Here is a 574,591-nt window from a genome sequence, read left to right on the forward strand (position 1 = left end):
GTGGTCTACTAAATGCCGGGCAACAGACTCATACTCACATTTCATCAAACCTAATTAAAGAAAATGTGGCATGATAGCATTTCTCTGGAAGGAGCAGATCCAATTTAAGCAGATTTTCTATGTACTGTTTGGATATATTACACAAACAAAGAGCAGACCGCCTTTATTGCTGCGTTCAATGACATCTGCCATAGCAGGATTTCTGTATTAGAGGGGCAGCAGTGTGTGTAGATGAAACCCTTCCTTACTGGTGCAGTCTCATGGGTCAGGCTCTGACAACATCCTCTTTGTGCATGTCATACCAGTTCTTGCACTTCCTCTTAGGCATTTATATTCATGTGAGCAAATAAGAAATCCAAGACGACAAAGTGTTACAACTCAGAGCGCACACTTCAGGGTTACTTGTGAAATCTTTTCATGGACTGTACTGCAAGCTGTATACTGTATGACATGGATATTTCATACCTGCAGGGGTTGCACACACCAACATGAACATCTGAGACATTCAGTGTTTCAGTGAGATAGTTATTGTGCTCAAGTAAGCTCTGAGGGTATAACATGTGCAGCACACGTCTCCTCCTTTGTGCTCTATCAGACACATCCGTACGGGCCAAACACAAATACACTCGATGTAGCTGTGGATGAGAACCGAAAGCTGACTGGCTGGCAGGGACATAAAGCTGTGGCAATTACCTTTATTAGATACATTAATTGTGAGGAGACTGAAAAGCAAGACGTGCGATGCAGCTCTAAGATATGCACCCAAAACATGTGAGATGAAATCCCCAACAAAGTGAGACAAAATAATGACCCCCCCCCCCCCCCCCCACACACACACACACACACAATTACTTTAACACCCCCAGAGAACTGATCTGAAAAAACTCCATAAAGAATTGAGTCAGCACCTCTGTGAAACAGCCCCAACAAAAGCTACACTCTGATTTCCCCAAACTGCTTTTTGCAGTACAGTTGCTCTAAAGAAGTGTGCATTAATACCGGCGCACAAAGACACATAATGTGGTGTAAGTAGCCTAAGTGCAGACGCCTGGAAAATGGTAATTGAAATATTACAGTCTGATGAGCTGTCTTTCATCCCTCTTACATCATGATGTGGGAATTGCTGAGGTGATTCCGCTGTGTTGTCATGCACCAGCTGCCCTCGTCACCAAATAGAAAATGAAACTTTCATATTCTGCAGTGTAGAGTGCAAAGCAGTTTCCTTCCTTTACCGTCTCAAGGATTTGAGGGCTTTCCTGCTTTAAGTCGGGTGCAACATCCGACTACACAGACACAAACAAACACAAGAGCCACCTATATGCATCCAAAGCTGCTCTTAAAACCCGACTCCCTGCAAAACTGTTTCCACGTTATTCATCTTCTTTTAGATTTCTCAGTGAAAATGTGAAGGAAAGGTCTTAATTACCTCTGTTATGATAAATTCACCCGTGGACTACTGTGATTCAGACCAGACATCAAATTTTCTCAAAATTTGCCTCATTATCAACGTACGCCAACATAATTCTGAATAAAATTAGACTCCCTGTCATACATTACAAAGGAAATCCACAATAAGAATGATTTCTTGGAGTGAAACAATCAAAGCTGTGTTCGTACAGCACGAGGTTGGTACCGTCTCTGTGCACAGGGGAGGATGCCGAAGCCACCAGACTCCCTGAAAGTTGCAAAGGGACTGAATCAGCAGTCAGACAGCATAGTCAGTTCATCCACATTCCCGTGGCTTCACAAACACTGATTTATTGTCGTTAGTAGTAATGAAAGAAACATGCTGAGACAGTTACAGTGTATTACACATCAATATTTCTCCAAAGAACAAGTGCAGTCGATTCATTGTGGCGGTGGTAAAATGACAATGACGGAGGGTCAGATGAGGAGTGATTAAACACTAATTCAGAGACACGACCTTGTTGCTTATAATGTATGCAGAGTTATCCTCAGTGAATCAGGAGGTGGAGAAGTTTCTTTTTTTTTTTTTTTGAATGCTTAAATGGAAGAAATTATATGATCATGGTACTTTTGATCAAACAGAGGGATGGTATAGAATATGAATGTGTTTTCCTTCAGCTGCAGGCATAGCACATCTCAGCTTGCCATATGCTACATCTCTGCATTAAGGTGTGGCTCACAGTATCCTCGGCTGAAAATCAAGAAATTGGCTTTTATTTGAAATGATCTTCTTTCACTTCCATCCACGGTGCTCTGATAAAGCATGCACGGGGTGCTTCAAATTGTCCAAAAGACAGCTATTCATAGAGCAACAAGGGACTTTCAGGAGGATGAAGGGTGGAGAAAAAGATCACTTATCCCAGTAATTTGCGAAACAATCTTTTATGACATTTCGTGAATGCGTGAGTTCAGGAGTCAACCAGCATCAGAGATGTTTCTCTGTTCATTTTAGTTAATCAATAGCCTTCTCACAAAACAGCACTGTGGCTGCTGTTTGACACGTTCAAACCTCAAGTATGTAGACACAAGTCACAAAAGTTAAAGGCAATTGAAAGAGGCACACGCCGCCGTCTCTGTGAATTTAGGGTGTTTCTGTGTTATTCTGGAATGATCTCGAGGGAATGCGACAGTTCCTAATGAGCACAGAACTCACAGGAAGGCAACTGTGCGATATACCTGTGATACTTTTGTGTTTCACATGAGACGATGTGCTGATTATCAGCTCCAGCTTATTGTAGTTGAATTTAGTTTGAGGAGTTCTGTAACATTCACAGCACCAACTATTTTAGGCACGTACCGCAGGTGCAAACTACTACTTAATGCAAAGTGGCAAAATGTGGTAATTCAGCTAAAATGTTGCTTGTATGTTATGCAACAACTGAACAATCCAAATTAGGGGATTTTATTAGTGCTTTAGCTGTAAATTACTTGCTAAGTGACATAAGAGTCATAAATAACAGATTTGAACATTACAACACAGCTGTTTTAGAAACTCAGGAAAAACATAATAACTCAAAGCAGCTCATTGCTTTATTCTTATACATGTCCCACAATGCAGATGAACAGAGATAAATCACCAATGATCGAACACCCGGAGAGTTCAATTCTCAAGTGTTACTAATACTGAAAGTTTCTTTGTGTGCTTCATCAAAATACAAAAAAAACCCCCAAAATCAACTGTTTCACATACCCAACACTAAGATACTCTTATTTTATTCTGTTATGTTGGAAGAAATGAATGCTGGCTGTATCCTTCTGCCGCAGTTGCCGGTCATGTATTTCAGATGACATGCCAAATGCAACAGAGCCTTTAAATGGCTGCTGGCTAGCGGTGGATGGACTCGGCAGGGCTTTTGAGTTTTAGCATCTAGCTGCTGGTTAGATTGGACGCTTCCCAAATGGACCAATCTGCAGTAAATGGGGTTACACAGTGTCTAGGGTTGCAGATGGTATTTGAAAGCACACAAGCTTAAAATGCCTTTTTTCTACCCTCCGTTTAGGAAAAGACTTGAACACAAAACGCAGGCTTGGCTGGTGCGCAAGGTTGACACTTTAAGATGAAGGTGATTGTTAACACTCAATCCTGCTCTCCACGGAGACAATCATCCCCTAATAACAGTAATCTATCTCCTCGTTGGCCAGGACAAGAGCTGTTCTGCAGGGGATGTAGATCTGCGAAAGAAAGAAACAGAGGGAATAGAGACAATTAAAAATTAATGACATCAATAAGATCACCAAATTTCCAGATAACTGAATCCTAACGTTTGTCCTTTCTTAAGAAGTGAGACATGCAGGCACTTTGGTGGCGGTGCCTTATGGTCATGCATGGTCAATTCTCTCAATCAAGGTCGACCAAACAAGGAGATGGAGGAGGAGAAAAAGAGAAAGAAGAGGCTCAGAGGGGTTTTTAGGGGGGATATTCACACATGTGAGCAGAAGAGTAACTAATGATTGGAGACAAAACACCGTAGTCTTGATCAAAGTGAAGGTTAGAGAGGTACAATCAAAATGTGACGGCACAGCAGCTCCATGAAGGCCTCTGGGTGGCACTAGAGTCAGCAAAGTGAATGTTTTAAAACAACAAACTTGTGCCTCTGGGCTGATCTGTAGCATTTTATTCAATAGCGAATACTTATCCTGATATTTTAGGCGCCATAATTTTTTAAGCTGTTGACTTAATCGGTTGAAAATTCACACAACTAATATATTCTACTCATATCTCGTGCTTTCAAGTGAACAAACCCCGAATGAGCAGTCTTGCCTGAATTGGGGGGGCCTCCTGCCTCCTCTAATTTTAATTTCTGAGCTCTCCGATCGATGCAATAAATGTGTCTCTCATAGTCTCAACGCTGGCCGAGCACCGGCTGTAAATATGCGTTTCTGTGAAGACGCGATCTGTTAGAGGGCATGAGCTGATCTGAAAGGACTTTTATAGACTGAAGGAAAAACATGGCAGCAGACAGAACACAGCCTGCAAAATGGCAGATACCTCACGTCTATACATTACGAGGAATCATCTTAACGAGGGGATCATTTTCAAGAGGTGTAGCTAATGAAGTCTCTGATCAATCCTTCCGATATTCACAGTGTCATACCATGAGTCACTTCAGATTTTCGCCAAAGGAAAAGGCAGGCAGACATAAATGATGCGAGATTCCCAGCAGAAAACAAAAAAAAAAAACGAGCCGAGGTGTAAACAGTTCAATCACGCCCTGAACTCCTCCAGTCACCCTTCGGCATCAGTGGATCTGAGCTGGCTGTGGATGTCTTTCTTTGGCAACAGTTTGTCATCGAGGGAGTGGAGCAGTCCGCCGCTGAAACACTGACACAGACTTTGGTGCCTAATTAAACAGTCACAGTGGGAGAGTCTCCACGCAGGAGCATCACAGAGGGAAGGACAGTCAGAATGAATCACTGCACCTGTTTATACAAAAGCTACCACCGCGCTTTCCTTGGAATATGTTAACAGCTTTTATTTCCACCAAACAGACAGCGTGACAAATAGTGACAAAATCTAAATGAAACTGTGATCACAGAGCGGCAGATACCACAAAGTCTGGGTACAGCAATCAGTGGAAGAGATTCTAATTAGCATATTATTTTTATACAAAGTGGGATACCCACGTGAAATAATGTCAACAAAACTGTCACTGAAACAGACTGAAAAAGCGTGTTATGCTTCAGTTATTCACATTTCCATCCAGGACCAGAGCTTCATCTCCACACAAAAACTGCCTTTAGAAAGATTTGCTCTGAAGTTGCAGCTGGATTCACTGGAAACGGAGGAAGTTGCAAATGTTTCAACATAAGTCACTGCATTAGCATGCATGTGAAGGAGAAATCCTTCCCTTTTATTGCGTGTACGTCAACAATTATAACTTGTAGATTTTTCAGTCTAATAGCTGAAGTTAGCCAGTTGAATAACCCTTAAAGTCCCGATAATAGAGATCTATGTGGAAAACAGTTTCAATTGGTGCCTATTTGTATTTTACCCTTGAATGCACCATTTATACACATTCGCGTGTTAGGCCTTTCTACATGGGAGAAGCTTCCACTTCTGTTTACCTCCCCTGTTTGTGTCGTTTGTCTCCGTGTTGGCCGTGGGATGCACTGGCGACTCATTCATCCAGGGTGTACCCCACCTTTCCCCTGATAGGTGGTTGGGATAGGCTCCAGCACACCTACGACCATGAATCGGATTAAGTCGGTATAGAAAATGGATGGAACCCATAATACTCATAGTGCAATAGGGCAAGATGCACCTCAGAATCCAGAAATCATATCTATGTGACCAGCACAGCAGTCTCAAAGGCTGTATGAGATCCTTAAGTTAAATATGGAGAAATATCAGGTTAAACATTTTGTTTGTTCCAGATCAGAGCAAGAAGTAGTTAGTTGGTGTTCCAGTTTCTCAAACACATCATCTCTGGTGACCCTACTGATGACGACACGCCCTTTTTTGACCTACACGTTCTGTATGAATCATTAATCAATTCATCACAAATCCAGCCACTAAATAATAATAAAATGAATGATTGGTAGCCTGGAAAACCAGCGCCAACTGCTGGACGGCAAAATGTTTTGCCTGCGGTTGGGTCTGGCCTCGAACCACTTTTCATTTTGAAAATACTGCCCTGAATCTGGCAGATGGCAACTAAACCAATCACAACGCAGAGATGTGTTTTGAATCAACGCGGGCGGGGCAGAGGGTTCTGGTGCGGGGTTTTGAGGGAGTGACGACAGAGCAGTGCGACGTTGGGCAGTGGAAGCGAACATAGACAGCGAAAGCACAATGTAACAGTCACAGTGCCGTGTGGATTAAGAGTTTTTCAAACTTTGACAAAACCAACATTCCTGTGGGGGATGTTTACGTATGTGGATATAAACCAGATCTTCATTTTCTCTCCACAAAGGAAAAAGAGACAGAAACTGCCTAATTTACAACACCCTTAAGAGCTTTTGGGGAGTCGAACTCACTCTTGGAAAAGTGGGAGACTTACTATCTTATCTAGACCATAACTCGAAAGTTGACACTTTAACACCCCTTTTCACCAGGAATCCGACCAGATGGCTACACATGAACTAAGAAGACTCACTTTTAGTCAAATCTTAAACTATATTAAATGTGTTTGATAACCGTGTACAATTTCTTTCAGGTTTCCCGCTTGATCACAAGACGCATATAGAGACAATTTGTACGATTCTGGCTTAAATATTGACAAAGAACTGATTTTGGTGGAAAATGCCCAACCTGCCTGATGGAACCACATTGCCCCCTAGTGGTCTGCAGTGTTGATTAGTTGAACATATAAAGGACTCAGTAAAATGGATATGAACCGGACAATATATGCAGCTAGTGACTTCTAACGATGTCCCTTCGGTATCTATTTGGTATTTGTTTAGTGTCCCCATTGTTAACACAGAAATTAGCATTGTGTAATTCACAATTCATATGTCACGATTTCATAGATATTCACCTGAATTTTGAAAGTCATAATTGTCTTTATCATGTGTGTTATTTTGATGTCTTTATATTACAAGTCTATGTTATATCTTTAATCTGCATATCTTAACAAGATGTGGTGTTTTCAGAATCACCGAGACAAATGTTCTATGAGATGGGAGTAATGGAGAAACACACAGTTCTTTGTCTAAATCCAGAAATCCCCCTAGCACAGATCACCTTACAGAGACATGCACACAGTTCAAGCATGTCATTGGCTGAAAAAGTAGTGTAAGCCCCGCCTCCGAGAGTCAAAACCCGGAACCGCGGAAAACACAGTCTCTCTTGCTTTCTTGCCCTCTGGCGCTCGGGTGCTCTGGCTCGCTTCTGGCGTCTGCGCTTGCCCTCTGGTGCTCTGGATCTTGTTCCAGAAGGGTTCCAACCCAGAGTTTCAGAAGAAGATTTGAGCAGAAAACAGCTGCTCATAGACTTTTAGAGATGATATAAGCAGAAGAGAAGAGCTCGCCGGAGTTTGGGAGTTTTCCCATAATCTCAGGAGAGAGCGGAAGGACGTGTGGATAACGATGCAGCGGACGACCGGAGGAGACCCTCCAGAACCCAGTGAGACCCCGGAGACGAGAAAGAAAGATCCGAACAAAGAAACAGATTGAAATACTCTGAAGATGCACGTTTTACGTGTTTGTGTTCGTCCCTCGCCATCCACGTCCTTCTACGTCGCACGTCCTAATCTCCGCTGTTTCACGCCATCATCACCTTTTCCTACCAAGAAAGCCAACTCCAAGCAACCTTTTATTAATCTTCTGTGAACTTAAGTTCACTTCATCAGAGAAAGCAGCAACGGACCAACTCTGACACAACGATGGATTTGATCATCCCACAGTAAAGCCCTCGACATCATCGTGCCCGTTTCCCGGTGAAAGAAGCAACTGAGAAGTCCGCTAAAGTCAGCCACCACAGCCAGGAAGGCCCAGAGAGCGGAAGAGAAATCCCCTCGGACCCGCGTGGCCGCTACCATTGGTCCGAAACGACTGAACAGAACTTCAGCACAGTAAGACCGACCCGTTTTCACCTTAAAGTGGGTTTGATGGATGTCTCGAGGCTTTCACAGAATGATAAATTAATCCGAAATGTCAGTACAGTATTTAGATTCAAATAGTCAGCCAACCCAAACTATTTGAATAAATCCAGTATTTTCCCATTCCCCATATTTTATTTTATATTCACTAAGTGTTTTATATAATCACCCATATTCCATGCATCTCCTGTTTGTTTAAAGGTTCATGTCTAAGATCATATCATTGTAATAAACAGCTCATATATCTATATATATGTTATAATCACAGATTGTGTCGTATGCTTTCTTTACGTAATGTCTGTCCAACCAAACGAGAACTTCACGAAAGTAGCGAGATATGAGACTGAATATTAATTGAATATTAATTTAACACAAGGATCGTAAGATTTCGAACAGTTTTCCGACCTGACTGTGACTTAAAATTAAGTCAAAACCTAGGTTGGTGGTGCCCCTAAATTCGAGGTAAGGTTTATTTGAGACTGTAAGAACATCTCATAAATCCTTATATTTAATAGGTATATAAATACCCGGTAACGCTACAACAACAAGAAAGATGGCGGCGGCAATGGAACAGCGCTCGTTTGATTCAGCCTTGGCATCAGTTTTGGAAGAGTCCCCTCCCACCAAAGCTTTCTGTCGCGCTTACTACGTCACAGTCAGTTGCGCTGATTGGTCAGAGCGTTGGCCTATAGGCACAGACACGGTTTGAAAGACAACGGGTTGTGCTCATCAACAATGTTCCGTTGTATCCATTGATCGGAGCCAGACTAAATTAGACATCCAATCCATTTAGGCTGGTTTATCAGGCTAAATGATTGGGCTTTACTTCTCTTAAGTTTTATTTCGTTAGGGTAATGTGTCTAATGGGATTTGTCTGAAGATGTCTGCTGTGCTTCTGCAGCTGTCTGATTAGTCATTAAGAGTAGGTGTTTACCACTTTACCAACACTCATAAGGCCCATTTCATATCTAGGCAACAGCGGTTACCGAACAACAGAAGCATTTCTAATTCTTTAAAAGGTGCAAAAGAAAATGACACGAGAAGGAAGAAAAGTAGTTTCTCCTTGAAGTTTTGTGTTGGTAGAAAGTTTGCAAACTTGATTTGTCCTTCTCTTTTTTTTCTCATGAAGTTCTTGTATTGCCTCAAAGCTCGTTCGCAGGAGAGATTTTGGATTTTGTTCTCTCCTCAAGAGCAAAGTCCAGCCTTTGGGCTGATGCTCACACTGATCAATGTTCAAACACACTGATAAAGGATTCATGAGATGCGTCGCTGGAATATCCACTCGTCTCCCGACCCCAGCAGCCTGCCCGACTATCACTTTAACTCTCCAGTCATGTCTCTGTTTGGCTCCATTACTCACTTAACAAGTATCAGCTGGCTGTAAGCCCTTCTGTAGACATGTAGTTTGAATGTTAGGCAAACATCGAGGGGCTGGCTGGGTAACAATACCAACCTGACTGGGATGTTTAACCAAGCCTCGGACTTCTGTTTCTGTTCTGTTGGGGTTTTATTTTTGGTAAAATCGGAACCTTCAGACTTAACAACGCTCCTGTGCTTCCGACACATTCTTCTTAAAAAGGACCAATTTTGTCATTACAAAACAAAACAAAACCCAATGCATACAGGCGCAAAGTGAGGAAAATGAAAAACTTTTAAGAAATGGTGTCATTCCTCAGTTTAGAAGTATAAGTATAACTCGGCTTGAAAAGGTACATTCAAAATGTTGTTCTACAAAACTGGAACCAAAAAAAATCCCATTAAAATATATAAAGATGATCTCCCAACCCACAGGAAGGATATAAAATCTAAATCCCAAATGGAGTCGTGCTTCACACAGTGTGCAGACTTTATCTGAGGATTTACAATTGCTGTGCATGTGCTGAGCTTTTATAGGTGTACATAAAAGTGTGAGGCAGGTCCTTTGCATCCTGTCACAGTTTTATTTCTTTAAGTTAGTTCCTGCTCATCAACGTCAGGCCTTAGATCTCCGAGATGGAAATGAACATCTTTTGATCATTTGCCACAAGCCTGCTATGTTTCTCTCACTTTCTTTTTCTTCCTCACTTCAGCTTAATTTCTTTGCCAAACTGTCACAGGAGACGACCCCTTTGATGCATGCAAAGTTTATCAAAAGGTTTTGAAGCGGCTAAATATTCATCACCCTTTCTTAGCATTACATCTCTGACATTATTACACTCAAACAAAACTGAACATGTGACATGTACCTAAGGAGGGTAACCTGAAATAAGTTTCCTCACTGGGGGGATTTTAGTCTTTGACTATTTTAAAGTTTCTGTCGAGCTAAATGAATAAATTCTCCTTCAATAACAGCTCTTGATTTTCAATAATCTCGTGAAAGGCCCTGCGAAACAGATCAAGGAGTCAGCTCAGTCAGATGAGAAAAAGCTGCAGCACTTTTAGCCACATCAAGAGAACAGTACATTCTGTTAAAAGGCCCTATTAGCAGGGGGAAAATTATACCAAGCAGAGTAGATCTTCTGTTATTGCAAATTAACACAAAGATAAATAGCATCACCAACATAAACCTGCTAAATCCAACACGGAACACTAAAAAGTAGCTTTGCATTCAATAATAATTAAAAAGTTATTCGAGTTCCATAATCAAACTCTCAAAGTTTGTCTCCTCATCGGATCGACTTCACGATGTTGAGATCAGAGTTCTGTAGTACACGTCACTTTAATCACAACTCATAAGATCCCGGTTGGTTTGTGCTTATTGTCATGCGACAGAATGAATTTGGGACCAATCTCCATGAAAGAAGCAGTTTCAGGCGGTTTGGAACCGTCACCATTTCATCACGTTTCACCATTTCCTGGCAGAACTCCCAGTTATTCAGTTTAACTGCTGCTCTGTGTGCTGAACATAAACAAATCTTTCACATTCATACTTCACACTATAAAAACAGAACATTGACGACACCCCCGATCATCAATGAACTGATTTGGTCTTCATTTTAAAACCAGCTGCCACTTCCAGAGGGTGCAATAATTTGGCTACTGGTTCATTTTCACAAATAATAACCAACTATTATACTACTATTATTTTGTTTCACGTGTTCATCAACTTATTGGTAGGATTTGTGTGATAATATGATTTTGTTATTTATGTAGAAGTAAAAAAAGACCCAAACATTTAAGCCCCACAGTGTGATTTTGTGCCTTCCTTTTCCATTTAAAGGAATGGCTTTTTAGCTGCAAGTCTCCCATGAAGACCTCCTCTGAACAGACTTTTCACATCGTACCGGAGGACCATTATTTTCTGCCAGAGCTTCCTGAAATATCAATTTAATGCACTTTTTGTCTGCAGCACTCAATTCATTTGGGACCCCCCCCTTGTGTGTCTTGAGGGGTGCCTTGTATCATATTGCTCTGGTCACTTTTGCCATGATTCTCCAACAACTTTAATGCACTTTTCCTTCACACAGTTTTATTCCATCTGCAGAGATGGAACCTGCACATTATCTAATCTATCAACACCTGTTTTGTAAAATTAATTGGTAATGACCTGGGCGTTCATTGGAATATCTTACTGCTGGTATAAAAATAATTGACATATTTTTATAAAACATTGGCACAGGTAATTATAACCAGAGGTGCACATAAATGGTGCGCAGGTGCTCATGCGCGACCAAAACAAAAAAAGCGCCAGATAAAACGTTGTAACGCTCGTTTGTGTGAGATTTGGGGATAGATAATAACGCCATCTGTGGTGCAGGATAGGCCTATGTCCTCAAAATGTCAAAGAAGCGAGCTCCATCAAGCGATTACTTTGGCGTTCCTCCACAATGCCACAGAAATGTCAGACTGAATCTGAACCGCCAAAGAAGCGCGCGTTGTCGGTTGCAGGAGGTCATCTGGCTTCAAACGAATGATGAACGCACAGAGATGTGGTGCAGAATATGCCGTGAAAATCCCACTCCGGCGGACAAACGGCGCCTTTTACACAGAAACCAAAAACTTTAGTCATCCAGCTTTTGATGCCAACATTATCCACCGATCCCTCTAGTTTGTTCCTCCCGTGAGGTGGGTTGCGGAAAAAAATGGATTTAAAATGCGAGGACCAAGCAACAACCCTAGGTTCCCCCCTGAGAACCAGACCAAAAATCTTATGTGCACCCCTGTTTATGATCACCGCCTATGTATTGAACAGTTTCACCCAACTTTTGTAAGTGCTGACCTTATGACAATACAGAAAGGCATCGAGGAGTGAACACAGTAAATGGGAATTCCCCAAAGAATCTAGCATCTGGCTTAAATAACCTGATAACTGATGCACAAATTGTATTTGACGATAAAGAGTTAGCCTCAAGATCTCAGTTGTAATCCCATTCTGGAAAGTTTAATTTGATCATTTCGTCTTTTTATCCAGAGAAAAGGTGGAAAACCTGATGCAGAAAAGGATACGGCAGAGAGGTCTAAGGAGATGACAATAAGCCACCAACACATTTGTAAACACGGGGTGTTACAGTTTCACAGTATTCTCCAGAGGCTACCAGGCAACCACGATGCTCTGCTGGCTTCATCTAATTATGTGCATCCACAGTCTGAGATGTGATGCATTCTTGGAGGATATAGAGACTTTATCATCTCTCAGTAACAAGGAAGCTGGAGAACTGACACATACGTTAATACGACAGGAGAAAAGAAGTTTGCGCAGACTTTAAAAGCAAAAGTTGTTAAATAAAACATGAATGGTGTGGGCATCTTTATCAGCCCCCGCAGGGGCTTGTGTCTGATTATTCTTGTCATAACCAGGTAGATGTGTGGAGGAGTAGAAAAAGCAGCTCCATGTAAAACTATAGTCTTACTGTGCAATCTCTAAGAGGCGGTATATAACAGAAGTGTATATGCAGGGCCCTCAGTTGACTCCATCCTTCCTTCACTGTCAGCTCCATTTCTCTCGCTTCCTCCCATCCTCCTTATTAATCCACATTGGTGCCAAAATTAGCAGATGACTAGTGAACTCAACTTCACATTTTGGCCAAGAGGGACATGGGTGAAGCGCTTCTGTTTAAATTAATAATAGTTTGAAAAGATTTAAGAGAGTGTGGAATCTGTGTCGTTAACTGATGAAACCTGAGCCAATACGATGGAGGATCTAGTCCACATGAAAAAGAAGAGGATTTGAAAGAGGTCGACAGAATCCTTAAAGAACTCCGAATTGATACTCTTAATAGAAGTCTGAGCTTGGCAAAATTCATTTTTTAAGCATTAACGCGCTCTGTCCAACGCTTAATGTAAAAATCTCTCCCCATTAACAGAAACACTTCCAGTGTCGCCGTGAGGAAGTTCAAGTTGAGTTCAGATAAACAAACATCTCATCAGGTGCCGTGTGAACTCTGAAATAACTTAAGTATTGCCTCAAGATGTTTTATTCATTTACTGAACAAACTTAAAACCACAGAAGGGGATGATGCCTCTGCAGTCCACTTCACAGGTATCACTGTCCTCATGCATTAATTGGGTTGATTAACATAAGATCCAACCCTGGCAATCCTCAGGAATTCACACTGACTTAATGATTAACATCTTATTGGCTTCTAATCAAGAAATAAATATCTAAACAGGGTGCAAACATGAGGAAGATGCTCATCCTCAAGCACACTGTTTAAAATGCATATCAGTGTTATTTTCTTTTCTTTTTTTCACATTTCAAGGACAGACCCATTTCATGCCATTAGCCTTAAGCAGTTCTCTCGGTGGAGGCCCAGTGGTTCATCCTCACAGATACTTTTCACTCCACCGTGAAGCCACGCAAGCTTAAGAGGCATGCACATGAAAAGGCAAATTCTACCGCCATGAATAATGCACATTGTTTGCAGGGAAATGTGAAAGAACAGTAGATACTAAATTCACATGCCGCTGGATAACTCCTGGATAACTGCGAGCCGGAGCGGAGGAAAATGCAGAAAAGCAAAAGATGATATTAACAATCGAAACATAATGTCATGGAGATCAAAAACAATGGTCACCATCCCCTGATAGAGGTAAGCAGCCTTTTCTTTATGAAGTTATATTCTATGATTCTCTTTGTTTGAAAATAAAAGGTTTCAACATCAAATAGAAAGTAACTGAATTATAGTTGTGTAGTAAAGCTGAAAGTCTCAGACCTGAGAGATGCATTTAGTCCTCCATCACACCAACACACTTAAACCTCATTAGAACCATCTCATCACTACAAACCCCATTCAAGCCTCATTAAACTCATTTGTAAATATCAAAAATGGAACATAAAAAAGAACAAACATTAATCTACCAAAAGCCATTTAATTTGACTTTTTATCTGCTGCCGGCTTTACAAAATGCCACTGCAACATTAAACCATGAATATCCACCTGATAAAACTAAATAACATGACGAAGTTTTCTTCCATTTATAGACCCTTTTGTTTTAATATGTGACAGAGTATCTTGTTCTATGTTCTAATGCTAAAGAATTGGTCAAAAAAGAATCATTTTAATTTTGGATAGACCTCCTGCCTGTAGATATGCACGTATGAGAGATGCTGCCTCTTCAGATCAACTGTGAGGAATTAGAGTGACTAAATAACATTCTGATTAAAATGATAAACTGAAAAATTATAACCACTGGTGCTCAGCAGCCTCGAACAAACTTCTAAATAGAGTTTGCGGGTTGTTGGGCAGTGGACCAAGACCTTAAAAAGATTAGCTTTAAATCTACAATTAGTGTAAATACTTTTAGTGTTTTTTTTAATCGAATTAAAATGATATAGTTTTGCTTACAATGAAAAGCTGAGGGCGCAATTTGCATTTTCCCCATGAAGAGGACATTCCTGACACATTAAGTCCTGCGATTTGAGCCTGTTTACTGATGCTTTTTAATCCTCCAGGGATACACACACAATGACAAAACATATGGATGATGGCTGAAAATTCTCTTTTTGGTCAGGATCCATCAGATTACTGATGTGCCTTCGTGAGACCCGTTTATCACAACAAGAAGATTAACTGCGTTCATGTTTATCCAAAAGGGCGACGTGTTAACTTACATTAACAAACCAGAAAAGGAAATGAAAATGATGTGAAAAAACACAATTTATATCAACAATAGATCAAAACTGCTTAAAGTCTGCCAGAAAGATCTGCATCAGAACATGAGACATACCTAAATAGACTAAATGCACTATATCTCTATCGATCTATAGCTCTATAATTAGCAAGAAAAGCACATGTGAGTAAAATAAACCACATCTACTCACTATATGCATCTATACATGACGTAATACTCCTTGCACAAGTATTTTTCTGTAAATCGAGACTCAAACAACAAATGCAACAGTTTGCAATATATCATTGTCCAGACAAATGAGACAAGTAACTTTGTGACACTCCAGGCAAAATAAATCTGGAAACAACAAAAGAGAAAGAAAATGTTTATGCGCAGTTTTAATAATTGATTTTGGTGTTCTCTTAGTTGTAGTTTGAGTCGTTTCATCACCACCCTTTTGGTGTTTTTGTGTGAGCAACTCCTCTGTTAGCCCACATATGAGCACTGCTTTGTGTGACAATAGCATCCATCAGCAGCACACTCAAGAGTCATTTAGTATGCATGCGGTTATTTCTGTATATGCCTAATTTTTCCACTTCTCCAGAGCGAATATACAGCAGCCTCCAAAACAAGTCTGAACTGGTATGCAAGGGAATGGCGATACAGCATAAGTTAGGAAGAAATTACCTCGACTTGACTACTGTCACGCCAGGGAACTTATGTTTCAAGTTTTATTTTTTAGGTCACGTTTTGGTTTTCAGTCCATGTTTAGTTTTGCTATGTTTTAGTTTCCCTGCACTCAATTCATTAGTTTCACTCACTTCACCTGTGTTTTTCCCCTCAGCTGCACTCACTCTCAGTCCCTATTTAGTTTCCAGTCTCCCCTCTCAGTTTGCCGGATCTTTGCCATGTTTGCCACACTTCCCTGACCTGTCTGTTTATTTATCTACCTGTGCGTCCCATGATATTCGTCATTCTTGAAGGTTAAGTATTTATTCCATGCCATGCCTAGATCTTTCTTTATTTTGTCACAGTTTGTTTTTTGAATCCGGCTCTGCCGCGCTTTTAGTTTAAACCTTGTTATTTTTTGAGAATAAAACTCAGTTTTCTTTGAAGTCCGCATCCGTGTCCTACCTTCACCATCCTCACCAACCCTGACAACTACAAACAGTACTAGATCTATAAATGCAGAAAACTCAGTAAAAATGAACAAAAGCTGACCTTTGATGCGTTAAAAATGTTGCTTTGGAAATATTTACCAGCATCGAGTTGGGACGACCGTTGAAAGGCTGGCTCTCTGTGAAGAAGTCTGTGTTGTGGTGGAGTCGTCCGTGCCCTCCATACCGAGCATCATCTGAATCCAGCTTGATTTTGTATCTGACGGAGTGAAGTTAAGGTGTAATAATGGTGGGAAACTGGCTTATGAGATCGAAAGAAGAAGATAAAAAGAAAAGGTTTTATCATCAGTGCAGGCTTGGTTTAGCAGTGCTCAGGCGGTGGAAATTCTCACACCCATCAGAATTCATCTCTTTCTCAAAGCGCTGCCGAGTGACAAAACCCAAACAGTTTAAGCAAATGCTGAAAAAGTGACTCAACAATGGCTCAACCACACTACCAGGCTGTCGAAGTTATCAGACTCATTGCACAAACAATGAATCCGAAAGCGTGACAAGATGACAGATCTTTTTAAAATAGTCTTTTACATGTACAACCTGACAGGAGAGAAGACTTGTTAATGTCAAGTGTATAAGAAAGTCCCTTCAAGCTGATCAAAACTGTACCTCATGCATACGTTAGAGCCAAGGCTTACTTTAGTTTTCATTCAGTTACAGTTGTGCTACGAAGTCTGTAAACCCTTTAGACTTTTCTACATTTTTGCATGATTGTGACTAAAGACAATCAGATTTTAAGTAAAAATATTGCATTTAGTTTTTCATTTATTGACAAGTCATCCGATTCTTCATTTGTGTAAGTCAGCATGAAGCAAATCCAGAGATTTGCATGGAAACATGTTATTTGTGTCAAACATTAGTTGCTTAAAACCCTTAAGACTTAGAACTGTGTTGTACTGATATAAACCATTAGCTTTCCTTGATTTTTAGGTAATGTACTGGGGTGGGTGCTTTTTTTAGAAATATAATGTATGCAAGCTGTGTATCTGACAACTAGTTGGCCAACTTATCTGCCGTCATGCATCTTCCTGGGACGCCATCATTTGCAGAACTTGAGAAGCCTACTTAAGGGGGGAAAGAATAAAGGAATTATTTATAATTAGATCAATTCTATGAAAAGTGGAAACATGGCACCGCATATGTTGGAGGCGTTATGTCGGAGGCGTTATGTCCACCAGCTCAGAAAGTCAGATCAATGCACGTTGAAGAGGCAAGTTAATAATCTGTTTTTTAAAGAGCGTACGTGCATGCACTTATAGGAGTGACAGACACCATATGTGCTTTATAATACTATGGATTCATTTTGTGGAGACATTCTACTGCAAAGATTATTCGGCTACGCACCTTTTCAAAGAACCAAAGCTACAGTTACCATAGTCACTGGGTGCTTAATAGCAATGGTGACAATGGAGGATCGCCAACTCCGGCCTCATTTTTACATGGACCAATTTGAATTGACCAATCATATATTTTCAAATAGCCAGGCTGATTAGGTTCCGTCTGATGTGGGACCATGAATCACAAGCTACCTGAAAGGCTTCTCTGTGCAAATCTTAAAGCAATACAATGTAACTTCTCAAAAAGCCCTTTAGGCTATGGAGCTCCCCCTACAGGCTTGGAGGTAATGTACGGTTACACTGTCGTAAATACAACACCCTTTCGCTTTCATGTTTCACGTTTGTTGACGAACTGGCGAGGAGTCAGAAGGTGCAAGCTATGTCGACCGAGAAGGTAAGAGTGATCAAATGTACCTGGGAGCGTGACAGGGGTCTATTTGTTTTTGCGGTAGGTGTGCCAGAAAGCAAGTTGAAGTACTTCCGCTCAGCTCCCGGGCCGCTCCAGCAAAGTTACATTGCGCAGTTTTTCCAACTCAGACCCCCGAAGGGCATAGGAGACAGGCCAATCGTAATATTAAAACTCATTCTAGCCGCACAATTTTTTTCAAGCTGTTATTTTAAGGTAGAAATGTTACATAGTATTGCTTTAACTGGAGAATAGCTCAGAAGAACAGAAGACTAGCCTATTGGTCATGATGGCATCAGACAACGAGGATGGCATCAATTTAACAGGGTTAACGGTCAAATGAGGACCTATACCAATCTGAAGGTTGTGCAGAAAAATCTTAGCTTTTGTGCATGCAGTATTTTGACTCCACCAGCACTTCACGGTACTCCTGGATGACAGGATCAACTGACCAAGTCAGCCCATTGCCATCAGTTAAAGTAATGCCAACATTAAGCCAACTACCTTTATCCTGATTGTTGCATTCACTATTTTGTGGCCTGTGTTCAAGTTTATTTGGGAAAGGTAATTTAAATTCGGAGCACCACACATTCGTGTTAATCGTTTCAAATTAAAATGTTACATGCATTAAATAAGCAAGTGTTCCAATCTAATATCAGCTAACAGTCCATTTAGTTGTGTGTGGCAACTGGTGCTTGGCTCTCATAATGCGTAATCTTAGATGTAAATGAGGTGGTTTTGGTGTGATCTGCTGTTCTGCATTTTTTGCGCATTTCTTCCCTCGTTTCCATTCGCTACCCGAACGTACCGCTTGTTTGATTATTGATCAGGAGGATTTGCATTTTACCACCAAACATGAGCCTTTTTTGTTTTAGAGCTGGAGTGGCTGAAGGTGACTTTTCCTGTTGGACATAAAATATGAAAGGACAGCAGCAATCATTCATATTTGGCTGGGTAACACATCAACTCATTCAGATTTCTGCTGTACTTAACATGCTTGTTCACTTCTACTGCTATAACCTTTGTGATAATCTTATGTTACTCAACGTTTGATATATTTCTGCATATATATAACCATAAGCACCCCTGCACCAAAAGGCATCCGTGTGTTTAGGTCTGATATTAAGTAAACAATCTCTGTATAAATTTTGTTTTGCATCCGAATACCTGCTTTTTATTTCTTTATTCTTTACCCGTTTTGACTGTATGTGGAACATAATGTGTATTGTTTGTGCACTTGATTATCTTTAACTTTTAGTCATTATCAGTTCATCATTTTGAAAAATCCACTTTGAGTCAAATCATAAAACAATGAAATATGTCACAGAGCTTCGGGGGTTGTGAATTTTGGCAGCACTGAGACAGTTGAATAGTCAAGAGAAAATGTAAATGCCTTTGATCAAGTATAGCAAAGCTGTATGTACTGTATGTGTGGAAGAGGGAGTAAAACAGTCCCCCTTGCTGTCACTTTTTCTTGATTCTTTTTGCACAATTTCTCCTTTGTGCCTCTGAACAAGGATGCTCAGACACTGAGGATTTGACTGATGGCAGCTTCCATAATAAGGCTCTCATGATTTGTGTGTATTGAGTGAGAAAGTCACAGCATAAAGTATGCAAATCATACCATATGCTGTAGTGAAGGCTTCAGGACATAAACACCTTCTTATGAGAGCCCGTGATCAAATTGATTAAATAAACAATTCTGTCCTTCAGCTTGGAGAAATGTAGAATACCATTAAATAAGATATCGAAATTGTTAGGAAATGCCACAATATGAATGGGTTCTACGTATAGAAACCATTTTTCAAGGACTCTACGCGTCCTTGGTCCCAAACTTGTAGCTTGACGAAAAGAAACATAAAAAGTGAAGGTGTCAGGATTAGTTACAGGCTGCAATTAATGTCAGAGAAAATACTAATGGCACTTTAAAATCGCTGGATTTAAAATTTAAAGTGTGAGAAGTGTGTACACACATATTTTAAATTGGAAACCTTCCTCATAGGAAAGGTTTTGCCATCAGTCAAGAGATGATTAGTAGCAATTAAGTAATCCCTGATGTCAATGTGCAATATAATCATGATAATCTGTTTTTTTCATATTGATAAGGTTTGATGTGGCAACTAAAAAAACAGAGAAAAGGAAGACATAAGCATAGAACCAGCAAACAACCCACTAACTAATTGGCTGGATGAATAACAGTCTCATCTTGCCATTGGTGACTTTCTGGAGTTCAAGTGTGATCCTCCAACGCAGCCTGATTCCGCCCCGGGGCTGGGAAAAGTCTGCTTTTGCTGCGTGCTTGTCTCCTTTGATGGTGGTGATTAAAAAGAAGTTCTTGCCTACATGTGCATTGTTTCTGCTGAAGATCTCTAAACCTCTTCAGCTCAACGTGCTACTATGGTGATTCATAGACAGACTTAACTAATTCTGCTATGGCCTCCCCTGAAAGGTTTGAGTCCCCCCCAGGGAATATGAGAACTTCTGGCTCAGGTCGCTCTTATATGCCACAACGTCGCTGAACCATCAAGGAATGGACCCCCTGAGACCTTTGATGGTGTCACTCAGGTTTAACCTATAAGTCTTGTATTTTGGGAGATGTGCAACTCAGAAACAAGTCTGAGTAAAACATCCCACAGATGACCATGCAGTGTCTGTGTGGCCTCCAACTATGATTAGGTAGGTGAAAAATGTCAAAGCAACGTCCACACAAATGCCAGGTCCAAAGGTTTCTGAGACTCAACATTGCCCAGAGCATCACACTGCCACCGCCAGCTTGGATTCTTCCCATAGTGCATTCTGCTGCCATCTCATGTGCCAGAAACCAACACACACAAACCAAGAACTCCACCTGATGTGAAATAAAACATGGCTTTTGTAGGGCTTCTTGGCGGATGACAGGGGTCAGCACAGGCACTTCGGGGCTACAATATGCGGCGAGCTCTGACGCTCTCCATGTTCCAACGCTTCATCATTCTTTCCTCTTAGGCCAACATTTGAGTTTTCATCTATCAGTGCCATCTTCAGTGGGATCAGACCGCACAGACCAGCCTTCACTCTCAGCACATACCAGTGAGCCTTGGGTGCTCGTGACCCCATCATCGGATCACCATCTGTCTGATTCATGGTATGTACGAACTACCACAAAAGGGAACATTGCTGCTATTTCAGAGATGTTCTGATCCACTCTTTTAGTGATTGCAATCCGGTCCTTGTAAAATTGACTCAGATCCTTCCGCCTGCCCACTTTTCCAGCTTTCAACACATCAAATTCAATAACTGACTGTTCACTCACTATCCCACCCCATGACAGCTGCCCCTGTAACGAGATAATCAATGCTATTCACGCCACCTTTCAGAGGTTTTAATATTGTGGCACATATATATGTGTGTGTGTGTGTGTGTGTGTGTGTGTGTGTGACTCAGAGTGCTGGAAATGAGGCATAGTTACAGTATTTTAGAGTTCCCTGGCCAACTTCTCAGCAAGGAAGTGAGAAAAAGCACAAATTGGTAGTTGGAAGCTTTGAGCGATTACATTGTTGTTAGTGGCTACAGAGGGCTGCAACAACAGCTTGCTGTTCAGCTGTAAAGCATTGTGATCAATACGGCTTCTGTGAATAAAGGGGAAGATTAAAGAACACAATCAGTTTTGCCCAATGACCAGAAAGAAAAGAAGGCAGTCCGATGCTTGATGATTAGAGTCATTGATGACCTGAAAACAATCTTGCCATGACCACGATTGCAGATGTAACAACCACTTAGTTTCTCCATAAGCTTGTCCCTTTCTCGGGCTTTATGAAAGTAATAGCATGCTGTCGTGGTAAACAAGAGCTGAGAGAGCCGTGTATGCACATCTGAAGAATGTGTCATGGCCCTGTAAGCATTCTAAATGCTGCGTCTAGCCTTTTCAGTCGACGTTACACTGGCTGAGCAGAAAGAAGGGTGAGTTACATCAGAGTGGAAGAAATAGTAGAGACAGTTTATCTTACAAAGGAACAAGAGAGCTCAAACCAACCAGCAACTGAATTTAAATGAAAAAAAAATTAATTCCATCTCTTTGTGTAGAGAATATTACTCCTTACAGTAGTCTTTAAAAGTCTCCATGTACTTCTTTTAATATGTAATTTAATTCATCGTTCATCTACCAAGTTCAACAGGAGTTACATGGAGTTATAATTTCAAAACATTCTACTAATGTTTACGTAAATGGAAAAAATGGCAAGTAAGGCAAAGATCAGCCTGGATCTGTCAAACTGTAACCATGAAACGTGGGCATTTCAAGTGATCAACTAATCAAGCCAATTAAAGTCGACTACTTGTGACGTCATCGTTAAACAAACATTAATTACCAAAGCAATTCTTTGTTCCTGTTGTTTGCAGTCATACGAGCGTTTAGCTATTTTTGTGAAATTTTTGTGAAAACAAGTCTTCTCTAAAAATACTAGCACTTAAAAAAAAAAGAAGAAAAATTTCAAGCAATAAAAAGTACATGTTCTAAAAGCCAAGATAGTTTATAACCTTGAAGCAACTTTGACCTACTGCACTAGCAGCACTTTGTCCAAAACCTTATTGACCGCTGGGGAATGATTAAATACATTACTGCACAATATTTAGAGTTTTCTACCTTTAGTTTTAGGAGAAGCAACTGATGAAATGGGGACTCCAATGATCGTGGCTGTCAGATTAACAAATCGTTTGGAATTTTTTCTGGGTTTGACCGAAATGTTAAAATCAGACATTTATTGATGATACAAGAACACATCTAATTAGTCCATTTTAGAAATTAATCATGATCAATGTAATCTCACATAATGCATATAAGCCTCAGTAGTCCACAGCACAAAACACAGCAGCTTAGAATTAAAGCTAAAAAAAAAACCCTGCATTTTTCTATATTTGAAAATTATCGACTGCGTCTATGTTTTGCATTACGTGAAACTGCCATGAACGCTTGAAAAAAAAAAAAAAAAAAGGTTCCATGTCTACAATTTCCTTGGAAAATTGTCCATTTTATAAGTTCTGCATTATGGGAAACCTTCACAAATGTGACACTGCACAATTTTGACACATTCAAAACAGTTTTAAGGGAGGTAGGATGAGGTGGACGGTTCCACCATTCATTTTGAGCCCATCTAACCAAGTAATTTTTACTTTTCTACTTTGAACTCAGTCAAAGTTGTGTGGGAATGAAAAAGAAACACATAGTTAGAGTTAGATAAACATAAATGCATGGCTAGGCTTCACAGTTATCAAATATGTGGTTACATCTTAACATCACACCAACCTAACACTGTACAAAGCATCTGGCAATGTAAAACTATCTCACGATCTCAGTTTTGCTTTGGAAACGTGGACAAATGTAGCTATCACACGTTTTCTTGTGAGATGGGGCTGTATAAGGAGATAAGATGTAACGATGTAGTGGCATATCTACAATGCTGTTTAATAGATGGGATTAGAGGCAAAATGGGAAATACTCTACAATTCTAAATACATTAATTTAGCAAAATTATTGCCTTGTTACACAATGTTTGATCTCCCTGGTGTTCGTGTCTCTTTTCTAATCAGGCCTTTAATAATGTTACTTCATTGAATTAATTACTTTACAGTGTACAATATTATCATCATTAAAAGAAATGATGGCCAATGCTAAAAAAAAATGTTAATATGATTCTATTTGAATGCTGGGAATAAAGCAGCTCCTCTATTTGTCAGCAACATTTGAACATGATGAAATCTGCCATCGCAGATGTCTTATGGATGGTACTTCTTAGGGATGGTATGTCTTAGGGACGGTAGGTTCTATGGATGGGAGGTCTAATGGATGGTACGTCTAATGGATGATAACTGGTAGCTCCAACTTTACAGAAGCCACGAGGAGATAAGAAATGCAGCCATCTTAATATAACTTGCTGCATCCTCCAAAAAAAGAAAAAGGTATTTAAAAATAAAAAATAAGAAAAAAAGAGGAAGAAACTTTTTTGCATATTGTCCTTTTATACATGTTATCTGAACCATAGTAGCCAATATGACAATACGTTATTTTCTATAAGCTGTGCTTATTATGATCTAAACTCAAGTAAGTTAGCGATGCCAGACGTATAGTTAAATTGTTCTCAGACAGAAAAAAGAATGATAACCTGACACAATCATAGCTGCCTATTGGCGCAGCGTAAATCAAAGACCAATCTGCCCCAACAGGCACAGCTTTCACGACGGGATCCAGCTGGGATTTCAAATACTCTAACCAGCCTGATAAAGACCACTGCCTGAAGACTGTGTCCACCCTGAGTCACAGAGAAAATAATAAAAGTGAGTCACTGATGCCGACTGCATTTTAATGGCCGATGTATTTTTAGTGAGATTCTTTTCTTTACTTTTTGTTCTGTTCCTTATGGAGAGGGTGGAAACACACATATATTTAAAAGAGACCAATGAGAAGAAAGAAAAACTTGATTAAAATACAAAACAGGCTAAACGGTCACTTAGAGTTTGTCCTTAGGGGTGACTATACAGCAGCTGTTATTAACTTAATTCAAGATTGCAGAAATTCAGTTTTAAATGAATTCCCAGAGACTTAAAGTGCACCCGGTTACATTGTTGGAATGCATCCATAAAAGTTACTTCACTTTCTTTCACTGCTACACTGACAACTTGTTTTTCAGAGGGTTTTTCACAAGGGAACGCTACATGCATTTTTAAATTGAATAATAAACCAACAATGAAATGGACAAAAGGATAAACACCTGTAGATCCATCTAAACAGCAGGGAGTCATCCATCATGAGACTGAGAGGGACACACTATGATATAATACAGTACTTGCCACATTGCCAGAGGAAATAGCAGCCCATATTGGATCAATTTTCAGTGGTGCGCAGCATGGTCAGCTGCATCTACCTATTACAGTATTTCCAGATACAGCTCTGGTGCAGAGCTCCAATGTGACATCCTGACCCTCACACAGGTAGAAGAAAGTTTAAGTATATGACAGCCGAGTGTAATGAAAAAGCACTTTTGGACTCTTTGAGCTTGTCTTGTTTACCTCCTCTGCCTCTGAGTGGCACTTTCATCTGTCTTCTCCCCTAATTGGATCCTGTGCACACATTCCCATCGGAGGATCTGCATCTCCTCACACGCGCTTCGCATTTACCTTCCTCACTATCACACTCACACATCCACGCACGCACACACACACACACACACACACACAGCACATTTGCCTTTATGTGTTTACTGTTTCTCTGTATAATGACAGCCAGAGCTTTGCCTTCGCATTTATTTGCATTTCCTCTCAACCCACCCAGTGTGTGTGAGGCCTCTCCTTAAACATCAAACGAAACACCAGGAGGAAAAGATGTGGTTCTATCTAAATGAAAATAAACCCTCAAAAACGATGTTACAGACACGGCGCTGCAAGGCTATTAGCGCTTTGCCCAAGATTCACCCCTTTAACGCAGAGCTAAACACGCGAGGTAAAACATACAATTACCGCACAGCAAACAAGCTCACAATTAGGACGGGATATCAGAAAAATGCTGGCTTACTGCATTTGGATTCTTAATCATCAGATAAACTTAATGACATGTTGCAAAAAGAATACAAATGCGCCATCTATGTTTATAATGTAATAATGCTGCTATGCATTCAGTGACATTACAACTTAAACATCAACACAATCATTAATCAACTACAATGCAATAATCAGGCAAAATCAATCTACATAAAATCATTCATTTAATTTTGCTAGGTGTATTATTTCATTAGTCAGCCAGAGGCAACCACTTACCATTCTTAGTGAAACAAAATGACAGATGCAAAAAAAAGGAATAAAAAAAACAAAACATTATCAACCAATCAAATGATTCCAATCCAGCACTGGACAGATCTTGAGTAGTGATTTGAAACTTGGGCATCCAGAGGAACCCTTGCATCCTGCCTCACCGTGACATCATCTAAACCACAACCGAGGAAGCAACACAGCTCCACGTCCACCAGGGAAACTGATGGCGTGAGCTACTGTGGGGCTCATAAGGGAGCGATCTCCGCTATGATAAATACAGATCTGTCAGCTTCCTTTCCCCTTCCACATTCCTGATCATTAAGCCTGCTGTAATCACAACTGTGGGACTCATTAAATTCCTGACAGCCGAGTTTGCTAAAGAGAGTGTTTCTGAATCAGTGGGCTCTGATATTATTTCTCTCTAACAGCATAACAACATTACAATAAACAACTGACTCATAATCCCCTCAACAATTACTGCTAAAATTACAACAGAAAAGTACTAGCCTCGGAGAAAACACTGCCATTAAAACCGCGAGTCCTTACAATTCTCATTTACTTGTAACACGTCTCACGCGGTGCTTAAATCTCTGATCCACTTCTTGGCCCAGAGTCTTCTCTGGGGTAACCTTTAGTTTCCAAAATGTCTCGTGGCCTCCCTTAAAATGTATTTGTGGCAGTTTAATTAAGAGACAAGTCAGGACCAACAATCTGTAGTGAAGCTTAAAGGAGCGCTTGATGTGAACCACAGAAAACGGACGAAGAGATCCGGTGTATGCTTCCAACAGTGGCTGAAATTTAGCTTTTTAAACAGGAAGGAGGTTTATATCCATGACCTGTTTTAGTTCAGTTGAAGCGGCCTATTCCTGGAGCTTGTTGACAGTTAAGTGCAGATGACAACCAGCCATATCCTTTGCTACATTCACAGCCCTGTAGACGATTCAAGAGGAATGTGTTGCTGTTGGGTTTGCTAGGTGGAAATTAAACTTATTGGAAATGCTCAATAAACATTCACAGGTTAACCAAAGATAATGAGAATCATCCAGCTGAGACTTAACATCTGTGCCTGGTAGTATTTGACACATAGTGCTGCGTCTCACTTCCCCCACAGAGCTGTCTATCTATGCAGTGTGGATTGTGGATTTCACAGCTTTTGCATTTACTCACTTGGCTAAAATCTCAGTCGTGATTTTTTTTTTTTTTCTCCAAGCACAAAAGATTAGTCATGTTATTGTGTAAAAGTAGTAAGTAACAGGGAGATCATTACTCTGAGAGGCAAGGCGAGTGTGCAATGTAGTGTGTCAGAGAAAAGCCGATGGAAAAGAAAAAAAAAAAAAAGGAGCAGTAACATGACATATGAGAGTCGAAAGGATACTTTCCCGGAGCTTCTACACCCACCCTGTAGTCCTGGAAGCTCTTGGTAGTGTTGAAGTTGAAGATAAAGAGCACGTTTGCCCTGTCAAACACAATGACCTTGTCCCCTTGATGCTTAGCGCTGATGAATGCCTGTAGGGGAAAAAGAGGGGGAAAAGAAAAGCTAATAAAGTATTTCTCCATGAATAGTCATTACCTTCCTCATGCTGGATTTAGACAGTTATAATAGGGCACATTATATCAGTGGGCTTCACATTTCCCAACAGTCTGAGAAGTGTTCCTACATCAAATTTCAGGTGGCACTCATCAGCAGAAAGCAGCAGCCCGTGTTGGTGCAGGACCGACGCTGTCAGCTTTAGACAGCTGCACATGATAAAGGCGCCACTCTCCTGTGGAGCGAGCTACTGCTAACGTGTCATTAGTAGAGATTATCAATGTCACCCAACCCCCTATTTTTAGTGCCTTGCTCCACCAGCCAATTTTAGGGCAGCATATTCACAGCTGAAGGAGATGATAAGCACCCCTGCAACTGGACAGGCAGAGAGGATGGAGGTTAAGGAATGAGCTGAAAGTCTGGAGTCGGTCCATTTCTCAGAGAGATCTGAAGTAATGCCAACTTCCTCTGGCTTGCAGCTACTGCAAAACAATTTTAACCTGTATCTATCAAATTGCGTCTATTCAGTATTCTTTTTTGTCCATTTTACTCAGATAAATAAATGTAAAAGAAATCAACTGATATTCAGACCAACCAGATTTTATTCGGAATTTCTTGAAGTTTGTTAGGAAAAGCCAAAGATAATCTAATATGTTTCAAGTGTGCACCAGGAGAAATGCCCCGCGAGACACAAACATATGGTTGCCCAATATCAAAGAAACTTCTTCAGTCTGATATTACGTCTCAGAGTCTGCAGAGTTTCTGTTTCTGTCGCTGCCTGCAGCTCCACACTGACCTGAAACAGTTTGAGTGAAACTTCGCCAGGCAGGGAGAGCAGGCTAAATCCCTATTTATGAAGTCAGCACTCTGAGGCAGAACACATTTTACAAAACCACCGTTGAAATCCGATGTTTTCGCAAGCTGTGATCCTCTATTTTTCTGCTTTTCTTCACTTAGTGCAGTCAAAAGAAAAGTTTTGGTTTCACCACATGAAAAAATACATATGAAGGCGAACTGTGACCTGCTGCTCAGAGAAGAGAAATACATGCAAACCGTATGTCCTCCAACATAAGGTTTGCTTTGTGTGACTGAATAGCTTCACTTCTGAGGTGTAGATCTTAAGTCTTAATGCAAATAAATGTATAATTAAATGACATTGCCAGTATCTCAAAGTATATTAGAGGTAGTTATAATTGCAGAGCAGTAAAGTAATGCTGGTCTTTCACTGGGCGCCACTTTGATCATGTATACTGGATTTTATTGACATTTCATCTCCCTTTTATACTCCAATTTGGCTTTTTGAAGCTGTGAATCTCTGATGTTTCCACAAAACACACGCTTCTAAACAAAGTCCCTGCGTGCCTCTATGCTCACTAAGCTTAATTTCACTTATGACAACAAGGGGAGCTGCTGATGGACTATCTCAGGCTTCTCATTTCAACTCCAAAACGCCCTTGGATAAACCCACCACAGTGAAATATTGAACTACCCGAGCTATAGAACATATCTAAAAAAAAAAAAAAATGCAATTACCTTTGCAATGTCACTGATAAGCTCTGCAGAGGCTTCAGACTTATCTGGTTATTACAGCTGAATCTTTGAACATTATTGGCATTATCTGTGAGTGATGTCCCACAAAGTATTTCTCTGATACTGTGTTAGTCACTGAATAAGTGAGTCAAATCTTTTTTACTCTGGGGCTTCTGTACAGAGTGACTGGAACACCAGATCGGTTACAAAAGGCATTTGAACTGGAATATTATCTTTTGCTCTAGTTTTACATATTAGGTTGACAGTGTCTTAAGAAATAATACTGATATTGTTTTGATGCATGTGCATACAAACCCAATTCATGACAAAACAAAGGTATTTTTGTGTCTTTATTTGGTTAATATTGCGTAACCTTTGTTTAATGTACTTGTGTGCATTAAACAAAGTCTTCACTGGTCGGATTCATTGTATTCAGAAAATTAAATAAAACCTAGAATTTGTTGCCAGTAACAAGTTTTTCAAATATGAGTAAATTCATTCAGAAACACTCTACAACAAACTGTTTGACTAGTGAGATGGGAAGGTGTCAGGACCGAGTATAAAAGGAGCTTCCACCAAAGAAGCTGAAATCTGGTATTGAACAAGAATGAAGACAGATTCATCTTGCAAAACTAAAAAAAGGTGCAGTCAGTTCCAGAGTTATCAAAAAGCAGCAATTCAAAGGAAGGGAAATCTAACACAATGGGAAACATGTCTCTCTAAGGTTTTCTTTTTTTTTGTAAAATGTGTGTTGCTGGCACAATGAAGCTGCTTATTGAACGTGCCAGAAACTATTTCCTTTATCCTTGTGAGTTAAAAAAAAAAAAAAAGGTTAAAAGTATAAACAGATTTCAGACTAAGGTTTTTGAGCTTTGCAGCTGTGTTTTCTCACAGAAAATTGACAAAATTATATTAATTTGTGAATAAATAATGCACAAAATCTTCGGCACTTAAGGCTCTCCATTTCCGGACTGTTTGTCGTGCATTTGTGAGAACGTTTGTCTTTGCACTTATAAACTGAAGGCTCAGCCGGTGCTGGTTCCCCTCTGACCATTAAGGTGTTAATTTAAACATTACATCTGCAGTAAAGTGTCTAAACCCTTTGCACGGCCCATTTATGCTGAAGAAGTTAATGTCTCTTAATCAATACAAACACTCTAAGCGCCGGCGTATATTACATTGTTTTGAAGTAAACTTTAAACTGGCTTTCATTGACCAAATTGTCCTGTTGTCTGACAAATCACCACGACAGCTTCAATAGGGTTGTGGTGTGGTATAAAAGACTTTATCCTCGTGATGTACAATCTTCTTGCTCCACGAGAACTTAAGTGGAATTACAGATGCAATGCTGCCACGAAATCATTTCAATTAATTATTTGAAACACTGTAAAACATCTGATGTTATAACTTCAAGACAGCCAAGAAAAGCCAGCGTATGCGAGGTCAGCATCTGGTGCTGAATGTATTCGCCTTTCCTGCCAGTCGCATCCTCTGGGATTGGCGGTCTCCCTTCTTTTCCACTGCCTTGCCTCCAATGATCTGTCTCATCTACTTCTATAGCATGGAGATCTTCTATTAAGTCAGAGCACACTTTTGACTGAGAGAATAACAAGCAGAAAGGATCCCTGTGACCCAGTCATGGCTTTCCTTGTGCTCAGTGGTATTTCTCCTATTCTGCTGCATTAGGCCGTCTACAGGTCAGCACGTAACATAGCAAGGTGAAGTGGCTTTAATCCGAGGGCTGATTCCCAGGAATGTGGAGGATGGTATTTTTCAATCAATTACACACACTCGCTTCTAATCCCTGTCAATTTAGCCACACTCTCCATTTGCATTATCCCATTACGTTGCCTTGAAGCCCTTCAAGAGAAAAACATCATTTATTCTCTGAATTGCAGGCAAAGACAGAAGCTCAAGGAAGAGAGTGAAATCTATTACTGTTCGACTTGACAGCCGCCAGTGAAAGAGGACGCCTCCAAAATGAGCTCCATTTATAGTGCTTTTATCGCTCTGCAGGAAAACTGTACAGGTGTGTACAGACGGTGGTCTGGGTATACGTTTATCTTTGGAGAAATAATCTTTTATGAGCTAAATCATTTATAAACAAAATGAAGAGATGGAAGAATTGATCTGAGTATTCTTCGGGTGATTAAAAAAAAAAGACGGAGAAACGATATATTTCCAGGTGATTTTATCATCGAGCGTCTGCATGAAGTGTCTGTGTGTGTTGTCCTTACAGGCAGGGCTGCCAGCCAGCCGTACTTCTCCTCCGTGCGGTTCATATCCCGGTCAAAGGCGTAGAGCTGACTGTAGCGGAGGTTATCCGTATCCAACAGGTTAAACTGCCGCCGGGCATAGTGATAACTCTGATTGTTGCCCTCTCTGGGGAAATCCAGCCACTCAGGATGGCCGAACTCATTTCCTGCAACAGAGAGTGTTATTAAAGAATGCACATAATGAAGGGAAAGGCGCACCATCTTTGAATTAGCATACCCTCCTTGTGAGGTTCTTTTTCCTCTGAGGTTTTGTGAAATTTTCAGGAGACAAAAAAAAGACTGATCAAACACACAAAAGTCAGCAGCAGTCTGAACTTTTCACCACCCCAGCAGAAGTTAATACTTCGCATATTAAAATAGACACAACGTTCTGACAGCTTTTTTTTTTTTTTTTTTTCTTACCAACTGCAGTGAGACAAACTTCCCGCTACCCAGGATCCCATTCTTTCATTAATAAAAAGAAAAGTAAGTGTTGTGCACATAAATCCCAGGCAGTGAATATACTGCACATTTCAAAATACTCCATGAATTAATTGAACAGGACCAGTTTATATATCGTCACAACTTATAAATACGTCTTGAACACTGAGCAATCGTCAAGTCAGTGTTAGAAATGAGAAGTTAATGCACAGAATTATAGTTTTAACTGACGCTCATACTGTACATGAAAACACTTTGTTCATGCTTACTGCTTCATAACCACCACTTTTGTCATTTTCCCTTGAAATCTGTTAGTCAACAGGGAAATGAAGTTAGACTAGTATTGTTATTTCATAATGCTGAACGTATACAGTAGAAATGTGGGAAACGGTCCTGATGTTGGCATCTTGTCATGCCAGGAGATGAGATAATGAATCTGTCATCTTATGTCACGACAAAATCAAAACAAACACCGGGATAATTGAATTCCCAGAAGAGAAAAGAAGACACCAGACGGAGGAAAATGGAAGCAAAAGTAAATAAATAAATAAATAAGAATAAATAAATGAAAAAGTAAGACTGACAGAATGAAGTGGAACTGACAGAGACTGACAGCAGATTCTGATGAAATCTATTATGTAGGTGTTAAAGAAGTGGCACACAATAAGAGATGGACTGCCGACAGAAAAAGCCCACTGCAGCACTCGCCTCAAAAGTAGGACAGCGAAAAAATACAGGAGAAAAAGATGTGAAGAGGAGGGGAAAGAATGAAGGCAGAGATCCTCTTCTTGTGACATCTGTATGAATAACAAGCCTCCCACACAACTTAACGTGAAATGTGAAGAAGACAATTACACCTCAGCACCAGCAGGCGTTCCTCCCTGAACTCCAGAGGACTGGCTACACTATTTATGAATTTCCTGTGCCAACAAGTCACTGGAAAACCAAGACCTACACTGCATTAGGTCACAGGACGATGAGTTATAAGTCTAATTACTGACAGAAGACAGAAGAACAAGTCAATGTTGAAAGCGTGTTTGCTTCTCGTTTTGATGCCGACTGACATCAAATATGAAATGTTGTTCACATAGAGTCGTTACAAAAGATGCAAACAAATCATGAGTGAGCCTTACTATCCTCCAAGTTATTTTTAAGGTGAAAAAGCATTTATCCATGAGTCCACGATCAAATTCAATTCATAACAGACCGAGTTGAATGACTGAATCATTGGGGAGATGGTAAGGCCACAAGATACGCTCATTTGAAATTTGCAGGCTGCCTGGAACGACGGTGCGACATTATAGGTCAAGAGGTCGGCAAAATCAATAAGTAAACAAGCTAATGTGCAGAATAATAATAGTAATGAGTTCCATTCTTGATTTATGATGGTCATCAAATGCTTGGCCCTGTTGCAGCACTCGATTGAAGGTCAAAGGATCACCAAAATCAATTTTTATTGCAAGATCTTTTGTTTCAGCTTTTCCCTGATGGCAACGTGGACTTTTCTTTTTTCAGATGATGGTCACCAATCACAAAGGAAGAAAAGTGACAAGCTGTGTATACAGTGATATACTTTTTACACTTTGCTAGCATGCAAAAGTTAAGGCAACCTGAAGTCAACTTCTCTCTGTGCAAAAAGAAATTCATTAAAGGCTTTTCTTTCTACAGAAGGTGTGATGCTCGCTGCCTCGACTGTATCCAATTCAATCCATTCTTTTCTCCATCAGTGAAGTGCTACTGAGCCACTGGCTGCAACACGAAGGCCATAGCATGATCGTTTCACTACACAGTTACAGAGGTGTTCTTCTCCGAGATTTCTGCACCTTTTTTCCCCTCCAAACATATATTTTGCTCATTGCCAACTAAAAAAAATTCTCTTTCAAAAGCACAATTTAAAAAAAGGGGAGAGAAAAAGGCTTTAGTGGCTTTAGTTTTTTTTCTCCCTCTGCCTTCTTCTTCCACCTGAAAAAGACAAGCGATCAAATTCACCGTTGAAGTTACAGCTACTGCAGCTGCTGTGAGCCTTGGCCAGAGGTGGCAACACACGTCAGGCACTTACTGCTCCTTGAAAAAGGACCACAAAGTTCTCTTTAGTTCTCTGCTGCCACAAGTGAACTGTCCAAAATGTCAGTCTCTCCAAAGAACTTCAGGGAAGAAAGAACCCATTACAGGAGTCTTTACAGATCATCCTCCCACTCTGCTCAACAACCACACCAATACGCTGTTAAAATACATGGAAAAGAGTTACCGATGCGCATTTAACCGAACGACTGGAACTGATGATGCAACGACTGATCTTAGATACGTCTGGAAGATTCAGTTTGAGCTGTTTTCAGTTATGTTTGTATGCTGCAAGTGTTAAATGTCAGTGGTGCAACAGGTTTGTCTTTGTTGTCCACATTATATCAGGCAGTTCAAACTTACTATGGATGTACAATATGCACACCCCTCACCCGACTGATTTACCTTAGAATATCTCATCAATCAGAACAATAAGAGCCCCTTTCAACAAGAAATCAATCTTTCCACCTTGTTAACATGCTTACATGGCGTTATTAAGTGTTAAAATGCATCACAAGCAAAACAAGCCGTCAACACTGTAACTGGGGATTTCTGCTTTAAGTCTGCAGTGCACCATCCTCAGCCTTAGAAAGTCTTTAAGATGCAAACTATCTCCAATTTGTCAACAAATGTGAGAAAAAAAAAAAGAAATCAATGAACTGTTGAAAAGCAATTTTCTTCACAGACAAATTGGAAGGGATTTGTATATTTCTCCCTCTGCATTGTGTCATTTAACCATTCAAGGAATCTGGAGAAAGTGCATAAAGGACGAGGGTGCAAGCTGAAGCAGGACACCTGTGATCTCAGAAATTGTTACAAACTGATCTCTATTCTTGGTGCAGACAGCACTGCATCAAGAACACTTATTGATCAAAAGCTAATAAAACCACATGGATGTGGGATTACTGTGGGAAAGCTTGATCAAACACTACAATACAAAGTTACACAAACAACTGCGGCATAAAACTTATGTGTGCAAAAAGGAAGCTTCAAGTTAAGCTTGTTCAGCTCTCTGGGCTCCGAGGCATCTGGGATGGTCCACCACGCAGTGGACATGTGTACTGTGTACGACCAATCAGAATTCAGAAACCTTCACTGAAACCTGCACATTCATCTTTTCAACAGAGACACATTAATTTCTAAACCAGACAATGCAAAAATTGTGTTCTACACACATTACAAAGACATAGCTGAGGAAGAAGCCTGGCCAGCCTGTAGTTCCCACCTATTTTCAAAGTTTAAAATTATCAAACAAGAAACGTGAGAATGCCAACGGCGTACTGTTGCATATTTTAAGGTGCGTTTACAGGAAGAATGACAAAACAACACCTGAAAAAGCTTTGTTTTGGTATCATCAATGAAGTCTTTAAAGTCCCAAATTTATTTTAGAAGGTTTCGCAGGCCTCAAATGCAAAAATAATGGAACATTAATGATTAAAATGAAGCGGACGAAACAAAACATGAAATACCCGGGGTTCATACCGTCTGCAGTGAAATAAAAGTCAAAGTAAATGAAAGAGTCACAGTCTTCTTATCTCAAACTGCACCCGACTTTTTCTGATTTGGGGTGTGTACACCGTCAGCTGACCAAGAGGGAAAATTAAACATGTTTTTCGATGCATAAAGCCAGTCAGAGTATTCTATGGATTGAGCCAGCTTATACATACACCACAACACAAAGCAAGGCTGAAAGGAGCACTATGAAAGTCCATGCTCGAGGCTACCCCTTCTAAGCAGCAGCTAAAGAATGAGCTCCATCATAACTTCAAGGAGATCCCTAGAAAAAAAAAACCCTAAATAAATAAAAATGCACATTCAGATGCCGAGCATCAGTGTGTGGTGTTCAATACATATCTAATTATTTTTGCGCATCAACTCTCAGACAGGCTGGTAAACATCTACTGTAGCTTTGAGCTTCTACATTTCCCAGTACGACTTTCAGCGAACCCAAGAGAAACGGGCTCTGTGTTGCACCGAGTTGCATTGCAGCCTGTGTAGGAGTGAGAGCTGCCACAAAGGCATTGCACATTTCTCTGCTGAACAATAAGAGAAAAATGGATCCACGCAGTGGGACTCAATGTACAGTTGAAACTGCAAAAAAAAAAAAATCATCAAAAAGGCTGTTGCACTTCACATACCACTGACAACACATCCATGGAGCAGCAAGCCACAGATGCATTACACAGGCGTTCAACCGTGTGCTGCGAGCATAAGGGCGGCACAAGCTCTCATACACAACGCAGCGATTTAGAGAAACTTCTGAGAATGCAGTTCCAGCTTGGAATTTTGTGAGTTCATACTTGCAAAATGATCAAAGATATTGGCATCCGTGCAGCTTTGCAACTAATTTCTTAGGGATTTTACTTTTAGCCACACTGTCTTGAAGGGCAGAAATGTCATTTAATCTGTCCGCTGAAGTATTTCAACATGCATTAAGTGGATTGCCATGCTTGGCTTGGGCAACTCTTGTGATACCACCACGTATTGATATTTTTGTATCTCATCAAAATGCCTCTACAACCGTAGATGCATCGACATGGAATGCGCCGTTTGTGGTGATGTTTCTCTTTGGATGATACTCTGATGGCACGTTTCTCAGGTCAAAGATGCCATGACTTGTAAAAATGCTGACATTCTTTTCTGTTTCACAGGACAACAATTCACAAAGACAACCGGAGCATATTCTCGTAGGATTATGTCCCTATAGGGCAGCCACAGTGTTTATGGAGCACGTATCAGCTAAAGCTCAAGAAACTTCCTGCTTCATACTGTCGTACAGGATAGCTAATTTTTGTCTGTCTTTCATCATCACTTACAGCAAATGAAGCCAACTTATTGTCTGAACTTAGCTCTGGTAAACAGACTGAATCACAGTCAGTCACTTAAAAAAAAAAAAATTCTCTTGATTTTACCCTTGTGGTCCAGAAAGAAAAAGACAGAAAAAAGGCTGGGGACTTTATGCTTACAGCTCTTTCATTTGTTTGAAATCAGTTGGTGTGAACTCTTAATGCACAAGAACCAAAAAGAAATAATGGATCCATTTTCTTCTTTCATTCATATCGAGGTAATTTAACAGGAGATAAAAATCACAAGCATTTAAAGACTCAGTTTCTCCATACTGGATTTGAAATCTCTTAGCATGATCTACATCTGACCTCCACAAATACTACAAGACCGTTGTGGTCACACACACACAAAAAAAAAATAAAAAATTTGAATGGTTACTTCAGTGTTTTTTAATGGGAATTTCTCCATTAATGAGTTAGTAGCAGTCCATGCCATGTCCATTTCTTTCTAACAGAGTGTGCGCCATATGGAAGGCACATTCACGTGCCAGCACACAGAAATTCATAAGCACGCACAAAAGCACAAAGGTTAGAGAAAGAAAACATGACCTGCCTGCTAATCTATGTGCAAGGTACCAAGCTGAGGAAGACGGCACGTAAAGAAGAAGCCACACTTCATTAACGGCACAAGAGCACCGGCTTCCTCTGCCGATTCAGTGTTCCAATGTTGTGCTTTTAAAGTCTCATGGACAAGATTGGTTTCATTTAGAAATTGATTCGGCACCTCGTGGAAGCCTTTGACTCCTCTTTTGATTTTAGCTTAAAAGAAATACATTCAACACACCTCCATTAGGTAATCATTTCCCCCTTCTCTACAGTGACACTGCACGGTTTCTCCCATAGGCCTACATTAATCACCGTGACAATCACCTTCCTCTGCCTCCTCACAGCTAAAATAAACCAAATAGGACATTCTGTTCATGAATAAACTATGATGGATTCTCACCCTGACGTGCACATAAACAAAACCTATCATCAGATATTATGGGCTTTGCTCTCTGGAAGTTTTAGTGTTTTATGTAAGGATTGTTTATTATCATTAAATGATCATTTTTCAGTTTTATTACAGCTACTGACAGCATTTAAATCTAACAAAAAGAGTCTGAGAAAGATTATCGAACCTGCCTTTTGGAATTAAGGTGTAAATACAATATAAGGACAGAACCTACCACAGGATTGTGGCCACCAGTTTTACTGTTTGCAGTCTTTGGCCTGGTTAAGCGGAGGGTTCGTTTCAAACCTCTATGACCCGACTGCTCAGGTTTCCTGCCCACATAGAGACATTTTTCTTTTCTCTTTCTTTTGCTTCGATCTAAGAAACAAACAACAATATTAGTTCACTGACAGAAGCCATGCCCGAAACGACAAAGGTAAACCTCTGAGTGCGAGAGAACAGTTGTACCTTCAGGGAAAAAAGCCCTTAAAAACCAAGTCAGCTCAACACAATAAAGTTAAAACTCAGATGTATACAGTAGGATGGTGAATCATCATTTATCTGCACTGACAGCCTTTTTCCGTTACCATCGTGGGTGTATTCGCGCATTTAAGTTGGCATATAATAATAGTTACAACCCCATAGAACAGTAACCATGGCGACACTTCAGACAAAATATTCAAATTTGGGAAAAAAAGTAACCAGCAGATGTTATATTGGGTCTCATATAATCATAGAATAAAAGATAAATGTCAAATATTGCCAGGTAACATTGATTACTAGATTTGTGGTGGCTCCAATTATTTTATGATTAATGGGAGGGGCCGCGGTGTTTACACAAGGTTATGTCAGACCGCTTCTCAGCTGGCGCGTCCCATTACTCGTCTGCACAGCCCTGCATCAGATAAGGTCCTGACAGTGACACAGTCCCCTCAGTAATTAGCAGCACAAGAAGGAGCCAAGGATCAATGTGTTTTCCATTGGAGGGATTCTGCCAAAGGAAGATCAATGTGGGAACCAGAGGGGGTGGGAAGGCGGGAGTCACAGACTGTTTCAAATGCAGTGTGAAGAAAAAGCAGCAGACATGATGCAATGATTATTTGTACCTGCAAGATTGATTTCTTGTTACCGATTTAATGTTAACTCAAACAACCCCACAGTTTGCACATTAAACAAGAGTTACTGGTCCAACAGCTGAGGTGGGATTAATTCAAAACCACAAGCCTGAAAGCACGGTTAACTCTCACTGGAATGATGCATTTGAAATGCACGTAGAGAAAGCACCGACTTTCAATTCAATGTCCAAGGCTGCGATATAACATGTGGCTGTTGCTTCGGAGCTCTCCACGAATGCAAAGTGCCGGGAGAAGTTTCAGCTCAGAGACTCAGACTGTAAATCTGCAAGGTTATCTTCAGTCTCTTTGAGCCCTGAAAGTCAGGAAGTGCGAGCAGTTCCATTTTGTCCCTGCTGATGTAATGATAAACCCACTGAGGCGTTTCATTACTGCCACGCCACCGAGTGCTTTAATGTCATTGACGCTCCAACATCCTTTACAGTATCCGTCTCTCAGCACCTCAAATGCGGATGCTCCCTTTGTCCTATTGCTCTGTGCTGTTTGATATTGGTCATGAGTAAATAAATGGGTTTTTCTAGGCTATGCACTTCAAATTGATTTGCTTGCTCAAACAATTTGCTCTTGCTCAGCACTGACTAAATGACTCTGCCATCATTGATCCATTGACACGGCAAGTCATCTCAGATTTACTTGATTTTCTTTCTTTTCTTTCTTGGGTATTTCCCCAACACTCATGTATGACCCCTCTTGGGAAAGTTCTAAGAGTGTCTTTTGTAGATTTATTGACTTTTTCAGTTTCCGGATTTTGGAAACAACAAGTTTTCAGCATTATTTTAGGCATCTAGACAACACTTCACTGGGAATAGAAGATGTCCTTCCTCTGCTTCCTCAGAACTGGCAACAAATGAGCAACCTTTTCCAAAAGCTCCTGTAAAACCATGAAAGATTTTATTTAGACCTGAAATTGACATCAACACCCACAAAAGAAAAGAAACAGACAAACTTATGCAGAAAAACTTTTGATAAAAGCGAAAAAGTCAACATAACTGAATCACAAAGTTATTTATAACAAAAACCTGCAAGGTCCTCAAACCCTTTGAAGATTCTCTGAATCAGAGTAAAAAACAGAAACACTAATTAAAAATGTGGAAAAATGCATCCACTTTTATCTGGAGATTTATAACACAAACCAGGAGCATAATAAGGGAGGTCATTATGGAAGAGGGCAGATTTAACTATGAAACAGGACTCAAAGACGGATGCAATACTCCGGAACAATTCTTCTTCTCCATCATTGAAATTTACCCTGACAAACTAGTGATGATCTTTATCCCTGTTTCTATCTGTAGAAAACTGTTGTGTCCAGTGTTCTCTTTTAAGCTGTGGTTTGTTGGGGGGGGGGGCACAGATCAACTCTGTCCATCCTGGACAACACCCACTCCACCAAACTCTGAGGAGACAGAGGAGCATGTTCAGCAGCAGGCTGCTGTCCCTGAGCTTTTCCACAAACAGGCCATAAGACTGTATGACTCTTTACTGGGTGGCCAGGGAGGATCATGATTAAACCAGCATTAGGTTTGCACATGAGCACATTTTTATATTTATTTATTTTATATAATTACATCCTCCTGTATGTTGTTACTAACTGGGTTTTTGTTTGCCGTTGATACTAACCTGCCTTCGGGCATCTATGTAGCTGCTGAATTTCCCTCGGGATTAATAAAATATCTATCCCTCTATTACTATGAACTTGAACTAACTGGGACCAAACTGTTTTTGTGAGCTGAACACAGCCAAAGACAACAGCCTGGATGCAAACCTTCGTCTCTGCTGTGACCGTTGGGTGCACTTCATTCCTGCCTCCCAGGAATCCCAACACCAATTCATTCAGAAAACATAATTGCCTTTTGAACATTATCCAGCCTCTGATTAAAGCTTCACCTACATGCAACTGGGAAAACACTTGTGTTGCCCTGACAAGTAATTCTATGAGACAGGGTTGGTTTGGCATATCTCAACAGATCCACGGACTCTTTAGCCGTAGCGCTCTTGAATCTTGAATCATCTTTGCTCGGCATCCATGTTCCACAGAACACAGCAGCAACAAGGTCAAATATTCACCAGCTTCATTAATTGGTCAAGATTTCAAGGCGTACTAACTCACAAATCCCTTTAATTTGATGATGTGAGCTGGAGAAGAGCAAACGAATGATGCGTGCAGGAAGTGAAAGCAGACAGTTTAGTCATGATAATTCATTTTTCCTGCCGGCATCAGAACAATGACTCTTGTGACTGAGATCACTGCACCCCTACCGTTTTCCTGTCAATATATTAAGAAATGAGGGGTGGCTCGAGACTTTTGCACAGACCTGTATAAGCTCTCCTTTTACCCCTGGACATGTACACTTATGGAGATGGATATTATCTAAAGATGCAAAAATGTGGCAACAGAGAAGATGCCAAGTGAGCAGACATTACGTTGTTCTTTTTTTTCTTTTGAAGTCCACTTTTGAAGGATTGTTTTCAGCCAATCAGCTCTTTATCATTTCAAAGCTGCAATGATTGGCTGGAAATTAATGTGGCACAGAAAACCGTGGGGGAGACAAAGCACCTAGAGTGCAGCAGAGAGTGCCTTTCAGCTATGTTTTAGCCAGAGTATCTGATATAATTACTATCAACTGTCCTTCAGCTGCCCACATGGGGTCAATTCTCTGACATTCTAATCATTATAAGCTGCCCAGTTATGACGGTCCATCGAGAAAAGCCGTTTTGATTGTGCTTCGTTTCCCCCCCACACGTCAATCCACTTAACAGAGACTCTTGCAGTGTTTCGTTCCTTTCACTCAAGTAACACTCAAAATCACGGTTAACGCTCAGCGATACTGAAATCTTAGGATGCAGAAATGTTTAGCTTGCTTTACCAGAGAAACAGGACACCAGGGGGAGCTAAAAATGCTTTGGAACACAAACATTAGTTGTGTTTGCACGACATCAGAGAATGGGCACCGTCAAGGACACGCAGTCCTTTCAGCCAAGGTCAACTTCTAACTGGGCAACATTAATTATCACTTATTACCTTTACCAGCAGGGCTGGATAAAGATATACCCTACTTCGGATGAGGAGTTGCAAATGAGGAGCATCTCAACAGTGATTGAGAAGAAGCTCAATTTGAGGGAAAAAAGCCATCTATCTGGTTTACGTCCTGTTTTGAAGTCAACCCCAATTCAAGAGGTTCCCCTTGATGCTCGACAGCCGTTCTCTTTGGCAGCTCAACAGATATAACTAAAGAAAGAAGTATAACAAAACACAACTATGCACTTTAGCCTGCTGGAAAAGTGATGCTAAACCTTTCTAAATGTGATGTGTGTGCTTGATATTGAAAATTATTTTTCCCCAAAGTTACCAAAAACCCCCAAAACATGATGACATGTTGGTACGTACAACAACCAATCACAGCACAGATAACACACAACACAAGAAAACATAACAGAAGGAGAAAAATGCCTCCTTTAGGGACAATCTCACGGCATATGCCGATAAAATATTTATCCTAAACTTTGGTTCTGCTTGTTGCCTGTGGAAGACCCGAACAGGCAAGATGTGTTTTTCTGTTCAGTCAACACTTAGGGGACGGTCTCGTCTGCCAAGGGGGAGAAGTTCAAATTCAGGTGGAATACAGTATATGACAAGCATCCGATGGGAATCTCATACAACAAACAACGCGGTGTGGCTACATCGTGACCTCGATGGCATCTTCAGCATTTTAAACTCGCCTGAAACACAGACGCGTCTAATGATTTTAAAACAAAATGCCCTTACTAAATGGGATGATGTCATAGATCACTGTCGATTGATTATTTAGTCACTGCCGTGCTTGGCATAGTGAAAAAAAAAAAAACAAAAAAAACATTATAATAAACCATGCATGTATTTTCAGTTATTACAATGTCATTAACCTCCTTTACCCTTTTTTATGAAGTGGCATAATATGAATACAATTATAAAGAACTGGACTAATTTGGAGTATAATTAGAATATAATTGAAATAATGGAATTGGATTATAATTGGACTGAAATTTGGGACGGGCAGTAGTCATTACACTATAAGAAATGGAATACGTTAGGCGTCTATCGTCTTGAAATGAAAGCATTTCGTTTTAATGGCAGCTGATAGTAATGCATTACAGGGTAGTGGTAATGTACGGCGCTGTTTGCCGGTAACCATTAAAACAACAACAGAGGAACGCTTGACTCCTGCTTGGGTCAGGTAAAACAAATCTGGCGCCGTGAGCTTGGGTGCTGAAAGTGCTGATAGTATTTTGCAACTAAAATAAACTACGAGAGGAGGAAAAAAAGACGGGATGACAGAAGAATGCAGAGTTAGCATTGCTGTGGCTGTCGGTAATAAAGGAGCCGCCACCCGGTTCTGTGTTGTGTCGTGTTCGATTTTCTTGGCTCGTCTGCAAAGTTGTGAGTTTATAATTATGAAAAGATTAGGATAACTATCACTTCTACTTCTGCTCTACGAAGGCGGCGAGTCTGCTGAGGCTGAGGAAATAGGAAATGCACAACATTACAACAGCTTGTCAGGGATTGGAACTTAAATTTCAGTTTGTAACCTTATCGTGATCAACTCTCCCTTGCAGTGAGCCAATGCAGTCTTAGATTAACATGAATACAAGTTCTTCACATATAAAAACGTTTGGTCGGTTTTGTCAAAGTCTTACTCTTGCTTTGTCATGTTAGGTCCTGCAACATTAATGGCTTCTGGTGTTCGTCTCTCAGCAAATTCCCGTGCGATGCTCAGACAGAGTTTAAGAAAACATTCTGGTTTCTCCAGCGATGCTTCAATAAACTAAAGATAAAATGGCTAACGCAACATGTAACAGTGAGGGCTTTAAATACATTTTTTATTCCATCATAAAGCCCAGAGCTATTAGCTAGATTCTATGCATTTCCATTGACTCACCCATGAAGTTTAGATAGCCTTCTCCACCAAGGCCGTGCGTGAGGAGGCGGATCATCTTATGCAGCTGGATTCCACGGTCGATAACGGGCGACATGGGAATTAGGGTGCTCATGTTGGTGTACATCTCTTTGTCCATCAGCCAGAAGGACAGGGTCTTATCACCAACCAGAGACTTAAAAGTATGTGATATTTAACAATTCTGACAAGAGAAAGTTCTTCCCATTTGCACCGTAAAGTTAGATAGTGTAGACAAGAATACCTGATCGTGACTCTCCGCATAGGCAATGCACTTCTCTCCATATCGTCTGTTGATCAACGTGAAGACAATGTCCCCAATGTTCCAGTTCTCATCCTGAAACTCCTTCAGGATCTACACGGCGACAGAGAGGGGTTATTAAAAAAAAGGGTATGATAGATGTATTGCTGAAAGATCTATTCAGGTTCTGACTGATGCTTTCAGCTCAGCATCTCAGTTCTGGCAGTTTTTCTACCTTTTTAGACTTTTCTCTGGGTTGTTCTTCTTTCTAAGATCAATCTTTGTTTTGACATCTCTATATCCGTACAGTGAGTTATGTCTGCCTTTGAATGGTGGTAATGGAGTTTTTAATAACTGCACTACAGCCCATGGGTAGTAAGGCATCAGCTCTCCCAACCCGAGATGGGCAAGGTCACAACCTCCCTTCGAAACTGAGGGATTCAACAATAAATCCAACCCTGGAATCAATGCCACTGTGCTGGCCTGCCTACATGCACACTTCCTGCCGATGGAGTCATTTTCAGAGGTTAGAAGAAGACAGGGGTCACCAAAGCATTCATCCCCAAGCATACTTTCCCACACAGTGCTGCAATAAAGTCGTACTAACTCGATATTATAATTAAGCGTTACACAAACACCAAATAGCAGAGGGCAGAGGAAAAAGTAACACTGTGGGCTCTCTGTACAGTGGGCACAGAGGTAATTTGATAAACACAAGAAAGAATAGAGAGCTACAGTATCCCTATCAAAATAGGAAAAAAAAGAGGAGCTAATGTCCTCCAAGAACCCTTGAGATGCTGCCCGTTTGACTGGTGGGGGAGTTGGCAAACCCATTTAAGTGACATGCTGAAGTCTGCTCAGTGGAATTGGCAGTGACAGCTGACTGACATGTCAGGAAACCTTTATATTACTCTACAGAGCCATAATCCACAGAGTAAAGAGAGTAAATTGTGCCGATCAATATGTCTGAGATGAACTGGCTGGTCCACCTTAATAGAGGCTATCCCACTTTATATATCACCATGTGTTCACATTCAATCTTGTGCGATTATATTCACTACCAGTGCCAAAGAACCCCCCTCCCCCCCAAAAGAAAACACCTCAGCAGGGTACCCATCACGATTTACAACAAATTCTTACACTTTCTTTCATCCTATCGCTGTGAAATAATTAGGTTAAGATAGATATGTGAGAAAACGGGTCCTGATCAATATTTATGTGTATGTGAATGGACGATCCGCTTCATCAAAAGGTCTGGGTTTTAGTGCCCAGTTACTTTGTTTTTACCCAGCCAAACCTTCCAGGTTGGATAATGTCCAAAAGTTTTGTCCACAGATTTGTCCATGTGTGTAGAAACGTGTAGAAATAAGAAGTGCGTTTTCATTCAATTTGCATAAACAATCCATGTGTAAAGACAGCCCAGGTCATCGTGCTCCACACTCCACTATGTTGCTGAGATCCTGAGGCAAACATCGAGCAATGCAAAGATGCTCTTCATGTGCAAACTGAGTACACATGAGAAAAATGTGAACTAGGGAGCCACAAGAATTTCCACTGAAGAGTCTTAACCCTCTGGAGTCTAAGGCCTTTTCAGAGACTTTGAGGCAGTTGTCACCACCTTGACATTTTCAAGCATTTCAACTAACTGTAAACATCTATGCAAAAGTGACACATATGGTTGTATTCTGAAAAGCCTAACAAAAAACAATATGAGAGTGAAGTGAATGTAATACAAACAAGTTTTATTTAAAGCTGCGGTCGGCAACTTTTTTTTAGTCATATTAGCTTGAACTGTCATGGGATTCTGGAAGTAGAATATTAAATAGGCTGTTTAGGAAAAATAACGAAATCTGTAGCTCCCTCTGAAGCCTGTAATCATGCTTGCAAAAACCGAGCGCTCCCGGCTGTTTTTAACCAATCAAGTTAGGGTGGAGGAATCCTACCTGTCAATCACAGCTTGTGCACACGCTGCTGAGCGTGAGTCTGCCCCAGCTTGTGTGCGCTCACACTGGTGTGAACTCACGTGCACAACCTCGTCCACAGAGGGGGAGGGGTTTGGGGGGCGATTCGGAGCTTGTTAGAGGTTGGGGGAGGGACCTGAAAGTTGTATCAGTTCGAATTTTCCGACTTTAGACTCGCAATTTTGAAAACCTGCCGACTGCAGCTTTAAATTGAGGGTAAACACAACTGTACAAAAAAACAAGTTTTAGAGGTCTTCAAACAGTGCAAGAAAACACACTATAAATATATCTAGCCGAGACTTTTGAAGGTTGAACCTTGTAAACAAAAGTGTTGGCTGCATAAAAGTAAAAAGTGCAGTCAGAAATGTTTTTTTCCTTTTCACACAAACTGTAAAAAAGTATTTGTAACTCCAGTCAGTGTCTCTGAGCGTTGAATACTAATTAGATGGGTGTGTAACACCCCTGATTCCCCCCCACCCCCCTGTCACTCTCCATGTGATAATTGTCTGTCACTGGCAGGACATTGCTTACCTGACTCCCGCCCTCTGGTATTCGCATACCATCTGGGACGAGCCCACAACCGACATGATTTCAAATGGCGCTATTTTTTCCTAAAACTCGTGCATGTGATTGGATGAAGAATCTGTCCGTCATCTTGACTGACACGCCACTTCAGCCACTCCCAATGACTCAACCCGTGACGTAGCTCAGAGCTTACCTGACTCCCGCCCTCTGGAGCATGAATGGGCGGCCATAACGCAACTTCAAGTCCCACCCAGCGATTAATGATTGGCTCCGATTATTTTCTAATCAGACGAAACACATATGACTCCCAGGCTCCTCAGATGGTTGTGTGAGGAAAGGGAACGCCCCCGCGTGTAGTTGGTGAACGCAGCCAGATGACGTGAGTCAGGTTAGGACATTGCTGCCTTCCCCCACATGCTGGCTGAATGGGGCGTGTTCTCACCTGTGAATAGCCACTCAATCACCTGGTACTTTACATGTGAATAGCGATAGGTGTGGCCGAGGAAGCTGCTGCAGTCTGAGAGTACAGAAAATCCAAAGATTTCTGTTCACTCTCTTTAAAAAGGGCCAGCTATATAATTTATTTTTAAAATATATATATTTGAAAACTAGAAGTTTCAAGGTTTTTAATGGTGTCACTTATATGTTTCAATGACAAAAACTCACAGAGTTACAGATGTGTTTTTGGAGATGTGTCAAAAATGCCCACCGGTGGGCATTAGACCCCAGAGTGTTAAATTAATGCATTAATTCATTGAAACTGATTTAATTAACATGTAAACCTGTTATGGACTCTGAGCCCAAGCGTCAGAGTCTGCAGACCTTTTAAAAAGTTAAAATCAGGTGGACCACAAACATGATGCAGCTGTGAAAGTAATACACATTCCTCGAGTTGTTGCGTTACTGGTAAACAGAAACGTTCCAGGACATACGCTGATATGGTTCACAATGTACCATCACATCTAAAATCCAAAGACAGAAAATCCACATGAGGAAGAAGTAAGAAGGAAGGAATATGGGACAAAGCCCGGCAGTTGTAGAACAACTGGTAAGTACAGCGAAGCCGGGACGGATCTGAACACCCCTCAAGAAGACATCACAGTGAACGCTAAAGCAACATAAAGAGGACACCGAAAAAAAGACATTTTCCAACCTCAACTGAGCTACAACTCAGCAAGGTCTTAGGTAATGACATAAGCTGTTAAAAGATTAACTGCTTAAGATTTATGACCTTCCGCTGCAGGTGAGAGAGACTGCTTTTTGGCATGATACATACACGCGCCATCTATCCAATGCATGGTTTCCTGAGCTGTGATGTACTACTCTTTATTCCTTGGCCTCCAAGCATATCCGGTGAAGGTAGCTAATCAGTGCCATATTCATAGAAAAATCTTGTTTTCGTGTTAAGCGAATGTTTCGGAACCGCATCAGATTGCATCAAAAGCACACATTGCTCTGTACAAAATGTTACCCCCCCTGGATTGTATCTCACCCCATCTATCAAGATGCATATTAGACGGCCTAATAACCCAGCACCTTAGTAAACCTACATCAATTCTCCTAGCATTATATTTAAAATTTGTTATAGTTGTTAATCTTAATTTTCTATCAGGTTAATTTGACCTGAATAACATCTCAAAAAGTCACAGGGTTTAACTTGATACTGCTGATGAATTACATTTCCTTTTAATGCACACAGATAAATAATACTTACTCTTGTCCTTTTTAAGGAAGACGGCAGGATCTGCTATAGAATCAACCAACAAATATAGAGGCTATGATATAATTGCTACAATAAATGCAATAAATGCTACAAGGCAGCATCAGCTGGAAATAAAACCTCTCAAATGTTTTTCTCCCCCACCTACACCACTCGCTTTAATATAAAATCCAAACAAGCGAATCTACAGGAAATACCCCAGAGATCATCCTCACTGCCAACACATCCGCATACAAGCAGACATTTTACACTTTCTTATGAACCATTACAATTCAATTCAACCACAAAAGTAGTCTGGGAGCAATTAATCTTTGAGTGGGACTGTCGGCGCAGAGAAAGGAGTGAATGGGTTGACGACTTCTCCACCACCAGCTCACCCACATCAGCCCCGGCCAGCCGAGCTTCCTGGCACCACTGACACTCCACTTCATCAATGATAATGAGCGGTGCACAAATCTTACTTTACAAGCCTGCTGTCAGGAGCCAACCAGAGCGCCCAGATTAATTAGGCAGAGCCAGAAATAAAATAGAAAAAAAAAAATAATAGAAATAAAAAAATAAAAAAAAAACTTGAAGTGCAGGATGAGGTCATCTCACTGCCACCAACATGCTGTGACTGATTCGAGAGCCTCTCGACCACATTCGCGTGGTGCTCGCGAGGACTTGATGGCAGAGAGGAGTTTAGTTTTAAGCTCGTTTTACATTTTGTGACTGACCCGGGCATCCCGCCTCTGCTGTCTTTGCAAGCACATCTGCCCATAGTTGTGTTTGAAGTTGCGTTGCTATGGAGACCTATTCCCGTTACACAAACAGTGAAAAAAAGCATTCCAAAGGTGTGCACTTCTCAAGCCTCGTGATTGAGCAAATGGGCTTGTTTCTCTACATTTTCACGGTTTATTCACCTTTCTGCCAGCAGAAATGTCTCTTTAGATTCGGCACTTTTCACATAACCTCACAGTTTTTAGGGAAAAAAGCTCCCGTGCTGCAAGTTAACACACAGAGGTGGCCTTAAAGTGCAATAAAGCAGGATAATACTGTGATGCAGCTGCTGTCTATGCAGACAAAAAGAAGGTGACGCCTGCAGAGTGGACGCTGGTGATGACGCTTCTGGCATGTTTGCCTGAACAAGCTGAGTTACATCACTGCTTGCTGGGAGTCCAGACGGGAGGTCTGGGGTCATTTAACTGAAAGTTCTTCTGAGTGAAGTAGCACTGACTAGAAGAGGATTTTTTTTCCCTGCCTTAAACTAATAAGTGCAGGCTGATATTTTCATTCAATTAAAATAAATGGAGGAACAGAAAGAAAAAAAAAAAAGGGAGACAATTGACTTCGAGGTCATTCAAGTTTAACAGCTGAGAGAAGCAGAGGGATGCTGGAGAATTCTCCGAGTCAACCTCTCTCATACAAGCGGCTACCATGGAGCCCTCTTCCTCCTCTGCCTCTAATTGTTTCAATTACATCTCAATCTATTGTAGCTTGAGGGAAGGGTGCTTGTTAAATTAGAGGGCTTTTGTTACATTATCCATTAGGAGTGACAACATTTTATGGTCATAATCAGATCGAATCATCCAAACTTGTGCTGCATGCCTTATCTGGTCCTCTCATTAGGATATCTTAATTTTTCACAGTCTGTTGGTCCTAACAGCCTTCTGCAGCCAGTAAATGAGTCATATCAATCAGTCACGCTGAGGACAAAACACAGCGTGAGGCCCCAGCCGAGCCGAGGAACTGAGAGAGATTCATTCTGCACACATTCGAGTCTATAAATAAGCTCACAGCTCTGTTGCTCTGTGTCTTTGTCTCTTTTTCCCTTCCCTTTCTTCCCGTCTTTCCGTATCTCGTCCTGAATGCCTACCCTCCCCAATCCATCCCTCCTTTTCTGCAACACACACCTCACTGGAGGCTCCACTTCAGTCCATTCAAATCCCTCCCTAATTGACACTCTGTAGGAAGAGGCAAGGCTAGCCCTGAGTGCACTTCACTGACTTTACCAAGCCATGTTACATGAATGCTTCCCTGCACAGACATACAGGGATGCTCGTTTGCTCTTCCCCAGCACCAACTCTCCTCAGGGAGGCAACAAATTTAATTGAAAATATGCAACCAGAAGAAGTATCTAAACAAATACTGCATTAGAGGCAATATTGTTTGAAAAGTAAAAGCAGCAGCAGCAGCCTCTCCAGAGGTGGCCTGAAGATTATCCTGTGAAATCTCTGTGGTACAGCGCTGCTGGCTGCACAGCGAGCACCAGTATCACAGAGGAAGGTCAAGTCTGGGACTATCTCTCTTCTCTCACCTTCTTTTCTCCTCCTCCCAGCACTGCAACTGAGTAGAACCGACTGCTGTGAGAGACAGACTTGATTAACGATGCATTGACTTCCCCCATCGAGAAACACAAGACACTGTAGCGCACGCATGCTGTGCCGAGGTCACACACGCTGCCTTGCTTTTCTGCTAAAATATGAGTAAATATACAGTAACACTCACTGTGGGCTGGTGGATGAAAAGCAAAGCAAAGTTTTATATAAATCGTACAACAGACAATACTTTAAGCATTCTGCAAACAGAAATTTTCTTCAAATGCAGAAAAAGGCTCCTTAAACAAACACACACACACACACACACACACACACCCCAAGTGATCCGTATTCATCCAGGAGCCGAACCCAAACAAACTTGACATATCCACAGAGATAACCTGCTGCCTTTCTGTGTTCCTACACATATATTTTCTAAAATGATATTACGTGATTTCATAAAAGCACTGTTGTACATCGACAGTAAATGGGCGGCATTTTTATCAATACAGGCTTTGAGGAGAGACTAACTTTCTGACAGCAAGTCTGCTCATGTAGAAGCAGCAGGGAAGCAAAAACAAAACTCGGATAATAGCTTTTCTTTTCTTTTTGTCTGCATGGCTGGGTATGCGCGTACTTTTCCCTGCGCTCCTTGCCTTCAACGTTACAGTTATGGACCTGATGACTGAGCCGTTATAAACAATGTTTTCCCATTGTGGGCTATTAAATACTTTCACAGAGACAGTTTGGACTCAAGTGCTGAGCTAAAGGGTGCTTCAACAGTTGTTGTCGAAGGACCGTGAATATTTGGCGCCCACAGTCTCCCACCCAGACTGACGCAGCGCCGGGTGGCAACACATTGCTGGATAATGGTATCACTCTGGCCTGTAATGAGTAGCGACAGAAAGTGCTCCCTTTTGTGTATCGTAGAATAGACTTGATTGTCCAGGTGAGGCAGAAACCTCCGTCCTTGTCCAAAGAACACACAACACTTAATACTGCTTCAGACAGGAAACTTTAACAGTGAAGTTAAAGTAATTCAGGTGACTGTTTTGCTGTCAACGCCGCTTCATTGTGGCTTGATATCACCTGCAGTTTAAAAACAGACAGTAGATGGGGCGTCTCACTGTTAACACAGACGCGCGACATGGTTCGTATTCTGTCTGCTCATCTGCCAGACTGAAAGCTGTTCATCGTCATTCCCTCAGCAGGCATTTATCGGAATGTTTGTGTGTTTGATTGTAGACATTAACTGCCTTTTATCTAGAAGATATTCGAAGAAAACAGCTGCGCCTTGTGCTGTGTGGCATGATTGATGATAACCTTCAAGGAAACATGGAACAACTCAAAATCTGACAGTAAGCACCAAAACTGCTGCACCCAACGATGCGTTTTCCCCACATAACTACATACTCACAACTGCAGTTTGCCTTCAAATTGAGTGTAAACTGAGTCCTGATGAGGATGATCAACTTGATAATTTCCAGTCAATTATGAGACTAAGGATGAGGAAGCAGAAAGTAAAATCTATATTGAATCCAAAGACTTTATCACAAAGCAAAGTCATATCTTTAAGGAGAGCAGAGGTGTCTTTCTGGGGGGGGTAATCCTACTGGAATATGGAATTGATTTTTTCTTAAGTAATAACTGTTTCTAATCTTCTAAGGATATACATTTCATAGTGAATGATTAATAAAACAAAAGGCAGAGGTGACCGTCCGCATGTTCAAAGCCCCACTTTGAAAAAGTTTCAGCGGGGATCAGAAACCAGACTTGTCAACATTTTAAATATCACCTTGAATATCATCATGAAGTAGCTGCTTTTATTTTCAACATCAGTCATGTTGCTTCACTCATTAACTCATAGTTCTGTCTCTGCAGGGTAAATGACGGCTCTCCAAAGTGCACAGCAGGTAGAATAAAAGAAGAAGAACCATAATGAAAAGAAAAAAGTCGCTGTGCACCCTTTAAACAATTAAACTCTTGACACATTCTGATTATCATGATCAATATTATTACTATTATTATAACAATTTCAGAAATGGGTGTATTGTTACAAGCATCAGTCTTACGGGAAAAAAAAACAATACTATAAAAAAGGTACATTTCATCGACTTTTTAGTCCTTTTTAGCTTTTAGAATTCTTGAGAAAGAATCTGTGCAAATGAACAACTATAACTCAGGCCTTCAAAGAGGCACAATCAAAAGTAGTAAGTCACCTCACCTGAATCCACTTGTCAGGAATTGCCATAGCCAGTCGGTAATCAAAGCCAAGTCCTCCCTCCTCCACTTTTCTGCAGACAGCAGGCATCCCCGACACATCCTGCAGAGACGACCAACTGTGTAAAATCATATTTACTCTTTATATGCACTGGTTTCCCTCCCAGTCGACCAGATCAGATATCCCATTCCCATTTTGCAGTAACTAGTAAATCCTAACAATGAAAAACAAAAAGTAAGTAAGCCATGGCTGACAAATAAGTAGTTTTAATTACTGCCTGAAGGCAGTGCCATTTTTAAAATGGATGCTGGGTATGTGTGTGTGTTTTTTTTTTTTACCTCTGCGATAGTGATGCAGTCAGGATAAAGAGAATGGAGAATGTGATTGGCAATCATCAGGTAAACCAAAGAGTCTTCATCCACTTGAAGGCCAAAGTATTCACTGTAGTCCCCCGAGAAGCCTGCGCCTAAGAGGAGAACACCAACACAGGCAACACACTAACATTTCTAAGTTCACTTCATCTCTTCAACTATTTTTCTGCACTGAAAAACCTTTTAATGCTAATTAACAGTGTCATCATTTCTAATTGGGTGGCCAACATGAATTGGTTTACGTGTTTTATCGTTCAATAAAGAACCCCCTTATGTTGTAAATGACTGCAGCACCTCTCCTCATATTCTGTGTGAAACTGAATTTAGACTCTGGTCTTTCTTTAAAGGCTGTTCTCCCTAAAGGTCATTATGCTCAGATTGCTCAGGTGATGGCAGCGCACAGAGAATAACTCCCTCACATCTGGACTTTGTAACTCAGCAAGAAATAGGAAGAATACTAAAAGACTTATGCATTCTTTAATATCCAAACAGAAATGGAGTCTTAACGAATCTTCTGAGGAGCATTCAGGTTGGTAACTAGTAGAGACGCACTTTTAAAAATGAATAACTTACTCTCTAGAAGCTGTAGGATATTCAGTAATAACGGATGTATTTTCCAAGCGATCTACCACTACTTCAAATGACATATCCATCTAAAGCTCTGGAATTATTGCTCATAACACTCAGTTTTCTTCCTTTTTAAAACATTTACAAAGCTTAATTTTTAATGTGTACACATCAGTGTCTATCTCTATCACCCGGATACGCTTAGTTTTCTCCATCTCAAGCTTTAAGTAAAGAAACCGGTTCATTGCAAACTGAAAACAAGCTTTAGATTATGGGTCAGATCAGTCGGCCTTCTTAACACACTCAAAGTCTTCTTTAACCCCCCGGAGTCTGCTGCACACTGAACTGTCGGTTACAAACGAGTGCAGGCTTTACTACCCAGTCCTGAAATGCAACCAGTCTTACCGATACCATGGTGATGGTACAGCATAGAGGTAACTCCGTCAAATCTGAAGCCATCAAAGCAGTACTCCTCCATCCACCAGCGCAGGTTTGACAGCAGGAACCGCAGCACTTCCCAGCTAATACACACACACACACACACACACACACACAAAAAAAACATCCAAGGTCAGACAAACAAGAAGCTGTGAATTATTCACACATCTCATCATGCACTTTGGGCACCAGAGATTAATTTTCACCGCTACAGGACATTCATATATTGATAAGCGAAGCATCATTATGTTGAAGATGGAGAGTCGGTGACAGCAGACAGTGTTTTCATTAACTACCCTGTGTAGGGGACAGCGTCTTTCACATATCAAGTTGTCATGATGAGAAATCAGTGGCTTGCGCTGCACAGCGAGGTTCTCTGATTTCCATCAGATCACATGCATGACTACTTGGCAAGCGTTTTTTTTTTTTTTTTTTTTTTTTTTTTTTTCTCCATGGCCAACACCATCCCTGGGTATTAGAAGTGATGGATTCCATTCTGCACATGGGTAAACACCATGCAGTTGAACAGAGTTCCCTCTTTTGAGGATGAAATAAAATCAGACTTGTACAGACTTTGGCTTCATCTTCAACGTATAATGGGCTCCTCTGTTCTACATGCAAGAGGGCAAATACTATAGAAAACAATGTGTGAAGCCAATTAGCGACCGAATATTAAATGTAACTTGTCATAATTTTGTAGCCCACAGTGTGCTGTGCAGCATGCAAACGCTGACTTTAGCTGTCGGCCGAACTGCGTTGGTGGAGGTTGGAGGAGGTGGATTCCATTAATGGCCCCAGTCCCCATCCCTGACTGAGAGCGTCATCTGGTTCTGTACAGCCACTCAAGGCAAAGTACACTGCGCACCTCAACTCTTCCCCATTCAGACGTGGGTCGCCATGGAAACGTCAGTGAAAACTCAATATTTGGTTGTTTCCATGCAGTGTGCGTAATGAGCACCAAATGAAACACTGTACACTCGGATGCCAAGCTGGAGGGCAAAAGCAAAGCACCGAGGATGTGAGACGAATGACACATTCAAGACGCTGATTAAGTGAACTGCTGCCGCTGCTCAGGCAGAAAGTTTCGACTCGGATGTACACTGTACACTTAGATTTGTATCCAATGTATCTGTATATTACATCATCAACAAAAAATGTTCCCATTGTTCTTTTTTTTTTCCTTTTCCATCATATTTGTGAACAACAACTGAACTATAATAATTAATGATGCTCTGCAACAACCGCCTGGCAGCACTGCAGACCCATATGAAAAGATACTAAAAAAGCTCTCGTCTAATAGGGCTGCAGTGGAGGTATTTTATGTCAGAGGACATATCCCCATCTTGACAAATGGATCAAACTATATAACTTTCTGTTGAGCAAAACTAAATTATAAACCTGAATTCTTAATCATTTCCATTAGTTAAAATTATAGTGTAATATAAAAAAAAAATGATGAAGAGCTCAAAAAATGTAATTTAATAACTACAGTTCCGGTCCAGAAATGCCGAGGTTTTTGTCTCCTCTCTTTCTCTTTTTATTTCCCCCTTTTCCTGTGGCCAGTGAGGGCGACGCCACACTGAGGGCTAGTTCAACATTCTTTGCTTGAATGATGTAATCTCATCACGTCAAAGAAAAGTTGGTGAAGCAGCGAGAAGACCCAGATTCATGCTTCAACAACACTTGAAACTGCAAAACCCCTGGAAAAAAACCCAAACAAATCTCACCCTCAATACTTCTTTAAAAGTATGATAGATTCCTATGAACCTTCGGCTTTGAGGATTACATCCACTGTGCCAAAAGACAAAATCCCAGATTCGTGCGAACCTGAGAACCATGACACTAAAATGCATTTAAATGTGATCCCCCTCCGTCCTTTAATCCTCGGGGATGACCAACACCACCGCTGTTTGACAGGTGTGAAGCTGCATGTTACATCTGCGCTTTCTTCTCCCCCAGAGGAAGAGCACAACGGAGCCTGGTATGATCGGATACAGCAGCCTGGCTGGGTGGTCACGCAGACCCTGTGATAAATAGATTAGGTCCTCCACTCCACTGCGCAGAGCCAACAAAGGCTCAGACACAATGTATCCTCAAAGGATGGAGATAATAGCTTGTGAGAGCCAGAGGCTCAAGATGAAACCATACTGCCACATTAGGACCCACAATGCCATTCATCATCAAGTCCAATTACAGTGAGAGAGGTAGATCTCTGAACCAGATGCAATACACCGCTTATCTATGCAGTTCCATGAAGTTATCACTCGGTCTGCAGTGTTAATATAAAAGCAAATTGTATATTACACTGTCCTCAGATTAAGGCTCAGCGATGACAGTGAAACCTGGTTAGGGAGCACTAATATAGTAAAGCTCCAATATCGTTGCTTCTAGAGTAAGATGAAATAATAATTGCCTGCAAGCACACATTTCTACAAAAATACCTAGAAGTTAATTCAATAATGGCCTTCTTGTTCCACATCGGAGCTAAATTCCTCCTCATGCTGACCCCGACTGAGGTGCATACCGTGGCATTTACTTTCTGTTTCAAGCTAGCAGAGCTAACAACCCGATGGAAAACAATATGCCAAGTTTCCAACAATATGGCAACTTGTCACGATGAGAGAGAAAAAGATTTAAGTCCCTGTTTTGAAAACATCAGAGGTAAGCCGCAGATAAGAAGAAATAAATTCAAGAAGCTGACAGGTCATTCCACAGGAAGTGTGACGCTAAAGCGGAGACACCAGACAGCCTGATGGATGGCGGGCGTTTGCTTGACCAAAGAGAACAAATGGGGATCCTCATTTAAGGCATTTCAACACATTTTGACACACAAGTCCCATTTCTTGGTTGAGGCTTGATTTATTTGTTTAATGAAAGATCTCAGTTGGTATGACTTGCTGACGTTTCATAGTGTCCATTACCTTTGAGGCCAGAGGTAAAATTCTGGGATAAAATTGAGCAAAAGATAGCTCGATTGGCCTGTTATGTGCTCTGTGCCTGACCACAGGAATACATCTTTACATTTTCTCCTACACCGTCAGCAGTTCTTCCAGCAATCTGGTGAAACTGGCTACCTTTATGGGTAAACTCTCCCTGAGAGGTCTGACAGCTGTCCCTGTACTGCTGTTCTTTGTGTTGGATATCTGCAGTTTGTCTGGCATTCTTTATGCTGCCTGGCAGCCTGCTACAGTTTCTTGGCATCCTTAGAGAGATACTATGCTGCCTGTGAGATTGTTTGTAGGCTTAGCAACATGTAATTAGTATCACTTTGTACACGCTGTCTTTCAGGAATCAATGGCACCATGTCAAGCCTATTGTGCTTCTTTGAAGTTTTTTTCCATTGGACAATTTTTTAGTTGAGGCAGGATATCCAGGGGGTACATGTTCTCGTGGACACTCACTGAAGTTATTTAAATGGTGTGACTGTTGTGACAAAAGAATCATGTGAATCTCCAAAAAAAAAAAAAAAAAAAAAAAAAAAAAAGTGCTTGGCCACAGCTTCAGCTTTCTGGTTTGCAGGCTAATTGCTGCCAGCCTTGTTGGTTTTTCTGATGGAATAAAAATGTACCTGGCGTTGTCTAAATGAGCACAAATCCTTTATCAGTGCAACGCATCAAGCGCCATAAGGGCTGCAAAAAATGTTCCAAGCTAAACTAAACTTATTTTTGCTAAATATTAATCAGCTTCTGTAATCTTACGGAGCAAATAATCACGTTACTGTGTCATAGAAAGAAGTTTGACAGTAAAGAAGCAGGACATCTTAAAAATCTGAGTCATTCATTCATTCAGTCTATAATTCAATAAAATGGGGAGATGCACACTCATTTGGATCACAAAAATCAAAGAGAAAATCACTTGACTGATACAGGATATAAAAAATATAAAATTATTTGGATCTCCTACTGCCTTTTTTCTGTTTGTCAGATGGTTTTAAGGGGTTGGGGTTAAACTGCAGAACAGCATGTTCCTCGCCACCGACTCCTTCAAGCACCCACTGGAAGCACCACAGGCAGCAACAAGTCACCATGAACACCTACAGCTAAGCTGAGCTCATTAGCTGAAGATCACCTGAGGGGAAAAACTGCTTTTCCCTTTGCTGTGCGAGCTGATGAGGCAGAGGAAATAAGTAACGGGTGCTAAACACTGAAGTGACTTCAATCGGAATGAGCAAACTTTCCAAGTGTGGATTTATTGAATGATCCGACAGCACCCAGGCTCCAGTTAGGGTCCAAAGTTGGTTCAGGTATGTAAAAACACTAATTATCCATAGAGAGGATTTGTTTTCAGGGAAGACTTCTGCTCAGTTTCTTTAAAATGTCACACCAGCAGGGTCTTCACACGTCTTCCTGGTTTGCATATTTGTTATCTTACATTTTCACAATTTCAACAGATGTTTAGAGGGTGCAATTTTATCCCAAGAGCTTAAAAAAAAACATTTCATACTGTAGAGAAATATATTAATTGGGGAAAAAAACAAAAAACAACTGTTTAGAAAATCCTGCCATTTATAAAGTGGCAGATGTAGAGGGTGGAATTGGAAAAAAAACAACAACAACCAAATCATACATCCAGGAACCTAAATTACCGTATTTTCAAGACTATAAATCACACTTTTTTTTTTTCATAGTTTGGCTGGTCCTGCGACTTATAGATCAAAATATATATAATTTAACATGTTTTTAAATATTAATTCATACTGACTGACATGAACCAAGGAGTAAACATTGCTAGCTACAGCCGCGAGGACACTGGGCTTGTGACAACTATATGCTGCTCCTGTACCACTGAAACATTAACTCAAAGACAACTGAGAAAGACTGAACACAAACAAAATGCTGCCAAAAAGAAAATCCTATTCTGCAGATTACAAACTCCGGGTAGTAAAATATGCGTCCGAAAAACAGACTGGCGAAAAGCAGAGGTTAATCTCCGCCCCTCTCTATCAGAGGTGTGTCAGAAACTACCGGCAGACTTCCAATTTCCATTTTGTGAAATAAATTTCTAAATAAATGCGACTTATGGTCTGGAAAATGCGGTCTTTGATTCAAGCTAATTTGGGCTTTTAGTCTGTAAAAATCACTTACAGTTTAGAAAAGCTTATGTAATTTAATAAATGTCTAAAAGTCATATTTCATACTCATTCACTTGGAATTTAGGAGAAAAGATGGACGGAAACCTCCAAATACTGACAAAACTAAATATCACGAAATACAAATATACAATATTTGACTAGAATAAAAGCACACATAGAATAATCTTGTCAAAGAGAAATATTGTAGCTGGGACCTTCAACACAGGGCTGATCTCTCAGCATGAGTGCATAGAGAAGAGTTAAAAAAAAAAAAAAAAAAAGAAAGCTCATTCAAAAGCCTGGCCCAGGGCCTATTTTTCATATCTTAAGAATTCACACAAAGATTGATGAAAAATGGATGCAAATGATCCTGAGAGAGGTGGGGGGGATTATAGAAAGAGCCCACATCAAGCTCCTCAGAACTTCACAGTACTCGCCACTCAAAAACCTGATCTGCAAAAAGGCTTAGCTTCTTTGGATGCAAACCCCCTACATGGAACCGTAGGCTCCATTCATCTGGTCACAATGTCAAGGTGACTTTCGCGTCTTTGAAGGAAACCGTGTGAAACTACCCGTGTCCTAGTTACTTTCTGCTCATCATCAGTAGATGAGCAGATAACACCACACGAGTACAGCTCACTGAAAATCGACTTAAACTGTACATCCGGTTAGTTTAAGGGCCACAGTGGGGCTGGTTTGCATGTGAACTGCTAACAATGTACACATTTATGAACACAGCCTGCGGCTTGTTCACTTTAGTAATGACACCCCAGTGCACTAAATCCTGTGCAAAATTTCACAGCTGTGTAAATAGCTGCTATTCTGGTAAATGCAAACATGATCATATTTCAGGCACTTTTAGGAACCGAGACCCCTGCTTGCACGTTCTACATTTTTGCTTCTTCTAGTTATCAACTTCAAAACCAGAGACAATTTTTAGCCACAAAATCTTGTACAGAATCGGAGGCCGTAAAGTGAAAGGGTGTGAGAAGTTGTGCTGCTGTAGGTCATTTCTTCTGGACAGAAGAAGTCCAGCTGCTCTCATTCAGGCTTTTACGTTTACTGCACGGCTTATTTTCCCTCCGTCATCTGCCTCGTCTGGGTTCATTTCTTGTAAAAGACGTCATTTTGTTAAGAAACGTGCTAAATATATAAAGAGTCCCATGGTCAACCATGCTGGCAACCACTAGGTTTGGATAATGTCCTCCTGACATCCCCAAAAACTTAACCTATGTGCAGTTATTCTCCCTCATCTACCAGTGCTAAATTTAATTTAAGACTTAAAATTTGTTTTTTTAAAGTAGTAAATACTGAAACTTCCAGCTGCCTCCAATCGATTAGTTTCAATACCTTCTGTCCACAATTGTGAGGTTGGAACACGTAGAGGTTTTACGAGCTTACATGACACTAGAACAACAACAAAATACTGTGTCAGTCCGACCAAAGCAAGACTTAAAATGGATGTAAATGTGTTAGTGTGACTGAAATCAAGCCTTTTAACCCTGCATGAATATGCTCAAACTACACTGAAATGTGTCCCGGCACTCTAGATACTGTTTAAGAAAACAGTAAAGCAAAATCCATATAATGCTGCTTTTATTCGCATATTTTTCTGTTTCTTTTGTCAAAACGCTAATGTTTCAGAAACTGGGACTAGAAATCAGCCCATTGAGACTATGTGTCATACGTCTATGCAACTTCTCTCATTAAATCCTGATATTACAACTGTAGTAAGTTAAAGGCAACACATGTAGAATAAATTTGGTTATACTTTCCCTGAATGATGATCTCCCACAGAAGAAGTTTGAAACAGCAGAACGACACGGCGTCACGATGTTGGACAAACCTCAGTCGATAACTATTCTGCTCGAGCATGTCAACAGTTACAAGGATGGTGGTCCAGTTAAATCGCACCGTGGGGCTGCTACCATAGCTCAACTCAAATGTGCATGTAACCATGGGTTACTGACTGGGTCCATGCCTATTCACAACCAACTTCACTGTTTAGCAAATCTCAGGAGTAGCTCGACTCCAAAAAGGTGCAAATTGCAAGTAAATCTGCTCCGAAGGTTTTAAAAAAAAAACAACAAAAAAAAAAAGGAACTCATTAGCTGGCCAGTTGAAATATAAGCAAGGACGAAAGCCAAAGTTAAGGTTTAAGCAAAGATTTGTGCAGCTTGTTGTAGTTAACATATCAATAAATGAAGAAGATTACCCTTTTAAACAAATGACAAAGCACATATGCATTGTTTCAGCACAAATAACTTTTCCATTATTGTTTTTATTAAATTATGCAGACAGAAAACAAAATGAATTTCTCTGAAAACCTGCTAAGAACCGTCCGACTCGTAACGACTGTTGTTCAGGCTGACGTGTTTAAATTGTCCTGATGTAGTTTCAGTGCAGCTCAATCCTTCTATCATGTTGGTTTTCATTAACTCCAAAACTAATTCCAGCATTACTACATCTTGGAAGCAACGCTTGAAAAGCCAGACGTTCAGAGTTGAATGCAGACGCTTTCGACTTCGAGGCACAGCAAGTTAACAAATTGGATGGCAGGCATCCATCTAAACAGCATTTTGTCAGGACTGCATTGAATGTTTTATGAGGAAAAGCTGAAGTGGAACACATACAGAACAAAAAAAACAAACAGTAAAAGCAGAGCAGAGGAGGCTGCAACAGGGAAAATGCATATTAGCTACGATAGCTTGTTTCACTCAACCTTTGTAAGAGCATCGTGGTCAGAGTTTTGTGGTTGATAGAGAGCCCGTTTGATTAAAAACTGACTGTTTCACACTGGGTTCACAGCTGGTCTCCGAGGTTCATTTCCCTCTCGAGGGAGTAACAGAAAGCTTGACACAAACGACATGTCCAAACATCCTATGAGAGGCAAAGAAGACAAATGAACTGGCTATGACATTGCAGTCCTCCTTTGGGCTTTTACAAATGACTCCTCATATGCCTCCCAGTCGCGGCATATGTCTGCACCACGTCTAATGAGTGCTTCTGATATGAGGATGGTTCAATAACTAATGAAAGAAGAACCTTGTTCCCTTATTATAGCCTCCGTGCCTGACACTAAGCATTGTATAATGTATCGGAAACCGCTGCACACTGACACACTCTTATTAAAAGCAAGTTCAAAAAGGCATTTGATAGACTCAACAGAGCCTGTTCCTCTCTAATGTGGGCTGGGATCATTTTCAGGGTACAGAAGCAAGAGAGACACCCAATTAACAGAGCCTACAACAACACAGTCGGTGGCTATAGTGAACACTCGAGACCAGAAGAGACAAAAAAGAAAACAGTCTACCAGTTCATGAAATTTCAGCTTTTTTGGCACTTTTAAAATGGGCTTAAAATATGAAAATGATCAAATTTAGCCTACACTGCAATATGAGTTCAGTTTCTTTTATAATACATCAAAATTCAATTTCTGCCTAGACATACGCAGAAGAAGTAAAAATTCACTGCTAATTTAAATCTCCACATCGGGTAGATCCAATTAAATGTTAACCTAACTTTGTGGGCATTTTGTTGAGAGATGTAAAATGTAATCTTTGCCGTCATATCTTTGTTTTTGACCTTCAACACATCTCTTTGTGTCAGACAGTCAGAATAAAAAGAGCAGTATATCAGCTCCCATTTGGCCTCATTTATCAGCCTGTTCAAATACAGCTCATTTTCATTTTACATCCTGAACCTCTACAGTAAAAGCACGGCGCTCGTTTCTGTATCTGATGCAACCAGGGCAGGCTTTAAATATCATTTATGAGCTGAATGCCATATGCAACATTAAAATGCAGCGCTAACTAAAATTTCTACAGCAAGAGCATAATTGAAGAGTTGAAATTGCTGCAATCAATGGCCAGTTCCTTCTTTTATGTGGTGCTAAAAGGCTCAGGGACAGAAAAAAAAGAAAAATTAGATGTTGGATTTAATTACATTAAAATTATAGCAGTATAAAATGGAGGGAAATGGTAAAGTAGGCCTAAAGTGCTGGTTAAATGCAGAGCTGTGGCTAACAACATAAATGTGCATCAGTAACTGATAGCATTTCAGTTTTAATCATCGACTTCAACCTCTTCTAGGCTCCTCGCTGGAAGGTGAAAACACTTTTTAACTTCTAACATATCAAACTGATTAAGCCACCAATGAATGATTCATACGGCCTTCACATCACAGACAAAGATTTAGGGAACAAATCAGTGCTGTTACTGTAACAAAATAGATTATTTGAATAACTGTTGTGAAAATATTGTGAAAAAGTTTTGAGACACCCCTCATTTCTTTATACTTTGCTTCTGTTTTTTTTTTAAAATCAGATTTCTTTTCTGGAATTAGCGGCAACCACTTAGTTAGTAGCTGGACAGGACAGTGAGCATAGAAGACAAGTCTTGGGATGGCATGCAGCAAAGGGACTCTATCCTGGGCCTACAGCCGTACACGAGGCCCCTGCTCAACCAGCTGAGCTACATGGCGCCCCCAGGAGGCCACTCCTGAGGAAGGGAAACTGAGAAAGCAGGTATGCCAAATTGCACAACAAGTGAACTTTAAATCGGTGGCAACAGGTCTTATGGAGGGATGAATCCAACCCAGAGCCCGGAGCTCAACATTACTGAAGCAGTGTGGGAACAAAAGACAACCAATATCCAAATTAGCGCTTTGAAGACCACTTAAAACTACAAGAAAAAACTCGTCTAAGAGGGTTCAGGCCGTGTAGAAGAGTATCTGCACAAAGTAGTGGTAGCAAATCGTTATAAATGTATTATTGTGTACAACAGCTGATCGAGCTGATCTTAACTTGGTAGTTTTAGCTACAATCCCAGCAACACCATCATCTTCTTTACTCTTGACAACATGTGTTAACCTGACAGTAATTGCTGTGTGGTCGTATGAATGATGGTCATCGTTATCTCAATACAACCCCATCCTTTTCATTAGGATGTTAAAATAAATTCAGCACATGTGGAGGCCCGACTCTTTTTTCCAAGGTTCAAAGATTTGTTAGGCTGCTATTCACACAGGTGAACATGACAAAAAGCCACCGAACGTTGGAACTCAACGATCAGAGAAATACAAAAACAGTGCTGTCCCTTGCGGAGCAGCTTTTTGTCTCAGTACACGTGCATTTGATTACACCGTCGTACAAATTGTGCAGCGCTTTCTTGGTTCCAGGCATTTGATTATTATGAGCTTCAGCTCTTCACCGTCTTGCTTTAGTGATGGTGACAGCTGTTCATTATGATGTTAATCTTACAAAAGTGGCTAGTTGTGTGTTTTATTCAGTTAAAAATGGTTTGACAATGTCGATAGACACCCACTGTGGTGCCGAAGTGCTCTTTTCTGCTTAAATCTTCTAAGACTAGAATTGATAATCGTTTTTGCAACAAAGCGCTTCTCTATGGGAAAGAGACTTAATGGCTCTGGTATTGCTGATTGTTATAATTTGTTAGTTATATCATGATAGTATTGCATTCTTTCCCTCTACCCTCTCTTTCCATTTACCCTTTTAATAATGTGATGCCGTTACATTAATCAGGGTACATCTTAACTGAACTACTTTTCATATAATTTTACTTCAGTAAAATTTCAGAAAAGTACTTTTACAAGGGTACAGTTTTGCAGTGCTCAACACAATCTGATGCTGAAATCCCCATCCCATCCCAAAAAAAACGAGGTACACTAGTTTAAATTGGCATTTGACAAAGAGTACCTCTTGTAGTTGAAGAGGCGGCTGCCCCAGAGCAGGTGGTCCCCTCTGGGTGGTGAGTGGAAGAAACACGAGTCTGAGCCGTCAAAGCGGTTCAGGCCATCTTCTGTGTTCTTGGATGCGTGGCTATGAACCACATCCAACAGAACCACAATGCCCATCGAATGAGCCACGTCGATCAGCTGCTTCAGCTCCTCTGGGGTACCATAGCGACTACAAACAGATACAAATACATAGATTTAAACGGGTTGATCACATGTCATGATGTGGTTTATACTAAACTCCAGTCACAATATCATTCTTTAGTTTTCTTCTTTAAAATGACCCTTTATGGAGGAAAATACTGAATGTATTCTTTTTTTCCCCACCACATACCTGAAATATATTACATGCACAGTTGCAATCATCTAAACCTATTCAGTGCACATTATTCGATAAACATAAGTCAAAAACACATTTGAAAGCCTTTGTTTTTCCATTGTAACTTCTTCACAGTTCTTTAAGAGTGGACGCTCAGAAAACCACAACTTACACTCCCTCATATTCTGGAACATCACATCTGTCCATCAAGCTACCATCAAATCAGCTTACTTGCAAAACAGGACACCTGGGATTACTCGTCTTCCCGTTACTCAACCACTATGGTTTTAAATTACATTATGAGATCAATAAAGGGTGAAATTACAATATATATACAGTATATGCTACACTCAATGCCTAATGCCCTACTCCCAGCAAGGAAGGAGGATCTCTGAAAGAAGATAAAGACTCGCACTACTCCACCTTTATCTAGGACTTTCTCCACTCTATGGATTAACGGAAAATGTATTTACAGAGAGATTATTGCCGGTGTCAAGACTTCCCAACCTTGATTTGAGGTGACTGAGTTGAAGCTGCACGCTCAATTTGGGACAGTGTGCAGTTACAAATACAACATGTAGCTGATAAAGGGGCGTAAATGGGAAACTGCAAAGAAAATAAATAAAAACTACATCCATGAGACACCTTTCAGTTATAATCCTGCATACCTGTATTTCAATCCTGGTTGCTTTGTTAAGACCTGTGGTTACTGAAGCAGGTCATGGATCTCTATGGTTTAGCTGGACAAACTGAGCCCAGCGGTTTCATCCCACTGCATTTATTCATTTTCTATTTTATTTCACTTATCGTGTAAATAGGACTGAAAACGACAGCTGACAGTGTAATTTCCTAATGGTTGTCTACCAAATGATATGAAGTGTGCATGTGGAGAAACCTCTTCTTTTCTACATTAGATCTCAGCAACAATCACTGCTGCTGAAACTCTGCAGACATTAAGAAATACTCACACCAACTTTTTAGATAAATATTGTTGTATGTGCATAACAGTGTATAGATTTCACACGGATGTTAGCAAATGTTTACCTGGAAGCAGCAAAGAAACTTGTAACCTGATATCCAAAGCTTGCATAGTAGGCATGCTCCATGACAGCCATCAGCTGAATACAATTGTAACCTAGATGAAGAGGGAATAAAGTGGAAAAACCAACATTATTACATTCTAAAAATCTCAGTTTCATACATAAAACCCTCCTCCCGGATTATAGAGCCAACCTTGTCAAACTGGAAATACGATCGATATTCAGAGAATAAATGTGGGTAAACTACTAAATTATGTAGGATCATAAAATGCAGGTTGAATAGTTATGAGAGCATGACACGATGTTGCTAAACATTGTGGCGTTTCTTTGTTATCAAGAGCTTCACATCCTGTCCATTTAGCCTCATTGTACTGCGATAACTGGGCAAACCTTTCTTTTCTTTGATTCATATATCAGACGCCTGCTGCTGAAACTGTATCAAAAACATGTGTGGGGTAAGTTGGCCTCCAGTAAAAAAGCAAAGAGTGCGAAACATTTCAGAATACAATTGCTGAAAAGTCTTTTTTCTTCGTGCACGACAGAATTAATCTAAAACAGAGAGCATGTGAAAACATTCCAGCTTTGATTTCGTTTGACTTGTGTCAGTTGTATTATACATGGGCTCAAGGCACATCCTTTTTGACACAAACCCTTGTTTCCCAAGGACAGGCTGTGGCAACTGGGAAACACCAGCCATCGGAGTCAGGAGGTCATGTGAAACGTTTTACAAAGACCTACAAAACTGCTTCAATAAATAAGGCTCAACGGGCTTTTAAAGTGCTACTGAGCACTCCAGAGAGAGGCCCGGAGGTTTTTCTTTATTGTGTGGCGCAGATTCATACATACATATATTCCCAGGCAAGAGAAAAAAGAAAACTTGCCACTGAAAGAGTGTGAGAAAGCACTGGGGTGAGAGTAAGTTTCTCCATTTTATATTTATATACATACACAAACTCTTCAGCCAGGAACATTAAATGGCAGGCAAAGCCAGCCGTCAGTAGAGACGATGGAGTTTAGCCTCCTGCAGAATCCTATTGTGCAAAATCCCTGAGCTGCTGAGGGTAGAGAGTTTGGCAGCATTTACTATGCTGGTTTCTTTACCCACGAAACAAGATGACACGAGTGAAAAAACAGCATTAATCCTGTCTCTTGTTTTGCTGTCCTTGTCATATTGGAGATTTTTGATAAAATGAGCACAACAGGCTGCATTTGAATGTAGCTTAATGCAACACTTCAAACCAACGCAAGTTTAAGTCCCATTTACAATAAATATACTTACTTATTATGTTGTGTTATCAGAAAAATTCAAGTCAATAGTTCTGAGAACTCCCAATCCAACAGCTTGGATTTTTCTTTTGAGTAAAACCATTCTTAATTATAGCTGCAAGCAGAAAAATGCTAGAGACATGATCCTGCCTGAAAAAAAATGTGGTGCATAATTCAGTTTTTTTTTTTTTTTAAATATACATTTTACATTTGGCCAAAATTCACTGTTAAAAGTGGAAGTTTTTGTCGTAATAACCGGCTGCCTCAGTGTTTTGCATGAATCTGTGCAGCTCACAGAGTTTAAAAATACTGCACACATTTATGTCATTTCCAACAGAGTAATATTTCACACCGATAGAATTAACAACAGATTTCAAACTAAATATTTTGACACCAGTTTTTACGAAAAGCCCCAAGTCTTTTACATCACACTTTGTCAGTTGCTCTACTCTCAAAGAGGTTTTAAGTCAGCATTTACAGTTGACTAATGAATAACTGTTTATCCAAGACAACTTAAGCATGTTAAAAAAAAAAAAAAACACATTCGGAAGGCTAAACAGTGAAGTAACCTTACAGACTGGGGAGGATTATAAATCCAAGTTGCTTCACATTACAGTATTTGCTAAATAAACTGGGAATCCAGCATAATTAAACCGTAAACAGCTGCAAAAGACAGTGACATACAACCAGAGGTTCAAGCAATCAATCGTCTGGAAGTCCAAACGCCCACAATCAGCGAGGGTTAAATCAAATTAATCAGAGATAACAAATCTGAACGGAGCCAGAGAGAGAAGTTAGGTATCTGAATTCTGTGTAAAAAAAAAAAAAAGAAAATACTATTAACTGAATTTACTATCCCTACATTAAGTGGGACTGTTAGTGATCTTTATTTATATCGTGCAGCTCTAAACAAACGTACTGCCGATCACCTGCAACTGAATGCGATAAAAGGTGAAGGAAGTTGGCTTTTCTTCACTGTTTGCAGTCCGAGTCATCATCATGGAAATGGAAGAAAGTCGTCAGTGCGTGACTTGTGCTGCAGACACATCTTTACAAAACACTGCCCGATGGTCAGTGATCCCTTTAGGTCCTGCCAGTAAACGGGGTGTTGACTTGCTCATGTGGTCTTATGCAGAGGTTGTGTGACAGGTCTGCCACTTAAAATACAGCTGCAGGAGGTATGCTGGCACTCCCTGCAGCGTGGCAAATGTGCTATGCTACAGAACTGTGTTGACAAAGACACTGGCAGCTTAAAAAACACTGAATTCATCAAACACTGTTTTCCATCCAGATGGTTGGCTCGAGGGTTGTGAATGTGCATGGAGGTATACGATCACCTTGATACTTCACTTCCTCTCTGGCTGGTAAAGCTATAAAATTTTCCTCAAGATGGGTCCACAAAAGCTGTGAGTGACACTTAAATGAAGAGGATTAAATTGAATAGCCAATAAAATAGAGAGAGATAAATAAATAAATAAAAGAGAGAACAAAAGGGAGGAGAATAAACGTTTTCTTCATATCCTTACCCAAGTCTTTTATTCGAGGCAGAACATTGGTTGTGAAGTTGGTATACGAGGCAATTTTTGGCTCAGGTGAAGCGATACCCACATGAGCCTCGTATATTCTCAGACTGTTGGGCTTCTTTGGCCGAGGGTGGACATGCTGGAGAGGAAACCATAAGGGGACAGAAATCAAGGTGGAGTCTGGCACAGATGCTAAAAACAGTGGGGGGGCTGAATAATAGTGACCATAAACATTCACCTACATCTTTCTATCACTTTACAAATCAGTTCACTCTCTGTTACACAACAGGAGATAGATAAAAACACAATAAATGTACACGGTCAGAAAGAGGGCCTCTCTAATTAAAACGGTGCCAAATAACAAGCGATAAAGACAGCAAGGTGGCCTTCGATAGCCTCTTCGTGTTTTCCCTGTTCGCTCTTGAGCTAAGTACATCAAGTAGCATCGAGGCACTTTCAGACCCTCTCAAATCAGCAGCATCAAGAATCCACTATAAGAATAAAGTAACAGCTTTACATATGTGATGGAAGGCGGATGTAAAATGAAACAGTTTGTTCTCAACAGCAATATGAAAAGCTCAGATGGAAGGAAGTGGCCGCGCAGGTTAAAATGAGAGAGCACGCTGTGCAAAGTCAATAAAATGTACTTTTGCTGGCTCGGTATCAAACTTTGAAAGCTCAGATGAGGCTTTTTACAGCTAAATGTCATTATCAAAATGAAAAAGGATTTCAATAAAGAGGTTTAGCTTCCGTTTCATTTGTAGTCATTGTGCCTTTGCTATATTTGAAATTGCAACCAATAGTCATTATTCATGTGAACAAGGATATAATAAGAAGAGGAAATTAACACGTCAAAAGACAGTGAAAATGTCCTTTCAAAACATTAGACATTTAGAAAATTACACCTTACAACGTAATGCTGAGGAGGATCCCAGTGAACCCATTCATAGACGACAGCCTTTTCCTCCCTGTTTACATATTTTGCCCACGGCGAGATCCGGTACAGGCGCTCACCATCCTTGGTGTGAACTACCACCTGAGAAAAGAAGATGAATGGGTTATGTTATAGCAAGGGCACCGACAGTATGAGGCACTGAACATTTAAAAAGGCACTGCGGTCGCTGAGCATATGGTGAGAAAGAGGCAGCGCCACATTGTCTAAATGAGCACACAGGACAATGGACACCAATTAAAAAAAATATGAAAGAGAGATGAAGTATGACAGAATGCAAACAACAGTGGTGTTCTGTGAAGGTGAAAAATGCATAAAAGGTAAAGCATTCACAAATCATCACAGACTTCAAAAGGCCCTCCTCACATCCTGCATCTTTCTGTCTGTGAGTGCATGCGACTGTACAGTCAGCGTTTATTTACGCCTTCCAGCCATGAAATGCTTACATCATAAAACTGTGCTGTTACTCCCTATCCATTATACAGAGAGATGGTGCAGACTGTTCAACCAATAAACCTAACATTTTTAAAAATGTGTCTACCAGAAAGGCAGACCCCTGACAGAACGAAGTCCCTGCTCGCTGCAATGCAACACCTATAATTTCAAGAGAAAGCATCCCCCTCAGACAGCAAGTAGCTTAGTGAACAAAAAGCTCCAGTATTGACCGGAATACTTGTTGCAGTGCATCTGGTTTCAGTGGTGATTACGTTGTATTATAGTTGGTGAAAAGTGGGCTTTTAACACAGCCACTTACAGGTCCGTCTTGAGTGGATTGGAGCCAGAGAGCAATTTAGAAAATAAAAAATTGGACTAAAATGATCGTCCTTCGGGTCTCATCTGTTATGCCAGCAATTCAGAATCGGAAGGGGGTGAAATAAACATCGTTTGAAAATCTGACAAGTTACTCCATTGTCCAATAAGAGAGGGGAGAAGCAGTGTGAGAGTTGGAAAACCTCCCAAGAAATGGACGCTGTAGTGTTCCTCACAGTATGTGTTCGTCCTGTTTTGTACCCCTGCAGTAACAGGCTGCAGAACCCAGCTAAATCAGGCTACTGTTGTGAAGTAATGACCGTTCCAATGCCACCTGCCTGTGAGCCAGCAGCCAGACTCCCCGATGGGGTTTTCTTCATTGTGGGCAGGCCACCTGAGGGTTAGCTGCTTGGCTCCCCTTGTGACATGCTTCATAGTTTATAGGATTAAGAAAAGATAGTTGGATAAATGGACTGGCATTAAGCCTGGCTGTGTGGTGGTCCTTAAGAAAAATTGGCCCAGCATTAGGAACATTAAAGATAAGTTAGACTGCTGGGCAGGCTGTAGCGGTGCATGAACGGGAATAACAACCCAGAGGTGGGCAATGTGCGAGAAGTTAGGTTTGGAGAAATATGTGATCACTTAAGATAACACTTCACTTCACTTCTCTGCGGTCATGCATACTTGAAACATAAAGTGCTCATTGAATGAGCTACACCCATCAAAAGGACACTGCTTGTTTACGGAGACAAATTGGGCCCCGAACAAAGGGGATGGGAGGGCAAGTTGCTCTCCGTGAGAGTGATTGGAGCTCGGTTTGTGCATCCACGAGGGAGTGCTGTGGAACTAATTCTAAAGTGGAGCTCACAGTAGGACAGCCATTCATAGGCAGCAGGGGTGCGCAAGGAAAGGCCAGGTGCCAGCATTTCCATCTGCTTCTTATCGTCCTTAGACTGACCTCCGCTGACAATGGGAGCTGGGCAGCTTGTCCAGGGCATAGGAGTGAGCCAATGATGACCCAGTCCCAAGGAGAGTGCTGTAGCGATGCCATCCACTCCATGCCTGGCATCACATTTCTGGGCCATTCTTCATCCATGCTGAGACAATACATGAGGGGAGGTGCCTTTTTTGCATTTAACCCTGATGAATTATTTATTAGAGCTTAAAACCAATCATGTTCACCCACTGTGGGGCTCTGTTTTTGCGGCGGACAAACACAGCACGATGGCCAGAGGGATACCTGCTGCAGATGGGAGCAAAAACAAAGCCATCAGTTGAGCTCCTCAGGTGTATCCACTCTCCACTGTGCAGTCTGTGTTCACATGCTGTAATCTCCCTTCTGCACTGTGAGTATGACATGTTATTGATGGAGACCTGCCAGCTTTTCACTTGGTTCATAAGACACAACACATGACAGGGAATCTCCCACGAACATGATACTGACAACTGCCTGCGCACTCTGGCCAGATGACAAGTACGGAGGGCGTGAAAATAGGCACGAAGACGTTCTCTTCTCTACCTTGAGTCTGGTGTTATGATCCACAGCTGGAGACTGGTCATGCTTTGGTGGAAGAATCAGTTCCCACTTGCCAAATTCTTTCTTGGTGTAAGGGTGGGCGAATTTGTCCCAGCCATCTAAGAGCAAACAGACAGAATTTAAGTGAGTTCTTTTATAACACAGAGACAAATTCATTCAGTTGTATGCTGAGTCAAGATTAGGAGTTACACAGACTGAAGAATGAGTTTTTACTTCGAGTAGGAATCAGTTAAATCATTGTGATAATGTAAATGTTACCCATATATCCTCAAGTGCTATAGTGGTTGTCCAGTGGAAGTACCGATTATACATTTTCATACAAGTTTCCATTTATAGAGAAAGAAAAACATCTTTTGCTGAGCAACAATGTGACCTATGCCTGTGCTTATTAGTAATTACCACTAGGAGTCACCAAAGTTGGAAGTTTTCAGATTCAGCCACCGGAGCTTTATTATTAATTGTTAATAAAACAATTAACAGTTTCATTCTACTTTGTTACACCAGTGTGTTTCCACTTTGTCTTGTGCTAACAACGTGTGGCTCACAGTCACCGCTCCGGCTTTTTTTTCCCCTTCCTATTCCAACAACCCCCTGTGGTCACAGCACCACTTTATTTTCCTGACTTCCACAATCCATCTCTACATAACCCCCACAGAAACCTCTTACATAATTCCATCTTGTTGTATTTGTTCTCCACACCGTTCTCCTGTATCATGTGACTGTTATGACACAGAGTAAAGCAGCAGGCTCTGTCATCTAAAAGAAAAACCGATAAGAAACCACTTCGCCGCTCTTTGAATTTCGGCTCTGACGGAACAACAGAGAGGCGTCACATTCGTAATCTGCAAATACCACATTGCCAATCGTCAGTGACTGACAGAACACAAAATATTTATTATAAAGTGACCACCTTGGCCTGTCAGTTTAAGATGGTGTTTTCATTCTGTAATGCACATCTGCTTGCTATTCATGACCAAAAATAACACGGGGAAAGAAAATGAATCACAGGAGATGCTCCAGAAGTGACCCGACATGACCCCAGCACTTACAGTCTTACAGGCAGGCCAAGTCTTTTTTTTTTTTTTTTTTTCACAATTTATTTATCTCCCTTTGCTTAAAAAGCTGTGCATTATGCATCCAACCTGCACCATATTCATGAATAGGGCTGCTGGGCTGTTTCCACATTTGCTATGAAATTGAAATCAAATATTATGACTGATCCGTGTCAAAATGTAATCTCTCACAGAGTTGAATGCTGGAATTGAGCTGCTGCCCAAGGTCCTGGGAAGATAATTAAAAAGGAAGAGGAACAGGAGAAATATGGAGAGGAGAAAAGCAGAACTAACTAGCACAATAAACGAATTGACGCATTTCCAGTTTTGCACAGTGTCAATTTGAGTGTATTACTCTTAGCATTTTCAGTAATGCTATTAATCCCAATTACTGCAGGATAAAGATAAGTACAAATGGTTCTAAAACCTGCATTGTGGTACTTTTGTATCCCCCTCCAGCAATAGGACTGAGTCTATAAAAAACAGTTCATGTGTGCTTGTGATATTTGTCCTTGCCATCGATTACTTTCTTGTTTTCCTTTAAAAATACCACTTTTTTTTTTGTTTTCACCTGGATTATTAACGACTCTTCTTGGTTTTCCCACTATAAACTCTGCCATCGATCTGGTTGCTTCTCTATTCAGCTCAGGCAAACCAATCTTTGTTAGCTGGTTGATGTTAAATCCAATGTCACCAGGTCAAAGGAACAGGAACGTTGTCACCGGTGCAGGATTTGAAATAACACAAATCTACCTGCCGTCGATGGGCTTAATCAGCATTGCGTTAACTCGTTTAGCAAAACGCTTGAACATAACAAACATGCAAACACGCATAAGCTCTGAGCTGCAGGTTTCATAACATAAATGTGACTAATTTGTATTTGAAACACTGACCTTGCACTCAACAGAGTGTCTGTTTTAAACGGTTGGGCCATCAAGACCGCACAGCAACCAACATGGCTTAAATAGAACTCTACACCTTTGTTTGATTTAGTAATTGGCAATCTGCTTCTGAAAACTAACCTCATCTGTGTTTCTCTCTCCAAGCAGGAGAGGAAAACTCAGCACTTAATCTGTAAATTAGGTGTTCATAATAGGGATTCTGCTTTGGTCGATTAACACTTGTTTGGATGCTTTGGTGGAAATGTAACATGACAGGTTGTCATCACCTCGTGTAAGTAATCTCAGGGTCTCATTTAAATTTAGCTCAGTGCGAGAGTCTCTACTGTGTTGCAGCATTTCTTTTCCGTTTAATGTGCACTGTGTAAGCGTCTCTACTTGAGGCTGTGTGTTTGCACTGCTGGACAACTCGGTGTGTATTTTTACTCTTCAACATATCTGAAACTACAACTCGAAAGCTGTGTGTTTCTCGCCATAATTGAATCCACAGCCATCAGGGATTCGGAGAAGCAATGTGCCAGCACATCCAACAGCTCTGGAGCCTTGACGGCTCAGTGTCAGAACACTGAAGCTCAGGGGTCATTCAAGGTTACGGGGAGAAAGCACAAAAAACAACAAAAATAAATAAACAAGAGACTTTGTGCGCTGAAATGTGGATGAGCCAATGTAGCGAACAGTTCCAGATTTCACTTTTTGTCATGAGTGTGTGTGTTTGGGGGTAGTCAAGGCTCGCAGTCACATCAAACAGAGAGCAGTAAAACAGCAGTAAAGACTCTCACAGTAGTGGCAATGTTTACATTGTTCCACAGTCAGACAATTACTGCATTACTATTAGGGAATTTTATACCTTTACCATAAACTCTACAGAAGAGGCCTGATGCCAAGTCACACAGTCAAGGGTGAGATCGCTTAAAGACTTCACCTATACTGTTACCTTTGCTGCTGCTACTGATGCTACTAATACAAAAGACCAATACTTATCATTATCATTACCCAGAAATTTGTTTTCTATACCTGATTAATTCAATTCAGGGTGATGGGGGGCCTGGAGCCCATGGGCGAGAGGTAGGGTACAAACTGGACAGGTCACCAGTCCATCACAGGGCCACACAGAGACAAACAACCATGCACTCTCACACTCACTCCCAGGGTCAATTTAGAGACACCAATTAACCTTAGATGCGTGTTTTTGGACGATGGGTAGAAACCCGGAGGGAGAACATGCAAACTCCCCCAATCATCATCATTATAATTTACAGAAGTTTCTGGGCTCAAGTAGTAGTCCATTTGACTTCGGTCCAGTTTAAAGGGACACTATGTAATAAATTAAGTCATTTATTAGCTCAAATCAACATATTCATTCATAAGTTAGTTCTCATTGGTGTAAAATGATCTCTGTCAAAAATCTCACTTATCCTCCTGAGTGAAGAATAACTTGTCTGTATCTACATAGAGCAGGTAAGCTCTATGGAGGCTGCCATGTCCTTCCGCTCTATGAAAAATGACGAAGTGCCGAGAGGGGCATAAAGCACTACGAATCGCGATTTCCCCACCAGGCCTACAAGCAGAAATGACGTCATTGTGACGTCATTTCCGCCAAATGGCTTATTACAGCCGCTAATGCTAAATAGATTTTATTCCTTGGCACATATGTCTTTGTGTTCATTAGCTTTCTTTTTGTAAGTGCATCATCTTCTTCTTTTTATTATTATTCCTATGCTCCCCCTGGATATCTTCTTTTTGGCGTTATGCTCACATTTGTAAACTGTTATTTTGTTGATTTACTAATAAAGTTTAAAAAAAAAAAAAAAAAAAATGCTAAATAGATTTTATCTCGTAAATGATCCCACTAATAATGCATTGATTGTTACCAAACTTCTGCCGTAGTACACATAGGCTCTTAGCTCACAAAACGAGGCATTAGAAAGTTTGTAAGTTTACCGGGAGTTTATTTACCGCTGCTAATGCTCCTATTGCTAACACAGGCTAATGCTAACGCTGCGTCAACGTCACTTCCGGTAACTCCCGGAATATGACTAATTGCATTGCTTGCACACCAAAGGAGATGTTATGTTATCTGACATGTTATCTGTCATCTGTATTCATAGTGTTGTTGTATGTGTGTTATATAATCCTTTGTACTGTGTGTCTTGATTTCTTTTTGTTTGTATGGACCTTGAGTCTGAAGCTATAGCTTCTTGAATCTTGACACATTCCGCTTGCTGTAGTTCAAGAAGTTGCAGCGCACATTTGAAAACGTGAGGCGCTAGAGAGCAAATTCATTCAACTTTGCAAAATAAAATTGCACCACTAGATGGGGGAAGAAATTACATAGTGTCCCTTTAATAATGATAAAAATAAAAGAATTATCAGCATTTTCATATAAACAGTCAACAAAAGTATTATCCATAAGTCTATTAATCTGAACTTATTTAAAAGAAAAAAAAAAAAAAAAAGAAAAAAGGATCAGAGGTAGCACTCCCTCAACTACTGTACAAGTGATGATGAAATAACCAGCTACTAAAATATTAACAAACTTATTTTTCACATCCTACTTCTATTTCCAAATTGCTTGATCAAACGAGATGGTACCACAGTATGCTGGGCTTGTTATTCTTTAAAAAAAAAAAAAAAAAAAAAAAAAATGTATTTCTCATTCAATGCACCATGGAGACATTCTGCCTGTCGGCATTGAAATCTCTCGCTCCAAACATCGTAGGAAACTTTACATTTAAACGTGATATTTGAGTGACTTTTCAGAATTCACATTGATTAGTTCAAGCTCATTGCTACAGTATAATTGCAGAACGTTTTTTTCAGTCTGTTGCCTGCTTATCTAAAACACAATAAGGACATCTGCAAATGCCAAAGACAATTATATTTCCAAACACACTCTTTTGAATGAATGAACAGCTGGCAAAAAAACCCCAGAATAACCATGAAGTTACAGCTAGAACTTTCAGCTTTAATTTCATATTTTCACACCAAATTGAGTCAGTTTGGTGAGAATTGTTGCACCTTTAAAACACAGAACAAACAAATGCAGATAATACAGTCAAGTGATAACATGGTGTCATGTTGTCTGCCCCCGACAACTCATGCTACTTACTGAAGTCACCAGTGAGGAAAAGGGCCTCAGCAGCTGGCGCCCACTCTTTAAAGAACAGGCTGTTGTCAGGCCGACGATGCACACCAAAGTCTCTGTAGCTGCGAGTGAACTGGTCAAAGCCTCCCTCTGCCTCCTCCAGCTGGAAGAGTTTTTCCTGTAGCATATCATACCTTCAAAACACAGAGAATGGAAAAAAAAATAAAAAAAATGCATGAATGGAAAATGCTGCATCGGATACACAATCTGTTGAATATTTCGACAGTCTAGAATTATTCACTTAAGATGGGCTGATTTGTTATTTTGCATTTCAGTGATTGGTGGTAATTTTTTCACAAGCCCCGTTTTCTATTTCAGGCCACGTTTTCTTCCATTTTTCAGCATTTGATAACATATAGCGACTCCAGGGTGGATTCTTTATGAACTGACGTTAAAAGTTGATTTTGAGGTTTTTTTGTTTTTGTTCCTGTTCCTTTCGCGTCATGGAGTGCTGTTCACATAAGAAAATACGGCCCACGTCATGTTGATTCGCAGATCCTGATGACATGAAAGCACACAAAATATCGTTAAACAAAGAATTAGATGTCCGTCAAAGTGGAAGAAGAAATCGCTAATAATGCTAGCAGCTCCATATTATCAGTGAAAGCATCTCACGGACTGTGAACCAACAGCGTTTTCATAATTTACAAACTCATAACAACAGCGGTCACATCAGAAAGTCACTTCAGTGACAGCAAAAATAGATTTCCATAGCAATTCATTATTTCTCTGTGTTTAACTAAAATTGACAGAAGAATGTTTTAACCTCCAAACGAAACTTTTTCCTGGTACTGATGATGAAGAAAGTTTCCCTAAAGATGAAGTACTCCACCCGTTGTTCCTTTACTCGTCGCTGTTAAGTGAACGATATAATAAGAAAAGTTTTGAGGCTTTCAATTGCATGCATGAAAAGCATCTCTAAAATGTGCACATGCAACACACATTGCCTCAACTTAACGTTTCCATGCCAACGTTATCCATTTGACTTTTAACCTCAGGATGCAAAGGTGCTTCATTGCCTCGAGAATGTGTGACTACAGGCGTTTCCTAAAAGATAAAACATCTGTCCATTACCTTCAACTGCAAAGGACAGACCAACTTACTTTACAATTTATCTCACTTTAGTTCCTGCAGCCAAGCTGGTGTCATATCAGATTCTCAGAGTACAGAGAGCATTTCTCAGCCAGCAGAGTTAAGTGCACTCCCTCCCCTATAGCCCTGAAGCAAAGCTCAGACTTGCCTATGAATGCCCTGGGGTTAGTGATGATGGGCTGAAGTAACAGAGCAATTTCTCAGCAGCTGCTCCCTGTGATGAGCATGTTGGATACAGGCAGTCGTTGCCAAATGGAACCCTTTAAAGTCCAACCAATGCTGCCGCATGCTTCCTTTGCCACTATGTCACCATTTCAAGAATATGCTGAAAGGAGGGACAAAGGGAGCATTCATATAGTGGCAGACCGCCAATGTACCAGTATTCATACCAGGGAAAGTCAAGACTGATTATAAATTAGTTGCAGTGGGTTGGACTAGAGGGACAGGGAGCCAGACACTAAAGGTGGCATCAGAACACACACAATCACAAATGCCATCCTTTCCTCCATCCTGGTGCCGATATTACATGTCGAAATATTACGACACGTCACCAAGTTACAATTTCTACATTTTACTACAGTATTTAGCATGCTTCCATACACGGTCTCCACAGGCAACATTTGGCAGTAAAACATCCTCCCACAAAGCTGCAAAGAGCAGAGCCTTGGACTATCTCATCACATATGCTGTCCCTGAATTCATAAGTCAGGCACGTCAGTATAAAAACAGCAGAACTGGAGTTCTGCTCATAAGTACCGTCCTCCTCGCCGTGTCCCCCAAAAATCATCTTCTTTTTTTTTTTGTAAAGAAAAAACACATTTCTTGGTAGGTTTAGTTTCAGTGAAATTACACATTACGTTATCTAGTTCATTTCTTTGGGAAGTAAAAAATAAAGGTTATTAAAAGCATAAAAATATACGAGGCATTTGAGATGTCCTACTGCCATCAATTTGTTCAAGCAGAAATATCTGGGAAGATCTCACTAAACTGTTAGAAATCGGAAAGGCAATTTAAAATAAAACTTAGCGAGCGAATAAATGAAGCAACTTTCCTAAAAGATACCAGCAAACTTCAACCGATCACATGAACCAAGCTGAAAACACAGCAGGGTCGGTGAGTAGGATCTGCCATAATTGATTGTGCTCAGACAGAAAATCCACCCACAGCTCGCCGTATTATACCCCGATTGATCTGAACTTTGCCGTTTCAGCCACAAACTAACGGATTGGAGACAAGACAAATTACCACGTTGTCATGATTGTTTGAATCTCAAAAGAATAAAGCTTCTTTGCTATTTAAGAAGTCAGTGGTTCCATGTTTCTCACCTGATCAGGGAAAACGCTGCTCAGGATCGGATATTTTTTCAGGTTGGTACTTGGGGTTATGCTGTGAACATTTCATCTGGATTTTGTCAGATGCAGGCAGATAAATAAATAAATGAATGTAAGAGAAAATAAAGCAAACATTTTTTGTTGCTAAAGACTCCATAAGTCTGCTGAAGACACGAAAGAAAGCCAGGCAAACTTTGTCGGTTACACATGCGGCTTCAAGGCAACGGGTAGACCGCTCCGGAAGGACAGCGTTATATTTTCAAAACCAGAAACAAAAGGTTTTCATAGAGGACACCACAGGTAACACACTAGAGCAACGCGATCTCAGTTCAAAAGAGATTAAAGAGACAAAAAAAAAAAAAAAAACACAAAAGCGAACCTAACTTTAGGCAGGGTTCTGTCTCTGCTAAACCACAGCAATGCAGTACTTACCTTGTGAAGCCCTCACATTTTAGAAGAGTTTATTCAGAAATATTATTATTTATGTATAACTAGACTTCCCAAAAAGAGCATTAAACATCTGCAGCTCATCCAGAACGCTGCTGCTAGAGTTTTAACCCGGACTAAGAGACCTGAACACATCACACCAGTTTTAAAATCTTTACACTGGCTTCCAGTCAGTCACAGAATAGATTTTAAAAGCATGCTGATGGCTTACAAATCCCAAAACGGTTTAGGCCCAAAAATACATCGGTGATATGTTAAGAGAATATAAACCCAGCAGAGCTCTTAGATCCAAGGACTCAGGTCAGCTGGTCCAGTCCAGAGTCCAGACTAAACATGGAGAAGCAGCATTTAGCTGTTATGCTGCAAACAAGTGGAACAAACTGCCACTGGAGATTAAACTTTCACCAAATGGAGACATTTTTAAATCCAGGTTAAAAACATTTCTGTTCTCATGTCTCTATGCATGAAATCTGCACGGTATCTTTGAGCTAATTTAGACTGTTGCTTGTTTTTAATCATTTTAATGATTTTATTTGTTTCTCTTTATATTCTTTTATGCATTTTTAATGCTTCTTCCACTCCCTGCTGCAATGCTTTTATTTTATGTAAAGCACTTTGAGTTGTTTTGTAACTTAAATGTGAACTATAATTCAGAAAACTCCCCCACTTCATACTACAGGACACAGAACAACGGAGCTCTGGCTACAACACAGACGGAGAAAGAACGTATATATATTAATATATATATAAAAATATTCACTCACACAGCAGTTATAGGGTTAAAGGTAAAATTAGTTAAAAAGAATCTAAAATATATGCAAATATTTTGTGGGCAAGTATCCACTTAAATGCATTTAACTAGTTATTAACATTAACTAGTCAACTCTAGAAAAACCAAAGCTGTTCGGGACGGAAAATATGAGGGAAAAATATTCAATGAAGGGAACAGAATGAAATAAAATACAATTCTGTGAAAATAAAACATTAAAAACAGACTCTTCAGTTTTTATTTCAATGACCTTTGTCAGCTTATGCAAATGAGTGTTTATTCATTACGATAATGGCATAATTTTCATTTAGTTGAACATTTTCCTGTTTTTTTTTTTTTAAATTCCAACAAAACAAATTGATAAAAGTCTTAAAAAGAAAAGTTATCATTGGATGTGATTCATGTAGAATCCAGCCTGCAGGAAGCGGTTTATTCAAGTCAAAAAATTATTATTTTTTTTTAATAAAAAGGAAAAAGAGTTTTATTATTATTATTCTTCAAAAAAAAAAAAAAAAAGAACTTCCCATAAAGATTGTTCAGTCGCTCAATGATTTAAATTATTATACTAATGCAGACACTTACAGTGCAGAAGTGGCTGTAACTATTATTCATTTAATGCACATATTTTATAGCTGTGAATTTGTTTTTTTGTCTAAATGTCTCATTTAGAAGAAGAGGCCAAAAAAAAAAAAAAAAAAAAAAAAAAAAAAAAAAACAAAGGATATTCCAAAAAAGGGTCCAAGAAAGCAAACAAAGAAAAAGTCGATTTGTTGCCGAAAGCTCTACTAAAAAAAAAAAAAAAAAGTTAAGGTTCAGCAGGTAGTAAAGGTGGTTCAATAATGAGCTTATCAATGAGAAAACTGAGGCTCAGAGGGGGCTAAGAAACAACAGGAGAAACTTGACTTCAGCACTGAAGCACAGTGAGACGCAGAGGAGGATCGATCATCTCCGGAGGCAGCAGATGTCCCCTCCCCAGGGCCACCAAACAACAACTGCTGCAGAAGACTGAAGAGGAGTGGGCAAAAAAAAACCCCAAAAAAAACAAAAAAAAAAAAACACAGCCAGCTGACACGCAGGTCAGACATCTGAAGCCAAAAAGTCAAGCTCTTACAATTCCTGGCATCAGACGTGAAAGACAGCTAGTGCACGCTGTACCATTTGTGGCAGGACAATCCCTCTCTGTGGATTTGGTGTCACTTACATTGTGTCAGAAGCTGGCCTGTGTTCATGCGTTCACTCCGGTACAAAGTGCAACTGCTCCTTCCAGTTTTTCAGAGTATGACGAGAATATTACCCGACTTCAACCAACTTTAAATCGACTAAACAAGACAAAGGCGCATGCACCATATATACGTTCATCTTCTCATTGCAGCACAGGCAAAGTAGTGCTTTGAGCTAAACATTTACGTCACTGTGGTAACAAAACTACAAGGCTAAAATGCTGATACGATCTTAACCCAGCAGGCTGAGTAACCATCAACATGAGAGCACATCATGTGTAATTTATGTTGTTATCGAGCAAACATCGATACTCTCTTTTTACTGTTTTTTGGTTGATTCAGCAAACCTAGGGCCACAAACAGCTCAAACTCTTACAGCTTTTTTTTTCCATTTTATCAACTGTAATGACAATAACTAACATCTAAAATATCCTGGTTTCCTCAGGTCAGCAGCACAAATATAGTGCACCTAATACAGGCTGATATATTTCAGGCACTTCACCAGCTAGTTTCACTAACTTTAGCAGAAAAAAAAGGATTTCCAGTGGGTTTGTCTAATCCTGATTATGTGTAAAATACACATAGTTTGGTGCCTTTATTTGAAGCCGTTTACTTTTCAAACAATGATTTGGTTCATCAAAAATAATTCTGTTTAAAAAGGTAAATGCCCTGATTGAAAAAGGGAAAGATGGAGAGAGAAAAGAAACTATTTTCTAATGCGAAGACCCACCATTTAAAGCCGTGACTGTAGGTGGTGAACCATCAGATCAGATGAGGGGATCTGTCAGTTCCTGCATCAGACCTGGTAAAAATGGGGAGACTTACCCTCATCTATTCTCAATTCATTTGCATTGTGTTCTTATTCAAATTCTTTAGTATTTCACCTTTTGAGAAACAGCGTTGCATTGTGTTTTCCTAACTAAACCACCATCGTGATCTTTACAAAATACTATTATAAACTACTTTTGGAAACGGTCTCCACAGAACAGCTGAACTCTAACGTGTTCATGTGCTCACTGTTAGAAAACCTAAATTTAGAAGGAGTGATCAGGTCTGCTGCGATGCATGCGAGTGATGGTGACAGCTGAAGCCTGTGTGGAGTCAAGTCATCTTAAATCACTTCAACAAATGCATAGAAGGGCTTTTTAGCTCAGATCAGGGCTTCACGTGCAGACCAGCAGAGATGGGACTTTCAAATAACGTCATCAATGTCCCATCAATGTAATGGGACGGAGGGAGTAACCGAGCCTTTGCAGGGATGTTGATTGATGAAAGCTAAATTTCACTGCGAAACTAAATAACTTTGCAGAGCCTCAAGCAACGAGACGGGAAGATAAATGGAAGATAAAACCATCATAATACAAAAAAAAAGTACTGCCAGAAAATTGCTGCACTCAGTCAAACAACTCGTATTAATATTGAATGTGCATCTTTTTTCTCTTCGATTCCTTTTTCCGGTTTCAGCTGATTACTTTGCAGTCTGACTACATCCATCCGTAGTCGTCACCTCAAAGGGAATAATCAGTTTTGCTTTAAATATATTGCATCACCATCACAAGCAGAAGACCATGACTTATTGCTTCATTTTTACTTTGAAATAAGTAGCGATGATCTATTCAAATCTTTGCAAAAACTTTGCCTTGATAAACAGTAGTCCCAATGCTGCCTTCTTTGATTTGGTCCAATTTAGGATGTACGTGTTGCCCTGAGCTTTAATATCCTAGCAGCACTTCCTGCAGACTTGCGCAACAGGAAAGGCAAATAATGAAGCGTGTCAACAGGGCGCTGCTCATGCGGCTGCCATCTGCATGCAGCATCAACGGCTATTTTCGCAATTATTCTGAAACTAGCATCCTGATGAAACAAAAGCCGCCTCCCACCACTGAAACTGTTAGTAAATTAGAATGGGAGACTCAAAGGATCCGTGGGAATCTTTTCAGCTGTCAGCGCACGGTGGCTGTATTTGGTGTGAACCAAAGTTCAACAGACCCGAGACACGGCACAGTGGTGAAATCTAAAGAATCAATCTTTGTGGTCATAGGTCTTTTTCTGATAAGCCAGCTAAATTCTTAGCAGTGGAACACAGCACGACACCACAGTCTGATTTCTGCCCGCGCTGATGTTATGGTGTTTGGACTCCAATCTGAGAACACCGGGAGCTTATCAAGAATTAACCTTCACACAGCAGTGACCCCCATATGTAAAATAATTTATGTGCAACTTTCATCATTGGGGACAGGTGTTTGAGACATGTCTCGGGTGCGGCGAAGCCTAAAAATCCCAAGCTGTGTCTGAGATGGAACTGACACGCTTATCTCGCCGAGAGCCTGAAGCCCTGCTCACTTGCTTCAGATACGAAGCAGGTGGTCCCTTACCTGCCAAATAAAAAAAACAAGAATTGACGTCGTAATGAAAATGGATAAATCTATATGGCCCCTGAGTAGAATTCTAAAGCCTTGTACTGCAGAGGCCCCGAAAGTGAACGGGCGTCACTCCGGATCATTATGAACGTCAACCAGTGAGTGGAAACCACAACAAAAGGAAAGAAAAGAAACCGAGCAGGTAAGGCTATCTGACGTGAAGTGGGGAATTGAGTGGGAATTTTTTCTTTCTGTGACACTGCAGTGCATCGACATATAGTCTTGATTTGCTCATAGAGATTACCTTAGACACGGGGTCAGGGCATCCAGGGACAGCCCTTTTTTTATTTTTAATAAATATCAGCAGACCTGTTAACCATTTAAAACTCAGATTTGTTTCAATGGTCACAATAAGGCAATACTCACTCTTTCATTTCCTGCAAACAATAGCTGAATCACTGACTTTCCTCAGGTGATGCAAAAAGATCAGTTAGACAAACTGATCTATGTACTTCAGTACGGTGACATGACTGTGTTAAATCTCTGATAGTATTTTTGCATTGTTTACATATATGAATATATCTTAATAACAGCTTGTATACATGTTTGATGAGCTGAATGTCACATAAAAAAGGAACCAGGATGGTTTGACAAAACGTATGAAATGCAGAAATAAGCGTCAGTCACTGAAAGAAGTCCGTTTTTGGTCAGAAGTCAGAGCGTTAAGGTTGGTAGCAGCACTGACGTCTCACAGCAAACAGATCAACAGTTTGAATCTTGGTTGGAGCCTTTCTGTGTGGATTTTTCACATTCTCCCCGTGCACGCGTAGGTTCTCTCTGGCTTCCTCCCACTGCCCAAAAACATGCACGTTAAGTTAATCAGAGGTTCTAAATTGACCCCAGGAGTGAAAGTGAGTGAATGGTTTATCTGGTTTTTCCTCAGTTTTGGCCTTCTGACAGGCTGGTGACCCATCCAGGGTGTACCCTGCATCCCGCACGCCTAAAAACCCGAACAGGATAAAGCAGGTGTGGAAAGTGAACGAATGACTTGCTAATTACCAGAAAAAAAAAAACATAAGACGCATTGTGCAAATGCAGGGTGGTCTTCTAATAAAATTCAGGATTCCTCTTTTGTGTAGTATAAGAAACTATCAATATTTTTGACAAATGTATAAAAAAGATCAGTCTGTGATGGACATTCTGCCAGACAGTGGTATCATGTATGATCAGCATCTTATTCCAACAAAAATGATCAACCAACGACCCATTTGTGTGTTTGTGTGCATTTTCTTTTCCATTGTAGGTGTAAACCGTGTAAATGATACAAATTTATTGTACCTCAACAGAAGTTCCAAGTGAGCCGGGCCTTTACTCTAAGCTGGCATGGAAACACTACAGACAGCTGATGTGTGAGGGAGACTCATCACCTGCAGGCTCAAACAACTCTGCACAGCAGTGCACACACACACACACACACTGACACACACACACACACACACAATGACACCCTGCCTGGTTCCATGAAGCTGTTCGAATGTCCAGCAGGCAGTTTACAACATAAATCATAGATATCGCATTTGTTCACACATTCCCTCCATCAGTTTTCTACACCCTTTTAATCCAGTTCAGGGTCACGAGGAGGCTGGAGCCAATCCCAGCTGCAATCAGGCAAAAGGCAGAGTAGACCCGGGACAGGTCGCCAGTCCATCGCAGTGACTCAGGAAAAAAGGAGTCAAACAACCATGCGCACTGACTCACTCTTAGGTCAACTGGTCATTCCAAATGGACCCTAACACGCATGTTTTTGGATGGTGGGAAGAAGCCAGAGTATCTGGGCAGAAGTCCACACAAACATAATCATTAAATCAGGGAAACTTTGCATCTGTCATTCTTGTTTTTAGCCTGCAGAGCTTCCGATTATAAGCTGTAGAAAAGGTCAGGTAATGAGGTGGAGCAGACACTACATAAAAGGAAAATGCTATCTGAGTAATCATGTTATCTAATTAATTATTTGTAATGCTTAATAATTATTTGATAATTAATAGATGAGCATGTTCATTAACAGCTAGTATTGATTTACAGATTGACTGGTATCTCTGTTGACTAGAGCTGAGCTCTGTTGCACTCACTCGCTATGAGCACTCCTAAAAGATATTAAAAGCCTGTCACAAAGTAATTCACAGCAATAAGTACCCCCTGTACTCCTCGCTTGTAAGTCGCTATGGGTAAAAGCATCTGATAAATCAGTGTAATGCAATAAAAGCACAAAGCGGAATTGTGCGTCACCACAGTTTCACATGTGACGACAAAGAGCTAATCCCGTCCACAGTGAGGGGAATACGGTCTTTAATGGAAGCCAAAGCAACCAAAGCAGAGTCCAACTGGGCTTCAATGGAGTATCAGCACATCTGTTATCAGCTCACTCATTCAGCTTCACATTGAATTGCGCTGGTGCACTCGGTGGTAATTCCTGTCACTCGTTTCCCCGTTTAACTTTTCTCTGGTTATGCACACACCAAAGTCACAAAAGAAATGTGGTTAGATTTAAGGATAACCACATGGTTTTGGATTTGATACACGACTTACATAGCCTGGAAGCAATTTTGTCTCATACAACGGTGAAGACGTGGTCCATCTCTCTGTGCCTTTGGCTGGCCTGAGCTCATTGCCTTCACTGGATGGGTTGGTTGACTGGTGAGAGTTCAGGTAAGCCAATCACCGGCAGAGTAGTGCACGCAACCTGCAGCTTACCTGCCCTATGTAACTGCCACAAACGATAGACTAAAACACTGCTTTCTGAGTATATTCTGAGTTTAAAGAATAAAGTGGAAAGATGAAGCATAATATCCACCAAAAAATAAATAAATCAGTTTACATGAAAACCTGCTGGCTCAGACTTGCAAGGCGAGAGAACAGCTGTGCCTGGATGGAGCAAGGACCAGAATAAAGGAATAAAGACAAGTATCTATTCATCTAAAGACTGGTTCACTCAAAATGCATCATCATGCCGTTTTCTCACCCTCTAGTCTCTTAGACAGAAATGATTGCCCCTTTTTTGTGGCTCACATTAATTTCATCATGAAGTTTAGTCCCTTATATCATGACACTGAAGTGGAAATGCACAAATACTACTTGCCCATTTTTAAGGTTTATATTCAGAGATGTCTTACATGTCACTGTCAGACTATATCATTTGGTGGGTATGAAAAAAGGAAAAATACAAGCTGAAAACCTGCAGTGTGTGTACACAAATATCTGGCCTGAAAGAAATGTTCAACTTACTCATCAGATTCATTGGATGGTCTCTACGCCGCCTACAAAGAGATGCAGTTACTGAATGCAGATCTCAATCATACAATTATATGAAAGAAAGTATGATCACATAAAAATAGATATTACATTCAGTCCACTTTGAAAGAATCCAATTATTCCATTATACTCTTTTCTTTCTAAAGTTTCTGTCAGTATATAATAACAACATAATCTAGTCTATATCAGATCATGAAAAAGCCAAGCACGACCTCAGATTAACAACAACAGCGCAGGTCATTTTCACTGAGCAGAAGCCTTAAAGGCATCAGCAATCTGTCGCACTGTTTTCACAGAAAAATGGGATGTTTGCACTCTTGCCACAGCATTTCAGTCTGGTTATTAACTGGACTTTGACTGGACCATTGCAACACCTTGGTCCTTTTCTCTTTTGAGAGATTCTGTTGTAGATTTGCTGCCGAGCTTGGGCTCATTGACCTGTTGCATGACCCAATTTCAGCCGAGCTCTATCTGTCAGACAGATGGCCTCACATTTGACTCTAGAATACTTTGGTATTCCAGAGGAGCCTGAGTCCTGTGGCTGCAAAACAAGCCCAAATCATCAGCCCTCCACTACAGAGCTTGACAGTTATTATGAGGCGTTTGTGCTGATAGTGCTGAGCATTATGATCAAACATCTCTTCTCTGGTGTACTCGATCCAAAGGACATTACCTGTAATATCATATTCTTTCTCAGGGATTAGAGGCTTTCTCCTGCAACCCTTCCAAACAAGCCATACTTGTTCAGTATTTTTCTAATTGTACTGTCATGAACATTAACCTTTAACATGCTAACTGAGGCCTGTGGAGTCTGAGATGTAGCATTTGGGTTTTTGACCTTGGGGTGACCTTACTGGGACGTCCACTCCTGGGAAGATTGACAGCTGTCCTGAATGTTTTCAGCTTGTGAATAATCTTTCTCTCTGTAGAACGATGGACTCCAAATAGTTAGTCTATCCTCATTGTCAGTGTGTTAACACACACCTGAATTCTCCAAACCAGCAAGCTGCCAAAACATCTCCTAATACAGAAGTGCTGACTCTTGCTGATGACCAGTTAATCAGGTGCATTTAATCAGCAGCATCTTCCACTTCCCTCTTAATTCCTGTGGCAGCATTAATGATGTGCGTGTGTTTTCCACACACCGCCTAGGCTTTGCTTTGGTGTGATAAATAATGACCGCCTGAGCCGTCATGCGCTCTTGCTCATCTGAGGTTGCATCCAACTCATTCTAAGACCTATGGAGGACAAATTTGTTTTCATTATACTCCTGATACGTGAAACCTTAGAACTGAAACAGGTGTTCCCCTTCTTCTTCCTCACAGGACTAGGAATTTGCTCTAAGGTTTCGTGTTGGCTGAAGGAGTGAAACAAATAGTGCAACACATTCTGCACACTGCACATGGGTTAATGGCTTTGCAGAGACCAACCACGAGCAGCTGTTGCAGCACGTGCTACCAGCTAGAAGATGGACATTTTAGACACTGTAGCCTCCAACAAATATTATAATGAGAAGCTGAGAAGCACGGCAAGACCTAAAGACTGCAAAGAGTGTCAGTGATGCTCGACCCGCAGCCTGAAACACCACCATGGTGAAGTTGGTTTGATATTCGACAGATATTCACAATAAGGAAATAAGGTGTCTTTTTTTTCCAATACCTCCCAAGCCATGTGACCTAGTGACTCCAAACCAATGCAGAATAGTTCTCCTGTGTAGTACCAACCACACACACCTTTTTTAAAGCCAATTGTATGCACAGTCTATTTTATGTGTTTGTTTTTTAAGGAAAAGCCATTATTTCCTATTTGATATGTCTATTTATTGCTGAGATGACGACACAGTTCCTATTTGGTGGCTTCACCGCCATATTTTATAGCCTCTCACCGGCAAATAAACTTGGTATTGAACTATCTGACAAATAACTGTTGTGTGGCTTGGTCTAGAGATCATCTTGAGTGTAAGGTTTTGTTTTTTTATTACAGGAAGATCTGAAACAAAAATATAATTAACAAAACAAAGTTCGTTTAAAGAAATTAATATAAAATAGAGTGTGCATTCAATTGGTGTACAAAAAGGTGTGTGTGTGGTTGGTACTACATAGGGGAACTATTCTGCATTGGTTTGGTCACTAGGTCACAAGGCTTGGGAGGTATTGGAAAAAAAAGACACCTTATTTCCTTATTGTGAATATCTGTCGAATATCCGAATATCCAATATCAAACCAACTTCAACACGGTTGAAAACACCACGGCATCAGTCACAGAGCCTTGTGGTCAGACGCGTCAGCTGACGACACAACGTGCGTATCAGCTGACTGAAGCACGCACGTGTTTCCACCCGCAGAAAGTTGAGACCACTCGCGTTCATCAACAAAAGTCCCTGGCAGCGATTCAGTCATTTGATGCGTCTCATCATCTAAACGCAGGTTGGGTAAGGGGGAGTGTTGCAAGCCATCTTAGCCACTGTGCGTGCGTGCGTGCGTGCGTGGGGGGAATGGCAGCTCTGCACGGCGTCCCCTCATTCAACTCCCATGTCAACACGGGAGGCGACCCTGAGGTGTTGCAATGGCCTCTGTTTGTGTTGTGTGGTTAGTTGTGTGGTTTCTTTAATTCAAGACTGCCTGCGTTAGCCGGGCTCGTTCCTCCCTTCACGCGCGTGTGTGTTTAGTGACAACAAGCTTGTAGAGAAGCTGCAGTGTGAGACGGGTTTTTGTTGTTTTCAGTTACCTCCTCTTGAAGTCCTTCTCGTACTGTTTAAGTTTAGGATCCATTTGGAGAAGGCAGTTGAACTCAGGGATGACAACACGGTCCTCTTGGTCAGCCATGGTTTCTTCAGACGAAACCAATCGAGCACCGACGGGCTGCTGCCAGAGAAGTGAGCGGAGGACAGGAGGACAGGCCCGGGCTGTGTTCGGGGTATTTGTATCCGGAGACAACAACGAATGAGGGCGCTCCTCCGCCAGGCCCGCCCCGCGCGACCGGACACGTGAAAGCTGAATCCTGTGATACACTGCGACTTTAAGGTGACAACAAAACAAGCGTCTGCCGGATCGGATGAAGATGAATCGATGTGTGCGTAGATGTGCAGCTTTGTAGACTGAGAGTCTGCTTGATATGTTTATTTTATTATTTTATTTATTTATCGAGGCTTCTAAATGATTCAATCCGTGAAAGATAAGCAACGCAATAAGCTGCAGACATATGATATGTGCACTCGGGAATTTGGACATATAAACATGGCATTTTTAAGACTGTCATCGTGGTGGATGTTTCCTGTTTTAGTGACCTTATCTTAGCTACACTGCAAAGTCAAATAGATATGAGTCCTTTTGAATAACAGGCCACTGTGCCATGAATAGGTTTTTGTGCAGGCTTTCATACTCCCATGAATACTGGCCTTAATGATCTTGATTAAGCCTTTTTAGCTTCCCAAAGATACAGACCAATGCAAGGTGAAGATTCTCGTTGACCCACGCTTTATGACGCACTATCTTGACAATTATTTGTGGGTGAACTGCCATTACAATATAACCACGTGCAAATAAACACAGCAAAAACCTGCAATAAATGGTAGGCTGTTGCCCCTTTTCACTGCAGACATTTTCCTCTGAATTAGAAGGACACCTACAAGTGTATTATTTAATGTATACACCCCCCATATATGTATGTAGGCATGTCAGATATTCCAAATCCCCTGTGAATTCTTTGATTCTGACATTCAAATGAACACTTTTTTTGTTCTGGGAGATTATAAGAATGAATTGATGAGTAACAATTGACCTAATTTGCATATTAGAAATACAAGCTCAGAAAAATCCGTGATGAAAACAATCGTCCTATTGTAAGTAATGAACTGAGGAAGTTTAATCAGTTGGACAATCATTTCTTTACTGTGTTCATCCACTTCTCTACCGAGGACTTACCCTTTTCATTTTGGACCGCCTTTAACGTAGATCTCAGCTTTGCATGACCCTCTAGGCTAAATCTAATGAAATCACTGAGCTGACTGCAACTTCATGCTCTCAAGAGAACAACCCCTTTTTGTTTAAACAGTCTTGACAGTTCATCTTTGGCTTCCCTCTGGGCACTTTAAGCCTGTCTGCTGTTTGTTGTTTGCTCTGTCCAAATCTTTCATATTGGGAGGTGTAATGAAGACAGGACCAGAGAAAGGACCAAAGAAAACACACTTTGGAGGACCTTTGAAAATAAATGAATGCAAATGCCATGTGAAATCTTTTTTTTTGGGGGGGGGGGGAAACTTGGTGAAAAAATACTGATATAAGCTGTCTACCATTTCATTTTTTTTGTTACAATTGGCTGCATTAGCAGTGATACACGTCATGGAAAGACATGTCATTGATTTGAGCAAAGTTTACATCTGACAAAGTTTGTTTAGTGTCAAGGCCTGCTGTCGTCTAACTGGATGAGGCTCGCTCAGTACGAGTGTTAGTGGCCGTGTGCGGCGGTGGCTGAGGACATTTTCTGCTAATCTGTTCCATTGTGAGGCCGCAAATGTGGGTTTTTCTGAAAAGATGCAACATCCTCTTCACCAGCGCCTCCTCCTTTCCATTTAATAAGCCTATCTTTCCAAAACTGAATGCTCAGACTCTTTTGATCTTATTGTTTATTGCCTCAGTAAGTTTCAGCACAGACAACTTCACTGAAGTGGCAGGACTATGTTATTGAATTCGAGACGGATAACCTTGTGATAATTTAGATGAAATCCCTCTTCGAAGAGGCTGATAAATATGCATGTTGACTGAAGACACAGAGCAGCTCTTGAGAGTGTTGTCCTTGTCACAAAATAAAACCGGCCCAGATAAAGGTCACAAAGTGAGTGTCATTCTAAAGAGCCATCTGTTGGTAATAGATGGAACAAGGGTGTTGCTGTCCACCACAGAAGGTTATGCCAATAAATGTTGTCTCTTTGATTCACAGCTAAATAACAAATGTTTACAAGTATGTGTAGAAAGACAGAAACCAGGGACAACAACAGACAAAATATTATATATTAGCAGTTATCGATCTTAACTTCACAAGCTGCTTTCATCGAAGCAGAGTTTTTTCTTTGAGTTGTAGTGAATAGAAGAGATGTTTTCTACACATATTGATGTCCACAGTTCTTAAAGGAATTTCTGTTTCACAAGACAAAATGTTAGAATTACATCTGGCCTCATGTCCAAAGTGTGGTGAGAAGGTTCAGAAATGTGAAATAGTAACATTTTTCACTCTTTCTTGTTTTGTATAGGGCAGCATTCATGCGATAGGATACACACTTTTTATTCTTGGATTGATTAATATATAAGCCATGTGGTTTTTTTTTAGCCTTTTTTTTTTTAAACCCAACCCTGACCCTCACGACAAAGTCAAAAAGTCATAAGTTGTTGTATAATATTGAGTCAGAAGTGACAATGGCATAACATCCCCCCACTTCCTCATAAAATTGACCTGTAATTATTCATAAAAGTATTTGAAACAGCTGCATAATTTCACATTTTTGGCAATTACACATAACACAAAACCCTAGTATCTTGCAAATATGCACAGGAAAATAACATTCTTAAGTCTTAAAAACGCAGTACCATAATGTTTATGCAGGAATGACAGCTTTGCACAATGCAAAACACGGGCATGTTAAGATACTATCTTATATGTTGTTTGATCTTATCCTTAAAACAACCAAAAACGGCAAACTCTGAAGTACCTCCCCAACAAGTGGCAGGAGGGAAATATGACTCACATGAGAATTTCCACATCACAGCAGATGTCATTCTCAAAAGAAGCCACAAAGCATTAACAAGCAGACAGAAGACAGGGTTAATAAGTTCATTATAGGGCTGAAAAGCTCTCAAACAAGAGAGATACTAATAATAATTGTTATAATGAAAAAATAGGCTGAAATGAATTTACAAGAATAACATACACACATCTGGCTGTCACAACAACTTTATATCATATCACAGGTCTTCCCTTTATATTATGCGGTAAATGAAATAGACCCATGAAAATCAATGTCTTTTATCACCTTCATTGTATTTTGTTTGCCTTGAGAAGATGCAATAACAGTCACTGATATATTTGCTCAGTCAGAACCGACCTTAAAAATCACAGATTTATCGTTCATTTATTACATTATAAGGCAGAAATGTAACAGTTCCAACTTGTGATAACACTGCAGATTTCCCCTGAAGCCTTGCCTCTATTCCTCGAATCCTATTCACCCAGACTTCACCCTAATACATTATTGCTTTTCCCAAGATGGTTACAACACTGGGTAGTTTTAATGTATTCATCCCCTCAAACTGAGAAGACGTATGAAAATTAGATCCAAAAGATTCTTGGGTTTTTTGAGCATATCCTTCTTGTGCTACTAAAACTGTATGACCCACTGCAGTAGTTAGATAGCATCAGCGGTGCAACTGAAATGCCACTTCTGAGTGACTTAATAGAAACGGACAAAAACAACTTTCTCATTCAAGTAAAGTGACGCGGGTACACAGCCACGCTACACTGATATCTTCTGTAATAAGGAAAATATAATCAGTCATGAAACATTATAGTGCGTCCAAGCCGACAGAATTATCCTTCAGGGTGTTCAACCAATATGAGACGCCTCCAAGGCAGCTGCAAAAAGATAGAAAATGCATGATCCTTTTCACTGCTGTGCACATAAATAATGACAGTGAAGTTAACAAGTAAAGGAAAACGAGAGAACCCTCAAATTATTATTTTATTTTTTAAAAGGCGATAACCCATGAAAACGAAGAATTTACTCATGTTATTGGCAATTTATTGCTCATTATGACTTAATTACAGATACCTTAGCCTTACCTTTAGATCCACATTTAGATCGTCAAGTTATTTAACCCCCTGACAAAAGAAAGAAAAAGAAAAAACAGTCTGAATCTAAGTTTGCATCACTTAATTACTGTTAAGTGAATATATTTCTGGATGGGAAACATGACTACAGCATGTTTGGACTCATCACTGTTGGGGTTCTGGGAGCGGTGGTTCTTTTTCCTTCCACCAGGTGGTAGTCAGGAGCACGGTGGCTGAGGCTGGCATCTGACGAGGCACACCTGCAGTAACTTACCATCATCAAGGAGGAGCATTTAAGGAGATCGCTGTCAGTCCTTCGGCGCCTGATTGTTGCCATAAGTGGTACTTCAAGCCTGTGAAATACCTTTTCACAAACCCGTCGAGATACCTTGAAAACTTACTTGTTGTGCTTTTTGCTTCAAAGGTTTTCCTGTTTCCTGAAACCAAGCTTGGACCTTTGTATCCAGTACACAAACCTGAAGACTCTCCCAAGACCTGGACCTGATTAACTACTGGCAGCCTTGCTCTCCTTACTGCTCCCGATCGAACCCTGTCCGCTCTCCACCGTGCTCTAGAACACCCATCTGGATTCAAACCCTCAACCTCCAGAAACCCCTCAGTGTTTATCTGCCCCCCCAAGTGGATCCGCATCTAAGAAACTGTAAGTCTCCAGACATCTTCATCCTGCTCAGAAAACCTTCTCCAGACTCACCTATGTATCTGTTTCAGTCCCAGTTATTCCTGCAGCCGCTGTGGTGCCAACCCCTGACTGAATTCACTTCCTGGAAAGATCCACTCCATGAAAGACAATTTTCCTCACTTTGAAAATAAACACTTCAAACTATCTGGACTCTTGAGAGTTTCCTGCATTTGGGTCTGACAAACCAGAGAAAACCATGACAGAACAATCAGGCCATCCAGACCCAGCAGAGGCTCTCAATAGAACCTTAACAGAACAGCACCGACAAATTCAGTCGCATGACAATATGCTTCATGCTCTACACGATCACTGCAGAACTGTTGATCAACGTCTGGAACGACTAACCAGTTTGATTCAAAACTTGCAGCCTAACCAGTCAGCTTTACCAGCAGACGGCGCCTCTGCTCAACCATTCATTCCACCAGCTGTTCAACAAGTGGTTTCCTGTGACGTCACCTCTCCCAACCCGGAAAAGTTCTCTGGTGAGGTTAGTTGTGGTGGATTCCTTTTTCAATGCTCTCTTGTTTTTAATAGATCACCGCAGTCATTTCCGACCGAAGAGTCCAAGATCGCCCATATTTTGGGTCTTCTTTCTGGAGCAGCTTTAAAATGGGCCGAGGCTCGGTTTCAAAATCCGACCCGCTTCGGTTGCTCTTTTCAAGAGTTTATAGATGAGTTTAAACTCACCTTTTCCGAGGAATCAGACGAGACCTCAGTTTCCAGAAAATTATGGAACTTAAAACAAAGCTCCAAATCAGTGGCTGAATTCTCCGTAGAGTTTCGCACTCTTGCAGCAGCATCCGGCTGGGACACCCGAGCCCTAAAGACAGCCTTCTTCCAGTCGCTCAACGATTCTTTGAAGGACGAATTGACTGTCCTTGAGGAACCCAAGACACTAAATGATTTGATTTCCCTAACCACAAAAATGGATAATCGCCTACGTGAACGAAGGAAGCAGAGGGGCGAGAAACAGAATTTTGGACCAGCTAAGTTATCTTCCTTCTCCAAGACCACTAGTCCATTAGTTTCATCCCTTGGATCAGAACCCATGCAATTAGGTAGAACCCAATTAACTCCAGAAGAACGACAAAGACGAAGGAACTCAAATCTGTGTCTTTACTGTGGCGAAATTGGACATTACATTGCTTCATGCCCCATCCGCCCAAAAGAGAGGGCCCGTCAGTAGATATGGGGAACCTGACGGGCCAAAAATTCCCAACTTCATCTCCCCGCCTTACACTCCCGGCCGTCATCCAATTAGACAAAGACTCACTACATCTCACCGCCCTTATTGACTCTGGTTGCGAGCAGAATCTTATAGATAAGACTTTGGTGGAACAAGCTAGGATAGAAACTTTCAGACTCCCTACACATCTGAAAGTCTCAGCCCTAGATGGGAAAGAGTTACCCAGAATCACTCACCAAACCAGTCCAGCTAATTATTTCAGGTAATCATCATGAAATGATCTCCTTCTTCGTCTTTCCCACTTCTGATCCATCCATAATTCTAGGATTCAATTGGCTCCAAATGCATAATCCCCATCTTGATTGGGCTAGGTTAAGTATCCAATCATGGTCCACTAACTGTCTCTCTACCTGTTTGCAGTCAGCAGTTCCATCCAACCAGTCTCCGGCCGTCCAGGATGAGGTGGACCCCAGTAATTTGGCTTCCGTCCCAGAGGAATACCATGATCTAAGTCAAGTATTCAGTAAATACCGAGCCTTATCTCTTCCACCTCACAGGCCATAGGACTGCGCTGTTGATCTCCTCCCAGGAGCTCCACTACCCTCTAGCAGACTGTATAACATCTCACGCCCTGAACGTCAAGCTATGGAGAAATATATAAATGAATCACTAGCTGCTGGACTCATTCGACACTCATCCTCCCCACTAGGAGCCAGGTTTTTCTTTGTAAGTAAAAAAGATGGATCACTCAGACCATGCATAGACTATAGAGGACTAAATCTAATCACTGTTAAGAACAAATACCCATTACCTCTTGTCCTTAGCTTTTGAACACGTCCAAGGCGCAACCATTTTCACAAAACTTGACCTGCGAAATGCTTACCATCTCGTCCGTATCCGCCAAGGGGACGAATGGAAGACTGCCTTCAAGACTCCCCTTGGACACTTTGAGTACCAAGTTATGCCATTTGGCCTTTCTAATGCACCCGCCGTTTTCCAAGCCTTAGTCAATGATGTCCTCCGAGATTTCCTGAATGTTTTTGTATATCTAGATGATATACTTGTCTCCTCGAAGACCATGTCCGAATATCAGAACCACGTTCGCCAAGTTTTACAACGCCTGCTCGAAAATCGACTATACGCCAAAGCCGAGAAGTGTGAGTTCCACAAGTCCTCCGTCTCCTTCCTGGGTTACATTCTCGAGAGCGGACAGGTTCGATCAGACCCTGAAAAGATCAGAGCAGTCGTGGATTGGCCCGTCCCAGAGTCTCGTAAACAATTACAAAGGTTTCTTGGCTTTGCCAATTTCTATCGGCGATTCATCAAAAATTAGTCAAACCGTTGCCCACCTAACAGCACTAACCTCTACCAAAGTACCGTTCACTTGGACCACAGAAGCAAACTTGGCCTTCTCCACATTAAAACAAAAATTCACCCACGCACCCATCCTAATCCAACCCGACCCATTAAAACAGTTCGTTTTGGAGGTGGATGCTTCAGACACTGGAGTTGGGGCAGTCCTGTCCAACGATCAGACCCTGACGGAAAATTGCATCCATGTGCTTTTTTCTCTACCAAGTTGTCTTCTGCAGAAAAGAACTACGATGTGGGCGACCGCGAACTCCTAGCTATTAAATCAGCACTAGAGGAATGGCGTCATTGGCTGGAGGGTGCTGAACATCCCATTCTGGTCTGGACGGATCATAAAAACTTATCCTATCTTCAGTCAGCTAAATGTTTGAACTCACGTCAGTCCCGTTGGTCTTTGTTTTTCTCTCGTTTCAACTTTTCAATATCTTATCGCCCAGGATCAAAGAATACCAAACCTGATGCTCTGTCTCGTCAGTATTCTCTAGATGACTCCAACAAGGTTCCTGCTCCCATCCTTCCCCCTACTTGTACCATCGGTTATCTAACCTGGGAGATCGAAAACATTATACAGAAAGCACTCCAGTCTGAACCTGATCCCGGTAATGGCCCACCTAAGAGGCCCACCTTCTGCTGCCCGCTCTAAATTGATACACTGGTCTCATAGTTCCAAGTTCTCAGCTCACCCAGGCTCCAGTCGTACTATATCCCTCATCTCACGAAAATATTGGTGACCATCTTTACACAAGACGTCAAGGAGTACGTAGCGGCTTGCCCCGTGTGTGCTCACAAGCCTTCTCACCGTCCTCCAGCAGGTTTATTACAACCACTACCCATTCCCAAACGACCATGGTCTCACATCGCTGTCGATTTCATCACCGGACTTCCGTTATCCCAGAGCATGACCACTATTCTCATCATGATTGACCATTTCTCTAAAGCCTGTCACCTAATCTCCCTCAGGAAACTGCCATCTGCCTTCCAGACTGCCCAGCTCCTCATGAAACATGTATTCCGTCTTCATGGCATTCCTCAGGAAATCCTATCTGATCGAGGCCCACAGTTTATATCCCAGGTATGGAAACAGTTTTGTTTTGCTCTTGGTGCTAAATCTTCTCTCACTTCTGGTTACCATCCCCAGTCTATCGGACAATCCGAAAGAATGAATCAAGAGCTGGAGTCCACCCTTCGATGCCTTTCCCATAACAACCCGTCTGATTGGAACAAATACCTATCATGGGTAGAATATGCCCACAACTCGCATGTTTCCTCAGCTACCGGCCTATCACCGTTTGAAATCTCTATTGGATACCAACCGCCACTTTTCCCATCTGAAGAAAAGGACATTTCAGTAACCTCTGTGCATCATCACATCCGTCGCTGCAAAAATGTGTGGAAGAATACCATCACCACATTACAACGTACAACAGAATCGTCGCTTCGCTGACCGAAGACGAGTCCCAGCGCCTCACTATTCCCCGGGACAAAGGGTTTGGCTGTCCTCACGTGACATCCCTTTCAAGTCCGTTTCCAGGAAACTTGCCCCTCGCTATATTGGTCCTTATGAAATAGAATCAGTCATCAGTCTCGCTGCGGTTCGTCTCCGTTTGCCCCTTGCACTCCGTATCCATCTTTTCATGTTTCCCAAAATAAACCCGTCTAGACCAGTCCCCTTTGCCCTCCAGCCGAACCCCCTCCTCCCGTCCGGGTCTTTGAGGGGCACCCAGTGTATTCGGTCCGACGGATTGTGAACTCCCGTCGGCGGGGTCGGGGCTGGCAGTACCTCGTCGATTGGGAGGGTTACGGTCCTGAGGACCGTTCCTGGGTGCCCCGTTCATTCATTTGTGACCCCTCCTTAATTACCGACTATGAGGCTTCTCTTCCATCCACTTCGTCTGGGCCGCCAGGAGGCGGTCGTTGAGAGGAGGGTACTGTTGGGGTTCTGGGAGTGGTGGTTCTTTTTCCTTCCACCAGGTGGTATTCAGGAGCACGGTGGCTGAGGCTGGCATCTGACGAGGCACACCTGCAGTAACTTACCATCATCAAGGAGGAGCATTTAAGGAGATCGCTGTCAGTCCTTCGGCGCCTGATTGTTGCCATAAGTGGTACTTCAAGCCTGTGAAATACCTTTTCACAAACCCGTCGAGATACCTTGAAAACTTACTTGTTGTGCTTTTTGCTTCAAAGGTTTTCCTGTTTCCTGAAACCAAGCTTGGACCTTTGTATCCAGTACACAAACCTGAAGACTCTCCCAAGACCTGGACCTGATTAACTACTGGCAGCCTTGCTCTCCTTACTGCTCCCGATCGAACCCTGTCCGCTCTCCACCGTGCTCTGGAACACCCATCTGGATTCAAACCCTCAACCTCCAGAAACCCCTCAGTGTTTATCTGCCCCCCCAAGTGGATCCGCATCTAAGAAACTGTAAGTCTCCAAATATCTTCATCCTGCTCAGAAAACCTTCTCCACACTCACCTATGTATCTGTTTCAGTCCCAGTTATTCCTGCAGCCGCTGTGGTGCCAACCCCTGACTGAATTCACTTCCTGGAAAGATCCACTCCATGAAAGACAATTTTCCTCACTTTGAAAATAAACACTTCAAACTATCCGGACTCTTGAGAGTTTCCTGCATTTGGGTCTGACAAACCAGAGAAAACCATGACAATCACAGGTTTTCAAAGCTAAACACATCTCCAAACTCCAGCTGTTATACAGAAGGAGCTACTCTGCATTTTAGTTGATAGATGAATGGATAAATCAAGGAATAAATAAAACTACTGTAACACACCAGTCAAACTAAGCAAACGCACAAGGCCGGGGCTCTTTAATTATATTCATTCAACAACATAATTAGTATACATTTTCGGCATTTTAAATTGCTGCTGACTTGAGAGGCCGTGGAACTGAGTATTACCTAATTCCTCATCAGCCAATTATGTTCAGACTGTTTTGTGGTTTATTATCCATGAAAATCTAAAAGTAGGCACCACACATTTAATTTGACAGCGAGCCTGACAGAGTGGAATTAAACCAGGCCTTTTTTTTTTTTTTTTTTTGTTGCAACAAGTATAAGTGCAAATTAGGAAGGTGAAATATTTATAAAAAAAATTCCAAAAAATCTTTACTCGTACGATGGAGACATGAAATTAGATGTCAGGCCTCAGCGTGCTGAAGCAGTGCGCCCGATATAATTCTTTTAAAAGGTGGATAGCAGCCCTCCACAAATGCCACAAGTGAGAAGGTTAACACTGAGCAATAACAGGGACCAAAAGAATGGGAAAGGAGCTAATGAGAGGCGATAAGATTCTCACCAGCCTTCAGTTTCAAACACGGAGGTGCTGGTATCTCAGAAAAGACAAGAGACTGGCAGGAGGATAGACATCTTAAATGAGAGCCATTTAGAGAGGGAGGAAAATATATTGGTGTGTCAGGCAGAGCACAAAGCACACTCAGTTTCTGAATCTGTGAAGTGTTGCTTCGTGGAGTTTTCACTTTCTAGATGACGTCATGCTGTGATAGGCAAAGAGCGTTCTGAACAGTGGATGTGGGCCATGCAAAAGAAGTTAAAAATACTTTCGACATAAAGTGGTCTCCATTAACATCCCAGTTAGGATAAAAGGAGGTAAGCAGAACCTTTTGGCACACTCATGGTTTTTGGCATGGTTTTTTATTTATGAATTTCAGACTTGTCAGTCCCCTGAGAAGAAGTGAATTGTTAACACCTGACCTCACAATATAAAAGGTCAAATGGTTTAAATCAAGCAGAAGGGGCTCAGGGGACAGAGTCAAAGAAAGAGGGGCGAAGGGAAGTCATGCCTTCTTTCACAGAAACAAGGACACTATTGTCAAATAAGGTTAGAGGAAAAATAATTACACTGGTCTTTCACTTTCAAAGAAAACACTATTCCCATGAGTGCTGGGGTTATCGCGCACTATGAAACTTCCATTTTGTCACAATTCTCACACAATGTGTAATTAAATTGCAAAGTATAAAATATTTGAGTTGAGTCCATCTTCTTACATTGCAAAGAAAAAATGACAATTAATTAGATCAGATAGAGAAATCAGCATAACCCACATTTGGATTCAAAGCTGGTATTTGTATGTTGTTCAAAGCAGGCACCTATGTTTCCCCCAGACTTCCACGATCAAGCCATGAAAGGCAGAATGACGAGAAGAAGAAAACTCATTCACGCTTCACATCAGAGCAAGGCTAACAGGAGATCCTTTATGTTTTATCTAGATGCTGTTTTTCAGAACGTCATAAAAAGCATCAGGGGATAAACTGTGTAGAATATAGGAGAGACTTGAGTGATTTCTTCTTTAATACAAGCAACACAACGTGCTACAGAGGGATTCTGAAGTCCTCTGATCTTCTTAATTCAATACATGGAGTTGTGACTGAAACGTGATGATGAAATACATTTTTTTCATATTTCACATTATTCATCTTTGACTTTTACACACCTTTAAGGTTAAGATAGCAATCAGTAAACATTTGCATAAGATAATTACCTCGGGTGTCACAGTTTGGAGGTGGAGGCGAAGGAGGGCCCAGATGCAGACACGGGTCAGGAGCCAGGAGGAAACTTAAAGTCCGTTTATTTAAGAAGGAAATATCACAGCAGCGCTGGAGTACCACAAAAAACTCAACTCAACTAAGAGACTAACCAGAAAAAAAGACATGGATCATGAAATTGGGGGCATCGGGGTGTGGGGCAATATTGATGGGGCTGACGCATGTACACCCCAAAGATCTGAAAAGTCCCGTAGAGTGTCCAAAATCTGAAATGGCATATCCACTGATACAAAATGTAAGGCCAATTTATTCATCTCAGTAAATAAATAAATAAATAACATCTGGGCCAAAAGAAAATGTCAAAATTCCCATCTGTTTGATTATTTTCAGTGTATAACTGCTGCTGTTTGGACACCGCAGTAAGAAATTAGAAATATTAATGGAATATCTTCACAATTAAATAGTGACTCGTTTTATTTGTCTATTTATTGGAAAATATACAATATACAGCAATTACAGTCCAGAGCAAACTTCACAGGCCACTTTTTGGCAGATGAAACCAGCTGTGGGCTCAAAGCTGCACATATCCCAACAAAAGAAACAAAATTGGAGACTTAATTTGCATAATTTGTTTGCAACTTTCGACGGTATTTTCTGACTTTCCAAAATCCTAATTTAATGCTCTGAACTTAGCAAAGCCACAAGTATGAAACTGTCTCCAGAAGCAAAATGATGGATAAGCAACATTTTTTTCTAAACTTGCTTTATAATTTAGGAAAAATGTTATTATTGTGAATGAATAACACCCCCAATCTTACAAGTATTTGGGTTTTATTCAGAAAAAGAAAAAATCTGTGAACTATGAAAACCTGGTTATTTTTAAATGGAACAACACGGTTCAAATAGCATTTCTGTGTTTATTATAAATCTAATTTCAGATGACCTTTATGAAAGTTATATGCTTTTTATTACACAAAATAACTTTGTTAATTTATAAAAGTGTCTGGAGAGCCAAAATGAAACCGAAATAGACAAAATATAACAGATACAAAAAAGAAGGTAGGACCTAAAAAATAACCACGTGGGAGCCCACATCTGTAAGGAGGCTGATCAATTAGCTCAGATGGCAAAAAAAGAGCGAGAATGAATTTGATCAAATAAAAATGCAGGGAAATGTTATGGGAAATGTGTCAGATGAGCTGGCAGTTTGCTACATCACTGGTACAACCACAGCTTCAAGGTGGTCAGTTAAAATCGACTGATTTGCCTTTGTAAATAAGTCTAAAAAAAAACGACTCAAAATGGTGCAGAAAACAAAAGATAAATGTCTTTAAATCTTTTGAAGATAATTACAGTGCAATGAGAACAATTTTAATTTAATTTAATTGAAAAGTGGCCTGCCGTACATGTGATATGATTCGGCACGGGTTGATTTTAGATGAACTAACATGAAAAAGAATAAGTGTGGTCAGGAACCCGAACCCCACATTTTTAAGACTCGGGCCCCTTAATGCTGCTGCTGGCGCAGTGGTTAACCACATATGAGGTCTGCTCCTCTCAGCAGGACACACGAATTATGACAAGTCTTTCGTTATGTCACAAAAGAGAGTTTAGTAACCACCTATTCATGTTCATCTTTTGCTCTCATACTGTAAAGACCTCCTCCTGTGGCCTCTGCCTACCATTCAGATGTGTTCTCTGCTTGAAAGGGGTCCATTAAAAGAAGTTATGGTGCGATTAAGTCCATGAGCCTCAAGTTCAGATTTACAGAGGGTGACGCAGTTGTCATTCTCTCTTTGCCTTCTGCAACAATGAACGCACGCAAGGCCGGCCGTTTGAAAAATTTTTAAAGGGCCATCCTCCAGGTCATAAGAGGGGGGAATTAAATCATTCCTGGTGCCTGAGCTGCACGTTGTTTGCATTTTATAAATGGTTTACAAAAATAAGAGGCACAAACAAGTGTGTGGATCTTCTCTGGGATTTTAAATGAACCGCTTTTAGTGAAGCAGACGAGACAGCCGTGTTCAAGGAGAAAATATGTCACAGCAGGTATAATAAAGGCGCATAATTTTCAGGATGAAATGAAGCCGTAACATTTACAGCGGCCGTGTTTGTGTTCTGGTTTCAACGGTCAAAGAGATCCTAGGGATATATCATTTAATGCATATATTTAAGCAAAGTAGGTCATTTCTTTTGTGTTTAAATAAATTGAAAATATTTCTTTAATTCTATCTTTGTAGTTTGAAAATGACAAAAAAAAGGAAAGCAACCTGAAGTAAAAGTTCAAGCCCCTTTCGTGGCCAGTTCTTAGTCATAAAAATGTTTTTGTGCATGGATGGTTTGGATTGTCTTCAGTCCACCACTGTGCTGGGAACCGTAACACCCTTTTTTTCCCCTTAAAACATATATTTTTGCTCCACTGAACATTTCTCTTTGAAAGTTTTTCAACTTTTTCTGCTGTCCCTTGGTGCAACCTAAGGAATAGCTGCATGAAAATGATTTGTTCTCTTCTCATGGCCTTCTAATGCATTGTGGTTATTTTGTTTTTCTTTCAGAGTCAGAAAGCTGCTTAGATGAGTCTGCGGTTTCTGATCTCAGGGATAAGTTTTGTGGAGACGAAGCACGAACCATTAACAGGCTAACTGAGGTCTGAGACCGTGGTAAATAATATTCGGAGAACTTACATTTCTTAAGATGTCCAAACTTTTGCACGGTGCTCCTGTTTTTCACCTCAAACTTGTGCAAAACACAAAGAATAAACTAAATTCTCCTTAACTGATGAACAAAATCTAGCCTTTGACTTTATGCTTCTTAAAGCTGGGTTAATTCAACTCGTTCGCATGCCACTATAACAATAGATCTAGTAAAGGGATCAACGTGTAAAATGATCATGCAAGGCTTCAGTTTTGACGATTGCAACAATATTCTGACATTAAATGGCAAAATGAAAATCCGTTGATATGCCTTCACTCATCTTAATTTTTCTTTTTGGATGCCGTCCTTAAATGGACGCTTTGAATTACTCGTGAGACATGCTGGAGTGAGCAGGAGTTCTACATTTCAGGAAAAACAGCTTCTCTGAAGTGAAGCTACATGGCTCATATTTTGATGGCTATAAGCACGATGCATTTGCAGATCTATATACAGTGTGGATGGGTGTGCTTGAAAAGTCTTCACTTTTGTAGTGGCTTTGTACTCACAGTTGAATGGGTTAATTCATTCCGTCTGCTTTTCTTCTTTAATTTTGTTCTAAGCTGTTAGGACTGGAAATCTGTTCATTCTGAAACAGCCTGCTAGTTAAAGATCAAAGAAGCATCTGAGTGCATTTAATGTTACATTTGCATTTCATTATTATGCAGGTTGCATATTACTGCATTTGTGAATGTGGGCTCACATATTGACAGTATATCTATGTGCCTCATCATCAACGCACCTCATTCTATGGTTCAAATGAGCCAGAGGTTTGTTTCAACGGCTAGCTTTCATTCCTGAGTGGAGCTAGATACTTTTTAGAATATCACTAACTGTCACATGCTGTCACTGTCAGATGTGCAGACAGCGCTTGTCAATCACGTTGAGTCTGATCTGAGACAGCTGTCAATTCATAGTCAATCAAGTTATTTTGTAGACGTCGAAAAAAAACTTCTCTTAGAAATACACAAAGATCACCAAGTGATACGAAGCACTGCGATGCAGGAAATACCCTGAAGTTTGGTTTCTGTGGGTTGTGTTTTGTCAATGAAATCAACAGAACAACTGATTATTGATAAAGCAAGGCAAGGCAAGTTTATTTGTATAGCACAATTCAACAAGGCGATTCAAAGTGCTTTACAGATACATTAAAACAGTAGAAATAAAAAGCACGATTTAAATTTTAAACAAAAAAGAAAGAAATAAGAACAATCAAAATCAGGAGTTAAAATGTGATTAAGTTTTGAGCTTTATTCAAACGCAGCTGAAAATAGGTATGTCTTCAACCTGGACTTAAATACACTGAGTGTTTCAGCTGATCTGAGGCTTTCTGGGAGTTTGTTCCAGACATGTGGAGCATAGAATCTGAATGCAGCTTCTCCATGTCTGGTTCTGACTCTGGGAACTGATAAAAGACCGGATCCAGATGACCTGAGGGGTCTGGAAGGTTCATACTGGGTCAGGAGGTCACTGATGTATTTTGGTCCTAGACCATTCAGAGCTTTATAGAACAGCATCAGAACTTTAAAGTCTAAAGCAGGCGATGAAATTCTAAAACAATTATCATTGCTGTTGCATTGTTGCCAAGAATAAGTATCTCCAATGCAAAGAAATGTGAAGAAGACTTAAGAATTGTGCGTCTGCGTGTACATCTATGTCCATGCATGTTTTGTGCACCTTTGTGAGTCTCTGCTAGCAGCCCATAATGGCGATGACATTGTTCTACAGATGAGGTGAGAGCAGCCCATTATATGTCGGCCTGCTTATGCCTCCCTCTCAGTGCCCTGATGGGGCTCTTCTCATTGCAGACCTGTTTTGGAGTAATGCCACAGATGGTGATGAGCCAGTGTAATCCCCGTAGATTTCCATGGTTTATAAACAGCAAGACAAGCAGCAGGTCCCGCCGATCTGAACAAACACTTCTAAATCAGGAGGTGTTTATCATGGCTGTTTGGGGTGGAGGTTGTAATTATTGCAAACAAGAGCAAACATGCAAAGAGAAATGGATTTCACAGATCTAATTGATTGGGGGAAAGGCAGGAGATTTAGCTGCTGTAACCAGAAGCCCAACCACTCACCCACCCTCCTTGCCACAGCATTGTATGAGACTACTAGATTCATCATACTTTACAGTACCTGATTTATAGCACTCAAAGGGATGCAGGGTGCATTTCATTTCCAGGAGCTACATCTGTAAAAAAACTTTAGCACAGAGGGAAATTGCTCATTGCTATGTACCGCACAAAAAAAAAAGAGATTTTTGGCTCATAATATAGTCAAGACCATGAATCTTAGCCTTCAGAAAGGCTGGGTGTATCGAGATAATGAACTAACTAGTTGGTAAATGAGATGCTGCACACGCTGAAAGTAACATCAGTGTTTGCTTTTTGTCTGGCGAAAGGGTCACAGCACTTGATGTATTGCCTCACCCCTGCTTAGAATATGTATTTTCTTTTTCTTCCCAATTTTAACAGGCAACAATAGGAGGACAGAGAAATTGGTTGGATCCTTGACACATTGACATTTCATTTGGAGAAATCAGTCAAAACCAAACAACTAAAGGGGTGCATGATGTGTCAAATGAAACTCTCTAAATCAGAGGCTTTACAGCAACAGTTTAGAATAGCCATCAGGCGAATGAGATATATCAGAGCACTTCACAAATCACAGAAGAATTCATCAAACCGCTGATTGTAATACCTGGAAGAAATTTACATTATCTGCAAATCATTCAGTTTTTTAGTGCTTCATCGTGGAAAAAATGTGAGAAAAACACATTTTGAAAAATCTATATGATAGTCATACACATATATGTACATTAAATATATATATCACCGCATCACCGGTGTGTAGAACTAACAGGCATTATGTTAAGCATGATTTTGTTTTTGTGGTTCACCTTGTTTTACAGCGACTAGACAGTCATTTAAAATTAGCAGCACAGTTTGAGAAACAGCAGGTAGCGCCCCACACTAATAGACTCTGGAGGTGAATTAGCCATTAGCTGAAAAGGTTAATTCACCTCTAAACCAGATGTCTTTGATAAAGTGGAAAAAAGTGAAATTGTAAATGGAACACCGACAGAAGTGTTGAGAGATATATCAGATGTATTAAAGGGATTGTGCAACAGTGTCCTGTAAAATATAGATCTTTTTCAGCACATCTGACATATTTTGTGCTAAAACCACTGGCGTAGCCAGAAAAATGACATTGGGTGTGCACCAGCAAATACTGGGTGTGCCAAATTTATTTTCAATAGAGTGTTACACCTCCATAAACATTCAAAATAATGTATCTCTCGGGGTGGCGTAGTGGGTTCAGCAGGCACCCCATGTACAGAGGCTACAGTCCTCGCTGCAGCTGACCCCGGTTCGAGTCCCTCACCGGACTACTACTGCATGTCTACTTTACTGCATATCTTTCCCCTCTCTCTGCCATCTGCTTCCTGTCTCTCTCCAACTGTCCTGTCCATTAAAGACATAAGAAGCCCCCCAAAAATATATATATATATATAAAAAAAGAATGTATCTCTCAAATACAAAATTATTAACACAAAACATCCACACGTTGTGCGTGTTCTCATCAGTAAAAGTCAACAGTAGTTCACAGCAGGTCTAAACGTTCACACATGTGACTGCGCTCAAATAAATCAATAACAAAGTAATCAATAACACACTTTGTGTTCTCAAAAAAAAAACACCGCAAAAACATAGCACACACACACACACACACACACAAATATTCTGTGCCCAATGAGATGTACATAGTGAAATATAACACACTCATGCGCGTACTCATGCACTCTCACAGAGCCATAATAACGTATCCACATTACGCATGATCAACAAAGCTATTTAACCATTTGAACACAACTATTGGGCTTAGAGTAGGACACAACGATGTTGCTGCTTACCTGTGCGCACTGCGCAGCTCTCAATTTAAAGGGGAAGACGGCGTGGCTTGGCCTTGAACGCAATAATTATTTCATCAGAAATATCGCTACGCCAGGTTGGCAGGTGTCGCAACGCATCGTCCGACGGCAATTTTTTTGGGTGTGCCGCTTCTTTGGGTGGCACCGGCACATCCTGGCTACGCCATTGGCTAAAACACAAGTTTTATGGGGAAATTTATTCACCAGATGTGGGACAAAGACTATGTTTGTTTGTGACAATGTGGGATGCATCGAGGTAGTTTGAAATAACTTTAAAAAAAAATAAACATCTCTATTCTGCCCCTTAGTTTGTGTTTGCCATCTGGTTTATTTAAAAATGACTCAAGCAAACTTCACACAAACTTTACCAGACTCGCCTTGCACTGGTTTCACCCGGGGGTAGATAGTTTCCCAGTCTTTGTTGTAAATGTATTTTTTTTCTGACCATATCTCGTGCTGCATGCCGGTGCTGTTGGTGGGCGCGCCCTTACCTGCGTCCGCGTTCCCGTTTGATTGACGTGATCAAACAGCCCGCCCCGCCCCGCCCCCTGATGACAGGCCTCGCTGGTTTCTCCACACAGCCATCTGATAAATGCCAGATTATAAAACACGCAAACTGGAGTCTCACTGTCATTAACAACACGGGACAACGTCTCAATTTGCGGGACGTGTGAAAATGAATAATAGTGCGGGGACATCTGGTCACCCTACATGTATCTTGAAGATTAAGTTTTAGTTAACTCTTGACATTCTTACTGTGGTTGATGCCTGGAGGAGCAGGCATTGCTGACATTGCTGCTTCCTATGTCACCCTGGCATGACACATGTCAGATCTGCACACAAGCGTTCAGCACAACAACGGACTAATAACCCTGCTTTTGTGTGATGCTCCATTTGAGTGACTCAATTAAAAATTTGAACCACCGAAAACACGAGTACACTCTCAGATTCTGGTAAATTGTAAACATTCAAACATCAGTCGGCTCTTAAACTATCAGCGGGGTAGTTCACTTGACCAAAAACATAATTAAAAGACTGGATTCTCATGGAGCATCTCTTGGCCTGAATGTGCTTCCTTACATAGCATCACTTATTTATATCAGTTTATTTTACTTTGATGTTAGCAAAGCCTGTAATTGCGTGTACCTCAGTCATCATGTTTCCTTGATGAAATTTTCATTTTTGCATGAATTATGTATCAGTTATGCATAATGTAATGATGGAATTTTTTTCCCCCCACAAAATTTAAACTTTTAAAAGTTTATTTTCTTCTTTTTCAATGTCTTCTGGTGGTAACTTCTAAATATATAATGCGTATATTCAGCAAACTCAAGGAAAACCTTTTCAAAATACCAGAATAAAATGTGCAAATATCAACGATCAGCACGATACATTGTGAGCAAACCACAGTTAAATGTGTTGACCGCAGTATATTGCTGGATCAACATGGATCATTCTGTTTGGGTTGAGATGTTTTACAGCGGTCTTTCAGTTTGCAAAGAGTGTATTAGTAATTCCTTTAAGGCCTGAGGCGAGCAGTAGAGCTCTTAACACACCAGAGTGGACGCCAGCTGTCGGCTCAAGGATGAAGTGTGAGTGCAGAGGCCTGCAGAGGAACAGTTACAGTTTTGTGCCGTGAGAGGAACTAAGGTCAGGTTTTGAATTGGACTACAATCTTCTTTTCTGTGCAAACTCATATTCGACAGAAGGTGAATGTGTTTCCGGCAGAAACATAATTTAATGCTTAAATAACACTGAACTGACACAACATGATTCGATAATTATGAGAAACTCGATAATAGACGTTCAGAGTCATGGTGTTTTTTTTTTTTCCAAACCTTGACAGGAAACAGCACTTATTAGCACTGCTTGGACCATAATGCTTTGTAGAACAATAAAAACTGACACTTTTTAAAAATATTTGACTGCAGATGATTTTTCAGAGGCCAAAAGAAAAAGAAAAAAAAGACAGAGCACTGCAGGGATAAAAGTGGGTGTGTTTCCATTTTAGTTTGTATTATAAATCTTTCATGATTCAAATTCTGATTTAATCTTTGAATGATTATTTTACATTAAGTCTCATAATGTAAAGTCCAACAATAGATGTATTTATACAAACAAACAACATCTTCACACTCACCCCGTGTAAGTTGTCTCTCATTTCAAGCTTGGGCCCTCTGCCTGAGGGTTCTGGAGGTTCTGCTGATCTCAGTCTTTCGTTGTTTCTGGGATCTGTTGGAGCCACTCTCTCAGTTTTGGGGCCTTGAGTACCCCGATTACCACTAATACTAATGTTGCCTTCACTATCCTCATCTTTTTAACTTCCTCTCAGCCCATGGTATTTTTCTAGTTTCTTGTATTCCTTCTGTCTCTTTAAATTGCTACACATTTACTGCTGCCTTCTGTTGTTGTCCACCACCACAATGTCCAGTTATGTATCTATTATTGATGTATCAGGATCTTAGGCGTTGCATGTATACTGTACCTGTCTACAGATTTCACCTTCTACTGGACTGTCTCTGAGGCCTCTGTACAGTCTGCACATGGGGTTCTGTTTGATGTGGTCGAATTCATACACAAACTTATAAGGACATCTTATAAGGATATGTGTTCTGTTGTTTTTTTCAATCTGTCACACTTCAGACTTTTGTGTGTGTGTGTGTTTGTGTGTGTGTTTGAGAGAGAGAGAGAGGGGGGGGGGGGGGGTTGGTAAAGAGAGAGAATGATATGATATCAATACCAAGATTTACTCGGTAGGGAGAGGATGTAGAGGCAGAAGCTGGCACGTTCAAAAGATTGGCAGCAGGGAACAGATGGTCAGGAGGAGAAAGGATACATGACCAGGATGTGTAGTTATGCAAAGATAAGCAAAGGAAGTGCTGAGAGTGCTGATGAGCTCTGAGACACTGGCATCATAATTCTGTGTATAACACAGCTATCAAAGTTTGAAACTCTTGGTAACGTGTTATACGGCAAACAAAGTTGCACAATGCCTTCACAGCTTGGTACTTCTTGATGATGCTCTTTGTGTTTTCCTGCCAGATGTGGCATCTTTTTTCTTCTTTCTTGATTGACAGAGGTGTTTCGGCATCATATATTTTTAGACATAATACAACAACAGATTTGACAGATATAATCACAATATCAGGACAACTTAGGCCTTTGTTACAACAGGTTCATGTTGACCTCCTACTGTGGATCTGATTCAGTGATGTTGATGTTTGAATTGACACGTTATTTTCTTCCACAGAGATCAAAACTGTCATGACAGCAGCTGTATCGGAGCTTGAATCCTCAGATCTATGCAAATACTAAAACATTGTACTGCGTTTTTTTTTTCAGGTCAAAAGAACAAAATTAAACAACAGCAACATTGATGAGCATGTTAACAAAACTGAGACCTGGGCTTTCAAGCGTCTGCATTATTCTTGTGCAGTTCCATGACAAAACGATTCTGGCCCTGATAATCGGCAAGTAAAAAAATCCACCACGGGCAGCTAAATCCTGAAATCAGCCCATTTTCCATGCAGTGGTCTGTGAGAACACCAGCTGCCGTGGGCTATCATGGACGTGAGCCCATAACACAAAGCACTTCACTCTGCATAGGGCACTAGGTGTTGTTAGTACCGTCATGGATGGGAAGATGAAGAGCAGAGCTTGAATATGTGTCTGTGCTGGTCCCTCAGGGCTAGTGCGTGTCCTTGAAAACATCCTATATTTGTGAAGTTAAGACAGAAAGCCAGTATTGATTCCGTTATTACAGCTCTTCACTCCTGAAGCTGTGCAGTAATGAAACAGTAATTACCACACCGGGCAAAAGATGACTCATCTTTCAATAGAAGTCTCAGTAGAAAATAAGGTCTGTTGTGTCACCCTGTTTATTTAACATTTCACTTGCAATTAATGAGCCAGACTAAAGGTCAGACAAGTCCTTCTTTGGTGTGAGAAATACAAAGGTGCACTGTGGTACTGTGCCAGGTGTCCTTATACGCACGTCTGCATTAAACGGTGCTGAAAAGTTTTACACTTTCACAAGCAAAATTGTGGTATATTTCATGTCATTTAAAATCTGAGGGTGTGTTGGATAACAAGTCTTTAAGGTAATATTTGTAAACATTTATGCTCATCTGTTCAGCAAGAAAACGCTCACATTTTATTCTGTATCAAAATCCTCTTCAAGGTTTTGCCTTGCCTTGCAGTTTGAAGGGCTATATTTTCTCCACTCTCTTTGGGTAACTTTAGTTAAGTATAGTTTGAATGGAGAACATGGTCGACCTCGAGCTTCTTTCAGCTTCTCAAGTTAGCTGGATAACTTTTTCATACATAGAAAAGGTGCTTTTGTGGCAGCCTATGCTACTGATGTGAGAAAGTTACTCTGCAAAGTTATCATACATGTTAGCCGTTGTCTATAATTTGGTCCACCTGCAGCTTGAATTGCCTGTACCAAACTGACTTAAATTTCAGTTCAAATTTCAGAACACAGGTCGGTCTGGTTGAGTTGAAAATACAAATTAAATCACTAATAGTCTGACATATTGTGTGATGCCTCAAAACCAGAAACCTGCAGTATCATTGTATAAAGAACCACAGACAATCCACCGTATTTAAAACAAGTCTTCATTACTGATGTCTTTCCTCCATCGTATTGTGTTAACACACCAAAATGCTCCAGTTCAGCAAGCTGGAGAAAAGCTTCTGCTTTTATAGAGGTGCTCACATTTGAGTGCGTTTGATTAGCAGCACACGGGTGCCACTTGCTTACAAAGTCAGAATTAGAAAGACCACAAGAGCGAGTATAATCAAAAAGGCTAATCAAACAATAATAAGAGAATAAATCCTAATTACACTAATAGATAAAACTCCCAAGAACACGAAACCAAATAAACTAAGAATTGGCAAAACCAGAAAAAATACACAGACCATGAATAAAGACAGACCTGGCATATATAAGACAAATAATTACAAAATGTAGTACAGCATATCAAGTGTTGTTCATTTGAGTTTTAATTTGTTCTGACACATAAGCTCTAAGTTTTATAAGAGGATGTACTTACTTTTTCACAGTTATGTGTTGCAGGGATTTAAGAACATGTTAATTGCTATTAAGAGTGTAAAAAATATAAAGTAATAGAAAGAGCAAAGTTCAAGGAGCCATAGCCCTTAAAATAAATGTAACATTGAGTTGTTGGATAAAAAAATTAATTTTTAATTAGAAATTCAAGTCTCTATATTTTAGGCATTGCAGCTTGATAAGTATTTTGTTGCATGCTATTCTTTATTTGCTGTAAGTTAAATTCAGTCATGAGAAATTGTACATATAATTGTTTATATATAATATGTATATATATAATATGTATGCATACTGTATATATATGCATATGTGAAGGCTTTAATTCTAAAACAATTTCAGAGTTAATATTCTCTTAACTGTTATGTGCATGTGGAATAGCTGTGTAGTTTTTTGTTGACTCTTCGGCTTGTTGGCTGGACATCATGTATTAGGTTAAACAGGTGATGCGATCAGACAAATATATTTAACTTTTATTGGAAAACAGTAATCATGGCGTGGTATACAACCGCAGACAAGATATCTGAGCGATTACTTCTAATTCAACGATATATAAAGACATTTTCATAGAGTGCTACTTGCGGTGTCCTATGAATAAGGCCATAAACAGATGGAATTGTATTACCTCTCACCATCAATAGCAAATATTGCTCCTGAGAAAAAAGCAAGAAGAACATAACACTCTGAGCACACTTCAATTTCAGACTTTACAAAGCTTGAGAGAGCAGCCGTTATTTCCCAGTGGAATACTGACAGGAAAAAAATCATATATGTATCAGACTCATTGGATTATGAAACTCTATTTCTGTCCAAAATTTTAAATCTTTAAATCAGGATTTTGTGGGGCTGTGTAATATACTGCTTGACTTACCAAATGATCATTCCACCTCCTGATCCAGTGTTCAAAGGTTAATCATTTAAATAGAGCATTCACCACGTTCTCAGTCACTCAGGTCCATTCTGAAATGGATTTCACAGACTCTGTCTTTAAAGTTGTGTTTTGATCAGTGAGGAGGATTAAGAGCTCCCAGTAATGAGTTATTGCAAAATAATGAAAACCATCGTAACCTTGACTTTTGTCTCGCCTTTTGTTTTGGTTTCTTTTTTTGCACTTTGAAAAGGGTTGAATTTGAAATGATTTGAAGCTACTTTATTGTATTGTATCATAACAGGTAGTTGGGATTCTAGCCGGTGACCTTGTTAAATCTAACAGTGCACACAACTGGGCATTATAAATGACACAAAGAACGGAATGGAATGCAATATAATGCCCCAGAGATAAACGCAAAGGGGAATGTGCTCCTCTGCATTACAGATCTGTGTCAGCTGCACCCCATGCTTTTCTGCTGAAGCCACTTGGTCAATAAATTCTCGCTGTTAAAAAGGTGCATGAGTTGAATTCTGTTCACAAAGATCTAATGAAATGACTGGAAACTGACCTTCAGGACACAAGGGATTGATTCTTTACCCTCATCCTCATGGTAATTGGCTTTGTATGGTTCTGCTCCGAATTACAAGTGAGTTGTAAAGAGAATGTATGTCACACAAGAGCACTCAGTCCTTCAAGGTTTACAGTTCAGAAAGGCATCAATGCGTCCACTGGGATTAGAGATGTGCCTACATGATTCCAAGTTAAGAGGCCAAAACGCAGCATCAGCAAACACCACTGAGTGAGAGCGGATCTAAACGTAAGGTTCCCGTTTGACTCATTCTGATTAAAACCATAATTGATGACAACATGCAAAAAAACAATGCATCCATTTGTCTCATTCAGCAAAAATGTAGTGATCCAACTAATTACACGTTTAGACAATTAATTTAGAAGATATGTCATTTCGATTTACAGGGGACAAGCCACTGGTGTAGCCTGGCCTGTGATTGTAGCACCGCCTCTTTTCTCAGGTGGTACAGCCAGGTCAGCGATTTGATTTGAAATGGGAGTGGTGTAGAAGGCCACTGTGCAAAACTGCAAAAATTCACCCAGCAGAATGTTAAACCATGTGTAAAATCCTTGCGATCAGCTCAGAAAACGATTCCTGGCTGGAGCTGCCCCCCCCCCCCCACACACACACACACCTCTGTGTTCAGGGATGGTCACACTTGTTTCTCTGCTCCTCATGGGAACCTTTGAAGAAAGAAGGATGTCCAGGAGCCTATTAACCTCCTCTGTGCCTGTGCACTCATTCCTGACAGACACCGGGTCACAGCCTCTGGGAAAGTTACGGTGTCTTTTCACACAACACGGGCAGGTGCAACACGCTGTCCTTCTCATTGCATCAGAAACAAATTTCTGCAATAAGTGCTGATTTTGCAGTGATGGTTATTTTGAGTTGTTCTGACTTCAGGTTTGTTTGCCTGATCTTAAAACTGTTATGGCTCTGGGGCAGATTTCAAAATGGCCTAAACCCTGCTAGCTATGTGCGTATTTGTATACATTACTTTCCACTCTTGCACTTTAAACCCACAGTAACTCAACAAGGTCATCATTATGAATGCCTTTTGGAGCCCTGCATAGTTCCCACCTTTGGTACATATGATCTTATGAGTGACTCTTTTATAAGGGACCTTTTAACTATTGCCATAATCCTGCAGCAGCTTGTTGTGCTCTGACATTTGGAAAATTCCACTGATCACAGAATTCCTCACGTCTTTTTCTCTTATGGATATAAGAAAGTAAGTGTGCACACTGTGTAATTGTTTACCAGAGATCAGAAGTATTTTCTAGGTGTTTTCCATTGGTGAAGCGTCTTCATTAGTCAAAAAGCGTGGGCGGGACTCTTGCTCTCTGCAGCGAGTCAAAGTGAAAGGCAATAAAGGGAAGCAGGAGCTGCACTTTGCCGACGAGCATCTCTGCCGTCCTGCTTCACTACAGTGATCACTGCCCCCAGATCTGCGAAAACTACACAGGGACCTCTCCGAAACAGCAGAGTTCATCAATGTAACTCTGGTCAGTCAGAAACTGCGCCGTTTAGCTGGATAAGTCCATTTTGATAGTGGAGAGAAAAAGAGATAAAGAAAAAAAAAGAGTCAAGCGTCAGTGGAGTGTTGACGTAAAATTGTGAAGGAAAAGAGAAGAATATGATTGTCAAGCTGCACTTGATCTTCGTCTTTTACAGCCTCTGTGCAAGCGTCTTTAAAGGTGAGCACTGGATGTTGCCGTACAGACGGGCGTGGTGTGCGCGGATGTGGCTGCCTGAAGTGTAAAGATAATTTGTGACCATTGTGCACGTGAGTGCAAGCTGCCTATTCAACGCAAAGAGAGTTGTTTTCCCTTTAACATGATGTGTGTTTGCGCAGCAGTTTTTGGCTGCAGCACGGCTGCCGTTATCTGCCGTCAGAGCCGAGTGTGTTGGAATGCCTGGAAGTTGAATTGTGCGATGTAAGGAAAAGCAGAATGCGGCTGCACAAGTTTTTGTATCGGTGACAACTTGGATGTCGCCGTCCCCGTTTGGGATTAAGTCAGATAAAACACGAGACTGCGGATGAATCGACCGTAGCCTACTGTTTATCTGCTCATCTGGTTGGGCTATATGTCTCCCGAGCTGACACAGGGATGCAGGAAAGGTTACAGTAGCCCGGCTGGTGCCGTGCGTCTTGTTTGCTGATTCCGGTGTCATTTCAGGGGTTTCTTACATTCTTACTGTCGCGTTCCTCTATTTTAATCTCAATCGTTATTCTTAATCAGCGAGTTTGCAGACGTTACAGCAAGTCCTCCATATGGCATGGACTGCATGTCAGAAAGCTTTTGTCTCCAGCCTGGTGAGTGGTGTGATCGCTGTCCTACACGCAGATTAGTGTCTGTGTGTGTGTGTGTGTGTGTGTGAGGTTCTCCTGGGGTGCTGTTATGCATTACAGCACCGTGCAAATCATGTTGTCGCGCATTCAAAGTTGGGCTTTTGCAGACGGAGGTGAGACTGCGTGTGTGATGTCTGCAGCTCGGCTCCTTGTGTCCTCATGACAGGAGCCCATCTCTTCGCAGACCGTCCCGCCCCTGGACATGCTTGCGCAGCCACCGCCCTATAGGCGACCAGTTCACTTAACCACTGCTGGAAACAGTGGGGGTGCTGTTAAAGTGTTCCATATGAGAAACTACCAAATCAAAGCAATTACATCCCCAGTTTAATACACTATTATCCCAAATGGCACTGATGCCATTGTCAGTGCTGTTCCAGTATAAATTTACTGATATTATTAATAACAGTGACCAGTGATCAGAGATATTATTTTCATTAACATGATGACAGAATAATTCTATTGATTTAAACCACTTCTAATAAGGATTCCTATAGTAGATCCCGCTCCCAGAACAAGCACAGTCCATCCTATAATTAGGGAACCTATGGCTCATCAGAGTCCCTGCTCAATAAAATTTTTATACTGACTCCCTGCATTAAAAATCAGTTTTCAAATGAGTCCTAAGCCAGCATCGGATTCTACACGGAAAACCATCATATGGCATCATATCATTATGCTTTTGACAAAACGGAGGCTAAATTTAACTCAAATATTCAGCAGTGTAATGGTGCTAAATCTCATAAGAGCTAGGTGCAAATTTTCTCTTTTTACAACTAGAAACTAGAATGAATTTATTTCAGCCTTGATGTGCCTTTGGCATACTTGCTGAGCAAGTGTCGGCCCCACACTTTTGTTTCATCTTAGGAGCTGCTCAACTTGAGATGCCATCATGTGGTGTGACCTGAGGAGACATCCATCCACATCCACCTCTCACCATGCCCCCTAAAGATGCGGCCCTTTTTGAGAGGATTGTTACTGTAATTAAATAGGCATGCCTGACTTTGCATGTTTTCTGGTTCATTAACTTCAAACTGTGTAGTGTTAACTGCAAATTTATAGTGTTATAGAGTGATCTCCTCTCAGAAATGTTCTATTCTCAAGGCAGGCAGTTTTCATCCATTCAAGTTTGGTTTAGTATAAAAACCCTTTGACTGTGTCTTGTGAGATATGACCTCTAACTTCACTGGCTTTTCTGTACGATTTTGGAAGGAAAGATGTTAAACCAAAAGTAATTATCAGTCTCATTGACGCAGTGTTAAATTGTGTTTTATAGCATCAATATTTAAAGGTTGTTGAGGGCAGACCTTGACTGCACCCAAAAGAAAGAGTTATCCAATCAGCCTTTGTTTACAGAGCATTACAACACAATAACTAATAACTTGACTCAGTATTCACTGTCACAGGTTTCCTTTCCCAGTCAAATTTCATGTTTCAGTAAAAATAACTTTAAATCTACCCTGATAAAAATTCAAAATGCTGGCTGCTTGTATGACATGATCTAAAAAAACTGGACTGTACTTGTGTAGCACTTTTCTAGTCCAGCTGACTACTGAAAGTACTTCATGCCACACTCATCTATTCACTCACACAGCATGTCTCAGTCTTAAGTGCTACACAGTGCATTCTTTTATTCATTCGCACAAACCATACACCAATGGACACATCAGGAGGCAATGTGGGATTCAGTGTGTTGCCCGAGAATGCTTCGACACGTGGAAGCCGGGAGTTGAACCACTGGTCTTCCAATTGGTAGGCGATTGCCCTTCCTTCTAAGCAACAGCCGCCCGGAAGAATCAAGTAATTGAAGGCGAATCTTCGTTCAGGGACCAAATGAAACATTACTTGTATAGTTGTAAGCCTACCCTAATTTTTGCAGATTTTTAGTGGACATCAGCCACCAACCACCCAAAATGTGTTAGGGCAGGTATTTCATTTTGTTGCTATAAAGCTTTTAAAATCCCAAGCTTAGACAAGAGAGGTACGAGGTTCTGAGGTAAAAGAAAGTCCATGGAAAACTGGCCCACTTGGCAACAAATTCTTATGCATGAGTATGAAGACAGGACAGGGCACAGAGAATTTGATCTTGTACAAGACTGCGAAGATAGTGTCTACTTCAAGGGCTGTTTAAAATATTGATGTCATGAGGCTAAGGTTTAGACACATGAAATGCCCAGGCTAGGGTCCCAAAAGTCTAAATCACAGAGCTTGCTTTGGAGAGATGGGAGAGATGAAACAACAAATCAAACATATAGCAAACAAAAAACACACACAGACAGAAAGCATGTGCAATCACCCAAATGTGTCATTAAAGTAGTCTGACATGTTTCATCTGCACCAGGCGCAGGATCTGCTGCAAGAAACTGAGATGGAGAGTTATTCGATACAAGGGGTGGGACAAGTAATCCGTTTTTTATTTAGATGAAATGACCAGTGTAGCAATGTAAATAGACTCAGTTACAAGAAAAGGTCATGCATGAAAAATCTTATTCATTTATTTTTGAAAATCAAAAAATTATTTTTTTTTTTTTTGCTTTACTCAAATAAAACTTCAAAAGCATAGGCAGCAAACTGTTTTAATGGAAAGGTCCACCATATAAGTTTTAGTGACACCTAGTGGTAAAGTAGGAGATTGCGTCAAATTCAATATTCAGCCACCTTGCTCTCCCTATCCACGCCTGTTGGACAAACTTGGTGTTGTAATTAAATGGGTAAATAAGTGAATGAATAAAATAGAAAATACAAACTTTTTGAAGATACAGAACAGGGTCAGTGTTCTGGGGTGTAGAAACATGATGGTGTACTGTGGTGGAATGCAAAGAAGAAGACGTGCACCATTCTCATTCTGTTTCATTCAAGGATAACACAGCTGCTCTTATCTTCCCCTGACTTTTCTCTGGGTCTAATACATTTTATGATACATATTATATTGTATTTTTACCCCCCCCCCAAATGTTACACATTTGATTAAAAAAAAAGATCTCCTGGTGTCCAGGTATTAAATATAATATATTTAGATTATTATCACCATGTCCTAAGGGTATAAGCAACAGCTTACTACTGACACAGAAATAGAAGGAGCTTTTCAGTTTTATATACAGGTGCAGCAAATTTACTTGAGGGTAATGAAATGATTAACATGAGAAGAAAAACAGTCTTCCAGTTTATGAACGTTTTCTTTATTCTCAGATTTTTTTCAAAGCATATTTGACCATTAGAACATTTTCAAAAGTAAGCAATGTGAGAATTTTAGAGTAAAAAAAGTAATCACTATGTGATGGCAGATTTAACACTCCTGTACGTCTTTAACACTGGGGCTTCTAGGGTTGTGGCTTAAGCCGTCAGTATTGATTCCACTGAAGTCATGAACAGTTTTTGAGATATCATGCTGCCTAATAGACGAACAAACAAATGGGACAGAAAACATAACCTCTTGGGCGTAGGTAATAGGGAGCAGAATCTTCTGTGTGTTTACGGCTTAATCGACAGTTAAATTGCAGTGCACCGCATCACATACTGCAGTGATTCTGTAGACAAGACTTCAGCCTCAGCAGCTCTCTGTTCATGCACCATAATGCTGTGAGTCATTTCATGCAGAATCTTCTTCGAAGTGCTACGCTATTGCTATTTTTGCTTATATATAACTACAACCTACAAATGTTATGCTATCCAAATGATTAAAAAGCCTGTGTGGCATTATGCATTATATTGCTTCCTCTTTTCAAATTGGTTTGCCTTGTGCTCCCACTCTCCGTGAGATGCTGTTGCCCCTAGATGTGCATTAGTGGGAACTTGTGTCCCTCTCTGAGGTGTTCATGTATCATCACACCATCACAACCAATTTCACCAAAGGCAGCTAATGAAGACACCAGACAGACTTGTCAGAGGCAGTTATCAGGTACAATGGCAGGCGGTCAGGCTAGTAATGCTAATTAGCCATGTGGTGCTGCTATATTTACTGAATTTGCAGACCTCAGGGCTGCTTGTTCTGTGAATGTATGTTTTATGATCTGCACATTTCTTTGTTGGCCGCAGTCTCTGGTTTGGTGTGATATTCCTTCTTCTCAAGTGTTTCATCATGTTCCTTCTTACTAAGCCCAGAAAGCTCCCACACTACCAGGGGAACTTTGTTTGAGCATGGAGCCTTTCATCATGTCTTATCTTGTCAGACATTTTGGCAAGTATAGCCTACAGGTGACACTCAAGCATTGGTGTGTGTTTGACCATGATGTGTGGGGGCAGTAATGAAGGCAAAGCGGAAGATGAATGAAAGTGGCTCACTTTAAAAAAAATATTTCAACTGCTATCAAATCCACAGACATCAAAACTACTGACAAAGAGGTAGAGGCTGAATAGTTTGTTCGTAATGTTACTGAAAAAATTCCTCTCTGATTAGGAGGGGAATTGAGTCCAGTCATTAAAAATGTAAAAGTGTCTTTTAAAGTCTTTGATTAGTTCCTTTAAATATTGGCCTTAGAGAAAAGCCGTACAGTTTAAATGCAAATGTTTTATGTTTCTCATATATAAATGATAGAATACAAATGTGAGATAAATGGTTGCAAAAAGTTGTTATATAGTAGGTAACAGGTAGATAATGGGCGGCTGTGGCTCAGTGGTTAGAGTGGGTCATCCAATAACCAGAAGGTTGGTGGTTTGATTCCCGCTCTTACCACTCAGAAAGATTGGTGAAACTGACAGCCGGAGGCAGAAGTTGAATTCAGTTTAGTTTTTTTTTTTACTCCCTACAAAGATGCAGCTTAAGTTTTCACACTTCAGGAGGCCGGTGCTCTACATCTCCACAAGTGTTTATACGTCACGATGTCCACTTTCAACATCTCTGTGTTCATTTTGGCACAAATGCTAAGAAGGAGGGAGGAAGGGATGATGGAAAACATTAACCCATCGCTAGCTTGAGACTTGTCCTGAACAACGCTTTCTACAATCATTAGACTTTTCCACTCATGATTGCTTATATCTATACAGCAGTCTCACCCACAAAATGGTTTGGGTTACGTGCTGAAAGTTAATGATGGGGGTTAGAATTAATCTACATTTTTTGGTCTACATATTACAAAATAGCTGCTTACACTACTTACAGAAATCTATTTATAGGTTGTGATTCAAGCTGTCCCATGAACACTACCCCACAGTAAACAACAGCTAAGGGATATGTTGCCGTCTCACGATTTACAGCGATGGATTGTGACACTATGTTTTACACCAACCTATTTCATCTTCTCTGGTGAGACCGGGCTGCTTTAGAAGGACCGGTTTTGTTTGTACTTTGCAATGAGAATTTCAGATTTTGATTGTTCAGACTAGATTTTTCCCTTTCATCGCTCTCCATCTTAAATGAGCTCAGTCTATGAAATGGCAGCTGCACTTCTGCATCACGTTTATGATTCGTGATTTCCTTGTCATGGCAGAGTTTGAACTTGCATTTGTGGATTCAGCGTCTTATTGTGTTTTTTTTTTAATGAAAATTGTCTTCATGAATGTTCCTACCTCCATGCAGAGATTGCCACTACGGATTCTTATCTGTTTTTAGTGCTGTGCTGTGCTGTCTGAGGACCGGAGGATCAAGGCCACTCAGAATTGTTTTTCAGTCTTGTCTCAGAGTTATCTGAAGATATTCTGAATCTTTCAATGAATTTATGTAACAAAGGACCAAATTCGTTGCAGTTTTTGCAGTCTTTCACAGACGGGTGAATCATTCCCCCTTATTTAGCTTAGACGTTCAAGGATGCTGCTGCTATATCTGATCATGTTTTATTTATTTTTCAATTTATTTATCTTAACGTGTTGCTGGATTCTCAAAATGACCATTCACTCTCAAAATGTTCTATAACAACATTCGATATGTTGTTTTTGCAGGAATTCATTTAAATATAGTGTTAAAATGATTCAATTTGGTTTGTTTTGCTTTTATTTATTTATTTTCTAAATCTGACCAACTGTCCCTTTTTGGGAAATTAATTGGTATTTGAATCATTTTGCAGCAACGCAATAATTCAAACAAAGACACACTAAAAAATCCAATTCAAACTCTTCTGAAAATAAGGGGAAAAATTCCATGCTCCTTCTATGCATTCATAAAAGAAAGCATGTTATAAATTAGAAAACGCCATTATTCAGATGCATCATTTGCACTCTTCCAGGAGAAAATTCTAACAGGCAAGCTAGATAAAAACAGTATTTTTTCTTCGGTATACTGCAACTTTTTTCGTGTATAAAAACAAAGTTGCACACAGCTGAATTTTAGAGGATCAGAATCAGATCAAGGATTAATTCTTTGCTTTTTTGTGTAGCTGAGAGTTGTCTGAGTCACAGGCCTTGTGGACTATTATACAATACACCTAAGAGTAGTCATTCCTACCATTAAAATGCTTGATTCCAGGAGAGGCTTTTAACACTCCAGCAGTGGACATAAATATGAATAACTGTTACCTGCTCGGTTTTAAAGTCATTTTAAATGTACTGCAGGGTGGCAGTTAGTGCACCATGTCTCATTTCTTTTCTTACTTTTTGTGGAAATCAAGTTCTGTTTCAGCTTGGACCCTGGTGCAATGAAAATCTCTTGAAATGAATACATATTGGACTCAAGCAAAGGGGAAGCACACAATGCCACACACTGTGAGACACAGGGAGCCTGTGAGACGTATGCCTGAGCACATCTCCTGTGGGTTAGAATAATCAGTCAGCAGGAATAAGCTGGCTGTGGCTCACGACAAGGTATGGCAGAGGAAGGAGGTTTACGTTCAAGGATACCCATACCCCACTGCTGAGGGTTAGCTTATCCCTGCAGAATGTCTCCCAGCTGCCAAGTGCTGGCTCTGATGCTGTGCTGTATGCCACTGCAAATGATAATCCAGTAAAGGGACCAAAATGCTCCAAAAGAGCTTCTGCTGCCCTGCTTGCTTTCTGTTGACAGATATACATCTGTAGGGATAAGCCTCAAGCCAGTGGCAAATGTGCTCAGACAAGTGGGGCAGGGGCTTTTAAATTAGCTGCTCACTGCCTCAACAGTATACAGCATGCTGTCAGTCTCCCTTTGCCATGCTCTTTGTCATAGCACTTGCACACACTATGGCCTTTCTGAGTGGGTATAAGCTCAGCAGTGAAGTTGATAGACTGTTAGGGCAATTACACTATTGAAGATTATTTTGGGCCATATATGATGAAAAAAAAAGGTCAAGAGACTTCTCTTCTTGACAAAAAGACTGTCTCAAGATACTCGTGATAAGTTTAATGCCACAGTTGGTCACACTGAAAAGTGATTAAAGGAGTGGTTGCATCCATTTTATGCTCCCGAGGAGGCACTGGCTTTCACATATCTGCAGCATGTATTGTACACGAAACAGAATTTACATGTAGTCCAACTGACTCAGACAGCGAGGTCAATATGTCTTGACATTTACTGCCAGCTCTTACAGCTGGGGCCTATGAGGCATTATTCTTCATGTAAGAGCAGAAAAGTTTGATAGTTTTCATTAGTGTGATGGGTTGTCGAGTATAGGAATCAAATTGTTGGATTTTTGTAATGAAGATCATTTTCTTACCACACAGCACACTACAACATTGAAGCAAAGTATAGAAATCCAAGGTTTATCGAATGAAAAGGCTTTCTCAGATAGCAGTGTGTGCTGGAGTGAGCCATGTGTTCCACAGGCTAAAGAGTTCATTTACAGCCTCAATTAAAACAATACACCAACAAACCATTGAAGACCCGTCAAATGTTGAAAGTGACTCATCTGGAATTTGTAACATGTCCATTTGCCACTGTGTATCATCCCTTCTTCTTTAAGCAACATCCTGTAAGTGTCTGGGAACCGAGGAGACCGGTTGCTGGACCTTTCGGAGAGGAACGTTGTCCCATTCTGGTCTGATATAGAATTGTAGCTGTTCAACAGTCCTGGGTCTTCTGTTAGGGTTCTGTGTTTCATGATCAGCGTTTTCATGATGAGGACTGACGGTGCCTGTTCGATTGCCTGTTCCACAGGCACAAATGCAGATTTGCAAATGATTGTATTCTGTTTTTATTTACATTTTTGTGTTTTTCAGAACTGTGGCTACGAAATAAGTGAACTCTCAGATAGAGAGAGGTCAGTAGAGTCAGTAGAGTAGAGTTAAACCCTTAAAGTAACAATTTAAACTTGGTTTAAATGGTTTGCTGAGGAACTGAGACACAATGTAAAAGGCAAAAGGAAATATTTACATGCTGTTGAATTGTACAAATATTTAAGCGATGCAAACATACAAGCAAAGGTAATAGTTTTCAAATCGTACAGTGAAGCCTGTATGTGCCTCAATCTCAATGTTGATTTTCACAGTTTCCGCGGTGCGAATAAAGAAAATTCTGCTGTGCTGCTGTGAATATTGTAGGCTTTTGTTCTGAATGAGGTTTTTGCATTCTATACATTCCAGTCTTGTGTCTGAGAGGAAGCCTATGCTTCATTTCTTTGCTGTTTGCAGTGTTGACCTTTACCATTCTGTCTTGGTCTTCATCTCTGTTGTTCTCTATATGCCCGACTATGGATGAGTCTGTGAATCTCATTTACCCTTCGTGATGATCTCTCCTTTCTCCTTCTGCTGCTCTCACTGAAAGAAGTTAAGATTTTTTTCCTCAGAAACGACTACAACACACAATTCTTTGACCCAACAGGCATGAAATCTGTGAAAGTAATTTTTTTTCACAGTGGGTGTTGTACTACCTTGAAGCTATATGCCATTCAAGTATTCCGTTGTCTTGTAGCAAGCTTTTCCTTTTTTTTAAATTATTTACACAGAAAAGGGCATCTTTGCAAAAGCAGTCATTATTTACATAAGAGGGAAGATATGTCAATGAAAACGGGAGGTTTGCTCAATGTGGACTGTGAACATTAAAATACTGTGAGCCAAATTTTAGTTTTTAATTTTTTCTTTTTCCTGCTATAAATGTTTGAGGATTAAAATGTGAATGTTTGTCTGTGATGCTCACTTTCCTCTAATACTTGAAGGATACAGTGGCCATTATTCTAAAAAAAAAAGGCACACAAGCGTTCTCTCTGTGGTCTTTTTTCAAGACTCATAGATTGAAGAATTGAAGATTGAGGAAGAAGAATATTGTGGGATACACGATGAAGTGGTAAATGTTAAGACTGCACCTAAACGTTGCTCATGATATAAATTAGTGCATTCATCATATTGATATTCTCAGATGTGACAAGTGTGACTGATCAGACTGAGGCTACCACACCTGCAGGGCATATGCCATGCTAATGATGACAACTCGATTTGCTATTTCAGTTTTATCTTATTCAATTACCGTTAGTCCCTTCTAATATCTGTCATGAAAGCTTTATATTATGAGTAATCTTTAAAAAGGTTTAAAATGCTGTGTGGCATTAGGGGGATTTTAGTTTAGCAGGTTTGTGCATGCACACGCAAACAAAGCTGGGGGAGATCAGGGCTACACCTTTTGGATAAGAAGCTTGACTGATTGGTAGAGCAGTGGAATTTATTGATTATGATAAACACAGGCTTTTTATAAAAATATAAGCTCAGTGGCTGGCAGCAGGGGAATTTATAAGAAATCTCTTCATCCTGTTGTCATACCGTCTGGCTTGCTAGCTGGTAGTCAACATTGTATCCTTTTGAAAAATTGGTAAATAAAAGCTGAATGGGAACCATTTAGCAGAGGGCTTGTAGTTGTCACCATCATCACAATTTCCAATAGTGAAAAATTGTATTTAATTTGATATCTCCAGTTCAGGTTGAAGAGAAAACTCTCGATTTTCGATTCAAAGACAAAACCAAAACGACAGTAATTTTGAGCCTTGTCTTCATTCATGGTTATCACAGGTGTGGGATTAATTGTGATGTATTCTTATCCTTCATGAAAATTTATTCAGACTTTGGTTTGTTCTCACCTTCAATGATATACAGTAGACATTACTGCCCACCTTCTTCACAACATAGTGCTGAAGCAGCGGAGTGTGTTCAGTAACAGTCCACCACAGACAGGCACAGGAGGTCCTTCCTGCCAGCAGCAGCAACAATACACAATGACAAGTTATGATGAATAATGAAAGAGTAAAAAATAAATAGAGATAATGTAAAAATGCTGTAAAAATATGATTTCCCTTTGGGATAAATAGAGAATTTCTTTCACTTCATTCATTCATTTAATTTCAGATGACCCTGTCAGAGCGATTAGGGGATGATAATTAGGCATTTCATAGAGGTTATATCGGCTTGTAAATTCAACACACATTTTTTAGTTTAATCAGTTTGTGCTCAGGAGTGGTTAAAGGTTATGTGCTTTTAGCAGAGTGGTGATGATTGATCTTTCAAGGAGGCATAGCAGTTCAGAAAACTGGTTACATCTTGTCCATTTGGGCACTGAGCAGACAAATAGTTGGTGTCAATACAAACATGCCTGTTCTCCCACTGCTAAGTAGCATCAATTGTGGAGTGTATTGCATTTTTATGTTCATTTGTGGTTCTTAAAATATTTGGGGGAATAGATGAAATTTGTCTCCTTTTCAAGAGAGGTGACAGCAGTGATGATTATTTTTAGCCATGACAGCTTAATAAAGTGAGATGAAACTCTGTAAATATACAGTATATCACCAGTAAATAATGGCAAAATATGGAGCTACAAAAACTAATTTCGTGAAGCTTTAAAATAATCCCACACAAAGTCTTGATATGTATGAAACTGTATCCTCTAATCTTTTAGGTGTAAAACAATTATTTGTATGTTTCATCAGTTGCACACAGCCGGTCGTTGCATCACTGGGTTTCTGTGCTCATAAAGGCCCCTCAGTCGAGCAGTCAAGCCTGATGACTGAGCTCCAGATAAAGGACACTCTGTTGTATCTTTGAAAACTTGATAGCTTGCTGGAATATGTCACACATCTTCATAGACTTACAAGCAGCAAATCATAACAAATATAGTTAATTATTCAAGGTAATATTGTGCATTTCATGGCTTTCTGAGTTGATATGGTTTATACCTAACACACTTAAAGTAACACCCTTTCGTCAAACTTAATTAGTTAATTGGATGTGACAGGCGTGACAGGTGAACTCTAGTTGACCCCTGGGTCACGAGATGAACTCTAGTGACCCCTGGTCATGAGGTGGGGTGGGGGGGTGGGGGGGTGGGGGGGTGCTAAAGGGGAGAGGGGGAGGAGGGGTTAGGGGTGGAGTTACGGATTAAGTCTAAATATTTATTGAGTGTATAAATGAAAGATTGTTTAATTACAGAATAGGTAAAGTTTAAGTTTTAGGAGCAAAGCTGACAACATTTTAAGTATCCTATGAGTTACGAAAAAAAAGCTGTTTGACAGCTTTGCAGACCCTCATATAATTTAATAAAGTGATTAGGTCATGTAAAGCCCGTGACTTTGAGAACCAATGAGATGATAGAAGGGTGGATGGGTTTAAGAACAATAGTTGATTGTTCTTAAACGTCGCTGATCCTCTCCCCTGTAGGGCAAATATATAATAAAAGTTGGTTATTCTCAGAATAGAAAGAAAAAAAAAAGTGACCGTAGGTTAATAAGGATATCCTGTGAGTAGTCAATATGCACCACTCTCCGCTAATCAACTTGGGTTTAAGAAAAATAGTTAATTGATAACGTCACCGATCCTCACCCCTTTAGGGCAAATATAATTCAAGTTGGTTATTTCCAGAATAGAAAGAAAGAAAAAAAGCACCACTCTCCTCTAATCAACTAACTCGGGTCGATTCATACAGGGAGGCTGTGAACAGGGTTTCAAGTCATGAGAATGCTCCATTGTTTTACCACATGACCATCAAGTATGAATCATGTGTAGCTAATTTTAGGAGGGGTGGGGGAGAAAGAAACAATCTATGTTAATGGCATGCGCATGTCCATCTATGCGTTGACCCTCATACTTTGCTACTGTGCTTCTAAAAGATTTATTTCTCTTCAGTTGCACAGTGGAAAGAACATTTTCAGGAACCATGTTACTCATCCTTGTAACTTACTAAACATCTAATTAGCTGTGTTCAATATGATATGCTGTATCGAATGCAATTTGTTATTAATAAAGGTAATCACATAGGAGTCTGCATACCTATTAACTAACCCAGAGTGAATAAAAGTTTTTAAAAAATAAAATCCTCTTCTGATGACATTGAGGGTAGACAAAGCATACGCTTCATATAGTGAGGCTGTGAACAGAGTTTCAAGTCAAGAGTATGCTCCATTGTTTTACTTCATGAGCACCAAGCATGAATGGTCTGTAGCTAATTTTAGGAGGGGTGGTAGTAAGGCTGGAGAGAAAGAAACAATCAATCAGTTGAAAAAGAAATGACTTCCTAAAGCATGTTTCCTTTACACTTCAGCTGTCTCTTCTCTTCATCGTATGTGTTTATCAGCTTCCACATCCCAGAGCAGTTTGTGCATGACTGTTGGTTGCATGCACACGTCCAGCAGCCTTGTTACGAAAGTCTCATCCCATGGTCTAAGAGACAAGACAGCCACAAGTGGGAAAGGTCACATGCAAACATTCAGTTGAATAAGACACAGAGAGTGCGCCTACTCTTCTTTTTCTTTTCTTTTTTTAACATCCAGCTAATTATGACATATTAGTTCATATGAGATAAGAAACATAATGAAAAAACAAAAAACTCACTTCTCTGACAGAACAATGTGATAATTTCACCCTGTTTCTTACAGAAATCAAAGTAATTATGTAAAATGTTAAAAAAGATTATTTGAGAAAACCCCTGAAACAGGTTCATATGCACAAGGAGCTGTTAATATAATCTCACACCAACAGTATATCTGCATCTCCACCGGACAAGAATAACATGTGTATGTTACTCCTCATACATTATGTTACTTTGCTGCTTAAAGATTTATTTAACTTCAGTTGAGCAGTGTAAAGAACATTTTCAGGAACCATGTTACTCATCCTTATAACTTACTAAACATCTAATTAGCTATATTCAATATGATCTGCTGTATTCATTGCAATTTATTATTAATGAAGGTAATCACACACACACACAAACACACATAGCCAAAGACAAACAACTAAGTTTTCAGGAGTGCTGACCGTTTTCTAAGTGTTAAATCTCAGGGAAACTTCATCCAGGAGCAAATACTAAACCAGAAAGATTTCTCAGCCTACTTCAAGCAGGCTACTTCTAAATAGGAATCAGCACACCTATTAACTAGCTCGGAGCGAATAAAAGTTTTAAAAATGAGAAAACAAACAAACCACCAAACAAACAAAAAAAAAAACCTTATTCATCCCCTGTGCTGCAACAGCAACGGTAGGAATTTTCCTGAGTGACTATGACTGTTGTACAACAACCCAGAAGTTGATCTCCTAGGGGTGTTTAGAGTTGATATTAAGAGTTATTTAAGTTTTAAAAAATGTAATAAAAAACCTCCTAACAACATGCAAATAAATAAACTACAGTCAAAATAAAGTTTTCAAACAGAGTGCAGCATGTTCCTAAAGCACCTGAGCACCAAGTTACCTGCGAAGTGATCAGAACTGATCACAAGTGTAAAGAGATAGATGTTCCCTTGTGATTAATTAAAGTCAACAATTAATAAACTTCAGAATTTGATTTTCCACAGTGGGGAAAATGATCACCATCACCTGTATGAATGAATGAACAGTTTAGTCACAGAGGCACTAAGTATGTTCTCATGAGAACAGCCAAGTGATTTGGCAACTACAGACTTAGAAAAAATTGATTTGGAGCTAGTGGTAAGTCCCTTTTCCAGCAGGGTCAGGTTCTCAGCGGTCACCCTGAGAACTACCAATGTCTGATTCCATCTTTTATTCTGAGATCTCGTGAATGTCCAGTTAAACATTTATATTAGATACGTGTAACAGATAGTTAGATGTACAAGTCATATCCTGCATTTGCTGTTACTGGTGAGCTGTTAACTCAAATATGAACTAAATCTTCACGGCAGCAAAAGACTCGAGCGCGCACACACACACACAGAAATGTAGTCAAGAGTTATCTTTCCACTGTACCTTTTAAGGGGTGCATTGCAATTGTCCAACCAGGAACTGTAGAAAATAAGCCAACTTTCTGATGAATCACACTGAAGCCACTGTAAATTTTTTTTTGTTTTGTTTTTTAGTTGTTTTTTTTTTTTTTACAAGTATAATGCCTCACTGTATAAAACATGTTTAGTGCGACAAGTCAAAGGTGAAAGTGGATAACATTAGAGTCTGCTCTTAAAAACTTCAATAAACCAGTTCACATATATTCCTGCTAAAATAATGTTACTATTGCAACATTCCAAAATATTGGACCTGAATCTGACTTAATGTCTGATTGTAGTTAAGCTGTTAACCAGCAAACAAGGCCTGACTTCATTTAGCCTTAAATACTTCAGACTCTGCTCAATCCATCCTTCATTTGAAATCAAAACACTATAACCTGGCTTTGTGGTAAGATTCAAACACGAACAATTGTTCGATTTGATGAGTAAACACACGAACAAGTGAGCATGCAAAGAAAATATACTGATCTCCTGGAGACTCAGGATTAAATATAATAAAAATGATCAAAGTCTCATCTTTCTTGAACTGTTTAAGACATATTGGTTACTGCCTCAGCTCCGTTTTGTGTTATTTTTCTGATAGTTTAAGCACCACGAAAGATTTGATTAAGCTGAAATTAAAACTCCATGCTTTAGGTCTGCATACAGACCTTATAATTGTAAATTTTGTGCCCACCAAACTCTTTTATGCTCTTAGATTTTACATGAATGTAACCTTAAAACGCCCTGCTAATATTATTCTTAAGCTTGATTCGTAAAAGATTTTGAACCCGAACACCTTTCTTGATCTTATGTGCTAATGATTTGTAAATCTTAATCAACTTAAGCTGAAGGCGCTAAACAGGTTCTTTAACCCCATTTCCCCACCTTGGTTTATTTAAGACAGCTACGTATTTAAAGCTGCCGTCGGCAGGTTTTCAAAATTCTGAGTCTAAAGTTGGAAAATAGGAACTGATACAACTTTCAGGTCCCTCCCCCTCTGTGGACGAGGTTGTGCACTGAGTTCACACCAGTGTGCGGGCACACAAGCTGGGGGCAGACTCACGCTCAGCATGGTTGGTGACTGTTTTGCTCAGATAATGGATAAATAATAAATCTAACGTGATTGGTTAAAAACAGCCGGGGCGCTCAATTTTTTGCAAGCACGATTACAGGCTTCAGAGGGAGCTACAGAATTCGGGATTTTTCCTAAACAGCTTATTTAATATTCTACTACCAGAATCCCATGACAGTTCAAGCTAATATAACTAAAAAAAAAAAAAAAAAATTTAAAAAAAGTTGCAGACGGCAGCTTTAACTTAAACGGAATACCGGCACACACTCGATTCTTGTCTGGAATAGCTACGGACAAAAGAAGAAAAATAAATAAATTGACATACAAAATCTTGGTGATGGGTGAGGACAATGAAGACAGGCAATATTTTGCAGACAATGAAAACCAAAAATATATATATGTAGCCTAGGTGTCTCTTGCAACTGCAGTAAAGGTGATATTTAAAAAGCGAAACGTTGTTTAATTTAACTAAAAGAGGGCAGGAGGGCTAAATTAACCACACAATATTAAATATTCTGCATCTAATGATTCAATTCTCACATCTTTGAATTAATACTCGTGCAGAGTTCAACACATGCATGGTGGATAGTGCGATGGTGATAATGGTTCTACTGAAACAGAACATTTCATGACACAGAAAATGTATCCTAAATTGTATATCCAACCAGCATGAAAATTCCATCCACTGTAGATGATGGCAGCATTATCCAGTGTTTCAATCTTATTCTACTTTTTTATTACCATTATCATTTTTTTTTTTAACCAAAGACAAACTATGCCTTTCATCAAATTTAAAAACTAGATTGGATACAAATTAGCACTTTCACCAATTGCAGTCTAACACAACAATCTAAGGGAGGATAGATTCATTTCAGAAGTTGGGTATAGGGAGACTTTCCAATAAAGAATGTCAATTTGCTATCTGGAGAGACCAACAATGGATGTAAATCAGTTAACTTTACGTGTTGAGGGTCGACTAAGATAAAAGAATCCTAGTTTACCCCTGTTGTTCTTAATATCTGACCTCCCCACATCCGCACTAAACATAGTGTGACATGATGTGGGAAGTTTGAAATGTAATGAAATTACACACAAACTGTTAGACTGGTCTTACAATTACAGCATAGCTATGATACGACAAGTGAAGTAACACATTACAACTCTGCATCTCTTGTTTCGTGTGCATCACTGTGTGTCATCCTGTTCAGGGATGGCACCATATCTTGTTCTTTGACCCTAAACTCGAGATTTCACATATAGTGTTAATAATGTAAGAGGATACAAAGCTTAAAACGTGCAGAAATTAAATAGTTGTATGCTAATTAAATGTCATGTCAAGAGAACGGCTGCATATGTTCTTACGAGTGCTAGGATTTAAAAAATGATTTTGCTGTTGTTAAGATACAACATCAATGTAGAACTTTAAAGAAATCAAGAAGCTATCAGGAAGAGACATTTATATATGTATATATATGTATATATATATATATATATATATATATATATATATATATATATATATATATATATATATATATATATATATATATATATATTTATTTTTATTTTATTTCATTTGTTTAGTAGGACAGATTATCAGTAAACCCAAAATCAGTGTCACAGGAGAAGGAATTACAATATCTATTTCTATTTCATACACACACATAAAACAAGCACAAAAGAAAAGAAACCCCATCCACCTTCCCCAACCCCATTGGTCTGTAATTATAATTTTACCCAAGCAAACCTAAGCATTTTATAGTCTGTATAATGTGCTCTAATCTATGGCTAATACTTTACAAGTTTAGCTAAAAATTACAGGTTGGAAACTGCAGATACTTTGTCAAAATAAAAGAGAAAAGGCCGCCATGTAGTGAAAATATTCTCAACTGATCCTCTTAAAGAAAATTAGATTTTTTTCCAGTTTTAAGAATAACATCATATCCTTTGTCCAGGTATGCAGTCCTGGACCAATTGGTGACTTCCAATGTAGGAGGATACGTCTACGGGCAATTAGAGAGGCGAATGATAGTACATTACATTTTTGTGCGCTGAACGTCGGGTAGTTCAGAGGCACCCCAAAAATAGCAATAAATGGAGAAGGTTTTATATCAGTCTCTAAAACTTCAGACATGATTTAAAAAAAAAAATCTTCCAAAAACCTGTCAGCTACGAACAGGTCCAAAAAGTGGGGGCGAGATGTGATGGAACAAAGGTACATCTATGACAGGCCTCACTAGTACCAGGAAAATAATTTGCAAATTTGGCTTTGCTTAAGTGCATCCTATGTACCACCTTAAACTGTACTAGGTTAAGACGGGCACATGATGTAGAATAATTCACTTGTAGTTGGGGTTTATCCCACCATTCGTCCTGAAACTGAACTTCCAGTTCGGCCTCCCATTCACATTTGATTTTCTCAAGAGGAGAGGGGGTTTAATTTCAGAATAAAAGTATATCATTTGAATGTTAGTCCCACTTGCATAAACGGCTTATCAAGAATATGTGGTGATGATGCCTCCTGAGGCAGATGTGGAAATGTAGTACAGTGGCCCTTAACAAAACTCCAAAGTTGAAGATATCGAAAGAAATGGTTTTGGGGGAGATCAAATTTATCTGACAAGGATTTGAAATCTACAAACACACCATTGAGGAATAAGTCTCTAAATGATCTGACACCTTTATAACTCCAGAATCCAAATGCAGAGTCAAGCTTTGGACTGTTATGCAATAATCACTACTTTTTGCCATCAAAGCTTGACTCTGCATCTGGATTCTGGAGTTATAAAGGTGTCAGATCATTTAGAGACTTATTCCTCAATGGTGTGTTTGTAGATTTCAAATCCTTGTCAGATAAATTTGATCTCCCCCAAAACCATTTCTTTCGATATCTTCAACTTTGGAGTTTTGTTAAGGGCCACTGTACTACATTTCCACATCTGCCTCAGGAGGCATCATCACCACATATTCTTGATAAGCCGTTTATGCAAGTGGGACTAACATTCAAATGATATACTTTTATTCTGAAATTAAACCCCCTCTCCTCTTGAGAAAATCAAATGTGAATGGGAGGCCGAACTGGAAGTTCAGTTTCAGGACGAATGGTGGGATAAACCCCAACTACAAGTGAATTATTCTACATCATGTGCCCGTCTTAACCTAGTACAGTTTAAGGTGGTACATAGGATGCACTTAAGCAAAGCCAAATTTGCAAATTATTTTCCTGGTACTAGTGAGGCCTGTCATAGATGTACCTTTGTTCCATCACATCTCGCCCCCACTTTTTGGACCTGTTCGTAGCTGACAGGTTTTTGGAAGATTTTTTTTTTTAAATCATGTCTGAAGTTTTAGAGACTGATATAAAACCTTCTCCATTTATTGCTATTTTTGGGGTGCCTCTGAACTACCCGACGTTCAGCGCACAAAAATGTAATGTACTATCATTCGCCTCTCTAATTGCCCGTAGACGTATCCTCCTACATTGGAAGTCACCAATTGGTCCAGGACTGCATACCTGGACAAAGGATATGATGTTATTCTTAAAACTGGAAAAAAATCTAATTTTCTTTAAGAGGATCAGTTGAGAATATTTTCACTACATGGCGGCCTTTTCTCTTTTATTTTGACAAAGTATCTGCAGTTTCCAACCTGTAATTTTTAGCTAAACTTGTAAAGTATTAGCCATAGATTAGAGCACATTATACAGACTATAAAATGCTTAGGTTTGCTTGGGTAAAATTATAATTACAGACCAATGGGGTTGGGGAAGGTGGATGGGGTTTCTTTTCTTTTGTGCTTGTTTTATGTGTGTGTATGAAATAGAAATAGATATTGTAATTCCTTCTCCTGTGACACTGATTTTGGGTTTACTGATAATCTGTCCTACTAAACAAATGAAATAAAATAAAAATAAATATATATATATATATATATATATATATATATATATATATATATATATATATATATACATATATATACATATATAAATGTCTCTTCCTGATAGCTTCTTGATTTCTTTAAAGTTCTACATTGATGTTGTATCTTAACAACAGCAAAATCATTTTTTAAATCCTAGCACTCGTAAGAACATATGCAGCCGTTCTCTTGACATGACATTTAATTAGCATACAACTATTTAATTTCTGCACGTTTTAAGCTTTGTATCCTCTTACATTATTAACACTATATGTGAAATCTCGAGTTTAGGGTCAAAGAACAAGATATGGTGCCATCCCTGAACAGGATGACACACAGTGATGCACACGAAACAAGAGATGCAGAGTTGTAATGTGTTACTTCACTTGTCGTATCATAGCTATGCTGTAATTGTAAGACCAGTCTAACAGTTTGTGTGTAATTTCATTACATTTCAAACTTCCCACATCATGTCACACTATGTTTAGTGCGGATGTGGGGAGGTCAGATATTAAGAACAACAGGGGTAAACTAGGATTCTTTTATCTTAGTCGACCCTCAACACGTAAAGTTAACTGATTTACATCCATTGTTGGTCTCTCCAGATAGCAAATTGACATTCTTTATTGGAAAGTCTCCCTATACCCAACTTCTGAAATGAATCTATCCTCCCTTAGATTGTTGTGTTAGACTGCAATTGGTGAAAGTGCTAATTTGTATCCAATCTAGTTTTTAAATTTGATGAAAGGCATAGTTTGTCTTTGGTTAAAAAAAAAAATGATAATGGTAATAAAAAAGTAGAATAAGATTGAAACACTGGATAATGCTGCCATCATCTACAGTGGATGGAATTTTCATGCTGGTTGGATATACAATTTAGGATACATTTTCTGTGTCATGAAATGTTCTGTTTCAGTAGAACCATTATCACCATCGCACTATCCACCATGCATGTGTTGAACTCTGCACGAGTATTAATTCAAAGATGTGAGAATTGAATCATTAGATGCAGAATATTTAATATTGTGTGGTTAATTTAGCCCTCCTGCCCTCTTTTAGTTAAATTAAACAACGTTTCGCTTTTTAAATATCACCTTTACTGCAGTTGCAAGAGACACCTAGGCTACATATATATATTTTTGGTTTTCATTGTCTGCAAAATATTGCCTGTCTTCATTGTCCTCACCCATCACCAAGATTTTGTATGTCAATTTATTTATTTTTCTTCTTTTGTCCGTAGCTATTCCAGACAAGAATCGAGTGTGTGCCGGTATTCCGTTTAAGTTAAAGCTGCCGTCTGCAACTTTTTTTAAATTTTTTTTTTTTTTTTTTAGTTATATTAGCTTGAACTGTCATGGGATTCTGGTAGTAGAATATTAAATAAGCTGTTTAGGAAAAATCCCGAATTCTGTAGCTCCCTCTGAAGCCTGTAATCGTGCTTGCAAAAAATTGAGCGCCCCGGCTGTTTTTAACCAATCACGTTAGATTTATTATTTATCCATTATCTGAGCAAAACAGTCACCAACCATGCTGAGCGTGAGTCTGCCCCCAGCTTGTGTGCCCGCACACTGGTGTGAACTCAGTGCACAACCTCGTCCACAGAGGGGGAGGGACCTGAAAGTTGTATCAGTTCCTATTTTCCAACTTTAGACTCAGAATTTTGAAAACCTGCCGACGGCAGCTTTAAATACGTAGCTGTCTTAAATAAACCAAGGTGGGGAAATGGGGTTAAAGAACCTGTTTAGCGCCTTCAGCTTAAGTTGATTAAGATTTACAAATCATTAGCACATAAGATCAAGAAAGGTGTTCGGGTTCAAAATCTTTTACGAATCAAGCTTAAGAATAATATTAGCAGGGCGTTTTAAGGTTACATTCATGTAAAATCTAAGAGCATAAAAGAGTTTGGTGGGCACAAAATTTACAATTATAAGGTCTGTATGCAGACCTAAAGCATGGAGTTTTAATTTCAGCTTAATCAAATCTTTCGTGGTGCTTAAACTATCAGAAAAATAACACAAAACGGAGCTGAGGCAGTAACCAATATGTCTTAAACAGTTCAAGAAAGATGAGACTTTGATCATTTTTATTATATTTAATCCTGAGTCTCCAGGAGATCAGTATATTTTCTTTGCATGCTCACTTGTTCGTGTGTTTACTCATCAAATCGAACAATTGTTCGTGTTTGAATCTTACCACAAAGCCAGGTTATAGTGTTTTGATTTCAAATGAAGGATGGATTGAGCAGAGTCTGAAGTATTTAAGGCTAAATGAAGTCAGGCCTTGTTTGCCGGTTAACAGCTTAACTACAATCAGACATTAAGTCAGATTCAGGTCCAATATTTTGGAATGTTGCAATAGTAACATTATTTTAGCAGGAATATATGTGAACTGGTTTATTGAAGTTTTTAAGAGCAGACTCTAATGTTATCCACTTTCACCTTTGACTTGTCGCACTAAACATGTTTTATACAGTGAGGCATTATACTTGTAAAAAAAAAAAAAACAACTAAAAAACAAAACAAAAAAAAATTTACAGTGGCTTCAGTGTGATTCATCAGAAAGTTGGCTTATTTTCTACAGTTCCTGGTTGGACAATTGCAATGCACCCCTTAAAAGGTACAGTGGAAAGATAACTCTTGACTACATTTCTGTGTGTGTGTGTGCGCGCTCGAGTCTTTTGCTGCCGTGAAGATTTAGTTCATATTTGAGTTAACAGCTCACCAGTAACAGCAAATGCAGGATATGACTTGTACATCTAACTATCTGTTACACGTATCTAATATAAATGTTTAACTGGACATTCACGAGATCTCAGAATAAAAGATGGAATCAGACATTGGTAGTTCTCAGGGTGACCGCTGAGAACCTGACCCTGCTGGAAAAGGGACTTACCACTAGCTCCAAATCAATTTTTTCTAAGTCTGTAGTTGCCAAATCACTTGGCTGTTCTCATGAGAACATACTTAGTGCCTCTGTGACTAAACTGTTCATTCATTCATACAGGTGATGGTGATCATTTTCCCCACTGTGGAAAATCAAATTCTGAAGTTTATTAATTGTTGACTTTAATTAATCACAAGGGAACATCTATCTCTTTACACTTGTGATCAGTTCTGATCACTTCGCAGGTAACTTGGTGCTCAGGTGCTTTAGGAACATGCTGCACTCTGTTTGAAAACTTTATTTTGACTGTAGTTTATTTATTTGCATGTTGTTAGGAGGTTTTTTATTACATTTTTTAAAACTTAAATAACTCTTAATATCAACTCTAAACACCCCTAGGAGATCAACTTCTGGGTTGTTGTACAACAGTCATAGTCACTCAGGAAAATTCCTACCGTTGCTGTTGCAGCACAGGGGATGAATAAGGTTTTTTTTTTTGTTTGTTTGGTGGTTTGTTTGTTTTCTCATTTTTAAAACTTTTATTCGCTCCGAGCTAGTTAATAGGTGTGCTGATTCCTATTTAGAAGTAGCCTGCTTGAAGTAGGCTGAGAAATCTTTCTGGTTTAGTATTTGCTCCTGGATGAAGTTTCCCTGAGATTTAACACTTAGAAAACGGTCAGCACTCCTGAAAACTTAGTTGTTTGTCTTTGGCTATGTGTGTTTGTGTGTGTGTGTGATTACCTTCATTAATAATAAATTGCAATGAATACAGCAGATCATATTGAATATAGCTAATTAGATGTTTAGTAAGTTATAAGGATGAGTAACATGGTTCCTGAAAATGTTCTTTACACTGCTCAACTGAAGTTAAATAAATCTTTAAGCAGCAAAGTAACATAATGTATGAGGAGTAACATACACATGTTATTCTTGTCCGGTGGAGATGCAGATATACTGTTGGTGTGAGATTATATTAACAGCTCCTTGTGCATATGAACCTGTTTCAGGGGTTTTCTCAAATAATCTTTTTTAACATTTTACATAATTACTTTGATTTCTGTAAGAAACAGGGTGAAATTATCACATTGTTCTGTCAGAGAAGTGAGTTTTTTGTTTTTTCATTATGTTTCTTATCTCATATGAACTAATATGTCATAATTAGCTGGATGTTAAAAAAAGAAAAGAAAAAGAAGAGTAGGCGCACTCTCTGTGTCTTATTCAACTGAATGTTTGCATGTGACCTTTCCCACTTGTGGCTGTCTTGTCTCTTAGACCATGGGATGAGACTTTCGTAACAAGGCTGCTGGACGTGTGCATGCAACCAACAGTCATGCACAAACTGCTCTGGGATGTGGAAGCTGATAAACACATACGATGAAGAGAAGAGACAGCTGAAGTGTAAAGGAAACATGCTTTAGGAAGTCATTTCTTTTTCAACTGATTGATTGTTTCTTTCTCTCCAGCCTTACTACCACCCCTCCTAAAATTAGCTACAGACCATTCATGCTTGGTGCTCATGAAGTAAAACAATGGAGCATACTCTTGACTTGAAACTCTGTTCACAGCCTCACTATATGAAGCGTATGCTTTGTCTACCCTCAATGTCATCAGAAGAGGATTTTATTTTTTAAAAACTTTTATTCACTCTGGGTTAGTTAATAGGTATGCAGACTCCTATGTGATTACCTTTATTAATAACAAATTGCATTCGATACAGCATATCATATTGAACACAGCTAATTAGATGTTTAGTAAGTTACAAGGATGAGTAACATGGTTCCTGAAAATGTTCTTTCCACTGTGCAACTGAAGAGAAATAAATCTTTTAGAAGCACAGTAGCAAAGTATGAGGGTCAACGCATAGATGGACATGCGCATGCCATTAACATAGATTGTTTCTTTCTCCCCCACCCCTCCTAAAATTAGCTACACATGATTCATACTTGATGGTCATGTGGTAAAACAATGGAGCATTCTCATGACTTGAAACCCTGTTCACAGCCTCCCTGTATGAATCGACCCGAGTTAGTTGATTAGAGGAGAGTGGTGCTTTTTTTCTTTCTTTCTATTCTGGAAATAACCAACTTGAATTATATTTGCCCTAAAGGGGTGAGGATCGGTGACGTTATCAATTAACTATTTTTCTTAAACCCAAGTTGATTAGCGGAGAGTGGTGCATATTGACTACTCACAGGATATCCTTATTAACCTACGGTCACTTTTTTTTTTCTTTCTATTCTGAGAATAACCAACTTTTATTATATATTTGCCCTACAGGGGAGAGGATCAGCGACGTTTAAGAACAATCAACTATTGTTCTTAAACCCATCCACCCTTCTATCATCTCATTGGTTCTCAAAGTCACGGGCTTTACATGACCTAATCACTTTATTAAATTATATGAGGGTCTGCAAAGCTGTCAAACAGCTTTTTTTTCGTAACTCATAGGATACTTAAAATGTTGTCAGCTTTGCTCCTAAAACTTAAACTTTACCTATTCTGTAATTAAACAATCTTTCATTTATACACTCAATAAATATTTAGACTTAATCCGTAACTCCACCCCTAACCCCTCCTCCCCCTCTCCCTTTTAGCACCCCCCCACCCCCCCACCCCCCCACCCCACCTCATGACCAGGGGTCACTAGAGTTCATCTCGTGACCCAGGGGTCAACTAGAGTTCACCTGTCACGCCTGTCACATCCAATTAACTAATTAAGTTTGACGAAAGGGTGTTACTTTAAGTGTGTGTTACCTAATACAGACCCTGGGAATAAATGAAAATGATCAAAATGAAAACTTACTAGGAAGTGATTGGTGACTTGGGACATGTGCTTGTAACCATTTGTCTTGGAAAAAAAAAGAAAATTATTCCCAGCTTGATGAGTCTCTCTCTTAGTCATAAGGATCTGTAGACTATCTAATGTTCACCTGACACCTGTCTATCACAGCAGCTACTAAACTCTGAGTGGGAATAAACTTTCATATTTAGAAATTTAGTATAAATGTGTGCCTCCTGTGCAGACGAGAGCATGTCATAGAGAGTTGTAAGCAACTACTTTGTAACATTTCAGTCAAAACAAATTATGTATTGAACAGTTTTCTTTGCTACCACACAATAAATCTGCTTTTTTCTCCTGAATCTCGTCTTTTATGTTGCAGACGCTGCTGCAGTAACTCGATCAGTCTTTAACCAATTTCCAAGTGCTTTGCTTTGTTAGAGAGGCCTGGATTTTACCTACAACACATGGACATGGTTTAGGTAAACGTGTCTTAATATTGAAAACTAAAAATCCTAAATAGTGAAGTTGTAAGCATGTTCTTGTTTTCTTATCGTATATTAGGTTGCTGCCTGATAACTGAGAAAGACACAGAGTCATCCAAATTCTAAATTCTGGGTGGTTTCATAGCATTTCGGGCTTATACACATTGATGAAAAATACAGATCTGCTGCAGACCTTATTAAAGAAGTGGAGAGGTGTTGCTCCTCCTGCCACTGTGTAATGTCTGTGTTTTTATGTGTGTATTTGATAGGCAGATGGGTCATTTTGAATAAAAAAGAAAAGAAAAAGAGGTATTTGGTCATTTTTCAGGGTACGAACATGCTAAGTAAGAACATTTCCTTGGTATATCAAAGGTAGTTTGAAGAAGTCCCTGTAAGAGAGGAGTGAGAGGAGCCCTGTCATGAAGAGAAAGCAGCATACAGAACAGAGCTGGGCTCAGACAGACCGGGGGAGACAGAGAGAGGAAGAGTCTCAGGTCAGTGTGTTGGTGTTTTATCAGTGTTATGAAATATGGAGCCCTTTCACATTTAAGATTGTAAAAATGTAAAGACAGCAGTGTGCTGAAAAATGTGTTTGGTAGTTTTCCTGGGAAGGGAAATAACCTTAGGTCTGTTGTAAGAGAAACACAGATGAGATTCTGTGAGAATAGGTGGAGGTACCAGAGTTAGGGAGAAATCCTGAGACTTCAAATGACAGCACAGAGGACAGGAGCAGCACACTGAATGATGATAAAACTACCGAAGCAACAATGTCCCTCAACATTAGTTCTGGATGTTTTTTTTTCTGTTTATTGTTTCCTCCCTCAACACTGAGGGAGATATCCATCCACATATCCACGTGTGGTTGAGAAAATCCTGAAAAAGTTACACCAGTCCAACATGTTCATGCTGAAAGTATAACTGCCAGTTTTGTAGTTTTGTTTGGTTAATTTAAAAATATATATAGCAGACATGTATAGTGCATTTTTCACATTGTTTAATGACAACCAAACTTACAACATGCATCTCTAAGTTGATTGTTGCATAATTGAGTTGCAAAGAAATGTTTTATGCATGTAATTATTATCTGCTTTCCTTGGTAACCACATGTTAAAGGATATAGAAAGTGTTATATTGACTGCCTAAAACACGCGCTTCATAAAACGATTCGAAGCATGAGAGACTGATTTTATAAGGTACTATTTTACAGGCAGAAATTTGTTCATGAGCCAAAAAACAGGGTGCAATGCCAGTTTTATATATAAAGGTTTTGAAAAGCAGTCATTCAGTGAATAGGATGTTCTCACTGATGGTATATTTTTTTTAAGGAGAACCGCTAACATCTTTGTAAACCAACAATTCAGAGGAAACAGCTCATTTAAACACATAAGTCATTCAACTTAAATTTCTTAATTCAAAATTGAGAAATATTCTCTTTGAGATATTTGATATGAATTCTGCTTCCGCTTTACTTTAATAAATTTAAATATTTTGCCTTGAGAACCTGCCTCATAGAGATGCCATCCCAAAATTCTAACTTTTGAATAAAGATTCAAAAAGCACAAACTTAAGTTCATGAATGTTTATACCTTTTTATTGACTTCCTCTTTAAAGGCTCCCCACAGGTCGCTAAAGACGGAGTGTAGATACTGGGATGCAAGCATATTTGCAAGTGAAGGTGGAGGATAAATGCACTGAAACTCATGTCCTCATAAAGAGGGATCAGCAGTGTGAACGAGAGCTGCATACAGATGCAAGAGATGCCAATGCTCAGAGCCAGAGAGCATGCTTTGCTGGGTAAAAAAAAGATAGAAAAGAAAAGAAAAAAGAAGCCTTTAGCTAAGAGCAGACGGGCAAAAGGAGAAGGTGAGAAGCAGGAAGACCCACAAAGCGTTGTTATGGAAGATTTCCACGTTTCCTTTACATAAAAAGGGGGTTACAGCAGATATAAAATAAAGGTTAAAGCAGTACGTGTTGCATAATGCAGCACATTTAGAAACCTAATATCAGTGATCAGTGTTCCCTGTGTTCAGAGTGGCTCTATTAAAGCTTGTTTACTAAGACACAGTAGGAGTTGGGAAAATATTCTCTATGTGGCTGCTGCATGAGTGTGACACTCTGAGGACGTACACACTCCGAGCATCTTTGGATTAGTTTACTCTAAGAGTCATTTCATACTCTTCTGTGGATGCATTCAAAGCCAGCTGCAGGCACCACGGACCCATATTTGTTCTTACAATCGTGTCTTCTATGAAGCCAAATTACAGTAAATTCCTTTCTGTATGGAAACTAATTCTGCACGCCATATAAAAACTGTGATGAGTTTAATGTTGTTTTAGACAACTCACCTTTTAACACTCGCACACAGCCCCACACCCAGCTCTCCTCTGGCGCTGTGAGAAAACAATGTGAACATAACTTTGCCTCAGACTTGTTGCCAGGTTTTTTTTCTTTAAATTTCTTCAAAAAGGAACCCAGAGGTTTTGGACAAACTGTAGCTACTTTCCACAATAGAGCTGCTACAAAAGCTCAGCCAGTTTGAGAACCTGCTTTTCTTCTCTGCCAACTCAGTCAGCGGGAGCGGCACATTCAGCCGTTGTCTGAGATGACTTTGTTTGGCAGATGTTGCAGTTATAGAATCTGTAACTCACCTTAATGGACTGTGTATCTCAGTCACTATTTCAGACTGGTTCTGTTATCTGTTGTCGGGTTAATAGCATAAAGGAAAAACAGATTAGAATGGCTCCAGTGGAAATGTTTTGTACTGATTCACCGTAGGTGAGTGCAAGAGAGCACGACAGAAGAGAAGCAAACAAATAGCTGATGGTGTATGACGAGGCAAAAGGAAATATTTGGTCTGATGTGATATGATTTTAATCATTATAACACAAAATATTTATAGAAAATACTTAGATATAGCATGAATTCCCTTTCAGTATGAAATACAGTGATGAGAATTATGGGTCGTATTGCCCAGCCTGACAATGCAGGGACTATAATCTATTTTATTTATCAAATTTTCCTAAAACCAGGGCGAATTTATTAGTTTTTATTAACTTTTTCCATTATGTTTGTCAGCTAACTTTATACACAGTTTGAGTCTTTGTTAGACTGAGAAGGCTGCATACCAAAGTGGACTTTACTGTAAGTGTTCCTGGAAAACACAGCAATAATGCTGCTGAGACACAAACGTGGTCAGAAAAGATAGTGGTGTGGACAAGATTCTTAGATGTAAGTGAAATAAACCCTGTTGTCAACAGAAAGGTAGAAACAATTAGCTTGTGGTATAAATAATCATGCCGTTTGTTTTTACTATGAGTGCAAAGTGAAAATAACCTAAAGGAAAGCCGGACAAAAAGGGCTATTCAGCAAATGTTTCTCTGATTTAGCAAACATTGATCTGCGTAGACTTCATTAAAAAAGAGGAGAATAAAGGACAGATTTGAACATAACCTGCAGTTTCTGGAGTTTCAGTTAATTGTGTATTTCCTTGATTTGCATATGTTAACTATACCCACTGTTTATCGTGATATTGGGCTTACACACACTGATTAAATTTCAAAGAGGGGCTTTACCTTGCATTCGTCGAACATGTATTTATCATCAATGAATCATTAAGCCTTTCGTTTGAAACCGGACAGTGACCTTCCAGCCTGATTATCCAAATCAAATACCTCCAGGCATGCATAATTTTAACAGTTGCATGATTATTATCCTTTTAAAACATTGTGACTTTTTTTTTATAATTACATCTTCAGAACGATTGTGAGCAGTGGTTCAAGTCAAAGTTACAGAGGAAGGTCCAATCCAAGTCAATATTAGGAGTAAAAAAGAAGGAAGCACGGTGGAAGCCAGACCTGCAAACTCAATTAATTCAAAGTGATTAAGCAAGCACAGATGATGTTGGAACAAGACAAGCTTTTTCTTTTGTCCATAAGAACTTAATTCCTACATAAATGTTCCAGTTACAATGACTGAAAGCACTTACTCAGATTTGTTGAGCGTAGTATGATGATGATTCTCAAGACGTGTGCCATGCACTATTGATTTATCAGATACTATATCATAATATGATATGGACTGATAATTTGGGGTGATGTGAAGCTGTGAATATTGTCAATTTTTGTGTTTATCTAAAGAGAAACTCAAGGATCAGTGAGTTGTTGGCACTTATGCTTAAAAACTATTACTTGAACCATAATTGATCATTGAAATTTTGTGTCAATCTTGAAATTCTACTGACTATTAATTCAATCTTTAGTAACTACACTGTAAAGAATTTACCTGTAAAATAACAGTAGAATACTGGCAGCAGGGACGCCAGTATTTTACTGTTATTTTACAGTGCAACTACTGTTATTTATTTTAACAGTATATTATCTTTTTTTTATTACAGTATATGACCGTAGAATAATGGTAGGTGTTGTAGTTATTTTACAGTGCAACTACTGTTATTTATCAAACAGTATAATACTGTTTTTTGGATTACAGTACATGACGGTAGGATAACTGTGTTTTAGTAATTTTACAGCGCATCTACCGTAATTTATTTAACAGTATTTATAACGTATTTTGGATTTGGACATCAATTCATTACAAACACTGTTTTATGCTGTTAAATTACAGTTATCTACTGGTATTATTAAATGACTGATTTAACTGTTAATTTACATGTGAGGGATGAATATTCAACAGTATTTTACAATTATTGTAAAATAGAGTCGGACACTGTTGTAAATCCACCGTAAATATACAGCAATTCGTTACAGTGTAGAACATTGTGTCAATTTTGTATTTCTTATCACAGAAAACAGGGAATTACTCCTGACACATTTATAACCCTATTTAATTTTAACTTAAAATAGAGCAGAAAATATAACAGAAGACGTTGGAACAGGAAAACTTTGATCTCAATAGGAGTCCTGTGTTCACCATTGTTGGCTATATCTGCCATCTTTGGGTAAATACCACAGGGAAGATGTACTATTCGGGATTGTAATGCTGAAACAGCAGGTTGAGAAGCCAGATTGGGCCCTCTTGTAATGGCCAGTCCTGATGGACCCTTGATTCCGTAGACTCAGAGATGATTATACATTTAGTATCCTCCAGTTGTGCTGGAGTATGAGGACATCCAGTGTGCACCAGGTGATCTTAACCACTGGAGCTGCAGCATCCTCCACATAATGACCACTCTGAAACCCAGGAGCAGGCCTTATCACCTCATAAATACAGGGACCATATGGACTCACAGTGGAAATCTGCAGTCACTTTTCAAATGGACACATACTTGTGGGAATGTACAGTGTGTTTATGAATAAATATCTGTGCTGTTCAAACTTTCCTACTCTACCTTAACTAGTAAAAAGGTGATTGGTTACAGATTTTCATACCATACTCGTGTGGTAACACAGAGGAAGAACAACAGCTATCTGGCCGATGTCATGAAATAAGTGCTGCTTTGAATTTCTCTCCTCAGACGCTGTATGGACTGGACATAAAGAATTATGGTTTACGCAAGATCGAGCCATCCGTTTTCTATACCTGCTTTATCCAGGTCAGGGTCGCAGAGTGGCTGGAGCCTATTTCAGCTGCCATAGGGCGAGTGGCGGGGTGCACCCGTTACAGGCCACCGGTCCATCAAGGAGACAAACAGCCATGCACGCTCACACTCAATCCCAGGCTCTATTTAGAATAATCAATTAACCCAACATGCATGTCTTTGGACCAGGAGAGAACCCACACATGCACAGGGAGAACATGCAGACTCCATGCAGAAACCAGGAAGCTTCTTGCTGTGAGGCAACAATGTTAACCATGCAGCCCGTTTTTTAGAGCTCTGTCTCCAGTGCTGTGTCTGCACTTTATTTAATTCCTTAGTTGAATTATTACATTGCAGTTAACCTGAATCGAAGTCAGATAAGATTAAAGTGTTCTTCTCCGTATTTAATGTATTTTTTGCTGAAAAAAAATCTGCTAAGTGTAACATTATTGCAGTGTGTGGGTTAATTAGTGCGACACATTCAACAGTTATAATTTGCCACCATCTGGCGTTACCTTATCAAAAATATGACATTCATTTAGATGTAGCAACTCAAGAAAAGGGATTTCTCATATTTTCTCTTTGGGTGTTTCAATTTCAGAATCAACCCCCACTAAGCATCAGAGAACCATCTGGAATCATGCTAATTCCATTATTCTCCTGAGCATAGAAGATGTACTTAATTTGGTGATCCAGTTCGGAGCTTTGTTGTGGTCATACATTGTTATCCACCTTGTATTGGTAGAAACTCAAAGCAAAATAAGCAATATTAGCAATATGATATGAGCAAAAAGGGAATGCAGAGATTTGTGTGTTGGACTATTAGCCATGCGTTAAGGTGACAGGTGTCGTCTCCAGGCAACCTTATGTGCAACTAATCACATGGTCACAAGCTCAACTATATCAGCTATTCTTTACCAGAAAGTTTTCATTTGAGGCTTTGGACAGTATCATACACCAACATTATGTATCAAATAGAAAAAAAAAGAACATACTTATAAACTCATACAATCTATTATGCTAATTTAACAGGGCAAAATCAGTCTATAGATCTTGATTTGTGTTTGAAAGTTCGTGTGTGTTTGTGTATATCTGTGCCATCTGTTCATGTGCGACATGGATCACACTTAGATTGCGTAACTCAAGCTAACATAATTGAACTAGATGTAACAGCAGTCCTGTACAATTAAACTCTTTTGACCTAATTTAGGCCTGAAATTGTGTTCTGTATCTGAGTCTAGTATTTGGATCTGATTGGTTCAGTGTTCTGAACAAGAAGTGATATAGATGATAGTATAAAAAAATATGTTCCACCCCACACTGGGTCATCCAAACAGTTTGTGAGGTCTGTTTAAGGCCTTTTAAATTGTTGGGCAGATTTATTTATTTTAATGTTTGCACAAATGAAGGGTTGTCTGCATACAGTCCCTCCATCATTTGATATAAGATAAACTCTGTTACCATGGAGATAGCGTATGTGGTGAATGTGTTTTCTCATTAAAGCCATCACACGAGTAAAATGGATGCCATTTTTAAAATAATCTATAGAGTGAACCTTTTCTGCCTCTACTGGGGGCAGAGAAACTCTTTTCCTCTTAGCAAACTTTTTTTTCCTCACTTTTTTTTGTTGTTGCCAAAGTGTCAAGAGAACTTGTTGGAAATGGAGGATGTTGCACCTTCTGCTCAATGTGTGTGTGCTGTGTGAGTGTGCCAGAGTAGCTATGGGAGACAGACGGAGAACATTTATACGGAAATGTACAGTCTTATTCATCGGAAAGTGAGCTCTGGCAACATTTGTTGCTATTTTGGCAAGAAAATTACAGTTTTTAGATTTGTTTTTTAAAAAAATTTCAATTAGACCATACTGGATCAGCACCATCTTCATGACCACATGAGGGTGATTGAATGTGTGCTGAAAAGGGCTACAGCACACATTCAAAGTTTCACGGCTCTTTCATCTTTATTGTGACGAAACAACAAGAAGAAAATGGGAACCAAAACATTTCCAAACTGGGCCTCCTCGGATGAAAGACACGAAAATAATAATGTGCACAACTAAGTCGTAACTGATGATACATGCAACTGTGTCTGACTCACTGCTCTACTTTTCTCAACAGTCTGTAAAGCACAATTGGGATATTTTAAGACATACCTCTCAAAACTACACTGAGTAGATTTTGAATTAGAAACACTTTTTCTAATGGTGGTGCAGCAGCAGCAACAGGAAATGTGGGTTTCAAGATATTCTTAGCTTTATTTTGTCAAATTTACCCCAGATTGACAGGTTCCTGTCACATTGGGAAGTAACTGACACTGTAATTTTGTTGATAGATATTTGATCAATTGCCCACCGCTCGCTGAGGATCATAGAGGTCCAAAATGTAATGCAAACCTAAATAATATCAGTCATGTATTCAATAAGACTCAGAATGAATGTCCTTTTGCATTGTGTTAATCCTTTTTTTTGACATTGGGTTGTTGAACACTGAATAGCAAAAACAAATGCATGAAACAGTGCTTCACACATTACACGGTGCATCATAAGTGCATGGATGCATATTAAAGCTCTTCACGTGTTCAAAGATAAATATATTTCCAAACTTTGTCTGAGTCTTTAATTGGTGTATAGGCAATTAATGAAAGCTACCTTAATGGTCAACTCTTATAACTTTGGTAATTTAAAACAGGCTTAAAGTATAAAACATTTTTGTTCTCATTAACTGTGAGTTATTGTGAGTCTCTCATAGCAGAGAAACTCACAATAACTTGGAATTGACCGACCCTCTTGGACACAGAACACCCAGCTGTTTGATATGCTTTGTGATGGCGTTACATTCCAGGGGAGGTCTTCACATTTATTTCATGAAATGTTATTAATTTTCATCCATGAAGTCAAGAACCAGGAGGTGTTCAGTGTGCTTTTCACATTTTGGGCATTGAAAATAATTAAAGCCCTTCTATTTTTTCCTTTAAGAAGGAAATAGGTTTATGCATTATGAATATAAATCAATCAAAACTGGAGAAACTGCACTTGCAATGTGTTGTCTTTAAATTCATAAAGCACATCTCTTACAAATGTCTCTAATAATTGGCTTAATACCCAAACATTATAACATGATTCAGCAGATATCATTCACAAGCACACTAACTGGAACTAACATGCTGATATTTGGTTTAATTATTCACCATAACAATATTCTAATTGATTAATTTTTTACTTTACTGGTAGCCTGACTCAGTCTTTGTCCTTATGAATGCTTTGGAATGTAGCCTGATATTTTCAATGATTTGTTCAAAGTTATTAACTGCTAATTTGCATCAGAATGCATTTTACTTTTAAGTCTTTACTTTTAAATCTGCAGAGACAGAAAATGTTGAATGTAGAAAAAAGAAGTATGCAGATCTTATCAAAAAGACAGAGCTGCAGCAAATCCTCAAAGGTCATTCCCCTACATATACACGCACACACACTTTCTCCATGTATAGCATTTTTACATGACTGAAAGTCATGCTGTAGGATACTGTGATAGATTGTTTAATCATTGGTTACGCCTTGGAAAACAGCAGACGAGGTTTACCTGCAAACCTCATGAAGATGAAGCTTTTAAGATGTGATTTGCCTTTTTGATTTCTTTCAAACTGACAGACGTGTACGTCAAGCCAATATAACGGGAGTAAATCCATTTACTGCATGTACAGTATGATATCTAAATCTATTCAACGTGCAGAGTTCAGTGCAGCAGCACTGAGTCTGCTAGGTGTCGGGTTGTGCATAATGATGCCTCACTAGATTAATCAAAACCTTTATTTTATGTTCGGAGGTAATCAACATTTTTAAGGCCTCATTGTTCAAATGTTGGTGCTTCTACAAGAATATGTTTCACATGAATTGTTTTTTTTTTAATCCACATCCTGTTTAGAATATCAAATCATACGCAGTTCCCAATTGCTTTTCATTTTAGCACATTTCTGTTGTGATTTTCTTATTATTTGGTATAAATCGCTCATGATCATCACATCACTGAATGAACTAAAAGAGTTAGGAATCAACCAGGGACATACGATGATAAATGTGTACCTCATTCTGCTCTCACTCTTTGAATACTTAAACAAGGCCTTTTGTGCTCAAAACAATCTAGCGTCCTCTTGAATGCCTATTCTCTGATACAAAGTCTCTGATGGGTTTCTTCGTGCTTTTGTAAATCACTTTTTAAATGAATAATTTTATGTTCTCATACAGAGAATAGCAAAAAGAAAAAAAAACACGTAATTTCTCTGAATATTCTTCTAAAGGATTACTTTCAGCTTCAGAATAAATACAGCACGTAAAGTAATTTAACATTTAGAACCGTTAATAAATAAATCTTTGACATCCTCTACATCCCATACTGTGATGGACTGGCGACCTGTCCAGGGTGTATCCTGCGTCTCGCCCAATGACAGCTGAGATGGACCACAGCCTCCCCTGAGTTGGATAAAGCGGGTATAGAAAATGGATGGACAGATGGATTCATACCATAAGCTTTTTCCATGCCTTATGTTTTCTTTGTTGTATGTATTTTACATTTGCATTTATGCATTTAGCAGACACTTTTATCCAAAGAAAAAAAACGATCCTTTCAATTTACAGTTGTTTCCCAGACCTTTGCCCATTACCACCATTATAGAAGCTGCAGCATCTGCTAATTTAATCTCCTCTGATTATGTGTTTGTACTGTGGTTCTCTTTTATGGTCTAATCTTATCAGTCATTATTCAAGATTTGTTTCAGTGTTTATGTTATATAAGCTTTACATTTGTTATGGGATTCTTTTTAAAGACTTTTTTGGGCAGTAGTGGTCTTTAAACCCAGGGCAGCCGTGTTAAAGAACTACAGCCTCTGTACATCGGAACCTGTGCGGTTCCCCATCTTCCTAACATGAACTGCTTGCTTAAGATGCTTCCAAAATGTTTTCTCTGGATGAAACTGAAGACTTTTTCTATGGCTTTAAACAACCATTCTTTGGCTAAAAAAACAACTTGTGCTGTGCAGGTTTTCGTCTTGCTTCATGGCAAGTTTTTGTTAAGATTCAGTTCAGAGAGATATCCTTTTATTTTAGTTTGAATTCCCTGATGTGATACAATATTTATGGTTTGACCTTTGATGGAAATCTGTCCAGGCACAGATTCTACAAAACAGGCTCAAACCAAGACCCGACCATCACTTTGTTTCGCTGGTGGGATAAGGTTCTCAGGCTGAAATGTAGAGTTTTTTTCTTTTCTTTTTTTCTTTATCGTAATGCTGCTGGTTTTTAACCCAAAGGCTGGCATCAGTCTATTTGTAGAGAAGTGACTTTTTCCCTGATTCCCTGACTTTCACACCGCAGTTGTTTGGCAGTCTGCGGCTGATCGAATCATAAACATAACATGTAAAAGAAGCATGTATCGGTTGCTTTGAATGGACCCTTGTTTGCTTTGTGACCCTTAGAACTATTACACAACTTGCTCCAGGACTCATTGGTATTTTAGGGAGGGTAGCAATGGTCTTAAATTTCCCCAGTTTGTGCATAATGTGCCCACGCTCCTGTGAAGGCTTCCATCCAAATAATGCACATTTTTTTCCCCATTTTATTTGCAGAAATCATCACCCTGGTAATCAGGAAAATGGAGGAGCAGTTTTGGTCATGTCTGTTTATCCCGAGTTGATAGACAGACGATTTGTAGGCAGATTGTTGGGGCAGATGGCCCAGACATCGAATGTTGCTGGTGTGTTTCTATCACTGGAGAGGTGCAATCTTGTTGTGAGCTGTGCCGTCACCACTGACGTCAGTAGTAGCGCTTTTTTGTGCAGGGAGGATGTATTTACCAGGCCAGTGAGGCCATTAGCAACTATTTTCCAGAGGTATTCCTGTTTGTGACAGGAATCACATCCTGTAATGTGTCCTGGATATTATGGAATGCACTTTGATATCTGTCGAATGCACATTTATATCAATGCTGTTGTGTTTTTTTTTTCATTTTCTTTTGTTTTTCGACTATCAAGACTAGTGTAAAAGTTTGATTTTATTTGACAGGTCAATTTTAAGCAGAAATATAAACAATTCCTTTCGGTTACCTATGTACATTGTCAGAAAGCCTTCTTTTTGTAACACATTAAAACAAATCTTGTATGACTGCTAAGAATTCTTCTCTTTTTCAATATTTTTTCCAACCCAAAGAGTACTGTGAGAGACATGGACTTGTTCATAGTGGGGTGCTCAAATTCTCCTTAATGCTAAAATATTGAATCAAACATGCATTTCCTTTGCTTTTGCCTTAAGGACACTGGTAAAAGAGATTTCTTTTTCACATTTTCATTGCAAGTGATCGCATTAGACCTTTTCTTGCATCTCTCTTCCATCAGAAACTTCAAAGCTAAACTGATTTTTCCTAAAAGTGCCCCGCTTTTTTTTTTTTAATACATTTACAGTTATGCACTTTCCGGTGTAATTTACTTTTATTAAATTCATCTGTTATTGATTGTGTCACCTGCTGGATATTCCACTCTGCAATCAGAACGCAGGTATTTCCATGAATGCAAATGCTTTCATTGAAATTAATTTGGACTCACGTGTTCACACAGTATACCTTTGACTCTGAAAATAAACCGAGGGCTTACAACTGTCTCGATCCCAAACTCTTTACACTGGCTTCCCTTAAAATGCTCGAGGGGAAATGGCATGTGTACAATCTTGCATTAAAGAAAGAAACCCTCTGACAAGGAAAATCAGTTTGTTAAACAAATGGCAGCAAATCAATCTCAGTGATATGGGTAGGAAAAGCTTTAGTTTCCACATCGATTACATTATTCCTAAAACCACGGTGTTTAAGTGTTTTATGCTCTTACTCCGTCTAAAATAAACCACACAGTAGCATCCTTATATACTTGCTTTTTTTCTGCTGCTATGTAACTGGGCTGCATTCACAAAAGATTATAGTGGGGCGCATATTGCCTGGGGTTTTCACTCAAATCAATGAAAAATGTATATCAAGCTGAGATGTTACAGTTGGAACTAATAATACGAAGCACTTAAAGATGTATATTTACCCACAGACACATATGGGATGGGCTTTTTTTATTTAGGTTCTAGAAACATGACAGGCACTATTTTGGACAGAAACATTTTTATCTAAACATCAATACTTCTTATCTGCTGTATACAACATGTGCCGGAGTAAAGAGCTTTAGGGCCACATCCACACTGAGCGAGTTGAGCTGATTACTCGCACTCACATGCAGATTGTAAATAACAACATGCAGTGTCACATTTCACGGAGGGTTTTCATTGTAGAGTAACGAATGAGTCCTTCACGGCTCTCCATTGCTGGGGTTTTCGGCCTGGCATTTGTTTCTCGCGTTGTGAATTGTTAGAAAAAAGGCAATTGATGTAATTTCAGGAATTGACATCATAGTTTTTCAACTCTTTGGGCCACTGAGTGATATGATTTACTTGGTCAGTTTCTAAACTTCCTTGTCCAAAATGGAACGAGAGGGTTGTTTTTACACATATACATAAAAATAGTCCAACTTTTCTAGCATTTAATTGCCAAAATTAAGGTTTTTCATAATTTTGAATAATTTGTTCATGTAAAATATGTAGATATGAATCTGTTGATTGACAAGTTTGTAACATTTTTATGTGTATTTCTAGTTTGTTGGAAAGGAGGTTGGTAAATACTTATAGTTCAAAGACTCCATTAATTCCAGTTGAATTAAACTATTAAAAACATTTGTTCTAGGCTTAACGTTATGCTGACACCACTATGCTAATAGTTGGAACTTTTGCCAGTAGTATTTCAATGTTTCGCAATATTAATGTTTAAATATTGCACTGATTTGGATTTATAGGGATGTTTGAGCTGAGCATACCAGTTCCATTTCTGTTTATTTATTCTAACCAGGGTAGGCTCCTCTCATCCAACTGATATAAGCTTAAACTCAAATATCTACTTTTTTCTGTAATTTCCAATAAGTAATAGAGAATGTTGTCCATCGTCCTGCTTTTAGTTTACCTCTGAAAACATTTCCAACAAACTCTGGTGGAATTTCCTGTGTTATTTTGCTTGGTAGTCATGTTGTGTCACCGTTTCTGCACCTGTTGGTTTAGTTTTTATTTATTGACTTTCTCCAGAAACTTGTGGAAGGTTGCCTGGTTGGAGGTGAAATTTCTCTGTGTTTGAGATCATAAATGAAAAGGAACGATTGGTTTACAAGACAGTGCACAATCTGTGACCGGTGGACAGATGCAAAGCCTCATCGATGGCTCATAGACGGCTAACAGTTGCAACACAGTTTCCAATAAATAAAAAGATAAAAGTATCCATTTTTTTTCTCTTGTCCTATCATACAACTGCACAAAACTTTCCACTTGTTCTAACACAAAATTCAATTTTTGTCAAGCCCTGGATTGCCCAAGTTGCTGTTGAAAATTGTTGAAAATGTAGTAAAACAAACCCCTGATTTCCAGACTGGCGTTGAAGAACAGATCAGCTGATTTATGAGTTTGACTATAACATGGTTTAGGTACAATGTGGGAGCAGAGGAGATGGAATGAGGGCTCAACAGACTGAGACCAGCTCCTGCAACCAGTTTATTACATCAGTATATTAACTCTGTTGATGGGAAAAAGCATCTATATCAGAAATTCTTGAGACTTTAGCTAGGTTTGACAGATGGGGCCTTTAAGTAATCACACAGAAACATTAGAATCGGTGTAGTTAGTGCTTCAAGACCGTGCATGTACAAAATAATTTAAAAAAAAGTATGGATACGAATCCTCAATTGTTCTTGATCTAAAATATTTTCTCTTCAAATCATGTGATCCTAAGATGAATCCAGTTTGAAGAATTGTGTAAAGAGTTGGTGTCAACAGTGAGACAAAGAGAGTCTTATGTGAGCTAAATTTAACATAGCTGATGTTATGCTTTATTAAGGGTCATAGAAAAGGTCTAAGCAATAACCATGCTTGCATGTTCATTATTGCCACCACTCTGCGCTTCAAGTGGGTGCTTAGGCTTATCAAAGAGTGGATTATCAAGCATGACATAAACAGGCACAATTAGAGCATCAATCAACTAAATTAGTTATGGATTATGTCTCTGTGTTTGACCTCTTTGTTTCAAAGTGACACTAAACCAAAGATTTAAAAGTGGAATGGCTTTGAATTATGTTGTCCTTGTCGCCTCTTCGTAGTTTAGGCAGCGTTTGTATATGCCCATCTAATTCCAGCATTTACAGTCTCTTCGGCCTGAGCAGCTGCGGTTGTGTCGTTTTACTTTTAAACATGATGCACGACTTGCACAGTTGTGCAGGAAAGAGACTGAATGTAAAATGGCTTTAAAGATGAATTAATAAAATAATAATTTATCACAAAATGGGTGAAGGAGTAATTTCTAAAGAACTGAAACCTAAGATTTTAAGGCACTGCTTGGCTGTGAGCAGCATATGCCCATAAGGCACTTTCAGGAGCATGGAAAAAATGCTTTCCAGTCAGGCTTCTCTGAGAACTCTAAATGAACTTGACGTACTGTGTCAGAGGAGATCACAACAAAAGAACTGGCAGTCTGTGGAGGTGATTTGAACTTGAGTCACTTGTGGGCCTTCTGCTATACCTGAGTGAGCTCTGAGACAGGTTTCCAGATACTCTTTGGTAAAGCAAGCAGAAAGCCCACCATTGTGCTGTCCTGAGATGTTTACTGCAGAGCTGAGCAAGAGGAGGCGGGGCAGCTGTGTGGATATCGCTGTCCTTTGTACATCCCCACGAGTATGTGACTGTTACTCCAAAAATCACTTGACCAGATAGTAGAGTGAGAGGATAGATGAGTGAGCACTCTAAGATGTGTGTGGTTTATTCACATTGCACCATTTTCCTGTGAGTGTTGGATTCACTGTGTGAGCCCGAATTCATGCTGCCAGCTGAGAAAAAAATTAAGTCATGCGGGACGATATTATCTGTAGACTTTTTATAAATGTTTCAAAGCATCACACTACTGAAGTTTTGCTGTTTACAGCTTTTCTCAAATATGAAACATTGCTACTTTTTTCAGCCTTTGGGTCATTCAGAGTTTATATTAAATATTTGTGGGTTTTAGACCAGAGAAATAAGACACCACATCTGGCAAAGTTTCGCAAACAATACTTTTTATCTTTGGGCCATTATTAAGTGAATTGGAATATTTTGAAAATAATTATGATTACAATGAATTGAATTCCAATTGGCTTGAATTGGACTATATTATTTAAGTGCCTTGAGATGACATTTGTTGTATTTGGCGCTATATAAATAAAACTGAAATTAATTAAATTGAAATTAAGTGATTATTATAGGAACTGTTGCCAAATTGATTAATTTCATTTGTACTTTGTCTCTCATATTAGCTTCAGAATTTAATTTAATTCACAGAAAAGTTGTGACATCACAGCCTATTATATTAACACCATGATATAAAATTACACGTTTTTGATAAATTTGCCTTGGATCATGTTTAGTTAAATTGAATTTATAATAGATGTAGACAACAAATTTGATAAATAAGATAAAAGAGAATTAATGAGGTAAACCAGTAACAAAGTAACATGGACAAGCAGGCCTAACAAACATGAAACTGTTTCTATATGAAAATCTTCTGTAAAAACCGAGTCAATCAGAAGACGGAGCAATACTAAGTAAATAAACTTTTTTATTCAGGCAGTACGCAGCAGCCTTAGGGGCTTTGCACCTTCAGGCACTTCCAAATTAACTTATAGATTTACTTAGTGTGGCATATGTGGTCCTTTGCGTTTCTTTCACACCTCTTAAAAGCTTCCAATGCAGAAGAATATTTCACAGTTAACTTTTTTATTATTTGAAGTTTCACCGAGCACGTTTCTACTCTCACTCACTCATGGAGTCTATGACTTCAGAGCCACACACTTTATATAGAAATGTACTGATCGATCAACTGGTTTTCAGCATGACCAACCATGATTTTCATCAAAAAGAACTGTCCTCCATCCTGGACAAATTACACTGGTTTCTAGGTGCAGTCAGCTGTGAGATGAGTGCGTGGAGACCATCCACAAAGTGCAACACCAAAAAGAGCAACCAGGGCATCAAAACACCTTGTGATAGCCCTTAGAAATGCACACGGTGCACCAGCTGTGACAATGCTAAACTCTCATTCTGAATTTTTTAATGATAAGCAAATTATGTATTTTATATGTAGTAGTGGAAGATTTTCCTTCAGAATTGCATGTATGTGGCCTGTGGACATGTAGAGAGCTGAATAAAGTGGAAGGCTTTTTTAGTTCTGGTTTCTCAGTGGTTGGAATATCCATGTTTTAATTAATATTAGGAATTTATTCTATTAAGTCATCACTGTCATGTCTTATGAGCTCTACAGCCAGCTCTGACATGACAATCTAAATGTGAAGGTTTGTACAACTGTTCTGATCAAATTAAGCTAAGTGTGATCCTACTCATACGTCAGAACTTCTGCTTAAAAAAAGAAAAAAGAAAACCCACCAAACTATATGTGAAAATGTTCAATTCATTTCAGACAAACCTTTGTATTAAAAAAGTCCTGTGACACATTTAACAGTAAGTCAGATTTTCTCGTTTGAAAACGTTATTTTCATGGTGTGACTTATTTTGGATTCTTACCACTGCATTAGTTATTTCATGAAGTAATTGTGATGCACACATTTCTGCAGGATTGGATATTTGCTGTCCCGTGTTCCAGTTGTCAGAGCAGTGCTGCTGATGGTGTGTCTGTGTTTGTGCAGGAGCCTACAGGGAAGCCACATGCTGCGGATATCTGTCATTCCACTATTCCAAAGAGCTTATCACAGAGGGAACACTTTCTGCTTCACCAGTTATTTGAATTTAAATTCAGTCTTTACAGTATATCTGTAATACAGATTCGTATAAGATGACATTGGCAGTATTAGTTTGCAGATTTATCCTATACAGATACTAAATGTAAGATGTATGATCATTTTGATGTAAAACACGAACCTTATTTAATTTAAACTTGCAGTAGATGCCATCATGGATGTGTAAATTATGTCAGCTGACCTCAGTTTGATTTTTCACTATTATGAAGTCAGAACTTGAAATATTGCTTTAATTAGTGAGCTAAATCAATCCTCTTTTTTATCCTCTGTGTAATTGTGTTATAGCTATGGGTGAAACACTTTCTATGTGTTGGTTAAATGTCCTCACAGTAGGTTATAATGTCAAAACAACCACAAAACAGATGGAAATGAGATGCCCCAAGTGAAAGCCCCTTAATGACATCTGTTAATTGTTTTTGAGTTGCTGCTGTATGCAGACACAGTTAATCAACAGAATGTTTTTCTACTTTGATTTCATCAAAATATCTGATGTGCCACAGTACTTTCTGATCAGCTCAAATCATACATGCTGTGGTTGCCACTATCTTAAAACAGCTTTGAAGTGCAGCTTTAATGTTGAGCTGTAAAAAAAAAGAAAATAAAAAAAAGGTGCGTATCTCTGGAGCCTTAACCGAACATGTAGAAACACCACAGCTTCGTGAACATGGTCTACATTTAGCATTTTATGGATAATTAAGCTTCTGCAGTAATAACAATAGTTCACACTGCAGATGAATTAGACTAACTTGGATTCTAATTAGTCTATTTGATTAAATTAGGAGTGGATTACAATGAATTTGATAGAATATGACTTCATGCTTGAATTTGCTGTGTATTGACACATTATAAATCAAAGTGAATTGAATTAAATTGAATCTAGAATTGAATGTATGGCATTTGGATGAGTAACGTAACATCTAACAATAGTAAAGTAACATAACATTTAAAGGAAAGTTATGTAAAAAATTTAACAAATCCGTTAAATTAGAGAAACCCAGTGCAGCAGAGTAGCACGTATCAGGTTCTACTTTTTAATTGTTGATAAGGATGTAGACATCTTCCAGAATGTATAAATAAAACATCTTCATTCAAGTGTATGAAGAAATATGCCCACAAATAGAAAGCATCAGACATAAGAGCCTCAATAACTTTAATGCACAATTTGAACAGCGAAGTTTGATGATGCCTCATCCTGCTTCCTGTGTTACATGGGCTTCGTTGAAAGGTCTTTCAGCCTTTCTGGGAAATAATCAGTCTGTGTTTGCCCTCCATTACACTGATTTCTTCTCTGTGTATTGTAGCAGTTAGCTGTCTCTAGAATAATACCAAACAAGTGGGCAAAACACAGTAAAAGGAAATGATGTTCAGGTTCCTAAAACCTGTGCTTTTGGAATAATGTTGTTTTTTGTCTGTCAATGTACTAAAGACGGCAAAAAAAGAAGAAAAGAGTAAAATATCACATTGACATTTATAATATTGGTCTTTTTTTTAACTTATCACTGCTACTTAAATTCATTACCTGCCACACATTGATTTGGCCTCTGTATACCCAGGCGATCTCCATTCGAATCCATTGAGTAAGATATTCAGCGTCTGCCCTTTTTAACAGTCCAAAGTTTCCTGACCGACTCCACGCTGATAGCCAATCGGCCCCAGAATTAGGCTTTGTGTTGTTGCCTGGAATTTATTTGTCGTCCTATAAATTATTCAGTATTTTGCATCGACTAACTGCCATACCTTTAAGGTTGTGCATTCAAGACCTTGGCACACCTTGCATGTTAATATGGCCAGACTCACAAGGTGAAAGACAATCCCAAAATGACCAGGGCTTTATTAAAGTTATTTGAACAGGCTGAACTTCTCTAATGCCTCCTTTCTGTTTGTCAACTTTTTGTTGTGTAGTAGAAATGTCATTTTTTTTTTCACCGTGTTGTGCACAAAGCCTGTTGCTATCTGAACAGTTCAACAACAGCTTGCTGGGCAGAGCATCAGATTATTGCACAGTGGATGGCTCCTTTGTTGTCAGGCCAACATAGTGTGAGGTATTGTGGCCTGTCACCATGAGGATGTCAATGCAGATCCTCGGTCCATCTGTCTATAGACATCTACTGTGAGGGCACATCCCATCCCCTCTGACACCCGGTGCAATTACAAGTGCCTGGCAGCGTTGGGCAGCTCGCAGCTGAGCTAATTCTAGTTCACAGTGAACCATATTGCTCACATTCAATCTCACTGCTTGTCAGGAAATTAAGCTGAACCCATGCATGACAGTTGTCTTGTTCAGGGCTTCTTCTGATAACCATCATCTACACTTTCAATTTCTGAAGGGTCATTGCTGCCATAGTTGGTGAAGCAACTCAAGACAGTTTTCAAGAGGTTTTGTTCAAGAACACTCGAAAAACAATTCAATTTTAATAAATTCATCTTGAAAAGACAAAGAAACTTGTGGTCACTTTTGTAATTTAGATCAAGTTTACAGCAGAAAAAATATAATCTAATATATTCTCTTTTTTTTACCCTTTATATCTATCTAGGCTATCTAGTACTACCAACTAAGGCTACCGTAATGCGCGTTAGATGTGATTGTGGATGTGCTAAAGAAAGATGAGGTGAAATCAAGAGTGTAGGGAAATCACACTCACCTTTGGACGTGTGTTTGTTGCCTGAACTTGCAGCTTGGACAAACTCTCACACCACTGAAAACACAAGGCACTTGATATTCTTTTGTGTTTTATGGTTGTCATGTTTTATAGTATGGTGGGTAACTGTTAATGAAAAACTTCCATTCCTTTAATTGATCTAAACCATCTGGTACTGCCATTTTCAGTCGTTTGTCTTTTTTTATGTGAGGACAAGTCTGGTTACACTAAATAACCTCAGTGCAAAGTCTGTAAGATGTGATCTGATTAGAATTTTGATTTTAAAGTTGGCAGACTGAATGTAAAGTTTGATCAAGTTTGAGTCAACAGCAAGATTGTTCTTTTTCCTTCTAAAGTTTAAGCCTTTGAGCGTGTCACACAGAAGAAAACTGAGATGTAAAACTGTAATAATTTAACTTATGTTTACAAAATTACTTTGGCACAGAACATAGACCAACAGTGGAATTATTATCAATTAAATTTGATGTCATAGAAGGCAAACTACCCAAACAAATCAAACTGAAACGATTTCAGTGCAATTCATCAAGTGTTTTATTCGCAGTTTCATCGCACAGTTCTTAATTTCTTTAAAGAAAGAAAATCAAAGATTTACCAAATTATCTCAGAAATAAAATGCACCAAACACCAAAAACGGGATGAATTGCGAGAACAGTCTTTTTGTCAGTTTCAACAAATGCTGAAACACAAAAATATGAACATTATTTCAGTTTGCAACTATAATTTAGCTTTTTTTTCTTCTCTTTTTTGTTGTCATTGTATTTGTTGAATCTCAGCCCTGAGTTCTTGCATCCCAAAGGAGTGATGGCATCTGTTTGATTATTTGCTGTGTCGCTGTGCTGACATTAGCATCTTACTTCTTCAAACCTATTCTCACAGGTACAGTAGTGCTGATGTAGTAACTGCCAGTACACCATCCCCCCCATCTAAATGAATTCAGACAGTGATAGTTGGCCACACAAGCTCATCCTCACTCTCTCCGTACCTCAAAATTAAAAAGTGCTGCCACTATGAACTGCCCAGCCCAGCCACAGTCTTATACTATACCACTTACCGCTGAGCAGTTTCAGGAGGAGATGACGGCTTTGTGGCTTTCTTACAGACAGCTTTATGGTAATCATGAAGCAGATTTTCCCAGGTTAAACTTACATTTCAAAGACTAACCTTCTGCTCATAAATGTGCTTCTTCTTTTTTCTACTTCAGCCTATGTTCTTGATCATGACAGAGACTTTAAAAACTAATCAGGACATGTATCTGTATAGCTTCTCTGTGTTGGCAGTTCACTGGGAGTGCCTCATCCAAGCAAAGTGCTGCCACTGATGTTGACTACACATTTCACAACAAGCTTGAAACTGCACCGTGATAAAAGTACAACACCCACCAGCATCATTGAACGTCTGAGTTATCTACACCTACAAATGGACTTTTTTTTACTGCTTGTTATCTTCATCTCCGTATAACATGTCATATGAGTTCAACTTAGGATAAGACGGATGTATCCAGGACCCCTTTTCTTCCATTGTCTAGGTTACCAGGGTGACAGCAAATGTCTTTCTCTCTCCTCATTTGAAACAAATAAAGAAAAAATGCTTGACATCAGAAAAGAAAGAAAAAACTTTGTGAACACAAGCCCTTATGCAGCTTTGTGGATTCTAGCGTTTCTAACATTGCTCTACTTATTTAATTTAGTTTTGTTTTCTAAATGTACTTAAAATGATTTAAAATGCCCGACACCTCACTTGTGGTCCAGAATGAATTGTGCAAAATGGGTCTCAAAGGTCATCTTCGTGTTGGTGTGAGAGGAAGACACCCCCAAAATAATTAGGATCCTCACATGTAACAGACAATATGTCAAGACAATACAGTCCTACAGAAATTTTGGAAAGGTTAATTTTTTAAATTTTTAAATTTATTTAGTCATTTATTATTATTATTATTATTATTATTAGTTAGTAGTAGTATTTTTTTTTTAGAATTGGTATTATCTTGTTGTTGTTTAATATACAATCATTGTAAATATTAATAATTTTTTGAGCTAATTGACTAATTTGAATTTCCCCCATTGGGGGATGAATAAAGTATTTTCTATTCTATTCTATCTCTTACCTTAATGGTGCTGCTCAAGGTTAGCATGGTTATTGCTGTTTTCCCATCTTGTTGTTGGATAATTCTATAAGTGTAATCAGTGGATATTGTTCTTATACATTTGGGCCAGTTAGTACAATACATAAAAGTCTGCCTTCTAAGCATATACTTCTCACCCATCATACTAACTGAGCAAACATCATCACAGAGTGTTTATTTAAACAAACCACTAAGTCTACATTAGGCGCAAAGAGGGTGAGCAGATGGAGCTTGTGTAAGCAAAACTGTCAACCGTGGCACTCCAGTTTGACACCACACTATGTAAATGACTTAATAACTTCCTTGCTTGTTTGTCCTTCTTTTCAGATTGTGTTTGTGGTGCAAAGTAATCACATTGTATTTAAAGTCCCACTCCAACAGTTATGAATCCCCTATGAATCAAAAAGTTTATTTTTTTTTGCCTCCTTAGAAAGTTAAGGTGGATCAATCAACTCAAAGGATTGGAAAACTTCACTCTGTTTTTTGTTTTTGTTTGATTTCTTTACAGAAACAGGAATCCTAGGACGGATAAACAAAAAATCTGATCGAGATTAGTCTTTACTCGACTTTCTTATAGCTACAAGCAGTCCATGAAAACTGTTGATCAGAGGAGTCTTTGGACTATTGCAAATACTCAGACCCAGAAAACAAGACAAAAGAGGAACTTAAACAAAATTATGTTCACCTCTACTGCATTGGGAATACAGCAGATGTTTCCATTTCAAAGAAAAGAACTTCAACTGGCTTGAACTCGAAAGGTTTTTACTTTTCCAGGTTAATAAATCACTGGATGTACAGTATACGTTAACAGTTCATTATCATGAAGCAGTTTTCATGTGTGCTCACCTCTGTATGCTCTGCCAGCTCACTGAATGTGCTAAACAAGATAACCAAGAACTTTTTGCAAATAATCCCTATGTGGCACAAGAGCTCGGCAAAGAAACACTTACTCAGATAAAGGGAAGTGGCAGAGGAGAAGAGGATTATCAATCAAATCTAATCTCCCATGCTCAGTCATTACAGCGTTATGATGTGTGCGCATCCTCGGCTCTTGATTTAAGAGATGATTACCCTGTAAAATGTGACGTTTTTTTAGCGATTAGAAAAACTGCAACTGCTATATCAGACAGACGTGCCCCAAAAGTTGAATGTGAAATGTTTGTAATCAATTGGAAAGACTTAGAAAAACTTACTACAGTCATCAGTAAGTTCAGCACTTCTGTAAACAGTCATCCACGCGAGGTTGAAAGCTGGATTCTAGTTAAATCACTGCTTTTATTTTTTGTCCGGCTCCGCTGAAGGTTTTTCTCCATTATACCGCACTGACTGCGCGCTCTGGAGCTCGCGCAGAAAAGTGCCGAAGGTTGTTTGAACAAGTGCCTTCCATATTAAGGCGAAGGACAGTTTTTGAACAGACCTGACAGGTAATCATGTTTTACTTGTACTGACAATTATGTTTCTTTGAATAAATGTCAACTTCAGACAGATGGGTCTGCATGTGAATAGCGAGCAGGGACTTTAGATGAGACTTTGGAACAAAGAGATTAAAAATTGTTTTGAAATGAATAACTTTATGAATTTTCTTTTTTTTCATTACTCTGTAATTTGTCACTTTTCCCCCGAAACAATACAAACCTGCCTGTACTATAAATACAATAGCGAGCTCCTGGAGCACAGGAGCACAGTCAGCCAGATATTATGGAACAAAAATCTGGCTTGATCAGGGAGAAGAAATCTTGTGAGCGACTCTCACGGTAACGGCTGGCTTCACACACATATTATGTAACTAATGAAAGAAAGATCAAAAGTCCGTCTGCTTTATAAAGTTTGATTTTAAGGTATACAATGGCCCTCATTTATCAAACTTGCGTAAGACGAAAAACGTGCGTAGGTCGTGTGTACGTTCTTTTCTGCGCAAAGGTTGGCATTTATCAAATCCATCGTGAGCGCAGGAAAGATGAAATCGCCACGACAGGTCTGAGGCCGTGTACGCACTTTTCCATTTTGACTTGCGGTGACTGCAATAGCATACATAAACAGCAGCGTCACTAGTGCGTGCCTTATGAGTCGCAACAAATCCCTTGGTTAAAATTACAGACTTATCACTTCAAAGAAGGCCCATGTTTTATTTGACTTCAACATAAATATAAACATAAACGCAAATTAAATAAATTAAACAAGTACAACTCCGTAATTGGAAGAGTGATGGCTCATTATTCAACCGCGCACCCTCACACCGAACAGGAGAGGCGCTTTAACACTGCGCACTGTGGAGAGGTTAGGGCACCTAAAGGGCAGGTGGATCTGTCTCTCGGCTGCGGGGGAACCCTTCTATATACGCCCGAAAAGGTATGCAATATTATTATTGCATGCGGGGTTCACATTGCCCAAAAAAATGGAGTGCCATTTCCAGATGTACATCCAGAGGACCCCGTACCCAGAGATCCCACCAGCCTGCACATTCTGTTATTCAAGGAAAAAAGACGTAGCTCCGATCAGGCCAGCCACCCTCTCCTCCAAGGCACTCAAATCCAAACCTGGATCAGAGCCCCCCCCCCCCCCCTGTTTGTGACATGCTGCGTCGGAGAGCTGCGACCTTTTTTGTGGCCAATTTCATATCGGACCACTTCTTCCTGATCTTATTGGAGAAAAAGTAAAACATCGTTCAATTTTAGATTTCATTTAATCTGGAGTTTATCACATTTTATTGACCATCACAGTAGGGGAAAATACATAACTCGTCCGGTCTGCGATTTACATCGCCAACGCTGTTGACAGCCGTCCCAGCTGTCAACAGCGTTGACAGCGGTTCTTTGCCGTCTTTTGTCTATCCATGTCGCAAATCTAGAGGTGCGGCCCTTTTATAGAAGGCGTGGTTAGGATCATTACGATGGATTTCACCCGCCAGATTTATCAACAGCCGCTCTGTTTTACGATGGGATTGGTGTGGTACGCATGTTTTGTAAATCTCACTTGAGCTTCTGCGTACGACGAGTTCTCCGCTCATATCTACGATGCTTTCTACGACGGCTTGATAAATGAGGGCCAATGTGTTAGCTGATTCACTGACGGCAAACAGCTGGGGGCTTATTTCGAAGTGTTTTGTCACAGTTTTGTGTTGGACTGTGTAGTTTGAGAATTAAGATTAAGATTAAGATTAAAGGGATAGTTCGCCTCTTTTGACATGAAGCTGTATGACATCCCATATTAGCAATATCATTTATGAAATTTGACTGAAAAGTCAGACCTCACAATCGCTTGGCGCTATTTTCTCTCTCCCTTCGTATCACTGCGGGTTGTGTAAACCTCAGCAGGTGGCTGCACGCATTGTTATGAAGGTAGAGAGAAAATAGCACCAAGCGATTGTGAGGTCTGACTTTTTCTGGATGAACGATTTTGTGATGCAAATGTATTACTCTTTTGAATGCATATTATTTTGAGAAGCAAAACGCTTGATTTTTGTGGCCCCAGCCATCTAGCCGGACTACCTTCGTCAACGCCACAACGAGGCTGGAACTCTGCTCACAGGACGCAGCAGGGGGTAAGAAAATGTTCATAAATGATATTGCTAATATGGGATGTCATAACGCTTCATGTCAAAAGAGGCGAACTATCCCTTTAAGATCAGATTTATTCATTTACAGGGAAATGCACGAAATTTCATTTCACACATGAGTGTCACACACTCATGGAGACAGATCCAATACACTGGAGCGGAGAGCAGCCAATCACAGCGCCCGGGGAGCATGGGGGTACGGTGCCTTGCTCAAGGGCACCTCAACCGAGACAAGGAGGTGGACTGACACCCCTCCAGCTGTCAGTTCACCAATCTTTGAGTGGCGAGAGTGGAAATCAAACCACTATCGGACGACCCACTCTAACCACTGAGTCAAGGCCGAATTATTCCCGACCTAAAGTTCCAGTGTTTACTGTCCATCGTCCTCCAGCCGCATGTTGATCCGCCCCGTTCATACAGAAGAGCAAACCAAACATCGGGCTCACAGTGGTCCTTTGACAGTTTTCGTGGCATTTTCTGTAGATTTGCAATTGATTTCTTCCTCTTCATGTCAAACGGCAAAGATTGGACCTTTAAAAGGATTTTCGATAAGTAGTTTTTATTCATATATTTGCTCATTTGAGGATATGAAAATTGTGAATATTTAAAGTAAAAAAAAAAAAATGGTTGAAAGTCTTTCTTACTGTATAAATCCTAAAATAGTGCTGTGAAATTAGTACTCATTGTGTTTTAATGCCCTTGCCAAACCGTCACTTACTTCCATGGTGTATAAGACATTTTAGTGTAGAGGAACAACTAGCCTTATTGTACGGTTTCAACACAGATTGCTTAGCAAATCCAACACTGTGGGTCCCAGAGGTGCTTCAAAGTCAAAGTGGGAAAGAGTGACAGTGATTTACAAAGTTTTGGGAGTTCTGCCCTCTGGGCTGCAGAGTTTCAGATAATGTAGAATTTTTTTTTAGCAAACTTCTCACGTTGCTCTGCTCCTCAATGCTCAACAATGATGTATAATGGGAGTTTCAATAATAATTCCCCAACAGAGAGTTGCAGGATGAATATAAACTTATTTGAGTATTTCACCACGAAACAATAAGAATGTATTACAAGTTTATCAATAATTGGATATATTCTGTACTGTTTATATAGGCATTGATAAATAATTTTGAATCCACCCATAAAGATATTGAAATTTGGAGTAAGAGCAGAAAATCATTTGTTTTGCTGAAATTATGAAGATAGTACTTTGAATACAAGTTTCTCCAGTCGAACCCTTTCACTCAACTGATGATACCGCAGCTCAGCTATCAGATAATTGCATAGTAAACTATACGCTAGAAAAAAGGAGCTGTTTTTTTCCTTCAATTTGTCATGCTTCTTTCCGGTCAAAGTCAACTCAACTGTCAGGAACCTATGAGCTCATTTCCATATTGTTTGCTGTTGTATAATGACTCAAAATTAGCTTCTAATTAATTCTGAGGAATTCACGCTTGAGTGCTGACAAGTGTGTGTGTGTGTGTGTGTGTGTGTGTGTTGGTGTGCACACACTTTTGTGTCTGTGTGTGCATGTGGCAGCGGCATCCATTGAAATTCATTTCATTGTTCTTCACAGTAGAGGCAAAACTTAAGAGGCGACAGACATGACATACGGAATTAAGTTCACTTTGAGTGAAAGCTAGTGTTTGTCAGAAATGATGTTGAAGAAAGAATTATATTATTGAGATTGTAGTTTATTTTCTATTTATTCCTTTTTTAATTACAATATTTGATTACAACAAATTTAAGTGTGATTTAGTGGGACTTCTGTAAAGAAGGTGCCCAAAGCTGATTTTGACAGGTTTGCTCTTAAAAACACTTTTGACGCACAGAAATTGTGTGTCTGGTTTTATTTGTATTGCTTCTGCTATCCATGCTTCAAAAGCCTGTTTAAAATATGCTTTTTCTGCACACTGTCTCCTCCTCTCTGCTACTTTGTAGTGCCTGGACTGAAAAATCACATATCAATACCTGCTTTGTGTAATCAATCAACAAACATGAATGCAGCAACTGAAGTACAACAGGAATATTATGGCTGTACTTCAGGATTCTTTTGCACTTTTTATCACTACTAAATTTACTTCTGTTCCCTTCTTTCTCTCTTTCTTATAAATAGCACTTTTTTTTATCTTTGGTAATTGCAGTGTGTTCCTGTAAACCACATATCTACTTGCGCTCTACGGATGCCGATGGTTTAATTTGTATGTGGTCATTAAACAACACATCCCCCTTGCCAATTGGTTATTTAAATTGGCATTTAAATGTGTTTGACCTTGAGACTTTGCACCCACTGCATCCTCTTTGTAGCTTCACACCTTTAATTGGCTAATTATTTTGGGTTTTTTGATCAGCCTGCTTTATTATACTTATGCTTTTGCGATTTTATGTGTTGCTGGTGAGAGGTAACAAGGCAGGAGATTTGTGTAGTTATTTTTCTTTAATTTAGTTTTTAATGATCCTGAATTATCTCAAAATTTGGTCTTAAACTGTAAAACTTGGCCTGCCCTGTGGATTTTGCTTAAGGCTTTTAGTTGGAGCAGAAACACCATAAAAAGTGACCAGGGCTAAAAACTGTACTCTTGTTGACTGTGCTGACTTGAGCTTTTGAAGGTTTTAGAAACTTATCAAGACAAAAATACTATGCTTGCTTAACATAAACACAAAACTCATTTGTAATGTGCAAAGTCTTCAGTTTAGTAAATGACAGTTGGGGTTTGCAGCTCAGCCGCAGCTGATGGATGATGACAAATGTTTTAAATCAATTTAACTGTAACCAATTCTGTCGGTGAAGCCTGCTTTCCAAATTTACTGGAACACAGAAAAAAAACATGTATTTAGTAACATAAATTAAGCTATTTTGTCGGAAAACAAAGGCGGATGCTTCAAAACTTATTTGAATTTTTTAAAATTTTGTGCAGGTATATATTGTGTGACATAGAATAAAAACATTCTGGCCTGCTAAGAAAGAACAAAAAAATACACAAATAATTAGCTTGTTCGTACACCTCTGTTTTCTTGCACAAATTCAATTTTAATTTGAGATCACATACGGATTTTCAGTCACCTTGGAAGTGTTCTGGTCCTTCCCATCATGAACATTAACATGTAGTGATGATCCCTGCCGCGTTACAAGCTTAATGCCAGAGAGCTGTCGCATCACAATAACAGTTTGTCATTTTGCTCAGGCAACCACCTGGGCTCAAACCATGACCTCAGAGAAGACTGTTTATATCCCTGTAAGCTGCTGACACTAATATGCACACCCTTGTTTGATGGGGACGTGCATAAACAATCGGGTTTGTTTTAGGTAACATAAATATTCGGAGCAGATGGAAATTGGCCTCTTGAGGATCTGTGATGAAAGCCTCTGCAACAGCTACCAAGTGTAATAGAAGAATCTGTCTCCCTCAGTTGAATCACATCTCTTTTCAAGTCCATCATATCTTTCTCTTTGGTGAGATAAGATACAAAAACAGATTTCAGGTTTGATTATCTTATGGGCTTCATTACGTTTTTTTTATTAGAAGTAACAGGCGCTTAAAAGAGAGAAATTCAAGCTTCTTTTTGTGTCTGCCTTTAAATTCAGGCAGTGCTCAGCGTGAGTCCGTGCACACTCTCAGATTACGGTTCAGGTGTTGGATGCCAGGCAGAGACATCAAAATCCAGGTACTTACATGTGAATGCAAGCTAACAGCTTTATTTAAGGTTTAAAATAAAGAGGATAAAAGCGTGACAATACCACAATAAACTGGATATAGCCCTTTGAAGAAGCCACATTTGTTAACACTGTAAACATCGGTCAGACTTAACCATCAAAGTGATAATTTCCCCTTTTGCAACCTTTCTAATGTGTGAAAGACACGTTCTTTCAGTTTCTGTTTTTGTTACTCTGATTTAAAAGTACATTGTTGCTTTATTCCGGAAATAGACTAGCCCCCTCATCTTGTTTGCTCTCCATGCTTTTCTGTATACTACATCACTTCTGAGTGAGACCATCTGCTTGTTTGTCAGGAAGTGGAAGCACAACTTGGATTATTTTTAAGACAAGATAAATACAAGACGTTTGCGGGAGAAAATAATCACCTCTATCTGAAAGATAAAAGACATCTGTTTTTCTTTTTTCTAATTAGAAAAAGTCTTAATTGAAGTGATTTCCTCCAGATAATTTTGAGTGTATGACATGCTAAACATTATGCTAATTTCATAGTTGAGGTGACATTGAAAGATGGCATTTTAAAAAATTTTAAATAGGGAGTTCCTGAGATGAGTAGCAGCGTGATGATATGCAGTTAAATGGGAGAGATTGGATATCAGATATGATTAGATTCAATTATTTAAAAAGTGCCTGAATGTTGACCATTTTTTCAGCAAACAGTCTTAGCTGTTTGTGTGCTTTGATTTCTTGGTTTGAATAATTGTCCAGTTACATTAATCATTACAGTTACTGAGTTTTGGGCCTGTCATGTCTAATAATTTTCAGAGTCGTGGATATGTCTCAAAACAGATCAAGTGTTCCAAACTTAGACACAGAAGAAAAGTTAGATCTACAAAAAGAAGAGACTTTTAAAATTTTATTGTACATATCATTTTCTTCCACAGAGGGAAGCTTAACTGTGAAGTAAATGCAACTTTGCAGCACATCTCATTTCAGAATTTATGAAGAAAACATTATTCTTCTCATTAATTTATGCACCAGCTTCTTTTTGGTTTGATGATGCAGTATTGTAGCAATAGTGTGCCGGCCAATTAACTGAACTAACGGGAGGAGCATGACCCTATTCCCATGGGACCATATAGTCCTAAGATCAACAGCATGAATTAATAATGTATTCAGCCTCTGAAAAAGCAGCCGCTGTAGAGTAACTTCTTGATACATGAGGCTGGGTCCAGTGTGTATTCAGTTTGTGTTTTGTGTTTCTCCTTTGCATACTGCTTTAGCTGTTTATTGAAAAGACTGAATTATTAGAAGTGATACAGGGTACTGTTAAAATGTAACATATCCTCAGGTACTCCTGGATATGTGATATGTTGCATTCTCCTTGCTTTTCCAAATGTCTACTGAGTCTAAAGGTTTGAATTGGGGTCAGTACTGTGCTACTACTCCGCCACAGTAAGGTGGAAGACAATATTGATCATCAATCAAATGATAAGAGATTATATTTGCACTTTTTTACAACAGTTTGCAGATTTCTAAAACTCACAAGTACACCACTTTCTTGGCTCCCGTAGAAATGATGACCGAAAGCAGAATTGTGGTATAAAACCATACCTTAAATACTGTATTTCCTCAAATTGAAGGAAAGCCAGGCCTTTAATACTGGTTGGGGTTTACACGAGCAAAGGCTGGCTCCCAGTGTATGCTGGGTACGGAGGTGGAGGGATGAAGGAAGAAAAAAAGAAGACACAAACTGTCACTGTAATGTCTCCAAATAAATTAAATCCAGTTCTACTGTAGTTTAACATATTTGGATAAGACATAAAGGCATACAGACTCTGGCTTCATGCTATCACATTCTTAAACAGTACAAGCCCCTTCTGCCATTTTAGCAGCCACTGGCAAGCACACCAAGCACCCTCTCCACCTTGCACGTGTTAGCATGTCTAACAACCTGCTAGAGCCCCACCCAGCTGGTAGTCAGGATTGGTTTCTGCTGGTTTCTCCAAATAAGTGTCCATTGAACGTTCAGGCCAACGCATTTTGCCTTTCTGAGGCTAAGAGCGGGACTCTGAAGATTGAATGCAGAGATCCTCAGCTATGGTTTACATCACTGATTTTGCTTTTGGTTTGTATTGTAACACATAAAAAACATTGTATGACGGGTGATAATAAGGTGAAAAAATAGTTGTGATTTTAAAAGTTGATTAAGTTGTTGCCAAAATGTTAGGTATTTGACCAGTTTTTGTGGAAAGTCACTGTTTAACATGACATTTCCTTTGAAATTTTTGTCTTGGATAATTTTAGGACCCTAAAATATTGATTTTTGCATCTATATTAGCCATGTTACTTGTAATATCATATGTTGTAGCCCTGTGAACTCATGTAGTTTTCTTTTTTTTTTTCTTATTCTTTTAAATTTCACTACCTTACACTTAAACAGTATAAAACCATGAACCAATAAAACGTTTTTGTTGTACTTTTTGTAAATGAACAGATATGCAGATACAGAAGCAAACTTTACAGACAGTTGGTGATTCACAAGCTTTAAGACAACCAATTCAGACCAGGTATTAAGTTAGTGGGAAACAATGATACTAACAATAAAAATTAATTATTTTTCTTTTAAAAACAGTTTTAAAGGAAAATGATTTCCAAATAAAATGGATCAGCCCCAATCCTTTCTTATATTATTCAAAGTAACAGAGGATGTTTTTGCACAATGAATGCATGTCATTGTATCTGTACAGCGTTGATGGATGAGATTCAACACTTTCACCACAGTCTTATAGATTTTGTAGGGCTTTTGAACTGTTATTGTAACAGTCTCTTCCGGCTTTCCCGTTTTTTTTTAGTAGACGGATGAAGGTAGGTATGGGCACAGTGAGAGCAATGGAGTGTGGCTTGCCTCAACCCTGTCACTTTGATAGAGTGAATACATTGTGAGAGATAATGGAAACTTTCTATTCAGCGAGAGCTGGAATAAAGAGAGCCTTCCTACTCATTCATCAACATTGATTACTGTACAGCCCATGGCCTGGAAAGAGCATGGGAGCACTACTTCTTACAAAGACTCTGCTGAATTGCAGGTAAAGGAATCTGAAAACAACAAAAGTGCAATACTGACCTTTTAAGAAATATCACCCCAATTTGTTTTAAGGTGAAGCTGTACAACATCTGATACTCTGAGCTTTGTGGTTCTAAGGAAAGCTGTTCCCATTCTGTGTACAACACTGCAAAAACAACCTGCAGTGCCTTTCCAACTTGGTATCGATAGTCTAACAGGGTGCAGTGACTACTCTTTTTTTCCTTTTTTAAATCTATATTTGCTGCACAAGATGCCAAAGTTAATGGTGCATTAAGGGAAATTTACCACAAGACCGGTACAGCCTTAAAAAAAAAACTCACAGGGACAATATGAAACCTTGAAACTGCGCATGCTTTATGAAAGGCAATATAAAGACGTTACATGACAGTAGCACTCCTATTTTAGGTTCTCATGCAAGTATTCTCAAGATTTGTTGATATACCTGGTCCAGATGTATCTGTGCCTTCTTAGGTTTTTTTTTTAACGTGTTTACTCATTTTTAAGATATTATAACAGATCAAGGTGAATGCTAATTTGGAAAGATGAAATTAATTAGAAATTAGATTTCAGTATTTGTGAAATAATCAAATTCCATTGAGTTTTCTACAATATGCTTTAGTTTGTTTCAGATGTGCAGCATTCATTAGCGTGTATATGTCATAATTATTTCTTTCTGCCAATTAAAAGTTTAAAGAACTTCAATGATTTGTTTCAGAATAACATAAGTCGAAAGTTACGTATGTAACTACGGTTCTATGAATCCTGGATGACCGCCAGAGGCGGTGCTTTCAAGCACTGAATGATACATCTCGCGCATGCGCAGGTCGAGTGTTTATACCAACAACGTCACTCGTGACCCCCTGCTGACCCCGGAGAACCTATATCTTCCGGCAACATCAGCGGGTCAGTCCCTACAGAATCTTCTCGCGAGTATACGAGGATTCCGAGTGACAGAACGCTCTGGCGGTCATCCAGGATTCATAGAACCGTAGTTACATACGTAACTTTCGTTCTATTTCATCCTTACTGACCGCCAGAGGCGGTGCTTTCAAGCACTGGATGACTAATACCAGAAAAGTCACGAGGAATCCAGCACCTACTCACTTTACTGAGAGGAAGCAGCAGAGCCGGGCAGCAGGACCACAGCCAACGGGTTGGGAGTGGCAACATTCACTCGATAGAACCTGGAGAAGGTACTCGGTGACGCCCATGACGCTGCCTCACATATGTCTTCCAGGGGAACGCCCCGTAGGGCTGCCCATGATGTCGAGACAGCTCTGGTGGAGTGGCAGCTCACCCCAGCTGGCTGGGGGTGCCCACTTCCCTTATATGCCTGGGTGATGGCGTCCACCACCCAGTGGGACAGTCGCTGTTTAGAGAGCGCACAGCCTCTCCGAGGGCCACCATAGCAGAGGAAGAGCTGGTCCGACTGCCTGATACCGGCAGTCGCGGCCACGTAGGCTCTCAGAGCCCGCACAGGGCACAGTAGGCGTAACCTGTCCTCCCCCTCCGGGGGAACAAACTGTGCCAGGTGGATAGGTCTGTTGAGGTTTGATGAAGACAGTACCTTCGGGAGAAAAGCGGAGTTTGGCCATAGGGAAACCCCTGAGCCATCCGAGTTCCACCTCATGCAGGAGTCGCTCACCGACAGAGCATGCAGCTCCCCGACGCGCTTCGCTGATGCGATAGCGAGTAGAAAGGCGGTCTTAGCGGAGACCCACCTCAGCCCTGCCTGAGCAAGGGGTTCAAAGGGAGGCGAGCACAGGGCGCCGAGCACCAGGTACAGATCCCATGGTGGGGTGCGCCGCACTCGTGGGGGGCGCAGCCGCCGCGCACCTTTCAGGAAAAGGGACACCAACCTGCGGCTCCCCACCGTGCCGTTATCCACTCGAGCATGCCGAGAGGAAATGGCCGCCACATACACCCTCGGGGTAGCGGGGGACCGGCCGTCCTCCAGGAGCGACTGGAGGAACTCCAGAATCCTAGGGACAGGACAGTGCACAGGGTCCTCACCCCTGTCCAAGCACCATGTAGTGAACAGCCGCCACCTCTGTTCATAAAGCGCCCGGGTAGAAGGCGCCCTCGCGTTTAGGATGGTATGGCAGACCTCGCCAGAGCACTCAGTCAGCAGCGGGTCGGGCCCTGCAGTGGCCAGACCCACAGCTGCAGGTGGGACGGGTCGGGATGCCAGATCTGACCCTGCCACTGAGACAGGAGATCCCTCCTGTCGGGGAGGCGCCACGGGGAACCGCTGCAGAGCCTGTGCAGCAGTGGAAACCACGTCCTCCCTGGCCAAAAGGGGGCTACCAACAGCAGCCTGTGGCCCTGCTGGAGGACCCTCTGTAGCGTAGGGACTATCAGAGGGATCGGCGGGAAAGCATAGAGGAGAACCTCTGGCCAGTCGTGGGCCAGAGCATCTTGTCCCAGGGGACTGCTCTCCTCTGTCAGGGAGAACCAGAGGGGGCAATGGGTCGACTCTTCTGAGGCAAAGAGGTCCACGTTTGCTCTGCCGAAGGTGGTCCAGATATTGAGCACCACCTCCGGATGGAGCTGCCACTCCCCCGGCGGAGGCTTGCAACGGGAGAGCAAGTCCGCCGTCTGGTTGCGTTCCCCGGGCAAATACATTGCCCTTAGGCTGGCTAAGCGTGGTGCTGCCCACAGCAGGAGGACCCGGGATGCCTGCAGCAGCAGTGCAGACCTGGTGCCACCTTGGTGGTTTATGTGGGAGACGGCCGAAACATTGTCCGACCGCACGAGTACATGTCGGCCCCTCAAGAAAGGGAGGAAAGCCTGCAACGCCCTGTGCACAGCCCGCAGCTCTAGTGCGTTGATGTGCTGTGAGCGGTCCCGCGCCGGCCACAGCCCCTGAGCCGTCCGGTTCTGCCACACGGCGCCCCACCCCGAGAGGGAGGCGTCCGTCGTGACTGCCTCACGACGGGATGCAATGGAGCCCATGGGCATGCCCTGGAGGAGAAACGAACGCTTCCTCCACGGGGCCAGGGCAAGAAGGCAACGGTGGGACACCGCAAGCCTCCTGTGCCGGTGTCTCTTGGCGTCCAGGTGAAAGCTGTGCAACCACCTCTGGAGGGGACGCAGCGACAGCAATCCTAAGGGGACCACAGCAGCCGCAGCTGTCAGTTTCCCCAGGACGCGTAAGAACTCCGCGTAGTGGAACCGCCTGCCTTCCCGAAACGGGAGGAGGTGGCGGAGGATGTCGTCCACCCGCCGTGGCGACGGGCAGGCCATCATGGTGACCGCATCGAGGGTCACCCCAAGAAAAACTGTGTTCTGTGATGGGACCAGGCCACTCTTTGTAAAATTCACCCTGAGGCCCAAACGGGCCACATGGGAAAGAAGACACGTAGTGTCGAGGGCCACCTGAGACTGGGACGGCGCACAGACGAGCCAGTCGTCCAGATACGGCAAGATCTTCATGCCCCGCAACTGTAGGTGCGAGAGGGCTGCCGTCACACACCTGGTGAACACCCGTGGGGAGAGGGAGAGACCAAACGGGAGCACCTTGAACTGGAAATGACGCCCCTGAAAGGCGAATCGCAGAAACTGCCGATGGTGTGGCGCCACAGGAACGTGAAAGTAGGCATCCTCCAGGTCTATGGAGGTAAACCACTCCCCTCTGGAGACCGTACGCAGAACCTCTGCAGTGGTCAACATATGGAACCTCAAGACCTTCAGGAACCTGTTGAGGTTCCTGAGGTCGAGGATAGGTCGGAATCCGCCATCTTTCTTTGCTACCAGAAAGTAAGTCGAGTAGAACCCCCCGGGGTGCAACAGGGGGTCTACCGGTTCGATGGCACCCTTGCCCAGGAGGACGAACAGCCCCTGGGCGAGGGCTCGGGCTTTCGCCGGGTCGCGGATGACAGTCATCCTGACTCGGCAATGGGTCGGGGGCCGACGTCGGAACTGAAGTTTGTACCCGTGGGTCAAGGTGGAAAGAACCCACGGGTCCCTGGTGGAAGCAGCCCAGTAGCTGAGCTGCTGCTGGGAAAAAAGGCCGACGGTCGGCCCCGTGGCCTCAGCGTCGGGCCCCCCGACCTCTAGAGGGGCACGACGGGCAGTACGTGAGACCTGAGGTTGCCCAGGGGGCAGTCGCTCAGGCGCCCGAAAGGACTGCGCCTGCCGTTGAGCAGGCTGTGGGCGTGAGTACTGGGGCCGAGGGAGGCCCCTGGCCCGTGAGTGGGTGCCGCGCTGCGGGGCAGCTGGACGGCCCCTAGGGTTGCCAGGCGGCGGCGCGCTTCTGTGAAACTCAGACAGCTGCTGTCGGGTCTTCCCAGCTTGGACCGTGCGCTCGAGGGCTTCCAGAGCCGCGGAGCCAAACAGCTCCCCCGGTTCCACCGGAACACTGCGGAGGGTTCTTCTGCAGGCCTCCGAGAGAGGGGACTGCGCCAACCAAACCTGGCGGCGAGCCTGAACGAGAGTTGCCATTACCCGTCCCAACTCCCTAGACATCAGTGCAAAGGCCTGTAGAGAGGCGTCAGTAACACTGTGGACAGAAGTGTCCAGTTCGGTCTCCTGCAGGGATGATGACAGGGCGAGCAGCAGGTGGGACATGGAATTACCCATGCGAGCCATGCGTGCTGCCGCCTCATAGGCCTTCGACAGCAAATCATCCGTAACCCGGCACTGGGGGCGAGGACACCTCGCCTCCCGTCTCAGAGCCTCATCGGGTGAGACGATCAGGGCGGCTATAGTGGGCTCAACCGCTGGCATGCGGTCCAGGCCGAACTTGGATGCGTCCTGCATGGCTGCCAGGGTCCGAGCATCAGCTGTCGGACGGGCAGGGGCCCTAGGGTCCCTCCAGAACGTCTGTAATTCCCTCAGATACTCTTCTGATGGAGGTACAGTTAGTTCAGCGGGGGGTGAGGAGCGCCTGAAAAAGGCACTGGCCGAAGCTGGCTGAGCCTGCGGCACGTCCAGCTGCAGCCTGGCTAGAGCCGTACGAATGGCGGCTCCCACAGAGCCTTCCTCACTGCCACCCGCAGAGCTACGGGCTGAAGAAAGGGAGCCCGCTGCAGAGGGACGGGAGGCTTCGTCTCCCAGGAGCACGTCCGAAGCGTAGTCCTGAAACATAGTAGCTGAAGCTGCTATGGAAAACGCATCCTCCTCCGGACCGAAGGAGGCCGTTGGAGGAACAAGGGCACCTGGCTGGGTTGCCCTAGCCCCAGGCTGGAGAGCCAGGAGGAGGGACTTCATGCTGTCAAGCTCCGCTGTCAGCTGATCCACTCTAGAAGTAAGCCCGGACCCCTTGGCCCTCTTCCCGGAGGTGGGGCCTGCAGTCTCAGCAGGCCGACGCCGTGGTCGGCTAGACCGAGACGGGGCCAGCCGCTGGTCAGGGGTCAACTGGGGAGACAAGGGAGGGCCCAACAGGCGCTCTACCTCGGCCAGCCTTGCAGCCCTGACAGCGTGAGGCAAGATGCCACAATTCATGCAGGACTCGTCTGAAAGACCCTGCCTCAGATGTCCGAGGCCAAGGCACAAAGGACACAGATCATGGCCATCCTCAAGCTGTAGAGGAGCCATACAGGCCGAGCAGGAGTGGTTGTGATCCATGTCGGGACCACCTCTAGCTCTATATATATATATATCTATATATATATATAGATATATATATATATACACACAGTATATTTGACGATAGTACGTATTTACTAATTCTTATTTACATATTTCTTCTTCTTAGTTATAGATGAATGCTGGGAGAGGGAGCCGCAAACGGTGCCGACAACCAACTATAGGCCCCGTGGAGAGGGGCAAGTTATGTTTTTTTTTTTTTTTTTTTTTTTTTTTTGTTAAAGAAAATTCTTTACTTATCTATAGATGGATGCCGGGAGAGGGAGCCGCAAACGGTGCCTTCACCGACAACCACTATAGGCCGCCTGTGCTGGGAGCGGGGGGCGCACACGCCGCCTTACACCAGGAGAGGGGCTATTGCTGTATTTATACACTGTCTATAGGTGGATACCGGGAGAGGGAGCCGCAAACGGTGCCTTCGCCGACAACCACTATAGGCCACCTGTGCTGGGAGCGGGGGGCGCACGCACCGCCGTCGCCAGGAGAGGGGCTATTGCTGTATTTATACACTGTCTATAGGTGGATACCGGGAGAGGGAGCCGCAAACGGTGCCTTCGCCGACAACCACTATAGGCCACCTGTGCTGGGAGCGGGGGGCGCACGTGCCGCCGTCGCCAGGAGAGGGGCTAGTGCAAGTTCTATTTAGCTATAGGTGGATGCCGGGAGGGGGAGCCGCAAACGGAGCCTTCACCGACAACCACTATAGGCCACCTGTGCTGGAAGCGGGGGGCGCAAACGCCGCCTTACACCAGGAGAGGGGCAGAACAATAGCAGCAACAAAATCAGAGAACCGGCACAACCGAGTTGGCCGCTTTAACATAGGCAGGTCACAGATGCCGGGAGAGGGCTAGCAATTAGCCTTCGCTGACAATGTAACTATAAACAGACTGTTACTCACGTGCGGCGCACAGCACTGGGAGAAGGAGCGAGCACGCTGCCTAGACCGGCGCTTGTAACAGCTGGCAGTACACTTCATCAGCCGAGGGAAAGAAAAAAGGTTACAGACCTCTCGGCAGTTCGTTGCGGTCTCTGAAGGGCGAGCAGCTCGCAGCCTCGACGGGACGTCGCGAGACCACCAGCAGCGAACGATGAAGTAAGAAATAGTTTTAGAATTCGTCTCATATGCAGACGCGGTAACTTACTTTGCGCAGCGAGAAGATGAAAGGGACTGACCCGCTGATGTTGCCGGAAGATATAGGCTCTCCGGGGTCAGCAGGGGGTCACGAGTGACGTTGTTGGTATAAACACTCGACCTGTGCATGCGCGAGATGTATCATTCAGTGCTTGAAAGCACCGCCTCTGGCGGTCAGTAAGGATGAAATAGAACACATTTTCTAAAAATCTCAGTGTAAACAACATCCTGAAATTACTTTGTTTTGTGTCCAACAGTCCGAAAGATATTAAATGTAGACTGAAGAAAACCGAGAAAAAGAGAATTACATCTGAGAATCCTGAGACAACAAATGTTCGGCTCTTTTGTTTGATAGAAAACCTGTGTTTATTTGACTGGTGTTATTGATTTTTTTTCTCTTTCTTGCAGATTTTTTTTCAAGGTGATGACATTTAGACACATACCATCCCATTTTTCACTGTAGCTCCTACCAATTAGGACCTGGTGTAAAGACGCTGTTCAGTTGCTGCAGCTCCAATATTCACTCCTAATGTTTGCAGTCTGAGCAGCTGCATGTGACATATTCAAGTTTCAAGTGGTAATCAAGAGCAATCGAAGCTTGATTTCCTTCTCCTTCTTGAAAAACGGCAATAGTGATAATTTGCATTATATTAATGATTTCTTCAAACACTCAACAGGAGCTTGCATGTCAATATTTTTCCATCGCCCTGGAACAGGTGCTGTATATCACCCACCTTATGGTTGAGAGCCATGTGCTTTGCATCTAATTTACAATCTATTTTGTTAGAATAACATGGATGCCATGTCATTTCGCATCGCAAGCTGTTGATTACCTTAATACTTGATTTTGTTCTTTCTTTATTTACATGGGCCCAACAGTTAGTGAGTTTGAGTTCTGGGGGGTGTTTTTCATAATATCCCCTGCAGCATAAGCGTGTTTTACACTGGAACACATGGAAAAAACAAGATAATGGTACCACTAAACCCTCTGCACACAAGGATAGAAAATCATAGGAAGCTCCAGTAGGCCTAATGGGTATGATCCTTATTTTCAAATGTTGGTAGCTTGATAGCAAGCCTGGTGTGTTAACATCTCAACACAGCTTCCAGAAGCTTTGGACTCTGCTTTACTGTTGCTCTGTGGCCAGAGATCTGAAATGCACATAGGAGGCAATTAGAAAATCAGCTGTTCATTTTAAAAAGAACTGACCGCGTGGACTTTGTAATAAGGAGTGGATATAATCAGCTCTTAGCTTTGTTGTTGCGCTAATGTTTATATTTTCATTCATGTCAAGAACTGTAATAATGAACTCAAGTGTAATGAGTTTTCATTGTACGGTTCTTAAACTGGTAGTGTATGCTGTACCGGTCTGTTTACTCTGAGCTTGTCTCAAAAGATGTTATCACACAGAACAGACATGAGCATAAAAGTATGAGATTTGGCAAAATACATTTCTCCCTTCATGATTTACTGCATGCAGCTACGTTTCAAGGTCTCAGACTCTGAAAGGTTAAAGCTTTCTGGGAGACACGTCCTGGCAGTAATGCTGTCTACAATCAGAACAATAAGAAATCTTGCTGAATAAGCTGTCATGTGTTCATTTGAGAACAAGACCAGTCTGCACCCTGTTCGTTCAGAGTCTCAGCATAAAGCTTTTAAAAAACCTTTTTGTTAGCTCAGATTCGCAGGTGAATGTTCTGTGTGTGCATCAGTAATAAAAAACATAACTTTACTAAATAGAATCAGACTGTTGCACATGCATATTTGACTAAGTAAGCTAATCACTTCTTGATCTTAGAGAAATGTCAGAACAAGATATTGTCAATCCTGCCACTAGTGCCCTCAGCAGGTAAACAAAGGCATGAATATGAAATGAATCCTGTTACGACAGCTGGTGCTTGCATCCGGTACATGCTTTGGCCTGATGGGTTTGACTGTTTTGCATAATGCAAGTATTGCAAGGTGGCAATTCCCTCGGGCAAAATTGTTTTAGAAGAGATGGCAGCCAGATGTGTCTCACCAGGGAAGAAGCATAATGCAAAGATTCAAAGAAGGTGCCAACTCGCTTGCCTAAGCAGTTCCACACAAATGCTAAAATGTAAAAACAACCGTGACTAGATAATAAGTAAGTTGTTTATGAGTAGCTGTGGCTGAATGTGCTGCTTTATGCACAATGATTTGCGTCTTTTGAGTCTTCTATTAAAAATTGCCCAGTAAAATAACAGGAGATGTATATGTATATTTCAGATACCTTATACATTTTCTTTTATTCTTATTTTACATTTTTTTTCCATTTTTATTCATATTTCATATTTAATTTTAATTATCTTTTTATTGGTAGCAGGACAAGGAAGAATTTCACTGCACATTGTACTGTGTATGATTGTGTATGTGACAAATAAAACTATCTTGAATCTTGAATCTTGAATCTTGAATCTTGAGCTCCTGTCCATGAGCCATTAGACGAGAGAAAGTTATCTGGTACAAAACCTAAAGGATTCTTTTAATCTTAGAAAAATGCACTTAGTAATACTCAGCAGGTGTTTTTCCTGCCATCCATGTGTTGATGAAGGGCTGATTTCAGAAACAGTTCATACAGAAATGAACTTCTGAAGTGTCTTCTTGTTCACCAGAATAGTGCTCGGTTTAAGACTCATTAACATAAATGAATTTGACCTAAACGGTGGGGGAATTTGACAGAATTAAATCCGTGTCAATCAATTAAAAAATGACAATTATTCTTTTCATTATTTTGCAAGCCAATTATTTTAAACTTCTTCTTCTTATTAAGATTGTTTTTATTATTATTATTATTATTATTATTATTATTATTATTATTATCTTTTTTATTATTTCTTTAACCCGTATAACATGATAGAGTTATAAATGACAATGAAAAGTTTAATGACTTCTGGCAGGCTATATGGAAGGATTCATTGTAGTCAAGTTTCATTACGCTGCTCTGGGCTTACTTATTATTGTACGTTGGATACTGAGTGGGTGACAAATATGTCCTTTACACAGAGGATTAGATATTATCAGCTTGTTTTCCACTGTTAGCCCAACCTACTCAGTGCATACATTAGGGCGGTGGTTAGGCAAAGCTTGAAGCCTGGAGGGTTCCCTGGTAGTCTGAGGATGAGAGAGAACTCTGGGAGGCTGGTTTAGAGGGCAGGAATTTGCCACTTTAAGTAAAACATCACTTTGGATTTCTTGGTATTTGGTTGGATAGGAAACAAGAAGCTATAATCGATGGAGCAGGTCAGCTTGTTCTGGTTGCAAGCTGGACTCGTCTCCATAGATAGCAACATACGACATGCGCACAACAGACTTGCTAATGGCATTTATCGTGTGTAAAAATAAAAAAGCTTGCTTGGCTTTTTATAAAGAAAAGAGGATTTAGAATGACCAAATATCAAACTGACAGTGTGTGGATTAGTTTGCCTTCTTCAGCCAACATTCTAATATATCAACTAAATTTATAAGAAAAATAAGCTGTAACAATCATGCAGTATGTATAAATGAGTAATTAGCAAGAGGATAGAGATGATCAGCTCTTAACATTATTTTTATTGATAACTGCTCTGACTAAATGCAGCTTCACCAAATAATCATCTTTTTTATTGTTTATCGGTTGTATCATCTTTGGCATGATCTCATAACTAATAAGAAAACTGCTTTGTATGATGATGCGACGCGTAGGTTAGACTCTACTTTAAGTTTGCCACAGTGAATGAAAGCTTTGCTTCTGCAGGCATAACAGAGAGTACATTGCAGTGTCTGCTCCTTTCTAATTAAGTTACTCTGCTGTATTGGGATCTGGGGCCTGCTTGTCATGACCACCCACTCTAAATAAATCTTGTCTTACTTTCTTGAATGCCACATTTGCTTGATGAGGTAACAGAATTGTGTAAATATAGGTCCAAGGACTTACTGAGCTGATCCTGCTTGAACTCTTCCATTATGTGCCAAGTGGGACACAGAGATTGGATCTGCTTTTGATTTGCAGGTTTATCAGCAGTCACATTGCCCTTGGCGAGGCCTCCTGTTGCTTGACTAAAGCACCGCTTGTGGCATTTTAGTCTTGCTTGAAAAAGATATTAGCATCTGCAATTTAGATGGGAGAGTTGGCATCCAGACCTTGATGTTTCCTTCTGAGGCTATTTCTCTGCACTCCAACAAGCAAATTAAGATAATCTTCAAAGTGTAATATTGGAGAATAAACATCGTGAGCATTCATCTCTCCATCTTGGTGTGATAAAATTGTAAAGCTGTACATATTTAAAACCAAATATGAAAAAAGAGGCTGTCGCATAGTGATTTTCTATAAAAGGACAATTGCAAATGTAACCACCAGGGGTTCGTCAGTTGTTAGAAGTACTTACTGTTTGGATGACCTCAATCAGATCACTATAGTGTTTATGTCAACAGTCATGAGATTAATATGAACACTGACACAGCTATTAGAGCTTAGAAATACATCCAGTTTCCATAGATCTCATTTTTAGTGGGTATAATTCCAGAAATGATTGACTAAACTATGAAACTGAGATTACAGATAACATATTCTCTATCTAACCTGATTACTGAAGACCACATTTTGAGATGGAGGCAGACTGAATCAACTTTAGAATAGTTCTGATGCTGGAAACTGTCTCACTTTTAGATTATGAATTATATAATACCAATAGACAGTCATGTGAAACATTGTGAAATGGGTTTTAAAGAGGCAATAAGTAAAAACTTAGTTTATAACATCCATCCATTGTACATAACCTGTTTAGGGCCACAGGCTGGCTCTGGCCTTTTGTCAGCTGACAAAAGCAGAAAGACGAGATGGATCCTGGGCTAGTCACTACTCCATCACAAAGAAATTTAACAGTACACACATACATACCTGTGGTTGTTATAGAATGATATTTAACGCATGCATCTAGGCTTGGAGTTTGAGTTGCTTGAGTGTCCAATTTGTGCTCTGTTCAACATGAACATGAATATAACACGAGAGTTGACTGGCTAGGGTTTGGTTTGATCTCAGCGACTCTTGCTGCTTCTTAAGTTTTATGCACTTTCTTATGTTTCCTTGAGCGTACTGCATCCTCTCCCATGACCACTACTGGGGGCTCTGTTTCAACTGCAAGCAGATATCCACAGGTCATGATAGCAGGATGGTTGTTTGATTAATATTGCAGTAGTTGGTGATGTTATACATGAACAATGATTGCTGTAATGTCAATTTGAGGCAGAAATGATAGAAACTCGATTTGAGCAACAAAATTGGACCAACACCACTGACATTTTTCATTCCCTGAAATGTTCCCTTTAAATATTTCGACTAAATGTCATTGAAACTTTTGGCGACACGGCTGGCATTACATGAAGTGCAGTCAGTATCCTCTTGCTCACGCGCAACATCACACGAGTGTCCAGGGCACTGACAAAAACATTGACATAACAAGACTGAATGTAAGTGATTGACATCATATTAATAACTGAGGTATTTATATTTCTGATGATATCATAGTTTTACTCTAAACTGAAGTTGAAGCTAAACCTTGTCTCTGAGGTAGGTTTTAAAGTCCAGAAGCAGCCAAATTCCTTTCATATTTTTTTTGCCCTGGCAATATAGATCCAGCTTTACCCCCCTGACGTTGGTCAAATTATTGTTTGGACGAATAAGTGTGATATTTTTTGCGTTTAAGTTCAAACCTGTGTGGTGCTGTGAGTGATGCTGTAAGGGAAGGTGAATAGAGTTAGTGAAGCACTGAGGAGGAACAAACATAACCACAGCCTCTGGATTTACCCAGAAAATGTGTCTGGGGTCCTTTCCATAAACAAGTCAAAATGTTGTTTTTGGTGGAAGTGGAAGCTCCATTTTAACCAGTAAACCTTTTACATAATTATTTCAGCTCCTATGAACTGAAGCTTGAGCAGTGGAGCATTTCTTGCTTTTTATTGCATATCATGGTGATCCAGCCCTTTACATATTAAACTGACTCTTAATGTTTCATAAATCCTCTTGGAAACTGAGAGTAATCTCTGGTTTGATATTTTATCATGGCTTTTGTATCCAGCATTTGCATGTGTTTATGCCAGTTTTTACATTGATGTGCCACAGAGAGATCAATTACAATAGCGCCCTTACCTGTTTAGAATAGATTAACGCTGAGTTTTTGTGTTAAAGTTAAGTTGCAATAAAATATACCCGATGTTGTGCGTTTATCTTTTTAATTCGTAACTGAAGCACAATGTTATTTGATCTACATTTACATAAAACTGACATAATCGTGTGGGAAAACAAGGGCGAAGCCTTTATTTACCAACATAATTTGGAGGTGTTCTGATGGAGTAACTGAGTAAATATTTTTTACCAACACAAATCTTGCTGATAGAACTGGAACAAGGAGCTTGATAGGTGCTAAAGATAAACATTTCTTTTAAAGCTTCGAAGGCAATGAGCAATACCGTTGCCGCTGTCTGGGAGGATAATTTGTGGATAATTTGCGATGTGCCACTTTCAGCACAAATTGTGGAGAAACAGTCTTTATTTATCCCGTTGGCTCTTAAAAAACAATTCTGTTGTTCTCACATTAGATGGGGTATTTCTTTTAGGTTGCTGGATCAACAGTGAGTGAAAACAGTTCAGCAAAACCCTGCTTTATTTTGAACTGACTTATCCAGCTGTGGCATCGTGACATTAACAAAGCAGTGAGATCAACTCTTTTTAGATCAACCCGCTTTTTAAACGGGTGTATTACGTGCTTGCTTTTATTTTGCCAGTGTCCGCAACATATGCCAGAGACAACATCTGTCACTGCCCTGAAATTCGATGCCAGTGGTTGACAGTTTAGTTACAATGGCACAAGAAGTTGCCAGACTATCATGGCGTCCCATTTTACATTTGACAGATGGACTCGTGGAAAAACATTAGCCAAACCAATGGTCGATGAAATGTCTGTTGCATGGGAACTTGTAAATGCTTGGTGTTATAATGGTTATTGTTTTAACACTTGTTATTTCAGGATCATAAGAGGGTAACTGTTTTTAGTTTAAAGGGTATCAGGAGAAATTAGATGAGAAAACCATCATGATTATCGTCATTTTCTTATGGTCTTATAGCAGCTTACAATACCTAAACAATACATATAAATGAATCAAATAAACAAACATCCTAAATGTACATATTTTCACCATTTAACTGATGAATATTTAAGAATCCTTTATCCCACCTTATTCAACCATTGATGCATTGTCAAGGACTATTGGGAAATGATGTCCACTGATGTTGAATAATTAGATTAGGACAATAATAGGATTCAATATATTTCTTTCTCCTCTGTGGCAGATATTTTAATAGGAGTTGAGACCCTACCAAGCCATTAGCCAGATGGGTCGGAGCAACTTAATCTCCAAACAATGTCTTCAGTGAAGCAAATGACCTAATTAGCTTCATAGTACAGGACATACCACACAATGAGCTGCACACGGACAGAAAAAAACAAAAGAAAATTTAGTTCTCTATTAAATGTAATTAGCGCTGTATGTTTTAAATGACTACAGTGAAATAGACAAGCTGTTGGTGGCATAGTGGCACAACATGTCAAGCCTATTATGTAAAAAATAGAATAAAGAATAGCTTATATTCTAATGGATTTTTTTGTTCTCATTATTTTTTACAGACAAAGACATTTGATGATAAAATAGTTTAAAAAAACTTTCTGATAGAGTTTGATAGAAAATAGAATAGCCTTTGATAAAGTTTTACTGTCTAAGACAGATGCAAGCACATCAGCAACAAACCGTAACTGTTTTCCTGACTTACTGTACGAGGATGAGGTTCAGCTTTGTCTCAAAAACACAAATCAGGCATTTTTCTGTTAGAAATGTGGGATTCGTACAACCCTGATTCCAGAAGAAATTGGGACACTGTAAAATGTGAGTAAAAACTAAATGCAATGATTTGCAACTTCATGAATATTATGAATATGATTTCTATGAAACATAGAAAACAGGTAAACTGATGAACTCTCTCGAATTTGATGGCAGCAACTCAGAAAAGGTTGGGAATAACAAACAGCTTGAGGAAAATGTTACACAATATCATCAAAATATTCAGAGAATCTGGAGGTATTGCTCTGTGCGAGGGACAATAAACAATTCAAGCCCGTGATCTTTGAGCTCTCAGGTGGCACTGCATTCAAAACAGGCATGTTTCTGTCATGGAAATCACTGCCTGGGACCATGAACACTCCCAAAAATCATTGTGTGTTAACACAATTCATCCGTGCGATCTACAAATGCAGGTTAAAGCTTCATCATGTAAAGAAGGAGCCACATGATCCAAAAGCTCTGCTGTTTCCTCTGGGCCAAACAATATTTAGAATGGACCGATATAAAGTGGAAAACTGTTCTGTGAGATAAGTGAAAAATTGAAATTCTTTTTGAAAATCATGATACGGTGTCCTCCAGACTAAAGAAGAGAGGGACAACTCAGCTTGTCATCATGACAAGTGCTATGCCTGTGTTAGAAAAGGATGTATTAGTAGAAACCTAAATGCTGAAAGGTAAAAACAGCTTTGAGAGAAGCATATGCTCTCATACAGATGGCACCTTTTTTCTGGAAGGCCTTACTTTTTTAGCAAAACTATGCAAAACCACGTATTGCATCTATTAAAAAATCATGTAGTCTGGGTGCTGAACTGGCCTGCCTGCAGTCCAGACCTCTCATCAAGTGAAAATATTTGGTGCACCATGAAACAAATAACACAGTAAAGAAAAGCACTTACTGTTAGACAAGGACAAGACAGCATTCCTCTTCCAAAGGTCCAACAACTGGTCTCCTCAGTTCCCGGATGTTTATGAACTGTCTTTAAAAGAGGAGTGGAGGCTACACACTGGTTAAAATGGCCTTGTTCCAACTTTTCTGAGATGTGTTGCTTCCATCAAATTCAAGATGAGATAATATTTTCTTCATGGATTAATGAAAAGTCTAGCTTTCAACATTTGATATTTTCTCTATTTTCCTTTGTACTCTTGTGGATAAAATAATAGTTTCTGAGATTTGTAAATCTTTGTATTTTGTCTATAAGTTATATTTTACACAGCGTCCCCCCCAAAAAAAGGAGTGTATTTAACCTGTAAAATCTTGGGTTCATTCACAAAAAACGGCTGAAAGCAGACATTCTGGGACCTTGCAGAGAATGTGGCTGTTCAGAGTCGGTGTCATTCCTTGCTGAAGTAGTCATTGTGAAAAGGTTGTATTGTGTCCTGTTGGCAGCTTTTGTTGTTTGCGTCTGCTTCCCTGTAATACTGGAACAGCAGCAACAATGTATGCCAGAGATTAAGAAGAGTTTCTGGTACTGGGTTCTAAACACTGAGCATAGAATGGAAGGGGTAGGTGTGAAGCATCAATGGTAGAATTACCTTTGTCAGATTTAGTCAGATTTTGCTGTGGTTTCAGTTAAGAGACGCAAGACTTGTGCCAATTATTTTCAACGTGTGTGTTTTGGCCCTAGGTCTCTGGAAAAGTATTTGAACCTCCCGCCCTAATGCAAAGATGAGTGTGTCATCACTGAATAAGGATTGGCTGCCTTGACTGTCTGCCCATTGGACAGCACACCTACTTTTACGACAGAAGGATCCTGAAGAAGCACGTTTGGTGGCAGCTGCAGCTTGGTGTGCAGTTTGCCTTCTGCTTTGGTTCAACTTTGATAGTGCTGCTATCTAGTTTTTGATCGTGGTTAATCTTAAGTGATGCTGTTCTTCTGTAAAAGAACTTGGAACTGTTTCAGAGGCTGGGCCAAAGATTAATTAGTTTTCGCAACTCGTTTAATACTTTTGTTCCTTATAGCTTAGTTTTAGAGGTGCTTCTCTTTGTCTATTTTCTGTTAGTTTAGCCAGTGTAGTTTAGAGAGGATTTTTGGTTGTTTCTTTTCTAAGTAGTTTAGTTTGTTTTGTTTTTTTTAAATCAAGGAAGATGCTTTTTATGTTTTGATTATTTATTGATTTGAGTGGCACCTTCCACCCTTAGTTCCTCTGGTTTATCTGATTTTTTTTTTACTCCTTTGTTATCGTAATAAGCATTTAAACCCCAATTTACAGTCTGGACACTTTTTGTTACTTCCCTCTAGCATAAATGGGGATGTAACAATGTTTTTTGTTCAGGAGTCTTGTTCAAAAAGAGGTGACTTGTGCCTATTTTCATATGACCGATTCAAGGCTGGAACCCGTTCACCCATCATCATTATATTTGTGAGGTACTGCAGAGGTGAACTGGGTGGTCAAATTGATATCCCTTTAAGCTAGTAGCAGATGTTGTCAAGTAGCCAAATTAACTAGAGTTTATATGAAAAAGATGGCATTCCACAACACTGGTATCCTGTTTGAAAGTAAACATTGCTAGTATGAATGAGCAAAGACGAGCAACGATGGCATAACAAGGACATCCTCTGTGCAGCATTATTGTGTGAACGTGCTGTGGAGTATATGCTGATTTAAAAAAATAGGAGAATGCAATTAAGCTATGGATAACAAATCACTAGATCAGGTGAGCTGCTTTGGAGTGAATAAACGCATGCGCATACACTCATAATAATTTTTTAAGAATCAAAAGAAAAGAATTTCTAAGATCAGATTTTATTAGTGGGAATTAATTTATTTTCTTATAACATGATGTCACCTTGTCTCTTATATACAGAGAGCACATGCAAGTCACATTCAGTACCTCTAGGCATAAATGTAGGTGAATGATTGTCTGTTGTAGCCCTCTGATTAACTGTTGAGTTGTGTGTTGTGTGTTGTGTTTCCCTGCCTTTTTCTCAGTAGTTGCTGGTATTGTCTGTGACCCTGAATAACAATAAGAGGGTGAATGAATTATTTATTTTACATTGTTCATTTCCCACTGATTGAACCAGCTACAGTTTGTGCTATGGACTAGAGCCCATTTTAGATGTGGTTTATCATCCTCAGAGAGAATGATGTGGCTTTCTTTTCAATCACATGAACCAAATTCATTATCTGAAGTGTCTTTAGTTTGCTTGTAAGCCTTCGAGAATTTTGGTCCAGCTTTCTTCGTACTTCTCCTCATGCAACCCCGAAAACACGGAGATGAAGGACCTCAAGCAATTCAGAGTTGTAGCCCTTACATTTATCAAAGTCAGTTTAAGGGGTCTCTTCAGAAAAGCTCTGCCAGGTTCAGGTCCAGGTTCTGGCTGGGTCACTGCAGAACTTTTAGAGTATTCCTGCAGCCCCTCCTTTGGTTTCATGTCGGCACGCTTAAGCTTGTGGGTCTTGGTGAAAAGTAAACCGTCACTCCAGTCTGAGAACAGATTTTTACTTCGTACTGCTCTTCATTCTGGTGACGGTTTACAAACTTCTTCCATTTTAAAATGGCAGAGACTACTCTGTGAAGCTCTTTAAGTGACACATATCCTTCCACAAATACGTGCTTAAACCGACTTTTTGCTTTAGATCATTTTTCAATGTCAAGGTTTACTTGGACCTCATATAAAACAGGTGTGTGCCTGCTAAATTAGGACACAGCAAACAATTTCATGGTTAAAAATGTCAAATCTGTTGGGCTTTTTGCGGCCCGTTACCTTAATAATGTGGTCAACCTCTGCTTTTCGAACAAAACCTCTGCACCAGGAACAAATTTCAAGGTTATTTAAATGGAAGAAAGACAAAAGTATGTGAAATTAACAAACATTTATCCGCTTGGAATGAGCTTCACTCATCTGTGTGATTCCCAAGTTTCACTCGTCTGGAGTGAAAATGGCATTTTGGAAGAATTACGTATGATTTTTAATGAACTTTTTGTTTTAAATAATTATCTTGCTACCAATCTTTTTTAATTATGATAATCATTAAAGGTTATTTTCAGTATTAAATGTGATTTTTTTTTTTTTTTATTAATGCAATCAGGCAGTATGGACTAATCCTATTATCTGATCTGCCAAAAGCCCTTAAAAATGTCCATAACTGTTGCACACATCTCTGTCCAAATTTCAGTTCTGCCAGTGTTCCTCGTCCATTCTTTTTTATTTTTTTTTTATTTCATCCATGGATCTTAAGTTGATTATTTATTTTTGTAAAACAAAAAAAAAACAAGATCCATTTGTTTCAACAGATGCTTGTTCTAGGGTGGCGGCCAAAGCTCAGCTTGATTTTCCAGACTGTCACGCATGACTTGTAGTTTATACTTTGTTGTCAGACAAACAAAGTTGTTCAGTTGGCACTTTGGTGAATAATTATCTCTCCCCAAAGGGGCTGCAACTTGTTTTGTTGGGGATTTTTGTCTGAAACAGGTCCGTGTCCTAGTTGCTAGTTTGGCTGTCAGATAAAGCCCAGATGTAGTTTTAGTGGTAGAATAAAACATCTTGGAAGATTGTTGCAGAAAATCTCAGGTGAGACGTTTAGATGCTCCAATCACAAGAGTAATGACAGATATATTTAGAGAAATTGAAGGATGGGTTCTCTCTGGTTACTTCGGCTTCCTCCCAATGCCCAAAAACATGCGTGTTCAGTTAATTCGTGACTCTAAATTTTCCCTAGGAGTGAGTGTGAGCGTGCATGGTTGTTTGTCTTGTTTGTCTCTGTGTGGCCCTGAGATGGACCGGCGACCCATCCAGGGTTCTCTTGCCCAACGACAGCTGGGATAGGCTCCACCCCCCCAGCCTATCCCACTTGTATTACGCAGGTATAGGAAATGGATGGATGGAGATTGGAGAGTTTTGTTTTGCTTCAGAAGAAGAATGACTAGTGCAGACTACAGCCCATCAGGAATCTCTTGAGATCTGACAAGTTATGCCCTTCACGCACTAACCGGTAATTATAAGTTTAATCATTTAGGATGTCTTTACTTTCAGTCTTAATAACACAGCCTTTGCCCTCTAAACTTGACAAATATTGTGAATTAACAGTCACCTTTAAATGTAAATCTCTAAAGCTGACAGCAATGTCATTTTTAGGGGGCATAAAAATAAATATGTAGCAGAGATTGTATGTGAGCTTAAAAATAAATCAAAACGTGTGATTTAATGTGTAAAGTGAAGTAGATGCGAAGGGGGATCGCATCTATTTACAGCTGCCGCAATAGCAGCAGGAGATCAGATGTAATTCTTGCAGGTAGCTACTAAGCTTACGTGTTTTCCTGTCTTTGAGTGTGTGTGTGTGTGTGTGTGTGTGTCTCATTTGAACAGTATAAGGTCAAAACTAAAATCTGGCAATACCTTGGTGAACGTTCAGGAATTATTTTGCAATCTTTTTAGATCTAGTGCTGGTTCATCATTCGAGCTTTGATAATGTTGAAGGGTAGCAAAGCTTTTTTATCCACACAGCTTGTAGGGTATTTTCGGAAAAACTAAACCAAGTTCTTAATAGGTTGGAGCTTTGTGGCTGACGCGTGTTCCAGGATCCAAAGAAAGATAACTTATCTTCCACCGAAGTCACGTTTTGTATTTTTTATTTTAAAACAAATAAAACAACATAAATGAATACAAACGAAAATATGCCTCCTAAACTTTTACAAAAAAATCTAAGGCTCCACAGACCACGCACGGTAACGGCACGGTCAGAAAACCGTGAGGCACCAACCTTCCACCTGCCGTGTCAATCTAATAATGCCCACTGTCCCAGGCACCTCGCGCTGCGTTGTAAAGTGATTAAATATCTACTATGTAACTTCCTGTAATTATTCTAAATCCACATTTTAACCTTGTACATATGTTTTTAACCTAAATTATTAATTGTATCAATCACGAAATCAAATAAACATCAAATATCTTATCAATATGAAATTATAATAAGAAATATTGTTTTCAAATACACATAACATGGGGCAAATTCAAAACTAGGAATAAAATAGGCATCTGGCGCCTACATTACCGGCCCCTAATTGTTCTAATAACAAAGTAACATAGAACAATTACCAACTTCTTCCTAAGTAAAATATGAATCGTATCCACAATATATATGAAGTATACAAATTTCTGTCACATAACCAAGATACTATTAATAAAGTACACTAAATGTCCATTGTTCCTTTGTCTAAAGTTTCAAGGCTATAAAGTCCATAATTGCTCTATCTGCAGTGAAGAAAGAAAAGAGAGAAAAGAGTTAAAGAAATAGAGAGAGAGTAGAGCCAGAGGTTGCTAGCACATGGCTCCTCGAAGGGGCTTAGTCTTTACCACTAGCCCGGTCAGACTCCACAAGCAGACAGATCTTCGTAATGGGTCTATCCAAGACGTTAGTCTTTGTCTTTATCTTTACTCTGCGGACCAGACCGCTCTTGTCTGGAACTGTTTCGATGATCTTGCCCATAATCCAGGAGTTTCTAGGCGCACAGTCATCCACGAGAAGAACAATGTCTCCTTCAGCGAAGTTCCTGGATGCTGTGGCCCAGCGCTGGCGCTCCTGTAGTTGGGGTAGGTACTCCTTAGTCCATCTCTTCCAAAACAAGTTGGACAGGTATTGTACCTGTTTCCACCTTCGTCTTGAGTAGAGGTCGTCCTGGTCAAACAATCCTGGAGGCAATAAGGGTGTCGTCTTCAGCAACAGCAAATGATTAGGCGTCAGAGCCTCTAAATCATTCGGATCATTGGATGCCTTGGTGATCGGACGGCTGTTGATGATCGACTCCGCCTCACACAGGACCGTATGAAGGCCTTCCTCGTCGAGGATCTGTTCTCTCACAGTTGAATTCAGCACTTTCCGGATTGATCGTATCAACCTCTCCCATGATCCACCGTGATGCGATGCAGTGGGAGGGTTGAACGCCCACTTGATCCCATGCTGGTGGAACAGATGCTGAAACTCTGAGGAGTTCCAATCAGCAATGGCTGCCTTCAGCTCGCGATTGGCAGCAACGAAATTCGTCCCGTTATCCGAGCGAATCTCTTTCACTTGTCCTCTGCGTGTTATGAAACGCCGAATCGCGTTAACGCACGAATCAGTGTCCAACGACGCGGCTACCTCGATGTGCACTGCGCGAATGGCTAAACAAGTGAATATGACTCCGTATTTCTTTAAAATGGTTCGTCCACGCTTAACCTCCAGTGGTCCGAAATAATCCACACCAACTCGAGTGAAAGGTGGGTCATCTGGGATCACTCGCTCTTGTGGAAGATCAGCCATAAGTTGGGTTCCAACTTTCCCATGCAAGCGGCGACACGTCACACACTTCCCAATCACTTTCCTAATGGCCATGTTGGCGCTTGGAATCCAAAATCTTTGGCGCAGCTCAGAGAGCATGTGATTGCGCCCTCCGTGCCCAGTCTTTAAGTGAATCTGTTGGAGGAGTAAGTCTGCTATGTGAAAGTCTCTGGACAGAATGATTGGCTGCTTGCTACTTTCTGGCATAGCTGCCCGACTCAGTCTTCCGCCTACTCGCAACAGGTTATCTTGAAGTACTGGGTTCAGCTTGTACAAGTGACTACTGCGCTTGACACTCTGAGCCTTGTGCAAAGCCGCAATCTCTTCTGAGTATTTCTCTTTCTGACAGAATTTGATTATGTCAAGTTCTGCTTGCTTCAGGTCTTCCACTGAAAGCTGAGTAAGTTTAATGCTCGCCTTGAAGTTGTCAATCTGGCTTTGAATCAGCTGTTCATTTTGAACTGCACTGTCCTCAGTGTTGACTGCACACAGCTCTGTGCGTTTTTGACAGAGGCTTCGCAGTATGGCCTTCAACTTCAGGAACCACGCCATGGTTCTTTTCAATTTGATCCATGATGAGAAGTGGTTGATTAGTCTTTTGAATGGAGTGACATTCTCTTCCACTTCCACTCGATTCACTGTGACCTTTTTGATCTCAGGATCGTCTGACGTAAGTTGTATGTGGCTCAATGGAGTGTTGGGCCAACTCTCTTCAGGACTGTGGAGAAACTCGGGTCCAGACACCCATGTGGTGTTCTTCAGGAATTGATCCACTCTTTGCCCTCTAGAGGCACAGTCGGCTGGATTCACGTCAGTGCTGACATGTCTCCACTGTTCCACATCAGAGTTCTTCAAGATAGCGGAAACTCTGTTTGCCACAAATGTGCGGAAACGTGTGGTTTCATTTTGCAGGTAACGGAGTACTACCGTACTGTCAGTCCAAAAAACTGATTCTGCGAGATCCAGTTGTAGCTCTCTTCTTAGGACACCATCCATCTTAATGGCCACCGTAGCTGCAATCAATTCCATCCGGGGAATGGTAGGAGGCCTAAGAGGCGCTACTCTGGACTTGCCCATCAGGAATGCGCAGTGTGTCTCGTTGTCTGCGTTGCGCAGGAGAAGGTAGCTGACCGACCCGTACGCATCCTCACTCGCATCCGCAAAGTGATGTAATTGACCAAATACGCAACTTCCAAATTCTTCAGGCTTGAGACATCTGGCCACTGAGAAGTGCTCTAAGGCAGGAAGACTAGCTAGCCAGTCCGTCCACTGCTTCTTCACATGCTCAGGTAAGTCGTCGTCCCATCCAATATTCAATCTGCATAGTTCTTGCAGGATAGCTTTCGCTGGCAAGACTACAGGTGACAAAATGCCTAATGGATCGTAGACTGAACCAATGACTGAGAGAAGTCCTCTCCTGGTGAATGGGCGATCTCGGATGGTGATCCTGAATTTGAATGTGTCTGACTCAACACACCAGTTGAGACCGAGAGCCCTCTCCAGAGGTAGTTCATCATGATCCAGATCCAATGTTTTCATTTCTGTTGCCAATTCAGACTTGGGAATGGAGTCAAGCACTTTCCGTCGGTTGCTTACCCATTTGGTGAGGCGGAAGCCTCCTTTGGCACAGATCTTCATTAGGTCTTGACACATGGCTACAGCTGCCTCTTCTGTAGCAACAGACTTGAGGCAGTCGTCTACGTAAAAGTTCTGTAAGACGGTCTGAACCACTTCAGGTCTGAACTGCCCACTCTGATCTTCAGCACACCTCTTCAAAGCGAAGCTGGCGCAACTCGGTGAAGACGTGGCCCCGAATAGGTGCACGGTCATCTTATGCTCCGTCAACGCCTGGTTGCAGTCACCGCCTGTCCACCAGAGGAACCTGAGCAGGTCGGAGTCTTCCTCAGACACCTTAACCTGGTGGAACATTGCTTCCACGTCAGCCATGATCGCAACAGGCTCTTGTCTGAATCGTATCACAACACCAATCAGACTGCTGGTCAAGTCTGGACCCTGAAGGAGTTGGTCATTCAGGGATGTGCCTTGATACGACGCTGCACAATCGAACACAACCCTCAGCTTCTGTTTGACAGGGTGGTATACAGCATGGTGTGGTATATACCACACCTTTCCTTCTTTGTGCATCAGCTTGTCCTCTGAGAATTGCACCGCATAGCCCTTCTTTATCAGGTCTTCCATAAAGTCTGTATACTCTTGTCTGTAGCAGTCGTTCCTGAGAAACTTCCGCTTTAGGTTTTGTGCTCGCTGTTCGGCAATTGGACGATTGTTTGGCATGTGAACCAATCTGTTCTTGAGGGGTAGACATAAGGAGTAGTGACCATCAATCAGTGCAGCAGATTCCGTGACCATATCCATGAACTGGTGATCTTCCCTGGACATCTCCACTTCTTCATGTTTTCCACTTTCCGGAAAATCCACCTTGAACTGTTGCAGCCACAGGTTCTCCAAACTGCTGACTGATATGCGGTTTGCTGTTTTCCTCTTTAACCCTCCTTTGTCTTCGTGGCTGTTTGTTTCCCTCAAAGGTCCATTCACAGTCCAGCCTAGCTTGGTTCGCACGGCGTATGGCCCATTACCAACACTGCTCACCAACTCCCACGGCTCCATAGCTTTGGGTACATTTGCTCCTATAAGCAATCCAATTTCGGCTTCGATATGAGGTAAGTGTATTTCTTTAAGGTAGGTCCACCTTTCTAGATCCTTTTGTTTTGGTATGTTTTCTTTTCCCACGGGTATGGATTTCTGTGAGAAGACGTCTGGAAGATCGATGAACTCCTCACCGGACAAACTGCTGACTTCCAAGCCTGACACTACGTAAGTACGAACAGGTTTCTCTTCGTTCATGGTTCTCAGTAGTATGTCGGTCTTTCTTCCAGTGAGCTTCAACTCGTTCATCAATGCCTCGGTACAGAATGTGGCCGAGCTTCCTGGGTCCAAGAAGGCGTACGTCTGCACCACTGCGTTTCTCCTCTTGGCTTTGACCTGAACAGGAACGATCGCCAGCGTACAGTCGTCTTCCCCGGCCCCAGTCAGCTCACCACCCTCAGACTCTGCGGTGATGAAGGCACTGAGGATAGTTTGCGTTTCACAACTCTGTGTCTCCTTTTCTGTTTCAGCAACGGTGTCCTTTTTCTTAATGTGCAGCAACGTTGGATGCGTTAGCGAACACACCTGACAGCTGATCTTTGCCTTGCAGGACTTACTCATGTGGCCTTGCTTTAAGCAGCCGAAACAACATCCTTTGCTCTTCAGGAAGTCAATCTTCTCATTGTGTGGCTTGCCTTTAAGCTTACTGCACATTTCCAAGTTGTGTTCACCGTCACAGAAGAGACACATCTTTGTTGCAATCCTTTCTGAATTTGTGCTTTCCTTTGGCTTTGTTTTTGCCTCCTGTTTGTCCAACTGTTTAGCGCTTGTAGTGAATGACTTCTTAATTATGCTTTTCTTCTGCTCTTTGCTATCATTTTGCTTAGGTGTAGGTGCTTTAGCTGTTGTGCTATCTTTTATGTCTCCGAAGATTGGGTGCAGTGCAATTTTGGCTTGTTTGTTAATAAACTCCACCAAATCCTTAAATTTGACTCTCTTGTCTGGTTGCTCTTGCACTCCAAATGCAACACCTCTCCATCTTTCACGTAGCTTGTAAGGAAGCTTCGAAACGATAGCCTTCAAGTTTGCAATATTATCAAGCTCATCCATGTAACTCACTTCAGTCATGGTGTTGAGGCATGCTGTCAGAAAGAGTGAGAAAGCGTTCAGTGATTCAGCATCCTCTGGCTTGATAGGCGTCCAGTTTACTACTTTGTTCATGTAGGCTACAGCAATCTTGTAATCGTTACCGAAGTGTTCTTTTAGCAACCTCTTTGCTTTCTGGTAGCCTTCATCTGGTTTCATATGAAGACAGCTCTTTATCAACTCTTTAGGTTGTCCACTTGTAAATTGCTCTAAAAAATAGAGACGATCCTTAGGGCTTTCAGTGCGTGATTCTACACCATGTTCAAATGCCCTTACAAATGTGTTGTAATCAAGGGGGTCACCACTAAAGGTGGGAATGTCCAATGGTGGCAGAGTCATCATTTTCTGTTGCTTCACCATCAACTCGGTTATTGTATTCTGACGAGTCATAACACTGCAGAGTGTTTCAACTGCATGGTCATCTGCTACAGGTGTAGCTGTAGGCTGCCGTGTGCTAGTAAGCTGCTGTGCACCAATGGACTGAACCTGTTGTGCAGCAATAGGCTGAGGCGGCTGTGGCATGAATTGACCATGAGTACTTGTGTTGTCAGTGACTGGATTTCGACTTACAGGCAGTTGAATATATCCAGACTCACTTGTTACTGAATGGCGTGATGAATGGCGTGATGAATGACGTGATGAATGGCGTGATGCTTGGCTCACTTGAGAAGAGCATTCACTTTCATAATTTTTCAAAATTTGTATTTTTGCATCCGAAGCTGCAATGAGCGTTTGCAAATCCAATTGTTCTTTTTTAGCCTTTATTTCAGCTTCCTGGCGTTTTAAATCCGCTTCTAATTGTTCCTTTTTAGCTTTTAATTCAACTTCTTGCAACTGTAAATCTTGTTTTTGTTGCAAAGTCGTTGCCTGTGCAAGCAATGTAGCTTTCTCCATCTCTGCTTTAAGCTTAAGCTTTGAGGAAGTAGTGGACACTCTGCTTCCAACTACTGTCTCACGCCCTCTACTCCTCCTGCTCGAGGCAACCGATACAGCAGATGCACTGTCTGAGGGACGAATTTCAGCGTCACAGCGTCTTGCTTGTTCAGCGCGGGCCGCCGCTGCTTTAATCCATATTTCCACATGTTCAATGAACCCCTGCATTTGGCTGGCATTTGGGTTAAACCATGACTTTTGGTCCCTCTTGTACTCTTCTTCATCCATTAATTGTTGCAGACCATCATTTAACTTGCACAACTCTTCAAATGAATCTTGAAAATCTACACGCAATTTCTGTTTAACTGTGTCCACGTTATTATCGACTTCCATCAGCGTTTCAATCCGGTTAACCTGGCTAGTTAGATGGCCTAGCTTAGCTTTCCTTGACTGTGTTAAACGATGTAGCTTGTCTTCAACGGCTTTCTCGGTCATTTTCGATTCTCTTTTTCCACTAGTTAATTGTTCATTAACTTCATCCATAATGGCAAACTTCCGAAAGAGCAAAACAAGTTGCTGCTTACCAGACTGATCATCCACTCGTCTCGTGGCTAGTTACTTTCCATCCAGTGTTCACAGATAATCTTCTGACCTTGATAAACGTTGTCCACGGTTCCACGAGTCATTTTTCCTTTCCAATTCCTTTTCCACACGAAGCAGAAGGTTTTCTGACTAATGTAGGGTATTTTCGGAAAAACTAAACCAAGTTCTTAATAGGTTGGAGCTTTGTGGCTGACGCGTGTTCCAGGATCCAAAGAAAGATAACTTATCTTCCACCGAAGTCACGTTTTGTATTTTTTATTTTAAAACAAATAAAACAACATAAATGAATACAAACGAAAATATGCCTCCTAAACTTTTACAAAAAAATCTAAGGCTCCACAGACCACGCACGGTAACGGCACGGTCAGAAAACCGTGAGGCACCAACCTTCCACCTGCCGTGTCAATCTAATAATGCCCACTGTCCCAGGCACCTCGCGCTGCGTTGTAAAGTGATTAAATATCTACTATGTAACTTCCTGTAATTATTCTAAATCCACATTTTAACCTTGTACATATGTTTTTAACCTAAATTATTAATTGTATCAATCACGAAATCAAATAAACATCAAATATCTTATCAATATGAAATTATAATAAGAAATATTGTTTTCAAATACACATAACATGGGGCAAATTCAAAACTAGGAATAAAATAGGCATCTGGCGCCTACACAGCTGTTTGTGCTAGCAATCAGCAGTTAACAGTTCACACAGTTTGCTCTGGCAGCTGGCATTACCTCTGAGGACTAGTTCAATCACAGTAGGTTTTCATGTGTCAAAGAATTTGAATAGTGACCTTTGTGACTCGGAGCCACACTGGAGATGTGTTCTGCAGGTTGCAACGCTAATCTTGGCTGAAGTCTAAACAGGGAATTTATTAGCACTGCTGGGTACATGCATAACAAATTCTCATCTCAGCCACATTTTAAAAGCTTTTGAGTATTCTGGAGGTGTCTGCAAGGATATTTGGAGGTGAGTTTAATTAGAGCACAACTCCCCTCTGCAGTGCTGGCAAAAGAATGCATAATAGCTTGAAGACACAAGAAAGCTGCTTTATAGGCTTGTTATGGGTTTGATTTCTTTACTCGTCTTCAGTCGAGTTTGGCTGCAGAAAAACATTGTTTTCATTTACAAGCAAAAAAAAAATAAAACCTGTCCTATGAAGTGAAACATTTCAACGACATTATTTACAAGAAACTGGGTGTGAAACTAAATAACTTCATGTTTTATTTTCTGTCTGTGGCAGAAATATTGAAAACAATTTATTCTTGAGATTCTGATGTTGTGCAGTGCATTCGTGATGTGTACATTTAGAAGATTTTCCCAAACAGTTTTGTGTGGATTGAGGAGAAATGCAGCAAACCTGTTTGCAAAGACAGTTTTAGGAGTGAATGACAGTCTTTTTTCCAGATTAGTCAGTGAGGATTAGACGCAATGAGCTCTCCCTTGTCGATCAAATAAGGAGATGAAAGCGTGTCATTTGGTGATAAAAGCTTATTTCCTCACCTTCTATTGACATCCAGGGAAACATTTGGAACCTCTGAAGCCACCCTGATGTTTTTGCCTTTTTTTGGCTTTGCTTTTCAAGGATTTTTATGATAAATCAAGGTGTACTTATTACTTTAGATTAGGAAAATGTTCCAGTCAAGGAGAACAGGACTTTTTTATGCTGATACAACTATTGAATTTAGCTTCAAAAGAGTTAAAGTGTATCTTTTTAATTTAAGATTAAAACTATGCAGCCAAGCTCAACTCTATCACTAGAGTACAATATAAAAAAACCCTCTCAGGTTAAAACAGGATTCTATCCCTCCCTATTTAAAGAGGACATATGAAAAAAAAAGAATTTATTTGGGTGTCTGTAATGACTACCAGCGCAGAAACTGTAAAAAACTCAGCCTGAATACTCCGTTCAAAGCTACAAATAGTCTGAAAATATGAAATTCTGTGAGATGTTCAGATTCACAGGGTACCACTATGTCACGCTCTCACATCAGAGTAGAGTGATCCAGCATCTCCATCTTTTTCTGCACCCAACATCCATTTCAAATATTACATCATTCACTGCACCGGAAACTCTTTTGCTCTTGCTGTTTTGTTTTTCTATTAAAAGCAAATTCTCATCTGCAGTTGCATAGTTCAGTTACTTTAGACAGAGTAAATAAGGCTCTATCTGTATCTTGTCTTATGTTTTATATCCCTACCAGAGAATATGACCTATTGTTGGCTTCCCACTTGTGATACTCGGACCTGCAGTGTCCAGGGTTTATTAAGCCTATATGCAACAGAGGAATAACAGGGTTATGTTTGACCTGCGTATCTCCACCGCTGGCTGGTTATTATGATCCTATCAGTGGGGCAGTTTTAAAAGCCTGGGCTAATGACTAAAAGAGAGATTTGTACCACAAGGAAGATGAAGTTGATGAGTTGATAAAATTGCCGGTTATTTTCTAGTTTGGTTTGTCACTGTGTGGGTTTGGTTATATGTGAGTGCAGGCCTGAGCTTTCAGGCAAAGGACGGTACACTCTAATGCTTTTGAATGCGATTTGTATTCAAATTTTCATTTCTATGTTCATGCACAGCTGTACTATTGTCTCAAATAAGGCTTACCCGACAGAAACAGGTGGAGTGGAGTCAAGCCCCTAAAACCAGCTGCTTTGAACAAAGGTTTAAAGACGAGGCTGGAAGGAGAGCTTTGGTATTGTATTTCTAAGATATGCGAACAAAGTATGTCACAGACATTTCATTAGGAGCCCTGGATTCTGTCAGCTTGTGAAAAAAAGGCATAATACAGGTGCATATCCTTTAAGATTTAAACCGACTTAGTGAACTTGCTTTGATTGAGAATATTAGGCATTTAGCAGAACTAAAACCATAAGTATGACCATTACTTTATACACATTTTTTTCATTTCAGACACAGTGGTCTGTCACTAAGACCAGCAAGCAACAATTAGAAATACAAAAGTGAAAATAAAATTATGGGTCAATTAATAGCCCCTTTTCTTTTTCTCCAACTCTTTGCTTTGTTCAATAAATTTCTCCATCCACAATTTAACTTAGTTTTGAATGGGCCGTGCTAGTACTGTAGTCCTCTGTTGTGAACAAATCTCTCCTTTCCTCTGCTGATGTGGCACTCTGGTATGAATCAGACAGCCAGCTGTGATGCCTGGTCATGGAATGTGGAGAACTCTAGGCAGTCCAGGTTCATCACTAAATGCTTCCAAGCATGATTGATGCCAGGGCTGAATTGAAGGATTGCTCTCTGGAGCAGTCATTGGGCACGGAGATTGAAGCTCAACCACGCCAGAGCAATGGTGATATGACTCATCAACAGTGAATTATATGGAGAGGAGATAAATGGAAAATACATGGCCCATCTTCAATCAGTTTTGTTTACTGGAAACTTTCAATGAGCACCAAATGGGAGAATTAGAGCACCGTAAAACAGGAAGCCTAGCCTTTTAAGTGCAGCGCTGCCTTTTCTTTGATTGTAGATTTTGTTTTCAGTGGCTTTAACTTGATGTGCTGAAGAGCACTGCATCCCAGTGGTTCACAAAAACATTTGCTCAAACATATTGGCTAAACAAGCATTAAATAAGCCCCAAATTACTCACACGACTCAGCTTTTTTCCTTCTCCAACATTTAACAAAAGAATGGCCAAGTTAGATTGTGCTCTGCAAATGGAGGAAAAGGCAACATGGGCTGAAAAAATGCTTTTTTTCCCCTCAAATTTGGCTGATTAGCTGAAATGGGATTCTGAATACAGAGATGATGTCGACAACAGGCCCTTTTATCCAATGCGTGGAATGGGTGCAGTCCTATGATGTTAGAGAAATGCCAAATGCTATTGGGTTATATTGCATCCATGAGAAATCTCTTGTTAAAAAAAAAGCTTCTGTGTTCTCATTTGCATGCAAATTTAGCTTTTTTGCAAAAAAATTAAAAGCCTTTCATTCTGTAAGGATCATAAAGTAGCTTACACCGCATTTCTTGTTTAATTTTTTTATTGTACCTAATTTATAGATCTCATCCTCTCATTGTTTTACTGACTTCACAAAAAGTAACTTTTGCCCTGTAGGATTGTTTTTCTTTGGACGTATAAATGAGCCTTCCACAACATCTTTTCATGTGAGTGAACGATTAGCTCTCTAAACAAATCCCTCTACCTGTTCCCATCAAGGGGGACTGAAGGTCATCCATCTGTCTGGCTCTATTTTTCCTGCACTTTGTTGTTGAGTTGCTTTTCCAATATGTGAGGAGAGTCATTTCGTTCAATACACCGCCTGCCTCGGCACTACTGCTCGGCACTACTGCTCGGCACAGTGATAAATCACAACACAGAGAAACAGAACTTTATTTGCATTCAGCTTCCATCCACTTTTGAAGCTGCAGATTCGGAATTGAATTTTTTTCCCCCCCTTCCCAGCTCTCTTTTTCTCTTTAGTAAGGAGCTGTGATCTCAGAGTTCTGAGCCATATATCTTGTGTTTCCTGTGAAACCTGATTCAACCCGTATCTGTTAAAACACAGCAAACATTTGCATACTTGTGCATGCCTTGTGTTGGTCACTGTGCTTCTCATTCAATAGTGGGAAATCCATGCGGAAAAGAATCTGCTTGAGTGCTGCAGCTTTAAACCCTGCAAATCGCACAGTCATTTATGACACCATAAGTTATGATGATTATGGTGAGGGGGTAGAGCATCCAGGGTGGGCCCAGAGGATGCACCTGTCATCAGATTTTGGAATATAAACAGCACGGTATGAGGCAGGAGCTTGACTGGCTTCCTCCAGGCTTCTCAGGCTGCAAAAGGAATCTATCATGTCAAAGAGGCCATAGCCTCCAGCACACTCCAGATTGCTCCCTCTGCATACGTGTGCACACACACATACACACTCACCAAACTGTTCCCAGTCAAGAGCTGCCCCCTTCCACTTGAACGCTCTTGGTGACAGTGAGGGTATATACTCCCTGTGACAGTGCCGCTCTATTGTCCTCCAGAAGATGGAACTCAGCCCCTCCATCCTCGCTTGTTGCAGAGAGCTGGCCCACATCGAGCCTCATGTGCTTTGACCTTTATGTCCTACAAGCAGAGGTGAAAAGCAGAGCAGTTCTGAAATGACACCTTCTATCCGGCCTAATGCTGGACGATGTTTCATCTGTTTGCTCGCATTGAACGGGTTAGAGATAATTTTGTGTTCATCTGTGAGTCAAATGAGTCAACAGTGTCGGTGGTGTAGAGCCAGGCTAATCTGCTTTGCTCACTTCTGTTTGAAAATTACTGACAGAGTGCTGATAAAGCCCAAACAAATTCGAAGCACAGGCCGCTGTTTTATTGGAAGATGCCAAGAGATAGCCCCCACTGGATTGCGTGTTAGTGTGAGGGACTCAATAGAAATACTGCGGATCTCTCAGTATTTTTCTCAAATGTATTTGTCATGTTTGATTTTTCAGACAAGTGTTCATATAATGAACATGGCCCATGACTCCCTATTGACTCAAAATTAGCTGTATTTATTAATGACTAAATGAATCATTAATAAAAGAGAATATGGAAACAAATTGTGTAATGATAGCTGATTTTCAGCTTTCCCTGCATGTCAAACAAAGTGCAGGCTTTAGAATAAACTGACTTCTATTGGAACAGAAGTGTCTGTGTTCCTGCCAGCTGAAAATTTGATTATTTTTTGCTACTTGTTCAGTAAAATGATAAATATCAGTGCTTCTATGATTGAACTATTGTCCCCTGAAAAGGTAAAGTTCTAAAATTGATTGCACTGTAATTTAAGAAATTTTTTAATTCTGTTGAAATATTGTGCGAACAAACAAAAATGATTCTGCTGTGCTAAATTCTTATTATGCCTTGTGGACTTTTTGATCATCGGTGAGGCTGCAGAACATTGTTCCTGTTTTGTTTGTTTGCTGTGCAAACATACGGGAGACTATATTCATATCCCACTGATACGTTCACATTCGGCCACTGGAAGTAAATGTTGGCAATGCACCAAGAAACAGAAAAGTGCCAATAAAGGATGAAAAAACACTGCGGGATTTAAAAAAAGTAAGTTTTCAACGACACATTCATTAGTTCTTTTTTTTTTTTAAGTATTTTTTTGGGCTTTTTATGCCTTTAATGAGAGGACAGTTGGAGAGAGACAGGAAGCAGGGGGCAGAGAGAGGGGAAAGACACGCAGCACAGAGTCGAACCGCGGCCAGCTGCAGCGAGGACTGTAGCCTCTGTACATGGGGCGGCTGCTTAACCCACTACGCCACCGACCGCCCCCATTTATTAGTTCTTTGATTGTTTATTTCTAAAAGTAAAACAGGAACATGACATGATATAGCCATAAAAAAATAATTGTTTCTGTTTTTCATTTGTTTCTTTTTCATTTGGTACAAACCTTTTTTTTTGCTCTTATAGAAGAAAGAAGAATATGCTGTAGTCTGAAAAACATTTCAATCCCTGCAGAGAGCGTATTTAAGGCAAGGAGTGCTGATCGTTTCATAAAATGATATTCATTTAGCACACTTTCCTGCAGAAAGTCTGTTGAAAGCAGAGCTGCGGTTTGACTGACAGAGCTAACTGTTTGGTATAATTAACACTCTAAAAAATTTCTTAATAGCTTCCAGTGTCTCAGAACAGCAGCATGGATTACAGGTTTTTCATAGCAGTCACAAGTTACTTTTGTCATTAACATTACCGCCCTTATATACATGGTTTGATGCACTGCTGGCCTTTGCACCATTAAATACATTAAGCATGCTGTGATTAGAACCTGAGTGAAGGCATTATGTGAAAAATTGATTTAAGCCTTTGAATAATCATTCTAGCTCTCCTTACATTTAGTCAATATAGTGGGCAGTAATGAGTAAGACTTCGCTAGAGGTCCTTCGACACCTCACTGGTTCCCAGATTGCTTCAGGCACTGACATCCATCCTTGCTTGGCCTAATGAAGCATCATGCACTCCTGTGGCAGACTACTTAATCTCCCCACCATGGCTGCATTGTTTTGGAAAAAATCCTGTGTTGGGAGGTTGGAGGTGTGATCCCAATTTCCCACCAGGAGATCACAGTCAACATTAGGTGCCATCTGTTGAGGTGTTGCAGTCAGTTTGGGTTCAGTTAGAGGTGAATGGCACTGATTTAGCTGTCTCACAATTTTTAGACTTTGATTACTAAATTACTTGGGTGCATCTTTTTTATTATTATTAATGTATTACTGCAATAACTGTTGCAATGTTTAAATTGTGCAAAATGCATTACATAACTGATATGGGTTGCTGAAGAGCATCTTACTACTTGCTGCACGAACAAGGTTTGGTTAGCTAGTTCCCACAATGAAGAGGTGCTTCACAAGAATATTTGTATAATCAATGTTAAAGAAAGGAAAGAAAGAAAGAAAAAAACGGTAGTTCATCCATAAAAGGCTATGTCCAAAGGAAAAATATGTAATAAAAAGTCCACAAGCCAGCTATTTCTACCGTCCAAAACAATAGATTAGACACATCCATACCATCCATCCATTTTCTATACCCGCTTAATCCGTCGGTCGGGTCACGGGGGGGCTGGAGCCTATCCCAGCAGTCATCAGGCGAGAGGCTTGGTACACCCTGGACAGGTGGCCAGTCCATCACAGGGCCACACAGAGACAAACGAGACAAACATCCACACACACCGTCACACTCACTCATAAGGACAATTTTGGAGACACCAATTAACCTAACATGCATGTTTTTGGACAGCGGGAGGAAGCCGGAGTGCCCGGAGAGAACCCACGCATACACGGGGACAACATGCAAAACACATACATACATTTTTCTAAATTTTATTAAGACAGTAAAATATTACAGGATTAAAGAAGTAAAAGTCTGATGAAATAGGAGGGGAAGTTATTCTTAAGTGCACCAATCAACTTTTAATCTAAACTGAACACGTTTTTATCTCAAAGTTCCTTCGGAGGTTCTTCCTATTAAATGTTTTTAAAGATTCCACATAAATCTTCTGCTAAATTTATTGGATGCTTACATATTTAAACTTCCTCTTTAGACTCCCCATCCCTGCCACAACCACTCCTGTGTTTGCACGTTTGAGGTTGACGGGAAGATTATTTGTTAGAAGGTTTGGAAGAAAAATCTCAGACTCTAAGTCAGTCACAAGCAGGGTAGGATTGCATATTCATGGAGAGCTGGTGGAGAAAACAAATGTGTGTGGCCAAAAATTTTGCACAGACCACAAAATAAATGCACCTGTAAAGGCTTCGATATTGTAATAGACAGTTTGTGTTTTTAATTAATGACTTTACGAGTTTTGTACAAGAATTGAATCTTGTTTGTGGCATTTAGTCAGCTGAGATTTACAGTAATCGCTATAATGAATGAGCTCTTAAAAACAGATGAATGATATGTAGGTAAACAATTAAAGTCTGCAGTATTTAAAGAAGTGGAGGATGGATGGATGGAAATATTTGTGAGGCTGTAAAACAAAGGTTTCACTTAGCACGTGTGCACAATGTTAACTATTCTTTAAAAATGTGTTTTGGGCATTTTGTTTTTGCTGCTTGAAATAAAAAAATCAATTTTGAGGAAGCGGCAACTTAAAATCTAAACAATCATTTTAGTATATAATAGCATATAGAATTAGAAGGTAGAATTGAAGAACAACTTAATCAAATCTGCCTCTAATCAGATATGGTAAATTCCAATTTTTGCTTCACATTTTAGACTCTGCATCGAAAATGTATATTTAACTATAGGATAGATGGTGAGATGCACATATCTACTATTTACCTTTTGATATTTAGAAATATGTAAGAGGGTTAATAGAGTGGGCTGAAGTTACAGTGGCAGCTATGCTTTGTCGATAGTTGCACCATACTTAAAAGAGAGAAGGGATTTTTGTTGATAGCTATCATTGCATATTAGATTTGCTCACTTGTCACACTTTCCCCACGCTGGGGAAAGACATTTGACGGCTCCTTTGATACTAAAAGATATTGCACTGTCACTGCTGAATGATGACTGGCTTTTCTTTTTATGAATATAAAGTCAATGAGTGCTTCACCAGATGTCATCAGACTGTTCTGTTTATGTTGGCATGTTGAGGGTGAAACATTGTTATAGAAATGCATTACCACCCTTCATTAAACTGAGACCAGTCACAGGCAGGATTATGTAAATGAACCCTGATATGAGAATCAGTATGCTCAGGACAGAGTCAGCAGTGCCAAGACGAGCTGGCTGGAAAGCTCTCACTCAGAGCCAAGAGTCTCTGGCTCCAGCAGTGGAGAACATGTGTTGGTCTCGATGTTGGAGTTACTTTGCATTTTTGCTCCTGACAGTCTTTATCATCCGTTTGGAAACCATAGAAGTAATTGAGGAATATGTCAGCAGATTAACTCTTCTTGGACAAAGTCCTCCTCCCCCTTATTGCTCTACAAATTCAGTGTAATTGAGCATTTTTAAGAACAATCACAATGCAAATCAATCACTGTCGCCATCTGCAGATCGCTGTGTGCTTTTAACACATCAGGCTGGCTGGTAACAAGCTGGCAAGAGCACATAGGCACATACATACAAACACAGAGAAGCAGGGTGACGCGGAGTCATTAGCTGCATATTTTTGGAATATCTACCGTCTGACACTGGGACTGTTGCAATTAATCCACACTGCTTGTTTCGCAAAGAAACTGGAGCCTTCATGATAAATCAGTCACATATGCTGTTGAAACAAAGGAAGGGATACATTTAATAGATAGTTTTAGACAAAGATGTATTAGACAGTGGAAACAGTGTAATTCAGCATTTTACAATAACAGTAAGTGATCTTTGCAAAGAGAGACTAATCCTGTCAGCGCTGAGCGCCAGCAGTACCTGCACATTAAGGCCAAGTGTCTGCTCATTTCCCCACACAATAAAGACAGACAACTTCCCAAGTGAGCACCACCAGGCACATTTTTAATATTCTTGCCATGAGGAGGGGTTTTCATAAGGAGCATAAGCATCTCTGAGTGTGTGACTGTCCAGGAAAGTAGTGCTCCACAGGGGGAAAGGTAATGACCATACTGCCTGCAGCTCCAACAGGGCAGGGCTGAGTGTTGCCGGAGGCCACTATCAGGAGAGAAGGGTAGAGTGTGATATTTGTCACAAATAGTCAATAAGAAGCACTTTAAGATTCCTACCATAGAGAGCTTTTCCAGCTATTGTCATATGCTGATATTAACAGTTGTTGTAACAAAGCTTTTAAGGCATCAGCAGGCTTCAGTTTGAAAATTAGACCTTATCAATTATTCAAAGGCTCAGCTGGCTTCATGTCTCACTTCCCGACCCTAAGATTCTGCAACAAACTTTGCAATTCTCCTTGGGATGTTCAGGGTGTGGCAGAAGGATGTCATCCTTACAAGGATGGCTGTGTGAGACAAGAACAACATTAACTTTGACTGATCTGCCATGTATCCATAATTAAACCAAACATTCTCCCAAGGGCTAGATATATTTCAGAAAATATGAGTCAGGCTACAGCCCTGTGGAACAGGATGAAATAATGCCCTTGGCTGTTAGTACTTTGTCTTGGAGCCACAGATCACAGTGTGCAGACCCCATGGCACCACAGACCACCACTGGGCGGTGGACATTACTTAATGGCCAATGGTTCTGTTGTGATATAGAATTTTCCCTTAGGATGTGCTGCACACGGGGAAGAGCTATTTTTCTTTTATGGTCACTCTGTCAGTGATGTATTGTATGTGATTCAAAATAAGTAGAAATGTGTGGTTTTCCTTAGTAACCTTTAGCATCTCACAGTACATCCCATTGGTTCATTGATGTCTTTTTAAGTGCATTAGCTTTTTCAGCTTCTTTGATATCAAATTGCATGTTGTCAGGATTGTGATGAAAGCCAAAGTGGATCCCAGCACAATTTTCAGTATTTTGTTCCTCACAGTAATGGCAGTATGCACTATTTTCAGTATATTAGGTCATTTACAGGTTTACAATTCAAAGTATGTCTTCTCCAGCTGGGGACAAACGGCTAACCTATTTAATCAGACACTGGAAGGAGAAAATCTGGTTCTGATGGACACTGCACTGAAATCTCTAGATGATTGTTTAAGCCTAACCAAAGGAGCATTTTTCAAGAGCACACTAATGTCATAAATTATATATATTTAAAGTACAATACCGGTGATGCTCTTTCATATTTGTTTTTTCAGCTACTGCTGTGCGGTGTTATTAAACCCCCCACAAGGATAGTCTAAACAACAGATATGTTGCTTAAAAGCCTTAAAAATTCAAATATTATAGATGCCTCATCAACAGATGCATTTGGCATTTAGAATGGCATATAAATCCTAGGTCATGGTGAAAAGGATTGAGGAGATGTAAACACTGATACTCAATGCCAACATATTGGAAAGTTCTGGTTGTGCTTTCTGGAAGCCGCCTGGGCTACCCCAGGGAACAGAAATATGATCAGATTTATAGGGCAACAGCTGCCACCCGGCTTTCTTCAAGCCACTTGGCTGCAGGGAGATTTGTTAGTATTCAGTCTCATCACCAATAATCTGATACCGATATCTGTCAGAGCACTATAATGATGATAATTCTTTAAAGTGTCATCTTATCCCTGACTGCTTCAGTAGACCAGTTAATATAAGAGTGTGGCTTCCTACCCGCTTATAATAGAAGGGCTCAGGATACGTGCGTGTGTGTGTGAGAGACAGTATGGATGTTCGACACAGTCAGAGGATCTCAGGCTAGGGAGATATTTAAGTGGGGTCACACACCGTAGACAATGTGATGCACATTGATCTGTCTACACAAGTCACATTGACAAAGTGTGGTTTTTCAGATGCTCTCAATTTGTAAGTCTGATTTTTGTGCACATACTTTTGTTAGGTATTTTGTTTCAATCAATCAACGCAGTGATGTGTTTGGGAAAGGAGATCTGATGTCTGTCATTAGGCTCTGGAGTGACTTGTTGAAGTGACAAATAAGCTTAACAAATACTTCAGTGTCCGTTAGAGGAAAATAAATATGTAAAGGCTGCAAATTGTTAGATTTTTTAAAATTTAGTTTAGTTTAGTCTATTTGATGGATACAATTTGCAAATCATGTTTGCAAAGTCCTTGAAAAACACCTAGTAACCTTATAAAATATGATTGCTGTTTGTGTAGTGATTGGTATTTAAAAAGTAAAAAAAAATGAATAATCTACACCTGATTTACTATTATAAGCAGTAATTCAACAGTAATTAATCAGAATGAATTAGCTGATAATAGAATTTTTGCTTTTTAGGGTGCTCCAATAGTGGTAGATCTTTGTAATGTATACCTTTCAGTTTGGTTATGAAATTAAAGGTAAAAAACAATAATTTGGGGTCACATTCCCCCCAAAACATTTGGCTTAGAGCCTATAAAAGAGGAAATGGTCACATCCCTCATCGTGTAGGCTCCGACCCCAAGAATGAGAATCGCTTATTAACACAAAGCTTGTGTTGTATACTTCTTTCTCCACTTCTTGTTGAATAAAACTTGTTATGACAGGTACTTTCAGAAATACCCTTGGCAACATGTTTTTTTGTTGTTGGAATAAATAGATTTATCTGCGAGATAAGCCGTGCTTCTTTTGTTTCAACATGCTAATTTTCTGACTGGTGGGTTTGGCTGGAGAGAGTGATGAGTTGTTGTGGTGAATCACCATTGTGGGATGTAATAAGTCAAGATTTAATAGTTCCAGTGAAAAAGAACTTCCATGCTGAGCTGATGATACATCTGCTGGAACTCGTGCGTTTGTCTTCAGCCTGTGCTTCCTTGCTAAAATTGGCCACCCTGTCATGAGTCGTTGGTTCTTTTTTAAAGATGTGAAACCTGTTCCCTCTGGCTTCTTTTTTCTGTGCAATTGAAGGTAAATGAACAGAGTCCTTGTAGAAAAACAAACATTTCTCACTACATATCGAATAGGATTAGTTTGCAGAGGACTTGGAAACTGAAAAGTGGGGCAAACAAATTTTATTACACAAATGCAGCTTGTTAGTTTTTTTTAATCAAGTCTTGGAAGGAGGAGAATGTAATTTTATACTGCACTGAATTCCTCAAAACCACCAACACACAGAGATAAAATGACCTTTCCTCAGTTCAGTAGGCAACCTACTTTTAAGGAGAAATGGCAGACAAGACTTGTGGCCGCAGCTAAGGGAATCGGGGATAAAAGTTCAACAGTTCACCTCTTCCTGGATTTTTACAAAGCAGTAGGTCAAGGTAGAGAGCAGAGTCCAGGAGGAATCCGAAGATGGCAAAAGGTAAGTTGGAAAACAAAAACAGATGTATATACTGTAGCTTGACAAGATCAAAATATGAACAGGCAGACAGGGGGTGGAAAAAAAACACATAAGACAGCTTGGCAAAAACTGAAAGTCCATTGTCAGTGTGTTAGTTTAGTGTGAGATAGAGGTAAGTTAGTAGAAATGACAGAAACACAGTAAAGTCTGTGAACAAAAATCCAAAATGTGGTCATATGAACAACTGTAAGATACACCAACAGATGACTCATCTCCATCTTTAATAACTGTAGACAGTCTTATTTACATCTGCTTTCACATGCTTTTATTTCCACTTACATTATAGCAGTTCACTTCATATAATGTGACAGTCTGACAGACTGAAAGAAAGACTGACTTGCAACAATCTTCAAAAATCTCAGTTGTCACACACTCTGCAGGCACCTGAAGGGAAACTCAGGAGGTGACAGATTAGGGAATAGGGAGGAGGTGAACAGGTGGTTGTGGGGAATCAGGTTACTAAGCTATTGTGTACAAGCACTGTGGTCATTACACCTTCATTAGTGTAATGACACCTTCGTTTGTTGTAGATCTTGGCCCAGAATTGTACAGCTTGTTGTATCATTTCTGTGAGGCCAAGCTACTGGTGTAAAAAATTAATGATTTTTGTCGGTATATGACCAAGAAAAGTGCAGTGAGTGCACTTTTTTCACTCCATAAGAGGTATAATGAAGTACTTGGTCCATGTTTCCCATGGGAGGTGTAATTTTGTTTCTACAGCCTGACAGTCTATGATGTGCAGTTCTTTCTCAAGAGTAGAAATTACATGATTTATTTGCTCTGCTATTTTTATCTGACCTAAATGGACATTATTCGCATAACATCAATGACAGATGGAAATATACCTTCCCCGGGAAAAGTTAAAGGATTTTCCCCAAAGGCTAAATAATGGAGATATTGAGTCTTTATGGTGGAGCATGAAACACTTCATGTTCACCGTCCTTGCCAAGAATTATATTTTCAAACTGTAAGCTAAACCTCAGAGAAACGTCAATTAACTGTGAGGCGACGGTCTCATCCTTAAACATTTTTCTCGAGAACGGTCGCTTCAAAGCATCTTCGCTGTGACCATGTTTTGCCAGATAAACTGATGTTCCTTCAGCCATGTCAACAAATCGTTATAAATTTGTGGTTCACATTTGATGACTCTGCTGCTGTTCTAACCTTCACTTTAACTGCAGTTCATGTGTAAAATGGTATTTTGCCTGCAATCTGCCATCCAATATCAGCTGCTGTGTAAAACCAGAGCAATCTCTGTCCAGCCCCGTTAAAAGGTGTTCATCTCACAACAGATGCGTCAGTAATGTGGCGTGGAGATTTTAGTATTATTGGCCGGTACTGCATAAACTGCCGCCTTTAAAGTCATGCTTGACTTTATCAGGCATATCATTTGTGAACAACGCATCTTGAATCCACAATGCAGTTGATTTGATACTGAATGTTACTTACTTGCAGTCCTCAGTTTCTCTGCAATAAAAAGATTAAAAAATAGAAGCATTGAGATTTCAATTTCTGATGTTTATTTTGTAAAAAATATTGAAATGTTTGCACTTAGATGCATCAACCGGGCACTTGATGAAGTGCCTACTCATGTCCATTAGCATTATGGATCATCTCTTGTGGTTGCAGAAGTCTCAGAAGTGTCTTTTACCCTCATTAGCTGCTTAGGGAAGAATAAAACTTTACATGTTTGTCAGAGGATGCATTAATTCACCACATGGTCAGGTTTTTTGTTTTAAATAATTATCTTGTTAGTTTTAAATAATGAGAGATCATCAGAGAGGAAGTTACATATGCTGTTTTAGTTATTTAAAGCAAGTTATTACTGCAATTAATTAGAAAAAGTACATATTTGTTATTCTTGATATAGTTGCTAGGTTAGATGAAGCTCACTGCCATATTACCAAAAAATTAATTGGCCCTGTAAGATGAGTAAGTTGTCTTACTTTCCAGTTTACATAACAGTCAAAGAGAGGTTTTCATTGTGAGGGACTTATGCTTTGCATGTCACTGGGGTTGGAAGATGATTGATATATCTTTTTTTTTTCTACTTAAAGGCTTTGGATTCAAACTGTGAACTTTCTGTACAAATTGTATGAATGAAAAAAATCAAAGATAACTGTTTACAGTCTTGTGTCTTGCAGGCTCTGATGAATCAGCACTCAAAACAAGTTCATAAGAAGAGTTAATGTGTCTCACATTGTAGTTGCAAAGAATTTCAGATACTATATAATAGTAGGCTGCCAAGTAGAACCCTCAGGCTCCACAGCCTCCGTTGCAGGACCTTTGGTTGAAGGGCCAATGGTGTAATAAGTAGGGCTGGGCGAGTTAACTCATTATTATCGCGTTAACTCGTTAATTATTTAACGCCGATAAATATTTTCGGGTTTTATTATTTATCTTATTATTGTAAAAGTCTGTTGCTGTCTGCTGCAGAACCGGAAAAGAAAGTAATCGGCGGTTCCACCAAACATGGAGAAGGGTACGAAACTTTTACTCGGCCATTTTCATTTTAAAGTTCTTCCAGACGGCAGAGTCAACAGAACCAGGGCCGCTGACAGGTTTGGCTGGGCCCGGGACAAAATTCTCTGAATGCCCCCCCCCCGTAGCAACCCACCCACACCCACCTCTACTTTCCCAGTCTCTCATTTATTGCGGATAAACCAAAAGGATTATTTACCACTTTGCCTGGATATGGATATAGACTGAGTGGAGTTATGGCTTTCAAAATCCTACCACAATAAAACTCACGCTATTTTATTCATTTAGAGCTCATAAACTGCACATTTCATCAACCATTTTTCACTTGACCAAGGGAATCATGTTAAAGCTGCCGTCGGCAACTTTTTTTTTAGTCATATTAGCTTGAACTGTCATGGGATTCTGGAGCTCCCTCTAAAGCCTGTAATCGTGCTTGCAAAAATCGAGCGCTCCCGGCTGTTTTTAACCAATCCCGTTAGGTTTATTATTTATCTATTATATGAGCAGAACAGTCACCAACCACGTCTTCCATGCTGAGCGTGAGTCTGCCCCCAGCTTGTGTGCGCGCACACTGGTGTGAACTCACGTGCACAACCTCGTCCACAGAGGGGGATGGACCTGAAAGTTGTATCAGTTCGAATTTTCCGACTTTAGACTCGGAATTTTGAAAACCTGCCGACCGCAGCTTTAAGGGTACTTTTATTTATCGCCAGACCCGCGTGTATGTCCGCTGAACTTTCTGAGAATGTTCAGGGAACAAGGTGGAGCCCATTCATCTGGCGAGTGTCAAGTTAAATCAGTCTAAACGAAAGTTACAGGTTATCTCCAACACGTCACGTTTATAACCCATTCGTTACATTCAACTCTATCTAAATGGCAATTTCACACGTTGCCATGTCTATACTGGCTTATTTTGAACAAAATAAGGTTAAACCAGAGCCGCGTTACACTGGCTGTCATTCAGCTGACCGGGGATGATTCTCAAATCAATTCAGCCTGATTGGCGTGCGTGCCTGAAACATTTGGACATATTTGCGGACTAATGCGCATATTCCTTTTTTTTTTTTTGGGCCCCCCCCCCCCCATTCCTGGGCCCGGGACAAAATACCCGTTTGTCCCCCCCCTATCGGCGGCCCTGGACAGAACCAAAGTCATCTGTAAACACTGCCAAGTTGAATTGTCTTCTCAGCGTAGTAGTTCCAGTCTAAAATATCACTTAAAGGCAAAACACACAACTGATAGCAGCAAGTCATTCAAGGAAACAGACAGTGGAGCGAGGCTTCTACATATAAACTACATACAAATGCTGATGTTAAAAGTGTGTTTGCACAACAAATGTTATGGCACTTTCATTCATATGACAGCACATTTAAAATAAAAATAAATGCAATCATGTAATTAATTAGATTAAAAATTTTAATCGTTGCCCAGCCCTAGTAATAAGAATTCTCAAATGCTTGGTAATTATGCAATGTACCAAGTAATCAGTCCAAAGAAATCAAATCCATCAGTCAATCCAAAAGGCTCAGTACACACAAGTTTGGACTGAGTCTAGCAACTAGGTCAGACTGGGATTTAGAATAAAGCAGCCACCATAAAAGAGGCTAGCTCAAAATTCATGACTAAGGTGATCTAGCACTGGAAGTAAGTAGAATGGAGCTTATATGCAGGAGCTGATCTGGAAGAAAAAGAAAACAAAGTGAGAACTACAAAAATGGCATGATATGAATGTAATGAGAGAGATTTTCAGTTACCACTGGTACTAATGCAACCTTCAGTCCTCACGTCTTTTCAACATCCTCTTTGTGATTTTGGAGCTTGTCGTGTTCCTTTTTCTTTATGTTGCTGTCACTTGGGGTTGGTGCAGCTGTCACTACTGCCTTCTATTGTAGTTGTTGGCTACCAGTTTTTCAGACTGATCTGGAAGTCCCGCAGGATCTTATCTCTGTCATTCTTCACCACCTTTGGAGGTATCGCCTACCATAACTTTGTGACATCCTGCCCAAACCTGAAACAGATGTATTCATAGTATTCGTTGAATATTTCCAAACAGCATTAACAATACTGAACTTTTCTAGAAAAGACTAACTTTACTGATGTTGGTATACATACTGAATAGTAGTTTTCTAGGCTATGTACCTCAAATGAACCTAATTGGTTAAATTACATCCATGAATTTTTTTGTTGTTGTTATTTCTTTGATGTACATGGACATAGAATCAAACGATCCATTTCTTAAAATTACACATCCTTTAATTAAATCTGTATCAAGCATATGGAATATGAAAAATAGGAATATCTTTGATTTAAGGTCTTTTACAAGAACCTTAGACTAACTCTGAATCCATCTACATTATGTACAGTGTGTGTCTTGGATATGCTTAGGATTCTGAAATGAGACAGTGGCTGCTCTGCTGAAGATGCGAATTCATGCAGTTTGAATTCAATAGGAACATGACAGGCTGTTGGAAATGTGCACATTATCAACAGCAGGTATTATCTGAGAGCTACAGATAACATAAATCACAAAAAGATAGAACACTGCTTCTTTGAATGAAGTGACAGTTGCATAACCAAATAGAAAAATAAGACATGGGGAAGTTATTTTTCGTGAAACTGCACTTCTGCTTGACCCTTTTCTTTGCTGAGATAATAAAGACATAAGAAGTCTGTTGAATATGAGATATTCAACATCTGTGACAAGCATTAAGTGGAAGATAACGGTTTTCTAGTCCACATTATTCAGTGCTAAGTTCTATATCAAGTTGTTCATCTAGGAAAAGCTGTAAACGTCTCGTAGATTTCAAGAAAAACAAAAGTTTACTCCTTGCTGCTGAGGGGTTTACATGAAAAATGTTGGTAAAACGGATGAGGATTTTTCAAGATGAGTTTATTCAGAATTAGGTTTTAGAGGCAGCACTTTAGGCAAAGTAGCCCAGGTGTCCTGATCCCTGGTTACTCTAGATACTGCATGGATAATCATCAAGAAATCTCCAGGCAAGAGATGAGGAGGAGGTCCCACCCGTACAATCCAGGTCTTTTTCACTTGGAATAGCTCTTTGGGGAGGTGCCAGGTGGTAGAGGGGTTAATTGTGCAAATCACCCCAACTTGTTCCTTTTTGTCACAGTAAAAGAACCCTCACTTTTACTTTTAGCTGCCGTCTCATGTCTTAAGCTCCTTACCCTGTCCCCTAGCATGGGGTCAGATGAAGCTACTGTATGGATAATTGGATAATGTTATCCAATTGCTCTGCACCTTAGCTCTGTTAGATTGCTAAACTTCTGTGAATTCTCGTTCAGGTTTTCTTCCTGTTAAAATAAAGTTTTTTCTCCTCACTATCACCAAGAGCTCAGAGGGAATCTTTGGGTGTCTCTCTTACATTGGAAGGCCTTGACCTTAACATACTATTGCCAAGGCATTCCAGGTCCTCAGACATGCCATCGTAGTGTTGCAACTACACACTCACCTACAAACTTAGAGGCCAATTATAAATTTCAGATTTAACTATTATAGACACATATGAGAATGTCTATCAAAATGATGTCCATACGCCACAGAGTCCCTATTATGACATTGTTGTGTATAACATATTTTTTCTTTCCTGAAAGACAAATGAGCTTTTATGCCTGCTATGAATTTTGCTCTCAGAAGTGACATTCTTCCAATGATTAATTGAATGCCATTTTCTAAGCTGTGCATTGGTGAATTATTCTATTCTGCAGAGAGGCGTAGGACACGATAACACAAGATATTCACAACCTGCTATTGAGAATCAAGCAGTCTATCTAAATTTAAAACTTTATTTTTATTTTTTTTTATACATATCATTGGTTTTGATCTTCCTGCCTTCATCTGTCAGCCTCAAAATGTGGATTTTTTAAATATCCTACATAGTTGATGTTGTCAATATATCAGAACTACTATGGACGGATAGAACCTTAAATTTCCAAGCTTACAAGGTTAATCTCTTCCGACAGCCAACTGCAGGTAATCAATCTCTGTGGCGGAAGAGTACTCTCTCTGTCCATCTTGTGAAAAGTGTGATGGAGGACTCAGCCAGGGACCTCACTTAGCGAATACCCTACCCAACTCTGCCCTCTCTCTAGTGGCTTAAATGATTCTTCACTGGTGATGTGTGAACAACCTTCTCCCACATCATGCATCCATCACTAAGGACACGAAGCAAATGCGAGACATTAGTCAATGATGATTTTATTTTAATTGCAAAAATGTTGCTGTAAGATGGTTTAAAAAGAATAGGATAGACAGCACTGCAGTGAACAAAAGCATAAATAACAGCTTAAAACCAAAACACCTTTCGCAGTCAAGGGCATTCAGTGCACGGCTTGACTGGGATGACTGCTGAACTGCCAATGCTGATGAAATTGAAGGTCTTGTTTTTCTGTCAACAAGGTGACATGAGCAAATCTGATGATTGTTGGTCTATGAGAGCACCAGTCAGTAAGACTGTCATAGATATCAGTTATGACAGTGCAAAAATTACACACAACAGAGACAGCAGAGAAGTGAGCGAAAGAGACATTTGATTGGACACGGGCTGAAATCAGAACATGCTGAAGTGGTTGTATTGAGACGCTGAGAAGTTAGTCCCGGCAGCAGCAGTCAATAGTTATATATTTCCTATTTCCTCTGTAGTGAAAAGCAAAGCCATGACTACATGATTTAACAAAGTCAAAGTAGTCCGGTAGAAACAACAACGTCTGCAAAAACTATTAGTATCAGTTACTTTGGCTGAACAAAAAACTAATTCCACGTTTTCCTTGGTGTTGCTGCAGAGAGAATAAGAACTTGCGGCAACATGCAACGAAAGAAGCAGAAAGTTGCTCTGAATATGTATAATAGATAAAAGTATTTTGCACAAAAAAGGAACAGCTTTGCTTGTGATTCCAATAATGAACATACAGAGTCTTATCTTGAAGCAGTGTCTTCAACCTTATACTCTTGCAGTTTGTGGATTAGAGAGCTATAATTATCGAACATAGTGTGAGAAAATGGTATTTATTGGCATTATCGCAGTTCATGATGTCAGCCTGACTCGATTAACTCCTCCAGTGAGGAGGGAATGAGGTTACAGGCCTTATCAGGTAGGATTGTGCCTGTGAGGTGTTTGTCTGTTTGCCTTTGTCAGTCATGAAGACCTTCTTATTGATGGCTGGGGTTCAGGAGGCTAAACCGATATTACAGTTTTTTAATGGCAGTTGTGCAGATACTGTGTTCCCCTTACAGCTCAGTCAACCTTTGTTCTTCCTGCCTCCAAGCAAACATCCCTTTAATCAACTTTCAGACCTTGTACTGAAGAGTAGCTTAAAAGATATGTTAATGAATGCAAAGAAAAGACATGATTGAGTGTCCACCAGTAGTAGCTGATGGCTCAACACACTGAAAGCTGTTTGAAAAGCTGTCATCCTTTAAACTTCTGTTTTCCCTCACTGTCGCCTTAAATTCAGCGGAGGCATGTTAGGTGGACAGACTAAAGTGCTGCTCTGATGACAGATGAGATTCTTGGTTAAAGATGTTTATAACAATACAGGCAAAATCAACAGATTGCACATGATGCATGAAGACCATTGGAAGCCACTCTGTATGCAGTTTCCAAAAAGTGTAATTAGTAGAACGCTGACATCCACGTTTCAGTAAATCTTCTCTTATCACATGGCAACATATTGTTATATTGTTAAAAAACAAACAAAAAAATCCCACGATGTTGTGCTTTTATTATGGTAGTGCCACAATATTATCACACACAAATAAAGCATCAAGGAAGAAACTCCAAGGGTAATAACTAAAAATATTTAAAAGAGAAAGAAATGCTGTGACTCATTTCCATGTTAATTACACAAACTATAAGAGTCATGTGAAAGCAAGGCAGGCCCAATCAGCCTGTTTTTAACATTCCTGTTCAGAGAAAAGTAAATAAGTGGGCTCATCTGTTTAATACTGTAGTTATCTTTATACATATGGATCTTTCATCTGCTTTTCAAAGAATTCTTTTTTGCCTATCTGAGTCATTGTTTGGCTGCTCCTTCCCTTGGTTGAAACAATTTTTTTTCCCATTCAAAAACTTTAAGAAGTGTGTGAATACATGCTTTGAATACATCCATATTTATCGACTAAATAAATGAGCCCTCTCGTACCCTCTCAGTTGGCCAAAGAAAGTGTAGCTTCATTACTACGGTCATGGGTTATTCAAAACAACATCCAGCACGTAAGGTGCTTCACAACTTCCTTCTAAGGACTTTCAGTAACTCTAATCTGTGGCTGCTGCAGTGTCAAGGTGAATATGTCGAGCCTCTTGCATGACGTGCTGCAGAAAGACTGGATGCCCTCAGAGCACAACTTTGAAGATAGTTTGTGATAGTCTGCCCAGGTGCGAGAATAACATTAGATCTGCTGGACAGGTGGCAATGTGAGAGAGGAGGGCTTGGAGGCTTCATTATGAGAGGTATGCCGGCTAGATCTCCATCTGTTGCCATGCACAGAACTCTGATCCATTAAATTGCGGCACATTTAAGTTTAGTCACAGATGAGAAAATATCTGCTCCTATAGTGTGTGTGCAGTTTTTATTACCTTGAAACAAATTAAAGGTGTGAAAGCTACTATTGTGATGAGAAGATACTTTAAGAGGCAGTTTTTTTCATGACTGCCTCAATTTTAAACATGCTTCTGCTTGCTTTTTTTTTTTTTGTTCATTCACAAAAAGAGTCTAGCAGACTGTGCCATAGTAGCTTGATAATTTACATAAAACTTATTTAACCTGTGGACTCAGAGCCGGTGACATTGACTTAAAAACTGTTAATCAAACTGCTAATCCTTTTTCTTAAATCTATTTCCTTCCTTTGAGGGCCAGCTCACTAAAATTACAAAGAGACATATTTTCTTAATCAGCTATATGTTATTTAGAAGCACATAAACATCGTTTGATCTCATGTCTTAGTAATTTTAAACATTGAATAGATTGCATTGTTAACAACAGGTCTTGGAATTGTCCGTATTATGACAACATTGACCTTGTTTAGATTGATTACTTTTTTACAATTTCTTATACATTTTAACCACATCCAGAGTATTGTGATGGAGAAGAAAGCAAGCCTTCCCCTAAAGTGCCTTAGGGCACTGTTGGGAAGGTCATGCTGCAAGAGTTGGCATAAATTAATCTTTGAGGCAAAGTGCCTGCTCTACATTTAGGTTTTATCGCTTTGAAAAATTTCTTTGATGGTTACAGCATGAATGTTTGTCTCCCTTGAGATATCTTGCATTTTTTGTTTTGTTTTGCAGTGCTCGCGTTGCTCAGTGCACACCTCAGCCCATCTGTTTCTCTCTCTTTGTCAAACTACGTCCTCTTTTTCAATTGATTATTGAAATCGCAGGTGCAAAAGCAAACATATGCGGCTCATATGTGCTTTCTTACTCAGAGGACATATGTTATACGTTATCTTGGAGGGAAATGAGATTGTCCTCTAGGAATTAAAAGTAAATTATGGCACTGGGTAATAAGGTATTGGGAGTGACCTCAGCAACATTGATGTTTGTGTGGAGGTTTCTGTCAGCCAGGTGGCTGCTGTGCTGCCAGACCTCATGGTGTTTCTGTTGTCAAAGGAAAGTGAGTTCCTACACACCCTGCCTCCAAACCTGTCAGGGGACAACACTCAGCATGGCTACTGGTTCATTTCCAGCAGACACATTGTCTCGTTCCCAGCAGGGCGTGTCTCTGGGTCTCTGCCGTTGCCATGTATTTTTTTTTTATGTCCTCGTGCTGATTTCACCTAACTCTGAAGTCTGAATTGCTTCAGACTTAACTGGCCAGACTGTAGCATACTCCTTTGTTCCTGAAAAAAAAAAGTAGAAAAATCATTTACTTCACCACATTATCAATGAATTGATAAACTGCCACCATGCCTCCTAAGCAGCTGTGACACATAGAATTAAAATATATGCAATCCTTACAATTCATCAAAAGGTTGAGAAATGCATTCATAAAACTTTTGAGTCATGTGTGCAGATTACTGAGCATTTATTTAGAGTTAGTTAGATAATAGTTAGTTTACAACTGATCCTTTTCTCTTGTTCATGGCAGTGAAAGGGAAGAAACTCAAAAAAATATACTGACCACAGCAAATAAGTTTGTTCTCTAGCTGACAGAAAATTATTTTCTCCAGGATAAGTAGTCTGTTGAATGTCCAGACTTTATCTTTTCAGACTTCTGATCAGCTGGCGCTTTGTCATAAGCCAAAAACATAAAAGTGCTCTTGCTGATTCACTCTTATAATGAACAATTATAGATACATAGCAGCACTCCTCAGGAAATATTCAGAAAAGAACTTAAAATTACACCATCAGTATCAAGTGAATAGTACATAAAGACTGTCATAAAGCATCTATATTCCCACAGTGTCCTGGTAAAACCATGTTATCACTCTAATTTAGTGCAGAGTAGTCTCATTATTATTCTTAATTTTCTGACAAACTATTTTCCTTTACTTATCCAGAGAAGAGGAACCGTACTCACCAGACCTCTGTTACTTTGACAGTATTGTTATCCACCAATATTTAATGCAATAATGTGCATAAATGGGTTCGAGGATGTGCTTTTTACCAGATGCATGGTGCAAAATCTGTTTATCTACTGAACAAAGACAAGATCGTGTTATATTATTTCATATGTGTTCATTTGAATGACACAAATTTCCCCCTCACATAGTGTACATGTGGATTTTGTTTCATTTTGTCTGGAGTGTACCAGTGCCAGAGCTCCGGTAACTTTACCCGCTACCACAAAAAAAAAAACAGTTTTAAACTTAAAAGTTGATTTTGTTTTTGAATTTTAATTCTTCACCATTCAAATGAATGTGCTACCAAGTTTGGGATTAAAGTTGTTGTGAAAACTGCAGAGAAAACTTTCAAGTGGACCTTGATTTAAAATGATTCATTAAATCTTTGTGTGTGCATATGCACGTTATTCAGTTAAGTCTCTAACAGCATAAAACTATTTATCCAACCTTTAAGCAGTAATTTATTGTTTGATTACTTGAGTGCATTTTGGTAGAATAATGCAGGATGATATGTAATTATTGTAATGCCTTGAAGGCTTTGAGAAATTGTTATGAGCTGTTATTATCTTTTTTTTGTTGTTTTTGGACGCGTACAAACATTATCATGTACATGAAAAGCTCAAGGAACTGATTCGAGATCTGAAAAAGAGGATATTGTTTTCTCATAAATATTCTCTCTCTGCTTTGAATGTACTTCCACCCATGCCATATATCAAATAGGGAAAATACGATTGTAATAAAAAAAAAAAGGAGAATTGTTCCATTACAGTTATTCTTGATCCATAAAATGACAGTTTCAAACTTCTTCTTGCACAACTGTGAGATTTTATTTTTTCTTGCCAGAAGACTGCTCCTCATCAACGGGTCAGTTTCCCTCTCGCCTCAAGCGTGTACCCAGTGGTTTCAGTGGTACTGGCTCGGAAAAGATCAGCACCTGCCTTTCCTTGGTCTTTTCCTCTTAAAATTGCCCAAATCTCAAGGGGGGTGTTGCTCATGGCCCTGATTGTTGGTTTAAAGAACCCGCTGCTTAGTTTTAGACAAGTCGGGTTCACCTTCAGAAGAAAGACTACTGATGAGAGGCCCGAGTTTCCATCCTCAGGCCTGATCACTAAACCCTCCAAGAGGGAATTGACATCACAGCTGTGGTGCTTATGTGTGAGTTCATGAGGGTTCAAAATGCTGGAAAAAAAAAAAAAGGCCAAACTGGATACACTATCATAAGGGCACATGTTGACTGGAAAATATGTATTGTCTCAAAAAAGAAAAGAAAACAGAAAGCCACACCTCTTGGCAGAAAAGTCACCACTGTGGCATTTCTATTTTTGATCTTTTAAACATTTATAATTTTTTTAACTTTTCCAAAAACAGCCAAGGATAGAACAAATCCAATACTGTTGTTTGACTACAAATATAAGCAACTTTACCAAGCTCCAATAGATAATCCCAACAGCCAGTAGCACAATGCACTCAAACTTCATACCTGATGTCTCCCTTATACCACTTATGTCTGGTTTGTGCACATTTTGTGAAGATTCTTGTTCAGATTTGATGTCAATGCCAAAGATGTGTTGTTCCACGTCACCATGTATGAATGACCTGCTAAAAAAAAATCCTTATTTGTCAGTAATATGAAGATGGAGTTTGACCTCGAGCTACTGTTTAGTACCCCCATTTTTTTTAACATCTTCAATACATAATCTTGTGCTTTCTAAACCACTTTTCAGCCTATGTGTTGTTAGCAGACTGGTCTTTGCAAGGCCAGTTTATCTATATAGCATCTACAGAATATCGAGTTGAAGGGCTTTAAGGATATCGGTTGTGTGAATGTGAGCAGATTCATCAAAGTGGATTATCTTCTGCAGCCATAAGTAGGCTACTCTCCAGAGCTTTACCTTCTGTGGAATTCCATCTCTAGGATATGAGTGTGTTTTGAAAGATAATGCAACAGATATACTGTATCAGGAGGACGGGGAACTGTGTATCTCACATATAGTTACATATGATGCGTCACAATATGTAAATTGTCACACAACATTTGTGTGATTCCATTTTTTAAGATAAGGGTTTTTCACCACTCCCAGCCCATTTTCTTCATTTTTCAAGCTGGAAATGAACATCACCTCCACTTCACCCTTTCTATCTGTCATTCTTCCTCTAGGGCTAGACAGGTGAACACAGATCTAACTGGTTATACCTGTCAGACTGAAGAAGATTGACCCTACAGTTCACCTAACAGAAACGTTTCGCTCAGCATACTATTTGCTCCAAAAGAAACTGCAGTGTTTTAAGGTCTAAAATAATTTTTGAATACAACAGCACAGCATCTGTTTTAACTTCTAAGCTTGACTACACATTACAAAGTATCTTTGTATTGGAACAGGGCTTAAGATGATTTCCAGGTCATCCTGGGTTTTATTTTCACATAAACACAAGCAAAAACTTTCATAAACAAACTTCATTTGTACTTTTTCTTGTACCACTCCCTCTAGAAAATCGTCACTACCATATTTAAGAATGCTTTTATGAACATATAGTTGACTTTATAATATACTAAAATGACATTAATGATATTCCACAGTACGCCTTTGCAATTGTAGTTATTCTGCAACTAAAGCAAACAGCACAATGCATTCCTGAGCCTCATGCACTGCAGAGGGAAACATCTTATTTGAAAAGTAAATGGAATTTTATCATTTCATCAAATCAAATGTCAGCAAAATGTGTAGGTATTTTCATTTAAACTGTTGAGCTGTATTTTCAACCTTACTGTTCCATATTGATCGTAAAATTGAATTCATAAGTCTACATTTCCCTTGTGTACTATACGAAGTTATATGAAATTTGACATTGTCACCATTATGCTAGACTGAAACCAGAGAAAAGTGGTGTGCATGCCTGCCATTATCCTGGGGGTTGGCAGATAAATACTTTGGAGGTTTGAGTCCTGGATTGCCTTAAGCAGGGACCCTAATCAGCATGCACAGGGCTTCTGCAAGGCATTGGGGGAGCCACATAATGTCAAGCAATTTTCTGTACCAGAAGGAAACCTGATTTGGTGTAGAGCAGGGAGTAGATGGACTCTCCAAAATCACTTAGAAACATCTCAATTTATATCAAATACAGCTGAGCTGGACTGAAGCATAACCTCATGACATGGCAACATGAACAGCATGGCATGCACACCATACCCCATCTAGCAGGTAATGCTGAGTGATAGAGCAACTACAGGCACTGTGTTTGTCTTTGCTGTTTCTTTTATCTTAGCTTTAGTTATGCTATAACAAACCTGTACAAATAACTCAATATCTTGGTCTATTAAAACATTTCTGCTGCACACCTGCTATTTTTTAAGAGGGCAGACAATACAACTACCAGACAGAAGAACCCTGTGCATGTGTCTTGTCATACTAAATTACTAGTCTGGATTGTTATTGTAGCTGTACTGAAAACATCTTACAACTGCTGTCTGAAAGACAATTTTGTGCCATTAAATTGGTAAATCTTAGATGAGAATAGATATTTACGTCGTAAAGTTTTAGGCTGCTTTGAATAGAATAGTTTGGAAAAAAAACTAAATTAAGAGTATGATGCTGAACATCCCAGTACAGTGCTAATGGCATTTAATTAGGATTTCCTGTATAGAAGCTATTCTTGTGAACGTAATAGATGGCTGAATATCTACAAATGCAAAATTGTGATTAGCAATTAAGCAAGGGCAGGATTTCTACCCTAGCTGTGAGTTTAAACTGCTTAACAATGAGACCCCGTGGTTAAGGAGGCAATAACATGGTTATTATGTACTGTCATGTACTTGAAATGCATATTCTAATGCCTGTTGGTTGAAAAATGGCAACAGCTTTTTCAAAATCGTTATTTTGTATTAAACCGTTAAAGAATAACTTTAGTTCAACTTGCTGAAATTCCCCATAATCTGGCAACTTTGCTTTTAAAGGCCATGCTAACTTTGCACTTTATCCCTTTGGAGCAGAGACTCTTTAAAATCACACGCACAAAACAACACCCACTGGGTCGAATAGCACAAGCCTTTTGCAGCTCTCCAAATAAAAATGATTTGAACAGCCATTTCATTTTCTCCAGAATTGAGCTCTCTTGAATAGATAAAACTATAATCTAAAACTGAGAACTTGACTAATCGGGCATTCACAAATTAAATTAAGCTAGAATGTTGTTTTGTTTTTTAATGGATAATAATATTCAATGGAATTGATCAGAAGTTCATTTGTGATTGCCGTTTCACATGATTAAGTCTAACTTTTTCTAGTTGTGTGATAGTGAGCAGTTTGGTTAAAGTCAGTCATTAATCATTATGAAGCTTTATGTAGAATTAACTGGATTGCATAGTGATGCAAACAGAGAAATATGAGTGAGTGTTTAGCTTCAGTTGCATTCACCTGAGCTAAATATTTCTGACAATACTTGTCACCTCAAGATACACCACAATAGGTGACCCGAAAGCTGTCTGAAGGTGTACTTTTCGCCAGTGTGGATATAATTTAGTTTATGTTTTACAGACACCCCAATCCTACTGGGTACCAGAATTCTATGTTTCATTTACTTCTCGAAAACAGTGCAACTTGTAAAGATGAGAAGGTCTTATTCATTATACAGAGGATACACCTTGATACAGCCGTGTAAATCAAGTTTAGTCATTTCTCTGGCTCGCCTTCCCATGCTTACGCTCCTCTAACTGGATAGGCACCAGCACACTTTTATTACACGAGGGCCTACAATTGAAAAACAGTAGAGACAGGATGAGAAAATTGGACAAGGAATTGGTTTGGGCCATCTTCAGGAGGTACAGTATGTAAGCCTGTAATGGTACCTTTCAGAGTTCAAGAGGTGTGTTTAAATCATGGTATTCTTATTGGACCTGCAGTCAAGATGCCAAGGTCTGGAACATGTGCTGCATTTCATTTTGGGGAAAGTTATCACTGTAAAAGTAGAAGCCACTCACCATTTGTTACAGCTTAAGTGATAACACAGTGAACATGTAATTGTTTCGAACACATTGAACACTGGGAAGAAGATATGATGACTGCTGAACTGTCAAGTAGCTTGTGTTTTAAAAAAAATTGAACAAATCTGTGGTTATCCACATATTTTGTTGATCTTTGGTCATTGGCTCAAAGTTTTGCAGTTAATCCTCCTGTGCATAAAAGCTAGTTATTCCAACCTGATTTTAAAGGGAAATGTGAAATAAAGACAACCTTTTAAAGAACACTTTACAGTAGTGTTGCACATAATGTGCTTAAATTCACATGTTGGCATCAAAGAAGCAACCCCAATTTAAGTTCAATAGGTCGTTATATAGTGGTGGACACCCATCTCTGCTTGTTGTGGTGGACTTAAAAATTCTCTATATTTGAGGAAGTATAAAAAGCCACAAAGGTCAGATTTAGGTGGCAGGAGGAGATTAATTGCTTTTAATCAAAACACTTTTATTTTAGCTTTCAGGTTTGGTTCAGCTGAAGGAAAAATGATCGGTTATCTTTCATCAACAAAGGCTTTAGTTGTGGTTAGGAAAAAACTGTGGAGATCCTGATGTAACCTCCAAAACGTCAGTCTAATATTTCTACTCTGGAACTGAATTAATCCATTTTTGACTTCACAGAGGCAGTGGTGTTGTCTCTACCGCCTATAGTTTGGGACTCATTGCATTATCAACAAAGCAGGGTGGTGTGACAGAAATTCCATCTCTGTGTCTGTAACACGTTTAGTGCTCTCAATAGGAAAATTCTCAGCTCCAGTGTTCACTTTATTAGTTGATGGTTCTATTGTAAAAGAAGCAAACAACAAACAAAAAAATTCAGCTATTTTGAAAATACATTAACTGTTTAAACTTGACATTTAAAACACTTAGCTGCTTCTACCAGTGTTACATCGGTCTAAAATGGAAGTTACTGGCGCATGAAAATCTGGTTAGTCAAAATGAGCATTTTGAAGCTTAAATTTAATTTACATGCTTCTGGTGTTTTAGGGCCACCAGCATGCACAGATGCCTTGTGTGGCTATTAAAACTGTACTATGATTTCGCTCGAGGGCATTTGGATGTGAGCTGAAAATGATGAAGTGCTTTCTCATCAAAGCTATGCACATTGTCCGAGAAGAGTTTGTGGTGAGACCCTGGCAGAAGGAGAGAAGTGACCTCAGTGACGGCCAGCTGAGGGACGGAGGCCAGTCATCTGTGTCAGAGGACAAACCTCTCAGTGGCTGGTCAAAATTAATCACCACAAGGATCAGCAGCTATTGCTGTTGTTTTCTTTCAGATGTAAGACTGACAGATAAATCAACAGACTTCACTGTGACACATTTAGCATCACATAATGCAAATACTGTACATCTAACAAGGAGGCCGACTGTTCCAAATGTGTGGCTGTTTGCTTAACTGGCCAATGTCCTATCTGTCTGCCTTGTTGTGGTTCCTCTTTTCTTATTTCTTTCTTATCTCATTGTCACTGACGCACCGTTATCCGTTTTATTTGGGTTCCATGTTTGTCCTGCAGTTGGTGTCATCCTTTTCTTTTTAGTCTCATTGTTGGTTCGCCTGGTCTTCACTGAGGTTCCCAATGTTCTAAAGGGTTGTTTTAAAGGTTTGTCATAATTTGTTTGTCGATTTAGATTTTTGTACGTACAGTTTGAACAGTTTTACATATTTATGGCATTATGTATAAACTCTGCTTGAATAAACAACTGTCAACCTGTAGGTTTTAGCTGATGGACAGTGTTTAATGTCAATTAACAACTGCACTCAACATGGTGCTTGGAAAGATCTTAATCACTCTATCCCAAAGCAACCTCAATCACTACAAAATTGGAAAATTTCTTTTAATTAAATCACAGAGGAGTGATGTTCTAGACAATATTCAGGGTCATTACATGTTAATGCCACTGGTTCTTTTTTTCTTGAATTTTTTTCTGAGAAAAATTAAACCTTAATTTGAATTAAACCCTAAACTTAAAAGGATGACATCATTGCAGTAAAGATGCAGAACCAATCATCCATTCTTTTCCATGAGATCTCAGCTCTCTAATCTCTCATTTCTTTACACATATGCTTTTGAGAGAGTTGATTTAGCTCATTTTGTGAATCTTTGCTGGTGTCACCATTCATTTTGATTACGTTGTACTTTTATAACTTTGAAGTATTTCAAGATACATCTCAATGTCTTTAATCCTTAAATTACCATATAACCACACATAGCTGAAATTTTAATTTGTATATACAAGCAGTCAGATTCCCCTTCTATTGAGTGCTTTCAAAATTCTAACAACTGTTAGAACTTTATAGATAAAAAGCTGCATCTTTCCATTAATAATGACTGAGTGATCCACCTCAGCACACCAGAGTCAGTTGCCACAGAGGTCTACAAATCACCTATATCCATACAGGATGGAACGGATGGAGTAGCATTTTCTAGCTTTACTCAGGCTATATTTGGCTGTACAGTGCTGGTATAGCCAATTCTTGAAAGTGAAGATTGTGATAGGAAGTTATACCACAGCAAAAGGGGTCTTCAACAGCTTGGCAAACCAGGTTTTCTCTACAGCTGAATGAAGCCTGATTTATGCTTCAGGCGCAAAGCCTCTGACGCTCGGACGCAGAGCCTCTGCGAGCGTCAAAATCTTGACCACTCCCCCACGCAGAGGCTCTGCGCGCGTCGTCGTGCACCTCAGAAAAATCCTGACTACACGTCGGACGGACGCAGACCACCAACGGAAGTGCGCAGACAAAAGCGGCTGTGATTGGTCCTCGGTGTGCCTTTCCGGTTGTCTGTGTGGCTTCCACCTTTGCATTTTCGCCAACTCCAAAAAAAAAGCTGTTCTTCTTCGATGTCGAGCAACTCCAAATCCATATCTTGCATACACTTTTTCTTTTTTGTAAAAACAAACACTTCCGCCAGCGCCGCCGAAGTTCTCGTCACCGCCCACCGAAATTCTCGCGAGGGGAAACTGCTGTGCGTCCCGAGAAATTCCAGACCGAGGTTGCAGAACCATAACATGAAAAGTGGTTCGCGACCAGAGCAAAGCAACACGTCAAGACGATAGACGCAGAAGTATAATCCGCCCTTAAGGCCACAAATCCTTAGCTATGAAAGCCAGCATGGACCTCTCTGACATTGCTGAATGAGCCTCCTCAACCGTTGGCTGAGTCAGCTTGGGTGCATTCCTTGCAAACATTAGGGGTCCGATGGAATAGTTAAGGATATTACCTGCAATCATCTCTTCCCAAGCTCTTTTTTATGACCCCATTGGAAAACATCTTTGACTTAGGGAAAGGTGGGAGAAGAAATTCACAAGGACTTAGAATGGAAATGTTCCAAACAAAAAGTAGTTTAGATACTTTGTCTAACGCAATATTATGACATTGTTACTCATATATTAGAGATAATATAGAATATTACTTTACTTTCAAGGTTTGTAAATACAAAAGGAATAAACATAGTGTCATCGCAGGCTGCTCACATTTACTCTCCTGTCCTCATATTTATCCACACAAAGTTAGTAAAACTGGTTGAAAATGATCTTACATTGCTGTGAAAGTTGCAGCCGCAAGAACTGGTGGGATGGAATTATCTCCCTTTTCTTCTAAAAAAGAATGATTTGGTGTATCATGTGCTTCAAACGATAATGAAGGAAACATTGGAGCTCCTTTCCTTGGCATGAGGAGAATTCAAATAGCTCTTATCATGGTTGCTGCTCAGATACATTCTATTTCACCCAGGTAGGAGGGTTTCTATGTAAAATAGACTATTTAGCTATGGTGAAAATAGCTAATGTTGTTCTTTCATATTAGTTGAAAACCAATGTGTGTATTATGCACCATTTATATATCTTATCTAATTCACCCAACATATCACATTAACAGGACTTCCATGATCCAGTGCAGTGAAATGTACCATATACCCTTTTTCAGTTATATACTGAAACTATATTAATGCACCCACATCTGCATTGTGATACATCTTAAATTCACTTAAACTGTCTGTAAGATACAATAAAGACCTTAAAGGAAAACAAGTCACATAAATAAACAACAAGCCACTGTGTTGAATTTAGAGCAACACGTAAACTGATGTATTTAATCATTAGATTTAATTCATAATTTGTTAGACATTCCTACAGGGGAGGAGGATGTTATTTTCTCTGCTGCTGATTTTTAGTGAAAGTCCTCTTAGGAATGTCAAAATGTTAGCGTTCTCTCTAAAAGATATATTCATATGCTTGCCATGTGCTTGCAAACATTTTCAGTTTGCAGCAAGGAGAATCTTATCATGGTGTCTGACTTTGTCAACACTGTTGAATTGGGAGAGAGTCTGAGATTAATAACTTCCACATCAGGGGAAAATAGGAAGAGGCGAAGGCTTGGAGGCTCACAAAAGATTAATGACTGTCAAAAACAATGAATTTTCTATTAGATAGAAGCATGGCATACATCAAGTGTATGTTGTTTCCAGTCTTCACATCAGATAAGGGTTTGTTCAAGATCACCAAGAAGTGACCTATTTTACAGATAAGCATTCTGTCCCTTCTCAACACTTCAGGTTACCACTGACCTATTTTTAAGTCGGAAGTAGTGCTTTTTCCACAAGGCTTCATTCCACCTGAAGCTATGGGTACTGTAATGATCAAAATTAGAACTATTTTTATTGAGATTCATGCCTCTCAAATGGCCTTCACTGCAAACATGTAATTAGTTGTTGTTGTTGTTGGGATGGATGCCTAGCAGTTATCAAATATCAGCAGGCAGTGGGTGAACACGTGAGCACAGGATTGATGAGCATGTTGAATACAGATGCAACTTTGAGCTGCAGAGAGAGAAGACGCCAAAACTGAGAAACAAATGAGATCTTCATAGTGTGAACAATGCCCTCAGCACCTCCAGGTGGAAGGAAATTGTAGCATGTAGACACTAATAGACAGGTTCTTTCAGCCCACAGAGCATTTGTAGACCAGAGTGGAAACAGCAGTAAATTCACCTAGTGGGGCTTATTTTTTTTAGAGAGTTTAAGGAGTGCTTTTGTCAGTCACCCTTTTTGTGCACTACAAACCCTGAGTCAGTGCAGATTTGGTGCAGGACCTTTCAAGGGAGATCTTATATCCTGCTTTAAAAGTACCTGTTTTTCTAAAGCTCCACCCAGCAATGAACAATTTATAATGCATGACTGAAGACAGAAACGTCATATATTGCAGCCGGTTATTGTAACTCACAGATGTGATTAAAAAAAAGTTTGTGCTGTTTGTTAAGATAAAGCTGTAAAATTAAAACGTTTTAGAACTGAGGAACATTATTCAGTGTATTTTAGTATTTTTTTATACCTCTCTTAATTTTGTTCAGCCTGATTCGGATCCTGTAAACACAGGGCACAGGGAATCCTGATCGGATCGGATTCCCTGTGTCAAAATTGAAAAAAAAAAAAAAGCAAAGGAAAGGTGATGGTGGCTTATGTGATAAAAACGGTAATAGTTGATTCTGCTTGCTCACAGTGTCAGTTGGATAGTTGTTAGCATGACCTCAGCTCCAGAAAGCAAAACCTCATCTACATTCCCAAGAAAATCAAACTCTGAGCAATAACTTAATAAAGCATCCGGCCCTACAGGCTGCAGCAGGCACGATTATTCAAGAGGAGCAGCAGTAAGTCTATCTACAAGGTTTTTTACATTTCTCTGTCTTGCTGGCGTGTGCCGTGAATGTGTAACATAGAGCCAGTGTTGTCTGGTATGAATATTTTGTATTGCTCTAGAGGCTAAGAGACTTCTCAGTAATTTTGGAGTGTTTCTTGTTTCATTTATCTTTTAAGTGTGTTTATGGGCCTGGAGGCCTCTTGTTTGGAGTATCTAAATGGTAGAAGGTCTAAAAAGCACTTTACAGTGTTACAAATTCACTACACCAATGGCAGAAGCAAGGTAGCTTTGGCTTGCTACTGAGAGCAATGCAGGGTTCAGTCATAGTCCATATTCAAGTCTTGCCACTTGGTAGCCATCTTGGAAATTCCTCCAGACAGTTATGTAGGGATAACAAGTCCAGGTCTCTATCTAAATGACTGGGGCGAGATTTAAAAAATGTTTTCTTACAGTTATTCTCCCACGACAGTGGTTTCACTTACAGGTTCCATGAAAAATGCACAACACAATTTATTGTGAAATGGAAATATTCACTCAAAGTGAAAGACTGAAAAGATTTTCATCCATCTGTTCTTCCTTCATATTTTTATTTGATCATCTTATCAAAATTAGAAAGTATTTGTCTCAAAATACATAGAAAATTGTCATAGCATAATATTTTTGATAAGGTTTTCTTCAATTTGAACAAATTTGCTTATTTAATCACAACACAACCAGAAACTTTGTTTGTAGTTTGTCAATATGTCTGAGTCGTCGTCTTCTTCGTAAGTGTTTGGTACTTTGTCATAAGCTGGACATAAAATCCCACTTTGATTCGTATGCAGGGATGATTTTTGCAGTTTTACATGGGGAATCCGCAAAATCTGATGGGTCTTGCCGGCAAATCTAGTGTTAATCTGCTATAGTCTGAAGTGTTTGTTGACAATGTTTTCTCCTCATTATATGTTACCAAGCAGTTCTACTTGAAAGACATTTAATCACCTTCTGTTGTGTAACTATTGGAAAGAAACAAATTACTTGCCTCTTGAGTGATGATGAAAGGAAATTGTTTACCAATTTGCTTTGTTCTGCCATGTTGCCCAGAGTAGTGTGTAATTTGCACAGAAAGTAAAGGTTGGAAGTTATTGAGTAAAGTCCTTCCCTAAACCACTGACACTGAGGAGAAAAACATTTACTAATTTTGTTGTGATTAAAAATTTAATAGAACCTCTTTAGATGTTTTTTATGTCTCAAGATTCCTTCACTACAGTTTTTGACACATTGAATTGGGATATTAGGTATTCTTGATGGAGGAAGAACCATATTAAAGACACAGTTACTTTAAACTAGACAGAAATGTATAATAAATGTTCACTCATCCACTTCACTGTAATCCAAACTGCAAAGCATCAAATTTAGCATGTTAAACTGTATGTTAAACCTCTAGAAGGTCAGTGAGCTTAATTTTGTCTCTTGTCAGTATGACACACAGTTCAGTTTCATTAGAATCCCCAAATCTGACATTAAATGTCAAATTTACTAGATTAAAAGAATTCTAGTAGAAATGGTCAATGCAACAAAAAAAAACAGAGATTATTCTGCTCTTGAGAATAAGATCACCCACTTTTGATACCAGACACGATCCTGCTGACAATGAATGGCACCTGTGTTGCATGAATTTCAAGAGGAATATTCTACCGTTCTTCAGAGACGGTTTTTTTCAGCTCGTCTCTGCTGGAGGGGTTGTGTTACTCTAACTTTCTCTTTGCTATACCCCAAAGGTTTCCTAGCTTTCATTTTCATCTTTAGAAGCTTTTTTCTAATTTTGGCAGAGTGGTTTGAATCGTTATCATGCTGGAATATTCCTCCTCCACCAAGCTTCTGGACACTGGGAACCACCTTGTCAGCCAATACTTTGGTATATCCACAATCGCTCATGGTGCCTTTGTGTGTCTTTATGTGTCATGTCCTAACACCTTTTGCATACATGCAGCCCCATATTGTCACTTTAGGTCTTCAGTTATTAATCTAAAGGTCTCAGTGGTAATTCTCGCCATGTTAATGCCAAATATGATGGACCGTTTGTGCTTAGTAAATACATTGTTTCATCTCACAATGCTCCAGATGCTCACGGATGCTCCCCATATCCACCACAGTTTTCATTGTTGTTGCTTTATCCTGAAGGTTGTGTTTGAGAAGAAGCCAGAGTTTTATTTTTTGTGCACCATCCATTAAAGTCTGCAGTGTGCGGAGTCGGTCGCATTGTATGAGCTGTCATATAAACCTGACGATTTCCACTCATAACCATTGTTTGCATTTGAGCCCCTTCTCTGTTTGTTTTTTAGCCCCAGATTGTGCAGGTATTGCCCTGTTTGTATCAATATTTTAGAAGTACGCCACTGCAACTCTGATTTATGATGAAGCTTGTTCTATGTGTGCTGCAGCTGAGTTTTAGTTGGTTGCAACTTTTTATTTTATTTTGTCTTTGATAAGACCCACTGTTTTTTCAGGTCAATTCTTGTGGAGCCTTGATACAGACATACAGAGAGAAACAGACCACACGTCCTACACTGATCGTATGATATTCTGGTGTTAATATTTTGACCTCATGCTGTTGTTCTAATCAGAAATCACAGCTGTACTGTTGCACTGAGTTCCTACTTTAAAGTGTGCATTTTTAATAGATTCAGAAAGTGTTTTTGGATTGTTCCTAAGAGACAATACCGTACTTAACTACTTTTGGAATAATTTGTGTTCTGACCTTTTGCATCCTCAACCGCCTCCCCTGTGAAAGTATGTATAAAGCTTGTTTGGTGTAGCTAACTGGCCGATTGTCACTCATGCTATTGGTTTCTGTTGCTTGATGTTATTAATATTAGACCCCATATCTTTCTAAACCCATTTATTCAGTCTGCATTTTATGTTGTGGCCCAATGAGCCAGAGCCAAACATAAATTGGCAGCTCGTCCAAGATCTGAACTCAGGACATCTCGCAACCAAACCAGAATACCAATTGATGTTTCAGCAACATTACAGGATGTACTTACTTCTGGTTTATAGTATCCATAACTGGCTTAGATTAGTTGTTGATTTTGATTGATCTTTTTCATATTACTTGTTTGAGGTTGGTGACACAACATCCCAAAAGATGTTGAATAGTGAAGCTTTATTTCATGATGCTCTTGTCCCAAAGTTTAGCCAATGAAATAACACAATTCCTGTTGTTTAAAAATATTTATATAGCCAATTTCAACTTGGTACACTTGGTGAACCCACATTAAAGTAATCATTCTAGGAACTATAACAATTATAAATCTTTGTTCTTCAATTTATGACATTTTTTTCAACAAATACATTGAGCTTTGTTATATTCATGGGAGAACCAAAAGAGATATATTTGGATCTTATGAGTTTTACTCTAAGCGCTGTGTAAATACTTGTATTTATATTACATGGACCGGCTGCTACATGTTTTGAAGGAGAATTATTGATGTCACCCAGCTTGGTAAGTTTTATTGATATTAAACTCTAACACGTTGACATTCCATGCGGGTATGGTAGAAATGAATTCTCAGCACACTGCTCGTTTCCACCATTTAATCATGTTCTCTCTGTCGCCCTGCACAGAACAAATAATCATCATGCTATCAATGTAACTCCTTCATACCACTTACCTAATTTATTGTCCTCTGGCTTTTTTCCCCTCATGCTATCAGTGGCTGGGACAAAAAGCAAAGCAAAAGGTGAGTTATTGGTTCCATTTTCTTTCTACATGATTTATATTGCACATCCTTCCCAATAAACAATGTTTGGATCAACGTTACATTTCCCCCAAGAGCCCAGTAAGCATTAACATACGCTGTTTCAGCTGAAGGTTTCTTTTTTTTTTTTTTTTCAACATTGCTTTCTCTGGGAGAGGTTTACTGAACTTGCTTGATCATTTTCAGACACAGCCTGCTTCACATATGTATAGATTCACACCAGGGAGCCGCCTGCACCACCCAGTCATGCTTCCCTGTATTTGGCTACTGTGCAGCTCTAGTGGAGCAGCTGGAGGGTTGTTCCTAGTTCAAGGACACCTCAGTAGTAGATGAGTGAGGAGTGTTTTTCATTTGCCCTCCCTATCCACATATTCATAGACATACTGTGCATTGAAACTGAAAACCTTCAGGTCACAAGCCTGCTTTTAATGCTTTTTAATGTATTTTACCTCTCACCACTGTAGGTTTATTCTAATCGAATAAGGTGTTTACTTCATGGCCATTGATTCTGATCAATTGCCCAATAAATTGTCCTTTTCATATTTATGATATACTGAGAGGTGAAAATGGGCAAACAATGTGTCTTTTTATTGATATTATTTCTTGCTGTTCACCGGATGAATAGATCATATCTCTGGATCCTGCAACTGAATATTTGACTGGATTCTGATAAAATACAACGCTTGTTGGTTTTGGATGTATGGTCAAATCAAACCGAAGTTTTAAGCAGCTGTCAGAGTACTGTCATTCCTGTGCTGTACCGTGAAATGTGACACTGGTATTTTTAACTAGCTTCAGACATTCACACATTTTTAGGGTCAGTGTTGGCCTCTGTTTGCTTGTTTGGGATTTTTGTTTCTGTGGTTTGCTTTTGGACGTGACTTCAGCCAAACCCACTGATTAATGTTGTTCATTTTCATGTAGGAATGCTTGGGGTTTTCTTTTTTCCCCCACCATTTTTGAAAATGCAGTGTTTTCTAATTACAGAAGTAATTAGCGGGGTAGATTTTAATTAACAGAAAATACACATTCAGCATTCGAACCTCTGAAATGTAGTTCAACATTGTGCAGCCTTTTTCACCAGCACTTTCAGCAGTCTAATTATGGTTGATTACTTGTATTAATAATTATAAAGATAATACTGTATATAGAACCCCATATATCTTTCCCAAATTCTGATAAATGGATTTTGTCAGCTTTTTGTTAGCTACTGCATCGCAATGTAATTTGTGGCATAATGTGGAAAAATTATAGCAAGAACCCAGTATAAACATCATCCCAGTAGATGTAATTGTCATGGAAAACATTTGAGTTCATTTGCAGAGATTTTATGAATGGATGTACTGTAAATGTTTTCTTATGACTCACCTCAACATGTGCAGTGGTACCTCGACCAGTGTCTCAGTGTGTTTGTATGAGAAGTGTAAACACTGTTTTGATGGGAGAACTTTTCATTCACGACTCATGCACACTGATAATGCTCTTTTATTAGTTTAAACTAGCAAGGCAACTTGTAATGATTTTTTAAAAGATGCAGCAACTCTGCTTGTAGTAAAAATATTAATCAAGCAGGAAAACTATCAAGGTACACAAAAAGTTTATTGGTAAAAGCCTGATCATTTACAATAATCAGGTAGTCAGTTGAGCTAATTTTAGAGCACATAGCATTGTTGAACCTAGACTTGAGCAACAGAAACAACCCCAGATAATTTACTTGGTAAAATCCAAGTGGTTTAGAACTGCTTGAACACAACACAAAAACTAACAAATCTCCATAATTTGACCCCCATGTATGGATCTACTCCAAGATGACAATTCCACGATTCATCAGACTCAAATTGTGAAACAGTGGTTCAGGGAGCACGAATCCTCATTTTCACACATAGATTGTCCAGCACATTGAGAATCTTTGGGATCTTGTTTGAAAGAGTGTACAATGCCGGTCAAAAGCTTACATTCATTCAAATTTGGGATGGCAGTGATATCTTTGGACTTTTTTCTTCTAATTTTCCTTTTTATCAAAAAACTCTTTAGTGTAACTATAACTCGTAATTATCAGTGCTACAGCTAAAACTTTGAGACAGCTTCATCTTTCAACTGGACAATGACCACAAACACTTCAAAACTGATCGTGGAATGAATTCTAAAATGGCCGAAGAACCATCCTGAAATTCTAAGCTCAACCCATGTTGGTAGCCCAGTGACTTTAATTGAACTCTACTAATTCCACCGAGAGGAGTGTTAGAATCTCCAACCAGAATGCCACCAAAATCTTGTTGATGGCTACCAACAGCTTGTTGCAACTTGCTAAGGTACATTCAATCAAACACAAGGAGTAAAGCTGTATATTGCTCAATCATTCTTCCATAAAAAAGAACAGTTCAGAGTATAAATAAAAAAATTTAGATTTTGCCATGACATTTATGTCCTTCGTAAGAAGAATGAATGGAATAAAGTGTTTGTGAGTAAAAATAATTGGTCATAGTTATTTTCACCACCTGTTCTGCAGCATATTTAAGGAAAACTAGAGTTACTGTGAAAATGTTTGATAATAATCATAATCTGTAAGGACTATTTTTCCGATTCTTTGCAAAAGTTGCAAAATTTTGCAAGCACCACCTGCCAGTCGACGACATGAAAGAATCTAAACTTTATATTTTTGGGAGTCGCTCATTGACTCTGTAGCACCCCCTACGATGCTTAAAAATGGTTCCCGCATTGGGCTTAGTTTCGCGTGGGATGACGAAATTCGGTACACTCATTCATCATGCCTAGACGCACAAAAAAGTTCATGGTCCCACGTCCACAGGAAGACGGCCATTTTGTATGGAAAGTGCGTTTTTGTGCCATTTTTGCCCGATTCCGCGCCTTGCAAATGATCGAACTCCTCCTGCAGATTTATTGCTACAGACTTCAAACTTGGCCAGGTTACTCTTAAGACATGGGGGGAAAAAATCATGGAGAAACTTTTTCAAACTCTGAACGGTGTGGGCGTGGCCAGGCTGTGAAAATCGTGTGATGGCGTTTGTTATTTGAAAGCCTTATCATCATCGCAAAGTAATGAAACTTGGCACACACGTCCACCCTGTCGACCTCGTACGTATGTAAAGGGTATTGTGTGTGGGTGGAGCAAAATTGCTCAGTGGCGCCCCCTAGAAATTTTCAAAAACTCCTCCGCATTGGGGTTATTCTGTGCTTGTACGTACGCAGAGGGTATCGTGCGTGTGGGCAGAGCTGCGCGACTACGACGTCCAGCGCATGCCCCAACGTGCGCACATCTCGGTCCCGCATACAGCTGCTGGCAGCTTTCTAGTTAAAATTGTGCTTCAATGATTTCTTGTTAATCAAAGAATTTATCTGTTGTTTACCAACTGCTCTCTTGAGTTAAGCTGTGTAACCTCTGCTTTTCTTTCTTTTATGACACATATTTTCTGTGTGTTTTTTGTGTCATTTATTTACTAAAATGTACACTGAGAGCTTGTTCTGTCACTTTCATTTCTGAGTGTGTGATATAATACTTGCAATGACCAACATTTGAGATTTGAGAGAAAAAAAGAAAAAGAAACATTTTGCCCAAGGTCGATTTGTGGAACATCAAATGTAAAGTCTTGTAAGTAACACTATTTGAACTTGTAATTTCACCTGGAGATAGTACAGTGTTTCTGACCCACTTTTTGAAGCTGATTTATCGCCACTTTCCACTTTCCTCTTTTTTTTCTTGCACAGCAGCAAAAAAACACTGCTAAGAGTTTTTCCCAGCAGGGATATTTATTGCCAGTTCTGTGGATTGTCCAGTCCTGTCCTTCCCCCAGCTTCCCCCACTGTGGTAAATCACAGGGGAGGACGAAGCTCAGTTGCACCTCCCTGTTGAGGAAGGTTCTTTTTTTGCCCTGGTGTCATTCAGCAACAAGCACCAAATGCTTCTCTTTTTTTTTCTTTTGATGGAAGGTAAACCTGACAAACAGCTCACTCTGTCTTGGTTATTTCTTTTCTAGAGGACTTCTTCAGCTCAATCTAGTGACTGCAGCATCTTGAAATAACACTGTCTGTGCAGACCAGGAATGCCATACTAAGCTGATTTGTTGAGTCGGGTTGTCTCACAAATCTCTTTTGCAGTTTGAAGCTGATATTGATGAAGAATTGTTTGAAATCTTTATAATCCCAGAAGATGCAAAGGCCACTTGCATTTGGAATTTATTCAAATGCACTTGGATTGTATCTGTATCCATTTTACATATATGTACCCTCCGTCCTGAATTTGTATTTAAATGGGGTGTGAAAGAGAGACATGAAATGAATTACTAATCCAGGCTTAAGTAATTACAGCCCATAATGTTTTACTATAATTATAAATGGATTTTCTATTTCCAAATGAGTTTCATAGCAGAATGCCTGTATATTAAGATTTCAAATGTTCCCTTGTGATTTCAAATTGTGACATTATCTAAAGCAGACAGTGCTTGAACCAATAGTAGTACAATTCACCTTGGAAAGGTAATTTATAGATTAGCTTGAGTTAATGGATCACATCTAGATTTAGTGTTAATTAGCTGCTGCCCCTAAACAGTTGTTTAAATCTCCCCAATTCACGAGGCTGATTGCTTTTAAGATTGCCTCAGTGTGCCTCAGTTCAGCAATTTCTCCTTAAACATGGGATGCATTAGTCTTGATAGGGAACCAGTATAGCTTAAATGAGCTTAAATAATAGCTTAAAATACTTTTAGGTGACAGACGTGACCTTTCAAGCAGAAATAAATGATATGAAATATGTTTTCACCCCTGTTGTTCTTGTTCAGGAAAGGTCACTCAGCAAACAATCAGATACGACAGGGTTACTTCACAAGTCAATGGAGAACAGCAGTCTCATCATCTCTAAAGCTATTCACTTTCAAAGCATTTCTTTCTTCCGCTATTACAGTTGAAGATAGTTCAACAGGGGTATTATATTGTGATTTTATTCAAATGACAGATTCAGATTAATTATGTAGTTGCATCACTCCTCTATTTTCTATACAGCCAAACCTCACAAGACAAATGAAAGCATTGCTACATTGTTTAAGGTATTAATTAAATAACCTACATTTAACAGTGTAGCTTGTGGTGTTGACACAGGTTGCTGGACGTGTGACTCACATGCTGTTATTAGATGAGATTAGATTAGATAGGAGCCAGTGACTCAAAGTAACTAAACAAACGGATAAAGGAAGCTGGCTCTGTGCTGCAGACGACTCTGAAGTAACACATGAAGTAAGCAACACAGCACAATGGACAACCCTGGACAAATGGCAGAAGATCAGCTGTGCTCCTCGCAGTAGTTTAAACTATTTACTCTCTACAATAGCTATTCTTTCAGTGATTCATTTTCAAAAGTTGTTTATAGATAGTCAAGAATCAGTTCTATCAAAGTGATAAATAAGTTGTTACACCAGCACCAAAGAGCACAGAACTACCTTTTCATGAATCCTGTCTAGTCCTACATATAGATATGAATGCATCTGGTTTTTCAGATGTTGTACCTGAAATTCATTAAGGCTGTACGATTTTGTGAGTCACAGCCCTTGATGCTCCCATTTGACATCAAATGGATTTGGTCCAAATGCCTGCCAGTGAAGAGAAATGTAATATCCTGTCAGTTTTCATAAAAACCGAACAGTAAATTTTCATATAGTCTGTTTATCTTTTTATGTTGCCCAGGACCATGTCCATATGTCATATCTTTGACTGATTCAAGGAGGGGTTGGAAGGCACTATCGCCTGCCACAGTAAGAGGGTTCCTGGTTCAAATCCTAGCTGGGGCCTTTCTGCGTGGAGTATAGTGTGGAGTTTACATGATCTCCCCATGTATGCGTGGGTTCTCTCCAGGTACTACAGCTTCCTCCTACCATCCAAACACATGGTTAGCTTAATTGGTGTCTCTAATTTAACCCTAGGAGTGAGTGTGCATGTTTTTTTTGTCTCATTTTTCTCTGTGTGGCCCTGTGATGAACTGGCACCCTGACACTCGTCCAATGACAGCTGGGATATTTGGAATTGTTTAGAATACATTCAGCGGCCAAACATGCTTTCTTCTGTATCTAATGGAAATCCACTCAAGCAACTACCAATTTGGAAATGGTATAAGCAGCAAACTCAAAGTCAGAAGAAAAAAAACAAAATTAATCAAGCTTATCAGAATAGATTTCATCCATGTCCTTCAGCTAAAGGAATAGTTAGGATTTTCAGAAGTGATGTTGTGTGATGTACTTGTGAGTAGTTAGTACCAAAAATAGAGTGCTATGACCATTTCTATCTGTAGGTAATGTACAAACTACTCATAAATGTGTCACACAACCCCTAGTTCAGAATACCTAAAATATCCCTTTAAATCCTGCCTTTTCACCAAAATATCATAGCACATAAGTATGATATTTTGTCTGAATCAAATGATTTATATTCTAAAAATAAGTTCCAATTATCATTTATGTCAGGGTGAATTTATAGAGCCACTGAAATGTGCTGGTATGGTGGTCATAAGTGCATCTGGGATAGCCCACCTGTGACCTTGAATTGGATAAATAGGATATAGACAATGGATAGATGGATGGTGATAATAAGTGGCCAACTGAGCCTAACTTGGAGGCCAGTTACACACCAGTTTCCCTCATTAGAATTAGTCTCTTATTGTGTTTCAGTTTCCTCTGCTCACATCAATGTCCCACTCTAATAATGCTGTTGAAAAAGACTGTAAAAGTACAGAATAATGCACTAATCAGCATTTCTTTCAGATTTCTGTTGTCAGATTGGAAATGCTGTGTGAATGATGACCTCTACCTCAAACTATCGCCTCTTACCATATTTGGAAGTTTTGTAATCCTTTCTGATAAGCTACTTGTAGCAGCAAAAGCCAGGGAAAATGCATTAATAATATTTTTGACAGAAGGCATTAACAACTAAGGAATTACGAAATACCTTCCAAATAGCCAATTAAAATACTATGACATATTTATTGGAGTGTTTCCACAGGGTTTTCAGGGATGCTACACATTTTACAACCTGAGCTTGCATGACAGGATATTTACAGCCGAGGTGTCCTCACAGTAAAAATTCAGTCATCTGTCATCTTGAGCTTCTACTTAACAACTGCCAACAGCCCTATCTGTGGAGCTAAGCATGGACTAATTTTCACAAGGGGCCAAAGGGTCAGAGAAAGTAGCTATCGGCAAGGTCTCCCCATAAAAGTTGGTAATAGAATCATGTCACCAGTTGAAGAAAAAAAAAAAAAGAACAATGCCAAAATGGCTGTAATATGGCTACCTCACTTAACCCTTTGTTGGTGGTGGTCACACTGCACATGTTTAGGCCTTCACTAAAACAAAAAAAAAGAAGCATTGAAAGAGCAAAGATAAAAATAAATTACTTTCAAGCTCTTCAAGGTTTCATCCAATATTCAAATTCACGTTGAAGGTCACACTTTTCCATACCATTCTATTGGAATAATAGGAAATTCAGTCTGCAAGACTCGAACCTTTTAAATATTTGGAAATTAACTGTGTCTTTAAGAAATGGCAGTTTTCTATCAAAAGACCTTTAATTGATGTATTTGATAAGTCACTGATAGTACACATGAGTAAAGGGTTAAATGAAAAATATATATAAAATCTTACAATTTACCACAGTGCCAGTTTAGTCCAGCTTGCTTCAGGCCAGTCCATAGACACTTGATACACAATGGGCCTCATGCAAGAACATTTTCGTATTTTTATTCTAAATTTCTCTCACTTTTTTCGTAAGAAGGTCTCGTACGAACACGCCACGTCAGATTCAACAAGCGCTCTTAAAGGGATAGTTCGGGATATTTGACATGGATCTGTATGGCATCACCATAACCAGTGTCGTGCATTCAAACTGACTTACCCCCGACAGTGTCCTGTGAGCCGAGTTTTTGTCCAGTGTTGGTCAAGGCGAAAGTAGTCCGGCTTGTTTGCTGGGGTCAAGAAATTAGCGCGTTTTTCTTCCCAAAACAGTACGTGTGCTAAAGAGTGATTTATTTCATCACAAAAACCGAAGCCGGCAAAAGTCACTCCTCGTTATCACTTGGGCCCTATACTGTCTCTCATTGTGTATCAGTGCGCACGTCATTCTGACCGCGAGCTGTGCGCACGAGTCTTTCTGTTCTTTGGCAGTGCTCAACACTTACTCTGCAGACAACTGGCCATCGGGTCCAGCTGGTCTGGGACGCCTCTTCCAGTTGATCTTGGGAACATGGAAAAAAGTTCTCAAGACGCCTGCATTCAGGAGTGCAGGGAAGTCACCGTTATTTGTGATGCAGGCAGCAGCTGTCCCGCGGCCGCCGACATCCTAATCTATGGAAAGGTTTTGTATCTGGGGCATAACTAAATCCCACTCGTGGCAGCAGTAACATTCCACCTCTGTCTGCATTACTTCGCACTTCAAACAAGTGCACCAGGATTTGTCGGCCACCCTGGGTATCGCAGCTCCAGCAGTGGCTCCAGCTTCTGTTTCCATCACTTCTCTGTCCACCCTCTCTCTTTCTGCCCGATCTAAGTCCATTTGGCGAACTTCCTCCTCAGTATAAACGGGTTCATAAAGATACCCTCTTGGCTCTGAACGGAAGTCAATATGTTCCTCGTCGCTCTCGTTGCCAGACATCTTCCCGAGCAGTAAACAAAGTGAACTCGTGCGCACAGCTCGCGGTCAGAATGACGTGCGCACTGATACACAATGAGAGACAGTATAGGGCCCAAGTGATAACGAGGACTGACTTTTGCCGGCTTCGGTTTTTGTGATGAAATAAATCACTCTTTAGCACACGTACTGTTTTGGGAAGAAAAACGCGCTAATTTCTTGACCCCAGCAAACAAGCCGGACTACTTTCGCCTTGACCAACACTGGACAAAAACTCGGCTCACAGGACACTGTCGGGGGTAAGTCAGTTTGAATGCACGACACTGGTTATGGTGATGCCATACAGATCCATGTCAAATATCCCGAACTATCCCTTTAACTTCGGAAAAAGTGTGTAAACGACCTGCGTAAATGATGAATCACACCTGTGCGTATCTAAGTTCACGTGCACGAGGATAGTAGATTTGCATACTGCACGCCCTAAATGATACCATATAAGGCTGTGCTTCCTCGCTGCTGTGCCAGGAAGTGTTGAGTCATGAGAATACGGGCTCTGAGATTAAAGTTCTGCTTTCAGAGATCCAAAAAGGAAAATCTGTAATTTTTAGCAGTGTCAGCAGTGGACGGGACCTGCTAAAGCGGAGAAATGGGAAGCAATTACGAATGCTGTTAATACCATGTCACCGAACTAAAAAAATAAATGGTTTGATATGAAAATGGCTTAAAAAAACGTCTCGCCCTGGGCAGGCGATCGATGACTGCAACTAAAGCCGTGAAATCAGTTGTTGCCTCATCATGATGGCACTTTGATGGGGTGGTCCATGAGGGTCTTCTGGCACCACACCTTCTGGTCTGTTCAGGTAGTGGGAGACCCTCGTTCATGGCAATATTGCGCAAATCTGGCAAGCCTTATCTGGGCTATTTTGCCCCCCACTGTATCGAGACACACCCACCTGGCCTTCAGCAGTGCGCTCCACAACGGCACGGGTGTTTTGATGCGTATAGTGTCTCGTGCTCCAATTATGATTGGCAGTCCAGCCACGGCATGAAAGTCCCTCTTAATTTGTACTTGTTGGACAGCGGTGTATGGGAATCTGATGTAGGCCTACCATGGGTGATAAACTGATGAGAGCTTTGATGACCAAGGGGAGCGCACGACTCACAGAGGACTGGGACACCCCCGATCTGTCTCCAATCTCCCTCTGAAAGGTTCCAGTGGCCAAAAATCCAAAGATGGTGAGGACCTGGACGTGTGGTGGAATTGGGTTTGATCGGCGTGTTTCTCTCTGGAGTTGTGGCTCTAGCAATTAAGCTGCATATTTGTAGCAGCACAGTCCTTGGCAATCTAAATCGCGATCTCAGCCATTCGTCTGTCTCCACACGCTCAAGTCAGCCGCTGGTTGCGCTTCCCGTTATATACAGATTCAAATTAACCTTCGATTAGTGCATATTTTAAGTAAAACAGAATAATGTCAGCATCATTGTTGGGTATAATGTATATATTTATTTATGTTTTCTTCAAAGTAATTAAATATACAATCCATTAGTCAAGCAAACTTGATTCGAATAACAGCGGACTATTTTACGAAACTCCTACGACAGGTCTGGATCACTCGTAAATTCTGTTCGTACCTGAAAGAAAACGTAAAATACGAAAAGATTGGTGAATGCGCAAATTCTCTTAAATCACTCGTACGGACGATTTAAGAACAAATCTGTGCGTACGAACGGTTCTTGCATGAGGCCCATTGTGTGTATTTATATTTAATCAAAACCACAATCTTTTTTTTCTCCAAAATGTAGCCATAAACAGTTTGGAGGATGGGAACCTTGGTCCCAATCACGATCTCTCCTGCCTTACATCCCAGCCATCTCCAGCTGACACAACTAATGAATGTGTTATTTAATTCAGGACATATATAGCAGCTGGACATACTCAAACTAGCAAAAATGCTGCACCTAGTTCATTTGAAAAAACTGTTTATTTGGATGAAAACCTGAATTCTTAGGCACAGATTGATCAGAAAAACAAATTGAGGTCCAAAATGACTTAGCGGAACCACATTTTTTTTGCTATTTTAAATGTTTAAATATAGAATAGTTAGATCATGAATATGAACTTAAAGTGCAGACACTTGCACTGATTTGACAGTATTCACACCTACAAAATGAAGAAATTACAGATGCTGAACAAGGCAGAACCATATTTTTCAGGGGTTCAAATGTATTTGGACATATTAAGAAAGAGTTTTTAAAAGTTTGTTTTCAGTGGTTTCTTTAAAAGTCTTTATAAACAACAACTTTGTGAAATCTTAAACCCATGTACATCACCAAAATAGATTGCTTTGCCAGAACTTTACTGCAGCCATCTGCAGCTATTGTTTGATGTTGGCTCTTTTTGCCTCAGGTTAGTCTTCGGTGAAATGCAACTCCATTGAGTCGACAAAGTGATTGACTCAGCCACTGCTGTATAACTCCCCACTTTGTTTTTAAAACACATCCGGGTTGTTTTTACTGTGTATTTTTGGTGATTTTCCACGTGTATTTTACAGTGATGTCCAGTTGCTTTGCAACACAAAACACACTTAATCAAGCTGTTTCTGCCACATCAGAGAACCAGTGCATTAGAAACCATACATGCTCATGCCATCACACAAGCGTTTGTCTTACAGATGCTGCTGTATCGCTCAGTTCATTAGCCTTCGCAAACTTTGTCAATATTTGCTGTTCTACCAGTCATTCTGGTTGATTTTAGTTCCATCTGTCTGAAGTCAAATCTCCTGGCCTTTTTGTACTTAAAGCCTTTGAATGCCTTGCACCCTGTGAGGATTCCTTTGTATTTTCCAGTGTATTTTTACTCTTTATTGTTTACATGGTTAAAAATGTGTCTACCTCCTGGAGAGTGTTCTGTTCTTGGCAGGATGTTGCGAAGGACGTTTTCTTTACCATAGAAATAATCTTTAAAGAATTAATCGCAGCAGATATCCAGGCCATTTTTTAGGTTGTTTATCAGACTGCACCAAATTGTTGATGAAGTTTATGCCACTTGAATGTTCCTGCGTTCTCTTTGACAGATTCGATATGTTTTTGCAGACAGGGATGGTCTAATTGGATATGCATGGACCCAAGCTCTGCACGTGACTGTTGGTGCAAAAGATGTATATTTCGATGCCACCAACTGCATCCAGAAGTTGCAGAATCAATTCATTTGAGTGTTCACCAGTGCACAGTCACAAGTGTCACATGATCTCAGTATATACACACCTATTGTGAAAGGCTCCACAACTGAAAGTTAATTGAGCTGAAAATTGTATCTGGGTGAATAATAATGTATCAGTCCCTAAATGGGAAATTATAGGAAATTAGCCTCAGTGTAGCATTTCTTGTGTAGTTGCTGTTGTCAAGGTAAACTCCCAGGTACTGTATCTGTAGTCCTCGACCACCTCCTCTCCCCAGATGGAAGTAGTATTTAGCTTATTCCTGTTCCTAATGAAATCCAGTCATCTTCGTTGTCATGTGAACATTCAAAATGAAGTGATTGCCATGCAATCCAGTTCCCTGCACTCGGCCTTTTGTCCATTACTGATTCATCCCACAACTGCATCGTCATCTGGGTAATTCTGTAAATGGCAGGGCTCTGAGTTGTACTGGAGGTCTGCGGTGCACAGAGTGATGAGAAATGGAGAGAGAACAGTCCTCTGTAGTGCTTCTGTGCTGCTTGCCACCTTCTCAGACTCACAACTCTTCAGTCTCACAAATTGTGGTCTGTTAGTCAGATATTCAATAATCCAGGCAATTTTGGGGGGATCAACTTCTACTTTCAGGAGTTTCTCAAATAACAATGGAGGCTAGATTGTATTAAAAGCACTGGAGATTCAAATGACGTGATCCTCACAGCGCTGCCTCCTTATTTTAAATGAGAGTGGGCTAAGAAGGTAGATGATGGCATCTTCAGCATCTTCAACTCCAGCCTCAGGATGATAAGCAAACTGTAGTGGGTCTTGAAAGGTGTTCACTTGCTTACTTAGCCAAGCCAATAGCAGTCTCTCCAGGACTTTCATCATGTGTAATGTTAGAACAACTGGTCTGTAGTCATTAAGGACAGATAGATATCTTCTAGGTACAGGAACAAGACATGATGTATTTTACATTTCCACACTGGAAGTAAGGCTCCACATCAGATATTGGAGTTTTTTCCAAGTTGTACCCTGTGGAAAGATGTTATTCATGGAAAAGTGGTTATTGCTTTCATAAGAAAACAAAAAAAAGCATGTCTGAGACTTCCCATACATGTGGAAGAGAATACACTTGTGAGATGCCCCTTTTTGGCACATCAATACTCTCGGGCCATTGAGGAAAATGCTATATATGACACAAATCTGGTGATAGCAACACCATGCTGTGACGATGTCTTTCATGAGCAGGACTTGGCAAATCAGCAAGAATTCAAGGAATGATGGATGGTGCTAAATATAGGCAAATTATTGAGAATTGAGACTGTGATGGTGTATTCATCATTTAGATTAAATTAAGCCAACTTCTAAAGTAACACTCAAATGGTTTAAGGGGACACATTTAAATGTTTTGGAATGGCTTAGCCAAAGCTTAGCCCCCAATTTAATCAAGAACCTGTGGTATGATTTAAAGATTACTATAAACCAGCAGAATCATTCCAGTCTCAAAGAGCTGCAGCTGTTTTGCCTTGAGGAACAGGCATAAATCTTTGTGGATGTATGAGTTAACCTTAAAGTATATTCATACACCCCAAGCAACTTGCTTGCAAAAGGGGGCTGTACAAAGTATTGACCTTTTTTGGGGGGGTAAGTTTATGCACTGTCAAGTTTTCTATTTTCAAGTTTTAAAATTTAATCCTTATAGTGGTAGGCATTTGGTGATGATGAAATGATACAAATACTACATACATTCATTAATCTCCAGATTGTGATACTACAAATATTTGAAAAGAAATGAGTATTCAACAAGATACTGTAACTAATAGAAAACATTCCTTCTGAGGAAATGAGGATTCAAACATATCTCAGCCATTTACATGATTCACTTGAATGCCTCTTCTCAACAGCACGATCATGACGCTCTCATTGTGTTGGACATTTTTAGCCGTTTTCCAGCCTGCTACTCTCCCCAAAGCCTGACAGTTATATTTGGTTTTAATTAGTACAGTAAATGAAATTTACTATACATTTGCATGCTATGCTTTCAATGTAAGATTAACTCTCACAGTAACATTTTAAATATGCTTCTTTTATTTAAGTATATCTTTATTTGTCATCAGCAGATGACAAATAAATGCAGAATACAGTCGGAGTAATAACATCTGTGACCTCTTTGAAGAACTTTTAAAGTATAATGTCTGCTGCATGGTTGGATGTAATCTATTAACATATTGTTGTCAACTGAGTTCAGGATGATGAGCTTTTCCAATGAATGTAAAAGAGGAGAATAAATCAGGAAGTTAGCAGCACCATGCAAGCCATGTTCCTACAAAACTTTGCAAGGTTGGAAGGGACCTTTCTGTATTTGTCTCCCATGGGAGAGAATATAAGCTCTTAAGATGCACAGCAAAAGGTGTCTCAAGTCTTGAGTAAATTGAATATTTATACACTGTGGACATTGAAGTTGTATTTCAATATGAGTGGCCTATTTGCCACCGTGTTGAGTGGTTAGAGTTCGCAAATTAATTAAACATTTTTTAAGACAACGCGATTGCAATAATGAACAAATGCATTCTCAAGAGTACAATAATATTTTGAATGTTAATGCAAGTCATTTTAGTCATTCAATTGTATTCAAACCTTCAAATTGTACCTTATGTACAGTATACATTTAGAATATAAGTAGGTTGAGTTAGCAAGTCATTTTGGGTGTTCGTTTATAATTTGTATGCATATATGAAAATATAGAGTTACCTGTTTTAAGAGCTGCTTTGGATGTTATCAGCCCAACATTATCACCGAATATGCCTCCCACAGGTTGCACCTGGAGGTGTCCTTTATCTCCTCAGAGGCTCAGACAGAACAGTACTTCCTGCACACCACAGACTTAAACACTTCAGAAAACCAGTTCTACCAACTTTCAGGTTCTCTCAGTATTGAACACTAGAAAGAGTTGCAAGAGGAACCTTCGTCATGGTGGCATATCATTAACCCAATGAAAGCACTGTCCTCAGCTTTACTAACAATAAAAATATCCCAGCACATTCTCAACATAAAACTCCAAACACTTAATTAATGACCAGAACTAAAACATTTAACAATCCAATGAGCCTTTACATCACTGATTCAACAGCCTTGCTTTTACACCCAACTCGTATTATGCTAATGCTTGGTGGAGGGCCTGCAGCAAAGCGTCACTTTGGATCTGCAGGGTTTCTCAAGTTGGGAAAATTACAATGGTGGGACTCAAGGCCATAGCAACATGATAATGTTGATGAAAGTTTTTGCAAAAAGAATCTTAACACTTGGCGTTTTCTGAACTTTAATCATGTGCTTTTAATATTTACCTTCAAAAAACACTAATCAATAATAACAAGAATGCAACCAGGATCACATAGATAACCTCTTGTGGTTTTGTTAATAAGGGGTTGTAAAATATGCTCTTGGTGTGCTGACTTTTAGCCCAACAAACAGATATTTTCCTAATCCTAACCAGCTCTGTTGCCTAAACATGACCAAACAGCAACTGGAAACAGATGTTGTGCAAAACAAAAGTAAAGTGAAAGTTCAGTTAATTGTCAAATAAAAAGGCAGTTATTTGTAAAGTAAAAGTAAAGTTTTTGGGCTAAACCTCACCCAACAGTAGTGGGAAGGGTAAAATGAAAGTCAAACAGAGCTCAAATAAGAGAACACAACATTTCTGCAGTTCTCACAGCACTATCTCCTGGGAGAAAATCTTATTTAGCTCACCTATGCTTGCTGTCAGCATTTGTAAGCTTACCTTGTCATACACATCCCAGCTTCTACATGGTATAACCACCCATTAGGTTAGGGTTTTTTTTCAAATTTTCCATGTATTTGTTTTGTTTTCTTTTGTCTCAAACATTTGATAACTTGTCATGTTTCACTGATTGTATTAATTAAGGCTTAAAAGTATACATGTAATCACTTTCAGACCATAACCTCTCAGTACAGATACATGTGTGATTGGTTGGGACAAATTCTTACATGGGACTTAATTACAAGCAGGTAGTGTTGTAGTAAGTTACTATTTCTCAACAGCATGTAGAGAGGAGCCCAGCACCTCCCTTAACTCAAATTGCAAAGGGATACATGGAAAACCTGCTCCAGTGTTGAACTTGTGGTTTGATAATTGCCTGGTCTTGATTTCATATTAAAATGAATCATTGATGTAATTCCTTAATAAACCGAGGTATGTTTGGAACTATATTTAGAGTTATTTGTTTTCTTTCACTCTGCTCACAGTTTACAGTTTATTCTGCTGTGGTGTGCTTGACTGCTCTCCAACCATTTATCAAGGTACTGCTTTCCATTATTTGGTGCACTCAGCTGAAACTGAGAAAAGCTTTTGGGGTGGTATGCCTCATTCATCCTCCACTAACTCTCCTTTCTCCTCAACAGAGATGTTCCTCATTTTGCTCTTCTTTTGCCCTGGATTAGTAGTCACTAGATTAATCTGTCAATTATATATGCAACAATATTTTGTAATATTTTGGTTGTCAGAGTTGGAGCTGCATGCCATGTTTTTTTTCATGAGCATCCCATCAAAACGGAACCAAGAGATTTCACGAAAGCAATAGCCTTAAAACACTCAATTTACAGTGATTACCTGCTTTCTTCCTGGTCCCTTTAGGCACAGTCACAAAGAATTCTATCTTTGTCATCTTCACATTTTCTACATATCCACCCAGACCACAAGGTTAGCAAAAATCAATAGCCTCAGTATCATATGCTTTGCTTCTAATATTGTCACAGCTCAGATTCCATCAGGGTATGATCTGAGCTGCATTCAGATAGCAGCAGGAAAAGAGTCGGACTGAGATCAAATGAAATATTTTATTGCCAACGTGCATTCAACGCCCAGCCATTTCGAACATCTGTTTTCATATTTGAGCTCAACACTTGGTGCACATGCCTCCTCCCTGATGCAGAGGAGACACACCTTCATCTACTCTGTGGGCTCGCTCGACATGCGTTTTTGTAGTCCCACTTTAAAATCCAATCATCAAATGTTTGTGTTTACAATGATGCTATCCTCTTTCTGCATTTGCATTTCCACCTAATTTTAGCTGTGCAGGTAAATATTTGATTCATGAGGCAGTGTCACCTGATTCTGTATGAAAGTTAATGCCACCGTAGAGAGATGTGTCAGCAGCATTCTGAATGTGTGAAGCACAGCAAACAACTTGACTAATCTCATGTGTGCTGACATTGTGACTGATGATCAGTGTGCTGGTGGCCCACCTGAGGGCAGACCATAATCTCTCGGCTCAGGGTGATATTGCCAGGTTCAGCTTTTACTGGAGTGGCCTCTTTGCTGTAGGACAAAAAAAAAAAGGAAAAGAAAAAAGGGGGAAAGGCTCTCTTAGATCCATGTGATTGTCACTAGAAAATAAGTAAGAAAAAAAACCATTGTGGAACGGGAGATGACGAACAAGGGATAAAATATAGTTTTATAAGTTAAGCTCGTAAGCTGTATGATGTTGGAAATGTTTTGATTTAAATTAAGGGCACAAAAACAAACCCATTTAACTGATTAATTTAAGAGTGAAAATTGGTTTATTTTCAGCTCAGATTTCATCATCTTATGTTTTAAAGTATGAAGCGCTGCAAGGATGACTGTATTGCAAAGGGGGGGGGGACACTCATGATATTACATATTGATTTTTTCATTCACTGTAACATTTTATGGTATTCACAAATTAAAGGACGATAGTTGTCATGATTTAGAAGCAATGGGCAACCCCCTTTTTTTTTATGTTTGAAGCACTGAGAAACTGACTCAGTCAATGCCCAGAACTTATTTAGCCTTCAGAGCTGAAATGTTTTGCATTTAAGGGGTGGCCTATTACATCCCAGGGGGATGTTGCAAAAGTACAGGTTTATTCCTCATTTCATCGCTGAGTTGTCTTGAATCATCAGTGGAACAGACAGCCTTCATACCTCTGTAACTTTTACTGTTTGCTCCCTTTCATTGGGTTTTCTTTTACAGGAAAACCATGACTCAACACCACTGCACTAACTTGTATCGAGCTTTCTGCTCTTTCATACATACAGCACATTTAGTTATTTGCTTGATGTAAAAGCTACAATGTGGGGATTTTCATTGTATTTAGGGCCTTTTTGTTTGTTGATGTTAAATTGCAACACGTTTTGGATTTCATTTAGTTGTTTTGGTTTGTTGTGTCACTTATTAGCAATTTCTTTTCTTTGTTTTGGATATTTCTATTTTTCTATCACTTGTGAAGCATATTAGATAAGCAACGCTGCCAAATACGCTTGGTTGCCAAATATATTTGGCAGTTGCTGATACAACTCGATGGCCCTTTCCAAGTAAACTGTATCTGTGGGAAGCACAGCTTACATATAAACATAAGTACACATCTAAATGCACATTTACATGCACATTCATACAGCACATATGAGGTACAGGATACTACAAATATCAAAATATACCATGAGAATGTATTTGTCAATAATGGTTTACTGTTGAATTCATCTATTAAGTTTATAAATTTCCCTGAATGAATATTTTTGGTTTATCCTGGTGTTTGTTCCATTAAGTGGGTTGAATTTAACCATGCATTTATTATTTTTCAACTAAGAATAATATTTGGTATTGTCTATTTCTATTTCTTTTCTTTTTTTCTTCACAAATATCAGTTAAATCTTAAGCATCCTTTGCTGTGTCAGTCCTTCTGTCCCATCAGTGTGTGTAGGTGTGTTTGTAGCTCATATTTAGAGACAGCTGACAAGTGAAGCAAAAAACAAAGATGAAATGAGTAAGTAGCCAAGCTCTGCCATCGAGTGTCTTGTTGATGTTGGTGGAGAGTGCAGTCCAACACATTGTTCTGAATTCTTCCGTGAGTGTACAACTGGGTTGAAATCTGGAGACTTCAAAGGCCAAAGTGTACGATTCATATTTTTTTCATACTCATCAAATCATTCAGTGACCCTGCATGTCCTATGGATGGGGGCATCGTCAGCTTGTGAACACAAACACTTCCATCAAGGTTGAAATGTTTCATCAGAGGATAAAAGTGATCACTCAGAAAACTTTGTATTGATTAGTGTTGACCCTTCCCTCTTAGAGGACAAGTGAACACAAACTATGCCAGCAATGTGCCCCTGGATTCAACCACTGTAGAGATGAAGGGCTCAGATTTTCTTTTAATTTGTCACACGTCTGTACGTGGGCAATTGAGCTAATGATGAGTCTCTCAAAAGGGCTCAGCAGTTTGAAATACTGGTTACTAGCTTTTACAGGGAATGGAGCAAACACTGCCATATACTCATACTACTTTTGCTTTTTATTGATGTTTGCTTTTATTGATGTAAGCCCTGCTGGGTCCACAAATTTCCTTCGAGATCAATAAAGTGTCTGTCTGTCTGTCTGTCTGTCTGTCTGTCTGTCTGTCTATCTATCTATCTATCTATCTAAACTTGTTTGCATTGTGGGTTTTAGTCCTTTTACGATAATTTGCCACTTATAAAGTCTTATTCTTAATAACCATAACAGTACAAAAGACCTGAAAACTTCTAAATAAACACAGTCATTTGAGCTATTTTAATTAGCAGGAAAGATCTTGTATTTTTTTGTTTGCTTTTGATTGCTTGTTTGTTGCTTTTTGTTCCATTACAGTTTTTCTCTATTGGTTTGGCTCATTTCTTGAAACAGAAATTACATTATCAAAATAACATGGACAAATCTCCAAACCACCTCGCAATTGTTCACAACAGAATGGCATTTCTCATTGCTTTCATCAAATTGCAATTTTCTTAATACATGTGTCAATTGTTTCAGTGCATCTCTGCAAAAGATTAAGTACAAGTAGCCTACAGTTTGCACAGTTTGCCTACATTTAGCACATTTTCCAAGTGAATAGATTTTGGTGATCTGAACTCATTAGTTGATTCTTGGTCTAATGGTTCTTCTATCCAAAATATGTCAGCATGATTTCATTGTATAAGTCATCACATGCACAATAATCTGTTCAATTGTCAAAATGGGCCAAGAACATGATACCATCAATACCATATAGAATCTCGTGTAACATTTGATAAATTCATGACAGTAATTGACAATCAGGTGAAACTAGAACTTTACTAACGAATGAGTTTCAAGCACCTCAGGTGACCAATCAAATGGTAGGCATAGTTAGTTACCTGACAGATGCTGTCCATGATTGTGAGTGCTGCCAAACATGTAGGCCTATATAAAGAGCTTGACCTGGACCAATTTCTGAACATGGAGGCACCAGGCCAAGCAAATGAACAAGGGCAAGTTCCTGCTCGAGGAAGAGTAAGAAGAAGAAGAAGAGGAGGAGTGAGGATGCGTGGTGCTGGAATAGAGGGAAGAGGCCGAGGAGCACGAAGACACCGTGCTGTCCCAGATGAAATTCGGGCCACAATTATAGATCATGTCATCAACCATCGCCTCACAATGGCGGAGGCAGGTCGCAGAGTGCAGCCTAATGTGCCTCGCTCTACAGTCTCCTCCATCATACAAACCTTTCGCAGGGAAAACAGGTATGTACTTGCTCAATTATGGAATTGTATGATGTACAGGACACTGTTTAGAGTAATATTCCAGGCACTGTGCAGTGATGCATTATAGTTGTGGTTACTGTAAGCACTACAGTACATGTAAAACAACAATACAATTACATTGGTAACCCATTCTGTAAGAAAAACACAAGGCATATGAATACGAATTGTACTGTACAGTACAGTAATAGAGAGTTGTCCTTTGGATTCTATATCTAGGATTGCACGACAACCTCGCATGGGTGGCAGAGGAAAACTTCTCAGTGATCAACAAGAACAAGAGATCTGTAACATGGTGTTGGCAAATAATGCCATCACATTAAGACAGATCCGCACTGCCATTATTGAAGACAATGCCATATTCCACAATATCAACTCCATAAGCATCTCCACAATAGACCGGACATTGAAGAAGCATCACATGACCATGAAACAAATTTACAGGGTACCCTTTGAGAGGAACTCTGATAGAGTGAAAGAGCTACGGTACCAGTATGTAGAAGTAAGTCAGTTAGTGCTTGTCTATCGTCATAACCTTAACTGTAAATACTGTAAGTAGTGGTTCCTAAACTTTTTGGGCTTCTGTTCCCCCTTTACCTGATTTCAGATTTCCAAGTATTTGCTTTACTGTATCTGACATCAACATTTTGGCTAAAAACTGCAGCAGAAAACTACAGTTTACTGTATGATACAATTAGCATTATAATCCTTATATTGAAAGGGGTCAAGGAGCTGCAATTACTGTAATGTCTCCCAAGTACAGTAGCCTACTATAATACATACAACATTTCAGTACAGTAAATCTTCAGTATTTCCCTCTCCTTTCTGTCAAATACCCCCTGCAGTACCTCTGTGTAGGTCTATCCCTAGACACATATAGGATAGTCAAGGCAAGGCAAAATTTATTTACAGTATATAGCACATTTCCTGCTTAGAAGCAGTTCAGTGTGCTTTACAGAGTAAAATAAGTAAATAAAAACTGTGTGTGAAAACAGCTAAAAAGCACATGATGGGTACATGTAATTTTTTTACTCTAACTATTGCAGAGAATAATGGGATTGGAAGCAAATGAGACCCCTCACATCCTCGTGTTTGTAGATGAAGCCGGCTTCAACCTGGCCAAGGGGCGAAGATGTGGCCGCAACATTATTGGCCACCGGGCCACGGTGGATGTTCCAGGCCAGCGAGGGGGCAATATAACTATGTGTGCTGCCATTTCTGAGAATGGTGTGGCCACTCATGTCCCCACTCTTGGCCCATACAACACACAGAAGCTCCTCTTCTTCTTGGACCACCGTTATACTGATTTGGTCCCTGAATATGAGCGAGGTCTTCTTGAGTCTCACCTACCACGCTACGTGATTGTGTGGGACAATGTCAACTTCCATCGTGGTCCACTCATCAGGGCTTGGTTCACTATGCATCCAAGAATGATGATGGAGTTGCTCCCACCTTATTCCCCTTTCCTTAATCCTATTGAGGAGTTTTTATCTGCTTGGAGGTGGAGAGTGTATGAGCATCATGCTCAAGACCAAAGATCACTGCTCCATGCATGTTTAGACATTACAGGAGATCAGTGTAGGGGATGGTTGCGGCATGCACGGCGTTTCTTCCCACGTTGCATTGCAAGGGAAAATATACATTGCGATGTTGATGAGAATCTGTGGCCAGACAGACAGCAACGTCTGGACGGCCAGGAGGGTGAGGACAGTGGTCATGACAGCGACCAGTAAAGTGTTGCTATAGTGTTTTCTGTAAGCTGCAGATTTATTTACAGTACTGTAGGCCACATAATTTAAGCTTGTTTTTTTGTTTGTGTTTATATTACAGTATATGTGTGCTATGTATATTTTTCTTTTCCTTCTACAATACTATACTGTATGGAAGTTACTTACTTCACAGCATTTGTGTGAATAAAAATGGTTGGTATGAGTGTATTGTGTGTGCTTTGAGGCTACTCTTACTGTGAAACTTTTTTCCTTCAGTTTTATACACTATTGTATTCTGTTAGGTAGTCCTATGCCATAGTGACAAAACATCTAAACATTTTGACTTGTAGTGCTCACACAATGCCAAAAGGACAATGCTTTTTGGGGGCATTGACTATTTGAATGAGAAAGAAACTTCATTTTGACACATGGGTGAACTGTTTAGGGGGAGATATGAGCTTTTGCTGGTGAACCATGGTGTTTTGCTGAACCATTCAGTTTAGTTTTGCAAAAAGTACAAAAGAGTCTTGAAAACGTCCGGTCTGTTTCAAGAAATGAGCCTAGGCAATTGAGAAAGATCTTTGCAATTTGGGTGGCACTGACTCTTTACATGGGAAAGAAATCAGGTCTGAAGCATGGGTGAACAGTTTTGGGAGAAATATGAGCTTTTGCAAGTTAGCTATGGTGTTGTGCTGAACTATAAGAGTGTTATGCTAAATGATCTTAGAGTTTTGAGAATGTAATTTCTGTTTCAAGAAATGAGCCAAACCAATAGAGAAAAACTGTAACATGATATTACTGCAGTATCTCTCTTTTCGTACAAGATGTTAACCATGTACTGAGTTGTAATGTTAAGTGGCACATCATAAATTGCCTTAGTTTTGTGGTGGAATTACCTTAGCAGCTTCTTTAAAGGTTAGTGTACAGGGTTGCACAAATCAATGACGTATCTTCTAAACAGCTTGTGACTTCTCTCAGCATTGTTTTGCACCGTGGGAGCAAAGTCAGCCAAACTCTAATCACCATCTAAAGGCAGAAAAAAAAATAAAAAATCACTGCGGGTGAGGCAGGGAACCATATTCATGAACATAATAGGTAACAACCAGTAACCTACTGCTGCAGCCTCATCTGTCCGTATCACACAAACTACAAGAAGAATAAGAACAGCCTTTAATGGCCACATAGGCACAATTAAAAAACATTTCCACAACTTTCTTTTTTTTGGGAGGGTTTAATGTCTGGGCTGCACGGTGGTGTGGTGGTTAGCACCGTCGCCTCACAGTGAGAGGGTTCCAGATTCAACTCCCAGCTGGGGCCTTTCTGTGTGGAGTTTGCATGTACTTCCCGTGTATGCGTACTGGCTTCCTCCCACCATTCAACAAGCATGTTAGGTTAATTGGTGTCTCCAAACGTTCCTGTGAGTGTGTGTCTGGTTGTTCGTCCATCTCTGTGATGGACTGGTGACCTGTCCAGGGTGTACCCCGCCCGATGACTGCTGGGATAGGCTCCAGCCCCCTTGCGACCTGACTGATGGATTAAGTGGGTATAGGAAATGGATGGATGGATGGGTTAATATCTGTGAATATCTGTCTGTAAAGACAGAATATCTCATATCTGTTATTGCTTGTATTTAATCTGTTTTCAAAGCCTTTCCATGAGTAGTGAACAAGACACACTGTAAAGAGGAAAAGATAACTGGAGAGATGACAAGATAGAGAGATGGGTGAACAGGTGAATTAATAGATAAATGATATGAAAATGTCAAGATGGTATTTCTGCTCCTCATTTTATTGCACAACATAAAATTCCAGTCATTGTGGATTTAATTTTGTTACTTTTCAGGATGAAAGTTTTCATTATTGTTTTGAAAAAGCGACTGAGATTATGGTTCTGACCTGGCATTAAACACATAAAGTGCTCTACTCTGGTGGAATGAGTTCCCATCAGCGTTCATAGTCAACCTCTCCTTCACCCCTTGGTGACAATGGACTCCATTAAGACAATCTAGGTCAAGGAAGGTTCACAGACCTTTGGTTGTCCCATCCTTCTCTGCACCCATGTGCAAGCGGGACTAATGAAGCAGACAGTTGCTCCCTTAGTGGAAATATCCCTGCGGTGAACTGTACCCGGGAGAAACCGAGACAATGTCACCTTCAAATTCAGCCACGTGACTGTACAAATGGACACGAAAGCGAACCTGTAAAATCAAAAGAAAACATGTGATCCCATTACTTAGCTTGTGCACAGTGACATTTTTGCAGGCTTATACAGCTTCAAATATGAACTCAGAAGCTTTAATTCAGTTGTTGCTTACTGTCATACTTAAAGGGAGTGGTCTAGTCTGGCTCATATTAAGGGACTTTGTCTAATCACAATTCCCTTCAAAGCAGCATTGGCTTTAGACGTGTTTCTGAAGCTTGGTAGAGCTCAATAAAACACAGGAAGGATAGAAATGCTACTGCTATGTAATTAGGGGACTTTGCTGAGAGGACAAGAACAAATGTGCAATAAGAAGGTAAAATCCAGCAAGGCTGGGTGATTATGCCTCATTTGGATGTCTTCTGCACACTGTTATAGGGGCTGTTTCAGGGCACAGCAGTGGCTCGGATCGAAGGGCCACAGTATCTGGGATTTTGTGTCAATTTACCACCCAGCAGCAGCTCTCCACTCTACAACAGAACATGACTACCTCTAATTAGGCCAAGCTACCAATTAGGGCCCTGAAATAAGGCGACAAGGAAGTGACTCTGGGAAAGTAAAACCTACCATTGTCACCACCATGAAAAGAAACTACAATCCTCTGGTTCCTGCAGCTGCTGAAAGCTGAGGACCACATTCACCAAGCTCCCACTAAACAATTTTTGGCTGGCTGTGATGTAATTTAGATGTAAATGTAACAAAATGCAAATTTTGCCACAGGTGAATTTTGAACTGAGCATCAAATTGATGAAAAGACAAGGCTAATGCACAAATTTGTTCTGTTCTTGTAAAACCCAAATTCCCAAAAGGTTGGGACACAGAGCATCACACAAATAAAATTAGAATGCAACAGTGTGAATATATCATAAACAAATATTGGCAATCATTAATATCCTATTTGCTATAATAGAAAACAAATTAAATGTTGAAAGTGAGCCATACTAGTTTATGGAAGATTTTAGTTAATTTTGAATTAATGTATCAATACATCGAAAAAAAAAAGTTAAATAAAGGGTAAATAAAAGTCTGGAAAAGTAAATGATATTGAAAAAAAGATACAATTGCAAAACATGCTGAAACTAATCGGGTCAATTTACAATGAATCAGTATCATGATTAGGCATAAAAAGAACACCTCAGGGAGGCAGATCACTTTCAGATTCATGTTTCTCATTGCAGAACTGAAGAAATCTGCAGTAACTATTGGCCCTGTCCACACTAACAGACACACATGCAAACCGTGTTTTTGGTCAGAATTTTTAGAAATACTTTCCAAAGTGAATATTTTTTAAAAACTAAATTTTTATTGTGTATGCATGTGTAAACAATAAACTGAGATTGGGGGCAAATGAGCTCTCTTAACGCATGCCCACTGTTGATGTTATGAACATGCAGTGGAAACTATGACAAACATCCACAAATGCAGGTTAATGCTGTGTAATACAAAGAACCCACAGCCATCTTCCCTAGGTCAAAGCTCATTTGAACTGTTGAATGAATTGTTTTGTGGTCAGAAGAATCTAAATTCAAATTTCTTTTTGGAAATCATGGATACCTCGACCTCTGCGCTAAAGAGGTGAGGGACCGTCCAGCTCGTTATCAGCTCTCAGTTCAAAAGACTGCATCTCTGACGGTGTGACGGTGCTTTAGTGACTATGGAGCAGGCAACTTGCACATCTGGAAAGGCATCATCAGTGTTGAAAGGTATATACAGGTTTTAGAGCAACGTATGCTCTCACCCAGACAATTTTCAGGGAAGCTCTTGCATATTTCATCAAGACAATGCTTAACTTCACGCTGCTTTTACTACAATGGCATGGTTTCGTAGTAGAAAAGTCTGGGTGCCGGACTTGCCCGATTGCAGTCCAGACCATCCACCAATGAAAACGGATTTGTGCATCATGAAATTTAAATTACAGCAATAAAGACCCTGAACTGTTAAATCGTTATAATCCTCCATCAGACAAGAATGGGACAATAATCCTCTCCTAAAGGTCCAATAACCGGTCTCCTCAGTTCCCAGATGTTTACAGACTGTTGTTAAAAGAAGAGAGGATGCTACACAGTGACAAACATGGCCCTGTCCCATCTTTTTTCAGACATGTTCTGCCATCAAATTCAAGACGAACAAACATTTGTCATGATAAAGTACAATGCCACTCTTTAACATTTAACATCTTTATTGTGAACAAAATATCGGTTTGTGAGATTTGCAAGCCATTACATGATGTTTTTCTTTAGAAATAACGTAGAGTTCCAACTTTGTTGAAATCAGAGTTGTAAATGTGCTTATTAACAACCGGTCCAGAACAGCTTCGTGTCACGTCCATAACCTCAAACTCTGTTTTATGATACCACAGGCAGCCAGGGTCAGTTCCCCATCACTCAGAATGTGACGGTGGTGGAGGGGGGCACAGCCAACATGACCTGCCGAGTGGATTACAATGATAACACTTCCCTCCAGTGGTCAAACCCTGCACAACAAACTCTGTTCTTCGGGGACAAGAAGGGTAAGTGATATTCCCAGTGATAGTAACCCCAGTGATGAATTGTTAAGATATGATCAAAAATGTCTGAGGCAGTTATATTACATCAGTGTCATTAATTTTTCAAATTGTCAATGTTCAAACTTGTCCCTGCCTTCTTGCCTTCAAGCACACGATTTGACTGAATACACAAAAAAAGACACAAAATACATTTATTACCCGTGATGCAGACTTTTAATGAATGTACCATCCCATTGATGTCTCAGGGCACTAACTAAACAGAAAAAGATTGCTTTTGTGTCGTGCTTTTGTAATCATGCAACACTGACAGTGCTGTTTACAACAGTATAATGCCTGTGGATTGTGAGATGATTGGGCCTAATTAGTATCTTTGCTGCCCTACATTTGCATTACTGTTTCGATGTCATTCTGATATGGAAGTAGACTGTTGCAACTTAGTGAAACAAAGCCCCTAGAATGAATTATTATGTGCTCTCACCAGCCAAATCCAATTTGAAGGTGACAAAAGTCTGGATTTGATAAATTGGAATTTAGTTGAAAGGGAGCATACCAGTGGACTGGTCTTGTAAGGGTCGGGGTGTTCATCCGTCAGTGTTTCTCACAGCATATTACTCATTTCATTTATTCTGTAGCTGCTAATACAATATCATTGGTTCAGTGACTGAGGATGAACTTTCCCTTTGAATAACAATTGATAGGAGAGAGATGCCAAAGTGAACCAGCAGAAAGAGTCACAGTCTGGTTTGAAGAAATACTTTCTCCCTCACAACTGATTGGATTTAGTAATGAGGTCTAAGGTATCTTATCAGATTGAATTACTTCCAAATACAATTAGATGAAAGTTAAGTGAATCTTGAACAGTTAACGCTTGTGTGAATGGTGTAGGTGCAGGAATTCGAGCAGAAATCCCTGAACCAAAACTATTAAAATATAACTACTATTCTTTAGTACATTTTAGTTTAAACTGAAGCAATTATATCTCTTAGATTCTGTCATATTCCATTAAAGTAGCCAATTAACTGTCTTTTTCTCCCCACATTTTTCATTATACAAACCAGTAGTCTGTACCCATTTATAAATATTGGATGCTGCTACTGTGAAAAAGAAAGCACCCCCTCTTTCTATTCTAAACGTTTACTTTAAGTTACGGGACATAATGAAAAAATGGGTCTTTACCAGATTTTGAAATTAACCAAATACAACCTCGGCTTGAACAACAACCATGAAATACAAAAAAAGTGTAAGTATTCACTGAACAAGTGTTAGCCAAACTGAGCCTAAATGTGATTCAGCAGATCATAGAACCACCTTTACTGGAGGTAAGTACAAGTAATGGTTTTCTGTATGACATTATCAGTGCCTGATATCATTGAGGAGTCATTTTGGTCAAGTCTTCTTTACGACAGGTCTTTAGCTCTTTGAAGTTTGCGGGCATTCATTTATGCACAGCTCTCTTAAGGTCCCACCGCAACATTTCAGTCAGTCTGCGGTCTTGACTTTGACTGGACAATTGCTGCACGTTGATTTACACATTGCTGCTGTGCATGGGATTATTGTCCTGTAACATGACTCAGTTTTGGCTGAACTTCAATTGTTGGACAGATGACTTAAAGGGGAACTCCGGGGCATTTGAAGCGCAATCCCATTGCTAGAGGTTGTCAAATACTGACAGTAGGACACAGACTGGTGCAAATCGGCGCTCCCTGTGCGGCGATTGCGCTGTTTGCGCAGCCTGTCATGCTAGCCAAATACGTGGTGGCCAAGGGGCAAGTGCTAAACCTTCCACATAAAACAACAACTTGCACACTGCAGAAACGTCACACCACTTTATAAACCATCCGACAATAAAGTCACAAGCCTTACCATCAAAACCATATGCATGGTTCTCACATTACTGGCATGGGGACGTTACAAAACAACTTTATAAACAGCATGTCACTTACCGGTTGTTGGTATGCGCGCGCATGTGAAAGCCCAAAACAGTCAATGGACGATACTCCCATATCGAAAACAATTATCTTCTCTAGAAAAACTGTGTTCAAGTATTTAAAACATTACAACAATATTACTGGGCATGTATTGTGCCGATTTGCACCAGTCTGTGTCCTACTGTCAGTATTTGACAACCTCTAGCAATGGGATTGCGCTTCAAATGCCCCGGAGTTCCCCTTTAACATTTGACTCAAAAATACTGAGTTAATTAAATAACTAAGTTAGCAGAAAGAGGGTATCTGCTGCAACACTTCAGAGCAAGCCATAATTATTCTGTCTTTTTCTAACTGTACTGTCATCAGCTTGAACATTTAACATAGATATTGAGTCCTGCAGAGACTGGGATGTAGCTCTTGTTTTTTACAAACTATCTTGGCATAAATACATAGTTTCTACTAATTGAATAATAGGAAGTTTTAGTGTAATTACCTAATTTCAAGACCTAATGAGGACCATATTATTTCATATTATCTCCTTAGATGTAAAACATTATAATCAGAAGAAGGTGAGCTTTTTCTTTTCACATGATTGTAAAGAGAGCTTGAAGGGAACGATGGGGAGAATCCTCTCACTGAGCAACAGGTATGACAAAATGAACACTGTCCACTCAGAGGTTGCCTGGGCTAAGTGTGGGGACTCCTCTTTCCATCTTTTCCAGTCTAATGAAAAGGTTTATTGGCACAGCTAATATGATGCCTGTAAGACTATCACACTAGAGGAACAACACAAGCTTGATACATAAGCCAGGGTGGGACACCTGGAAGGAATTCCCTGCAGTGCCAAATCACCAGTTAATTGCTTGGCACAGGGCCGCAGCTTTCCCTCTTCTCCTGTTTTCTGAGCCTTCTTGAAGAGCCAGTGAAAAATCCTGGACTCAACCTTATGCTTACTTTCAGTAAGCACAAACCTGATTTCCACTCCCGATTTTAGCTGTGAATGATCCGGACACTTCCCCAATTAGCATATCAAGACATTGTTTGTACCACTTCTTAATAGGCATGATAGTAAATGGAACAGTAAAGAAGAGGCACAACTGAGTCGCTGAAGAAGAGGAACAAAGAAGATCAGTTTTCTTCAGTGATCTTAGTTTTGTAACCATGAACAGCAAAACAAACTGCTTAATTTAAAAAAGTAACAAGCTGTAAATTCAGAGCAAACATCCCTATAGATAAAAAAAAAAAGGATTGGTTGGATTAGAAACCAGCAGACAAAATGTGCATCAGCTCACAAAACACATGAGGGTGGAGTCCTGTTTTATCTGGAAAGGGATGAAGCACAGCCTGTAGAGTATACAGTCTGTGTGGAAATGATCAGGAGGGAGACAGATGTACAGATGGATCACTGTATTTGTCCTGTTTTCTCAAACATTCCTGTGGAAACGATCTTTAGATATTTGTATTATTTTTAAAGTCTCGAGACAACATGCAGTTGCAGGAGGAAATTTCACTGAGCAGGCTCTGTGAAATTGTCTCTTTTTTGTGTTGTGTTGCATGGGCTGAGGAATGCCTTTGGTGCACCTATTCTCCTTGCAAATGCATCCTACAAGGGAAAAATGCATGTTAACGTGGAGGAGAAGTTGTGCATGTGGTTTCTTGAATGTATGCATTGTTCATGCATCTATTTTTTGCACCTGCTGGATGAATATCCCCTTTTCTCTGTGTTTTTTGTATTAGTCCATCGTCGCCGTTGCCCACCTTTTAGCATACTACAAAAGTCTATATCAGCATGGACATTTGATGCACATGCAAAACTCCCCCAAGAAAATCTCCTCAGAGAAAATAAGTGGAGAATCTCATTGTGCATGTGTAATCCACTGATTCAGCTTTTTGCACCTTATATTTATGATTCTGTATGCTCAGCTAATACAAGTAATGGCTATGTTTCTTCAAATCTGTTTCTTGTTATTACCTCAAGCTTAGTATTAAAAATAAGTGCATATTTCTATGTGTTTCAAGTTTCATATGACATAGGGTAAATTGAGAAAGGTGTATCAAAATTACATGTTAAATTCCTTTGAAACTGACTGGATTCATGCAGCAATGATGAATTGCCTTATTCTCAGAGTTAAAAGTTTTAGATACCCATTTTCTTTATCTCTTTCTTGTTTGTTCTTGCTAGGTAAATATCTTTTTATCTTTTGGCCTTTGTCTTCTGTCGCTGTGGTCCACCTCTCCTCGTACTATAATTGTCATTGGAGCCTATGACAGCATGGGCATGCAAGTCCCCCCTGGTTTCTTTATTCAGCAAATGGTTGCAGGCTCTCATTGTGCATGTCAAATGTAGATTTAGTTTTTTTTACACTTTTTTGTGTGATTCTGTATTCTCAACAAATACAAGTAAGGATTCTGCGAGGCATTTTTTTATATCTACTTTTGCTTATTCCCTCAAGCTTAGTATAAAGATAAAGGCATTTGTCTTGATGTGTATGGAGTTTGATGTAAAATAGGGTAGCTACAGAAAGAGTATTAAAATGACCTTTTAAATTCCTTTGAGTCTGGCTTTCCATATTATATCAATTGAGTTTTACGGCTACTGGGTAAAGTCAGACAAAGTCTGATCTTTAGCCTGTCTATAATTTGTTCCATTTCAGATAAGGGCATTTCTGTCTTTCGAAACAGTTTAACATATGATATATTGCCTCACAGCAAGAGGGTTCCAGGTTTGAATCCCAACTGGGGCCTGTCTTTGCAAAGTTTGCATGTTCTCCCCTTGTATTTCTCCGGGTACTCCGGCTTCCTCCCACCATGCAAAAACATGCATGTTAGGGTAATTGGTGACTCTAAAGTGACCGTAGGACTGAGTGTGGATGGTCTTTGTCTTGTTTGTTTCTATGTTTTTTGCGCGCCTCCACTTCGGGAAGTAGCACTTCCAACTCGCTTTCGGTGTAATTTCTCTTTTTGCCGTCTTACTCATTGTATTTCCTTTATGCTATTTAGGACAGTCTTACTGAGATAATCAGGAGCAGCTGGTCAGCTGATGGCGGCTGAAGCAACACAGCGTGTTGCTCCCGCATTTAGTGCATTTTCTCGCACCTTACCCGAAATACATAAGACTCTTGATGGAAAGCTGATAGTAGAAGATGAACTTCTGAATTTTATTGTTGTGAAAATGAGGACTTTGAGCCAAGATGAAATCGTCACATTGGTGACAAATCATTTCACGTCTGAGAGGATTGAATCTTCAAAGAAAGTCCTATTCGAGGTCTGTACCAAGACGACACAGCGGTTGGTCTCGCACAAAGGTGCACAAAAGGACATAAACAATGTTAAATTGTGCTTGAAAGTACTGAATGAATGTGGAGACGATATTCCTAAATTCGTCTCCCACTTCCTGGATGAACTGCCTCCTGTCTCATTCACTAGCATTGATGTGTCAGTGCTGATGGGGAAAATGCAACAAATCAACTGTAGCATTGCTGGTATGCAAAAAGTTATGGAAGCGCAGGTTGACGCCTGCGAAAGTTTGCGCGCAGCTACCGAATCTCTGGATAAACGGATGGTTGCAGTGGAGAGGCCGTGCGGCTTTCTTGGGGACACCGGGCAGTCCAGTGCATCCAATGCAGAGAACCGAAGCCGGCCTCCAACCAGGAATGAAAGTGCTGTTGACCAGACGGACCGTGCACCGTCAAGGCGGACAGTTTCAGAGAAGTACGGCGCTGAAGGAAATTCGGCAATGGATAACCACACTGTTGCGTCTGCGGTGCCCACAGATCATGCACTGGCACTGCCTAACTCACTCCCGTGGAACCGGGTAGTGAGTGAGGGGAAACGGCGGAAAAACGCGACACTGGATAGCAGAAAACTTTCTACGGACTTAACACACCATAAACCCTTACGCAAGAAACCTGGCATCTTTGGTACCGGGACAACGAGTATACAGGCAGTCCAAACGAAGATGGTGAGTGTTTTTGCAACGAGGTTCGATCCTAGCCTTGAAGCTGATACACTCAGTGACTATCTCAAGAGTAAACTTGGGCGAGCAGTAGAGTGTCGGAAGATAGATACATTGCAGGGAAGATTTAGCTCATTTCAAGTCACTGCGGAATGTAAGGAGGTGGCAGAGATGTATGACCCCGAACTTTGGCCCACGGGCTCGTTTGTTCGGCGCTATTACGAGGCGCGTCAACGCAGAGTGCCTGGCGTTTCGGTGCCAGTGACGCTCCCAGTTGGGTCCAACTGTTCTGAGATCAGAGGTGCAGATATGAAGGAGAGGACCGTAATGGATTATCGCAAAACACATGAATGAGGATTGCTTCATACAACTCCCGTGGACTGCGGACTGGGCATAGCGATGATGATAAAGCAAGAAATTTCAATGTCAACCGCTTGTTAGGTATGTGTGACATTCTCTGTCTTCAAGAGACTTGGCTCCCCAAACAAGACCTGGGCAGACTGAATGCTCTGCACAAAGACTTCCACGGAGCTGGTGAGTCCACCACTGACCTCAGCACAAGGATTGTGCGTGGTAGAATACCGGGGGGCGTTGCAATATTGTGGAACAAAAAGTATGACCCTATTGACCCATCCCACGTGACGTCACAACAAAAGCGTCAGCCATTTTGGACGTGAAAACAAGTAGTCTACCACAGCCAACAACGGAGGAGCGAGGAACATTCAAAGGAAAATATCGATTAGATCAGTAAGGTTTACATCATGCCGGCATATTGTTGCGCGCCTGGGTGTACCAACAGTCAGCAGACGAGGAAAGATTTGTCTTTTTACCGGATCCCCACTGATCTTGAGCGACGGAGAAGATGAGTCGCGGCGATCAATAGGAAAGACTGGCAACCTTCAGTATACCAGCGGTTGTGTAGTGACCACTTTGTTGGAGGTAAGTGTCGAATAAAGATATATAACATATACATATACATGCAAAATAAAGATAAAGCCTGAGAGGGATTTTCCACGGCACACCAGATGATCTCTCATGGCACACTAGTGTTCCCCCGTGCCATTTCAGGGTTGCCTTTCTACTAGATAAAACATAACACAGCGCCTTTAGTAAAGCACTATGACTTGGTCATTGCAATTCTCGTAATAGCAAGATTATAACACCGTGTCAACGGGTTTACATGTCGTTTATCCTGGTGAACAACGTTAAATGAAAAATGTAAACAAACCTTAGCTGTAAAAAGATGCCGCCCACCGGCTCCAGGGACGATCCACTGGTAAAAGGCAGGTCACATACAGTCCCCTCCAAAAGTATTGGAACAGCAAGGCAAATTCCCTTGTTTTTGTTGTTCACTGAAGACATTTGGGTTTAAGATTAAATGATGAGTATGAGACAAGAGTTCAGAATGTCAGCTTTTATTTCCTGGTATTTACATCTAGATGCGTTAAACAACTTAGGATATATCACCATTTGTATTACACCACAGCATTTTTAGGTGAGCAAAAGTAAAGGAACAAATAATCTTTAAGTAAATAACATTTAATATTTGGTGGCATAACCCTTGATTGCAATAACTGCCTCAAGCCTGCGACCCATCGACATCACCAAACTGTTGCATTCTTCCTTTGTGATGCTATTCCAGGCTTTTACCGTAGCTTCTTTCAGTTCTTGTTTGTTTCGGGGGGTTTCCCCCTTCAGTTTCCTCTTCAGGAGGTGAAATGCATGTTCTATCGGGTTAAGGTCAGGTGATTGACTTGGCCAGTCTAAAACCTTTCAGTTTTTCCCCCTGATGAAGTCCTTTGTTTTATTGGCAGTGTGCTTTGGGTCATTGTCCTACTGCATGATAAAATTCCTCCTGATTAGTTTGGATGCATTTCTCCATAAATTGGCAGACAAAATGTTTCTGTACACTTCGGAATTCATTCTGCTGCTACCATCATCAGTTACATCATCAATAAATATTAATGAGCCTGTTCCAGAACCGGCCATGCATGCCCAAGCCATGACATTACCTCCACCATGCTTCAGGATCATAAGCAGTTCCTTTCTTTCTCCACACTTTGGCCTTTCCATCACTTTGGTAAAGATCAATCTTGGTCTCATCAGTCCATAAGATTGTGTTCCAGAACTTTTGCGGCTCATCTCTGTACTTCTTTGAAAATTTCAATCTGGCCTTCCGATTCTTACTGCTGATGAGTGGTGTGCATCTTGTGGTATGGCCTCTATATTTCTGCTCTCGGAGTCTTCTTCGAACAGTGGATTGTGATACCTTCACCCCTGCACTGTGGAGGTCGTTGGTGATGTCACTTACTGATGTTTTGGGGTTTTTCTTTACAGCTCTCACAATATTTCTGTCATCAACTACTGTTGTTTTCCTTTGCCAACCTGTTCGACGTCTGTTGCTCAATACACCAGTAGTTTCTTTCTTTTTCAGGACATTCCAAATTGTTGTGCTTGCTCTGCCCAATGTTTGTCCAATGGCTCTGATTGATTTTCCTTCTTTTCTCAGCTTCAAAATGGCTTGCTTTTCTCCCATAGACAGCTCTCTGGTCTTCATGTTGGTTTATCCTCTTTAACAAGAAATTCAGTCTTTATAGGTTTAAACATGCAGAGCTATTTAATGTTTGAATAATCAACCTTAAAGGCAACACCAGGTCAACAAGAAACACCTGTCAGTCACATGTTCCAATAGTTTTGCTCACTTGAAAAATGTGTGGGTTCAAACAAAGGGTGGTATGTCCTGAGTTGTTTAACGCATCTAGATGTAAATACCAGGAAATAAAAGCTGACATTCTGAACTCTTGTCTCATACTCATCTTTTGATCTTAAACCCAAATGTCTTCAGTGAACAACAAAAACAAGGGAATTTGCCTTGCTGTTCCAATACTTTTGGAGGGGACTGTACCTCTCCCTCTGCTGGCCCACTAAATGCCCGACCTCGCTGGATAGTGGAGTTTTTTTCTGCATCTTGTTCTTTCTTCTTTTATTCAATTTTCAGTCTGTCTGTATCGTTACTGTTACTATCGTTACTCGCAAATCGTTGTCTTCTATACGTCCAAAATGGCGGTTGCTTTACGAAAGTCACGTGACTGGGAAGGGTCAATAGTGTCTGTTACGAGACTGAATGTGGACTGGGCCATCGGCCTTGATATTAATGTCGATAATAAAAGAATGATCATCATAAACATTTACATGCCCTATGAATCTATCCAGTCAGAGGATGAATTTTTAAGCAGACTAGCCTTTTTACAGTCATTTATTGAAGATTGTGATTCTACATGTGTATACATTATTGGTGATTTTAATGCTGACTTATCTGATAGCAAGGCCTTATTTACCAGAGATTTGACTGAGTTTTGTCATGATAATAATTTGTTTTTAACTAGCCGGCTCTTGCTGCCTGACAGTAGTTTTACTTATGTGAGTGATGCTTGGCAAAGTACCTCCTGGCTTGATCATTTGGTGTGCACAGCAGATGCTCATTCCTCAGTGGTTAATATGGAGATTAAGTATGACTTGGCCATTTCTGATCATATGCCTATATCTATGACACTGAATGTTGAAAATGTTCCTGCTTTGGTTCCACACAATGATGCAAGTGATGCTAGAAAATTAGACTGGTTAAAGGTATCTGAGGAAGAATTGTACAAATACTTCTCCTCTACTGACAAGCTATTGGGTCTAATTGATTTACCTAAAAATTCATTGCTGTGCCATGACATGAATTGTAAGAATGCTGACCATGGGCGTGAATTATGCTCTTTGTATGATGGCATTGTCAGCAGTCTTACTGCAGCTAGCACCCCAATAACTACAAAGAGAGGTAAAATACATAGTAATGCCAAACCTGGATGGAATGAACATGTTAGGGATCTACATACTGTAGCCAGAGAGGCTTTTAAACTTTGGTGTGATGCAGGTAGGCCACGACAAGGTCCCCTGTTTCAAAGTAAAAAGGCCACAAACGCTAAATTAAAATATACTCTTCGTTTTATCAAGAGGAATGAAAGCACCATGAGAGCTGATGCACTTGCTAATAGGCTACAGAATAATGATTATTATGACTTTTGGAAAGAGGTTAAAGCATTGAACAACTGCAAAACCTCTCTCCCCTCTGATATAGAAGGGGTGTCAGGTACTGACAATATTGTTGAGAAATGGCGTAAGCATTACCAAGAACTGTTTAATTGCATTAGGAATGATCCCTTTGAAGTAAATAGCATTGATTCAACTGAAAACTTTGTAATTAGACCTGAAGAAATTCTTGAAGCAATATCAGCACTAGATAATAATAAGGCGTGTGGCATGGATCAAATCTGTGCTGAGCACCTTAAGTATGGCAGCAAGAAACTCTGTCCTCTTTTAGCAATGTGTTTTACTGGGCTCCTTATCCATGGAGTGCTACCTGAGTCACTTTTGTCTATATTGCTTGTTCCAGTTCTTAAGGACAAAGCAGGGAAACTGAATAGTATAGACAACTACAGACCAATAGCACTGTCTAGTATTCCCTCCAAGGTTCTAGAACGGGTCCTCATTACAAGGCTTGATGTTTTTCTAGTAACAGCAGATAATCAGTTTGGTTTTAAAAAGAAACATGGCACCGATATGTGCGTATTTGCTTTAAAGGAAATGGTTTCCAAATATGTGAACCAGAACTCTACTGTTTTTATGTGTTTTCTTGATGCCTCTAAGGCTTTTGACAGAATCAATCATAGTAAGTTATTTATGAAATTACAGCAGAGAGTGCTTAAGGTCATCATTAGGATCCTAGTGTACTGGTACAGCCACCAGACAATGCGTGTAAAATGGGGGTGTGGAATATCCTCCCCATTCCACGTATCAAATGGTGTCCGCCAAGGTGGGCTTCTATCTCCTGCACTATTTAATGTGTATATGAATGACTTATCAGTCCAGCTGAGTTTGTGTTCTACAGGCTGTCTAATTGGTAGCTCTGTGATTAACCATCTCATGTATGCAGATGACCTGGCCATTGTGAGCCCATGTAGTGCTGGTTTACAACAACTTCTTAAGGTATGCACTCAATCTGGTCTTTTGTATGACATTAAATTCAATGCAAAGAAGAGCAATGTCATGATAGTGAGGAGTAAAGAGGATAAGAAGATGACATTCCCTGTTTTCCATCTGTGTGATAGTCCACTTATGGTGTGCAAGGAAGTTAAGTACCTTGGTCATATAATTTCAGATGATCTCTGTGATGATCGTGATATATACCGTCAACGACGTAAATTGTATGCCCAGGCTAATATGCTACTTCGCAAGTTTAGTATGTGTTCTTTTAATGTCAAATCCTCTCTGTTCAGGGCCTTCTGTACACCCATGTATACTGCCCACTTGTGGTGGAAATATAAGAAAAACAGCTACCAGAAGCTCACAGTTGCATATAATGACACTATGAGACTACTGATGCAGTTACCTAGATGGTCCAGTGCCAGCTACCTGTTTGCACACTCCAATGTCCCTGGATGTGATGCAGTCCTGAGAAATGCAATGTATAAATTTATGTGCCGACTGGATTGCTCTCAAAGTAGTATAATTGAATCTTTAGTAAATCCAACTAAGAGCTCTGTGAGGTTCTCTTCTAAGCTTAGGCGACACTGGAGAGAGTGCTTATATGCCTGATGGCTGTGTACTTGTCTTGTCTTTTATTTTACAATTTATTATTATTATTATTATTTTATTATTATTATTATTATTTTTTTTTTTACTATGTATTTATATTGTGATATGGACCATGCACTTGTGTCTGATATAAATAAAGAATTGAATTGAATATGTGGCCCTGTGATGGACCAGCGACCTGTCCAGGGTGAACCCTGCCTCTCGCCCAATGACAGCTGGGAAAGGCTCCAGCCCCCCTGCAACCCTAAGTTGTATTAAGCAGAAAATGGATGGATATATATATGTATATATATATATATATATATATATATATATATATATATATATAATTGCTCTTTTCCTTCCGCAAAAGTTGTGTGAGATAACGTCACTGTCTTCAAAGCAAACCTTTATGTACATGTATGAAATCAAAACATGTGCAGCATAATGCACATTGCATATATTACAGTGCTATGTATTGCATGATAGCAGAGAACACTGAGATATCAACATTTTTAACTTTCATGTTAGTCTGATTTGGAACTGAGGTGCCTTTATCTGTGATTTGACAAAGATGATAAAGATTCTAACTTTTGTTTTAACTTCTCATAAATAACATAATGTGGATGGAAATTGTGCTGTTGTAATGTTATGTATTTTCAATAAGTCAGTCTAGAGTTGATAAATGTGTTTCTCATCTCATCTCCTCTGATTTACAGCCTACACAGAGCAGAGGGAGAAATGATCGTGATTATATATCAATGTATTGTTTAAACCTGCATGTCGGCAACTTCAGCTACAGAGCCAAGCAAGGCAAACAGAAGAAGAGGGCTAATCAGTTATTCCTTAGTAATAGCAACAATGAAGCTAACTCTGCATCTTTCTGTCATCTGTTTTTTTTTTTCCAAACTCTCTCCAGCAGTAAAATCCAAATTTATGTTTATTTCTATTCCATATCCTGCCCGTTCACCTTATCTCTTCTTCCTCACTCCCTCCTGTGCCGCTGTCTCGGCTCTTGTTGTTGCATCTCCCACAAGTTTTTTTTTGCTTTTATTTGTTTACTTTTTAAGTTTGACAATGTCTAATAACAGCCATGTGTTTTTCCACTCTACAACTTATTTTGTAATGGCGACAGTTTGTTTTTAGAATTTATTAATTTTTCTTTTATCTAGTTGTTGGTGAATGATGTGTTATCATAAAGGAAAGTAGTGCTGTGCCGGGCAGAACACCAAAGTTCTGGAGTACAATATTTTATTTTTAGTTTCAGGCTGGGGAATGTGCATGAAATGAGTCAGAGACATATCATTTTAGGGTTCAAAGCTTTACTAGCGTTACTTAAACATATCTGAAAGAATGTAGTGGTAATAATAACTACTTCCGACCTTTTCAGCTTGGTAGTTCCTATATGAGGATCAAGTTGTAATTGTTGGTATTCCAAAATTTACTGAGTGAGGCATAGTAAGTGATGCTTTGATTAACACTGCTGCCACAGTTTTGTTCTTGTTTTTTTCTTTTTTTCTAATCAAATTTAAAAATTCAACCCATTGAATTTAATAGGTTATGATAGGGACAGCAGTTTCTGATGTCAACGTTGTGGCCATTCACCCAAAAACTGATGCCAGTGTGCTCCCTGTTGCTTTGTCATAACAATGTCCCAATGTTTGCATTGCTTGACCGTATTGACATGGATCAGTTAGGATATTTTAAGAAATTAATCATAGTATTAAAAACTCTATCCTCTGATGATCAGACTTTTCCAATGAACCCTTTCTTGATTCAGTTGCAACATGCAACAGAAGGTGTATCATTAGTTTAATTCACCTCATGGGGTTATAATCGTCAGGTACAACATACTTGTGCAGTGGTGTTTCTTGAAAGTGGTGACCTTCTAAATTAGTCAGCTCAGTAATGTCATGTGTCATGACAAACCTGCAGTGAATAATGGAGCAAATTTGAGCAGGTGACAACTATAGTATAATGTATTATGTAAACAATATCTAACGCCATCCCAAAGGAGCTCAGTTAACTTTATGGATATCCAGAAGAATATTAATCTTGCTGGCCTGCCACATCTGATCCATATGGGTTGGTCTCTCAGGATGTTTGTGCAAAGCTGAACACAGCCCTCTTCTTATATCATGCCAGCTGGCTCACTGGCATGCTCCCCCTCATTCAACATGTATATCTGAGTCTTGGCTGATTGTTGCCACCTTAGACACTTCAGACTACCCTACAGCAGATATCAGATTCCTACAGACTACTGCCACAGACCTGAGAAAACACAGATAGATTGCCTTAATAGCCAGGCCAACGCTTCCCTCATACATTAGACCAATTAGTGAACACTGCTAGGGACGGAAACTCTGGTGGGCTGCCATGATGAAAACATTGATTTAGACCATATGTCTTTTGTAGAATTATCCCTTTTATATGTTGCCGCTGTTATGAATTATTATTACTGAGCAGGACAAATGAGAACAGAGCTGTCCTTTGCTGTCTTCATTATGATTTATTTCACTTTTGGCTTCTGTGGGAAAAGAATAAAATGTAAGTAGTGAGGCTGTAGAAAATGGTAATGACATTCATGGAGGCATACAGAATCTTTTATCAGATATGGTGAATATGAATAATGAAATTAATGGAAAGCTACTGCAGGTTGCTTGTCAGAGGCAGACAACTAATTTGATCTACAGCATGTGCAGCAATATGAAGATGTATACAGCATAAATATGATGTTCCATATTTTATATCACTTCTCTCCATTTCTGCCCCATCTTTCAGAAGTTCATGGTTCATCATTCATGACATTTAATTGGGGCATTCAGTCTAAATCATAAAGGTCACACAGCAAAATTGATCTTAATTGGGTTGTCGTAATCAAAATGCTGTTATGTGCTAAATGAATGCTCTAATGATAGCATTAAAACATTCATTAGCTTGAGAGAATGAAAGATAATTAGCAAGGATGTAATTACTGGAGTGAGCACCAATGAAAGCACATTTAAACCTCCATTCTAGTAAATACACTATGTTTAAAGGTTGTTGAAAGCATGTGAAGATATATATGTTATTGTTGTTATTATTATTATTATTATTATTATTGATGAATGAATCTCTCAGATTATGCTTTTTCTCAATTTCTTCAAATGTCTTGAAAAGACTTTTCACAGGTGACAAGTAATGAGTTTATTCTTTTAAATGGTGTTTACTTTCCAGTAAATGTTTTTGCTGGCAAAAAAAAAATGTAGAAAGAGTCTTAAGGCCACAGATAATGTCTTTCCTCTGGGACTAATGGGCTTTTAAGTGTAATGCCTTACTTCCACTGAAATGTGAATCTACCATTATGGCACTATACACTCTGCTATTATTGCTAATGTGAAGAGGTACTCCAGAATCTACTTCACTAAGCTCTATGCCACACTGCACTCTCATGTATTATTTATATTATCCCTTTGTAATAGTCATACTCAACATAGAATATGTTGCATTTAAATTCCTTGAGACTGAGGACCACCTCCATCATGTTTGGTATCTTTGCAGCGATGTTATTGGTATGTCTTCAAAGAACCCTACTGGTAAGACTGCATACTCATCAAACAAACAAACAAAAAAATAAATAAATCAACAAAGTGTACAATAAAGCTTGGACTGAGAAATGAATGAACAAAAATATATTTAGTCTCATTATTCACTGCTTGAAGTAAGTTTGTAACAACCTCAGAGATTTCCTTCTTTCCTTCTCTGCTTCAAGCGCAAAAAATTAGTCCAATTTGAGTTGCACCTGCTCTGTAGGATCTCTGAGATGCGGGCAGTGACAATGGTCCTCTGGAACAAGCCTTTTTCCTTCTCTTAATTGCAGCCACATGTGTGGTTGGAAAAAGCCCCCTGTCTGCACCACTATAGACCTGAAGCACATCCAAAATCGCCCACACTGAGCGAGCACAGCCAGCAGCAAACAACCTCTAATTGCAAAGAGTGGAGCCCCTGGCTGGAGAGCAGGCAGGGGGTGCGTGCCAGGATTCTGTGTTCTAACTGAAGGACAGCTAATGCTTTCACATTTCAGGACTAGCTCAAAGTGGTTATAGGCCGTGCAAAAATTGCCAAATGGGAACACTGCAGAAGTAACATATTTTGGCTTAGCTCGAAAGCCACCAGCTTGTTTCCAAGACTAATGGATCGATGGGAAATGTCCTTTTCTATCTGGACCATCAGGATACACTTCATCATTTTGGATTAGAAACATTTGTTAACATCTGTCTGCTGCAGTGGAGTGAAAAAGTGAATGTCATGTGATAATTGCATCTCTAGATTCTCTGCTTCCAGTTATTTGAGGACAGATCTGAGCAGACTGTTAACGCTTCTCATAAGTGTTAAGATCATACGCCTTGTCAAGTAAATATTTTTGATAATAGTTTCAAACTCTTTTTGGACCTACTACATTCAGATGATTCAAAATTGTCATTCATGGAAAAAACTTAGTCTGACACACTAGATCTTCCACTTACAGGTTTGACAGTGCAAAGGTATTTAAATGAAATGAGGCTCACATTACTTTGCATCGAAGGACCACAGCAACAGTATCCTTTGCCATGAGGGAGAACTAGATTGTCAGTTTTACTGATTTGAGACAGCCTTGGAAAGGCTTCCATCACAAGAAATGTACTGCTCCAGTGTCATTAAGCTGCCATGCTGCAAGGCTGTAGCATACACAAGGTCAAGGTGCAGATTTATGTTTTCACCCAAGCAGAATGAACAGTGCCAGAGCTATTTAGGGTTTGAGGGAAATTAACCTTTTCATCACATTGATTTTCTAAAGCTCCTGGAAAAAAGCATTGTCAGGCATGGCATTTAGGTCTGATTGTGACAGATGTTGCCACAGTCTAGGCCTCTTGCCTGGACTGGATTCTGGCAGTATGGTTTCCAGGCCATGTGATGTCCGAGTAATAGATAACACTTGTCTTTGGGTTATTTAAACCTTTGTATATCTCATTCCATCAATATGTCATTGACCCATTGGCTCTGTAATGCCATTGGCTGTCTAACAAAACCACATCTGTCAAGACCATGTTTTGTCCATCTGTAGGTTGTTTATCTGCCTCTCCTTGGGTTCAGTCCATCAAAATCAGTATTTCAGCTTCTGACATTTAGATATACTTCTATTTTGAATAGTAATGTGCTGTTCAGGACTTATTGTAAATGAGCTGAATACCTAGTACTTTAAATGTCACTTGAAATGATCAGTGGTCTGTATTGTATTGGGTCAGTGTTTGATATTTAAAATGGTACCCTACATCTATTGAGCAGCAGATATTGTTAAAAGGCCTTTTTAAAGTTGGTAATTTCAGAGTCTTGAGGTTATTCTCAATGGATTCCAATGCCAGTAAATTCTACCAAAGAAATGTATGCAAAGTCAAAAGAATTCCTACAAACATTCCTATAATAATCCGGCAAACTCAGTCAGTGTTGCAAAACAACTGTATTTCTGTTTAAATACACCTAGAAATGCCCCTGTGGAGCTCCAAAATTGGTAATGGTGAAACATAAAAGCTGCAGATGAAGTTATCAAAAATTATTCCTGTGTTGATAATAACAACGAGACGATGCGGTTCCGTTATACTGTAGTAGCTAGAGAAGTTTCAGTGGAATTTCAATCTTTCTTTACAACACTAAATTAATTGTAACACATCATTTCAGGCTGATTGTAGCTACTGAAACAGACTGGAAATAATTTATTCTTCATACAAGCAGATTTTAGGCAGATTGTCACTTTAATGAAAGGACAGCAGCTTTTCATCAACTAATCTCTTTTACCAAAAGGAGACTAAACATGATCAGCATCTCAAAGGTGTTTGTGCTTTGAGGAATAGGGCGTTAAGAGGAAGAAAAAAAATGGTCTGTTGACAGACAAATGGTCCAAAGACAGGACTTTCCTCTATGCATTGCAGAGATAGAGGGATATAGGTCACGGAATCATAGTTTGTCATCTTGTTCACGGCTTTGATCCTCCCAGCCCGTACTTCCGTATCTTTTTGAATTCCTGTGCGATGTTTGCTTAGACCCCATCACCTCTCCAATGCATCCATCCACCAAAGGCTTTGCTGTTTTCTGCTGGAGCCTCTGGGCATTTTCAAGCTCTGTAGTGAGGATGCTTAACTACAAAGAACATCAGACAGCTTTGTTTCAGGATGCTGTTTGCTACAGTAAGACTATCAAATGTTTGTATTAAGCCCCGTAGCACATAATAAGCTGACTGCCTGGTGGCGCTGCTTGTTATTAAATTTGAATTCTGGCTTGAAGATTGTTTTTATTTGCACTACTCTTTATTCTTCAAGAACAAAAATGTCTTTAATAAGAAACTTCCTATGAGTATCAGTCTTCGTTTACCCCCCTCCTTTTTTTAGCAAGTGTTTGATTATGTGATAATGATCATCAAATGACTCGGTGTAATTGAAGATGAGGAGCAGCATTGCTGATAATCACCTATGTCTGTGTTAAACCTAATAACAATTTAAGCCAATCTGATTTAATTGTGTATCACATGTCTGCTGTGTATGGTTATCACTAAAATCAAATGCCGGTCTTCATCTGATATGACACCACTTTACACTGACCACAAAGATTAAGTCCTAATCAGCACCCCTTTCTGTTGCATTTCAACAGATTTTCCCTGTGTAGTACTCTTACTCGTACTCAATAGAGTTTAAATGACCTCAGATGAGAGAAGGTCCCGGGAGAGAGCTGGCCAGACCTAAAGGGACTGAGGATTAAGAATGTGTTATTTACTCAATGAAGAACACTTTCCTTCCTGCCCTCTGTGGCTGGTTGCTTGTACTCGTAGAAGCAGGTGATTCTGAATCTAGTTATTCATTTGTATGTAGGTGTAGCTGCTATTTTCAATTATTAATGTTGTTTTCTTTTTATACTCAGTCTTCATACTCAGCGTTATTTGGTTGGATTAATACACAGAAAGTCTCAATGTTGAATATTAAACAATTGCATAAAAAACTACAAGAAGATAATCATGTTTCTACTGTATTGATATTCTACTTCCAGTTATGGATCTCATCTTGACTACATTAACTTCTCTTTTAAACAACTGTGATTGTCCTGTTATGATTTGACCGTAAACATAATACATATTTAATACACAGTAATGAATTATTGCTCAGGCTATATCTGCACTATAGCCTATGAGTTCTTTTGAAATGAATGAGTCTTTCTTACTCGAACTGTTGGCTGTGGGGTATAACTGTGAGTAAAAAAATGTCACCAGCACAGCTTGTTGCTAAGTGCGTTAAAGTTTAAACCAATGACTAGAAAGTAAGTGATTACCAAAATAAATACAGTAATCTAGCGCTGTAAGTTTACTCCTGCTGCTACGCCTCAGTGCATCTCACTGATGCCTTCTGTACTCGCACTGACTGTGAAGGAGACCATCAGCCAAAAATGCAAATATATCTAGAACGTTTCAAACCACTTGCTACAGTATGGGTTTGCAGCATTTGATAGATTTTGTATTTGAAATAATTGAAAGTACAGCATATTCAGCTGGGAAAGGTTGCCTGAATCGCACATGGTATCTCTACATGTTAGCTGCCATTACAGTTTTTATTGTAATTTTGCTCATTAGTGAGCTCTGTCTTTTTTCTATTCTCTCTGCTGTGCTGTCATTCCTTATAGCTCTGAGAGACCACAGAATTGAGCTGGTGCGAGCCTCATCACTGGAGCTCACTATCAGAATCAGCGATGTCAGCCTCTCAGACGAGGGCCTGTACACATGCTCGCTCTTCACCATGCCTGTCAAGACCACCAAGGCCTTCCTCACTGTTCTAGGTGAGCGTGTCAGTGTTGGATCATATATCTCTGTCCTTGTTCCTGTTACTTTCTAGTTAATTCCTTACATTCTGACAGCATAAATACTGCACATTTACAAGTTAAGCTATTAAGAAAAGTTGTGTCGAGTTTTAAAACTGTCTACAAGTGCATGGTAGCACATAACAGTTGCAGGCAAGCAGGGCCTCTGCATCTTGTAATTGGAATACCAAAAACAATGAGAAAAATCAAAGGAAACAATGTCATCTTCAACATTTATTTAGGATAACACCCGTTTCAAATGTTGCAGTCAAACAGGAATAAAACAGCCATGCCATGAAGTCTAGCTGAAGTCTTAGCCATAATCCTCTCTAAGAAATGTACTCATTGATAAACTTTTTGGAAAAAACTTTTTGGAAAAAATACAAAGTCAGTGATGAATAGGAATTAGTCAGAAAAAGATATGAATGTAAATTTCTGTCGATTAGTAGTTTTTTTTAGCTGTCAGAGGAAAACGACCCATATCAATCTGTGGCTTATCACTAAATGTGTATCCAGTATGTTATTCGTGTTCATATCTTCCCGAAATACAGGAGTTCCAGGACGTCCAGAGATCACAGGATTTACCAAGCCGGCCATGGAGGGGGAAGAAATCACGCTGACATGCACCACATCAGGTAGCAAACCTGCTGCCAACATCAGGTGGTTCCGAAATGAGAAGGAGGTCCAAGGTAAGCGGGGGAGACATCTTTATTGTGAAGTTATTCAGCTGATCCATTGCTTTGTGCTCATATTCATGTATTGTTCCACAGTCTGCTTAAAAAGCTCTCTAACCTTGTTGGACTGATCACATTAAGCAATAACTTTCAGGAACGCCTCATCGATTTTAATTCTAAAGTTAGCCTAAGTGTAGATAATCACTGCTGGTGGTGCTGTGATAAACATTAGACATGGGAGTTAGAGGTTCCTCCTTTTCTTTCCAGTAAAATAATCATTTTTAACACTTCAAATAAAAATTTAAAGAAAATAAACACCAAATGTTTGTTATTTTGTAAACCAAAAGCTGTATGTTGAGCTTATCATGCTGGAGAATTTGTATGTTGGTAATAGTTCATCATAAAGATATGAGCACAAAACATGCAAGCTTGCAAAACATTATAGCAAACAGATGTTCACTCGTCCCAATGAAGCAGGTTCTGTTTGCGGTTTGTGTGACGATGACAGACGTTCCATTCTTTTTTGTGATTTTTTTGGTACCACAATGAATATAAATGTCAAGGAGGATGCAAGAGCCCACACGAATGCTCACTTGAAAAAGCCAAATGACTCGTCCCACCAAAACTGAAAAAAATCTCTGATGGTGCCAATAAACAAGCAACTAAAGTTTTTTTTGTACACAGTTTGCTTCACAAGCTTTCATTTTCTTACCTATTTCCAAACTGTCTGAAGCTGCTAACTTTATACTTCTAAAGCTTTTATCATAATTTTGTTTTTGCTTTTAAAAAAGACCAAAACATTGAAAAATAGCACTGGAATGTTTTCCTCAGCCTGATGACAGCGGTATGCTGCATGGAGCTCTTTAAAGTAATGGAGCCTGCTGTTGAGGCTCCTTGTGACAGTTGCTCTTTATTGAAGATTTGCACCACAGAGCTTTTTCTTGGTGGTTCTGTCTATGTCTGCCCAACATGGCATGATGATTGATGGGAGAGGGACTGGGATATGAAGTTTTCTTGTTGAAATGACATGCACGTAGCTCCCAGAAAGGCCAGTGGAGAGCTGGCAAGCAGCATCACAACCAGACTTGCTGTCCATCTCAAGAGACACCGAGATGATCTCTTTTGTGCTTTTTTAACAACGCATTTTAAGATAAATCTTTGAATCGTAAAACCTGAGCATATATAGACATGTTTCTCTACATTTTTATCTGATGTTGGCATATACACATGTGATGCATGAACACCGAATCTCTAAGAAAGATCAGCAACCCCAAGTCTGCTCCAAACATTTTTTTGTGCTTTTATTAGTTTTACTTAGGTGCAGTGGGTTTTCATTATGCCGCTTGGGCAAACAGACCTTTCCGATGCATCGACAAGTCAAAGAGAGATAAAGAACATTGCAGAGACCGGAGGGCTTGACTTAAAAACTTAATTTACATGTCAAAGTGTCAAGAAGGGGGATGTCAATCTGTGTTCAGGATCCAAGTCTTTTGTAGGTGACTTTTTAAAGCTTTCTTTAGCGAGTATGTGCTGGGAGCAGCATATTATGCCATTGGTTCTTCTGTGGAAGATCATTGCCACCAGTGTGCTGTCAGTCAAATCTATCCCCAATGGGGGAAGCAGTGTATAAAGCTGCAAGACGGTAGCAGGAGTAATCGCAAAAACATGTCATATTTATTTCATGCTCTGATTAATTGTTTTTCAACAATTCATGTTAGAAGCACACGGCATTACAAACCTCCAAATGCAACTGTCATCTTCTGTCAAGTAATTTGTTTTCAGAGTATAGAGACATATGAATTAGTCGTGTAACTGATTGACAGCTATGCTTCAAACTGTAATCTACTAAAGAAAAAATCAAACCACTGTCAAGCTTTCCTCTCACAGAGACATAAAAATACATTTTGCATTTATATTTAGAGGTAGGAAAGATATGAAGACATTTAAATCGAAAAAGTTCAGAACTATGTTATTACTATTTTGGATGATAAATCTGGGTTCCTCTGGTTTGGATCAGTCTCCTTTTTGTAGGAACAAGGAGAGCAAAGCAGAAATGATCCGTTTCCAATGCTTTAATCTTCAGTTAACACAGCCATGTGAATTTTCAACGGTGCATAAATGTATCTTATTTTGAATTGGTCAGCTGTGAAATATTAAGAGGCAAAGACTATTGATAACATTCTCCAATAAGTAAAACAAAAACAATAACCAAACCATTATTATTAATAACCATTATTCTTGCAGTTTCTTGGTATTTATGATATTTATCTATAAAAACATTAATATAAGCATTATTTTATCATTATCTACCATTTCCAATAAGATAACTGTTTTTAAAACTGTACATTTCATCTTTGTAAGTTTAAAAATATATTTATTTTGGCTCGTCATTAGGCAGCTGTATAGCTAAGTGATATTTTCATTACTTTTTTTTAATTCAAGTGGATGACCACAACATGTTTTTTTAACAGGTTCTAATTTTCAAACAGGCAAATTTGGGCCATCTCATCCTCTATTCATATTGCAAGGCAGAACCCATCTTTAGAGCTCCAGGTTGTGTGAACCAATCAGCACCCCATGCTGGCCACTATAGGAGAGTTTCATCAGTACTTTTGGCATCCATAGATATTAGAGTAGATGATTATAGCATTGGTTTTTATCAGAACCGGAGAGTATTATTTTAATAACAAAGCAGTTGCACACCAAAATGAGAAAGAGTAAGTTCGGTTCATAGCAAATAACATTGCAATTTTAAAATACAAGCTCAAAACTTGTATAATTAGAACAAAGTCTGGGCTAAAAACTCTTCATATGCTTATGTCTACCTTTTAAAATCATAACAACTTTCTGCATTACTTCAAACTGTCTTGCATGCTAAAATCTTGTGAAATTATTACATTCAAAGCTCCAAATAAACTGTGACATGCCTAGTCCTTCCTTTGCTAATCGTTACTGTCACACAAGAGAACCAAGTTTCAGTTATTGTCCAACAACTTTTCTACTAACATTCTAAGTTGTTTAGGTTTAGGCATGAAAATATGTGACTAGTTTTAGCCACTGACAAAAAATATGGTTGGGGTTTGAGATAAAAACACATGTTGAGTCGTAGATATTATTAAATACATGTTTACAGGTTGATTTTGCCTCGCTTGAACATACAAAACAACAGGCAAAGAAAAACATTATCGTCTCACAAATTCTGGGCCTTTATTGTGACTTTACAACATTATTGACATGGGAAAAAAGGTACCTTTTATATATCTTCTTGTGATAATAGCCATAGTCATTAGAGGGAGGGCAAATAACCTCCGAGGATAACCGAGGAAAGATGCTTTCATTCTACTCCCAAATGGCTTCAGCAGGAGCTTTATTTTACCAATATAGGGGCACCAACCAAATGTGGCCGAGGCTCGCCAGGGATAGACCATGACAAACAGATGCTTCATCCAGTGACCTGACAGCCATCTTCTGAAAGCACTTGATGTTTTTAAACTTTCCAATGAAGAATTCCCAGATGGTTCTATGAAATAAACCATCTGGCATGTCTGGTTATTATTCTGTAGAAGCTAAGAATATTAAATTAGAATAAAAAGATTAGATTCAATTATTATTAAAATAAATGTCTCGCTACATATTAAATTTTGAATAAAACATTTCATTAAATTAAAAAAAATGTATGTATTTGCTAGCCTACAATCGAAGACCACTGGATGTGAAATTATGGAGTGTCACAGAAAATCAGTGTCACATAATTATACAGAAAAAACACCTGTAAGCATGGATTAAGTCTTAATGCTTTAACATACAGTATAAAGTATTACCATTGGTTCTAACTTAGACCACCTGTTTTATATTCGCCATCTCAACAGGAAGCCAGCACAAATTTACCAGCATAGCATCGACATTATGCTTCTGTGCCTCACTAAAATAATAAACGTGCTCGACTGGTCGTTATGGATTGACAATTTCCAGTGTCAAATTAAAGACTATAACAGCTGCCAAATTAAGGTAAACAGTTTTTCCTGATGAACGGACTCATTCTTAAAGGCATTTTAATGGCTAATGAGGTGAGAAATGAGATCACGGGATGTAAGAAAGAAGAGGAAATGTTTGTTGATTTTTTTTCCATTTTTCTTTTTGGTTCAACTTTTAAAGCTCTAACTACTGACTAACAGGCAGTCAATTGCAATCTGTGGTGAGCAGAGGGTTCTGTTTTGTTTTGTAGAGCCATTGTCTGAAATTATTGTAAGGGGAAATATTACCCATAGATAATGCTTCTGATGCCTTTGTGAAATATGAAATATGCGCTAAATTGATATAGATGTATTTCTTTAGCTTGACACCATAACCTAAGAAACATAAAACAGTAATTCATCTGAGGGGAAGCCAGTGTTTAAGTACTCCATGGTATACCAGTGTGAGTTCTAGTATCTTTGCAATGCCCGGACATCTTAAAAGCAATCAAATCCAGTCCAGCGACTTTGCCGTTTCCTCAAATGATGCAAGTGATATGTGATGTGTGTGGTATTATTGCTATTTCCTGTTACTGTTACTTTACATTTCCAAATGTGTGTATGCTTGTGTCAGCAGAAACTTTAAATCATAAATCAGTTCCTGGGTGGAAAACATTTGCAAATTGAAATTTAATCAGAAATGTCTACAGTCAAATTAACATATATATCAGTTGTAGTTTACAGTACAAGAGAAACAGTTGTGTTAGGGTGGAGAAAAGATTAGTTGGACTCATCTTTGCAGCCTCTTATGGGGAACTTATTGGCTGGAACAACATAGAAACATCTTACATGGCAGCATACACAGAATTCCCAACTACAACAGCTTGTGAGATCCTCTTATACTTCCTGATAACATTTCTGTGTGTACGTGGCCAAAACCCAATCTCTGTCCGGCACCACTGTATCTGAGATTGCCACAACATCTTCCGTTATCACCTTGACAGAGAACATTCTGACCCTAAATAATAGGTGGTGTGAGCAGTGGCAAAGCCCTGCTCCCTCCCACACTTCTAACTTTGATCTCGATGAAGTTGTGTTACTTTACAGAAAATGAAAACGTACACTCTTAGGGTGTCGGAGGATAGACTGCAAAAGTAGTTCTGGAGTTATTGCAGCAATAGTGGTAATAGGGCTCCTAATAGTCTAATAATATAGTAATCTACTTGTACGTGGCAAAATCAAAGATAAATAGTAGGAAGTGACAAATGAAGCAGAACAGCCTAAATAAGAATGATATGGGTGATCTGGTTTTCATTGCAAATAGCTTTTAGAATTTAATACACTAAGATTTTGTGAGCTGTGTGCATCTGTGTGTTTGTGGAGGAGTGGAGTGAGTACATAGGTATATATTGATTGATTCAGGGTCGCATTGGATGGCAGAGAGTCCAAAGGGGAGAGGATGTAATGTGAGCAGGATGTAAAGGGGTTGAGGTGAGAAGGATACCATCTACAAATAAGTCCTTGAGGGGTCATGGTTGGGTAATGTCTTGTTAGGATCCAATAGCCTTGTACTGCCTTTTCTGGAGAAAAGAGGCAATACCAAATTAGGTGCCGACTGGAGGGTGGCAGGAAGATGCAAAGAAAATCCAATTATGAGTTAAGATGCATTTATAGATTTATAGACATCATGAAAGACCAGGGGAAAAAAATGCAAATCAAAATGTGGAGCCGTTAAGGGTGAATATTTTGGTACGATCTAAGAAAAGAATTTAAAAAAGAGGGAGGAAAGGAAAAGCATGACAACAGCCAAGAAAATCCATCCCACTCTGCTGTTTGTTTGAGAAGGATGTTTGAGAGATGGTCCTGAAGGAGCAAACACGCCCAGCCAACCGAGTCAACTCTCACACTGCTCTCCCTTCACTATTCGCCATACTTTGACTTGACTTTCAAAGGCAAAAGATTCTCTTCCTCAAAAGAGTTTCAGAGATTATTGGAAGAGGAATATCTTTAAATAATATTTAATGTTTTTTTTTCCATTTACATTATTTTTACATAAAATGTTTTGCTTCATTTACTAAAAAAAAAAAAAAAAAAATGCCTCACAAAAAATCAAAAGCCAAAACTAGTCCCAAAGAACATTATTAATTCACAAGCATGTTTCACCCTGATTTGTTTTCTGACACTCTGCAGGCACAAAAGAGGTCAACACTACAGGAAAGTCATCCACGGTAAAAAGTAGCCTCCAGTTCCAGGTGGACAAACGGGATGATGGGGTCGCCTACACCTGCAGTGTGGAGCATGTATCTCTGTCAAAACCCGACGTGACAACCGAGGTCCTGGAGGTCCACTGTGAGTGCAGTCCTTCCCCACAAAGCTGGATTAGCACTGAGAAGAAATACAGGGATTGAGATTACATTTATGTCTGCAAGTTTAGCTTTGCATTTGTTCTGGATTAGCATAGGATTAGTTTGCAGGTAAGGGATTAGCACCATAGCCCAATGGGGATATGGGCCACAGCTAAAAGCCTCCCAAAGGGCAAAGAGCTAACGACTGCCGTATTTTCTTAGTGTTCGAGTTAAAGCCTCTAATACACAGTCCTGCTATAACACTGTATTTTTTTGTTTCTTCCCTGCAGATGCTCCCCAAGTGGAGATCACACATTCACTGATTATTCCACAGGAAGGACAATACTTCAAATTGGAGTGTGCTTACATAGGCAACCCAAAGTAAGTAGGAACTTATTTACAGCTTCAATTTGTGGGTATTAGTTAGAATAAAGATGGGCAGAAATTGGACTGAGAGATGTGATTTCTCTTCATTTTACATTTATGTAGTTTTTACTTTAGAAATCATAAAAAAGTCAAAGTTTTTTTTTTATTTTCTTTCCCAGACCTGAACCAGTACTGTGGTATAAAGATGGAGGTGAGCTGCCTGATATTGAGCGGATGATTGTGGAGGGCAGGGATCTTACAATCACCACATTAAACAAAACGGACAATGGCACATATCGCTGTGAGGCCAGCAACCACGTCGGGACCAGCTTTGCTGAATATATATTGTTTGTATACGGTGAGTAAGGGCTGTTGTTGTTATGCATTATCAGTTTTACTGATGCTTCAACATTCACTTTGCTGCTCCCCTTATGGTAACCCCTGTTACGTTGGTAAATGTTATAATAACGGCTCTCTAAATCAAAAAGGCTGATTACAAGGGAAAACAAAATCAAAACGCTGAGAAAACTTGAATGGACTAGCCTGACAAATATAGACACAAGGAACTAGGAAGCGCACGAGAGGGCGTAACGGTGAGGATCTGACAAAGAGTGAAGGAGAGCGGGAGATTAAATACAGAGGAGGGTGATTGGTAATGAGTGCAGCTGAGGATAAGTGAACGCAGGTGAAGGGAGTGGAGCTGATGACTATGCTGAAGAGAGACTGAGGAAAAAAGTGAGGAAGTGACAGAATCCAAACAAGAAACAGAATGGAAAACGAACATCAAAAAACATCAACACAACACGGATCAAGACACCAAAATGTGTAATTCAGCTTAACTTGAAGACACAAACTTTATTTCAAATCAAAACATTTATACATGCAAGTGGTTTAACCGATGGTCATTAAGTTATATGAACTTGTTACTCAGTGCTCATATACAACAACCATTCTTACAATATTATAAAAAAAAACTTCTTTCTCTTATCAAACACACCCACAAGCTCTGAGATGTTTACGGCTCTGTCTCACAAGAAAATGTGAAACAGTCACGTGACAGAAAACTATATTTTTACTGATTTTTTTTTTTCATCATCATTCAGTATTTCAAGCTCATTTTGCATGTTAAACTGAAGAGGACTTGGCACCCATTAATTCAAGATTTTTTTTATATAATACATGATTACAGGGTCAATTTTAAGGCAAGCCATGAATTTTCCTAAACTTAAACACCTTGTTTTAAATATCTAACCTTAATATTTATGATTTTAATACTTTAACCTTAACCAAGTAGCTTGTTATGTGTAAACAGCAACTGAATGCAAAAACAACTCTGAAATATAAGTAACTGATAATACAAATAAGTACGTCAAAGTAACTTTCCTTGAAGGAACCATTGGTCAAGATGGGACTCGGAGGCCCCACAACATGAAAAAACTTTTAATTTAAACATTAAATTTTCACATCATATACATCCGATACTGAATGTTCCTGCTCTAAGACTGATGTTGAAACAGTAAATTGGGATAAATGTATATCTTATCATCAACAGCGGGCCCAATAAGAAGTAATTACGCTTTCGACTCTAAATCATATCCTGTTGATTGCAGCTATTATACTCCTCCCTCCACCTGTCACAGTCATAAGTGAACCACAGCTCTATGAATATCAAAGCTTTGAAATTGATGACGCTGACGATAAACACAGTCCTGTATGTAATGATCTCAGTCGTCTGAAAAGCAACAACTCTGTATTCGAGGTGTGTGGAGAGACTGTGAGTTGTTGTGGCAAAAAAAGCCTGATTAAACTTCCGCTACATAGAACATAGCGATGGTCTGATTAGAAAAAATGCTACGTGGGCGAGACAGACTTCAATCACTGTGTCCTTGAAGATGGCCATGGCAGGAATTATCCAGGTACACACAGAGACAGAACAATTAATAATGTAACAAAAGGTGTTGATATTGTTTTCAGGCTACCTGTTGCCATATTTTATGGCTTAAGTGATTAGAGGGGTCACATCATATTTACAGTAATGGGAAAACATCTATTTGCAGTTGACACAATAATCACTATGGCAAACACCAACTTTGAATTTCATCAGAGAACTGTAAAAAAAAAAAAAGATTGACAAGAAAAGCAATTTCGGTGATGGTCAGTGGAAGAAACTTTTATTATCAGCAAACTGAAAATATTTTCAAAGCTGGGAAAGAGCTCAAAATAAGGCTTAACATTGCCTGCAGACGCCTATAAGACTTGGAAGGACCCCTTAGTATCAGATTTAAACATATGCCTGTGGGGTATTAACTTGCATTAACGTGTCAACGTGCAGGGTCATCCGTAAAATTCAGTTTCAGGTCTAAACTTCAGGTCCTTCAATATCCAAAAGAGACACCTATATGCCACTGTTATCAGAGGCATTTATGTGATAATCAGGAAAATGGCAAAGTCAAAAAATTTGTTTCTGTCATAATATGAGACAGAGCCTAAAAGCAGGTTTCTCATTCCTGATTGCAAGGTCGACAGTTCGATCCCCCACAGGTATGCATAATAAAGTGTTGGTATCCATGGTCACAGAGTTGGAGGGGGACCCAAATGCAGACTGGCTGGAGGCAAACTTAACGATGACTCCCATAAAAGTCTATTAATTAAACCAACGGCGCAGTAGAACTAGAAATCCAAAAGGAACTAAAAATTAAAACCTAAAAAATCCATAAACAAACAAACAAAAAGCTCGCAAAATGAAGCAACAAGCAGAAAAAACTCAAAGGGAAAGAGACAAGGCCTATGAGTGAGGGAACTGGAGAGCTATAAAAACTGGAAGGGTTGATGAGTCGAGTGACAGCAGGTGAGTAATTAACAGGAGACAGGTGTGAATTCAGACCGGAACAAGACCAAGACAGCTGAGAACATCTTGGGGTATTGACAATAATAGAGTCGTTTCAACTAAACCAAGGACTCAAAGAAGCTTGGCACTAAACGTATGACTTGGTTAAACAAAAGCTTGAAACTAAACAGGACACAGATTACAAACTTGTATGATAAAAGCAAGTCAACAGCTGAATCGAACACGGCGGACTGAGGACTAAAACAGAATACACAAAGAATAAAGCTCAAACAAAATACCGGAACTCAAAGTGCAACCGAACCAAAACAGAAAACAGGGACTAAACCGAGGCACTAAGTCCACCTAAAGCAAAACGTAGAACAAACGCTCAAGCAAAGATGATAATCAGATAAAGAACATTATCCAAACATGAGAAAACAATAGACTAAAATAATAAACTAGAATAAAAAAACTATGAACTACAACGCCATTAACATAACAAAGCCCGCAAGCCCAACAATAAAGCGTCTTTGGGCAAGACGCTGAATCCCAAGCTGCTCCAGACAGCTCATGAGCACCTTGCATGACAGTTCCATTAAGTTTGGGGATTGTGAGAATGTGTGATGTCCTTTAAAGGAACTTATGAAGACAAGGTGCTATATTACCTGCAAACCATTTGCTATTTCTCCCACGCTTAATTAAAGGACATTTATATCCTATAGTTCCAGATGAAGACCATCACTTCATTTGTCAGCACGACAATCTGTTGTTCTCCAGATTTGGAGATCACGACCCACTTTCAAATATTGCATTTGGCTCTATTTTAACCCATTAACATGCCACATATCACTACATGTGTACTTAACATGAGTTTCTGGACTCTTGCTGTGAGGAAAAACAGAAAGGAACAATAATAATATTAATTAAAAAAGAAAAGGCTTTCATGATGCAGAATTTAGTTTCAGAGCTCTGCCTGGAGGAGAAATAAGTTAATCCCAAGAGAGTGGCTGGGTTGAAAGAATGAAGACAACTTGTTGCAGGAGATGGATCGTTAAGACCTCAGCAGCCCATATTTATCACATTAATCAGATACAAACAAGAATAAGAAATGATACAGGAACAAGGGCAGAAAATTCAAATTCAACATGGATTTATTTGTTTCCATTTTTGCCAATTAAACATTCCCACACAAGAGTGTGGTTCGTCTGGGTGTTACTTATAAGAGCACAGAGGAGTTATTCAACTCACAAGCAGTTATTCGATGCACAGCAGCCTCTTTGTGTGATTGTGTGAAAGGCAGAGGCTTTGGGGAGAGAAAGCCATTCTTTGCCAAAAGTGAAGGAAAGGGAAGATGACACATTTGTCCTTTCAGCTTATGTTATCTCAGTGGCCTCTTTCAGCATGCTCATTGAATAGGGGTAGACAGCAATGTCAAGCTCGTCTATATCCTCCTGTCACCTCCAGCTACCGTGCACTGGTTCAAGGCTCCATTCGTCACATTTCACAACCAAGCTGCAGCCTAAGATTTTTCTATTACTTCAAATTAAAAAGAAACTTGTTGGATTTGCTTGGGCTGCGTGATTTATATGTGCCTAGAAGCTGTTTCTCACTCTTTGTGAGATAAACTGAGGAAATAACAAAAATGATAATCCTCAGCAGCCCTCTCACTAAATACGAAGGTCCAGGTTGCTAGGGAAAATGAAAAATTGAGTTGAGCACAGAAAAAACAAGTGTGAGACAGGCTCATTTCCACTGATGATGACACTCATTCTTCAGAGCTACATTGTGTCTGGCTGAACACTTGCCAGGTCTTTTACGGATCATCTGAGCCTCCAAACCTAATTTGCTAATGACAGGGGAGCTGAGAAACCATAAATGTCATCAGTCTGCCACAATTTATCATCGTCTGAAATGATCCTCTTTAATAAACTGTATGAGATACAAAGAGGAAACACTGCACACAAGATGTTGAAGAAGGCCACAATCATCCATGAAGCTGTAGCCTTACTTCTTTCCTCTTCCCATCACATTTTCCTCTGTTTGATTTTACATTTTCACCTCAACGAGCATGACACATTTCCCATTTTCTCTGTGTGTAGGCCTATTTGCCAACCAAGCATCAAGCCCCGACAAAGTTTAACAGATGTAAAAGATAAATCCTTAATGCCCAACTCATCCGTTCCCAAAAGATATTGCTGTTCTGATTTATTCATTCAGAACTTAGGTTAGTTGTGCTGCTATTGTATTTTATCATCGGTGCATTTTTTAAAAATGATTTTTGCTTGTATTTGCCGAGGTGAAAGATAAGAATTAACCTGAACCAGCCATGCACAGTAATTGATTTGTGCTGTTTAATTTCCTTTTAAGTTTTCTCGTGTTGAGCTTGCTCCCCACAGAAAGGTTTGTTTTTGCTCTATTGTTCCTATTTTAATATAGCAGACGTCATCACCTTCGTGCCTCCAGCTCCCTTGCCTCCCTCTCTAGCTCCATTCTTCCAATCTTTTAATGCAGACATTCCCACATCAGCCTCAGTTAGTCACAGCTGTGTTCGCAGGTACACTCGCACTCTCTTTTCTTGCTCTGCCTCAACACTCTATGCACTCACAAACACGACATTGAGCACACGGTTGATGATTGATGAGCTAACAACAAAGCTTTGAGCTAGAAAATAGCATTGTTTTACTTGATGATTTCAATGTTCACCCATTCTCACTCTCATTTGAGATTTGCTTTTTGTTTGTTTATGCACAGAACTGTTTTATTACTGTTCATGAGGAAACGTTGCAAGATCGAGTTTTTAGATAATTTATTAACTGTTTGTAAACCATTGCAAAAATATGAATATCTGTGTAGAAGCAGAAAATTGTGTTCGATTGTTTACCAAAATCACGTGCCTAAATGTGCATGCTCCAGTTCATCTCTCTGAATGGTATTAGTGTTGTAGTGTTTGTATATGACTTAGTTATACTGAGCCACAAGAGCAATCTGCAGGTAAAAGATAATAAATGGTTGCCATGTATAAATAGCTATGATGTTATGATGAAAAATACAAAGGTTACTGAGATTTGGGATGCACTGCATTTCAATAAACAAGCCATGAAGCTCATGAGTGCATGTCGGATTGTCTTGTAAACACACAAAGGGCTTGTTTATATGCTTTGTTTGTCACTGAAATGAATTATGTGTCATGTGGAGGTTTAGCAAACATGAAGGCGAACATGTAGGATGTTTTTTTTTTCGCATAAATTATTTTTGCAAAGCTGGTTTTGTTATACCATTTCAAATTGTTCATCTTCATCGCCAACGTCTTCAAAGTTGCAGAACTACCTCCCAAGCAATGACCAAAAAAGTACAGATAATATTATTATTTGAAGCATTTCGGTGCTGGGCGTTTATCTTCATTTTGCCTGAAGGTCCGATGTTTTGCCTGATGCAGGTCTAGCACTAAAACATTGTGACTAAATGAAATTCTGGAAGCTACACAGTGTGCAGGAGTTTGTTCTCCTACTTTGTTCATCCCTTTCTATGTTACCTATCACAAGAAATAGGTACAAACTTCTTCCTTTACCATCAGTGTTTACCAGCTTGCAGTCTTCAAAACTGCCCCACCCTATCATGCATAATTGTAGATCAGGGGAACAGCATGAAGCAGTAGGACTGCAAATGCATCTCGTCTTAAAACTGTAAAGACTAATAATGATGGAATTTATTGTATATATTTACAGTTTTGGGAATCTAAAGTATGTTCACAGGAAACAATGTGTTTCTCATTATGTTTGTTACCGTAACCCTTTCTCTCACATTGTGGAACTCTTCATTTTAGCTTGTGTCTCTTTTAAGTCCTAAAAAAGCAGTTGCCAAACCCCTAAAAGTTTTGGGCATGAAGGCTATTTATTCCCTGTAGCTCTTTCCAGTTTCATCTTGTAGTTGAAGTTGTACTGATTCTTTCCTATTTCCTCTGTTTATGAAAGGGTCTATAACAAAAAGAATAGCTATACAGCCCTATCCCACAGGTTTTCAGGAGTGGTTGTTCTGATGTACGTAAAACATACAGGCTATCTGATCTCGTCTACCTGAATCTGTAGGTGGCACTCAGAGCAGAAAGGCCCAGTTAATGCACTGATAACAGATTTTTGCACATGATATGTTTTGTTTCACGCTTGTTAAGGTTAGAAATATGATTTTTAGTGTCCTTAGCCAAATTATTAAAAACCTATCAGTCAACTTGTACCAAAACCTTCTGCAAGTACATCTCATATTTTTTTTAATTGACCTATTAAGGATGAACATTACAGACTTCGTACAAAAAAATTATTTTGCATATTTACCTCTGCTTTTCTTTCTTTCCTTGTTTTTCAATATAATGAGAGTAATAATAAACTTTATCTAAGTAGAATTTTGTGGAACAATGTTACAAAGCAGCAAAACAGATCAAACTAGAAAGGCCAGAAGAAATTAACATGTGCAAAGTAATGATATTTTTCAAAGAAAACCCAATAAATCTGTATAAAAAGGTATGAATAGATATTAGACAACCCTTATCTCGTGCTGCTCTGCAAGAGAACATTTCTGCTGGATGTTCAGTAAAGCATTTAGGCAGTGCGCTTCGCTTTCTGTCACTTGTGTGCTCTGTCAAGTAAAAGCTAAGATCCTGCTAATCTTTCATGTTTTGCTTTGGATTTTGTGGTCACCTTTCTTTTCACGGTGTTCCCCTCGTCTTTCCTCAATGCTGTCACTGTCTACAACCGTGGCAACAGCTAAAGACTTTCCAGGGCCTACAACAGGTAAATATCTCAGCAGATGATCATTGCAAGCCAGATTTAGAGTGTGTGATGCTGGAACTGGCTCTGGGACTGGCTCTGGGTCAGGACACATCATGGCCTCACCCATCATGAGCCAAATCATCCCCATGCATGGATGCTCGCTCTGCTGACACCAGACGCTGTCTCTCCAGCCATGTCATGGGCTGCATAAGTTTTCACACAATATGTTTTCCATTTCAGTTTGTCGTTGCCCAAAAATCATGTAATTACAGCGAAAGAAAATAAAACTTTTTGTGGAACCATTATATTTTTCTAATATCAGATCACATTGTTCTTGTAAAATATTTCTGTTTACTATACTTCAGATTCCTCCATGATTTAATCATTCTACATTCTCAGTATGATGTTGCTGTAATGGTATCTTTTTTCTTTAGATAAACCTGTATATGTTTTAGGTCTGAAATATGTGAGCTTGTGTCTGTGCAACGCAGGATGGACAAAGGGCAGACATAAGATCTTTAGTTCATGATGTCTACCTTAACATCAGCTCAGGCAGAACATCGATAACTGAAACGCTGATGTCCCTGTGTTATAAAGGAGTGACCATAGTTTTGCGTTTGTGGCTGCAGGATCTCGAACGTCACATGCATTTGTTCTTATTTTTGCAACCATCTTAAACTGCGGTGTTACCTCCCCGTTGTTTACAACAGAACTGGCACAGGAATAGTACACGGTCTGCTTAGACAAGCATGAATATCAAATGCTTTTTACCAATTTCTTCAGTGGCTTAATAAGACGCGGTAAGTTATTCTTATTTCTGTGGCAGTGTGCATCATGTGTGATATGAAATTTGCTTATGCTCCTTGCTGACAGTGGATTCACCTATACCGATCATTATTCCCATTAAAATGCAGCCAAAATCGAGTTAATGCAAATTTTTAATGAAACAGTCATTGCCTCAAAGCCTTCTGTGCCTGCTTGTGAGTTACCTGATAAAACAACATTGGTGATTCTGTTGTGCATGTAGTCAGATAAAATGCATGATACACAACTTCATCTTTTTTTTTTTTTTTTAAGTCTAACACTCTAAATGAGGGTTATATTTTGTTAACAGAGTGGGATAACAAGGTTTGTAACATCCCCGCCGTCATTTCCCAGGGTGACTTTGCAAAACCAAGCACGAGCCATGGCCATTCATCAGCTTGAGATAATGAGAGCACAAGAGGTGCACAGTAAAGACACAGACACTCACAGTTTATTACAGCACCAAGACATACTCCAGCCTGTGAAACCCTCAGCTCTCCTTCTGCCTTTAGGATGTCTCATGTTGAATAAATTTTTTTTTTTTTTTAAATTGACCCTGAGCTGCAGGATGAGGCGAATGAAAAGAAGAAACATAAGTTAGTGTGTGCAGAGTCTCTGACAAAAAAACTAAAGCATCACTCAAGAGCTCAACTTCAGTTCTATAGCAGCACATTAGTGCTGTTGGCACTTTTTGAATGGTAATTTGTAATGGTACCTGTGATTATTTCTGTAATATCATAGTTCAAGCACTTGAAATCAGCAGGTTGCTCTAAATATGCTAAAAAGGTCATTTGGGACTGTTGCGCTTTGTTTTCGGTACATTTGCAAGATCAATCTATATTCAGTGCTGTTGAATGGATGCCTACAGCTGCATAAAACTGTGCCATAGCATCTTATTGTTGACAGTTCCTTCAATTTCCCCTTCCTCTCTGTTTCTGCCATCTTTCAGATCCTAATGCTTTAGGACAACATGGACCTGACCACGCTTTAATCGGTGGTGTTGTCGCTGTCGTGGTCTTTATCACCTTGTGCTTGATAATAGTTCTTGGACGATATCTCGCTAGACATAAAGGTGAAAGAGTTCAATTGCATTCTTTTTCAATTAATGGCAACGCTGTGACTTTTTTAGCTGGTGGATTACTGTGTTTGTTTTGTATATTTACAGGAACATATCTAACACACGAGGCCAAAGGAGCAGAGGACGCACCTGACGCTGACACAGCAATCATCAATGCTGAGGGAAACCATGTGCATGCAGAGGAGAAGAAAGAGTACTTCATTTAGGCTTCTTGCCATTCTCCTTTCTTTTAACTTTCAACAGCAGACATGCAATTTTAAGCAGCTTCAGTGTTACTACATAATCTGTTCTACTTTACATGTTACTCTCGTCTTTTACAGAAAGTTTATGCTTGGATATGCTTGTTTTCAAAGCATTCACTAACAAAATAGCTTTCTCCTTTTGTAATAAATAGAAACCATGAATTAGCCCTTTTTCAGTTTTCTGGTGCCTAAATGCTGTAAATTTTTTGCATTTCTTTCCTGACTGCATTAATGTCTTTCTCTACTCTCTCCTAATTAATGTGACACAGAACTTTTTTGCAGATTTTTTAAAATTCAGAAGGAAAAACAAATGTGCTTCATCTCAACATAGAATCAGGTCTTAGCTATTCAAACAGTTTTCCTATCAGAGCAGAACATTTGAAGTGAAGAATTTTTAGCACCACAGCCATAACGCACACGTTTAAAGCATCATAAATGAAAATGATAGAACAAAATGTAGGAGCACAATCTATGCGATTGTCGAATAAATTCAGTTTCATCTCTGCACCGTCGGTACATTATCGCACTTATTTGTTTTCATTTATTATTTGTATATTGCATTGTTGTTTTATACCAACAGAGAAGTTAGAAAATTAAAGCACAAAGTCTGAGGACTAATATAGAAGGAAAATACATCAACCGTTTATCATCTCAGGATTCAATTTGAGTCTAGATGGAGATTGAAGTCCAAAACGTGATGATGATTTCAGTTATTTTCATGGGTGAGATTCATCATTTCAAGCTATTCGATGTAAGATCCAAAATGAGCGAGTGGAACCTTGTAAAGGTTAATTTTTTTGTGTTGAATTTCATTGAACAACTATGCTTAATGTGTGGATATTGCTGTAAAATACTTTGCTAACGTGAATATTGGTGAACAATATTGTTGAATCTTGGGATCCCTGACGCATTGAAATTTGTATATTTGCATTTACATTATTTAAAGTACTCCACAAGTCTTGATTTCTCATTCACCCATCTAAAAGTAGTCTGTTTTGCCACAAGGCATGTAAGTATTTGATTTCAGTAAAATGAAGAAAAACGCTGGTGATAGCTTTTGATTTCAGGTCATATCAGTCTCTGTCACTTTGATAAGTGTTTTGAAGTTTTCCTCAAATAGGGATTCTAATGAATTGCTTGAAATAAAATAAAAAAATCTAAATATATGTATTTATTATAACTGATTGACATTTATTATATGATACTATATTGATCGATATTATTGCTGTTGATACTAAAGTAGTTGTCTGACATGGACTTTTCCATTTCTTTCTGTAACCTATCATAAAAAATGTACAAGGATCACCATTATGGCCTTTGAGTTTGCTGCAAACAGTACTGACATGTTGAGGCATTGGTGAATCAGACATCCCCTCACTGTATATAATCACTGTATCAAAGACACTGAAACACATTGCCAATGCTCATACATGTTATTTTGTTAGTTCATTATAATGCTATAAATACTCATTTTGTATAAAGATTTAATTGCTGTAATTAATTTGCTTTTTATGGAGGATGTGTGAGGTTTACTTTTTTTCTCAGTATTGAATATTCATTTTTCAACAATGCCACTGTAAAAAAAAAAAAAAAGTAAGAGAAAGAGAAAATGAAAAAAGAGAGAAAGTGCGGATTAAAATACGAACAACTTGAAAACTGGCATTTTGTTCCATTTTGTTGTGACAAGATTTGTACTTTAAAATGAACTCAAGATCAAAACTATGTGCTTGTGAATTACAGTGCTATTACCTGCAGTCATTTCAGCTATTAAACAGCTTCAACAGCTCGGTGAAAGAAGTACAATTTGATTGACAAAGCTATAATTGTTATTCAGTGCAATAGTTAAGTACTTTTCAGCCTTTAGTATTAAGTATATTTGCAGTGTCAAACAAGAAGAGAGATCAAAAAATAAATAAAAAGCATGGAGCTCCTCGGAAAGTTTGCCTGAAGGTCTCAGTTCTAATCATGATTTGTTCATTAATAGGAGGTGTCAAAAGAAAACTCGGGTCTCCCAGAGTTCATAACCATCTCACCAGAGCTGAGTTTGATATATTAAAAGGGTTTTTGTGAAACCTCCCGCAGACATCAAGGCAGGAGGTTGCTGCTTCAGTTGTTGACAAAGGAACTACACACAAAAAAAGAGAAAAAGAACACCACAGACAAACCGCTCTGTGATCTAACCTCACCATCAAAAAAGTTGCAGCCCACACGATGCATTTGTCCATACGTCAGAAAATGTGTCACAAGAAAGCCGCAGAACTTGTGAGATGCTGATGTTTTACAGTGCCTGTTGTTTTGTACACCTGTTGCAAACCTAACCGTGTATTTAGCTTTGTTTGAGCCTAATCATACCTTTTTTTTTATCAATAACCCAAACCAAGTTCATGTTACGCTGATAACTTACCCGAAGAAATTATTTTTTTATGCTTAACCTGATCTGACAGCGAAGTAGAAAAGTTGACGGTCTTTGGACAAGATTGGGTCAAACAGGGCTAAAAGGCTCACGTGACAGTATGTAGGACACCGTCACCATCCACCTCATCCTGCCACTTTACAAGCATTTCTTCAGTATCACATTTTTGACATCACATAACTGTTTAAAAAAATGAAAAACACAAGGATGGTACAATTGACAAAGAAAAATGTAATGTTTGTAGAGGATCTAACATTTTTGTAGCACTTAAAAACTAATTGTGATTTATTGTGAAACTTACATTTACTATAAACTAAGAGTGATTAAACTTACATTCAGCTGAAGCAAAAGATGATCACAGTGTCTGACATTTTGTACTAATCTGGATACTGCCAGGATACATAATGTTATGTGAATATCAAAGAAGGCACCTTTTGTGGTCCATTATCATAGCTCCGGTGACACAAACGAACCTTTTGAAATTTGAGGACTGATATGATCGCCTTCCGTAAATTACTGAGCTCATATTAAGTTCCTCAGCGTCCTTAAAGAAAGATGTCGTTCCAGGACACAGGAACCAGATCATTATGGTCCTCCATTCTTCAGCTCCCATTGACCTTGAGCATAATGCTACTTCCCAGTAGACTAATGTTGCCATTATCAACACGCTGTCCAGCCAACCATCTGCCTGCTTCACACAGCGCCCAGCTCCCCCTCTCATCTCTGTTCCCGGTGCTCACTTCATAATCATTACCACAAAAAGCCCAGCCAGTTCAAATAAACATCAGCTCCCACTATTGCACTCCTTCACATTATTAAAAGCTCAGTGCTTCGTTAAGCTACAGAAATTGTGATAGACTGTCTTGAATAATGCCTGGCAGAAAATAATGCTAAAAATCCATCATAATTTAGTAATTGGATATCAAAAGGGAGAATATTTATGCGCAATCACAAACAGTGAGTTTGGAAATGGGTTTTCTCCGTACCCTTGAAATGTGAGACGCATACCCTGGGCAATGTAACACAGCATGACCTCTATGGAGGTCTTGTAGGTCTTGCTAAACTGAAGAAATGGATCCCCACTGTACCCTGTAGGCAGAGTCTATATCAGTCTTCCAACTCACAATAAGCTCTTATCATGACAGAACAGAAGTCTCTGACAAAAATTCTTCAGGGACACATTGATATCTTACAGAGAAACATTAACACTTGCACATATTAAGTCTAAAGCGCTATTCGGATTTTGAAGCGTTAATTCTTGAGTAAATAGTCCCTACAATTTTTAAGACATCAAGACCTTGAAAGAGACAAAAGTTTTTACAATAACATGGGCCAAGCTGTTATCTGTACAGTCTGTTTTTTCTTTCTTTTCTCCCCTCCCACAGCTGTGCTGTAGATTAGTGACAGCTGGAGGAGCCATATAGCAACGCTGCACAAGAACCCTGACACGAATTGAAGTTCCTCTTTTGGATTGCTAGTCCAAAGCAATTCCACTTGTTTGCACTATCCAGGCATAAAACTGGCCTTGTGTAATTCAAGTGATTTACACAGGATGCCAAAAGATAAAAGGATTTAAAAAAAGGGGCGGCATAAAATATGCTTAACAGAAGCAATGAAAAATGTTTGTCCTCTGGATTATCTTTATTTATTATATTTTAATTACCGATTTAATTGGTATTAGTGATTCTACGGAGTGACACGGTGATTCATGGAAACCTGAAGTCAATACAAATAACATTAATCACAGCCAGAAACAATCAATTCAACTCGACTGCAGAAGGGGAGTGTTGCAGCGTGTTTGTGCTTTGGGAGGGGGCCAGTTGTCAAATGCTCGGATGCAAGTTTTTCCAGTAGAACATGGCGTAGTAAGAAGGTGAGCAGTGTTACTCATTTTGCCTGTCAGGGGTTTTAATGTGGTGGATCAGTGTGTGTGTGTGTGTTGATGTGTATGCCAGCATGGACAAATGTATTGCAAGATTTACACCTTACCAAAAAGTCTGAACACAGCATGAGTCTATTTGATTCACAGCTCATTCTAATTCTAACAAATAATAACAAGAATTTATCAGAAACAAAATGGACAGGTCTCAATGATTTTCATGAAAAGTAACACAGATTTGACACAGTAGAGAACTGTAGTTATGCAGTCCTATTTGACTTGTAGCTTCAACATGCCCACCTCACCTGTATCTCTGCTGGAACAGAGGGGTGTAGGAAATTAGCTTGAAATGTGCTTTGCTTAATCATATTTGATGAGATTATACAGATCACTCACACTTCTGTTTGTGACAGAACTGAATGGAAGTTAGGAATCAAATGATCTGGAACAAAGAACATGAGCATGTATATCCCCCTAGATGCATCACCATGCTATTAGTCTAGATGAATGTGTACAGTCAGATACAATTCCCTTGTTTGCTGCATGAGAGCTTCCACTTTGTGAGGCAGCGGCTTCACTGTTCAAATCAGGCCACATGCAGGCCCATAGATTGATGAGTGAAATAGGGCTACCCACTGTAATTCTAACTCATTCATCCAAACTGACTCACATTTTCTCCGGTACATCTTTAAATAGCCTGCCTAGGGATTGTCTGCCTGCCATCTGATTTACTCTTCCTCGTATTTATAGATTAAATCAAAACAAACTTTTCAAAATTGTTTAGGTGACTTTAGGTTGTGCAGACTCAGGAGAGTACATAGGGGAAGCTATGCTAAAAGACCTTTTATGTAAGTGTGAGTGTATGTGTGTTGAGGTGGGAGTCCAACACTGTACCTGTGGCATAAGGTATGTAATAAATAGCATACCATCTGTTTGAATTTGAACACTTGAGATTCTTCCGAGGAACTCACAGGAGACTTAATTAAAGTTGACAATGAGTGGGAAATATTGTTCCCCCAATTAAACTATGACTGGAGGAAGTCTTAGCTTTAATTTCTTAACCATTTTTTTCTTTAAAGTAAAAAAACATGGTTTTGCAACATGGTATGTATCCATATATATTATTCCAATGTACCATTTCTATGGTAGTTTAAATCTGACACTTCCCTTTCTCTCTCTCTCTCTCTCTCTCTCTCTCTCTCTCTCTCTCTCTCTCTCTCTCTCTCTATATATATATATATAGCTACAACAGGGAATTATAAAGGATCTGTTCATATGGGAAACTGGTTCAATATGCAGCAGACTTGCTATTTGCTGCATCAAATTGTTTAAAGAAATATTTACCAAATATTGATGGATAATAAAGGTAACAGTCTCAAACTTTTGTTGTATGCCTCTGGAAACTGCAAGTCAGACATTTGTAACTATTTATTACTAACGTATTACTATTTATATATAATGTTGTGTGGCTGTAACCATGGCTGCACAGCAGTCATTGACTTTCCAAACGGATGATTGTGTAGTTTCACTGAATTTGTGATGGCATCAAAAGTCAACAATTGGATGTCAGTCAGTCTTTTAATTTATTCAAAGGACAGAAACCACCAGGATAAAGATTAAAAATCATATGACTGGATATTTGAATTACACAATCACCTTTGAAGAATATTATATTGAAATTCTTTCTCTCATAAATTCCAAAATAGGAATTTCCCTCTCAGTTAACTGGCACTTTTACTGCAAACAGAATATTAATGTGTAAACAGAGTGTTGAAAAGACTGTTGACAAACTGCTCTACCAGCACGCTCCCAGCTGTCTGGATGTGGGTGGACATCAGGTGTTGCCATTAGCCTCATTATCATAGTAATGCCACATGACAACATTAAGTTTTATTATTATCACTTTACATTTTCCTTTCAAGTAGAGAAATATTTTAACACATCATTGAAAGTTAGTCAAAACTGGGACATTTCTATATTTTTTTATTTAAAAATGTGACTGAGAATGTGAGGGCCTGATGACTATCAGTTAGCCATATGCTGCAAATTCTGAATTAACAACAAAGCAAGGTTTTCAAGAAGAATCGGGCAATCTATCTCTTATAAATGTCTGAAATGGAGAAAACAGAGAACTGGAAGATGTTGCATCTGATTCACACAAGGATGTCCAAAAGTCTAACATAATATAATCTGTGAAAAACACTTTGCAATTAGGTCATAACTGAGACCGAGTCAGAGTTTGACTGAGTACATTACCCATGTAACAGAGCTTCTCTTAATTCATTCTCTTTAGCTGCTGCAGCTAAAGAGAGCACAGCGGCAGACAAAAAGCTGGGAATGACCAGTTGGACATGAGGTTTAAATACTTCCTGAGCAGCCAGGCGGTTGTCTTTATGGTGCCCGTCAGTGGGATGGTGGGCTTCGGGGACTCTTCCAGACAGAAAGCTCTGAAAGAAAACTGATTAAATAGTTCTGAGACTGGAGAAAATGTTTAATTCAGCGATATTTAGTATTCATGGGGTGACAAACCATACAAGAGTTCACCTTGAAGGGTCATCGGGAGAGAAAGCCCTGAATCCAAAAGAGCATCTGGGCCGAGTTTCCATAATAACACGTGGAAACACAACTGATTGTTTTGTTAATTGCTTTGATTATAAAGTTTACTTTGGCTGAATTGAAAATGGTAATGCAATATAGACATAGACATAGTAGACATACTGATATGGTTTCAAAAGGAGTTATTTTGTGCAGCTCAGGTGACATTGTGAAAGATTTACTACAATAATAAATACTGTAGTCTATCTGTGAATATAAATTAATTAATTCCTTCACTCATTCAATCTATTTTATTATTAAAGTCAACTGAAATATGCCTGTTTTATGGCATTATAGTGCACCTTATATAAACACAGTGAAGGATTGTGTGCTTGATGAATTGAAAAGCTGTCACCCCATTTATAATCCAACAATACAATACAATACAACTAATACTCTTAAATAACTTGTGATGGAGCTACACAAGCTACACAAGTTAAAATGAGTCTGTAGAGTTTAAACTGTGGACGGATATATGAGTGGAACAATTGTGAATGACAAAATTGTTCGAGTTAGGTTCAGAAAAATGTAGAAGGAATCCACCATACATCCTTTTCATGAGATTAGGCATAAGAAAATGAGCTCTTCATCAAACCCTCTGTTCAGTGTTTTCAGCTTCAAGTGATTCAAAACAATACTATTAATATTAGCTTGGCTGTTTGAAAGAGTGCCAGCTAGAGACATGATGAAATCCCTATGTTAAAGTACCTCACCATGACGTTCCAAACTAATTCAATTATATGGATGACCGGTTCAATACACCTAAAGAATTGGATTATTGTCACCAATGGAAAAAAAAAGTGTAAAAAGGATAATACTAGCAAATCATGGATAAATTCAGTGTTATGTGAAAAAAATATGAATTTCATAAAGAAGTTGCCAAAATAGGCTTAAGGAACGAGGAATGACAAATGATATCTGTAGTCATCTTCCAAGCTATTTACTCCCCATCAACCAGAGATCCTATCTAATATGAATCTTCCGAAGATATTGTCCTTCATCATTACTACAGTGGCTCCAGTGGAGAGATAAAATGTTTTATGGCCAAGTCGGGCAAAGAACAAAAAATGAAGAAAAAATATTAAAACCAGCTCAGTGGAAATTATTAGTTTAAGCAAAAACGGCTGCATCTACAAAGCTGCTTTAGATAGAAGAACTATGCATCGAGTACTGCTCTAAGGGAAGAAATATGCCAAATGTATGGCATTTTTACTTTTTATAAGACTTTTAGTCACAGTCCAGTTCTCCGTTTTCATTTAATATGAAAATATTGATATGTCACTGAATAATGAAACGGTTTGAGGTGAGAGTGGAGTGAAATTAATGAGACGTTTGCTCCAACCATCACCCCCGAAACCATCATCTGTCTGCCATTTTGTGATAATGACAGTGGAATCAGGCCCCTGAGAAGGAAAGAACCCCATAAATTTCCACATCTTGATCTGCTGAACCATCACACTGACATGATGCTCAAATCCACAGTCCGGGAAAGGAGGATAATCATCCCATTTCTATGCTCATGTCTGCTCTCCAGTATTGTAGTTAGTTGTTGAAGGGCGGTGACTGATATTTTCAACCCTTATGGTTGTTGACTTCATAATGACTGAAACTGAGGCTACAGTGCTGACTTCAAGCTCTATGAGGAGATTCTAAGAATCAAACCTTGAGATCGTAGATAACCACCAAGTCTCCACAGCAAACAATAAAAGATTGGCAGCAGTAAAAGCCTGAGAGAGCTTCACCAGAGGATATTGTGTCTGCACTTCATCATTTTTGGTTTTTAAGAGCTAAGAACTTTGGCCAAATATATAAGAATATTCTAGTTTCTTTTGTAATAACCCTTTATGTTTTGAATTGCTTCAAAATACTCTGAGATTAATGTAAACATTGTTCAACTGAAAGATTTACATATCTGCCCTGACTTTGTCATCAGTGCAATAGAGCTTTATGTTAAAACTAGTTGAAGCAAAATGTTTACTACGGTTATATCTGACGTACTGTAGATACATGAGCAATTCGCCTGTTTGGGGGGAACAGGGGACTAATCCATCATTCCATGTATGGACTGATGATTCTGCATGTTGAAGTCAGTCTTTGGGATATATGGCTTGCCGTTTTGTCAATCTAGAACAATCTGATGGGGAATTGTTCAAGCTTTGAAGGTCTGTAGAGGATCACCAGAAAGAATAAAAAATAAAATCGATGAAGAGCCTTGAAAGCCATCTAAGCAAGGAATGAAACAAAGTAAGGGTATGAAGGGACACCTACACTGTCTTTATTAAAAGAAGCTCCCCAACAGGTTTCGTACAATGACGAGTAAGCCGTCCTTCACCTGCCATTGCTTTGTCAAAACTCAAGGGACATTGTGTACATCGTTGCAAAAGTAATTAATGTACCAAAACCATGACTAATTAGAAGTAAGCATTATGAAATAAAGCCAATTCAAGTTGCTCTGTTGTTATATAGTCATTGTTTGCAATAAGGAACTCCTCGTTTAAATGATTCATGTAAGAGACCCTTTTGACAATAATGAAGGGTCATCGGAACCAAATTGCTCAATGAAGGGTTAGAACAGTCACTCACCCTGATTTAGAAAATCAAGCCTGAGGCATGATGGCTATGTGTACCTGCAATCATTTGCTTTTCATTAAACAAAGAGAAAAGCTGTAAGCTAACAAAGACATGTTATCAAGTATTTCCAGGTGGTCCATGAGACCTCTGAGTGGAATAACTAGCATGCTCTCTAAAAACAAAAAGTGAGAACCCCCAACATCAGCAGGGGCAGACCGGGAAAGGTCACCAGGCTCAGGATAAATCAGACAGGCATCTCACAGGACGGCACCAATCTGACACAAAAACACAGTGAATTTCCTTACATATTCACATATTTATTCTGATTCTATAGATTCTGGGGCACTTGTTTTGTTAGAATCTTCATGTTTGATCCTACTAACTGAAACTGTGTTTAAATCTTTTCTCTTACAGGCAAATATCATCAATACAGATTATATCTGAGGTTGTCACGTCTCCCAACTTTGATTATCTAATGCTGCCATCTGCTGGGCACTCCGGACCAAACTTGTTTGCAAGCAAATCCATTTTACTGCAAACAGTACAAGTATGCCTACGACTCGGACTCCTTCAAGGAGAACATTTCCAGCAGTACTTGCTGTTTTATGCATATAACAAATTCAGCTGGAAAATATTCATCACTACAATAAATTTGATGTTATCCCCAAGGAGTAAAATCAAGATGAAACTACAAAAAACTTTTGTACCCTCCAGTTTCATCTCAGAGTTGAGGTGCGGAAAATTAAGATTAATGTTCACGAAACAAAAAAATTCTAATTGCAAGTGTGTAATCCCTAATGGCGCATAGTTTATCAAACAACGTATCAATAAGAGAAAATTGGAAAAAGTCTTTCCATAATTGCTTTATCCATAATTTTTAACAACATCAACAGATAAAAAAAATTAAAATGAAAAAACACAGATACACAACCTTTTTTTGACAATCTTGTCTAAATATTAGAATAGTATCAGTGTTGAAAATCCAATAACATTTTGGTGGTAATAAACACTGGTGAGGTTTGAGGAAAGAAGCACCTCAGGCAAGGCGTGATCTGCAGCACTGGCCGTATTAAAAAGAAAACATAACCGAGTCCTTGAGAAAACTCAGATAACATCTTTTTAAAGCTTTTTGGAAAAACATGCCTGTTAACTTAAAAGAGTGAGAAAATCGTTTCTGAAATGTTGTTTCTGCCTCCTATACCAATGAAGTCCCAGTTGTGATGAGCATCATTCAGCCAAAGTGGGCAACTGTTTTCACTTTTTCAGATAAAAGTGTCTTTATGCTCCGTCTGAGAGCTGGCGTGTGACACTAAAAATGAATAATGAAAGCATTCCCCTTTACAAGTTGTTTTCAAGAAAAGTTACTTCAATCTGAATTTTTCTCAGGGTCTGACTACTACCTGCCTTGAATACCAAAATAAATCTGAAATACATCGCAGCAGCCTTTCTCATTTAAGAACTGGTAAAGCTGTCCAAGGTCCATGTGATTTCCTCGGTTTCCATGGGGGTCGAACATTGCCTCTTCAAAGCCTGTGAATTTGCGCAGCGAGTCAACGCTCTCAGCAGTTCTGCCGTCCTCATCTTGATGATCGACAGTAATATCCTCTCTATGTCGAATCATGATCTTCTTCCATGTCAGAACCTTCACTCTGAATTGGGGAAAAGGTTTGGAGATAAATAAAAATTTGCATGCGAGCAGAACTCTGGCTGGGATATTAGCTGCAAAAATAACAACACTCAGGGTACCTGGACCAAAACTCCTCGCAGGCAGATTGAGGACCTTCCACACACACTATACCAGGCTTTCCAGGCATGCTGAATCCTGACAGGCCCAACTCTTTGGACCACTCCAAGATGTTCTTCCTCTTTGACTTGTTGTAGATGTGGTGACTGTAGATCCACAGTCGGCTGAAACCTTCCTGTGGAGAGGGAGACTCTTTCTTGAGAGTCGGTGCTGCTAATAAGCTCTCATTAAGGAAAGGCTGCAGGTTGTCTTTCACCCAGTCCACAGCAGCAAGCACGCACACTTCCCCCTGGCAGTTTTCCATAAGGTATCTATTGAGATGTGCCTGAAGCTGTGTCTGCTGAGCCCTGCTAAGACCAGAGCACCTAGAGTATGAATAAAGCATGTTGTGAGGAGGCTTAAGAAGAAAAAAAAAAAAAAAAAAAAAACATTCAAGGCCGCACGGAACTGTAAATGTTCTAACTTTTCATAGACAGCTTGAGGAACCCGCCGCGTTATTTTATACAGTGTATTATAGCACAAAATACAATAACAGATGCCCAATCCTTCACCACACACACAAATGGCTGGATACAAGTTGTGTTTTTGGCAGGATAACATTCTAATTAATACTGATAACATAGTACAAACCATTTAGAAGGCAAAGGTTCAAATAAAACAAATCCATTAAGTAAGTCAAAAACTGACTAAAGTATCTAACACACCAAACGAAGTCTGTGGAAAACACAATATCATCTCAAGAGGACCAAATAACAGTCATGAATCAAAACAATTCACATGCAAGTTAGAGAATGAATATTTTGCCCCAGTTCCCTCAGACACTGCATAAATGATGGATGATGTTGCCTAATGACCTCATCAAGAGTAGTGGGTGGAAAGACTCAGTATTTTGTGAGAGATGCTGACTTTTTTTGTTTGTTTCTTTGTGTATTGGAACCAGACAAAATGTTGGAGCCATCACCTTGCAGCCATATAAGTGGAATGTTCTTTCAGATCATTGCTGCATTTCTACTAAGACGGAAAATACCTGTGAAGATTAGGCAAATTAGTCTGCTGAATCATAAAAAAGAAAAAGCTAGATTTCTTATCTCTGCTCTCTCAAAGCTGCATGTTTAAGACCTTGTAGTCCGATTGCAGCATGTTTGATGTTCAGTGAATCTAATTAATACAAACTTGTCATGTTGCAGCTTTTTTTGCTGTGTGACACAAATGGAAAACTCAAGCTGTTCTCATGTCCCATGACTAACCTACAAGAAAAGCACCCCTGATACTCTGTTTTCGGATCTCTTTGAAAGGCAAGAATATTTTTCAAAAGAAATGAAGTGGCCACCTTCACCATTATTATATGCTCTGATGTCTTTTATACTTTAATACTGCATGGAAAGGAGCATATTACCCCAAGTCTGGGGAGAAAAGCACTAATGACCTGCAGAAAAATGTGTGGAAATTACACACAGAGGGGATTCTTCTTCAGTTTGTTGCCCTAATTTTACATCATTAAAATTCACATAGTACGAATAAATCATACCAATCACTCTAATACCAATGTTTAATATTAATACTGTGCAGCTCTGTGATGGTTAGGACTAATCTACAGTACAGATACACAGGACAAACAGCAAAAATACAGAGAAAAGAAAAAGGGCTGCCCTTGGCCTGTATAGATTCAAAAACTGGTCATCTGCCTCCCTCCTAAGGGCTGTTCATTCACTAAGTATCACTACTGCTCCAATTGTCTCTTCAAAGTTCAGGAAAACGCCGTCTTGTTCGATTTTTCCTGCCTTTGCAAACTGCTAAAATTCTTTATTGTGATTTCTGTAATCCATTTGAACCCAAGTCAAAAAATGAACAGGGCCAAAACTAAAAGTGAAACCCAAACTGAAAGTTCGTAGATCTCCAATTTGGGATGAAAGGAATGTGGACTCTGGTCTGGGGGGACTCTGAACTGAGGGGGATAATTACTGTGTACCCTGATAAGACACAACTCTACTATATCTGACTTTTTGCTGCTGTTTTGGGGATTAAGAGATCCTACACTTAACCTTGAGTCTGCTTTTTCATAATATGATTTTTCAATATAATTCTCATTCAATTCTACACATTAAACATACGGCAGCCTGTTGCTTTTAAAATGTTTGCTTAACAGTTTGGTGCCTAATCTATTTTGATAATAAACTAGGCATAAATAACACCACCATAACCAGACATCAATTAGTTGACTGGGACTTACCGTACTCTTATGTCTGGTAACACATTGGGGTATTCAGATGGATAAGCACAGGACAGAATAATCTCCGTCTGAGGGGGAGACCAAAATAAGAAGGGACAAAATGATAAATAATACAACAATAATATTTCCACTAACAATTATAGACCATCCGCCCGTTACCTCGTTCATACTTGCAGATTCCAGCTTTTGTTTGATGAGGAACTGAGGTCTGGAAGGAGGAGGGTTGTCTGCCGAAGCGGAGCCATCCACGTAGTTCCTGAGCTCAGCAAGTGCCAGCTGGTCCATGAGCTCCAGCTCCTCCTGGGTAGGGAACATGCTAGTTAGCAGCTCTATCTCTGCAAGCTGAGACTCAGCACACTCCAAGTAAGACATGCTTGTGAACCTTAACTAAGGCGGCGACCTTTACTCGAGTTCAGAGTGAAAAACAGTTCAACTGTAAACTGCAAACGGTCTGAGATATTGTCGTTTTAGGTGGTTTTCACGTCTGCTGTCGTCATCATGCTAACAAATCACCAGCCGCATGTAAACTTTTAGGTCGGTACAGGAAAGTTATCGTTAAGTCTGGCGAGAATAATGACATATTTCAATAAACGATGAGTCGAAAGCTGAGTACGTGGTGTGGTTTAGCGTCTGAACAACTTGTGTGACAGTGCCCAACAGGAAGTGAAGTTTGTTTTGAGTCGGACTTCTCTAAACGGCGCACACAGAAGAAGAAACCGAGCAGTAAAAGCTGTTGCACCATCAAAACTCTGTAGTCGGCATGTGTCATCTGGTGTTTTTACTTGCAAATAATCGGTCTAAATTGTACGAATTTCAAACTTTGTGAATTATTTTACTATACCTCTGAGCTTGTGTTTCCTATTTGTAATAAATAATTAAATTAATTATGTGCGGATTGAAGAGCTGATCAACACGAAGTAAACGAAACTGAGACCGGCTGATATTTTAGCCTCCGTTTGTGACAGTAAGTTACAGCCTATCGGTTGCTATTTTCATCGAGAGTATGCTCTGACATTAAGAAATGTTTGCAGTATTAAAGTGTGATGTAGTTATTGACTAAAGCTTGTGTTATGTTAGGTGACCGCTGTGTATGTTTGGTATTCATCTCTAATTGTGCTTAGGTTAAAATGGGAAAAAAGAAAGCGAAAGACAAGAGCACCAGAGAGGAGGATGACATTGACCTGACAGGTAAAAAATAAGATACAAAATAATCCTCATTTCTTACTGTCTAATTCCTTGTTTAAGACAAGAATGATGTGACCTTTGTACGTTTTTCTTAGTTCCATCCTGCAGACATATTAAGAGGGGGACAGACCAAACTCTTTTAAAGAAACTTTCTGGTATATCTGATTGGACAAGTTGTCAGGATTGTAAACATGATGAGAATAAAGAAAATATCAGCTCAACTCTGTCACAGGACTCTGAAGAGGAAAAAGAAACAGGAATATGGATGTGCTTGAAATGTGGCCACAGAGTAAGTTTATACTAAATCATTTATCATTCTTATTTTGAATTGTTTAATTTCTATGATCATGTATATATACATAAACGTGAATATGAATATTTATCTTTTCTTCCAGGGATGTGGAAGGAATTCTGAGAACAAGCATGCTATCCAGCATTATGAGACCCCTCGGTCAGATCCACATTGTCTAGTGGTCAGTTTGGACAACTGGAGTGTGTGGTGAGTATGTTGCTTGGTTGTAACACCCTGAGGAACATTATGTGTTTGAAATGAGTAGAACTTATGCTGTTTTTGCTTTGTGTCATAAATAATTCTTTCAGGTGTTACATATGCGATGATGAAGCCCAGTACTCCAGAACAGGACATTTAGCACAGCTGATGACCAACCTGAAAAAGCAAACCTCTGCATGTTCCATAAAGAGAGAGCAGAAAAGTAGGTACCAGTTGGTAGTTCCGTGTAATATCAGCGTTGCCTTTCTGAATAACCCTGTCTACTGTGTTTGCTAATGAAGGTGTGAAGGAGGAAGTGGATGTGCCAGAAACAGAAACTGAACAGAAGACAGAGACTGTAAAGCCAGAGGAAAGTGAGAACGAGGAAAACAAAGAAAGCAGGAATCGTCAAAAGAAGAACACCAAGAAAGAGTGTGTTGGGAAATCACAAAACCATAGCCCGACTGAAGGAAATTGTGGTGTTCCAGTAAAAGGGCTGAGCAACCTTGGAAACACGTGTTTTTTTAATGCAGTCATCCAGGTGAGTTTGTGCCTTCCACGATGCCATTCTAAAGAAAAATTGAATTACTTATTAATTGCTGTTGTTGTCTTTTGCAGAATCTTTCTCAAACACAGCTCTTAAGTCAGACTCTTAACAAAGTTACAGAAGAGAAACAGACTCTTGACATTAAACCTGCTGCTTCTCTGGATCTGGTGTGTTGCCATACTTATGTTTATTTTTAATGTATTCTGGGCTTTTATCACTTAGGGAATTTCATTTATTATGATTACAGGAGCCTATAGTTATCCAGTTAAACCGGCCTGGGCCCCTGACTTTGGCCATGTGTCAACTACTCAATGAGATCCAGGAATCCAAGAAAAGTGTGGTGACACCAAGGGAGCTGTTTTCACAAGTCTGTAAAAAGTAAGTGCAACCACTGTTTAGAGTTTAAACTCTTCCATGAGATGTACTGTAGATATATTTCCTTTCTTCAGAGATTGTTCGTCATTTTATCTGATCTATGCAGGGCTTCCAGGTTCAAAGGCTTTCAGCAGCAAGATAGCCAGGAGCTGCTGCGCTATCTGCTGGATGGGATGCGAGCCGAGGAGCTAAAAGTATGCATTCCGTTTTTAACCAATTTGTTTTTATTTCCACTGAAAACTGTACTAACCTGAAAGCAGTAGCTGTCCAAGTGGCTATTTATTACACAGCAGTAGAAAAGTTCTGCTGTAAATACACCAGCTGCTGTGACTTGTACCATGAAATTACTCCTGCTTATCAGTAAACTTCAGAGTCAAAATCTCATCATTAATTGATCAAACCCATTAATTGTGTATGAGTTGCAGATTGCTTTTTCCACTCATTTAATGAGCTACGATGATCTGCTGCTCAAAAGTTTTATTTTCACGGAGGTTTTAAAAACCACAATGTGCTAAAAACTCTAAAATTGAGTTTTTGAGCAAACGATAGATCTGATCTACACGATCTTTGTATGGTTGTTAGTGATTGTTTCATCATCTGTATTTAAACTTTGTCTCTAAAGAGAGTAAACACAGGGCTAATGGAGGCATTGAAACAATCAAGTGAAGACATGGATGAGGAACCCCTGAAAAAAATGGCAAAAGGTAAGTATTTAAACATATTTAAGTCTGTGTCACACAGCCAAACATATCGCATTAGTATAAAGTATAGATTTTGGTACACTGATGGTTTACTTATTTGAAAAACATGGCCTTCTGACAGTAAATTTTGTTTCCAGAGTATGAGAAAAAGGGATGTCCTGGAAACTTTGTTGACCAAGTTTTTGGTGGGGAAATGACCAGCACTATAATGTGTCAGCAGTGCAAAACGGTAAGTACCATAGTTTGAAATACTGAGGAAAATCTGTCTGTAAATGTCACTGTGACATTTGTCCCGACTTCACTCTTACAGGTGTCTGTAGTGATGGAGATGTTTTTGGATCTTTCTCTTCCTGTTTCATATGAGGTAAAAGAAATGTTTTTTTTTATCTATTTAGAAATTATTTCCTAAAGTTTTGTATGTGTTTACACTCATGTGCATTTTCAAAAAAACCTCTTGCAGGTATACAGGAAGAAAAACCAGAAAAAAGTTCAGCAGACCAGAGAGTCAGTGCAGGATGGCAGAAACAGTCCTGCATCGACAAGTGGAAATGATGATATTCCTGTTGGAGCTGGCAGCAAATACCAGCAGAAAAAAGCAAAGAAGCAAGCAAAGAAGCAAGCAAAGGTATTCAAGTGACTCGATTCAAAGAGTTTTTTGAGTATTTTGCCCAAATGTTTTTAATGGATCACAGTAAACTAAATAGATAAAGTCTATTTCCTTGTCTTAACCTACAGCATCAAAAAAGGCAGCAAAAGTTTGAGGGCAGAGTGACTTTGGACAGTCTGACACCTCCAAGCAACACAGATGCTGAACATACAGATGCTACTGCAGACACAAAGGACACGGAGAACACCAACGAGGAAGCAAACGAAGAAGCCCCAATGAGTGAAGAAACTCCTGCACCAGCCAGTGTGTCTGAACAAGATCAGAGCACTGAGCAGGAAGAAGAGGAGGACCAAGATTCAGTGACTGACTGTGACTCATCAGCTACGTCATCCATCAACAATCGTTTCACTCTTTTATCAGAGGAGCAGCACTCACAGGACAGCTTATGTGATGAAATGGCCAACATGGATCAGGAAGGAGAGGAGGACACAAAGCTGGCTGATAAGATGGAAAAGGTGACCCTGGATGAGGCTTTCATTGAAGACTCTGATGTTATGGAGCAAGACATGGAGAGTGAAGATGAAGAGCTCGAGGCTAAAGAGTATACAGTAATAAACCAAGACCCAGAGCTGGCCTTCCACACACTGGCTACCAGAACAACCCCAGAGAAACAGGAGTGTTCAGTGCAGTCGTGCCTTTTTCAGTTCACAGAAGTGGAAACACTCACAGAGAACAACAGCTTGCTCTGTGTCACTTGCACTAACCAGAAGCTGAAGAAAGACAAAGGTGGAGGTCTGTAGAATTACTCTCCATGATAATATTTGACCCATTTTAGATGTACTTTTGTAATCCTAAAATTTGTGCTGTGTTTTAGGATCCAAGAAGAATGTCTACACCGACGCTTTGAAGCAAATGCTGATCTCCTCTCCCCCAGCTGCCCTCACCCTTCATTTGAAAAGATTTCAACAGGTAGGACAGTTGAAGAAAATGTAGTCATTTTGCACAACTTTGATCCAGCTGATAGTCAACAAAGCTGTGAAACAACTACTTTAAACGAGCAGGGAAACATCATTTTGGTGTGTTTTTAAGACTATGATAGACTTCTTGGGTGGAATCATTGTAATCATTTTTGTTTTTTTCCTCTAGACTGGATACAGTATTTGTAAAGTGAGCAGACAAGTCCAGTTTCCCATGATTCTGGATCTAGCTCCATATTGTTCAGCCAAATGTAAGGTTAGTATGGGAGGTGACTGCATACAGGTATTTATTTATCTATTCATTTAATATCTGAGGACTAACACATTGTTTTTCCCCACAGAACGTCTCAGATGGAGATACTCAGATTTTGTACAGTTTGTACGGTATTGTGGAGCACAGTGGAACAATGAGATCAGGCCATTACACAGCTTATGTAAAAGTTCGACCTGAGTGTCCTAAAGCCTCATTTAACGGACTTTCAACACAAGGTAGGTGTACTTGGACATGACACTTACATAATATAATATAATAATAACTTGTTCCCTAAACCAAATGATCTCCATCATGCCTTCAGGAGGTGAGGAGCCTCCCAGAGGATCCTGGTTCCACATCAGCGATACAAGTGTTCAGCCTGTGAGTGAGAGTAAAGTCCAGAGCTGCCAAGCCTACCTCCTCTTCTATGAAAGAATCCTCTAACTGAACCGTGCCTATATGCTCAGGACCACAAAATCAACCAACCAACCAACCTGCTGCTTCAGCTCCAATGCAAGGGGACCTCAACCAGGGCTTTGATGAAATTGCATAATTTTAACAAAATGGACATTTTTGTCACAGTGGTGTCTCATAATGTTTCAAGGATTTAACATGTGTATAAATTGTCAGATTTATGGGAAATGGCAAATTGTGAATTACACTTTAGATTGTTATTGAATCAACAAGAGGTTTAAGGTAATTTTCATTTGAGAACAAAAATCTGTATAATAAATAAATACATTTCATGTAATTGTCCTGCCTCTCGTCCGATGACAGCTGGGATAGGCTCCAGCCTCCCCGTTGCCCTGAATTGGAATAAGCTGGTATAGATAATGAATGAATGAATTTCATGTAATTGCTTACTTCAAAATCAGGCCTGCGTGAAAGTTGTCACACATACACTGAGCATGCGCAGTAGGAACTTACTTTTTCCTGGTCTTGATGTCACATGACAAGAGGAAAGTGCTGCTTCGGACGGTCAGAATCCCGACCCAAAATTTACCACTGTCAGTCATTTTCGGCTAACATGGCAGGTCAGTAAACATGTAGCGTTTTTAAATAAACATTTTAAAGTAAAATAAATGTTTCAGGGGCATTCCTTTTTTTTAATTTTTTTTTTATTTTTAGCTAAAAGAGGAAGATGTGCTTACTGCCCACAATAGTTCCAGCTAACGGTCTGGCCTAGCTAAGAGTCCATCCTTTTGCTTAACAGTAATGACAGCGTAACATTTTAATATTGTTGTTAACCACAAGTGACGTGGCGTCCTAGTCTTAACTTAAATTTCGTTACGTTTCGCCAGCAGGCCCAGTTGAACAACTTGGCTGAACATGAGTCAGCATTTCAGCGTTGAACTGGAGGAGGTCCAAGTTGGAGCGTTAACATTTAACCTGTCCTGCCTGTTGTCAGCTAAACATGGTCTAGTTTGTCAAGCTGACGTAGTAAATTTAGTCAGGCAGCAGTTTTACTAATGCTTTATGGCAATAAGACAATGTTGGCCCAATGCATAATTTTGAGCCCACACTATCCAATTTTCTTTTAACTGAAACTGGGCAAACACATATCAGAGATCCAATCATTTGTGAAGGCGCATAAATTAAAGTCAGAATATTTTACTACCAATAGGAAAACTGAAAAGTCAAGTGCCTGCATAATTAAGTGGTTTTCACGTCTAACACGATCACAAAATGTTCTCTGGTTGGTGAGTAATTATAAAAGGTCGAGAAGATGCCATCTAAGCTGAACAATATGTGGTGTTCCTCAAATTAAACAAGTCATTCACAAATTAAAAAAATTATGCTTTCAAATGTCTTGTTTACGACTGACCAAAAGTCCAAAACCTGGAGATATCTACTTGATTGAAGAGCAGGTACAATGTCACACATTAGTCACATTAGAGAAGCAGGAAAAACAATCAATGTTCTGACATTTTTGCATTAAAAAGTATGTTGTAACCCTTATACTGCACACTTTATTATAGAAAAGCTTGGAAAAACAGAGACTTCATGTAGCTTATAGTAATGCCGTGAGATTATTATCGAGGAGACTGAGATAAGGTTATGTAAATCAGAGATTTGTGGCTGCAGTAGTCAGCACCTTTAAAAATCTCTAGTTTAATTGTATACATTTTTTCGCCACCTCAGTGTCTTGGAAATTGAAATTATTTAGGGGATATGTAGTGGATGATTTAATACTATATGATACCAATCCCAGTTGTGGAGCCACTGGTGCAGCTGTGGCCCTGAGGGTGAATGATTGATGTATTTTGCTGTACTGCTGATTTGACTTCACCTTGCTTCTCTTGTCATACAGGCTGAGCTAATAACAACCATGACGCTCCAAGCTCCCCGCATGTCAGTGTTCACCTTTGAGTCAGCAGTGCATAGCACCCATGTTCTCCAGTGTTTGGATGACCAGCGACAGCAGGACATCTTGTGTGATGTGACGGTGGTGGTGGAAAACAGGAGTTTTCGGGCCCACTGCTCTGTGTTGGCCTCATGCAGTGAATACTTTCACAGTAGGGTTACAAGTGTTAGCAGACAGAATCCCGTCATCACTCTACCCGAGGAGGTGGGTGTGCAGTTAAATATGAAGATCATTTTTCTTTAAGGAAAAAAGAAATCACAGTGTCACTAATGTGCGTCTCGGTTAAATTCAGGTGCTCATTTTGAAATGATAATTATTGATGCTATTGAAGAACCCTTTATGTTTAGTTTTAGAAAACTGGTTTGATTGTCGTGTTTTATAGTGTGGTGATTTATTGTGACTCAATTTGCTGCGTGACCTTTCTCCACAGGTCACCGTGGAAGGATTTGAGCCTTTGCTTCAATTCGCCTACACTTCAAAGCTGCTTTTCACCAAAGAAAACATTCACGCTATCCAAGCCAGTGCTAAACTTTTAGGATTTCACAATGTGGAGTCGGCCTGCTTTGATTTCCTCATCCCAAAGTTTTCTGAGGGTCAAAGAACCTCACAGGAGGTCAGGCAAAGAGCCTGTTGTCGGAGCTGGGAGCACAGTGCCAGTTTTGGCTCCAGTACCAACAGTAGCCATGCAGAATCATTTGAGTCACACAGCTCATTGCCTTCAGGTAGGGATGAGCAAACAGACTTTCCATCACAGAGCACACAGGGTCAGACAAACAGTGGGGAGGAACACTTTTGTTTGGAGAAGTGTGGGCCACAAATGGTTCCCTTATCTCTAGAGTTAGCAGAAAATGGTGTTTGCCCCATGTTGTCTCTGCCATGCCCAGGCTCTGACAAAGCAGAGCATCCCTCTCAGTTTTGCGAAAGAGACATTTTACAGATGGGAGATGTGTGTAATCAAAGCGAATTGAGTTTGGCAGGCTGCGACTTGGACTGCGAGCTGTCCACACCAGGAAATGTGGATCCACCAGAAATAATTGACATAGCCAGCAGACATAATGAACAGACTGTTGAGACGCTTGGTGCTGAAACCAACTGTAACCCAGGCTCATGTCCAGTCAAGCCATCAGGGGTGGAAGTTTGTACAACTGTTTTAGAGCAGAGCCAGGATGGCCTTGAACAAGGGATGGCAGGTGATCTTTCAAACCCAAACTTAACTGACCTAACCCACGAAGAGGGATATGAGGACCGCAGTCGTGTGGAGAGGGAGGTTGCTGAACACCTGGCAAAGGGGTTTTGGCCCGACCTGTGCCCTTCTCAGGCTCCACCACAGTCCCTTGATCCAATGAACCAAAACAATCTGGAAAAGGCGTCAGACTTCCACTGGCTAAAGCAGCTGGACCTGACTTCCAGTGTCGGAGACTGTCCTTTCCTACGGGATCTTGGGACGGGTGATGATCCTGGTGCACAGACTGACAGCTTGTCACAGGCAGAGAAGAGTCCCTACATGTCCTCCTCACTCAATTCTGGGGATGAATCTGAAATGGACACAGATGGGGATACTGAGGCAAACAACAAAAGAGCAGCAGAGGTCACTGTTAAACAACTTACTTTTACTTTGAGTAAAGTATTTAATGGAATAAGCTGAATGTAACTTTTAAACCTCTTTTCTACAGATTCAGCTCCCATTCCCAGTAGAGCAAATCTCAGAAGTCAGCCGGAGTGCATTCCAACAGCTTCTGAGGGACCACCGCCTGACTCCAGATCAGCTTGAGTTTGTCCATGACGTCCGTCGGCGAAGTAAAAACCGCGTGGCTGCACAGCGCTGCCGAAAGAGGAAACTAGACAGCATACAACAGCTAGAATGTGAAATCAAAAGATTAGTAAGTTGACTTTTATATGTTCAATATGCTGAACATGTCAAACATGAGGTCATTTCCTCAGCTATGTGTGCTATGTTGGACTTTTCATGAGCACAAGCAGGGGCAGCTCATACATTTAAAACAACACCAGAGAAGTCTGAACCTTACAGGTGCTGAAGTACACTGACCTTTGTCATTCCAGGGCCTGAAACTGCACCCAGTGCCTGCTTGGCGACACACTGTTTAGGGTCACGTAATGCAAACATCCAAAAAGCACACGTTTGCCATCATAGATAAGGTTTAGGAAAAAAATAAAAGGGCAAAACACAGTGTTAGATGCAGCACAGAGACCGAAGACAATGCTATCAGAGGAAGTGAGGAAAAAGAGATAGTGACTGAGCAAGACACAGAACAAGGATAAACGTCATTTATGTATTCTTTATAGCAACCATTACCTCTTCTGATTGAAAGAGAAACAGACAGTTTGCATCTAGTGAAAGTGCCAGTAAGGTCAGTCTAATTTGTCGGTGGTGGAAGAGGATTTCTTACTGTGGCAACAGCACTAAAACAGCACCGTAAAGGGTCTCCTTCACATGCAAAGTTGGGCACACGATCATAGTCATGTCATTGCACTATGAATGTAGCATAATGTAATGACAGGAGACGCATCAAATTCACTCAAGTTGCTGCGTTACTTTACATACGTTTGAGTGTTGTAATTTGCCAAACGTCTTAAAACTTCTTGGTCATCCCCACTGCAGACTACAGAAAAAGTCTTATCTTTTTTTCAAATGAGTGAGAAAGCCACGCAGCTTAAAGCAAGTGAATGCATCGTGCCCACCTCTTCACTGAACCTCTGCAGAACTGTGGAGAGGTGAATGGTAAGATTCAGGTTCACCGCAATATGAATATACTTATGAGTGATGGGGAAACTTACATTTACAGAAGAAGAAGGAGCAAGAATAGAAGACGGAAAACAGCAAACTCAAAAATATTTTCCCTCAAATATTTACAATCAGCTGTATGGAGGGACCCTTACTGGTTTTCCTTTGCATGGCACAGCTCGACTTTAAACACTCTTCTCCATTTTGTTTTCCACTGCAGATAATATGCCCTCATCAAAGCACTGTGAGACATTACACTTATAAAAGCATTTGATGTTTGAACAGAGTGAGCATGATAACATCATGGTGCAGATTTCACCTCCAGTCGGTGGAGGAAAAAAAGAGTTGTTCAAATCCATATCATCAGTGAATAAACCTGCACGTGGACGTCTAATTCATGCTCATTCACAAGCACTGATTCATTACTCCTTCAAATCTGGCGCACAGATGCTTCCTGTGATTTCCATTCCCACATATTTGTAACTGTGCGCAGGGGTTTGCACGTGAGTTCTTTCTTTAGAAAATGAGGAAATGTGCCGTGTGTGCAGGACTTCAGTGCTGCTGCAGAGACATTGTTGTTACACCCAGGTCCAACCTCAGCAAAGGCAGGACTAAAAGCAGACTCATATTAAAATGACCACTAACCCTCCCCCCAAGCCCCCAAAAGAAACCATAAAAAGTAGAGTCGAGCCGTGCCGTGCTACCGTGAGTATAAAACCAGGCCTGTGCAGCGATAAAGTAAATGAGCTTCCTGTTCCTCTCTCCACAGAAAAGTGAAAAAGAGAAGCTGCTGCAGGAGCAAACCGAGCTGGAACAAAACCTTGGGGAAATGCAGCAGAGCTTGCGTGGGCTTTGTAAGAGTGTCAGCATTGATTCTGGCTCTGATCAGGACCACTTGCAACTTCTCGCCAAGCTCTCTTCGCCAGACTTTCCCATCTCCTCCCCCGGCTTTGAGGAACAAAAAGAGGAGTCACGTATCACCATCGAAATGGTAAGTTCCTCTTCAGAGTGCAATCAGAGTGGGCCGCCTTCAGACTTGGTTCAGTCTGCTGCGTTACAGGCCTGTACAGAGGATGCAGGGTGCCCCGTTGCTGCATCTTTACTCACGGCCTGTTTGGACATGACCAGCGGCTTATAACAAGGCTCCAGCTCCACTTTTATTCCTAATTATGCAAGACCACCTTCATTTTTTACTGTAATCCTCTTTTTGAATAGACTTGCGTTTGTTTCTATTTCACTCTTATCATTTTAAGCCTTATCTTATTTTGACACACAAACGTCTGTCGTCTTTGAAGTGAACACAGTTTTCAGTATTTTGAAAGTGCAGGCAATTTTCAGGTCATTTTTAAAAGTTTCCAGTCACAGATTAGGATTTTAAGGTGGCTCCTGAAATTAGATGAGTGTTTCTCAGGGAAACTAATAACCTGACTGTATTTGAAATCTCGCTGTACAACCATCCTACACAAACACACGGGAGACACGTTTTTTCACTGGTGTGAAATTCTTTTCACTTTCGAGTGTATTGTCATCCTTTTCAATGAATCGGTATTATTTCCTTTTTCTTGCATTAGACATGCACAGAACTAACACAAAATGTTCCAGTTGTTTATGTATAATTCTTTAAACTAATTTCTTAACATTGTTGTGATGCACATGTATAGTTTGAATGATGAATGTCAGTTAGAAATGGTTCTAGATAGTGTGAAAATGTTACCGGATAACATAAGAAATTGTTGTTTTTTTCAACATGTGCCTTACACTGTAGCACAGTATAAAAGACTAGGTCATGTTTTTATATTCTTGTCTCAAGCACTGTTGCACATTAACCCACAGCTAATATTGATGGCATTATCTTACACTTAGGTCTGTCTGCATGTTGTTGAGTTTTTTTAAATAAAATGCTTTGATGAATTACATATTGAAATAAACATTTTGTTACCACTCAGCGTTTTATTTCCAGTTTTTCACCCCGTTATTTATTTACAGTTTAAGATTTTGGCCAGTAGATGGAAGTGCAGCGCTTCCACACCACGTCTTCTTACCTTCATTGACTGAATAGAAATCTGTAACATGAAATTCACGTTAGGGATGATCTTCTTTTCTATGCAAATCATTTTTGGGGTAATAAGTTGTGCATGGATGTGTTAATTCTATAGTAAAGACTTTGGAGAAGACTAGATAAGGGTTGCAATTAAAGTCAGACTCGATGAGTCTGATAGATAACCTAAGTGACGTAAAGGTAACTAAAGACTTTACAGACAGGAAATTGGAAATAAAGTAAAGTACATAGGACCAACAGCTCTGTAACCTGGCAGTTAAAACCAAGAGGTAAGACTCTGTCTTTCTCTCTTTCTTGATTTATATTTATACTTTATACATACACATCCACATTTAGTGAACCATTAAAAGAATAAACTTACAGTGGATATTCTTAGGAGTGTAAATAGCACTTAAATATGTCTGCTTGAGCAAGCCAACATGTTATTTGGGTTCAAATACTCTTGGTGCCAGCAGGTGGTGTCGGTTAGACTGGCAGCTCGCCTTCTTTCATGGTTGAAATGATCAAATGTATTCTTAAAATAAAATGCAATAAACTGTGACATTTGATGAAGCCGAGGGGACACAATGTTTGGAGCTCTAATGTTGAATAGTGTTCACTTAAGTGCATATTACAGTCCCTTCAGGTCAGAGCATGAGATAAAGTAACTTTTACTTTTTAAACTATAGTTAAAATCACAGCCTTTGTCACCTATGTCACCTTTTCCTGATCTTTTATCTTATTATTCTTATTTATTTTGGCATTGAATGTCTTGTATTCCATGTCTGCTCTACGTGCCTCCTTAATTACCCCCCGGGGATAAACAAAGTTTTTTTAATTGAATTGCGTTACATTATGGAATAATGACAAGAAAGATGTTTTTTGGTGATCATCATAATAATGCAGGGACGTTAATCTTTAATAAAAAACAATATATTTCCACCACCATATACTGTATCCTATTTAAACATTTGTGGGAAATTGATATGAATTGCTAAGTAGACAGAATCATATTCTGTGTGGTCCTTGTGACCTTGTTCATCTTTTAGTCCAAGTGAAGGTTTTGCAAAGATTCTTTCAAGGCGTTCCCAACATATCCAGATCGTAATATGGAATAAATACAGAGTTATGCCTCCGGTGGTGGCTGCTACTCGTACAGAGACATTAAAATGTGTTATTGAATCGGAGGCTTACTATCTTGTTACTTAGGTAAATTCCTCAGTTCGATTTAAATCTATAAATCAATGAGTATGTACACTACCTTGTTATTTTTATCAGTTTTTCATTCAGAACACCCATTGGGTTGATGGTACTTTTATTGGTAGTTGTTTATTTTGTCTGCAAACCTTGGTGGGTATATATTCTTTAGCCAAAAGAAATCTGGAATACACCTTTGATCTTAAATTAACTGTCTGAGTGCTCCTTCTCATCTCACAGCGGAGAAGATCTTATATCAGACGTGACAAAGCAAAGGAGTATTAAATAGAATAATAACTTTTCAGAAAGTCTTGTAGAGTTACAGCAGTTTTGTCCTCTCTTACGGATTATTATTTTGCGTCTTGCAGAGCAGCTCTGGTAGCACTTTAGAATAATGAAAGAAAAAGTAATAATGTTGTATTTATCTCAAAATTAAATCCTCTGGGTTTAAGTGGTAATTACACGAGGAGCCATGAAGCAGAAAGAAGGTATCTGCCTATGAGAAGTAGATTCATAGACTCACAGTGACTCCTGAAGCTGTAAGTCTAAAGAGTATTTGAAAATAATGATTAGATGATGATAGTACTACAGCTACTAGATATGGCCCCTCTGACCTGTGTTGGCGTCAGTAAAAAAACATCTCAAGTCACTTTTAAATATCAACGCAAGCATCTGGAGTTGGTCGAAAATCTGGATCTTTCCCAGCTCTCTTTACACAGTTTAGATCCTATAGCATTGTAGTGCAAAAGTGACATTATCCTCTTTTGCAAGCTAGACAGAATGAGAGACTTGATTCGAGGCGGAAGCAGCTGTGCGGCATGGCAAGGTCAGATGTCCATAATCCGCGGCCTCATTCATGCAAGATTAAAAACCTGCTTTGAGTTCTGATTAAGAACGCAGGGTTAGAAGATTAAAGACCGGCAAACAAAATGAAAGCAGTGAAAGCCCAATCCTGGAATTCATCAGAATACCAAAACCTTAAACAGTCACAACATGAGATTATTGCAAAGCCTTGCTGTATCTGTGTTGACTCATCATCTATGTCAGAGCCTATAATTTTCCATTTTTCCCAAAAACCTGGACGATCACTTTTTTTTATTTATTTTGCTGCCTCCTTTTTCTAATTCTTCTCATCAATTCTCTCATATTACCAGCATGAAGTGACTGAGATAACCCACTGCCATCCCTTTTTTATTTCTATTTTGCATTTTCTCACAGTACATTTTTCCATTTCTATATAGTGTTCAAGTACATATATTTTTTTATTAAATGATTACTAACTAAATGACAGGACTGAGGAAGCAGAGATTAGGAAACAATGTAACTGACACTGTTTGAGGAGGCACTTAAGTACTCGGGTTTCACTGCAAGAGATTTTTAGGTGATACATACCTTTAATTAATTTCCTTTAAGAAGCCAAAGTATTCACTGTTTAATGGTAGGATTCTGGTTCCATGATGTTTTTGTAAACTATTTTAAAAAACTATTAAATCACTGGAACATCAAAGCATTGTAAACCTAAAATTTTGGTATAGCTCAGTTCGTCTTCAACTCGAGGAGCAGCAGATTGCCGTCGCGTTGATCAATTAGCTTTGATATTCCTTCCTATTAACTGAAAAATGACTTGTGTAAATAGAAATGGTGGTACAGGTCTCCACCCTAAAAGTGACAGTACAGAACTGGACATTCATACAATACTGAAATTTCTTTAGTCATAAGCCGGGAGAATGACACAAGTCTTATAATCAATCTCAGCACAAGGTCCATGACCTCCTTACAAAGTCCTAAGCTGCGGAGCTACTGCATCCCAGCCGATTACACGCTGAAGTGACGATGAACTTCAGTTTGATGGTAGTGCTGAGAAGGGGGCTGTATCCCATTGACAGGATTACATAAATGAGGGCCATAATACTGTAATCTCCAAGGGAAATGAGAGAAAGTCGGGGATGTGCCGACCCCAGCTGGCCAGAACCCTGATCTGCAACAGTCAGATTAACAGCTGGTTGAACAGTGACAGATTACTCTCACACTTGTTTTCTTGTTTTAACAATCCTCTCTGTCTTGCAACTGGAACACTAGATGAACAAGGAAAAGCGCCCTTTCGACGAAATCTCTCAGAGAAGTCATACTGTATCAAGGAAGGATTATTTAACAAGTCATGGTGTCGTCAAAAGTCGTCTGGAAAAGCAACTATTATGCCTGAAATTCTACCAACTCCATTGGTTCGTGATTAACTTTGCTATTGGGAGATTTAGATTCAGTTTAGCAGTGAAAAATAATCCACAAAGTTTTAAAGAAAGTCATCATCCTTCAAACACTGTCACGTATTGTAGATTTATTCATTAATTTTGTTTGTGTGTGAAGAGGGCATTTTGAAAAAGCATCCACTTATTAGTGATAGTAGGACAGCAAGTGTACTCCATATCCACAATCAACAATTACATCATTATCATATCCTGAGATTTAGCCTGTGCTTGATTATTGTGATTTTAGCACATCGTCTTCATTTCTGGCTGTCAATTTAAAACCAATCTGACCAGTGAGTGTGCCAGTCAACATACGTTATATATAGAGCATCAGTGTCAACAAACTTAGTTAAAAGATTTGAGTCAGTTAGGCTGGTGGTCGACAATGCTGCTTTATGGACAATTTAAAACATTTCAGAAGGACTATAGGATTCATTATTATTGATAACTGTACAGAACAGCAGTGAAATAGTAATTTAACTCAGTAACTCAGAGTGTTTTTCTTAAAACAACGTCGGAACATGCTGCCCTCCCCTTGACATAGATTTTTCTCTTCATTATCAAGTGACATAGACACATCAGATCCCCTTTTTCCGTGACAACATTAAAAAAAAAAAGACAAGTAAGACACAATAACAATCTGTTCTTATATCAAATTCAAGTAATTCAGGGGTTTTAAAAATAGCTCCATTGTCATTCTTTGCTAAATGGATACAACAGCAGCACTGGATTTCATGCTGGATTATTGGGCTTTCATGCCCAACTTGGCATGTTTTTGAAGCAATGTCATTCTGATATTGTAGTAAATCATAATTAGCTACTTTTTTTTGTTGTTATACATTATGTGACGTTAGAAAGAACTATTGTAGGTGTTATGTATTGAGGTAATGATTGATTCAACAGTCCTTAGCCATAGCCATGATCATTTCCTGACATCATCCTGAATGTGGCACAAATCATTCAAATATAGTAACGAAACAAACAAGGCTCAGATTTTTTACCTGTTCGACTGGAACAAGGGCTGCTGCAGTTTTACATCAGAGGTGTGTGATATGGGTAGATTATCCACTGCCTTATGAGGATGTTACGTAAAAGACTAAGCACACATACAAGTGGGTACGGGTTTGATCAGAGTAGAGAGCAAGGGAAGAGAATGGTGACTCGAGGATACAAGAAGCTGCATTTTGCAAATGCAGAATAGTTTGTTAGTTTGAAGCAGACAACGTTGCAAGCAGCATGTATGTATGCCAAAAATAGTACCTTGAAGATAAATAATTAGGTACATAATCATGTAAAAATATTATATGAAATAAAGTAGGTTGTATATAGTGTAGGCAAACAACAATTACAAGAAAAGATGAAGTTATTAAGCACATTTCTCCTGTTTGATAACAAGAGCGATGCGTCCTAGGAAATGATTCTCCCAAAAATATCAAACATATGATTAAAAAAAAAAACTAAAAAATATTTCAATAAAATGTGAAAATGATGGGTAGCAACAATGTGAATAACATACACATTTTCCATAACCTCAGATCTTTTTAATTCAACCCTAAATTTTTGTGGATTGACAACGTCTCCGAGCGTGTGGCTTTGAGAGAGCGAAACCATTGCAACCAAAGGTCAACGGTGAAAAGGTGTGACGTTCTCACATAACTTTAGTCATTCTCAAACAATTACGACATGACAAAATCTATACATGCATGTTCAAAAAGTTCCTATGATACAAAAAACAAAAACAGGAAGAAAAAAAAAGAAAAAGACGTAAAGCAGCTTCATGATGATTATTATTTTGAGGGAACACTCATTCATAAACAATTTGGAAACAACTGTCGATGAATAAATGTAATATTCAAAATGGAAAACCTGTCAAACCTACAGCAGTTATTGAAGTGAATATGGTAATAACATCTGGAATTATATATCTTACCATTATTTACCCACTATATCATGGCATAATCGTGGCATTTCTTTCACACATAACAATGTTACATTGCTTTTTCAAAAAACAGCAAGGCTCAGATGGTCAAGTACCAAAATGTCAGGAGTCAACAACTGTCAAGTTATCAGACTAAGGGATTCTAATGTGTTCTTCCAGTCTTGACTAACATATTTGTGTGATCTACATAAACGCTACCAAAAACATTAAAAACGTGTGTTTTGATTGTAACAATGCAGTTTAACACATTCAAATTCTTATTGGCCCACTGATTACTGTCATCCTGTGAAGACAATGACAACACAAATGTGTAGGTAGGTGCACAAATGTCTTTGAGTCGCCTATTGTGTTAATACTTGTTGTGCCATTCGCACTGGCCGACACTCACCTCTTCAATGTCCAAATTTTTTCTAGATTTGTAAATAAACTCTCCGATTGCCACAAAAACTGAGAGGACCAGTCCTGCTGCCAACACAATAAAGATCCCCCCTATGTTCTCCACGCCCAGGGCACTGGCCTCTTTGCTGTCCTCCTCTGGACAGCCATTACCTCTCCACCATTTCTCCTTCATCATGTGCAGCTTCCCTTCTTCCTGAAGTTGCAAGATGGCGATGGTGATCTTGTCTCTGTAAGGGGAGCCTACAGAAGGAAACACCAGGAATAAGGTGACATAATTCCTAGGTTATTGTTTCATAGACAGACACGAAGCATTTATCGAATGGTATTGTATGGTCTGTTAATATTCTGTCTTACCAATTGGAGTTCCCACACCATAGCCCTTTGAATCTATCAAGCCTCCAATCTGTGTGAGGTTGCAGTTGCGCTGGCTGATGTACTCGATGCTGGTGGACTCCATCAGAAGAGCGTAATCTGTGGTGAGGACTCTCTGAATCCCCTCCCGGTTGTTTTTCACCAAGGCTGTATTCTTCCTGCTGCTCATAAATGCCCACATTTTCTCATAAGTTGAGATTTTAGATTTCTGTTGAAACAGAATCAGAATTTATGGGTAATCTGTGGCCAAGGCAACAAACACCATTTAAGCACATAAAAATGTCACTACATATTTGGCGCTTGCTTATGAGATAAAGAATAAAATGCGCTTTTGACTGGAGCTCTTGATCTGATGCATGGGAGGAAATGGGATGTGAAAGGTGAGCACATATCCATAAAGTTGATTCAGTTTTGACTGTTTATTCAGATAAGCTGCAGGATATTCTGACAGGCTCTTATTAACCTGATGTGCATGGAAATTTCTTCAGCACTGACTTTTAACCCCAATCCGTTTTCATCAAACTCACTTTTCTTCTAACCCACACATGACAGAGGACTGATTTCTCAAGGGTAAAAGCTGTCAGGCTAATCCAATTTAAAAGTGGTGGTGTTAGTGTTTGTGGATTTTGGTTTAGTTTTTCATGCCTGAGTTTTACTGTGTTTTGTTTCTATTCAATTTTCTTGCCTGTCATTGGTCATTATTTGGATTTATTCTGTCCGTATTTGTTTGGGATTGATTTGTCTTTTTCTTGTTCTTAGTTGGTATTTTGTTTAAGCTTAGTTTGTTTGTGTACTTGAGTTATTGGATTGTTATCAGGATTTCTTCAGTTTAGTCTAGTCTTTAGTTGTTTAATTACTCATGTTTTGTCTTGATTACCTTTACTTTAGACCAGTTAGTCTTGTCTTATCTTAGTTCTATTTCTTGCTCCACCTTCTCTTATGTAGTTTCCCTCAGTTCCCTCCTGCCTGGTCATGAGCTCCACTCATTCACCTGTGTTCATAATCCTCAGCTGCAATCATTCACCAACCAGTTCCCCACGGTATTTAAGCTCCCAGGTTTCTCTTAATCTTTGTCAGATCTCTGCCGTTATAAGCTCATGGTTTTGAGTCCAAATTTTCATAGTCATAGTCAGCTTTTTGTCAGTTATTTGGTTTAGTTTTTCTCTTATGGTATCTATATACCATATATATTAATAAAGCAATTTGTGTCTATTCAACATCCGGTCAACAAATTGTCTACAAATGGGTCCTCACAACATTACACACCACAAATCGTAACACGTGATCTTGGTTGAATCCATCCTCAACTTAGCTATTTCCAGAAAAATGTAAAAGTTACCTTAAAAAAGGTCATCGTGGAGCCATCTCTTACAGCGCCGTACTCTATTTTGGTTTGCTTGGCTAAGTCATCCGCAGAGTCGATTGGTGAGTCCATTCTCTCCACAGTGAGAAAAGCAGCCAAGTTGGCAGTGTATGAAGAGATTATGATTAGAGTAAAGAACCACCATATTCCACCAACTATCCTAGTTGAGAGGGCCTTAGGCATCAGTTCAGACCCTGTAAGGTAAAAACACAAGATACATTATCCATTTGAAATCACATAGGTCTTAAAACATGGACCTCTACAATAAACAACACAAAACAGTCATAAAACTGACCGTCTCGTTTATTTCCCAAACACGCCACAAACATTATCATAGACGGTTAAAGGTGCCCTGTCAACAGGGTACTTTAGCTAAATGTGAAATGGAATACAGCATAAAAATACTACATATTAAAAATAGCAATAAGTATACCTTGCTGCATGAGTGCTCCAACTCCAAACCACACACTGTTGATTAGAGTGAAGTTGTTTTCAACCACATCCGAGTCTGGATTGCAGGGATGTGGATTGTACCACTCGTATGGAGTGAACCTGAATGTGATGAATAAAACAGTCATCATTTACAAAAATACAACAGGTCTGTAGAAACAACTGTGATTTACTCAAGAAAAGGTGAGTTATACTTTATTTTCCAGCTTTTGTAAATGGCATAATGCCAACATGAAATAGTCTCTTTGACTCTCAGGACATAGCTTTGGTCAAACGTATGTATGTATTAAAGAGTGAAAAAGATTTAACATTGGTAAAGTAAATGAAACAATTCAATGCACCTCCCAGCCCCAGAGAAGTTTACCTGGCAATGACAAACAGCACACAGCTGACACCCAGGCATGCCAGCAACACATACATCCAGATATCTGGAGACAGTGGATTGAGGAAGGAGAACACTCCTGGATTGGTGCCATTGGGTTTGTGGTACAGGATGCTGATACCTAGCGTCATGAAGGGCTTGGAGAAATCTATCACCTTTTCCCTCACATATGTGATAGTGAGAGGGGCCACAGCAAGGTCGGCCACCTGGGACAGAGCAAGACCTCATTCAGCTGATTTTGTTGGACTATGTCAGCGTCTAAGACAAACTGATCAGTACTCACATGGTCAATGAGTTCTCGCACCATGCCATTCCACTCCCCCTTGTCATTCTGAGCTCCATATTTGCCGTCTGACACCAGCTTTACCTCATAGGAGAAGCCTAAAATATTGGAGAGCTCTTTAAGCAGGTCAAGGCAGTAACCTTCAAAGCGGTCATTCCCATATAGCGGCTTATCAGATTTCTTATACATGACGTAAGGATTTTCCTGGTGAAAGACACAAAGGTTACATTAGTTTGGCTTATTAGTATTAGGACACGTCTGATCAAATGCTCTCCTGTAATGAATCCACTTCCATTCATACCAGAATAGTAGTGACAACAAGGGTCCTATTGGCCATTGAGTCTGTGATATTTGTGGAAGAATCCTTGTTGGTTTCTGATAAATTAAGGCCGGTTTGGGAATTCCAGACACCAATCTGTAAAGGATAAAATATCAAAATTACCACTCTGACATGACATCAAACATTTATTGCCTGGACAGGCCCTCGCTTGATCAGGGAAAATGATACTAAAGAAAGGGAATAGAAACAGTTAGGTGGAAGCCAAAAAATGAAAAAAATCACAACATAAGGAACTGAGATGTGACACTCATGAAAGAGACAAAAAAAAAAAAAAACATTGAAGGGGAAATGGAGCACGAAATTTTATGCACACACCCGGTACAGAAACATTTCTTCCCACCAGTACCTGAACCTTATTTTTTATTAAAAGGAGAGACATCACAAAGAGAATAGGGTAAAGTAGTAAGTGATAATATTCCTTTAGTCTGTCAGGACAGCTAGAATACAGACCTTTTTCCACACTTTATTCAGGCGGCTGCCCGTCATTGTCTTGCAAAAACAATAAGGAGAGAGCATTTTAATCAAGGAGCCCTGAACCCAAGTGCAAGTACAGCAAAGTTGGCAAAATCTGGCTATAAAATAAATGTGGAAATAAATCTTCTTGCAATAGCCATGATTTAGTTTTTACTTTCAAATGTGTTGAGTTTATTCTGCTTCCTTCTCAGTGATGATAGCAATAACAGGTTACAGGCTCCCTAATGACAACTCAAAATACAGAGCAGCATCATCAGTGTGATTCAAGAAAAATCCACAAACCTTTGAGCTTAAAAAGACAGCTACGACTATTTGTACCACTGTGTCACAACAGTTCACAAATTTCCTTAAATTAAACATATTTTAGACACGAGCCATGAATATTCCTGTATTTCTCAGTAAATGATATTGCATATCATTTACCAGACAAAGCATCATCGGTCAATTGTTATATGTTATTAGTCTATACACATCCTTCTCTTTTCAGCTCTGCTTAAATGTCAACTCTAACAGCCTGACAGTTTATGCACAGGTCAGGTAGTTCACCTTCTCCAAGCCATCCTCCTTTAGGCTGATGACATCCAAATCAAATTCTTTCCGAAGGCCGTCTGTTTTGTTTGTGATTATTTGTCCCGTCAAACCGTTCCATTGTGTCTGTGGCGAAGAGAGGACAGAAAAAATACACGACAAATCACTCAGTTTTGATTTTAGTCTTTTAAATGAATGCAAACACAAGCAGAGGCCCAGAAAAAAATCAAAACAGCTCCTCGAAAATGAATAATTGATGTGTTCTCCATTAAGCGAAGACCGCTAACAAAGACTAACTGCATTTTAATTGATATTTTCCATTAGCTGGATCCTCAATGGAAATATTAAATGTCTCTGAGTCTGTAACATTGATGTAAATGGTGCTGTCAGACTGACCGGAGAGCAGAGGGTGGGCAGCAGAGCTCAGAGATATTTGAAATCAGTTGACAATGAAGTGAGCTCACATGAATAACAGTCAAGCTGAATCTCTATTACAGAATACGCAAGAAAATGAGCTGCATCTCAATTCTGTGCTTATGAAAGAAGCTTAGAAGCCAGTTTTTTCATGGGAAAATGGCCTTTATCTTTAAACAGTCAAGACATGGTATTTCATGATTTTCTCTGCAGGTAAGTAATACTTTACTGAGAAATACTTAGGCCAAAAGTGTCAAATATGGACACGACAAATACTCGACTCTAAATATGCTGTTACTCCAACTTCTTTGTTGGAAATGTACAAGATGGTACGCAACTACTAACAGATGCAAGACAGCACTGAGCCTTTTTACACATCTGTGAAATCTACTTGATTCCAATTCCAGATTTATGATTCTCAATAAGTCTTCACCAAATGCAAGTGTCTCTGTCTCGACCACATGCTGTAATTTTACATGTAATTAAGACTTTGATCTTCTCAGATTGGAGAGTCCAGAATTAAAAGGATGAGAGTCAGATTTCAACACACCACCGAGACCTCGCCACCATGGATCATCCATGAACATGAGAGACAAAAATTGTATGAAATAGTGAGCAATAAAATCTGTTTGGTCTTCCCACGCTTCCCTTAGGCCTGAATACATCAGCCTCACAAGCAAACATGATCTGCAAGTCCATCCGTAAGTTTTGGGGGGAAAGCCAAAGTGTACCTTATTTTCATGAAATATCAGTTCTTTATTAAACTTTTTTTTATGAAATGTAAGTTACCATATGTGACACAGCATTGACTCCTGCAGGCAAATTTGTCATTTTGCCCTCCCACCCCCACAGCACTAGAGTGCAGGCTGAGCTGGAGAAGCACCCTGGATTCAGGGACTTGATAGAAGACACTTTAGATAACACAACTTCAGTTAACACAACTTCAGTTAACTTCGGTTAGTTTAGAGCTGTGAATTAAGCATGAAAAATTTTAGAGGAATTCATCAGCGATTTTGTATTTTTGTTAAATGTGTGCTTTTAGCTTTAATGCAGAGCGAGTACTCAGCTACTGCTGATAACTTTGTGAAAGCATGCCATAGTGTGCAGATGTATTAACTATCAAACTTATCTTGTTGAACCTTCTAAATAACATATAACATGCTATAACTGACCCAACACCACTTAATCATCTTACATCTGGTCGCTGTCAAAGATACAATTAGTCTGTGGTTATACAGAACAAACTTTTGGAATCAATTGGGATCTTTCAATTTCCCTGAGGAAACCTCACAAAGGGATGAATAAAGTCGTCTATCTATCTATCTATCTATCTATCTATCTATCTATCTATCTATCTATCTATCTATCTATCTTAAACAAACTGTAACAAAAATAGCAAAAGGAATCAAATAAATAAATGTAAACAAATGTAAGATAAAGATATCAAATTGTTGTCTCATATATTTGATCGTCATTGCTCAATTAATATGCAACAAAATTATTCTTATGACTAAATTACGACACTTTGCAGTCTCAGCTGCATTATTTAGCAATAATGATTAATAACAATATAAGTATAAACAAGTTTTCCAGAAGATCTAAGAATGTTTCAAACCTCTTAACATTTTTTTTAGTATTATAATCAAACCAGTTTCACACAAGTTTCCATGGTTTCTGTCTGTTCCTAATACAAATGTAGTTATTTTTCCTGCATACCTCACATCTTCAGACTATCTTCACCAACCTCTGCCTCTTACTATGATTCTTCAATTATTTCCGTTGCCTACACACCTGCACCTCCTTCCCCTCCTCAGATCCTTAAGTATGGAAGTATATCCTGCACTGATCAGCCACAGCATTAAAGCCACTAACGTAAATTCTAATGTGTTGGATGCAAGCTGAGGCTGTGGGATCCTACACGTAATGCTCTACACTTGCTCTAAACTTTGGGTCCTGGCATACATGTGGATGCTACTTCTGAGATTTCCCACCTGTCGAAACATTGTTTCAGTCTATAAACACTCCTCATGAAATGGTATTCCCTGTTGGCAGTGACTTTATGCAGCAGTATGAGGCTGTCATGAATTACCGAGGAATGGACCCAAATGCAAGACTAAAGGAGATAGGATTTTTAGTGGGTCAAAACTGATTTAGTGACACGATGGGGACAAAGGCAATGTTGCGCAAATGGTTTTAATGTTGCGGCTGATTGGTGTGTACCAGCTAACTTCCCTCAGTAATCTACCTGATCTCTTGCTGAGTTTTTGTACTGTCAAGTTACGGAGGAAATATGTTACGGGAAAGAAAATATGAACTGTGTAAAATGTCGTAAACCTTTGAAATGAACGCATGTTGTCATGCCCATCAAGTAAAAGAGAGAATGCAGAGCACAGTTAGTCATCGCTGGTCCAGAAAACAACATTTCAGAGCCCAGTGTGCTCATGTAAAAATACTGATCATAAGTATAATAACAGACAATCTTTGAGAGCCTGTACAGCTAAAAAGCTCATTTATTTATTCATTCATATGTTGCCATCTGGGATCTTTGGATTGCTAGTGGCTGTCAATATTCTTTCCCCACTTGCAACTGAGAAGCTCATTGGTCAAAGAAACATCTAATTAGACGGTGCAATATAACAAGAAGCCTATTAAATTCAAATTGCTACATCTTAGCAGAGATGAGAAAGTCTGCTTTCACAATTAAACTGGGATAATTACCACTGGACAAACAGGGTGTTATTCAAACGGTCTGTTTGCCGACAGTGTTTGTCTAATTGCTTTCTTGTCTCATCTGCTGTTGAAATAATTCACGCTAGAAGAGCTTTAAGATACTTAGTATGGCAAATTTTTAATTAATACAGTAGATATATAGTGACATTTTGATTTTTCATTTGGTTTTCAATTTCAACAGTTCAAACATATTCATTAATATCTTCACTTTCATTACATATCTATACAAAGAGCAGCACCTCTCAGTGGACGGCTCCCATCAGTGTACATTTGCCAATCCAATAATATACGAAATCAAAGTATGTGGCAAAGACGTCAAGGGTCATCTCTTGAGAAAAAACCTGATCTCCTAACTTCATTGTTTGAGGCAAAGGAAATGACAAAGAGAAAGCAGGCGAGGATGGATGGACGGATGGAAGAAGAGTGTTAGGTGTCATACGTTCTTAAATCTAACTTACGTCCTTTAGCATGTTCATGAAACGGGATCCAAAGCGCCATGGCTTGTGTCGGTGGCACTGAAGGGAGCTGACAGTGATCTGGGAGGTGCGTTGTGAGGCAGCAGCCACCATGTAAACGGCATCATACATCAGAGCCGCATCAGTCTGAAAGATAAACACTGCTATTATAATCCATCATTTGGAATCACAAATCACATGTCATGCACTTATCACATCATGGATTGTTGATGTATGTGCTAAGCACAATGGGGTTTACAGTCCAATACAAGTCTTAGAAACCATTCTGTGCAATGACACAATCAAGCCCAATCACTCACAGTGAGCACAGCTTGGTTTGCACACTATCAGAGAGCTCCACGGTGGATTGTTGTATCCTGTCTCAAGAGCATACAACAAAATCCAATAAAATCAGTTTACAAGTCTTGTACATCCCCCAAAACAGGTTAATGTCTATACATTTACATATAATCTCTAGCTTTTTAGGCCAGCAAAGATGAAATCAATAAAGAGGTATATTTGAATTCACTTTCATTTATTTCTGTTGGCTAATGACAAACTGACTGTTTTCAGCAACTTTTCTCTGGTGACAAGCTTGCAGACCTTGTGTTCTATCATTCAGCTTTTTATATCATCACTCAATTGTATAATTAATCTATTTAATTCATTCTTGATTGCCCATACTGTCTATCTGCTTTTCTGATCATAGAGCATGCCTTTTCAAGACAGAACTGATGCACATTGTGTCATGTGTGAAAGCTCAGAGGTGAAATGGGGAGCCAAAGATGATCCACTGCTAATACGACTCTGAGCCCGCAAGGGAGGAAAATACAAAGGCTAAATAGGCCTGCCTCGGGTGTGCTTACACACATCAAACCAGGATTTACAGAACTCCCCACTCTAACTACAGTGCTGTCAACATTCGGCTGATTCAGTGACACAGCAATGACGGGGTACAGTGGTGGGTTCATGAGGACGTCTTTCTTTTCACCTCTAAGGTGCAACCGATATGCGAAAGTTATGATTTATGATATTGGGCCATTAATGTAACTTTGACATGTCATCATGCATATCCCCGTAGACAGACCCTGAACTTCTTCAGGATGGTAGATATCTAATAGAAAAATCAAACTCACTGTCATCATTCCCTCCATCATTCCAGTCTCAACCTTGGAGGGAGCCTGTAGTCGCTCCATGGCCCACCTCTCCAACACTGAAGCCACTCTGGGGTTGTCCACATTGAGAAGCCTAAATCCTGTCATATTAACTCCACTGTAGCGGTAAGGTTCCAGGTCAAGGGCAAACAAGTCCTGTACAGATCAGCAACAAGGTCAGCAGTGCAGAAATAATAAAAATTTTGCTGAAATGACCCCAATGCAAATGCGACTTCCAAGGGAAAAGAAATGTTTGATTAAATAGTGGAACAATGTAATACCATGGAATTATGCCAAGGGCACTAAAACATCAAACAATCTTATCATAAAATAAACCACAAATATTTGAATTTATATACATAATCTTTGCTTTACAGAATCTCCAGGTGAACGTACACATCCTAACGTGTGGGATCAAAGCAGACTTAATGATAGCAAGGAAAAATGTGTAATTAAGTGGCAAATTACCAACATATATTTATCCATCTAGTTTCTCAATCTGCTTTGAAAGGGAAATGTCGTGAGTCAAAGTTGTTCTGCAGGTACTGTATGTTCAATAAAACGCCTCCTCTGTGTTCGTGACTGCAGAGATATTTTTGGAAAGAAAATTTTCTTACCAGTGAGGTGAAGAAGTAGTGATAGTATTCAGTCATCATTCCCATGGACAATATCTAAACAGAATGAAGAGAATGTGTCACAGTTTTCTCTTTAGTATGTATTTGGAGTTTTGCTTCAGACAGAATAAATTATGTTCTCTTCCACTAAAACCAACCAACCACGTCTTAAGCTACACCTTTTCCTGAATTTAGTCATTTTGTATTTTTTGCATGGTTTGCATTAACAAGTATTCATGTGAGAATATGTCACATTTTGCTGATGTTAGCACAGTCTCTCCAATTAATCTTCTGAGCTGTATGATAAAAACGTGTAAATGTGTGTGCATAATGTGTATGTCTGGCTCAGAAATAGGCTCTGCATGGATTTAGAAATGAACATAGGATTTCTGGGAATTTGACTAATCTTCCTTATAGTGAATATTAAACCAAAAAGCAATGCAGAAATTAAATAAATAACACAGAGACCACTCCCCCATTGACAATTCCAAATTGGGCTTCTGACAGAAGACTTTTTTTCAAGGTTGAAATAAATGAAAAAGTTCTGTGGCTATTACAAAAGAAAAAATGGCTGTTTGAGTTATGCACCTGCTTGAGAACATCAGCTGATGTTTGGTAAGAGCAGTCAAAGATGACAAAGAACTCCTTTCCTTTCTTCATCTCTTTCAGCAGAGGACGAGCATCTTTGCTTCCAGACGGAAGCTGACGTATCTTAATTTTAATGCTGTATCTCGATGGAGCTTTGATCAACTCTTGCAAGCGAATCAGTCCTTGAATTTAAAAAAGAATGAGACAATCATTAAAGTCACTTGTTAAAGAAGACACATACCTTAAAAAGAATGTAACCACTCAAGCTTCTAGTTTATGATCTTTATATCTTGTCTATGATTCCAAGTAGAAAGATCCTAATTGTGTGATGCTAACTATGTATATTTTACCATTCTTGATGAGAAGTTCCATTGTAACAGATGGGTTTTTTAATTAAACCCTTTGACAAACTAATTATAATAACACTAAAGACAAAATACAAACTGTATACACCCCCACAATCAACATATTAACAATTACACATGTAAATTTCACTAGATTGTATACAAGCTGATTATTTCAGAAAGATCCTGAAAGAACACATTACTTACTGATGCACTCAGTTTGATAGTAGTAATTTAAATATCAAGGCGCTCGTTTAAACAACAATTTACCTGAGAAGTAAACTAAGTTTGCATTGCTTGGAAGTAATTAACTGAATAGCCATGTGACAACTTGATGTTGCAGTACCGTAACGTAACCACTGAAGGGCACTGTACTGAGAAATTTCTATTGGATTATCTTACTATTATTCACTAAGGGGCATTATACGGAAGCCCTAAACGGCCATAGATACATACATTTTATTCCATCCGTTTTCACGAGAAAACGGAGGAAAATTATCTTGTTATCACGGGAAAACGGATGGAATAAAATGTATGTATCTATGGCCGTTTAGGGCTTCCGTAGCATCAAGTATTAGTCGTGATACATTTTTCAACTAGTTAAAGAAAATTTATATCTTAATAATTTCACACCAGCACCAAAGCCGTAAAGATTTAGAAAAACTTAGAACATTTTTTTATCTTATCGTATTGTGATAATGCTTTTGCTGCGCTCTTTCATCAAGCATCCAAGTCAATAAAAAACCTTTTTTAATTTGAATAAAACAGTTTTATAGCAACATAACTTAATTCTATTGGGATATATTCTCATCTGTATGCATTTACCAAACTACCAGAGCTAAAAAACGTTCTGTTTGATCATAATCCTTTTTCTTTAAAATGTTGATCACTGCCCTCTAGTAGTCATAGTGAAAAATATCAATATTGTACCGTCAAGTTAGACTTAATATTACGAATAAGAAACCTTTCGGATCAAGACTTACTCAATCAAATTAACTTAATTCACTTAGTCTGTCGCAGTTACAAGGGACGTTGATGTGCCCGAAGCAGGTGGAAGGATAAAGCTTTTGTTTATGGTGCTTTTCGTATAATTTTGTCGTATTGAAGCTGTCAGACACTATACCTACATATACCTTCGCTTTACGGGTATTGTTCGGTGGAGTGGTGTGTTTGAACTTATCACCATAAGCTTGGTAAGTTTATGGGATGTTACATGTGGTTAGAGCAAGATACCAGAGGAGCTGTAACAGTCATTGGTTGCGTTTACGTGCTGACAAAATTGCGGCAATTTAGACATTGCAGTTAAAATATTTATTATTTTCCCCGGTAGCGGAAGGAAACTTTTTTCTTTAAATTCTTTGTAAATAATATGTCATAAAGCCAATTCACAAACGGTCTTGAGACTGAATGCAGATGTTTTCCCTGAAACACGCCTGCGTTGATCAGCTGGGAGGATTGATTTGTGAGAAACATTTTTTCACGGTAAGAAACTCCTCCTTTACCTACCAGCTGTGTGATGCAGGTTATAGTATGAATATTTGCTTCGGTAGTTATGAATGCCCCTCCATTTATATTGCGCAGTTTGTGACGCAGTAACATTAATAATTTACTGTCCTAGTTGCCGTTTTCATAAAAAAAAAACAACTTAGTTTTGAAGTCTTCTTTTTTGTCTGGCGTTCGGTTTATATTTAATTTGCTGTGACAGCCATAGACAGAAATCAAAGAGGTACAGCTGTGCCCAAACCCCGCCTTTTTGGATAAAAATCAAGGTGTCCCTTTCAATTTCTAATTTTAGACAAAACTATACATTTTGAATTGATAATATATAAATTTGAAATGTCTGAGCTAATCAGAAGCAAAGAAAAGCCTTTTAAAAATAATAAAAAAAAAATATGTTTCATCCACCACTGCCTCACATAAGGCTCTTTGTATCTGTGTCTTGTTGTAAGTTTGTCACATTTGCTCGAGTTGAGCGAAGTAGTTATTTTGTATGGAAGCAAATCGTAATCAAAATTCAAATTCAAATGCATTATCAGAAATGCTTTTTCATTTTAAGAATGTGGCTGCATTATTTGACTCATAAATAAAATTACTAATCAATCATCCTATTTGCATTTCAATTTTCTTCTTCAAGACTGCTCATTCTTTCACTTAATTCAAATGAAAAGGACAAAGACATTTGAAATTTAATTTTCAAAATATGCCTCAGCAAATAGATACCAAAATTCAATTTGAAATGTAAAAGTTGAAAATTCAAATGCATTATCAGAAATGCTTTTTCATTTTAAGAATGTGGCTGCATTATTTGACTCATGAATAAAATTACTAATCAGTCATCCTATTGCATTTCAATTTTCTTCTTCAAGACTGCACATTCTATGCCATAATCAAAACAAAGCGGACATTGCTTTTTCGTTTTCGTGGTCTGCATGCAAAATACTGCCCACAATTCGATAACGAAAAAGCAATCTGAGCGGCGCAGGAGAGTGACGTCACGCCTGCTGACCGTGCTACCCATCATGTAGGCTACGGTAGGGGGCGGTGTGCATATTTGCTGTACAATTAGCTGCCCAGGTGGAGTCAAACAATATATCCGATTCTGATGCCCGGCCGTGACCGGGTTGAACGGGTCACAGAGAGCTTGGCTGCATACTCTGCCGTCACAGATTCAGAGGTTAGTGCAGCAAGGGCTTGCGCGCCGAGGCCGCGGCCACGACCGGCCATGACTTTCTGGCCGCGGCCATTACTGAGGGAGCAGCCATTAATGAGGCTGAGACAGACGTTGCGAACAGGAGTCGGGGGATTACCTTTCACAGGTAGGATTCAACATTATTATTGGTTGTATTTTGTCAATAGAATATTATTGTACTGTATTTGTGTCTGCCGGCGAAATCGTAGCCAGCAAACGTTAAACTAGGATATGTTTATCGGTGTTATGCCGAGAAGTGCACCCCCTGCTGGTCGTACTTTAAGGAGAGTCTGTGATGGAATGATATGATATAACTACATCATAATTTGTTTACCTAATTGAATTAACGGATGCAAATCTCAACAAGTCCAAATTTGTATATAAAATTAAAATAACCAAATTTCATAGTTTCAGGTTCATTTTTATATCATTTCATCTGGGCTATAATGAGTTGAGATTGTTAATAGTAATAATTTTGCAGTGGTTGAAACAAAGAATCTTAGATATATTTCTTTCCGTCACCCAATAGCAAAGTAGTAAAGTAGGTTTGTAATTTTAACCCAACTACAGTGTGCATGCTCATCACCTCGCAGGTTGTACTGAACAGCCATGTCTCCTGTTCATGTATTTCTGTGTCCAATTAGAATTAGAACTTCATTCATTTCCAACTGATTTTCAAGCAGTTTGGTTTGTATGATACAGGATGCTTGATAAAAAGGGATTTTCCCCCCAAAGTATTTAATCTTTTTATTAGTTTATCCTCTTTCTTTTCACTCTTCATCCCTCGTGATCTTAGTAGTAACGAGCAGATGGTTGAGTTTTTGTTTGTATGTTTGAGTGCACTCAGAAGGTGGTACATATATATAGGGCTTTATAATAAACTGTTAACTGTTAATTAAAGTTAGGAAAATGCACATATCACTGCATTCAAGTCAACTATTCACCCAATATTGTTTTAATGCCTTCAGTTTTGATTGCTACACATGTGTTGTTTCATTAAATCTGGTTTAGACTCACCAGTTGCATCCTCATAGACCACAGTGACTGTTTTCCACTTATAGAACTGCACTATGTCCAACACAGCTCGGCTTATTGAGGCATATTCGGGATGGAGGTTGATGTAGAAGCTGTCTTTGTTGTCCACTGATGGGTGTTTCCAGCGGGTCTGGATGTGAGGGACTTCCAGGGCGTTACAAATGGACTGGACCGCACTGACCGATGAGCTGTGGGAGGGGCCAAATATAGCCCCGACTCCCAGTCCCAACTGGTCGCAGGCTGGATTTAAGAAACAGAAAATAACAAATGACCAACTGGAGAGACGGTCCATGAGTCTTATATTGACTGTTAGATGGCTTTCAGAAAGAAATGATCTTTACCTCTTCTTGAGGCCTCAAAACTGTCAAATAGGTTAATTCTCTGGATGTCATAGGTCAGCGTGGTGTTTGGCATTAAAGTCCGATTCCTGTTTATGTTGGTTACAGCAAATTTAAAGGCTAGTTCTTCAACACTAATGGGCTCATTTTCAAGGGTCTCAAAGATGCCCCCTAAAAGAAGAGAAGACATAGGGTTCACAGAAAGGCAATCGGTTATTGATCAAATGACAGCAGCTATATTCACAGTCAGTGTAGTGTTTGTTTTTTTGTTGTTACCCCCCTCCCAACACACACACACACACACACACACACACACCCTCACCATAATCTAATTTTCATGATAAGCACAATTCAATTCTCACAGTTGCATAACGTGGCCCAGATTCCAGTGGACTTTGCCACATAATGCTTCCCAAGGGACCCGGTAGAGATGACAGGATTTAGTCTCATTCTGCAAAAGGTCTGACCTTCTCCATCTTGAGCGCATTTACATGACCTGAATTTCTTAAGCTAGGATGGTTTGATTAAGAAGACATGACACGTATTTATGTCATCACAGTCCAGTTGCACAGACAAAGCATCTGAGGTTAAGTTAACTGAATTACCACATTAACATGTTGCTGGATACGTTAACCGTTAATGTATCCAGCAACATGTTAATGTGGTAATTCAGTTTTCTCACCTTTTCAACTTTTTTGAAGTCACATTCAATGAAATCATAGTTACACATGCCTCTAACAGCTTGTGACTCACAGTATGACATAATTAAGCCCAAGAGCAATATAGAATTAGTTGAAAAGTTTCTAAAAATGATTTCTCATACAAAAAAGGCTGTTTGGCTGTTAAAAGTATGTTTTTCCTGCTGGCTAGTAGTCATCTTCAGTTTCTTCTGGTAGACTTCTCTATAAAAAAATTGTATGATGTTGAGAGAACAAAAAGTTATGGGAGTTTCACTACATCTCATACCAGCATCTGTGAATTGAAGTATTGTGAGAGGCCTTTTCTTTTACCTGAAATGATGATGGAATACTTTTACATATGCTGGCAATCGTGTGCTAATTTGACTTAGCGCTACTTCAAGAGGAGTAAGATACTGCATTTAGAAGTCAAAGCAGTCTAGCCAATCCCTGATGTATCACTTTTAGTGGACATCCTCACTGCCCCTTTAAATTTGACTGAAACTAAATAAAATTTCTCATGTATAAACTGTGTAAGGAAACACTGACTGATTTGGCATCTTTTAAATTTAATTCTTCCTTTTAGGTCTACAACTTTTGATTTTACATAGTTCAAGATAACGGCTACATATGAACTGTTTTGTCTATTTTTAAAATGACACTTTACAATGACAGCACAAACAGTCATAGTGAGGATCACATAAATCTCGCACGATGAGCAGAAAAACTACAATGCTGTGTTATTAAATAATCTACCAGCCACCTGCCGGTGAGCCTATTTTCCATCTACCAAATCCAAGATTTTATGCATTTGGTGCTTTTTTCTGTTAATTTTCAACCCTCTAGGTCCAGTCGAATAATATTAAATGATTACCTCCTATCGTCTTTTCCTAAGCTCTTTTTCTTGGCCTCGATGGTAAACATCACATGGTGTTAAATCCTTTGGATAAAATGTCAAATGCAATCTTATCATATTGTTCCAAAGAGGTTATCTCATATATTGCAAATAACGTAGAATGTTACTCTAGTATCGAGGTTGGTAGAGTCACAAAACTGGACTGGATAAAAATGAATCCAGCGTTGTTATGAAAGTTTTGGCTGCGAGGAATTTTGGAAGGGCATTATCTACTTTCTTTTATTAAGGATGGTCCAATGTTACCTGGAAATGCCTAAGGAGATGTTAAAGGAAGCACTGGAGCTCTTTTCCTCAGAATTTAGAGAATTCAAACGGCTCCTAACATGGCAGCTGCTAAGACACTTTCTGGTCATCTTACTCAGGTAGGAACACTCCTATGCAAAATATACTATTCAACTATTCTCTGCAAACCTCTGCAACATAGTCAACCAAAAAGCATGCTCAAATGCTCAGCAATTACATTAATTTAAAACTCCTCATTTCTGATTCAAAGGAAATAATTGAAATTGGACCCACAAGTAACGAAATGTAATAAGTTTTACTAAGAAGGAGTCACAGACATACACAAAATTATAATCGAACATGTGACACGGAAATGTTGTACTGCCTCTTTAAAGTGACTACACAGTTACTGAGGTAATAAACACTGGCTGATATGTTTAAGTGACCACCACTATCAAAAATGTTATTTCAAGACGTATTTCCCTGTTCAGCCTTCTTTCAGCTGAAATAGCTGAGTGTACCAGGGCTACAAAAAGGAGAAAATCATCCTAAACACCATCCAAATCCTAATCCAGCCTGCTGCCCCAGAAAGATGGCTGGTCTGCCACAGCTGAATATATGGACACATATAACCCCAGCCAGGCATGAGTGCCATATTCAGCGTTTCATCTAAAGCACCTGAAATACATTCGCATTTAGGCCAGAAATATGTTGCTTTGTCACTTGAGTGTCACCACCTGCAGATAAAGCAGACACACTTGTGTGAGAGAAAGCTCCCACTGGTCAGTTAGCTTTACAAATGTCAGGATTTTAAACTTATTGGTCTTAAGAGATAAGATTTCTCTAATGATATAGTTACAATTTAAATGTTGGTTGAAAACTTCCTATTCAAAAGTCTTAAGAGACACAAGTCCAGTGCTGAGCGGTTTATCAGTTTTTTATCCTAAAATAAAAATAAGTAGTTTCCAAGTTTGCAACATTCACATTAACACAACAAAAACTAATAGAGGGCATTTTGAAAATTCTGCTCATCAATGATCATAATGACCACAAACATTAATCATAATGATGCCATTTCAATTTTGCAAGAGTTTGCAAATGACCTTACTTCACAACTGAGGTTGCAGATGGCAGTAGGTCACTGCACACTCTAACAGTCTTTGAAGAATTGCCTGTGAAATTGTAATTGATTTGAAAGGGGAGACGTCCTTTAAAAAGCTCCCCTTGAGACCTTGATTGTGAATGACCTTTTTCTTTAGTGTAGAATAGCCTCAAACCCCAAACTGAGAGAGCCTTGTCTGGACTTGCATGGTTTAAAAGCATGCTGGAAAGTGCCAATCCTAATTATGGTTACCAAGCCTCAGTGAGCAGCTGCTGGGACCTGTTAAAGCCCTTAATTCTGTCTACTGAAATATAAAATTCATGCAAATAAATATAATAACCACCTCTTCTTTAAATTAGCTGAGAAAGTATATTCCATTTCAGGGTATTTTTGATATAAAATGGGAAATAAGCCAGTTTTGACCATCCGGTCTAATTTGTTTGCTTAGAGTGCCAAGGCTGCAGCTTTAAGAGTCCGGAAACAAACTAGTCCAATAGGCAGAAAAACAGCATTTCCATCAGGAATTTGCTTTTTCTCATACAGAACTTAAGGAAGACTGTGAAAATAGATGATCTTCTATGTACTCTATATACTACTATCTGTTGTTTACATCTGATTAAATGCATTTGCATCCAATGCAAGACCTTAAATTTGTTGCTAGATATACCGAATGTCCCTGTATATTTATAAAATAATATAAATTTACAAAAAAATGAACTAAATAACAGTTTATAAAACCTACATACTTGAACATATCTATACCATGATAAGTCCTGTTATCAGCAAAAGACAAATCTGTCTTGATTTAATATCATTCACTTCCCCCTTGAAGCTTGAAGGAAAGGCACAGAAAAAGAAAACACATTATTTCTTGTTTTCATTTCCACTTGGAATAAGATCTTGAAATTGTGTAAATATAATGAATTTCCTGATTTGCAGAGAGCATCTGGGAGGAGGAGAAGGACAGCTGTATGTACTCAGCATGAGGGGTGTTGAGCCAACAAATCTATATTGGTCTGTATCAGCAGATCACCACTAAATAATACTTCTACTGTGTAAAACAGCTAATCTCTTTAGGATAACAGAACATTATTAACACACCAATGATAGTTGTTCTCTCTCCCAGGATGTGGCTCAGCCTTTAGCTGACTATCACGCAGCAGGGTACCTTAGTTCTGCTGGAGCCAATCCTCTTGACCTTGATGAATCATCCAGGCGTATGGAGTAAAGCAGCAGCAGTACTCCATTTCATTTTTCAACTGCTTTAAAATTATCTTTTATATTGATGTGACTGAAAACCCAGGCAGCACTTTTCAATTACAAAACTTCACAAAACACAATGTGCGTATCACCAGAAAAATAATTAAGCTTGTCACTGCCCAGGGCAGAGACAACTGTGGTCCAATGAGATTGAGTAAACACAGTCTGTCCGTGATTGCTTTTGCCTTCTGGAGAGAATATTTTTGCAGTGTGTAAATTGTCAAGAAATTGTTTAAGATTTCTGGAAATCAGCAAGCTTCCTGTGCAGCTCAATGCAAAACATAATCATGCATCTCTTGTTTTTTTTAAAGAAAAACCTTTGCCACTCCATCAGACGCAAACGCACCAAAATGGTCAGGTCACAACATCAGTGCTGCAAAATTGAGTTAGTATTGATCTTTGCGTTTTCAAAGTTGAATGTTTTGGTAGGTATTGATTCCTCTATGTCGGTATGTGACAAGCATCAGCATCCCTTAAATTTATCTATTGGGACAAAAATATATTCTGAAATGCAAGCTGTTAGAGCTGAAATATAAACTTATCCTGTTGATGAATTGCAGAGCTGTGCTGTACATCTTTGGCATTTCAGCACAGCAACGCTTGGTTATACATGATTTGCTTTTAAATATGTACTGAGCCATGATCCCGTGACCCAGTTTAAAAGAGATACTCATAAGAAGACATGGCTCAAAAGCTTGTATTTATGCAGGTTAATTTACAGGCTACAGCATCATGTTGCAAAGCCATGCTGGATCAAGTTATTCACTGATATTAGTTCATTTACTATTTGTCCTTATCTTGTTGTACTATTGAAATCATTTCACAAACGACTTGTGTAGGAGCCATTTTCATGACATGTACAATTTCTCATGTTGTGTGCTTGCAGATTGCACACGGAATAATTTACTCCCTCCATTTCACAGACTATTGGGTAGAAAATTCACAAAGAGAGAAGGTCAGAGCTGCCACGGATGAATTGTGATTTTGTCATTTAAAGTTGACACTATTCACATTTAGTTAAAGCCTAATTAGTAAAAGCTGAAATAACATTGCTTTCTTTCAGCATAACCTGATTGCTCATTTATAGATGAAAACATTGAGTCCTGAAAAATAGCATTTGATATTTATGAAAAAGCAAAAGTTTCTCTGTAAGCAAAGCTTCGCTCCCTCTGATTATTATTTGATATGTGTAGGATTTGCTCCTTTGCATCACACTATTATGATTAATGTAATTGAGAAATGACTAATGAAGAAATCTTTCTAAAGGTTGCATTATTTAATTTCCAATATAATTTTTAGGATCACTGAACCTCCACCTCGTCTTTAATTGGCCAATTGTACTGGGGGATGATGCATTGTGACAGGTGCTAAAACAAAAGATTATTTTAATGCATGCTGCAGGCAAGTGCTGAAATAGCTTTAGGCTGTGCCTTTAATTATGGACTTCTGTTCCTCACTTTAGTGCAGAGAGCAGAAAAAAAAACACAATTTAGGGAGATGGGCTGTTTTTAGTCCAGAGGATCAAAGGTGAACATTGAGAAAAGGATCTTTAGGTTGTGATTTTGATCTGTTTTTGTGATTTTTGTGTCTCAAACTATCAAATGAAGGAGAGTCTTTTAAAGGCAGAGGAGCACAATGACGTAGTGTTGTCTTTCTCTTCTCTCCCCATCCTGGGCCAGTACCCAATGAGACCTCCCACCCCCACCCTAGCAGCAAGACCAGCATCACCCGACCCTGGGCCCGTGCCAGAATGTGAATGAATGAGGAGGTCCTAAACAGTCTACTATGCTCGTTTGATGTAGAGCACTGAGGTTTCTCTGTTTACAAGATAGTTGCTTGCAATCCAACACCAAAATATTTAAAGGGAATCAAATCAGCGATATATACAAATTCACCTCATTTACTAAATCTTTTCAGTTTAACAGAGAGGTCAGTTGTTTCTCTCATGGGCCAGAATCATGAATAATTAAGACAGCTTTCACCTACATATAAAGTATAGAAGCAAGAGGAAAAATGACCTAAACAAACAAGGAAATAGAGTGGAAGCCACAAGCTGTTCCTTCTATGCTCTCCCCAGTGATGAGATTTGGTCGTTGCCTAAGTACCATATTTGGGGAGGAGACTTTCTGCATAAAGAAGATTAGTGTTAGTTGTTTTAGGGCTTGAGGGAGAAGATTTACCATTATTAACAATCCTAGTGGAAAGAGTGAAAGCCAGTCACAATCTGATGCCAGCACTTGCCAAGACAGAGAAATGTTAATTGAGGCAAGCCACACACCATATGGGAGAGATTAGGATGTGTGGGGGTCATGAAGAGAATGACAAAGATTAGGTGGTATTTGAGAGTGATAGATGGTTGAGGGAGAATAACAACATAGAGCTCAGATGGGCGCTGCTGAAACAGGGAGGTGCTGCTTGCCTATTAGTGTTTTAAAGTTATGCAACACAGCCTTTTAAAAACTATTTTTAAGTTTTTAGGCTGAAAGTAAATTACAAAAAAAAAATAAAAAATTCAGTCAGATTTGCCCTGGGCATTAAACAGAACACGGAGTCCTGTGGCTTAAATTCAAAAGAGACATTTTTGTGATGCAATGTTCTAACCCACATAGCTAATGGGAGAGGAACAAAGAGCCAGAAAGCATTAATTTGCTTGCAAATACAGGCTCATTGTTACAAAATTACATCATAGGGGAATAGTTGGAGCAAGAGCCTTGTGATTTACACTCACAGATGTCACTGGCCATCAGTGAGCATTAAGGCTAAAAGACTTTTGGGTGCTCAAGAAGGAAAATAGGTCAGATTTAACAAAGTTTTAATGAAAGCTATTCATTCTTTATCACTGTATCCATTTCACATTGTTTTTATTTGGTTTGCTCTCAGGAGAAAGAGAGAGAGACTCAGGCACTGGCTTACCGAAGTAGATGAACACGATTTAGATTTTCAAAGATAAATAAATAAGATACATTTGTTTCATTTCAACAACCCCCCCACCCCTCTGTCCTCAGAATCTGTTAACCAAAAAAGTAGGAAAAAGAAAATCCAATAATAAAACTTCAAAGGATTCTGCACAACCATCCCAACAATGAAAACAGTCGCTACAGAAGTTGAGTTCAATAATGGTAGATGTTATTACCATATAATACCGTACCGATGGAAAGGCATGTTACACAGCACACAATGACATTTATATTATTGCAAGTCACAGCATCATAAGTGTTGTAGCAATGCAGTAACAGAGAAAACATTTAACACCTAAACACACCGCTACATGATATCTTGTGTGAGTTCTATCCTCAGTAAGGTCATTTAAAAGCGAGTTGTGATTAAAGATACTAAGAGTTAGCCTTTGATTTACCTACACCAGCTGAGCTGTACCCTTGTTATGAATGTCAGTCTTTGTATGATTTTACATCTACGATATCGTGCATTATGATCACGCCATAAGAAGTCATATTCTTTCCCTTCCTTTGAATGATAAATTCAATGCATTGTTAGTCTCATTAAGAAAGGACTCGAGATCATAGAATCAGATATAGTAAAACAGCTTATGAGTGTATGGTGGAGATGATAGGATATATATATATATATATATATATTTATATATATATATATATATATATATATATATATATAAAGAGGGAGAGAGAGACATATATATGATACTTTTACAACTTACCAATTCTCAGGACTTGCTGTGAAGTAAGCCAAAACTCTGCCATAAAGTACAGCAGTGAAAACAACAGTCCCTTCCTTTTCACCATTGTCATTCCTCCAGAGTTGTATTTAACATTGAAATTCTTATAATTTTGTTCCCCCCCTTTAGTAATTCATGCTGATAACTTGCCAGTCCTTGTATCCGTAGTGAAAATAAACTGGTCCCCAAACCACATCCATGCTTCACACACTGTGATGTAAAAAAAAGAAAAAAGAAAAACACAAAATTGCACACTCCACTTGCAGTTGCCACTGGTCAAAAGACCTCCAGTTTTCCCATTCTAAAATCCTTTATATGCCAATAAGGTTTTTGCTTCCCATAATCATTCTTCAGACATCCTTCTTATCATGTTTTTCCCGGTGCACACTTGAATTGTAGGCTGCAACTGAGGAGGAGGACCGTGCACTGTTCTTCTTCTGTCAAGGGTGCAACAATATGAAACACTTTCTGCTGACCGCTGTCAAAATAAAAGTTGAATTGATTAACATGTTGCAACAATGGCGACAAATCAACATGTTTAGTGTAGAACAAATCATATTTAGTTAAGATCTGTGTATTTTTCATAAATGACACAGCATGCTTCTTTAAATAAATCCACACATATATATATTTTTTTAGATGTTACCAGGAAGTATTGTTCTACTCTGGGTTTTTTCACCTGTAATTGTGGTAGTCAGAGCCTTGGTTAAATTGGATATACAGTACCAGTTATAAGCTTTGATACACCTACTCATTTACAATGAATAGGAAGATCTGTCCAAACTTTCAACTGGTGCTGCTCTTCCAAGCACAAAGCTGATTTTCATATCCAGCCCAATGTCTAGTACAAGCCGTGTAAGAATTTAAATGATTGCATTTTTCCTTCTGTAACTTTTGCTGCTTGCGCTTATCCGTTTAAAAGTCTTCACTTTTATTATGAAATCAAGTCTGCATCGTTTCTGGTATCCTCAGCTGTGCCTGTGGCTGACTTGACAAAGCTGATCATCCCCTCCCATACAGCCGCTCAATTGAGGGCACTGTCAAGCCGTTGATCCGCAAAAATGGATACGTCCTGAAGATTAACTTCAAATCTGGCAACATTCGACCTCAACAACGTCTTTGCTTTGGTACACCGAGGAATGATTAAATCTTTGCTGCAGTGCTGATGGAAATGCAGATTTAATCTACAAACTGGTTGGTGACGCTCCCTTGCAGATTAACTATCTCAAACTGTTGATCTCACTCAGTATTGTGGTTAAATAAATTGTGTTGAAGTGACTTTCACCCACTTTGCTTTATTGTTTGAAACAGAGCGGTTTGGGATGGAAGTTAGAAAGTTCTCCTGGCTGCAACTGGCATTGATGGTCCAAACCATACCGCTCTAATCAGGAGGGAAGCAACAAGAGTGTCCGATAGATTTCTTGGGATTAGTGTAATCTTACTGTTTTTTGATTCCCCAGAGGTTAGTTAATGTGGAGGGAATACTTCTACTTAAACTGCAACAGCAATGCTACTCTCAATTTGCATTTAATGTGAGAAAATATCTTGTTGCAGTTTGTAGTCTTTTGAACAGATTTTCTAAGATTCCAGTTTTGTAATAATAGATGTGTCACTCAATCATGTTCATCATTTGCATTTATAACTTGAAATAATAAAGTATCTGTGTTTTCTTCATTCCCTTAGATAAAGTTTAATTTCACATTATTTCACTTTTATTCTTTCTCTGGAAAAAAAATATTAGCTGATCAAACATTATGGAAAGAGGGCATTATTCCTCTGAAACCAGCAGTATTAATGAATAGAAGTTATAATCAGGCCCATGAATACATTCCTCGTGTTCTCTGCTGGCATCTAGTGGTGGAAAATGGTATCAACAAGGACTGTGTCAGGCCTACGAAGAGAAGGCATTTTCAAGGAGTTAGATCTTTCAGGATGCAATTGCAAAGACTATGAGTAGAATACGTGATATATATTTTTTTCATGGATATACAATTTGACAGATTTCTTTTCAGTTCAGTTGGGTTATTAATTGTCTTTAAAACAAGGTTTTGAGAAATATCTTAAAGAGAAGTTACTTACAGTTCCCTATTTCAAAATGCAAATTGCACCAGCAAAAATATTCAATATATCCAACAGTTTCCACTCATTCAGTCGCTTGGTCCCCCTGCCTGATGCCCCTCAGGGAAACAAGACAAAATGCCCACATTTGCTAGTTGAACTCCTTTATTCTACAAAATACATAGATCATCCATTAGGCAACATTAACCCATAATTTAATTTCAAAGATCATTGAAAATTATGATTATAATAGTGGTAAATAATTGTTTGATACTGATAAAACTCATGAGATAATATAATAACACTAAACTAATGATATGATAAGGGTATATAAAGACATCTTGATATTAATAAACATGCATGAGACACATGCGATGAAAAGTTTTACAAGTGTGGTCATAAAGATGGAAAATATTGAATTATGGTGTTCCAAACAGATGATTTCCTATAAACCTTATAGTTTAGTTTATACTAATAGCAGTTCAATGTTCAAGCTAATCACATAACTCCTGTTTTCACAGAGAGAGGCTGAACATGCAATTTTGTACAGGGATAAAGATAATTAATATAAGCAGGAATGATGATTCCATCTTCACAATGACCTTTTGGTGAGAGAAAGTAACAAGTGTTTGTAATGTGTGATCAGCTAAATAACTCACTTATGATTGTTCCTTATATGTAGATTCCTGAGCCGCTTCCTCTATACGACTCTGGCTGAATCCTTGATTTGTTATATGTTATGAAAACAGGAGTTTGTGGAACTGGATGAAAGCTGGACTGGTGGGATGCAGTGGCATTACCAGTATAAGTGGTTGAATATGGAGTGGTATTTTGGCTTATATACAAGGAGTTCCCTGGAGTGTACAGGCTGCCACCAGAGATGGAACTCCTCATAGAAGACTGGTTACCTTGATAGAACAAATATGCATTTTCAGGAGGACCTGGCTTGATCAGGGATCCATCACGTCTCATTAGTTGAGGGACATTTTGCAGAGGCATGGCAGACTGTTGTCCAATGGAACCATTGTTTTGCAGAAAATTCGGGTGTGGATATGGCGACAGGCTGGGAACACTTGAAATGGGATAATAGCTCATCAGAGTTGGTTTGCTGGGGGTTGTCCTGTAATTGAGTAAGTTAGGAGGGTACACATCAAACAAGCCTTTGTTTGAGGGCATACGACGGCAGACAAACAGCAAAGCTGAGGCAAACAGGAAGGCACCAGTCACCCAACCGATGTAGAGAGCCTCTCCTAGCTCTCTCCTCTGGGCATCAATCAGCAAAGGGTTGTAAAAATCCCTAATGATGACATGGCCTGTCCATGACACTGGAATGAAGACACAGATGCAAGCCATGAACTGCATAGTACCTGCAACCATGAGGATTATAGTTTTGACCCAATTATTTCCCTGAAAACAGGAGGTGCATCTCATCCCTGCCAGAGCCACTATCAGCCCCAGCCCCGACAAGGCTACAGAACAGCACATCAGACCCCTGGCAGCCTGGAGGTCCGGAGGCAGAAACAGCAGGGAATCGTACACCTTACACTGCATCCTGATGTTGGCTTGTCTGTAGCAGTTCATCCACAAGCCCTCCCAGCGGGTCTCCATCACAATTATGTTCTCTCCAATGAAGGCCGTCACTTTCCACATGGGCAACCCAGTTGTGGTCGCTGCACCGATCAGCCCGATCAGGCCAACACACACTGCAGCTATCTCAGAAACACCTTGAACCATTGTTCAATATCCAAGAGTCCAGCTGGTAAGTCCAAAGTTAGACTAACTAACTCCAAATCTTTAGCACATAGGAACAGAGACAGAAAACTTAATCTTGAGTGAGTGCGGTAAGGAGCTCACTCCACACAGCTTGTTTGTTGTAAGTGGCAGATTGTTATGGGAAAGATGCTTTGTGATCACCCGATTGGCTCACAGACATGGAGGTAAAGAAGACGTCTGCTTATTTTGTGTTTATGGTGTGTCAGACAATGTGGGCATATCACTGATATCAGTTTCTCCAACAGTAAACGCACAAAACAAGTCAGTAACAGATGAAAACTCTCAGGGAGGTCTTATAAGTCGCTATGTTTTTATTTTTCTATATTTATACGTGGTACAAAAAGCAAACATCATTACACAGTTTAGCACTACACAGCTCTTGCAATTCATGTATTGTCCACAGGGGAGCAGAGATGACCTTTATGGTCATGAAATGAGGCACAGTCCATATTACACAGTTTAAATGCATTTACCGCTTGCTTAGAACCAGAGAAATTGTTTTTGTGATTGTAACATTGTTTGAATTCTATTCAACAGTTCAACACACACTATATTTGTGCACTTTTTTCTTTTTTTTTTAGATTTGTTAAAAACAGCACGTTGTGACTGACAGTTCTAATTGAACTTGAAGTAATTTTCTCACTGAAAGTGAAATGAAGTGACCAGAAATCAGATGGAGAAATAATTGAGCAGAAAGAAATATTTCAGTGCTCAAACCTTCAGAGCACTGGGGTGGCAGGTTAGTCTCAATCGCTCTGTTTTTATTCAAAGTGACTTGCAAAGTTGTATCATGACATCAGCCTATTTCCGGTACTTGTCTCTCTGCCAAAAGTTTTCTCTGAGTCCACACCCTTAGCAAGCAGTTTTATCTGCATGTCAAGTTTGTTCAGCCATTTTCATCAGTTCCCAATTAAGTGCTCCAGGACAGAAATGCTAAACTTGGACAAAAAGACTCATATCAGAATATATCCAAATATCAAGTAAAAGATTTGGCTTGTAGTGTACAAAGTCATTGTGACACACCAGCCTTAGTTTTCCCCTTTGTGTTTCATATATTATATAAGAAACTGTTTCCCATTAAAAGTTGTTAGAAGATCACACATGTGATATTTGTAAAAACCTGTTTGAGCAAACAGTTAAGACACAATAAATGGGAAACATTGACTGGGGCCAGAGCTACATGAATCAGTCATGTGACAGAAACAATATACATTTTAACAGTAATTACAAATATACTTGTATCACAAAGAGGTTAAACATTGTAATGTATGTGTGTACACACACACACATATATATATATATATATATATATATATATATATATATTTCTTTTCTTTCTTTCTCACAGAATTAAGCTTATAATTACAGTGTGAGATAAAACTTGATGATTTTGATCAGAATTTAGGAAAAGTATTGGTGTTATTTTCATAACTTGCCAAACAACATACAAATATTTGCTTTCACGTTATTTGCATTATTTTCTCTTTTTCTTCTTTTTTTTTCTTTAACCAGAAATATAAAGATTGCACAGTCACGTCGAGCCATATTGAAAAGAAAATGTTTTGCATATAGGGACCATCATAGTTAATGAAGACTCAAAATGCTCATAGGTAAGCGACTCCGCTGCGTACAGAGGGGTATCTGGACTGGTAGCTGTAGTTGGTTGATACTTGTCTTGACAACATGGGCTGAGGTCGCGCTTGAGGAAGCATCACCAACTGTTGAGGCTGCAGAGGCTGTAGCGGCTGCATAGGCTGTAGAGACTGGGGAGAATAGGCCCTGTAGTCTGTGTTTCTGGTGTACACGTACCTCTCTGATCCTTTGCCTTCTGACTGTATGTTACAACAGATGAATATGCATCCTCCAGCAAACAAGAAAGCAGAGGCCACCCAGCCTATGTAGAGAGCCTCTCCGAGCTCCCTGCGCTGGGCGTCAATCAGCAAGGGGTTGTAGAAGTCCCTGATGATAACATGGCCTGTCCAGGATACAGGGATAAGGACGCAAATGCAAGCCATTATAATCATGCTTCCTGCAATGATAAGGACCAGTTGCTTAGCTCTGTCATTGTTAACAATACACGATGTGCACTGCATTCCCAGCAAACTGATCAGTAATCCGAGGCCACCGAGTGCAACAGCACAGCACATCAGCCCTCTTGCGGCCTGCAGGTCCGGGGACAGGGCCAGGAGAGAGTCGTACACCTTACATTGCATCCTGATGTCAGCCTGCCGAAAGCAGTTCATCCACAAGCCCTCATAGCGAGTCTCAAACACTATAATATTTTCCCCAATGAAGGCTGTGACCCGCCACATTGGCATTCCAGTGCTTGCAGCTGCCCCAATCAGTCCAATCAGGGTCAATAAAAGACCTACTATCTCCAGGGCTGAGTTGGCCATTCTGTGTCCTTTTAATCATCCAGACTCATGGGTAAAAGCGTGCAAGTGTACAAAGAAGTACATTTCCTCTATGGAGTGGCTTTGCATCCAAATGGAGGAGGAGGAGCAGGTTGATGTTCACCTGCTAACCTCTTCCCTGTGGATTTTACAATAGAGTGGGAGGGGGTGAGAATTTTGACCTGTTGCTAGGAGACTGAGTCCTCAGAGCATTTTTTTTTTTTTCTTTGCACACAAACCCCAGGAGCTTCTGTCAGCTGACACTTTGTTTATTCAGAGGTATCGATTTACATTCTCAGATCTCACTTTATACAGAAGCTTTGCGGGGAAAACATGTGTTTATTAAAAATTCAGCACTTGTACTTGTGTACATTTAAAGAATAATTTTTTTTTTTTTACCATTTGTTACTGAAAATATTACAAACATCACATCTATGTGTCTTAACATAGTTTTTTATTCAAAATCATTCACTAGAGTTGAGAGGTCATGTTACAATACCAAACATTTAGAAACTTCTAGTAAATAACTATTGTTATGAGTGTGTGTGTGTGTGTGTGTGTGTGTGTGTGTATGTATGTTTGTGCGTGCATGTAGGTAGGTGTCTTGTGTCAGTCTGTGCTCAAGAAAAAAGCTGGAATTTGCAGCTTTGACTTGGTTGAAATGGCCTCTTTGTTGGTTTGTATAGTGGGTGGACCTTTTTAAACAGCCTGGTTTGACCAGTTTAGGCACATTTCTATTGACAATAACGGAGGCAGCACTGTTTCAGCTCTTCATTTGCATGTCCGTCAGAGAAACAGGTTTAGTTTCTATAAAAATACCAAACTTTTAAGCATAAATTGAATTTGAATAAAAAAAAGACAGAACAACCTTTTTTTTTTTCAACATTATTTCTTTATTTGAAACTACAGTTGACCTTATATTTTGGTTTTCACTTTGAAAAAGTATGTACATTTACAATAAAAGCTCAAAGTAAACACAAATCATCTGAAGATAGGGTAAAAAGACTTAGTGCATAATTTGTACTCAAAGAGCATATCAGCAGAGCCTGAAAAGGCAGGTATGTCAACACATATCTGTTATAGTATCAGATTAGAACTAATAGCACAAATTAAACATATGTGAGGGAAAAGGCTCCAGCAATTCAGCATGGTTAATTACAATCAAATTACAAATAAGTTCTAAAATAATTTCAATCTCTGGACTACTTTGCCCAGTTCGACAAAGTAACAAAACATTAAGCCGTTTCTAGAGAAAGCCTGTTGGTCTCAGTCACTCAACTCTCCTTATTCATATGGGCCAAATCTTTGCCATTTTGAAAAACAAATTCCAAAATTGCCTAGTACTGACTCGGTGTGTATGCTACAGATCGTGGTGGAGGTGCAGAGTATGGAGGCTGGTAGTTGTATTCTGGCTGGTACGTGTATGGCTGATATGTGTACGCAGGTTGGTAAAGGCTTCCCCCAGGGTTGTATATAACCCTCTCATCCGTTTCTTGGGTGCGAGGAGCGTGACGGCACAGCAGAATCACTCCAGCCGAGAAAAGCAAAGCAGAGGTCACCCAACCAATGTAGAGAGCCTCCCCGAGCTCCCTCCGTTGGGCATCGATGAGCAGGGGGTTGTAGAAATCCCTGATGACAACATGGCCAGTCCAGGACACAGGGATCAGGGTAGTGACACAGCCCATGAGGAAGAGACAGCCTCCAGCCACAAGAACAATGTGCTTGGTGCGAGCACGATGGTCCACCACTCTGGTACATTTCATTCCCACTGCTGAAACGATGAGGGCAAATGTGGTCAAAGCCACTGAGCTGCACATCAAACCTCTGGCAGCCTGGAGGTCCGGAGGCAGAAACAGCAGGGAATCGTACACCTTACACTGCATCCTAATGTTGGCTTGTCTGTAGCAGTTCATCCATAAACCTTCCCAGCGGGTCTCCATCACGATGATATTCTCCTCGATGAAGGCTGTTACCTTCCACATAGGCAAGCCTGTCACGGCTGCCACTCCAATTAGTCCAATGAATCCGATGACAAGGGCCACAACCTCACAACAGATGGCATTTCTGCTTTTTCGTCTCTCAAGTCTCTGTTTTTCCTCCAATATCGAGTCTTGGTAATCTGCATAGTTCTGGGCTTGCTTCTCATCATAGTAACCCCCTGCGTAAGTCCCTGGATAAGACCCTGGGTAAGATACAGGTGGCTTGGTATAGCCACTGTAAGCAGTGTAAGAGGCCATTGTGGCTAAAGCCAAGAGCCAAAGATGCTGTCTTTGGCTGTACTCTTACAGGAACAAATCTGAGGAGGAAGGCAAGTCAAGGAACTTATACACCCACAAAAAAAACAACACTAACGATGCAATGCGGCCTTACTGGTTAAGCTGCTTTACAGCTATGCGATAAATGGTGAGAGACCAAAGAGTGATACTTGTTTTGAATAAAAATGAAAGTGCCACTACTAACAATCAACTCTTTGGTCTTGTGATTATCTACTTTATCACCCTTCTTTGCAAACAAATTAATTCCCGGCTGATCAAAATATACCTATTTAAACTATTGATAGACACCTTTTCAATACCCCAGAGATGTTTTTTTTTTTATTCACATATAATTTAGGCAGCAAACAGGATTGAAAAATATCATATATGCAAAATCTCTTTGCCATTACTGGTTGAAACTTGCAGCAGAAAAGTTAATTAAATGTTTGGCCTCTTTTGTCTCTGAAAAATATTGCCATCTTCAAACAATTAGACATGGATACACAAAACTGAGAAAAAGAAAAAAAAACATACAAAAAAGCCACACAGTGTCATCTTTATAGATACATTTATGTAGTCTGCACATTTAAATGGGTTTAAGTATAAATCTGTTGTCTCACAAATTGAAGGTTGATACGAGGAGCACAGATGTCAACCTGCCCATCCCCCTAGAGGTAAAGTGAGCTGATAGAAAGGTGTTGAGCAAAGAAACCTGAGGCGGGTCAGTTTCCTTAAAACACTGAACTGTCTTCTTGCCAGCAGGTCTTACCTTGTCGCTTCCACACTGAAGTTTTCCTTACGTCAGCTCGCATTTCTGAGCATCTCGTAATGTTGGACTATAGAAGGTTCTGATAACAGTGTAACCGACCCAACTAACAGGGATGAGTGCAGTCAAACAAGAAAGCAGATACAAACTCCCCCCTAAGGCCAGAGTGATGTTCTTCTTCTTCATATTATCATGATAACAGTTGCTCTTCTGGATTCCACATCATGTGACAATCAGTGAGATGACAACAAGGACTATGGAGAAACACATTAGCCCCCTGGCTGCTTGTAGCTCTGCTGGGAGACTCAGCAGTGAGTCGTGGACCTTGCATTGCATCCTGATATTAGCGTCAGTAGCAGGTCATCCACAAGCCTTCCCATACCCTTCCATGACAATAAGATTGGCCCCGATGAGGGCAGAGACCTTCCAGGTGTGCAGGGCAGTAACAGCTATTGTTACAAACAGGCCAATGACGGCCAGGGCCAGTGCTAAGACCTCCGGCTTTGATTTCATGGTTTACCAGAAGTGTGGTACCGTCTTTTTTCTTTCGTCAAATGTACAGACTACTCAACCTGTCTGTTTTACAAAGTCCTAAATCTGTGATAGTATCACCACGCATGCAATGTCACCCCGCTGGTTTGGACTCACATGATCTTTAATCAAACCAGTGTTTAGCTCAAGTCAAGAAAACCACACTGGCTTTGTTTTTCACTTGTTGCTGAAAACCAACTGAATTTTACTCGGTTGTCTTCTATACTTGTGACATACATACATATTGATCACAAGAGTACGAATAACCTACCAAGTGGAAAACTTCAAAGTTTATGTCATATTCTGTGTTTCCTTTCCATGAAACGTTAAGCAGAGGTTAATATTTAAGCAGTTGAAACCAACAGCATCAAGTCAGATTACAAATTGACTGAAAACTATAAAATACAAAGACAAGCGACATGTTCTTTTTTGGATTATTCCAGGAACGGGTGGAAAAGCTGCATGTCTGTTAGACCCCCGAGGATAACGCACGCTCATTCTTTTCAGTTCAAGCCCACATACAGACTATAACTTAAAGTGCTTTGTCTTGTCAAGATAAGACATGATCCTATTTCCCAGCAACACCTCAGCAGTAACTTGGTCCCGTCTCCTCTTAGTTTGCTTTCTTGTTGTGTAACTGTGATGCATGTCTGACGCAGCACTGAATCCTGTTGTAATACCTGCCCGGCAACTCATTTTATTTTATTTTGTGTTGTGTTTTGTAGTATTGAAAAATTATGATTTGAAATGAGTGATTTGTTTTTCTAAACCATTTCAGTGGGCTTTGTACTCATTAAATGTGTTTAAGATAATTGGACTGCAGCAGACACCTCCTTCCCCCACATCTTTCCATCATCATGTGAGAGACTCTCCATGCAATCATCTCTGTAACATTTCAAAACAAAAGTTCTGATATTCACACCCACGTCACCAACACTTGACTATTTCTCAAAATCCTCCCAGTGGGGCTGATTAGAGCTAAGAAGGAAATGTTTTGTAACAGTGGGGGATTTCAGAGCCACTCCTCTATTCAAACCTTATTTGGTCTACGACAGGTAACACCCTGTCGATCACCTTGTTTCTGAGAAGTAGGAGAGACTAAACAGAACAGCAGAGAGATCCTGTAGCATGAGAGGTCATAAACAGGAACAGAAACTGGAGAGCTTGTTGAACAGGTTTGATGAGTGATACTACCGGCACATCCTTAGCTACTTCAAATGTAAACAGATCTGCTCACACAGACAAACCCACAATCAGGACGTCTATTACATCAAAGCTGTGCTGTGAAGTAATTCCTGTCGCTGTTTGCATCTTAATGTGAAAGTAGGCTTGAACTGGATTTGATTCCAAATAAAGTTAGTTCAAACTAAGATCCAATGGAGTACACAGTGAGGTGTAAGATATTGGTGGTGTGTTGAAGAAAAAACAAAAAATATGAAACAGACTTTGTGTGCCACCTACTGCATGCACGTATAACTACACATTGGAAGGCAAGATTTATCGCTTTCCAGTGTTGACTACTTAAAGGAAATCTAACTGAATGGAATTTCCACTTTATTTTCTGATCTACTATCACACAATACTCTGTTTATTTGTAGATTCAAGGTTTAGAAAGAAAATCTCATAGATAAAGCTTGTGAATTTTATCTCTGGTAAGAGATTTAAAAAGGAGGGGGACAGCAGGGTAATCCTGGCTCCAGTTGAATAGTTTAGTCTGGAAGCATCTAAGTAGCAGCCATGATGAGAGCTGTTCAAATTCTCTAACTGTTGAGGAAAGGAGCTTCAGAGCTTCCTTTATCATCTCTTTCAGCATCATTTACTATTTGCGGACGCAAATTACAGAGCAATTTTATATTATACTCATCAAGTTGCACTAACTATGATTCATGTGGATAGATATGAGAAGAGCCAAGCCGGAACACCACAAAACTAAACGTGTGTAAAACAAAAACCTAAGAAATAACAAAACCTGAGTGTAACGCTTTGCATGAACAGGAACAAGATCTGACAGGGAAAACCATGAGTAGACAACAACAACAACAAGGATCTGACAAATGTTGTGGCCAAGCAGGGAGACTAAATACTGTGGGGAGAGTGTTTGGGGAGTGAGTGCAGCTGAGGATGAGTGAAAACAGGTGAAGGGACTGGAGCTGAGGAAAAAAGTGAGGAAGTGACAGAACTGAGACCAGAGAGAAAAAACAAAAGAAACAGATCGTGACAGACCCACATCACTGCATAATGTAAGTGTGGTTGAAAAGAGCTTAGGTACATTTTTTTGACTATTTGACCGAACCCCCTGTTTCATCGCATCCTTTGGCCATTCATATATATGTGGTTTGCATCAGATAAAGCATTTAGTCTCAAGTGATGTTTCCCCTTCATCTGAAAGAGCTTTTGTGTGTTGGGAGGGAAGACTGGCAGGTTTGAGAGGGGATCAGGAATACAAAAGAGATAAGATTGTGAGAAACATTGATTATACTGTCTAGGGCATGTGCAGCCACGCTTCTCCATGTCAGCCTGAATTCTGTCACTTATTCTCACTGTTATTATTAAACAACGTCTTACAGTCAACTTCCCAGACTAAGCTCAATATTTTTAGCAATTTTTTTTTTCATTAGTTATGAAAGCGTTCTCTAGACATAGGACTGACTCATCTCTTCTTATGAACTTTACTGTCTGTGAGATATGTTCATAGGAATTTAGACCAGAAAACCAACTTAACGTTCAGAAAGCAGTTTTTCCACTTGAACTTATTTCTACTCAAGATAGTAATGAGAAACAGCAGTATCTGGGGCTTTCATATAATTGTGGTTAAGAGTGGAAAAATTGACATCTTGACTTTTTACCCTGGTCACATTAATGTGCAGTGATTATATGAGCTGCACCTGAATTTCATCTCATAAATGATGGTGACATTTGAGAGAAGAAGAGAGCCTCGGTAAACAAAGAAATCAAAAGAAGACATTCAATAACAACCGAGGAGCCGGAGATTCAAGATCTGCAAAGTATTGATTTCTGATTCGAGGAGGAGCAGACAATTAATAATAAGACAAAACAGGGTGGTCTGTCCATTTATTCGAGTGGTTGTGTAATGAGTGTTTATTTTGTCTTTAGTCTTCATTCTGTTATTATCTCTATTTCCTTTCCAGTTATAATAGATATTTGACGCCCCTATCATCACTAAGACATTACATCAATCAGCCAACCAACGTTAGCACAGGTTTGTTCTGTTGTTCTCAGGTATGGTGAGTAGTTTGGATGTGGTTTTCTCACACCTCATAACTGCTCTGCAGAGATGTCTGCTCAGCTGTACAGATCAAGTTAGGCTGCTGAATAAAACCACGCAAACAAATAAATTACTACAGAGGGGTTTTGAATTATAAGTAGGAAACAAATGTTTTATTATGATATCAATACATTTTATATATACAGAGTAATAAAAATGCAGTCTTAGTAGCACAATGAGTTGTTTACGAGTATGACTTCTTTCACTGTTCAGCCATACTGTAAGTATTTACCCTTGATTGCATGAGCAATATGGACTTTCTTTGCAAAAAAAAAAAGTTACTTGTTTGTTGCCAACAAATTCATTTACAAATGAATAAATAAAAGCATTGCTTTGTAATGTATCACTAGTAAACCATCTTCTTGAACACACAAGACCTTCTAACGAAGCTGATGTGAAAATTATCTACAATACGGAGAGTGAAGTGTCAGGGAGTGTGCATGAGCGACAATGCTGAAAACTCAAAAATATGGTTTCACAGTAAACAAAATCCCGAAACAGCAAATACAAATTCAAGTAAAACAGGATAATGTTAAATAAAATAAACTGAAATTCTCTCAATTTTTGACGTGAGGGCTGTTACATAATTCTGCAGTTAAATGTAACAAGAGAAATTCTTTATTTTCCAGACTACCATCATTTTAGTCTGCCAAACACAAAATCAAAATCATTACACAAGTCAGTGTATGTGAAAATATACAAGTACAGTGAACTATGCAAGACAAGACCATAGTTTGCAATTTATTATTCTATGTCTTTAAGGACAAATAACACACAGCCCTTAACTATCATAACATCTCTGAGTTGAACAAAACCAATATTAATCTTCTCACAACAACCAAATTTGGCAACAGCAGGCGGGACTATAAAATGCCGCCTAAATGTGCAAACCATGCCAATCAAAGCAACTGATTAGACTCCATGATTGTACCATTAGTTCATCTCTCAAAGGTAATGCTTGACATTTAGGAAACAGCATCTGATTTGGGATGAAGCTCCCTCATTCTGGATTCCTTTATTGCTCCACAAATGATCTGATCTGTACAAAAAAAGCATTCAGCATAAGTAAAGTCTAGAAGGATATACTGTTTTTTCTACTAGCTGTGCGATTATACATCAATGCTCATGCATTGTTGGTGATGAGTGATCTTTGTGCAGCCCGTGTAAAGACATGCCTGTTCCCATCGGCTTTTAGATGGAACAGTCTGGGGATGTACCTGTCAGCTCCCTTCGTACCCAAATCTGATCCGTCTCTGCTGGATTCTGAGCCTCCATGTTGTCATTTATGGAGCTGTTCTCCGTGTCAGATAGCTTCACATCATCTGGTGTCTCGCTCGCATTTGGGGATTTAAGGCTCTCACTCTCCTCCGTTTCTGTACCCCCCAAAGACAAAGCCATCAAGGGCCCCACCAGATCAGATTCATTGGATAGAGCTCTGGGTGTCTGGCAAAACTCGTCATCGTCATCACTAAGGATGTCTGTCTCTTTCACCTCTTCCTGGTCTTCGTACTCCTCTAGGTCGAACTGCTCCTCCACCCAGCGGTCTGTATCAGCTGCTAGCTCAGACTGCTGGTGCTGATCTGGCTCATTCTTCTGCTGCAGCCTTTTGGAGTCGGGCTCCTGCGGCGATGCAAGGTCCTGCTGCTCCGGGTCCCCATCAAAAACAATGTCGGTGTCTATGGTGAAGCGGTTGCGCACCAACTTTCTTCGGCCTAGTGTCCTGGTTGGAGCAGATGCTGCAGAAAGATCACAAACACATAATCGATCACAGTGAACAGTTTAAAATCTTGGGACATCACTCTGGGATTTAGTATTAAAAAAAGTATGTCAATTTCCATATTTTGAGAATTATGTTGGTATATAAAAAACTAATTATAATGAACTATAAGTGCCGTCCGCAACATGGAGTATACACTGTTGCTTTAATAGTTTGATCATTCAGTGTTCTCCTGTTTTCTGTGGGTTTCAGGTTTCCTCTCTGACCCTGAACCTGCCACCTCTTTCTCTTTGAACAGACCTAAGGTTCTTTCAGAACTACCAAACACATTATTCAGCACAACACTAAGACTACTGTCTTTCTGCTTTTTCAGTTTCAAAGGGCTCCATATTTCAACACTTATAAAACATCAACAAACGTGCCTGAAACTCTGCCATTTTGTCTGTCTGAACCCAGCTCTGCTCTTTGTATTTGAGTGTGTTGGGGGGGGTGGGGGTAGGGGTTAGGGGGTTAAGAACTGGACAAAAACTGACCAAACCACTCTGCATGGTTACATACACAATTCAGTCAATCAATGGATACAGCTCAACTGGGCCATTTCCATCTTTCCATCCTTTTAACCATTTGTTACCATGATGTTCCCCCTGACAATTTCCACCTATGATGTCAAGTAGCAGATTATGACAAAGTTTTCTCTTTCTGGAGAAAGTCGAACATCATCCTAACAGTTACAAACGATAAAATCCAAGTTAAATACATTACATTTTCCTTAAGCAGCCATGACACTGTTATATTTGCTTTATTTACAACCGCAGCTTTCTTTGGCTGCAGTTATCTTGCAAAACATTCATTAAATTTCCTAGGTTAAAACCATCAATGAAAAACCTGGATTCAACAAAAAGATCGTATCTGTGTCAGTTCCGAAGGAATTGGGACACTTGGAGCTGTAGGATGAATGCAGCCACAGTCTGACATTTACCGGCTCTATTTATGGCTGGACGGGCCCCCTTCAGGGCACAGAGTCGTTTTCCTCCAAATGGCACATACTGCTGGTTGAGGGGTAAACTCTCTGTTTTCAGGAGCTGCCGGCGATGTTTTTCCCTCAAAATGGAATGGACGGTCTTCAGAAAGTCTTTTCTGCTCTCTGGAGAGCTGAGGGGGAATAGAAGGGCACGTTATCAGTTTGTCACTCTGATGATAACAGCAGGCAGGGCTGTATCAGTTCCACGAAAGCTTCACTCTGCAGTGGAATTCAACGTCTTCTTGACGGGTTCCTCACCTACAGCACAGTTGAAATGTCCTCTCTGGCCTTCCCTCCGACTCCGATTTTATGTGAACAATCTCACACACAGCAGAACTCTCGCCATCTGTGGTAAACACACGTTATTTCATTAACAGAGCAATCTGGTAAGATTTTCCAGAACAATTCTTCCTGGATTTAGAATCAGACCTCTGTGCTTCTACAACACAGTGCAGTATTGATTGTGTAGGCTACCTGCGTTGGCCAAGGATCTGACTTGAAGGGCATCTGTTGGGATCATGTGACGGAAGCGGAAGGGGTCTTTTTCTTCGGAGGATATGGAAACTCGATGGGAACCACCCTTAAATCAGTAAAATATTGTTTTGTAAACTTCCCTGAACTATGCTTGGAAAATAGCTTTAACTTAAATGTTGCTTGTTCAGGTACAGAATCTAAAAAATAGGATTTAGTGTTGATTTCGTGTTTTGCTTGTGTGAAAACCCACCATTTTTTTCTTCTGCTTGGACCCTTCTTTGCAGACAAAGACCACTGCTGTTTTGAACACTGAGGAGCATTAAGGGGAGAGAAATTTCAGATTATTTGATACAGAATAATTTTTTTTACTGTAAGCGATTACTATTTGAAAAGACACAAGGACACAAATGCTGGCTCTGGCCCAAGAAAGCAGAAAATTAAATTAGATTATTTGACAAGGAGAAACCCGCTGGGGAAGGTGTACGGATGCAGTTTTTTGTTTATGTTTGTCAAGTCATCAAATGAATGGAGGAACCAAATCTTTATTTTTATTTGGCAAAAGTAATGATTCAGTTATTAAATCCAAATAACGCTCAAAGGCTTGCCTTTGTTGAAGACAGAATGAATATAGTCCTATTATTAATATGTGTATGTTATTGCAAAGTGCCATCAAAGTTCATTTAGCCTTTTTCACAGTGTAACATGTGTAACCGTAGCTCGAAAACCAAAAAAAACTGCATTATATTTCATCATCCCTGACGTACCAAATGTTGCCAATTGTGGTTCTTTCTTCCACTTTCCTAAGGAGGCAGGCGGGTTAATCCAGGTCACAGTGTTGTGGAGCAGCAGGTCACCCATTGACAGATCAGCAACCTGGCAATTGTAGCAAAATATCAGCAGTCACCCCACAGGGACTCTTTATTCACCAGAACAAATCCAAGCCTCATTTATCCAACCCCACCTCTTTTTTTTCACTGCTCTGCTCGGTGATGAGCTGGTCGAACACCGCTCCGAACTCTTCGTGGATCTTTTGCATCTCATTGATGTGGCTAGCAACCTTGTTCATGGCTTTCATAGCAACTTAAGTGATTAAGAAAACAACATCGTTAGAGCTGAACTTTTGATTGTAGATGTATATGCTTCAGTTCTCGTCTGTCATCTTCTCAGTCAGCCATGAAACTCTGTCTTACCATCCAGGTGGTAGTGTTCCTCACTGTCTGGGTCTGTCAGGGAGTGGAGTTCCCTCAGCAAGAGGGGATATTTCAGCACCCTCTGTATGGGTTTGATTAGGTACGATTCAAGGGTAGAAGAGTGCTGCTGCTTCGGGTTCCGCTCATCAAGGAAGGCCTTGAAATCAGGGTCAGTTTTGGCTGAAATGATGGATAAAGAACATTAGTGTGTGTGAGTATGATACTATTGAGTGGTTTACTCAAGTCATTTTAGGTATGGTTTGTAATCCACAGTAAGAAACTTGGTGATGGTGGTATAAACACGTTAGTTTTGGTAAAACGTACACCCAGTTGATGTGCATTTCACTTGAAAAAACAAAATAAAAACTGTTCACTGCTTCAGGAAACAGCTTTATCCAAACAACCGTACAAAACTGCATGAGAGATAATCAGCTGACTCATTGAATATAAATGTGACAAACAAAGTGATCCATTGAAGTTTTAAAGGGAGTGGGTGTACAAGCTACAGAACAGGCTGTTCAACACGGCTCATTATATATCATGCAATCATGCAGGGCTTTCCACCCTGATAGCCTCCAGTTTAAAAGTATGCAAGCAGAGGTTGGATGGATAAGCCTGCGCACCAAGACTCTACAGAGCAGATATATGGAGATTTGCAATTCAAGGCAGATGGTTGACGAATGAATACGTCTTTTGCTTTGAGCCAAGGAGAAATGTCAACCCAGGAGCACATTTACTCACCCTTTACAAGAACCTTTGGGACTTTGGTGTGGCTGGCGCAGAAAGCACTGTAGATTTTAAAACGGTCTGCATAGTAAAGAAAAGAGCCTCCCAAGGAGAAGAGGATTTTCTGGGGAATAAAAAGAGTTTTTGGTTCCTATAAATTCTTGCTGCTCGTCATATCTTTTGATGTATGTTTCACAAAGAGAAGGTATACCTTAAACTGATCGACTCTCTCAAGCTTCTCCAGATCTGGAACCAGTCGGGTCCCATCTTCCAGGGTTTTGAGGAACTCAACCTGGAACTGCACCATTTCTAGCAAGTTGCCGAACAAAACATCCAGCTGGAGGAAAAGTCCATTTGAGTACAGATAAGAAAATTCTATCATTTAACAACATTCCATAGTATTTAAAAAAGATAAAAAAATAATAATAATAATTAATTAAAAAATTGATTTAACTGTTGCAACTGCATGAAAAAAAATCTCTTTACTTTGCAAACCTCACTTTTCATCCCCTCGTTATCCCTCTTGTCCTACACAGCTACACTTCTCATGATTATGTAACCAGCCTTTATTCGAACATTTCACCACTGTTAGCATTTAAAAGCAAAGTTGCCCCTAAAAGACCCGTGGGTAACGTATTACATACCTCATCCTGAGTTAGGAAGGTCTCTTTCTGCAGTGGGGTTAAATACCTCCCAATGAGGCAATTGAGATCCTGCAGAACAAGAGTAAAATGGGTTTGATTCAGGTTCACCGACAGTAATTAAGTTGAATGCTTTTTAAATTTTTATTTTTACAAATATTTCACAACAAAATAGGTCTAAAGAGAAGGAAATATTGAACCCATAATAAAAGCCAGAGGAACAGGCATTTCTGCATGTGCTTTTAAGGAAAATTATGGTATAAATATTTAATAAGCCATGTAAAACAGCTAATTCCTAACTGCCTTACAACTTACAACGACTGCCTGGCAATCACTAGTAGTTTAAAATTCAAAAGAGCCTAAATGTTCCTGTGCTCAGACTGTCATAGAAATAATTAAATAGAAATAGTTAGTAATATTTTGCAGAAAATAGGAGCTAACAAACTGCATGATCCACATCAGTAACAAGCTGAAATTTACAAAGGTACAATAAATAAGTTTATACTTTGGTTAGGTAATGTTCAATAAGGCAGACAAGCACACAAATCATATGAACAACAATTGCAGCATTCATATTTTCAAAGTTAATTAGCAGTTAAAGTCCGTGCTAGTATTTTGCTTATGGCTTGTTGCTATTAGCAATTCAACTTCAAGTACCACTTCTGCACACAAAGAAACATTGTGCACCCACATGTCTGACTGTCCCTAATTTGAACAAATCGCCCAACAAAAACAAACCATCCTTTCGAAGGTTGTACAGCACATGATCAATCATGCATGATGTGATTTCTACGATAAGTACATTTGTGCCCCCTGATATGAGGTAGAACACTTTAGACAGCCCTGACATTATCCCATTATATACCATCTCTAACCCAGTTATTCCAGTGAGCCATATTCATTCTGGATTGGAAGGAATTGGAAAATATCCAGGCAAGGGCACAGCTGTGCCCCCCTCATATCTCCAGGGACACTAAGATCAATTATTCATATAAGATAGGTAATACGTAGGGCAAGCACAAGCCAAGGCAGGTAAAAACTCAGATCGATGGACAGGGCAGCATACGCACTCACAAACACCATCTTCCTTGTACAAGTAAGACGACTGATACTGACTTTGACATAGGTGCGTTCGGTCTCCACAAGTTCACAGATGACTTTGCGAAGCTTGTCGGCATCAGAAAGCTGTCGGGGAGTTGCAGTAGGTGGAAAGGGTGAGTCCGGGCTCGGCGAAGAGGACCCACACTCCAAGGGATTCATATCATGGAGACTGCGACAGAAAGCAGCGACCTGCTCCGTACTCTGCAATGAAGCAACGAGACAGATAAGTGTTGAGATTAAAAATGATTCAATTATAATCCAAACCTGAAGAAATATGCACTCAGCAATCGATCAGCACCTTAAATATTATTGTGCAAGCGCCACCTTCTACCTACCGATCTGCACTGATTCATGACTGTGCAGAGAGTGAGCCTGGAAAGAGGCAGAGAGGCAGCTCTAAAAAAACCATTTGCACTAATTTGGTCTATTTTCAGTCTATCATAACTATGACTTTCCGCCCCCCTCTCTTTCACTGACTTCCCTGTTTTCCCTTGTGCTTTTTCTTCTTACTGATGTATCAGTGGTGTAACGATTGAACTCTTTCACAGAATCAAAATATACACACAACAGTCTGTCTACAAAGAGTATGGGTTGCCGTGGTGACCGACCCTGATGTGCATTAGACTATTATTTTGGACAAAAATAGACCCTTCTCAACAAAAGCCTGAACAAATACAGTTACTGTGTCTGCAGGAGGCTACGGCCTCAGGCAGCGAAAAATTGAAAAAAAGCCCTTTAGTTTTTCATATTAATAAAAACACTAAACAAAAAGGCTCTCATAACATCCATCAGAAGATGATTTAATACTTTAATAATTTATTGAATTAATTTATCTAAAACTATTTACTTTCACTGGGAAAGTTGTACGGGGCAGTTATGGCCATACAACAGGTAAACCTAGCAGGTGTAAGAGCCTAACGGGGGACTAAGATGCTTCTGCCTCATAATATGCGGTGTTTCATAAACTTGGCAGAAGCAAATGTATCCGATCACACCTACTACTTCCTCTGAGAAATAATAATAGTATAGCCTCCACGCAGCTGCAGGGGATGGAACATTCGAATTCTCAGATAAAAATAATCTTAATTAAGATCTGAGCTCCTGTCAATCTACACGGCTCAGCACATCAAAACAACTATGTCCTTTGCATAAAATAGAATGTACAAAACAAAAGTGCAATATTAATTTTACGGGGAATTTCTTTCAAGATTCCCCACTGAGCAGACAGTAGAAACAGGCATTTCGTTCTATTGTGTTCTCTTCTATCATAGGATAAATAAGATAAGGAAAATGAAAAAAGTGACGACTCGAACAGTGTGTTATTCTATGACTTCCACAGCCCTTCTCATGTTTGAAAATGACAGGGACTATCCATATTGTTATCTAATCAGACATTCACATGTGAGGCTTGAAAGCCATTTGTCCCGCTTGACAAATTTCCCCAAATCATTAGGCAGCCCCCAGATCAACTAGGACTTGTTAGTCACGGCTGTTGTTAAATGCATCTTACTGTAACATCAAACTACATTTTCTGCTTATTCTGAAGCATCCACACTGGGAGAAACTGGTCAACTATTTGCTGAAAAAGAGTTGACAAAGCTCATGTATACAAGTAAAACCATTTAGATAGTAACGAGGGCTCCACTATTTGAGTATCTGTCTAATGCTTTAGATTCTTTTGGTCACAACATTTGTCAAGAATAAGATGCCGTCTGTGTTTTGATGTTTCTGCCAGCGGGTGGTCTAAAGATATTTGAACCTTGAGAAACATTTACATATTGTAGCCATTATTTTTTACTTTTTATACAAGATATTTATTTTCTAACACAGTACTGTATTTTTTTATGCTGATGATACCAGCTTGTGGGCATTTGCCATATTCCAGCTCACACTGATCTGCAGACCTTCCCCTCTCTGATTTAAAAAAGACGACTGATTTTGTGTTTACATTTAAAAGCGTCACTAAAGCTTGCCTACAGAGCAACTTCTATTCAAATGTCCTTCCCAGGTTTGTGTGTGGTACTGTCATCTCTATGAAGAAGACAGTCACAGCATAGCCTTTTTACAGTCGAGGCTCCACATATAAACTGCACTTATTTGCACTTTTGCACTACTTTTATATAACTTTTCCTTCACTACTTGTAATCTGTCATTTAAATTGACATAAATTGATTTAGCATTTGCGGTATAGGCCAGGGGTTTTATTGGTACCACAGTTTGAATGTTGCTCCTCATTTGTAAATAGCTTTAGATAAAAATCCTAAATTTCTATATATGTAATTTCATTCCTACTTTGATCTCATTAATACAGTCCATGGGCATCTTTTACATCACAACTCCCACCTCATTCCTTGCTAGATACAAGGCTTGTCTTTGTTTATTAGCCCATTGCTCAGTCTAACACATGTTATCTAGGTTCAATCTCTTCCATCATTGCTGTAATCTTCTGTCGAAATATCTGCGTCGACATTCCAGGCCAAACTGTTATGTGCATGTAACACAATCCCATAAATCAGAGACAGAAGTTACAGGTAGAATTCTTAAGAGAAACTGCTCGAGCGAGGTTTTTCTTGTTCAGCTTGATTATTTATTAATCAAATTTAACCAGATCTCTGGAAATGTTCAGTGATTTCTTTTTTGTCCACAAATGAGACACTAAATGTATCATCTTACTCAAAAAAATGAAGATTTTTTACTGCTTAAAGTCTGCTTCCACTTTGAAAACATAAAAAAAAATTTGCTTAAATAAATCATACTGTCTTTAATTGATTTTTGAGATGTCTTGTATGCTGAATCTGCTATCAAAAAAGAATGAAGAAACATCCAGGCAGTAAGAGAAGCTTCTGGATACCGTCTATCACGGTGCCGTGCAATTCCTCAGTGCAGCCAGTTATCACACTCACCACTGTGAGGTATATGAAAGGCTTTTATGAACATCACTGACCAACAAAGTTCAGCAAATCTGTATCTTCATCAATGACATCATGGTACGATGTCTAATCTGCAAGGATAAATGACCTGTCAAGAGTTTACACACGACTAGTCATTCAAGATGAAAAGGTATTTGGGTCCAAGGGTTAGGGTTAGGAAATATTTTTCACAAAGAGCTCATCATCACCACACGTTATTAACTGACACTCATATGCTGCTCCAAAGAAGAAAAAAAGCCTTCCTTCTGTTAATCAGCCTTGTGTTTTACATTTGAATTTAAAGACATAACGTGTCCACAGCAGCACCTCAGTTTTTAACTTTACAACAAAATACTGGTACATGACGTTTATGCCAATAGATGCTTATTGGAATCCTCAGGGCTGAATATAAGAGTCAAGTGATAAATAGTTAGTGGCACCGTTGACTCAGGTGCTATTAAACCAAAGCAGCAGATGTTGATCAAGACATCAAAACCTAAAATGGTGAAAAACAGTATGTAAATACTGATGTAGATAGTATGTATCTCTGCTCCACCCAACCATTTGTATACATGTGGATAGAGATTTATAACCAATTTTCAAAACTGATTCAGTATTCATGAATTCAGATCAGGCAAGAATGTAACAAATGTAACGGGCTGGAAGTCCCCTCTTGGTTTTAAAGTAAACTGAATTTGTTTGGCTCACTGTCTGAATGAGACGATGGTCAATCTGGCTGCCAGAACACCAGATAGAGAGGCTCGGATTTCAGCCGACAGCGAGTGTGTGACTTGCCTCTCTAATAAGAGGGCCATTATGAACAAAAAACTTTGCATAGCCAACAGCTGTTTACTGCTGTGTAAATGCTCAAACTCTTGCACATAAACCTTTGAACATGTAGAAAAGTTGCCCCTGTTAACAGCACATCAATCAGGCTTATATGAATTGTGACGGTAACATGACATATCATGTCATAGTAAGCAAAGTGTGACCTTTTAACCATACGTGGTTGGTATGAAACATGAACCACGAAGAGCCCTGTCACTGTGGGCACATCTGAATAAAGCCTGGATGAACATTAAAATGGAACCTATCTGAAAGAGGAATACTACTTTTATCAGACTGATTAAGCCATTAATATTGGATATTTCATGTCTAAGATAGGCTTTTGAGACTTAGTATAGGACTAGAAATAAATCCAATTCTTCACAGCCTGTTTAATTGTTCGACTAAGCGCATCAAGTTTTATTGAGCACACAGTCACAGTCCAGTCATACTTCACACAGTCTTAGCTAATTAACACCATTGCAGCTCTGCGTGCATGGACAGTTATGACATGGCAGAAAGAGGATGGAAGAACACAGAAAGAAAGAACAAAGCCTTCGCTATCACATATTATGAAAAATATGTAAATTACATGGGATGTCATGGGTGAAACTGAGATGCCAGAGTCAATTATATCCCCTATCTTTTAAAATATAGATTAAACAGTGAGAAACCATCAAAGCACTCACATAAAATAGAGAGAAGATTACATATCTGCCCCTCTGAAACTGACAGAAGCCTCAGATCACAGCTTGACAAGGCAAGGGAGAAAACTCTCCAACAGTCAATCACTGCAACAACGCTCAGGGTAGTTTGTCAAAGTCGTGTAAAGTCCAAGTTGTCTGGGGTCAGATCTGTGGAAAATTAGCTCTTGCACGCAGTGATTTATTTCCTTATTATCTTGTGGAGCACTCCAGTGATTATGGGGCAACTCTGCGACACAATGATGACTCACAGCTTCCTGTCTTTAGCAGCCAAGAAGGAGTGTGAAACAAATGTTGAGAAGCAAAGGTGTTTGCCCCCCCCCTCTAACTAAGACAACAGCCATTACAGCAGCAGCAAAAGGAAGTTATGTAAAGAAGAGAGATGCATCAAAGGAATCTCACCAGATGAAGCATGTCATAGATGGAGTCTGACGAGCGCTTTCTGTGCTTGTTCCACTTCAGGACGGACATAGCCGGCGTCGGTGGACAATCAGCGTCAATTAAAGTGCCAAAGAGAAAAAGACCCCCGGCTTTGCAGAATTAAGTCTACACTGTGTCCCTCAAACCCATTTTCAGCCCTTTTGTCTTCCCTGTTTTATAAAAGAAGATGCTGTGGTGCTTGTGATGAGGGATGAGTGAAGCTGCTCAGCCTCCTCCTCTCCGCCCACCAGCACTTACAGCCTTCCAATTCCCCTTCTTTTGCGCCCTCACAGTCTGCTGTTTCTCTGTCACTAATATTCTGCCGTTTTCTCTCTCTGCCTCTCCCTCTTCTCTACAGTCTGGGCAAACTCAGGCACACAGTGTGACTGTAAGGGTGAATATCTGGCCAACTCTGGCATCATTGTAAATGGGTCTTGATAATCCCCCTGACTGGACTGAGAGCAAAGCAGCAGGAGGGAAGGAGCTTCGTCCTCAAGGTTGCTTTGAAACGGGATTGGCTCGGTAAGCAACACAGCAATAGAATATAAATGCAGGAATCCAGAGAGAAGGTGCGGGAGGGGGGGCTGCATCGGAGTAGGCTACAGAACATAGAGGATAGCACAGAGGAAAACTGATGTAGAAGGTTTTTTCAGTGTGGGAAGTATATATTAAATAATTAATACCAAAGTATATGAGCTACTGGCTTCTGTGATTAGATCAGGAGTCCTAGGAAATGTCAAGTACTGCACAAACCTGCTAATATTAGCACATATGTAGCTGTCCTACATCTCTGACATAGACTTATCTAACAAGCAAATTTGATGATTAGCTTTACCTCATATGTCAACAGCACCTTTACGCGATTAATTATTTCCGAATGATGCCAATCAAGAAATTAAAGGGAATAAAAAGACGTTATTTCTATTGTTAGGATTATTTTCATTATAGATTCCATTGCCAAAAACATTTGTTACAATAGAACATCGTGATGGTAACAGAAAACAATATTTATGCTGCTATTTACCCCATATACAGTCTCAAAACAAAAGCTACAGTTATATAATATCCAAAGCCAACCGTGTGCTGTGCCTTCCTCTGATGGCAGGAGCAGAGGAGATCTGTTCCCTGGTGAACAATTTGAATTTACCAAACCTGATGAGCTGTAGTCATTGGCTGACCTTCCTGGCCTTGAACTGCGATCGTCCCAGTGGCTTACCATTATTGCTGATGCACAATACTGGAATGACTTGCTGTTGTATTCCTGGCTACATTTCTTTGGCCTGTGCTAGCCTGTGGCAGACCAGTGGCTCTGTGCTTAGCTGTTCAGCCAGCCATAACATACTGCAGACACGTGGAAAGATCTCATTTTGTACACTTCTGGGTTACATCATTTTGAGCAGTGGTCAGCGCAACGCACCAGCGAGAACTGCTGAGTATAGGACAAAATCATGAATGTTGCAAGTTCATTAAGTACTAAAGCCAAACAACTATTCACTGAAATGAACAAATGGAACAAATGTTCAGAACAAATGGAAATTTGAGAGTCGAGGGGGATTATTGAACTAACAAAGATCTATTAACTTAGAAGTCATACATTTTCTAAATCAATTCATTTTGAAAGTAAAAAAATAAAACTGCTTCCACAGTATTATTTTCTGGAAACAAGCTTCCAACTGATTGATAATTTCACTGACTGCAGAAAGATCTGTTGTTCCCTTAGCAAACATCTGTATAATTCTGCCGTCCTAATTGTCAGCTGGTGGGCCATTAATACGGTAGACTAAAATTTTCATTAATCTCCGAGCCTCAAATACTGATTCATCAACTACTTTCAATGCCAGACTGAGACAAATGAACTTTTTGCATTAATGCATTGGAATGGTTTATTTTAAAACATAGAACCTCAAAGGAAAAAAAAAACTGTGGCAACTGACTTAAAACTAAAAGCTGAAAAAGCACAGCTTAATAAGACAAAGGATTCGACTTCCATAATACCATCAGTTTTAAAAAGACAACTAATTTGAATTCATCCAGTAATTAGCAGCAAGCAACCGTATAAATAAAGAAGTTAAAGAGAGATCGCAGATAAACAACCTGTAATGGGGCTGGCCCAGAGTTTGAAGGGGAAAAGGGGATGACTGGGGACCGATCTTTGGACTTCTTTCAGTGCCATTGAGAAATGATTTAATTATAAACCATTGTCTTAAATCTTCCTCCTGAAGGTAGTTACAGAGAGATGATTAGAGAATGTTGCCCTAATGATACCCGTTTCTTTTAATCAGTGTAAAAAAATATTGCCATTTCGTAAGTCAAAGCAATATATTTTGAGATTTTATTCCTCTTTTTTTAGCTTATCCTGACTCTCAGAGTTAGGAATGTGTTGTTGTTCATTTAGGGTTAAAATTAATACACCATACCCTCCCAATAACCACACTTAACCATGCGATTAAAAAGAAAGCTTAATCAAAGACACGTCTACCACAAAGCTGTTACTTTCAGAAGGAATGCTTTGCCTTGCCTCGTGTCCCCAAGTGCAAAACATCCACTTTGTTCTTTAATGAAGGCAATTCTCAATAGTTAGATTCTTTTAATTTAATGATGACAAAGGCTGCTGAATTCTGTGACAGCTTTGCGTTATGAAAGGAAAAAACAAACTTTATTCAGGCTTTTACATGTTGAGAAGCAACACCTTAATGTAAATATGGATGGAAACTGCACTGCTTTTTTTTTAAACAAGATAAAATGAGCCAGTAACAGATGGTGACTTAATCTGTGCTGAAGCAAAATGTTCATTAGTGCTTTTTTTCATAACAACACAAAGCTGAGAGGGATGCTGTGAAGGACAAAAACAAGCATAGATCCAAGATGTACTGTCACATGTTTTCTGTGGTCTTACCTTTCTGCACTCATCAAACTCACTGAAGATCTCAGAGTCGTCATCCAGGCTGTCTCCTGAACTCTCAAGCAACAGTCCCACTCCATCGTCCAGGATTTCCTCTGCATCGTACAAAAAACAATGAGCTTCATGAAACTTTCATTTTTTTATTATTATTTTTGGCTTTTTATGCCTTTAATGGACAGGACAGTTGGAGAGAGACAGGAAGCAGGAGGCAGAGAGAGGGGGAATGATATGCAGCAAAGGGCCGTCCGGTGCGGGATTGGAACCGGGGACAGCTGCAGCGAGGACTGAAGCCTCTGTACATGGGGCGCCTGCTTATCCCACTACGCCACCGACCACCCCTCATGAGACTTTTTGAGATCATTTTATTTCCCCCTTTATCATTGTTTTTCTTTGTAAATTTAGAACCATATTAAAATAATGCACAAAGTTTGACTGCACTAATTTTCTCACAGCTGCCTATCCTCCATAATTAAAACCCTGTAGATTCAGAGTCTTTGCATAAATCAAGCTGATGTCATTCAGGACACTGGAGAGAAATCTTGTGGAAAACAAAAATCAAAGCTTGAAATTTGCCTTTTTCTTTTGTGTCACACCATGTGAACTGGTAAACTGCTTTAATACACTGTTGGTGATGTTTAGGAATTAAACTTTTCAAGTAACCCTTTGGGCCTGTCATTGTACCAAGGACTTTAAATTAGTAAAGGAAACATTAGCATGTACCAGATTAGCACGACAGGCTGTATTTGAAAGTGCTTTTCACCTTGACTCTGGGAGAAGATATCAGTGTAGAGATCTTCTGATGCATCTGAGCGGCGCGGCGGTAGGTAGCAAAGCTGACGGCGTTCCACAGATGGCAGAGTGTTGACCGTCAAAGCCAGCGAAGCTTGAGAGAATGCTGCCTTCATGTCAGAGAAATTAAGACTGTGGGAGTCTTTCCCGTTTAGCTGGAGTATTTCATCCCCTGCATTTAGTCCTGGAAAGTAGAGACACCGACAGCTTGAATTTACACTAATGTAATTAGCAGTGGTTAAACATTGTCTGTTTGTTGAACTATCTTTACATCACACAAACCTGTGGAATAATTACAGCAGAGTTGCCAATGTGAAGCGGTTGTAGTTAAGTGTTATATTCAACATCATCCCTCATCAAGGCCATTGAGAGTCAGTGTGGTTATGATTATAGTAATCAACCTCTTTCAGAAATAACTTGTCCTCTAAACCCCTCCCTACCTGTTAATTAAGCCTATTTTATTGCATTTTAAAGAGAAACGGAAAAAAGAACAAATGTCAATCTACCTTGGTGAGTGCTGAGAACAGCAACTCACATATTTTTTATCCTTTGAGTGTCTAAAAAGATAGCTCTTTTGTCAAAAATAAAGTGAAATGAACCTTTAGCAAAGGCCAATCCGCCTGCCTTCACATCAGTGATGTAGAGCTGCTGTACTCCATCCTCCTCCACCACCGAGATGGAGAAACCTTAGGAGGAAAAGGAAAGATGGAGAGGTACGAAAAGTTCAGCGAGAGAAGGGTGACTCATAGACATCAGAGTCTGAAAAACAGGTCATGAGTAGGTAGAAAAAAACTAGATTGATTCTGCTCAAAACAAGAACACACATGATATGTTTACTGCAGTGTCACAACTGAATACAAAAAAATGTTCTTACCATAACCAATCATGCAGGATTCATCTCTATCAAACTGGATTACTTTTGTTATTTTGGAGCAAAGCTCAATTTCTTTGTAAAGCTGTGAAGGACAAAGAGAAGTTATTATATTAATCATCAAACACCAGCCGACTTTAGTCACTGTGGTGGGTGGGTTATTGACAGCAGGAAAAGAGAGCATTCATTTTCTGTGTTCTCAGACAAAGCAGTTCTTCTATGTCTTTATGAACGACGCTGTGTACTATGTCACGATTACAGATGTTTCTATTAGGAGTCTCCAAAAGTATGTTTTGATGTATAGTGTTCCCAGGAAGCTCATTCTCTAGAGAGAACTTAGAGAATGCAAAGCCTATTTAGAGTTCAAAACAGTAGCTTCTCTTATGACTGTAGCACTCTGCCAAGTGTGATATCTGTCATATATTCCCTTAAAATGACTCCCATTGAAATTAATTCCTTGATCTTTAAAAGCTTAAGAAGGCCAGTGGGAAAAGAAGAGCTAAGATGTGTAAGATCACGTTCAAACAAGCAAGCACATACCAAGTCACAAACATCCTCCTCTGGTTTGGGAATGTAGAATTGCACTTGATTTTCAATAAGGAATTTGAGTCGTAAGTAGTGTTTGGTTGGATCCAGCTCATGAGCCTGTGCGATGAGTACAAAAAGGAGATATTATCTTGTCTCATGGCAAAAATGTGTCTTGAAAAACAGCAAAACTGGCATTTCTCTGGTTAAATTATGTTAGCCAAACAAGCAAAGCATCCTTGACAATCGTCCTAAGATGTAGATACATGCAGGGAACACAAATCTTAAGCTAAAAAGCATTATGAATCATGGGTCAGGTTGCATAATTCAAGGCATGGTTACGTTACCTTGCAGATGGATTCAAGAACACACAATGCAGACTCCCCTGGCTGGATGATAGCTAACACCGGCTGGTCGTTTGGCAGGCAAACCCAGGAGGGAGTGAGGTGGTCAGGGACCCAGATGTCGCTCTCAGTGTTGGGCCGTGGGAAGCTTTTTACAGTTCCGTCCTCGCTTTTCTTTCAACGCAGACATCAAAAGTATGTAAGCACCATTACAACTAACTTACTGAGTTGATTAAATTAAATTCAATTAAATTTCCAGCTGCGCTATTCATTCCCCAAATAGGTTTTTTCTCATCTGTAATTTTGATCTGAATTGCTGCTCTCAATACACCCATAAAATAGTCGTAATTAAGCATTTTTCAGGAAATATAGTATATCTATCTATATGTAAATAACATATCTAATATATGATCGTAACTGTTTCAGGTATGAAATGAAATTTATTAATTTTAATGTCCCTGAGTAGTTGTCACCGTTGTTAATTAAGGATGCATAGAAGGCTAATATCACTGATATCAGTGTTGGCTAAAGATTAGTTAAATAAATTCCACTTTTGTTTGACATACTGATTAAATTCATAGAGAACGGATTATGGATCATTCCTCCTTACAGTGTTTTCCTTATGGGGATCAACATATATGCCATCAGCAGGCTTCTTCTCCGGCTCACCATCAGCAAAGACCTGCAAGGAAAAAAACAAAACAAAGGCAGAACAGTGAGGATCACTGGTTATGGAAAGGGGAAAATAAATTCCTATGTGGTCACGTCTGAAACCTACAACTAAACTATTTGCCGATGGGGGAAACACGGACCTGGCTGACTGTAGGGTGGGCTTTTGTCTTCTTCTTTGAGGTAGTGTCCAGACCCCAAAGGGAAGAGAACCTGCTCTTGCGCTTGCTGCAGGAGCGGGACATGGCCTGTGTTCGCCGTCTCACTCCAGTCTCTGTGCGAGCTGCCACCTACAAAAAATCATAGCACAATCAGGGCCAATATAAATCCAATGAGACATAAATAACTATCTGTTTGATCTCATATCACTCTGCTTTTTAGAAAAATGTGTGGCATCAACTGACTTTTCTAAACGCAGCCCATTAACATCCTGAGTGCTGAATGTAACTCAACGTGTTAACAAAGATGAGCCGATGACAAAAAGCAGTTCAGATATCTATGTTTAAATCGTGCTAAAAGCAGTATAACATGGTAAACGTATTTATGAAGATTTCAGTGAGAACTAATTTCACCAGGCAGTTGCTTTTAATAAAAGTGTCAGTCCTCATGTGGGTTTTAGCAAATATGGCATTTTTATACCAGTGGCAACATTACAAAGGATTAAAGAGGAAGAATTAAACTTTAAAACTACACTTTACCTGTAAGAACAAGCATTGTCTAAACTTAACTTGGGCACTCACTCTTTCCTCCTGTCAATGTTTCAAAAGTATTTTTGGGCCAAGTGTAGATGCAGGTAGTGATGGATGCAGGGATGAGCAAATTAGAGGATTGAAACTGCAGGGCAGCTATTAGCAGTTGTCTCTTTGTTGACATCCCGATCTACAATCTCGCAGCTTTTCCCACCCACCTGCTGTAAAGCACTGCGTTGGTGGTGGTGAGGGAAAAAGTACCTTAATGATGTACAAAAATCAAATAGATGTTTTTCTCTGCCACAGTTGCTTTTGTATTTAGAGAGCATAACCGTGGCGCAGCAGCAGGACGCCAATATGCAACAAAAACCACCCAAGGTGCCCTGTGTGAGACCCTGGTACCAAAATAGCAATCACTGCAGAAAAACATGCTTTTACACAAAGCATTTTGGTTTCTGGAATCAATTTTCCCTGCCAGGAGAGTCCCCGGGAGAACTGTGATGCCAGGATGATGCCAGAGTGTATTTCGAAGGAGATAGAGTAATGTTGCAACACTTGAAATCCAAAGAACTTAAATAAATACGAGGGCAATGTGTTAAGATTGAACAAACTTGCAACTAAAATGTTACAGGTTTACTCCCTTCCACAGCAACAGTTAATGCTGTTGAAGTATACTTAATCCAGTCATCAGTCACTCAAGTATTAAGCGGTTTTAAGACATATCCATGAGCAAAAAAAATGTTAATGCATTAAAGCTTAGATAATTCATGGAAGCACATTTAGACTCTACTTCACCAAATTACATATGGGCAGTTAAATTCATGAAGGGGCAAAAAGATAATATCTACCAGCGCATGAAAGGAGGAGACTGAGAATATACCCAGTCGACCCATTGCCAGCTTTGTGGGGCGAGAAGCAAAGGCCAGGAGACGTTTAGGGTTGGGTAGCTCCCCTCCTTGCAAGCTGGCCAGGTAGCACCTGAAGCGAAACAGATCCATGTGAAACTGCTCCAGATTCTGCTCCCACAAGAAGATCTGCAAGACAAGAGGGACAGAACAACACATCCACATAAATGGTTATCACGGCTCTTGTTTATCAACTTCAGATCAGGATGCACTCCTCTTTTCCCAACAAGCTCTGCTAGCCGTTTTCTCAAATCTGCACTCTCTCTGCCTAATGGCTAATGTTTACTGGGGCAGTAGAGCAGGACACTGTGATTATTCACTGGGCTGTCCCCTCCCAGTCACAGCTCTGAACTGGTGCTTGGAAGAGGTGGCCATCACCATGGCGGATAGCTCTGTTTTACTGCCAAGTAGCCCAGAGACGAGGAAACAATGCTGCACATTCCCCTGGCAGATAGAGGCTGGGAGCGTTTCAGCTTTCTCAGCTTTCTCAGGAGCTCTCCTATATCCATTCAGCTCTGCACAACTTGAAAGCTGACACTGCCAAACTGAACGGCTTCAACCAGGCACTACCAAACTGACTGGACAAAGGGAATTTGATCTTCTCTCTCTGTAAACAGACCTATTAAAGACAATATGTGCTTTGTAATTAATTAAGAAAATGGAGGGCCACTGACCATTGCCAACTGCATACCATGAAAAGAATAATAGAAGGGAGGTGCTTAAATCGGTAGCTGATCAATGTGTAGCATCAGCAGCCTTAAGGGGGACAAAAGCTCTGAAATCTTTTACTCACTTTTACCCATGCTGCTCCCTGATTCGCTGACAATCTGCCTGTTTAAAACCCAATCTATCTATTAATCTATTAAAACCCACTTTCCATTATGAGTGGAGGTTAGCAAACAAAACATAGCTTGATTTTGTTTTAAGAATAATTGATATAAGCCGTGGACCAGAAAAAAAACAGAAAAGCACTTATCATATTTAGGAGTTTGTCTCTGACATAAAGCAGGAAGTTCATCCTGAAGAAGATCTCTTTATCTTTTCCCGAGTTTAGCCGTTGTGTTCAAAGTCACAAAGAACAGCAGGAGATGGAAAGAGTTCACGTTTGGACATATTTTCCAAAACTCTTACTGCTATTTTATATAATAAAGGTCAAATTAAACGAAGAAAAGGCAAAAGTTGAACTGGAAAAATAATAAAACAGACCGCAGATGCTGATCAAATTTCCGACTATTTTTTCATACGTAAATCCTCCACAAATACATGAATGTGGAACTATGTGAGAGGAGATTTGTTAGAAGAGGATATGAAACCTACTTGATCCAGGATCGTCTTCCTCTTCTTGGTGTCGGTGACAGCGGACAGCTGCATGTCTCCCATCTTCTTCATTTTCTCATCCATGTCGATCTTCTGCTCCAGCTTCTTGATCTCAGCACGAAGCAGCCGAACCGTGTCCTCCCTGTGATGCTGGCGGGCGACAGCGGTCGCGCATGCTGAGTGTATAGCTGTGATCCAGTTTTCTAGCTCTGTCTGGCTGCAGGTCTAAAGTGGGACAGAAAGCAAAAGTTTAAACATGACAGCAGCTCCAGGACATTCTACGTTCAAAGGAATGCAGAAGGTATATTGTTGTACGAGGTAACGCTCGTCCATAGGAGAATATGAGCTTACTTATACAGCAGGACTGTTCTATGAAGCAGGATTTGTAGTAATTATGCTGATGCTGCCCACCCAGCGTACTTTTGTGATACATATTGATAGTGATAACATTTCATTGAGTAAAAAAATAGCCTGGAACTCTCTTGCGACAGTGCTGGAAGCGAGAGTCTTTAAAGTAAACCTTATCATTTCTACAAGCATTTACACAAGATGTATAGATTAAAACTTCTAAAACGGAAGGTAATCAATGCCTGTCAGCCTTGTACTTGTTGATTTAATGAGATTTGCAAGTAAGTCTGCTGGCCGGCTTGAACTAAGTTTCTATGTTTGTTCATTATTTGCTCTAAAAACTGTTCAATACTGCAAAGGTTGCATCTGAAATTATTCCTTTTACATGAAAAATCAATCTAAGCAATATATTTAGCTGAACACAGATTTGTAGCTATAATCATGCAGTATTTAAACAATTTCTGGCTTTAAATTGGAGCAGTGATACTGATAAACCTTTGGCTACAGCAATAGTGTTTTTCAGTATAATAATTTGTTCACTCTTTATCAAAATGTGTTGCTCTGTCCATGTTTGTGATTGGCCATCTGCTCCCAACACTGAACCTTTTATTTAAAGCAAAAAAATGCTGTTTTTAGGGTTATGGACGCTTAGGTTTCTTTGTAGAACAGGCCCATGATAACATTTTCTTACCTGGAAAAGAAATGCATCTCCCAAGGAATTGCTGAGGCAGAACACAAAGTCCTTTTTTGGATGCTCTGGCACAGCCTGAACAATGCTGTTCTCTACCCATATGGCATGCTTCGGAATACTGTTGTTGTCAATTCCTGAACGGCCATCGGTCTCATAAAAGAAGAGAGTGCATCCTGGAAAACAAAAATAATCTATTGCTTAAAAGGACAAACACCTGCTGGCCCCAGTCCCAGGGAAAGAACAACAATGACATTTTTGTTTTTCCCCAGATTCTCTCAAGCGATTTAATTCTGCTCTCCAGTGGCCAAGATTAAGAAGTGCAGCACAGCTGACTTATCATTGAGAGAGGTATTATAATTTTCATTTTAAGCATAGTCAAGTGACATATAATTCAATTTACATATTTTAGATCAGTATAACTGCAGTGTTTCTGCATAGGCTGCTTAATAATACAAAAAAAACCCAATGTGGTGTGGAATTAGTATGTACTATAATAACGATGACATTATTGAATAAAGTGTTGAGCTATAAAGAGAATGCTATGACTACATTAAGGAAGTAACACACCTTTCAGGGACACCCAGTAACTCTTCCACTTCCGTCTTGTGGCTGATTCCACTTTCTTGTTCTTCTTATGTACGAGGAAGTTCTTGACAGCAAGTTTACCGGCTTTGCGTACCATCCCCTGGACAATGCTGAGTAACAGATCAGACTGGTAGGCGGAGCTCATAGTGCTCTGCTCGTCACTCAGGGCGGAGCCTGCCTCCTCCAAGCTCTCCGTCTGGCAGGAGCTCATTTCTAACTCCTGGCGAAAGTTCTCGTACACTCCCTGGACACACTCGCTGGCCCCGCCGCCACCACTGCTGCCGCTGTCACTGCCAGCGAACATGTTCCTGCCGTGCATTGAGCATACGGAGAAGGAGGCTGACATGGTCTTGTAGCGTCGAGACTGGTGCTCTGCTTCCACCATCACCCCGTCGATTCCGCTGTCCTCATATTCGCTGCCTTCCCCGGCTGTGACATCCTGAATTGTGGCAGAGGCACGAGACAGGTGAGACAGCATGGCAACCAGGACTTCTTCATTACTAAGTTAGCAGGCAGCAACAACTACCCTGGCTGACTGCTAAGCAATCTTTGTATATATGAGATAGAAGCATATTTGTAAAGGAAACCAGAGCCTAAGAAGAGCCTGTGGGTTCCTTTATCTGGAGGTTCTGCTTGAAAATAATGACTCACAGCAAAAGCTACTACTGTTGTATGAGTACAGCCTTCCCTTCCTGTGGCACCGGAGGGTCTGCCCTCTGCTCCCCACATGGCTAAAGGCTCCTGGGAGATGAAGGCGGTTACACTAAAGCTTGGTATCTCCATCTGGTCACATGACCCAATCATGCGCTCCAGAGCTCCATTCACCAAGGTTGACGGTGCCCCTTCGTGACAGGCCCACCACACAAATTTTACTGTTACACTCTTCCACAGGCCCTCCCTGATTATCATAACAATAGCCTGAGGCATTTCTATCTGGGAGTGACTTTAAGCTGTGCTCCCCGCCTCCCATCACTGCAGTCTCCTCTCCTGAGAAAAACAACAGTTTCATCGGGAAATAACACATCGCAGCTTTTTAGAGTCAGAGAGGCATTTGTTCTGTTTTCTATCATCCGTGCCACATTTTAAAAGAGATTATTCTCATCAAATTAGTGGGGTAAAAGACGAGTTAATAAATGATTCCAGATCTTACCTGTATGGTCTGTGCTCTCCTGCCCTGCATAGTTGCACACAATGTGGCTTGGTGACTGTTCAGGCCTTCAGACAGGCAGTGGGAACGTCGGCAGGGCAGGGTGTATGCGCCATATGTGTTCCCATCCTCCTCAGATGGGGAGAGCATCTTATCATCCTCACCCTCCCTGACAGACCTGTTGGTGTCATGCCACTTGGCATAGCGGCCATGGGGCTGCCTGCGGGCTGGACTCGTGCTACTGTACAGCTCATCCAGGGAATTTGCCCTGTCAGTGGAGTCTGCGGGGCTGGATTGTAGGTGGCCTTCACGGTCGGCGAAGTCCCTCTCATTGGACATGTCAATGATCTCCTCAGTGCTGGTCAAGTGATCTTGACTGACATCAGACAGGGAGAACTCCAGGCTGTCATCTCGCCACATGTCTGCAGATTTAGACCTCTTTTTGAAGCTGACTGTCTCTTTGGAGCAGTCCTGGGTTTGCTGTAGGTATTTCACCTCACTTGTGTACACATCTTCATCCTGCACCTCCTCTGCCGTCGGACCAGGTAGGGTGATGTGCATCGTATTCATGTGCACAGACTGACTGGCCAAATCATTGTGAAAGGACACAGGCCGCAGGCTCATGGCGACACGATCCACCCAAATGGGGCTTCCAAAGTCCGGGAGCACATTGGTCTCATTGAAGGGTTCCAAGCCATTGTCAGCCAGGGACTGTGGGATGCTTGGGGTGCTACTTGAGCGTGTGCTCGTCTCAGAGTTCCTGTGCTCTATTTTTCCTGATGAAGCATGGCGAGAGCGTCTGGACTGTTTGTTGGTGATGCGAAGAGACCGGGACATGTGCTTACGGGACAAATAGCCACGTCCATTACTGTATAGGCTATGGTCCCCATTCTGGCTCTCAACATTTCCCATGATTCAGAGCCTGAATAGAAGAGAAGATGCAGTTTAAATCAACTTAAAAAGATCACCAACATAATGTGTAACTTAACAGACCTCTTGTAAACAGAACCATCTAAAAATTGTTGTACCTGCAGGATTGCAGAGGTTTTTCTGGCATTTTGTCACTGGATCTTCAGGCAGTTTCAGCCTTCAGCTGGTGGTACAATCCTCAAAGCTCTGAAAGACACATATCTGCATTACTCATAACTTGTTTGTGAAATGTCCTATTACAACTGTGTATAAGCACGAGTTTGTGTTCCAAGAGATCTGTTCCCAAAGACAAAAATGTAAAGACGAGAAGTCACATGGTTGTTGCCAGCCTCAACTGTCCCTCTCTTATCACACACAAAAAAAAGAATAAATAAAGAATAAAAACAGGGATTTGATATTAGAAGAGCAGAACTGTTCAGCAAATGTAACTTGGCCTGGCTTACTGAGCTTCCTCTAAACTGCTCGCTATTCTGAGGAAAAAACAAGTAGCTCTTTCTGGTGGAACCAACTAGATAAACACAACCCTTAGATTGACAGAGGAAATAATCTACTCATCCTCTTTCAAAATGCACAGGGACTTTGTGAAGCAGAGGGTATTTAATGGGAGTGAGTACAGTGACAGGCTGAGTGAACATGAGTTATTCAGAGCTGAAGTGAACAATCATGTTGGGTTATTGTCGTTTGTTCTCAGACACTACCTCCTGCAGCAGAGCAGAGTGTGAGCAGGAGGAGGGGACAGAAGTTTCCACCATAATGCACATTTGGAGTCCATCTACCTGCCTTTAGGTTGAGCACTCTGCTCTAAATAAGGTCCTGTCCCTTGCCCTGAAGACTCTCGACAGATGGGAGTGAAGATTAACCAAGATGTGGCGGTTGTTCCTTCTGATGCGTGTGCCTCTCATTTTAGAACAGACCCCTTTGGGGAGGGGGTGCAATGTTTTTATGTGTGGCTGACGCATACGAGTGTAAGCCCAACCCTCTGCTGCATGCACTCAAGCTTAAAGCGAAGGGAGTGTTATATAAACTGGTCCTGACCCTGTTATTCTACCTTGTTGCTCCCATTCGCCTCATCATTCCCTTCTTCACTCACTCATACTGCAATGAATAATGTTTGATGTTGCAAATCAAGCCAATTTATTATTCATATAACCCAGTGGTTTATTACCTGCTCCACTAAATCCAGTTTGATAGCAAAGGGACACACACGGAGATAAGACATATCTATGAAATACGACACCACTCATTATTTGAAAGTGTTTCACCAAAGGGCACAAACTTACTAAATGCAAGTGCTTCCAATAGCGCACCATGGACTGATCTGAGCTCGTCTGTACCCGCTCCCACAGAATACGCTTCAGTTTTAATTCATTTGGTGGTTAAAATCGGATTCCTCTGCAGATGTCATCCCTGGAGGGAAATGTGTGTTTAAGGCCTGATGTAACAACCACTTTATGGATGGAAGTTCTAATGTGTTAATATGACGTTAAATTGGCCAGACATTAATGTTTCATGAAGTTTAATCAACGTTTTAAACAATGATGAGGAACTTAAGTAGCGGAATATGTGTGGTTTTTTTCATTCCAGAAACCACATCGGTTAAGCATGCGCAGCACACTTCGGCCGGTAGATTCAGATCACTGCACTTCAGATTGAGAGAGGAATGTAATTTATTCTGCCCTGAAGTGCATGAACCAGGTGGTCACACAGAATGCCAGAAAAACAAAACTAGGACAAAACCGGATTCATTTTGAATATTGTGACTATAACCTTTCTGTCGCTTTAGTATATTTTTATTTTTTAATAAAAAATGCTGTTGGCAGAGTTAAGCGCAACCCAAAAGTGATCAAAAGAGTGTGACATACAACTGCACAAAATCAATCTAAGCCCAAACTCCAATGAGACCGAAGGGAAATGATTGACACAACATTGCCCATTCATATCTACAACATATTTATCTAGTCAGCTCATATATAAGGAAACAGTTTTGATCCAATTATGATTAAAATCTTAACCGCACAAACAGCCAGAGATCAGTCTGAAAGAGATCGTTTGTTGAGCTAGATGGAGAAAAACCACTTCAAAGTATAATTAGAAATAACAAAGTATAATAAATGTAATTAAAGATAAGAGACAACAGAACCCAGATTCCATCTGAACAGTGTTCTCCACCCGAGCTTTTAAGTTAGAAAAAGACAAAGAATTCTGAAGCTAACCTTGAGAAGTATAAAAAGCTACAAATGATCACAAACATATGGACCAAATTCTAAAATACAGATGTTTCATTGTCTTTAACGCAAAGTTGAAAATGGTCTTAGTTCCCCAACATACTGTAGCTGCAATGCTGCTGGTGTACAGAGTCCATCATTTGCTCTTGATTAATACATGAGGAAAGAGGTATTCTACAGCACCAAACCCCACTCCCCACCTGGAGCATTCATCTTTGCTCACATAATTTAAAAATAAAGCACTTTCATTTATCAAAATACCACATTTTTCTCTCCCAAAGCAGATTTTGAGAAAAAGAACGGTGATTTCTAACATTTTCTGTCACTGACTTTCAACAGAAACCAAGCATGACTTTGTCCCAAGCTGAACAGTGATCATTCCTAAAGTGAAGTGAGACCAAAGGATTGTGTCTGGGGCTATAATAGGACCACTAAATGAAATCTTTCTCAAACAATGCCACAGCTGAACAAACCACACAGAAACAGAGCTATTGTTGTGCTCGAGGCTATCCTACACAGAGGAAATTAAGTCAGTCAAAAAATGTCAATCATTCCATAACTGTGCATCTCCAGCGGTGGTAAGACACTACAGGATCATTGCAGATATACCATAGCCAGGTCACCCGCATGCTATCAATGCTCATTATGCCACAACAGCTTGATCATAAGAAAAAATAGTGACAGTAGCATCATAATCTTTTACTACTGTATCTGTGACGGTATAGTGAGAAATTGTTTGGAGTTAACTGTGACCATGTCAATTGGCTGCTCTGAGACTTTTTAGTGTTCAGCAGCTTTAAATAAATAGATAAATAGTATGAGCCATAAGGGCTCTATAATAAGACCTAAATTGAATAGAGAACTCCAAAAGATTCCAGCTTCACACAGTTCAGAAAGACAACCTGCTCTATTGTATCTCCAGATTAGCAACAAACTGTTCCAAAGTGCTATTAATATGCAAACCTCCAAAACAATATTTCATCACAAAACACAGAAAACATATCAAATGTTTAAAGTGACATATTTTACTATTTCATGAAAAATGTTAGCTTTTCTTGAATTTGATGGCACCAACACATCTCAGAAACGTTGGGACTGGGCCATGTTTACCACCGTGTAGCATCCCCTTTTCTTTTACCATCAGCCAGTAAACAACCTCGAAACTGAGGGAAGCGGTTGCTGAACCTTTGGCAGAGGAATGGTGTCTCATTCTTGTCTGATATAGGATTCTAGCTGTTCAACAGTACTGCGTTTTCTTTGATGAAATTTTCATGATGTGCAAAATGTTTTGAGCGAGAGGTCTTACCTGCCTGTAGTCTTCTACTAAGAAGACAAACTTTTGTAAAGGATGCAGTGCATGGTTTAGCAGTGTCTTGCTAATATGCAATGCCTTCCCTGTCAAAGATGTTGTCCGGATGGGAGAACATTTTGCTCTGAAATCTGTACATATCATTAAGCATTAATGATGACTTTCCAGATGTGCAAGTTGCCACTTTCATAGGTACTGATGCACCTTCATACCATCAGAGATAACTGAGTGCTTCTAACAAGCTGAATGTGAGCTGATTATTTTTAATAATAATTATGATTACAATGAATTGAATTCCAATTGGCTTGAATTGGACTTTATTATTTAAGTGCCTTGAGATGACATTTGTTGTATTTGGCGCTATATAAATAAAAATGAATTGAATTGAATGGTCCCTTTGATCTTAATTCTGAAGGATGAACTTCCAAAAGGAATTTCACATTTCAATTTGTCTTATTCCACGTCATTTTTCTAATTTTACCCAAGTCCATTTGTATTGAGCTTTTGTCCAGAGAAGAGTGAAGCGTTGTTTTGGATTGCATTCCCATATGGCTTCTTACTTGCATGATGGAGCTTTACCCTGCAAGTGTGGATGAACTGTGCTCACAGACAATGATTTCTGGAAGTGTCCCTGAGCCCATGCAGAGATTTCCATGACAAAGTCGCTTGTTTTTAATGCACTCCCGCCTGAGGGCCTGAAGATCACAAGCATCCAGTATTGATTTTCTGTTGAGTCCCCTGTGCACAGAGTTGTCTCCGGATTTTCAGATTTTTTTTTATTGCAATATGAACAGTAGATGATTGATTGTTCAAAGTCTTCAGACTTTCACATTGAAGAATATTATTCTGAAACTGCTCTACAATTTGTAAACAGCTTTTTTTGCAGATTGTTGAGCCTCCACCCATCTTTACTTGTGAGAGGCTGTGCCTCTCTTAGGAGCTATTTTAATACAGGATTATATCACTGATCCATTGCCAATTAACCTACATAGTTGCAACATGTTCCTCCAGCAGCTAATTTTTGGTATCATTTACTTTTTCCAGCCTTTTGCTGACCCTGTCGTAACTTAGCTGACAGGAGCTGCCGCCATCAAATTCAAGATGAGCTAATATTTTTCAAGAAATTTGAATTGAAAATATAGGTTTTTATAAGATTTGCAAATCACTGCATTCTGATTTTACTCAAAATCTACAGAGCGTCCCAACTTTTTTGGAATTAGGGTGTTAAATTTCCATGTAATGTGCAGCAGGGTGGGATTTTGTCATCTCCCAACTATGTGACAGGTAGATGTATGGTCCTATTGTTATTAGAGAACACTTAAAAGCACAACTAATACTAGACAAATTCCTAGGCCTGCTGGAACAGGAATCGAGAACTGTCCAATCCCCCTCCTGCCCTTTTCCTTAGACCCTCAGGGACAAAATTCAAGCTGCTTGCATCTTTTAAGAAAATTATGATTTTTTTTTTTCCTACAGGCACAATCTGATCTACTGATAGTGTGAAACATATGCTCACCTAGTCCTATACTCATTAACTCAACTTAAAACACTATGATACAAAAATACACCAGATAAATCTGACAGTAACAGCAATATCTTAAATGAATGTGGACACAATGCAAGAGGGAACAAACAAACAAACTGAGCCTATATGTTGTTTGGACTGCTGAAACGCATTCCAACCATTTAAAGCTGCAGTCTGCAACTCTTTTTCAAGCATAATGCCTGGAACTGTCCGGGGAATCTGAAAGTAGTACATTAAATACCCCAATACAAAAAAAAATGAGTTCTCTAGGTCCCCTATATGTCCCGCTAGGTCCCTCCAAAGCCAGCAGGTTTGTTTACAAAATTGCAGACCGGACCGGTAAAAGGTAACCAATCAGGTTTACGAGCTGGGCTCTGCTGCCTGTCAATCACCGATTGTGCACGCGCGATACAAGGTAGGCTCGTCCCCACGCTTATTTATCTAGACTATTGAACTTCATTACGGGCTAGTCTACTTACTGTGTCTTCCATGATCGCAAATGACAGGTGAGTTGATGAATGAGGAGTCGTGTAGGCGCATCTGGCGTGCACGTCTACGTGCACGAGTTCTCATGTGTTTTGAAGGGGCGGGACAGGAAGTTGAATAACTTTTTATTTTTCGGTTAAAAAATAAGCATTTCTTGCATTTTGCGACTACGGAGGTCACCGTTTTCAACTTCAAGCGTTCTGATAGATCATGTAAACTCTTAAAATGCCAAAAAGTAGGACTTTACGTATGACAACAACAAATCTTGCAGACTGCAGCTTTAAGCAAACTACACTGATGAAAAGAAAGAATGCATCGGGCTGAGTAGTTACAAGCTCCAACACAAAACTCTGTTATCTGAACACTCCAGGCTCTACAGATAATAACACAGGTAGCTGTATGGAGGGGGGAGGGGGTTGTCATTGAAAGAGACAGCTCACATTTTCCAGCTGATGTGGTCACATGCTTCAGTGTGAGTGCAAGTATGTAACAAACAGCAACTCTCATTGTCATGACTCATTTTCTGCTCTCAAGAGCACTCAGCTGTATTTGGGTGTCTCTTGGGACAGAGGGAGTTTAGCATCAGAAAAACGTGCATCCTCATTCGAAAAGCTTTCAATCAAAAGAGAAACGTCCCCACAATAGAGTTGGTTGTAGTGTTGATTAAAAAAACAAGTACTTCTTCCCGTTGTAGTTTAACATCTTTATAAAAGTGAGAACAGAAAAAAGAGGATGTTTTCTGACTGTAAATGTTAAAACCTTTGAAAAGCAAACATCTGAAAAAGGGGGGCTTGGCTCGCAGTGAAAATGAAAACAGCTCGACTTGTCTTGGAAAAGCTTTGTGCAAAGTACTGTAATGTATAAAGAATGGATAAAGAGGCAAAGCACTTTTTAGTTTATCCAGAAAATATCTTTTAGGCTCTATTCAAATGTCTCTGCAGAACTGGCATACCAGTTCAAGTGTGATCAATAATGACATTCACATAGTAGCATTGGAAGTATCATTGAATAAAAAAAAGAATAAACAAAATTAACATATTTTAGCAACAACAGAAATAGACCATTTAGTCATTCCAGTTGCTGTAAAGTTAGCAGCATGTTTGAGAGGAAATTAGCAAACACAGCAACTATGTGTAACCCTACTGACCCCATCTTGAGGGTCTCAGGTGGCCTTGTGTTATGAGACATTATTTCTGAAGGGGGGCAGCCTTTAGAAGGATCCAAACACACATAGAGCAGCGTAATTGTTGAACTGAGCAGGTGTGAACCCTTGTGTTTGCACAGATGTTTCTCCCCAAACTGGTACTGGCTTTGATTATTATGTCGCTTTAACCCTCGCACGCCAATTCACAAAAAATAGTCTATGCAATGTTTTTTCCAAGACTACAGAAGATAACTCCAAGTTTGCAAAAAGATCAATTAATCAGTGACTTATAAGTTTAGAAAAAAATATTTCAGAGCTTGTTGTTGAGCTGCAGCTTGTGTTGTTTAGCCTAGACACCTTTATCCCTGTCACAAAGCATGTTTACATGCATAGTTGAGTCTGAGGGTACAGCTCAACTGGGCCATTTAAAGCTGCGGTCGGCAACTTTTTTTTAGTCATATTAGCTTGAACTGTCATGGGATTGTGGAAGTAGAATATTAAATAGGCTGTTTAGGAAAAATAACGAAATCTGTAGCTCCCTCTGAAGCCTGTAATCATGCTTACAAAAATCGAGCGCTCCCGGCTGTTTTTAACCAATCAAGTTAGGGTGGAGGAATCCTACCTGTCAATCACAGCTTGTGCACACGCTGCTGAGCGTGAGTCTGCCCCAGCTTGTGTGCGCTCACACTGGTGTGAACTCACGTGCACAACCTCGTCCACAGAGGGGGAGGGGTTTGGGGGGCGATTCGGAGCTTGTTAGAGGTTGGGGGAGGGACCTGAAAGTTGTATCAGTTCGAATTTTCCGACTTTAGACTCGTAATTTTGAAAACCTGCCGACGGCAGCTTTAACTGGATCATTGTCCTTGTCACAGTATACATGCACAGTTGTGGAATCAAGTTATTTGCTGAAGTATGTTTGATACTTTGACCAATAATGTGGACCGTGACATTAAATGTTCAAGACATTCCGCAGCTTCTCTGTGGGAGATTGCTGTGTATGTAAGTACAGCCCAATTCACTGCAAGTCATTTGTCTTTAACTGACTTGAATGGTGATTTTGTCAGATGACACCTGGGTTACAAAATCAGAATTTTATTAGAGCAGAGTGACAGTCTGGAACTGATTGAAGCAACTGTAAGTCAACACAGAAGTCTTATTGGGTGGATTTTCAGTCACAATTTCTGATGTGTTTAACCATCTGGCAAAAGAAACAGAAAGATATGTGAAAAAAATGGAACTTTGGAGTTCTGCTAGCCCCATTTTCTTAAAGTTGAGTGTATATATCCAGGAGTGGTTTGTTTGGGTGCATTAGTCTAGTTTGACGAACTTGTTTACATGTTTTTTTATGTCCGATTATAGTTGGATTAATCCAATAATTTGTGTCTTTTTAGTGTTATGTAAATGTGCAAAATGTTTTCTATAGAAGGTCACTGTGAGCTGAGGTCACTTCTTCTGCAAAGGTCAAAGCTTTATGGGGTTTTTGCACAGCAGATGCTGCAGGTTTTATCAGGTCAACACATACTTTGATTTAAGAATACTACGGCTCAAGCTTAATATTATACTGCTATCTCCACACACGCTGTATTATAATGATAACAAACGTTCACCGTTTTAATTGCAACAGTGGATCTCGCTTGTGATACCCGGGCTGTACCAAGAGATTCATAAAATGAACAATAATAAAGGTCTATAAAACCTAAGGCCACCAAAACATAAATCTAACAAAGTTATGCAGTTGGATACAAGCCAAGATAAACTGTTTTCAGTTTCCAACACTTAACATGGGATGACAGCTCTAGCTCCTTTGTCATTTCCAGCAATTTGCTTGTCAAGCAGTTCTCTACTTAAAGAGTTATCAGAGGACACCCTGCTTACGGCGCTTCCGTTCTTCGTTGACAACCTTTGAAGTTCTGAAACAGCTGCTAGTTGAAAGAATACGTACACAAGACGACTACTTTCAACGCTTATGGGTGTGGATACAGGTTGTGACAGCAGTGATTCCTTTGACTACACTTCTGTGGGAGAGGGGATATGCAATTTTGAATCGGGTAGGAGTCTGGAATATCTCCATTCATGGTTTTTGTGCAAAGGAAAGTATTCCAAATGGAATCAGAGCAAAACATTTGATGTAAGTATGAACTCAACAGGGCTGCTCTTTACAGTCTTACTATATCAAACTAGCTCCCTATTTCACTAACGATTGAGACTGGACAGGCCTGTCAAAGGCTGGGTGGAAATATGTTTCAGCAAGAGTTTGGCCAGATGCATTTTGCCAAGTCAAATGAAACACAAGCTTTCAAATTCAACTAGTTCCCAAGGAAAAGATATAAAACTTTCCAATTTAAAGTAAGACAGCATTACTGAAGCCTTTTTTTAATGCTTTTACTCATCCCCTCCATTAAAGGACAACACAAAAACATTTTTATCAATGACTCATCTTCATCAATATGATAATGTGTTGTAAAATTTCTTTCTCTCAAAGATATTAGAGAAGGTCTGACATTACCCACACCCACACAAAATCCACAGAATTCCTCTGCGTAAAATTCAGGGTTGCAGAGTATAGATGAAAATGAATCCAATCTCATTTTACGTGGTGACTTTGTAAAACACTATTTCAGAGCATAAATGACCTGTTTACCTTTCTTCTGAAGCAGTTTCTCTAAAATTTGCTAACCTGTAAGTCTAAGATTTGTACTCATCGAATGGAAATCCTCGAGCTGAATTTTCAGCAACTAAGAAAATATTAGCTGCCAGATGAAGACAACAAGCTCAAACTGAAATCTAAATGTGATGTGATTAAAAAAGGCATCAAAATGAATAAAGTGGAAATAAATCACAGACTTTCACAAGCTGACCTTCTCATATCCTGTAACTGTCACTGAAAGTGTAAAGGTCTCCCCTGGCTACATGGAGCATCAACACAACTCTGTCTAAACACGCTTCACATTCCAGACTTACACTTTGCCCCTCCAAAGATCTGACTCCAAACACCCTGCAATTTTACCCTAACAAAAGGACAAAAGTGCTCAACGGTCTCGTGATTATAGGTAAGATCAATAGTATCAATGCAGGGACCAAAACATTATATGGTGAAAGAAACTTTTCCCAGAGAATGTTATCTACTGATAACATTACAAGAGTACAAGATAATGAATATTAAAAACACACTAAAACCTTTAAAAGTACTTAATGTGCATAAGAACATTGTGCTGGAAACATCAGCACAGAGACCATGTGAAAATAGTGGTAATCATAACACTGGGTCAATATCTAGCAACAGATACATTTCATGTATGACTCACTCCAGATTTTCCACAGGCAAACATTTGCTTCCAGGTCAGCAAGTGAGAAACCAAGCATGCCTTCAGTCTGAGTGTGTTTCTTTTTATATTGCACCACAAGTACATCCTCCACTCAAAATCACATTTGGGTCAACGTCAAGACAAATGTTCATCATTTTGATTCCAATATTAATGAGCGATGAGTACATGTTTCAGGTTGTGCTGCATATAGATACACAAAAAGAAACAGCCTATTCCTGGTACATTACACCGCGTCTCTGTGTTCCCAAACTCATTTTAAATGCAAGAGCAACTTTCTAATATTACATTTTCAGAGGAGAACATGGCCCTGTGTGGCTGCTGCGTTCCTTCGTCAGCTTAAAGTCAAAGTCACATGTCCAACCTTTACAGTGCATTAGATTTGATCTTAATCATATGTTTGGACACAGCTCAAGTTCCCGGCTATTAACTGGGTTCCACTGTGCTCACGAGCTGAACCAACCTAGGTTCTGACACACATGGCTACACAACGCAAGGTAGAAAATTGTACCATTTCCTCCAAGAAAACCTGTGTACAGTTTCCATGCCAAGCTTCTTTTATTGGCCAGTGGTGTGTAACTTAAAAAGTCACATTTCAGCTACACTCCAGGGCCTCTACCGAGTTGTTTTGAACCTGATAGGAAGTTTTGTGTATCTAAAGGTTTTCTAAGGGAGCTTTCTTACTGCTGTTTACATTTCCTGACAGTTGATATCCTATAACACAGCAAAGCTCAATAGTATGCAGTTTTCTCTAAACATTTGATTTGCAGGAAGTCTATGAAGGCAATCCAGCAGTGTCATGGTACAATGATGACCTCATGATTAGTTCAAAGTATATTTCTGTTCCTAACTCTCCCTGCTTATTGGCACTCTTTTGGTAGCATCTAATATATAGAAATGATCACAAAACTAGAATGTTACATTGACTTTACTGTTTAAAACAGCCATCCATACACCTCTTTAAAAAAATTCAAGAGAATGTCTTGCGAAATGTCCTAACAATACATATTTTCTTATTTCTTTTAACCACAGTTGATGAGAAAATGAAACAAACCAAATACTGATAATGAAAATAATAGTGTAACGGCCAGAAAACAAAACATCCTTGTTGCTCAAGCTTCTACAACTACTGAGACTGAGGGACAGGTATTTGAATAAAAAAAATAAAAAAAAACTTGCCTGCACACAAAAATATTTACTTTAACAAAACCACTAAAAGTCCCAGTGGTTTCTGTTGTGTGGTATCAAGACAGAGCGAGTTACTGTAAAAAGGCCAAACTGTGCAGCTGCATGTGTCACTGGGCTAAAATCCTTTTCCATACAGTCTAAATGTTATAATAGCTAAGGTTAAAGTAACTGAAAGACCACATGATCCAGAGAAATGCTCGTGGCCCGTGAGTCTACAATATAGTCTTTGTTCCTCTGCACACTGTACTTTGAAGCTTATGACATAAGACTGCAAAACAAATCTGAACACTCATTTTCCTATTTTGAAAAATACATTTTTGTTCAAATCAGCGAGCAAGGGCTCCTCTGCATATGCTTTTCGAACAAAGCCTTTATAAGAACTCAAGTTAGTGCTCTCCCCCAATCATAACAGGGACATTGTTAAGATTTACAGGCCTGAGAGCGAGGATATAACCTCCTGTCCTGCTGAGCCTAGAACGATCAATACATTACCATAACTGTGACACCAGATGACCGTTTCTCGCCCCTCGTCACAGTGGGTTTTCAGACACAATGCTCAGATTTTGAATGAACTCGGACATCATAAAGTCGTCCATTACCCCCTCCAGGATGCGCTCTGGGAATTCTCCTTGACTTTGACCACCTCTCACATTTGCAATTCATCATTTCTCCTTCTCAGCATCACAAAACCGGCCCCACCAGCACTGCTTTGTCATTACAACTAGAAAGACACAAGCTGTATTGTTTGCATCTAGCAGTGAATGGAGGGCAATTCAATGGTTTGTTCACTCGAGTTGAGGGTGAAGTTTAGCTTTACACAAGAGTGCTACAGGTACAAACTGGTGGAAACCCCTCCTTAAACACACGCTGTGAAGACCCCAGAATAAAAGAGAATGGAAAGAAGACACTAAGGTAACTAATGACAATATTGCATCCAGTGCTAAAATAAATTCTACAGCAACATGATTTACAGGAGCTTTTGTTCCACTGGACTTCAACACAAACATATGCTTACAGACCACACACTGACTCTCAGTATGTGACAAACAGCTTGGAAGGTGGTAGCTTTATGGCTGAAGAGAGCCATTTGTCTCGCTTCTCTGCTAGACAGTGTTGCAAAGAGACAAACACAAACTGATGCAAACACACAGACTCACCTCACTGCGTACAACCAGGAAGAGTTAATTCTGTTATCCCTCACACAGGGGCGACAAGAAATCTCACAAAATCAATCAGAAATTTCAGGATACTCCTGCAAGTCCAGAAAGCAAAGTGACTGCTGCTTGCAAGGATGAGTCGAAGAACTGAGGGAAAGAAGGAGGGGAAGTAATTGTTCCTAACCCCCCCTTCACACACACTCCAGCTGACTCTTTCACACTCTACTCCCTCCCTTCTTGCCCACTCCTTATTCTTTAATTCCATCCCCCTTAACAACAAACCTATTACCATCAGGAATCTGCGTTCCCTCCCTCCACTGAGGCTGCAGCTCCACTCCCCTACGAAATGCATGATATTTATACTAAATCTAGCCTTTTCATTCAAGAAAAAAACTGACACATATAGCAACTGTCAGTGGATCAGTAGAGGTGTAAATGTGAATGCCACTTCCTTTTCGGTTGTTACAGAAAGTAGTCTTGATTTGAGGTCTTTTTCATAACTAATCTTTTCCTTTAAGGCTATGCAAAGGTCACAGTCGCTGTGTGTAATTGAAATATTCAGTGACAACCTTCTGGACTAAATGAGAAAGATGTAACATTTGCTGTTGTTACAACACAATGGATGTTGTGTGTCAATCACACCAGCAGTGTCAGCGGTGCTGTATTCATTTTAACTTAAAGGAACTGCAAAGGGCACAGGGAAGAAAAATCGGGAAGTTCAAAGAGCGAGTTTGCAGCAACGAATGTTCAACAGCAGCCAGCAATATTAGTAAAACCTGCTCTGAGGAGGTTAAGAGTGTAGACAACCGCAGAGGAGAAGCAGAGAGAGCGCTGAGCTTTGTCCGTCTAAAAGGAATCCAGAGATAGGAGGTGTAATTGCCTTGTCTAGACTTTGCAATGATTATAACCAAAACAAAAAGCATCGAGCGCAAACTGGCTTCTTCTCAAAACAATTTCATGTGCTTCCAAAGATTCTGACACTGATTTTAAACAAAACAACTGGAATTTTTCTGTAAAGACACGAGTGCCTGGTCCAGAGATAAATAATCTGCATTCTTATCAACTCTATTTAGCTCAGCTACTATGTCAGGATGTTCCAAAATACAAATTCCACACGCAAAGCTAACTATGTGCCAATTTCATCTTTTCAGTTCATGAAACAATTTTCTGGGATGTGATTCCAAAAAATAAAAAAATGTGGATGCACATTTTGCCGTGTTAAGACATCAGTAAATGATTGCTTTGTAATACACAACAAAATCCTCAGTGGCTTATTTTACATTCTCGTAGTTAACTTAAAAGTTAAGCTGACATTAGGTACATTAACAGAACAGTACACAGTACATTGCATTACATGAATTGAGATCTCCTTAAAAGCACATCTCTGCACCCCTACCCACCACCTCTCCCTCCCACCAGCAAAACAAATCAGCAAAGTATTAAATGCATCCATCAGTAAAATGTGGGCTAATGCTGACTCCAGGTCTGCTGTCACCAAAGGCGTTTCAGAAATGTAGATTGCTTGCATGGAGCTTGACTAAACAAAAAAAACTGCTTGCTCATTACTGGGAAAAGGCTATTAAGCCCAGTGCTATGTGCAATCAGTAAAGGAACTGAATGAATTGGACATCCAGTACACTGACAGGCCACTCAATGCTGCTGGTGCAAACTGGTAGATGAGGCTTCAGTTACAAATCCAAAGCAACACTTTGGACTGCTGATGCTGTCCAGGTGTCACAATAAACCAAAATCACTGCCAATCACCGTCAGACATTTTCTAGGATGTTTAGCTAGTTTATTATCTTCAAAATGAAAACCTATGAAAAAGATATCAAATAATTTTATCCCGCAGTTCCTCTGCTGGTATTAATGTAATTTTTATAGCAATTCATTTTACATCCATCCTAACCTTTGCTAGTTAATTAGCTGATGCTGCCACACAGCTAAGCGCCCCTTTACGCGTGCACGGAGGTGTCCGTCTGTGTTGCTCTAAGCCCCGACAGAGCAAAGGATTTTGGATATCTTTTTTCAAAACAGATGGACAGGCATGCAGTCCAGAAGCCTAATATCTCCAAATAATTCTGAGTTGATGCGAGGTAAAATACTGATTGGATAGAAGTTAGTTTGAGTTAGTTTGGGTGATGGAGCCAACAACAACAGATTTAATAACAAAGAGGAAGAAAAGCCAAACAACAAAGAAGCACAGGTAAGAGGCACAAGCAACAGCTGAAACTGACAATGCTTGTTATGTTTTTAACACCTAATTCCAGGTGTCACAACCAACCAAAATCACTGCCAACCACTTTGATTTTTCTTTTCCAAGGACCGACAGTCTAAACACAGAGCAGCCCACTGCTCAGACTGATTCGCATATTTTCAAGAGTCCTCCCAAGTGGCAGCAAAATACTGTAACTTTTAGATGTGCATTTTCAAAGCCCGAAGCAGAGGGCTCCCAGATCCATGTTCAAAGCCTGATGCAGCACAGGCAATGTCAGATAATGAGCTGGGCTTTCTCTCAGAAAGACAAAAAAGATTAGTTTTTTAAATGCCATATCGGGTCTCTGCATGGAGATCAGTCACATAAATTCTTGCCTTTTTGTTCCTCAGTGAGGCTAACAGGCCACGGCGCTGCACCCCAGAACAACTAAGATAAAGGTCAGTTAATAACTGACTACACAATGTTTTATTATAGCAATTGTGTATGGACCACAGAATAGCATATGATTCAAAATGAAGTTAATTCTACAATGTGGAGGACATATAGTCAACAAAAACACTGCTGATCATAAACTCAGTTCAGTGTGTGCTCAGGGTAGGCCTACAGCATGTAGCTCTGCAGGACGAAGTTAAAGGATCCGACCACAGTAGCACGACCTTCCCTGACAAGGATTAGTATGTAAAGCCCTTTATAAACAATGCACAGCATAACTGAACAGTTCAATGAAACAGGCCGCACTCGTGTCTGCCGGCAACAACTTTGAACTACAAAGCCAAGAGGCTTAATTGTCTGAAAAGGATTAATCTCTGCATTTGCATACAGGGGATGAGCATTACCCACAAGTCTACATCAAGATGTAGAATTAACAGTATTTGCCTTGTTATTTAAATATCACTCTGCAACAAAGATATTGGTCTAAGGATACAGAAGCAGATACAGTGCATGCATCCCACTATGTGCTGCATTCAGTGAACACTGAAAAGGGGGTTCAAGTGTTTGCTTTTTTTCATTTTGTTGAGTCTCCTCAATCACACCAAGCCCATCCCCACCTGTGTCCCAAAGAGAAAAGAGATTGTAATGAAGAGCACTGTGCACCACCGATGTCTAAAGAGAAAAATACAAATGTTGTGCAACACATGAAAGTAACCTCAGCCTGGGCAGACATCATTAGTGGAAGATCTAGAGGTCTCCAGCAGAGAGTTGCCTCTCGAGAGGCAACATCAAAGAGAGCAGTATAGAGGGGGGGAATAATTTCAAGTGCTGAGAAAAGGCTTGAATCTGCTGGTCAAGACTGAACCTATATAGCATAGGTGGCTCTTCAGTATTCGCTATAAAAAGATGCTTTGAGCATATTAAAGAGCAGATACTGCACTTCACAAGCTGCTCGGCTGGATTAACTATATGCTGAGCTGGTTCCACAAAACACAGACCGTGATTTGGATTAAACGAATTTCTACACATCTTTAAGTAAACATGTCTGGATATTTAAGAATGTAACTGCATTGTCTTTGATTAGAATTATAATAGCATAATAAATGCTTAAGTAGTATTTGGCTTAGCAATTAATATTTGATAGATTAGTGATTGTTTCTACTAAAGAGTTCAGTTTTACAGGTCAAGGTGGGACACACACCCAACTCAGCACCCTCTTTTGACAGCGTAGAAGAAAGTATGGTGGCCAACACAAAAGGTGCGCTCTAAAGGGAGCTTTTATAGTCTGTCCCTTAGGGTTACTGTAGTAACATGGCAGTGCAACATGACAAAGGGGCAAATAAGGGATATAAACCATTTATAAGATAATGGAAGCACAATGATTTGTAATTTCATGCAGTTCCACTTCTTATGAAGAAGCTTACTGTGAAAGGTCCAAAAGATAACCAATCACCACTGTATACCACTTCTAAAAGGGTCTCCATCCTGAGAACATAAATGATGGTGTTTGGTAAAGTTAGCCAAACTCCAGTCTCCCAAAAGTGATGCACAGCCTCAGCAGTTTTGTGCACTTAGTATCCATTATTCATCCAAAACCACGAAAGCCCATCAGCCACGTGTAGCTGATGACCACCGCCATGTGCATTTTGACGGCTGGTCTTGTGTTCCCCCTCACAGTTCAAAAACAAGTGGAAAAGAGCTTTAATGAAATCACTGAATGCCTGTTTGTCGTGTCTTTCCAAACCCCATGACTGTTTCAGAAAGCAACAACTAGAGGGTCAGTTAATAAACTCCTGCATTCATACACACACGTACAAAAACACACTGGGCCTTCTGCTTTGAATAGTTATTTGCTGTGAACCAAACAGATTATTTTCAGATATCACTCTTTTAGGCATACCAGCCTAAAAGGAGGCTTTCGAGCTGGAGCCAATACTCAAGCTCTTGTTCCGTTTTCCTAAAGGTGCAAGCCACAGCATGGTGTTATTCATGAGGAGTTTGATTAGAATGTTAATTTAGGCTTGCAATAATTCATGAGAAAGCTCATGTCTTCTTGCTTGGAAACGCAGCTGAGGATCATGCAAAATACCTCTGCAGTTGTACAGCCTTGAACTTAGAGGATGAAAGTATCTTGGGTTAGGTCCTTTCTTTCTGAGGTTCATGGAAATATGTAGAGTGCATCATAGTCACACTAATGCGCACCACTGCTGGAGGCGTTACCCTCTCAGATGCAGCTTTGAAACAAATCTTAACAAGCCATGTTTCAGAATTTGCTGACTGTCAGCACACCATGAATTCATCATAAGATGCTGAAACATATGGCAACTTCCACCTCCTCTTTAATCAGTCACAAAGTAGAAAAATACACATGCATGAAGTATTAAGAAGTAGTTAGCAGTTAGCAGCATGTGATTCTGGAGAAAACAATACCACACACCCACCCTGATGTGAACAATTCGGCTGTCTGTGGAGAAGAATGCCATTCCTTTTTTCAACTGTTCAAAATGGCCGAGGATCAACGGATAGAGCAACACATCAGTGGTTTTCACTAATCAAGACAGATGTCCTGTCAGGATGAACAAGGAAAGGGTGAGCGCTCACCTGAAATAGCATAGCATAGCACCAAGTCTGTCTTGCTTTGGAGGAAGGAATCTGTTGCTTAAAGCAGAAAGAGAGCAGATCATTCTCTAAAGGCTAAATTTGCAAACAGCCTGTAAAGACGACATTTAAAACTAGAGTCCAGGCAGAGACATTTATACACGATATGGCCACAACATCTCATGATTTGTGAATAACAGAGTTTCAGTTTAAAAGTGAATATTTAAGAGATACAAATTTCAATCCTTTGTTTATGAATTTAAGTTTTTTTGGTCTTGATTCTTGATTTTGTTTTGTTCAAATATGTAAACAACTTCAGAATGAGGGTGCATTCAATACTATGAGGCTGGCTGTTTCATTATTAGAACCTGACAGACAAAATAATGGCTGTTAAATTGGTCCTGTCCTATCAGGAGAAAAATGTGCATGACACAACCACATTACACATTAAACATTAAAGTTTTCTGTTCATGGAAATCAATACCTTTTTTTGGCTGTGCTCTAACTTCTCTCATCAATATGATCAAATGCACGTCATCTTCTGTTTTGTTGACTTTTAAACATGTGGTTTGACGAGCCAACACTAGAAAGCAAGTACTTTAACCTGAGTAAAACCAGGGTACCACAGATACAATTCAAACATTTAGAGTGCAACAGTCAGTAGAAGAAAGTTTGCATTCTAATGAATGGTGTGTGTTCGAGTTATCACATCAGGCTCTGCATGTTATTCACTTGGCACCGGGCAAAACACGAGAATGTCTCCAGTATTTACTTTGCAAATGAAAGGCGAGTTATGCACAAGTGGGAAGGAAATTAATAATTCACAAAGAGCACTTACGAAGGTTAGATTATGCACATTTCAACTAAACAACTGTGTTTGGTAGTACATCTCAGAACATGCGTAAGGAAACAAAGTCATGGATTGTACAAAAAGCCAACAAATTACCATATGAATGTACAGACATTCTTTCATGAGCAGACAGTTGGTCTAACATTCAAGATCTTTGAGATGCAGCGTTAAGGCGCGTGGACACAAGCCAGAGAGGAACTAAACGAGCTACAAGTGAACCACAGAGAGAGGGGCTGACAGGGAGAGGGTCGGGTCTCTGTGCAGGCATGTCATACAGAGAGCTTCAGGTTACCACACACAGGACATGTCACTGAACACTGAGGCCATTCTGCTCCATGTTCTCGTCCCATTGGTCCATACAGGCCGCTTTCATTCACTTCTGCATAACTTCTGCGACCAATCAAAGAACACATTACAAACAAAATGCATGTTAGCGTGTGTCTTTTTAAGCTTTTAGGGCATTTATAGACAGCTAACCATGAGCAAAACAAACTTTAAATGATTACATTTTTCAAAATCTTTAGCAAAGAATCTGGCACTGATTACAATGTTCGAGCATTAGGATGTTCCTTTGGATCAAAAGCTAAAAACTCAGCTCGTAAAATAATCTAATGAAATGTTAGCGGTGTTTGAAAAAACACGAAAATAATTAGCTGTGATTTAAATATGCCAACATTCCTCTGAGAGGCTGATTTATAACAGGGTTATCAATCAACAAGCAAGAAAAAGAAAAGAACGCCATAACCGTATGGGCTGGAAAGCAGCCCTATTTAAATGTTATGTTATTCAATATTTTTGTTTTTAACTGTTTTTAGCTACTTGGTATGCACTGTTCATTCTCGAGCTGCACTGCCTGCAACCAGAAGCCATTTTGGGGCCTGAACAATTATATTTATTGGCTGAACACTGACAGATATTATGGCCTCTAGTAAAAAAAAAAAAAGCTAAATATATCTCAACTGACTGCTGACAATTGTGGAAGCTGTAACCTGAACCATTGCAGGACTGATAGTAAAAATCAAGTTACTACATCACTTTTTCTGTGGTGTCAAAATGTTGTAAACAACTGATATGACTTGTTTGTGGAGCATGCAGGTTTTGGCTCACTATCAATACAAGCTGCTGACCAAGAGACTGCATCCTATCCTCCCAAGGGACACATCTTTTTTTTTTTTTAGCAAAAACAGAGACTTATCTTGTTCTAATTCTTAAATCAAACAGTCAACTGTCGACACGTCCAGACAAACCGGCTGCCCCTGACTGCACCTTGCAAAAACAAATGCAGAAATAAGCCTTTAGCTGATACAACCCTGCATTCTCCTCGCCATTTTAGGATGTTTATCACAGTTGCATATAAAATGACACGAAGAGGACACTTTCATTGGTAGACAGTGGCAGTGACGCTGCAACAAACGTGACACCATAAGGTCATTGGAGTAAACCGGCCGCATAAACAGTCTTTCAGCTCAGTCACCTCTACAGTCTGTTGAGGAAGGTAGCACGCAATGCATCCATAAGTTGGATCATCTGCGCCGCAAAAAGAGCGGAATAAGTCAAATGAAATGGCTTCAAGCTGCACCGCACTAAGCCCATGCAAGGCTCCTCATTTGCCAAAATGTTAAATCAACCCCATCCCAAAGGTATTCCGGGAGAGACATGCTGCTTGTTATGCGTGTCTGGTACAATTTGTTGTGATGCTGTATCCATGCACTGGGATTGAGATTCAGACGTCTACGCATGCATGTGTTAACCCTGATGTCTTCCGTCGTTCAGGCACATGACTGTTTCCACCCCTAAAGCAACCGACACTGACTTATTGGATAACAAATGCAAAGCACCCAGAGCTAAAAAAAAAAACCCCGCATCTGGTCAGTTCTGTCCGCCTGCTTCAGTGCGCCAGCGTGTCACCTCTGCTAAACTTGTATGATTGAGTGATGCGCTCATGCGTGCTCACGGCGCTAGGACCACGCAGAAGCATGATCGGTAATCGAGCTTATTTTTTCCTTCCTATGATTCGGGCAGCACGCTTCCCCTCGCATACATACCTGCCTTCACCTCCGCCGGGATATGGCTGCTCCTGCCCTGACGCAGAAATATCCATTCCCCCTCCCACAAACCAGTGTCGCCCATCTGTGGCTGAAAATCCTGCCGCTTCTCTGAGGTCTGCCCGTCTACGGACCATGCGTGTTGTTTCCACACCGCTGTGAGGGGCGGAGCCCGCGGGCCCTTGGAGACGGCGCGCAAGTGGATCACCAGAATGCCACTTATTTAGCCGTGGAGCCAATCAGACGGGGTACACCTTGAATCATTTTTATAAAGACTAAAACAGTAAGAAATACATATTGGAGCAGTTTCTGGGCATCCCTTGAGCACGCAGATGCCATGGACATAATTATGATAAAATAGATGCAATACTGAACGTTATGAGAGTGGATTAAACACAACGCGTGAGAAACGTCAGAGGTGACGGCTCAGGCACCTTTGCAAACTCTTGTTAAGTGATGCTGTGAAAGTGCAGAACTGTTTCTCAACCCAGCTCAGGATTAACAATAAATAAATAAACACAAACAGCCGACTTGAACAAATGGTAGACACTCTGTTTATTATTCACTGCACATAATCCAACAAGGTGCGACCTTAATGAACAGAGGTGGGGCATAAAAACAGAGTTCACTCTACCCTCTACTGGCAGGACATAAAATCTTCTTTTTTTTTGTCTGGCAGAAAATGTAGTATTGGTGTGGTACTAAAATCAAAATACCAGAAAGGGTATGAGGGAACTTTGCTTCCATAGACAAAAACTCTGTTAAGGATATTAGTTCAAAAATACACAGACTGCCTTTGTTTATAACTGCACCTAACAGCATAATCGAGTCAAGGATGAACTACACAACTTTAAATATACAAAAAGAGGAACATCTACAAGCACCTAAAGTATATACAGGAACAAATCTCTTCTCTGGTGAACAGGTGCGTGGACCACATTCAGAACAGTGGTTGTTTCTTTTAAAGTTACACACATAAAAAAAGTTTTGAACAGGAGAGACAGCACCACCTGTTGATCACAACAGTCCTCATTGAACCAAATGTCATTGTCTTCATTAATATCCGTCTCAGTGGTTCAGCAGCGTCAAGGTTCATCATTCAACCATCCTCTACCACCTCCCTCTTTGAAAAGGTGGGCATCCAAACCCTGGCCTCCCGTTTCCGAAATGTCTCCCTTCCCTGTCATTCATGCTCTCGGGTCTGATGGATGGATATCGCTGGAAAGGAGGACCGCGAGGAGGGAAGGGCACTGGCATCCTGAACCTGTTTGATGGAAACGCTGCTCCTCCTGGCATCATTTGCAGGGGCATGTGTTGCATGTTTGGAGGTGAGATGAAGGGAGGTATGTGAGGATTTGGCATGCCGGGAGGAGGCTGCAGAGGTGGCATGCCTGGTCTGGGGGGTCCCTGCATGATAGCATGGTTTGGCAAGGTCATTACTGGTGCTGGTGGAGAACCCAGCTGGTTGCCAATGCCGGTATCTGAGGAAGGGTCTTTGTTTCCTGCAGAATTCTCTGTGGACTCTGTGGAGGAAATGAAGAGGTTATATTGATCCATACAAGAATGAAGAGCCAGAGAGTGCAAATGTTCAAAGAAGCAACATCAAGCCAAAACAAGTCATATCCATATCATGGAACTCATGACAGCACTTTAATTTTCTGCTTTAATATTTTAAATATGCACCATCGTTTATTGTTTGAAATTTACCAGCTGTCAGATTTGCAGGGTCAAACTCTGTGGGCATGAAAGGAGCTCCTCCTGGAGGCATCGATGTTGGGGAAAGCATGATGGGGCTAGGAAACGCATGTGGACTTCCAATCGGTTCTGTCTGTTGAACTGTTGGCACCTGAAAGACAAAAAAAACACAATGGCATCTCGTCAAAATTAAAGTTAAATGAGCCTCTGTGAAGCGAACTGAAAAAAGACAATGCATGGACATGCTTCGATTCCACAGCAGGACATATCTTATGCAAGGGAGAAATATTAATATATACATATATAAAAATGTATATATTTATTACTGCACTGTGCTTATGTTTCCAATGGTCTGCAAGAGAAAGGAAATTGGTGCAAAGTGAAATGTCAAATTAGACAAAACAAACTTAAAATTTAATACAACAGGTAAAAAAGTACAGAACTGTGAGTTAGATCACTGACTGCAATCCTTAAGCTTAGGGCAAACGGTCTTCATTTGATCCATTCTGCAACATCTTCGGTGTGGTTACTTCTGAACATATTATATGTGATGTGGGGGATAATGGAACATGGAGGAAATTATGTTAAAATTAGTTGTAACATTAAAAAAAAAAAATGGGTTGTTGCAGTGTTGACCACCATATAAATACAGACATCACAAAGATATATATATATATATATATATAAAAATATATAAAAAACCCCAAAACAGTTCCCAAGAATGCATAATTATTTAATAAATATGTCTTAAAAAAGCAGTCAAAAACCAAAATGAGAACATATGGCACCTTTAACCAGCCAGGTTTGGTTAAATAGTCTGTAATAAAGAATCTAGATGAATGACTCTTGTATTGCAATGAAGTGCTGTGGAGAAAAAAGGGGAGCATTATTATCATTTCTAACTAAAGTATTGAATTTCTGTTGTTTTGAAAAAAAGAAGCCCTTTCCACTGACAATCGTACAGCACGCAGCATCAGTAGACACTATATATTATAGTTTTATTATATATAAAAAAGAAAAGATGATTGTACATTTAAGGACATTTGCCATTCTATGAGCTGTTTGCTTCTTGAATGTTAAAAATTCAGATGGTTGGAGCTGTTGGGGACTACTAAGACAGATGGGCGCTAATTACTGAATTTTATTCTATCCTTTGCATAAGTCACTTTGAGTCTAAAGAGGCTGTGACACATTAATCAAACCTTAGTGAATTAAATTGAAAGTAAATACATGTTGTCACACACTCTTGCATCTTTCATTGTTGCAACAGAACACTGAAGGATGAAGATCAGTATTTGTTTAAAATACTGCCTTCAAAGCGAGGATGCCCCGACTTGGCGTATGCTTTTATTGCTTACTCCCTCCTCTTCTCTGTCTTTGCCTCTGGCAAATGGTTATAAATATTCTGTAATATTTCAACTGGGGTGATGTAAAGTAATTAAAAAAAATCTAAAAGGTTATAAAAAACAGAAGACAGTATCTATATGGGGAAAAAAGAATATATTTAGCATGCTACAGGTGTTAGTTTAGAGGTATAATGAGTGAGAAACATCTAAAAATGTGTGTAAGGCCTTTAACATCAATCAGTTAAACTTATAACATTTTATTTTCTTTCTCTCTACAAATCCATGACAACTGTCACTGACAGTCACGGAGCACATCAGGTTTAAACAGCCTGCCAGACGATGCAAGTTCAGAAGAGAATAGATCTTTATTGTCACTGTTGCAAGAACAATGAAAAGCGGTTTAGCAGCTCTCCGTGTGGCAGCATAGATGAAAAGAAGTACTAAAATGACACGGTTGTAAATATCCACAGAGTGAGTGCAGCGTGCAGTCAGCAGTAAATCTAACAGTCTAAAGTTTCTGTCTCTTCACGACGCTGAGTTGCCTGCAGATGCCAGACTCTTCAGCAAAACTTTGCTACTTGCTCAGTAGGATCTTCACTGTGTGAAACTCCAAAAACCAATATCAGGACAAAAAATACATAAAATACACATACTGATCCACGTGTCCAAAATTGTGCTGCAACATCAGATTTATCTTGTGTCGGAGACTAAAATGATGCACCACACTCATTTAACAGAAATAAAATCATTCTTCCTAATAATCTAAGCATTAGCACAGAAAGTCTTATTTCCAGCGACTACCAGCTGTGGTAAAATAACAGAAAAGCTTTTCACCCGATGAGTGACTGTCTCTGGGATCACGGCAGCTCTGGAGACAACTACAAAAGCAGTTTTGAGTACTGATCCTGATGTGGCCTTTCAGAATAGATATGTTGCATCGGCTCTGAAAGTGTTAGCAGGTGTGTATGAAGTAATGAACATATGTGAAGACGGGTGTGATCTGAGAACTCTTTGGATTCCCAGTCAGCGCCATCCCTCGAAAGACGATTATATACACACACACACACACACACACACATATATATATATATATATATATATTTATGTATATCTGTGTGCTGTGTGTATACATACAGATGCACACATTATATATATATATTTATACACACCCATCAGCCATAACATAATGACCACTGACAGGTAAAGTGTGCAACACTTCTCATTTTGACTCAATAAAAACCTGCATCCTGGACTTTTCTTTGGCACCTACCTAAACATTTCTGCAGACCAATCACCCCCCACAGACGAGCAGAATGGAAACACCGCTCCCCTGACGAGCAGCTTTCCACAGAAGGACAGCACCGAGAAAAACAGCTTTGGAAGAGTTAAAAAGGACGTCAAAGAGCCTGAGGTGTTCCCCTGACCTCTAAACTCTCCCAAATACACAAAGACCCTCCCCACACGACCCACAGACAAAAGGATCCTGGCACAAGACACTGTGGGGCACCTTCAGGTGTTCTTTGACCACACCTCGACTGGTCAGAACGTTATGGCTGATCTGTATACAGTTGTGAATACATCGATTTATAACCTCGTTTGCTTATCCCTCAGCAGAATCAACAGGCTCTTTGGCATTGTATTCAGTATTAGGCTCAGGTGGTTATTGCTTAATCAAGCCAAACACCCACAATGACATTTCAGGTGGCTAAAAGTCGGCCATTTTAAGCACGGACCAAAACTTTTAGCTTTTAAAGCAATCATAAAATACATTTTGAGCCTACTACTTTTGACTTAACATCGGTAAGTTCTCGAGTTGTGGGCATTTTTATTAGTATAATTTAAACAGTATGAGTACCGGGACCGTTGCAGTTTCTTGCTTTGTGCTTACTTTTTGACAGGGTTGTGTTGTTTAAAATCCAACATGGAAAATCCAGTCACAGGAAATGCTGACTGCAACATTTGCCCCAGGTTTGTTACTGAGGTGTCTGATCACACATCTAATTCTATAGCAAAGATTACATCTTAAAAGTTCAACAGATAATATTTGATACCTTAATAAAGCAGCAAAGAACTATTTGCTATGAGATAATGTTAGTGCTGTAGTGAAGATCTTACCAGAGCATGCAGCCTTGTCCCTGTGTCCCTCGCTTCCTTCTCATGCTATGCAGCTGGAACGACCATGCATGCATATTTGTACACGTGAGTCTCTTAAAGCAAGCATAGTTCCCGGTTTTCCCCAACTGATTAACCATGATCTTCAGATGAAAAGTCTCCAACAAAGAGGTGGAGAAAATCAGAGAGAAAATCTGGGATTTTTCTGAGATTTATGAGATGTTTGAGGGACTCCATGTTAGGTTTCACTTTCAATTTTGGTCTAATTTGTTTTGGTCCAAGTTGCTGCTGCTCAAGTGCAATGCTGAAAGGAGTCTAAGGTTGTTTGTGACCGCTTTGAAAAGTCATATACGTTAAATAACCCAAAAACACATACAATACCTGACAAATATCTGGAGTTCAGTAAGCCAGCTAACAGTTGCATCACCCCTGGTGTTGATGACACAACCACATTTCACAATTATGGTTTAGGCCTGGCAACTATGACAACAATTTAGTTTTCCCTTACACTGCCGCATGGGCATTTCTAAATAAAGATTTGTGTAAAAATATATAAATAAATGAACACTTCTGTAACACTTTTGCTGTAATGGATACACACCATGTCAGACAGATGGAAGAAACCCAAGATAAGCTATCGGAAGAAGCGAGGAAATGTGAGACAGACTCGACAAGAGTAAACATGGAAGTGGCATTTCCTCGCTGGAGGTCCCTGAGAAAACCAGGAGGCAAGGCAGATTACCTCTCATCATGCTACTTGTTGCTATTGGCAAGTCATAAACAGTGTTAGGCATGAGCGCATTCTTAAGAGGTGCTCATTTTTTCACTGACTTTTGATGTGAAAAAGGTCATTTTTAACAAAAGAATCCAAAGTGAGCAAGGCTCTCTCTCACCGATTGAACAACGTTCTTAATGGCATTAAACGTGTCATGCTGAATTGTGCTTGCATGCATCTCCTGGGTGCGTGCTCAGATGGGAGCTGGCAACCTTACAATGTTTTGTGCACCAGTCACAGACATCAATACCATATGCAATTGCATAAGGACAATTACATGACATATAGGCATGCAGAAGTAGGCACTATCATTCCCACAGCGTGACACATACTGGCAAAAGGTGGCAAACCAAAACAAGAAGTTTCAGAGAAGACCAAGCAACTGAATCTGAAGGAATTTAAAGGGGAACTCCGAGGCATTTGAAGCGCATTTCCATTGCTAGAGGTTGTCAAATACTGATAGTAGGACACACACAGGTGCAAATCGGCGCTCCCTGTGTGGAGATCGCGCTGTTCGCGCAGCCTGTCATGCGAGGCTAATACGTGGTGGCTAGGGGCAAGCGCTAACCCTTCCACGTAAAACAACAACTTGCACACTGCAGAAACGTCACACCACTTTATAAACCATCCGACAATAAAGTCACAAGCCTTACCATCAAAACCATATGCATGGTTCTCACATTACTGGCATGGGGACGTTACAAAACAACTTTATAAACAGCATGTAACTCACCGGTTAGTTGTACGCTCGCGCATGTGAAAGCCCAAAAGAGTCAATGGACGATAATCACATATACAAAACAATTATCTTCTCTAGAAAAACTGCGTTCAAGTATTTAAAACATTACAACAATACATGCCCAGTAATATTGTTGTAATGTTTTAAATACTATCAGTATTTGACAACCTCTAGCAATGGGATTGCGCTTCAAATGCCCCGGAGTTCCCCTTTAATTTGCACGCTCACAGACTCTGCCCACACCTGTGTCCTGCACCGCTCGTGCTCCAACACCAGACTTTGTCACACAGCTCCTAGTCTGTTTTCTTGGTTTCTTTTAGGCGTATGACATGTTGCTGCTCGTTTCTGAGGATGTATGTTTTCATTCGCTGCTGAAGGTACCCTATGATGATGTGATATCAATTGTGAGACTGCAGCATTTGTCACTGGGCTTCTGCTCTGCTAATGTGCTTTCATTGGAGTGTGAAAATGATCAAACAAAGTAGGTCATGCATTAAATAGATATTCTTTGTTGGTTGATCTCTGTTTGATTTAGAGTGTTTTGATGGTAAAATAGTTAAATGCAGAGCTGTGTAAACATCTGCTAAGATGGGCATGGTGCCTCCGTTCCAATATGTCACCGCACTCCAAAAACAATGTTTCATATTTGGAGCATTCAAAGAAAGTCATAAAAAATATATATATATATAAATGAATGTGAATAAATGAATTTTGGAAATATGAACTTAGTTCACCAAGCTGACAAATTCAGTTTTAATCCATGTGAACGGAACATTAAGCTAGTTTTTGTGAAGTTCTACAACACTGGTAATAACCAATAACCTTGCCCGTTCATGTGCTCCGTCATATATGCTTTGCTTGGCTCTCTTGGTAAAGTTGTTTGCGAGTAGCTTTAGGAAAAGATCAATCATTTCAAAAACGTTTTGGCTGCTGATGTCATGTCAGGTCATGTTGATTAAAGCGATGCCAAACTTGTCGCAAATTTGCCTCGGCCAGCTTGCCACACCGTCTAAACTTTAAACACTGATTTCTAAGGAGTGTTACATTCTGTTTGCTTTGCACTGTCCACCATTTTAAACCATATTGTGTCTGCTTCAGTAACTGTTGGACTATCGTGTCATCCTTCTCTGTAGGCTGGGAATCAGAGGTGGTTGAAGCAGTGGGTGATTAGTTACTTTTATGCAAATGCAGCATGACAACACATCTATTCACTCATTACAACACCAGCATGTTTATCCTGTTATGTCATTTATCAGAGAAAGGAACATAAGTTATAACCTTATTGTTATCATCTCTGTTTCACAATTGAAGCCTCCATTAGCAACCTGAAGAAGGTTTTGGTCAGATTTGGTGAATACCACACCAAAGCCTTGAGTGCGCAACCTTTTTAAAGATTCTCTGCTAGTTTGTGATAAAATCTCCCTGTAATATTTACAATATAAATTATGTTGTCAAATTTTGGTTCTACGGCCTCAAGTTTTAAGCAAAACATGAAAAATCTGGGAGTTATTTTTGACAGCTGAATGAAATTTGACAAACGGATAGATTCTGTTGTCGGAGCAGGCTTCTTTCAGCTTCGTCTCCTGCCCAGAGTGGAAGCTTTTCTTAGTTGTTGCGATCTGGAAAAAGTCTTTCATGTTTTTATCAGTTCAAGACTTGATTATTGTAACGCACTTTATGTCGGTGTGTGCCAGACTTCCATTGCTCGCCTTCAGTTAGTCCAAAACGCTGCAGCCTGTTTTTTAACCAACACATCCAGATGTGACCCCACTGCTTTCATCTCTTCATTGGTTCCCAGTTCATTTTAAAATTCAGTTTAAGATTTTAATGTTTGTTTTTAAAGCCATAAATGGCCTTGTCCCGTCTGATCTCTCAGTAATTCTTACTCTTCGTTATCACAAGATCACGAAATCATTGCACCTTCGAAGTTTCCGAGGTCTGGATGATTGCTGCTCCCAATATGTGAAATAAGTTACCCCCCAACTTACGCACCATTGTAGACCATGTTCTTTTAAAATCTAAACATAAAATTTCTTTTTTCAAATTGGCTTTTAATACTTAGTAGCGTTATGACGCTGTGACATTTGCACCCGCTTTTTACGTGTTTTACATGCTTTTATGTTTGCTATTCTATGTTTTTATTCCTGTTTTATTTTCACTGTTAAGCACTTTTTGGATGTTGTAAAAGGCTTATTAAATAAATGTTGATTGGCATTGCACATGTATTGATTTCACACTTAGGCCACATTCAGACACGTAGAAATTATAAATGAGAAAAAAATAAAAATAAAAACATATTACAGTTAAACTAAAACATTTTAAATTATTTTTTGTTTGTTTGCGAGTGTGTTCATCAGAGGTATCGTAATATATTAAAACATGCAGTCCTATTCTTGTTAGATTCTTTAAAGTCACCCTACCTTGTTTCCTGACATTTTTGGTGGCTTCTGGTGGTGTCTTTGTTGCCTTCTTCAGTGTGACAACAAATTCCCATAAATGGTTGTTCATGTGCAGGTCTCAGACGGATTTGCTTTCACAACAATGGCCTTACAATGCATCAGTTTTGATCTAGTGTTCGACTTAGACAGGGAAGTGCTGTTTTTTTCCTAATATATAAGGGATTCCTCTGGTCGTGTGTCGGTATTGCATACTGGTGAACCTAAGTGTCCAAGCCTGTAATTTATGGACAACATGAGAAGAATAATTAATCTAAGATGTTAATTTATTACCATCTATGTCTTTCTGCCACATTGTCTTTGTTGCAAGGGCAACACATTTTTATAGGGACATTTACATATTGCGTAGAGATGGCCATCAATACCAATATGTGAACACTTAGAAGAAGTGATCCGAGAGACTCGCAGACACATCCCAGCCTCCAACTAAATATCCGGCTTGCTTGATAATCTGGGGCAGGCAGCGGGAGAGGAGCTGGTGAGTAAAATGCTAAACTCAATAAGAGCACAGCACAAGAGATAGAAACATGACAGTGAGCATGGTGGGACAGCTCTGACCTGCTCATGAAACTGAGCAGAATTTGGTTCATTGGTAGAACACCCAGAACTCTTTTTTTGTTTCCAGTATGCAACATTACGGCCGACTTGACAGACAGAAGCTGTGAAGAGAAACTGCCAGTTCACTTCAATAACTAGGTGGGCAAACAGATTGAATCACCAAGAGTTATTTGTTTAATAAGTGTAATGTTTATCACCATTTGATACACATCAGCCAGAGGAATCAGGAGTTAAACCTAGTGAAAAGTCCCTGTGTGGGACCCCTGTGGTATATCTACTGAAATTACATCCAATAGCTTTGTGCCCATCGCTAAGCTGTTTATGGCGTTATTAAAAATTATTAGTAAATAAAATATGTCTGTTTTATGTTCCAGGTGCATTGGTAATTTAGCACCGAAACACACCAATAAAGCGTGTATTAAATCTTGTGCCCGACATGGCTGAGGTTGTTGCTTTGATGTTGCTATAAGCTATTGGCAGGAGAAGAGAGTTTGTGAAGAAAGAGACTCTTCATTTGAACAAATGTATCTGGAATGCCAGAAAAAAGATGTCATCAAAACATAATATCAATTTTCAAGCCATGTTATTGTTAGTGGACTGGAGGTAGTGAAAGATTACCTGGAATCTCTAACAAGCAGGAGTCATGTAATCTCTTATCCCACATTGCATAAAAACAGCAGAATAATTCACACAGCTTTTTCTGAAGTTATGCCTAAAAACAGCTCCACATGGTCCACAGACATGTCGCTCTGTTTGTTGTGATATTTCCATCCATGACACAACTGCATGTCTCCACTATGCCCTGCAGTGTTGATTTAGTTTCCATTTCCATTTCGTCATATTTTCTGCCCACTAAACACTTTATGCTTCTTATTCGGGAGAGCTCATAGAGGAGTTGCTTCTTTAAGTAAGGTGGCTGCTGGCCATTTAAAGCCAAGCATGCAAACAGAAAATACTCATTTTCAAAATTTCATTGGCTATTTGATGCTTTGGTCCTTAAAAAGCTCATTAAAGTTGTCTCAGTGTATACATGGCAGAAAAGGAACATGACCTTTTGCACAGTACTTAAAGCAGGTGAATGTGAGACACCTGCGTGACTGGAATTTGTGCAGTTTACCAAGCCTGCTCCCATAGATGAAGTGAAATTATTGTTGAAGTGCCCTTGAGAGAACAGAGCAGTTAAATGTTTGCAGAAGTCACACTGACCAAATAACAGTGATGTTTGCTGCGACCTACGCTTGTCCATTTGCCTCCTTTCCACTCATTAGTAGATAATCCAGACACGTCCAAATACATGGTGCATTCATTGATGTGAATGCAACAACGGTGATTAAGTTGGTGTTCCAGTCTGACATCCTCAATGTGCTCTGAAGAAAACAATGGTTTTTTTTTTAGTTTGCTTCATCTCCTGCCTCCTGTATACTCCATCCAAATGCTGATATGGAGAATATGCCTAAACATGAACAGGCAATATAAATAAACATTGAAACTCTGGAAAATAATACCACTAAATACTGACCCTTTAGAGTGCAAGGCGGTGTATTTCTCTGCAGACACTTCCCTGTTTGCATTTCCTTACTTTATTGGGCTGAGATTGGTATGTTTTTTTGGCTGCAGTCTTTGATAAGTAGGTGTATACAAGGCAAGAACACAAAAGGGTGTAAGGAGTGACTGAGAGCCAAATGTTTGTGCTCCAAAGCCAAATGCTTTAAAGAGTCCAAAATGTCACCAACCTTTCTTTTTTATTATTTTTGAGCAGATGACACACTGATCGCAGTGAGTTCCTTTTGTCCCAAATAAATGACTATAGCATGTGGAATATAAATTAGGGTATATATAACCATACATTTAAATATATATATATTCCAATCTATAACTTCCCTCTGTGCAATGATAGTCAAATAACAAAACGAGTAATTATAACTGTAAAAAAATAAAAATGTTTTCCTGTTAAACAAATACAAGATGCCAAAAGTCAAACAGCCAAAATAGGGTTCTACTTCTGTCCAGTTATTTCCCTCCTTCAGCAGAAAGAAGGACAACAGCTGCTTTATTTATCTGCAGGTTAATACCAAAGAGGAAACACACGAGGGAGGCAGCCAGTTATTGGATCCATGAGGAGCACTCTGATTCTCAATGCACGTCACCTCAAGTCAGTATAATTAACTTGTTTTGAGTTCATTCTTGATTAAATGACATAAAAACAAATTGTACAGGCAGCACTTACAATTATTCGTGAATATGATTACAGAAAGGCAAAAAGTTTCATTTAGCATCAGTGAGCCTTTCATCCTTTCCATCATCCTGTAGCACCGCCCCAGATTGAAAATCAGAATCGCCAACAATCTTTTTTTAATTTTATTTTCCCAACTCACCTTTGTTAGGCCTGATGTGAGTCTGATGTTGTCCATGGATTTAGACCATTGTCGAATTGCTTTATGTAATTGAAGAGTTCCTCTTTCCTTGTAAGGTCACCTAATTTGAAAATGACTGACAAAGGAAGACTGCCAAGAATTTTAACTGAAATACAAGATGTTGGAGTTAACATGAACCTAATAAGCGTTCAGACTACTTCTATCTACACCAAGCAGAGTGCTTAAAATACTTCACTGATTATACAATTATCAAGGACAAGAACTCCAGGTTTAACACATCATGACATCATCCCCCTCGATGCTGTATTTCCACAATAAAAGTGGGTTTATGGAAGTAAAAAATGCAACAGCTAAGTGAAAACTTACATTCACCACACTAAATATTTGGAATAACTATGCTAATTACCATGATTTAGCCTAACTTAATCACATAAATGTATCTCCCTTTTAAGTGCTGTGATTCTCACATTTAGCATTTTTCATATTTTGGATCATATTGGAAGATTTTAATCAATAAAAGCCCTTAGTTGAGTTACACCCCGTTAGGGCAACTGGATAAAAATCATTAGAATTATAATTCTGCTGCCCTTAATTATGTACACAGTCTCTATCGCTGTCTGATGCCCTTATATATAGATACAGATGAAATTTTACTTTGTGAAAGTGAACAGTAATGAAAAATGCACACTGATAGGCCACAACAGTAAAACCACCTGCCTTATACTGTCTAGGTGCCAAAGCAGCTTCTGCCGGTTGGAGTACAAACATAAGACCTCTTGACCTCTGAACCGAGGTGAACCGAGGTGCCCTGGACTGGAATGTTGATAGGGAATATTTTAGGTCCTGTGGATTGCCAAGTCTGACCTTTGTGAAAAAAGCTCTTGCAAGCACATCCCACAAAAGCTTGACGATTTGAAGAATTTGGAAGCCAGGTCAACTGCTTGGGATCTGGGGCACCTCAGTAGCTCAACGAGCTGAATGTGGGCCCAGTATACAGCGGTTAAAGTCATTGCTGACGCAAGTTTCATGCCCTGTAATACATTTTGATTCAAACTGTTGTGAAAGTGTTTATTGATCGCTAAATGATCAGAGGAAACTTTTAATTCTTTTTTTGCTTTAGATATTTACATCATACCAGTACTTAAATTGGTAAAATGGGTTGCCATGACATTTCTGTGATATATGGTCAAACTAATCACAATTACATGCCAACCTGTAAAGCTGACAGATGTACTGAAGTGTATTGTGACATTTCGTGTTTGGTTACATAGGACCTGAAACGCCATGAAATAATGAATCATTTTGACTGACGAGGCAAAGCCCATTTTGGGTCTAAGCTGGCATTTTTACAGTGTTGCACATCCTTTTGAAACAAATGGTATCAGAATTCTTCTGATCTCAACCCCTGGGGCTGTATGTATACACACAGAAATCCTTTGTAAACCCACACCACCACCACTCCAGATATTAACTGATGTTCAAACAAGGAAACAAGTGCAGTGAGTATGTGTAACTTACTCATACTTCAGACCATAAAGGTATAGTTTTTAGAGCAGGCCGAGGCTGAAGTTGTATACCAGTATAAAACAGGTGAGCCTGTCTTTTTCAAAGTATGGCTGCTCTGCTGTTACTTGGATTTAGCCAACGCCTTTGTAGAGTGACAGTTTCCGTTTATTTCTGCTGGAACCGATAGCCTTTGTTACTTGTTCAGTCGCCGATTCGAAAAGTCAGACCACCTAATAAAGTGCATTTTTTTTCACAACTTTTTCAGTAAAACTGCACCCCTTTGATGCCATTTCCTTTTGCAAAGTCCAGTAACTAGTGCTGAAACATTTTTATGTTGCAAGGATTGAGGGAGCATCAACATTCATTCAAAACTAAAGATTGAGGTAGACTCAGGCTTCACAATACAAAGGCACAGTGACTGAGATCTATAAAAGAAGCATGCATACACACAGCCTCATAAATCTGATGGACAGATATGAAGGACAAATATGCGCATTACAGCCTTTGTCAACACAGCACGTTTTAGTCTGTCAAAGGTTATGCATTTGACCTTAAAGACGTGAGGTTAAGGTTATTATTTTAATTTGATTTTTTTATACTGTGCCTTTTAAGTGTCCACAAAGTGACCGATACTTCTAAAAACTAATTCACTCAGATTTAAAAAGTTGCCCGTGGCCACCTCACGAAGAGTTGTGTCATTTGACACAAGACTCATTCACACACAATACAGCGGGAGTGATATCTGGCATCTTGCATCATAGTGGGTGACAGAAAGTTACGTTCACTTTTTTAAGATGAGAGAAAGTTCACATTTTTACAAAGTTTGATCCGGCAATCTTCTGTTAGTGCGTTGCAGTGTCAAGTAAAAACTTTTGAAAAGTTAAAAATGCTGAATGTGCTTTATTTTGTTGGCCCTAAGCCCCATCACCCCACTCTGTTAAGCATCGTCTGAAGTTCAACTGCATATTCAATTGTTTATTTCTTTAAACTGTCACCGTTTAGCCTTTATTGACCCTCCTAGCCACCTTTCCTTCCTCAGCCCGTTCTCTCCTTCCCGCTGCAGCTGCCCTTGAGGATGGCTGACAGTGAAACTTTGTCAAGTAAGCACAATGTACACTCATCACATTAGTCAAACAGCATTTTTGATACCCCTCCAACAAACCAGAGAGGCCATGCAGACAAGAGTATTATAGATGTAACGATTGGAAGAGCAGATGTACTTAGAGTGCAACATTTCTGGATGGCTGGTGTAGGTTAGAAAGAAAAGTGAACGTATTCTAAGAAAATGTAAGTAGACGTTTTTCTACTGAAAGCATTTTGATCAAAGTCTCACTGCAGACAGAGCAAAACTGTTGCTGAGCCGTACAACTCTAGAGTGACTCCAGTCAAGGCTCAATTGCTCTGCACAGGATAATGCATAAGGAAGCAATGCATAACCCCAATTCCAAAAAAGTTGTATTGAATGAAAACAGAGTGTGCCGATTTGTACATCGCAAACTATTACATTTTATTCACAGTAGAAGATAGAAAACATTAAATATTGAAAGAGAGACCTTGTTCTATCAAATTCATACACCTATCTTGAATTTGACAGCAGCAACACATGGGACACAAAAACAAAAGGATGGAAATGTAAGTGTTGTTAAAATAAACAGCTGGAGGAACATGTTGCAGCCAATTAAGTCAATAGAAAACAGCTCAGTGATATAATGGATTATACAAAATAAAAAAAGGTAAAAATAGTACCTTAAGAGTGGCTGATTTTCTCAGCTTTTAAATATTGTAAATTGCTCTCTTCAGACGGGTGTTTTCCCATCTGCCTGTAACACTGCAGTGGTGAGGCCCCTTCTGAAGAAGAGCAATAGCTGGGTTTCACTTGACGTCACTTCCGTATTTTCTAAGCGCGCGAACCTAAGTGGTGGGCAACTGGAGCTGGAGCCCATTGAAAACACTGTGTTTTGTCTGCCACTTTTTTGCCCAAAATGCCTCAGTTTTGTGCCGTTTTTGGATGTTGCAATCGGTCTAACCGAGAGAAGGGAAAGGGTTACTATCGAGTACCTAAGGTAATCGCCCATAGAGGTGAGAAATGGAAAAAACTCACAGAACAACGCCGCAAAAAGTGGATAGCTAACCTACGTTTACAGACTGGAGGAGCTGAATCTGCAAATGCTGTGTCTGCGGTGACCACTTCGTCAAAGGTATGTGCGAAATCTAACTGTTTTGTAGTAGTGCAGAAAAGTATTATGTTGTTAAATGCCAATCAACAGTAATGTAATACGGGCTACGTTTTGGCTTTGTTTTGAAGGCTGCCCCAGCGCGTTGCTGGCTACTGAGTCAGTGGACTGGGCTCCGACGTCAGTATTTGGATATTTGGATCTCTGCATTTTATCAAAACATAAACATTTTTGATTGTTATTTGAGTGCCAACATTCACAGCTCGGCATTCAACATGTTAAGTTCTGCTTCACTGCCCAGCCCTGCACTACACACTGCATTTTCCATTGGGATAATGCACCATAAACAACACAGAAAACAAACTTACCCTGGCGAACACCAAAACACAATCATTCTGTAGACGTTTTACTCCGAGTTTGCTGATCCATCCGCTGTGGTAATAGTTGTATGCCTCCAAACTTTTGTGGGCCTTCATCTGTTGCTTTGTGTAGTAAGACGTCTGGAGAACCAGGTAGCTCATTATGTCCACAGCCTCTATATTCGGCAAATCGTTCCGGTCTTGCGAAAATTCAGACATTTTCATTAAGTATGGGTCACGCCCAATGTATTTCCCTACGAACGCCAAATACCTTTCCCTATATACCGGCTCCAAACCACTACAATATACACTCATCTCCATATTCTCCATGTTGTTGCTATGCTGTAGTCAAGCGTCCAGCCCACCAATTTAACCCTCATACCTGATTTAAAACACAACTTAATTTCTGAAAAGGGACATTTTTGTCCCCTTTTAAAACGACCTAAAAACATCATGTTAATATTTTTTTCCGCTTTTTTTTTTTTGCGTAGATCTTTTCTTCCACTTCAGTTCTGATCATAACTACCAAGTTTTCAATTATTTTCAAAAATTTAACCCTTTAAATACTGGTTTATATGACGTAAACGCCAATTTCTGTAAAAAAAAAAAAACTCACAAAAACTGCTATATTTTCAATATATAGAATGCAAAGTGGAATTGTTGAGGGGGGATAAGTCAATGATCGGCAACAACATTGATTTTTAGGGATTTTTAATTTTTTTGCTACGTCTGATTTAAAAAAAAAAAACTCCTTAATTTCTGAAAAGGGACATTTTTGTCCCCTTTTAAAACGACCTAAAAACATCATATATTAATTTTTTTTCCACTTTTTTTTCATAAATCTTTTATTCCACTTCAGTTCTGATCATAACTACCAAGGTTTCAATTATTTTCAAAAAAATTAACCCTTTAGATGCCAATTTGAACTTTTTAGCCCAAATTTGAAGCCTTTAGGTGCCAGTATTTTCAAAATATGGAATGCAAAGTGGAATTATTGAGTAGGGATAATTAGGGTCTGGAATATGTCAAAGATCAGCAACAACATTGATTTTTAGGGATTTTTAATTTTTTTGTTATGCCTGATTTAAAAAAAAAAAAAATCTTTAATTTCTGAAAAGGGCCATTTTTGTCCCCTTCTAAAATGATCCCCAAAATACCATATGTTAATATTTTTTTCCACTTTTTTTCCCCCCAGAAATCTTTTCTTCCACTTCAGTTCTGATCATAACCACCAAGTTTTCAATTATTTTCAAAAAATTAACCCTTTAAATACTAGTGTATATGAGGTAAACACCAATTTCTGTTAAAAAACACACAAAAACTGCTGTATTTTCAATATATGCAATGCAAAGTGAAATATTCTATGGGGGATTATTAGGTCTGGGATATGTCATTGATGAGCTACAACATCAGTTTTATCAGCTTTTTAGTTTTTCTGCAATAGCAGATTACAGAAACGGCTTCCATAGACATCCATTATAATGAATACAGCATTAGACTATGGCACACACACACACGCAGTTCAGGATTATTTGGGGTTTTCGGTGCTCATCCTCGCTGACCACTGGGTCCCTGTGCGCAGTGCTGAGGAGGAGAACATTTTCCCCCTCTTTGGCACATATGACACTGCAGATTACAGAAAGTGTGTGTTGCAGTGAAGGCAAATGTTAAGGAGCACCACAGGTCTGTGGCTCGCCTGCAGATGGACTGGGGGAAGCTCAGGCTTATTCCTTCTAATGGTCCCAACCATGGCGAGTTTTCATTTGAGCAGATCTTCATTCCAATACTTGAAGATAGCAATTTAGCTTATTATTTATATATTATTATTTAGCTTATTATTTAGCGCAGCGACCCTGAAAAGCCTCCAGCTGCTAATCGATGCAGACTTCTCTGCCCGGGGTGAAGAGGCGGGCGAGTCGGCTCTCCCACTTCTCCCAGAGAGCTGCAATCGGAGCCAGTTTGCCTTGTCGCTGTCGATGAGGTCGTGTCAAATGATCATCAAACAAGGGATTCAAATCTTGTGCGAGCCATGGTTTGCCTGAACATGGCCCATCCAGTGCATCCCACAGACTGAGGGTGCTCTCACCTCGTGAGCGATACACCCCGGCGAGGATGAGCAGCCCGAGGAAGGCCTGCAGCTCTCCCTGGTCGGTGTCCCTCCGGGCCTCTGTGGTGCGTCTGCCTTCCAGGTTGGTGAATTGAATGATTAGCTTTATCAGCTCATCAGTCAAAAAAAAAAGATCCCAGGTGGGCTTCACATCGGTTATGCGGGCGCATGCGTAGGTGGTAGGTCCAGGGCGAGCACAGGGTGCAGGTAGGTATCGGAGGGTGTTGGTGTGGTTGTCAGACCAGGATATCTTGCCATTTCTTGACACCCACAGAATATCCAGGCCAGCAGTCTCATCAGTTTCATCCTCCGTGCTGTTATAATCAGAGCTGCTGGAGGGAGGGTGAGTTCCCATTCTTCATCTGAGGAGTCATCAGAGGAGGATGAATAGAGAGAGTCGCTGTGCCCTGCTCTGAGGACTTGCTCCACAGCTTGGGCAGCGCTGAATTTTTGTGCCATGCCTTCCAACCTTCCTTCTTTGAGGTGAATCAGGAGAATGAGAAATGTGCACAGCTCTCGTATTCTCATGCTGGTGGAGCTGTCGTTGACAAACGAGGGTGCTTTCATCATGTTACCTCAAAGACACCTAAATTATTTTATTATGTTACCTCAAAGAAACCCAAACTATTTCTCAGTCTGACGACCTCATAACATCACTGGGGTCACACAGGTTTCAGTGTGTGTGTGTGCCATAATCTAATGCTGTATTCATTATAATGGATGTCCATGGAAGCCGTTTCTGTAATCTGCTATTGCAGAAAAACTAAAAAGCTGATAAAACTGATGTTGTAGCTCATCAATGACATATCCCAGACCTAATAATCCCCCATAGAATATTTCACTTTGCAATGCATATATTGAAAATACAGCAGTTTTTGTGTGTGTTTTTTAACAGAAATTGGTGTTTACCTCATATACACTAGTATTTAAAGGGTTAATTTTTTGAAAATAATTGAAAACTTGGTGGTTATGATCAGAACTGAAGTATGATGTTTTTAGGTAGTTTTAAAAGGGGACAAAAATGTCCCCTATCAAGGATTAGGGTTAAATTTGCGCGCTCCCGTGATGACGTAACTGAAACCCAGCTATTTAGATCACAAGAACCTTGATAACTACCGACCTGTATCCAACTTACGTTCTTAAGTAAAATTATGGAAAAAGTTGTTTTTATCCAATTAAATGAGTTTTTAAACAAACAATATTTTTGAGAAACAGTCTGGTTTTAGGAAGAACCACAGTACAGAGACAGCCCTTTTAAAGATTATTAATGATCTCAGGTGTAACATGGACTCACAGAAGCTTTCAATCCTGGTTTTGCTGGATCTTAGTGCAGCTTTTTATACAGTAAATCACCAGATTTTATTAAACAGACTTAGAAGCCTGGTGGGTGTCTCTGGCACTATTCTTAAATGGTTTTACTCCTATCTCACAGATCGACAGTTTTTCATAAGTATGGATACATGCTCCTCGAGAATTCATAAAATCAAGTGTGGGGTTCCCCAAGGATCAATTTTAGGCCCATTGCTTTTTAATATATACATGTTGCCACTTGGGGATTTCATTAGGAGACATGGCATTGGTTTTCACAGCTTTGCTGATGATACACAGCTCTACATCACCGTGTCTCCTGATGACCTAGAACCAGTTAACATTCCTTTAAACTGTATTTTAGATATAAAGTCATGGATGGTAGATAATTTCTTACAGCTCAACCATGGCAAGACTGAAGTTTTAATTATCAGTCCTGAAGACAGGAGAAAGATCATTTTACCAAAACTACAAAACTTTAAATCTTCTCAACATGTGAAAAATCTGTTCTTTTTGACTGAGCTGGATTTCATCCCACATATTAAAAATGTAACAAAGACAGGATTTTATCTTAAAAATATTGCCAAAGTCTGCCCATTTCTCTCTCTTGCCAGCACGGAGGTGCTGATGCATGCTTTTATTTCTAGCAGAATAGATTATTGTAATGCCCTGCTCTCTGGTCTTCCCGAAAAAAGTATTTCTTACCTTCTTACAGAATTCAGCTGCACGTGTGCTGACAAAGACCAGAGGGTGGGAACACATTACACCAGTTTTAAAATCGCTGCACTTGGTTTAGTTTACTTTTATCTATTCATCCATTATTTTAAAATATCTAATAATCTAATTTAAATATCTATTTTTTTTATTATATACTTATTTATCCAGTGTTTTTCCTCATGGGGATCTTCCACACCGGAAACAATGCCTACTCGGTTTGTGGGGTTATTGCTGTGGGGATTGCCCTGGTTCGGGGTGGCTGGGGATCCTGCACTGCAGCTCTGGCTGTGGTGTGGATGCCGGCCAGCCCTGATCTGGGCGGTTCCCCCGTGGTGGCGGCCTCTGTGGTCATTGGTGGGCTGGCTCCCGGTGTATCCAAGATATCGTTTCCTCACTTCAGCGTCAAGCCAAATTTTTATGTTGATTGTTGTTGATATTGATGTTGCTCATGTTGGGGGGTGGTATCTGATGTTGTGTGTGAGTTTAAGCATGAATTGATTTTATTATGTGAAGCAATTTGTTCTGCTTTTTAGTATGAAAAGTGCTATATAAATAAAGTTTGATTTGATTAGAAGTAAAGAAGTTCTGATCAACATGTCCTTTTTAACTGCCTGGCTGCTGCACTCACTCTGGAAACTACAGTTAAGTCTGTTAAAGTTGGTAAAATTGGCTTCATATTTCTTTATAGAAGTAAGTTCTACTTCCTCTCTGACTGCAACAGGAAAGGGCAGTCTGAGGTTGCTATATTTTTCACTGGGTGCTCATTGGAAAAGTTATCTAAAAGGCTCAAATGTTACAACAGGGGTGTTCAGGTGGCAGTTCAAGTCAGCGAGCCTTGCTTCCTCGCATACTTATTCAGTGTATTTCTTCATACAGAGGGAAGAAACTGTTGTAGCGCGAGTGTGCACGGGCGATTTGCCAAAGACCGAGAATGAGGGGTTGAATTGATGTGCTACACACAGCTCTACAGCAATAGAGGACATTGCTATTTTGAACAGTAAAAAAGAAAACCCAATTATTTACCTCAATGATATGGGAGGATGCATAGACTCTCATTCTACCCCATGCATTCACTCCTCTTCACCGATGGTACCTCACACAACGTTTTGCAGTAATAAACGGGTGCACATTTTGACACATTGTCACACGTCTGTGCTGAGGGACAGGTCATGTGTTCTGTGAATAGACAGACTGAAAATGCGAAACGCTTCTAAACAGGAGAGATCTACATAAATCTAATTTTGATCCAACTTTGACATTGTTTCAACTCCCAGCCCTACTTTGAAAAATCCATCATCAACAGTACATAATATCATCAAAAGCTAAAGTCTGCAAACAGGTTTATGCACAGCAGAAAGGGCTGAAAATCCATTTTGGATAGCCATGTTCTTCGGGTCTTCAGGGACCACTGCATCATTTTGTTGTGGAAGTCACTGCATGGGCTCAAGAACACTTCCAGAAATCACTGTCTGTGATTACATTTCATCTTGCCATCAACAAGCTTATAGTTCATCATGCAAAGAAGAAGCCATAGGGGAACATGAACATGAACCAAAAACAAAAATCTAAGACCAAAGCTCTTTCAAAATGCACAAAGTGGAAAACTGTTCTGTGGTCAGAAGAATGCAAATTTGTAATCATGTAATCAGGAAATTTGTAATCATGGATTACAGCAACATCTGCCAAACTAAAAAGTTGAGGGGCCATCCAGATTATGGTCAGTTCAAAAGCCTGCTTCTCTAGTGATACGAGTGTGCATTAGTACCTATGGAACTGACAATTTTCACATCTGGAAAGGCCCCATCAATGTTAAAAGAAAATGCAGGTTTTAGCGCAAATGAGCCCACATCCAAACTTCTTCTGCAGGGAAGGCCTTGCATACATCAGTGAGACAATCCTAAACCGCATACTCCATCTATGACAAAGAAATGCTTTCATAGTAGAAAAATCCGAGTGCTGGACGGGTCCGTCTGCTTTCTAGACCTGAAAACATTTGCCTGAAACGCAAAATATGAAGGAGGCGACCCGGGACTACTGAGAGGCTAGAATCCTCCATCACACCAAACTGGGACAACATTTCTCCCCCAAAGGTCCAGCTACTGGTCTCCTTAGTTCCCAGATGTTTATGGGCTGTTGTTAAAAGAAGAAAGGATGCTAAACCGTGTTAAACACGGCCTTGTGCCAACTTCTCAGGCATCTGTTGCTGCCATAAAATTCAAGCTAAGCTCAATTTCTTTTCTTAAATAGCAAAAGGTCTCATTTTCAACATTTAATGTTTATATATATTTTTTAATTTTGTGGAATGGGGGTTGTGAATGAAAACAGATTAATCTCAGTTTGCAGGCATACCTAAAAATAGAAAAAGTTTTTTCTAATGAGGCTCCTTACAGATGATATACTTCCTGGCATCAATCACCAGCGGAGCGGTACAGATACAGGTGTAAAGGCACTCTGGACGGACACCTTCAAAACCAACTGCTCAGACCACATATGATGGTAGTTTAGGAAGCATGTGGCCACATTTCTTCAACAGTGTAAATGCAAATGTCTCCAGAAGGAGCACCAACTCACCTGACGTGCCTCCACACAAGTAGCAGGGTTTTGTTTGGACTTTTTCTTGCTCTTCCAGTGTCCAGAAAAAAATATGTTCTCGTAGAGTCCACTCGTACAGGATGCATCATTCAAAGAAAACCTCTTGTTCGCTCTTTCTGTTACTTGTGACCGTAGAAAAAAAAAGAAAGAGGATTTGAGCTGATGCCAAAGCCCAGGTCCACCCTGTCGGTCCTGAGAGCCACCCGTTACTCCTCGAGCCCAATCACATGTACTTTTGCTCATCAAAACTGGTATTTTCTTGCAACAAAGCAGAACTTAATGTGGAGTGTAAGAGCAAAGTAGGTAAATGTTGTGTCGACGCACACATGTGGATGCATTTCAGGTGTACTCTTTTCACATTTCTGGAGACAGGCCTAGTAAGTAGAGCTGCTATATCACTGTATCACTTTATCCTCATTTTACTTCTCTCTCATATTACATCTATAAGATAAAAAAAATATGTCATAAAACAGCTATTGAGAGAGAAGAGCAGACGATCAAACATACAGATAACACAAGTTACTCCCACAGAAAAAACTCTTCCGATTGAGATCGAGAGCTAATTGGGCTAACTGCTTGAAAGGCTGCAAGCTGTCAAACAAGCCAATAACCGTAACTGATCCTTTTTGGTGATCAGTGATGGGTAAACCGCAAAGCCAGAGGAAAGCATGGAAAACTTTTAATTCAGTTTAAAAGAGGAAACAGGACTGACTCAATCAAGTAAGCTCACAAATAGGCACCTGAGATTTCTTCATACCGAACCAAACTGTGGCAGAAGTGGTTAAGGAGTGATTTGATTGGTCGATTGTAATATGCGCTTTATGAAAAAACTAAATTGTGTAAAAAAAATCTAATTTCCTGTACAAAATTAACAGTTTGTCGGTCTAGTTGACAATGTTGTTGGCTTACCTTGTCTCCCACTTTGACAATCCTCTTCCCAATCTGACCTTTTAGTCCCAGTAGAAGCCAATAGTGACAATTACTTGACCACAAGAGGTGAGCAACTTTTCTTCCAAGTGAGGTGCTCAGTCTTACAGTCCTGCTTTGTGTGAAGCGTTGCCGACGGCTCGTTTTATGTGTAATAGTAATTTTTGCAAGATATTTCGAGTTATTGCAAGATCGCTATTTGGACATTCCTAAGTTAATATCCATCACTCACTGTAAACTGATTTCCACTGTTTAAACATTGTTACAATGAAATCACAGCTAAATGGTTAGGAAATCATTTTGAAGTCACAGGAAAAATTCTGAGAATTTTGCCAAACACAATGCCAACACACATGCTCGATACATTTTCAACAGTTACTGAACACAAAAAGGATAACAGAAATGCATCCCTTGTACACATACCACAGTAATTAAAGTTTTTTAATTCCCACTTTATTTGAATAAGGTTATATGACACAGTACAAGGTTACTGGGTGGAGATGCAAATACTTTGCAGGAAAGAAAGAAGAAATTAATGAATAAGCACTGCTGAATGCAAAGCCCATCAGCAGAGGAGCCTATCTGAATTGTGACAAAGTGGATAAAAGTTCAATTAGATGCGATTGCTTATTTGTTGAACTAGAAAGTCACGGTGCGACGCAAAGAAAGAAACTATGCGTGCTTTAGCTGAGAAGATTTTCTCCATAAGGAATAAAAACTCTTGGGCTGCAGTTAGTGGTATAATGTAGTCATGAAAAAACTGACTCCTTTGAGAAACCTACACAACAAGGACGAAAGTCTCATGGCAAAGAATGCTCTCAAAGTCTGAATATTAAAAGTGACAATTTAAGGTCTTAGAGTGGAACCCGCCGACGGTCTTCTGATAGAATGTTGGGCCACATGTGTGGTTTGGCACCATGTAAATTCGAAGGCAAGGAGTGGATGCAAAGCTATAGAAAGGCTAAAGTTCCGTCATTTAAATCATATCATAACCAAGACAAGAGTGTGGATGATTATCATTTACGAGAAGTAAGTCGTCATAATAAAGTTTTAGTTGATAATGAACTTTTGTATTGTTAATCTGTCTTTCTCTATCATTTTTGTGCCACTATTACACTATGATCCCACTTATTACCAATAATGTAAACAACCCTTACATAGTAGCAGCAATTTATTGGAAATTAGTGCAGGAACATAAAATAAATGAGAAAATAAATGAATACTTGTCCATTTTCCTTGTTTTCTTAGTCTTGACATCATCACAAATATCATATTTGTGACAAGCCTCATCAGAAAATACACATGACTTTCCTAGCAGGATCTCATCTGTGGCCATTTCTTATACTTAACTAGTGAAACTGTAAAACAAGGAGTTCACAAAGCGGTAAGCATTCATTCATGAATTAACATGAACAACATTAACATAACCCTGCAGTCAAACGGTTACATTTGTGCTTTTCTAAAAACCAACATCAGCATGCCAACATGCTGGCCCGATATAAACCAGATTTTACTTTTTTAAATAATAATATAACAATTCTGATATTAGTACTGGTAACCAAGTCATTGGTAAACAACATACCCATTCATTTTGCATTCTTACCGACTTTTTCACGGACACCTCGACACCATGATGACAATGGATGAAACAGAATCACTGTTCTTGCTCAAATGGTTCATTTAGTATCGCTTGAACCGTCTTTAGTTAAAATATATACCCTAACCCTAACCCAAACCTAACACAAGTATCAATTTATAGAAAATAATTTCTTAGTTCTTTGTCCTTAGTAAGAAGAACTGAATTATTGTACATGATCCAATTAAAATATATATATCCCAGTATTTCTGGGCTGAATGGCACTATGTGACATATGCCGGTATTTTATATGAAATGCGATTAGTGCTTAGTTTAATCTGGAAGCCATAAGTGTGATGTCACATTAAATCCAATCAAATTCAAACCTTCCAGGGTTTCCGGGTAATTTGCAATTAACATTTAGCCTTTTCTGTATCAGTAATGTCATTACATTGGAATGCCTTTATTCTGACAAAGCGCCTAAGTATAAGAGTCTAAACCCTCTGAAGACAGTGATTGTTGCATGACCCTATTCGGACCAAGAGCTGAACCAAACTGTTTAAGAAGCTCTTCAGTAGTAGAATTCACTTTATCAGCACGTAAAAAATTTAAATATGAAGGGTTTACCATTTGCGTTAAACTAAAACAGCTTTTAAACCCAATTAAAATAGAGTTGCAGCTTTGTTTGGAAGGGAGAGTTGATGGAGGAAAAAGCATGTGCACACTTTAGGGCTGAGACTAAGAAGAGTCACCACATGTGAGAGTGATTTTTTAAAATATAATATCCTTAAGTTGGCAAAGTTGCAAGCAAGTGCAGCTCAACTTGTTGCTGACAGACACAAAGAGAAGGGGGAGCAGGGCCATCCCGCCATGAGAGATACACATTCAGTATATTTTATCAGTATGAATGGCAGTTTTTCATACCTCATAAGAAATAAGTAGATATATTTTTTTTTTCCAAATATTGCCCAGCCCTACCCGACACCGACATAGGCTGCGTACTTTTGTGTTTGAGCAACTTTGTATCTTCTGAAATTTTTGCAGACAGAGGACACTGTATCCAATAAACTAGAGCATTTCTCTTATGTACATTTCATTTTTCCAACATACATTCTTTTTGAAATATGTGTAACTGTACAGAATGATTCCTTATTCTGAAACAGGACAGGACGCTCAAATGATCATATAGCAAAAACAGTGATTCTAATGGACACTAAACCAATTAGAAATAACCATAGCCCTTTTTCCATCAACGACATGATTCGCTTTAATTTGATGCGCATCAAGAAGTTAGTGCGATACATGTGATGGAAAAACGGTTAAATCGCTAGAACGCCTGTTTTGTCGCATTAAATCAATTCGCTCGAAATAGGTGGTTCAGGGCTAAGTTGTATCGTTACAGAAGTGATGGAAAAGGTTAATGCGATTCAGACTAGCCACGCATGCGCAGATGGTATTGGTAAAGCGCGAGGATTCGAATGTTGTTGTTGAGCCGCTCAGCCGCCCCATTTCACCTATCCTGTCGGTATCAAAACAGCAGCAACAACTAGTAACAACAATGTCCGATGATAAAAGAAACAACTGGTCGAGAGCAGAGACTCTGCTTTTTTTAAACACAATTCGGGAGGTCCTGAAGCAGCATAATTAATTCTCGCCTCGCTCTCATCGATGAGAGCGAGGCGAGAATTAATTATGCCAACAAGTAACTAGCCTAATAAATAAAACGAAAGCCGATGGTGAAAAGGTACGTAGCCTTGAAAGTTATAGCAACTGTTATAACAGGAGGCTGACAATAACAGCGCGAGCAATTAAATTCCCGCTACCGAGCATTCTAATTCACTACAATTCGCCACTTTTGTAATGGAAAATCATCTGGTCGAGTCAGAATAATGCGCATCAGCACGTTCCGGTGATGTCATTTTATTTCGCTAGAATCGTCCTGTTTGATGGAAAACCAACCGAACGCATCTTATATCGCAACAAAGTAATGCGATATAACTTTTAATTCGCTACAGAATCTGATGGAAAAAGGGCTTATGTCCTGAGCTGGCAAAAGTCCTGAGAGAAGTTTTCTTAAGCAAGCAAACCTCAGAATTATGACACCGACCTTTGATTTTGTCACAGATTTCTTTTCATTTTAACTTGTGGTTACTTGACTTTTGATTATAAGGAAAAAAAAAAAAAAAAAAAGCGAGTTGATTCAGATAGGCTCCACCACTCATAAGCAACAACTATTTATTTTATTTACAGCCATCATAAGACAGATTGTGAAACAATCTCTCCTCAAGGCCATTAAACTGACTGAATAAAAACACTTTTAGTATTAAAAAGAAAGTGTTTAAGGGTTGCATTAGCATTACCTGAACGAGAGCAGCGACACTCCTATCTGGTACCATTTCCAATGCTCCGTTTAAAGCTGCCTTGTTGTTGAAGTCCTTACCACAATTCCAGTCTAGACCAATGGAAAATGATAATAAAAGAAGAAAAACAGTTACTTACAGCTTGAAACAGGTAGATTAAGTTCATGAAAACAGAACAGACGTGCCTTTACCTGGATTTAGTGTCTCTGCATCCAGCATACCCCCTTCCCGATAACTTCCCAACTCTTCAACCTTGACTTTGCTCCAGGGAATATAAGTGACTCCCCGCTCCACATCCCAGAACTTTTTGTGTGCCGATTTTATACCTTTGTTCAAAGCCCAAGCGATCTAGGAAAGAACATTTGGTGTAATCATCATGGATTCAAGCATACGCTCAATTAAATAATACATAGCCAGGATTTAACTGTTAATAACACATACCTTAACAGGTTTCTGATTGACTTTGTAGGGCCCTCTACTGAGTTTGTTCAAGGCTGTATTAGCATCTTGTCTATGAACCATAACGATATAGGCACAACCCCTTGGAGGAATCATCTGGATGCAAAGAACAAAAGGGAAAAGGGAAAAAGAAGATAAAATGATCTTAAATCCTAATCTTACAAGTAGTCTCCGGCATATATCAAACTTACATTGATGGATTCAATCTGGCCAAACTCTTCCAAAAGGGACATCACGTCGGATTGCTGAGTTTTCTTGTCCAGCTGTCCAACCCAGAGTGTAGTACTGCAAACTAGAAGCAAAGAGAGAAATTTTACATTTACCAGTGCTTTAAAGATTATAGAATTACAGCTAAAGGTTACTGTTTAATGTTATCTATTTCAAAGAATAAGAGAATTCTGATGAGCGCTCAGCTAACCTGCTGATAGCAGACCTGCATGTACTATACATACAACACACGTGCTACCATGACCAGCACACACGAAGAAGTGTTGCTTTGTTTATTTTTTGTTTTTTATTGCAGTTAAGGTGGAAAAAACATAAATGTGCTTTAGAGAAGTCAATTTAAGTGGTGTTGGTGCACCTAAAATCTTAATTTAGAAGGAACACCATGGCTTAGTCGTTGGAAACGTTTGTCTAGAACCCTGTGAACTTTATTTCAGATCCAAATATTCAAGTTCAATTCATGAATGCATCCTTTCCTTTAATATATTTAGAACTCTGTGTGGGTCTTGGCTGCTAGCTTACATAAAATCAAGATTTAAAATTTGAGAACTGTGCATTTCTCTGTATCCACAGAGGGCTTCCGTGTCCATGCAAAAGACTTGCAACATAAACTTCTGCAAACCTCTTTAGTAACCTCTGAAACACTCTGAAAGAGCAACATCCAGCTCCAAGCAAGGAGTGGCTGAAAATTACTCAGTTAACCCATGTTTGCATTTAAAAGATTGGCCCTGCGAATGCAGCCCAGCCAAAAAGACAAAAGAGTAAAAGTAACCAATGCACTTCCATTATTGTTCAATACATACAGTCTATGTGGTACTGTATGTTTGGGGATTAGTGACACTCAGCTATTTGACAATATATTAAACAGTAGAATTACTTACATCCAGGCCAATTTGGTGCTCAAGCACCAATATAAATTCACAGGAAATACAAAGCAGTCAATGCTTAAAGGAAAAATGTTTTCACCATCACTTGAAATCAGAATAGTTCTTTTCTATTCTTTAGTGTCTGACACTATAGCCAAAAACGGCACGAAGCGGTGAACCCAGCAGTGATGTGTACTGTGTTTGTTTTGGTCATAAAACATACCGCTGAGTGTCTGGCTCTTTATGCTGGGAAGACCCTTCTGTCTGCGTTCTCGGTCCTTCTCTCTTTCACTTCTATCCTGAGAGTTAGAGCGAGATCTCCAATGCCGTTCTCTTGAGTGAGAACGTTGATGCCTTGATCTTCTCGAGCGAGACGAAGATCTTGATTTTCTTCGCCTTGGAGATCTGCAACACAAAGATTTAACATGATGTCAACAAATACTGCCATTTCCCAGAGGAAAAAATAAATAAAAATCACCATTTTCACCATTATATGAGCTAGTAAAGGACTACGTGAACAGTGTCCTGGAAGCCGATCGTCTACAGATTTTAGAGCGCACCCTGCAGGATCCACTGATGCTGCAGCAGATTTTCAGATCACTCATAAAGAAAATGTAACACTCCCCCTGCAAAATTCAATACAAAGGCTGCCAGTACAAAGGCTATCACGTGTGTGTGTCCCGTAATGCTACCCAGTCATCACACATCGTTGGGAGTCCTTGGAAAACAGTTAACTTTAGACCTCTAGTGAGTCTGGGTTTAGACACCTCTATTCACAGCAAGATGTGAAAAGTTACAGACGGGCTTTTCCCATTAGTAGCACTCGAGTTCCCTTTGGAAATCTTTTAGGAGCAACAGCACAAAAATGTACATACACTGCTTACTTTAATAAGCACTACAAGATATATTTTTTCTATCTTAACTACAACATTGATGAACACTCAAGTAATAGCTGGAAAATTTAGCCATCACAAATGAAAATGACCAAATTACAGGAACTTTTTAATAAACGGACAATTAACTATACGCTTGACCTTGGTTTCATCCTCTAAAACAGAACACTTATTTGTGTAAGAAGTCAATTTTATACCAAAACACTGTTCGGTCGTACAGTCAGGATAAAAAAAAACAAAAAAAAAAACGGTGTAAATTTAAGTTTAAGATAACTGTTTGATGCATTAAGGTCTCAATTAGGGAGAGATATGTGCAATTCTTTCTTTTCACTAGTTTCATTTTCGGTAACGCCAAAGAATAGCGCATACGCTGTGCTGTCAATCTTTGTAAATATTCAACAACCAATGACTTTGGAGACCAACTTTTTTTTCCTCCCCCCAATGTGTAATCATTTTCTCACAGCCTTTAAAAATAGTGTCAATGCTTTCAGTCTGGGGACCGGTTGTTCTTGGTGATGTGTCCTGACAAATCACAGCCAGTATTTAGAATGCTTGCAGTTCAAGCTAAAGAAGATGTTCTGTGGAACAGAACTGGGTCATACTTTGCTTCCCACATGCAAAGCCAGGAATATATTTGCTTTTAATTATGGATGCATGTGTTTAACGTGGCGGCCCTTTGTATGGACAAAGATCATTTGTGGAAATCCTTAGAAAATAACAGTAGGCGTTCGCAAGCTGCACGATGCAAGTGACCGGTAGGGATAATGGAGGGCCAAATTTTGACCTGATATATGGTCACTGGGTCAGTAGCGGCAAAAATCATGAAAAGTTTTGATGACAAGCTTGTAGAGAAAATCTGCAATTACCCACATCTTCAGATGTACCTTTGTTACTGTACACTGACACATATGTCTGTCGAAATAGCTGGCTGGAGATCAGCACAATTAATGTCTGTACATGGAGAAAAATGTTGGAGAAACGCGAGCAGGGATGTGCCTTCAGTTGTTTTTCCAGTCATCTGTTGTGCCCCCTAGTGGAATCCACCAGTAATAGGCATAGTACACAGTACACAGGCAGGTATTTGAACAATTATCCCCATGACAGAAAGTGGCTTACGTCAAACGTGCGATTAAACAAAGTATATTCCTGGCCTAAGAGTGAGTCTTAAGCAGATTGTCTCATCATCAGTTCTCCTTCATTGGATCACTTTTGGTTTCAAAACATGAATTTTAAATACCGACTAAACTCGATAACTCATTTTAATTTTAAAGTAAATTTTATTTAGTTTATCAATCGACGATTTTAAAATTTGGGTAAAACTAGGGTCAGAATTCACACTGATATATAAGGATCAGGTCATTTAATAATGGGTTTCAATATATGTCTAATGAAGACTGCATAAAGCACAGTACACCCAACAAAAGAGTATACAACACAATTACATTATGAGCTCAGCTGTTACCTGGAACCAGACCTGGATCTTCTGCCATAACCTCTGTGTCTGCCCTCCTGTCTCATGGATGAGTTTTCTTTAGAGTTTCCCTATTAGACAAAGATGACATGATACCCATTTATGCATTTTCTTTCCATTATAACAGAGTTGATGGTCCCAAGTCACAATTCAAAGAGTTGAGTTTGTCAAACTTTTGGTGAAAATGAAACTTTCTTACTAGCAACAATGACAATAGTTGTTCTTCAACTGTTATAATTCAAAAAAGGAAATTAAACAAAAGATGACAAATAAATGCCTACCTGTGACTGGGAGTAAGCCTCGTGTGAGGAATGATATCCATCTGGTATCAAATGATGTTCACCATGGCTCAATCCTCCGCTTTGCTGAGGGTTGACAACCAAAGACTAAAGTAAATGGACACCGTAGTAAAATTGACCACAGTACATTTAAAATTTAAATGTCATAAAGAAAGAGAACTACTAAATTTGAGAATAAAACATTTTTCTATTATGCAATTACAAATCAATACCTTTAGATCCCCAGTCTGTCCCATCATATCAGGATGATAATCTGTGTTGAGCATCTGACCAGGAAACTGGTTTAGCACATTGTTAGAAATGCCCCTGTCATGAAAAAACACACACACTGAGTATTACACACACACACATCAATATAACACAGAAATGCAAAGGACTTCAAAAGATCAATGTTTCCACATTTAATGTTGTCATTAACAATGTTTCATATGTGCTGCTAAAGGTAAAATACACATGATGACATGATACATGCAACATGCCAGCAACCTAAATAAAAATGAGGCTGCATTTTTGTCCTTGAATTTTTATTAAAAAGACACAAATTTTGGTTTAAACATTTTTTCCAAGACTCACTGTGAGTGAATGTTTGCCTCTGAAACCGGCATATCTTCAGGTTCGTCATCATAGTCAAATCGATCAAGGAGTTTCTGAAGAAATATTTGCAGTTTAGTCAATGAAAAAGAGCAAATGGTCATAAAAAAATCATTTTGAGCAACTGAGCTATGCCATTACCTCCGCTAAAGAGCTTTTCTTCTCAATCTGTTCACAATAAGGGTTGAGCTGGGCCACTGGCATCTGTGACGGTTTTGGCAAGTTATTTGCAATCGTTGTGGCTGCCAGTGTCTTATCTGCCTGCTGAAAGTTCTTAAGCATCCTCTGCAGCTGGTGGAGGGATAACAAGGGACAACTGAGAAATAATTCAATCTTAAAAGAACTGTCAGACCATTTAAATAAATGTACCGCTTACCTCCTGACCGTGGGGGGATTGAAACAGCTGGGCCACAGCAGCTAAGGCATCCGGACTGGGTAGCTGGGGCACAGCAGGTACAACTGAGGCATTACTGACGGGAGGCTGCGTCTCTGGTTGGGGGTCAACAGGAACTATTCAGACACAGGAAAACAGTATAATCAAACACAATTTATTGAAAATAGGCATATAATTTAGAGCTCAAGTATATAGTTACAAACATTGTCCAAAAAGAATTTATGAATTCCTTTACCTTCCAGTGCGGGAGGAGGTACAATGATGCCATCAGCCATGTTCATCAGAGGCTGAATGATGTCCATGTCAAACACACCGTTCTTCTGCCACAGGTTTAGGACACGGACTATTTTAGTCTGATAAGAACAAAAATGTCATTGTTTAAATTGAGATTTTATATATATATATATATATATATATATATATATATAATTTTATGTAGTAATAATAATAATGATCATACAGAAAGTACAAAAAAGTACCTTGTCATCCTCTGAACAACGGTAAAGGTTTTGGAAGGTGTCAGTGAAGTTCTTTAAGAATCTGGGTCCAAAAACATCCTTTTCAACACCGAACTGGTGGCGTGATTGTCGAACGATGGAATCGACTACGTATAAACCGGGCACTTTTAATTCTGGCTTGCACTGAAACAAACAGCAACAACCGAAGAGTATTTATTTCTTGTGTCCACTCACAGCTTGTTATGAAATGCACTCAATTATACAGCGACGGACTCAATGACACATACCTTCTTGATGAACTTTTCAACAATCTGGACAACATGTTTGTAAAGCTGATTCAAAAGAAAAACAGATATCAAGTCAAAGAAGATAGTACTGTGGGATGGTGAGATAAAACAGACACAGAACTTGGGAATAGCAATGTTTAACAGTGATGGTGAATTACTCATTTATTACATGAGTCAAAAAAAGGCATACAACTGCTCAACCATTCATCCATTATGAGGCTTCATCCATCTCAATCAGATTAAGCCTCAATAATACAAGAATGTGTAAAAGTCTTGATTCATTATATTTGCTTCAAAGGAACCAAAGTCACTTGTAATCTTTTAAGATGGCCTTGAGCAATAGTTATTCAGGCTTTATCAAGGTTTTAACAGTTTTTCTTTGGACATTGGTTGACTCATTGTCAGTTCAGTGTTCAATGCAAAGCATTTTCTGTTCAATAAAGCCACTTAACACTGACTTGAGAGTCATTCAAGTACATAAAAGACACCTTATTCGAGGGATGAATCAGTGCCGTGCCTACACATAACAGACAACCTATCAAAGAACCAATTACAATAGCATTTTTAGGCACTTTGTTACTAGCAGCCTGTCGCAAAGACAGATAATTTATTTAGTTGCATCTTCCAAAAACGCCAAAGATGACACAGTTTGAAAAGCATAATGTTATATGTTCACGTAAACAATGTGCTCCCCAAAGAGCTACATTTTCAGGAGACTGGTTTTAACAGAACTAAAAAAAAAAAAAAACCTTAGCAGATGATCATTATATGAAAGAATAATCTCTTGAGAGATGCATCTGGCTCTTCAGCTGAACCATCTACTGTTCGCCAAAGCCTTTTTAGAAACCACAGAAGGGTGGCTGTCAAGAAGCTATTATTAGGAAAGGGAAACTGAGGAAAAAGGTAGGCCAAATGACACAAAAGTGCACTCAAAAATCAGTGGCAACAGGTCTTAGGCAACCAATATGCTTACCGCATTGGTCAATGCACAACTGAACTGCGATGTTGACACTGTAGCATAATCCTTTAAACAATGAATAAGGCATACTGATGTTACTAGTGAGAAAATGTCACCAGTACACTGCATATATAGCACTATAAGAAGCTGTACAGCCAGTACAATATGCACATACGTGTAAAGATAGTTTTAATTTCTCAGTTTCACTTCTAAGCAGTTTTTTCCCCCAATAGTTTCTTAGGTTTTCAATGTGTTGTTCAGATGGAGACAGTGTTTGCACACACTTCGCTGCAGCTTTCTGTGCGTTTCAAACAGGCCACTCATAAAAAGGTCACAAAAATTGGGAGATACACAAAACCCGAACCAAAGTACACCGCGCAACATCTACTATAACATCAATTTTAACATGTTCATGAGTTCGAGAACGACAATTATAAACTTAAAATTAAGGAGCCCAAACCTCAATATCAATAAAGCAGCGTGGGATAATCTTGAAAGAACAAAAAACCTCCATAAAAAGGTTTGGAATGCCCTTGAAGAAGCCTGGAGAAGTATTTCTGAAAACTACTTAAAAAAATACAAGAAAGCTTGCCTAAGTAAGTTCAGGCTGGGTTCAAGCTTGTTGAAAACTGTACAACCTCTGTTTTTGCTCGATACACATTTGTATTTGCACAAGTCTCAATGAATAACTGCATCTTCTTATAATTGTCTTGGAAAAATAAAAATAAATTAGGTGTGGATCAAGACATTTGCACAGTGCTGTAGAGGTACTTTACGCTCACAAAAATACACATAATTTATACTTATACTATATTATTGTAGAGAGAAGCATTAAATTTGATATTTACCTTGATAGCTTTGATGGCTGATTTTGTTACGGACATCATTTTAGCACGGGATATCGGAGGCTTCATGTCAATCATGGAGAACAACTGAAGGGTTTAGAAATAAAATTTATATCATTTCATCTGAAAAGAAAAATAGCTATATTCCATTAAATGCCTGTGGTAAACCATACATTTAGAGATTAGGAACAACTGAACTACACACCAACACATACAGAAAACAATATACAGATACTAAAAAGATTTAGACTTTAACAAGATTTTTCTATGCAATCAAGCAATCTGAATTTTCAGTGTTTTCCAAACCTACAAATTTATTGATAATTACAGTTTGTTTTCCCCCGTAAATGACTTCTGTTATTTTGTAAGCATGTGAAAAGTTCACACAATGTATAATGTACACTCACATTTTGGCACCCATGATTAAGATTGTGACTTTGCATCTATGGTGATAGGCAGGTCAGATTATGTCTCAGTAAATACATGCGATTTCTATTTACATAAGTTATAAGTCAGCTAGAGCTGGACGTAATGCCAAACTCAACCGAGACAATTAATGTGCTGGAGCTGTATTTAGCTGTAAGAGTTTAGTGCGTAATGCCACTCCAACAAACATACAAAAACACGTCGAAAGAAAAACTCGACGAGGTAGGACACAGTGTCATTGAAGAGTTGACAATTACTCAAATGCCTTGCCCAACCGATGCGAAACCGAGCTAAAATAGTTAGCCAGCGCTAACGTTACCTGGTAAAGCTAGTGTAAATGATAACTTTATTTTGAAAAAAGTGATTGTTTTCCTGAATATTTCATTGATCCTATGAAGTAACATTCGGCTTATGAAAGTATTTGTTTCCTGATAACAGAAGCCGTGTTTGACTCGAGCGTTCAAGTAACATTTTAGCTTCTAGCTAAAAAAATACACATCTTTTCTAACATTTTATTTGTAATACACTCGAATGAAGAAACGTTTCCCCAAGAATGGGTCAATTTAAGGCTTTGGTCGGTAAATTATTAATGTTAGCTCCATAAAAAGCCAACTAAACTAAAAGAAAAACAGTTAGTTAGCATCAAGCTAGCTTAAGAATTAAGCTCCAGAGCCTGAAATACTGATAAACTTTACCTCCATGTTGAACGCGTTCACTGCATCCATTACGGTTTGTTAATACTGAGAGCAGATTGACTTGCGTATATATGTTGCCACAAACCAAACGCAATGATTTGCTGTTACATAGCTAGCAAAATACAAGAAGTTACGTCGAATGGCTCTATTTTGACTCCTACGTTCCCCTACAAAGTGCTAGCTCTGCTAAGCTAAAAATTAGTACTGGTGGCCTCGCGGTTCCACCCAATGGACGGTCTACAGCACGTGACGTCACATGTTGTTGCTGCATTCAGGACTATCAAAGATGACCCCTAACATTAACGTTAAAATTGAGGTAAAGGCACAGATTCTATAATACTAGTTAGTTATTAGTTATAATGGCTGTGGTAAAGGTGTAATTCATTGCTAACATTTGCCATCAATTAGCTGCTTATATGGGATGCCTTCTAGCGCTTTAACATCCCCTATTTATGAACACGAGAAGCTTTTATTCTAAGATAGATACAAACGCTAATAATTCCACTAAATAAACCTAGAAGGTATCAAAAGGCAAATTGCCGAACTTTACGTAGAACATGAACATCTCGTTGCCTAGTTAAAGCTCGCATGCCTCCTAGCGGTTTGGAGTGCTTATTACATTTTTTTTTTTTTTTAGCCAATATTATAGATTGACTAAATTATCTTAAAGAAATTAATTATCCATCCATCCATCCATCCATATTCTATACCCGCTTAATCCGTCGGTCAGGTTGCGAGAGGCGGGTTACACCCTGGACAGGTCGAAATTAATTATTTTTTCTCCAATTAGATAGATGTAATATGATAAGCATAAGGACCATCCAATCTATCTACTCATTAAATTGAGAGAAGTAGATTTTTTAATGAGTCACCGTGTCCACTTTCTCTAACACTTTTTCTTTAGATCTTACTGACTGCCTCTTTTATGGCCTCCTGTGGCCAAATGTTCGCACTGCGTGTATTTCCTGAGCTACACGTTCAGAACTGACAGCAGAGCAACTCCAGAGGACTAAACAAGCTGAAACGTAGGTAAAGATTTAACGGATATTTCGCTAGGATTCCTTAAATCATTTATTTTTTCTACATATTTTAAAATTAGCAGTAATATTCTTTGTCACTGCGGTTGTTTCACCTTCCCTTCTTGTAGAAACAGAACACCGATGTCTTTCTCCATAAATCAGACGGCGGGTGTCACCGGCAACTCTACCAGTGATATTCCATATGAATGGGAGTACTATTATGATTATATTGAACCCGTGATTGTGGATGAGAGCAAGCTGAAATTCAACAAATGTAAGTTTTTGCATATTGTAGTATTTTTGCAATTATCCTTGTGTGTTCAAAAGATCATTTTCCTCTCCCTTTTCAGACTCAATTGTCATAATACTTTGGATAACTCTGGCTGGATTTGTGGGATTTATGTTTCTTAGCTTGAATCTAATGTCCTTCAAAGGAAACCTGCCAAAGTAAGTGTGAAGCGTCTTCTTCCAAAGCTGGTTGGAGATGGGAGGAATACGTTTATGTACTCTTAATAATGCTCACAGACACAAAGCTTTGCTTTAACTTCTAAAAAATATTGTGCAGTTGTTATTGCAGGAGACACAAGTCCAAAATGAAAGGAAACCACAGAGCATCAAGTGCATGATCAGAGGCTGAAGGTTTGCATTCTTGAATAAATGTGGACAAACTGCAATGATGGACGTGGATTTAAAATCAGAAATGAGTTGAGGTAAAATCGAGTTTATAACTATAGAGTTTGTGGTGCTGTGTAAAAATGATTAACCATTCCTTCCACAAAGTGCACTGCTACCATCACCATTTAACAAATGTTACATTGCATTTATCTTGTGCTTTAAACTGCAGTGTGTACATACATGGGATTAAAAGCAGGGCAGAGTGAGTCCACTCTTGGGACTCATTGAGAGGACAGATGTACTACTTCTAATCTTTATTTGGTCACAGACCCCTTTTGTGTTGCAATACTGCACATATGCAAATACAAAAATAAGGTCATCCAAGAATGTTTTATTTTTTTCAAAAAAGTATAAAACAGAAGTAGATTGGTAAATCTGTATTTTCTAACAAAGGTTTTTATCATTGTTTATGAAATGTCCTTGGTCACTTTAGACATGAACAAAACAGCAGCAGTCTGTGATGTCAGATATGGTATCCAAATACCATATTTAACTCGTCATGGTGATGATCTCATTACAGATGGCTCTGATGGCTGTTTGAGTCTTTGATGATTTGGATGTTTTCTTTCTTTTGCACTTGGCTCCGATCACCAAACTGACATGAGACAGGAACTTTTCTGCTGAAGCAACTCCACTCCACAACTCATGGACATACAGCGACAGTAGAAACCGTCCTGCTTCTGGAAAGAAGAAAACAGTTTTTTTCAAATGAATGCCATTGTTTAGCTTATCATATTCAGACAGAGATAATAAACATGCATCAGCTCATGTTTCTTTTTTAAGATAGCATGCCTTATACTTAATAATATAAAATCAATTAAAGAAAACTCTTCAGTATCCTTATCAAGTAGGCATCTTTTTTTGCTTATTCCTGCTAAGCAAACCAACTCACTCCATTCTCGCTTTATTTCTTGTTTTCCTTTTGAAAACGAACACCATCTCTCTTAAGACTCGTTAACTTCAGGAAACTACAATCAGCAAACAAAGCAATGTCTAATAAAATAACTTTTTAATTAAACTTTCATAGAAGAATAAAAAAGCCAGTCTGTTAACTAAACCATCAAATAAAAGAGATATGTCAGTATTTGCAGAGGGAAAGTGAAAAACTCTATTCATATAACACTGTTTGGTATTAACACGAGCAGAAATGGAGACACTGAAAAGGTTGTTGGGCTCTTACCATGTGTAGACTGATCATGAGAGGCTTCTGGCACGCAGGCAGAAACAACTGCTTGATGACATTGTGGAAGGTGGCCTTGTGTCTCCAGTAGGTGAATCATTATTTTGGTAAAGAGCTGGAAGGTTTCAGTCCTCGTTGAAAGGCTAGCGTGACACTGAGCTTCAAAGATGTGATGGTACAGCCGAAGGAGGTCTGCTTTCAATCCAAGATCGAGCATCACAGCATTTACAACTTCTTTGTGTTTTATCACTGCCGTTTCAAACCACAGCAAGAATTCCTTTGCTCTGTTTTCGTCATTTAAGTCCTCCACCAGCCACCTCAGGGACCACTTAGTAAGCAGGTGTGCTGTATCACTGGCCAACTGACTGGAGTCCAATTTGTTTCTTGGCTGAGCTGACTGCGGTTCTGAGAGGTGAAACACAGGCTCCCAGTGAACACAGATCCTGCTGAGGTAGAATTTACAGTCTGCCAGGACACTGTCTTCTTCTCTCTCAGTGTTGATGTCCTCTGCCAGGTTCTCTTCCCGTACACGGTAGTGGGAGATGTAGCTCTTGCCTCTGACCTTATCCTTCCCAGTCCCTGAACAGGAAAATGTAAAAAAAAACGTTTGTATGTAGTTTATGATATAAAGAATGATACCATTGCTATGAAATAGTCAGAAACTGGAAAAATACAAAAAATACAACATGCAGAACTACAAGCATGTAAAAAGACAGAACTCTGCAGAAGTTACTGACCAAAGCTAGTGCTGATATTGTATGGTTATGTAGATGCAAACTTTCTAGAAAAGGTTTGACTTTATGTAAGCCCTGAAAGCCAAATACTACATATTTAAGCTTTTTTCCTGCTAAGATGTCTTGAAAAAAAAAATAGGACTGGATTGGAAGAGAAATCTGCAGTGTGGGTAAAAATGGATAATTAATGCAACATCTCCAATTGATAATCCGCAGCTGGACAATCATTGGGATTGTGTAATTATGGGAAATATATCTGTTTTCATATTTGTGATACTTTTTTAGACCATTTTGGCCTCTTTTGCCCAAAAGTCTCAGATTGAAGGGCAAACTGGACTATTTTTAGAGTATCTAGTATGAGCCATCACTACAGCTTAGTTGATATCAATTTTCTCAATTTTTATTTATGTCTTTCAAGTATTCTATTGAGAGGAAAGAAACAAGCATTTTGCTGAAGGCACTCACCCATCAATTCCATCACTTTGTGCTTTTCAGACAAGGCTTGGATTTGGGTAAGCAGGGCTGTGTTGTTGGACAGGGAGGCCCAGCAGAGAAGCAGAGAGAGGGTTTCAGCACAGGACAGTGGCTGTGGATGGAGTGTGAGCCGGCCAGCTTGTTTGTTTACACGGAGAGCCGTCCCACGATGCATCAGCACAGAGCAAAGAGTCTGCACAAACAGGAGGAGCTGCGTGGCCTTCACACCCAACCTGGCAGGAGGACATCAAACAAACACTGGCATCCTTGACCAAAATACATTTATTTGATCTGCCTGAAGAGTGACTAAAAAATTGAATTTAGACTTGACAAACACTGAATGTATTTGGTAGTTATGGCGATTTACCTGAGGCGTCTGCTGATGGCCAATGTCACACACAGGAATTCACTGATGAGTGGGAGAGGGAGACATTTAACTAAGCCCTGAGGTTTGTCCTCAGTAGATGAAGCCCCGTCCACCATCTTCTCCTTCTGCCCAAGGTTTGTAAACCATAGCACGTGGAGTAGGTCAATGATGGCACAAAGCAGCTGTGGGTTCAGACTCCTGGGGAGCGTATTAAGCACAGACCAATGTAACAAATATGAAATAGAGTAAAGAAATTACTATAATACTATTAATTATAAGAGAAAAATTAACAGGCAACAAATGTAATACCTTACTTTTTTTCAACCACTTGCATTATCCAGCCTAGGAGCCCACAGCTCTTAGTGAGGTCATAGGCTGCTTTTGTCACCCGGGCAGCCTGACACAACACCCTGATGATCTGCATCTATGGGGATTCCCACATAAAATATTTGTTAGCCATCTTAAGTGCATTTTTAGAGAGTCACTAATTTAGTCCTAAGTAATGTGTTCGTTTTCGTCTCTAGTCTCAAATGTTCACCTTCTTCAAAATGAACAGATTTGAGCTCTGTCTTGATTACACCACTAACAAGTCAAATTGCCCTTCCAGCAGTGTGTACCTGGAGGAGTTCATCACAGAGGGGGCTGCTGCTGAAGCCTAAAAGGATCTGAAAGATGCCTTGTTGGTTGCACAGTTCATAGCAGTGCCCATCGCTGATCCCTTCCTTGAGCACATTCAGTATCCACTCACGTTCCACCTTGTGCTGCAGGAAAAACAAAGTCACATGACTGGCACCCCTTCACACTAACAGATAACATCAGTCTAAGGCCTGAGCTGAGCAAATAAACAGATAAAGGTTATACACTGTTGACACAAGAAAGGTTTACTTTAGACTTTTTTTTTTTTTTTTTTTTTTTAAATCAAAGATCTGGTAACCATGAAAAATAACTTCCACAATACAAAACACTGTTTAAACAGTTTTCTATTATTCTTTACCTCCATCTCAAAGCCAAAAAATAGCTTGAAGAATTCAGGGACTCTCCTGAAGTCCAAACTCTGGTGGGATAGCAGAAATCTGTTTAAGACCACATACATGTGGTCCTCTGGGGATACAGGAGAGACAAAGCAAAAGTCAGTAATACTGAAAGCGTTTCATTAGCACTATGCTGTCACAGAAATGTGACAAATGAAGCAAACAAAAAAGGACTTTCTTGTTTGGTTTCAGTCTCACACAAATCTTGAACAAATGGTCAATCCTATACTGAGGGTTAAGTGACGAGAGCTCAGGGTTACACACCGGGTCTGAGCATCTGCTGTGCCACTTTGGTGATGTAGGTGGTCAGAACAAATGGAAGTCTTTGATTCTGCTGTCGAATTCCATTCTTAACCATGTCCATCAAGTACAGCAGCTGTTTAACCAGAACAAGTTCATTAGTTTTCCCCGAAGTGATTTCCACACACACAGTATCTGCACACTCAAACATCACGGCCCTGACTGATTACCTGTCTCTTCTCTCTGAAGCGAGCACCTTCCAGGTGTTGGTAAAAGCAGCTGAGGACGTGGTAAGCTGCTGCTCTCACCTTCGGGTCGTAGCTACTCAGAGCCATTACAGTTACTCCAAAAGCGTGGCTGGATACGAACTTTAGGCAGTCGATCACACACTCTGTCACAAACAGAAAGAAAATTATACAGATACAGAAACACAGATGACTTATCATTCTGAGTGATAGCAAGGTAGAGCAGATATCCCACCTGGCCTCAGGATGGCACTGAACAGAGGTAAAAGGAAACACGGATCATACAGGCTCCCAGAATCCTTCACCGTGTCATCACTGTACAGGAGCGCTTTACTATCCTGAAAGAGAGGATTAATTGTCCATCAAATAAATAAAACACGTTTTTTCCCCTTTTTAATAAATTGTATCAAATCATTCATAAGCTAGAATATCATGAAATCCTACTTCTGAGATCACTTTAGAGCAAATCTGAAAGATTAAACCAAAGCTCTTCTCAGAGGAAATCATGACGGGTGTTATACCTTGTGATCAAGGGGTGAGATTCTTCAGAGTAACTTCTTTAAAAAGCGGAGAACAGAAAAAATAGACATGATTCTGCGCTGCAAACCTGGGGGATGATTCTGCGCTGCTGTGGGAACTCTGAAACAGTTTGAAGCATCCTGTCAGTTTTCAGTAGGGCCAACACGTCGTCTGAGCTCGTCTGCTTCCACAGAGAGGCTCCCAGGCTTTTCCTGGTCTTGTGATGCTCCACAGCTGCAGGGCCCCACAACAGTGACCTGCAGAGGAAATCTTGACATGAGCTTTTGCTTCAAACACTCGTCTTTTTATAGGAGGCAAAAAAAATAAAATACTTACTGGAATTTCATCAGACCGACTTGGTTTCTTTCATATTCCTGAAGAAGCAGTAACAGTTTCTGATCTAGAAAATAAAACATGCTCTAAAATGAAAGGACAAATGAAAAAGTACTTCCTGATCCCTCCCTGATGGGTCTGTCTTACCTGATGTACACAGTGTAGCTCCATATGCTCCCAAAAGGACAACAAAGTGATTAATATTGCAGACTGCTGGGCACTTTTTCACCAGACAAAGAAGAAGGGACACTAATGCCTCTGAAATGACAACAAAATAAGTGTGTTTGTGTTCAATAAAACTGACTCAATTTTGTTCTATTCTTGTTTTAAAGAATGGTACCTTTAGCTGGACACCCACTGGGCTCTTCACCGGAGGCCAGCATGGTGGGCAGGAACTGAGAATGGCTGCTGGTCATCATGTGAAGCGTGGGTAATGGTATCAGGTCCTTGGCCACTTCACAGGTATCATATATCAGCTCCAACAGACTACACAGAGTGCTCAGGAAATGGGGATCTCTGTAGCGATACCTAGAGCATTGAAGAACATTGTTAGGTCCTCCATTAAACGTGATTAAACTGTTGATAACATTAAACAGAGTTTCAGATGGATATCCTACTTCAGTCCATTTTTGATAAAACTGTTCCAGTCAGACGCAGCGAAGTCTTCAGCTGATGTCTGTGAGAAAGAGAAATAACGCAATGTAAAAGGAAATCTCAAACGTGTAGCACATGTCGGAGGAAAGTAAACTCACCAAGAGTTGCTGCAGTCTCTTCAGGATGTTCTGCTCCTGGTCTGATGGGGAAGCAGCCAGATCCTTTGAGTGGGTGTATGAGGCTACGAGACACTTCAGGGCCGCAGCGATGACAGACCTCCTCCATTTCTCTCCTTCCTCTGGGTAGTCAGCAAGTTTCTCTGTGATAACATCTACTAGCTGCCATCTGAAAAAGTTCATTTAGTTAATAACTTCTAAAAGTTCTGCCTACTTTTACTCGGGGTTACTGTAAATTTTACCTTTCAAAACTGTCCACATTTTGAAGAGCACTGGGAAGGTTTTTGATCAGATCCCAGATGTCTTCAGTGTCTGCAGAGAGCTTGATCAGACTCGAAAAAGTCTCAGCAAGCTGGGCTCCTGAGTCCTTCGTCAGGTTTCCCAGAACACACCGAGACATTTTGGCAAACAGTGCTTGCTTCAAGACTTTCAAAGCTTCTTTTTGCACTAAGAAAAAACAGCAATTGAACAATTATAAATGAATACAGAAGTGGCTGTAAGAAAAGAAAACAGTGCCATAAATCCTAAAGCTTTTTACATTTAAACAATAGACAAATTGTCTAACCACACACCATCTTTGGGTCTGGCTGGGTCCTCTCTTGTTGCCACCTGTAGATAGGTATTAATCAGTGGGAGGAAGGCTTCTGTCTCATTTGACAGCTTCTCCATATTTGCAGGTTGTAGGCACCACATCTCAAAGCAGAGGCGATGAGAGGAGCAGTTCTGTAGCATCAAAGAACAGATAGCCAGAGTGTCCGGGAGAGGCCGTTGGAGGCAGTGCAACAGCACATCTGTGTGGATATGCTTAGCATTGCCCGGCTCACTGGAAAGAGTCTGCAGGAGGAAGGCTTCCAGCTCAGGGCTCGAGCAGGAGAGCAGAAGGGTCCCAAGGCCGTGTAGGTGTGCTTGTGTCAGAAATGTGCCATGTTCCTCCCAAGAAGTAGCTTTACACTCTGTGAGGATTTGCAGTGCCACATGGCCGTAACTACTGAGCTCAGATTGTGCCCCCTCACCACTGGGACAGATAAGGCTGTCATGAGGGAGAAGTAACAACTTGGAGACCACTTCCCTCAGATTACTGGAATCCATGTAGTTGTGCAAAGACAGCAGTGCCTGAAAGGTTGTGGAGTGCATCTTTGGAGGTTGAGAACCCCTTTCCATTAATTCCTTCAGAGCAGCTCTTTCTAAAGCTCCCATGTAGCTACGGAGAAGCTCCAGCTGACTCAGGTCACCAAGAGTGGGAGCACTGATCTTCAGTAGGATCAGAATGTGATCCGTCAGCAGAGCACACAGGTGCTTTAGTCGAACAGGGTTCAGAGAGTGAGGAGGCAATGCAGACAGCTCCAGAGCCAGAAACCACTGCTCCAAACATGGATGTTTCAACATGGAGCTTAAAGCTGAAACAAGGATCTAAACACAGAGAGTGTTGTATTAGAAGCAGCTATAAATAAAATAGTGAAATTCAAACTGAGAAAATAATAATCCATCAATTAAAGTCACTATAAAAAGAAGTTTCCTCATACCTGCTCCTTATTGGCTTCAACTGTTGATGACTGGTTGAGGTCCAAAAACAGGTCTGATCCTTCTTGAGATGTCTCTACTGCAGGCTCAGAGTTTATAGTGTCCTGAAAGCCCTGGAATTTGCTCACTATATCTTGCAGTATTCCCATTAGGTTATTGAGAAGAGCAGCTCCAGTGTCTTGGGAGAACTGTGGAAAAGGATATGATACGCAGTGTGTATTTTTTGCTTAACATCTTAATATTTAATTAATTAATCTTCAATTACTTATTTACATAGTATATATAGTGTATATATTTAGTCTGTATATATTCTGTGTATATTATGTACATATTATTTATTCTGTATATATAAAAGCACACCTTTGCACTTCTGGTTGGATGCTAACTGCATTGAACTTGCATAGCTTAATTGCATAAACTCATTAGCTTGTACCTGTACTTGCTCTTTGACAATAAAGTTTAATCTAATCTAATCTAATCTAATCTAATCTAAGGAATAACAAGCTTGTTCTGAGCTCTTACCGTGCCAAAGTTTTCCACTGTTGATTTGATGTAAAGTAAAATCTGCTTGAGTGCAACTGGAAACTCAGCCAACGACATGGAAGCCAGCCGTTCTTTGACATTTTCTCTGAACGTATCCTCGAGCAAAGCGCTTGGTCCTTGGATGTATGCAGCTTTTATTAATGCAGAGTAGGAGGTGGGAGTTGACAGTCCCTCAGAGATGCCTTCAGAAGACTTGAACTGAAAAGAAGAAGAAAAACCTGTCATTTTCCACAATATTTTGTGTCACTTTGGGTCATAGAACCTCTTTGTGGCACTAAAAACTGACCAGTTCCTCACGGCACCGTTGTGGTAGCCACCTGGAGTAGTAATGATGAAGGTGGATAATAGCTGGATGAGTACAAGCAGGGAGTTTGGAGGAAACAAGCTCTTTATCGTACTGCTGCAGAGCTACACAGAGGGGGAGTGGCTCTCTCTGACAGTGAAGCACATCTGAGAACACTGCAGACAAGTACTCGCATACCACACCTAAGGGAGGAAAAGACCAACATCACAACAAAGTGCCTTTAGTTCTGAAATAAACCCAACTATAAATAAAATGGAGAGAACACTTTTTACAGCTGAACAAAGAGGCGAAATAAAGCATTTTAAACTTAAAAAATTCCAATAACAAACAAGTGATTCCCTATATATTCAATATATAAACTTGTTTTACTCTTGTCCGCTGGCAGTTTGTTTCGAGCCTCCAGAGCAGCAGGAACCAAAGCACTGAAGGGGAAGGTCTGGATCAGGAGGTCTTCACTCAGAGATGGCCCAAACTCCTCCATCTCACCTTCACTACCCTCCATGATGACATCCAGCATGTCTAAGACGTCTAAAAGATATTGACATTCGGATCGGATAAAAAAAAAAAAGAGAAAAGCCTCATAGACACGCTTGTGGTTTCACGTGATGAACTTTGGTTCCATCTTTTAATTCTCACTCACCATCTATGTGTGAGACCGGGATGCTGGTTGCATCGCCCTCCTGGCTGCTCAGGTTAGCTTGCAGATAAGCTGCCTCCTGGACAAGGCCGGCAACTTTGTCTGTATATTCGGAGGAACTGCACACCAATTTAACCATCACCTAAAGTAGGAAGCAGGGATTTTATTATCGACCGTGGCTTACAAGATTCAAAGTGTAGCAACATGTCAGCAATAAAGATGTCACATAGGTACACTTGCCCTCTCCAAAAACTGAATAACAGTGTCCTGTTGGTTTGGTTCTAGTCTGGCCAGCTGGTGAAGCCAGAGCTCAAGCTCCTTCAAAGTGTGCTCAAATACACCGGTGTCCTTAAGCACCTGAAAACGTCACAGGAAATACACAACAAAGGTTATTTTTCCTGAAAACCGAGTCTTAGTATAAGCAACATAAACATTTCTGCAATTGCTGCTATCACTTCATTAGCTTTCAAGAAATCAATGGCATTGATACTTTAGGTCCCTTTAATCAATATGGAAAAATGGACTGAGGCAGTTGAAGGATTGCTATCACATATAGGCACTTTAATTTTATTCTTTGCCATCAAATTCAATAATGTGTCACATTTATAGGTATAAGCCAACTGGACCAATGTGTGCACCACATTGGAATAAAGAATAGGTTCTTAAGCCAACCAAGAGGGAAGATTTCCTGTTTATTTAAAGATTTAAGTATCTATATCTTACATAAAGTGCAAGCTCAAAGCAACTGCACAGTGGAAAAGGGAAATGGAAATGCTCTTTACTTTGAGAACCAGCTTCTGTGTTGAAGATCTCAGGTGGCTGTTGCTGATGCTGCTAACAAACATCTTGAGAAGCAAGTAAAGAACGGACTTCTCTCCAGAGGATGATTCTGTGTCTGCAGCATCCTGCCAAGAGAAGAAATACAGAAGATGTTCTAAACCATGGTAATTACAAAGCAGCATATGTATTTATGTATAAATAAATATAATTACAAGAAAAATCACAATTAAATGACAGTAAATAGCACAACAAAACATGTTCACCTGAATGCGGAACCAGGAAAATTTGCTTGCGGGAAGATCTAAGGCCAACTGCAGAATCTGATACTGCAAGACTGGAGGAACTTCTTCCCGCATTCCTTTCTCAGACACAATCCCTAAAACAGTTGGAAATGGCTTGCCTTTAAAAACGATCCATTCAGTACAGAATATTACATCATAGCAACAACAATACATTACCTTTCAGGAGCTTGCTGAAGTCAAATTTGCACTGAACAATCAAATGTGGCACCACTTTCTGGTAAAGACATATGACCTGAAGAATCAGAGCCTTCAGCAGAATGACCTCAGCTGTCTCAGCAACTGCTCAACATAAAGTGCACGAGTCAGTCAAGTGACAATAATCCACATGCGTTAATAGGACTGATTGGAAAAAAATAAAATGAATTAACTAGATGTTACTACCAGGCAGTTCCTTCTTCTCCTCTGTCAGCTCAGCCCTCTCTTCACCTTTAGTCTTTTTATCATCACCTTCAGCCTTTTCCTTCTTGCTCAGTGACTGCCATGTTGAAACAATGCCTGTCATGTCAGGCAAGATCTGTGGGAAAATATGAGAAATAGAGATTGGAGCATCTGAATGTGCATCACCCCAGTTTGCAAGTATCAACATGGCGTTTTCCTCAGCTCACCTTGCCAAGTGACTCCCTGTACTGCTGTACCAATTCCTCCATCATGTCAACAGCGTATACATCCGACTTGTGCCACACAGACTCGTCCAAAAGATATTCCATGTTCTTATTGGCTTTTTTCAAGATAAAATTCATCACGGACACAGTTGTAAGCTGCACTGTTGAGTTGGCAAGCTGTCAATTAAATGAAGATGTATTCAACATTAACACTTTTTTTCCCCCCACAATGTTGCCAAAAAGAAATAATAATACTAGAATTAAGTCACTCACATTGAGGCCCTGAGTGAAGAAAGTTTTGTTACAGACTGGAGGAAGAGATACCACCATGATCATCGAGAGCAGGCGGGGCAGAGGTATCAACTCACGAGTTTGAAAGACTGTGGAAATATCTGGCTGGGCCTCATATATCTGCGATAAAATACAAACAAGGCTATTACCAAGACTAAATTTTACAGAAAAATAAATAAAACAACAATGTTTACCTTTTTAAGTAACTTGACATTGTCTTGCCAGGCACTTTTGATGCGTGGCGTGTATGAGTATTGAGTCTCCTTGAAGTATCTGGACAAAAGGTCAGGGCTGGCTTTCAGCACATTTACCACCAGCTCTCCCACCAACTCATCTTCAGTCGCCTGCTTCAGTCCAACCAAAAACTGAAGCAAGACAAGGTTGCCAGCTCTGCAAGGAAGTGGACTATTAGGATCTGCATGAAATTTTTCAGAGGACTTAAGTGTAAACTTTACATATGAATCACTTACTTGCTAGCTGTGCCAAAGCTAGCATCATGGAAGCTGATTCCATGCTTACGGGAGCAACACAGGTCAACAAGAAAGCTGTGAACAAGTTCCCGGACGACTGATATGCCAGCAGAATCGGAGTCCTCTACCGCCTTACAAAAACATGATTAAAATAAGAGAACATGCGACCCACAAGTAACACAAATTCAAATGGCACAGCGTTTCTTTAAGCGGACAGAAAACAAACCAGTTACTAACTTTGTCATCGTCGACGGCTGCATCTGCAATCCCATTCCATTTGTACAGAGATGCGATGTTGGCCAGAACAGCAGGAGTGAAAAAGCGGATTTTCTGTGTTTTACTAATGGCTTTGTTAAGTACAACCTGCAGAAAAGAAGCAACAACAGATATACTTACAAAATACTCATCAAAAAAAAAGTAAATGTGTAAACTGCTGAGCACTTACTCTAGTCTTCAGTGTAGACAAAATCAGGTTGACTGTGGACATCCTGTCCTCCTTCGGACCCGTATTCAAGATGTGTGGCAGGAGTTCTAACCCACAAAAAGCAACATGTCATACACACACAAAAGATAATGAGTAGAATATTCACTGGGAATTGTAATGCACATCTAATTCTTACCTTTAATTTCTAATATCTGCCCAACAGTTGCACCATCTCCAGACACCAAAAAGGACAGCACGAATTGGATAAAAGCCTGTCGAACATCAGGTTTTCCCTGCCAAAAAAATACAAATGTGAAAATGTGAGATGACAGCTTGTATCTTCAGTGTTTGACAACTTTTGATACAGGGTGTAAACTGAAAAGTCAGAGGCTGCACCGCACCCTTTTATCCTTTCTCTTGGCCAGTCCAGACAGAGCTTTAATGTGAATGTGACTCATGACCTCTCGAGCAGCCTCTGCACCCTGAGACACCATGGCAGACAGTAGATTGAGGCACTGCTGAACAAACCTGCTCACAACAATAAAGACAACACTGTGGTTATGCGCAGAAATATATGCAGACGACTGGCACTCTTCTGACCTTACGACCCCTACCTGTAATTTGTTGAATGGAAAGACCCTTGCAGAAGTTTCATGTAGTTAGTTACAATCTTTTTCACAATCGCATTGCCAACCATGCTGAAGTGGGAGAGGTCACTGGCTGTCCTGAGAAGGATCACTTCCAAGCTCTCAAAAATCAGCATCATCTGGGCAACAAGAAGGTTTGATTAGAGAGACATGACAGAAGACGCAGTACAATACAGTAGCATACACTGAAAATGCACCTCAGCTTACCTCACTCTCTATGTGTTTTTCTCCTTCTAACAATTTGAGTATTTCTGCACACTCCATTGAGATTTTAATATAACCCTCAACCACGTCATACAGGTCAGAGCGTGGCAGCTTCTTCGCAACTGATATGAATTTGTCCAGCCCTGCAGGCGATAATCAAAGGACCCCATGAACATTATTGACAACAAAATAAATCATTGTTAGTAATTAGTAGCGCTTGTATAAAACATTTTCCTGGTGCCACTGTTCCAAATATATTTACCCTTCATAGCTGTGGTGGGATTCGTCAGCATGACTTTAAACTCAGTCCCATTGAACTCCGGAACTTTCTCTTTTTTCACCGGAACATCTGTTTCAGCCGAGACCTCACTGCAGCGCTTTTTGCCCATTTTTATAGACACGCTATTAATGACTAGCAATGTAAGTTATATATTTAAAAACCCTGACATAAAAGCGCAGTCAAATCGACCCACGTTGGGGTGTAAACAGAAGAGTTCCCCCTGTAAATGTCCTCCGCTTGGAAACGTTTGCTGCTGAACTTTAGTTCCGCATTATTCATCCGTATCCTGCAACGCGCAGAGCTCTCCTGCTCCATCCTTTCAAGATACATAGCAAAGTCTTCTGTATAAAAAGCTGGTATACAGTATAGCATGTTATAATACCATGGTATACAAAAATACAGATACGTGAAGGAATTGTAAGTACATAACGATTAATGATAGTTTCCTCTTTAATCTTTTCGCTTTCAAGTCAGGGATAATAAAGTATCATTCACTTAATTTCATCTCAATTAAGTTCTCTTCAAATGAGTTCAGTTCAATTTGATTAAAATAATAGGAGATAGAATGAATTTCATTTACATGAAGCGTTAATTCAACACTCCTATTTAACCTGCTGCTTGTTGCTTCTTGCTTCTTCCATAAATTAGAAAATGGAAATCTAAATGAGTTCCCTTTTAAGGAGTCACTTTTGCTTACTCACACATATAATTTATACTATTAAGCTCAGACTGTGTAGGCTGTGAAAAAACTTTCAAGTAAAAGCTGCTTTGTTTTATAGTCTTGAATTTGAACAGGGTGAGAGATGGTGCACAACACTTTTTCATTATGCTCTACGACTCGCTGTACATGTTTAACTTTTCATATTCATCAGCAATAATCAGCAAATACACTGCTTGTGGCTGGTAATTAAATAATGCCAACAAACTACTCTAAACTCCTTCCATCCTTCCATCCATTTTCTATACCCGCTTAATCTGTCAGTTGGGTCGCGGGGGGGCTGGAGCCTATCCCAGCGGTCATTGGGCGAGAGGTGGGGTACACCCTGGACAGGCCGCCAGTCCATCACAGGGCCACATAGAGACAAACAACCACACACACTTACAAAGACAATTTTAGAAACATCAATTAACCTAACATGCATGTTTTTGGACAGTGGGAGGAAGCTGGAGTACCCATGCATACATGGGGAGAACATGCAAACTCCACACAGAAAGGCCCCAGCTGGGAGTTGAACGTGGAACCCTCTTGCTGTGAGGGAACGGTGCTAACCACCACACCACCGTGCAGCACTACTTTACACTCATAATAAGTAAATCAGTAAGTTTATCATGTTTCATCAGCGATAAAGCAAACCTAATCCATCTTATGGAAATATCTCTCAGAAATATGTTATGCCATTTACTTGTAATAATCGATTAAGTTTGTTGAAACAGGCTCAAGTCTCAGTGTGGTTTTTGTTATTTTTATGCACCTCAGTTTCATATACACCCTGTTCTAGTCTACACTCAGTGTCAGCATAAAATATAGGGAAACACACATTTTGCTGAGACCATGTAGACATAGTTGTGGTTTAGCTTTGTAGCCTATTTGAAGAATATGTGGTTTTCAACCAAAGTGGAACCTCTTCTCAGTTATTCTTTCAACAGACTTTTGCACATGCAGCCAGACCAGATCTAAAAGTTGACATCCAAGTGATAAGGGCCAATTTGTGTTCAGGAAAGCATTTGAAAAAACCAGGTCTCCTATTTTTGTAAAGCCACGTTACACTGTACTCTTGTTTTAGTCTGCAGTCTTTTATTTAGTGGACTGATATAATGACTGAAGAACAATCAGCTCAACTGGTGAAGTGTATAAAATTGCTCACTCAGAAAACACTCTGACATCTTTATAAAATACCCATCATGATATCCTAATGCCATCACAGACTGCTTTTTTTCACCTTTGATAAGTGCTGACGAAGACAACAATTTATTTTTGAGTATTGAATTTAAAAGCAAATCATCTCAATTGAAAAAAAAAACGAGACAAAGGAACAACAGCAAGTTTTTAACTCGTGCATGTTCTCCCAACTACTTCTACTATAGATGTTATTTAATAGTTTTACCAACAGGGGTCACCTTTGCCTGGATTGACGGTTTAGGACTGATGCTCAAACTTTGCAGTGACAACTAACTTGCAAGATGACTCACAAACAACAGCTGTACAGAAAAGTTGATCAGATACAATACAGTCAGGGAGTTATACTTATGGGAACTACTGAAGACTAGTGCAACATGTTGTATGCTGTATAGTTTATGGGTAAGACATGATTATTTAACATCTATTGTGAGGTTGGGCCTGCAGAGTCTGCTATTGTCTGGAATGTTACTTGGGATTCTGGTGATTTAATTATAGCTCACTGCTGTGCATGCTATAAAACACATCTGCCTGTGGAGTTGAAACCACCAAGAAACACTAAAATTTAATTTTTGGAAGAGACCTAAATAACTTTGATCTGATAGGACATTAACAAGAACTTTATCCAGAGTGCACGCTTTGGTTTTTACAGTACAAATGCACAGTTGTTGCTAAAATGCCATCAAACAAACTCATTCGTAATCAAAATTTATAGGACTCCATGATTAAAGTCACAACTCACTTGATTTGATGAGAAGTTTGAGACCAATACTTGAATTGATCAAAAATCTGATTGTCAGCTTGTTTACAACAACTGACCAAAATTATATTTTCTGAAGAAAATAATGACTACAAGTCATGGGAAAACATTTGAGAATATCTTTAATCAAGCTACAGGCATGTACAACTTGCTAATATTGAAGCAATTCAAATAGGAAGTAAGCAAAATAACTCTCTTCCTAAGTTAGTAAAGAACTTCTATACTAACTTTAATTAAGAGCTGAAATTTAACCACATTTAGACATATTTAGAAAATAATTCATAGATGTATAAATCATTTATAAAAATGACTCCTTGCAATTTATGAATGTCATTTGTAAGTTAATTTTACATAAACACACATCAAGTGCCAAAACTTTTCAAACTATTGTGTGCAACTTTTGTGTGACGGTTTGCTACAGTCATGTTTATTATTTTGATTTGTGTTCTCTCTCTAGAACTGCAGATTGTGAAATGAAAATGGAGAATGGAGAACTCGTGACCATGCTGATCATAAAGTCTCATAAACTCTTTCCAACACACCACTCTTTCTTGACAGTCACAATCCAAGTGGTAAATGTCATGTTATGTTTCTTGTCTTCAGTATGTAGACTAATATCTAACGCATGACATGAGATGCTACTCCTGAATTGTGTAAAATGTCTTGTGTGTAGTCCATGTTTTTCCTTAGTATTAAACACAGGTGTAAATATGTTGTTTTTTTAAATACCCTGAAATTCCATCTGATGATTTTCAACATGATGTGTTTGAAAACCAACACGTTCTCATTCCATATTGCCGGCCCGTCAAAGGCCCCTCTCATCAGTTCTCAGCTTACATGGTACACCTTTTTTGTCAATTTCCGATGGACAGGAAACTGATCCACAGCTGTATTTTGCAAGTTAACCTTCTTTGGCAGTAACTGATGCACTGGCTGCATCAGTTTTAAATGGAAACGGGAGCAGATCATTCTATGGTGCCGAGTTATGACCAAGTGACACGGATCATGTCAGAAAGTAGGAGGAGGGGAGGGGAGGGGAGGAGGGAAACAGGCACCATACCCTTAAGCATGTGTCTTGTATTGGAGTCAAGCTTTGAGACAGCTGTTTTACACTTCCTTTTTTTGTCTTTTTTTTTTTTTCTGATCTTGATTTTGACCTCTCGCTCTACAGTACTGCTTTGTTAGTCAGTTAATGCATGGATAAGTTTAGGCATTAAAAGCTGGTTACTTGCTTAAAGTTGGAATGACATCATGGGTGGCTGTTCAAATACACAATAGAATACATTTCATTGCTTTACAAACATTTTCTGTGTTACAATGACAATACGGTTAGCACTGTCGCCTCACAGCGAGAGGGTTCCAGGTTCAACTCCCGGCTGGGGCCTTTCTGTGTAGAGTTTGCATGTTCTCCCTGGTTCTCTCTGGGTACTCTGGCTTCCTCCCGCTGTCCAAAAACATGCATGTTAGGTTAACTGGTGTCTCTAAAATTGTCCTTAGGAGTGAGTGTGAGCATGTGTGTGGTTGTTCGTCTCATTTGCCTCTGTGTGGCCCTGTGATGGACTGGCGGCCTGTCCAGGGTGTACCCTGCCTCTCGCCCAATGACAGCTGGGATAGGATCCAGCCCCCCCGCGACATGACCGACGGATTAAGTGGGTACAGAAAATGGATGAATGGATGGACAATGGGAATACAATGCATCCAATGACTGTCACATGTCACTTGCTTGAGAAACCAACCAAAAGTGATGCTTTTTGGACTCTACTGGATGGAAAAAAGGGAAGCACCGAAGAGTAGACTGTATGAGCAGGTCTGTCTCTAACGTCTGTATTACCTGTCAAAACCCAAAAAGGAACTTTTTAAAACTTCAAATACTACTTGAAAACAAAACAGATGAGTCGAAACAGTGCAGTTATCTTTGCATATGAATTATATATTTCCCACATAACTCATATGATTACTATTCTTGTAATGTAGCCAAGCACTATTGATGCGTGGCGTGTGTCATTTTGTCTGGAGTGACACGGATAGATTTGAATGTAGACGTAACAAGTCCAGTGTGCATCAAACAGTAGTAAACTGCAATTCAATGGGGTAACGACTGATGCTTCGAGTATAATCAAACCTGAGGAAACGGGAGACTCGAGCGTGGGCCAAATTCAACAGGTGTATCTTCACAAACTAGTTTAGATTAACTTGCTCCATTGTTTTGGTCTCACTTGTTGTTTCACTCACTCCTTCCTTTAGTTCAGCCATCACATCTACTTGGTTCGGATTAATTGACAAAGTTTGTTGGTTAGGATGAGCAACTAAAAATACTTGTTTAAGTTTAGGAATACAAATTTACTTATTGCTTAAAATGAAAGAAAGGATCATTGTTTGAGCTTAAATGCAATGTTAACGCTGCAGCACGAGACGCAGTTTTCAAGGTTGCCTTGTCAGCAGGAGATTCATTAACATGACCACTTCAGGTCACACGTCTCTAAATCATAAAATTGTGTGTAACTCCTATAGCCTACTGTTGGTTTTTTTCTTGTTATTTGTTTGTTTCTATTTTTTTTTTTTTTTTGACAAAGCAAACATGTTACTCACACGACTGATCAGCCATTTCTGCAACTAGATTCCTGAATAATCCTCAGTTTTTCTCTCATATACAACGCAGCCCATCAGTTTAGTCTGCCTTCTGCCTCAAAGCTTGGTTTTGTTTCAAAATAGACAACTGTTTATTACTATCATGTATATTGTAGCCAAGTCACATATTTTATGAAGCGGCAATTCAAAAGTTTGTTTGAAAGCTGCTTCACAATTTGATGGCAAGACTGCTTGTGTCACACCACACAATTTTAGATAAGAAAGGATGTGGTGGCAAAACTTTCTAGTCCTTAAATGTTGGTTTTATATTTGACGTTTTGACCTAGTGTGTACCATTTCCTAAAATACCATGTCTGTGAACCAAAATGGTGGGTGTACAAAGCCTGTCACAGCCCTGACAGGGATGGTTAAGGCCTTTATAGTTCTGGGATGTAGGAGTAGGATGTTCAGCAGTTCAAAGAGATTTTCGCCCTGTGTGATCATAACAAGGCAAACTGCTTCCCTTTATTGCAGTGGGGGAAAAAAATGGGGTTATTTATGACAGTGGTCTCCTTCATGCTACAATGTGCTACAGCATTCAGTTTTGATATGGAAAAAGTATGTAGAAACAAAGATGAATGCAAAAACATGAAAGCCTTTCTGAAGTTCTTAGCTTTATTAGTTTAAAGTATTTCAAATATATCCTTCAGTTAAAAACTTTCTTAAAGATTAAAATCTTTACTCTTTACTTTTGTTTCAGCTGTAAATCCCAAGGTTATTTCTGTTGGCTTCCTCTATTATGATGCCAGTAGCACTACTAGGTCTGGACAGAGATGCTGGGTGGTTTCCAAAGAGCTCTTTTCCACAGCTGAAGCCACTTTACCATGCCTGTTTTCACCATGGTGAACCACAGGCCCTTCTGTGAGGTTGCTGTGCTTCCGTTGTGCGCCTTTCAGAGCATTTCAAGCCCTGCTCACCATAACACTACAGCCAACGTTGCTGAAGGATCAAAGATCACCTCCTGCTTAACAAACAGCTAGACACTCTGCGTATCAGAAACATCTGGGAGTGGTTGGTTGCAGCTGCTGGTGAATGCCCACACCCCTGAAACAATCAGACCAGATGTGAAGATCATCTCACGTAAGGTACAGATGTTTCTGTTCCTCAGAGTCATTCACCACAGTCAGATGGAGGATGCTTTCTGAAGTACAATTAAATTTAGACTGTTTGTACTGCAACCAGAGTGGGTTTGGTGCCTTGGGATATGCCACTGGCTTGTGGGTTGTCGCTATTCAGCAAACTGATTGAAAACAGTGCCGAATACAGAATGCTTATGGAAAAGAGAGCAAACAGTGTTGTGTTTTCTAAATGGGAGAGCATGAACCACTAAATATCGCCTAGTTTGACCCAACTGATGATATATAGAAAAGAATGCTGCAGAATTGTTTTGAACTTTGTTAAAATAAGCATCGCCATTCCAGAAATATGCTGTTTACATTTGCTGATTGTTGGTGCAATTCTGTTTATCACATGACAACTTGTAATATCTCTTAATGTCTCATTGGTAAGTCCCAGCATCCAAGCCTGTTTCACTCAGCTTTTAGATGTGGCATTCCAATTTAAAGTAGGTGTTAATAGTAAAATGTATAAAAAGCTCTTGAGGAAAGGTCCCTCTCTGTGTTTACAGATTGTAAATCAGTGAGTCAGTTGCTCAAGATAGTGCTACCAGTTTAAAATTTGTACAGTGATATATTTTTTACAAAAATTTTCAGAAATTGGAAATTGGTGAGTTAGGAAACTAATGTTTTTAAATCATTTCTGGTCTTTTAAGAGAAAGCATAAACATTTTCTTCTCGTTTTTATTGAAAAATATTTCTTATGTTTAACAGGAGCTAATGTGATTATATCAACTCTAAAAGATCAACTCATTCTGGCATCAGCAAAAATGACACTCTGTCTTTCAAGGAAACTCATCAAGAACTCGTTAAGAAATTCAAAAAGACTATGAAAATACAAGTGTTTTTATATATATATATATATATATATATATATATATATATATATATATCAGTGTCTGTTCTATAATGTTTTAAAATCCACTGTGGACATGTAAAGCTGATGTTACATCGACATGAAGACACCCACAGAGCGATAGCAGAGTTGACATATTAATGCAGTGGATATGATGTTAATACCAGACCTTCGAGGGTCTGGAGAGAGTCTTCCGCTCCTGCAGACTCCCTAAGGTGATTAAAAAAACACTTTGGTGGATATTACACCCTGTTTTCTTTCCCTCTCCTTTCTCTGCCTGTTCTCCCTCTCTCTGCACACCATTAAAACAACATCTTGGGCCCAGGCTCACTGTGCATGACATCAGAGGCAAAGTTCATTGAACTACCCTCACTGTGACCCCCTCATCCCCCATTCATATGAATGAAATGGTTTTACTCTGTACATCAAAGAGAGGTCCTCTGTTTTTACTGGCTGTTGTCCTGCATTTAACTTGTCTTCAAGTTTTCTTTTAAAGTTTGGCATGATCAGTTAGTGTTTTATAAGAGAAGAGGGAAAAAAAGAAAAGTCTACTCGCGCTTATCTTTGCTCTTGATATGGAATTATTTTCTTTTCTCTCCTGCTTCTCTGTCTCTCCACCATAACTTTGCTCTTTGTTTAATATGGAACCATGCCTGTACCCAAGTGCCATAGGATTTAGGTGATAGTTAGCTGTTAGTAGACAGTTCAACATTTTTAGCTCTGAACTGTAACAAAAGAACGTGTGAAACTGAGGGAAGTTGACATGCACAATAGTTGGTGTTATGTGCAATAACAGTCTCTTAAAGGCTTATCTAGAAGTGCATGATGATTTAGTTATCAATCAATCTGTTGTCATTGCAGAGATCACAGAGAAAATTAAGCCACACTTTTTTAAATTACCTGGGGGTTATGTCTTTCCGTTTTAATTAAAATTTCACACAGATTATAAGGTTAAATGCTGCAAATGACACAACCAGCATGTTTTCATGACAGCTCCTTGGATACCCAGGAGACAACCAGAGACTAAACAACTCTTTCTTACATCTACCACTCGCAATCTCACCAATGGATTATTGAGAGTCTTTATTTTTGTCTCAGAAGTAGTGTTGAACAACAATATATGAATGAGCATTCAGTTGAAAACAACCTTGGAGACATTGATTCTGCACTGGAAACCGGTCCTCGACCTTCACATGCAGAACCCATGAGCTGCCTGCTGTCTTGCACTTTGAGCTTCTTTCACACTGCTATGATCACACAGCTACTATATCTGCTATGACAGCTTTACTGTTGGTTAATTTTTTGGCTGTAGGTTCCTGAACTGATGGGTTGGAGAAAAAGAAAATGCCCCAATGTGCTTCAGAGAAGCGATTTCAGTTTAAAACCTCAACGAATCATCAAAGGATAAAACGCAGGATGTGATTATTTTCTATATATGAGGTTGTGAAATGATTTTTGCTACCATCAGAATGATTATGCTGGTATATTTATCTATAATTTCTGATGTGCAACCTTGACTGTGGGCTCAGCAGCTGGTTTTTAGAGTGCTACTGATTATAGTGTTTGTGCAAACCAAAGCACATATGGCTTTGACAATATACCAGCTCTCTTTTTGAGCATCTGTGCATGACTAATACTGAAACATGACATAGTGATGTAGGATATTCCCATGGGTCCTTCATATATAAAATTTACTCCCCATCACCTTTGTACTCCGTTGCTCTTCTTGATAGTGCCATAGATTTCTTTGGCTTTGGCATTTAGCATTTTCCCTAAACCTCTGACAAATTTATTATGTTTCCAAAGATGGACTTATTGAACACAACGGGCTGTGTTGCATGCATGAAAGACACATTTTACATCAGACTAACCATCCAGACTGTCAGAGAATGATGTGTGTGGTTACAGCCTTAATAAGTCTTAAGAAATTTTAGGATGAACACACCACAGGAACCAAGGCCCCTGGAGAATTTTTGTTTCATATCATTAATCAAATAGTTGTATTAATCATTAAAGAGTTTGAAAGTAGCCTACACGGTGTTGTGGTAGTTAGCACTGTCGCCTCACAACAAGGAGGTTCTTGGTTCAAATCCCAGCTGGAGCCTTTCTGTTAGGATGTTCTCCCTGTACATGCGTGGATTCTTCCACCATCCAAAAACATGCATGTCAGGTGAATTGGTGATTCTAAATTGACACCGGAGTGAGTGTGCATGGTTGTTTGTCTCTATGTGGCCCAGTGATGGTCTGATGGATTTTTCCATTTTGTTCAGGGTGTATCCCGCTTCCCGCCCAATGGCAGCTGGGATAGGCTCCAGCATCCGCTCGACCCTGAAGTAGCTGCTCATATTGTCTGAAATTCTACTTTGCAAAATAAGAAACTTTATTTTGAACAAAAAATTGAAAAGTGTTTTCAGTTTTTTTTATTGATTATGTTCATAATGAGAGTACGATATTGATATTGTTTATAAATATGGTACGGTTTTAAGGTTTTAAAGTGTTTTGTGGGGTCTTTAGGATAAAGAGGCATAATCCATCCATTTTCTATACCTGCTTAATCAAACTCAGGGTGACAAGTTGGGGGAGGTCTGGAGCCTATCCCAGCTGTCATTGGGCGAGAGGCGGGTTACACCCTGAATGGGCCACCAGTCCATCACAGGGCCAAACGAGACACAAAGAGCCATAATATGAAATAGAAATTGATAAATTAGATACGTAATGATAAATTTCCTCAACAACTGCGCCAATCACGGGTTATTAATTTAGTTAAAAAAGTATACAACCCCCTAAGGGGGGCAACACCATGTGAACTGTAAAAATCCATGAAGGTCACTTTCTAAAAAGAATATATTTTGATACCTGAGACCACCTCCTCAGTTTCATGTTTTTGTTTTAAGTTCCTTGGGTATCAGCTATCATGGAGCCTTGACTCTCCTCCCATAGCGGTTTCACAACAATATGCACCTTGAATTTTGTGAGCCAAACGTCTCACAGGTTACAATTACAGTGACCTCAAGGATGGGCAGATGAGTCATTGACACACATGCACCTCAATGACACTCAACGTCTGAATATCACAACAACAGCTAATGATGGCAAGTTTATACTTGTGAAAAGGTATTTCTAGTTGCTCTCAGGTGTCATATACAGATACATTTTCAACACAGATAGACAGCGATGAATTCATCAAAAAGCTAAAAACGTATAGGTCTTGTAGAGGGCATTATGTGTTCATCAAATCCACGACCCGGATGACCGAGAATCTACATCAATATGTTCATCAAATGCTATAATTAAATAATACAAAAACAACAGAATGAAACCTAATGACTCGGTGCATACATGGGATTTTCTCTCGGCTGCCAACAAATTGCAAAGCCAACATCAGTGGATGGGTTGTAAGGTCTGCACTTCTTATTTACTCATTGGGTGAAAGAAAATTCTAATTTATTGGCTGTAAAAATCTGAGGGTGGAGATCATTATTAGAAGCCAGCAGGTATTATTTAGGCGTAAAATAAACATCACTGGGCATTTTATCAACCATGGGTGCGAGCAAAATGGGTGAATAGTAGTAATGAAAAATGATATCACTGAACCAGAAAACTAAATGAGATTCATGTGAAAAGAGATTTTATGGCAATTATAGCTTAAAACTCTTTTTCAAGAGCAGTCAATAATGGTGTTGATCATCCTAAAGCACTTATATTGTTTGAAGATGAGCAGATCTGATGTTGGATGTTACCAGACTGTAGAATCTTTAAAAAAATCCTGTAGATAAATCTAGATCTCCAGGCTGATGGGTTTTGAGCCGCCCCAGTTGCTTTCCATTGTTAGTGAACTATAAATAGGCAGCCAATCTGCAAATTGTTACTCAACAAGTTTAGAATTGCAGTTTCATTCTAAAAAATGAAACTCATTAGTGCATTCTTGTACGTTTACAGTGAAGTTCTATGTAAAGTGTGTTAAAATCTGTGGCACGCATACCCTGTTTAATGAACATAAAGATTGCTACAATAACTATTATTACACGTCAAATACGATAACTAGTAGTGGTAGCCTATTCCAACGTCAGCTGGACCCTATCACAGTTTATATTTGACAAGAGGCAGGGTAGAACCTGGAAAGGTCACCAGGCCATCAGAGCACTATGAAACAGAGGAACAGACGCAAAGGCACGCCCACACCTGCAACCGATTAAGGATCACTGATTAACCTAACATGCACCTTTGTGGGCTGTGGGAAGAAACTGGGTGCACATGAAGAAAGGCCTCAGCAGATCAGCAGGTTCCAAACACCTGGGCTCACAGTTTAGTACCCTGATAGTAAAATGCAAGCCGTACAAACAAACTTTAGTAAAAGCATGAAAGCTCCTTATTAGATTAGTCTTCTTTATTTTTGCTACAGTTTGACATCATAACAATAAAACAATATATTACTGTTCTAATGTTTGTGTACATTTTCATAAAGCATTAGTGACCGCTTGACCTTGAAATTTTGAATCCTGCTGATGTTTTTCCACATACCTGAATGATACTGACACTAACGCTCCCCTAAGGAACCGAGCAGCACACCCAGCACTGAGCTTGAGTATGCCAGAAATTAAATGTTTTTGGGGAAAATTGCCCCATTTTAGCTCAATCTAGGCACCTGTTTTACAATCGACAAACCAAATTGCACTGTGTACAGTCAATTATTGTACACGATCTGTACATAGCTCACTATTCATATTGTAAATTCTGTTTATACTGTTAATCTGTTTATACTGCCATATATATATATCTACAGATTTCCCACTGCTGTTTTTATATATCTTTAAGCTTGTATATATATATTTTTTAAATATTTTTTCTTTTTTCTACCTCCTACTTTATATATATATATTATATTTTACTTCATGTTTATTGCTGTTTTGCACCAGGGATAAGAGGGAAACACTATTTCAATTCTGTGTATGTCCTGCACATATGACAGCATTGACAATAAAGTTGACTTGACTTGACTGTTTTACGGTAAATATGCAAAAAGACAACCACTGTCATTAGAAAAATGAATACAGCAAGGCAACCGATAGGTCTCATTTAGAATCTTATACATTATTGATAACCTCAGTTTCCACATCTTTCTCAATTTTGAGAAACATTCACAAAAGACAGAAATCATTAGTTTCACATTTTCCTTCAGGGAGCTGTTTTGAGTTTACATCTCTTTTTTAGAGCTCAGCCACATCAAAACAAAAGAAAGCATTTAACCGTAAGCATAACAGCACTTTGCTGAAGAAGTTTGGCAACCTCCTATTTAGATGGAGCAAAGGAGACCGACTATTCTTGTAGTGGTTCTGTTTAGGTCAGCTTCACATCAGAAGCCTGTTTCAAAGAGGCTGATTGTATTTGAACATTCTGTTTTTCTTTTCATTCAAGCAGCACTAAAAACGCATTTTCACACATTTTAATTTACTTTTCTCAACACCCTTTGACAAAGCCTTGACTGATAAGTTGCAGGGAAAATGTGAAGTGAGATGACTTTTGTTCTTACAGCCATTAATAAAGGAAGATGATTTACTGATGATAGGAGGGTGGGTCATTCGTGTTTCCTGTGGAACCAACCAGGAGCTTCACATCTGCCAAAGAAAATCCCAGCAAATAACTCAGGGAGGGGGACAAAGTTTCCATGGTTAAATATTATTTCAGTTTATCCTGTCACTCCATGATGCTCTTCGTGACCACCCTTTTTTTTTAGCTGTGTTGTTTGAAACGTGTGAGGTAAACACCACAGATGTGCATTTCAGTAAGGCTGCCATGGTGAATGGGTGAAGGAATTCCCCCGTTTGCTTTGTGTTGGCAGTGACTGTTCACGCCAATGCCAATGCTATGTGTTTCAAAATGACAGACCAAATAGTCAACAAATTCTGAGCGTTCCCAAGTGACAGCATTGTCAAGTGTGGAGTAATGGGATTAGATCCCTTATTCTTTCACATTTTTTTCTTCAAAGGTACGTTTGCTTGAGCGGTTTAATTGTTTGGAGAATTCCAGAGCATTGCTACCAACGCAGTGCATTCCTTTCCTCCGCAACACAATGCATTCCTGGAGAATAAAAGTGATCTCCATCAGAATAAGTTAGGCTCCCCACAATGTGTGAGGAATTTAGTCCAGCAGGAGAACGACATGCTGACAATGTGATTGATAGTGTATTAATTAGAGAGCAGTCATTGCTGAAGTAGGTGTTTTTTTTTTTCAAATTTAGACAGCTGTTAATTAAGCAAACGCCTGAAGTAGATATGATACCGAATGGTATTTAGAAACAATGAATCAAAAGGAAAAAGAATATTAGAAATGACCTTTGTGTCAGCTGTAGGTTTGTAATAACTGAATGCATTTGTTTTCTTTCCTCTACTCTTCAAACAACACTCAAGGTTCCTTTTCAGTTGAAAAAAATGAAAAAAATAATTTGCCGACATGCTGAATTATTATAAGAGTCGTGGATCTATTTACCAGAGCTCAGCTGGACTCTTTTGGATGTAAGAAATGTTCTTGTCTGCACTGCTTGAGGGAAAATGCCAGTTTTTATTGATTTCTTGCCTCTGTTCCATGTATTTTTTATTCGTCCAGAGGCCACTGTCAAAACTTTGCACATAGATCGATTATCATTAACATTAGGTGTTTGTACCATCTAACACTAAAACAGATACAGAACAACAATACACAGATGATTCTGTTTACTATTTCTTATCACTCACAACACATTTTCTGTTAGAATATTAAGATAAACACTGAGCGTTTCTGAGGTGAACCTCTGTTATTGTTGACTGTCTCTGTTTGAAATAGATGCAAGGTCAGTAAAATAAAACCAGTAAAATAAACGGGACCACAAATTCAAGTATATAACTGAACTGGTTTGGAGCTGTTTTAAGTATGCAATTATGTCAACATGCGAAGAGTATAAAGGAGAAAAACAAATAGGTGCCAGGCAACTTGTTGTCTTTCTTGTCACAGAATGGATGAGAGACACAAAGTTGTTAGTGAGACTTTCACCCACCCCCTTCCTTTTTTTAATCCACATTAGTCACACACATTCACACCTTGGAACTCAAACTCATCATTCCTCTAAAACCCCTGAGCACAAACTGTCGAGGAAGAGCAGGCCGCTGCCAGAATTACACTTAGGTGCTGTTTACACATACCCGGGTAATTTGATAAACGCATATTTTCTAACCTTCGTTTGCAAAAAAAACTAGGTGCACACAGCCCCGTTTTTAAAAAAAACCACGTCTACATTGATCCGCATAAATACGCTATCAAGAGCTGTTAAATTACGCCAAGCCTGACGGTGGCAGTGTTAGAACAGTGAGAATTCCACACAAGCCAATCAGAAGCCTAATAGAGAACCGCTGACAGGAAGAACTTCCGGATCCTTTTCAAGAAGAAAATATGGCGCCAGGCTCATGTGTGTGGACTGATAGCGAGACTGAGCTACTTTTACACGTTGCGCTGGACTATAAAACTGCTAAAGCCGTGAAAAATGTCTTTGTTGTTCAATACATTGTATGACTGTAATTTTCAAAATTACACAAGCGAGTATAGCTCTGTTGTGTTCTCATCAACAAAATAGACAGGAAAAGCGGCGTGCAGTTTAGGTAACTTTACTGATTTCTTGAGACATTCAAAACTGATACAGCATTCATTTCCGGTACCTATATAGTGTATCACAAAGCGCAGTGCGAGGCTCATTACTACACAGAAAGTAGTTCCTATGAACATAACAGCTCTCAACAACAGAAATGCTGCTAGTACCTCCATGCTTGCCAAATAAACAATGGACGGAGAGAATGGCGTTTTCACGCATAGGGGCGGGGCTCTGTACTATGACGACAACTCCTCATTCCATTCCCAAAACTCCGTTTTTGTCTCTTTCAACCAGTTTACACACAAACGCTAAACAGAGTTTTTAAAAAATCTCCACTTTTGCCGGAGTTTTTTTTTAGCTTCGTTTTCGGAGGAAAAAACTCCGTTTGTGTATAAACGAAAGGCACAAACGAAGGGAAAGGTCTTCGTTTATCAAAATACCCGGGTATGTGTAAACAGCACCTTAGTCTCTGGAATAAAGTTCTGCGTAGAAAGTCTACTCAGTGCTTTGTAAACACTACACTTATTCTGACATAATATGCTGTGTCCTGTTTCAGTATGGAAAAAAAATGTGGTTTAGAATCCATAATGAAAAAATATATATTCACAAATAAAGACATGTCCTTTTTGAGGCAACTAAGACAGAAAAATATGATGTTTCTCAGGCTGACATCATGGTAGGTTTGATCCAGCAGCACTAGGGAGATAGCAGAATCAGTTCCAGATGCTGCTCTTTCAAATACATACAATAAAATGCATCTGTGTGGGTGAAATTAAATATATTTTGGTTAGGCAAACCAAATTCTAAGATTATAATGGTCTTTGTAGTGAGCATCGTACTCATCAACAACCACAGGTACTCATTTTACAGCAAAGACTAATTTAACACATTCCAACTGGAATAGCCATATTGTATCAGGTCTTAATGGGTTCATATAATTAGTTCATGGGCCTTCATTGCAGAGTCTTGTCGTGGGTATTACAAATAATTCATTCATTCACTTATTTTCCAGAACATGAATGATTTATTGTGGCAATTTTTGGAGACAGCTGAGGCAGGAGTCATACTAAGCAGAAAAGTCTAAAATATCTTTTAAATCACAATAAGTTTGAAGATGACAAAGAGCTTGACGCCCCAGATATTTTCTTAAACAAATGAAAACCATTTGTGCTCGCACTATCTAATATCCTTTTGAAAGGATCATATGTTAAGTCTATGTGGAATAACTCTATTCAGTCCATACAATGAATGTGCACAGTGCACAAATATGCACTGAACAGTGCTCAGGTTTCTTAATTTGATTTATATATGCCTTATGAACTTGTCCCTTCTTCGTGTTTGAAAAATAACATTCAGTGAACCAAAACTCGTATTTCCTCAAATGCAAAGCAATCTGGGGGAAATAGTCTAGTAGCGCTTCTGGTTAGTGTTTAGCCTCAATGAAAGTCCACATTAAACCTCATGTTCAAATCCTTGGGGTTTGAATAAATGCAACTGGAATTCTTTTCTTGCTTCGTAAAAAGACATTCTACCTCTCATGTAAAAGGCTTGTTTAGTTCTTACCAGCTGATGGGGACTTTCAAGCTTAAACGCTGTAGCTGGGACATGTTCAGGCAATTGTCCAACCCCGTAAAAGCATTTTACACTATCAACCTCAGAGATATTATATTCCATTATTTTCTGATAACTATGGGATTCCAGTAGAGCAGCAATATGAGACCAATATCCTTCACTGACTTCTAACAAAGGCAGTTTTACATTTAAAAAAACAGCATCCGCTTAACAGAATCAATCAGTGATGACCTCTGAAATGATTTTTACTTTAGTGTCATTAACAGTAACAGCTTAAGTAGTTCACTTAAAAACCTGTCTACTATAGTTTGATATCTCAAAACAGCTAAATCTAAACAAGAGTAAAGCTATTTCATCTAAGTTTAAGTCTTTGTAACAAACTCAATACAGATATCAGTGGTCTTTGGATCAAATGGTGTATTTTTTGAAAAAAAGAGATCAAATCTGAAAAATTAAAAAAGGAACACAAGTGCTCAGGAAGTGGATCTGCTGTCATGGCCGAGGCTTTTGGAATTTTAACTAAACTGATCTGGATTCACACCATGATTTAATGGTTTTCTTCCTGTGCTCCTGCTGCCAACCATTCAATTCCCCTTGTTAATTTTAACACGATCTTCCCAATAAAAAGCGAAAACAAACTCCAATCACATGTGCCACAGCTCTTGCCTTGGTGGAGGAATTACAAGGTGAGAAGATGTAGGATCAGCTGAATCTTACTTGGCTCCTCATAGTAATACTGCATGTAGCAACTGAACAAATGTGCACTTCTGCTACAGTTTGTGCTGAAAAGTCAAGACTTTTTCACAAGACTTTTAGAGGTACTATTTTTTTAGATTTCGTGTATCAGGTTGGATGCTGTTTTGGTCTGGTTGATGTTAATTCCTCTGACAGAGTGGCTTGTCACACACATATACCTTTATTCTTGATTAAATTTGATCTGTTTATTATTTCTTCCATGACTTTAAGCAAGGCTGATGGAGCCAAGCTATGCGGTTTTCTTTCTAAGCCATAGTCAAATGTCGCTAAAATAGGCATCAGAGAAAAATTACTAAGGCTACAACCTTGTGATGTGGACAGCATCTAACCTCAGAGTAGAGTTGCAGATTTTATCCATTATTACCGCACCTTGGGTTTTATTCATGGTCTGCTCTGACTCACAGGGGCAGTCAAACTGGTCTAATAACCAATAACCTAAGCTGAACTCAATGTATTATACATCTTGGACAAACTTATGCATGGATAAGGGACATGAAAAATTTATTGAAAATGTCTCTGAGTGAACTTATTGCAGATTAGCTTTGAAGTTGAACATATTCAAACCTTTGCTTTAAACATAAGTTGTAATTTTGAAAGGAACTGCAGAGCTCTGATTCAAAAACAGCAGCAGAGGCTCCAATGACGTCTTGAGCCTATGTAGCTACAGATCCACGGATTGATATCTAATCTGTCTATTGTTGTTTTTAAAAAAAGCCATAAACACTGCATCATTTTGACACTTTAATTTCACCACATTTTTCTTCTTTCACCATATCTCAAAGTTGGACAACTCTGTCAAGTGAACATTATGGTTGATCAGTATGCTGAGAGAATATTTATCAATAAATTACCTTGTCAACAGGCAGTGTGTATGTCCTTCTTTTAAATGAACAATTCAGAAAAGGAACGGAAATTTGCAATAAAATTTCATCTTGATGAGGCAGGAAATTTTGCATTCCTTAGTAAAGCAAAATCAAACAGATAGCGGCTCTTTGTTATTACTTTAGCTGACAATATGAAACAGCCCACATGTTGGATACAAAAGGAAATTAAAGCATAGGCAACATTACAGCTATATTAGTCTATCACAGTTCACTCACATTTATTAAATACATACTGACTTGCTTATGCAAACCTCATATTTTATGTGTTTGTACTCTACAGCTTCCTGATTTACACTTTTTATCTTTTGCATGGGAAATTAAGTCTTATGCGCAAAGAACAAAACCAACCAAACTTGAATTGTGCTGTCTGACAGTGAAATTAGGGCAGCTAGTGCAGGTAACAGGCGATTATAGCAGTGGAAGCAAAGCTGCAGGCTATTTGGGCATGCTGATTGGTGCTCGCCTATCTGTGTGTGAGCCTCCCTCCTCCGCTGTCACAGTCCTAATAAGAAGCTGCCACCACTGGAGCTCATTCCAATTGATGATAAAGCAGTTCACAGAGTCAGAGGGAGACATATCTGAGCTGACTGGTGGGAAAAGAAAAAAGGTTCAGCTGCAAAATTGTTGGACTGTGGTGGAAAGGACGTTGACCAATCACTGTTCATACAGCCTATTTTTCTTAATCAGAACAAAAACAGGACAATGCAGCTATATCTGTACTCTGATATACTATGTGAACTATGTGCCATCGCTGTATTTTTCCTAAATGATTGGAGCATAAGTCAGATTATTTTATTTTGTTTGTTTTCTGGTTTTAGAATATAAAACATAAAGTCGTTAAGCTGCATTCGTTTATCCAATTTATGTCAGACGTTTCTCAGTATGATGCCTACACAGCAGGGCTCCCTTTGTTGTACTCTTATTTATCAGCTCTAAACAAAAAGTGACAGGTGTTCAATAACTTTAATAGCATTCAGTGATTGACAAGACAGTAAAGCAGGGTTATGACTCCAGCACTATGAAAGATAAAAGTGGGGTCCCTCTTGGGAGTTGACAGATGATGCAGGCTATACTGCTTTCAAGAGTTACAAGATATGAAGAAAAGTTACAAGCATTGTCTCTTTTCTAGACTTGGATGAAAAATGCCCTCAGGAGGCAACATCTGAGGGGAGATGTTTTGTGTATCGTGGCTATAAGTTTCCTCTTATTAACGTGTTTTTATTGAGGTACAGTACTGTTCAAAAGCCTTGAGACACCCCTTGTTTTTTTATATACCGGCAGGAAAATGGGAAATAAGTGCCGGATCTTATTGAGACATGTCCAAACATAAATGGAAATACAGTATTGAAGGCAAAAACTGTGTTTGCACAATTCTAATGAGCTTGAGTGTCAATATTTGGTTTGCCCATCTTTATTCTTAAACACAGGCTAAACCTTTCCAGACAAGCTTTCTTTAGTAGTCTTTAGAAATAGTTTGCCAGGCTTCTTGGACATCCCAAAGCTCTTCTTTGGATGTTGGCTGCCTTTTGTTCCGCTCTCTGTCAGGATGATCTCACACTGCTTCAATAATGTTGAGGTCCGGGCTCTGGGGAGGATTCATCCCTCCATAAGACCTGTTACCACTGATTTTTAGTCCAGCTCTTGTGTCATTTGGCATAGCTCACCCCCCCTATTTCCATTTTTTGAGTATGGCCTCTTGACAGCCACCCTTCCATAGAAACCATTTCTGATGAGGCTTCAGTGAACAGTGGCTGGATCAACCAAGAGCCAAATGCATCTCCATGTTCTGTGTCAGGTATTTGCTGGATCACTTTCAGATACTATTTATCTGCAGCAGATAGTTTTTTAGGCCTGATGCTTCTTTCTTTTGTCCTCCACTTATCCAATTTTCCTTCAACTTTCCAAGATATTAAAAACACACTGCCTAACAACGATATATATACACTCACCGGCCACTTTGTTAAGTACACCTTGCTAGTAAAAGGTTGGACCCCCTTTTGCCTTCAGAACTGCCTTAATTCTTCGTGGTATTCTTTCAACAATCCAAAGAGATTTTGGTCCACATTGACATGATAGCATTACGCATTGCTGCAGATTTGTGGGCTACACATCTATGATGCAAATCTCCTGTTCCACCACATCCCAAAGGTGCTCTATTGGATTGAGATCTGGTGACTGTGGAGGGCATTGGAGTACAGTGAACTCATTTTAATGATCAAGAAACCAGTTTGAGATTATATGAGCTTTGTGACATGGTGCATTATCCTGCTGGAAGTAGCCATCAGAAGATGGGAACACTGTGGTCATGAAGGGATGAAAATATATCAATATATAGTCAAGCCCGAAATTATTCATACCCCTGGCAAATTTTGACTTAAAATTGCTTTTATTCAACCAGCAAGTTTTTTCTTGATAGGAAATGACACAGACATCTCCCAGAAGATAATAAGACTACAAGAGGCATCATATATATGTAAGGCATATATTACATGTATATATATATTTCTCAGCTTTTATTTACATCTGAACAAAAAGTGGCATGTCCAAAATTATACATACCCTTCTCAATAATCAATAGAAAAGCCTTTATTGGATACTACAGCGATCTCGCTTCCTATAATTGCTGACCCGCTTTTTGCATGTCTCCACTGGCATTTTTGTCCATTCATCTTTAGTGATGAGCTCCAACTCTTTCAGGTTGGAGGGTCTCCTATAAACTTGCGTAAAAAGCTAATTTTGCGTAAAAAGGTTAAATCTCTGGAAATTTACTTTCCGTTAACTCTCGTTAACCAACATTTTAACGCGATTGGCTGATTAGCTATTTTTTTTTAACAAGCAATTGAACAGGTGTACCCAATAAAGTTAAAGTGTGAGGCTATATATATATATATATATATATATATATATATATATATATATATATATATATATGATATATACATGTAGCTATAATATATATATATATATATATGTGTGTGTGTAATTTAATTTGATAAGAATATGTCTGATTATTTTCCCGTAAGCTTTAGGCTATGAGGTAACTTAGTTAAATTTCATACATGTATCATTGCTCTAACAACATTTTGGGCGGTTTTCAAGGGTTATAGCACGTTACATTTTCCACCCTTTGAACAAGAAAGGGAACAATGTGGTATGCATTGAAAAAGCCTTGCAAGTAGCTGATTTACAGTTCCCTTTTGGATAGGATGGTGGCACCAAAGTTCAGCAGTAACCTGGACTGCCTCCCTGCAGTGTGGCTTCTTGAGGTAATCACAGCAGCAGCAGCAGCAGCGGTAAAGAGGAGAGGAGCTGGAGGTTGCACCCCGTCACGTGTTGAATAAATCAGATTTTGGAGACGGACGTCCACTGCACGGCCCCCACATCGTTTGGTTTCAGTTAGCGTGCTGCTGCAGTGTGCCTGCGACCAGACAGCCAGGCAGTGGGAGCCGATAAGTTCAGAAGGTCCGCCAGAAGAGGAAAGTTTCACCGCAAGTTTGCTTTTTCACTTTGTCTTGTCGTTTGATAAGAAAGAACTTTCTTTTTCAAAGAAACAATTTGTGTGCTGCAGAGAAAATCTCCCGATTCTCTCTCAGAGTAGACAAGATTTTCCCTGAGATGGATGTAACTCTTCCTTTGTACTTCGTCTTCTTACCGGGGTACTGAGAAGGATCTCTTAAAACTGAAAAACATCGGGAAGGGACAGATGAATGTGAGTATCCATCACAACAAAAGGTATCCTCACCCCACAAGTACCCTTACCTTGCGACGAAGTTGGGTATCAATGCAGTTTTCCATAACCATTGTTCTGGCTGTAGTGGATGCTCTTAGTGGATGGATGTGTTTAGCCTAACACTTTTACTGGCAACTTTTTTATTTTGCAGATCGGTGGCCATCTGCAAGGTTCAGTGTAACTATAGACTTGAATGCAAGGCTTCTCTCTTAACCTTGAAAACCAAAACCTGGAGCAAAGTTGATATTAGGAAACGATTTAAGCAAATGTCATTTAGTCTTTAGTCTTTTTCATGCAATTAACTACCAATGATGTTCTACAACATGATATTTGTTGCGGCTATGCACTGAATATTAGCATATCATACTCCAAAGCCTTCATTTATTTTTTGTTATATTGCAGAATCCTCTTTGAAGAGCAGCCAAAACAAACAAACAAAAAAAATGAACTGCCTGTTTTGTCGCTTCCGATTAAAGCCCCCCTGAGACGGAGACATTCCTCTCGAACCGTTCAGCCTATGGAGTTATTGTTATCCTCCCAGTGCTGATAGAGCCGCTGCGCCTTTTTCTCCAATTTAACACACCAAATGGTTTCCCACATGACGGCAGACCTATTGTGGTAACACACTTGTGCTCACTGACCGTGATTAGGTGTTCCTTTCCCTCAATTAATACATTAATTAAATCTCCACTGGGTTCCATCACATCGCACCTAAGTTGTGAGCGTGATGGTTGCCATGGTGAAGATGCATCATTTAGGGATTTTTTTTTTCTTCAACTTTAGCCACAACACGACTTTAGGCTCCTCCTTTGTTTCTGTCATCAACAGCTGGAACTACCTTAGCAGACTTTTTTAAAAAAAAGAAGTTTATTTTATGGCTTACTTTTGTGTATTTGTACCTGTGTGGTGCTGGTGGTACTTTTTTATTTGGTGACAGTCCATGGTCATGAATTCTTCATTTGTTCCAACTCTGGTCTAAAACTTCATTGTGAGTGTCATTTTCAGAGTCTGGGGTTGATTAGAATTTACATGTCACAGGGAAAAACAAACAAAAACGTTTGGCAATGGAGAATAAAATCAAGATTTGGACAACAACGACTTTTGTTGCAATCCAGGAATTATGTCATAAACTCTTGATGCAGTGCCTGACATAATCATGTGCCTGTTGCTCTTTGTGCTGTCCATATGTTGTTGATGAAGCTGGCATTCCTTATTTGTAAAGAAAGAAAAAAAATAAGAAAGAAAAACACAAGATGTTTATCCCAGAACGACCACACCAAATGCTTGGATTATAACTCATCTCACTGTAGTGTCGTCATAAGCAAAATAAGTCAAGTGTGCATAAATAATGGCCTATGAGGGTGTTGTGCTGGGCTGCCATCTCAGGAGTTCATTTGATCGTTTTTGTGACCTTTGAAATTGATAATCTACACAACCGAAAGCGAGAAACTTGTAAATTCTCAACATTTTTAAATCACAACCAGTGCTGATCTTTTGGGGGATGAAACTGTTCGCACATTTGGTGAACTTTTACCATAGTTGTAGCTGTTGTTACTCCTTGCACTCCTGCTACTGTAACACGATGCACATGTGTTTTTAGTGATGCAACCACTTATGCTGCCAACGCAATGCCAGATGGTGTCATCTTCAAAGATATTAGGTGTATGGTTTTTTTTTTGACCTGGACATCACACACAAACAGCTGGACCAACCCATGCTGCTTATTCCGTGCATGGGAAAGCGATGATTTCTCTTGTCACGGATCCTCAGAACCCAGGGCTAAAGGGTTCACCAGGAAAAAGTAGCCAGTGTTCTTTTTTCAACTTAATGTTTGTTGTGACCAGGATGTGCTAATGTATATGAGGCCTGTGATGGCTTTTCCTGGTCTTTTTTTTTCATGCCCAGGGACTGAAGTTTCAAAGGCTAATGCAAGGCACAGAAACACAGCACTTAGTCTGGCAAACATTCAGAGCATTTTAGTTTGCTTTGTGCGAGGCCTGTCATCCTCATGTCCAGGCAATCTGCAGTTCTGTCTGTGGTTTCCATTATGGCTCCATCGCGCCTTAGGCAGGCTGGCATGGTCTTGAAACCACAGACGTTTTCTTTGAGTTAACTGGAATCATGACATGCTCATTTTACAAAGTCTGTCACTATAGTTGTCTCTTTTAGACTTTTGGCAGTGGAAATGATTTGGTTCTGTTAATTAAGCAGTGCAGCTGCTATATTGCTTTTGATGATCATGTTTTTGATTGATGGAGATAGATATTTAAGCAATGTTTTGTTTTATCTGTGTAGATTAGATATTGTAGTTGAATAGGGGACTACCGGTATATCATTACGACTAACTCAAATAATGTGTATGTTTGTTGCTTAAGATATTAGATTAAGATAACTATTTGTGTTTGTATATTTGGGAACTCTAATATGTATTCTCTGATTAGATTATATAGATTGGCAGTGTACCTTATGGCTCCTTGTCTATTCTTCTTTTAACTATATATTCACTCCACTTTTTAAAGAAGGATATTAATCTTTTTATAGGGGAGTTGGCATTTTTTTTGTAAGGTCTGTAATTATCTAACAACATAGGCAGTGGTTTGTTTTTGTCTGTTACAGGATTTGTGAAACCAAAGACTTTTTGGCTTGATAGTGTAAAGAATAAAGGGACAACATTGGAGAGGAGGAAGACTAACCTTGATACTTTCAGCATTCACTGAAGTCAGTGAATCTAGCAGAGTGCTCAGAATGATTTCCACTGTATTCAAACAGTGGTTTCAGTCAGCCTGTACACCCTGCAAACCTTGGATTTGGTGCGTTGTCTTGGTTTAAAGGATTCAAAAGAGATTAGGTCAGTGCTTAAGTTATTGTAACAATGTCACAAACATACGGTGTGTCAGTTTTAGGATAAATAACCTCAATGAAGCTGTAGAAGATGTGCAAATTAAATGTTTTGGTGTCTTGGTAAAGGGTGCATGGGAGTTAATCCTCCTGTGTTATATCACCATAACTAAACTCATAAACAATCATCAACCACTAGTAGGATGTACTCAGCATGCTCTATGGCAGTGATGTAAGAAAAGCACTTGAATCGAGACCAGAATGGGATTACCTTACTAAATGCAACAGCTTTTAGCCATTATCAGCTTTTCCAAACAGTGCTATTTCCCAGATCTCTGTCCCTTGAGCTCTGTTTATGAAGAGACTATCCCAAGTTTCAGATCTCAAACTCATAGTTCCTGTTTTGGTGGATGACATTGTTTGTGATATGGTTACTCTACTTGTTAGCTTTAAAGAGCCGAAATGGCTCTTGGGATTCACATTGAACCTTTTAAAAGCATATGTTCTACTTAACCTGGTATTGTACAATTAGCTCAGCCAACTGCGTCTGCTTTATTCATCAGGCGGCACTGCTCTGCAGAGGTCCTCCACTGCAGCTCAACAAGAAAGTGCGTTATTTCAGTTGTGGCATTTGGTCAAAGATTTAGGCCTTGAAAAGCTATCTTTTGTGCTTTGGAAAGGGCTTTGTTAAAATTCATCCCCAGTGTTGCCGTAAAGTAAATCAATTCTGAGACTTAAAAGTTCGAGTACTGTCAGTATTTTTAAGCCATAATGGATGTGCTTATATTTTTTGCCAAGAACATCACTCCAAAAACAACCCAGAATATGTTATGCTGAATATCTAGTGCTTCGCCATTTGTGGTCTAGTCATTTACAGTTATAATGGTCTCCCTAAAAGTAGTATGATTCCAAATTGATGTTACAAATTGGCATTTTTCTTGCTTAACTATTGAATAATCTTGCCTCAATAAATATACTAACAGAATTGATTCTTATTTCATATTTCAGAAAAAAGTAGTACTCATAGCTTCCTTAATACTCACTCTATGTTGAATTCAAACCGATTTATGACATTAAAGTTAGCATCTTCCGTGTTGTGGGTTCTGAATCACGGCAGACTGAAATTAGCCCTGGAATCTTGTGTGCATATGGCCAACTTCCAGAGGACCTCAATTACAATGCAGCAGAGCCAGAAAGGGAAAGAGGTAGACTACGTGGAGCCCTTCAATTCTGCTGTAGCCTACTACTCTGTCACTCAAGCACACTGCTTCTACCGTGGCTAAGACAGATCACCACACTACATTCAGGGACACATGGGAGGCATTTAGTGAGTGCACACACACAGACACATGCTCTCACACACATAGATGTTTTGTGAATGTTTCCATGTAGGTGCCAGTTAAGCCACTGGGGGGAGCTTAGAGGAGCTTTCTTGGGAAGCTCAGTTCTTCAAATTTTAATACAGTGCGCTGTGCTTCTACTTATATTTCCTCAAAATTAAAGCTAGATTTACTTTGCAAACATGTCAAGTATTTTTGAATGACACAAATTTAGACAGAACCACACACAGTTGGAAGCTGGTCTCTTTATTTAGTGAAAATGACACAATAATTTCATGTGTGCCAGACTTTTAGTGGTTTTGGATTATTCTGCAGATGGTGACGGTCTTGTTGAACAGTTTCCACACTGCTCCATCATGACTCTCACTCTCAGTTACAGAATGTGTGTAGTGGTGTGGGTCTCATGCCAAAACGTGCTTGCTATTTATGCAAGGCATTCTATACTTTCAAATATTAGTATTTTATGTTTGATTTTCCCTTTGATCCAACACACAAACCATTCATTTTCAAAATATTGCTAGATATGTTAGCTTAGTGAAAGTCAGATATTTTAATTGTTCTCAGAGGAGTGATTTAAAACTGCCTGCTCCATGAGAGCTAAATGTGTTGGTAATATTGAATCCAAGACCTAACCTCCTAGTCTCACGAGAGAGTGTTGCTATAGTTAATGTGTTATAGTACATGTGTATCCATGTAAAAGTGACTCTCACACCTTTTTAATTAGAGCTCGATAGCAACAGTCACAGACTCTCTGTCTGAGGTGGTATGCTGTGGCCTGGGGTTTTGATGTTTCTTTAGCAAAGGAGAGCTTTCTGGTACAAAGACGAACAAGGTGTTGACTTATTAGCTGAACTAAGACATGTTGGAAAATATTATAAGCTGGGTCTATTGTAAGTGGTGTGGTAAGGAACTGAGCCAATAAAACATAAGGGAAGGTGTTTAAGACATATATCTATTTTTCTTAAACTGAGTTACTATAAAAACATTACATAAATATTTTCTCAATTCCTGCTGTTGTAAGGTTTTGATATTACTCAGGTTTTCCTCTTTGTGTGTCTCCAGGTTTAAAACGAAGGAGCAAAAATGAAGACAGCTGCCAAGGGTTTTGGAAAGTCTAGAATGGATCCTTTGCACCGTGAGTGTTGTGGGAGCAAAAGGATACTGCTAATGTATGTGGTCTTGGAGCTCATAACAGTCCATTCACCTCTGGTCTTTGCGACCCTTGAGCTACAGCTGGATGAGGAGCAACCAGCTGGCACTATTGTAGGTGACATCAGTGCTGGGCTTCCTCCTGGAGTCACAGCCTCCCTATACTTCATTTCAGACCACGAGGGTACAGGAGTGGGCAGTGATTTGGACATAGATGAAAGTACAGGCATAATTAAAACCGCCAAAATTTTGGACAGAGAGTTGAGGGATAGATATAACTTCATTGCTGTCACCATGACAGGCGTGACAGTTGAAGTGACCATCAACGTGAATGATATAAATGACCATGCCCCGAAGTTCCCCAGAAAGAGGGCCACATTTAAAATCCCTGAGCAGACAGCAATCGGCACTAGGTTTCCTCTAGAGCCAGCTGTTGATAATGATAAAGGCCATCTTACAACACAGGGTTACCTTATCAAGGATGGAAATGTTGGCCAGGCATTCACCTTGGAGACTAGACGGGGAAGTAATGAGGTTCTCTTTCTGGACTTGGTGGTCAATACCATTCTAGATCGAGAGAAAAGATCCATCTATACCTTATCTTTGGAGGCATTTGATGGTGGTTCCCCTAAAAGAACTGATCAGATGACATTAGATATTATTGTGCAAGACATTAATGACAACGCTCCTGTTTTTAACCAGAGCCGCTACCATGCTATAATATCTGAGAACCTCCAACCAGGAAGCAACATCCTGCAGGTGTTTGCCACAGATGCTGATGAGGGAGACAATGGGATGGTGCTATATGAAATCAATAGGAGACAAAGTGACCCAAACCAATACTTTGTCATAGACACTCGCTCTGGAATCATCACTTTGAACAAGCCACTGGACTTTGAGATGAGGAGAGTCCACGAGCTGGTGGTCCAAGCGCAAGACAATGCAACCCAGCCAGAAGTGACCAATGCCTTTGTCACCATCCATGTCAGAGATTATAATGACAACCAGCCAACGATGACGATCATCTTTCTGAGTGAGGATGGATCTCCCAGGATCTCAGAAGGGGCACAGCCAGGTCAGTATGTAGCCCGGATCTCAGTCACTGACCCAGACTACGGAGAGTATGCCAACGTGAATGTGTCACTAGAAGGAGGGGATGGAAAGTTTGCCTTGACCACTAAAGATAGCATCATCTACCTCGTTTGTGTGGATCAGATTCTGGACCGGGAGGAGAGAGATTCCTACGAGCTGAGGGTAATGGCGACAGACTCAGGCACGCCTCCCCTCAGGGCTGAGTCCTCCTTTATAATCCAAGTGACTGACATCAATGACAACCCCCCTCTATTTGATCAGCCTGTTTACAGACAGGTCATCCCTGAAGTGGTTTTTCCAGGTAGCTTTGTGTTGCAAGTAACTGCTCGAGATAAAGACCATGGGCCCAATGGAGACATTAGCTACAGCATCCTACAAGACCAAAGTTCTTACTACAGCTGGTTCAGTATAGATTCCATTACTGGCATCATCACCACCTTATCCCAGCTGGATTATGAAAAGAACCCTGGTCCCGCTATAACTGTCGTGGCTACAGATGGAGGGAAACCACCCCTTTCTTCCACCGCAGTGGTAAACATTATACTCCAGGATATTAATGACAATGAGCCTGTTTTTGCAAGAAACTTCTACAATGTGTCCATTAAGGAGAACACAGCTCCAGGGACCTGCATTCTGGAGGTAGGTCATTTTGTTGGAGTTTTATCTAATCAAAAGTTTTTGGATTGATTGACTGATTTAGGCAACACTTCAGCACTAAAATGCTTTGCTCATATAGGATTCTGCAATCTCTGAGGCTGTTTTGAAGAGAATAATAAATATAAATAATTGATTGCATGTTAGATTTCTTTTTCCTAGATTGTTTAAGTCATTTTGTTCCTCTGAGAGAAATGATTATTTAATGGAGAAGCTGTTATTGCATGGTGGTAGTGAGGATTTACCTAATATTTTAGGTCACGAGGATCTCTGCTTTGGCTGTCCTCTTCTTCACCTCTCGAAATGTTTCCAGGGTAACACATGCAGTCTAAAGTGCTTCATCAGCCCAGGCACAAAAGGGTTTTTTGACAGGTTCACAGGCAGAGAAAAATTCAGGGCTTTATCTTAAGAAATATATGTCACTCCACTCTTAAAAGGCACCTTAAGTAAGATTGTTGAGAGCGAGAAATGTGATCACAGGTGACAAGAGGAATTAAAGTTCAGCCAAGTACAGTTACAGCACTCTACTGCAGTCTTGTTTCTTTGATTTTCTCAAGTTGTCTTTGACTCATCAAAACAACTTCTGACATCTCATCAAAAAGCAAGTAATTACAGAGGGGAAAGAAGCTCATCAGGTGTTAAAGTCATTTGAATAATTCCCATCAGCATGGTTGTGTTTCTTTTTAAAAGTGAAGAGGTCCATATAAAATCTATTTTACCACTGTCTTCAGAGGAATTGAATGGATCAAGGAGTTGGATACCCTGTTCAGTCCACGTAGAGGGCCGAACAGATGATATCTTGGCCCAGGGTAGGCTGTTGGCAAGTGTAGGGTGAATGAGAATGCAGGCCTCACTGCAACACCTGGCTTGAAGGTACAAATACGAGCTGGGACGGGTGTACGAGGTCCACAAGAACACAAGACTACAAGAATGATGTGAAATCTGAGAGTGTTCTGAAACTGATTATGACAGTTGGAAAGTGAGCCAAATAATTATTAAGATATGTATGTTTTGGAGAGCTGTGATACTCTGTGATAACTGTGTCCAAGACACAGAGTTCTTAGAATATGACAGTTTTAATCAGTGGCATGTTTGGGTTCCACTATGAAGTAGCTGTTAAAAGCCACTGCTCTCTGGCTTCCCTTCGGCCTGGCTGGATGCTGCAGACGTGTGTTTGGCGGACCATGTGAGAACAGACTGCTCTTACTCAGGGTGCCAGCTCCACATCCAAACATCACAGCAAGACATCTGATGTCTGTCTTTTTTCTCTGAAGATAAAATTCACTGTGTCCCCATTTCAAGACACGGCGCTGTCCAAAAAACATTACAATATGGGTATTGTGTTTATTAATACAGAAGTTTGAAGTTTCACCATTTGTTTTGCTCTGTGGGTCACCCGCACAGCAGTTCATGATTATTCTAATGAAGCCTGGCTCCACAGTTCTGCGCCTGTGATATTTTGTCACTTACTGCTTGACATCAGTTGGTTTTGAGATGACTTTATAATTAGATGTGTGGGGGCCTGGTGGAAAACTAAAAATAAGGACTTAAGCCAATTAACAGCAATCAATCTCGTAATTCAATATGTAAGATGTGCTTCAAAGAAAATAGGTCATCCTTGAGAGGGGAAATCAAATACGACACGAAAAACATTTCATAAACAATAGGCTTCATATTGAAGTGTTTTTCTTGAGGCATTATTAATTTGATTCTACATTATTAGTTATCAAACTGGGTTTGTTAAGTTTTCTTGAACCATGAACCAAACTGCTGTAGCGATTTTGTTAATGTTTGGCTACAGCAATTTGTGCACAATTCTTTTTTTTTGGCAAATTCTGTTTTCATGCCTACTATACTGTATATATCACTTTAACACAAAAATGCAAAAAAAATACATACATTGTATGTTAGGCTAGTGTACGTTTAACCATGATCTGTAAATGTGAAAGCCCTCTCAGAATTACAATAGGAAAGTAAGAAGATGAAAAGAGTTTTTCCTTCACGGTCATTTCATGAGGTTTGTTAAGCATAGGGGCTTTTAAATCCTGAAATGGGAGGGGGAAAAAACTAATACAAGATGTCGTGAGGGATAATGAGGCACATGAGCCAGCTTTGATATATCCAAATGGAGTAAAGTAAAGCATGGTTGTCTTGGCTTTGAGAGTTAGCCATTTATTCTACTAGTTGTTATTTTACTTATGAAGTAATGAAGTTTTTTAGTTGCTTATGTCAGAATCACGCACTTGGGAATAATTTACACATCTCGTTGTGGTTTTGGGTTAATATGTAGGGTCTCTGCTAAGAATTGTTCCTCTGTCTACTTTGGGGGTTGTTCTGGCTCCAGTAGAAAGGCGAGAGGGGGTCTCTTGGCAGCTGTGGGGGAAATGAAGCCTGACAAGCACTTGCAGGAGTGGCGGAGGTGACATGAGCAGGGGGCTTCCTTTTCTGTCCGTTGGCCTAGAGCTCTCCAAAATTTTATCTGATCTCACTTCATTTTTCATTAGCGAGGTGTGAGGATAGGCCAGATTTTGTTTTTAAACCCACCCCCATGATGTGCATTATAGAATGGACTGCTTGTCATTGCTGCAGCTCCCAACATAAGGCAATCACTGATTGCTGCAGTTAAAGGTTTTTCCTTGTTTAAGCTGGAACTCAACTGCTGCCTAAAGTTCCTCTTTTGATGTCTCGACTTTTCTCAAAACGTTACTTTACCTCAAAAGTGGGATTGTCATTATTTTGTCAGATTGTTGTATTTTGACTATGATTTCTGGTGTGCAGCAAAGCTATGATCCTACTAGTTTTTAGTCGAGATGAGCACAGACGCAAAGTCTCTTTCTGTGCTCACAAAGCAACACCCGAACATATTCATTATTTCACTCTGAATTCTTTAAGGCAGACTAGTTGAAAGAGGTACCTCAGTGAAGTGGCACTCTGAATCCCTTCCTCACTCCTGCCAACATAAAAGCAGTCAGTCTGTTGAGTAAAAAGACTACTCATAATTGCCCTGGAGAGAAAGTACAAGTGATTGAAAGAATGTGTTCCTTTCACACCAGTAGTTTTTGCAGCCTTTTTGTTCTATAGTGACCACCCACTGGTAACCACCAGGCAGGTGCTTATACCGATTCCAGTACTTTAAAACCATGTTTTAAGTACTGGAACCTCTTAAAAAAAAAGAGGCTTATTCTAATTTAATATTATTCACAGTGCTTGGTGCAGTGGTCGAGATTTAGGTATGCACTGTTTAATTGCAAAAGTAACCTTTCTCCAGGCTTCCTCCATGGTCTTTAAAAATTCTGCACCGCTGAATTACTCTTTCATTTTTAACAGTCTCTTCCTTTTTACCTTTATGTGTGCCCCCCTCAGAGTGTATCTTTTATACAATACAACTGAAGTAGAATTGTATAACTTCTATGATAAAAAAGAAAGAAAAGGAATTAAGTTGCTAAATGAATATGGCCTTTGGGATTTGAAACAAAACTTTGTTTTTATTTTTTGGTTCTGTTGTTTATTAAAACAAATCATCTTTTATGTATTTTAGTTTTAGAGCACAACTCCACAAAGAGCTTTTCTTTTCTAACTCCTAAGTGACAATTCCTTTTCTCCCCTGGGCTGTTCACGACAGTCCATAAAAAAGGCTCATTATAACTTTCACTCTAACTAAAGTTCCGCAAAACATCCATGTGAAATGCAATCATTTGGCGAATAAAAGGGAAACCTGACTGTTCTATCTCAAATAAAGCTTTTCCAAAAAAAGACTCCAGCTTTTTGAAAATGAGAGGAGACTAATTATGGAGATCAGGGAAATTGCTAATTTTAGTCAGGTATTTTGGTTCACAAACCATGTAATCAATTCTCACCAGATATTTTTCTGTGGATCGTGTATGTCAAAAGAAATGTTCACGTGTCTGTTTTAATACCAGACAGCTCTGTCTCACTGTGAGACTGGTTTAGCTTGAGGCAAGCTGACTCTGCATTTGGTCTTTCTGCTGTTTTTTTTTTGTACTCCTCCCAACAACCAAGCTTCACTGTGGCTCTGCGGTATAACACTATTTTCAGGGAATGGTAAAATTGCAGGAAACTGGATGTGCTACTTAACGTGTTCGTGAATGTAATACTTCCTTGAACACTTACTTCTGAGCATAGCAGGGGCAATGAAGTGAACATAAACACTGATGTACATCTGGATAGAATGTGGGTGTTCCGGTCACTATGCTTGAGACAGATGAGCGCATTTTATTGTGCTCAGACATCCATTAGCAAAAATACTGATTTTTTTCTACTGCGCCAACAACACAGGGAGAGGAGAAGGCTGTGGTGAAAATTTTAATGTCAAATGGTTGAATATAGAAGCTGGGAGGAAATACCGTTCATTTTTGTGAAACCAAAGATGTGATTGTTTTACCACCAAACTGTTAAACTAAATGATAGAAATGCTGCATTTTTATACTAAAATTGGAATTACAAGAATTATAAGGGTGTATCTCTTCTTCTTCATAATTGATTACACTTCTCATACTATTATAGTTAAACATTTTAACCATTCAAAAACTGAGTAAAATATGCCTCCTATAATCTACTTGTTCCACGTGTTCTTCTTAATATTTTGAAAGTTATTGCTGTGTCATGCAGGTCTAACCACCAGCCAGGGATTTTGTGCAAAACATGTTGTCGAAACGTGTTTATTGTTGTACTCATCAGTGGTCGAGCAAACAGTTCAGCGCTGAGATGCAGGGCTGCCTGTAAAGCAAAAGTTGTAAAGGATAAAAGTCAGCTGGAGGGGTTTCCTGCCCACATCTGGCAAGGAAGGTGGATGGGTTTATGTGTATCTCTCAAGGGGCACAAAATTTCATCAGTACAGTCTGTCGCCCAGGCTGTCTGCTGCAGGTGAGGTAGGCCTCCTCGTACGCTGTCCAAGTTTCTGTAAAAACAGTGTGAATGTAGTGAAAGGCCAGAAAAAGAAAGAAAACACCGGCAGGAGTGACAAAGCTTCCACTCAACAGCTGTATCCAGCTGTTGATCCCTTATTTAACATGTATCCTCTGACACTGAAGTGTCCTGTCTCGTAGTCTGTTTGTCTTTCTTTGCTCTCTCAGCTTGACCAGACTTCATATCTCTTCTCGCTTCCTTTTCCCACATTGCTTCGTCCCCTCTGTGATCTTGTTACACCTCTTTACTTCCGCTGTACTTTCCCTGTAGTGTGGTGACATGTGGATCGGGGCAGGTGATAGCAGCGCATCTGCTCGCCTGGGGATGCTCAGTCCTCCCTTAAGTGACCTAAGCAGACTGCCTTGTGGATTTCTCTAATCAGGCCCAGGCTTATCTAGCTAAACGATGCATGAAAGAGGGGGTGTACATTGCTAGCAAAGTGAAGTCAGACTGCAGGTGCATTTGTCTTCACAGTCGAATTGTCACAGCGTTGTATTCAAGCACAAGTGGAGCTTCTTTGTTTGACCTTTGTAAATAGGCAATAGTTCGCTTTGCTTTCTCCGTTGAGACAAATTAATGGGCAGGGGGCTAGACCTTGAAACTGGCTGTGGTGACGGCTGCCAGGCCGTCTGTTCGCACCTCCCTGGTACCCCTGCACATGTGCAAGGCTGTTGGCACTAGTAAACAAGTTGGGCATCAGGAAGCATCATCTGCTCATGATATTCTCTCTGTTCCAAAGCAAATCTGTGCTAAATCATCCATCCAGGCCCCTGCTGTCCACCAAAAACCACCAGACTGGAAAGCAGATGCTGACTGACAGCTTGCCAGGTAACAAAAATCAGTAACCAGGAAACTAGATCCCAAACAAAAAGCAGCAAATCACTTTGAGTGTGATGATGATGGACACATACTGTAATGGTACATAGTTGATGCCAGCATGCTAAATTTTACATTCATGACCAAAGTGCCTCTTCCCAAGATCATGCATATATTTACGCAGCCTGAAAATATCTTAACCACTGAGCAAATGTCTTTATATTCAGAACTTGACTGTTAAAAAGAATGCATGGCTGTTGACTTCCAGCAACCTCAGCCCTCATTTCTGCTGCACTGACTGCCAGTTGAAATAACGATTGAGAACAAACTCATTGAGGGGGTGTTGCACTGAATTACAGGGTATGTGTCTTCTTTCAAACAGAGCAGTTCTGGTTTAAAACAACACTAAATAGGTTGTGAAGATAGCTGAAAATTTGAATTAGTCAATACTACATTTCCCCAAGTGAAAAAGAGAAGGTAAAAAGTACCAATTCATGAGGCAGTAGGATAGGAAAAAAATACATTCTAGCTATCTGTGGTCAAGAAAATATGGGACCAAATATTTTATTAGTGCAGATGTTTAACACTAATGACATTGTGAAAGCTCTCAGTTCCAAGGTGGACTAAAACAGTGATTATAGGTGTATATTGAATCACAGTTCCTGTTTTTTCAGTTCTTCCTAAACTGCCCATGTACTGTAAACCCCCCCTACTTTGATTATTTTTCTCAGAAAATTTAGTTTTTGGATTTAAATCCTTGTTTGGCACTTTTGACTACATTTCATTGAGCCACAGTTATTGTAAAGAGGCACCTCTTAAAAGCATTTGATGTTTTTAAAACATCTTTTAAAATGAAAACACTTCATGAAATAGCTGTGATGGACTGGCGGCCTGTCCAGGGTGTACCCTGCCTCTCGCCCATTGAATGCTGGATGGATGGATGGATGGATGGATGCATGAAATAGCCCGCTGAATAGAAGGGATGCTGAAAACGTATCAAAAGCAAACATTTTCTCATCCTTGCACCTGGCCCAGTTCCACCATGCAAGTAGTTGTTCCAAGCCTTGTGAAACAGAGCACGAGGTAGAGAATTATATTCCTCACAGAGAAAGAGGTCTGTGGGAAGAGACACTCCACTTTTACATTGTGGTCTACCAACGTTGTCTGTCTTGGCTCCAGACATAAAGGGATACAGTTCTACTTTAACCAGACGCTCAACCTGTGTGCAGTGATGCTCTATGGTGGTCCACCCTCACACCACTGTTGGCATATGTTGAAATCTTCACCTCATCTGGAAGAAATAGTGTTTTAAGAGAGGATCTGTGCTGTGCCTTTTTTCTTCTACGGTAATACAACAAACCTGTAGATTTGTTGTGATAAGAAGTGATTTCCTCTTGGTGCAAGGAGGTGATTTAAAGACTTAGCAGAACTAATTACACAGGGTTTTGTTCCTCATCAATAAAGCTAATTTGCTCCGGTGCTGCAGAATTTATGTTGGGAGTAGTGAGCTGCTTCTTTTAGCCATTGAGTTGAAAGGCCAAATCTTTGTTTAGATTGTTGTGTATGGACTGGGGCTTTGGGAGGTCTGGAGGGAGAATGTGGAGCGGTGGGACAGTAATTAAGCAGAGCTGGTATGTAGGACTCAGATTTGTTATGTTGTATCACAGCAGGCGAACAAAAAGCCAGGGACGAGAATGTATGTGCTTGTCATGATGTTAAGGTTTTGGGTGGGAGAAATTCTCTAATCAGTGCACTTCATTCCTCCCAGGCAGCATTGCCAATGTTTTATGTGGCATTCAAACAGACTCAGGAGCAGGGTATTGATGAGGCGTACTAAATTATGAACATCATTGCTCTGCACCACCTTTCCGCTACGGCATAGGTTGAAGGCTAAATACACAGCCAGTCATCTCCAGCAGAAGCTGCGGTCACCCTGACTGTGATGCAGCACCTCAAAATGAGACCTGACATTTTTGTGTTTAACTGTAATTGGCTTAAGCACACTAGCAGAGGCTTTCTTCCAGGCTTTCAAGCAAATCTGATCACCCTCAGATGGTGCATGACAAGAGAGTTAAGAAGTGCTCAGAAAAAATGTGTATCGTCTGTAGCGCCTCAATATTCAAATCAATGTAGACATGAATCAGGTAGCCAGCACAATGGGGAAACAAGTTGTTGATGATTTCAGTCAGTACATCATTGCCGTGGCTGAGGGCATCCAGACATTTGGTTTGAGAAGCTGTCTCCTCTTAAACCTACATTATACATGATGTGTTTCATCAGATCCTGTTTCAACTACAAAAGCCTCAAATCCCAGTATGAGATTTCTGTTATGTTACACAGAATATTGTTTTGTCTCCTCTTTGAACTTTGTGTATATGTATCCTTCTGCTCTTCCTTGGTGTTTTTATCACCTGTTCTATCAGCTCCACTCTGATAGCAACACTGCACCTTATTTTTGGCTTGAGCACAACATTTTATTTCATGTAGAGAGCATTGATACTCAAATGTAATCTCGCTAAATAAGACTGTTGGAGACGTGAAATATCTTGTTTTGCAAACCTGCACTGATCTTTGGTTTAATTTAATTAAATTCAGTTTTATTTATATAACCGCCAAATTACAACAAATGTCATATCAAGGCACTTCAAAGACACAATCCAATCCAATTCAAGCCAATCCAATTCATTGTAATACAATCATATTCTGAATTAGTCCAATTCATACATACAAAGCCAATTTTAAAAAAGTAGCCCAGCTAAGGAAACCAATAGATTGCACCAAAACTTCGATCCAATTCTCCTTCCTGAGTGTGTGAGGCGACATTGGAAAGAAAAAACTCCATTTTGATAGGAAGAAACCTCAATCTTAGCCAGAACCAGGAACGGCAGCCATCTGCCTGTTATATTTACATAGAAACAAAACAAAACGGAGTGAGGAAAGTTTTATCATGGGAGGCCCCCCAGAAATCTAGACCTATAGCAGCATAACTATGGGATGTTTCAGGGTCACCTGAGCCATCCCTAACTATAAACTTTGTCAAAAAGGAAAGTTTTAAGCCTAATCTTAAAGGTAGAGAGGGTGTCTGCTTCCTGAAGCCAAACTGGCAGCTGGTTCCACAGAGAGGGGCCTGATAACTGAAGGCTCTGCCTCCCATTCTGCTTTCAGAGACTCTGGGAACCACAAGTAAACCTGCAGTCTGAGAGCAAAGTGCTCCGTTTGGAAAATATTGCACTACGAAATCTTTAAGGTATGATGGAGCTTGGTCATTAATAGCTTTATATGTGAGGAGAAGATTTTTAGATTCTATTCTGAATTCAACAGGGAGCCAATGAAGAGAAGCTAAAACTGGAGAAAAATGATCTCTTCTGTTAGTTCTCATCAGAACTTTGTGACACAGCCCAATAATAAAAGAGGAAGTAGTCCAGTCTTGAAGTAACAAATGCATGGACCAGTTTTTCTGCACTCTGAGACAGGATGTCCCTAATTTTGGCAATATTACGAAGGTAAAATAAGGCAGTCGTGGACACCTGTTTTATATGTGTCAAAGGATAGATTCTCTTAAAAAAAAAAAACAAAGTTACTCACTGTAGTACTAGAAGCCAAGTAAATACCATCTAGAGTAAGTATAGAACTAGACAGTTTCTCCCTGAAGTCTCGGGTCCAAAGGCAACAACTTTGGTTATGTTTGAATTTAGAAGCAGACAGTTCTGAGTCATCCAGGGCTTTATGTCTTTAAGACATGCTTGTAGTCTGACCAACCTTTTGGTATAATCTGGTTTCATAGATAGGTACAGCTGAGTATCATCAGCAAAGGGGTGGAATATTACCTATAATACCTACCTAATAATGGTAGGAATGATTCCATAAATCTTCTCTCTCAAAGAAAAAAAATGTATTGGTGAACAAGCTCATGAAATCATCATTACTGAGAGTTAAAGGAAAACATGGCATTGATGCCGGTAAGGCAAGCGATGAAATAACTCTGGACTGAGTTGTTCATTACAGTCTCTTGTTTCATTTGTGGCTTTCCAGTACAACCCCAGTGTTTTCCTACTGGTTACCAAGCAAGTTTTCTCAAGTGCGCTTCGTTAAAAAGAGAATTGGAGTGTATAGTTTAAATTACATTTTCATTGGCATTTTCACGGTCCAACAGGAAAGCAGCTATCAAACTCTCAGTTACGAGATTGTTGCTCTAAGGTTGTGATAATTGTAGTCTCCTGACATCAGTCAGCAATGCATGGAACAATTATAACAAAAGCTTTCATTTAAACACTCTTTTCAACCCATTAGGAGCCATTCAATATGTTTGAATATCACATCAGAAAGGTTTAAAGTCTGCTGTAATGGCCATTAGATGTATGATCTCCAAAGTAAACAGAATCTTTCATCAGACATTTCAGAGCCTCATACTTATTGTACTGCAGATTATGTATTACCCTCGTACAGAAATCTGCCTTTCATGGTCATTTAAATCATAAAAAGAGCAAAAAAAAGGTAAAGCCACAGTATGTGCAGGAATTTTAACATTGTTGTCAGTGCATAGCTAAACTTCAGTACTGTTAGCTGTGAGTGTTCACTCATCAATGTGCCTAAAGTGTCTAGCCTAAAATATCTGTAACTATATCCTTATACGAGCACCAAACTCATCAATCAGCTGTACTATTAAGCATTTTCGAGTGTTTCCGGATGAGTTCTAAAAGTTTAATGCTTTGAGAGAGACATTTTTGTGAGCAATTGTTTACTAAGTATCATGACTGTGGACAGGAAAAATGGGAAGATAACTAGTCTTCTCTGGCTTTAAATCTAAGCCAGTTTCAATCATCGCTCTTCCTCTGTCATTGTTCCACTGCGATTCTCTTCACTGTTACACCAACTTTCTTTTTATTTATGAGCCTTCCCCCTCCCTTCCTCCCTTCCAATTTCTTATTACATATTTTTTTTACCTCGAACACAGTGTTTCTTCAGTCTAATTAAATTGACTTTTGCATCCTATTTTGAATGAACTGCAGGGAAATCTGCTAATGTAATGCTCCTACCTAGGCAAGAGGCTGTGTTTTGCAAAAGTACAGATAGTAAAGCTGTTAGCTTTGTTGTACTCAGCTTACGTATTTATGAAAGAGTAGCTTTATTTGGGAAACTCCTCTGAGCTCCCCTTCCCCTATTGCAGCTCTGTAAATGACTTGTAAACAGGCTGTTTAAGTGTGAAGTCACCCTGTGCCCTGCTTCCGCTCTTTATTCATCACACTGACACCCATACACATGGAAGTATGGTGAATGTTTTCGCTGAAGAGCTGGGGGAAGGGCTCCACTGCTGCTTTGGGACTGGGCCAAGCTCTGACACACTCTGCTTTTTTTGTTGTAGGAGCGAAGTCTCTTAAGAAAAAGACACTTTTTAAGTCAGACCAGTTTAAAATGAAGTTTGTTATTAATTGCTGATGATTTAAAGTTTCCGACTCACATACTATTTTGATAAAGACATTTCAAAGCTGCCCATTTAAGTTTAGCCCTTTTGAAATTTACCCTTGGATCCACCACTATCTGTTATGCATCAAGTTTGAGTTCTGACAATCTTTAATTGGGCAACATCGTAAAAAAGAAAGAAGTCGTGAAGATGCTGGCGTTTAAAAAAATAGCACAAATGCAAAGGCAAGTGGAAATGATTGAAAAATGAGTAGAACACGGAAGGAAGAAGAGTGAGAAAGAACGCAGATGCTGAGAGGGAAAAAGAGGCCATTTACCTCATGCAGTGTGAGTGCAAAAGTGGCGTGTATATAAAGCGCTAGTGGTGCTTTGTTACCATGGCAATATTGGGAAACAAGGGAGTGCAGAGAGTAGCCTAAACAAGAACCTCATCGATTCCATGGGCAAATCATCATGCCAAAGTGAGGGGTTCTCTGTTGTAATTGCAGTGGAGTATTTATGTGCTTGGTTCGTCCCCAAATGAATTGAGGAGAGGTGAACTTATGAAACCTGGAAAGTTCCGATTGCGCAAACACAGTTCTTTAACTTTCAATTATTTTTCAAAGGTAGTGGCCTCTTTAGAGTTCAGCTGTCCTTTTTTTCTAGAGTTCATCCGTGTTTCTTTTTTTGACGTTCTTGCTGTCTCAGCTATCACATGACATTATCAACACATCCTAGAGGTCCAGACAACATGTAGCTGAGTCTGCGATGTTTGTTTGGGGATAGAAACATCATGATCCCTTGGCTGGAGAGATTACATTTATCCTGGTGTATAAACACAAAGTATAAACTGAGCTATCAGATGATTGTATATTGTATATCAACTGAGGTTTTCATTTTGAGGGGATATCATGAGAGTGGCAGAGAACTGAATATGTTTATTCAGCATGTTACCCCTATAAGACCCTCACTCTCACATGTTGTCGGTTACAAAAAACCCCAGCTTGGCTAGGACATCTTTGTCCCTGCTTTTCGTCTCACTCCAGAGCCTTTCATTTACCCTGTTCTTCCCAGCTCTCCTGGGTTCTGATAATAGATGGAGGTGGCCTTAATGAAGTGCCAGCTTGATTAGATTCAATTTGCCCTGTTTTTCCTCTTGGAAGGGAAGAGCTATCAGTTTCAAAAACACTTCCCATCAGAGACAGACTTATCCCACACCTACCGCGCGCTCTCATGTTGCCAGAAGCTGCCTGACTGTTGCTATCGTTTAGCCTTTATCTTGTACAGTTTAGCCATGTGACGAAACAAACACAAATGTTCTATCTCAGATTGGACAAAGCCTACATGGGCAACAGTGTTATCAAGGGGAGCTGCCAAAACAGGAAGTTTTTGCCAGAAATCGAAATTTCAGTGAAAATTCTTTAAACTTTAATCTATTCAGTCTTGCTTTTAGTGTTGGCAGTTTGACTCCTCCTGACAGGAACTCTCTCCATGGCAGGAAATTGAAACTTTGCAGGCAAATGTTTTTTTTCCATCCAGTAGCTGAAGCACCTAAGCTTTTGAACTGAAATTGCAATTAAATGTTTTCTGTGATGCTTTTTCACATTGGAAATTACAAACAAAAGTTGTGTTTTTACGGGAATGAGAGAGACAAATTGCAACGCTGACAAATTGTGTCAGTGTGTTCTGTTCCTGGTTTGTGAAGGTGGAACAAAGCTGCAGGATTTGGCCAGGGCCTGTGCAGTAGGAGAAGGGTGCATCAAGATGAGGCCAAAGCACACAAGCTGAAAAGACTTTTGGCTTGGATATACAGGAGAAAAAAAAAGCTTCAGTCACAGCAGATCTATTCAGAAGTACCATAGAGAGCTTAAAGCAATCTGCGACTTAAATGACCTAATTTTTGTGTGTGTGCGTGTGATTGAGTTAGGGTAATGAAATTGGCCTAATAATGATATTATACGGTAGGACAAATACTTAAAAATTGGATTTGACTGAGGAAAATGTATTATATAGTTACTCCACATTTTAACAATGCAAAGACAGAGCCACAGTCTAAAATTCTTTGTGACATCTGGAGATGCCGTTGAGATGTATTTATAATTAATCACCCTGAGGCTAAAAAGGAAAATCAGTGAAGAAAGTAATGCCTCTATAGAAGTTAAAAAAAGGGTAACACTTACATTTTAAACATTTAACCCAGTAGAATCAATGGAAAATCAGTAAATGTTATCATTAGCTCTTATATCTTGAACCAGATTTTGATGATGATCTCTTTTAGGTCAGAGGACATGATTATTGAAATACGTAAATGAGAAAATAAGTATTTGGAACATATTCCCAGGGGACATTTTAACTATCTTTATAACTAGTTTCTGATTTTGAGATCTAAACCATTATCACCGCTTAGTTGTTTATTATTCTCCTGAGAGTTGCCTTGAGCTTGGTTGGCATGACCACATCAAAGTGGAAGTGGTTAGGTATTTTCCTTGAAGTGAATTAATCTGTCAAGGACAACTAATTAACAATATTGTGCCACTGAAATTTTACTTGGGTAGACATTCTACAAATATGTTTTCCTATATTAGAATACATTTTCCTTTTTGATGCATCCCTTCTGTACTGTACTATAATTTATATTGTATGAGTTAGAAATCGACTTCTTTTAATTGTGGAATCCACTACAGAAAACATATTAGGCAAAGAGTGATTTTTAAAAGCCAAATGAAAAATACAGTTTAAATTCCATACTGATGATAATGGAAAAACAATTGATTTGGGCCAAATGAAACAAAATGTCAACTTGTTAGGAGTTTTGTAAATATTACTGTGAACTCAAGTAAATATTTCATGCCAATACAATAGTCTCATATTTTGTGAGGGGAAGTTTTTCTTTCATGAGCTCTAAAGCGTAAACAACTAACTTTTATGACACCTTGTTTACTGGTGCAGTTCTTAGTTGTTTGCCTTCGTTGACGTTCATTACTGGTGTAATAATCATTGATGCAATCCCAGGGGTAATTGTTCTTCTGCTAACGGAGGTGAGTGAGGGATTTGGTGTTATCTTCCAGAGGCTTGGGTGGTATAGTGAAAGGGATTAATGCTGTGACGTCGGAGTGCTCTGACTGGAAAGAGCATCTTGATACACTCACATAACTGTGTTCACACTGGACTGTATGCTAGTTTCCAATCTCTGCTTAAGCCTGGGAACCTCAGATGTGGGTATTGAAGGAAACCAGTGGAAAGGAACACCGTGGCAGTGGAGGGATCTGTGTATGACAGAGAGGAAACTGCTCGCTCATACAGCACCAAACTAATTCTCAGCTTTTGAATCTTTTCCGAGCTCACCAAAGAAGACTTTACTATGTAACATTTTACCTTTATTTGCTGTTGTTTTCTAGCTCCTTCGTTATACAAAAACAAGGAAAAGGGAGGAAACCGTTTTTCTAAAGCTCAGTGTCAAACTAGATTGATGGATCAACCATTTCCCCAGATTCATGCTATTCTGTAAATAAAATTATTCAAATTAATTCAATTCAGCCAAGACAACTGACAGCGTACTTTGTGTAAAGCCTTTGTTTTAGGCACAGAGCTCATTTAGCTTTGATTGTTGGGCAAGTGGTGGGTGATGCTGAGAGGAAAACACTTTCATTCCTAATACACCAAAATCATTTTTTTAAATGCTCTGTTGCCTGAAGTAGCGCAGTAATAATGATAGCTTAACTTTTTGTGGTATTTGGGGCTTTGCTAACAAGTCATTTCCTCCCTGACACTACTTACAAAACTTACTGTAGTTACCACATGCTCCAATTTAGAGGTCCTAATTAGGGGATTATGTTCAAGAACATCAGTATCCCTTTTGCTGTTTCTTTTAACCCCAAGTGCTAAAGTGAAGTGAGGGTCTCCTGAGAAGACTGGTCTAGACGCTTTTCACTGCGAGCTTGTTGTTGCCAGGCTGTTAAAAATGCCAGAGGAGTTGCCACAATGTGCTTGTATAGAATGGCTTATGGCACAAACACGGCACTGTGTAAGTCTGCAGGGACTGTTGATGCGGGACAGCTGCTTTATGATGGTAAACTTCTTTCCTAAAAGTTGGGGACCCCCTGCTAACTCGTTGGCATAACCGCATTGCATGTGAATCGACTCAACATGTTGGATTAGCTGGTAAGATGCAGAGATCCTCTCCATCAGAAGCACAATCATGACATTAAGGGCATTATGATCCCAACAAAGACTTTTCAGTCTTTTCCAGGGCTTGCTTTTCCTGCATGTTAATTATGCATTTCACTACAAATCTATGCAAGAGGTCATATGTTGAATCAAAGTTGAATGGAAACACAAGAAACTGGAGAGCTTTTTGGTTTAGATTGCCTCTGTCTGTGCAACTTTATATACACTGCAGTGATACTGCCAAACCAGTGACAGGGAACTCTAACTGTCTTGGCAAGCATCTGCGAGACAGAAAGGGAAAAAGCAAGTGAATACTGGGATCCAAACCAAAAACCAAGCAATGTAAATTTTTTTCTTTTTTCTGTCATGGTGCATACACACCAACACACAACTCAGCACCCCAGAAGAAGAGGGCCGTGGTAAAGAGATAGAAAAGGCAGCAGCTGAAAAAAAAAAGAGTAAGAATTGTCTTTGCAGAGTAGAAGAAAAAGAGAAGGCAAGAAAATGGAATAAAAATAGTCTCATGATGGAGATGGTGTCTCGATGAGGCAGCCCACTAACCTCAGAGGCGCCACACTCCCTGCCTTATCCCAGCCCAGTGAAAAGGAGGGGCCACACCACAGATCCTTCTGACTGCCAAGACTCCAGCGCCAGGCCGCCTCCCTCTCTTTCAGGCTGGTCGTGGGGGGGCCAGGCATCTCAGAAAGTGAAAGACAACAAAGCCCTGCTGCCATTGCTGTGTGACAGGGTGGCCCCTCATGCCTCAGAGCAGAAACAGTGAAAAAGGTCTCAGCCAGGTGGCAATTCCGATCTGAAATTATTTTCTAAACATGTCATCATAACCAAACAACAGAGCTGACTGATTGGCAGCGATGCCCAAAGTTGAATATATGACCATTTGCAAATAAGTACAGATAGCAGCAAAATTCAGATGATGCATGTGGTGGAGGCGTGACTAAAGTGCAAGACTTTAGCTCAGCAGACTTAAATTCAAGGGCCAGATTTACTAAACAGGGCAAACTATGTACAAGATCCAATCCAGAAATGTGATCTGATCCAATCCAATGGAAGTGTCCTATTCTGTGGGCAACCTGATTGTGCTGCTACCTGCATTTCAGTAATGACAAGACCATCGCAAATTAGCGTTTGGTCAGAAACAAAGAGACCTGTTGAAAATAGACTTAGAGCAACTTAAAAACAACATAGGAGCTGCTACAAAAGTTAAGGTTGAACCTTATGGAAACAATATCTGAAATTCTTGCTTAACGTCTAGGACAGCGTCCTGGCTTTAAGAGGATTTTATATAGCTGTGCATTTTTCTCATTAGTGACTTCAAGATCAGGGACAGCTTAGATTCAAATTTTATCTCGAAAAAAAATACACAAACTATGTTATGTTGAAAAAAAGGATAATTGAAAAAGGAGGAATTTTTTTTTTTTACCTTCCTGTGATAAGGTGCTGGAATTATCTTGCAATGCTCTAGACTACCTGTTTGTTGTTTGGACCAATCAGCGTCTGATGCTGTTAGCTACAGGCGGGTTTAAAGTGTGACAGTCATCAAATGTGGAAGATCCTTTTTGCTGACTGGTTCTGTGTTGTTCCACTAGGTTGATCTGATTGGTTGAAGATCACTCTTGATAGACAGATCCTCCATCCTATCATCTGATGAGTATTTTTTGGAGCTAGCTGCACTTTCCCAAACAGTTCCGACAGAACTTTTTCACATGGTTCTGTGAAACAAACTATTCTGGCAAAGGATGTGGATTCTATGCGTCATGGCCAAGCTGAAGGGAGAAGAGTACTAACATTACATTTTGTTTTGACACATGAATATTGTGACCGTATGAAGTGTAGTTGATGATCAGAACAAGCTGTGAAAGTTTTGCTGTTTTGGGCTGACGATGTTTTCTAGATGAGCTTGGGTCCTATCTTTTATAAAACAGATGATCGTAAACTTTTGCTTATTTTCATGTTTGGGTCAAATTTTGTGTTTTGAAGACCTCTAATTGAGTGTGCAGATTATTTTAGATTCCCTCTGCTTAATTACATATAGCATGCCTTGGCAATCAATATGTTTTAGTTATGTCTACCTCTGGCATTCTAGATAGGTTCGCACAAATGGAGAAATTCTCTTCCCTCACCATACAACATCTCTGCAGTCCCTTCTCCTCACAGTAGTTATCAAAGTCATGTCAAGTGCAGTATTTAAAACATGTTGTTTTGGCTGAAAATAATGGAGCAATCAGCAATAAACTGCCCTTTGCAGTCGGTAAATCACACAAGACATACTACTATGCTACGCCTTATAGCCGCCAACTTATCTCCGCGTCTTCTTAGTCAATCCGGACAATATATATGTATTTTTTTACATTGAAACATGGTTTCCACAGAGCCCAAGTCACATTTTATACCATCCTTGTTCTTTTCACAAGTTCAATGCTGAAGGTCATGGTGGACTAAGCGGGAATTCTTCTCTGACATAAATACAAGAAATAAATATCACTTCTCAACATAGTCAATGGAAGGGAACTGAAATAAAATCACTTACAGTGTCGTTATCTGTATATTATTAGCTTGGCATTGATGATAATGACATTGTTTTAAAACAATTTGGTTATCTAATTTTAACCTCATTGTAGAAGCACATTTCTCTCTTTAGCACAAAGCTTCTTTTGATTTTTTTCGGATCCCCATAGTGATGAGTTCCACCAACATTGTCCACTTTGCTGACTTTTCTTAAACACCTTTTCCGAAAGTAGTTTTACCCCCCTGCATGAATCAATCAATGTTTTTTTTCCATATGACTGCTGGCATGATTCTTTTGGTTTGGCGGAAGTTAGGGACTCAGAATTTTGGATGGTTGCTAATGAGTCAAAAGCCTAAAATTGGAACTGTCCAAAATATATGAATGCTGCAGTGTATTTTGTACCAGTTGCTGCAAGGTGGGGGTTTGGAAGAACAGACATGAACCTGGCAGGATGTCAATGACCCACGAACCACTTCCTGTCCTCCAGTGCAGTGGGAAATTTCAGTTAATGTTGGCTACATTTTCTGTGTAGAAAAGCAAATTAAAATCCAGACTTATCTCTATAATATGCAGCAGACTTTAGCTTTCTAAAGGTAACCCGTGATTTTAGGCAGCAAGGAACTGTCAGTTTTTATACCAGGGTCTGCTTTTGATTGTCATTGTGCAGTAAGTAAAGTGGACATTCTACTTCATGCGAAAACAACTGATTCTGATCAGGAAGTCTGCGCTGTCATCTGGGAGATATTGACAGACAGTGAAGAGAAGAGAACTCGACAGCTCAACATGCTCGATCATCTGGAGGATATTCAGAGAAAAAACATTTTCAGAACTGTTTTGAATTTTACATATTAGGGGCATTAAGAGGACTGTACACACATATTTTCCTCTCAATTCAAAAAAAGGGAAACATCTGGATTGCATTAGTTGTGTCTTATTTGGAGTAAATGATTCTTTGGATTTGTCATTTTACGGCCAGACAAAGTACTTGCAGAAAATGTGAACAGAAAGACCCGTAATTTTACCTTCAGCAGCACAGATTTGGAATTTTAGTTCCTTAATGGCTTCATTTTTTATTTTTTTTCACTTTGTAAGTTAAGTTCTACCTTTGTTGCCTGCCTGAAAAATGACAGACTGAATACAGTCTTCTGTTTGGTTCCTTTCCACACAGAGAAAAGTGATAGTGATGAAGTACTAAAGAAACAAGATCATGTTAAATTTCTTTTTTTTTGTAAACAGTACAGCTGTCGACATCCAGATGAACTCTTTTGATCAAGATGAAGTGATAACACAAAAGTGTGCTTTTCCAGCTTTTTCTGCTAAGACAGATACATTCCATCATTTAAGTTGGTGAATGTGTTTTTTTTTTTGTGAACCAAGATAGCAACAACAAAAATGTTCTACTACAGTGCTTACCAGACAACCGAAACTAAATGCAAACCACAAGACAGCGTCTTTTCAAAAAGCTGAGACTTTTTTTTGCCATTGTTGTGAAAAGAATTAGACAATTAAGAGCCAAGCTTGATTTCTATCTATATCATACTGGTTTTCTTAATTAACTGTGGTCATTGATAACATGACTGAGAAAGGGAAGAGTTACAGCTTTATTCAAAACCGCCCAGTTTGCACTCTGAGACCTTTTCATCTGGTAGCAATCTCCTTGTGAGCTTTCAGTCACCAAAAGCCCAATCCATCAGCCACTGTCATGCACCGCAATGAAATGTGAAAGGGGGTGTAAACGCATGGAGGCATAATGTACTTTTAAAATGGAAAATACCAGTTTAAACTTCATTTGTGCATAATTGCTTTTGGAAGGACAGGAAAATAAGGAAATCAGTTAAAAATTCCCTCTTATTTATTTTAGCACGAGCATTAACTGAGCATTCACTGAAACACATTTTCTCTTTTTAAACTTGTGCCTGTTCATTACTCCTAAGACAACAGTGGGATTACAGTTAAATGTGCTTATTTCATACATATACAGCAGACTGGTTTTAATTGGTTCCTCTTTTATGTTTCATGAGACAGTCACCATACTATGTTTGGGTTTGATGTGGAAAATGAGCACCAGATTGCATAAACTCCTATGCAAACAGAGAAAATGGGTGCTGTGTGCATGCAATGTAAGTGATTGTTGCCAGATTACGTGCACCACATGTATTCCTTCAAGAGAGTAGACCAAATCTCCATTTTTATGAATTCCACCCTAAGTCATCACATTTGGAGCCATATTTACCTGCACTGGCTAACTGGTTCCATGCTTTTCAATTCAAATCATCTTGAGCCTGTGGACAGATGATAAGAGCACAGTAGGTCATAGAAGGATGGGGCAGCCGGCAGCTATCTGCCATACTTAAAAACACTCATATTTTCTCAACTTTAAAGACTAAGACCTGGGATAAAGGGTAATATTAACTGTCTGAGGAGATGAAAAGCAGCTTTAGATCATGCAACTCCTCACTCCTGCCCCAAGCACTGGGCATGCTGCAATGCATCCCCTCACAAAGGTCAATGGAGGGCTGCATCATGGGATTGTGTGATGCAGGATGTCTGCTTTTACTGGACTGAAAGAAGGAAATGAGAGGTGTCTAAATAAAGCCAGTTTAAATGAGTCAGATATGAACAAGCATCTTGCTCCATTCACTTGTGGCTTGAGATGAGATAAATAGGGATACACAGAAAGGAGAGACAAGAGGAAAAGAAGATTAACTAACCAACAGCAGGAGGGAGGGACATCCAAATCAAAGCTGCAGAATGTCTTCTGTAGAGGAATGAGGATTTTAATGTGTTCCTTTAAAAGGAATCAGTGAAGCTAGATTTATTCAAGAGCCTTATAGAGCTGATTCTTTTTTACAAAGTTACACTTCAGAAAACTTTATTGCATTAGATCACAATTCAGTCTATGCTCTGGCCATTGACCTCAAGACTCATGTGACCCAGCTCAACCGTAATCAGGTTTAGAAAATGGATGGGTGGTTAACCTTTTTCCTTTAACATGATAACGATATCTCAGAGTTTTTAGTGTTTAATTTACTAGATTATGCAATTATAAGGGAGGTTTCTGGATGGTCCATGCTACTTTTTTATTTGTTGGGAATGAAATTAGACATGTGTCTATGGAAACATACCAATGTGTGTGACAAAAAAAGACGTGTGGACTGTTACGAGTTGCTGTGCATTTGTTTGGCAGAACCATGTTTAAATAATTTGCTCTTTAGCTGAATGTGAATACTAAAGTTCATCTAAAAAACTGTGAGGAATGGGATTTGGAGGCCATTGTTTGTGTTTCTTGGTATGTTTAATCTGAGTTAATAAAGAATTTGAATTTGAGGTTAAGAACAGGCTCAACTTTTAATGATGATAAAAAGGATTGGGCTATGTGGTTGTTTTTTCTTTTTTTTCATTTACATGAATGGTTTTACTTGGGTGAAGTGAGAGTCCAGCAAGTAGTCAGAACTAAGCAGCTGCTTCTCATCTTTTTTCTACAAGCTTGAGTGTTATGACTCCACTCTGATTGGATATCACATAACCTCCCTATAACTCCTGAGCCATTAAAGACTAACTTATGAACACTGTGTGTTTCAATAAGGAACCACAAGGTTTTTGCACCTAAAAGAGTTAAGCAGACAAAACATTACACAACTAAAGAGAGACAGAGAGCCATGTGCAAGTAAATAAGATTTAATTCATTCATTCAAGCAATTATTCTGCATTTCTTGAATTTGCCTGTCATGCATTGTAATACTGGTGTCTTCATGGACTCTTTTACTCTTGTGGGCCAGAAACATTTCTAATGAAATTCAAATTTCATTCAAGCTAAAGCCCAAAGGAAACACCAGTTTCCGAACTCTGTTGTTCAAGTTCATCATTATTGGACAACAACTGCTAAAGCACTGTTTAACATGATATCTTCTTTAAGTTATCTGAGCCTGCAAAGAGCTTGCCTCCCTTTTCCTCTTGTCAGAGTTCAGTCACTCAGATATAAACCTGGCCTCATGCCAGACTCGAGCTTATATCTGTTTCTCTGTTTTGTAAGCTGGCTCCTTCACTTCCCGCATCCTGCACAGCAGTCCTTAGGTTGTTTGTGAAATGGAAGTAGCATGGGATCCCTCTGGGACATAACAGCGAAGGCAAGGTCTGCAGCCCCCTCACCTCTGTGTTCCTGCAGAGTCCCCAGTGGCGCAGGGAACAGTGCGCTCGCTCTCCTGCTCTTTAGACGTCTTCTATGAGTGTTTGTCTGAGAGAGTGAGTGGACTTAACGATTGCATTTTGAGGGTGTGCCTTTTTACTTTTTGCGGTAGAAGTAGATGTCACAGTGAGTTAGTCCAGCAGTCTGTTGAGATCTGGCTAGACTGGAGAAAAATATTTTTCCAAGATTGGGCTTAAATTCCGGTAGCCAAAACGAAGAGACCTTGCCATTCAAGCTTCACCCATCTGTCCGTGTGATACTCTTTGTCCATCTTTTTACTGCATCTTTGCAACATATTAAGAATAGAAATATTTTCCATGTTATAATTACACATTGTTTAAGCTTAGCCTTATAGTCTCACGTAACCCCTTTAACACTGTGTGCTCCAGTGAAATTTGCATATCGTTATCCTTATCTGCAGGATGCACCAGGCAGACTGTGGAAATAGATTGAAGGTTGTTGCTTTCACGGTGAAGAATTCATCTCCTGCATGTGATTTCTGTGGTGTCATTTGTACTGAGCTCATTCACTTAATTAGCTGTAGAAGCAATTTTTGTTCAATCAATTAATAAGAAGGAACTGATTTTTTTCCTTTATCCAAACACTAAGCAGTGCTCAACCAGAGGACCCGCCTGACTTGTTTGTTCATCTGGTACATCCCACTTTAATGTAAAACTTTGATTCCAATAACTTGTATGAATGAGATCCATGAAATCTAACAGTTTATTTATTAATTCACTAATGAGTTGAGTGTTGTAGGAAAACAAGCACACCTCTGGACAACTTTCTCAGCCTAGGATTGTGCAATACCTGGATGGAACTTTCCATAAATATAGTGCAGATCGGAGTTAGTGTAAAAAATTATATGGCGACTGCAGAGTTATTTGACCCAGGAATGAATGGCAATGGTACCCTTTTTCCCACCAAAGACAAAAAACAGATGTTGGTGTTTACTTTTGTCCATTGGGAAAAGGGCTTTAGCGACCAAGCAATTTGGCAAGAGCAGCACACTGTTGCTTACATGCTTAAGTTGCTAGCTTTAGCACAAATTTCTTCAACACCCACATGTTGTCTGTCAGCTGCACTAAGCTGAAGCTGACAGTTAGGGCTGTTAGACGGTAGATCTCCCTTCACCTACTCAGTCAATGGGAGTCTTGCAGCTTAATCCTGCAGTTGTTCCTCTAATTTGAAACAAAAGCTTCTTTCATTATTGCTGTCATTAAAACCAAAATACTTCAGAACAGACTGATCAGCAGTTAAAGTTTGAACAATTCCAAATTATTATTGCTTGTGCCTTTTCTAAGAGTGGGTGCTAGGGATTTCCAGGAAATGAGAAAATGCTGCGGCACAACACACAGAATTGAATTCAGGTAGTTGCAGAATTATTAGGCCTGAATGTATATCAAAAAGTGGAAGGTATGAGGTAGTATTTTGAGTAGCAAGGATATAGTTCAGGCATATTTCTGTTCTTGTCTGGCAGCAGATCATCAGGGTCGTTAAGGCCAAAAGTCAGGGGTCAGAGGAGGGTCAACAGTAGCCTGAGCAGCTCTCCAGATCCAGGACTCACATAAATTAAAGACACATCTCTAACCTGTGCTCTAGGATTCTCAATCCAATTAGGTTTTTCCATTTGGAAAGAAAGAGAAATACAACACTGAGGGGTCTCTCTCCGAGTCTCCCCAACCTCTGCTGTTTTCCTCACTCCAACTTTTATCTTTTTCTATGCTCTTGGTGTGATCTGTTAGATCCATTAGCCCACGGAGGCCTGCAGGCTCTTTGTCTGAAGAAATATGTCAAACTGTTAGCAGCGTATGGTCTATTGGCACATAACACCATGCAGAGAATTAAACCATGAGCTTCAAAAGAGAAAGCACTAAAAGACCAACAGACAATGGTGTCTGTCAGACAATAATCGTGGAGTCGATTTGTCTGAGCTTCGAATCTCCAAAAAAAGTCAAATTTCTTTGCATGTTTTTTCATAATGAGTGTTTAATAGGAAGCACTGAAGTTTGGTGTTTAGATCTATTCAGCTCCACCCTAATCCATCCACTTGTAGCGCCTTCATCAATGATGAAGCAGCTTTTATGGTGTAATACAGGAAAACTGGATGAGCTATATTGGTATTTTTTCAAATAGGTTGTAAATTTTCAATGGCTCCAGATGGTAGCTTTAAGCTTGTCCATACATAGAACATATGTTCTCTTCAGAGGAAATGTCTGAGCAGAGAAGATGGCAAACGTATTAACTGACTGAATGTCCAAATGACTACACCAGAGACAAAACATGAGGGAAAAGTCAATAAGCTACAATAAAGCTGATTTGAACTTTGAATTATTTTCAGCATAACACATGCTAATTATTAATTCAGTTATTTGTTGCTGTTAACGTGAAAATAGGTATTTCATTTTTATATATCAGTCCATAGTCACTGCCATGGAGTAACTGGACAAACTGCACTGAATTAGATGTCTGCTGAGCCTTGTTTTTACTGATGTATGTATGACTGGTTTGTTCCATTGCCTCCTCCTGTCCATCTTCTGTCCTCTGACATGCTTCTGTTTGGCAACGCACACTGTTTTGTTGCCTGTGGTGTCAAGCAGCAGGTCCACCGGAATAATGGAGAAGCTAGGCGTTGAACCGTGAGAAAAGACGGCTGTGTGATTGGATTAACTTTTGAGCGCCACATTGCTTAATTAATGAAAATGACCCAGGAGCAGAGAGTGAAGACATTGTCCCCACAATGACAGAGTCCTTGTCCATTAACATATCCTTAACAGAATTAATAACACAAAGTACAACAGGTATTCTTAATATGTTGGCTTAGATACCTACAGAGCGGTCATAGCAACTAAACAGTCTTGTCATCGGCTAGTTGAAAATAAAAACCAATAGAATCTGCATCGTGAAAAGGAAGCTGAATTTTAAATGCCATTTGTTTTTAGTAAGTGGCTAGTTTGTCTTCACTAAGTAGTGGCAGAACCACAATTTTCTTTGAACTCTATGACAAAATGCTGTCGAGTAATTCAACCTTCATTTCCATTGAGCAATACAGCAACTTATACCTGCATTTTATGGTACTCTTACGTGCATCCATTGGACAAATTAACAGTAGCTATAGTTTACTTGAAGGTGAGTTAACCCCTCTCTTTCCATCCTTTGATCCCTCTTCCTTTAGCTTTCTATAGAGGAAGGATGTAAATATGGGTTGGTGTTATGAGGGTGATGACCCTACAGGGTCTTCTGAGAGGTTCAGCAGATTACTTTGCATTCCTCAGTGCTGAATGGCTCTCTGGAAACTATTACCTGGAATTACCTCAAATCAAAGACTTCTTCCTATTATCTCAGTAGGATCAGTCAAAGCAGACCATTCTGTGACTGTCAGCTAAGTTGTTAAAATAACAACACTGCATACATACTCCCCTGCCTGGTTTTATTAAAACACTCAACCCAAACAAAGCGTATAAAGGTCGAAAGCTTTAGCAATGATGGTGATAACTCACCAAAGAATGTATTTTGCACAGAAAAAAATAGGTAACTTTTTAATGTTTGTAGATGTCCATGTTCTTGGTATATTTTTTTGGTACAATTTTCCAGTAAAATTGCTATTTGACACTATATTTTGCACAGAAGTAAACTTTTTCAACTATCCTGCCCAGTCCACACTAATCTTCACTGACACACAAACATGTCATGAAACGCTTTGCTCTTTCCCTCAAAGAACTATAGACATGTACTCGTATGGGCAATCTGCCCAGAACTCTTGGTCATAGTGCTATGGAGAAAGTAGATAATTTGTCTTTGAGCTGTTGTTCACCTCCCTAAAGAGAGAGGCCCAGCTGTAAGTAGATTGGAACACCACACTAGTTCAAAATAAAGCCACTCTAAAGCCCAGACAGTGGGCAAAATTAACATTCCAAAGGGGGATTAACTTGATACTTCCACCTTAATATTATTCCATTTGTGATCATGAAAAGTCAGTGGAAATCGAAATGAGATGGCACATTCACCCAAGTAACCCAAAGCATCTTTATTTCAGAGCGCAAAAGGTTAAATGTTCCAGATGGAGTAAAAGCTCAGACATATCAAGATCTTTGTGAGCCAAAAAGAAATTTGAAACCATGGGTACTTGTGGGGGGTGAAGAATAACAAAAGGCAAGAAGCACTGAGAAGAAAGAGGAAGTTTTTCATGCTTTATCAAATTACAGATGATGTCTTAAACAATCAAAGAGCAACTTAAAACACATGCATTCAGTACATATTTAGATGACCAGTAACAGTCTTGGTCACAGTCAGGAAGTGATTGTCTCTCACTTGATGGCAAAGTTCAGTGTAAATTTAAAAAAAAAATCTATATGAATGAAGCATTTCAAATTTTTGTACGTTCTTTTTTTTCGTTTTTACTCAAAAGGAAATAATGACACATGTTATGAAATGTTATCGTATGAGCAGACGACACAGTGAACAAAGTAAAATCATTAATGTTCAGGGAATCCTACAACCGCTGCTTGACCCCATACTCAAGAACTCGATTGCTCCATTTGCTTTCATCTAGCAGTTGCTCTGTTCGTCTACTTGTTACACAAGAGTAAGTCTGTCTTGTACAGGCTGCAGGCACAAAGCACACCACTGTGTGTCACACATTTTTATCAACATGATGAGTGAGTGAGCATTTAGCTAATATTTAGCTAGTGTCAGTAGGTGTTACCAGTGATTGAACTCCAAAGCTGCAATAGACGGACAGATGTAGATCTAAGCAGTCTGCGTTTGTTTTTGTTGGTGTGAGGTGCAAATGCTGACTGGTCGGAAGGTATGTGGATATGACCTTTTTTTTGTTTTATGGAGTCCAAATACTGGGCTCCCTCTATCCCTCCAGCAGCTTTTTTGGAACCAAAGTGCTCGGCCCTACAAGTTTTAAGGGCTGTTTCAGAGTCAAAACTCATAAAACTGTTTTATGATTAGGGCTAGAATTAGATTAAAAACAAATTAAACTAATTATGGTAAAGGAGTGATATTCAATACACTGTTTGATTAGAGTGGTGGGTATACTCCTTTCTTTCAGTGGTCTCCTTCCAGTTTGTTTGGGGGATAGAGAGTTCCTAATCCTCGATGTAAAGCGATCTGTTGTGGAGGAAAGTCTCATGACATCATATGTTCATACAGTGTGCAGCAATTTTGGCGTGATGATTTAAACTGGATCATGGGAAAACAGCACCATTTATGGCATCTTGCGTGAACAATAATGGTTTGTCAATTTTCTTCTAGCCATTGGCAAAACTTTACAATTCTCACAAACCGAGTAATGCACGATGAGCAGATGGCTGCCGAACCTTTGTGTGTTTCTTCCGGTCGAATTCTTCACTTCTTCACCATCGATGTGTTTTTTCAAGGGGGAAATAGTTGGGATTTTTCTCTTTAATATTATTAAACCATGACCTCATTATGTAATGTGTCCTGAGATTTGTAATGTTATAATGTGTCACATTATAAACAGATTGAAAGGCTTTGATGAGCAGCTCGCTCAGCTCCGTAGTACAGCATAATCACCCAGTGTAGTTCAACCTCAACCCTTGTCTACTATGTAGTCCAGACAAAGTGTGAAAATTATTTTTTTACCACAGGAACTCTACAATCTGTGTCCAACCATGTCAAGATGAACATAGTGAATAGGTTTTATTCCCTTGGTGGTCATTTCTAACGCGGAGCACGCTGGTGGTGGGATAAGCATGGACAGCCCAGCTATGACCTATAGTTTCAAATGTGCATCATAAAAATGTCAGTTAGAGGAAGACCATTCATCAATTCACAGGTTTCCACCAGAAAACATTGCAGAAATAAATGGATCCAGAATGTGTAAGGTGCCTCACAGGTTTAGGTGCATAGTAGCCTTAGTATTACCATTCTTAATATATTGCACCCTTCCCAATCTGTTGTAGTTAGACAGCGACACACCGACACATTTATACAGTGTTAAAAATAGTTATAACCCAGGTGCGAAATTGATGAGAGTGACTCTTAGAAGTGTGAAAAACTTTTAATGGGCTGAAACATTTAAACATGTTCTTACTCTCCAAGAAAACACAAAGTTCATTGTCAAAGACATTTCTGGAGGATTATAAGAGGCAACAATAGTTTGCAGGTGTGGTGTTTTTAGTGGCACAAGCGTTCACCCCCCCGAGGTCCACCCAGAGTCCTTACATGTCAAAGGAACATGTTTTATAGATAAATCTCAGACAGACTTTGCTGCCTTAAGGGCAACATATGCTAAGAAAGTGAAAATGAGCTCAGTCACTTTTGTATAGAAATCTCATAAAAGCACAGTTTAAAAACATAAAAGAAAATAGAAGAAATCACAAGGCTAACACAAAGTCCGTATTTCTTCTGGCTGGAGCCTCATGTGTAAATGAAGTTTGCACAGGACAAAATCACAGATATGTTCTGGAGAAATGAAGATATCAGCCTGCTTTGTTTCATGAAAATCTGAGCATCTGAGCAGAGTTCAAGACGACATGCTATGAATTTAGCAGATCAAAGTGAATGTGAAACACTTTCCCCTTCTTCATAAGTCAGTCAGTAGAATGTAAACAAATGTCACAGTTAATGTGCTCTGTTCACTGAATTCTAAATACAGCAAAGCTCAACATTGATTTTAAATGTAAACTCTATCTGTCTGTGATCACTGATATAATCCCTCTGAGGATGTCTGATTTATGCAAGACTTCAAAATAAATAAATGTACCTACTGTGTATGTGTCCAAAATAGACAAAACTGTGTTTCTTGTAAAATGCATAATGGTTCATGCCCAGTTCACTTTTTTAGTCTTGAGTTGGAGTCATCTTTCCCATCTTATGCTTAAATATCAGCCAGAGAGAAAAGAGTTGAAAATTGATACACAAAATAATTTTGCTTCCCAAATTTAATGTCACATTAGTGTTTAATGCTATTACCATCAGCATATATGCATTTACCATATATGCTTGTCCTTTTCGGGTGCTTTTGTTAGGGCGGCTTGATCAATCCACACTGTACAGGCCTGGTCTGACACACCCGTGAAGACAACCAATTAATTTTGGGATTTGTCTTGAAAAACATTGTTTTCTTTTTGTAAATAATCCACATTTGTTGCCTTTTTAGATGAATTGGAGTGCTTTGATGAAAGTAAAGCGCTTTGCCATGGCACATGTGTTTCTCATTGACACAGACACAGACAGTGCTTTTTATACATATGCACTCTATGCACTGTATACAGTACTATTTATCTACAATCACACACCAAAGAACATATTAATGTGGGGATCCGTGTCTCTCCCATAGATGCTTTTATACTCTGGGAGCAGAAACACTGATTTTCTAGTTGGACCATGACCATGACCACTCTACCAGCTGAACTAATGGGTCTTCTTCTAGATTTTCAGTAGGCACATTTTCAATCACTGTACTGTACTGTACTGCCTCCTCTCCTCAGCAGTGCCCTCCTACTTGTCCTGTGAGCAGAGGAGGTAAGGAGAGACAAAAGGATAGAAGAGACAAGGCAACAGGCACTAAATATAACAAGACATCCAATCACATATATTTAATTTTAATGCAAAAACAATGTGGGATATGATGTTGCTCCCCTTGTATACATTGAGGATGCCTAAAAGACTTCCACAAAGGATACGCCTGCATAGCCTCACTCATCTCCCTCAGAAAGCCTTCCCTCCTCTCCCTCCTCTGTCCTATAGGAACTGAAGTATACATGTCAGTCCTATTTTTTTTTATCTGAAAATGTCACAGTATGTGGTGTGTGGAGTTGTGATGGAATAAATCATGCTTATCAAAAAAGAGGTAAAGTGGATGCTCTACCCAGCTGTACCCAGCACCCACGATGCCACCTTGTCGCGCTATTTTTACTTGACTTGAATACAGTTAATCACATACAAAGTTACATGATATATATTTATACATATCAAATGGCTTTTGGTCACCCACTTAAGGTTGTAACATGGTTTTACTACCTAATAAATGCTTCCCTTTGTAATACAAATGGGAATGATTTATTATTTGTATTATTTTACAATTATTGATTATTTTTCAGCCGAGTCATTTAATCGTATAAAGTACATTATCATTAAAATGATGTGCTCAACGTTGCAGCAAAACAAGAAGAGCATTTGGGGATGTTTATATATTGATTACAGTTTGGCATCATCCTCGTTAGATCAGTTTGTCTGTGATGAAATGGGTATTTAGGTGTCTGGTTCCACCCAGCTGTAAATACCAGCGACCTCAGGCCACACACTCAGATCCATGCTGCCTCCCCGTTCACTGCATTTCCTAACCACCCTATGTGCATAACTAATATTCTCATTAGGACCAATGGAACAGCCGCTGAACATGTTTTCACAGCCGGCGTGTGACATCATCACATTTCAAAAGCACCCAATAAACACAAAGTCCTTGGCTGAGGTCAGGTCTGGGAAAGCTTATAGCTACCCCTCCACTCCCCCCAGTCATTGTCTTTGCAGTGACACTGATCTAACTGAACATGAATGATGAAAGCAGCTGAAAGAAAAGTAGAAAGTTGAGGAGATATTTGAACATACAAGAGCTAGGTTTAAATAGCTCTATGGTATCAGTTTTTTTTTTATTTTTCATTGAACTTCTTTATTAATTTCAGTCCAAGGTATTCTCACCGGGCACGCTGTGTGGATAAATTAGATTCACTCTGCCATTAAAAAAGTTCATGGAATGTCCACAAATAATCCTTTACTCAAAAAAAAAAGAAAGAAATCCTCTCAAACTGCAGTGAAATATCAAACAATGAGAAGCTTACAAAAAGTCATCCCCTGGTCAGCCAAAAAGTCTTGTGTCAGTTAATAAGTGTGTTTCCAACAGTATTGTCTTTTAAACCTTCAAGCAAAGGCCACACAGTGTGCCGAACAAAAAGGGAAATATCTCTAAAACTGAAGCTTTGATCTCTGAAGCGAGTGTTTGGCAAAGAAATTACTGTTTCCCTACAAAAACTGCTTAATGGGGCTAAAAGAAAAGGCAGTAATCATTATCCACAAGCACTTAAACAGCTTGTTGGCATGGTGAGTTATTATGTGCGTATGGTTCCAGCAGATGCTTTATATCATTCTACATTAATTATTGATCACTGGTTTTTTATTAGTCATCATTTGCACTTTCTTACTTGAAAATCGGCTTCAGAAAAAACATAAACTCTGCTTGGAGTTATTGAGCTGCCAAAGGACAGATCAGAGATAGAGTCTTACTTTACATTTTTTCAGAAGGTTTCAGAGCTTTTCTGCACACTCTGTCATGCCATTAAAGAGGAAAATCTGCCTATTAGGCAAAGAGAAGACAACTGGTTTGTCCTGATGTCTCCATGTTTTTGTTTTTGTACACAAGTTGTCATTTTGATGGGAATTTATAAAGGAAAAGCATCCAACCATTTTCTATGCCTGCTTAATCAGGGTCGCTGGAGCGTAACCCTGCTGTCAGTGGGCGAGAGGCAGGGTACAACCTGGACAGGTCACCAGTCCCCTGCAGGGCCACACACAGACAAACAACCATCCACACTCACACTCACTCCTAGGGACAATTTAGAATCATAAATTAACCTAACATGCATGTTTTTGGGTAGTACCCACACATGCAAACTCCACAGAGAAAGGCCCCAGATGGGATTTGAACCCACAACCCTCTTGCTGTGAGGCAACAGTGCTAACCACCACCATGCAGTCCAAAGGAAATGCAAAGACTTTTTTTCTTTGCAGACTCTTTAATGATCATCCAGTTCAAACAATGGCCATGCACCAGGTGATCTCTGTTTTATAGCTGCTATTTCAGAGTCATTGGCCTCTGAAATCAGATGTAATTTCTGTGAGTGATGCTCGATACAGCTTATTGTATCATAACACAAAGAGCCTGTTTCCCCCTCGATCATGTGACATTTGAATCTAAAACCTGTTTAATAAGCTTAAGTTAAACTGGTGAGGAAAAGTTAGCGAGATCCCATGACTTGCCAGTAATCCACAGTCCCCATATCTCATTGGCATTTTGGACTACAAGATGTTTTCTTTGTGCCATTTCTTTCCCTATTATTTCTAAAGCAGCCCACGTGGCTTTTGGTTTCTTTATAAAAAGCCACAACTAATCCCTCATTACTCCACATTAAGGCATTTATCGAAGTATTTACAAGGTTTGTATGTAGCCTTACTGGATTAATGGATTCAGCAGTTCACCGCTGAGAATTTGCAATGCACTGCAGTACATGTAGTAAATGCATTTTAGAGGCTCTTTGCAATGACCTGTGCCAATTTTTATCTACACTGTGTGTCCCAAGCATCGTGCTGATCTATGGAAGTCACAGCCCGTCTCAGTGGCCACAGTTTTATGAAATGCTGCAACTGTTTGTAGTTGAAGGGAATGGACTCTAGAGTGCTGATGTAATCTGGTAAAGGGAAGAAAAACACTTTATAGTTGTTTCAGAATGAGCGCTAGACAGCCTGAGCCTGCAAGGAAACTAGTAACAGGGGGTTTGAGTTTTTTTTTCTAAGTCTTTGCTTTACTTTCCCCCACTTTTTTCCTTACAGCTTTTCCCAGTTTCCTTTCTTTGTAAGAGGGTACTAAATTTGCTCCTGGACTCCTTTTACAATGCTCCCTTTCACACTTTTAGACAAGTATGACTGGCAGATGTAAGTAGCTTTCAGTGTTATAGACAAAAGTACTTGACAATTAAAATTTTACATCCAAATCAGGGCTGCAGAACAGAAGGTATGAACACATATATTCATATGAGCATTTGGTCACATAATAGTTATGAAATATCTATAAACATTGTCGGTGTTCACTAATGTGGGAGTTTTCCTATCTCAGTATGTCCAATAAAAAGAAGATATCAGCAGTTTTTCTAAACCATGACAAAGTTCTAACCATACTTTTACTATCCTGCCAGTTGACATTATGGCAAGGAGATTTTAAGATGACAATAAGAAAAAAAATCCAATTGTAGAGGTTTTCCATGCTGTATCTTATATATACTTTCCTTCTAAAAACTTAAACCATGAAGTAGGCTACAATTAAGAGTGGTACCAGTGCTAAAGTCTTATTGTCTTAGCTATACTTTGCACACGAGTTTTCAAATTGAGTAAGCCTTGCCTTGGATAAAGTTTGGAAAAACAGAAAATTGCTTTTGCTAAATTCCTAGATGCCTATAGGATCATAATTATGTTGTTTAATCCCCTGCACACTTAGCAAATCAGCCAAAAGCCCATGTAATGCTGACATATTCATACACAAGTCACTAATTATATGAAAGACTTTGACTTCTGACTTTGGGAAAAAACGTCAAATTCCACTTGAACTAATTTATCAAAGCTTTTGACTCACATAAAGTCTAAGTTATTCTTTTAATGACTAATGTAATGTTTCCCCTTATGATCCTCCCCAGAAACTGTTTGAAGGCACCCTGGGGAGGCCCACCTCACACTTGACTCTGCTCTACAACATGTGATCTCAAGCTCTGGTTGAGTTTTCATTAAGAGTGTTGTTTGACTCATCAGCAAACCCATAATGATGCCAGAGTAGTAGAGTAGTTGGCTTTGAATGCATTACATGGTGCTGGAGAGAAGAAATACCACATGAAAGATAACGTGTCTTGACTGAAAACAGGTAAAAGAGCTTAATGACCCCTTTTTTTATGCCACAAAAAGGGAAAAAGCCTATTTTAAACATCTTCTCAACTAATGTCACAACTTTGCTGTTTATTTGCTTTGTGCTGTTAATTTCAGTAATCTTTTGTCTGCTTGAGTTAAAGCTGCCGTGCCAGTTGCTCCAGCTCATCCTCCGTCTACTGAATCACTTACCCTGTGGCACCTCACTGAGTTCGTTTTGGCTCTTCTTCTGTTTCAGAGAAACACCAGAAACACAAGACAGAGGGTAATGTGTCTTTTAGGCACTTTATCCTCCTTACACAAGACCTTAATTGCACAGTAACCCCTCTCAGTAAACCTCTCTTTGATCTGGTCAGGGTCTGTGTCCTTCCTCACTGCCAGCACTACTGTGTTCATGACCTCTCCTGTATTCCGAGACGGAAATTTCACTTTGAGTGCCGTTATCTCCAAATGAGGATACGCCTTGGCTTCCACACTAACATTGAACTTGAAATATACTGACAGTTTTATATTAGGACTGTACTTTGTAGAAGTACAAAGCAGCCTCTTACATGGCTAGACCATGTTTCATGCAACAGGTGTTGAGAAAATGTGTTCAAATGTCTGCCTCTGCTATAAAGACCATATGAGAGTTGACATGCAGTCAGTTTCGGAGCAAGATTGCATACCTGTTCAGAGAAAGACATTTGATGACAGTTAGCTCCTCTGTGTGTTGCAGTAGAACCAAGAGTTAGAAAGCAGCAGGAATAACTGATGTCGAAACTATTTTCAAGTTGTTAACATATAATTTATCTTTGAGGAAAACTTTACTCAAACTTACTGCCAATTGCTCTGTGACATCATTTTGAAGAAGACAGAGACAGTGATCACTTGTAAAGTCTTAAAATGATTTGTGGCCAAAGCCAATATTTACCTCTTGCAGTTTCCAGTTCCATTTTTTAGAACTGCCCTTCTATCTTTTGCCTTTACTTTCTGTGATAATTTCAGGAAAACTGAGTGTACTGCAGCATCCTTAACGTCCTCTTAATTTCCCCTGTTGCATAGAAAAGGAAGGGAGATGGTGACCTACGGCTGTTGTTGTGTCTCTTTAGTCAGGCTGTCTCCACACCATGTGACACATTCCATTCCAATGCTCTGATAAATCTTTCCTCAGGATTCAAACTCTGATTTATTTCTGCCATTGTCACAGGGGTCTGGAGTCAAAGTGCTCAACAGTTACTGGGGTTAGGCCTCAGGGTCTCCCAGCAGGATGCTACACGTTACCCTATTCAGTTCCTGTGTAATACAACCTTAATGGGCTCATTAGTTTAACTGTTATGGGCATGTTTGAAAGACTTATATGCATACCTATTAATAATAATGTCAAGTGAACAAGAGCGTGTTTTAGACGCAAGAACCAATGTCGAATAATTAGTTTCTTAATCACATACTATCTGGAACCACTGACAATGTTTGGGCTTTATGGAATTGGGTTCTTCAGCAAAGGATTTGGTGCAGATTTTGTTGTACTCTTTTTTGCTGATGAAATAAAATCTTTTCTGCACTTTGTTTTACAGTTCACCATGGCGAGAATGTTTTTGAATAGAGGCTTAAGCGAGTCGTCAGTTTAGTTGCAGTAATTGGTTTGCTTCAATATTCATATGAGTATATCATTCTGACAGAAAAAGTTAAGTGGATCAGCATTATTGAGTTTGGAAAAGAAAAGTATGCTCCTGTGACTCAAATAAGAGAGAAGCAACAGATACTTCCATGGGCAAAAAGAAACTTTTTGGCTTCCAGCTGTAGAGAAATTAGGGTGTACACACAAGAAACTGGTGGTGATGAAGCTGTGTTGGCAGCTGATTATCTGTATTTACACAAGAGAGGTTTGAAATGAACCACAGCACCATGACATATGCTTTGCTGCAATAATGTATACCACAACCAAACTAACAACTTCACACTGAACCTCCTGAATGTGTTTGCAGATAAGAAGATGACACATTCACCTTCTCTGTGTGGATAATATATGCATTCAGTTCTAATGAAATTTCTCTAGTGTGGTCTAAAGGTCACTTCAGCGCAGAGCAGTTTGTGTGATTTGTTTTATCATTTTCATCACTCATACAGCAGCTAGCCACAAACTAAGATTAAATGAAATACCAGTGATGCCTGGAAATTAGATTTAACATAGCTAATGAAGCATGGACTCCAACATCTAAATGACAGAGTATGAATGCTGTTGGACCGCAGCAAAACATATTAAGGCATTAAATGGAGTGTAGTGTGTTGCTTGACTTTCTTGTTTAATAAGTGGGTTACTGTTTGTGGCTTATTTGAAGGTCACTTGCTGGCCTGGGATGGCCTATAATATCATACCTCAGAACATCAGTTGAGTCTTTAATTACAAAGTAAAAACAGAATTTACTTGGATCATGGAAAGGCACAACAGACTCCAGCGAGTTGTTAGATGCCAATTTATCTGTGATTTACATTACTCTTCCTTTTTCTTGCACCATCATTCACTTGCCTGCCTCAAAGTCATCGTTATCGAGTGCTGGATGGCTGGCCTACACATGAAAGACAGAATGAATGGTTGCCAGGCTGAAAGGTCAGGATGGGCAGCTGGCCGTTTGGCTGACCTGTGACCAAGGAACTCACATGTTAGTCAGAATTTACCGCTTGATTGGATTAGATCAGGCATGCTTTGTACTTCTTTCTGCAAAAAGGCCCAGTTATACTCAGTTGTGGACATGCACGCAGACAAATGCAGAACAACCACAGTTGTGTTTATGTGCAGTAGAAAGTATCTCCAGGAGGTGGTCTTAAGAACTGAGAAATTCAAGTCCACACCATCACAGAATATGGGTGACTGAGTTTACACTTTTTTTACATTTTGCACACTGTGTTACGACGCAATGATGCAAATCTCATATATATATACATATATACATGCACAGTATATACCAATTATTTACACCCTTTGTGACACCCTCCCCACTGGAGTCGTGCAAACCTTTTGCTGCCTGCTTTATCACTGTTGTAAAGTGTAGAAAAGCTCACTTTTACCGTGACGAGCCAGTTAATGGAATAAAGTCATTTTTGAGTCTTTGTGATGGTATACAGGTCAAAGTGACCTGCAAACATAATGACTGAATACATATCTAGTGCAGTCATTTCATAATACATTACTGTGCCCACATTTTACTCCAAAAGACAAGGCCTAAAATGAGGCAAGTCTTGGAATTTCAGTGAGGAAATGAGAGCGTCATCCCTATTGCAAACAGCTCAATAGTGGAAATAGGTCAAAGCGACCTGTAACATTGTAGAAATATTTCACGATGGCTTTTTGCTGAACATATTCCCAATTCATTTTGGGATTCTTAGTGGAACACAGGGACAGTTGTAGCATGAGTTCAGTCTTGGTCTTTGCACCTAACATTAAGTTTAACTCACTTTGCTATGAAGTTCCTCTGAAAAATGATTTAATTTGTTACTTTTTTGACTAAACTAATTTGGGACGTGTAATCCAAGTGTTTGTGATGCTGACAGCAAACAAAAAAAGTATTTTTCAATTCAGCAGCTGCAGATATTTTATACTTTACTCAATTGTCTTTAGATTGTTGACAAAAAAAAAGCTTTCAGTAAAATTTGTTGATGCTGCAAATGATAAAATATCCGCTCTGTTGAAATGGGTATAATGAGTCTTTAATCTTTTTTTCTGTGCTTGAAATCACAACCGATGCAAAAATTCAGGAAAAATCAAAAACATAAAAAGATAAATTATTGCATTTTGTTCTGTGCCCCTAAAATTGGAAATGTGACATTCAGTAAACCCTTCAGATGTTGAGCTCATAATGCTCGACCAGTTCTTTGATGAATGCTTCATATCCTAACAAGAAAATCTGACATCCAATTGGTGTTCTTTCATTTTTTCTTTTTTTTTTTACCAGTCAGAGATTGCAAATTCAGATTTCCCATTAGTTACTGAATGCACCATTAGCACAGGTCGCTGCCATTGCAAAAACGAATAAAGATGAAATATTGCCCATATAAGCAACAGTTCTTAAATTCGATCAGCTATAAACTTACCAAATGAATGGAGCGACAGGGAAGCCCACAGTTTATCGAGTTCATGGAGGTGTTATTGAACAGTAAAGGGCTGTTATGTTCTATAGTCCATGTTTTAACACATGACTCGTGGCCATACTGTGCCTATTAGAGGGATTGGTAGCCTACCAGCTGTCCATAGTCGAACTGCATATGAGGCCAATGTAATTTTACAAAATAAAATTACCAGTCAAGTATTTTTCTTTCAGTTTGGTGCGTCGTCCGAGCTCTCAAACTATTTACTGTATGCTCTCTCATACAGCAATAACATGCTCCCAGGGTTAAGTAGACAGATGGGAAGAGTGGAGCTGAGTACATCACTCCAGTCCACTTAAGTGATCGGCTTGAACAGAAATGTTAATTGATGGATGAAAATTGAGCTGCTGGTGTGCATCTTTGTTACTTTGACCAAAGCACATCAAAAGAACCTTTATTAAGATCCCAGGAAATTGTGTCAGGTTGTAAACAAAAAAGATAATAAATGACATACTATGTCTCCTTTAAGGCTGCTTGTGAAGTTTAAAGCTTGTAGAATGTCCTCACAGAACATCTCTCTTACTACCAACTGCACACACAAAACATCCCCCTGCACAGCTGGAGAGGTAATTAATACTGAAGCATATCTCCAGACACTTGATGATAACAACCCCATCCTATGCAAGCCTCTTTGCTTAGCAGAAGGTGGGAAATGTAATCACTGAGCAGATTTTGGCCTGTGAATAAGTGCTCTTGGGTAGTGTGTGAGGTGAATCTGAGGTGCGTATGCATATACTTTACAGATCAGGGTGAAGTTCTTGCCAGAGCTTTGCTTTGTGTAACCAAAACAGGTTTTTATCTTTCAAAAAAATGAAAAATGCTTGATTCAGACTTGTGTGTGTTCCTTTTAAGAGCTTGCGTGAGTATAATCTCGTGGAGGACATGTTTACTGTGGAAGTCCCTTCTGCTCTGAGAAACAACTCAAGTGCTCACTGACTACCTTATGTATACTCAGAGGGGATTGTTTGAAATGACTCACATGAAGGAGGGGATTGGACATGTATACAAGAGAAAATATAATCACTCTATCACCTAAATATTTTGCTGAGAGCTAAATAAATATCTTAGAGAGGAAATGAAGCCTGTCTATGGGTTTGGAGACTGAAAATATTTTTGGGGAAAAAAAATACTCATGAATCAGATGGTAAAGATACAAATATTGTTTAAAACTTTATATCAAGCATGCTAAATAGGAACAATGCTCTAAAATAACAGGAAATTCACTAGTTTAGGAGGTTTACATGCAAGCGGAAAATCTGCAGGTGTAAAAGCGGAAAATCCCATTATCACTTTTTACGTCAAATAAAAATTAAGATGGAATTTGTTATGTTGACAAGCCACCAGCGTAACAGCTGTGTATGTAGCTGGTAGAACACTGGACAGTTACCAGACATTTTGCTGTGTGTTTTTGTCTATTTTCATCTGGTTATTGATACTCGGCTCTCTGTCCACTCAGGTTGAACCTGTGTCGACTTGTAATTAAGGAACTTGGTGAAACAAAAGAAAGAGATGTAAACAGACCATCAGCTTCTGGATTGTCTCCATTGCCGCAGCATGTTGTCTTTATGTTAGCGGCCCATGTCTGGACCAGGAATGACTTTCAGCCCTGGGCTTACAGTTAAACACAGTTTACTGGAGAGATACGGCTCACGCCAGAGCCCAGCCTCAGCAGGCTTTGTTTATTTGTTTGCAGTTATCAGTCAGTGACAAAGTGTGTTTATATGCATGGTTCCAGTAGGCGTTCATGACCCTGTTGACTGCCTCACCCACCCCGCTCTCCTCTCTCTTGTTCTGCAGACAACAACTTTGGAAAGTTATCCAAGTTTCTTCCCTCAGGACTGATTATGACACTACAATAGTTGCGTTAAAGCGATACAATGTAACTTCTCAAAAAGCCCACTATGGAGCTCCCCCTACAGGCTTGGAGGTAATGTACGGTTACACTGTCGCAAATACAACACCCTTTCGCTTTCACGTTTCACGTTTGTTGACGAACCGGCGAGGAGTCAGAAGGTGCAAGCTATGTCGACCGAGAAGGTAAGAGTAATCAAATGTACCGGGGAGCGTGAGAGGGGTCTATTTGTTTTTGCGGTAGGTGTGCCAGAAAGCAAGTCGAAGTACTTCCGCTCAGCTCCAGGGCTGCTCCCGGGCCGGTCCAGCAAAGTTACATAGCGCAGTTTTTCCAACTCAGACCCCCGAAGGGCATAGGAGACAGGCCAATTGTAATATTAAAACTCATTCTAGCTGCACATTTTTTTTCAAGCTGTTATTTTAAGGTAGAAATGTTACATAGTATTGCTTTAAAAAGCAGTGGCTGTGAAGTTCTTGCATGTAAGAAGTGGGATTTAATCGCTTCTTTTCAATCAGCAGGCTTACAACAACATGTGTTCATGTTTACATGGAGGATTAAGCTCATCACTGTATCAGAAACCCCTCGAGGGCATGCAGTTTATCTGTGGAAAACTTAAAGAAATAGAAGAAAAAACATGCTTAGGGTCGGTCTCACGTTCCACATGTAGAATGTAAATCAATAATTTGCACGTACACCTGAACAGCAGCTTATCTGTCAGCTGACGCAGCGCAGTCTCATACTACAATATGAAATAGTCATGAGAACTCAATCTATGGATGTCCACAACACAATAGAAGAACAGAGACGATCACCACATGTGGGAAACTTTCTCAACTCTCTATCGTCTTCATATTTCCGCTGAACTGTCACTGCCTCGCCAACTCAGGGATGGCATGGAGCCACTGGTTGTTGTGTTTAGAAAAATGTAATTGTCGTGCTTCTATTAAATTTTTTCAAATCAAAACAAAAACATCCTAACTGCAAGATAAATGATATGTTATAAAACATAGAAAAATCTAATTTAGGAGGCAGCATGGTGTGTTCGGAAGTCTTTGCGCTTTGTTTGCTGCAAACTATTCCAGTTTTTAGTTTATTTATGAGAGTGGACTTTTGTCGACTCTTAACATAAGCAAATACACATGGCGTTAAACGGATCTCTATCTTTGCCTCGTAAACTGTATGTTGTAATTATTGTTTTGCTATAAGAAATAACCATCCCACTATGACTTCCAGTAAACATATCTTTCAAACTTTGTGAAAATAGGATCTTTACCCAAAAATCAAACGCCTAAAAATGGCAATGTTTTTGGTAGCTGCCTCGTGTGCTATGTTTTTCCCATTTCCTGCCCTCTGAGGTCCTGGCATGTTTATTTATATAGCACATTTCAGACACAAAGGCAATTCAAGGTGCTTTACTTCAAGAATATGAGAGAAAAACAGCACAATGATTGCAAAAAGATTAAAGCTGAGATCAAGTATTAGAGTTCAATAAGTTGCAGCACAGTTCACAACAAAGGAACACAACCTCAAATATGTGTAAACTATTGATTGTGAAAGGGAGGATGGGGACAAATACATGAGGACAATAGAGCTGTGCTGAAGGCTTCACTTTGTTTAAGGCTGAGTTGAGGATCAGCTGCAGACTCTGCAGAGCCACATGATACCTTAGAGACTGTGTGAGATGGGACAGGGAGGAAGAGGGAAGGCTGGAGGATGAGCCTTGGAAAAACAAGAACAAACAGATGATCGGGGCAGGTAGAGGCATTTGTAGACATATGAAAGTGTTTGAAGTGTGGTGGTCCTGCTCCTGAACTGCTAGTACTATTATTTCCAATAAAAGATGCTGAGCATTTAAAAGACTTGACCCTCTGCCAGTCCTCTGTCAGGGCTCCATCTGCTGCGTTTGGAAACTCAATCAATCTGTCCACGTTTTACTTTAACCACTGACATCAGCAGAGCCTCAGGGGCAGTGCTGTGAAAGTACGCAAAATGAATGTGCTGGTGCATGTTTTTCTTGCATTTGTGTGTCAGTGTCCACATGCATCACATAGTAAGCATCTGTTTGTAATGCTGTCCGTAAGGAAGAGATCATGCAAATTCAAATCCCTTTTGCAAATTATTAAAGCACATCAGAACAATCTGCTGTGTTATCATTCAGTACAGACTAACACTTAAAATCTGATATTTTGAGCGTGCTAGTCATTATCCATGAACACATGTGGTCATTTACTGTACGATCGACACTGAAAGATAAGATTAGGACGAGGTTGCATGTTTTTTTTCACAAACCTATGCTTGCTATCTCCTGGCAGACTAGGGACTGCTGGTTCATTCATTTATAACTAGTTGTAATCCCAAATGTATTAAAATACAGTTTAATCACTGGAACGTAGCAGCCTGGCTCTGAGGATAGAATGCTCTGGCTCTGAATCATTTCCAGCCATGTCATCAAAGAGGCTCATAGAAATATGGTAACCAGGTTCAATCTGGCTTTGCAACTGCATCTGCACTTTGTTTGTGCATGCCAGGCTCAGTGGGCATTCTCCCACCCACTGCAGGCAGCTGTAGCACTTGCCTAACCCACATCAGTACTCATGCACACCCATGCTGTGCATGGTTCATATTATCTCCCCTCCCACCTACCCAGATGCTGCAATTCACCGCCTGGACTGCCTCAGCAGACCACAGCTAAGCCCTGCTATTGGCTACAGTGAAAGGTATGAGCAACTGAAACAGAGCCAAGCAACAGCCTGACTGGGCTGCCTCGGTGAGTGCCTGCTTGGAGGTCACATCTTTATAGTCTTGTGAGTGAATCTACTCAGAAGTTTTCTGTCATCAGTTCACCTCCCAGACTGATCCTTAGGTTTATAAGAGGTGACTTCAGAGGAATGCAGCGACCCATCATATAGAAACAATCGTCGTGTGATGTCGGTTTATACATCTCAGGGCTGACAATCATCTGTCAGGCACATCTGAAGCCCTGGAGAATGTCTTGTATTTTCACTCAGAAAACTTTTTGATTCAACTTGTTGCCTGGGCTGTTGAGTCTGTCTGACCTGACCTTCCTCTATGGAGATGCAACCCCAGTGAAGGTAAAGATGATATCCACCTCTCGACGTAGACTCTAGTGAGATCCTTGAGGTTGGAGGTCACTGGAGAATCCAAGACTTCCCCTATTTAGTGCGGTCTCTAATATTTTTCTTCATTACTTCATTACTTCCACAACCAACAGGCAGAGCGACACCAACATTATTCCCCCAATAAAGTTCTCATTTGCCATATCCTCAACCTGCACACAAACTCGTATGGTGAGAGAATACCAGTGGTGTTATAACCAACAAACACTGCGTTGTTTACATCTTATATCTACAAGGTCTCTTGGTTTCCCTTGTTGAATAACCTAGACAGACTACCGCCCCCTTCTGAGCTTTAGAGTTATGTCCTCTTGCACAGCCAAAGAAGGGATGTCTTTAGCTGGCCTTTGAGAGTGCTCTCTGTGATGTGTCTGAGGAGTTCTTCTTGTTTGGCCAGATGCTGGTGACGAGAGGAGATCCAGCTGGGGGCCATTTTGTCGCGACTAGTTCTTGACATTGTTTTAGTGTATTAGAGCTTGATCTTGATTTAAAACAAACAAAAACAAATCAATGCCTTCAAGGCAGCTATTGGAAATCCATTTTACAGCCATTAGAAATATAAGGCAGTCTGTTTGTTTTAAATCCTTCAACATCAGAAAAAAATTTGGATTTGGAAATCATTTGCAGTAAAATTTCAAGCTGACATGTCTTTTTTTCCCCAACAACTAACCAGTGTTTAACTTACTTTAAAACATCATGGCAGGTTTGTTTCTCCCACTTGACTTTTTAAAAACAAATTGGCTAATGTCTTGAGCAGAAGCCCCTCTGTCATTCCAGGTGGTCTGGGGTTAATGCCACACTAGCAGCATAGATAACACATCCAGCGGAGTTTTTGTCATATTTATTTTTCTAGCTAGTGTAAAACTTTACGTGAGAAACATCCTTGATATTCTGTAAAAAGAGTTTGTCAGCAGTGGTCCAGCTGTGAACCTATACTAAGATCAGCAACATTTTTGGCATGCAGACCTCTCCCACTATTCTCTACAAACCTTTGCACACATGTGGTTAACAACAATAAATAAAGATGAGTTTTTTCAAAGCAGCCCGCAGGACTTTTCTTTTTTTTTTCTTTTTTTCTTTTCTTACCAAATAAATCAGGTTTTCTCAATTTACTCATTGGGATCATGGCTAAAGTCAAGCATTGACTGTATTCACCAGATCGCTTTCAAAAACATGTTAATGTGTTTTTCATGGTGTATTCACATTCCTTCTTGATGACTTCGGACATATTTGTAGACACGCAGCACTATGCACAGAGAGCTTTTATAGCACAGTTCCATGTGTATCCACCCTTCTTCTTCACCAACTGTGGGCCTTTTTGTCATTATTGTTGCCAGAGTTTGTACTTTTTTCTTAACTTGCATCTTGATTTAAAAGCTGAAAAATAGGCAGGCATTGCATGTTTGTTCATGAATGCACCTTCCACTCAAGTCAGCCCTATTATCTTTACCTTTTTCCTTAAGATGAATAATATCTCTCCTCTCTGCTCATTTGGCCTTTTCTTTTTTTAAACCATTCTCTCCTTAAATGGTTAGATTTTTAACTGCTTCCAGATGCACTGTCCAGATGAGAGGCAGACACTTTTAGAGGGAAGTCTAATGAAAGACCACCTAACTTTCAACAACTGAAGTTGATACAAAAGAAAATAAGAACTTTCGATTTTCAAAGTTTGCCTGGGCATATTATAAAGAAGACAATAAGCGTGTGTGTGTACGTTCATTGTTGCATTTCAGGCCTGCGACACATTCCAAAATAGTAGTGATGGTATAGGTTTTACTATTTTGCAATACCGCCCTTCACAATGCTTAAAAGATGTTCTCGCTTTGAGGATACTGCACTTTTGAACACTTCAGGTTTTCATTGTTCCTATTTGTAGGAGTGCAACAGAACAGGGTTGTCGTTGCCCCGTTCTTCTTTAGGAATTCTCCACTCTTTATTTATTAAGAACAGGTCAGGCAGGCCAGCTCGCTACCCACAGCCTCATATTCTGCAGCCGTGAGCTTATAATGCAGAATGTGGTTTTGCATTGATGAGAAATGTATGGAGACTGCACAGTGGTGTGGCGGTTAGCACGACAGCCTCACCACAAGACCTTGCTTGAATCCTGGCTGGGCTGTTTCTCAGAAATCAAGTGATGATTGAAATGATTTAAAAATCATTAGGATCCCATCTTGATGTTGTTTTATTTCACATTTAATGAATTGACACACTGACCTGAAGCAGAAATACAGAAATTGTGTCTTAGCTCATTTTTGTCAGCAGTTTTGTATTTACAGTGAGTGATATATGGGAAGAAAGAGACAGAAATCTTATACCCTTTTGAGTCTGTAATCTTGCTCCAAGTGTCTTTTAAACCCTGTCTAGTGTATGACCTCCCTTCTGTTCCTCTGCCAGATTTGTGGATTTAACAGTATACTAACCCACTGCCCTTAACCCTTATCCTCCACATTTATGTCAGTGCATTACATGGATACAGATAAAAAGCTGCACTTCATAAAAACATTGTTGCTTTGGAAATTAATGCCTCCTTGTCTCCTCACATCAGAGAGGAGTTTCATTTAAACAAATAAAAGAAATACATTTCCAAGGCACTGAGACTGTCGGAACTAAAATGCTGCTTTGAACAGCTTTTCTACAGGCAGCCAAATATCACAGGCTTGGAAAATTAAGTGAGAAGTATTAACTGTAGTTATGTTTACTTTTCTGCATGAGCAATTACATTTTTTTCTAGTGTTCATCTACAGTTCTCATCTGGTCGAGTCATTACCCCTTCAGTGATAGTTGGAACCAATGAGGATATGATTTGGCAACTGGCACATATGCTGATATTTTTGGGAGAAATCAATGTGATTAAGATGGTTACTGACCTTGACAGTTATACTGTGTTTCACAGGGATATTCCAATTCAGCAGATGTGCCTTAATGCACATCTGGACAGACAAAGTACTTGACAAATCTGGAATAGATTGTCTATGCTCAAGTCATGCAGGGATACCAAGGGAATTTTTTTTCTTCTTCTATATGCTGTGTGAATGAAACTCTGCAAAGATATAAAAAATAATATGTAGGCAGTAGCAGTGCCAGTATAGGGTTACTTAGGCTTTTCAAACAGAATTATGAATAGGATAGAACTATACTCGTGGTTAAATTGTTCTATCTGACTTGAATGTGCTGTACTAGCCTCCCCTGAAGCAGGTTGTAAGGTTGAGGTGTAAGCATGGTTGTGTTGCATATTAGTCCACCTACCCCATGTGTGGCCCTCTGCACCTTGTTTTAAGTCAACATTTTGTCTTTTACAACACGTGCAAATGATAAGGTGTCTTTGAGATTGTTGGCTGTCTCTTGGCTCCATTAAATTCACCGTGGATATTAATGGTCCCCCAGAGTAAACCCTGGTGTTTTTGATTACCTCTGGCCTTCCCATGAACTGTTGTTTTTAACAAGTTTCCAACATACCTGAAGGTGGAGGAATACACAAGACAAACCCCCCAACCCCCATCCGAAAAAATAAAAAAGTTATGTTGAATAGTACAGTACAGGATAGCATAGAGTGAATCACAGCATTTCAGCTTTGGAATGATGCCTTGGGGTTCCTGCTCTGGATTTCTCATATCATGTAGACTTTCTCTGAGTACACATGGTATTCATGATAGCTGTTGAACACAACCAGGCAGCTGGGATGATACTTGAACATATTTCATGTTTCATCCTCTACATCGTTTGAAATTTCCTTACATGTATCACACTTGCACGAAGCAGGCAGACATCACAGGACAAATTTAGGCTCTTACTCATGTCATAAGCTACGCTGTGAAGATTTCCGGTTTTTGTTTGGTTAGTAACCGCCAAAATCTTTCACATATGGTTAGCGTGAATCCAAACAATACTGTCTGTTTGGCAAATGTTTATGTTTTGATGTATTCGTCAACAATGTGTGGGCTTCTTCCTTCCACTGGGCTGGTGTGGGCTCTGTGTCTTCCGTGTGGTAGTGGACATGTCTCAAAGTCTCTGACTTGCCTATTTGCTACTTTAGCAAGCAGAGAAGGAGACCTTGAGGAGGTCTCCACCTCGTTTTCCTCATCTCTGCTTTCCTCTGAAGCGATGCCAAGACAATAGAGAGAGAGTAGTGTGCAAGGCTTCACACCAGCTGTGAAAGCTCAAAGCATCTCTCCGTCCAGATTCCTACAGCTCACCCTCTTGTTTGATTTCTTTGAGCCTACGCTTTCTTCCTGCCTGGACTGGTTTTTTTCATATGTGTGTCATTCCATCAATCATTAATATGATAGAAGTCTTGCTATTACGTTAGGTTTACCAAATTAAATACTAAAATAACTCTTGCAAGTGGAGTATCCAGTTTCCGTACATATTAATTCAATTTTTTCTGAAAGCCCAGAGATGCAAAACTGTTCCTGTTTGACACCCACAGTGGCCTTTTTGGAGCATAATCACTTCATTAAACCCGCATCAGCTGTCTGCCCAGCATACAAAAGTAATAGCGCCTTTTAAGTGTTATAAAAGCAAGCTCAGTCATAAATGTCGGCTGAATGTCGTGTATTTTCCGAAAATGTTTTAATGCCACTAAATTGTATTTTGTTTCATTTGGGTCAGAACAGTACATCCAGCTTCGTACACATATGAGTGTGGTCTTTTTGCAAAGAGAATCCAAAATAATATTTAGATTTTGACGTCATCAGCGCCCAGAATTGACGTGATCTTGCTCGTTTGCTGCAGCAATCACTTTATCCCCAATGTTTGTATGTTTGTGTCTTTGCTTACGCATCTAAGATGCACCCATTGGATGTGTGCACACAGAGTTTGATAAATGTGTGTGATAATTACCAAGTTGGCAAACATTTACATGCGCACTCCGTCATTTGTGGCCTGTTTGGATTGGCAGTAGCACAGTCCTGATTGGCTGGTTTCAGTGAAGACTACGTGAGATGGATTTGTTTGACTGGGCACTCTAGAATACGGAGAGCATGATTAAAAACTACATCCCCTTCATTTCACCTCTTGTTGGCCTCAGTGGTTTAAGATTTGCATCATTCATTTGCTCACAGTTTTTTGCTCTACTTCAGCGGGTTTTTTTTCTTTTTTTTGCATGGCTGCACATTGAAGGTGGAGTAAGGAGCAGTAGCTGAGGCAAACAAGGTCATGCTGGCATACACATGATTGCATTATCATCAGAAATTTATGGACAAGAACTAGAAAACCACAGTGGTCATTCATATGCAGTGATCCTAATTGGCCTTTTGGGAAATTCAAATCTAAATATAGAAACCACCCAAATTCTTTCCTTGTTCTTTTCTAGCACTGGCTCTTTCTCAGACCACAGAGTAAAGACACTAGATGGGCCAGAACACTGTGAGCGACCAAAAGCCTTTGGATCATTCTTCGATTTGGACATATTATACATAAACATACAAAGGCATGTTCTCTACTGTGAGCCCGCGGCTCTTTATTGGACAGTCAGTCAGAAAGTCTCCTGGAAGGCTTTTAGAATTTGATGGTTGAACCACAAAGTGCCCCAATCATCTTTGGATTTCCCAAGCTTGTTTTAGTAAAGACTCAGCCAAACTTTGCCTTTCCCCTGCTGATAACACAGGTCCTTTTTACGTATGTACAGAGTGCATATGTAGATGTGGCTATAAGCTATATAGACCTTCTGGATGTGAGTACAAGTATTGATACAAAAAGAATGCATGATAAGCATGGATCATTTGAGTGGGAAATGACAAATGTATAATGTAATGTCACCATTTTGAAGTAGATTATGGATGGTTCCATGCTGTGACTTAATTGCTGAAGTGGAGTATTTTGCAACATTCCAAGGAAGCATCAGTATTCCCCTTTATTTAAGACTTAGTGGAAATTCAATTTCATTCACTGAAAATGACACTGAATGAGTCATTGAGCCATCCTGAGCTTTTAACAAAACTTCTATTGCAGGAGTGTTTGATGCCAGAGGCACATTTTGTTAGATTGTCCTCATCTCTTTGGGTTCATGGTTTGTGGTTTCACGAATTGTTACTACCATTTTTAATTTGCATATGGCTTCCTGTGTCATTTCATATGGGCCGTTTGCAAATTAAAAGTCCTCTGCGTTCCAACAAGATGACACTGATATGCTGCTATTAACCTATAAATATGAGAACTAAAGATTAAGTCTCTACACAATCATGAATGTAGCTTAAGGCATTCTACTGGTGGTTCATTACCATAAAGTACATTCCCCAATACAGTCATGCACTTACCTTATCGAGCGTATTATTTTCAGGTGTTCACATCACAAAATCCTTCCCACTTTGTGCACAAGTGTCAAATCCTCTTACTGTAACTGTCCCTTCTCAACTTGTTCTTAACAGAACAGAGGCAGTATTTTTGAAGCACTTATTGGCCTGAGCACTCAAAATGGCACTTTTTAAAAACAGAGAGCATCCTAAATTCCGTCTGAATTGTGTGATCTCTGAACAGAACCGAATAAAAGAGCTTCAGCTCCCACCCACTTAAAGCAACATGCAGCCTTTCCCTGTTATCTTTCTTTGTCATCTTTTCATTTCATTTTACAAATTTTCATACCAGCAATTTGTCGTATTTCTAAAAGTGAATGTACTCTACTATATGGGTGTACTTTGAAAAATATATGTGGCTAAAATGGAGAGCAAGATGGAGTCACTTAAAAAAGCTCTTGCATTGAATGAACCAGTCACTCAAAATGAAGAAATACTTACGTTGATCTTTAGGAAATACTTGTGGCATATCTGCCAGATTGTTTATTTATTCAAGATTCAGGTGTTCATCCTAAAAAGATCCCATTGATTTCCCTCCAGCTGACACCTAACTTACAAATGTGAATATAACTAACATATAAAGCTGTGAGTTTGTTACAAATAACGCCACCACCAACACATGCACACACAAACACACACAACCCCAGCAAAATGATAAAAGTGACAGTAAGCTGCTGCCTCTCTACGCCTTAAAAGATGGAGTAACTTTCTTACATTTCTCTTGGTTTCCCTTTTCCTTATGTGGTTTATTATTCTTCTCTTTGGCTTGCGTCTCTGCCAGCTTTACAACTCTCTCACTGCTACACACCACTCACCCTCTGTTAGGAGTTACAGTCAAGAGTGTGGGCCATGCTCTCTGCTGAGTCCTCCGTCTGCCATCTGCTTATAGAGATGGAGGCTGAAATACTGCAGCCAAACGCATCACCTCAAATGAATGATTTCCAACTACTCGCAGTCATACCAATGCCATCTTTGAAAAAAGAAGCTAACATTTGATGATCAGCATGGCTTGCGTTGTTTTCCTTGGCAATGTTCCTGAGGACTGTGCCGTCTTATGCAGAGGAGTCTCCCCACTGCTGAGTGTCGGAGCACCAAAGCATTTCTTCTAATTAGCGTTTTGCTAAAAAGATCAATTTATAAAACACGGAAGGAAGGAGAATTCTAATCAACTTGTGAGGTTTAACCCTTCTGTCATCTACGGTCCAGAGCCAACACTTGCTAACAATTATACTGCTGGTACCCAGGGGCCTGATCTGATTGGTCTGTTTGCCTTGTGCTGTCTTGGGAGATCCTACAGCAATTAAGTTGGCCCCTTGCCTGATGGCTTGTGAGTTGGCTTTATGGCTACATTGTTTCTATCTCTCTGTAGATGGATAGCGTTATTAAAACCAGACCACAGTCATGACTTTCCATTAGAATCTAAAATGTTGCACTAAAGAAACTGTGTGGTATCCCACTCCTGCCCAACCGCTCCTGTCACTGTCCTTTTCAGACAGACACAACTCCTGAAGCAGGCAGTATATCCTGCTGGCTTCCCTCCCAGAGCCTGTAGAAGTCAACCTCCATCCTGCCAACCCCCATCTTTCCCTCAGAGTTTGTTTCTGCCAAAGGGCCTGTTTGGCTCATGTTCTAACTCAGATAAACAACAAAGAACCTGTCCAAAGATGCTCTCAAAGGCACCTGGTATGGTGCTCTTGTTTCAGTTTGTGGAGGGCCATCACTCTTACGTCCCTCCACTGGATCATAGATTTGATTTGTTGGTGCTTTAGAGATTTATTAAGTCCAGAAACTGTTGACTTTAGCCAATGTATGCAATTTTAATTCTAAAGTGTAATATTGGAATGTTTACTTAATAGCATGTCTTCATGTCTGTAGGTGACTGCGACAGATGCTGATGGTGGTTCCTTTGGCTCAGTTACCTACTCCCTTGGGTCTGGCAGTAACAGTGCCGTTCCTTCTCAGTTCACTATTGGCAAGGAGACTGGGCAGATCTGCACTAGTGCTGTACTAGACAGGGATCAAGGGCCGGACAGTTTCGACTTTACCGTTACTGCAGTGGATGGGGTAAGCCACCTTTTTTTAAATCATGCTTAATATTAATCCACTGAGCCACAATGTAATCCTATAAACACAGCAGCCATGCTTTTCCCCACTGACAAGAGAGCAAAGACAGAGCCAACTCTGAAAAAGACTTTGATTTGAACAGCCAAGTAAAAAATAAAAGTTTGAACAGCTCTCCATGGTAGGTAGACTTACTCAACCATCCTATTCAATGACTGCCAAAAAATACTTAAAGAATAAAAGGTTAAAAATGAAAGAAAATGACTTTGTGTATGTTAAAGCAATCAGATTGAGAAATACCTTAACTGTCAGGCTGTAGTATTTTAACAAGTTGGACTGCCGCCTACCTCCTTTCTGCCACCTGGTCCAAATGAAAAGCCTGCACTGTATTCACTGCAAATGAAAATCCTATGAAACAGGCTTGGGTCGCCACAAGCCCTCTCACCCTACATGGGTCATGACATATTGCTCTTTCCCAATGGAAACTATCAATCTGTGTTCATGCACAAACCTGTTGGGACTACATTTTAGAGGCTACGCCATACATAGAAATTTAACAGGGTTTACTGCTGGTTTTTACTTTCACCATTAATATGGTGTATGTGCACCAATAATATGGCCTAAATCCTTCTTTCAGGCCTTCTTTTTCTGCGCATGATTAATGTATGTGAAGGTATGACAAAAGAGTTTTTCTTTCCTTTGCAGGGTGGACTGAGCTCAGTAGCCTATGTGAAGGTAGATCTGGTTGACATTAATGATAACAGACCCTCTTTCTACCCGCTCAACTATGCCGTTAGTCTGAGCACTCAGAGTGCTCCTGGGACATCTGTGGTCAGAGTGATGGCCTATGACCCAGACTCAGGCGAGAATGGTAGAATTACATACAAAACAGTACCTGGAGCGGCTTCCCCATACTTTACTCTCAACAAAGACACAGGTTGGCACAAGTATTTTCCCTGTTCCCCTCACACTTTTTGGTGTATTAATTATGATTATGTATCAGAATAATTTAAAAGTAAATCATAAAATGACACAATGTAAAAAATAGTGTGTTTTATGTTCTCTTGAACCTCTTTCAGGCGTCATCTCCCTGTCTCGGTCTGTCTATGGGAGAGCAAACTCCATCATTCCCATGGTAATCTCTGCTCAAGATGGTGGTGGTCTGGTCGCTTTAGTCAACGCTAAAGTGAACATTAGCGTGGTGGCAGGGCTGGTGGCACCGCCTGTATTTGAACAGGCCCAGTACTACTTTACTGTATCAGAAGATGCCCTGAGAGGGACAGTTTTAGGCACTGTCCAGGCCAGCACTAAGACAGGTGAGGACAATTCTTTTGATTTAGACTCAATGAATACACTGAAAATCTCTTTTCGATCTGGGCAGCTTTTCTACATACTTTTATTGGGCTATTTTACATGCCTAAATATGAAAATGATTTAATCAGCATTCCATGAAAACTGAAAGATTTCAGGGTTAAGTCCAAGGCTGTCAGTGATGTTTTTTCATTTTTTTTGTTCTTGTCACCTTTCTCTCCTCCCAGGCACCTCTACAGAGATCTCCTACACCATCAGCTCTGGTGACCCTGCAGGCTACTTTACTGTGGATCCTGACACTGGAGTCCTAAGAACCAGTCTGCCCCTTGATCATGAATCCCAATCATCTCTTGACTTGGAGGTGCAGGCCCGCAGTGGCAACCCCCCGGCCTTTGGTCAGACCCGTGTCCACGTCACCATTGCAGACGTCAACGATAACCCCCCGATTTTTCTGCCCTCATCCTCAGAGTCCTTACTGCTGCCAGAGCACACAGAAATGGGCACTGTGGTATATCGGGTCCAAGCTGAGGACAAAGACACAGGAGTCAATGGACAACTCAGCTTTGAACTTTTCTCTCTGAGTGGAATCCAGAGGATTTTCAGTGTGGAGCGCAGCAGTGGAGAGATACGATTGGTGGGCAGCCTGTGCTATGAAACTGCCCCCCGGTATGATCTCCAGGTCATAGCCAAGGATAGTGGAGTACCCCAGCTAAGCGCCACACTAATGCTAGTGGTCCATGTCCAAGCAGAGAATGGCCAGGGACCTGTGTTTGATACCCTCACCTACCGTGTGGAACTAAAAGAAGGAACACCAATAAGCACACGCTTTCTCCAAGTCAGGGCTTTGAACAGAGAGATTCCTGGCTCAGGTCAATCTGGACCCCTGACGTATCACCTGCGTCCTGATGGAGATGCTGCAGGGTTTGGCATTGCAGCTGATAGTGGCTGGCTGTTTGTGAAGAGTGCCCTAGACAGGGAAGTGAAGGACATTTACCTTCTAACAGTGCTGGCCAGTGTAGGTCATGGACAGCTAAAGAAGACAGGCAGTGCCACGGTGCGGATATCGGTGACCGATGAGAATGACAACTCTCCTCGACTCACACAGGAGAGGGTTTTCATGGCTGTGAGAGAGAACCTGCCTACAGGAACAGGCTTTGGTCATGTGCTGGCGACGGACAGAGACAGTGGCTCCAATGGACGCCTCGGTTACCGCTTGCTGCATCCTGACCGCTGTTTCCAGATAAACACCCACACAGGTTAAATGGAAAGTTTATGTACTGATACTGTGAGAAAGATGAGCATTAAAACAACACAGAATATTAAATGCATTTAAACCTGCATGAATAAATATGCATGCTCAGATATTTTGAGCAGAGTCATGGTTACAGTAAAAGAAAAACAAAAAAAAAAATACAAGCATTGCTACTGCTGTTGTTGACTTTTGGAAGTCTGCAATATTAATTCATCAGAATGATCAGTCTTAGTCTACACATTTGTCTAGAGACTGTGACAAAACTTTACTTGAGCTAAAATCTGAAATGTGCAGATCCAGCAGCAATTTCCCATGAAACGTCTTATTTTTCATGAAAATCCAAACTTTTGGGAGAGAAAAAAATCCCTGTTTCATCAACACAGTGACTCATCTTTTAAAGATGACAGACTAGACTAAAAGTTGCCCCTTCTGCACTGTCATAAATAAGGCAGATAGTGGTGACAACAGCACTAAGTGTCTTGCTGGGCTCTAATTGGCCTATTGAGTCTGTTAGTCTGTGGGTGGAGATTCATGCTCTGATTTGTGATCAGTTTCTGGCTGAGTTGTTAGTCTCTGAAGCATCTGCCAACCTTCTAAAAATCCATCTATTTATGTGGATGTGTGCAGATGAATACATAAATCTGCACACTGTGCATGTCTGTTACTTATGTGCCATTGATCAAAGCCTGCTGGCTTCTAAGTTTCTCATCACTATTCCAGGGGACAAGTGTCTCTGCATGAACTTCCTCTCATTCATCCCCCTTCCTCCCCAGGTGAAATCAGTACAAGGATGACGCTTGACAGGGAACAGCAGTCAAGTTATCAGCTGGTGGTTGTGGTACAAGATGGCGGTTCACCTCCTCGTACTGCAACAGGCACAATCTTCATCACTGTACTGGATGACAATGACAATGACCCTGTTTTTAGCCACAGTCAGTCAGGCAAAAACATAATCATACAGGTAATGTCACAGGAACAGAAACGTAGACTGTCAGAAAATGAAAATGTTCATCTCTTTAGTGATTTCTTTATTTTTTTTTACCCATAGGTGACAGAGGGTCAGTCTCCAGGAGTTGTACTGGGCTTATTGCAGGCCAAAGATCCTGATGAGGGGGAGAACGGCACCATATTCTACTCTTTGTCAGGTACAGTTGCAGTACAGTATAGTAAAATAATGTTTTACTCATTAATGTCTTCTGATAGTAAATAAAGGGAACAGTGTATCTCTCGAGGGAAGAATTTTCCTCCATCAAATTGACTTTGAAGTTTTTTTCTTTTACTGCTTGACTGTCTTTCTTTTGCCTTACTTTTTTATTTGCTTGAGCTTATGTAATGGGCCAAGTAGGAGCATTTCTAAGTAAATCTATGCAGAAATACAAAGCTATTTGCCGTCTTCTTTTAATAGAGTAAGATAAAGAACACCATGGTCATTGTAATTAGTCACATGTATCTTGCATGTCTGAAAATGTCTTTATTTTAACATTTTGTATTTGTTTGCAACTCTCCAACGCTGTTCGTCTCCAGTTAAAGTTTGGCCTTTGTGTCTCCCAAAGGTCCCAGGGCTGAGCGTTTCTCTTTGAACGCAGTCACTGGGGAACTACGTTCATCATCCCCTCTTAGCCACTCAGAACGAGCTGAGTACTCTCTGACAGTGACAGCTACTGACAGAGGACTGCCCCCTCGCAGTGCCTCCTGTTCCCTCACCATTCAGGTCAGACTCCCATTGGATTCCAGCCAGCGCAAACACCCTCACTACACACCTATTTAATATCAAAGTATAGTCTTGGGGCTGAGAGGATCCATGTCTCTGGGCCCCTCAGACTAGCTGCCGACATATCAGCCTCACTTCTGACAAGGTCCCCTCCCATCCCCTCCCTTTTCTTCCCCTGTGAATTTTCAAAAGGGAAATTTCTATCTGAAATGGAAAAGTGGGTCTGAATCAAATACTCCCAGCTGGCTTATGATGAGGGCCAGCTGTAGACTGCTCTGATCAAGGTCATACTCAATGACTTCAACACTTTTTTAATACAGTAGCCCTTTTTTTTTTTTTACAAAGAGTAGCAGGGCTTTACTTACACTCTACATAAAACACAGCCTTGAAGGTAATTAAAGTTAATATCTAATATAGAACAGAAATGGACACAATGGAGGAGTCTTGGAAGAAACACTGATTTATAAGTTCCAGGAAAAATCGAAATTGCATATAAATAGCTACAGTAAGTGCCAGCTCAGCTTTTCCTCCTTTCCAATAACAAAAAAATGAAAGTCATAATTATTAGTTAATTGGATTAAACAGTGCAGTGTTGTTTCTTGCCCTCTGACGCATTTATGCAATTTCCTTTAATCATATTTTCAGACTGATTTTTTTAAATCTGTCAATAACAAGATGGGGCTGTGCAATTTATTTTTGGAACACTCCTTTTCCATCTAATGTGGAACTAATTTACGGCTTGTCAACAAGCTTTTTTTTTGTTTCTTTCGAGTGCCTGCTTACTGGGAGAACTGTGCTGTAGGAATTAGTTCTGAATACCCAGATCAATCCATCATGTTACAAGATTGTAATTTAGCATAAAATTTGGTCAACAAAGGCTCAGTCTCCTGTTCCCTTTTATTGCTGCTGGTTTATTAAACAGTGTGTCATGTGCAGTTTTCTTACAATGCTGTAGTCTTTGAAGATGCTTAAACAGCTCATCAAAAGAAGTGTAAAGCAAGGAATATATGTCCCACTGCTCAACTCGGAGCTTTTCACCATGTTGTCCAGTGATCGTGTTACTTTTATCATCTATTATTTTCCCTGGCAGCGACATGATTATCAGATAAAGCGTGATTAATGTTTGCAACACTTTTATGCAGCTCTATAAAAACTAGTCTGATTTATTTCCAGAAGACACAGCACTAGTGAGAGGAGATGACTAAATCTGTTGTTACTTTTCATAAAATCCGTTGAATTATTTTACCGAGTTGAACATTACAAACTTAAGCTTCCTCCACGCATCTACATTAAACATCTGTTGATCTAGTTCCCATGAATATGCACTCTGTGTGTTTCTTTTTTGCAGGTTATCAGCATCAACAGCCTTACAACTAAGGCCAGTTCACACTCCCTATCTTTTAACTCTGTGGAGGAGGCCAGTCCTGGCTCTGTTATTGGCTCAGTTTGCCTCCATGACAGAGGAACCTTAGAAGAAGGCAAGGTTACCTACACGGTAGTAGGAGGTACAGATCAAGATGGGACCTTTGTTGTGGACCGTCTAACTGGTGATGTCTACCTGGCTCGTCCCCTCGATTATGAACGAGACGCACGTTACAACCTGAAAATTGAGGTGGATGACTTCTCTCAGATGCCTCCTAGCAGCACCGTTGTGCACTTGGACATTGACATAGAGGACAGTAATGACCACACCCCTGAGTTCATGGAGGACCCCATCACCATTGTCATCTCTGAGAGTATGGAGGCGGGCTCATCTGTCTACACTTTCCAGGCCACAGATAAGGATGGCAGTGGGCCTAACAGTGAGCTGATATATTCCATTCTCCACCAATGGCCAAACACCCTTGGCTTATTAACCCTTGACCCCACGACTGGCATTCTCTCCTTGGGCCACCAACTGGACCATGAGGTCATTTCGACACTGATCGTTGTTGTAAAGGCAACAGATTCTGCCCTTGACGCCAGCCAGAGGCGCTGGGGTTCTGTGACAGCAAGGGTGTATATAACTGATGAGAACGACAATGCGCCAGTGTTTATATCACCAACAGCTGTAAGTGTGATGGAGGACCAGCCTGTGGGCTTTGTAGTGCTCTTTGTCATGGCCAGAGATGCAGACCAAGGGGAGAATGGAAGAGTGACTTACAGAATCCAGTCAGGCAACAATGGAGGAACATTCAGCCTTAACCCCAATACAGGTATGTACAGCTCAGTCCTCCTGTAGGATGTAATAAGTGCTTTATGTTACTTAGCACAAAATACAGGCTCAGAAGTCAAGAAAAAGGATGTGTTTGTTGCACAGATGACATATTATAAACCAGTGATCATTCTTGACAATTTTCCTACAGTATCTATGACCACAACTACAATATTTTATGTACCATAAACTATCTGCTCTATAAAACTATTAAAAATTATATTATTAAGCATAATTTAGGGTTATGGACAAACTCAATCTGACTGCATAAGTCATGTATATCTGAGGGATTTATCTGCATGACAATCATGATAATGTGGTTTCCTTCTTCAGTCTTTAATCAGATATAGAGTACAGTTTTATTTTGACCTCTGGAATGTCTTTAATTGTCCCATGTTTTACCCACATGCTGCTTATGTCTATTCAGCATACAGTATTTAGCATTTTTGGCTTTGGGAAGAAGTGAGCCAATTGCATTCAAAACAAGCAGAGCACATGTTAACATAAGATATCGGTATTTTCATTTTCAGTACCTGTAGGGAAGTCCAACACTAAACCAATGCTTTTTGCTTGCTTGAGTTAGAATATTTAGAGACAATATGCTTTTGTTAAACTTTTTGGGTCATTTCATTGGGTTTTAAAACCTTTGTCAAACATCTAAGGGTAGTTTTGCATTGCTTGTTTGCTTCTCAATGTTCTTCAACATAGTGGCACACCATTTCTACCAAACCATCACAGACTCTTTTAAAACTCTTCTTACTACTAAGTACAAACACTGTTGCTCCACCTCTCATGACTTATTCCTCTCAGTTGAAGGCCAGACAGAGGAGTCTGCCAAATATTAAACACACACACACACACCACACACACTTGAGAATGTGCAAACACACGTGCACACACAACAACCCATCATCTGTTATTGTGGATCTATTCCCATGAAAGACCAAAGAACCTCCTGCTCGCGCTTCTGGGAACCATTAGAGAAGGGATCAGTTACGCATGTTTGTGTGTATTCGTGTGTGTGGGTGTGTGTGTATTTAGGCATGCACAAGCACATGTGTTTGTGTGCTCGCTTAGACTGTCATTTAGTTGACGCTGACCTTGGGCTGTTTGGTCCTTTGGGTTTTGTTGTTGTGTTTGAGACACGTGTCAACGTTTGGTCCGCCTTCCCTTCAAGTCCCAACCAGGATGCCCCCTGGAGCACCGCAGGGGTGGAAACATTCAGGGTCTGTCATTCATGTCACTTCTTCTTCATCCCAGTGTGGACTCATCTTGAAGTGTTTTCATTCACACTGGCTGTTTATTAGAATAATGACAGAGGTAATTCCGTTTTAGGATCACTTACTGGAGACTTGGGATCAAGTCTGCCAACTGTTTTCATTACTTTTGTGTCACTCTTATCCTCAACAGAGAGAACCATTAAGGTTTTATTTAGAATCTGTGAAGTCATAGAGTGAAACTCATTTTCATCCCTCATTGTCACAAGGGAGATCATTAATTTCGCTTATGGAGCTAAGAGAGAGTGCACTGGTGATAAGGTGAATATATTCTCAGTAAAAGACAACACCGTACAGGGATTAACACATCAAATGCTGAGGAGTAGCCTCAGAAAAAAAGACAAGAAATATGTGTTATCTGAGCTTCCTCTGCCAGCCCTAACACTGCAGTCCAAAGCATTAGCGCCACAAAAATTAGGATGTTAGAATGGAAAACATCTAAAAACGAAGAAAAAACTTTTCCCAGTTCTTTCTTTCTGCCCTTATGTTATCAGTGACTGTGTATGTGGCAGGATCACAGAGGAATCAAATTTAGGTGAAAAAATTCCATCCTGTAACTTTTACCAGATTAAAGCTTGGGGGCAAGTTGTCTCAGTCCTCGAAAGACACAAAGTGAAAAACGTACACAAAGAAGTTAAAAGCAAAACACCCCTGACCCTCTTTGTCTTTAACAGTTGAATCTCATTTTAAAGCATGAAATTGAAATTGAATCAATGCAAGCTCTACACTCTTGGGGCAGGATAATGAAAAGGCTAGGGCACCCCTAATTCGTATGGAGCACGGCAGGCCTGGCCGTTGCGTGTTTAGAGTGTGTGTTTACTGCTTCTTTCTTGATGGCTGCGGCATTCTTCAGTGGAAAATCTCGTAAACTGTGGCCAGACCATTTGGGCTGTTACAGCAGTGGTGGTAGTAGCACTCAGGTAGGCAACGTTGTATGTGTGGAGGATATTAGCTTTGATTTGGCCCTCACACGGCAACTTTTCACACTTACTTTTAAAATGAGCTGAAGACACACAATCCAGGAAAATGCTTAGTTTAACTGATATGATGCTGTATCTTTCGTATAAAGCTGACTGTGTGAATAAAGCTGTATACATACATATAGTTTATATACATATATATGTGTGTGTAGTTCACTAACAATCAATCTCTTTTGTCAAAGCTGACCCTTGATTAATCTCTGTACAGGCTCTCTGTCTATTTTCAAACCTCTGGATCGTGAGGAGCAGGACATCTTTAACCTGACAGTAATTTCTGAAGATCATGGGATACCCCAACACTCATCCAGCCAACTGCTGTGTATCCATGTGATTGATGTCAATGATGAAGTGCCATGGTTTGAGGAGACCCAGTATGAAGCCCAAATCTCTGAGAATCAGCCTCCAGGAACGAGTGTTTTGACAGTGTCCGCTTCTGATCTGGACCAAGGTGATCCAGGCAGTAGTTAGACTTTGTTGCTTCAGTTTTTGAACACATAGTCCTATTATGTAATCAACAGTTCTGATTTGGCTGATGGAAAGTGAAAATATTGCCAGTTTAAACAAGGTGAAATTTGATTGGAAAGTTTATGTTTTAAGCATCCAAACTGCCTTTAACCATTTTTTCAGTGTTCAGTCAGATTGTTACATTCTGTTGTGAAACAGATTCTGATAACATCTTAGAATACAATGAAAATATATATAGTTATATAGTTATCCAGTTACATGTAACCAAACACATTTTTTTTGTGTTGAAAGTCAAGCAGAACGCAAACTAGATTTTTTTATTATGTGCTGAACAAGTGTTCCCCTTATAGACATACCAGTTGGTTTTAGTTGAATGCTACACAGGAGGGAGGGGATAAGGATACAGAGAGGATGCATTCCCTTGGAGTTAGTCAGAAGCACATAAAACAGAAGGATTATAAACTTTCTACTCAAAAGAAAACAGTGAAGTAAACAGATGAGGTTGCCAGACTGCTTTCTTTTAGCACGCAATCTGGAGACTCAGACACCTGAGGGAGGGCTATCACTGCCAAAAACTTAGACAGCAAATTCCACAACAAACAAACATAAGAATACAAGCTATTAAAACGAGATGCCTGCTTTGATATCTTGAAATTTTAGGTCATAGGAATGAACATTTGTTTGACTGAATGCTATAAAATCTATTTTTTTTACATATGTGTGTCTCTGTAGGAACCAATGGGCAAGTGGCATATGGTGGCATCACACAGGGAGATTTCAGCATCAACCCACTCACAGGTGTCATAACAACCACTAAGTCTTTGGACAGAGAGTCTCAGGACTATTATGCTGTCACAGGTATTATCCTCTGACTGTCTTACAGTGTTACAAATAAAACATGGTTTCATGATACATTATATTAAGAGTTGTGATTTGTTTGTTTTGGCAGTTTATGCAAAAGATGGAGGTCTCCCACCCAACTATGCTAAAGCAACAGTAAGGATCAAGGTGCTTGATGTTAATGACAATGCTCCTGTCTTTGGACGTCTTTACTACACCATTGAGGTGCCTGAAAACCTGGAGGCATTACCTCTTTTCACCCTCAGAGCTACTGACCCAGATGCAGGAGAAAGTGGGGAGATAAACTACAGAATTGCAGGTGTGAATTTGTTTGTAATGTACCTTCTTTGTAAAAGTTAAGTAAAACTGCTTCCTGTTAGGTTGCTGATACTTGATACTCAAACAGCTGTTTGCCATTGCTCCCCTGGCAGCTGGAGATCCATCTGGGGACTTTCACTTGGACAGACAGTCAGGTGTACTGTACACCTCAAGACCTCTGGATCGGGAGAAGAGAGCTGGATATACTCTAACGGTCATAGCTCACGACAAGGGCCACCCTCCCCTCAGCAGCACTGCCACTGTAGAGGTGACAGTTCTGGACATCAATGACCACAGCCCACAGTTTCAGAGCAGCAGCTATACTGCTGACATTTCGGAAGATGTTCCCATTGGCTCGCTGGTTCTAGAGGTGAAAGCCATTGATTTGGACTACGGACCCAACAGCCAGGTTGTGTATTTTCTCAGCCATGGCTCCCGGAGCATGTTTATCATAGACCAGAAGACAGGCCGCATAATCACAGCAGCACCCCTAGACAGAGAGAGAACTGCCTCCTACACCTTTGAGGTGTGTGCCACTGACTCCTCACCTGCAGACCCACATAACTCCACTGCTCAAGTGACTATCTACATTCAGGATGTGAATGACAATACACCCTTCTTCATTCAGGACCCACTTATTGTGAATGTCTCAGCCAGTAGTGTTTCTAACCGCCGGGTGCTGGCCACAATGAGGGCAGAGGACAAGGACTTTGGGGCTAATGGCTCTGTTTTTTATCGTTTTGCCAATCCAGTGAAGGGTTTTACCATTAACTCCCTTACAGGAGACATTCAAGCCACTGAGAAACTGCAGACCCTGACTCAAAGCCAGAGGACTTTGATAGTTCAGGCCATGGATCAAGGAAACCCAGCTCAGTCTTCTCTTGGGGTGGTTATAATTTATATTAAGGAACAGAGTTACAGGGGCATTCGCTTCTCACGCACAGCTAGAGATGTCAGTCTGCAAGAAAACGCTGCTAAAGGTTTGATTGATATATGTATAATTTTTTACTTTTTACTTCATAATTTGTTTATGTATGATGTAAGCTATATATTGAAAGGAAATGTTTCAACATTGTCTAATTTTCCCCCTACAGGCACAGTGGTAACACAGGCTCTGGCGCAGTACCCTGATGGCTCTAAAAGTGGTATAAGCTACAGTATTTTTAGTGGAAATAAAATGCAGTCCTTTGGAATAAACTCCATTACTGGTAAGTAGAAAAATTGCTGCACATACTGCCAGACAATATTTTACATTTTCACAAAGCAATTCACTAATAATTGTTGTGAAATAGGTGAAATATGGGTGCAGAAATCTGAAGGAATCGATTTTGAAGAGACCCCAAAACTCCGCCTAGTGGTGAAAGCTGAGACAGCATCTTCCAGCTCCTACATGGCTGTCAACTTAAATCTGCAGGATGTAAATGACAACTTACCACGCTTCCAACTCCAAAACTATGTGGCGTACATTAGGGAGGCACAAGGCTACGATTTTCCCCTTATCCAGGTGCAGTAGCCTCACACCCACATGTTTATTATGGTAGGCCGTTGTTGAAGTGTGAAGTTGTAGAATTAAAAAGAAACTCTCAAGCTTCAGAAATCTGGATTTTTTTTCAGCACTGTAGAGAAATTACTCCATTCATCTGCATTTATTCTCAGTGTCCCAACTGAATACACTCATGCATGTGTGCCATAAAGCCAAGTCCATATAGTTCATTTTTTATGAACTCTTGACTTCCAAGTTAAATATTGCTCACTAGTTCCAGTTACCCTGAAACAACAGTTGCAAATACTTCTGTATTTTTGTTTCCAAAATGGGGCGGTAATTTCCTCAGGTTGCTGCTGATGACCTGGACCAGGGTCAAAATGGTCAGGTGACCTACTCTATCAGGTCATCTTCCATGAGTGGCTTGTTCAAGATAGATCCATTGACTGGCAGCATCACCACTGCGGCTATAATGGACAGAGAGATCTGGACCCAAACACAGTGAGCCTTGCTCTTTTTTTTTTCTTTTATGTAATCACCTGTCTCAGCTCATATGTAAGCCTTTCACATGCATGTTTATTATTTTTTACTGTGAGTTATAATGTCCACCTCTGTCCTTGCTTTAGCAGTTAAACTAAGATTTTTAATTTTTTTCATCACAAATACTGAAAAAGGAGGTGATCAGTTTCACCTTCTTTTTAACTGGATTTTAGCTTTTATACTCCAAGAAGGCAGTCTTTTATTGATTTTATTTCCTATTGTTTAAAAAACAATAAGGAGATGAAAAAATATGTAACTGGATTTAAAAAAAAAGTTCAGATACTGATATTTATTTTGTGGTATTACTAGGCTTGTTGTTACGGCAACAGACCGAGGAACCCCACGGCAGGCTGGCTCTGCCACCCTTACTGTGATCATCATCGACCTCAATGACAACAGTCCCACAATTCCTCTGCCTCGGGAGATCCGGGTGCCTGAGGGTAAGCTTCATGGTGGAAGTTCGTCCAGTGATATTATTATAAAGCCTCACATCACACTCTCTGGCAGTTGACCCAGCAGGGCTCAGTGTGAAAAATCTGACTTTTTTTTATGAAACACAAGTTATTGCCAATGTTCTTCTATTCATTTCCTGTCTGTTAGGTCAAGGCTTTCCAGAACAGGATATTTCTTCACGAAGGGCAGATTTTATTTCCACAACTAAGACTCTAAGCTTCACTTGAGCTTCAACCTAAATGTCTGCTGTTCTTCTCCCACCTCCCTTCTTTATTGTCACCCACTTACAGATACTCTCATTGGCACAGTTATCACCCAGGTAACAGGGAATGATGTGGATTCAGGTCCACCCCTCTCCTATACACTGCACCTGGATGTTAACAGCCAAGGCATGTTTGGGATTCATCATTATGGAGGAGGGGTCTGCTTGACAGGCCCTCTAGACTATGAGAAAAGGACATGGTACACTCTGACAATCCGCTCATCTGACTCCAAACATCAAAGTGAGGCCAACCTCACTGTGCTGGTGGACGATGTGAATGATAATGCTCCCATCTTTACACATGATTTGTATCAGGTACAACTCAGTTTTAATACCTGTCATCATACCTTTATACGTTCACCTTGTCGAGCACCAGAATGTTTGTTAAATTATTGAAAGTATCTGGAATGTGTTAATTTGTTGTGTTTCTTATCAGGTGACTGTATCAGAGCACTTCCCAGCAGGCAGTGCAGTCATCACAGTAACAGCCACTGACTGTGACTCAGGAGAGAATGGGAAGATTACTTATAAAGTAATGTCATCAACTCAGGGTGTTTTCTACATTGACCCAAGTAATGGTAAGATAACTGTGTGCATATTTGAGGTTCTTTATAACCATTTACATTTAATAAAAAATTCTATATCCTAAGGCTCTCCTTCCAAGCTTATTTAGGTAACCCGGGCATATTTGCAAGAAGCAATCCAAAATTGTTTAAGTATGTTTTTTTTATTCAGGGAAATTGAAATCTGGATTTTATTATTTTTATTTACCTCTAATGTTCGGGCTGAGATAGCCTCCAAAATTAAGTATCATAAAAGAAGATTGTTTTCGCCTCAAGCTCTGCTGTCTCCTGTTTACAAATTTGTCAATATATTTCACCAGACATCACCAGTTTTGTTGTTTCATAGCTGATCATCCTGAGTATTGGCCAACTATAACAATTAATTTCATGATCTTGTGAACTGTAACATATTTTTATATTACCTTGTTCTTTATTTCTTCACAGGCACTCTCTTCATCAGGCAAAAATTAGACTTTGATTTTGACCATCCCTCCATTCTGGTGGTAATTGAGGCGCGGGACCAGGGGACTCCATCCTTGTCATCCATTGCCACTGTCCAAGTACAGGTGTCTGATGTCAATGACAATGCTCCCATCTTCCACCAGTCAGAGTACAGAGCCTCTGTGTCTGAGGACGGGCTCCCTGGATCAGCAGTTTTGACATTAGAAGCTGTGGATGGAGATCTTTTTCGGGATAACTGCGGTTTCGATTTTTCCATTGCCACTGGCAACACTGGTAATGCCTTCCAGATTGAGAGCAGTGTGCGCTTCATAGAGGGGCAGGGCTTCCAGACAGTTGGCAGCCTGATCCTGGTCGAGAAGCTGGACTTTGAAGCTGTACCAAGTTATAACCTGACTGTTGTGGTGTCGGATCGTGGAATCCCTCAGCGTAGCTCCAGTGTGCCTATCCTTATCAGTGTTACAGACACAAACGACAACCCTCCAGCTTTCACCCGAACAGATTACAGTGTTACATTAAATGAGGGAACCGCAGCAGGGACAGAGATCTTACATCTATCTGCTACAGACCCTGACTCTGCCCCTAATGGAGAGATGCAATACTTCATAAGCTCAGGAGATGAGACACAACTTTTCCAGGTGGATCGTTGGACTGGAACTTTGAGGCTGCAGAGACCTCTCGACAGCAAAACAGAACTGTCTCATATGATTGTTGTCCAGGCTACTGACGGTCAAGGGCATTACGCTTTGGCCCCAGTTTGTATTGAGGTAAAGGACATCAATGATAACAGGCCTTTCTTTCCTCTGAAGCTGGTAACAGTAAGCATCATGGAGAACCAACCCCAGAATGCCTTAGTTACCAAGCTACATGCAATTGACCATGATAGAGGTGCTTTTGGACAGCTGAGGTATTACATGTTAGATACATCTAAAGAGGGAAGAGAGGGATTCCTCATCAATCAAACATCAGGAGAAGTACGGACTCGCTCCATGTTTGACTTTGAGAAGGTAAACTTTTTCCGTTTTGTGGCCGTTGCCATGGACGCTGGCAACTATTCTGCTACAGTAACAGTACAAGTTTATGTTACTGGGGAAGATGAATATGATCCCGTTTTCACCTCCTCAGAACTCTTGTGTGAAGTACCTGAAGGAGCAACGAAAGGTCAGATCATTGGCAAAGTACAAGCCAGAGATGAGGACGGAGGGGTGGATGGAATTGTCCTCTACTCATTATCAGACCATTCGCCTTATTTTGAGGTCAATAAATCAACTGGAGCAATCTCTCTAAAGATGGACAGCAACAGTAGACACATGAGTCGCTCTAAAAGAGAGGTACGTCTAGTTACACTGGATGTGATTGCTCACAGCCCTCTGGAGACCTCTCGCACCTCAGTGGCCAAAGTTACCATAGATGTAACCCACACATCTTTTGGTCTCACCACAGACATGAATATGCTGCTTGTTAGCGTCATTGCAGTCTCACTGGCGACCATAGTCATCCTGATATTGATTGCTGCGGCACTGTTTTTTGTTAAATTGAGACGTCACAAAGCAGAGCAAAAAGCACATAAACGGACACCAATGCCAGGCACCCTGCTTCATAAGCTCGAGGAAACAAAACTAGCAGCAAATGATATGATTTACCATCAAGCTCTTCCTGGATATGCCGCAGACCAGAGTGGCAGCAGCGGGGGTCCTTATACTCGTGGTGGATCCCTGGATCCCTCCCACTCCAGTGGCCGTGGCTCTGCAGAGGCAGAGGCAGCAGAGGATGATGAAATCAGAATGATCAACGAATATCCGCGAGTGTCAAGTATCTCTTCGTCCATGCAGGAGCGTATTTCTGCTCGAGGTCCAGATTCTGGGATCCAGCAGGATGCTGATCAGCTATCAGATGTGTCTTGTGAGCCCTCCTTAGATTGGTTCAAAGGGAAGAAAATGGGCAATTTAAATGGAACTTTATTTGCTGGCCAGGTGCCGGTCTACAGAGATGAAGGAGGTGGGTATGTGGGTGTGGGAAGGGGACTCAGCATCTCCCACCCTAAAGACTATACTTTCCCTGAGGATGGAAAGCCCACTGTGGATGGTTCCCTTACAGCCATTGTAGCCAGTGATGAGGAGCTGAGGGGCAGCTATAACTGGGACTACCTCCTCAACTGGTGCCCCCAGTTCCAACCCTTAGCTAGCGTTTTTACTGAAATAGCCCGTTTAAAAGATGAAACTGCTCCTTCTCATCCTCGAAGATCATTTCATCACAAAGCAAAAGCAGAATCAAGAATCGACCCGCCGCCTCTCATTACCTCTGTGGCCCACCCTGGAGCTAAAACTGTTCCTCCAAAGCCTGCCGTATCGAGGACATTCCCTCAGTTGGCCTCTTTGCGAAGATCTCCCCTCAGCGCCGAGGGATCCATCTCATCAGTCGCAATGTCTCCAAGTTTCTCCCCCTCTCTTTCACCACTGGCAGCGCGTTCGCCTGCAATTACGCCATTTAGTGTCTCACAGGGCCCCTCTGCGTCCATGATTAGCACAACTGAACACAATTTGGAACACAGTGAGGAGGCAGAGCTGAGGATTTAAATTCTAACGGGTGGATTAAAACTGAATACTGCTGTTCCAAACTTGTTCTACTGTATGACCATTGGCTGCAACTTGAAATGAGTGCAAATCTCTTCTCTGTTCTGTTTCTCAAGAGAACAAGTACAACATGTTACACTAAAAAGTCCAAATAGCTGAAACTGGTGCTTTCTATAGTGCTTTCTGAGGAGAAACTACATCATTTATAGGCCAAAAAGGACTATGCCTACGTGTGTGTTTGTGTATGTGTGACAGAAAACTTATTCTTATGTTGATTACTGTTGATTTGCACATTGAAATAAAATGCATACATGATGTCAATATTTTGTACAAAATCATTGTCTATATTTTTATACTTCAATGTGGTTTCAGACTAAAAACATTGCATTGAAAGGTTGCAAAAACCTCAAAATATTTCTATATTTGTATATTTGTAGCTTGTACTGTACACTCGTTCGTACTGTAAGTTTGTGGTATTGCTTGTCATTTTCAACCTTGTGTTTTTAAATGAAGCTCCTCATCAAGGTTTTATGAATTGGGATTTTTGTATGAAATAATTGTAAATATTTATAGAAGAAGCAACATCCTTGCTTTAACAAATGAAACATCAGTCAGAATAGAGTATTGTATTATCTTAGAATCCAGTGTTTGATCTCACATCAAAAGGTAGGAATGAGTGTGAAATGCTGAAAAAGCTGTCTAAGTTTTAAAGATGCATCCCTCCACACTGTGCAAAGGAAATGGACCTTGATGTCAGCCGATCCTGTCCATCATGCACATTTCCTGTCATTTTTCACAAGCCTTACTGCTTTTTGTGTTAAATGGTGAAATTAAAGCAGTTATGTGGCAAATATAAAACTTTATAATGTTGTGTAGTAATATAAAAAAAACATCACCAACATAATTGCTAAATTAGTACTGTCGTTATACTGAGATTTATACTGAGGCTCGTCTGATTTCTACCCAGATAAACTTTGTGGTATACATCTAATGACCAATGTTAAATTAAGTTTTGGACCACATTACTCAATCCAATGAATGGATGGACTAACAAATGTCATGTGTTATATAAAAAAAGGAAATATTTCTGAATGTTCAAGCACCACCATGGAATGTTACACATACTGTACTGCTTTTTACACAGATGCCTCCACCATGAAGTGTTCATAATCTTTAAATGTGTTTTTGGCAGCCTTTATAGAAGAAATTAATGTGTCAGTTTGCATCAGTAACCACCTAATCATCTCACTTACTAAGTTTTAGACTATATTATTACCTAACATTCTACCTTAATTCCATTAAAGTGAGCCTCAGAGGCAGAGAGGTTTGGTAAATTATTTACAGGGATAGTATACTGACCATGGCAAAATAAACATTGCGAATATTCATGTGATAGAATGAAGGCACCTTGTGTTTTGCATTGTTTTGTATTCAGCAACTGTTGAAAAGTAACCTGCCGCTTGCCTTTCATGTTTCGTAAGAAATTTCTCCAAATGTTCAGACGTATCATTTTGCGCTTGTCCAGATAAAAAATGTTTTGAGTGAAAAGTGCCTGATTAAAGTACTTGTGATCACATTGTTGCCTCTGTCACACATCTGTCAGCTTTGAATGAGGACTTGTAATTTGTAAATGTATAAAGATTGCAATTGATTTGTAAATCAAGTGTGCTCCTCTTAGGGTTAAAAAGTGACAAAGCAGTTTTTTGTTTTGTTTTGGGTTTTTCTTTGTTCACATCCTTCAGAAGACAATGTGTCTGTCCCTAGCTAAGACCAGCACAGACCTATAAGTTTGCATAATTGTCCAACTGAACGCTTACTATTATCCAAAACAATGTGAACAATATTTGATTCAATGATAGCATTCAATTGTAATTTAGAGCTTGACAGCTATATATGATGTAACACAATACCATAATTTATTTAGAATAAAGGCTTTGCATGTCTTCATTTTTACTGAAAACAGCCATGATGATCATCCAACTATTATTTCAAGTATTACTTTTCTTATTACTTTTTAGCTGTTTGAAGTATTTGCTTTTTCCCAATATCAGACACAGAAGGTGAAGTACCTGTAATACATTAAAATAAATGACTTACAAACCTTTCAGCTGTCTGACATTTGAGCTTTTAAAACCTCTTGCAGCGTTTTGGTGCTGTGGCACCTCAAGTCTGAATAGGTAAAAGTTATCAAACTGAACTAATTTTCAGCTTCAATATTTCAGAATGAAAGCATTTGAATGATGTGACTAAATGGTGTTTTTTTTGTAACTACACTTGTCTTGGAAACTCATAACTCTCACTATGCTAAAGGCTGAGCAACAGGTCTGCTGCCCATGTGAAACTGACCTGAAACTGACCAAAGCCGTTTGCCTGTGCATGGAAACTAAACTTTGTGGTATTCTGAGAACTTACCCACGCATATAGAGGTGAATTGATGTGTGTTTTGCTTTTTTTTTTTTGTCTCTGGACTCAAAATAGAAGCAGCTGGGGCTGAATTGCACAGCATGTTGATGATAAACTTAAGCGTGAGTGTCATAGCAGACTCAGGTTATGAGATGAATGCTGTGACCCAAATCAAGCACCTTGGATCAGAGGCCAGTATATACACAACAGAGCTCAGATTATATGAGTAAGAGGGCAAAAGCCAAGTCATTACTCAGGCTTAAATTAAAGGCTTTGCATAAACCAAATGAAATCTGTCATTTTCCTGTCAATGTAATGTGGATACACAGGAGGTTGCTCCGTTTACATGCAAACTTTAGTGTCATCGTGCCCTTTCTCCTTCACTGACACACTGCCTTAAACTTAAACTCTGTCTCTTGATGAGTTGTCAGTGTTTTAATGCTATATTCTGTAGTTTTTTTTCTCTAAGAGTCTTAACCAGTCATTTACGTAATTCAATTCTTTAAATAAGCATTAAAGTAAGATGTTGTAAACTACAGAAATAAATTATATACACCTGGGTCATTGGTTTGTTAAAAAGAAATACACTACAAAAAACAATGTATTAAAAAAAACTACTGAATGATGTCATTTGGTTCATTCAGCAGACCATTTTTTCCTTTTGTCTACTTCTTCTGCTGACTTTAGAATGCACATGGCATGAGCTAAATGCAAACCGCAGCCTCACACTAATGTAAATAAACCATGGGTTTTAATTTTGCTCTCATCATCAATATCCTTGCCATTTCTGTTTGACAAATCTCTACATTGTTTTCATGAGGATTTCAAGAATAACAGATTGACATATACCACAAATTCCCTTAAATTCTCCCAAGCATGCCTTGTTTTCATTCAAGTTGTGTTTATTACAGTAAGCTGTTTTCATAATGTTCAGATCCAATGCTGTATTTGCACAGAGGAAGCATCCAGCTTCTAAAATCCTGCAGAACCAAAGTGTCATTATTCATATTGATCAGCTACACACTTTGATCAAATGATATGCTAATCAACCCATTTCATGCATTGTTGAATGACATCTCTTTGTTACCTGGATTGCAACATTCTAACTCTTTTGTCTTGCAGGACTAAGAAGAATACATTTTAGTGCTCTAGTAAAATCACTGTCATTGGACAAGCTTTGCTCTGCCGCTCAATTCACATGCTTCTTGTTTCACGTGTATTATGTGAGCCAAATGCGGCATAAGTTCCATACAAATATGACTACCTATTCAGAATGACCCAATTTGCATTGTTGCATGTCAGAAAGTGGTTGTCTGAACCCTTTTTTAATCAAACATTGAGCTCAAATTTCTTCTACTTTGATGGAAGTTACAGGTACCACATTTTATGCATACATTGCATCATAAAAGGCTATTGATATACAGTCCATGACGGGTCACCATATACCAATCATCATTAAACTTTTGGTTATTCATGTGAGCTGTCCTCTATATGGCAAATAAGGATACAGCAACATAGATATGTGATAAACAAAAAAAAGACTTGGGACTTTGTAAATCAACACAGGGTGAACAAGTTCACCCAGATGAGCTCCAGTGTATCTAATATTTGGTCAAATGTCCCTCAGCAAGTTGCACTTTGATCAGATGCTTTTGGTTGCTATCAACGAGCTTCTGGCAGAATTCTGGCTGGTTATGTGATCAATCTTCTTGAATTGGTTTAATGAAATTTGTTAGTCTCCGGGCATGGATGCACATTTTAAACACAGCTGCTTTACTTTTGATGAGATTGAGGATAAGACTTTGGGAAGGCAATTCCAAAGCTCAGTGTTTGTCCATTTTATCCAGTCCACACAAATTTCTTTTTCTGTATTTGGAGCTATTGTTCTGTAGGAACACCCATATGTCTGAGTCCTACATTGTGTTATCGACTGTTTGCGTCCAATCACCTGCATATACAGTCCCATAGCAAACCTTCACAAAGTGACTACATCCTCCAAAAACTTGTACATTCATATAGCTTTTTAAACAAGTGATCATCGGGTAATCAAGAGATCCAGGAAATATTTCTGACATGTGTAACACTTCTTAATTTTTTTCAGATCTGCACTGACCTCATTTGACTTTTCTCATGGTAATGTTTAATTGAAAGATTTAACTATTGTAAAAAAAAATTTCGGTACAAATGGCACAACTACCAGTTGTTAGTCATGATAAGCAAGCCTTTGGAACTGTACACACCATATGTTAACAGTTTATGAGGTATATTTATGAGTAATTGTTATTACTTTCAACTCATGCACAGGATTAAATTTTTTTCTTTATTAATTCATGTCTCTGCTGGTAGAGTTGTTGTCTTCCAACCGAAAGCGGTTCAAGGATTCAGTCCCCAGCATGTCCACATGTTAAGTATCTTTCATAATTTGGTTCAAACAGGACTCAATGAGCAGACCCGGTCAATAGTTTTAAAAGGTTTATTATAGGATGAGAATGTTGTGAGGTAACTGGGGAGTGGAGCGAGTGAGTGGCTTCAACTTAGGGGAAGCACATGAAGGCTCTGTTGGAGAGGTGAGAGTGTTAGCGCTGATTCCAGGGGAGAAGGAAACTGCTATGAGTCGTTTGGACGTTCAAAGTAGCCTTACCTGTTGGCGAGTCAGAGCTTAGGTGGGATACTTGGTCAGCTACTGAGAATCCAGAGGCTCCAAAGAAGACCAGGTCAAGAGCAGGCAGGCAGGTCAAGAGCGGTACCTTCTCTTGCAAGAGTTGACGAGTGAGAGCAATGCAGCATTGCCAGTGGTGTATACACAGTGGGTAAATATGTACATACTGTGTAAATACAGTATATCTACAGACAGACAGAGAGAGAAAGAGGAATCAATAGATAACCCTTACCTCAGATCTTCCAGGGAAATCTGGGCTCTTTAGCACTGGAGTAGCTTTGGAAGAATAATGTTTATAACGACTGGAGGATGTAATGATTTCAGCAAGGTTTCAGCAGAAAAGTTTGTACCCACCGCACACTGTTTCTAATCACTTTCTAAAATGAAGCCATCAAATTAGGTAGACTTTCAAAGATAAAACCAGGGCTTGACTGTGTTTCTTTTTAAAACCTGGGCAGTAATTTCATTTAGATGACACACTGAATTATACGATGTGACAGGTAAAATGATGAATACCAGCTGCAGAGATTAGTCCAATGTGAAATGAGGGAATAGTGATCTTTGCATTTCAGCTGGAGCTGCTTTGTCTGCAGGCCTGCTGGTGTGGATGAGACTGTTCTGTGAAGAAACCCAGGCTTCCATCCAGTTAAAACTAGGCCAAACCAGAGCGATGCCCCTGCTCATGCTTGGATTACCAGTAAACCCTTCATACCTGAGGCTTGCACGGAAGTCTCTTCTTCTCTTCCTTCAGTAGAGAGCCAGAGTCAAGGGATGCTCCAACCTCAGCTTAACATGATCCTCACTCCAAACTCCACAAAGAGACTTTTTTTTCCGTTCTTAGATCCCCTTGTCTCCCATGAGTTTTGTTTTTTCCCCTGCTCTTTCTTCAAGGTCTTGCCAGGCTACTTGCGTGACTAGAGGGAGTGGAAAAAAAAAGGTTTCAAAACCCATTGGCACGCGAGCCCCAAATCTATTTTTGGAGAGCCTTCTTTTTTTCTTTGAAAACAAAAAAGCCACAGGGAGAAATAGGCAATACTGGGGTGAAGGGGGTCTGTTTCTCATTTGGACAGGCCTGCCTTCTGTCCTGCCCTGCCAGTGTTAGAACCACAGCACTATGGGGAAAGAGGGTGGCTCAGACTAGGGAGGAGAAGTGTTTTTTCTGTGAAACCACGGCCAAAACTATGGACACTCATCTTAGCCCTTGTCACTTAGCAACAAGCCCAACCTGCTTCCCATTATGAGGCCATCTGCTTGTGTTTCAGGCTTTACTTTGTTTGGATTTGTTTCATCTCCTTTTAACTTTTCTTAAGTCCCCCATGTTTAAATTAGAGCTTTTAAACTCATCTCTCATTGTTAATTCATTTTCATCAACCATAGTTTGGTAGACCCTACGCAGAAGCATGCACTGCGATGCTGGAGATGGTTTGAATCCATTCTCCCTCAGCGAGTGTTTTTTTCTTGTTATTGTGTACTGAAATTGGTGAAAGAGACAGATTATGAGATAGGAATGCAACAAACTATTCATGAGCTGTTTATTGTTTGACAAATTTGAAAATATTCTGGGCTGTTTTGACTTCTTTGTAGACAAACATGTTTACAATATGGGCCTATGACAGCTCTAAATAATGGGCATTTAAGTAACACCAGAGGTTTGAATTAGTGTTGTAATTTCTTTGAAGCAGTTGTTGTGACTACAGAGCAATGATGATGCCGAAGATCAACAGATTTACCAGCTGTAGCAAAAGCCCTGTTAAAAATCCCCCCCAATCTCATTTACAGTAATTGGCAGTATTTTAATGGAGACCTATTCTGCTCCTTTTTTCTGAGGACTTAATGAAATGTCTGTGAAATGCAGTGTTTAGAATAACACAGAGAGACTAGCAGCTCTGTTATTATCTATAAATTTACACTGCTATTTAAGCAGATAAGTTTAGGAGAGTGGAGTGAGCCACTGGACCCCATCATGCCCCTCTTTTCATCGGGACTTCCTCTTTTAAGATCTGTTGTACTTAATAACCAGTGGAGTACGCTAGTATGTGAGAGCTTTCAGTAAATAGAGCTCAGATCACACAACAAACTGAAAAAAAATGAAAAAAATATTTACTTTTACATACTTACATTTATCTTGTCTACAGTTCCATCTTTTAGGCACAAGCTCTTTGCAAGTCATGTGTTGATCTGGCTCAAGTTAACATATTGGCTTGCCTATTAATAACATCATTGGGTTATTAACGCATGTCGTAATTTCTCCATTACATATCAGCTCCATAAACTCTGGATTTCACTGTCACTCAATTCCTTTGTTTTTGGCAGCTAACATTAAGAAATATTGCTAAAAAGAGCAATATTTCACTTGTGTTTATTTTTGTTATGACTGACACATGTGCTGTACTGATGGTGCATTCCTGGACAAACGGGAATTTGGAAACTCATTCTTCCAACTGGTAAAAGAAATTGAAGATCACCAAACCTTGAAGAGTGACTTAAGTTTTCACTGCATCTGAATCTATTCACGTCTAGGGTGCCCAAAACACAATGCAAGGGTTGTGTTTTGAGTTGGCAGTGACTTCAGACACCCAAATATGTGCTCTCAAGCACAGAAATAAAGGGATTTTTCCATAATATATTCCCTTTATATGTGACATTTGTCGTCCTGATTGATTATGAAGATTTTTGTACCAAGTATACTTTTCTTAGTTCTGCCAAGTATAGGCTTACAAATGACTGAAAGATACTGCATGATGAAAAAACTGTTGTGTAGCTTTTGTGAAGAGCTTTTCATATTCACAACTAATTTGAATTTATAATGACAATAGCTGTAATTATGCCATTTTGGTCAAAAGCTGCCGCAATCTATCCGTCTGATGGGCCAAAACATAATGGCATGAATGAAAATAGGGCGCTTTGTGGTTGCAGAATAATGACTCACAGCAGTGTGCTGCCTTGCTGATGACACAGTATTTCCCACTGATTCAGTTGATTCTGAAATTTCTAAATAAAAGTTTGGAAAACCAACGTGCCTTCAATGGATTCTGACAAAACATAAGCCTTGTTTCCTACTTCTTACTATTTCGGGATTCTGGACAGATTAGAAAACATGCTCAAACATCTTCAAGTAGATCAGGGGTTTGCCGAGTCCTAACTATAAGCCTTAATACTCCTGCTATCCACAAAAAAAGAAGAGAAAGAGTTTTGATGTCTTGGGAAACCGAAAGTGGCTGTATTTATTTACATTTATAAACGCACCTGTTTAATTTCTGTTGTAGCGAATCTGGTAGACATGTAAGAGCTTTTATACTAGATACAACAGCATCGACGTGATGACTTTTTAAAATCTCAATCTAAGTTAATGATAGGAAGATTTTCTGTATTTAAGAATTTCCCCAATAGTCGCAAATCCATAGTGCTTGAGCTTATTCAGTTTAGCCTTAAAATTATGAAGCATTATCTGACTTGATGTGACTTAATCTTTTCAGGGAAGTTTAAAAAATAGCCTGGGGCTTAAGGTGCTATGTTCCTACTCACACAACACATGGTTTGTATCGTCATGCCCCAAAAGGTAAAAACATCCTATTACCTCAGCAATGGGGTTAATCGTTTAGTTCTGTTGGTTTGTTTGTCTGTTTGCAAATAATGTGAAACTATTCCAACCATCAAAATGATTTTAATCAATGGTGTTTGTAGATTTTAAGAAAGGAAAAACATTTTTGATTGATACTACCAGGATCAGCTGTGGGGACACAATGGGATTGCCAAGTTACTAGAATAGTGCTTATGGTGGCAGTTGATTAGGTGTTAGGGTGTTTGGAATTAAGGTATGTTGAGTCAGAGCTGATCCAATGGGTCACAAGCTTTAAATGATGGTTTCTGTGCCACAAGCACTGGCATGTTACCAATAACAATTTGGAGTTCCTCTTATCAATTTAAGTTATCGACATCCATGTGGATGATTTCCACTAATTATATTCTGTTAGTTTCTTTAGATTAAACCAAGTAAATGCACCCTATGATGTCAGTTTCTCTCATAATAGAAATGATCCATCCATCCATCCATTTTCAGTCCATCACATAGCCACACAGAAACAAACGAGACGGGCCACAACCCTTGTTGTGTTGTCTTGATCCAAATTGGCACAAATGGTCTTCAGACCGAGCTTCATAACTGGTGCACGATGAATGGATTTGATATTCAATAATAGTAATCAGACTCACAGGAAGAAAGTGTCATAGTTTGTGGATTTTGTGGACTTTTTTTTCAGGGTTTTGTCTTTATCTGGTTTTCTTATCTGTTATTCAGTCATTTCTTATTAGAATTTGTCTTTTTGTTCTTATTTTTTTTTGTTTATCAGTTTTCCTCAGTTCCATAGTCATTACCTCCACTGTCACACTTGTGTTCAATGTTCTCAGCTGCACTCACTAATGAGTCTCCCCACAGTATAAATTCGCCCTGGTTTCCTTTAGTCCTTGCCAGATCCTCGCTGGATCACTTCATGGATTTTGCTGTCATTTGTGGTTGTCTTCCTGTTCCTGCTCTAATCCCTGTCTTCAGTGTGGTACTCCTGTTCATCCTTAGGTTTTGTTTCATCGGGTTTTTGTTGTTTGGATTTCTGGCTCAAACACGTCTTAACACGATTCTGATTCCGATTGAGGAAACACAACAAATTTAGCTGCAATGAAGAGCTGCATTTTGTCAATTAACTGTTGATATGCACTGCTTTGCATAATTCTTATGCCTGGTCATACTCTGAGACGTCCCAAGGACAGTTCAGTTTATCAAGAGTGTACCAGGGTTGGCAATTCCATAGCTTGATATTTCCCCAGACCTCAGTTTCTGTCTAAAACTTTGATTCGAACAACTCTTGTTTATATACTTGTTACCCTATCCGGACAAGAGAGTGTTATATCCCTCTCTTTTGCATCATCTTCAAACTTGCTCAGTACAGCTATCAGAAATTCTAATTTTAAAGACCCAGAGGCTGATTTCAAAGCTCCAAAATCAATGCCTTCAAATTTAAGTTTTAAGCTGACAAAGAAAAGGCCTTTTGAAGGAAACATTCATGGTCAGACTCAGATGACACAAATATTTAGTTTTTTGACAACAGTAACAAGAGGTATGTTTGGAGAGGTAGGCATTCAGAAGCAAGAACACTCTACCAGATGTTATGGTGGTAGCATCATGTAAAGGGTCTGTTGCTGTCAGTGGTACTGGTAGACCACACAGAGCTGACAAAATAAGCTCTGATGAGTCAGTAGTTGATGTTCCAATAGGACATTGACCATAAAGACATATCAGAGCTGGGTGGCGAATGGATAAAGCAGGCAAACGTTAAGCTTTTGGTATAACCTCTCCGAAGTCCTGACCTCAACCTCTCGGTGAACTAA

The 574,591-nt window shown here is 39.6% G+C and overlaps 14 protein-coding genes across 24 annotated transcripts; 4 read left to right on the forward strand and 10 right to left on the reverse strand.

Moving 5' to 3' along the window:
• Window positions 1–2,979: 2,979 nt before the first annotated feature.
• gbe1b (glucan (1,4-alpha-), branching enzyme 1b) lies at window positions 2,980–90,474 on the reverse strand. Its single transcript, XM_075473049.1, has 16 exons — window positions 90,290–90,474; window positions 76,999–77,168; window positions 71,921–72,036; window positions 69,610–69,735; window positions 68,703–68,838; window positions 65,915–66,005; window positions 64,514–64,723; window positions 53,694–53,809; window positions 52,689–52,816; window positions 52,354–52,452; window positions 43,630–43,740; window positions 43,371–43,542; window positions 31,025–31,209; window positions 27,105–27,235; window positions 16,295–16,412; window positions 2,980–3,639 (listed from the first exon to the last, which is right to left on the reverse strand). Exons 1-16 carry the CDS (start codon window positions 90,385–90,387, stop codon window positions 3,577–3,579), a joined length of 2,070 nt encoding a protein of 689 aa, XP_075329164.1. The 5' UTR covers window positions 90,388–90,474; the 3' UTR covers window positions 2,980–3,576.
• Window positions 90,013–306,032, forward strand: LOC142388129 (cell adhesion molecule 2-like). 4 transcript variants are annotated; one of them, XM_075473053.1, is made up of 11 exons: window positions 90,013–90,585; window positions 241,142–241,168; window positions 267,820–267,969; window positions 287,149–287,301; window positions 287,874–288,011; window positions 294,140–294,298; window positions 294,585–294,675; window positions 294,840–295,018; window positions 302,245–302,271; window positions 304,004–304,126; window positions 304,220–306,032. In XM_075473053.1, the coding sequence occupies exons 3-11, from the start codon at window positions 267,882–267,884 to the stop codon at window positions 304,336–304,338; spliced, it is 1,077 nt and encodes a 358-aa protein (XP_075329168.1). In that variant the 5' UTR covers window positions 90,013–90,585; window positions 241,142–241,168; window positions 267,820–267,881; the 3' UTR covers window positions 304,339–306,032. The 4 variants fall into 4 exon arrangements, with proteins under 4 accessions (XP_075329168.1, XP_075329165.1, XP_075329166.1 ...); XM_075473050.1 differs by lacking the exon at window positions 90,013–90,585 and adding an exon at window positions 116,646–116,984; XM_075473051.1 differs by lacking the exons at window positions 90,013–90,585; window positions 302,245–302,271 and adding an exon at window positions 116,646–116,984.
• An 8,650-nt stretch (window positions 306,033–314,682) lies between these two features.
• Window positions 314,683–318,469, reverse strand: rwdd2b (RWD domain containing 2B). 2 transcript variants are annotated; one of them, XM_075473061.1, is made up of 4 exons: window positions 317,966–318,469; window positions 317,807–317,874; window positions 315,579–315,941; window positions 314,683–315,481 (listed from the first exon to the last, which is right to left on the reverse strand). In XM_075473061.1, exons 1-4 carry the CDS (start codon window positions 318,176–318,178, stop codon window positions 315,229–315,231), a joined length of 897 nt encoding a protein of 298 aa, XP_075329176.1. In that variant the 5' UTR covers window positions 318,179–318,469; the 3' UTR covers window positions 314,683–315,228. The 2 variants fall into 2 exon arrangements, with proteins under 2 accessions (XP_075329176.1, XP_075329177.1); XM_075473062.1 differs by having other exon boundaries at window positions 317,977–318,138.
• usp16 (ubiquitin specific peptidase 16) lies at window positions 318,036–323,391 on the forward strand. 3 transcript variants are annotated; one of them, XM_075473058.1, is made up of 18 exons: window positions 318,036–318,169; window positions 318,928–318,994; window positions 319,087–319,280; window positions 319,387–319,490; window positions 319,592–319,704; window positions 319,784–320,022; window positions 320,100–320,195; window positions 320,276–320,406; window positions 320,510–320,597; window positions 321,026–321,107; window positions 321,242–321,333; window positions 321,415–321,468; window positions 321,565–321,729; window positions 321,840–322,503; window positions 322,586–322,680; window positions 322,858–322,944; window positions 323,030–323,177; window positions 323,264–323,391. In XM_075473058.1, the coding sequence occupies exons 2-18, from the start codon at window positions 318,934–318,936 to the stop codon at window positions 323,383–323,385; spliced, it is 2,535 nt and encodes an 844-aa protein (XP_075329173.1). In that variant the 5' UTR covers window positions 318,036–318,169; window positions 318,928–318,933; the 3' UTR covers window positions 323,386–323,391. The 3 variants fall into 3 exon arrangements, with proteins under 3 accessions (XP_075329173.1, XP_075329172.1, XP_075329174.1); XM_075473057.1 differs by lacking the exon at window positions 318,036–318,169 and adding an exon at window positions 318,490–318,770; XM_075473059.1 differs by lacking the exon at window positions 318,036–318,169 and adding an exon at window positions 318,490–318,770 and having other exon boundaries at window positions 321,840–322,497.
• Window positions 323,392–323,887: 496 nt separating this feature from the next.
• Window positions 323,888–329,990, forward strand: bach1a (BTB and CNC homology 1, basic leucine zipper transcription factor 1 a). The gene is made up of 5 exons (XM_075473060.1): window positions 323,888–323,975; window positions 325,253–325,510; window positions 325,737–326,894; window positions 326,980–327,186; window positions 328,819–329,990. Exons 2-5 carry the CDS (start codon window positions 325,271–325,273, stop codon window positions 329,185–329,187), a joined length of 1,974 nt encoding a protein of 657 aa, XP_075329175.1. The 5' UTR covers window positions 323,888–323,975; window positions 325,253–325,270; the 3' UTR covers window positions 329,188–329,990.
• Window positions 329,991–333,912: 3,922 nt separating this feature from the next.
• On the reverse strand, window positions 333,913–358,704 carry LOC142388130 (glutamate receptor ionotropic, kainate 1). Of its 2 annotated transcripts, XM_075473056.1 has the most exons (17): window positions 358,275–358,704; window positions 350,425–350,592; window positions 350,066–350,323; window positions 346,016–346,197; window positions 345,431–345,484; window positions 344,796–344,969; window positions 343,663–343,806; window positions 340,079–340,186; window positions 339,747–339,749; window positions 339,509–339,547; window positions 339,020–339,133; window positions 338,719–338,922; window positions 338,418–338,641; window positions 338,037–338,155; window positions 337,580–337,797; window positions 336,223–336,448; window positions 333,913–336,108 (listed from the first exon to the last, which is right to left on the reverse strand). In XM_075473056.1, the coding sequence occupies exons 1-17, from the start codon at window positions 358,363–358,365 to the stop codon at window positions 335,819–335,821; spliced, it is 2,616 nt and encodes an 871-aa protein (XP_075329171.1). In that variant the 5' UTR covers window positions 358,366–358,704; the 3' UTR covers window positions 333,913–335,818. The 2 variants fall into 2 exon arrangements, with proteins under 2 accessions (XP_075329171.1, XP_075329170.1); XM_075473055.1 differs by lacking the exons at window positions 339,509–339,547; window positions 339,747–339,749.
• Window positions 358,705–360,505: 1,801 nt separating this feature from the next.
• LOC142388776 (claudin-8-like) lies at window positions 360,506–362,224 on the reverse strand. The gene has a single exon (XM_075474328.1). It carries the CDS (start codon window positions 362,082–362,084, stop codon window positions 361,023–361,025), a length of 1,062 nt encoding a protein of 353 aa, XP_075330443.1. The 5' UTR covers window positions 362,085–362,224; the 3' UTR covers window positions 360,506–361,022.
• Window positions 362,225–362,416: 192 nt separating this feature from the next.
• cldn8.1 (claudin 8.1) lies at window positions 362,417–364,696 on the reverse strand. Its single transcript, XM_075473064.1, has one exon. The coding sequence runs from the start codon at window positions 364,517–364,519 to the stop codon at window positions 363,728–363,730; it is 792 nt and encodes a 263-aa protein (XP_075329179.1). The 5' UTR covers window positions 364,520–364,696; the 3' UTR covers window positions 362,417–363,727.
• Window positions 364,697–365,401: 705 nt separating this feature from the next.
• Window positions 365,402–366,837, reverse strand: cldn8.2 (claudin 8.2). Its single transcript, XM_075473063.1, has one exon. The coding sequence runs from the start codon at window positions 366,751–366,753 to the stop codon at window positions 365,854–365,856; it is 900 nt and encodes a 299-aa protein (XP_075329178.1). The 5' UTR covers window positions 366,754–366,837; the 3' UTR covers window positions 365,402–365,853.
• A 730-nt stretch (window positions 366,838–367,567) lies between these two features.
• Window positions 367,568–368,050, reverse strand: LOC142389019 (claudin-3-like). Its single transcript, XM_075474571.1, is given in 3 exon segments — window positions 367,568–367,889; window positions 367,891–367,921; window positions 367,924–368,050. Coding segments are annotated over 3 exon segments (480 nt in total).
• A 3,388-nt stretch (window positions 368,051–371,438) lies between these two features.
• On the reverse strand, window positions 371,439–416,448 carry LOC142388136 (rho guanine nucleotide exchange factor TIAM1-like). 4 transcript variants are annotated; one of them, XM_075473065.1, is made up of 27 exons: window positions 416,295–416,448; window positions 395,893–395,980; window positions 394,868–395,786; window positions 393,700–394,156; window positions 393,133–393,305; window positions 392,094–392,318; window positions 390,720–390,905; window positions 389,326–389,472; window positions 389,124–389,195; window positions 388,517–388,687; window positions 388,185–388,289; window positions 387,648–387,729; window positions 387,373–387,459; window positions 386,745–386,957; window positions 385,979–386,079; window positions 378,240–378,425; window positions 377,127–377,195; window positions 376,694–376,819; window positions 376,498–376,606; window positions 375,757–375,936; window positions 375,528–375,646; window positions 375,331–375,439; window positions 374,817–374,875; window positions 374,567–374,672; window positions 374,351–374,438; window positions 374,051–374,223; window positions 371,439–373,090 (listed from the first exon to the last, which is right to left on the reverse strand). In XM_075473065.1, the coding sequence occupies exons 3-27, from the start codon at window positions 395,774–395,776 to the stop codon at window positions 372,546–372,548; spliced, it is 4,797 nt and encodes a 1,598-aa protein (XP_075329180.1). In that variant the 5' UTR covers window positions 395,777–395,786; window positions 395,893–395,980; window positions 416,295–416,448; the 3' UTR covers window positions 371,439–372,545. The 4 variants fall into 4 exon arrangements, with proteins under 4 accessions (XP_075329180.1, XP_075329181.1, XP_075329182.1 ...); XM_075473066.1 differs by having other exon boundaries at window positions 395,893–395,995; XM_075473067.1 differs by lacking the exon at window positions 416,295–416,448 and adding an exon at window positions 413,403–413,467.
• Window positions 416,449–416,825: 377 nt separating this feature from the next.
• On the reverse strand, window positions 416,826–453,088 carry LOC142388138 (SR-related and CTD-associated factor 4-like). The gene is made up of 18 exons (XM_075473070.1): window positions 452,844–453,088; window positions 451,726–451,809; window positions 449,920–449,964; window positions 449,654–449,815; window positions 449,410–449,527; window positions 449,157–449,290; window positions 448,922–449,071; window positions 448,763–448,836; window positions 448,402–448,495; window positions 448,172–448,255; window positions 447,882–447,961; window positions 445,750–445,931; window positions 444,627–444,727; window positions 444,418–444,531; window positions 444,168–444,324; window positions 443,977–444,068; window positions 418,002–418,140; window positions 416,826–417,817 (listed from the first exon to the last, which is right to left on the reverse strand). The coding sequence occupies exons 1-18, from the start codon at window positions 452,871–452,873 to the stop codon at window positions 417,405–417,407; spliced, it is 2,253 nt and encodes a 750-aa protein (XP_075329185.1). The 5' UTR covers window positions 452,874–453,088; the 3' UTR covers window positions 416,826–417,404.
• Window positions 453,089–454,856: 1,768 nt separating this feature from the next.
• urb1 (URB1 ribosome biogenesis homolog) lies at window positions 454,857–467,655 on the reverse strand. The gene is made up of 39 exons (XM_075473069.1): window positions 467,418–467,655; window positions 467,159–467,298; window positions 466,919–467,070; window positions 466,706–466,832; window positions 466,501–466,597; window positions 466,326–466,411; window positions 466,118–466,243; window positions 465,881–466,011; window positions 465,605–465,800; window positions 465,393–465,530; window positions 465,123–465,296; window positions 464,899–465,031; window positions 464,674–464,796; window positions 464,479–464,591; window positions 464,218–464,340; window positions 463,676–463,792; window positions 463,439–463,577; window positions 463,168–463,326; window positions 462,781–462,980; window positions 462,474–462,692; window positions 461,954–462,139; window positions 461,003–461,840; window positions 460,673–460,877; window positions 460,413–460,599; window positions 460,278–460,336; window positions 460,001–460,188; window positions 459,808–459,918; window positions 459,664–459,727; window positions 459,416–459,584; window positions 459,044–459,146; window positions 458,794–458,954; window positions 458,588–458,699; window positions 458,287–458,393; window positions 457,910–458,053; window positions 457,607–457,716; window positions 457,293–457,490; window positions 456,917–457,158; window positions 455,718–456,296; window positions 454,857–455,217 (listed from the first exon to the last, which is right to left on the reverse strand). Exons 1-39 carry the CDS (start codon window positions 467,542–467,544, stop codon window positions 455,027–455,029), a joined length of 6,774 nt encoding a protein of 2,257 aa, XP_075329184.1. The 5' UTR covers window positions 467,545–467,655; the 3' UTR covers window positions 454,857–455,026.
• Window positions 467,656–488,898: 21,243 nt separating this feature from the next.
• On the forward strand, window positions 488,899–566,231 carry LOC142388139 (protocadherin-16-like). The gene is made up of 21 exons (XM_075473071.1): window positions 488,899–489,230; window positions 494,492–496,309; window positions 547,281–547,469; window positions 548,172–548,403; window positions 548,546–548,782; window positions 549,005–550,033; window positions 550,803–550,990; window positions 551,078–551,174; window positions 551,583–551,740; window positions 553,089–553,935; window positions 556,400–556,639; window positions 557,389–557,514; window positions 557,606–557,815; window positions 557,928–558,794; window positions 558,909–559,022; window positions 559,107–559,318; window positions 559,647–559,798; window positions 560,147–560,277; window positions 560,581–560,867; window positions 560,989–561,130; window positions 561,560–566,231. Exons 2-21 carry the CDS (start codon window positions 494,513–494,515, stop codon window positions 564,148–564,150), a joined length of 9,846 nt encoding a protein of 3,281 aa, XP_075329186.1. The 5' UTR covers window positions 488,899–489,230; window positions 494,492–494,512; the 3' UTR covers window positions 564,151–566,231.
• Window positions 566,232–574,591: the final 8,360 nt, after the last annotated feature.

The sequence above is a fragment of the Odontesthes bonariensis genome, chromosome 9 (assembly GCF_027942865.1).
Source record: "Odontesthes bonariensis isolate fOdoBon6 chromosome 9, fOdoBon6.hap1, whole genome shotgun sequence".
In the NCBI taxonomy this organism is placed as follows: Eukaryota; Metazoa; Chordata; class Actinopteri; order Atheriniformes; family Atherinopsidae; genus Odontesthes; species Odontesthes bonariensis.

Bases quoted from the DNA above. Each gene is read 5' to 3' on its own strand.
- gbe1b (XM_075473049.1), bottom strand. From the start codon at position 90,387: ATGGCTGACCAAGAGGACCGTGTTGTCATCCCTGAGTTCAACTGCCTT. The intron at 68,839-69,609 runs GTAAGGTGTAAT...TTTCCTCTCCAG, and splicing joins ATCCTCCTCAGCATTACGTT to CATGTCCACCCTCGGCCAAA. The intron at 52,817-53,693 runs GTAAGACTGGTT...TTCTCCTCTTAG, and splicing joins GTACCATCACCATGGTATCG to GCGCAGGCTTCTCGGGGGAC.
- LOC142388129 (XM_075473050.1), top strand. From the start codon at position 116,924: ATGATTGTCAAGCTGCACTTGATCTTCGTCTTTTACAGCCTCTGTGCA. The intron at 295,019-302,244 runs GTGAGTAAGGGC...CCGTGGCAACAG, and splicing joins ATATATATTGTTTGTATACG to CTAAAGACTTTCCAGGGCCT. The intron at 302,272-304,003 runs GTAAATATCTCA...GCCATCTTTCAG, and splicing joins CTTTCCAGGGCCTACAACAG to ATCCTAATGCTTTAGGACAA.
- rwdd2b (XM_075473061.1), bottom strand. From the start codon at position 318,178: ATGTCTTACTTGGAGTGTGCTGAGTCTCAGCTTGCAGAGATAGAGCTG. The intron at 315,942-317,806 runs GTAAGTCCCAGT...TTCATACTCTAG, and splicing joins TTACCAGACATAAGAGTACG to GTGCTCTGGTCTTAGCAGGG. The intron at 315,482-315,578 runs GTACCCTGAGTG...TCCCCAATTCAG, and splicing joins TGCGAGGAGTTTTGGTCCAG to AGTGAAGGTTCTGACATGGA.
- usp16 (XM_075473058.1), top strand. From the start codon at position 318,934: ATGGGAAAAAAGAAAGCGAAAGACAAGAGCACCAGAGAGGAGGATGAC. The intron at 321,730-321,839 runs GTATTCAAGTGA...CTTAACCTACAG, and splicing joins AAGCAAAGAAGCAAGCAAAG to CATCAAAAAAGGCAGCAAAA. The intron at 322,504-322,585 runs GTCTGTAGAATT...GCTGTGTTTTAG, and splicing joins GAAGAAAGACAAAGGTGGAG to GATCCAAGAAGAATGTCTAC.
- bach1a (XM_075473060.1), top strand. From the start codon at position 325,271: ATGACGCTCCAAGCTCCCCGCATGTCAGTGTTCACCTTTGAGTCAGCA. The intron at 326,895-326,979 runs GTCACTGTTAAA...TCTTTTCTACAG, and splicing joins ACAACAAAAGAGCAGCAGAG to ATTCAGCTCCCATTCCCAGT. The intron at 327,187-328,818 runs GTAAGTTGACTT...CTCTCTCCACAG, and splicing joins AATGTGAAATCAAAAGATTA to AAAAGTGAAAAAGAGAAGCT.
- LOC142388130 (XM_075473056.1), bottom strand. From the start codon at position 358,365: ATGACAATGGTGAAAAGGAAGGGACTGTTGTTTTCACTGCTGTACTTT. The intron at 343,807-344,795 runs GTGAGTTTGATT...TTTATCTTTCAG, and splicing joins TGATGGAGGGAATGATGACA to ACTGATGCGGCTCTGATGTA. The intron at 337,798-338,036 runs GTATACTTATTG...TTTACCTTACAG, and splicing joins TGGAGCACTCATGCAGCAAG to GGTCTGAACTGATGCCTAAG.
- LOC142388776 (XM_075474328.1), bottom strand. From the start codon at position 362,084: ATGGTTCAAGGTGTTTCTGAGATAGCTGCAGTGTGTGTTGGCCTGATC.
- cldn8.1 (XM_075473064.1), bottom strand. From the start codon at position 364,519: ATGGCCAACTCAGCCCTGGAGATAGTAGGTCTTTTATTGACCCTGATT.
- cldn8.2 (XM_075473063.1), bottom strand. From the start codon at position 366,753: ATGGCCTCTTACACTGCTTACAGTGGCTATACCAAGCCACCTGTATCT.
- LOC142388136 (XM_075473065.1), bottom strand. From the start codon at position 395,776: ATGGGAAATGTTGAGAGCCAGAATGGGGACCATAGCCTATACAGTAAT. The intron at 376,607-376,693 runs GTATACCTTCTC...TTTATTCCCCAG, and splicing joins AGAGAGTCGATCAGTTTAAG to AAAATCCTCTTCTCCTTGGG. The intron at 375,647-375,756 runs GTAAGACAGAGT...TAATCACTTAAG, and splicing joins GGAACACTACCACCTGGATG to TTGCTATGAAAGCCATGAAC.
- LOC142388138 (XM_075473070.1), bottom strand. From the start codon at position 452,873: ATGGATGCAGTGAACGCGTTCAACATGGAG. The intron at 449,291-449,409 runs GTAAAGGAATTC...GTGTCTGAATAG, and splicing joins ACCTCCTCCCGCACTGGAAG to TTCCTGTTGACCCCCAACCA. The intron at 445,932-447,881 runs GTAACAGCTGAG...TTTGTGTTGCAG, and splicing joins AGATCCAGGTCTGGTTCCAG to ATCTCCAAGGCGAAGAAAAT.
- urb1 (XM_075473069.1), bottom strand. From the start codon at position 467,544: ATGGGCAAAAAGCGCTGCAGTGAGGTCTCGGCTGAAACAGATGTTCCG. The intron at 465,801-465,880 runs GTAAGTGATTCA...ACTTCCTTGCAG, and splicing joins AGCTTTGGCACAGCTAGCAA to AGCTGGCAACCTTGTCTTGC. The intron at 463,793-464,217 runs GTAAAGAGCATT...TGACGTTTTCAG, and splicing joins CACAGAAGCTGGTTCTCAAA to GTGCTTAAGGACACCGGTGT.
- LOC142388139 (XM_075473071.1), top strand. From the start codon at position 494,513: ATGAAGACAGCTGCCAAGGGTTTTGGAAAGTCTAGAATGGATCCTTTG. The intron at 551,175-551,582 runs GTACAGTTGCAG...TGTCTCCCAAAG, and splicing joins CATATTCTACTCTTTGTCAG to GTCCCAGGGCTGAGCGTTTC. The intron at 557,515-557,605 runs GTATTATCCTCT...TTGTTTTGGCAG, and splicing joins GGACTATTATGCTGTCACAG to TTTATGCAAAAGATGGAGGT.